Here is a 570,157-nt window from a genome sequence, read left to right on the forward strand (position 1 = left end):
TTTTTGTTTCTCCAACGTACCACAAATATTACAGTATAATATGAGATAAATGACGTTTTTGGTTAGACAATTAATTGATTGTCTTATCCGAAAAATGCGACCAGTTTGGTTACGCTTAAATTTTTCAGTAGAGTCAACCAATCAACAAGTTTTGCAGGATTTGCCGCAAAGGTGACTGCACAAATTTTGGCTGTCAAGAGAGCTACAGTAATTCAACGTGTGCTGGTAGCGGTGAGGTCGACCTCTCGCCCATGGAATGCAAATCAGATGACGTGTACGCAATTCCACCACCCGGCTTACTCAATCCACACAGTAAGAACAGCCAAAATATCAGTAAGAAATACAAAAATTTCAAAACCTTCACATACAACATAATGTATAAATCAAATGACTTTGATGAATCCATGTATTATTCATTTTATGTAAGTATTTCGATGTGGAGAGCCTCTCGACGGTTATTTTTATTTATAACTTTTAGGTTATCCGGCCTCATTGACTTACTTTTGTATTGTTTTTTTTTTTGTACTGTTCTGTATATTGGCGAAATAAATGATATGATATAAATGATATGATATGCATTAGCTTCCTCTAAAGTTTCTCCGCTTCCATATATGCAAAAATCATCCGCTATGACTTTACAACTGTTCAAGCGGCCCTTCGGTTATTCTATGCATACTTTGTTGGTTTACTTCAGGAGCTGATTTAACATGACATGGCACTCAAAGCCATTTGTAACGTCCAAATTCTGTTGTCATGGTCGTTAAGTCAGCGCTCTCTTTATCAAGTTTTATCTGCCAAAACGCTTCTTTCGCATCAAGTATGCTGAAAACTTTTGCGTTTTCATTAATGCAATTTCTGGATTTCAAGTTTCCCAAAATGCTAAAGTTTTATGATCTATGGTACAACTACCAAGTACAGGCTGGGTATGAGGTTTTTAATTGTGTAATGTTGTAAATTTGCCTAATTTTAAATAAAAGTTGCTATTTTGAACCTTATGAATAGTATCACTGAGATTTTCAAGGTAAGGGTGCAATTTCAACTTAGTCCCATGCCTGGACCTGCCTACGCCCTTGAACAATGCAATTATTAGTGTACAAATCAATAAGGACTGTGTAATAAAATAAGTATGATTTGTCATTTTAGTCTAGAGATTTATTTACATTACAATAAAAAGTGGGTAAATTAGAATGTGTAAGATGTTGTGGAGTATAAATACACAGATATTCAATCTAAAGAGACGTTAAATTCATAAAGTGATAGTATTGCTTTTTTACACCATTTCACCAAACTTATTGACTGTAGTCTAAACTAGTGATCTACTTATATTAATACAGTCTATACAAACATTATGTATATTTACAATGGTTATTGCCCAAACCCTTCTATACATTGATGTGATTTTAAAATAACAAAAACATTACAGGACCTTGGTTGCAGATTTCACATACAATACACAATTAATAAAATTATGCTTAACTACTTGGAAATTGTCATTAAAATCAACAAAAAGCTACATTAAAAGGTAACTATAGTATAAATTTAAAAATGACAATGTCTTTACATTTATTTCATTATAATGGAAACATTCTTTATACATGTCATCAAATATCCCACAATGCATAGTGAAAAGTCAACTTTAAAGCTCTGTCTACACTATCAAACTAGATTGACAAAGAAAGTGTGATGTGCCCAAATATGGTAGTGGTATGAAATCGTATCCATATTTGGGCACATCACATTTTCTTTGTCACATAAAGTTTGATAGTGTAGACAGAGCTTTACACTGAACAGAATGAGGGTACATGGATTGTCAAACAGGAAAATATATCCAAGGTATCATTACAATACAATCAATTTAATTATCAACTACTATATATGAATGCATATATAGGAGGAGGTACCATATCATGTTTCAAAAACAAATAAAGGTAACCTTTTATTCACCAATCTATACTTGTTAAATGACAAACTATTATATAATTATAAAGAATTCAGCCTGATTCATCCCTTGAATGACTGGAATTCACATGAACTGTAGAACTGCCTCGCTTGATAAATGTATTAATGAACGATACAATGCCATCTAGACATTCATTGCTAAGAAACTGTACATACTCATTCCGAGTATTACCCTTAATCTGGATAGGATGGAAATCTTCTATTGCCTGAGTCTGAAAACAATCAGATAAATTAATACAGAGTTTACGTCTATATTTTGCTGTTTTATTTGGTAGGCTAGCTAGTGTAGGTTTCATCCGGCATGTTTTGTTGAACTCCAGTAGTTAACACACGGAATACATCGGTACTTACCTTTGAATGCCGAGATCGATTTTGAGAGGGATGAGCTTTAATTCTACAACTTACTATCCAATACAAAACTATTTTTACTAACAATATAATATATAATAAGTCCTACCTCCTTTAAAAACTTGTATGAGAACCCAGATAGAGCCACATGCTGCTGGATAGAGAAGATAATATTGGTGGATGTTACATTAGACTTCTGAAGAAGATTCATGGGTATGTCAAACACAAGAGTTTTTGATTTACCCACAAATACCATGTTTCTCCAAAGTGCATTGGAGAAATCAATTATGTACTGATTCAGAGTCTTTATACCTTCTTTGAGCTTAGCCTGAAACGATAAACATATTTAATTGGTCAGATCCCTGATTGACAAAACATTTATTTCAGACACATAATTATAACACAAAATGATATAAAGGAAAAAAAGTACATTGCAGATGCAGGGATCTAGTCTAGAAGTGCACAAACACACACAATATGATCCTTCCAAAAAAAATAAGGTGATATACATGATATACAGGTATGAAGTAAGTAAACAGAATTTAAGGTTTAAGAAGGAAATGAAGACAATCACACTGGCTTAAAGTTTTTGCGGAAAACAGGAAGAGATATACTATTTTTTAAATAAATAATATTGTTTTACAAAAGGAATGTAGAGTAATGGAGGAATATCTATGTAGGTTATAATTATTGGTGTGATTTTAAAAAGACTGGACACACAATTTAAAATAAAGGAAGAGCTATTTTCCCATGGGGTCTTTTGGGGACCATTTTGGTGGCCATCTTGGATTTATCAAAATCCTAAATATTGACGGTACTTGAAAAAGAGTGATCATAGGTCTGATTTTAATCTTGAATTGTTCATTCAGAATATGCAAATTTCTATGTACTATAATGACAAGTTTTGACGGTCATATCTCAGTAACATAAAGAATTTATTTTTGTCTTAAATTGTTCAAAACATACATATTTCTTTCCACTCTAATGAATATTTATTTCACAAAATGGTCATAAATGTTACTAATTGTCACATTTAATCCTGGACCTCAATTTTCACAAAATTCTCATAATAACAGTAGTAATTTTCAAAGTAAAAATTAAATTAAAAAGATGTACATAAAATAACAGCATGCTGAAAAAGGGAAAATTACAGACTTTATTAAATCCCAAATTCTTTTAAATATACGTGTTGCTATCCACTCATAGTAACAATTTTTCTTTTTTCAAAATAAAACTATGTATATGAAGGTGTACATAAATTACTCATTTAAAACCCATTTATTAAGTTACTACAACAATAGTTGTTCAGTCATCGTCCAGCTCAAATTCAATTTCTTGTTCATCATCTTCATACTCTTCCAATTCCATGGTCGTTATTTTCTCAACTAGATCAAGAAGGAAGATTGAAGAATAAGACCGCATGACCACACTGTCCTGTCACCATGCCCATGTAGTTCATACCAGTGTAAAACAGACCTGGGGTGACCACATGCTTCTTGTAAACATCAGGAAATTTCCAAATAAGAGGAAGTGCCTTCAAATAAACTCAAATGTTATGGAGTCAGTAATAATGAACTAGATTGGTTTATATCATATTAAAGAAACAGATCACAAGTTGTAAATATTAACACTTCTCAATCAGATTTTATGAATATAAATATTGGTATACCACAGGGCTCAATTTTAGGTCCTCTTTTGTTTATTATTCATGTTAACTCCCAACCAGATATTATGCCATGCAAATGTGTTATGTATGCAGATGACACCACTATACTTTGTAATTCTTCTGCCCCAGTCACTCTTCAATACGAGCTAAATGCCTATTTAAATACAATTGCTAATTGGTTTAAAACTAATAAACTAACATTGAACATCAAAAAGACAAAACTTATGATTTTTGGGACAAACCACATTCTTCCTAAATTTAAAGATATTTCAATATCTTATAATGGAGATATTATTGAACGAGTTGACTCTTTTAAATATCTTGGGGTCACATTTGATCCGCAATTAAATTGGAATGATCACATAAGCAAGGTATCCTCAAATGTTTCAAAACGTATTCCTGCCAAATTTCAAAAATATGTTTCATTAAAGCTTATATAAATATGGATATTCTGCACAATTTATGACAAAAATAAAATCTTTATGACCAGGGGTTACCGAGATGACCCTCACGGCCATACTGCGTTGAAACACCGATTCTCGTCAGATCACCGAAGTTAAGCAATGTTGGGCCCGGTTGCGTTCTGGATGGGAGACCGTCTAGAAATTGCGGGGGGTGCTGTATATACTGGATGGGGGTGCAAGGTAATTCCTTCTTCCTACCCTACTTATAGTCACTCAACTAAGAAAAATTATAACTGGAGATTGCAATTGTTAGTTGGGGAGCCAGAAAGGGGTTACCTGCACCCTAAAAAAAAAATTGGGATGCTTGGTCAGTAAAGGGCCCAAAAGGTCAATATGGTCAAAGTTAAGAATTTGCGTAACTTGGTAACTATTGGGTGTATTGGAATATTTTTTTTGTGCCAAACTACTTAGAAGACCAATATTTCTATTCACTCTAATGGGAAACTTTTGCCAAAAGTGGACAGAATTAACCCCTTTTCTGACCACTGGTTAATAAATTGGCCATATAAATATCATCACTTGTCATCTGAACATCTGAACAACTGGTGATTCGGCTCGAAAGAAGACGAATTATTATTTATTCGGCCTACCTGATAATATTATTATTATTAATATAGGCTTATTGATGGAAATTCTTCTGTTATTATTTAAACGACCTAGGCTAGTGAATATTTTATTGTCAAGGAATCATTAATTAGTAATTATCTGTATATTTTTCTTCGAAAGGTAAGGTGTCTGGGCAGCTTGTTTAAATACAATACAAAAAGGAGGCCTACCTAGCCTAGCTACCCGACCCAGCAGATATTCTACTTGTTGTTGGCTATGTAATATAACAGATATCGCCTTTTATATCGGTAAATATATTTGTTATATATTTTAAAAGTCGGGATGTCTAATCTTATATTTAACCTCTAAGCAGTCAATATCTGTATAATATTGAATCTTTTTAATACAAATAAGCAAAAATATGTAAATTAGTTTCATAGTAATCTTTATTCACAAACCTATATTTAGGATACTAGTTTTAATTAAAATCACATGCGCACTGATGTAGTATGATGATTGACTATGCAATGTTCATTCATTTTATTTGCTTTTTAAATTATTAGTAAATCCAACAAAAAGAAGGATGAGTAAATATAATGTACTTTAGAATTATTTTAACATAGTTATATTTCAAACACAAGCAAGAAAGAAACTGGGTTATAGTTTTAAAGTGAAATATTGCAAGATCATAATGATTTGGGCAGTGTGTGGAGACGGCGTGACTTTCCCTATCCATAAACTAAAAATACTAGATGGTACGCTCGCTTACCATCTAGGTCGTGTCCACAGATGGTTCTCGAATACACAGTAAGGGTATGTTCAGACTCACGGAGATCTGGTGGAGTTATCTACGCATGGCGTACGGTAATCCGTGGCGTTAAAAGCCAAGGCGTTCAGACACAACGATCAACGTTCCAATGACTTGCGTTTTTAAACACTCTGATCAGGTCAAAGCAGATAGAACTATATGTATACAATCATGACAATGCATGAAAGTTTACATCGTTTACATTGTTTTTTTTAAATTTTTATTTATATAATGTTTACCTTCAAATATACTGATTTATTCTTACTATATGTAGAATTGCATTTTAATTCAAAATAATTTAAAACGGAAAATTATCTGATTAATTGATTTAATTTATGAATATCATATTACTGACGCCAACTTCACTTTTCTTACACCTGAAAATACATTTGACATAGCTATTTCGCTGTCGTATCATAGGGTACGGGTATGTAGTTGTTGTCTGCTAATTGTGGTCGTGTATTTTCATTGGTTAAGGTTAAAATCACTGATGCATCACTGGATTAGCGTTATGAAATCTACCCTCTCCCGCTAGAGTTATTAACGCCACTGGCGCGGAGTAACAGCTTCCTAACGCTAATCCGCGGCATGGTTCAGACACAAAAATATGTACGCCACTTACCGTAACTCCGCGAGTCTGAACATACCCTAATTTCAGCGTCAAAAATGTACATACCACGGGACTATAGTACATTGTCGTTTACAGAAACGAATAAATAGACACGATGATTTATGTAAAATTAGCACCCTGGGAATTAGGCAAATTTTTTTATTTGAACTCATTTAAACAAACCCAATTTGTGTTTTGTATATAACATTAGAGTTGAGGGATGGGGAAGAGGATGGGAAGAACAATTTTTAAATATATTCTCTATCTACTCAGTAACGAAATATTGTTTTAAATGTTTTATAGGCCTATCAATAATATACCACTAAACACAGTAAAACATTTACGATTTATAATACTTTTTTAAAACTGTCCCTGTTATAGTTGATTGAAATAGTAAAGTACATGTAACGAAACGCCACTATGACTTTTATATTTTTTTTATAATTTGTAATTAATATACGTTGAGAAGCAACTGTAATTTACCCACAGTCACAGTAATAAATGTTCTTTGTATATTTTGTTTATATATCTAACAGTAACCACATTCCCAGTAAGACAATTTCGATTCAAATGGCGATCAAAAATGGTTAATACGTACAGCATTTACAATATTGTCAAAGTCTTGCAATACTATATATAAGTTTTATTCTCCAATGGCCCATAAATTTACCTACTTGTGTTAAACCAAGGGCTCATAAATTTACCTACAAACTGGGAGTCTGAGAGATTGGAATGTTCCATTCATCAGAAATCAATACATTCTTATAAACGTATATTAAATCTATCAAAATAGTATTTTTTTGAAGAAAATCGGCCTTATGATACTATACTCGAGCTGTTCAACCGGTTTTCAGCTATTTAAAACAATTATCGTAGGAGGAGATAGGAAAATGCGAAGTATCCTCGTATTATTGTTTGCAGGTATTTTTCATGGGGACATCCATTAGACAGTGTATACCACGATCGGAAAACACCCCTATTTAGGGCAAATCGTTTAACCTAAATTCGTTTTAATTGTCAATAACTAATTATCTAACTAAATTTAATTAGTAAACAGGGATACATCAGGTGGTTAAAATCAGTACCGAGATTCTAACCAACTTTCTATACCATCGAGTAAACATTTTAGAAATAACGCGCCTTACGCAAATTTATATATAGATACAGTACAAACAACATTAGTGTTAAAGAATTGAGAAGTTTATACGATTGTACTAACTAAAAGGTCCATGTTTCCATTTTCTTACCTCAGCACAAACCATGATCGGACTGAGGTGGTGCAGAGGACCCCTTCACTTAACCGCCCCTACCATTGAATTGTGTTGTATATTTCAGATTCAAATATCTTTATAAGGTTTTATACAATTGACTCCAAGCTGGAACTTTGATATGATATTTAAATAAATTAATTTCTGGTCAACTATAGGTCCATATTTTCAAAATATCCTTACTAAATCCTAACACAATAAAGGTTGAGGTTGAGAACCAACTATGACCATATCCACCCAACAATTTCTGAGATATGAAAAGTGTACTCCAAGCTAAAAATATTTGTGCCGGCTATATGTCAAAGGTCAAAATTAGGGGTTTATTGACAGTTTATGATTTTTATTACATTAGAACAAATATAAACATATACTTTGCGAGTAATTTGAGACCACAATTATCACTTTCTGACCAGTGGTTGATGAGATATTCATATGGCCAATTTCTTGACCAGTGGTCAGAAAAGGGGTTCCTGTCCACTTTTGGCAAAAGTTTCCCATTAGAGTGAATAAAAATAGGGGTCTTCTGAGTAGTTTGGCACAAAAATTGGTCCCTGTACTGACCAAGCATCCCAATTTTTTTTTGGCCAACAGCACAAAATTGATTTGTATTGATATAAGGAAGAAAAAAACATTGTTAACATAGTTTGCTAGAGGGTGCTGGTGAACTCTTTCTGGCTCCCCAACTATGTTGTTAAAGGAGGTCGCATATTTCCTCTTCCACCGACAAAGATTAATTCACCATGCTTTTTTTTGTGATGCCAAAAAATGTTGGCCACATGATTGTGTGATTGTGTCAAGAATTTGAACATTTTCTACAGTAATTTGTGTGCATTCATAGCCAAACTTGTGAATAATAATTACTTGTGTAAGGTGGCATACAACAAACCTTTAAAGAACTATCTTCAACTCTCTTCATCTTATTATATTCTTCTTTGTAACTGAAACAAATAGTATTTAATTATTTTAAAATGAGTTTGCAAAATGCAGGAATAAACTAGGGACTAACATACATTGTTTTGTATGTGGAAATGAAATACTATACATAGTGTCATAATCAAGTGTCATAAATAATAATTGTAGAATACTAGTTAATAGTAATAATAGTTTTAATTTAAAATTTAAATGTATTTCATTGAATCTTTTTGCCTGTGTTTATTTTCACTGATTAATTATAATCTTAATACAATAACAAATTAAACTAGAATTTAATTCGTCACTTAGGTGATCATTTTTATAATTTTAATGAAATAAAATTGTTTTAAACATGCATGTACGTTAACGTACGACTGTTGAGTTGATGTATGAGGACCCCTTCTGAAACAAACTCTTGAGCTTAAAGGGATATCCTCTGCTATTCCATATATTGTAACTTATTTTTCTTGTATTATTGTTGTACAAATTGTTTGATCTGTCTACTTTTTTATATGGATGGCAATAAATATTACAATTACAATCCTATGACATGATGTATATATGCTTATAGTGCTGAGTTGTACCTATTATGCGTCATATATAATAGTACAGTATACCATATAGGTGTAGCATACTGTAGGTGAAATTACGGGACCCACATCATGTTCAAATTTGTTGGTATGATGACGTTATCAAAATAAACTTGACGATGACAATTTCGAAAGATAATGAATTGAGCAAAAAAATATAAGGTTTGGAAGAAAATTTGGCATGTAGATTCGCAATGCGCGCTGTTTAAAATTGTTATAAATGTGACAAAAGAGATGAAAAAACTACTTTTTAAATTTAGCTGGCCATATCATAACGTCACAAAATCTGATACTAGGCTTCATTTTTATGTGAATTCATATCTAAACTTCAACAGCTGTCACAATGAATTAATAGTCTAGACAAAAAATCTGAAAAAAAATGAGTTAGGGGGACTGGAATGTTAGAGGCTGTCAACATTCAGACATGGAATCCACTAGGCCTTGTTGACACTTCAGTTTTTGTCTAGTATTGAAATGGTGGCCATTTAAAAAAAAATGGATGGAAATGTATTTAAAGCCTGCGTTATTTTAATTTTCCTTTTATTTGTCTCATCATATAGACAAGAAAAACTATGCCAGACAGTACCGTGCATGTGTCAACCAGTATTAAGAGCAAATATTGGTTAAATGAGTGGAAGAGTTTGGGTTAAGTAACCATATCTCTATAGTGGTGGGAGGGCGTACAACTCCTCCGGGAGAGAATTTTCAAAAGCCGGCGAGCAGTTTTAAAGTTACAGTAAACTAAAACTGCCTTTTCTCGAGAACTACTTGTCCAAAAAACTTCATTTTTGTACAAGAGGCAAAAGTTAAAATTTGTGATTTGTAATTTTTCAAAATGGCCACCAATTTTATATAAAATGTGCTTAAAATCTAAATATGATAGATTCACTATCTTGGTGTCGAAACACATGTACTCGAGTTAAAAAATTGGGGGTCATCTTGCATTCTGAAGAGTAATTTTCATTTTAAAAAAGACCTTTTTTTTCGCCATTTTCAGAACTTTTGTGAAATTAATGTGCGCATTTTGTCATTTTTAACGTGCTCGTATAGCATTATTTTAAGTCGGAATGGACTCAAAATCAGTTAATGTACTAAGGATTGTGAGTAGAATGTGATTTATACATCAATTTTTATTTTTTACGCTTTCTAAGAATCGCATGCGCAAAAGTTTTGGCGCTGTAATTTTGTGAAACACGCAAATAGCCTAATTCATGCTCTAACTTGATCAAAACTTAATTTTGAGCCTTTTAAATTTTCATGGATGAGAGTGATCACGCTGAAAAGGATTGAGTTAAAGTATTTGAAAGATATTGTAAAATTTTGGTGTTCATAGACACTTTATTTTTTGAGATATTACACAAAATAGTGTACAGAAACAATAAAAACTAAAATGAAGATTTCATCAATAACAACAGGTGATCATTTTATTCTAAATGATCACCTAAAAAACCTTACTTGCAAATAATCTTGCATATTCTACACAATATTACTGCATTGTTTGACAACAAGGCTTTGTAGACAATGGCAAACGATGGTACACAAACAAAAGGCATGTAATAGTTGCGAAACATCACAGAAATCTACAACAAAAATAATAAAAACTGTGACATGAGAAAGTAAATGTCCAATCAATTTACCATTCATAATGTATATACTTTAAGGTGCAAAGTAACAGTAGAAATTCCAATCAATGGTTCTATTGCATGGCCATCTTTAAATATTAATTATAATTTTGTTAATAATGGTGAATAATGTGTGTGATCGAAGGTGAACAAAGCGTATGTGTTCATAGAAGCGGAAAATGTTATTCCTTCATTCCTAGCAATCAGCGAACAACCATCCCACTAAGCACTTTTTAAAATGGAGATGCTCTCAAAAAATTTCATCAAATTTTTGTTTTATTCAGTTCATAATAATTACTTTCATCTAAATTAAGGTATTTTTTTAATTTGTTGAATGCTGCATGGTTATTCTGAAAAACATCAAAAAAATGCCATTTGTAGGGATAGTTCAAATTACAAAATTTTTTCCCTATTCATTTGCTTCTAAATTGAAAAAAAAAAAAAAAAAAAGTTCCAGAAATATTATACGTATATGTTTTCAGATTCTTCGGAAGCCGAATTTTTCATTCCCGATGTGTTTTTAAGGGCTTGACCAATTCATTTTTGCGTAATTAATGTAATTAAAAAAACTATTTTTTACTTTCTAGGGAGTCAATCAATTTGCGCATGTGCAACCTTTCGGCTTTTTTTACTCTCTCGCGATTCTCGATCCTCCTCGCGCTCGACTCGATCGATCTCCTCGACTCGATAAACTAGGATATAAAATACATACGAATAATAAGTCTAAGATTAAGATTGTTTTGCGTGGTTATTTGAAAATATAGACGGATCAGACTGCAATGTTTAATCATGGAGGTATAAATTACCTCCACGCCTAGACCAGAAAGAAATGGTTATGCGTTTGAACCAGAACCTAGGCCTATACAATCATCACAAACTGCTGACGGCAAAGATGTAAATCAGACTAGGCCTAGGCCCCAGCAACAGAGCGACGAATGGAGATTAACCTCACTTGATTGATATCTCTATGTGTCTTGTTATGGCACTTATATACCATACAGTGCTTCATTTTGAAGCTAAGAGAAGACGCAAAAAGTAATAACAAAAGGCAAGACAATAATAAATTGTGTTCGTTCGATCAGATGTGGATGGACATCTATTATTATGAGCAGGGAGACGAAAATGATACGTGTGTAGTTAGCGCGTCTCGTCATCAGCTCGAGCGATCTGAGAGATGAGGAGATGTGATGTAACATAACACGGTAACGTGACCTTTACAACTAAGGTTATTACCTAACTGCTGAAAAAAATATACAGTAAGTTTTCGATATTTTTTTAAATTTTTTTATTTTTCTGATTTCTTAGAAACTGCTTATTTTGATATGATTTTTTATGTTTGTACCTACTAATATTAATATACTGAAGTAAATAACAGGAAAAGCACTGAGTACACCTCCACTTTAACCTCCCCAAATCAGTTTTTATGGTACGGTAGTGAAATGTTCCTTATTGTAAGCACAACCATGGAGTAAAGCACAACATTAAAACATTATATAATTTTCAATTCAAATTTAATTTGTCACTTTGACAAATTAGAGGTGATCTTTGATTTAAAAGATAATTTTATAGACATTCAATAAATGTTAATGTATGAAAATTTGATGTATGCCATCCTATGACCTGAAGCATAACAGTGCTTACGTACTTAGGTGTATATTATTTGTTAGAGTATATATATATATATACAGTGAGTGAATGACGGTTAAGACACTGGAACTGTAATCCAGCCATAACATCGGCAAGCGTTCGAGGCTCACTCACTCCATGGTTCTAGTGGTAGAACAAGTCTTCTCGGATAAGAACTATAAACCGTAGGTGCAGTGTACACGCATTGCTCATGTGCATTTTAAAGAACCTAGTACATCTTTCAAGACAAGTTCACACTTAGCCATTATTATTGTGGACAGAGGAGAGGGTGCCGTAAGTGGCCGCAGGACATGACGAGAAGAAGCATGTTAAAGTAATTCTAAGATATTATTTGCTCGCTTATTGGTATACTAATAATGAAATGTAAATTGTTTTAATTATTATGCTAGGCAATAATTAATAATTATTTAAATATATGTTTCATATTCTGATATGCTATGTACTGTAATGCGCTTATTGAAAAGGCGCTATATAAATGTATTATTATTATCTAGTCTACAGCGCCTTGAGCACTTTAGTTGATATGTGCGCTTTACAAATCTTATATATTATCATTATTATTATTATAGGACTCACAAATATTCAAATTTTTTGGTATGACATCAAAATAAAACATGACATTTCCAGAAGATAATTGTATCAGCAAAAACATGTGGAAAAGTGGACACGAAAGAGATAAAGAACCTACTTGTTTAATTATGCAGGCCATATTAGGTCAAAACAAGTATAATTTTTAAATAATTTCATGTCTACAATTTCATATATTATAAACATGAAGGCCACCTTTAATTCTGAAGAGCTGTAGGATATTTAAATATACGGTCTTACACATGCTGAAAGATAATTGTTTGGGCAATGACATATCAAAAGAAAAAATCTGTTGAATGTGATTGTCTATGACAATACTAATTTTAAAATTCAGGTGGACAAATGATGAATTCATATCTACAACTCTTGGCTTCCATAATAAGTTTTAAAAATGAAATTTAAAGAAATTAAATATATAAGAACAAAAACTTGCGTGATGTGTGAAAAAAAAAGAAAACAAATTTTTAAACGCTCAAAATGTCCTGAACAATGCTCTAATTTGATTAGAAAGTGCTTTTGACCATTTTAAAACTTGAATGAGTGATTGCAAAATCCTACATACACGTATGTTTATTTGATATTGTGAATGTTGAGTGAGTACGCTGAAAAGCTTACCATGGCTAAATTTAATATGATAAAGATATTTTAATAAAGCTTTTGTAAAATAGCAGATCTTTTAAGATCACCTAATTAGAATTTTAATGTGGTATGCGGTATAATGTGGTTTTCAAAAGTAATCTTGACATTTTGAGATGACGGCAATTATGTGAGGTTTGGGCATGCATAGAATAAAAGTAGTCTGGGCTTAGTGTGAATTGCAATAACTCAGCAACTCAAGAAATATTCTACGCATTTAAATCATGAAAATTGATTGTTTGTACATTACCAGTCAGTGGTACTTACCAGGTCATAAAATGATAGCACATGATAGAGTAGTAGTGAATTTTCATTTTCTTGTTGTAGGCCTACACAACAAATCTTATCTACAAATGAAACCAGTTGTTGTATAGTGTCAACTGCAAGTTCACGATCTAGCAACTCCTCAAACATCAAATCACTTTTAGAAAAAAATAAATAATGAAAATAAACTACAGTAGTAGCAGCAGCAGTATTAATTACCAGTTAAAACACAAAACCGTTATTACATATCAACTTAATGCCGACAAAAATTATTGTGTAAAACAAATTGAGTCACATGTTGACAGATGTTATATAGCTTATTGATCCCCATAAAAAGCAAATCAGTAAAAGCATGTTTTAAAGCATACCAATTTGTTTTATCCGCAGCATCTCCATCATCACCTGTTTTCTCTTTTCTATGAACTCTGTGCTTTGGTAATTCTACTTCCAAATAATGCCTCAGTAGCTCTGTCAAGCTGTAAATTAGCTGACATTTGAAATAAACAGATGAACAAAAGAATAGCTTGCGTAGGGGCTCAAGAACAAGGTCGTTCAACTCTACAAAAAGTCAAATTAATGAGAAAAAAATGATGTACAACTTTTTAAAAAAAGAATGCATCATGCAAAATGTTGATTTTTTTTATTTCATGTATGTTGCCTTATATAAAGAATTAGAATAAGACAATGTTACTTACTTTGAAAAGGATGTATTCTAAATCTAGTAATAAGTTGTAAAATATATGGTCGATAGTCCAAACCATTCCATACATACAGATACTTGACTAAAAAGCTCTCAGATACTGGAATATCCTCCTGTCAATCAAACAGTTAAAATAAAATTAGTTAAGCAATAAGTATTTGCTTTAAATACGAAAAACAAATCATTATATGCTGGACTGTAACTTCAAAACATGTACAAGTACACGGGTACATCCTGGGTTGACTTGACGCTGAATACATTCTGCATTAGCGACAGAGTAATTTATGTTGTTTACACCGGTTTGATTGCCGCTGCTCGCTTATTGACGTAACAGTTTTAAAGATATATTGTCCCCCTGAAAAATATTTTTAATTTCAAATTTGTTTTTGAATGTGTCATTTTATTGTCACATAATAGTTATTCACATTAAAGCTTGGTTCCCACTAGAACGTAACGCAAGGACGTTAACGCAACGCAAGCGTTTTAACCAATGACAAGCGAAGTTATAGACAGTTAGCAATCACAAGCGAATAAGCCATCGCTTGTGATTGGTCAATTCACTTGCGTTGCGTCGCTAGTGGGAACCACGCTTAACCAAACAATTATTTACCTGAAATAAATGTAATATAAAGCAAAAAATACTTAAATTGTCGGTCAGACAATGGTTTTTGGGTTATAATTAAACGTTTCTTTTCTGTTTTTATACATGAATTATTGAATAAATGTTAGTTTTTTGTTACAGAAGTGAATAATTTTTGTATTTGAAGTAAAATACAACAAGAATTCACACTTTGATATGTCATAATTGTGCAATTTAAATTGAAAAATAAAAAATACTGAATCTGTAAAAGATGTGCTTATTATTAATAATTTAAATAAAAATGATGTCTAAATAATATTATTTTATTATACTTATATAGTTTATTTTATTGCTAAGGTCAAGTCTGGGGGGTCACTTCATCAAGCCTAGATGCTTCAAGTGTCAAAAAATTGTATCCTATTACAACAAAAAACTTTACTATTACTGTATATGGACTGTTTTGATAATAATTCAATGATTATCTGACAGCGCATTACAGTATTATATATATCAGTCTAGATTGACAGTAAAATAAATACCAGAAATAATGTTTTGATTATTTAACAGTGAATTATTATAATACTGGCCTATGTTGACAGCAAGAACAAAGTCATTATTTATTGAACAAGATTTTACAGATTACTGTCTACATCTATAATACTGTATTATCAGCAATTTTTTTCATAGACTCTCTTCTACCAGACGTGCATTGGGTTTGTAGTTTTAGCATGACCCATCCTAGTTTACAAAGTACCAAAAATATCAGCCTCTAGAACTATAACTGCTGCTTGCTTTAGCTTTTGAATGAGTAGTCCTCTTGGGACGTATCTGGCTAAAGCAGCAGAGTGAAAACATGTAAACAATTAAAAATCAGTACAACAGACTCGAGTTAAAAGGATATCCCAAAAAGTAGAACACTTATTTCCATTGGGGTCCAGAAACACAGAGAAACAAATTGCAGATTCCTTATACTAAAAAGAGAATAGATTAAAATTTAAAATCCAAAATGTAAAATACGAATATTTAAAAGATTTAAAATTTGTATAAAATGATTTAAAAAAATCAAAAAATACAATAATTTTAGAGACTGTTTAAAATAAGTTATGTTCGACGACGATTTCGTGATATAAATAGGAAGATTGTTCCATGCTTTAATAGCGTTAAAATAAAACATTTTGCTAGCACATCCTTTCATTATTGGGATACGGAAGTTACACATAGTGATACTTCTGGTCACCCTCTCATGAAAATCCCTGATAAGTGTAAAATGCTCATTTAGGTACAATGGAGCAGTGTCATTAAAAATCTTAAAAACATAGCATAAACTTTAAAAATTAACCCTCTTTACCACATTTAAAAGTCTTAATTCATGAAGTTCTGAATGACCAACATGAGATCTAACATTAGATTGATTAATAAACCTAACTATTTTATTATGAGATGTTAGAAGGCTATTTTTAGAGGCTGTGATACATTGTAAAACCATGCTGGGGCAGCGTAGTCGAAGAGCGGTTGGAGTAAAGCGGAACATAGCGGTTTTCTACTAAACTTATCTAGATTTTTATTTTGCCTGTACTAAAATTTAAGGCGGCTATTTATTTTGTTAAATATAGAATTGCCTATTATTAAACACAATTTATTAAAACTCAAACTAACATTACAAAAAGTATTAAGATCACTTGTTGATTACAGATCTTATTTCACAAACTTGTTTTCAATTTCAATATATAGGTTGATGCGTAAAAGATTGTGCAATATTCTAAACTTCTTGCATCAAATTGAAAAGGACCACATAAGCCTGTTTCCCAGAAGGCAAATTTGTTGCCGGGAATTGAAAGCGCCAAACATATCTGTTTGTGGTTCTGCACCAACTTATCTATGTGATTTAATTGTATGTCCCAACAGGAAACGGTCTTTGCCTTTTGACCAAGCATCATTGGTTTGGAACCAGCTTTCACTTCACATCCGTCAGTGGTAATCTTAAGGCAATTCAAGTCACTAAAAAAAATCTTTTGGTGCTGTGACACATCATTGAACAGCACTTTATAATACTTATTATCATAACAATATAGTGTCTTCTATTTACAGTACATTTTTACCTGTAAAAATTCTGTGAAATTAATAAGTAATTGTAGAAGATGTTCCGCCCTTGGATTGTTTCCTGCATCATCACAGTCAAGAAGTTCTGAAAAATCAAAGTTAGAACACAAATAAGTTTCATTTTGGTCTATCACATGGAAAAAGATCAATCTAAAGTTGAAAAAAAAAAAAAAAAAATTAAGTAGAAAGAAAATGTCGCATTTCTATAAACTAAACAGATTTCTTTATCTGCATGATAAATGTGATCTTAATTGAATTGAAGTTACTGTATTACTATTAGTAGATAAAACAAAATAAAACACAACATCCATTGGTCAGTCCGATATTTATGAATTAGACAATCCGCGCGTTTTTTATGAAAAAACTAAAAAAATCGTCAAAAAAAAGAAGTCTTTTTTAAAACAGTCATAGTTTCTAAAGTAAACCGTGAAATTTATTTTTATTACAAATTCTAGAAGTTGATGAGTTATAGATATCGGATCATGCATCAATATGGCTAACCAGATATTGTGACGTAATCGTATAGCCACCCGAATATAAAATATAGGATTTTTGTATCTTTCGTCATAGCTTATCACATTTAATAGAGTGCATCTCCACTTATACGTTTTCCATTTTCACCCCGATATTGATATTACCAAATCAACTGACACCTTTCTAACTGATGTGGGCATCCCACATATATCTGACCACTCAGCCGTACATTGTAAGTTACAGTTAAATAAACCGCCGCCAACTAAAAAAATAGTTTCTAGTCGTAACTACAAGAATCTCTGTGCTGACTCTGTTGTCAGCGAGTTACTACCACTAAAACACTGACTGTATCTCTTCCATGTGACATTGATGATGCTATATGTATGTACAACTCTACATTGCGTTCAATCACTGATAAACTTGCTCCAACTAAGTCACGTCTGGTGACTATTCGACCGCAAACTCCATGGTATACTGATGAGATACGAAAACAGAAAAAAGTAAGAAGGCAGCTGGAGAGGAAATGGCGTAAGACAGGTCTCGAAACTGATTGGCATGCTTACACACATCAACTCCAATGTGTATCATCACATATTCATACTGCAAAGTTGGAATATCACTCAGCGCTAGTAAATAATGCTGTAGGCGACCAGAAGCAATTATTCAAAATTGTAAACATGTTACTGTATAGAGGAAATAAGACACCCTTACCTACCTGTAAATCAACCAGTATTCTTGCTGAACGTTTCTCAGAGTTTTTTAATGAAAAGATCACTAAAATTCGATCAGGATTTCCTCCATCTGTTCTCCAAGATGCGCATACATTTAGTACAAGGGCTCCTTTAAGCTGTCAACTGTCTATTCTTGAACCAACCACAGATGAGGAGATCGAGAAATTTATCAAGGCATCCCTGATAAAGTCTTGTGAGCTAGATCCCATTCCAACTTGGCTTTTAAGGGATTGCGCTCCTATAATAGTTCCAGTGCTAATGAAATTAGTTAATCTTTCACTTATCACATCCACAGTACCGCAGAATTTAAAGAAAGCACATGTACGGCCTTTGCAGAAGAAGACTGGCCTCAACCCAGAAGTTCTTAAAAATTATAGACCGGTTTCAAATTTATCCTTTGTTTCGAAGATTATTGAGCGTGTTGTTGCAGTTAGACTCTCTAAGCATGTCAAATCACAACCTCCATGAAACTTACCAATCAGCATACAAAGCTAACCACAGTGTGGAGACAGCGCTTCTACGTGTTCAGAATGACGATTTGACATCAATAGATAATCAAGAACTTGTTATTCTAGTTTTACTAGACTTATCGGCTGCGTTTGACACAGTAGATCACTCACTGCTTCTTCATAGATTGTCACATGATATAGGGGTAAGAGATCAAGCATTGTCTTGGTTTACATCATATCATATCTAATGAACAGAACCCAGGCCGTCTGCATTGGTGATGTTTCATCAGATGACCTTCCTCTATTATGTGGCGTCCCACAAGATTCGGTGCTTGGACCACAGCTGTTTTCCATCTATGTTGCACCAGTTGCTGAAATAATACGAAGACACGGATTATGTCATCATTTCTATGCAGATGATATACAAATCTACGTTTCTGTCAAGCCTTGCCAGACCAAGTTTCTGTCTGCCGTAAAACGGTTAGAAGCATGCACTGCTGAGATTAGAAAATGGATGGGCTCCAACTTCCTCAAGCTAAATGATAAAAAGACCGAGGTGATCCTATTTGGTTCTGTTCAGCAGAGAAAAAAGATCCGGTTTGATGGCCTACATATTGGTGGCGTGCTAGTCAATCCATCAACTGAAGTTCGTAACCTTGGTGTACAACTTGATTGTAAAATGACCATGGAATCACATATCAACAAAATCTGCCGATCTGCTATTTTCCATTTATGTAACATCGCCAAGATCAGACGTTACTTGAACCATTGTGCAACAGAGCAGATTGTACATGCTTTTGTTACCAGTCGGCTTGATATGGGAAATTCCCTGCTGTATGGTCTGCCAAAGAAGCAGTTGCGGACTCTCCAGAAGGTGCAAAATTGGGCAGCTCGCTTGGTGATGTGTGCCAAGAAGTATGATCACGTCACACCATTGTTCAAAGAGTTAAATTGGCTACCCATGGAGTCACGTGTTAAGATCCTGCTGCTGGTGTTCCGATGACTAAATAGTTGCGCTCCAAAATATCTCTCAGAATTGTTGACAGTCAAGAAGGGAAAGCGAGAACTAAGATCTAGTCATCAGGTGCTACTGGACATTCCAAGGAGCAAACATAGTTGGGGAGATCGGACTTTCAGTGTTGGTGGACCTAGGCTCTGGAACCACCTACCCTTGAACATTAAACACACATCATTATTGAGTCACTTTAAGTCACTACTCAAAACTCACCTTTTCTGATTTTTTCTACAGCGCCATGAGCAATGAATGTTGGAATGGCGCTATATAAATCGAACGATTGATTGATTGATATTCGTTTTGACGTCATCAAGGCCAGTTGAATAAAAAAACTCATATTTTCATCTTTTGCGTCATAGTTCATCATATTTAAAAGAGCGCGCATCTATATTTTACGTATTCAAATTTCTTCTACATGTTAATATGTTGTTGCTGAGATAATTTCCTTTCGAAATTGCTATCTTCGTCTTTCATTTTGATACCTTCACCATGTTAAAAATTGGAATAAATGGCGGGTCCCGTAATTTCACCTATTCTACACTGTATGTAATATGTATACAGATTATACTGTGTATACTGTATATACTGTAGTATATGACACAAAATAGACAGAATTCAGCATTAACAACATGTCATATTCTTCATTTCAGGTCATAATGCCATAATCTTTTTCTGTCTGCAATATTTCAACGCATGACGTACACATGGCGTTTGTCGTGCGGATAACCCGAACTCGTCAAAGTGACGAGTTCAAATGTAGTTGGTTATCCGCATATTTATTTTTATTGCAGCTATATCTCAAATGTTTGTAGAAATAACTTTGTATAACTTTGTCATAAGATTGACCTGTAGCTGTTACAGCTCCTGAGGATGGTCAGCGACCCTATTATTTATTTAATATATTATGGAAGCTGATAAGTTGTAGATATCAATTCATGTAAAATTTGTACCTACCGGTTGTTTTGAAGTCACCATATGGCCATTCGATTTTTTGTTAATAGAATTTTTTTCACTTTTGTACTAGTTAATACCATTTAATATAGCGCATCGCGCTAATGCATTCCCCATGTTCTTTATCAATCAATTCTCTTTCACATAAGTTACAAATTGTTTAGTTTTATTTTGTCATCATATAAAAATATTAGAATAATATGAGTTACTTAATTTCATCTTTACAGTATATTTTAATCTGTTATATCTGAATCGGATATGAAAAGTGACCCACGCAATTAAAAGTTATTGGAAGTTGTTGAATTGTAGATATGAATTCATATACAAATTTTGTCTATCTGATGGTCATGACGTCATCATATGGTCAGTTGAATTCAAAATGTTAGATTTTGATCTCTTTTGTAAAAGCTCATCTCGTTTAAAAGAAAGCCCGTCTCACTTTTACGTGCCCAAAATTCTTTAAATTTTCATTAATGTAATTACTGTATTTAGATAATTATCTTCTAAATATAGTTATCTTTATATGTCAATTTGATGACGTCATCGTGTTAATAATTGGATTTAAAAGGGTCTCGTAATTTCATTTATGCTACACTGTATATAACATATACAGAGTATTCAGTAAATACTGTTATGCTTTATGACACAAAATAGGTACAATTATTTCAACACTGTAAACATATTTAGTTCATATAATGCATGTGGTGCATGTTGTATTTGCGCAGATAACCCAAACTTGTCAAAGTGTTCCTGTATTATTAGTTATCCGCTACAAGCAGTCTTGTTTCTTTTTAAGCTATCACTCTCTGTAGAGCGATAGCCTATTGTTATTGTCAAAAATTTCATTTTTTTAGCTCAATTTTTGTGTCACACAGATCTCATAAACAGCAATAGCAGTTATGTTGTAACTTGGACAGCAGATACACGTATATATGTAGTTGTGCAACATACTTTGGTTTAATGAAAATATGATCGCGTAGCGTAACTACGCGCGATTCTCCGAAATTCTTAAATTAAATAATTATAAACTAAAAACTTACAGCCTTTTTCAAAACTGAAACTTGGACAAACGTATGCTTCATGTCAAGGGTCATCTTCCTGTACCATCAGCAAAATTTTGAACATTTGTATTTTCGCGCATACGCACTCTTTCAAAGTTAAAACTGCTCAAAATCAATTTCTAATCAACTTTCTACACGTTTCAGGACATTTCAAGAATTTCACATTTTCCACAAAATTTTGCGTCGCGTCGCGCACGCGCTTTTGCGTACTTAGCTTGTAAGGCACAAAATAGACAGAATTTAGCACCGACATATTAAAAGTGATGAGTTCAAATCTAGTTTAAATTGATATTCTATTTAATAATTCAAGAAATAATGATTTATTATCAATTTTATTTGTTTAATAATCAGTAAGGCCTAGTAAACATTTAGTGCAAGATATAGTACAGCTGCCAACGTGCTTTGGGGTTTGAGCATGCCCAGTCCGAGTTTCCAAATAGCCATAGTAAACAATAAGCGCTTGATTACTGTTTCCTATTGACTCCGTTCTCTAGAATAAAGGAGCGGCACAAACATTGCTTGTGTTTAAGAATACGAAAAGTTAAAGAAGGTTGTCTATACAGAAAAGGGTGTCAATTATGGAATACCTTCATGTAATGTTTGATAAAGCCAGAAACTAAGTCTCTGGATAATGTCCTCATCTTTTGTACAGGATAGGGCATGCTGTAACAATGGAGACTGCAACACTGCTCCAACTCGACTGGGTAACTGTGAAGAAAGTAATAGGAACATTTAAAATGTAAGCAACAACTCGTTATCATTTATTATAAGCTCCTTTTGCTCTCCATAGTAACTAGAACATTCTTCTGTGACATCATCTATATTAATGCTACTAAATCTTTTGCGTAATTTTACGTATCTCCTCCGAAACCACTGAACGGTACGTGATCACATTTTGCAAACTGATGTTTATTGAGGGGCCACACACGATAGGCTATGTCACTTTCCTGAATTTTAAGGATAACCACTAAAAAAAGGCAGTAATTTAACGTCTGCGCAACCATATTACGCCACTGTATAAACTACGCAACTTCCTCTGTTGTGTACCACCACGACCGGATCTACAAATACTATGCAGGGCCGCCAAATTAAACAGTGTTTAGTCTCGACAGCCGGTCAATGATCGCGTCATTAAAGTTTAATTAATTACACCTATCCTATTACAGAATGATTTTTGTAAATTATGGTTTGGCTCAGTGAGTAAAACGTGGTGACCATTGATATTATCAATGCTTAGTACGTTCAAGTTAAAATCCGCGATATATGTGTAAAAAATAGGTATCAGCGCTTAAAGCAAAAATTCAAAACTAGACCACAATGTAATTACGAAACTAGCAAAAAAGATACTAAACCTCACACAAAGAAATTGCAAAATATAAAAAACCATTGAAAAAAAACAAACATAAAACACACACACTAATAAAACAAATCCAAATGGGTGTCGTGTTCCAACAAAATATCAACGAAAAGTACACCCAAAACTTAGAGGTTTGTGTCCGAGCACATCATCTAGTTTCGACTACAAGCTTGTGTACTTTTTGTGTTTTGTTGCGATCCAGATTAATAACAATGCAAGACATAGGCAACAATTGTAATATCAATTTGTGAGATTTTATGCACGACTGCGAAAAGGGTCCAATGCGATTTGCAATTGAATTAGGTATTAGTTTATTTTAATCTTATCTTATTGTATTTTAAAATGCACAACCAATTACATGTGTGTTGATAAAAGATACATTTTTCAAAATCAAATTTACCTCAAGTCTGTCCAGATTGATAAGTAGTTGATGAAATGTTTTGATCTGGCTAACTGGCACTTTACTTGATTCAGAAATAATAAAGTTGTACAGACCGGATTCCTCAACAAAGTTGCTTGATGATGGACGTGGAATAAGCTCCTGTCTTCTGCGTTTAGATTTCTACAATTTTTTATAGAAAGAATTCAATCTCTATATTAATGCTACTAAATTTTTTGCATAATTTTACGTATCTCCTCCGAAACCACTGAACAGTACGTGCTCACATTTGGCACACTGATGTTTATTGAGGGATCGCATATGATAGGCTATGTTACTTTCCTGAATTTTAAGCATAAACAGTTAAAAAAGGCAAAAAATAACACAAATTCAGTGACCATGTTACGTCACTGTATAAACTACGCAACCTCCTGTATGTGTGTACCGCCATGGCCGGATCTACAAATACCATGCCAGGCCGCCAAAAAACTAGTCCAGTCAATCTATGACAAAAAAGGGCGTAACCCAAAACAAATTGCAATAGTTTCCAAACCTTTTTTATTTGATTCTATAAGCATCTGGGAAGATCATTTCCAAAATCTACCAAAATCGGTTCAGTGGAACATACTTTTTAAGGGGTTTTAAGGTCATAGGGGTCAAATTACACATTTTTCTATTTTGAAAACTACTAGGCGTAGCATGTTGATTTTGGTGTCAAACTATTCAGAAGACCCATATTTATATGTACTCTAATGAAACCTTTTTACCAAAAATTACAGGAAAGCATGTTTTTGACCTTTGATCTATTTTATTGTATATTTTCGTATATTCGTATCTTAGTAACCAGTGGGCGTAGATGAGCGTTATTTGCGTCAAACTACTCAGAAGGTCAATGTTTATATTAGTTCTAATAGAAAAGATCCGTGTAAAATGACCGGAAGTCATTATTTTGACCTTTGACACATATTCATTATTTTAGATTTCTCAGTAAATACATTTTTTATATCTTAGTAACCACTAAGCACAACTTCGTCAATTTTGTGTCAAAAGATTCAGAAGACTCATATTTATATTCACTATAATGAAAAAGTTTTTTTTTAAATGGATAGAAATTATGTTTTTGACCTTTGACCTATTATACCAGTATATTTGTTTATATTTACTCAGACTAATGAAAACAAATGCAAATGTACAATATAACCGAAAATCATTATTTTGACCGTTAACATTTTCTAGTCGTGTCATGAATAAACCTCGAGTCTCGAGTATAACATTTTAAATTTGACCAAATAATAAGTGCGGCGATCTGACAGACGTTGGGCTGGAATATCAACTGATCTTGCCATAGAACAGTGTCTTATGCGTAGCATAAAAACAAGAGGAGGTCTAACAAGAGGGCGAGGATTAACAGAAATTCAACGACTTGTCTGGGTGGGTCCTTTCAACTCCAGTCTGCGCCAAGATCAATCATTCAATGCAAGAGTTCACTAACGTTTCGTATACTACCAGTGAACAACATAAAGAAACAACATATGCCAGAAAGATGAAGGACCTCAGTGATGTACAAGACATATCAAGGTATCTGACACTGCGAAATCCATTCAATACAGACAGTACAAAATTACTGACAAACATTGCAACTGGAGTGACGGCACATATCAATGTAGACTGTCACAATGCCAAGCATGTAGGTCAACAAATTGTGCAATCAATGACAAACCAAAAGGTCGCCGACTACACATTTCGGAAAAAGAGCCAATCCATTACAATGAACTCTAAAAGCGCATTGAAGATAAAAGATGATGTGGTCAATGTAGATCCTTTACTTCTATTTGAACGACTTGTAACTGCCGGCACAAGATGCCATAATGTCAGGGGCGCAGCCAGTGCGGGGGTCACGGGGGTCCTGACCCCCCCCTTTTTTTTAGAAAAAATAAATAAAAACATGAGACAACAATACAGATCAAATCATCCTGGAGATACTGTGGAAGATTACTACCGAGCAGTATTACCAAATCAACTTCTTGATCATTTACAAACCGAGTTAAAAACCCGTTTTTCTACCGATAACAGGCCATGCTTTAAAATATTTGGCGTAGCACCCGAGTCTATCGTGAAGTGTAATGTTGAAGAAGTCTTCAAGGAACTTGAATTTGGTACGATGATCTGCCAAGACACGAACATCTTCATTCCGAGCTTCAGTGATGGAAGCGACTGTGTAAAATTAGCGGATCCAGATGTGTTCCCGAATGTGCGTGCGCTTCTTCTAATCGCGTAGGCCTATGCCCGTAACGTCTGCTGAAGCTGAGCGGAGTTTTTCGACTTTGTGGAGAACGAAAACCTGTTTGCGAAATCACATGTCTTATGAGCAGCTTTCGGGATTGTGCCTCATGAACATACACTTTAACATGAACATTAATACAGAGAATGTCATTCGCGAATTCTGTCTCCAAGCCAAGAAGAATGTTCCAAACTTATGATGCATCACGCGATGTCTAGAGCGCCGTTATAGTAACTAACGTAAAATGTATGATAATAATTTAGAAGTTAGTTATTACAATTATGTATAAGCTATCACCTATACTATACATTCGAACAAAAAAGTTATATTTTTAAACAAAATATTGTATGTACTGGGTATGATAAGCGTCTCACATACACACACGGAGCCAAGATAGCTTCTTGGACTTGCACAGTGTATGAACTCTAACCTTACGGTTCTCATTTAATAATATCACTCCATGTTCAAATAATTCCTCCTCTGAGTTTACAGCCTCTCTACACAAATCAACAAACAAGCAAGAAAAAAAGTGTTTGTCTGTGGCAGCCTGGAATATAAAAATGTTCTGTAATGAAAATGAGAGTTGTTTTTTGTTTTCTTTGTTTCAGTTTATTAGTGTTAACATTGTCATATTTGTGTGTGCGTAAACCGATTCAAATGATCTAGATTGCGCTAGACCGCCAAAGCTTCCAGGGGCCTTCGCCCCCTGGACCCCAACCGGGGGCCCTTGGCGGCCCCCTGGCCCCCAGCCCATGGTTGCTCGCTTCGCTACCAAAATACTCACATATTTGGTTGACCCTCCTTTAATTCTTTGCTGGCTGCGTCCCTGTAATGTATCAGATATATTTAGATTGTTTGAATCACCAGATATGATGAGGTCTGCAAATAAAGCTAAGTTTAGCTGATAGTTTGTGGTCAACAGCAATCGAGGTTGCTCCAGAACCTCCTGATCAAATTCAGTACGTCTTAGATGGAGGAGCACTACTTCATAAAATTCCATGGACAAGAGGGGCTTCATGGGGTGACATATGAGAGTATACACTAAATATGTTTCTCACAAATATGGAAAACCCATTGTTGTTTTTGATGGGTACGATAACTCACTAAGTACAAAAGACTGTACACATACAAGGAGAAGTGGTGGTGGTGGTGTAGCTGTACACTTTGACCAATCTATGACCTTACAAACCAAAAGAGAAGAATTTCTGTCAAACGTTCAAAACAAACAAAGATTCATTAAGATTTTGGAAAATAGTCTTGAAAAAGAAGGTTGTACTGTTCACCACGCAGAAGCTGACGCTGACTATCTTGTGTCGAAGATGGCTCTGTTCTGTGCAGAACAAATAGGCACGGTTGTCATCGCAGATGATACAGATATCCTGGTCCTCCTTATCCACCATGGTGGTCACACCAAACATAATGTATGGTTCAAGCCAAACCAAAGGAAAGAAACTAAAAAGGTGCAACGATGTTGGAACATTGCAGCAACAAGACTTGACCTTGGCAGCGATGTTTGTAAATATATCCTATTTTGTCACGCGTTCCTTGGATGTGACACGACATCGCGATTTTTTGGTATTGGGAAAATCAAAGCAGTAACTAAAGTAAGAAGTGACTGTTTCTTTTCTGAACAAGCGAAAGTGTTTATGACTTTTAAAGCAAACAGACAGGAGGTAATTGCAGCGGGTAATAACGCCATTTTGTCTTTGTATGGTAGCAGTGATAATGAAAACCTAGATGAATTGAGGTTTCGTAAATTTCATGAAAAGACTAGATGCAGTACTAAAGCAGTTCATCCACGTTCTTTACCCCCAACGGCATCAGCGGCAAAGTATCATAGTCTAAGGGTGTACCAACAAGTTCAAGTTTGGCTTGGAAATGAAGAAAATGTACCTCCAGATAAATATGGATGGAAGATCAGCCAAGGCAGGATGATACCATATTTGACGGACAACCCCCCAGCACCACAATCGGTCCTACAAATCATAAAATGCAAATGCAAAACAGGCTGCTATAATATGAAATGCAGCTGTAGGAACAATGGATTAGATTGCTCCATGGCATGTAGTGAGTGTCGAGGTGTATGCGCAAACATTTCACTAGATGATAATGAAGATACCGATTCTGAAGATTCAACAATGGGTTTGTAAAATCAGACGATTGGTAAATATTCTCAACCAGGCCTATTTGGATATTTTTCTGTTTTGTGTGTTTTTAGAGTAAATATAAACAGAATAATGAATAGTTAAATGCTATCTTGGGTGCTGATCTATGAAGAAATATAACACCAATATATTGCCCCAATTACTAAACGTTTTCTGGATAGATATCTAAGGTCAAAATAATTACTTTCGCATTGACTATATACACAGACATTTTTTATTAGAGTGGATATCCTTCTGAGTTGTTTGACACAAAAAATGCTCATCTAAACCAATAGTTCACAAAGATACAAATATATAAATATAATAGTTGAAAGCTTCCGGTCATTTTCTGTAAAAATAGTTTCATTAGAGTAAATAAATATGGTTCTTCTGAATTGTTTAACACAAAAGTTAATACAAAAAATATATTTAGTGAGATATGAAATAAAGAATATGTTAACGGTCAAAACGATGACTTCCGGTCATAACACACAACACTTTTTCATTAGAGTGAATATAAACATAGACCTTTTGAATATTTTGACACAAAAAATGCTCATCTACGCCCATTGGTTACAAAGATATGAATATACCAATATAATAGGTCAAAGGTCAAAAGAGTAGTTTCCGGTCATTTTTTTGTAAAAAGTTTTATTAGAGTGAATATAAATAAGGGTCTTCTGAATTGATTACCACAAAAATTACGAAGTTACGCCTATTGGTCACCGAGATACAAAAAATTTAATTAGTGAAATAATATAAAATAATGAATATATGTCAAAGGTCAAAATGATGTCGTCTGGTCATAATACACAAAACGTTTTCATTAGAGTGAATATAAACATAGACCTTCTGGGTATTTTGACACCAAAAACGCTTGTTTACGCCCAGTGGTTACCGAGATATGAATATGCCAAAATAATAGGTTAAAGGTCAAAAACATGGATTCCGGTCATTTTTTATAAAAACTTTCATTAGAGTGAATATAAATATGGGTCTTCTGAATTGTTTGACACCAAAATTACCAAGTTCGGCCAAGCGGTTACTGAGATATACAAATATAGAATTTGACCCTCATGACCTCTTGACCCCTTAAAAAAGTATGTTCCACTGAACCGATTTTGGTAGATTTTGGAAATGTTTCTTCCAGGAACATATAGAATCAAATAAAAAAGGTTCGGAAACTATTGCAATTTGTTTTGGGTCTATCGGTAGATTGACTGGACTAAACAGTGTTTAGTCTTGGCAGCCGGTCAACCGTATCGAATCGTGCCATTGAAGTTTTAATTAATTGCATCTATTTTTTTGAACAGAATGATTTTCATAAAACACAGTTTGGCTCAGTGAGTAAAACAATGTGGCCATTGATATCAATACTTAGTATGTTCGAGTTCAAATCCGCGATATGTGTACATAATAAGTATCATCGCTTAAAGCTAAAATTCAAAACTAGACCACAATGAAATTACAAAACTAGCAAAAAAGAAACCAAACTTCACACAAAAAAATTGCAGTATAACTAGATTTAATTCGTCATTATGACGAATAGGTAATATGCATTGATTTAAATAAAGATAATTTATTTTTTAAAAGATATATTGATTATTACTAACGAATTCAACAATTTTTTTGTTGAAATTGCCTCTAGAATTTCACAATCAATTAACCCATTTCTTAGTTTACAAGAAAGATGATCCACATGTGATTAACAACTACAGACCCATAAGTCCCATAGCACTTCTTCCCATCTTTTCAAATATTCTTAAAAAGTTAATTTATAGTCGTCTATCTTCCTTCTTTACAAAAAATAATATTTTGCATGATAACCAATATGGTTTTTGTTCAGCACATTCGACCGATCTTGCTGTTCTACACATGTATGATAAATTAACAACCTCTCTTGCACATGGCAATCATACTATTGGTATATTTCTTGATTTGTCGAAGGCCTTTGACACTATTGATCATGATGTATTATTATCAAAATTATACCACCATTGAACTGGCAAACACAAATTGCAATTACTAATAAAACAGTGTCTAAAAATGTTGGTGTTTTTAAGTAAATTAAAATATGTTCTTCAATACAATATTTTATTTTTGCTTTACAACACTCTCATTTTACCATACTTATCCTAGTGTAATATTGCTTGGGCCTCAATTTCTAACAACATTTTGCAGACTAATCCTTGGAATAGTCCATCAACATCCAAAATTCACTTTTTTTTTAAGCTTCAAAAGAAGGCTCTAAGGATTTGCACTGGAGCACCCCCAAGATTATTCAGCTAAACACTTTAAACATATTCTGCAAACTCTTTGTATTTATGTTTTGTGTTATTAATAACCAACTCTCTTCTCATTTTAACTCGTTGTTTACAATGTTCAGCCAGCCTCATTCTTATAAGACCAGGTCATCTACCCGGAAACATTTTATTTATGAAAAGTACACTACAGCCCTAAGGAAAAATTCTTTCATTTTAACAGACCATTTTTATGGAATAATTTAACTTTAAACATTAAATTATCACCGACCTTACTTTCGTTTAAAAAAAAATACAAACAATACTTAATCCATCAATATTCTTTAGATGGTTAATAAGTTTGCATATCTCACTAGATAGCAATTGTACGTTACCATGTACAATGTGATGTATTTCGGAATACTCAGCCTTAAAGCCCTTTTTGGCTTATTTGAGTTTCCACACATAAAACGTTATTTTTCTTTGTCTTGTCTTTGTCATATCTTTTACTTATTTTTGGTGGAACAATAAAATGAATGAATAAATGAATGAATTATTCCTTCTTAATTCTATAACTTACCAATTCATATTTTCACATTAAAATGTTTTAATCTGCCAACTGATTGACAGACTTCGACGTGCATGTCCCTATCATGCACGTTGTCACTTTCTGATGCGCACCTTAAATTAATATTCACACAGCACAAAGCACCATATCCAGTATTGTTTCATTTTGTAGCTTACAGTATTTCAAAGTAAAGGAATACTTCGTGTATAACAAAATCAATGGCCGTAAATAGTTCAAATTTTATTCTTGACAATTTGTTGTGCACTTTTATAATATACTTAATCATGCCATGAGAATTATAATTATGGCAGACAAGACGGGTTACTGCTAGACCACAATTACAAAAGTGCAAATAGGTAACAAATCTCCCACACAAAAAAAATTGCAAAATATCAAAACCATTGAAATAAAAAGAAAATGTAAATGAATAAAAATGAACACACACAAACAAAACGATTCCAAATGGTTTGATATATTGTTGAATATGAAAACAACTTAGCAATTCACGTTTCCGCAGCAATGTGTTTTCATTCGATTTATGTCCACTTCTTAAATTTTATCTATATGTATCAAATAATTAATACACCACAAAAAACACCCGTTTTATACTTTCGTTATATATTGGTGTTTGCGTGCATCATCTATAATTTTTCTTTAGCGACTTTTATTTTCAACAATTCTAACTTACCTGTGCTAAGTTTGTGCATGTTGCATTCACATCAAATGCTGGTGATGCACTCTGACATATACGATCTTTAGCATTCTTCATGTCCCCTTCCCAAACCCTAGCACCAGTTTTCTTGAAATAAATACGTTGACTGGATGGTATCATGACAGATAGCCAACTAGGACGATATAGCTTGTACACAGACAGTAACCCAGAGATGTGTGGATGAGCACCCTTTAAGAAAAAATAGTACAAAACCAAAATCAACACTAGCTTTTTTACAAAATTCATATACCCTCATTTGGTTAACATTTGCCAAGTACATGCAATGCAATCTAAATTCTCAATCAAGTAAATTTCTGCAGGTAAGTATCCTTAAATTATGTATTCCAACCGTTTCATTTGGCAAGGAAATGAGAGTCAACTATCATATGCAAAATTAAATTGCACACTAGGTACAGTACTGTAAAAAAGAAAGAAAGCGCGCTAGCAAACGGACGTGTACAAATATCCTCCACGAAAAATTTATTAAAAAAACAGGAAATCTAAAGAATTACAAGAGGAATTTTATATCAGAAGAAAGAAGAAAACACAAAGAAACCAAAACAAAAAGCGGAAATATAAAAAGGGGACATTTAGGCATCAAAATAGTAAGTTTAAAGGAGAATAATTTTGAAAAATTCTAAACTACGTAGTGAACTTTTTTTAAATTACATATTCTGGAAGTAGATGAGTTATTTCTATCGAATCATGCATTAATAAATATGGCTAACCAAACATTATGACGTCATCGTATGGCCACTCGAATATAAAATATAGGATTTTTTTCTCTTTCGTCATAGCTCGTCACATTTAATAAAGCGCATCTCCACTTATCCGTATTCCATTTCCCTCAATTTTTTTATATTGTCTAGGTCAATCAATTATCTTTCGCATGATTCACCATTTTTTGAAATTTTTATGACGTCATCATGTGCAAAAGCGTCAGTAACTTTGGTCACTTATTTTCACCTATTCTGCACTGTATGTAGTACCTATACAGTATATAGCGTATACCGTATATACTTTACGTGACGCAAAATAGAGAGCGCGCTAAATTTTTTTTCAATGGCGTAATCGTTTTTCTGCGCGCAATATTCTGACGTGTGGCGTGCGCGTGGCTTTTGCGATGCGGATAACCTAACTCGTCCGTAGTGACGAGTTCAAATCTAGTTTTAATAAATTTTTTATATATATATTTTTACTATGACATGTATTTTTACACGCAATTTGGCTCTTAGTCTTAGCCACGAGTTGTAATTTTGGTAGATTTTTGATGTTTGAAATAAAAGTGAATAATAATAATGTATACAGACTAAATAAGACTTGATTTAATAGATATTATACATGTCACATTAAATAGAATTATGATAATATATTTTGCAATTGTAAAACATTTTATACAACATCTTCGCCTATCCTTCGTGAAAATACTACCGGTGGTCCAGGCTTAGATTAGTGTAACTGTCACTTATGGCGGCGCCCTACCACATGGATAATATTACTGTTACGGTGAAAATCGCGGATTACTCATTCTTATTCTTTGATTACACCAACATCGACATTCACAATATATGTAAGACATGTGATTTATCTACATTAATCAAAACCCAGCAATGAAATTATGCTGTACATCTGATTAGATCCGATAATGATCGGATGACGAAAAAGCTATTCTTCCAAGATGACAAATGCTCGAAGCGTGCTTATTTTGAATCGGCACTTACTTATTAATGCCATCTAGAACACTCTGTCAGAGTATATATTATATGTAGGCCAAGGTTCATCCTATAATACAGCAGTGTTCTCCCCAGGATTCACATCAAGCGTCACGCTTCGGCGCCACCCCCTCCCCAGGGGGGGGGGGGGCATTCCGACATTAAGTACTTGAGTCACAGCCCCACCATGGTTGGGGCTGTGGCGAAGCGATTTTTGGTAATTTATACCCTAGATGGCCGGAAATGGTACTCTCGCACAACATTTATGTTGAATGACACCTCTGGTTTGGCCGAAAATAACACTTATAGCGCGCTAGCAAACAACAAAACGATCGTAGGCAACTTTTTCCGCCGGTAAACATACGCAAAGAAACATTTTTTGCGTTCATTACGAACGTCAGGGGGAAGCCCCAATGAAAAAAATAGGCCTAATCTAAGCCTACTCATCAGTAGGACAACTCTAGTTGGCCGGAAACGAAACTTTATAGCGCACTAGCAAACAGTAAAACCATCGTAGCATACTTTTTCCGCCAGTAAACATACGCGATAAAAAAATGTTTTTGCGTTCAATACGAACGTCAAGGGGAATTCCCCGATGAAATAAAACTAGGCCTACTCATGAGTAGGACAACTCTGTAGTTGGCCGGAAAGACACTTCATAGCGCGCTAGCAAACCGCACAATCGTAGCCTACTTTTTCCGCCGGTAAACATACGCGATAAGAAACATTTTTTGCGTTCATTACGAACGTCAAGGGGAATTCCCCGATGAAATAAAAAATGCCTACTCATCAGTAGGACAACTCTGTAGCTGGCCGGAAAGGACACTTCATAGCGCGCTAGCAAACAGCCCGATCGTAGCCTACTTTTCCGCGATGGTAAACATACGCGATAAATGAAAAAAAAAATATGCCTACTCATCAGTAGGCAACTGTATTAGCCGGAAACGACACCTCATAGCGTGTTAGCAAACATTTGTCGTATTCGATTGGGAACTTTTGTTGTCAACGTAAAGATTCGTTGAGTACTTTTTGTATTCGAATTGTAAATTTGTGCTAACAGAAAGTCATTCGAATAGAAAACGTTGACAACGAAAGCTTTTTCGTTAAGAACAATCTCAACGCTCAAAATACTCCGTTAAAGAAGTACTCAACGGAAAAACTGTACTCAACAGTGAAAGTCTAAATCGAATACGACAATTAAAACGATCGTAGCCTACTTTTTTTTCCGCCGGCGGGTAAACATATGCGATAAAAAAACATTTTTTTGCATTCAAATACAAACATCGGGGGCAAGTCCCGATGAAATAAAACTAGGCCTACTCATTAGTAAGACACCTCTAGTTGTCCGGAAATAAGACTTTAGCGCACTAGCAAATAGGAAAACGATCGTAGCCTTCTTGAATGTATTATACGATCAAAGCAGCTAGCATTGAATTGCGCCTAGAAATCATTTGATGACGTGCGTATGTTACCGACGAAAGAGTAAATCCCACCAATAGAGTCGATTAATTCAGTGTGATATTGAAAATAATAATATCATTGATATTTATTTTTAATACACATAACATTTTTACAAGAAAAACAATACAATCAATCATTTACTTTATTTACAATATACAAGATACCACATTTTAGACAACAGCCAATACTAGAGATCGAAAGAGAGACATGGCAGTAACAAAACACGTGTTTACATCTCTCGGCTGCGGCCGGTGAAAGCAAGTCTCAGTTGTTTAACACTTTGTTACGCAGTCTTTTGTTTTTCGTCTAGTGGTCATGTCACGTGTCTCGTATGCATTAGGCTCTTTATGCATGCCGTGCCTCAGCTCTAGAGGAAGTACCGTACCTGCCTGTTAATCTATTTTTAGATTGTTGTGGTTGATATTTTTAAGCGTCACGGATAAGGTTTTAAGCGTCACGGCCGACCGTAAAGCGTCACGGTAGAGAACCCAAGCGTCACGGTACCGTGACGCTTCAAAGGCCTGGGGAGAACACTGTACAGCCAATCTGAACCAAGACAAAATCCACTGGAATTAAGGTATATTTAATAGGCCTACAAAAATGCGCTGCGCTGGTTTTTATGTTGTGTTTTATGTTGTTGTTTGATCTGTGTGCAGTTTAATGCAACAACAAACTGTTTTTTTAAAGGTCAATAGAAACAAATTTTTATTTTACTTACGACACGTTTCTGCAAGTTAAGGAGCTTCTTCACCCTGAAGGACATAACATCTTCTTTGCATGTTAATAGGTAGAGCAAATGACATATATGGGGGCACTGTATATAAAAAAAACCACATCATTATCATTTTTGGACTTAGCATTAAAACAATTTTAACATATAAATGTAAATAGATTCAGTTGCAACATGGATTATTTAGTTTCTCTAAGAATTGTATTTTTCTAAAAAGAAACTAACTTTTATACAATGTCAATCCACTATAACTTAGAATTTCAAAATTTAAGAACTATTTGATTGACTGATTATTTTTTTGACAATATTATCATCATTTAGGTATATTTATTCATAAAAAAGACATCAAAATACAACGGCAGCCAAAAGGCTGAAAAGTAGTATTTTACAAAATTTGATAAAAATATATAAATACATTATGTATAAAAGGTAAAACTAGTTTAAAAAAAAAAAAAAAAAAATAATAATAATTTACCACATTAAAATTGGTCCACCTGTAAGTTAAAATAGTGCCAGCCTATTCAATATTCATCATTAATGAGTCGGACTAAAAAAGGGACTGGTGAAGATCTAAATCTTTCTGTACGACCAAACAAGATTTTGAGTAGAGGCTTACTCGCAGACCTCAGGGTTCTGCTAATGTCACGAACAGGGGGAAGAATGCTTCTAAATGTATCGGACTTTATTATTCCTTTACCAAATTTCAGTAAGAGTTGGACTCTTCTGTTAAATAGCGATGGAAGGTCTGACAATTTAAGAGCAGACTCGTAGGATACATAGTTCATGCCATAAATGATTCGTAGAGCTCTTTTTTTAACTCTTTCTATTGACTTAGTTTGGTCTTTCGTAATTGAACTGTGCCACACAGGGCATGCATATTCAACTAAAGGACGTATATAGCATATTATTTGTTTGGACCAACTTAACCAATTCACCACGATAAGCGCTTAAAGCGCTCAAAAGGTCTCGGGGCGGCTCCCGATAGGCCTAGGCCCCATATGGTCATCGTCGGATGAGTCAGTCTACTAATTTCTTCATAATTTCGAAACCGGTCATTCATAATGGTCAAGTTTGGTCTTATTTTGAAGAGAAGAAATAGGTTCTGATGAAGAGATGAGTTTTATTATGAAATATTTATTAATTTTTGTGCATTTGGTAGTCAAAGATAAATTACAAATTTTTTATAATTTTCCTAAAATATTTATAAAATTTGCATAATCCATACTCCGCCAAAATAAGTTGTAACACAAATTTGATAACATATTTGGAAATAAAATGTCCTTTGCATTATTTTTGCTTTTTAATTTTTTTAATGTCTGTGTTTAGAAAAAAAGTTAGGGTTAATCATATGACATATGCTTTTTGGGTCCCAGGGGAGCAAAATAAACTTAGGGGTCAATGGGTTAAGAAAGAGTACAAGCAAGCCAAAATAAATTTGATGATGAATAAACCAATAAATGCACTGATTAGTTTTAAATAACATAGTATAAAACTGACTACAAAGCCAAGCCATGATTAAACGTTGCTATCTTTATTTGATCATCACAATTTCAGCTCTTTTGATGCTCTCATCATTGAATTGTGGATTGACTGGATCAAAAGAGCTAACATTGTTTATCTGATTTTTACTTGTGTGTCTGCCGCCTTTTGTTTATCTCATTTGCATACTTATGAATAGACTGTAGTTATTGTCTACCTTTAGAATTATTGTTCATTCCTGGTGATGATCAAATAAAGATCGAAACGTTGAATCCTGGCTTGCCTCTTGTTATTTGTAGTCAGTTTTATACTATGATGAATAAAAATTAAATGCTTACCAGCAGATCACTTTCAATTAAATTAAAGATGACTCCATAGAGAGAATGTATCTTGTCTTTACCATCTACTACATCAAATACAAGAACCATCCATCGTGATAGTAACACCTGTTAAAATAATTTTTCACTACCATATTTAAATCAAGCTGTGTCAGAGAAAAGGTAAGTAAGTTCTTTGATCAAATTTCTGGAGCATAGTTACCAACCGCCTCAAAAAATCATGCATGATCACACTTTGTCTTGCATTTAGCACAAGTCCATGTGTGACCATTTGAAAATGCATTCAAATTAATTGGTTTATTAAAAGTATAAAACAGTTAAAGAGTGTTGTCCCCCAAAAACATGAAAAAATGAAAATTAATAAAATCATACTTTAAATAGGACATTTTGTAGTTTTAACAAAAGTTAATCACTTCTTTAGAAAAAAATCATGTTTTAACTTATAAAATGACAAAATACACCCAATGACTGGCAGCAAAGTTTGCTTTAAATTATAGTTTTTTCATGTAAATAATTTTTTTTCTGATCCAATTTTGGGTCAAAGTGAATAACTATTATGTGACATTAAAATGGCATATTCAACAACAAAAATTGTAAAAAATCATTATCTTGGTCCAGCTGGGTGGTTGAACCATCATAACTTGGTCCTGGGAACCTGATTTTAGGATACGAAATAAACAGTTGCACTGACCCTACAGGAGTACTAGATGACGCCAACCAAATAGTCATTTCAAATCTTGGTTGGTCGGTAATTATGCTGCTTAATATTTTTTAATTGTCATAAATAAAATAAACCTGAATTTAAGGGACCAACTTTTATAGGTTTACCTGGATCTCAGCAGATGGTCTGTTGGTGCATATCCATGATATACAGTTAAGTATAACTTGTTCAGATAACTTCTCATTTGGTAAAAGAGACTTTATAAGTTTAGAATTCACAGCATCAGCTGAAATGGTATAATAATAATATTATTTTCTGTACAGCACAATAACTGATTTTTCAGTTGTACTGTAAATGATAAACAAATTTAACTGACTCTAATAGGCATACTAATAATCCTAAACATTAAATAAGGAAAAACAGCTTGAAATCATTGGTTGTAAAGATATATTTTTTTTAAAAAGCATCACAGATTATTTTAACAGCATTTAGTAGCAAAGGACCTTGGGATTGATAAGCAGCAGCCACCAAGCCACTACTTTAAAACATAACAAATAAAGCAGCTCCCTAACTTGGTGGTTAAGATGTTTCAGCTACCAATCTCTGAGTCCTTCGTTCAAATTCTGTTTGATGTCAGGGATTTTTTCTTGTGACACAATGTTAATAACTCCACTCAAAGATTTGTTAAGGTGTTTTTCTACTACGAGCAAGGTCTATGTTTGTCTTGTGAATGGATTGTCACATGTATATCGGAACATTAATCATCTAAATCGTCTAAATAAACTGCTGCTATTTTGTATGTTTTGTAATTATCAGAAGACTCACAAAATCTGGCACTACAAGCAACATCCAGAATTGAGGTGATGTCATCATTTGACAATCCATCTGCCTTTGCGGTTTTTTGTATGTTTTCCAAAGCCATTTGTAATTTCTGGTTGCCATGTACCTTTGTCTCGGAGTACTCTGTAAACAAATAATTACCAAAACTTTCAATTATATTTTTTAATCCATCTGCGTAACACTAATGCACTTGTCAATTGTGCATCATTTGTCCGTTGTGCGTCATACCTATGTTTACCCTGGCGCACCCAGTCTGCATCAAAAAAGTGCACCTATTTTTAAATTAGTGACGGACACTGATGCAACATTGTTCATTGAGGTGATTATTTGCACCTCTCCCCCCTCCCCGGGGTCATGTAGTGCATCATACAATTAAAAAGTTCATACACATAATACACAATGTAGGCTCTCTGTCTGATGTGTTTAAAACTGAATCAAAATTATAATATAAAAACACTATTAACATGTAACAAAGGATGTTGCGAGGTGTTTTCTCAATACGCTACTGGGTATGATCCGACTAGCGTTCATGTTCCCAACTAATCATCCATTTATAGAAATACTGACAAAGAAGTCATTTTGTGGAGACTACAGAATCCTGAATGGACCCGAGACTATCTTTGAATTTTTAAATGATCGAAAGTTTGGTATTGTTTGTTAGGATAGGAATGTACAATGTATGATGCATGTACAGGTATATGTTTATTAACAATTGTTGACGTTTTTTAAACTTTGTATTTAAATTACGATGAGAAAACAGTTATTTGATCATTAGATACGTTCATAAAATTAAATTTGTTAGTATAAACTTTATGTATGTGTATATGCTTAATTGACATCATTCTACATAGGCCTATTTATATTATTACTAACTACAGTAGGCTCTGTTTTATTAACTACTACTTTTATTAACTATCTAGCCTCTTTAGGCTATAGTAGGCCTGGGCCTAATTAATAATAATTCAACATTGAATTACTGTATATTTCAATTTCTATTTTATCATGCCTATATACTGTAGTATATGGTGTTTGTAATAATAGGCCTATCTTGTTCTATGATCGGGTCCACGAAAATGAATGGATTTATAATTGTTCACCGTAAAATAAATTTAAGGTGTTCTTTCCACGACTTTGTGATACAAATCATAAATGTAATAAACTATGTAAAAGAATTATAAAATATTTGAATAGTTTTATTAACATTAAAATTATAAATTTTTTTGTATGCATGTTTTTTAACGTACATGCATATGGTGTTTGTTGTGCCGATAAAACTAACTACAAATGACATTAGCGTTGCCAGCGATAAAATTTAAATTATGCCGTAGCCTGTCTCAAATAATGCCAGATTGGGAAAAATAATGCCAAATCCCCAAAATGTGGCCCTGATTAGCGCCACCAACGGTCGCATGTCTAAAAAACGTCTGTAAAACCCCAACTGACACAAAATAGGGCCTAAAATTGTATCCCCTGTCGTTTTGTGTGTATGAATAACTAATATAATTTCCAATATCTGGGGTGCGAAAATGGTAACTGCAAATGTCATCAGCCCCTACCCTGCAACCACCCCCCCCCCCCCCGCCAAATTAAAAACCTGCTGCAGTCACGAACATTCTGATTTTTTGGCTGAAATATGTTCGGAAATAGCATAAAAATCCATTAATGTCTTCTAGACAGACAATTTTGAAAAATAGAGCTGCTCGATTTCAAATATGAAATAAAAATATATTTATTAGTGCCTCCAGGATATTAGCAAACCATGGTCCGACAATGGCACTCATAATTTAAGATAGGAAATAAAACTATAAATTAGTGTCTCCAGGACCTCAGCCCCAACCATAGCCCCACCATGGTTGGGGCTGAGGTAAAAAAAAAAATGGGGAAAATAGAGCTGCTCGATGGCCGGAAATGGCACTTAATTTCAAATAAAAATGTGTAAGAGTATCTAGGACCTCGGCCCATTCTGGTCACTGGGACTGAGGTAAGAACATAGAGCTACGATGCCCAGAATTGGAACATAATTTGAAATATGGAAAAAAGTTCTCTAGGAGAAAAAAGGTTTAAAATTAGAGCTGCTAAGTTACCGGAAACTGCCCTTTATCTTGCCTTATACTTATGAACTGACCAAACCAAACCCCTTTCATAATGTTTTAGTTCAATTGTCTCTACATCATTTGTGGGGATCCAATCAATACCTGCATGATCTCTGAAATAGAGCAACATAATTGGTCAATCGCGGCTAGTCTCGGTTTCGTTGTGCTGCCTATCGCACACACGGTAGATTCTGAGCAGAAGCCTGCCAGCCTATCAGAAGAGTCGATCGAGTCCGAAACGAAAGGATGGGGGAACTATTGTACGGAAAAAACTTGACAGACCTGTTTTGTACGATATGATATTGCGCAAGGTGATATGCACGCAATTGCAAGATTAAACAAAATATTATTCTTGTTCTGTGGTATATTATTTTTTTGGTTGTTCAAAAAACACAAAATTATGCCAGATTATGCTAAAAACGGCTAAATAATGCCGCGGCATTATGCCAGATGCCGTGGGCCTCCAAATAATGCCAAAAAAGCACAATAATGTCAGAAATGGCAACTATGAATGACAAGTTCAAATCTAGTTATTCTTGCTTGTTGTACTAAACCATATTATAAAAGGCCTGTTTCTGCTTGACGCCGACGGTATATTTTTGGTAGCAAAACGAATATAAGAATAAAAGCACATCAATCAAGCCCACCACTGCTGCTACACAGAGGATACACAGTCAGTGAGTCCCACGTACGATCAATAATTTGGTTACTGTAACAACACAATATTTCATTTCATCCACTTGGTATGCTGAGAACTCAATTTCAAACTATAAATGGAACGGATTTACAAATGATGCACATTGTTAAAGACTATCGGACTAAACATATAAGACGTTTTGGCCCGTCTGTGTGTTGTCCTGATCGTCTTAAAAACTTGTTGGGCCAGATCGTCTCACACTTTTTTTTGGGCTCGATAGTCTTACCGATCATCCATGTGGTCCCGATCGGATTCGTAGGCCTAGCTAGGCCTACATCACATATGAATGAAAAACAAAACATATATATAGGCCTAGCTAGGCCTATAGCCTATCCTCCTAGCTAGGCCTAGTCCTACTACAGTACTAAAGGCCAGGCTAGGCCTAGCCTAGCTAGGCTAGTTTAGTTAGGCTTACTATCGTTAAAAAAATGTATCGCCCGAGAAAGGTCCATCAAGGAGTCGGTTCCGGTTCCACTAAGCCTAGGCCTAGCTCTTTTATTACCAGCTCCACTGTTTAGTGCGGTTTCAGCCAGTACCACTGCATCGCTTCTCAAAGACGGATATTTTGATGACATGATAATACCCTGGCTGGCTGGCCCTTTCCTTTTTTGTTGGTGGCCAGAGCAGCTAGCCTAGGGCCTAGCTAGGCAAATTTATTCAAGTATTCAGTCAACAAGGTCTACGCTCTAGGATAGGGTAGGCTAGGCCTAACCAGTATTTTAAATTCCAATCAAGGAATATATATAAACCCACTGCTGACACTGAGACACGTACACCAGGTACGCCGCCAAAATTTCGAATTGGTTAGTTTTGATTGGTTTTGATGGCGGTCTAGTATATAGTTCTGTTGAATTGGTATACATCATTAAAATAAAAGAGAGGATAGAGAGGGCGCTATTCAAGATTTACGCCTTTTAATGTATTACAACAAGCTGTTACTATTCCAATGTAGAGTATAGTCAAAGATAGTGTAGTACACTACTACACTATCTTTGGTATAGTCCACCATGGAGTTGAGTCCTTTGTTTTTAAAATGTAGGCCTATAACGTTCAAAAGGCCCAGCAGCTTATTTTTTCACGCTGGTGCTCTAGCCCGCTACGTCCCCATTAGGACTACTGAATCAGAAGCTAAAGCAAGCAGCAGTTATAGTTCTAAGGACGACAGTTTTGCGAAAATGGAAATTCCACTATAATTTATTGATTCCAGCTGCTACAGTAGTCCAAAAAACTTCTGGGAAAAGAGTCTATTAGGTCATGCTAAAATTACAAATCCCAAAGCATTTCTGGTATATTCACTGTCAGATAATATTCATTGAATTATTATCAAAACAGTCTATTAAAGTTTGTGTTTGTAATAGGATACTTCACACTTGAAATATCTAGGGTGAAGTGACCCCCAGACTTGACCTTAGCAATAAAATTAACTAAAGTGACAGAAATTGAGTATTCACTTCTGTAACAAAAAATAATATATATTCACATATAAAAAGAGAAAAGAAACCCACAAACCATTGTTTGTCTGACAGACAATTTATTTGTTGCTTTAAATTACATTTTTTCAGGTAAAATAACTATTATGTGACAATAAAATGACACATTCAAAAACATTTGAAATAAAAAATATTTTTCAATAAGCGAGCAGCGTTTTTTGTAAGAAATATTTCTTGTTTAAATTCTCTTAGCTAAGCCCCAATCTTGGTGGGAGTATTCTTGGAATGTTTCTTGTCATATTTCAGAAGGCCTACCTGTAGGCCTAAGTGCAATTTCCGACGACCAAGCAGCTCTATTTAAAGGTGTGGCTGAGGTTCTGGGGCGGATTGCTATAAAACAGTTTAAACTGATGGTCTTAACTCCCCGATTAATATAAAGCCGGCTTTATCAGATGGACGGTCTTACTAAAATAAAAGCCACCCCTGTTATACCATGGAGGATCTGTATATTTCCTCCATGGTTAGACCATTGCTATAAACAGAATCTTAGCTAAGATTTGTTAAACGTAATCGAAACGTTTGAAATTACGTTTTGTTTTTCATGGTTTGGTGTTTCTAAAACGTTTTAAACATGTTTAAACGTTTGTAGAAATAAATGTTAATTGAACAATAATAATAATAATAATAATAATACCACATTTACCTAGCGCCCTTTTCATGAGTAATCATGCTCAAAGGCGCTTTACAACATTTGCATCCACACTTTTGCAAAACGGAGACGATAATGTCGCCATGAAGAGATGATTGGTGTCTTTCCCAGTATTTAACTTCTTCTAGGCCTATATGGTCAACATGTCCACTCATACCAGGGAGATTTTACATCTCCCTGCTCATACTGTCAAACACTACTCCCAGATAGGCTACTTATAACTGTTAACAATCTCTACTTCCTTTCCTTTAATGTATAACGAGTCTATACTGTCAGACCAATTACGTTTTCAAAAAATCAATCCAATCAATCAATTTCTTTCGTTATAGGCCTATTTATGTTTAGTTCAAATGTAAAAGTAGCAGGTGGGCTGATCAGTAAAAAACAACAACATATAATTATGTCAATGAATCTGTTACCATTTTGTTTCTATATCTTACAATATCGTTTTCGTTTATTATCAGATGATTAGTAAAACAAACAAACAATTTAATTATGTTAATTGTGCTCGCGTCTACCGATAGGTTCTTAGGCTCAAATCCATGTTGTTCAGATTTTATCCCTTACAAATAAAAAATATGATTTATCCACAGATGGAGATTTGGCCGATTAGAATTTCTTGTACAACCATGGACCTATAGGTCCATGGTACAACGTACAAAATACATCGGCCCCTGATGAGCCGTGAAATGTGCAAACAACCACATTGTGCAAACATGTTAATTGCCTTCAAATGCGCAAACAACCACATTTGTGCAAACATATGCGCCCTGAAAATGTGCAAATCTGTAAAAATGTATAGTCAACTAATGCAAACATCACGCCGTTAAATGTAAAAATGATCAGTTTTGACGTTAAATGTGCAAATGAAATTCTACAAATGTGCAAATCATGTTTTTCAACCTAATCGTTTATTCAAAATGATAACCTAATTCTAAACAGTCACGGGTTTTTCTAACAATGTTTTCAAGATATAGCCACTGTGACATACTTATTGTAGTACAGCCTGAAATAATCTGTTTTGAAAAAGAGATGCAGGACTGACACGTGGTCGCTGCTTGCTGGAGATGGAAACTTGTTTGTTTATCCATATGAGTGTATTTTGATATTAAGCAAAGACAACATTCGCTAGTTATTAAAAATGTAAATGTGCTCCAAGCAAAAATGTTTGTACCAGCTATAGGTTAAATGTCAAAATAAGGTGTTTTTTACATTTTGTATATCTCGGTTGTATTAGAGCAAATATAAACATTATACTTTGCTAGTAATTTGAGACCACAGTTATCACTTTCTGACCAGTGGTTGATGAGATATTCATATGACCAATTTCTTGACTAGTGGTCAGAAAACTTTTGGCAAAAGTTGCCCATTAGAGTGAACAGAAATATGGGTCTTCTGAGTAGTTTGGCACAAAAAATATTCCAATACACCCAGTAGTTATCAAGTTGTTTTCGGCTAACAGCAAAAAACTGATTTGTATACTATTGATATAAGGAATAAAAAAAACACTAAAACTCCCCAACTAACTGTATGGCCAAGGGTTGGTTTAAAATGTGTGTATTAAAATAATTGTTGTTACGTTCCGCCACTGTTGGCAGTTGCATTAGATTTTCTGTCAGACATGTTTAAGTCTGGTTATCTTATATATTTGATCAGTTAAAGATATTTAAGTGTTTTATGAAAGAATTTTTCTATCTAAGACCAACATTATCAAGATATGTATCAGCACATGGGATATTATTATCTTCATTCATCATTTATCCAAAAAGGGCCTTCGTTACATGTCTTATCTATTAAGGTTTTCATATGGGTTTGCCTTTGTGCCTGGCGAGTGGACAACGTTGTTAGTCTATAAGCCAGTTGTCTATCAATAATATGGTTAACTATGACAATAATGTTGATTTCATAATTACAAAGAAGTTACATCCTTTTAAGAAAGACTTTGGAAGAAGCCTTTGGAATTTCTGTTTTTTCTCCTTTAGTACAGCTGTTAGAGCTAGTCCCGTTGCAAAACAAAGTTAATTAAATAAATAATACATTTGTGTACTGTTCTTGCTTATACATTTGAATGAATATTTAAAATGTGTAGGCCTACCAGTGAATTTCGAAAAGAAAAGTCTCCCTGTACAAGTTTCTCATTGGGTAAGGTATTTTATGTCACTTGCGGGTCACATCTGCTCAATTCAAATTTCGTAGTACTACTGGAAGTGAATCTACTTCACATCTTATACAAAAAAACAAGTGTGATTTTAAAGAAATTATGACGGCTGTAGGTTTGTCTAGAGAAGAAACTTTTTAACGTTTTTATTTTCTATTTTTATCAAACTCAACAGTTTTGAAAATTCAATCCTTGAACTTGTTTTACTTGAATAATTGAGAAATTCATGCTTGAATCAATGTCATATAGGCCTACATGCAATAATACAATATATGTAATAAGTAATATGTAATAACAATGTAATAAGCAGCTATAATAATATATACTATTTACTAAAGGACCAATGAGAGACCGATGAGATCACCAATGTTAGAGAGTATGTTGGAAAATAGACGTTTCCTTGTTGAGGCAGACAGCAAGAATAACAGTGTCGAAGACTCAAGAATGGTTTACCACATGGAAGTGTACTTGCCCCTCCCCTCTTCAACATATACACCATGATCAGCAAAGCACTGAAGGAACACGGCGCTTTATATATTTTTAACTTTTTTTTTTATTTCATTCAATCGAAACCATCAGCGATAATTACCGCCACTAACAGGTTTAATAAATTCGGATGACCTTGTATAATTTCTGCCAAAGATAACGACTTTGGCTGCGTTGAGGAGAGACTCACCAAGGCTCTTAGTGAACTAACACCATACTATGCCATACTATGAGGAGAACCACCTTCGTGCTAAACCCATCGAAGACACAAATGTGTGCTTTTCACCTCCGCAACCATGAACCAGTCGCCAACTGAAAGTCGAAGGCTGTGAGTATGCATGTGCAGTTTGGGAAAGATCTACTCATGCCAGAAAGATAAACCCAGCTTTCAACGTCACATGTCGACTAATCTCTGGATGTCTTAGAACAACTACAACAGAAAGCCTTACATCCTATCTGGTATAGCACCTCCAGAGATTCGACGCAGTGCAGCAAGCAGCAGAGAACGGCAACGCCAAGCTCCAGATGAACGTCATCCCCTGTATGGCCACAAACCAGCTAAAAGCAGACTCAAGTCAGGGAAAACTAGCTTCCTCTCTACAGTAGATCCTGATGGAGGACTGAATATCAAGGAACCTCTCTAGCAAGAGAGAATTGCCCTTCTTTCAACAATGATATATATGGCTCAAGAGGAGCTCCCCCTGGTGCCGACTCCAACTATGCTGAATGGAAATGTCTAAATCGGCTGAGATCTAGTAAGGGCCGCTGTTAAGTGACTCTTCAGGAGGATACTCGAAAAATGCAGATGTAACCTTGAGCGGTGAAATGTGCAAAATATCACATTTGTGCAAACAACCACATCTGTACAAACATGTTGCCCTCAAATGTGCCAACAACCACATTTGTGCAAACATGGCACCCTCAAATATGCAAATCTGTAAAAATGTATAATCCACTCTATAATGTGCAAACATCACGCCGTTAAATGTAAAAACGATCAATTTTGACGTTAAATGTGCAAATGAAATTTTACAAATGAGCAAATCATTTTTTTCGACCAAATTATTTAAATAAAAATGATAACCTATTTTATAAATGTATACGGATTTATGATTTGGTTTTATCAAATACTGAAAATACCATGCGCTGTTCGAAATTTTCTGCGCATTTTGAATATTTAATTTGCGCAAGAAAATCCTCACAATTTCAAATTACATAAATTGTTCAAATCGCACATAACAGACATAAATTTTAAATAAAATAATATAAAATCCAATAAACTCGGTTCAGTATGTCTTGTGAATTTCCTTTTATAATAAGAGGAAAACTACAAGGGACTTCAATTTCAACGGATGGAAGTTACCGTCTCCAGCAAGCAGCGACCACGCGTCAGTCCTGCATCCCCATCCCCTCAAAACAGATTATTTCAGCCTGTACTGCAATTAAATATGTAAGTTGCTATATATTGAAAATATTGTTAGAAAAACCCGTGACTATTAATAATTAGGTTATCATTTTTAATAAATGATTTTGGTTGAAAAAAAATATTTGCACATTTGTAGAATTTCATTTGCACTTAACGTCAAAACTGATCGTTTTTACATTTCACGGCGTGGATTAGTGGATTGTACATTTTTTTCAGATTTGAACATTTGAAGGTGCCATGTTTGCACAAATGTGTTTGTTTGCACAAATATGACTTTTTGAACGGCTCAACAAATTAATGCCCATTTTTGAATCTGAGATGCACAGCACCTTGCTGAATTCAATGATGCTGCTCATGATTATATGCAGCTGTGACTGAAACACAATATCTTATTTGTGGATTCGATAAGAAGACTAAAAGACAAACTGCTTGTCTAAACTTATCGATTTATTGTGGGATTTGGTTATTTGGTTATAACTATTAGAGTTTAAAATACTAATAAATAGTTATGAAAGTATAAATACTCTATAGTTATTTTGAAATAATTACATAAAAAATGAATTATATTTAAGCCTATATTATACATTTATACTTATATAGAAGAAAAATTATAATTATGTTTGTGTAAGAAGAAAGTGAAATGCTACAAAGTTTAGAGTATAACATTTATTATTTTTTTTATTTTATTTTATTCATTTCGGCAATAAACATAAAATAATAATTACAAAAAAAACATAGAAATATATATATATATATATGAAATACAAGACACGAAGCCGAGGAGAGACAAAAGCATTAAACAAAATGCCGTCACCTGTAAGGTGTGTCTCTCCAACACAAAAATTACAATAACAAGAATATATACTAAAATAACATAGACATATCATTTCATTTAAAAAGTTAAAAAAGTTTCTCTCCGACATTTAAAATATAGCTTTAGAGATAATTTAAAATTAATAAATGAACCATTAACAAAAATATTGCGAATCTCATTGGGTATGGAATTCCAAGTTCTAGTGAATCTGGTCGGGATGCAACATTTTGACATATCATTACTGGAGCGAAGATGCTTGAAAGTGAGAGTATCATGACGATTATTAACTATGAGTAAATTATAAATAATAGATCTTTGATGATAAAGTAAAACATTGCAAACAAATAGAACAGTATAACAATCTCTAATAGCGATTGTGGATGGGATATCAAGAGTGTCTAGTCTCCCCTCATATGACTGTTCCTGACGACGTTGATGTAAGATCAACCGGGTGGCCCGTCTCTGGATTTGCTCAATCATTTGAATTTGACATATGCGATAAGGGTACACCACCTCGCAACATTACTGTATATGGCCCTGTTTCTGCTGCCAACTAAATACCGTATATTATACGGTATTTTTTGAATACCGTATATATACGGTATATTTTTGGCAGCAGAAACTGCGCTCATAAAAAATATACCGTATTTTGTATACCGTATTTTCCCCACAAAATTTGTGGATAAAATACGGTATTTACAAATTTATACCGTATTTTTTGTACCCGTTTCTGCTGCCAATAAAAAATACCGTATTTTTTTTTTACATGACAAAAGGTCAACATAACATTCGTATTTTTATTTTCTGTCACTGTCAGCTGTTTTACACACGTGTATATATATATTCGGCGAAAATGTGGAGCGAAGACGTCACAGTTTTACTAAATAAATGTGTGTGGGGAAGCTAAAATGTCTGGCCAACTAAAAGGTAATAAAAGGGACAACCACATTTATAAAGACATTTCTAAAAAAATAAAGCAGGAGTATGGAATAGACTTGTCTCCAAAGGAAGTAAACTCAAAGCTGAAGAGCCTGCGAAAGCAGTACAACGTTGCAAAATACAATAACTCGGGGAGGGAACGAATTAATTGTCCCCATTACGATGTTTTCTGTGCTCTCACAACATCTCTATCACTAGGGCTAGGCTGTTGAAAGTGAGACGTAAAACTTCCTTTATTGCGACTTTTAATTATCGATCAAATAAATGAATGGCAATTTGGGTAAAAAAGATGAAATTTAACACGACCACCCAAGAAGTATTGTTAGCAGAAACGGAGTACTAAAAAATACGGTATAAAAAATACCGTATTTTATATCGTATTTTTATACCGTATTTTGAGCAGTTGCAGCAGAAACAGGCCCTATGAGGGAGGACTAGACACTGTTATAATTTTAAAAGAACGGGTGTAGAACAACCACCAGCAATTGCTCTAACAAGACCCAGTGTTCTATTACACTTATTTTACAACCTCATGGACTTGTTTAGACCATGACAAATCATCGGATATGTACACACCAAGAATTTTCAGATGTTTAACATGTGCAATAACCTGATCGTTAAGTACATAGTCATTAGAAGATGGAGCTCTCCTTCTATCGATAGACAAGATGTTACATTTAGTAGGGTTTAAAATAAGTTTGTTTAAAATTGACAATTCAGAGATTTTGTTAATTTCTCTCTGTAAGGAAATAAAATCACAATAAGAATAAACTGCTTTACTTATAAATGTATCGTCAGCATAATGGTACGGTTTATTTTCCAAGTGAAGATTTAAGTCATTCACGTAAATGTTGAACAATAATGGCCCCAAGACTGACCCCTGGGGGACACCTGACTTGACTAAACACCAGTCAGATTGGACACCCTTAAAAATTACTCTTTGCTTACGACCAGATAAGAAAGAGTTAATCCATTTTAATAATACACCGCCAACACCATACGTTTTTGAAAGCTTATTTACCAGAATTTCATGCGAGATGGAATCAAATGCCCTACTGTAATCAAGAGCCACGACATCAATCCGTGGTGCCCCATTATCTAAAGCCTTAACCCCGGATGTTGTAGCCTCAGCCAAGACTGAGGAACAAGACTTTCCTGGAGTAAAACCATATTGGCCATCAAACATGAGTCCAAATTCGTTCAGATGAAGACGGAGTTCATCGGTGACAATACTCTCGAGCACCTTTGAGAACAAAGATGTCAGTGCAATTGGTCTATAGTTGCATAGGTTTGTCTTGCTGAGCTTCTTATACACTGGTGCGATGTTTGCACATTTCCATGCCGATGGAAGTTCACCACTTTCCAAACTGAAGTTAAAAACATCGGCAAGTAATGGCGATAAACCTTTGGCACAGAGTTTTAACATTTGAGATGTAATGCCATCGGGCCCGGCAGCTTTGCCCACAGAGAGTTTCATGATCTTTCTGAAAACAACAATGGGATGGACAATAATGTTTGCTAGAGTAGTAACCTCTAGTCTGGGTGATGTAGATTCATCTGTTAATGGGTCATTCTGGGTAAAGTAAGATACGAATAGTGAATTAAACGCGTTCAAAATTGTCCTCGGATCGGAGCACATTGTATCATTAATCACAAATGAAGAACAATCTGCAGACTTCCGTTTAGAATGGACATACTGCCAGAATTGCTTCATATTATCAGCTTTTCCCATTAATTCATCAATATATTTACTGTGGGAACGATTTGTGACATATCTTATTTTATTACGGAGTTTTTTATAAGCAGTCCAGTCATTAATGTTTCCACTTCGTCTAGCGCGGTTAAACAGTTTTCTCTTTTTGACTGCCATTTTTTTAATTTCGGGGAAAATCCAGGGCTTGGTCTTTCGGCGTTGATTTCTATGTGGGATATGTAAATTCACACATTCCATAAATTTGGTAATAAAATTAGACCCTACTCCATTAACCGATTCACATTCAATGGATTCCCAAGTGATGTTCCCAATACCTTCATTAATAGCCTCGACGTTAGTTTTAGCGTAAAAATATTTTGTCTTAGTAGGATTTCGTTTAACCCTCGGGAAACCGCGAATTTTGAAAGCTACCACACAGTGATCAGAAGTAGAGAATGGATCGAGAACATTAACGTCAAAGACACCTTCTGGACAGTTAGTAAACAGTAACTCAATGAGGGTGCTGGATGCCAATGTTATGCGTGTAGGATCCATGACAATCTGTTGGAAATCAAGTGATGATGTCCAATTGCTGACTCTGCTGTGCAAGTTGTTGGTAACGTGTATGTCGGCCAACCAATTGATGTTAAAATCTCTAAGCAACGTAACTCCTTTATATTTTTCAATATGAAGTTGCAGAACAATTTCCTGAAGTTCCAAAGCAGAGTTAGGTTTAGATGGTGGTCTATAAAATACACCGCAAAGCCATCTACCATCATTGACACTGAATTCTGCCCAGACACATTCAACATTTTCCATTGAAGGATGGGTAACTTGGATGGGATGTAATTCAGGTTTAATGGCCAGAAGCACACCACCACCGTCTTTATGAGCACCTCTGTCCTTGCGAAAAATGACATGTTGGTTTGATATAACACCATCAGGAACTGTATCGGTGAGCCAGGTTCCCGGGGGGGGGGGGGGGGGTTACTCTTAAATATTTCCAAACGGGGAGGTGCCGCATTTACGGGTATATTTTCGAGGGCCAGGTAGCACAAGTGTGGGAAATTATGGAGAGTTGGTAGCACAAGTGTGGGAAATGACAGGGTGAAATTAGTAGTTTAAGTCCCTGGCCCGCTCACCCGTGTCAAAATGTCACGATTTATCGCCAAATTTTGCAGGTATTTTAGCATAATGGATGCTATAAGCCCGGCTATATAAGCCCATCGCTAAATACCTTTGAATAGGCCTAGAGTTTTCGCATCAGCAGAAAGAACACGAAACATAGCCTAGGACAAAATCATTCAACTGTGACCACTCTTGACTCTTGATATCGTCGTCATGACTGTACCGCGCGGACGAGCGATAAACTTGTCAATTTGTCAAAACACGTTTTTCGTGATTTTGCCATGAACGGTCTCTTTGGCCATGCGCAGATCATGCCGGGAACCAGTACAAATATTTCCCCCTTAGTCTCTGTCGTGACCTTGTTTTTGCCGTCTTTTTAGAGAAAACTGGATTTTTATTTGGTAAATGGTAGTTCAAGTCCGTAGTATTTTTCAGTAAAACAGGTAGCGCAAGTGCCTCATGTCTTGAATGAAGTGGCTGCTGCACCCCCCCCCCCCCCCGTTTGGTTTATATACAAGTGACCCCCCCCCCCCCCGGGGCCAGGTTTCAGTTATACCGATGATTGATAGGTGAGTATTCTGACCCAGGTAAGTTTGTAGACATCTTAGTTTGTTTTTTAGGCTCCTGGCGTTAAATAGTACACCACAAATGCTTTCTGATGTTGCAGTTGTATTAAGGGAATCTTTAGAAATATCACTGGTACTTGTCTCAGATTCAATTAAAGACTCGTCGGTGGAGAAGTACGAGTCATTTAGTTTAGGGAGAGCACAATGGTAACAGATCCAGTTATGATTCCTATCCTTAAAAGATTTGCGAAAATGATTTGGGGAAATCTGAACACAGCTAGCGTGAAAAATTAAAGAGCATTCACAACATACGATTTTCTGACGGTTTCGAAAAATGTTATTGAAACATGATCCACATGTAACAATAGCATTTCCATTAGCAACTCGGGGACAGGTAGGCCTGGTACCCAAAACATCCGAACCAGCAGTGTTTGCAATACCAGGCCCTGGATTAGGATGAACATCACCGAAAATACACAGATCAACATTGAAGGAAGAGACTGAATTAGTATCATAGTTAACACTAGAATTTTCTCACATGTTTATATCTAAGCGACAAACTGACATTTTGGAATTCATAAAAACGAGACCTAACATACAAAAAACGTAAACCATCCTCTTTACTTTCAATATTAATATCCACAATAACAGATGACCACACAATTAAAAAACAAGCGATCGATTGAATGAGAAACATTCCTACACACGCTAAAGTCAAAACCTAATCAAAATTAGTTCAAGTCGATGAACATGAAAAGCAATGAGTGCAAATTGATTAAAACGGTAAATAAAAACTATACACCACACACCAACTGAAGTGAAAGGTAATAAATAAATAAAAAGCAGACTAGGACTAGTCTATTACATACCTAAGTGAATAGAGCTAGGCCCAAAACAGGCAGGGATGGATTAGGATGAAAGGCTCTGCAGTGCTGTACTAATCAACAAAGAAAGGAAAGGCAGAATGAGCGGGAAGGGCCTAAGAAAATTCAAACAAAAACACTAAGCTAAAAGAACCAAAACAAAATTAGCATTCAACCTGAATATATTTCCGGAAAAAGATACACATTTCTGACAATAAATAAGGTAATTTAAAGACCACTTCTGTTCCGAGTTTTGGACCTTTGAAACTAGAGGCCGTATTCACCAGAGGCCGTATTCACCAGAGGCCGTATTCACCAGAGGCCGTATTCACCAGAGGCCGTATTCACCAGAGGCCGTATTCACCAGAGGCCGTATTCACCAGAGGCCGTATTCACCAGAGGCCGTATTCACCAGAGGCCGTATTCACCAGAGGCCGTATTCACCAGAGGCCGTATTCACCAGAGGCCGTATTCACCAGAGGCCGTATTCACCAGAGGCCGTATTCACCAGAGGCCGTATTCACCAGAGGCCGTATTCACCAGAGGCCGTATTCACCAGAGGCCGTATTCACCAGAGGCCGTATTCACCAGAGGCCGTATTCACCAGAGGCCGTATTCACCAGAGGCCGTATTCACCAGAGGCCGTATTCACCAGAGGCCGTATTCACCAGAGGCCGTATTCACCAGAGGCCGTATTCACCAGAGGCCGTATTCACCAGAGGCCGTATTCACCAATACCATAGCAAAAGAGAAAAAAAAATCTTAATGTAAGAGCTCATAGAACAAAAACAAATATATTATATGTATCAATTTTAATGAATATAATATTATGTCTAAGTTATAGGTGATAAATTAATTTAACTACCTCTAATGATTTATGAATACTGTAGTTATTTTATAATTAACTTGTTGTTATTTTAAACAAATAAAATTGATGATATATCATTATTCCTTAAATTATTAAACAGAATATAAATTTTAAAAACATCACTTAATGACGTAAGAATATTGCCAGCCAATGGGTTTTTGGTTGAATTGTTTATTTTGTTATTTTATAGTCAATCAATTTTTATTTGGAAATTGCACCTTTACATCGGTGGCACACAAAGGAAGTGGTACATCCATATTGAACACAATTAACATAAAATGACGGATACGGATACTTAAGCTAATTTAAATTAAAATTAGTACTATATACTGTGGCAATATTTGTCTGACATGAGTTGATACATTTTATTTGAATATATTTATATATATATATACATAAAGAGGAAGTAGTTACAAAAATAATTGTTAATGAGGCTATTAAAATTATCATGATAGTTAATATTGAAATGGTTTCCTACACAGTATAGTAACAAGGCCAACAGCCATTAAGTCGCGTGCTACAATTCATAGTGATACCGGACCGACAGACAGACCGACAGACAGACAGACAGACCGACCGACCGGCATAGTGAACTATAGAGTCGCGTCCACGCGACTAAAAAGGCATAATTTTGACGAATTTTTGAACTTTTTCATCAAAAACGTGCGCAAATTATCCAATTCGACGTGCTCGTATGACGTAATTTTAAGTCGAAATTGTTTAAAAGTCGGTAAAATTATTAGAAAAGGCTGCAAAAACATAAATCACGCGAAAAAAGTATGTATTTAACGCTACGTGCGCACCGTGCGCGTAAAAATTTGCGCGCGTATGAGAATTTTTGACATGCTCAAAATGACAAGAAACGCGTAGAAAGTGGATTAAAAATTAATTTTGCGCATTTTAAAATTTTTAATGCGCGCGCGCGCGTAACTTTGTGCAAAACACACATTTTTTTTCAACAGAAAGTTAGCGCCTGATATAAATTAAACTTTTGCAAAGTTTCAATTTAAAATGTTATTTGGTTTTTGACCTATGTCAAATACGAGAAAATCGTTAAATCGCGCGTAAATCACGTTGCGATAGGATGTCCACAATTTCACGTAAATGCCCACATGTTGACAGTTCAAAAAGTACAGAAAAGCAATAAAACGCATAGTGATACCGGACCGACAGACAGACCGACCGACATAGTGAACTATAGAGTCGCGTCCACGCGACTAATAACAATAATACATAATGATACAAAATAATATATAAATAAAAATACATTTACATAATGTCATAAGTTAATACGAAAATAATCTTAACTATACTATACTTAACTAAAAAATTCTTTATTTCGTTATAAAGTAAATATATTTAATGTAAGGTATAGCATGTTAATCATTACTCTATTTACAGTTATACATTAGTATTAACATTTTGGTACGTGAAGACCATGCTTGTTTAGCTTTTGCAAAACATGTCAAATATTTCATTTACTGTATTAACAATTACTGGTTGCGTCCCAGTAGGAAGGCTAGTGTCGCTTCCTAGGGTTAGTTTTAGTTTTAATACTGGGTTACCTAGTAGAAAGTACAACTCAAGTTTACAATATTCCGTTAAGCGTAGATCATCAAAATATTTGCATTTGAACATAAAATGTATAATGTCTTCTTTATCATTTTTAGTCGCGTGGACGTGACTCTATAGTTCACTATGTCGGTCGGTCTGTCTGTCGGTCCGGTATCACTATGCGTTTTATCGCTTTCTGACCTTATCTTGATATCAGTTTAATCTAGCGAAGTCAATTTTTCACAGTATTCCTTATGGCCAGGAATCGATGTGGTTATGTTTTCACGGTGCGCAATAAAAAAGTACGCGGTCTACGCACGATTTAACGAAATCACGTTTGTAATCATATCTTCACAACCATGAATCACAATTAAATAAAATTTGGTACTCATACATTTCAGGGCATAAATCATCATATGGCAATACAATTACGTGCGTAGCGCATGTAACGCATGCGTACGCGCGCTTAAAATTTTCAACATTTATTTTCGATGAAATAAGAGTACGTTTCAGGCAATTTTAAGCGTTTTTTCAGATAATTCAGATAATATTTATTTCGATAATAATGAATGAATATATACAAAATAGAAAAAAGATATTAAAGTGAACATAGATAAAGCAGTAATTGGTAGTCATTATTATCATGGATCCCTTCTAGAAGTTAAAAACTTGTCTCGTAGGGACCTACAACAAAACACATTACTAAAAAAATAAAAATAAACCTAGAATATATAATTATATAATTTAGGATAAAAAATTACAGTATAATAAGATAACTAACATCTTCTTTATAAAAATTATTTAAATTATATTTCAATAGTTTCATGATAATTATAAATGAAATAAATACCGATATTGGTAAATGAAAAAAATATGTATAGGGTACATCTATATATAAATTTACGTAAGGGCAAAAATCGGTAAATCGCGCGTTATTTCTAGAATGTTTACTCGATGGTATGTATATAAAGTTGGTTAGAATCTCGGTACTGATTTTAACCACCTGATGTAACCCTGTTTACTAATTAAATTGAGTTAGATAATTAGTTATTGACAATTAAAACAAATTTAGGTTCAACGATTTGCCCCAAATAGGGATGTTTTTCGATCGTGGTATACACTGTCTAATGGATGTCCGTCTTGAAATATACCCGAAGACAATAATACGAGGATGCTTCGCATTTTCCTATCTCCTCCTACGATAATTGTTGTTAATGGCTGAAAACCGGTTGAACAGCATCAAAATGTTGAAGACAGGCCGATTTTCTTTAAAAAATACTATTTTGATAGATTTAATATACGTTTATATAAATGTATTGATTTCTGATGAATGGAACATTCCAATCTCTTTTACACAAGTGTCTATTCCCTCAGGCGTCGTAAAGGCAAGTACTGTATACTCATAACAGAAATTAGGCACGACCTAGATGGTACGCGAGCGAAGCGAGCGTACCGTTTAGTAAATTATAATTTATGTATATAATTATATAGTATATACTATATACTGGAATCCACCTAAAAATCGTTGTCCAGCTTTAGAAACATTTATTCAGGCTATTGAGGAGGATGTACAAAACTACATCCCGAGTCCAGATAAACGTGACAATCTCTCAAAACAAGAGAGGCAGGCCATTGCCAAATTGCGTCAGCGTAATGATATTATCATTAAACCAGCTGATAAAGGTTCTGCCACTGTTGCCATGTGTCACATATGTTCTGTTAATATGCTAATTATATTTGTTTGTTATTTGCAAATTATGCAAACTACGTTACGCTCGGTGAAGTAATAAAACAGTAGTTGAATTAAAAGAACCGTGTTGACGAGTCACACTTGTAATATGGTGTCAGAATAGTGGAAATTCACTCAAAATGGAATCGTTGAAATTTAAGCCGCCTCCACCCTTCGATTTTGATGGTCCTAGTGTGTCTGCTGCTTGGAAAAGGTGGAAACAGAGATTTACATTCTTTCTGAAAGCGACTGGCAGTGCACGTAAAAGTGGTGAAATAAAGGTAGCAATTTTAATTACTACGCTGGAAGGGCGTGGCTTAGATATTTACAACAACTTTACGTTCACTGATCTTGTGGGCGAACCGGGTCAGGAAGATTATGTCCCAGCAGAGGACAATAATGATTTTGATACAGTAATGTCAAAGTATGATGAATACTGTAATAAACGGGACCCGATAATGGCGTTACGAGCGCAATATTGGCAATATGAACGACCCGAAGGTCAGGGTTTGGATGAGTTTGTGAATGACTTAAGAACAATGGCGGTGAATTGTAAATTTGTGGATCAAGACGGTACGATTCGTGATAAGCTTTTCTTCAGTGTAACAAATCCAGTGATGAAAATGAAAGTTATGGGCGATGATGGCAACGCTACACTTGATACTGTGATACACCGAATGAGAACTTTTGAGAGTTCTAGACGCGAGCTTGAAATGGCCGGTGTTGCAAGTGATTATAAGCCGAAGGTTCATGCATTGAGAAGAACCAAATCACATAAACAGACGCCAAGGGTTAGTGGTCAACATAATCATCAGTTTACGGATGCAGCCAAAATTAAATGTAGCAGGTGCGGTTCTTCACATCTACCTCGTCAGTGTCCAGCTTATGGTAAAACATGCTACGGGTGTAAGGGTTTGAATCATTTTCAGTCTGTGTGCACCAAACGTTTTTCCCGAGGACGCGGTCGTGGACGTGGAAGAGCTGTACATACAAGGTGTAAGTGATCCTAATGACTTATACATTGACACTTTAGCTGTTAAAGATAAAAATGAGTACTTTTATATTGACACTCTAAGAGATAACGATGACAAGAACGCTTGGTTCTATGATGTGTTTGTGGGAGGTAATGTGTTAAAGATGAAGCTTGACACAGGAGCAGGTGTTAACTGCATACCACTGGAAACATTTAGAAAGTTACCAGGACATAAGAACATTAAAGTATATCATTCTAAAACTAACCTATATAGTTATAGTGATGAAATTGTAAAACATATTGGTAAAGTTACTCTAAATGTAAAAGTTGATAACATCCAAAATGATTATGACTTCTTTATTACTAATGTTGATGGTCCACCTATACTTGGATTGAAAGCCTGTAGGGAGCTTGGTCTGATCAAACGTGGTAACAATATGATATGTAGTGATAATGTGATAAATAATAAATATGTACATGCGCTAACTAAAGATTCCTTGATTCGAGAGAATCGTGATGTATTTACAGGTTTAGGTAAATATCAAGATCCTTATGACATCAAGTTGAAAAGTGGTGTTTCTCCAGTAGTCCATCCACCCCGCAGGGTGCCACTTAGTCTGCATACCAAGCTGAAAGAAAAACTTGACGATATGGAGAAGAGGGGCGTGATTAAACGGACCGACAAACCAACAGATTGGGTCAACAGCCTAGTGATAGTGGAGAAACGAGACGGATCCTTGAGGTTGTGTTTGGATCCACGTGATTTGAACAAAGCCATTAGACGTGAACATCATATGATACCGACCGGTAAGGACGTAGTGAGTCAGCTGTCAGGTAAAACACTTTTCACTGTCTTTGACCAGAAAGATGCGTACTGGCAAGTTCCTCTTACTGACGCTAGCGCAGATATATGTACATTCAATACTCCCTTTGGACGATCCAGTTTTCTAAGAATGCCATTTGGTATCTGCAGTGCTAGTGAGGTGCTACAGAAACGAAACCAGCAAATATTTGGTCATATACCTAACGTACACATAATATCTGATGATATGATTATAGCTACAGGTAGTGAAGCAGAGCATAATGCAACAGTACAGAGGGTGATGGATACGGCCAGAGCGAACAATGCCAAATTCAATGGAAGCAAGCTTAAGTATAAACAGTCTGAATTGGTGTTCATGGGAAACGTGGTGAGTGCCGATGGACAGAAACCAGACGAAGAAAAGGTTAGAGTTATCAAAGAAATGCCTGACCCACAATGTAAATCTGACTTGCAACGTATAATGGGGATGCTTAATGATCTTTCACAATTCATACCTAATATGTCCAATGTGAGTGCACCTCTCCGGGAATTGCTCAAGAAAGATGTTGCATGGTTTTGGGGTCCAGAACAAGCAGAATCCCTGAGGCAGTTAAAGGCGTTGATTAGTAGCAAACCAGTCTTAAGTTTCTTTGATCCACAGAAGCCAACCATTATCCAATGTGATGCATCATCCACAGGGCTCGGAAGCTGTTTGCTTCAAGAGGGTCATCCGGTTGCGTTTGCCTCTAGGTCGTTAACATCAGCTGAAGTTAATTACTCACAAATTGAGAAGGAGATGTTGGCGATCTGCTTTTCTATACACAAATACCACCAATATGTATATGGCCGAGCTGTTGAAGTTCACACTGACCATAAACCACTCGAAACAATCACACGTAAACCACTCCATAAAGCTAGTCCTAGAATACAACAAATGCTGCTCAAATTGATAAAGTATGAGCTTGATGTTAAGTATGTTCCTGGAAAGTACATGTACATAGCTGATGCTCTCAGCAGAGCATATCCTGATAAGGTTGATCGTGATGCCCAACCCCTTGAACAGTTGAAATATAGGGTGCATAGTCTAGACGAAATATTGCCCATGAGTAAAGCAAAAATTGAAGAAGCAATACGAGCTACACAGGCAGATGTGGTACTCCAAACTCTAATTCTAACATGCAAAAGCGGGTGGCCTAAACATAGATGGGGTGCACCGGAGCAAGTTAGGCAGTATTGGCATCTTCGTGATGAGATACATGAAATTGATGGTCTTGTGTTTTTAGGTGAGAAGTTGATTGTTCCTAGCCAAATGAGAGCAGATATGCTGAATAAAATTCATGAAAGTCACCTTGGGATGGAGAAGTGTAAGGCGAGGGCCAGGTCTATTTTGTATTGGCCAGGTATGACCAACGATATAGAATCAGTAGTGTCAAGGTGCCCTGTTTGTGTAAAGTTCATGCGTAGAAATCAACGGGAGCCGATGATTCCACATAAGGTTCCTATGAGACCATGGGCTAAGCTGGGCGCGGATATATTTACATTCGCTGGCAGAGATCATCTTATTGTAGTTGACTATTTTTCCAAATACCCGGAAGTAGTGACACTCACTAGCAAAACGGCTGGAGAAATCATCAAAAAATTGAAATCTATATTCTCAAGACATGGCATCCCTGAAATATTAATGACGGATAACATGCCGTTCGCCAGCTACGAGTTCAAACAGTTTGCTAACCAGTGGGGGTTCGATTTAGTGACGTCCAGTCCGACATATGCCAGAAGTAATGGGCAAGTTGAACGTTTCGTCCAAACCATTAAGCAACTCATGAGGAAGTCCGTTGATGAGGGAAGCGATTTTCATCTTGCTCTACTAGACTATCGTGATTCACCAATTGCAGGGTTGAATTGTTCTCCTGCTCAGTTGTTGATGAGCAGAAAGTTAAGGTCAACACTTCCAGTCACACATACATTGCTGCAACCACAAGTTATTGTCGGAGCTAGAGATTTCCTTCAGTCACGTCAACAGTCTATGACAAAATATTATGATCGTGGTACACGTGTATTGACGAAACTAAGAAAAGGGGACAACGTGAGAATATTGAAAGGACGGCAATGGGAACCTGCTGTTGTGGCTAAGGAACATGAGCTACCCCGTTCCTATGTAGTGATGACCGAAGATGGAACGTCGTACAGACGGAATAGACAACATTTATTAAACACTCAACAACCGGATACTTTGCAGAAGGGCGTACCAACTTTGCAGAAGGTACCGGAAGCACCACCCTTACGTAGAAGTGATCGTGTTAGTCGTCCACCGGATCGATTGGAATATAAATAAATGTATCAATAATTAACTTCATTTTATGTTTATTTTGCAGATATCATGTTTATTTTCAAACCATCCTATAATGTAAGAAACAATTTGAAACATATGAATGTGATCTAAGAAACAATTTGAAACATATGAATGTGATCTAAGAAACAATTTGAAACATATGAATGTGATCTAAGAAACAATTTATGTTTAAGGAAAAGTAATATTATTTATTTATGAGAATGTGATATATCGTGTCTAATTTACTTTTGATATTAATTTTTAAAAAAAATAAAAATTAAACTTTAGAAATTTATTTTGTTAGAAAAGGAAAGATGTCACATATGTTCTGTTAATATGCTAATTATATTTGTTTGTTATTTGCAAATTATGCAAACTACGTTACGCTCGGTGAAGTAATAAAACAGTAGTTGAATTAAAAGAACCGTGTTGACGAGTCACACTTGTAATACCATGGACATCAAATTTTATGAAGAGGAGTCCTTAAGACAGCTAAACAATCCTCTTCATTATCGTAAACTTACAACGGATCCCACCCCGGAAATTGCGGATAAGGTGGCCAAATCTGTTTCTGTGATTGTAAAAAAACACTCCATCGATCCTAAGATTGGACCTCATTTAGCACAGGTCAATCCAGTTCCAGGCAGATTTTATTTCCTACCTAAAATCCACAAAGCAGGCAATCCTGGTAGACCCATTATTTCGGGTAATGGCACTGCTACAGAGAAAATTTCTGAATATGTGGATGATTTACTAAGACCATATGTGACTGATCTCCCTTCATACATTCAGGACTCCACGGAATTTATCCGCAAAATTAACCAAATTCAAAATTTACCTAATAATTCTGTTCTGGCTACATTAGATGTTTCATCATTGTATACTAATATCCCTCACGAAGAAGGAGCCGACGCATGTATTTTAAATTACATACAAATTCCAGGCAAAACGCCTACTAAAGCTCATTTACGAGAACTGGTCATGTTGATTTTAACCAACAACAATTTTATTTTTGGAAATGACCATTACCTTCAAATTCATGGCACAGCGATGGGCACAAAAATGGCGCCATCTTTTGCAAATTTATTTATGGGAAAATTTGAGGCCAATTTTCTGTCCCTCCAACCAAATAAACCACTTGTTTGGTTTAGATACATTGACGACATCTTCATGATCTGGACCCATGGTGAAGATAATTTGGAATCTTTTCTTCTCAATATTAATTCAGCCCACCCAACTATCAAATTTACAGCTACCAAATCCACTAGTAGCGTTGATTTTTTGGACACTATAGTGACCATAGAAAATGGTACACTCAAAACTGACCTATTCCGTAAACCCACGGATAAAAATATGTACCTGCTCCCTAGCAGTTGTCACCCCCGACACTGTACTAAAAACATACCGTACAGTCAAGCATTACGTATCAGACGTATCTGTTCTTCAGATTTAGATTTTCAGAATCGTACCGAAGAACTAACCGGACATCTCTGGAATAGAAATTACAAGAAGGAATACATCGAAACTGCTATAAAGAAAGCAAAAGATATTCCTCGATGTCAAACACTGACGTACAAACCACGTCAGCCAAAAAAAATGACCAGAGTGCCATTGGTCACAACCTACCACCCTAGGTTGCCTCCATTACGGGCTATTATTGAGAAACATATGCCCATTCTACAGTCCACAGAACGTCTCAGGACTGTTTTTCCGGAACCACCCATTATTGCATTTCGTAGACCTCCCAACCTTCGTGATATATTAGTCAGATCCAAATTTAAGGGTGAAATTAACTCATGACAGCCAAAATTTGGGCAGTCACCTTTGCGGCAAATCTTGCAAAACTTGTTCATTGGTTGATTCTACTGAAAAATTTGAGAGTAACCAAACTGGCCGCATTTTTCGGATAAGACAATCAATTAATTGTCTAACCAAAAACGTCATTTATCTCATATACTGTACTATTTGTGGCAAACAGTACGTCGGAGAAACAAAAAACACTCTCCGTATGAGAATGACACAACATAGATCAGCTATCAAAACATTAAAGCTTGATCAACCTGTAGCCGAACATTTTAATTCAGCTGGTCACTCGATTGCAAATTTCAGAGTTATTGCAATAGACCACAATGTCAAATGGAGCGACAAAACTCGCAAAGACAAAGAAAACCACTGGGAATTACTACTTAAAACCAAAAAAACCTTTTGGACTTAACATTAGGAACATACTCCCAGATCGGTAAAATTATTCCATTGACTACCAAAATTTAAGTTTCAATATTAACCACCATTTAAGCTGTTTTTTAGTCTCATTCCAAAATTGTTTATATCTCTACCAAGCTACCTTCTTTGTTTTCCACTCTTATTCAGACTCCACCCTGGCTCCCTTTGTTATATTTCTTTTATTCATGTCCACCCAGGCAGCACTTGCCAGCTTTTTACTATGACGTTATCCAAATTCCTTCACTTGCACTGATGAAGGGCTAGTGTTGCCCGAAAGCTCTGCTAACTTTTCTGGCTGTTTACTTTATCGTTTTGATTTAGCTTTTCGCTTTTTATTTTTGTATCTCCATTGAGATCCAGCCACTGATACCCACAGCATTGTTATTTTTCTCAGTAATTTGCCTTTGGATTTATAGTATATACTATATATACATTATATAGTATAGATAAAGATTGCAATAATAAACAACAACTAATATTTTGTGTAAACATAAATAGTATATGATTATAAATAATGATAATAAGCATATTAACTAAGCATATAATATTTAGATATATAATGATTCTTTAACTTTTTTCGGAAAGTAAATAATGATATTGACGTTTTGATATTTGGCGGGATATGATTCCACAAATTAGGACCTGATATAGTTATAAAAAATTTAGTTTTAGTAAGTCTAGCAAAAGGAATGTTTAAATGAGAAGTTCTTAAAATTGTAATTGTAAAATTTGGTACGTTTACAGAGCATATCAAACATAGAAATAGGAAGTTGGTTTTTAAAATAATTAAACATAAAACTGGCAACTTGAACATTGTGGATATCCGTTAATTTTAATATACCAAGACGTTTAAAAAGGGGTTCAGATGAGGTTCTATATGGTGAAAAAGTAATAATTCTTGCTGCACGTTTTGTAATTTAGTTAATCTGCAGCCCAAATAATGTTACAATACTGGAAATAAGGAAGTACAAGTGTGTTATAAAGAGAAATTAAAATATTTAGAGGGAAGAAGTGCTTAAGTCTGTTAATAATACTAATAGATCTTGATATTTTTTTCGAAACGTAATTTTGATGACTGGTCCATTTGAGGTTTTCATGAATATATACACCTAAAAAAAGTGTTTCAGTTTTGCGTTCAATTTGAATTCCGTCAAGAAGTATATTTAGGTTATCAACTTTTAGTTTACGTTGAGAATTGTGAAAAATTTAATAATTTGTTTTAAGAGTATTAATAAGTAATTTGTTTGAAATAAACCAGTCACAAAATTTTGTTAATTCATCATTGAATGTAGTAAATAATAAATCAATATTGGAATTAGAGTAAAATAAGGTGGTGTCGTCGGCGAAACGTAATTTTGATGACTGGTCCATTTGAGGTTTTCATGAATATATACACCTAAAAAAAGTGTTTCAGTTTTGCGTTCAATTCGAACGCAAATGCATTTTGTTACTGACATTAGCCATCATTAACATACATAAGGAAGAGCAATGGCCCAAGCACAGATCCCTGTGGCACTCCGCAAGTAATATCCATCGTCGACGATGTACAAGATCCTCATGCAACATATTGTTTTCTATCTTTCAAATAACTATTAAACCAATTCAATGAAATACCTCTAATTCCATAGCACTCAAGTTTTTTAATTAAATTATCGTGATTAATAACATCGAAGGCCTTTGAAAGATCAATAAATAAACTTAATAAATTTTCTTTTGATTCAAATGAATTTGTAATATTATTAATAAGATCTAAAACGGCATGGGATGTAGAGTGATTTTTTCGAAAACCATATTGGCGTTTATTAAGTATATCAAATTTTGTGAGATAATCAGAAAGTTTAGAATACATGAGTTTTTCAATAATTTTGGAAAAGACTGAAAGTAGTGATATTGGCCGGTAATTAGATAATTGACTTCGTTCACCTTTCTTGAAAATGGGCACAACTTTAACTAGTTTTAAGTGTGTTGGAAAAGTGCCAGATAAAAAAGATGAATTTATACAATGGGTAAGTTGGTGGATGATTAAGGGAGATACAGATTTTAAGACACGAGCAGTAATACCGTCAGATCCAGACCCTTTATTAGAATTTAGATTGTATATAGTTAGGTTAACATCATCAATTGAAACTGGGCTAATATAAAATGAGTTGGCAAACGCAGAATGAAGATAAGATGGATCAGTTATATTAGTTGGCATACTATTAATAAGATTAGGACCAATTGTAGAAAAATAGTTGTTAAACGATTCACATATCTCTTTTTGAGTTTTGTAAATATTATCACCGTCTTTAATTAGATTCGGGTGCTTATTATTATTACCTTTATTTAAAACAGAATTTATTACAAGCCATGTGTTCTTCAGATTACCTTTATATCTATCAAACTGGGAAGTATAATAATTCTTTTTAGCAGTGCGACAAAGATTAGTGAAAATATTATTATATTTTGTATAGTTTAGTTTGTCATTATTACTACGTGTGTGCATATATTTGTTATAAAGTTTATGTTTCCGTGAACTACATTTTAAGAGAGCAGATGACATCCATGGTTGTTTAAACGTTTTATTTGATTTTATACTACTTTTAACCAAGTGTCTGGAGTGGATATTTGTAAATTTTTCAATAAATATATCAAAACTCAATCTTGGGTCACAATCAAATATCATAGACCAGTCTTCACCTTCTAAATCAATCGATAAGGCATTTAGGTCGTTTATACGAAATGAATAGTTGGCGCTATTATCATCAAGGTTTTGATCATTATTTTCTTGATCAATGAACTGAAATATAGGAAGGTGGTCGGAGATATCATTAAGTAAAACACCAGCAACTATTTTATAGTTAGATTGTTTGGAATAAAAATGATCAATCAAGGTGGCCGAAGTTGAGGTAATCCTAGTTGGTTTTGAAATAGTTGGAAAAAAAGAATGGGAAATTAAAGTATTTAGGTAGGTGTTTGTTAATTTATGGTTATGGAATTTTAATAAATCAATATTGAAGTCTCCCATGAGATGACAATTTTTGTTTTCATTGTTAATTTGGGTTAATACATTATCGACGGATTTAGTAAAAGAATCTAGCCCTCCACAGGGGGCTCTGTAAATAATGCCTATAATATAATTTGTTGTCTTTGAATTTTCAATCTCAACAAAAAGTGATTCGGAAAGGTCGTCTGGTAATTTTAAGTCATTTCGAATTGTAATGCTAATATCATTACGTATAAAAAATGCAACTCCTCCGCCAATTTGATTATTGCTTCTATTGCTTGCAAAGAAGGAGTAGTTATTAATGAAAGGAATAGGGGAGTTTTTATTAAGCCATGTTTCACTGATACCGATTATGGAAAATTTGTTATTAATTGAATTCAAAAGGCATTCGAGATCATTAACTTTATGCGTAATACTTCTAATATTAAGATGCAGGAGAGATAGTTTAGTATTAAAGGATGTATTAAACTTAGAATTAAATTGTGAATAATCATAAAAGCTGCATTCATCTAGGGTAACTGTCTGTGAATTGAGATTATTAATTAGTTGATCAAAAGATTCATCATATTTGTCATTTTCATTGTAATTAACTGGATTAAAGGTTATGTTAGAAATATCATTGTTGTTAGTAAGTTCATAGTTCACATTAAAGTCATAAAAAGGAAGTAAGTGAAGATAATTAACATTCATTAACAATAGCTGCGTATAACGTTATCTAAAAAAGAAATACAGCAATAAGCATGCATGAGACTGTATGTATACATTAATACATAATTAATGAGAAGCAAAATAAACAATTCTTGAAATAAAAATTTATTATAGGTAATATTTTGGTTGAAGGTAAGTAGAGTCAAAGTAAAGTTAATTATTGCGACGACTAGAATTACTCAGTAGCTACGGGGGCATGTGCTTCCTTGAGGTTCGGGTAGTATTTGGCAAGATGATCCATGTCAATGAATGTGCGAACATAACCATTTGCATCTATGTAACGCAACTTGTCAAGGTGGAGCCAAGCCTTTACTTTGTTGGAATGCAGGTATTTCATCGATGAGTATAAGGCCTTTCTTCTACTTATCACTCTGCTGGTAAAATCATCATTTACGTAGATGTTATTATCTTTAAATTTAGGTCTCACTTTTGGAGCTGCCTTGCGTACTCTTTCTTTAGTGGAATATCTGAGAAAGTATGCAACAAGTGGTCTCGGTTTATCCCTGGTGGTATTCCGTGGTCCAACTCGATGGGCTCGTTGTATATCATCATTAGCGATTTTGATGCCGGTGGTATTGGAAATAAATGAGGAAAGGAAATTAACAGTACCTTCGCTATCCTCCGCTTGTTCGGGTATGCCAGTAAACCTCAGATTGTTACGGCGTTGACGTCCTTCTAGGTTGTCGATTTTGTCGCGTATCTCTTCTATGCATTCCGTAGTGGATTGCTGCGTATCCTCGGCAATATCCTTCAGCTTAACATCCATGAAATCAGAATTTTCCTGCATATCGGCGTGCAAATTCCTCAGTTCTTTTTGTAAACCGGTGATTTCAAGATTGAGGATGGTAATGTCTTTTTCCAAGGAGACAATCTTGGTGACTGCGTCGCATAATGTTGATTTAATATCAGCAATGGTTTTGCAGCCCATGATTGACTTGATGAGAGTCGACAGCCAGGTGTTCGGTTCAACGGCGCTAATATTTAAATTAGAAATATTTGGCTCATTGTTTTCCACGTTGGCCATTGTAGATGTTTAGTTAGAATAAATAACAAAAGTGTGCTTATATTTAATGCAACCGATACGTTCACTATCCAGGTAGGTATACAGGTCTCATGCAGTTAGTAGCTTATCCTTGCGACATGCTATCACAGGTAAGCGAGTACTGTATCTAAAAACGAATACGTGTGAGAGCTCCGCTCAAACACGTCTGCACTCGACGAAGGACAATGTATTTCTGCGTTTACAAAATTGCCAGGAGTGCGCAGATTTTTGCGCGCGCACTGCGCGTTAAATGTTATTGCGCACTCTTTTTGCCCGATTTCTGTTTTCTTGACTTACTTTTCAACTCGAAATTACGTTATACGAGCACGTCAAAAGTGACAGGCTACGCACGTGTAAATTAAAAAAATATAAATGTTTTTAAACATTTCAACATTTTTAAACATGTTCAGTAATTTCGGTCAGTTGGTAGGTTGGTCGGTCGGTCGGTCGGTAAACACTAATGAGCACGCGACTGCAGCCATCTATATGGCCTTGTTACATATAGGACATGTACCATCATTATCTTCTTCCCATATAGATTAAGTGCAAGTGTATTTGATCTTGCCTTAAATTTAAGACTTGCCCCTAAGAAATCTAATTTATCTAAAAGATACGGTTCTATATATGGCGTGGATTTAAGTGTGACATAATTCATCAATGAAGTTTTCTTTCTGGCTTGGTCAAAAATTTGGATACCATCAATACTTTTAATTATATTTTTTGAAATGTTTACCCATTGATTGTTAGTATCTGTCGTTAATTTAAACCTGTGGCTCATTCCACACGAGTCTAGAGTATTTTGCATATGGTTGTACCATTTCCACTTAAATGTAGACGTATGACCAATGAATAGCATTGCACTAAAAACCAATTTGGGCCATCGACTCATATCCATCTTTACTAAACGATTTAAGAAATCAATTCGTTGCATGTCTTGAATAGTTGAAATAGACTTCCAATCTTGATCACCGTACAAAGCTTCCTTACAAGTTGTACGTGGTGCTTTGAGTATCGCCTTTGCCATTTGGGTTTTTTCAAGATTTTGAATATCACTTATACCACCACAGACATATTATATATATATACATATTATATATATTTATATAGATGCGTTGAGGAAGCAAAAGTGCTCAATTGTATATTAAAGCAGATCCCGGCAGGAGTTAATAAGCGTATAAGTCAATTATCAAGCGACGAAGAAACATTCGAAAACACCAAGCAACTATACAGCGAAGCACTTCGAACAAGCGGACACAAAGATAACTTACTCTACACCCACCACTCCGCATCCGGTATAAGAAGAAACAGAGGGAGAAACCCACCATTCAGTACGAACATTAAGACAAATGTCACACGAACCTTTTTACAATTAATTAAAAAACATTTTCCCAATGGACACGTATTACATAAAATATTTAATAAGAACAATGTTAAAGTAAGCTATAGTTGTATGCCATGTGTAAAAAATGTAATTAGCAAGCATAACCACAATGTACTGAACCCCCATACAGAACGAGAAAGTGCGTGCAATTGCCGCAACAAACCCGAATGCCCCCTAAATGGTTCATGCCTCGCATCTGAAATTGTCTACCAACGTCATAACAAATAACGAAACTAAGACATATATTCATTCATTCATTCATTCAGGCTTATCGCCTGACTTTATTTACTTTAGGCCTCTGGCCCCTAGTAATTAACAAAATAATAATTACATTGAAAAATAAAGCAATTTATGGTCACAAGATAAATGAATTAATTAATTTCGTTCTCTAAGCAAAACATATATCTTAACTTATAAGCATGATAAATATATTTAGATAGATTATCAATAATTATTGGATCCTGTGATGACATTAAACGACAGAATTTAAAAGTATTTGGATTTTCAAAAAATAAAGAAGGTATAAATTTTTTTTCTGATTTCCTTGTAACGAGAGCAAACTGTAACAAAATGATATTCATCTTCAACTTCATTTATATTACATATTGTACATAACCTATTGCTGCGCTCTATTCTTTTCCATCTTCCCCTTTCTACCTCTAGTTGAAGTGTGCCCAGTCTTAGTTGACTTAAAGCTCGCTTATATCTAGTATCATCAAGGGTCTGTAGTAAGTATCCATCTACTCCGAAATTGTTTTTGAACATTTTATAGTATCTTAATTTTGAAGAAATATTTATGCTTTCAAGAAAGGATTGGCGTTCCATATCGGTTAGCCTTTCTTTTATTTTATTAACTATATAAAATTTATCAAGGACATTATTTTGTGAAAACCATATTTTTCCATGACCAATAGAGCATAACATATGTTTTACATCGCTTACCCAACAATTACTATTATTTTGCGCTTTATGAAGTTGAGATTTATAACATTTCTTCGCATATTTGTCCTCGTTCATATTTACTAGTCTTACCCAATAACGGATAACATTGAGTACACTTTCGATTGATAAAGAGAATCGTCCACATTCTCCTCTAATTGAAACATTTGTGGCTGATTTCCCGACCCCTAAAACATATCTACAGAAATTATTTTGAATATCATCAATTTTGTTGTTGTTTAGTTTTCCCCATATTTCAGTATAATTGGGTTTATTTTAACATCAAATAAGTAGTTCCAAATATTCACTGGTAGACGTCCATATTTCTGATATATTATATTTTTGAGTGAGAAAAGTGCTTTATTAGCCTGTGTATTATTTTGTTCTCTGGCCTTTTCCCAATTTCCTGAACAATCGAAAGTGACTCAAAGATATTTAAGAGATTTTACTATTTCAATTTCTTTACCAAGATAATTCCACTTTTCGTAGTTCTTAAGTTTTCAATTTTTTTTAAATACTATTATTTTACTTTTTTCAATGTTAACTACCAATCCCCACCTATTACAATAATATGCTAGTTTATTTAAAAGACTAAAAACTAGATCATCTGCATACAGTAGGTGATTAATATTTATGTTATCAATTTTTATTTTGTTTCGATTTTCAGCAGTATGTAATAACTCAGTTATATCATTAATAAAAATATTAAATAATAATGAAGATAAAGGTGACCCTTGTTGTATTCCTACTTCACATTTAAAGGATTCTCCAATTTTGTTGCCAACCTTTACATGCCCTTTTAATTTACTATACATTGTTTTTATAACTTTGATTATTTTACCTTTTATACCAGATTTTCTTAGTTTACTTATAAGGAAATCGTGTCTAATAGAATCGAAAGCGCGTTTTAAATCTATAAACGCCATGTACACAGTTCCTCGTTTTTTTTGAGAGATATTTGTTAACAATTGTGTCTAAAATAAATATGTTATCAATAGTACGACAATCTTTTCTAAACCCTCCCTGTTCTTGATGTAATATTTCATTTTCTTCTGTCCATTTGCTTAATCTATTGCTTATAATGTATAAAAACACCTTGCCTAAAGTGGATATTAAGGATACGCCTCTATAATTTGCTGGTTGATCTCTTTTGCCCTTTTTAAATATAGGAATAATAATGCTTGTTGCCCATTGTTGGGGAAAATTTCCAGGGGTAAAAATACTATTAAAAATTTTCGTAATTGCGCTAATAGCAGCATTTGGGATACAAGTAAAAAATTCAATTGGGAATCCATCAATACCTGGAGCTTTACTCCTTTTCTGTGCTTTAATTGCATAACTTACCTATTCCCGGCTGATTTCTTCATTGTAACAATCGTTATGTTCGCAATTGTTATCGTTATCGTCTTCTATATTGATTTCTTGTATATTATTTGTTTGATTTTGGAACATAGTTTTGAAGTAATCATGCCATTTTTTAAGTGTAATGTTTGTCACGTTTTGTCGTCGTTTGGTTTTAAGGTTTTTCCAAAATTTTGTACTGTTATGTTCCTTTATTAACCTGATTAATTTTTGTTGGGATGAATTTTTATGTTTATTTTTTTTAAATTTTATTAATTTTTTATAACTCCTTTTCTTTAACAGATTTTCCTTTAATAGGGTGTTAGTTTTGTATTTTCTATATTTATTAAGAATGCTACGAATAATAATTTTCTTTTTTTTGCATTGACGATCAAACCATGTATTCTTGGGCAATTTTGTGCATTTTTTTTGTATTTGTGTTTGTTTTTTTGTATTTATGTAAACATATTCTAAAGTTCTATAAAGGTTAATTAGGGCTTCATCAATATCCCTTTTTTCAACATTTGCATTAATATCATCAAGAAATTTGAAAATTTGTTCATCATTCCATTTGTCCTTGGCTTTATTCACCTATTGGTATGACGGGTGGGCAGTTTAAAACTAGGTTTAACAATCACAAGAAATCTTTCAAAAAAGAAACGTACAGTAAAGAATCCGAGCTCTCAAAGTACGTATGGTCTTTGAAAACTAATGACGTAATGTTTACAATTAAATGGAAAGTAATTAAATATTCCTCCACTAAGAACGCCGCTTATGGGCGTTGTAGTCTTTGTTTAGATGAAAAGCTATGTATTCTAAATGCAAACAAAACAAATTTGTTAAACAAAAGGTCTGAACTGATTTCAAAATGTCGTCATAACAAGAAAATTTACATACCACCTGACTAAAGCCTTATAACACCTCGAGATACGGTATTGTTCAGTCTATCTGAAGATCGTTTAACGTGAAACACCGTGTAATAGACGCCCGTGTTCTATCTAATTCATAAATACATATTATATACATATATATATGTAGAGCACGCATAGTTAATTGAAGGAAGACCAAGAGTCTTCCACAACAAATCTCCATAAAACACTCTGTTATAATCATCTTGATCATTAATAATTGACTTTATACGCTATAATTCTATATCCCTTCTAACAACCTCTTCAATATGACAGTGATCGGAAAGAGATCTTGTAATATGGGATCCTAAATATTTGTAACTATTAACTTCTGAAATATAATGATCACTTAATGGCCATAATCTCTGTTTGTCTGTTCTTTTTCCAGTAATTAAAACATTGGATTTCTCATAGTTGAATTCTAATTTGTAGTCATTACTAAATTTTGTAGCTAGATCAAGCATTTCTTGTAACTCCCTTTCATCGTTAGCTAGCAGAACAACATCATCTGCCCAGAATAGACCACTTAATTGAACATTATATATTTCTATGCCCATTTTATTTTCCCTTAGAAGTTTGGCAAATTCATTTATATATATACATAATAAAATAGGTGATAATGCACAACCTTGTTTAACACCTTCTTCAATTTCGAAATATTCTGTTTCGATTTCTCCAAATTTTACTTTACAGTAAACATTAGTATATATATTAAATAACATTTCCATACATTTCCTTTAATACCAATATCCCATGCTGTGGTTAACAATTTGTCTCTCCATACAGTATCGAAGGCCTTTCGAAAATCAAGAAAAGCCATATGTGTATTTTTACCTTCTGCCTGTCTAATTGAGGTGAAAATATGATCATCACAGCGATGGTCTTTTCTGAATCCACCTTGGATTTCAGACAATATGTTGTTGCTTTCAAGAAACTTTGAGATATTATTAGATATAATACGCGTGAATACCTTGGACACACACACACATGAGTTGAGAGTTATACCTCTATAATTGTTTAAGTCATTTTTTGGACCTTTCTTGTGATCCGGGATTATTATACCTTTGTTCCATTCATCAGGGATAGTTTGAAGTTCTAACAGGCGATTAAATAGTTGAGAGAGAGAGATTGGATAAGTTTATCTCTTCCAAATTTGAGAAGTTCATTAGGAATGGTATCGGTGCCAGGTGCTTTGTGATTTTTACATTGGCCTAAAGCCCTTTTAATATCTAACATAGAGATATATAATATATATTGCAAAGCTGAGGGGAATTTTGATATTACATTCATCACTTTTATTTCTTAGATTGTTTATTTCTTCTTTTGTTTGTTTAATTGAATAATCATGAGTACCTAAGTTACTTTGTCCTAATGTCTTCCAATATTGACATATTGTTTCTTTTATTTTACATTTATCTTTTGTTGTCTCATCAGTTAGGCAGTTTAATTGAAGTGGTTTAAACTTTTTTGCGGTTATAACCTCGTAAGTTTGTCCAAAAATTCTTACTGCTTACTCCACCGTTTTCTGAAATTTGTGCGCTTTTATCAATGCGAACTTGCATTATTTTCTTGTTGAGTGCGTGTTTGACAGCTTTCCTTTATGTTGGTAATTTTGCCATAGCTCGTTGCCATGTACTGTGTTTTTATTACTCTTCACCCAATGCCGGTGTTCTTTACTGGCAGCTTTTCTATCTTTGATCAAATGATCAAAGTTTGAGTCCCACCATCGTTTGTGTTTACATTTCTTATTTTTGAATCCTATTGTTTTATTTGCTGCTTGTAATAATTTTGATCGTCATGAGGACCATAGCATATTTGGGCAGTCAAATTCATTGGCGTTCCATTCTTCGAAAGTATCTTTTAATTCTTTTTGGTAATTGGACCAGTCTTGATCTGGTAAAATATTCCAAATATTTGTGGAGATTTTATTCTTTTTCTTTTTTTTTAATTGACCAAAGCTTTGTTTAAAATTTGTTATTAATGTATTGTGATCACTGCCTAAATGAAAGCGGTGGTCTTCATCCACAATAAATGTTTCTACATATTCTATTAGGTCGTCTGAGGTTAACATATAACCAATAGTTGAGGATTGATTATTCCTCATCCATGTTGTCTTTCCGTGGCATAGTTTTGTACAGTTGAGAACTGTAAGTTCCGAATTTTCACAAAAATTAAGAAAACGTTTGCCATTGGTATTAAGGACAGGGTCTCCATATGGGATTGCATTACCAATTCTGGCATTAAAGTCTTCCATAATTAAAATGTGTGCAGCTTTTTCATTTTCAATTTGTAAAATTTCTGATAGGATTTGATTATATAATTCATCAGAGAGACAAGCATAAGTTCCTTCGACAGAAAAATAAGCTACTGCTATATATATATAATATTATTGTTTAACTTAGCTTTTATCCATAGTCTTTCATAATCATCGTGTGGGTCGAAATAGGCCTAATTATCATCCATGATTGTAATCGCCTCCGATATTAGAAAACCAATACCACCCCTATTTTTAGATTTTCTATTTTTGCCAATCCATTTATAGCTGTTAATGTCAATTGTTTGATCATTTTGTAAAATGTTTCAGCTAAACCTAATATTTGGATACTATTGTTATTTAAGATCTTAGATTTAACCCTGTTTACGTTATTAAATACCGACTTATGGCCTAACAAACCACATGAGTAACACTTAATATGTTGACCATGTCTACAGTTCTTTTTGACATGATTGTGTTCATCACAGAAGTGACATCCGGCACATTGACTTTGTCTGTTGTTAGATCCTTTCGCTTGGTTGTTTCTCCGGTTAGAATTCCTTCTTTTGGGTGACGGTTTGCCGCGTGTTGACTGTCCGTTATGTAGGGCCTAATCGATTCTGTTTGCGAATAATTGTGTGGTGCCTATTGATGTTGCGTAGAAGGCGTCTTGTGCCGCTCGTTGACAGGTGTAGTCCATCTATCAAGTGTTGATTTAAAAGTGCCATAAAAAATTTTCCCCAAAACCCTGGGATGGGGATTTTTTTTTCTGACATTCTATATGGTATACTCTATTAGAAAAACCAAAAAAAAAATTTCCTATACTTTTTTCCCGCAAATGTGTAGCCTATAATTAATTGTTCTGCACCCAGGCTAGTACCAGATAGAGAGTACTCTACTACTCTAGACTATTCATATCAGTTATCCGTGGGTCTCTTATTTTATAGCAAAAATATCGCAGTATAGCCTAAATACAGTATTATTATTATTATTATTATACAGTAATAGTAGGGTATGATGTTGCACCTTCTGTTTTTTTGGACATGATGAATAGTGTGTGTCACGACGGTGGAGGCAGCAGCAAGCAAATCAAACTTGTTACGTACGTACACGCCGCATATTAACCGATAGTTCGCACACGAGCGCGCGCTGTTGGATGTATCATATCTGTACATGACAACAGCACGTGTGCTTTGTTTTGTCTAGACAAATATTAAAAGTGTCTGTTGAGCTATCGTGTTTCGGCAATAAAACACAGACTGACAGAAGAAGTTACCCAGTTTCTAATCTAAAAACTTTTTTTTTACTCATTTTCATTTACAAAAAATAATTCATTTTTCATATTTTTGGGGACAATACATTTTTAAGATATTCAAAATAATATTTTATTTGTAGTATTTCTGTTTATGTGGTTACTTGATTGATCGCTTCTGACAATTGTTGTGTCTTCTTCTTCTTACCTAAAATCACGGGGGAGTATCAACATTTCGGGTAACCCCCGGAAGCTTGTGGATTTGGATAATTCCATTACAGAAAAGGGGACGTTCCTCTTTTACAAAAGCACGTTCATTGATGCGGAGCGCGGGGGAGAGAGAGAGAGAGGTACTCTCAGTCTCATCATATATCCATCACACGTCGCGTCGTACACAGAAGAACGGTAAGAAAATTAGTATTTCAAGCCTCTAGGCCTATACTGTTTAGTTCTTAGTTTGAATGGTTAGAATAGTATATAATGTAGAATACATTATTAAATAATGATACTTTGTATAAACGGTTGATGGTATGTAAACAACTCTCGATTTAACTAGCTAGGCTAGGCCGCCTAGGCTAGGCCTTCTATATGACGATGCGCCACCACCTACTAGGCTAGGCCTACTTACTCTACTACTACTAGGCCTAGTACTAGTTGTACTACCTAGGCCTATACTAGTCTACTACTACGGCGTGGTGGACAACATTTATGGCGACGACAGTCATGTTGTTATGATGAACGACGCACTACCTGGACGTAGGCCTAAAAATGGTATTTAACAAGGTAGTCTAGACTTGGGTCTAAATGGTGGTGGTTTATCTTTGTGTTAATTTAGTTTATTTAAATTTGTGCAAACTTTGTTAAAACAAACGAGTTTCATATTCCCTTTCCTCCCCACAATTTTTCTATGTAAAATAATTAAAGGTCTACTACATTAAAAATAAAATATATATTAGTTTATTACATAAAAAAAAACAAAACAAAGAGTAGCTGCATCTATGCCTACTGTAGTCGTAGATACAATCCCCAGCCTATATTTGTCCCCCTATGATGATGTGTTGTCTTGTTGTCACCATTGTCCCAGAGGGATGTTTTTAAATTGTTGTAGGTTACGAGGGCCGAAGGCCCAAACGCCTCAATAGGCATAGATATAGAATGAGGATTGCAGCTATACCTAAAAAAAAAAAAAAAATTTATCAGCCCACTATAAATACTTGCATGAGTGCCATGTGGATTGATATTTTTGTTTTGCTTCTGTGAAAAAAAAAAAAACCTTTTCATTGAGAATACCGGATCGTCACCAATTAATGGATTCTGTATTAAAATAAGAAATCGACAGTTTCTGCTACAAGACAACCACGAGGCTAGGCATATCTATAACTCAGGATTGATGTTCATGAATACATTACCGCTGTTGCCTACAAACAGGATAATTCGTTAATTATTTGATTTTGTTTTATTTTCTGAGAGACTGTGAGGTACAGGAGTTATTGGTACTTAGGAATAATGATGAAATAAAGCAAAATATATACAAATCTGACTGTTCTGACTAGCCTAAACATTGTCGAAAATGATCATTATGCCCTTTCGTGGGCGGTCTTTATATTAGCCCTAGCCTAGATAGGCTTAGTTTTGTAGATGTAGCTGGTAAACATCGGTAACGTACGAATATCGTACACTTTACTATAATACTACACTATGATAATTAATATAGGCCTAACCTGCATTAATTGTATTTTTGTCAGACTCCATTTATTTTGCCCTTATGATCGATCGAAAAGTGGTTGAATTACAGAAAAAAAACAGAAATATCAATCCGCGCAATGCATGTTGGGATTTATAGCGGGCCGCAAAAATGATTAGAATCAACTTATTTTTTACATTTTTAACCGTTTAAAGACGAGCAAAGTTATGTCAATAGGACCAAAAAAATTAGAGCTAAAATACTTAGGGAATGGGTTTACAAAGGTTCTACAGTAGACAGGAAACATTTCTTTGATATTCATGCTATATAAATGATATCTCTATTAGTACGAACTGTAAAACTATCTTATATGCCGATGATACCGCATTATTAGTTTCTGTCAAAAGCCCGGAAAAAATTGCAAATACCATCCTTGATTCATGTCACACTTGGTTAATCAATAATGAACTTTCACTACACGTTGATAAAACTGAGGATATTCTTTTTGGCCCAAAGAAAAAAGTTAAAAATGTTGAAAAATTTAAAGCATATTGTAATGGTAAAGAACTATCACGGAAGCATTCTGTTAAATACTTAGGATGTTATATGGATGAAGATCTTTGTGGTGAAACCATGGTATTCTGGACTAACCAGTTACTTTAAGGGAAAACTTCAAGTTGCCCAAAATAAAGTTGCCAGATTTATTTGTAACTGGGATAACAGGTCCCATATTGGTAAGGAAGAACTTAAATCTATTGGTCAACTTAATATTGAAAGTCGGGTTGAACAATTAAAACTAAACCATGTTCACAAAATATTCAACAACCAAGCCATTCATGTACACACACTCTCGAAGACATCCACCATCCAAAATATTACAAGAAGAAGCTCTCATACATTCTACCTGTCTAAATCAGACACATTATCAAAGACACATTCTTCTACACAGCAGCACAACAATGGAACCTATTATTATTTATAAATATAATTTCGAATGAGGGTACGTTTATTGTAAATACATAATATAAAAATAACGCTTAAAAAAGAACGACATTATCAAGTCCAATGAATAAAATATAAAACAACAACTAATTAAATAGCACAAGCCAAGGGTCAAAGTTTAAATAACAAAAGACCTATTGTCTAACATCCTGTAAAATGAAAAGCTTAGCTTTTACAGTCACTTTGTTTATTCAGACTAGGTTTTAATTGTCTGATATACAACATTTCATAGATAAGACAGTCAAATTTGTTTTTGCATTTCCTAAGTATACTAAAACATGAATTAATTTTACTTGGATTAACAATCACGTTATGATCCTTTAAATGCTGTCCTATTAAGCATCTACTATGTTCAACAATGCGTTGGTAGAGGTGTCGGCATGTATCCAACATAACTTGCATCGCACAAGTCACATTTAAATTTATACACAACTCATTGTTGACTTATAATAGTTGGTTTCTTTTCGACTTTCCTAATGTTATCTTTAACTTTTTTACTTATGAATACAGGGACAATGTTTTTGTTTATCTTGTGACTTAGTTGGCATAGTTGTCGCTTGACGGAGTTTGCAGATTTCTGGTCTTTGAATGGCAGGAGGATGATTCGCACTGGTATTTCGGATAAATCTGTTTCACCTTCTGCAGTGTTGTTATTGCTCTCTGCTGGTTTAAAGTTCTGTATGGTTGTTGTTATTAGTTCATCTGGATATTTCAGACGCTTAAAAATCTTCCTTAGAATTTCACATCATTAAAAAGCTGGTGGGTCGACGATAGTTTGTAAGCCCGATTTAACATAGTTATAATAAGTGACCTTTTATACTTGTTGTCAACGTGACTATTGTAGTGTAGCAATAAGCCTGTGTCTGTTGGCTTTCTATAAACCCGTGTGTGCAATTTTTCCAAATCTTTGGTTATCAGCATTCCTAGGAAAGGGATTGAATTGTTCACGGCAGTTTCCATTGTGAACGCTATCGCAGGATGGGCTGTGTTAAGTAAAGCTTAAAGCTTCTAGATTTGGCATGAATACTAGTGTGTCATCAACATACCGTTTGTAGTATTTGGGCATGTGGTTCGTAGATTCAAGGCGTTCCTCGGTGTGGCACATAAATACATTTGCCATAAGGGGCCCTAGAGGTGATCCCATTGCAACTCCATCAACCTGTTCATACAAGTTACCATTAAATTGGAATAGCTGATCTTTCGTTGCTATATTGAGGAGTACAATTAGGAGCCATTGTCTGTAAAAATCAAAGATTTGGTGGTAGATGTAAAAAAATGGATTTCTCTCAAATTTTTACCATGAATAGACATTTCAATAAAAAGCATATCTACAACATTCATTTTAATTTTTAGCCTCCGTTGTCATGACAACGGTCAATTATCCAAATTTTGATGTTTTTGCCATTTTTCACAGATTTTCTATAGTGAAAAAGTACAAACTTGTATACTTAATTTAACCAAAAATACTTACAGTATACAGTTTTTGTTTATAGCAGTGTAAACAACATGTATTGAGTTCCATTTAAAATGGACCTGAAATGGATTTTCGATTTTTTTCATTTTAGAATGATGTTTTGGGGGCTATTAGGTGTTGCTAGAATGTATATTGTTACAAAATATAAATTGGCCCTTTTGGGGAAAGCCCCATTTGAAAATCAAAAAAATTCGCGGGTGACGTCACTTTGCGAATATATTCCTATCCCTCCAATGGAAAATTTGCAGTTTTTTGGCTATAACTCTTGAAATCTATGGAGTATTTTCTAAAAAATGCTTGTGCATTTGCAGAAACGTATTTAGAATTTTTTTAGATAAAATTATTACCGTATAAACGGTTATTCATCGAGAAAATGACGATTTTAAATCTTAAAATCAACGGTTTTTTTCTGGCAATACCGAAGTTGGCCTGGCAACGTTGTCCGGGATACAGCTCCGTGCGCAATGATGCGTATCCATATTTTCCGTTCGTGTATTTTGTATATCGTTCGTAATTTATACTGCTAAAATGTGTTAGTTTCTTTAGTTTTTAGTTAATAGCAGAATTAAATTAGTAATATGAGATGATAATTTATTTGTCACGAATCAGGCAGTTCGAAAACGAATTTTATTCATATTTTACTTTGGCTTGACAATGAGCGCAGCAAGTTGTTGATATCGCTTTGGTCCTTGGATACACATGAAACGGAGCCTCGCCGCATGATGTGGGTGGTGGATCGACTCCGCGCTCTGGATTGGGGGCCTAGGCCTAGTAAAGGTTTGGGAGGTAGGCCTTCTAAATTCGGGTTTTAGAACAAACAAAGTATATTTTAGGGACCTATATTTCAACAACATTAGATATTGAATAAATAAGTATTAGTGTCAACGCTTCGCGTATCTTTCCAGGCCGTCGATCATTCACTGACTATCGGGCGGCATACACGCTCTCGATATCATCGTATGTATATGTGACGTCGTGAATATAGAGGCTTCCGACGGCCGTTGAAATAGAATATTGCAATGGCGTGAGTAATTTTCGCTAATTTACCATGGTATCTTAAAATTTCGTTTTTACTCAAAATACTATACATTTTGTTTTTATTTGTATGGGTTTGTGTTAATTTGATACATTTAAATAACATGTGTGAATTTCTTGAAAATCGAAATTCCATTTCAGGTCCATTTTAATGTTGAAAAAAAATAAATTACAAAATGGAGTTTGGTTGATACCATTATTTTAAAAAGGGGTGTTTTTAAAAAATATTTTTTAAATAAAAGTATACCTCATAAACGTACCTATAACTTCCAAAGTGGTGTTTTTAAATCAATGAGGTTTTTTAATTTGATAGTAAATAGGTTTGTCAACAATAATCACGAAAAAAACACTGGGGTAAATTTCGTACATAGGTTTTGTGTTGCCAGGAAAATACGAAAAATACAAAAAATATAACAAAATATCAACAAACAAAACACATGAAACACAATTTAAATATGGCTAATCCAATAATAAAATGTATATGTGGCTTGTCATAATGCTACTAGAGTCATACGAATAGTTTAGATAAAATAGGAGAATGTGTTGCCAGGTTTATTTCACTTAATTGCCAGAAAAACAGTATTTTGCATTGAAATATTTAGTTGATGGAAAATAATGTTAAACTTGGAAATAATTGCGTCAATGGTTTTTATAAATTTTTAAATCTATTTTGTGTAAAGAGATACAGAAAGACCTCCCAAAAAATCTGACCCTGTAAATAGGTCATTTGAGGTCAAAAGGGGTCAGAATGCAAAACAGGACAGGTCCCCACTTTACTACAACTATTAATGTTTGATCAAAATTTACAAGATAGTTCATAACAATTCTCAACAATGTTCATATTTTACCTATAGTGTTACCTTAGCAACCATTTCTATGTGTAACTAAGGAAAGTAATTTTTAAAAAAACGTAAACAATGGCGTTTTTTATAAATACATAGAATTTATTGCATTTGTAATTTTTCTCAATTTTACTTCTACTGCATTCCATTAATGACAAACTTGACCTTGTAAATTCATTCATTTTGAGGTCAACATTTTACCATAGTAACTGTTTCTATGCGAAAATTTCAAAAAAATAAGGGGTTTTTCATAAATACAAAACATTTTTTCTACATAGTTTTACATTTATACTTTTTGCCAAATTTAAACCTGTTTACATAACTAATGATATTAAAAAAAAAAATGAAATATGGAGTTTTCATGAAAAAAAAAAATATTTTACATATTGAGGTCAAATGACATCAACATTTTACCTATAGTGTATTGTAGCAACTGTTTCTATACGTAACTAAGTACAATATTTTTAATATGGGGTTTCATGACTACAAACAATTGATTACATAGCTTTACTACCTTTTCCCAAATTTACTTATCTACTGAATCCCAGAAAATGTCTGAACTTGTGAAAGGGTCATTTGTTGGGTCAAGTTATGTCAAAATGTATTATTTATGTTATCTTAGAACCTGTTTCTATTCATAACTAAGGATAATTGTTTTTTTAAATACAGTTGAACCTCCCGTAAGTGGCCACCCTCGGGACCTGGAAAAGTGGCCGCTTACGGGCGGTGACCCCTTACGGGAGGTAAGGGCCAAAATCACTTATTATGGCTATATACGATATTCTTAACGAAACGAGCCTCTCAATTTTCCAGCTAATTGTAGGCCTATTATTATTTATAATCAGGTGGTTTAGTATTTTTTATCATTTTCAGACAAATTTTAAAAACTTTTATCATATGAAAAATGGTCGGTCAAAATCTGTGTAGTTTTCTCATCTCTTCACAGTAATGCTTTTAAAACCTCTTCAAAATAAAGCTAATATATAAAGAAATACAATAAACATGCACCTCTAATTCATAGGTCTATGCAATAAGTATCACATTTTTCGATTGGCCGCTTACAAAAAATCTCATTTTTAGTATAAAAAGGTGCCCGCAGCTACTTACGGTAAGCACCAAATGCACTAATTAGATAGGAAGAACAAACAGGCTTTTCAAAGGGCGTCCGTTAAGGGAGGTGGCCGCTGTAAATAAAATATGGGGTTTTCATGAATAAAAATAATCACAGAAGAAAGTGCTTACGAATATGACCTTGTGAAACAGTAATTTGAAAATGCAAATAAGGCATGCCTGCTAATAATCTACAAATTTAAATTTGTATGAGATAAATATGCAAAATCTAAAGAATATCTCGTTTTTAGTTACCATAGTAACTGTTGCTATGCATAACTAAGGGAAATTAAATAATTATCAGATAATTATTAATTAATAATTATCAGATAATTATTAATTAATAATTAATACTGAATCCAACCATCACAGTAAAAAAATATAGAATTTAAAACCAATATTTAATAATAAAGTGTGATATTTTACATGCTGACCTTAAATGAAATGAAATTTCAAATCAGGGCTTCAATATTTGTTATGTAGCATTAACATACCTGAGTATATTATTGACTTTTGATTGGTTCTATTTTGGGGAGGGAAAAGTGGTGGATCCAGGACTTTTAAATAGTTAGGGGGTTGAAGGCGAGGGTCTAAAAACTTAACTTTATGTCCTATCTTTTGCATTGCAATTTTTAACTTGGGGTGGGTGGGGGCTTGGAGAAAGGGGGAGGGGGTGGGATGGAGGAGTTTGAATCCGTCTATTCATTGGGGCGATAGTAGCGGCAGTGTGGGTGGTGCTTGAATGCATGCATTTGACACTCTATAGTGGATGATCGACCAAAGTTTATCTTTTTGTGGTTATAGTCGGGGTGGGGTGAGGGGGGGGGGGGAAGGGGTGGTCGTCGAAAGTGGTGGTGGATGGGCATGTGGGATCTGCTTAGGTTAGCAAATAAAAGAAGTAAACAAATGAAAGAGGAGCTTCAAAATAAGAGAGGAGTAATCTGTTGCAAAGATTAAAATTCACAACGATCTGATAATTTATTCAAATTTCCAGAGGATATAACCAATAAAATTACATTAAAACTGGGAATTACAGAATCTATAATTAAAAATTAATTTTTTTTCTCACAACACAACTAGAACTATATAAAACATTAAGAATTTTTCTGACCAATGAGTTTAAAATCAAATAATCAAAGAAAATAAAATGTTTTTACTAAGGGCCTGTTTCTGCTGCAACTGCTCAAAATACGGTATAAAATACGGTATTTTTTATACCGTATTTTTTAGTACCCCGTTTCTGCTAACAATACTTCTTGGGTGGTCGTGTTAAATTTCATCTTTTTTACCCAAATTGCCATTCATTTATTTGATCGATAATTAAAAGTCGCAATAAAGGAAATTTTACGTCTCACTTTCAACAGCCTAGCCCTAGTGATAGAAAGAAATCAATATGAACATGAACCCCTTTTCATTGGTAATGCTACAATTGAAATCGTTAATGAAACTAAGTTACTAGGTTTATGGATTCAAGCTAACCTCAAATGGGACCGTAATGTTAAAGAAATTGTATCCAAAGCCAGCAGACGTCTGCATATATTATGTAGATTAAGAAAGTTCAATCTTCCGAAATTTGATCTTGTAGATGTATTTAAGAGTTACATAAGACCAAGTGTTGAATATGCTGTCCCAGTATGGCATTCTAGTCTCACTAAGAAACAAAGTGATATGATAGAATCTGTCCAAAAAAGGGCTTGCAGAATAATATTGTGTAATGACTACATATGTTATGACCAAGCACTCAATGATCTTTCTTTAGACACTTTATCTGATAGAAGGCGTAATCTATGCTATAAGTTTTCTCTGAATTGTTCAAAAAGTATTCATTTTGGAAAATGGTTTCCAGTGAAGAATGTAAGTAACATGAAACTAAGACGTGTAAAGTATCAACAACCCAAATGCAGAGTTGAAAGATATAGAAAAAGTGCAATACCATACCTTATCTCGCTTCTAAATGAATAATCTGTATATATCACCCAGTACAGCTTTGCGATTTTTATTGATGCTTTTAGGTGTTTTTTTTTTTATTTTAATATTTTAAGCTAAACTTTTTGAATGTTCCTGTATTGTATTTCTTGTGTAAATTACCTCCTTTTTTATATTTTTTTTATCATTGGTTTTATACTTTTTTACAAATTTTAATATTGAACAAATGTAAATATCTTTGTAATTCAGCTAAGGCTGCGATAATGATATTAAAATAAATGAAATGAAATGAAATGAAAAAAAAAAAATGTTGTGAGAGCACAGAAAACATTGTAATGGGGACAATTAATTCGTTCCCTCCCCGAGTTATTGTATTTTACAATGTTGTACTACTTTCGCAGGCTCTTCAGCTTTGAGTTTACTTGCTTTGAAGACAAGTCTATTCCATACTCCTGCTTTATTTTTTTAGAAATGTCTTTATAAATGTGGTTGTCCCTTTTATTACCTTTTAGTTGGCCAGACATTTTAGCTTCCCCACACACATTTATTTAGTAAAACTGTGACGTCTTCGCTCCACATTTCCGCCGAATATATCTATACACGTGTGTAAAGCAGCTGACAGCGACAGAAAATAAAAACACGAATGTTGACCTTTTGTCATGTAAAAAAAAAATACGGTATTTTTTATTGGCAGCAGAAACGGGTACAAAAAATACGGTATAAATTTGTAAATACCGTATTTTATCCACAAATTTTGTGGGGAAAATACGGTATACAAAATACGGTATATTTTTTATGAGCGCAGTTTCTGCTGCCAAAAATATACCGTATATATACGGTATTACGGGTATTCAAAAAATACCGTATAATATACGGTATTTAGTTGGCAGCAGAAACAGGGCCTAATATACCATGTTTTTTTTTTATAAAAATGCCTATGTTTCTCGCAACACTGCTTGTAGGTTTTAAATTTACCCCAGTATTTTATTTTAGAAATCAATTATTAAACATTAGAACTACCTATTTGTAATAAATCAGCTAAAAAAATACACCACTTTGGGCGTTATGGTGAAGTAAAGTTTAGTTGCATTGAACAATTTTAAAAATGTGAAAAACACCCTTTTTTAAATAAATGGTATCTCCCAAAGTATGAAATAAACAAAATAAAAAAATTTGAAACAGGTACACAATGCATTGTTATTATGCATACACTAATTATTTTTTATAATTAAATGAACAAAACAAAAATATCGTTCATCAAAGTAGTACCAATATCCATTTTAAAAAACCTTAAAAAAGGACAAAATTTGTCAAAAACACAAATTTGGCCGTTGCCATGGAAATGTACGTGTGAAATAAAAAATACTTCATATTTGATTTCTCTCAACACATATATAGCCATGTGCAAAATTGGAAAGAAATCCATTTTTTTGAGTCTGCCACTCTTTTTGATATTTCTTTGATTCTTACAGACAATGGCTCTTAAATCGTCCTTATCTAAGTTCAGTCCATAATTATCGTTGAACCAGTTGTTAGTAAATGCTTTATCAGCAATAATTTGAATTGTCTCGGTTAAAGGAACATTTGTGGGACGAGACATCATTTGATACCAAAATATCACTAGCATTTATAACGGTGGAGCGTATATCAGCTGCAAAGCTAAATACATCATCTATTGTATATGCGTTTGTGTGTTTTAGGCAATCCATACAAATGAGCTAACCTTGATCCGGTTTGACAAATTGATTTAGCAATTTCTTTTGGAAGAATTTTATGAACCGTTGAAATCATATCTTTCTCCTTTTTTAGGAGTGGATGGTAATGTGTCATTGGTCTTCCTCTTGAAATATAATTTCATAGCATAAATGATGGCAAGGATCCTGCATAGAGAAGTTTACACTTCTGTTTTCACAGGACCCTTTTACATAAAAAGCATAAAACAATAAACACAACATAAATTAATAGATAAAATAAAAAAAAAGCATTTCCTATTTACATTTTTAGAGTTGTTCATCATCATAAAACAATAGAATAATAATTATAAGTCAAACAAAGTATTGTAAAACACTATTCAATCAAATTGTATAACGCAAGCTCCCACTTAGTATGGCTGTAGCAAATTTACAAAATAAAATGTCAGTTATGATGATACACAGTCACCGATGCTGCTCGGCATGTATGAGCATGGTAATTATATCCCTCTTTTCTAGTTCCATTTTGGAACTAGAAAAGTCAGATATCTGACTTTTCTAGATCTAGAAAAATCAGATATCTGACTCTTGTTATATCTCTTGTTGTATTCTGAAATGATCTTCGTTTACGAAAATATAACAAAGGGAGATTATTATCATTTTTGAATCCTCCAAACTGTACTGTCTAGTATAGTGAGAATACAAAATATTTGTTGTTGTTTTAATAAAAATACTGTAATCGTTATTAATATTAAATTTATAGCATAACATTTTTCAACAGTAAACAGATCCTTGTCCTGATCGCTTGCTTCGATAAGTCTACTTGATTCTCTTTTTTATAAAATGCTAAAATTCCTTTACGCTCAGTACCAAATATTAAGCTGAAAAAGTGAGATAATCCCGAGCTAAAAATAATTAGAATATTGGACTTTATCCAATACTGGTCAATTAATTATTGTGTTATAAAAACAACTGATGTGCTAATGGGTTATGATTAATGTCACAATTGGCACTGTGTTATAATATTAATAGATTAAAGTTACATTGCTACTGAACTATAGGCCTAATAAATGGTTTACATTACAAATAAAATTGGGCAGTATTAATAGTAACACTAAGGTTATGTTCAGACATAATATCAATTATATGTGTAACCTACAGTAAATCACTCTTGGGACTTAATCGGACAAATGGCTTTTTAAATAAATTAAAAATTCACCCAACAGAGTCATACTGTATTTTAAGCTTGAGTGGCCCCAGTCAAAATGTAATGTGATGTTATTCCTGTTATACCAACAAAAGATCAACTTCACTCAGATTCTCACTCATTACCATGTAATTAATCTGCTTGTGGTTTAAAAAGTTTAATTTAAAAAAACCAGCAACATTGGTAGGTTTTCGAACAGTTGGTTTCAGAAATTTAATACCTATCGATGAGGCAAAAAATATATAAAAAAGTAGGTTAGGTATATTTTGTTTCTCCATATTTTGTGCGATTTTCCCAATGATTGTATGCTGCACAATGTTATACGCTCTACGCGCGGAAATAAAAGTTTTTTACATTTTTGTGAGGGTATTTTCATTACACATAGCATATAAATAATAATATAAATATATAAAAAATTAACAACGATTTTAATATTCAAAGTAAATGTTCTGTAATTTTAAAATAGACTGTAAGTGTAAGTCAAAATCAATTCACGTCATAAATTCAATTGTATTTGGGCTAGGCTTTATATTTGTATTATAGATGTAGGCCTACTGGGCCTAGCTTATTATTGTCAATAAATAGTTTTATTTATGCATTTAATATCCAATCGGCTCTTAATTATTTATTTAATTTATTGTCCATTCCTTTCATATTACATTTTTTTTTCAATCATTGGATTCACGCCCAAACATCAGGGTGTCTAGAAACCCAGATCTAGAAAACTCAGATCTCAGATATCTGAGTTTTCTAGATCTTGAAAACTCAGATATCTGACTTTTCTATATCTAGAAAACTCAGATATTGAAAATAGACAATCCCGGTAAATAATAGCCGACCGTCAGCTGTCGTCGTTTGTGCAGCCATGTGTCGTGTAGCGTCCGTCTCTCTGCAGTCTACCTCTGCTATCTCAATCATATTGAAGAAATAACAGGAGAAGCCTGGTACAACGAAACAAGTTGACGAAAATGGACCTTGAAGTAAACAACATAACAAACAAAATAAATGATTGGAGATCGACAAATGGACCTTTTTTTAGTTGGACTTTATGCTTTCGCCAAAATGATTTTGATTATCTATTTTATCATGTCATCACCAAAATGGCTAAAGCAGCCATTTTATTTTTCGCCAATCTGGAAACGTTTTCAAAACTAAGAACAACTAGATTTAATTCGTCACTATGACGAATTATAGGTTATATGCATTGATTTAAATAAAGATAATTGATTTTTAAAAGATATATTGATTGATTGATTTTCTCAGAATCTTTAATTATTTATAATATATGATAGGACCTTGCTAACGCGAACACCATAGCCGGTATCACAATCCGATCAAAGATCCATATGCGTATAATGTCAGATTGTAATGTAATAATTGTAATGTAGATAATGTAATCTAGATTTCATTATAAATCATGTGTATAATCTATACACTAAGAAATAAATTTGAACAAACAATACGGATAATAAAAAAAAAATCTTATTTCGTTTCCCAAGGTGAGACTCGATCTCGGTACCTTGAATGCCATAGACACGAGCACAGACCACCGAGCCGTACACAACTGACTAAAAGTTGTAGAAAAATTCCTCCGTGTATTTACTATGCAGTAACCACTTTGATGCAAATAGATTATTACATACCGAAATGAATTATAATTTTTTACTATGATGACATCTTTAAAATGTATACAAATGATGCACTGTCAAACTACATACTTTTAACTTTAATATATGAATTTTTGAAGGAAGAAAGTTAATGTTAAGTTTGTTATTTTGGCCTAAGAAAATGTCATAATTTGTTTGATTGTCGAAATTATTTTTTTTAAATTTAATATGCAATTAATGATGACTTAATCAACTTTTGTTCTCTTTATTTGATAATAAATCATACATATGATACATACACTTCAAGAAAATGAAATAAAAAATAGGTGTTCTCCTGCATTCTGACAATATATATTAATTTTAAAATTTAGCATATTTTCACCATTTTGTTAACTTATACGGGCGTAGCCAGTCACTTTTGACGTGCTCGTATAACGCAATTTCGAGTTGAAACCTGAATCAAATATGATGATATTATTAAAGAAAGATTGTAAAACAGAAATCGGGCAAAAAGAGTGCGCATTAACGTTTAACGCGCAGTGCGCGTGCAAAAATCTGCGCACTCATGGCAATTTTTTAAACGCTTAAAATTGCCTGAAACGTACTCTAATTTCATCGAAAATAAATTTTGACAATTTTGAACATTTTAAGCGCGCGTACCCAAGCGTTATATGCGCTACGCACGTAATTTTATTGCCATATGATGAAATATGACCTGAAATTTATGAGTACCAAATTTTGTTTAATTGTGATTCATGCTTGTGAAGATATGATTACAAACTTGATTTCCTAAAATCGCGCGTAGACCGCGTAATTTTTGATTACGCATCGTGAAAATATAACCACATCGATTCCTGGCCATGAGGAATATACTCTGAAAACTTGACTTAGCTAGATTAAACTGATGCCAAGATAATGCACGGACAAAATAGTGCTAAGGAAAGAATAAATAAATAAATAAATAAATAAAGATTTTGACAGAATCAAGAGGTTATATGCATATCATGCATATAACCTAATAAAGGACGCCCTCTCAATCATTATTTTGTCAGAGACTTTTTATTGGCCGAATATGCCCGACTCCTAAAATAATTTGTAAATCACGCTCTTTTAGAAACTTAGACATTGACTCATTTCAACTTTTGCTTAAAGACAAACTTGCTGTAATCTTCCAATGTACGATAACGCTGTTAGATCGATTCTTGACGATATCTGCCCAGTGAAAACATGTGTGCGCAAATTTGTTAGCAAGCCAAGCTGGTACACGGATAAGATTGACAGCGAGCGACGTATCAGACGAGGACTTGAACGTAGATGGAGAAAGACTAAGAGCGACATAGATAAGGCTATTTTTGATGCGCAACAAAAACTTGTATGCAATCTTGTAATTAAGGAAAAAACTACATATTTTAAATCTATTTTTGTAAACTCTAGACCCAAAGAAATGTATAATGCACTGTATAAACTGTTAGGCAAATCTAAGAGTAGTATTCCTACGTGCCATTCAAACAAGGTTTTATGTCAAGATTTTGCTCATTATTTTAGAGACAAAGTTGTAAATATTAAGGCTTTTATTGATGATCGTCTAGTTGAAACTAACAGTAGTGGTATAGTCACCTTGCCTGTACCAAGTCCAGTCCATTAGACCCTATGCCTACAATCATGGCTGCTTAAGAAATGTACTCAGGTGATCTCCCCTGTTTTTACGCACATTGCAAATAGTTCATACACATCGGGTGTTTTTCCACAAAGTCTAAGAATAGGTGCTGTTACACCTATCCCTATCATTAAAAAACCCTCACTTGACCAAAATGTTTTGGCAAATTTCCGACCTGTCTCAAATTGGCCAACTCTTGGGAAAACTTAATTGAAAGGCCAGTCTTGAGTGCTTTTAATAATTATTGTATTGAAAACGACCTCATGGAGCCGTTACAATCTGCTTACAAACCCAAATTTAGTACAGAGACAGCACTGTTAAAGCTTAAAACTGATATCCTGCAGGAATTCTCTAAGGGTCGTGTGGTGATACTGGTACTTCTAGATTTATCCGCAGCCTTCGACACGGTAGATCACCATATACTTGTAAGTTGTAAACAGATTTAAAGATAACTATGGGGTAATAGGAAATGCTAGTACCTGGATTAAAACATACGTTGATGACAGATATTGTAAAGTCACTTTAAATGGATCTGAATCAAGTAAATTTCATCTTAGCTCCGGTGTCCCACAAGGGTCCACAATTAGTCCCCCACTTTTTACCACTTACATTAAACCTATTGCTGACATTATTAAGTCTCATGGGATACTTTTTCATCTATACGCAGACGACACTCAATTGTATACCAGCTTTAACCCTAAAGTGCCAGGGGATCTCGAAGTTGCCATTTATAGAATTACTAAATGTATTAATGATCTTAGTATTTGGATGTACAAAAATCAAGTTAAACTTAATGAATCAAAAACAGAGTTTTTCTTTTCTTTCATTTATTTGGCATCTCAATAAATAACATTAAAAATACATCAATAATATATAAAATCACCTTAAATATTAATATACATGTACATCAAAAAAGCAAATAAAAATGGCGGGATTAATGAAGTCTGACGATGCACGGGAAAACACATAAAGTCGTTTAAAGTAAAACAACTTAATTCCAATGTGGTCCCTAAAAAGATAGTAATTATAATTTTAACAAAACAAACATTATAAGACGGGGTTCATAAATATATAAGCATATAAGCAAAACATCTGATATAATGGCACAATAATAATTTATCTATGTTTAATTTTGTAATATTGTTTCAATTCAGTTTTAAATTTAGATGTGTTGGAAATTTGTTTAATATAGTCAGGAAGGTTATTCCATTCTCTGATTGCATTAAAATAGAACGTATTACATTCTATGCCTTGGACTTTAGGTACAACAAAATTGAGTTTACTACCACGAGTGAAGTGACCATGTAAGTTATTAACTCTACGAAAGTTTTCGTTTAGGTATGAAGCACTTCTGCCCATAAATATTTTATGAACTTGGCTAATTTGCAAGAACTTTACTCGATATTTTACATTTAACAATCCATAATCGTCTAATTGATCAGCACCTATATGTCTTCTGGGTTCAACTCCTTTTATGAGTCTAACCATTTTGTTTTGAGCAATTTGTAGTTTTCTTTGGATAGCTTTACTGGTTCCACAGAACCAAGAAGATGCAGCATAATCAAAAACACATTGGATGAGAGCAGAGCATAATAGTTTACGATTCTTACAACTTAGTATCTTACGTTGGCGGTACATAAACTTAAGCCTATTATTAATTTTCTTAATGGTTTTACATGCATATTCAGAACACGTTAAATTTTGATCTATTTCAATACCCAGATACTTGACACAATTACTAGTGTTGATATTGTTACCATTTGTTGAGACATTAAAATTGTTAACATTTTTAGTTTTTCTCTTAGAACCAAATAGTATACACTCAGTTTTATCCAGGTTAATTGTTAACTTATTGTCTACAAGCCAATCACACAAGGAGTCTAGTGTTGACCCTAGCTTCTTAGAAATAATATCTGGATTTCTGTGTGAATAAACAATTGCACTGTCATCAGCGTATAGAAGGAGTTTACAATCAGGATCAATACAAGTTACCATGTCATTAACAAAACATAAGAACAAAAGGGGTCCAAGGATACTTCCTTGAGGAACCCCGCATGTAACAGTACAAGATTGAGAGCAATGATCATCAACAGTTACTATTTGCTTTCTTATTGATAAGTAAGATTTGAACCATTCAATAGATCCAATACCCATTAATTTAAGCTTATTACATAAAATGTCATGATCTACAGTGTCAAATGCCTTCTTTAAATCGACCAACACCATACCCGAGAAATTTCCCTTAGAAGTTTGGGTTTTAAGGGAATCAACTAAGTCTATCAAACATGTGTCAGTAGAGAAGGCAGCTCGAAATCCAGATTGATATTTATACAATACGTTGTTTTCAGTAAGGTATTTTTCGATTTGAATAAAAACAGCCTTCTCTAAAATTTTAGACATTGTACTGAGTATACTTATAGGGCGATAGTTTCCAATATCGGTTCTACTACCTTTTTTATAAAGAGGTATGACCTTGGCCTTTTTCATGTCTTCTGGGACTGTACTGGTACTAATTGATAAATTAATTATGTAGGTAGTGGGAACTTTTAGAATTTCAGCCCCATCTTTTATGAAGCGGGGAGGTATCTTATCGACACCCGTGCTTTTTGTCGCATTAAGTTTGTTTAATTCACTATATATAAAGTCTTCGTCCACTGAGTTGAGCATAAAGTTATTGCCACTAACGGTTCTATAGAAATCCTTAAGTTTGGACGACGTACAGTCATACACATTCTTAGGGGATGGAAGTTTACTGACCAAATTGGCTGCAATAGTAGTAAAATATTCGTTGAAGCAAGAAGCAATTTTGGCTGGGTCGAAACATTTAGTACCATTGGGCAGGTCAATAACCGTTTTAGCACTATCCTTAGATGTATTACTATAGCCTAGACCTTTAAACATTTTCCATAATTTTTTAGGGTTATTTTTATTTTCTTCAGCCTTGTTTAACAAATGATTTGATTTAGCTTTATTTATATCACGCTGTATTTTATTTCTTAGTTTGCGAAATTGTATTAATATGTCGGTATTATTCTTGTTTTTATTATACATATTTAATAATTTATCTCTGGTTTCAATGTCTTGTAATATTTCTCTAGTTAACCATGGTTCCGTTCTTTGTTTCATCCTAATGTTTTTAAGGGGGGCAATGGAATCAATAGCAGCCAAAAGTAATGCATTAAATTTATACAGAGCTTCATTTACATCTCCGATAGAGGTAACTACTGACCAATCGATATCTATTAGTATGTTTCTAAATTGATCAACGGTATAGTTTTTTAGTGATCTGATATATACATTTTTATGTCCATTGAACTTAAGTTTAATAGTTTTCCGTGTACAAAATGTCATTAAGTGATCGCTTAGACCTGTTGCGATTGTACCCGATTGGCTTATCTTATTCTCATTATTACATAATATATGATCGAGGCATGAAGCAACTGTAGGGCATATCCTAGTTGGTTCAGTTACTTTGTTACTTAAACTAAACATACTTAGAATTTGATTATAGCTATTCAATAAAGATGACTTTGTTAAAGTACATATATTAAAATCGCCAACAACAATTAATTCACTGTCCATTCCAATTTTAGATAACATATTTTCAAACAGAGTTAGAAAGTTCGTTTGCTTTGGTGGTCTGTAACATGTTCCAATTATAATGGGTTTGGTTTTAGGCAGGATCAGTTCAATCCAAAGTACTTCAGCTTCGTCGGATTCAATATCTGAACGCCGGTTAAACGCGATGTCATCCCTTATATACGTACATACGCCACCGCCTTTGCGGTCGCGATCTCTTCGTAGAACTGAGTAACCTTCAATTTTAATTTCGTTGTCAGATACCGAATCATCAATCCATGTTTCGCTAATGGAGATAATGCCAGCTTTACTTTTATATGCAATATCGCGCAGTTCCAGTAGTTTGGGGATCATTGATCTTGTATTTAAGTGTAGAATGTGTATTCCTTTCTGTTTAAACCGCATGAAGTCTTCAGGAGCGACGTTATAATTAAATAATGGGGGTGGTGTTCTTAATCCTATGTCATCGTTATGATTTCCACAGGAATCAAATGGGAGATGTTTCCAGCTGCATTCCACGCATACATAATCAAATTCAGTATTGTTGTTTACAATGTACTTGTATCTTTTGGGCGTCATGAAACCATCAGTACACTTTATATGAGTCCACTTATTACACTCATCACACGATATGGCTCTGCTTCTGGTAGTGACGCGCCGTTGACATTTACCACAACAATTGTTTGATACAGGTACATTCGCTGGTCCAGGATTGGATTCGATGTCACCACACCATAGTAAGCAGATAATTAAAGTTCTACATGCAAGCTGTCTGGGGTTCCGATGAAGATTATAATCATAATGCGAGAATTTTTTGGTTGATGTAAATAGGTACGTATAACACTCACCGACTACATTCTGGAAATCTTTCGATGTATGGTTATCCAGATAAATTGAAGAAGGGCATAACTTATGAATGACTTGTTCATGTTCAGGATGATGGTGTGATCTTTTTAACACCATAACATATAGTGACAGCGCCAGAAAAATACCATTCATACTTCCCGCCATATGATGTATCCTTATACACAAATAGAAAGGAAAAGTACACTCACCAATTGTGCTTGCCGAAAACAAAGGCCAGCACGTTTTTGCTCTGCAGCGGAATGTATCGAGTTATGCGGTAACAAAATGACAATGTGTCCAGGTGGTCATGGAATGCAAGTGAATTCGCTTCGTCATTTGGTTGTTAAAAGTCAATAGCTAGATTCTTAGTTAGTACCCTTATCCAATGTTCAGCAGGGTTACCAAAACGAAAATCAAATCAATCGAAATACAGTTACAGAGTCCAAACTTTCACTGTAAAACTACCGGTATAATACAAACAATCAAAACTAAAAAAATAGCAGGTTAAGATTCGGTAAAACAGCAGGTTAAAATTCATAAAAAACAGCAGGTTAAAATGCAATAAAAGTTGTTCAGGTATAGCATAAAATAGCGTTAAAATTGTGATAGCGAATTAATTCCAGTCATAACTCAGGCCGGTTGCAATAGGTCATCGGCATCTACTGTAGTCCCCTTTTACAATCAATGGTGTAGGCGAGAATATTTGAGTTGAAAGCAACTATCGGGGCCTAGCGGAGCTCGCTCTTAACACGACCGTTCTGGACGAAGTAGGAATTGATTTTTTTGAGTTATTAGTTTTAACTCCACCAAAAGTCGACATTAGTAATAGAAATATTCAACTGAATATTGGTGAAATTATTTTTAAACCCTCCTACACAGTTAGAAATCTTGGTGTGGTGTTTGATGTTTTTCTTCGTATGACACCCCGCATAGATAATGTCTGCCGTACTGTAAATTTTTTCTTAAGGGCATTGCGTAGAATAAGAAATTGTTTAGACAAAAAAACGTGTACCGAGGCTATGAGGTCACTAATTCTATCCAGGTTAGATTATTGTAACTCACTATTTGTTGGAATGTCCAAACATAACATTTCGAGATTACAAAAGCTTCAGAATCGGGCTGCCAGGTTAATTTAACAAGTACCTATGTTTGTTAGTTCTAGACCTCTGCTTTATGAATTGCATTGGCTACCTGTTGAAAGTAGAATCACTTTGTGTTACTTCATGTCTACAATTGTATAAATAATAATGCGCCCTGTTATCTGAGCAATCTCTTACGGGTGTATAGATGTGCTAAGAGAGGCCTGAGGTCCGAGATAGATCACACTAGATTGGATCACTGTTTCGAAAAGCGGACCTCTGGAAATAATACTTTCTCAAAATTTGGACCGGTGATGTGGAACGAACTCCCGTCTGTGATCCGGGAACAAACCAAGGTTTTAAAATTTAAAAAAGCCCTCAAAACACATCTATTTCCTAAGAAGTAACTCATTGTTGGGTCTGCTGATGTAAAGCGCTTTGATCATTTTACACTAATTTGGAAAAGCGCTATATAAATAAAATAATAATAATAATAATAATTGATAGAAAACAATTATATTTTACACAGCCTGTATATACTGTACTTTTATAGTTAGGCCTGCTAGCCTGGCCTAAATAGTCTAGGCAAGGCCTAGCTAGTGACCACCTGCATACTGTACAGTAAAGTAGGCAAACACGGCTAGCTACGATCTCTACGTATTTGGGGTCAATTTAAGGTCAACCTTGATTTTACGAATCCCTTGTTTTACGTACGCCTTTCGGTCCCGTACCGTATGTAAAATGAAGGTTCTACTGTATTTATCAAAATTTACCTGGCATTTTAGTAAATTACTTTAGTAAATTAATTTCGATAAATCTATAATTATATTACAATCATTGAATCAGTCCTGATTTAAATGCAAAATGTGCAAAATAGATCAAAAACTATACTCGTTTTGTATACGAATAAGCTTTACGAATATGAAATGGGGATCAGCTCAAAAGTTTCACAAATGTGTGACGTATTCGTTTTCGTTATCGTATTCGTAAGGTTGCGAAAACCCCCTAATATTAATTACCGGTTAGAGTAAGACATCATTTTTAGGAATTTGTCAATAGCAGATTAATAGCTGATGGTCTGTGCACTACAGTATATAAATAATGAATATTCAAGTCATATTATGTGTGCATTGGTACAACAAATTGTATACAGTGAAAATAAAACATTTCTTTCACTGAATTATTTAGTTCTATTGCACGAATGCAAAACATCCATTATTTGTTTTACATTGAACGAGAGGCTAGGCCTGAATCATTTGAAAAAGCAGAATTTCAATTTTGAATACATTGGAGTACTGTAAAACAATTATAGACAGTGCACACTACTAGTACTATGAATAAAAATGTTTTCCTTTTTATATTTAATTCAGCATTTATATACCACTATGTTTTAATCAGTATTTTTTAATAAATACAAATGAAAAATAATGAATATGAAAATAATAAATTTTTACTGTACAGTTCAATTAAACTTTGACCCACGAAAGTCAATACCGTATTTCCCTTTTTAAATTGATCTTCCCTATGAACATTCACATTCAATTACAATTGATGACAAGATAGTAGTCATAATGATAATACAGTAGTTCTATGATAAAAAAGTTTTGTAGGCACCCTCTGTTAACAATGTTTTTTTTTGCTATTGGCCGAAAAAATTGGGATTCTTGGTCACTACAGGGGCCAAAAGGTCAATATGGTCAAAGTTAATTAACTACTGGGTGTATTGGAATATTTTTTGTGACAAACTACTCAGAAGACGCATATTTCTATTAATTCAAATCGGCAACTTTTGCCAAAAGTAGACGGAAACCCATTTTCTGAATACTGGTCAAGAAATTGGCGATATGAATATCTCAGCAACTGGTCAGATAATGATAATTGTGGTCTCAAATTACTCGTTTATATTTGTTCTTCTATTACTAATGTAATAAAAATCATAAAACTGTCAATAAACCCCTAATTTTGACCTTTGATATATAGCCGGCACAAACATTTTTGGCTTAGTTTAGAGAGCACACTTTTCATATCACAGAAATTGTTGGACGGATTATGGTCATAGTTGGTCTTACTCAGAAGATACATATTTATTTTCACTATAATGGATATTACTTTGCCAAAAATGACAGTAAAATTGGTCAAGAAAATGGCCATATCAACATCTCAGCAACCACTAGTCAGAAAGTAATCATTTTAGTCTAAAAAATTAAGTATACAGATATTTATATTTGCTCTAATACAATAGAAATACACAAAATGTTAAAAAACACCTTATTTTGACATTTAATCTATAGCTGGTACAAACATTTCTGCGTGGAGCACATTTACATTTTTAATAACCAGCGAATATTTTCTTGCTTATATCAAAATACACTCGTATTGATGTCACCCTAATGAACCAGAAAAGTGATACAGTAATTTTGGTCTCAAATTAATAGGAATGAATATGTTTATAACTTTAAAGTAAAGACGAAATAACAAGTTATGAAAAAATGAAGCCTTTCAGGTATCACATGATATATATTGAAACGCGTTGCCCACGATACACCATACGGTAGGCTACTTCAGGCCTGTAAACTAGTTTTGATAGAGGGGTTCGAATTTGAAAGCCTTTGATGGTAATCCGGGAGCCCATGAAGATTTGTTTAGCATTGCGAGTAGAAAAGGTCTGAGGCATAGAATATGTCAAGTGGGGTCCAGGGACCATCAAAGTTCCCGCCCCTGTACCAACTCTAGGGAGGAGGTTCAAAATTCCCCAAAATTTCAATTAATTAGCATAATCGAGTACATAAATGAAACCACTGCTAAAATGTTTTTTTTTAGTCTAATTGAAGATCTGTCATTTGTAAATGTCAACTAATTAGCGCTAATTAGCATTTTAATTAGCATGGTCGAGTACATTGATGAAACCTTGGACAATACAATAAGTACGTTTACCCAACTGAGAAATTCTCAAATGGCCGGTAGTGGCAATTGGCCAGGTGGCAGGGCCTAGGTGGCAAAAGGCCTAAGGTGGCAATATGCCACATGTGGCCTTTGGCAAAAGACTGGGTGGCTAAAGCCCAAGTGGTAAAAGGCAGAGTGGCAAAGGACCGGGTGGCAAAAGGCCAGATGGCGAATTGGCTAGGCCGTGAGAACAAAATGTGAAACCAATGTGGCAATGTTTATATTTAGAGACAACTGAAGATCCATCACCTGTAGGCCTACCTATACCACTTATTAAGAAGACCACTAATAATAATAATAACTAGATTTAATTCGTCACTATGACGAATTATAGGTTATATGCATTGATCTAAATAAAGATAATTGATTTTTAAAAGATATATTGATTGATTGATTTTCTCAGAATCTTTAATTATTTATATAGTCCAGTCAATCTAGCAAATATAAGGGGGTGACCCACCACTAATTGCAAAAGAATTTATTTCACTGCAGTGCATTTCAGCATGGCTCCCTAATCAACATACTAAAAGTCCCCAAAAATCTAAGCATGGGAAATTTGCTAATTTGCATAATATGCAAATTAGCTTCCGCCATTAGAAAAAAATCAAAATATTGCCATAACTTTGGATTGGACTGTCCAATTGAAACAAATTAAGTGTTCAAAGGTATGTTGTCATGGTCAGTGAACAAGATAAACATACTTTTAAATTAATTATTTGATTCTAATTTGCATAATATGCAAATTAGTTATTGAAATTGTGTAAAACAGATCAGAATTATGCTAAAACTTTAGTTTGGATGGTCTGATTTAAACAATTAAATGTTCAGAAGTATTAATGACCAATTACCATGATAGCCATATTTTTATTTCAATTCAGTATAATGCATATAATTTACATAATATGCAAATTAGCTCATAAATAGAAGTACCTTTATTCTGGGTACAAACATTAGACTGGAAGCACCTAACTAAATAAGCAAGTACCGGTAAGGTTTTGGCAGAAAATATAAATGAACTAGAAGTCATATATCAGAAAGTCAGCAAAAGTATTCATAATATATAAACAAGACAGTCATACCCTTAATCAAATTACAGTTTATGAATATTTACAAAATATGCAAATTACCAATAGACTGGATACACAAATATACAACAAACAAGTGGGGTTTTCCTGAATACATGAACCATATAAAAAAGTCATCACATCTATGTGTGAATATTGTACATCATGAATTTCAGGTTTTACCATACACTGCATCCAGATTGTTAGGAATCAGTTATATAAATCATTTTGGAACATTTCATAGAATGGGACTCATTGCCACTTTTACACCAGAAAAATGTCTACATAAACCTGTACCTAGAATGTCAGTTACAACATCATCAAAGTAGGCAGGATTAACATCAAAACTTTCAAATCCCAGCACACAGGACTTCAATCAATGGAAGTGTATGATTCAACGTATCATGTTGATCTTCTGTGGGACGTTTGCTCTTCGCCCCAAAATGCCTGGGTGGTCAGGTCTAATGCAGGCCGTAAATCATGGTAATTATCCTGGAAAATCATCGATGCGATTCCTGCTCATGATAGATTTAAATCCATCTGACATGTCATGTATCTTCTCCACACTCTCGTATGTTTGTGAACAAGCTAAGTCATACAATGTCACACTGGTTATTACATTTGATCAACCACTTTGGTGGAAAGCCATGATGATCATCGAATCAGAGCCAGATTGCAGTTATCTGAAGTCCATTGTTCTGAGACTAGGGGGCTTACATATGGAAATGAGCTTCTTGGGCTACATTGGTTATATTATGGCAGGAAGTGGTCTACAAGTGATCCTTGAAGTAGCATATGCAGGAAATGCCGTCAAGCATGCTGAGTGGAAAAGCAATCTCCAGAGCAGTCCGAGGACATCTCTTGGTTGATGCTGCCTTACATACCATATTACTAGCTAATGCATATAATCTTCCTATATCCCCTTTTCAACCTGATCAACTACAACACAATCGAGACACGGAAACAACCTGTGAGAACGATCAAACAACAGAACATTCAGAAGAAGTGGAAATAGAAGTTGATGCTGACATTATTCCAAACACACGGCCAGATCAAGATTTGCTCGAAGCCAGTAAGATTTTGGATAATCTATTAAATGATCCCGACGCTCATATTGACCTTTCCTCTTCAGATGTCCTTACAAGAATTACTCATAGATTGAAAGACGAGCGGAACTTACTTAGTGATAAAAGGACTGCCCAACTCTGGTTGCAATATTTGGACATGGTTGCTGTTTTAAAAAAATTCATAAAAGCTGAACGTGGGAATTGGACTTTACATCTTTCAGCAGTAAAGGATATGTTACCTTTTTTTGCTGCGGCTGGGCATAACCTGTACACAAAATCTGCGTATCTGTACTTGCAAAAAATGTACCAACTCGAAAAGACTCACCCCAATGTCTGCACCAACTTCATAAATGGTTTTCATGTGATTAGAAGAAGTGATCGGTACTGGGCAGGACTATCTACCGATCTTATTATTGAGCAAGTCCTAATGAGAAGTGTCAAAACAAGTGGTGGGTTAACGAGAGGTAGAAGCATGACAGAAGTTCATCGGTTGACCTGGGTACTGGGAATGCCTTCTTGTGCCGAGGTAAACTTTGCAATGCAAGAGCTCACCAGTGTTAACTACAACACTAGGGAGCAACACAAAGACGCATCACAATCTCGTCAAAAAAAAGACACAGAAGATACTTATAAACTAATCGAAGCATTCAAGGAGTGGGATCCATTTGGTAGTGAGTCATCACTGCGTAGCATAGTAAGTGGTGTTGCTGCTACTGACAATGTAAATGTTGACCAGGCAAGGTCTGTGGGCCAGCGTATACTTGAATCGATGGTTGGAAAGAACATTGATGAGTTCTCTTTCCAAAGAAAAAAACAAGCAGTCACACTTGGATCCAAAACAGCTGTTGTCATTTGCGGAGATCCAGTCCCAGTTGATCCACAATTACTCTTTCAGCGATTAAGTGTTATCGCAACACGTGAAGAGGTGGGAGATCCCGCAAATTTATTTAAATATGAATTTTGCAGTCATCCAACTGCATTATTCGATAATGTTGGGCTTCCAAGGGAGGCAAATAAGGCGACACTAGCCGATGCCCTTTGGGAGATTGTAAAGCAGAATCAGACAGACCCCCCCCCCCCCCCTAATGATCCACATTATGTGCTTGATTGTGGTGCCCTCTTGCAACGTTTATCATGGTCAAGAGGTCAAACATTTGACACTATTTGTCATAAATATGTATCATATGTGACAAGTCGGTATGGAATTCCAACTATTGTATTTGATGGTTATGAAGATGGACCTGCAATCAAAGATGCTACACACTGCAGACATACAGGCAGTTCCAATGGACCAAATTTTTTGTTTACAGGAGAGACTTTGCTAATTAAGAAGAAAAATGAATTTCTGACCAACAAAGTAAACAAGCAACGATTTCTTCATTTGCTGAGTTTACATCTTGAAAAGGCAGGTTATACAACAATTCATGCCAAAGGAGATGCAGATATCCTAATTGTCAAGACAGCAGTTGAGTCAGCAAGGGAGTTCTTGTTGGTGACGATCTGATTTGCTAATCCTGCTTTGCTATTATGGAGATACAATTGAGAAGGACCTCTTTTTTATACCAGAAATAAAGACCAACACCAAAAAGCACAAGGTATGGAACATACAGAAAACAGTGATGATCTTGGGGAATAAATTATGTTCCAGACTTTTCTTTGTGCATGCTTTACTTGGATGCGACACAACGTCGAGAGTATTTGGTATAGATCGGAAATGTAGCACTGAAGCAAGTCCAGAACAGTGTTGATTTCCAGCAATTTTCTGACCTGGTTACTAAAGAGGGTGCGACAAAGAAAGATATAATTGCAGCAGGAGAGGACTCTCTGATTCATCTCTATAAGGGCAAGTATGGTGAAAGTATATACGTTCTACGGTACAAGCGATTCTGTGAGAAGGTGGCAAAGAGTAGCACATGTGTTGAACCACAGACATTGCCTCCAACATCTGCAGCTACACAATACCATAGTCTGCGAGTATATTTTCAGATACAAAGAAAGAAACTGCTGCACAAATGAAAGCAGAAGAATGGAGATGGAAGGTAACTAATGGACAACTGCTGCCACACACATCTCCCGGCTGCACCTGAAAAGTTGATCAAGATAAATCAGATGTAACTGCAAAACTGGTTGCAGTACTTGCAGATGCACTTGTAAACTATATTCAATTAGTTGTACATGGATATGTGGGGTGTGCAAAGGTTCCAGTTGCACAAACTCTTCTTCAGTAGATATAGATGATCTCAGTGATAATGATTGATATGCTTTACAACATTTGAAATTCCAGAATCATAAAGTTCTTTATTTATTCCCGATTATTTTTAAACAGGTAAAATCAAGAACAATATTACACTTTAGATGATCCGAGTTTGCCTAAATTATATGCAAATTTGATTTAAATTTTAAAATCAATGTGGTTCTTTAGACATTGTTTTATTGAATCCAAATTCAAGATCCTTGTTGCGTGATTACTGTATGAAGGAGCTAATTACAAATTATACATAATCCTATTAATGTTATTAATATGCATATTTTCATTTCGAAAATTCACTATTAAAACAAAAATACGACATTTGCAATGTTAATTTTGAATAATATGCAAATTTATTCTAATTTATTCCTAACGCGTGTTTAATCTTTCTATTGACCATGAAAATGTGAGTTTTACTGCTTAGTTTGATTGAATTGCAGCATTTTATGCACATTTATAAAGAAAATAGATTAATTCATCATGAAAAAATGCTAATTTGCATATTATGTAAATTAGACAAATTTCCCATGTTGGGATTTTGGGGGACTTTTAGTATAGTGTTTAGGGGACCATACTAAAATGTATTGTAGTAAAAAAAATTCTTTTGCAATTAGTGGTGGGTGAAGGTACTATTTTGACTGGACTAATAATATATGATAGGACCTTGCTAACGCGAACACAATAGCCGGTATAACAATCCCGATCAAAGATCCATATGCGTATAATGTCATAAACCACATTTGTTGTTACATAATAATAAAGACATAAGTTAATTTTTATCTAGATTTCATTATAAATCATGTGTATAATCTATACACTAAGAAATAAATTTGAACAAACAATACAGATAATAAAAAAAAAATCTTATTTTGTTTCACAAGGTGAGACTCGATCTCGGTACCTTGAATGCCACAGACACGAGCACAGACCATCGAGCCATACACAACTGACTAAAAGTTGTAGAAAAATTCCTCCGTTTATTTACTATGCAGTAACCACTTTGGTGCAAATAGATTATTACATACCGCAATGAATTATAATTTTTTACTATGATGATATCTTTAAAATGTAAACAAATGATGCACTGTCAAACTATATACTTTTAACTTTAATATATGAACTTTTGAAGGAAGAAAGTTAATGTTAAGTTTGTTATTTTGGCCTAAGAAAATGTCATAATTTGTTTGATTGTCGAAATTATTTAAAAAAAATTTAATATGCAATTAATGATGACTTAATCAACTTTTGTTCTCTTAATTTGATAATAAATCATACAGATGATACATACACTTCAAGAAAATGAAATAAAAAATAGGTGTTCCCCTGCATTCTGACGATATATATTAATTTTAAAATTTAGCATATTTTCACCATTTTGTTAACTTATACGTGCATAGCCAGTCACTTTTGACGTGCTCGTATAACGCAATTTCGAGTTGAAACGTGAATCAAATATGATGATATTATTAAAGAAAGATTGTAAAACAGAAATCGGGCAAAAAGAGTGCGCACGTACTGAAACGTACTCTAATTTCACCGAAAATAAATTTTGACAATTTTCAACATTTTAAGCGCGCGTACGCAAGCGTTATATGCGCTACGCACGTAATTGTATTGCCATATGATGAAATATGACCTGAAATTGATGAGTACCAAATTTTGTTTAATTGTGATTCATGCTTGTGAAGATATGATTACAAACGTGATTTCGTAAAAATTTTTGATTGCGCATCGTGAAAATATAACCACATCGATTCCTGGCCATAAGGAATATACTCTGAAAACTTGACTTAGCTAGATGAAACTGATGCCAAGATAATTCACGGACAAAATAGTGCTAAGGAAAGAATAAATAAATAAATAAATAAAGATTCTGACAGAATCAAGAGGTTATATGCATTAATGCATACCTAATAATGTAAAATATTAATGGACGAAGACGGAATCCCAAAAAGATGAAGATCTTGTGGCAGGATTGAATGGTGTTATTGGTAGCAAAATGGTTGCTAAGATGACACGTAACATATTCTATGGATCAGACCTTTTGTACTCGCAATGCTAAACAAATCTTCATGGGCTCCCGGACTATGGACCATGAAGTAAAGCTCTATGGATGGACCAACCAATTATGATAAATTGTATTAAATTTGAAATACAGTACATCGGCGCTGATGTATGATGGTTTGCAGTGGAAGAGGTGGCGAGTAGGAGGGTCTTCACCACCTCAGCCCCACCGTGTTGGGATTGAGTAAGGACATTTTGAAAATATGGGCCTCTAGTTGGCCAGAAATTAAGTACAACTTTTATCAAAGTTCCAGCTTGGAGTCAATAGTATAAAACCTTTAGGTATTTTAATCTGAAATATACACATAGGTCGAGTTCTCAATTCTTTAACACTAATGCTATTGATTTGTACTGTATACTTTTAATATGTCGAGAGGGAAAGTTACGTCATCTCCACACACTCTCCAAACTGCCCAAATCATCATCCTATAATACCAAATTTAAACTCTTGCAATATTTCACTTTAAAACTATACACAGTTTCTTTCTTGCTTGTGTTTAAAATTATGAAAATCCAAAGACAAATCAAAATAAACCGTTACTAGTATTCTATTTTATTTTTGTTGGAATTGCTAATAATTTAAGAAGCAAATACATGAATGAAAATTGCATAGTAAATCATCATACTACAGTGCGCATGTGATTTTAATTAAAACTAGTATCCTAAATATAGGTTTGTGAATAAAGATTACTATGCAATTAATTTACATTTTTGTTTATTTGTACTAAATAAAAAGATTCAATATAACTAAGTATGTTGCATCAAACAGCTTATTGTAATGGAGGAAACACTGAAACATCTGAACAAAACAAACCTATGTTCTTTCAATTATTAATATTAAGTTTTAGTTTTAATTTAAATCATATATACTGATGTACAGTAGTATGATATAGTATTTTCCTACATGTTTACAATTAAATACAATCAGTATAATTGTTTGAAATATAAGGTTAAGCTATTAAAGAAGAAATTACAGTCAGGCTTTACAGAATGATTAGCATTTGTATTAATTAACCCAGATAATAACATTAGTTTAATGCCCCATTTTATAAACATCAGAGCATTTTGTCAGTCCAAATTCAGCTTTCCTGGCAGCTTGTGATTTTTCAAATTGATCATGAACAAGATTATTATCAGGTCCTTCAGATCAAATCTACCACCAGACGTCAAATTCACATACTGTAGTAAATATAGATAAATTTAGAATTGGACCTTCTTTAGTAGGATACAGTAACCAATACAGTGAATATGCTGAGATAGCTTACACTTAAATGTGTTTAAAATACTGTACAGTACTATACATGATCATACAAAATACAGTATAAGTATGGTACTGCATTCATACACTGTCTGTTTTTACCAACAGCACAGTCTGTATGTCCCATCAGTAGGCAGACAGTAGTTTTCAGTATTGGATCAAACCTATGTGTTTTTTGTTTATATTGCCTTTGTTGATTTTTAGGCTAGGGTAAACACAATCCTGTATACTGTGTAGGTTCTCATCAGCATCAGAAAATATTCGGTGCTGTAAAGTTAATACATAATCATTTCCTCGCATTATTGCAAAATATAATTAGATGTAGACATGTTTAGGTAACTCATTACAGTTGACTAATATTCAGAATTTAGTAACTATAGCAACCAATTGAATACCATTATTCTAAATCTTATACTAAATAATGGGTTTACATTTTGAAATAGCATAGTACTAAAGCAATTGTAGGACAATAATGAGAGCTACAGTGGCACATCGTACCATCCATTGCAAATTGCAGAACTGGTTTGACATACTGTATCATATTGCTTATAATCTTTGCTTGAAAGCTAAATACAGCTTGGCAAATAACCTAATGAATATTTATCGTCTTATGTCTTTAAAATTAAACTAGATTTAATTCGTCACTATGACGAATTATAGGTTACAGTATATGCATTGATTTAAATAAAGATAATTGATTGATTGAAAATATATTGATTGATTCATTTTCAGAATCTTTAATTATTTATAATATATGATAGGATCTTGCTAACGCAAATACAATAGCCGGTATCATAATCCGATCAAAGATCCTTCTGCGTATATAATGTCATAAACCACATTTGTTACATAATAATAAAGACATAAGTTACTTATCACTAAATAAAATTGAACTAACAATATGGATAATAAAAAAAAATCTCATTTCATTTCGTTTCCCAAGGTGAGACTCGATCTCGGTACCTTGAACGCCATAGACACGAGCCCAAACCACCGGGCCATCCACAACTGACTAACAGTTGTAGAAAGATTCCTCCATGTATTTACTATGCAGTAACCACTTTGGTGCAGATAGATTAACATACCGCAATGAATTATAATTTTTTACAATGATGACATTTTAAAAAATTTAAAAAAATGATGCACTGTCACACTATATACTTTTAACTTTAATATATGAACTTTTGAAGAAAGAAAGTTAATGTTAAGTTTGTTATTGTGACCTACGAAAATGTCATAATTTTTTGATTGTCGAAATAAATTTTTTTAAATATTAAATGCAATTAATGATGACCTTATCAACTTTTGTTCTCTTAATTTCATAATAAATCATACACATGATACATACACTTCAAGAAAATGAAATAAAAAATAGAAGTTCCCGAGCATTCTGACGATCTATATTAATGTTAAAATTTAGCATATTTTCACCATTTTGTTAACTTACACGTGCGTAGCCTGTCACTTTTGACGTGCTCGTATAACGCAATTTCGCGTTAAAAAGTGAATAAAATATGATGATATTATTAAAGAAAGGTTATACAACGGTAATCGGACAAAAATAGTGCGCATTAACGTTTAATGTGCAGTGCGCATGCAAAAATCTGCGCAGTCATGGCAATTATTTAAACGCTTAAAATTGCCTGAAACGTACTCTAATTTCATCGAAAATAAATTTTGACAATTAAAAAAATTTAAAGCGCGCATACGCATGCATTATATGCGCTATGTACTTAATTATATTGCCATATGATGAAATATGACCTGAAATTTAAGAGTACCAAATTTTGTTTAAAAGTGATTCATGATTGTGAAGATATGATTACAAACGTGATTTCGTTAAATCGCGCACAGTGAAAACATAACCACATCGATTCCTGGCCATAAGGAATATACTCTGAAAAATTGACTTAGCTAGATGAAACTGATATCAAGATAATTCACGGACAAAATAGTGCTAAGGAAAGAATAAATAAATAAAGATCCTGACAGAATCAAGAGGTTATTAATAATAATTATTATATTACCTAATTATATTAACACTAGGGCACATTCTGAAAACATACGAAGCATTCGCTTTTACAAAAATCAAATCGACATTCATTTTTTTTATCAATGACAGTGAAATTTGCAGTGGCGGATCAGGATCTGACAAGTGGGGTGCGTAGCACCGAGTGGGGGTGGGTTTGGGAGCCTCAGAAAATTTTTGAGGAAAAAGATGCTTATACACACTGTTTAATAGGCTAGAGCAACTGTTTCCATCACATTTTTATAACAAATGTTTACAATGTAAATTTAAGTAAATCCTTCCTAAATACTGTACGGATCTTTTTTGACGAACTAATAATAAACTTTGATCGAAAAATATTTCAAACGAAATTAACATTTGGTAATGCGGTACTCCAAAAATGCCTTGATATAGTGCATGTGTTGTGTACTGCATGCACCACTGTGTTTTGGTGGTCTTAACCTCAGATATATACCCTACAGCCGGGTGAATAACTCAATGTAATTTAGTATACTATGATTGTAGTAATCGCCGTGTCTATAACACAAATCAATAAAACGGCAAATACACCACACACTTTTTTTCGGTCGTGTACATACACTGGTACTGGTACTGGTTCAAATAACCGTCTCACAGAGACATCTGGTAGCCATTGACTTGAAGTTGGCATTTGGATGTGTTACTTTTAAATGTAGGCCTACAGTATGAGAGTGACTACTACCAAATTACACAGTCACAAAACAACTTATAATACAAGACATTTTTTTCAAGTTTATTTTATGCCTATAAAATAATAAAAGAACACCATGTTTCTCGTTTATTTTTATCGTTTATACGGCATACCATTATTATATAAAAAACCTTCATACGCGAGAAAAAAGTTCACGATATTGTTACACTCCACGCTGTACAGGGGCGTAAATATACCACGCTAACTCTTGCACACACGGACCAGGGCGGTAATTAACTGAAATGGAAAATGGTGTATTTTTGGAGAGTGATGACGTCAGCATTTGCACGAGGAGCGAGCTAGATAATGTGATGAGGTACGTGCGTGTGTTTTGAAAATAACTCAGTTGTGGGTATTTTAAAGATTTTAAATCGCCTTTTCTTTTTAAACTCTTGAATTCATAAATACCGTATATTTCGATGTATAAGTCGCACCTGTGTATAAGACGCACCCCCTAACTGAGAGTAAAATATCGGTATTTTTAATATCGTCGATGTATAAGATGCACTTTATATTTCATCGAAACAATGTTTTTTTGAATTGCATTCAATATTAATATTGTAATAATATATTTTGTTATATCTACAATGGCGTCCTTTATTTCGGTTTTTTCTTACCTAGGCTCGGCCGCGCCCAACCTCAACAAGTTTTTCCAACTTGTTATTCATGAGTTTCGCATCCGCAACATCGAGTGCATGACCGTGTGTGTAACACGCACGTGTATGGGCTAGCCTCGCTCGATCATTTCGAGAGGGCGCACGTTTTCACGGACAATCGTATTCGATTAGTATCTATGTATTCAAGAAGTGTGTATGCTAGGTCCATGCTATAATCAACTGGAGAATATACTAGTCGAATACCGTACACCATGTGGCCGCCAAGAAGGGCTTGCGCTGGGGGTACGGCGATCGTGCGTATAACTATAAATAAATACTAATCCAATCGTAAACGTTGACAAATGAAATTTTATCGGAGCGCCTAAAACAGCTCCATAATAAAAAAATCTTTTCATCATATTTAGTATAACATCACGCTAAAATTCCTTAAAAACTAGGCAGAAGCAGGTTGCCGTTACGTTAGTACACTGTAGCTAGGCCTAGCCTACTCAGGCCGGTAATCCCTCAGGCCTAGCCAACGAGGTGACGATATGTACAATCTGTGTGGTGAGGCATTTATGTTCGGTGTATAAGAAGCATCCTTAATTTAGAGGTCAAATTTGCGTGTCAAAAGTGCGAAATATACGGTAGTAGTAATTAAACTCTTACTTTAGCTCTTTCACTATGTAGGCCTATTTACACAACTATAATGCTAGCTCTAGCCTACTCTTCTTAAAAAAAAATTGAGAATTAAGGGGGTGGCTAGCCACCCTATTCACCACCCTAGATTCGTCACTGCTCTCTTCTCCCAGACATGGTTGGGGTTTGTAATTTGAGCATAACCCGTCCTAGTTTACAAATTATCAAAAATGTTGGCTTCTAGAACTATAACTGCTGCTTGCTTATAGCTTCTGAATGAGTAGTCTTCATGTATGTGCTGGCTAAAGCAGCAGCGTGAAAACTACTCCGATTCAGAAAATATTATATAAAGTGAGTTCCAAGATGGCGCCCAAAAAATAAAAATGGTAGCCATTGAAATTGAAATACATATCATCGTATACAAAGCCACAAATAGTCAATTCCTAATGTATTTTAGTCTGCAAATTAGAAGGAAAGTGCAACTGCAAGCATTGCATTTTATGAATTTTTTAAACATACTATTTATAAAAACCCATGTTATCAAATTTCTAAAGTTTTTCTTTGACCTTTGACCTCAATTTGAATATTTTAATCCAATTGAAAACAAAATAACCATATCTCCGCAACGCTTACATTAAATAAAATAATTTTAGTGTCAAATTATTTGGAAGATGCATATTAACCCTTTCACTGCGGCGCATTATTCCCACCTCTGTGCGTAATATATATTTAAGAAAAACATATGATATTTTAATAAATTGCAAAAAAATACTAATTGAGATAATTGTGTGATTATTTTTGTGGTGTGTTATGGGCAAAGGGTTAGTTTACAATTAGGTATAAAAAAAAAAGTAATTTGCATATTGATGACATCATGTGACGTCATTACAGGTATTTTGGATTTCGAGTTTTTTATCTATTCAATGATAAAAACTATATTTTCTATAAGAAATTCTTATGGAATACGTTTTTCCAACTGGATATTGGTGAAGATACGTATAACAAATAAAAATATTTAAAAAAAATTTAATTATTTTTATTGTTTTATAAAAATTATGCACAAATCAAAGTTTTGGGGCAAAATCGAGAAAATAATGACAGTTTCCAATAATTCACTATAGTACAAAAACTAACTATTGTTTCAGAATTTTTTTTTGTGTGTGTTGTGATAAACACAATGTTGCCCTATTGGGGCTGGTAAATTTGTGTTACTTTCAAAATGGCCGCCATTACGCTACTCAAAACAACTTTCAAAGATAGAAATACTATTATACTATACTATTATAATTAACTATAGAGGGCGCATTATTTTCAAGACGATCATACAACTACAGAGGGCCGTTTTTTTTGCCGGGGAATTTTTTTAATGACTTGCAAAATTATTCAAGTTCATCGAAAGAATATAGAGGGTGCCATATATTATAGGCAAATACGATTAAATAATTGTTTTGCCCATACCTGGTATTACCGGGTATACGCATTTCAACGACATTTGTTTATACCCGGTAGTACCGGGTATACGCAGTGAAAGGGTTAATATTCGTCCTAATGGAAACATTTGTCAAAAATGGCCGGAAGTATGATTTTTGGTATTTTTGACATTTGACCTAAATCGCATATAACTTGGTAACTAACAGTTGGACAAACTTTAAATAGGTCTAAAATTAATCAGAAGATGGATGTTTCTATTCAGTCTAATACAAACTTTTCCAAGAAAATGACCCAGATTCTTGTTATTGACCTTTGACCTGTACTGATAGTACACATTTCTATATCTCGAAAACTAGTGGTCGTAAAAGTTTTTTTATGATAAATTATTAGATAAATATATATTTATATGTTTTAGAATAAAATAGTTTCTATGAAAATGTAAAAGAATCCTATTTATGATAACTAAATTTGTAATTTGTTAACATCCAATAGTATACAAATAATGAATGTTTATGAGTGCAATGGTACAAATAATGGCACGAGGTGAATGATGAAAGGTTATATCAACGAGGCAAAGCCGAGTTGATATAACCTTTCATCATTCACCAAGTGCCATTATTTGTACCATTACACGAATACAAAACATTCATTATTTGTTTTATATAACATCTAAATAAATTCTAGTTATTTGAATCAAATAAAAGGTAGCCCTAGCCAAAGCTTACTACATTTCATTCACACACATTTGATTAAAAACAGTAACATTTGGTTTTTAATAATGTTATATTAAATGTTATATTTATATGGATGGAAACACACCTACTTTTGTGTTAATTATGTCAACAAACGACCAAACAATCCTAGGCCTAGCAAGGCTAAAACGCCTAGGCTAGGCCTAGCCTAATACTAGCATGGCCTAGGCTAGACCTAGTAGCCTAGTACTAGCTTGGCTAAAAGGCAAAACTTCGACAGACAATTGGAACTTATCTAAGCTAATTATGGTTTTTCCAACAATTCCACGTCTTGTAGGGATGTCCCCATTAATTAATCAAAATCCTAAAAATGATCTAAAGCTAATTTAAATGCCTTTTTGAATGAAATTAGTACATAATGTCCAAATCGTACACAAATATCTGCTGCTGTTGCATATCTCGCGGTGGTGTCTTACAAATGAAACTGAGACCAGACGACAGGTGGCGCTGTTGTATTTCACAGTACATAGCCATATCATAGGATAATTTGTGTACTAGATTTTTTTTCATCCGCGAGACGTTTTTTTTTTCGTACACAAAAATGTTTCAAAAAGTACTATTTAACGATCGTTGAATAGTGCGTACTATTGCACGCCATGTGACCCACATTCGTCCAATCAAATGACAGGAATTTATATAGGTGTTATATAATATTTGTTATGTATTAAAATGTGTTATATTTGCTGATTTTAGGCACTTAACGTAAATTTATCTGAACTATGGATATTTAATGTAAAATTTGTTTTCTTTAATATAAAGAAAATGGTTATCCATCAAATAAGACCATTTAAAAAATTTTCTGACAAAAACTTAGTTACAAGTAAAAAAGTGTACTTTTACTTATGTGAACAGCACCCTCAATCTTTATTTCCCCTAAAATACCACATTTTATGTGGTTTCAAAAACTGAACTGGTTATAACTTTTTTTTATAGATTTTTTTTACAGTTGTAATTGTAATTTACATACCACCTCTACCATTTACTACAGCTACTTCATTTACATACTTCTGCCATCCACATATACTGTATGTGATTTCCTAGTTTACTGGCAGCCATTTTGGATTTTTCCCACCATCTTTGCAACGAGTGACCTGTATTATGTACCATGTCTAAAATATGTTTCAATGACCATGATTAGGCCCATTCCCTGTTTTCCTACTTCGTTTGATACCTACAGTATATGTGATTTCTGCAACCAGAATGAATTCCAGTTTAGGCTACTGGCAGCCATGTTGGCCACCATCTTAACAACGAATGACCATATATGTCATGCAACATGTCTAAAATATATTTCCATGAATGAATGAATAAATATATGACCATGAATATACTTATGTTTTAATAGTTCATTTGCCTATATGTGACTTCTGCAACAAATGAAATGTGATTTTTCAATTTATTGGCGGCCATTTTGGAATTTGGCCGCCATCTTGAAAAATAAATTACGACCAGAGTGGCTCCTAGGCAAAAATCAATTGGTAGATCCCAACGAAGCTCCATGCTTTTGTCCACCGTGTAACGATTATCTCAAAATTGGTTGTTAAGCCACCTGACTATAGTCAATTGACAACTTTATAAGTTTATATTGAGGTTATTCTATAACATAGTTATAAGTTTACCAATGAAGCCATCTGAAGTAACCTTTTTGTTGTTAACAATCAAAACATGAAAATGAAATGGTGTATAGAGAAAATCTACAATCCAAAATTATTTAATATACTATTTTTATTAAGTAGAAGTGCTTGGGACATGCCTTTGAATATCTTCTGAAACATTGGTCATTGATAGATCAATTCATGTGCTCCTGCATTCTATTGGTACTTTGCTAATTTATTACATTTATTAATTTAAATACAGTTCACTTGCTCGTGGAGGCCATACAGGTTATTGATTTTGATGAAATGAGTAGCTTTCTGTGAAATTAAGCATGTAAAGATAAAAGAAATAAGTCAAAATTCACTATAATAATAGTATAATTTGATTAAATATATACTGTACTTTAATGATTGAATATTGTATGTAGTTTATTTTCTATCATTTCTAATACTGAAAAAAAAAAACAAGTTTCATTTAACTTGGGTGATAATAATGCAGTATTACAACTAGGCCATTGCAAACAATTATAATATTAATTTTGTTTTCTTGTTTTTATACATTTTGTACAATACTCCATCTAGGGTAGTCATAGTAGTACTCAAGACTGGTAATGTTTAGTAATGTTGGCTGTGTTTATGCCTTGTGAATTTTTTTCTCTATAAAATATCAATATCTAAACTTCAGGGTACTGTAGGTTTTTTTATGATGATGCACTCCAGCAAAATAAAACTATACCCCATAAAAGGTGTCTCATTTATATTCCATACTACTGTAAATAAATGGAAAAAAGTTTTTATTTATTGGCGATAATAAATTAATAATTAATATTATTAATAATATATAAATAAAAACATACTATTTTAGCCTTAAAACATGTTTGTTCTGGTTATTATACAAACATGGAACAGGCCTACTACTACTACACTAAGCTGGCCGCTAGTGTCTTAGCTAGAGTTGTATCCAACACTGTGTATTATACTAGTTTAGGCCTACTACTACTAAGTTAGCTCAAATACATAAGTTAGCTCAAATACATTCTAAAATAGAGTAATTATATAATCCAATATTAATAATACTTAATATAGATGATATGGTAATTTACTGTTTATTCAAATATTATCATTTATTCAAATATTATTAATTAGGGGTCTAAGTATTTTGTCGTAGGCCAATGATGTAAATTTTACCTGGCAAAATTCTCTTTATTATAAAATACAAGTCATTTGTAGCACATAGCTTGCACGAAAGAAATTTTGCTTATAGGGCCTAGGCCTAGTGAATGTGATAAACTTACTAATGTTAACGTTGTTGCACCGCGCCAGGGGAAGTGTATTTATATTCACTGCAACAATCAATTCTAGTATGGGCGGCCATTAGGGCCAAAATAGACAAACGTTGAATTCAGCGCCTTGCAACTTCTCTCGAAAATAAGGAAATTAATCTAAATCAAGTGCAATATATTTTAGATGAGTTATGTAGAGATGCCATACAATTTGCCGTTACAATTCTCGCTTCCATGATATGTTACCCTCCCCACCCAGCCCCAGCAGAGAGCAGAGTGGTTTCAGTCACGTGGTTTTAAAATAATATGCTGCCCTCAACGTTTAAATTTAGTTTAAGTTTAGACTGTACCCCATTTTGTCCTTGCGCCAATTTTTGTCCTTGCGCCAATTTTTGTCCTTTCGGCAATTTAACCATACAGGAATTTGTTCATACGGCAATGTATGTGTGTGTCCGTACGGCAATATTTGTTTGTCACTCGAGGAATTATGTCAAATTAACGCCATTTGTTTGCCTTACGGGAGCGGATTATGTCTTTAACGCCATTTGTTTGGCTTACGGGAGTGGAATTTTTCGTACGGCAACGTTTGTCTATTTTGGCCCTAATGGCCGCCCATATTCTAGTGAGGTGAAATCTGAATATGAAATCTTGTAGTTTAGTCTTCATATTTTTGCAGATAACATCCACAATCTGGTCCAAGCAATAACCTTATTAAGTCTAACATCCGTTAATGTTTAATGTGGTTCCTAAACACTGCTTTCATGGTGGAAACTATTTTATTGAAACCCTCAGAAAAAACGTGTGTTCCGTAATTGACGCCATGTTGTTATTGTGTATAGGCGCTACAAAACAATTTATGTTCAATCAATCAAAGACTTTCTCAGTGCCATTGCCTAGAGCCTTGATTAGAATATAGATTCCGATGTGTTAGGTACATACTGTACATGCGAACTCACTTACACATAATGATAATTTCACTTTAATTATTAACTTTTAAATATCATCTTGATATTTTGAGATATAACGTGATTTAACGATGGAGGAATCGTTAAAGATTAAAGTTAAATTGTGGTACATTGCTGTTAGTGTGTAGTAGCATTCAGTATTATACAAATATTATGGAGATTTATGAGTGCAATTGTACAAATATTTTCATGAGGTGAAAGATGAAAGGTTGTATGTTCATGAGTATTACTAATACTGTACAAATATTTTTGGATAGTATTTTAAAAATATCTTATCATCTGTATAATTGTGGAATCCCACTGCACTGATGAGTTTGTTGTTGTAGATGGACTGGCTAGCCAACTGGTGAAAATCAAAATGTGGGAATTTTTTTTGTCAGTCTTCTCTCATTCATAAAACGAAAGTAGGTGTATGGTAAAACTAAAACAAGTGGAAAAGTCCAAGTGCAAATGACGTTAATATTTAACCAATGGAATGTTTACTGCGAAGTTGGAAAATTGCAAATGAGGCTTTAATTAAAGCATTGATGTTTTAGGCCCTGGGTCTTCCCCTAAAAATCCTGAATGCACTACAGTAGTTAAATAGCTGCATGCATCAGCAGGTTGAACTAAACTAAAATAATTTAAAAAAAACATGTCACAATTGCAAAATATTACTAACATTGTAATTACATACTTTATCAGAAAACAAGTTATTTAAGCTTAAATAGGTACATTTTGTTTTAAAAAAAGGATTACAAACAAGTATACTATTACACTTTTAATATGCCATGTTTCATAAAACCTGCTATTTTGTATTGGTTTTTGTTTGGATGTCAGATGGTTTCTTAAGTGTGCCTGCTGTTTCATTGTCAATTTTCATTTATATCATATTTTATTGTTAGAAATTAGAATATTTTTTATCATATGTTTGAATATCTTTCACCATAACGCATTTTAATTTAATAACATTTTTAAATTTGTTTGAAATTCTAATACTGAGAGAGATAGTGAATTATTGTTTGATATTTTAATACTGAGAGAGGTATTGATTCAATTGTTTTCTTTATTTGACAATAATTTCACTTATATAATATGAAAAGACAATGTGATGTGCAAATAAATGTCAATTAAAGATGTATTGTCCCACTGATTGTCCTGCTGGAAAAATAATTCTTAACACATTTTGTTGTTGAATATGCTATTTTAATTTCATAAAAGAAAAGAAATGTATTTGTGTAAAAAATTTAATTTAAAGCCAATGGATTTTTGGTTGAATTTAATTAACCATTTATTTTGTCATTTTATAAAGTGAAAACATACATTTTTTTGGCAGTTGTTTGTTCTACGGAAGTGAAATTTATTAAAACTACAAATAACCTATACAAAGTCTGATTTAGTTACTCTTCGTTTTTCATGTTTTTTGGGGACAATACCTCTTTAAGCAAATAAAGAATTCTACTGGTGACTGTCCGCATTTCGGTATACTCATCATAGCATTCTATTAATACTATAAAATTAAAAAAGAATCTGAATGAAGAATTAATATTGTAAACTTGATGTTGGTTTTTCTGATGTAGTTTATGGTTTTGTAATTGATATTCTATACAAAAAGGTCTAAGACTAAAATATTTAGCTAACATTTGATTTTTGTTTGTTTACAGAACACCGTAGATGTATTACTTCTACTGTCATACTTCTGAGACCAGCATTCCTTTGTTTATGCGATCAACAGTAAAAATATGTCCAGGAAAATATATTAATAAGAACATTGTGTATGTTTTTGTCTTATGTAATTTTTGTTGAAATATGGCACGTCGGTTGATGTATGTTAAGGTGGTCCTAGCGACATCAATGGTATGGTTTATGCTGGATATTATGTTGATCATGTACTATAGTGAATGCTCCCAGAATAATTGCAATCAGGAAAATGCTCATGGTCAGCCAGTCCTCCGGGAAGAAAGTAAGTACAATTCTTGTTCTGCATTGCTCGCTGAAGTGAATGCTATGCGCACCCAGATAGATGTCCATCCTTTGTATAATTACCATAATTACTATGTCACAATAGAGAGTTCATCCAAAGACAGTGTAGCAGGAAGATATGACACTTCCTATTTGATCAATGCAAATAAACGCGAGACACTATGCGCCATTTACTCAATTTCAAGAGCACCTCGCATGTCAAGTACTGTAGGGATACGTAAAGTTATTCTATAGGAAATAGGCTAACACTGTAACAGTAGAATCTATGAATGTACGAATTAACATATAAAATGTAATGTTATCTTCAGATTTAGATTGATTTATTAAGTCATTTAGTACAATGATAATTGTTTTCTTGGCAGAAAAACAAAGCAATACACACATAATATTTACATACATGATCAACATGGAACTTAACGACTGATCAAGCAATATAAATACAAAAGCCCTAATGACCTATCTTTGGAAATCATTGTTGTGTAGTCTAATGGGTAAGAATGACAATTTATGTTTTTTATGTTTTCTATTTGTTTTAAAACTGGAATTGTTGTTAATCTTCCAGATCTTGTAACTACTATTACTTTACTGTTGAGAATATAAGATTCATCAGCTAAAATACTATTTAATTTAGATAATTTCATCATTACACATTTGTTTTTTTTATTTATTTATTCAATTTTAGGCAAATTGCCAAGGATAACCACAAGTGAACTCAATCACTGTCCTTCTCTCAAAGGTGGCTCTCCTGTTCACACGACAAACATACACACAAGATGCTCTACATAAACAAAGACTTAATACAAGTCTTTGGGAGTGGAGATGCAAATTGTCATGATAAAAAAATCCTGACAGGACAGGACTTGAACCCAGGACCCTAAGATTGGTAGCCAAGCATCATAACCACCGAGCCACAACTCCAATCCATTTGTGTGATATCTTTAATCTTGACACCAGTAATTTTGCTTGCATTCCTAACTATTCTGTTTAACTTATTCAATTTTTTCTTTGTTAGACCATTTACCCAAGTAACACAACAAAAGCTTAATACAGATTGAATAACACTTTGATAAAAAAGAAATAAAGAATCACGGCCTATGTTATATTGTTTTAACTTCGTCCATTTCTTCCTCCTGTTCGTACTATGTCAATGGCCCTTCGCCATAATCGACACTCTTCTCATTTTCCTTTTAAAGGACATACTACTTTTTTTCTTTACTCTACTCTACCTCACTCTCTCTCGCTTAATCTTTTCATCTTAACTCTTCTGTACTTGACATTAAAACTGCCCTTAAGATGTGACCTATAATTTCTTACACAACATTAATTATAATAATAATAACAATAAAAATTATAACTAGAATTTAATTCGTCACTTTGACGAATTATAGGTGATCATTTTTATCATTTTATTGACATTAATATTTTTTTAAACATGCACGTACGTTAACATATAATCGAAAAATGTTGATGTACAGTATGCCATCCTATTATACGCTTATAGCGCTGAGTTGTGCCTATTATATGCCATATACATTATGTACAGTATATACTGTATATCTATATACAGTGTAGCATAGGTGAAATTACGGGACACACATCATGTTCCATTTTTTTGGTATGATGGAATTATCAAAATAAACTCAAAGATGACAATTTCGAAAGATAATAAATTGAGCAAATAAATATAAGAATTGGAAGAAAATTTGGCACGTAGAAGCGCTGTACGCGCTCTTTGTATAACTTTTACGAAAAAGATGAAAATACTACTTTTTACTTCAACTGGCCATATGTTAACGTCACAACATCCAATAGGCTTGATTTTTGTATGAATTCACATCTACATTTCATCAGCTTTCATAATAAATTATAATCATCAAGGTAACTTTTAATTCTGAAAAGCTGTAAGATATTCAAATTCACGGTGAAGGTGAAATTACACGACCTATGTTAATCAAGTTTTTACGCGTGATGAAGTCATCAAAATAAAAGTAGTGGCAAGTCATAAGAAAGTCAATTAATTGAGCAATCACATACTGAAAATTGAGCGAAAACCGGGCACAAAATAACAGAGATGCGTTCTATTGAATGTGAAAAAGAATGACAAAAGAGAAAAATAACTTAATTTTAAATTCAAGTGGCCATTTGATGACGTAAAAACATTTTGTACGTAAAATGTGTACATGAATTCATATCTACAACTCAACGGCTTCCAGAAAAAGTTAAAAAAATTGGGGGTCATCGTGCATTTTGAATTATTTTCATTTTTAAAATGCCTTATTTTTCACCATTTTCAACACTTTGATGCAATTAATTTGCGCATTTTGTCATTTTGAACCTCTTCGTATAGCGTTATTTTATATCGGAACTGACTCAAATTTGGTGAATGTACTAAAGATGGTGAGTAGAATGCGGTTTGTAAAAAAAATCGTATTTTTTACGCTTTTTAAGTATCACGCGCGCAAAAATTTTTTTTTTGCGCAGTAATTTTTTAAAAACACGCAAATGGCCTAATTCATGCTCTAAATTGATCAAAACTTAATTTTGAGGTTTTTAAATTTTTAAAGCGCGATTTCACGCGCATAACCCTACGTGTGCATGCGTTTTTATTTGATAATATTTTTACACTTGACCTGAAGTTTACGTTTAGTGAATTACATTAATATGTGATAATTAATTATGGAGATATGATTGATAATGTGATTTCACAAAATGGCGTATAAATTACGTCACGGTTGAGTGATCACGCTGAAAAGCTTATTAGAACTAAGTTAAAGTATATGAAAGACATTGTGAAATTTTGGTAATCATTGACATTAAACTTTTTGAGATATCTGTTAGATTACACAAAATCTGTACAGAAAGTAATAAATAATAACAAAGATTTCATACAATAACAATAGGTGATCATTTTATTCTAAATGATCACCTAATTATAACTATAACAATTATAATAAATAACAATTATTATAATAATGACAATATTAACTATAGTAATGATTACAACAATTTTAAATGTAAATATGTGTTTGTATGATGTAATGTTTAAGCAGATATTAGCCCTTGATGGCATTTGCAGCAATATAGAAATTGAATTGAATTGAACTTCCTTAAGGAATACAGTGTTGAAAACATTTAGCATACACTTTGCACGTATGTGTATCCCAAGAGAGAGAGAGACTCTGGATTTTCAACATAATTTCCCTCAATAACAAGTGGAATGTGATTAAAGTCAAATATAAGCTCTTTGGTTTTTTAGAATTGTTACACAAATAATTAGTATTAACCAATCTAAAACCCTTGATACTTCTTCTCTATACAAATTCATCTCTTCAGACCAGTCAAACACATATCATCCGCAAAGGTTACATGAATTAACATTACATCTTAAATCACTAACATATATTAAAAATAAAAGTGGTGATAACACACATGTTCCCGTATTTGAGTCAATACCAGTTCTACCAGTAACAAAATTGCTTATACATGAACATAAATAAGGATTTACATTCATTGTTATCAGCTGTATCACCCACTAATGTAACAATCAACCACTATTACGTAACAAACATCAACCACTAATGTAACATTAACCACCAACGTAACAAACATCAACCACTAACGTAACATTAACCACTAATGTAACAAAAATCACCCACTAATGTAACATTAACCACTAACATAACAAACATCAACCACTAATGTAACATTAACCACTAAGGCCCTGTTCAGACCCATGGCGTTAGACCGTTTTAGCGTACAACGTTACTATCAAGGTCACGTTACAAACCGCAGAGAAAAAAACGAGGTGTTCAGACCCATAGCGTACGATTATCGTTACAACGGAAGTACGTCATCCAGGTTGTTTCTAGTTGCATATTCATGTGCTCTTACCCACGTGTTTTCATCATTATTTCCACTGTATATAGGCCTAGATCTCAGCCCTACAATTATGACAAAATTTGCCGTAAATAAAACATACCTCAGCATTTATTTAAGAAAAATATAGTAAAGCCAAATTTCTGTTTCTATTGTTTTTATTTTGTAGTAAAAAACATTTTCCCCAGGCTCTTGTGTTACGAAAATAAAGCAGGCCTCGTAATGATGAAGAAAAATATGATTGTGATTAGTCTATCCAGTCCAGTCAAAGATATATATTCTTTGGTCCAGTCGGTTGAAAATAACCCTTAACTTGCTAATAAAAGGGACACAGCTCCCCTTGTTTGTTTACTGATTTTTTTAGGAGTTAGGGGGTTTTCAGCATTAAACTTGTCCAGTCTAGTCTGCCTTGTATGAATGAGTGACTTGATGTCCCACGCTAGTTTTTAGCTTGAATGAAATGCGTGAATGGCTCTAGGCCTTAGCTAGGCCTAAAAGCGGATGGGATCGTAGTCCCTATGTTTAAATACAAGGTGCATGTATTTATGTCATTTGTTAGAAAATATAATGGTAATCAGTTGATAATAGTTTGTAGCCTTTGTAACAGTTGTATTTGTAGTGTAGTTAGGCCTTATTTATTCTGGCCTTTTTGCTATTGAAATCCATCTCACACATTGACGATACAAGATGTCAGCCTAGGTCAAACCTTGTTTCGCGTCATAACAGGAAACGTTCTGATTGGATACAACGTTGACTTACAGTAGCGTCGTACGCTAAAACGGTACTATCAACCGTTTTCCACTACAACGCTACAACCGTTGTACGCTCCCCAACTGTTCAGACACACATTCTTTTAGCGTCGTACGCTAAAACGGTCTAACGCCATGGGTCTGAACAGGGCCTAACGTAACAAAAATCAACCACTAATGTAACATTAACCACTAACATAACAAACATCAACCACTAATTTAACATTAACCACTAACATAACAAACATCAACCACTAATGTAACATTAACCACTAACGTAACAAACATCAACCACTAACGTAACATTAACCACTAATGTAACAAAAATCACCCACTAATGTAACATTAACCACTAACATAACAAACATCAACCACTAATGTAACATTAACCACTAACGTAACAAAAATCAACCACTAACGTAACAATCCATTAACCACGATCGTAGCAACAGTTTAACCACTAACAACAACTAACTAACAATCTTCATTAACCATTAAAGTAACAGAATTTAACCACTAACATAACAACAGTAGAAAATGTTGAGAAATCTTAGACTTTAAAAACTCTTTTTCATATTTTTTTTTTTGAAAGTTGGAAATCTAGGAATTGAGTTCAGTCATTTCATGTTTGTCTGTTCGTCAGCTCTCTTTGACTAGATAAATAATGGTGTTACATTTAACTACTGTATATTAAATTTAAATTATTAAATTAAAATTAAGTTAAGGACGACCATACCTCTCGTTAAGGATCGCGTCTTATAATTGACTATTTCTCGTTAGTGACCTCTCCTAAGAAACAGCTTCTTTTAACGACCACTACCTCTCATAAATGACCACCTCTTTTAAAGGACCACCTTTTGTAAGTGACCATATCATCTCAAAAGTGTACGCTTATCATAATCGACCACCTTTCGTAAGTGACTACCTCTTCTAAAGGACCACCATGTCTAGTAAGGGACCTCTTACAAGAGGTGGTGGTTCTTTATAATAGGTGGTTCCTTACGAGAGGTAGTGGTTGTTAATATAGGTGGTCGATTATGAGAAGCGTTCCTTTACAAGAGGTGGTCACTTACGAGAGGTGGTCGATTTATAAGACACAGTCCCTTACAGAAGTGGTGGTCGTTTAAGAGAGGTGGTCACTTATGAGAGGTGTTTGATAATGAGAAGCAGTCCCTTAAGAGAGGTGGTGGTAATGAGTGTGGTTGCTTACGATGTATGGCCGTTTTATGAAGGTGACTGCTTTTGAGTAAAGAGATGCATTTGCACAAATTTAAACATAGGTTTGTAAAAAACACATGATTAAAACTGAAATTCAAAAAAGTCTAAAATTTCCAACTTACAAGACTTTAGTGGTTAGATGCTGTTACATTAGTGGTTAATGAAGTTTGTTACATTAGTGGTTGATTTTTGTTACGTTAGTGGTTAATGAAGTTTGTTACGTTAGTGGTTGATGTTTGTTACGTTTGTGGTTAATGTTACATTAGTGGTTGATTTTTGTTACGTTAGTGGTTAATGTTACATTAGTGGTTGATTTTTGTTACGTTAGTGGTTAATGTTACATTAGTGGTTGATGTTTGTTACGTTAGTGGTTAATGTTACATTAGTGGTTGATTTTTGTTACGTTAGTGGTTAATGTTACATTAGTGGTTGATTTTTGTTACGTTAGTGGTTAATGTTACATTAGTGGTTGATGTTTGTTACGTTGGTGGTTAATGTTACATTAGTGGTTGATGTTTGTTATGTTAGTGGTTAATGTTACATTAGTGGTTGATTTTTGTTACGTTAGTGGTTAATGTTACATTAGTGGTTGATGTTTGTTACGTTGGTGGGTAATGTTACATTAGTGGTTGATGTTTGTTATGTTAGTGGTTAATGTTAAATTAGTGGTTGATGTTTGTTACATTAGTGGTTAATGTTACATTAGTGGTTGATGTTTGTTACGTTGGTGGTTAATGTTACATTAGTGGTTGATTTTTGTAACGTTAGTGGTTAATGTTACATTAGTGGTTGATGTTTGTTACGTTGGTGGTTAATGTTACATTAGTGGTTGATGTTTGTTACGTTGGTGGTTAATGTTACATTAGGGGTTGATGTTTTTTACATTAGTGGTTAATGTTACATTAGTGGTTGATGTTTTTTATGGTAGTAGTGGTTAATATTACATTAGTGGTTGATGTTTGTTACGTTGGTGGTTAATGTTACATTAGTGGTTAATGTTTGTTACATTAGTGGTTAATGTTACATTAGTGGTTGATGTTTGTTACATTGGTGGTTAATGTTACATTAGTGGTTGATGTTTGTTACGTAAGTGATTAATGTTACATTAGTGGTTGATGTTTGTTATGGTAGTGGTTAATATTACATTAGTGGTTGATGTTTGTTATGTTGGTGGTTAATGTTACATTAGTGGTTAATGTTTGTTACATTAGTGGTTAATGTTACATTAGTGGTTTATGTTTGTTACATTGGTGGTTAATGTTACATTAGTGGTTGATGTTTGTTACATAAGTGGTTAATGTTACATTAGTGGTTGATGTTTGTTATGGTAGTGGTTAATATTACATTAGTGATTGATGTTTGTTACGTTGGTGATTAATGTTACATTAGTGGTTAATGTTTGTTACATTAGTGGTTAATGTTACATTAGTGGTTGATGTTTGTTACATTGGTGGTTAATGTTACATTAGTGGTTGATGTTTGTTACGTAAGTGGTTAATGTTACGTTAGTGGTTGATGTTTGTTACATTAGTGGTTAATGTTTGTTACATTAGTGGTTAATGTTACATTAGGGGTTGATGTTTGTTACATTAGTGGTTAATGTTACATTAGTGATTGATTGTTACATTAGTGGTTGATACATCAGCTTCCTCAATAGTACACTTGGCCGAATAGTATTGAAAGCAGAACTGTAGACAATAAACAATGATCTTGCATAACACTTTGCCTTATAATCTAAGTGCTCATAGATTGGTTGTAATGTAAGAGACACAAAGTAGCATCCTCTACACTTCTGTTTGAACAATAAGCAAATTGGGATGGGTCCGCTTGATACTTTGTTTCTTTAATTAAAATCTTTATAGAAAGTGCAAATTAGACATATTTTTATGCTTCAAAATAACAATTTGAGTTTAAATTTCCTGGAATTGTTTAGGTACTATCATATTTAATTTTTTTATTTTAATGTTTTTTTTAATGTTTTTATTTTATTACAAACCATCTTAAAAAAAAATATTATTTACACTTTAATTAGACCCAAAATACTTCAAATTTGGTTAGAAGCATAAAACTTGATATGGCAACTTGTATAAAAAATTCGCAACTTTTAAGCTTTAACACCATTTAAACTTTGACCTAAGACCCTGACCGATTCTTCAGAACTCGTAAACCATACATTCTAGAAACACGAAAATAATGGCATATGATGCTCTTAGGTCCAAAAATGCAGATCGTTAAAAACCATGTACTGTGTATCTATTGACTCTGATTCAATCACCTCACGATGTGTTGCAACATGTACGTACACGAGGTGTAAAGTGTTGGAAAATTAAACTTATATGCCTAGTTTGTGTCATTTATTATCGTAGAATATCTTATTTTAAACGTCAATTGAATTTATCAAGCAGAAAAGCAAGTATACAATATTTGTTAGATAAAAATGTACCAAAGGAATTTAATAAGCTTGTTTATGGCAGCCGATACAAAATAGTGGTTTTTCGTTTTGTGATTCGATTCATTTCTTTTTGTATCGTCAAATTGACAAGACAAGTTGCTCTATATTTATAAAGAAGTATTAGATATGTCGCAATATGTTGCCTTTGTTTACTTAATTGTAAACAAGGCAGAAATAGTTACACTAGGTTAGGCTGTCTACTAGACGGTGTCTGTATGTCCATTTAAACAGGTGTTTTGCCCGCCAATATGCCAAAACAAGAGTGCATTCAGTGCAGGGGCCCGCGTTCGACTGTGAACTGGGAACGCCACATGCGATGCATTAACTGCCGTACGTGTAACCAAGACGATCCTTGCGTCGTTTGTGTCTGCTGGCTTATTACCGACTGCACATAGACTCCCTACACAAAGTGGTCCCGTCAAATGCATTCATTCAGACGCATCTCGAATGGTTGCTGGTGAAAGGCAGGTTGAATAGGAATACCAATTCGAAAATCTTTGCCGGACGTCCGTATAGTGACAGACGCATCCGAGACTTCGTGCCTCCAGGCATTTGGACGGTTGAGGAGGCGCTCTCACATCAACTTCCTAGAACTCTGGGCAGTCGAAAGGACTCTAAAGGCCCTCCGACCTCACGTGGCTGGACGTCACGTCTTTATACACTCCGACAATTCATGGTGGTAGCATATTTAAATCGTCAGGGGGCACGAAGTCCCCGACGTTATGCTATCACCTATGGACACTGATGTTGATGTGCATAGACAACAACATCACACTCTCGGCTGCCCACATTTCGGGCAGCCTCAACGTTGTTGCGGACGCCCTGTCCCGACAAACACTATGTCCCACAGAATGGTACCTTCTACCCAGCATCGCTACACTTATATTCGACCACTCCGGGCGGCCTCATATAGATCTGTTTGCGACGTCAGACAACACACAGCTCCTGACCTTTTGCACACGGTTCCGGGATGCTCGTGCATGGGCGGTGGATGCCCTGTCCATACCTTGGGACGGACTAAGGGAATATGCATTTCTACTAATACCAACTGTTCTGACGAACATTCAGCGCCATCCTTGCCGGGTCCTTCTGATCGCCCCGGGCTGGACGCAACCTGTTTTACGATCATCCCCTGCATCGAGAGGATCTGCTGACGCAGGGCCGAGCTCTGTTCTCTCTACAGAACCTACAATCTCTGCGCTGTATGGCCATAGTCGGGGATCAGCTCCGAGACTCAGGCATTTCAGATGGCCCTGCTGCCCTCCCGGCGAAATCTAGTCTGGAATCTACTCTTACCGTCTACAATCCCATAGCAAAAAAAAATAATAGATTTAAGTAGTCGTAAGTAGAAATAGCTCTATTTTTAGTAGCCCTAATAGTTTTTAAGTAGACCTTTTTATCTCGCCTACTAAGGATTTTAACTCAATGAGTCAACGATGGAATGACTACTTCCCAGCTATTTAAAATAGATAGTTGATTAATAGTTACTGGCTATTAATTATTTGTTAACAGTCTATTGATAGGTCATTGGTAGCCCTAGTATAGCTATTATAAGTAGACAGTTGATAGATATGATACTCATAGATTTCTAATAGCTATCTGGTAGTCCATATCTATCTATTGTATAAAATAGATAGTTTATTAACATTTACTGGCTATTGTCAGTTTGTTTATGTCTATTAATAGGTTGCTGGTTGCCCTTGGTATAGCTATTGTAAGTAGATAGATGTATACAACTGTGTTACTCACAGATTAAAAATAGTGAAAAATCTATCTAAGGGTATGTTCAGACTCAAGGCGTACGGTAATCCGTGGCGTTAAAAGTCAAGGTGTTCAGACACAACGATTAGCATTCCAAACGTCTTGTGTTTAAAGCGGAAGTTCCGTCATACCGAAACGGCCAATGGGATACATACACACAATAAAACAACAACAGAGCTGAGAGTGACACGCGCGAAAGTTTACAACATAATACAATATATAATATAATGTTACCTTCAAATGTAATGGTTTTTTTGCCGATTTTTTTGCAAATCCTTACAGAAGATAGTAATTTCGAACATAATTATTACACGGACAATGACTTTGCCATTATTTGTATGATTTTAATTAATTTTGTGAAATCATGTCGCCGACGCCAACTTCGTCAGGAAGAATTTTGCAGTTTAGATGCAATTTCTTTAAAAACAGCCATCTTGTTGCCGGCGCTAGCTTTCCAATTCCTAATTTCTATCTTGTCTATAAATTCAGGACTGCCCCATAATGAAATCAAATCAGCCACTTCTGTACTTTTCCATGTAAAATGTTTCATTTTAATTCGAATGTTGCTGTTGATCTAGGCTAGCTCGAGGAATAGCTATATTGTTTTGCTATTAAAAAAAACCTCGCGAATAGACTGCTGCTAATTGCGGTCGTGTCTTTTCATTGGCTGACGTTGACCGGAGGTTGAAATCACTGATGCATCAATGGATTAGCCTTATGAAATCTACCCTCTCCCGCTGGAGTTATTAACGCCACTGGCGCGGAGTAACAGCTCCCTAACGCTAATCCGCGGCATGGTTCAGACACAAAAATATGTACGCCGCGTACATAACTCCACCGTAACTCCATGAGTCTGAACATACCCTGATACTATTAGTGAGGATTTTGAATTATGGTAATGAGGTAAAACCTATTAGGACCTATCTAAAATCTGCCTAAAATCTAATTATTAGTAGGTACCTTAATAGGTAATAGAGCTATATCTATTAAGGCGATAACTTATAAGGCTAATAGATATAGAGCTATATCTACTAAGACTTTTTGTTATGGGATAGTTGATTAAAGCATTTCTTTACATGTTGCAGGCGGCTATTTCAGGCTATAGGTCCGCCATTGAGGCCGGTGACACCAAATCTTGAAGACGGCTTCACTATATCGTCATCCTCCGTTATCACGGAATGTTCAGAGAACGACCTCCAGTCAAGGTCGTGATTCCTCGATGGGATGTTAACGTCGTCCTAGCCGCTCTTACACGCCCACCATTTGAGCCTATGAGAAAGGCTACTCTTTATAACCTCTTGCTGAAGACATAACCATTACACCAAATTCTACACATGCTTGTAGTGAAATTAGCTTAATCACACACAGCATTAAGACACAAAAATAAAATTTCTTGTCCAAAAAACTTCATTTTTGTATAAGAGGCAAAAGTTATAATTTGTGATATGGTATTTGATTTAAGTTACGGGCGCTTTTTCTTATACAAGTAATTTTTAAAAACCCATTAAAAAAAAACAAGATGCATAATGAAGACACCAAAAAAAAGATATGTTCAGGGGAAAATCTTATTACGAGAATTTCTATATAATATAAAGTATTTATATCAATTAGCACAAAAAAAAAAAGATGACTTGTAAAATTATTACTTAAAAAAATATCTTCTGCAGGAACTGAACTAGCGATCTCAACTTTGGATACAAAACCGTTACACCAAACTCACAGGGTTCTAGTGCAATTAGCCTAATCAAACTGAACACTAACACACAAACAAAAATATAGTCTGCAGATCGGATATTGCGCTCCTCTACTTTTTCTGCTATATACATATAGTATGTAGTTTTTAGAGTACTCCCCAGTTCGAAACGGTACATTTTTATTGTGACGTACTATTAGCATTTGATGGGATATTAATTATGTAGAATAGAAGAATGAATGTAGGCGGAGGTATGCACTCTTGGAGTTCTGTTTTCTAGTATGTAATGTCTTGATAATATTATTGATAAAATTTGAAGTTTGATGTTGTTTGTTCGTTATTTTTACAATTTAGTGCCCAAAACACCATCTTTGTTGAGCTTTGCCATTGCGATCCCCATGTTTAATTATCGTCTATCCCCACTCGTCATCCCTATCTCGATCGAGTTTTTAAGCGAAGTGTGGTATCTTCCTACTACACACTTAACTAAAGGATATAGACATAGTAAAGAAACACCTTGCTTTGTGTTGTGGTATGTTTGTAACTAAATAAGTATAGTCAAAGTTGAAAAGTTTGTTTTTATATTATCTGTATAACTTTGCTAATCTTTGATTATAACATTTTATCCTGTTGTTGCTATCAATGGATTAAAAAAAATATAACAGTCTCTAGATTTTGATCAACTTTCCTCTGTATCTGTTGAAATAATAATTTTGCTTGATTTACTTTACTATTTCATACTTTCATTCTTTTTTATTAAACAAGTTCACCATGTTGAGCCTGTAAAAACCAACATAAAGTCAGATGTGTATCCACAAGAACCATATCACAACCCAGATGGTGCTGGGGAAAATGGAAAAGCAGTTATCATCCCACCAGAAAAAGAGGAGCTTCAGAAAGAGATGTTTAAGATCAACCAGTTTAACCTGATGGCAAGTGACATGATCTCTTTAAACAGGTCACTTCCAGATGTTCGAATGGATGGGTAAGAAGACTTGACTGCTTTTAGATAGATATAAAATAGAACTACTGTATTTACGGCTATTGATTTGTTATAAACTATCCCTTCACTTTAAAATTATGTAGGCTAAAAAATTAAAGCAATAGTGGATATGGAACTTTAGACTTTACTTTTTACTGTTCAGACTTATTACTTACAATAAAATAAAGACGCTAAAGAAAAATTGTGCCGTGTGAATTAGATGATGCGCGCAAACACATAACGAAAGTATAAAATGCCAAACTATATTATATTGGGTGTTTTTCGTGATGTATTAATTATTTGATACATATAGAGATAAAATAAAAAAGTGGACAAAAATCGAATGAAAAACACATTGCTGCTGTTCATTCATTTACATTTTATTTTTATTTCACTGGTTTTGACATTTTGCAATTTTTGTTGTATTTTGTATGGGAGATTTGTTACCTACTATACTGGCTACTTTTGTAATTAATTTGTGGTGTACCAGTAACCCACACGGTTTTTCTGCCTTTAAATTAATTAACTTGGCATGATTAAGTATAATAAAAGCGCACTCTTCATGGCCCCTGACAAATTATTTAAAAAACACAAAACAGATTGTCAAGAATACAATTCGGAACTATTTACGGCCATTGAATTGTTATACGTGGAGTATTCCTTTACTTTGAAATATCTGTAAGCTACAAAATGAAAGCAATACTGGATTTCACCAGAAAGTGACAACATGCATGAGCGGTACAGACTTCTGAGAGTAAAACATTTTTTATGATAAAATATGAATTTGTAGGTTATCGAATTAAGATGTGAAGTATTGGAATAATAACAATGGTTATGGACTCAACACAAAAAGTAGTCGAAATTGATGAGTCGATGATGAGCTTGGACACAAACATTTTGGGTGTATTTTTCGGAAACACGACACTCGTCATTTGGTTTTATTTGTGGTTTTCTTTTTATTTACATTTTTGTTTATTTCATGGGTTTTTTATATTCCCCTTACCCAACAACAAACTCCCATAAAATGCCAAAACGTTATTAATTATTTATTTTGTGGAAACACCTATATTTGTGTGTATTTTGTTTGTTCATTTACATTTTTTTTCATGTGTGTTTTTTCATATCTTTTTTGCTAGTTTTGTAATTACATTGTGGTTTAATTTTGATTTTTAGCTTTAAACGGTGATACTTAATAATTACACATGTCGCGGATTGAACTCGAAGCTACTAAGCATTGATATCAATGGTCACAGCGATTTGCTCACTGAGCCAAACCGTGATCTACAAAATACATTTTGTTTCCAGGATAGGTGTAATTAATTAAAACTTCATCATTTGATACAGTTGACTAAAGACTGTTTATTTAGCGACCTGGCATGGTATTTGTAGATCCGGCCATGGCGGTACACAACAGAGGAGGTTGCGTAGTTTATACAGTGACATAACATGGTCGCTGAAACGTCAAATAACTGCCTTGTTTTAGTGTTTATCCTTAAAATTTAGGAAAGTGACAAACCCTATCGTGTGCGGCCCCTCAATAAACTTCAGTGTGCCAAATGTGAGCACGTACCTTTCAGTGGTTTTGGAGGAGATGCGTAAAATTACACGAAAAATTTAGTAGCAATAATATATTGATTATAATTATTATAAAATTCAAGTCTAGAGAGGGCAGCAAACTTCAAAACCAAGTTGTCAGTCAATTTTTTTTTTCTTTTTGTATGCCTGCTGCTACTACCCTTTGTTATTTAAATTAATCAGGATAATGTAATATAAAGAAAACTCAACACAATGTACAGGAATATGTTCCCTGAAAAAAATAATTGGAAACAAATGTTTTGTTGAATAGGTCACTTTATACTTTATAGTTGGAGGAAAATTATTTACTTGCTATGATGTTTACTTTTAGTGAAATCATTATTCTTTAGTTTAGTTATTAGATGATCATATAAAATAAAATGATCGCCATAGTTGCGCAACGTGACTTGCGCGTGTGATTTGATATGGTTGATCAAAGATAAAAAATCAAACGTAATTTTTGAATAATACTTTTTGAAAATTTTGTAGATATGAATTCATGTACATATTTGACGTCATCAAAATGGCCACTTGAATCTTTTTATCACATTCAATAGAGCGCATCTCCGTTATTTGAGCCAGATTTTCGCTCACATTTCAGTATGTGCTTGCTAAATTAATTATCTTTATCATGAGTTGCCACCATTTTCGTTTGATGATGGCTGACAGCTCATGAAATTTAGATATCGGATGTTGTGATGTTATGATATGGCCAGTTGAATTTAAAAAGTAGTTTTTTTACCTCTTTCATCACATTTATAACAATTTTAAACAGCGCGCACTGCGCATCTACATGCCAAATTTTCTTCCAAACCTTATATTTTTTTGCTCAATTCATTATCTTTCGAAATTGTGATCTTCAACTTTATTTTGACGTCATCATACCAAAAAAATAGAACATGGTGTGGTTCTCGTAATTTCACCTATGTTACACTGTATATAGATATACAGTACACTGTACCGTATAGAGTATATATTCTATGACACATAATACTTTAATAGGCACCAATCAACACCATAAAAGCATATATGCATGAGATATTAGGATTGCATAAATCAATATATTTAACGTACGTGCATGTTTTTAAAAAAAAATTTAATATCAGTAAAATTATAAAATGATCACCTATAATTCTTCAAAGTGACGAATTAAATTCTAGTTTAGATTTTATTAATCTTTATGTTTTGGAGGACAATACATCTTTGATGTTTATTTGTGAATGAAATTACTGATTTCAGATGTAAGAAAAAAGTGTATCCTCCTGTTGATAAACTTCCAGATACAAGTGTTGTCATTGTGTTTCATAACGAAGCTTGGAGCACCCTGTTAAGAACAGTACACAGCATCATAAATAGATCACCACGGCAACTTATCAAACAAATTGTACTTGTTGATGATGCAAGTGAAAGAGGTAGGATTTATTTGTTGTAATTGTCTTTTTGTCATTTTCTGTGTTTTTCTCATTTATTTTATCCAGTTTATTTTATTCAGTTTATTTTATCCGATTTATTTTAATTTATCCTGTTTGGTTGATTTTTATTTTATCTAGTTTATTTTTATATAAACAAAATGCATTGCATTTTGCTTATTTAACTGCGCTATCAAGGTATGTTCTATATAATGTCATAAAGAAGTGAAACCTTTACCATATAACATTACTTTGAATTACAGCTAACATTTAGGTTACAGGTCACTGTAAAATGGCATCCCAACACATATTTGACCAGTTTTTCATATAATACATTAAAAGAGTTTATGTTATTATTTACAGCCATCTTATACCTTCTATTCCATCAATTTGCTTTCATCAATCTCGCCCTCTAGTGTTGTTATCTCAATTCTAGATTAAAATTACAATGAACTTCATCCAGGAAAAAGGCTGAACATCTTAAAAGCAATTTGTACACTGTAAAATTTAGCTCTTTTTTATACTATAGTCTGTCAAAAAAGATACAGTACAAAATGATATTATTAAGAAAATAATATTGGTTTTTATGTGTACTAACAATCTGTACGCATAAAATTGTTCGCACGCACAGGGATTTTTGAAATGCGCAAAATGTCACAAATCGCGTAAAAAGTTGATTAGAAATTAATTTTGTGCATTTTGAAAATTTTAAATGCGCGTGCTCGCGTAACTTCTTGTAAAAGATGCCATTTTTAATCCACAGAAAGTTTGCCCTTGATATGACAATTAAATTTTCACAAATTGTCAAAACAAAATTACGATTGGTTTTTAATCTATGATCAATCATAAAAAATCATAAAAACCCGCCTAAGTCATTTTGCGCAACTCTGATGTGCACAACTTCATGTAAATGTCCATATGTTGGCAAAGTTATGAAATGTTTACCCATTTTTAAAGATATGTGATGCACAAAAAATGATGGAGAAAGACAGAAAAATTATATAAAGAAATAGATTATCCACATGACAAACGCCACGTGCACGTCATATGTTGGTATATTGCACACAGAAAAATATTATGGCATTATGACCTGAAATGAAGAATATGACATGTTAGTGCTGAATTCTGTCCATGTGTCATATAGTTATACAGAGTATAATCTGTATACATATTACATACAGTGTAGAATAGATGAAATTTCATGACCTGCCATTTAATCCAATTTTTAACATGGTATCAAAATGAAACATGAAGATACCAATTTTGAAAGGAAATTATCTCAGCAGCAACATATTAACATGTAGAAGAAATTTGAATCTGTAAAATATAGATCCGCGTTCTTTTAAATGTGATGAATTATGATGCAAAAGATAAAAATACGACTTTTTTTATTCAACTGGCCATAAGATGACGGCAAAACATCTGATTGGCAATATGTTCACATGAATTCGTATCTACAATCCAATAGCTTCCAGAAAACATTTTAATCATGATTATTACTTTTTATTCTGACGAGCTATAACAGATTGAAATTTACTGTAAAGATGAAAATAAGTGACCCACATTATTTAAATTTTTAGACGTCATAAAAATTATAATATTTTTTATTTATGCGAAAGACAGTTGCTTGACCTAGACAGTATTAAAATCTTGGGGCAAATGCAATACGAATCTATTGAATGTGATGAGCAATACCGAAAGAGACAAAAATCCTATATTTTACATTCTTGTGACCATACGATGATGTCATAACATTTAAGAGGTAAAATTCTCCATGAATTCATATCTACAACATAAATGCTTGCATATTAAGTAAAAAAAATTGGGGGTCACCGTTGATTCTGAGGAGCTATAATAGATTCAAAATAGGCATTCTTTTGACAATATTTTGTAGCTTTTTTAACTAAAATGCACGCAAATGTCTAAACCAACATGTTCGTATGACATCATTTTAATTTGAAATGATGTCAATCTTTTTTAAAATTAATTGGAAAAGCTGAAAAATCACAATTCAAGAGATGAAACATGATTTTCTTGCTCTTTGCATACCGTACAGGCAACAAATTTGCGGATAACCAAAAAAAAAGTTATGATCTCATACAATCAGAAGAAGTTATACGCCAAGGTGCGGATACAAATATTTACATTCATTCTAACAGAAAATTTGGTTTAAAGATGACCAGAAATACTATTAATTACTAATGTTTCAAACAAAAAACATATCTCTACACAACTTATCCCGATGCTTTAATGGTTTCATTATAGGAATTAAAACAAATCCTTTACTGTCTGATACTTTAAATTGTTTCAATTTTAAAGTACCAGTTATTGCTGTCTCCGAGGACGATCAAACATTTTAATAGAAATGTCGAGCTCAACAGTTCATTTCAGAATGCTAGAAGTAACTTACCATATTTATCCGCCCCGGGCATTTAATGTTCAGAAGGGTTTTTAGGAGGAGGGGAAGGCATCCTTTTTTTTAGGGTATAATATGGTATTGTATAATAAAATAAATACCAACTAGATATAAAAAAAATACAGCACAATTAATATCAAAAAGTGATAACATTTTGTCAAAATGCTTGGTAAATTGTAGATTATGGTAGTTAATGAAATGTGTTGTGATACAATTATTGTGTAAATGCATGTCATGCCACAATGACACATCAGTGGCGGATCTAGTGGGGGCTAGCCACCCCCCTTAATTTATGAATTCAAGAGTTTAAAAAGAAAACGCGATTTCCTCGTGTGAATACTGATGTCATCACTCTCCAAAAATACGACATTTTTCATTTCAGTTAATTACCGCCCTGGTCCATGTGTGCAAGCGTTAGCGTGGTAAATTTGTACCCCTGTACAAAGTGGAGTGTAATATTTTTTTTATATCATAATGGTATGCCGTATAAACGTTAAAAATAAACGAGAAACATGGTGTTCTTTTATTATTTCATAGGCATAAATTAAACATGAAAAAGTGTGTGGCGTATTTGATGTTTTATTGATTTGTGTTATAGACACAGCGATTACTGCAATCATTGTATACTAAATTACATTGAGTTATTCACCTGGCTGTAGGGTATATGTCTGAGGTTAACAGAACACAGTACACTAACACATGCACTATAAAGCCATTTTCGGAGTACCGCATTACAAAATGTTCATTTTGTTTGAAGTGTTTTTCAATCAAAGTTTATTATTAGTTCGTCAAAACAGATCCATACAGTATTTAGGATTTAAATTTACATTATTTAACATTTGTTATTAAATGTAATGGAAACAGTTGCTCTAGCCTAATAAACAGTGTGTAAGCATTTATTTTTTCACAATTTTTCCGCGGCTCAGGAGGGGGAAACGCCCTCCCAAACCCACCCCCACTCGGTGCTACTGCTACGCACCTTGTTTACCACTTTCATGCATCTTCCCCCCCCCCCCCCCTCGTTACAGATCCTAGATCCGCCACTGCACATCATTATCCTGAGACACAATTGCACTCATAATGGATCTTCTTTCTTTCATCTGTTTGTTTGTGACTCCAATTTGTCAACAGTCAACGCGGTCTTTTGCACATTGTTAAATGCCAATACATAGCTTCATTACTATTGTACAATAATGTCTAGCTTCTGATGCTTTTATTGGCAATGCATTCAGTACCTAAAACATGTCTAAGTTTCTAGTGGCATTGATAATAAATCTCCAGATATATATTGTTTTATTATCTTCACTGGGAACAGACGTGTGTATGTATAAAATTTTTCAGTTACTCAAAAATATTATGCAACAGTGTCATATGGAATGATGACAATGAATTGGTCTCTGAGTTGTCTCTGATACCTTTTATTACATGATTGTACTTGCACCCGGATAGAATGAGGTTTAATCCAGTTATTCTTATTATTATATTGTGTTGTATTTTTTAATATCCAGGGTATTATTATTTGATTATACATATTACCATTATTACACCAAAACAAAATAAACATCTTCCCCGAATAAATAAATGCCCGGGCCTTTTACTTCTAGCATTCTGAATTGTTGAGCTCGACATTTCTATCAAAATGTTTGGTCGTCCTTGGGGGTCAGCAATATTATAAGCAAAAGTACAATTACACACAGTAGAGGATTTGTTTTAATTCCGATAATGAAACCATTAAAGCATCAGTTATTGCATAACATTACTGTTGTGTAGAGATATGTTTTTTTTGTTTGAAACATTAGTAATAGTATTTCTGTTCATCTTTTAACCACATTTTCAATTACAATGAATGTAAATATGTATATTTCAAACAATTTGATACCAAATTTAAGTTTCTACGACCAGTACTTACAGAGATATGAAGATGTCCTGGTATGTGAGTCAAAGGTCAGAAATGGCATTTCTGATCATTTTTTACTAATATGCCCCATTAGACTGAATACAAATGCATGCCTTCTGAACATTTTCAGACCAAAATTGACTTGCTCATGCGACCAGTTGTTGTCGAGATACAAGTACCTTTTTTTTATTTGTTCATATAACCCTTGACCTTGACCCTTTGACCTTTTCTAATATTTTTCAAAATGTGTAACAAATAACAATATATATTTTGAACAATTTAAGACCAAATTCAATTGAAGTTACGGAGATGCATATATGCCCTGGGTTGTGGGTAAATGGTCAGAAATAGTATTTCTATGACTAAAATTTCCCATTAGACTGAATATAAATATAAACCTTCTGATCAATTTGAGACCAAAATTACCTTGCAGTGACTAGTGGTTGTCGAGATTTGGTGTTTTGTCTTATAACCTTTCACCCTGACCTTTTGACCTTTTGCCACATTTTCAAAATGTGTAACCAAGCCAAAAATGATTGTTTGGCCATCCTAAACCAATTTCAAGTCAAATTTTCTGGACCTCAAAGTGGATACGAAAGTTGATCTAGCTAACCCATAGAGTAATAAGCCATTCAAAAAGGGAGTCTTCCAATTTTAGATATGGAGTAAAACAGTTTGATTTTCAGTCTCCAACCTCGCGTGACAACAATTTTCAAAACATTAAATAAGCTTTACAAGATTCAAGATTCAAGACATTTTATTGGTCTACTTTAAAATGGAAATTTGGTTGCTTGCCATAATTAAGACAATAAAATAACAATAAAAAATACATCAAATTGGAATTTAAGGAAATGTTAAAATACTATTAATATGTTAAAATACTGTTAAAAAACTATTAAAATTTCAGATTCCAAAAATGCCATGCTCTGTAAAATTTAAAATAATAACAAATACATGTAGTTATCGACAAACATTAGAATTGTACATATTAATGCTATTTACAAACAAAGGACAGGATAGTTTTACATTATATTGGTTTTTGTGGGTCTGTCTAATGCCAGATCTATTAAAATTGTAACAGTAATGTAGTAGGATATTTTCAACTTTTCTTAAAATATACTTCTCGTAAATCAGTGAACATGGCGTTAAAATCTGTTTTAATGATACATTGTGCAATTTTACGTGGTATTTTACGTGGTATCTCTATTTTTTTCTTATCTTTTTCAGTATGATTACCATAAAAACATCTCATGCTAAAAGATAAAATACTTAAAATAATACTTTGATAAAGTAGGATTAAAATAGTGTTGTCAACTCTAATTTGCTTAAGCCTTCTGAGAAGGAAATCATAAAAGAGTTAGATTCCCACTTTACATTACAATGCATTACATCTCATTAATTATCACAATTAGATATGTGGTGCATATTTGTCCAATCCAATTGCAAGAATAATATATAAGGGGTGTTATAATAATTATAATGTATGTAAATTTCGAAACTGACATAACATTAGTCATTGATTAAAACAGTAAGGATTGTTTTTATTTTCAATTATTTTATTTCGAAAATACGTTGATTTAGCTTTTTTAACATTGCGCTTGACCTTGTTTCTTAATTTACAATACATATCATGATCTTCTTTGATTTTACTCTTTTTAAATTTATTAAAATATTGATCACGAGTTCGTATATCATTTAGAATATCTGTGTTAAACCATGGATCTGACCTTTGTTTCACCCTCATCTTTCTAAGGGGTGCCACACAATTTATGACGGAGCTAAGAGCTTCCTTAAATGACGACCATGCGTCGTTAACATTAACTTTAGATGTAACGTTTGTCCAATCTATTTCGGACAGTTTTGACAGGAATTCCTCTTTGTTGTACTGTTTAAATGATCTTGAGTAAATGGTCTTATGCGATGAGTATTTTGCTTTACAAGATTTGCGTGTGCAAAATATCAGCATATGATCACTTAGGCCTGTGTTTATAACACCGGAATTAGAAATTTTGTCTTGAGAATTACATAGGATATGGTCTAAACATGAGGATGAATTCCTGTCAAAACGAGTGTCTTCACTTATCAAGTTAGAGAATCCTAGTAATTCGAGAACGTTTTTATAATTCGTAGATTGAGTACAATCTCTGTTAGTATTTATGTTAAAATCACCATTTATGATGGTTTCAAGGTTGTTAATTTTATTTACAGTGTCTTCGAAAAAGTTTAGAAAATTGTTGACATTCTGTTCAGGAGGACGGTAATAGGTTCCAACAACGATTGGTTTTGTATCCGGGAGGTTGAGTTCAATCCATACTGATTCAACATTATTGTCCATTAAATCTTCTCTCTTGGTAAACGCTTTGTCCGTACGCACATACATACATACTCCACCTCCTCTACGAGAAGATCTATCATTGCGAACTAAGGTATATCTATCTATGTTTACTTCATTATCAGGAACAGTCTCATCTAGCCAAGATGGATATAACTGCTGCCTTTGATTTTAATGCGATTTCCCTTATTTCAGATATTTTGGGAATCAGCGATCGTACATTAAGTTGAAGAAAATGCATTCCTTGTTTGTTAATTGTTTTTGCGATGTCGTCCATGTCATCGTCTAGGGGATCAATCTGATTAGCGTCAGATACATCTTGGTTCTGATTTTCATGAAAGTCTGCATCATACCATGGGAGCGAGTTCCAGGAGCATATATCGCAAATATAAGAGGATGACTTACCGGCGCACTTTGTATGTATTGTTTTAATGTCGCATGCATTGCATCTGATGATTTTACTTCGCTTGTTAAATCCTCTACTGCATACGTCGCAATATGACTTTTGTTGAGGTCCAGGATTTAGGGAGACATCCCCAGCAATAATGATCAAGTAACTTAACGTTAAGTGGTGATGTTTTCTTAATATACGTTTTACAGGATATCTCGAAGAGCTTGCACCGTACATTTGCCAGAGTGGTGATCTCAAATCCAAGTTATCCTGCTTAATGTGGGTAGGTGCTGACCAGTTGCTTGCGATGTCAGGTCCGACTTCAGTGAAGTCTAAAGTCGGTTGACTTAGGGTGCATATTCTTACTATGATACATAGTAAATGGATGAATAATGTTCTAAATTGTACTTTATACTGCATGATGATGAGCAAAGTAGGAAATACGTTGTTTTATGTTAAAAATGTAAGCATTCAAAGGCAAGCGTTTCATCGGTTGTCACGATACAAAAAACAAAATTACAGTACGACCAACAGTAACTGTAAATATTATTGTTGTGATAATCCGCACTAGTTTGTTTTGTAAAAAAAATATCCAAACAGCCAATGATTTAGATGAGGAGAGTGAACCTAGGCCTAGTCAAAAGACTAAACGTAACGTACCGTATGGTGGTAAGCACAATGCTTGGCGTCCCTGGTTACCGGCGTTAGCAACAAACGTATAAAAAGGCGCGAAAGGCCTAGCTGATCAAAGTGAAGAAAATGATATAATCCTAACTCACAGCTTGTAAATTAAAACAGTTTTCTTCAATCAATATTTGTTGCTGTATCGATATGTCAGTTATTTAACTGTTGGTATATCCAAAAATCAAGAAAATGAATTTTAAAAGACAATCAGTGTAGAGGGAAAATTAACTACGTCTACACACACGTGTATGGATTTTATAAACGGTGGTAATTATGTCTACAAACGACCAAACAATCCTAGGCCTTGCAAGGCTAAAACGAATAGGCCTATTCTAATACAGTACTAACAGGCCTAGGCCTAACTAGGTTGCAGCAATACGAAACTTTGACAAGCAACTGGAACTAATATAATATGTAGGCTAATTATGTTTTTCCAACGATTCCACGTCTTGTAGGGATGTCCCCATTGATTAATCAAAATCATAAAAACGATCTACACAAAAGTATACTGCTGATGCATATCTCGGTGGTGTTTACAAACAAAACAGAGGCAAGACAACAGGTGGCTCTGTTGTATTTAACAGTAATAAACGATAGTTTAATAGTGCATACTATTGCATGCCATGTGACCCACAATCGTCTAATCAAATGACAGGAATTTATTTAGGTGTTAGATAATAGAAGATAGCATTCTATTGTATAATATAGTATTAATTATGTTTAATGTTAAATGAATAATAATAGATGGTAATTGATGGTAGCCACATTAACCTTACTCCATGCATTATATTAACTTTTCCTTTATATATGGGGTTTTGTTATAATTAATTAATAAACTATTTATAACTTAACATTTAATGTTTAGTTATATCAGCATAAATAACTCCACTGATTTCAGTGGACATGGAAGTTTTTGCTGTGTTCATAAAATCTAAGTCTGCATACATTAATCCTTGTGGGTCAACACACTTTGATCTTGAACCATGTGGTGAAACTTTTGACATGGCTAACTTTTTTGAATGTTTTTTTTAACATGAGGATGATCCTTATCTCGAGGCTTGTCAGAAATGTTCTCTTGCAGTTTCTTATTAGATTCATTTTCTGGTATGTTCTTTGAAATATCATCATTTCCATCAATTGCAGATTCTCTACTATGGTTAACATTTTTTTTCAGTTTTTTAGGTTTTGTGTCTGGTGCGTTTTTAGTTTTGATACTTGCAGGTAATGTAGAAGCCTTGTTCTTTTGTATACAAGCATATATATCTCCACTTGGGCTTTTCCAGTGATTAACTTGGTTTTCACTGGTTTCTGTTTTAATCGCTACTGTTGTGTTAACTCTCTTATCTGATGTCTGTTTGTGTATTTCTACAGGCGCATACATTGGAATCTCCTCATGTTCAGGTAATTTATTCTGATCAATATTTTGTTTTTCTGATAGGTTGTTAACTTTCTGAACTTTAGCGTACATAGGAAATACATCAAGAGTGTATTGCTGTTGATTATTAAGTGATCCTGATGTAGTTATATTTTTCATATTCAGTTTATCTTCAGTGATATTTGGTGTCTGTTTATATTTACAATATAAATGGAATCCAAAAAAGCCACAAATTGTAATGATTATGATTACTACTACAATTGCTATGGGTATATAAAAACTAGTTGTTTTCAAAGTTTTCTGAACTTTATCTTGGTGTTGATTAGTTGAATGAGTTGAATATGTTTGAGTAGCAACTGGTTGAGTCATAGGCATTGTTAATCCATCAACTACTTTAATTACTATTTTTCCTGAACCACTCTTTGAATCAAATGTTGCTCTACATTTTAACACCTTCCCATTATCTATCAAAGAAATGCTTGCAAAGCAACGTGTATTGCTTCTTTGTGAGTGTAAGAAAGATGATGATCCATTGTATTCCCAAGTAAATTCTATTAGACCAGCACATGTGTCACATGTTACTATGCATTGAAAACATCCCTCACTTCCAGAAATAATTGGCATTGTATTTTGCGTAAAAACAACTACCGGTAATGATGAAGTTTCTTCTTTAACAATATTCATTAGATTTGTTGAACATGATTCTGCTTGTCCACCTTCTAAGGATGATGCTATACATGTAAAATAATTATTTACATTTTTACTTGCCAGTATTGTTATATTAAGGTAACTTTTTTCTGTTGATTGAGGAAATGTTGCAGAGTTAAGGAATCCTTCAGAGTCAGATTTGTACCATGTAAGTCTTGTATCATGATTGCCTGCTCCTATCATACATGAAAGTGCAATTCTTTCAGTCAATGTAACTGTTTTCGGCAAATCCATGCATCTTGGCTCAGGAACTTTTTTGACAATAAGTTTTGCTGAACTTTGAATTCCTGTTTTCTGAAGAACAAGACAAAGAAAAATTCCTGCATCAATATGCTTCACATCAGTAATCCTCAAAGTTGTGGTAATATACTTACCATCACCAGGCTTAAATGTGAATGTTGTGTCAACTGTATACTTGTTATTGTTTATTTCCATTCTATTGCCATTAGAAATGTACTGTTCACTTGAATACCATCCAACAGTGTATGTAAGCTCTTCTTTTACATTTTTATTCATTTTGATTATACAGTTGAACGTTGCCTCCTCACCTGCAGAAGCTACTACATCTACAGGATCTTTAGTTATTACTGCACATTTTACAACTTGAAAATAATTCATCAGATAAAAAAACAAGAAAGTACAAATGAACTTTAGTTGAATCATCTTCCCACTGTTATTAAAAGTCTGGTTAGAGAGTTAGATCTCTTGTGTTATTATTCTTGTCAGAAAACATACATGAATGATTTTCAATACATATGAGCACTGTGCTATACAGTAATGTATTATACACAGAATGACTAGTAGCATTTAGACCATCCAGGAAACTTGTAAAGGAAATCAAGGTTTTAATATTTCCCAAGTGATTGTGTGTTATGTCTGGGTGATGAATTGTTATTGGTTACAGTATCAATGCATTGTCATTTGTTTATTGATATGAATAGTTTGTTTTTATACAATCAATAATTTTGTATTAGGCTACTGTAACACTACAGCCTCAAGTCTGGCACGACTCGCCGCGATTGAGATTTTAAGCCAGGTTTGAGTTTATTGAGCGGTCACACTATTCAAATTCTGTTGGGTTGTTCCCCGATCGAAAGCGGAAATCAGTTGGCTAGCTAAATTATGTGAGCCAAAAAGAACCAAACTCAAACAGAACTATATAAGAAGTACTGTAAATTAAGAAATGTAGTTCAAAGATCAGTCAAAAATGCAAAGTCTGAATTTTTCATTAACAAAATATCTCAATGTATTAATCTAATCCAAAAAAGTTATGGTCTACCTTAAGTAGCTTAGGTTACAAAAATAACTATAAACGTGATTCTAATCTAGTTCTCAAAAACGAAGGGGGTGAAATTTTACATGATCCCAAAGACATTGCAACTCGTTTTAACAATTATTTTGCGGATATTGCTAACAACCTTAAAAAAAACCTTCCTCCTAAGAAAAATTTATATAACCCACATTCAGCAAAATTTAAAAACTATTATGATAAAAACCTAAAAGATTTAAACTTGAGCCTGTTAGTGATGATTTTGTACACGCTAAATTAATTAGATTAAATGTTAGTAAAGGTGCTGGCCCTGATGAAATTCCTGCTCGTTTCTTACGAGATGGGGCAGGTTTTCTCAAGCTTCCACTGACACATGTAATTAATGCATCAATTGTTAGTGATAATGTACCTGATGACTTTAAACTGGCTAAATTTAAGCCTATTTTTAAAAAGGGGGATCGTACAGACCCCAATAACTATCGACCTGTTAGCGTTTTATGCACTGCTTCTAAAGTTCTTGAAAGGGCAACGTATATCCAACTAGCCAATCATCTTTTGAATGCTATTGAATTGAATTGAAATATATATTTATACTGGGTAACCTCTTCAGTCAAAGACTGGTCTCCCAGAGGGCCCAGTTGGTGATCAGTGGCTGTGATGTACTAATACACCGGGGTAACCCCCTACTCGTCTCGAAAGATGTACTAGGTTCTTTAAAGTGCACACGAGCTAGATGTGTACACTGGACCTACGGTTTATAGTCCTTATCCGAGAAGACTCGTTCTACCACCAGAACCATGGAGTGAGTGAGCCTCGAACCCCTGCCGATGTTATGGCTACGTGATTACGGTTCCACTGTCTTAACCGCTCGGCCACTCACTCACTAAAATCTTAAAAACAACAATCTGATATATAGCCTACAATCTGGCTTCAGAGAAGGTTTCTCAACTGAGACCTGTCTCATTCATCTCATCGACCATGTTAAATAAAAAATGGCTAATGGTCAACTTACCGGGATGATTTTGTTGGACATACGTAAAGCCTTTGATTCAGTTAATCATGGTATTATATGTAAAAAATTGTATGATATAGGCTGGTTCCGGTCTTATTTATCAGACAGAAAACAATATGTTGCTGTTAAGAATGCAACATCGGGTCATAATAGCATAGAACATGGGGTGCCACAGGGTAGTATTCTGGGCCCTCTACTTTTCTTAGTGTATATTAATGACATTGTTACATCAATTAATCCTGAATGTAAACTTTTTCTTTATGCCGACGACTGTGCTATTTTGTATAGCGATCCAAATCCTAATATTATTGAAGCTAAATTGAACGATTGTTTAAATAACTGCAATGACTGGTTAGTTGACAATGGTCTCACGATGCACGCTGGAAAAACTGAGAGTATTATATTTGGTACTAAACAACGTCTAAACAATGTTAATTTTAAATTAAATGCATTAGGTCAAGACATTGTAGCCAGCAAAGTTATAAATTATCTAGGTGTAAAAATAGACCAACAGGCTTCTGGTGACCTAATAGCCAATTCTATAATTCATAAAATAAATAGCCGCCTTAAATTTTTGTACAGGCAAAATAAAAATCTAGATAAAGTTAGTAGAAAACTACTATGTTCAGCTTTACTCCAACCGCTCTTCGACTACGCTGCCCCAGCATGGTGTTACGATGTATCACAGCCTCTAAAAAATAAACTTCAAACTTCTCAAAATAAAATAGTTAGGTTTATTAATCAATCTAATGTTAGATCTCATGTTGGTCAGTCGGAACTTCAAGAATTAAGACTTTTAAATGTGGTAAATAGGGTTAATTTTTTAAGTTTATGCTATGTTTTTAAGATTTTTAATGACACTGCTCCATTGTACCTAAATGAGCATTTTACACTTATCAGGGATTTTCATGAGAGGGTGACCAGAAGTAGCACTATGTGTAATTTCCGTATCCCAATAATTAAAGGATGTGCTAGCAAAACGGAACAATCTTCCTCTTTATATCAAGAAATCGTCGAACATAACCTCTTTTAAACAGACTCTAAAATCATTGTATTTTTTAATTTTTTTAAAAATGCATTTTATACAAATTTTAAATATTATACTTTTATACTTTTAAATATTTCGTATTTGACATTTTGGATTTTAACTGTTAATCTAATCTCTTTTTTGTATAAGGATTCTGTGCAATTTGTTTCTCTGTGTTTCTGGACCCCAGTGGAAATAAGTTTTTAACTTTTTGGGATATCCTTTTAACTCGAGTCTGTTGTACTGATTTTTAATTGTTTACATGTTTTATTGTTTGTATCTGTGTTGACTCGTTAATAAAGAAATCAATCAATCAATCAATCAATCTGTAGTACATACTTAGAATTCACTAGGCCTATGCATTTTGTTGTTTATTGTAGATGATTTAAAATATATATGTAATCGACTGATGGTAAGCATAGGCATCCCATTCGATCCATGTTCGGTCACATTACAAAAATCTCAATTGCGGTGAGTCGCGCCAGGCTTGAGGCTGTAGTGTGACCGTAGCCTTGGTTTTCATTTACATACATTGTATTGAGAGTTTTTAAGTGCCAAATGATCAATTAATCAATCAATTAATCATGCTTTTACAATTTATTTTTATAACAAAGGTTGATGAAGATTGTGATATAAATTTAAATTGAGCTAACCTAAGTAAGTAAGCCTGCCCAGGCCTAGGCGTAAAAGAATGAACATATAACGGAAAATAAATACTGATTAATGATTCCTTAGTACATTAACAGAAGAATTTCCATCAACAATTATATACTTTACAGTAATAAAATTACTAATAATTCTAATAATAATAATTTATCTTCTTTATCGAGCCAAATCGCCATATTTTCAGGGCGTCGCACGTACCAGGTTACTCCTGTGAGTGACCAATCACAAACGGTCTTTCAGCGCATCTATTAAGGGCTCATCATCAGCCCGGGAACGGGAGGGGTCAGGGATTAATTGTTATTGTATATTGCACGCTCGAGCGTCGATGACCTGCTGCCCGGGGCGCTCTTTAATTGTTACTGTGTTTTGCATGCTCGATCCATTTTGGGAACGGCCGAGAAAAACCGATCTCAGGGTTTGGCAATTTCAAGGAAATTTATCTAAAAAACACCTTTTTCGCATAAAGGGGAATTAAAAGGTGCCTCACCTTGCGGTTTAAGAGGAGATAGAGGAACAAATTTTGGCTTAGTGCTATTATTTTATAGGCTATATATGTTTAACGTCAAACTAGGCCTATAGCTAGCGTATGATGTTCGTACGCTACCGCTCTTTACCAGCTAGGCCTACAAAACTAAGCCCAACTAAGCTACAGTAGTCCTAGAAACGTCTACGAGAGAACTTTTGACGCAAGCTACTACGGTAGTGCATTGTTTAATGGTTTAATAAGTTGCATTAATTATTTTTACAAAACGTCAAAATTGCAGGTCAGTCTAGACATCGAGAGAAAAAGTACAGGAAGTAACTCCGATCTGCACACTGCGAACATGCATCAGAGAGTGTGTTTTACAAGTATGACGTCATGAGCTCAGATATGCATCATGAATATTCATGATATATGCACGCCTTTATATAATAATAATGCCTCCGGGCCAACTAGACTAGTGCAGTGAGAGGTGCCATTTTATCATGAAAATTATGTCGGAGAGTATACATTTCCAACGTTACTTTTTAAATATTTTTTTTAATAAAGCATATTTGATTTTACAATTACGGTACTAAAATAATGGATGCATGTATTTATATAATTCATAATATATGAATCAAAAGGCAAAGTTGGAATATTGCACACAGAAAAAGATTATGGCATAATATGACCTGAACTTTTTTAAAATTTAATTTAATTTTATTAAATCGAAACCAACAGCGATAATTACCGCTGCTAACATGTTTGATACAAACAAAGCCAGGACTGTTTAAAGCACCTTGATTGGTCCTAACATTGATCAAGGGCTTCTCTTGTCCAGTGCCCCTTGACCAAAGGAAAGGCATAATCCAATACGTTTGAGGCAGATAGTAAATGCAGGGCTGCCATAAGAGTCAGCAGTGCTGATTTCAAATGCCTAACGGGACCCCAGCTCCATATACAGCACCCAATATTACCAGATGGTCTCCCATCCAAGCTCTAATCAGGTCCAACGTTGCTTAATTTCGGTGATCTGACCAGCGGTGGCGCCAGGATTTTCCCAACGAGGGGGCTAAGCGAGCGAAGCCAGCATTACTAGGCTGGGAGCAATGCGTCCTGCGTCATTTGAGGCCCTTTAATCAGATTTAGGGTAGCCACTTTTTCCCTTTTTTATAATGCATAAATATAACACTGCATGCAAAAAAAAAATGATGCGCGATGAATGTTTTAATCCATATTTTTCAATTTAAAAAATAACTGTTCAAAATATGCCTATAGTTTCTGAGTAAATTGTAGCATAGAAAAAGTAATCTACGCGAACGTAAAACATACCCACAGACGAAGAGGTAGGCCTATATTGTTTATCGCAGAGGCGTAGGCTGGTTGCCGTCTGGGGTGCAAAAATTGTAAATGCGAGGCTTGGGCTGATCTGTAAGAAAATTTTGAAAAATAGAGCTGCTAGGTCCCCGGAAGTTGAAATTATACATATTAATGATACTCTGAAACGAAATTACAAGTCTACAGAACCAGACAATGTAGGTTGGGATGGAGCTAAACAAATTTAGAGAAATAGAGTTAGAGGTACCGGAAATTGAACTTCAAAACATGAAACAAAATATACAATTCCATATCATGGTTGTGACTGAGCTATAGACATTTTTGAAAAATAGAGCCGTTAGGTCCTGGAAAATGCACTTATTGTACTTCGGAATATGACCAGCTTTATGGTTGGGGCTGAGCTAAGAAAATGTTTAAAACTAGAGCTGCAGGTCTTAAAAAAATTGCATCTCCTGGTCAATGGAACGTCGCAGTTTTCTGGGCGCTGAAGCTAAGAAGTGAACGCGAACAATTTTTACTGTAATATATTCCCCGACAAAAAGTACCAGTGTTCCCCGACGTGGGCTAGGCCCCCCAACGAGGGGGCTAGATCCCCCAACGAGGGGGCTAGATCCCCCAACGAGGGGGCTAGATCCCCCGCAGTACTGCAATGATGAAAATAATTGAACCAAGTTGTTCATGCTTATGAACATGATGGTGTCATCAAAATATAAAAGATGGTAAATCATCCAAAAGATAATTGATTGACCTAGACAATATCCAAATATTGAAGAAATTTAAATACGCATAAACAGAGATGCGCTCTATTAAATGTGATGAGCTATGACGAAAGAGACAAAAATCCTATATTTTATATTTGGGTGGCCATACGATGACCTCACAATGTTAGCCATATTGATGCATGATCCGATATCTACAACTCATCAATTTCTAGAATATGTAATAAAAATTAATTTTCCTGTGTACTTTAGAAACTATGACTGTGTTAAAAACAGACATAATTTTGATGAATTTTGGAACTTTTTCATCAAAAACCGCAATAATTATCTAATTTGACGTGCTCGTAAGACATGATTTTAAGTCGAAATGGTTTCAAATTTTGTAACATTACTAGAAAAGGATAAAAATACATAAGTCATACAAAACATGTCTTTAAAGCTACGTGCGGACCGCGCACATTAAAATTTGCACGCACGCGGTTCTTTTTGAGATGCGCAAAATGTCATGATTTGTGTAGAAAGTTGATTATAAATTAATTTTGCGCATTTTAAAATTTTAAATGCGTGTGCACGCGTAACTTTGTGTAAAACATGCCATTTTTATTCAACAGAAAGTTGGCCCTTGATATCTATATATAAAATATGGTTAATTCTGACATAGGCTAGCACAATGCAAAAACTTTGGTACAAATCTCCGCCTTGGATACCTACATTATCTATCTCAGATGTACTGCGAAACGTAGATTTGATAACATTAGTTTCACATTGACGCTATTGTTCCATATTTCTATCTTAGGAAGATATTATAAAGAGTTTTTTAACCCAATTTATGATTTCAACAGTAGATTTTCAACTCAATTTCAATTCTTCGCGGGTCAAAGTAATTTCCGGGTTCACCTTGCAACAACCTGGTTTCAACTATTTTCTCTCTTTTATACACAAGGGAGCAGTTAAAATAATAGATTTGACCCTAAAGGTGACTGGAAACAGGCACTTTCCATCAATCAATACAGTGTCCCTTTGGAAGAAGGATGAAAAAAACCGATAGTAGGACTGGAGCTTAAGTTGCATAGCCATTTCAGTTTTTAGTTTATTTTAGGAACGGACCGCACGTGTGTGAAGGTACAGTAGTTAAAAAATTAAAATTATACTGCAAATTAATAAAGATAAAATTAAATATACGCCATAAAGAATTGGAATATATTGTGGGAAATAGTATTATAAAATTACATAGGGAGATTTGATGATAAGACATTTTGTTTAAAATCGAGTGAAATCCTGATAGTTGATTGAATAAGCTGGCAGGAATAACTGTAGGCTATCTGTGTCCCGTTAGGACCGAGATGTCTGCCCATGTTGCAAGCCGTAATGTCTTCTTTCTTGGGCCCACTCTGTCACGGCACGGCAGTTAGTTTCAAAAGATGTTTAAATTAAATAATGTATTAATAATTATTAGGATGGTATTTATTTGAATAAACGCCTCTCCAATAAAACTTTGAATAATAATCATTATACTCTTTGTAGTAGAATTCATCGCACTGTTATCTACAATTTACCAAGCATTTGTTATTCTTTTTTACCACTTTTCATCTATTAGAGGATTTCATTTGATTATAAATGTTACCATATTATTAAAACTAAAAAAATTAACATATATCCCTCGAAAAAAAGCACCTCCCTCAAATGAACTCCGCCTCCCCAAAGGGCCCTACCAAACAATAAACACTATACTTTAAAATGTTATTAAAGCCCCATTCCCTACGTTTTTTAGATCTAATTTAAGATCACAAACTATATTTAATGTAAAAATAATACTATATGGTCCTATTGCGATAACTTTTTTCGTCTTTAAACGGTTAAAAATGTGAAAAATACATCGATTCTAATAATTATAGCGGCCCGCTATAAATCCCAAAATGCATTGCGCGCGGATTGATATTTTTGTTTTTCACCTGTAATTCGCCCACTTTTCGATCGATCGTGAAGCCAAAACAAATGGAAGACTCCTAACTTTTCAGCAAAAATATAGGGGTTTTCCCCAATTTGTATCAACGGAGTCTGGCAAAAATAGAAAGACAATTAATGCAGCAACTATACAACGTCAGGCTAGGTATATAGCTAGCGTACGATGTTCGTACGTTATCGATGTTTACCAGCTAGGCCTACAAAACTAAGCCTAGCTAGGCTAGGCCTAAGACCGTCCACGAGAGGTCGATCGCCGCGAGCTACTTAGGTAGTGCATTGTTTCTCACTTTTTATCATAATTTACCATAAAACGTACATTTAAGACAAGGAATGACATGGTTTAATGTTTTTAAAGTGATATATATGTATTATTTTCCAAAAAACGTCCAAAATTGCAGGGAAGGGGTCTTTAATCATCTAAAACACTGTGAAACAGAGTAGTTTAGTTTTACGAATGTCAAGCATTTTCAATAATGGTAACCGACAGAAAACTTACAAGGAGAACATTTTTATCATTCCGAGAACCATCGTCTACACTTCCTAGAGGGGAGCGAGCGAAGCGAACTCACCCTTTAGTAACTAAAATTTTCACAAAGTGTCAATAAAAAATTATGTTTAGTTTTTAATGCTTGCGTAAGTCATGTTGCGCAACTCTGACGTCATTTAAAATAGGAGGTGCTCAACTTCACGTAAATGTCCATATGTTGACAAAAAATGTGACGTTTTTGAGATAAGCGAGACACAAAAATGACAGAAAGAAAGAAGAATAATACAGAAAAAAAAAGATGATGAAACAGGACAGTTACAAGGAGTTACGAAAATAAAAGACGCTAAAGAAAAATTGTGCTGTATGAATTAGATGATGTGCGCAAACACATAATAAAAGTATAAAATGACAAACTATATTATTTTGGGTGTTTTTCGTGGTGCATTAATTATTTTGTACGTATATAAAATAAAAAGTATACAAAAATCAAATGAAAAACACATTATGCGGAAACACGAATTGTTAAATTTATTCATTTACCGTACATTTTATGGTTTTTGATATTTTGCAATTTTTTTTGTATTGGAGATTTGTTACGTACTTGCTACTTTTGTAATTAAATTGTGGTCTGCCAGAAACCCGTGCTCCGCCCGGTTTGTCCACCTTAATAATAATTCGCATGGCATGATTAAGTATAATAAAAGCATACTTTTCCCGGCCACAATATTTCTCTTTCGTACATAAGTTGGGGCCCCCTTAATGAGACGTCACAAAATAAACATGAATATTCATTAATCATGTCCATAAGGTGTGACGTAAGAAATGAGCTAACTACAATTCGCTAAAAAAAAAAATCACTTCCCCGCCCCTGACAAATTATAAAAAAAAAAAAATTGTCAACAATACAATTCGAAACTATTTACAGCCATTGATTTTGTTATACACGGAGTATTCGTCAGACTTTGACATCTGTAAGCTACAAAATGAAAGCAATACTGGATTTGGGGTGCGCCTCAGAAAGTGACAACATGCATGAGCGGGACAGACTTCAGCATGCACGTTGAAGTCTGTCAATCAGTCGGCAATGATTAAAACATTTTAATGATAAAATATGAATTGGCAAGTTATCGAATAAGATGGATTGGAATAATAATAATGCTTACGGACTCGGAAATCAACACAAAAAGTAGTCGAAATTAGATGATGCGCTCGGACACAAACATTTTGGGTGTATTTTTCATTGATATTTAATATTTAGTGGAAACACAACACCAATTTGGATTCGTTTTATTTGCGCGTTTGTTTTGTTGTTGTTAATTTACATTTTTTTATTTCATGTTTTTTATATTTTGCAATATTTCTGTGTGAGGTTTCATATCTTTTTTGCTAGTTTTGTAATTAATTGTGGTCTAGTTTTGATTTTTAGCTTTAAGCGGTGATATTCATTAATTACACGGATTCCAACTCGAACGTACTAAACAGTGATATCTATGGCCACGGCATTTTACTCACTGGGGCAAACAGTGATTTACAAAAATCGTTCTGTTCAAAGAATAGGTGTAATTGATTAAAACTTCAACAACGCGATCATCCGATACGGTTGACTGGCTGCCAAGACTAAACAGTGTTTTAATTTGGTGGCCCTGCATGGTATTTTTAGATCCTTTGTAGCCTATCGTGTGCGGCCCATCAATAAACATCAGTGTGCCAAATGTGAGCACATACCGTTCAGTGTTTTTGGAGGAGATACGCAAAATATGCGAAAAATTTAGTAGCATGAATATATAGATATTTGTATTGGTCGAGAAGCAATAACACTGTTCTCTTACATGTACCATTATTGTGTATGACTGAATATAATCCCATGCTCAAGTATAATCCCACCACCTAATTTTGGTCACAAGGCATTAGTAATGCAATTCGACACCCAAATTTGAAAGGTTAAGCTACCTTGTATACAATCAAAACAAGTAATAAAGGTGTGATAACTTAAATTTTGATCTGAAAAAGAAAAATCTCTGCTGTTTTTTTTTATCTATATTATAATCCCATCATTGTCCACAAATTTTGTACCCATTATTACTTGATCATGGTACTCGCATTGAGTTCATATTAAAATCTCTAATTTCTAAGAGTTGTGTCAGTGAAGACTCAAGCCTCAGGTTTTGATTAACACACTGTTACTAGTGTTAGTGATAAAACTTTTAATTGGCACATGCTAACTATATTGTTTAGTTTAGTTGTTTAGTTTATACACGTCATAAGTTTATTGTACTATTATTTTAGAATACATCTGTTTATTTAGCATTAGTTCACAGTCTTCTAATCTCTGCATACTGTGTTATTTCTGTAGTTGGTTGTGTTATACTATTTCCACAATTCAGTAAATCCAAGTCAGCATACTGTAACCCCTCAATGTTTAATGTCCTTGCTTCTAATGGAGTAGACAGGGTAGCTGATTTAGTTTTCACTTCTGGTTCCATTGTAACAATAGGGCTTGGGGTTTCTGCTTTGTTTTTTATATCAACATTTATATATGTGGTTTCCTTTGCTTCTTTATTTTCTCTGGTATTGTGTGCTTCATTTAAAGCTCTCATTTCAACTAAGTTTTTCTTCATTCTTCTTTGATCCAAAGATAGTGCTTTAGACAATGGCTTCATTGTTAATCTAGGCTTGACTTTTTGAGTTTGAGATCGATTTATACCGCCATACATGATATTTTCCAGATCTGTCATTTGCAAAGATGTTTGCACTTCATGAACACTATTCTTGATAGTATCTTGTTCTAAAGTGGATGCCCGATGTTTAAAGTTTAGTGTATGAATTTTATCTGGACGTGTTGAAATGGAAATTTCAGCAGAAGTTTCTTCGATTGGAACATTGTCATAAAGACTAATTCGTTGATTTTGGTATTCTGATTGGTCATTGCAAGTGTTAATTTCATCATTAATTTCTACTAGGCCTACTGGTTTTAAATCAATTGTACAGTTATTGGTAATATTTTTTCCTTCAATGTCTGGTTTTATACAATTATCTTTTTCATTCTTATTTATATTTCTTTGTTTCTTTATACAATAGAGAAGAATTGTTACAAGACATACCATTAAAAGGAAAAGACTCATAACAATCACAATATAAAGGAAAGCAGAGTTAGTTCCAAATATGGGATTTGGTGTATCATCCGTAGGACTAGAAGTAGTAAATAATACATTTACTATTGTTTCTGTACTCATCCTAAGCTGTGAAGAATCCGTACCACTCCTACCTCCATGTTCGACTGTACAATTAACTGCCTCTCCAGCATTGAATGTTGATACATTGCCAAAGCACTGGATAAAGTCATGAAACCGTGGTAGTGGATTATCCAACAAAGAGGACCATGTATATTTCATTTCTACATCTTTTAGATTTTCTTTCACAAGACACTCAAAACATGCCACATCACCAGGACTTATTGGATTCTGTTGTTGAACACTAACATTCAAATATGAGGTCAATGTCTTTGTGACTCTAGACGTGCAAGACACAAAATCAGACTTATTCTTGTTAACATGAGTGGCCTTGCATTTGAATGTCCGTCCTTTATCACCTGCTTGAACTGTAAATGTGTAATTCAAAGTGAACTTTCTTCCAACCACTTTCTGATTACCTTCAACTAACCTCAATTGATTGTCTTCCACTATCCGTGACCACCAGTTTAGCTCAATAGAATGTGATAGTTGCTTTGCTGTACATGCAATTGTAACATTTTCTCCAATTATCACTTCTGTTGGTATCTTGCTACAACGAGGTCTGGGAATTGATTTTACAACTGTAATGTGTGCAGATGTTGCCACAGATAGATGGTCGTCAGAACGTAAATAACACATCAATATGCCTGCATCAGTTAGTTTAGCTTTTCTAATTTTCAGAATGCTAGTTTTATAATAATACAGTGTATCTTCTACAATGGTTACATTGATTGAATATCGTTTCTTTTCAAAGTATAAGTCATTTCCAAGAGCAATAAATATGCTGTCTCTCTCCCATGCTAGTTGGTATTGTTTTTCAGTTTCTTCCAGTTTGACAATGCAGATAAAGTTTGTAGTCTCGTCCTCTGTTATTTCAGTATCTTCTATACCATGAGTTATCTCTGCACATTTAACATTCTCAAATACATACAAAATTGAAATAGTTAACATCCAAACCTTACCAAACTTTTTCTGCAGCCACATATCTTTAAAAAAGAACAAATTACAACATAATATACTGTTGGTGAAAGACTTTATATTATTATACATTACTTACTTACTAACTCACTAAAGATATTATATTTGTTTCAACTGTTTCAAATTCAGTAGTTCTACTCAATATTAACTACAGTGAAGTAAGGTAGTAGTAACCATAACCTATTATGCAATTATTTTAAAGTTTCTTTCTGTCTCTGAATTTAATTATAATACCTACTTGTTATATTGTTGAAACTATTCCCCAACTTCAAACAGTGCTTTAAAGTTGTACAAATTGGTTAATGATTATTTCACAGTAATGTAAGTCTGTGCTAATTCCTGAAAGATGATGTAATTGTTTGGATAACTTTCACTAGCTTCCTGGCTTTGATTTTGATAACTGTTAATACAATGAGATTTACAGCACACTGAGGAAGTTAGGATGAACACCCATGGGTACCAACCATCAGACAATCAAATCATAGTTATTCTTCAAATATAAATAGAAATAATTGTCAGCTGAGAGGAGGCTTTAAAGTTGTAATTTTTTCACACAATTGTTTAACCATCAGGCCTGAAAACACAATTGTTTATATGTTGCCCAACCTGACTCACCTAGAATTTGTAAAAACTGTCCTGGGCTACCTACTTTTAGGCCCTATTGATGTTTAAATTATTATTGATAAAAAGTAAAACAGACACTTTACAACTCTACGGTTACACTGTGCTTATCGGGAAATCAAATACTTCAGTTTCTGTAAAAATCAGTGAACTAGTGCCATACATGTCTTTTTAAAAAAATGATTAAAGTGTATCAAACATTTTTTTAAATCCTGAATAATATTTTTTTATTCGATGTATAAAGTATTATGAACACAGCATCATAATTGTATATCATCTTGATAAAACACAGTCATACATCAGCATATATTTAGAATATATATTTATTGATAAATAACTTACAAACATCATCAAATTAATTGATCAAAGTAGTTTACTACAGCACACAGAATACCATAATGTAAATGTGCACTGGATATTTTGCTTTCAACTTTTAAAGTATGGCCCACTCTGATATGCTTGAGAATCAGGTGTGTTCTTGAAAATAAACTTCATAAAGAACATGTATGATTGATTTTTGTATTTCACCAAAAGAAAATCTGATCACGAGTTTCTTGGACAGACCACAGTTGATGGTCCCATGCATCGTCAGTATTTGACGACTACACTGAATCTTTTTGTATGGAATGGAAGACGTGTGTCATTTAAATCAATAGTTTCAAGCCCTAAGATTAAAAAGGTTTCACATTTATACATTGCCGATTACAATATAAAAGATCTATGGTTAGGCTTAAGCCTGGCTTTAATCTAAGACCTGGAGAAAGTCTCAGTTAAGCCTGCCGACTAGGCTATTTGATACATTATCCACATAGCCAGTCGGCAAATTGGGAGTCGGCAAACTGCAGTCGGCAAACTGGGAGTCGGCAAACTGGCCTAGATCCATCAATAGGCTGCAGAATCACCACACACACACATACTGACACAACCCATCGCTTGTCACACCACAGGGGAACGTTTTGAGTGTGATATGGTTGAGTGATTCCATCGCGTCATCACATACGTCATACTTCTAGCTACTTCGTGGGTCTCAATAGACAAGTCTCACAAAGCGCGAACATTTCTAGTAAACACACTTTTTAAATAAATTTAAAAAAAATATGAATGTCATTTTTTTTCAGTGGCTGGATCTCAATGGAGATACAAAAAAAGGCGAAAAGCTAAATCAAAACGATAAAGTAAAACAGCCAGAAAAGTTGGCAGAGCTTTCGGGCAACATTAGCCCTTCATCAGTGCAATTGGACAAAGATAGATATATAAAGTCAGGCAAGTGCTGCCTGAGTGGACAGGAATAAAAGAAATAAAACAAAAGAGGCACAGGCTGATGAATAGAGGGTGGAGTTAGTATTGGGTAGAAAACAAAGAAGATAGCTTGGTATATCGTAAACAATTTTGGAATAAAATTTTTTAAAACAGCTTAAATGGTGGTTAATATTGAAACTTAAATTTAGGTAGTAATTTTACCAATCTGGGAGTATGTTCCTAATGTTACGTCCAAAAGGTTTTGTCGTTTAAATTGATATGCCCTCATCTTTCAGTATTTTATTCATAAAGCAGGATTTCCGAAGAGATACTTTTATATATATATATAAACACATCAGGCACAGAAGGACATTAATTCTAAACCGCCCGGTGATATACTGAAATTTAAATAATTAATTTGAAACGATAAAGATAAGGAAATCCGTGAGAATGAGAAAATCTGTGAGAATAAAAAAAAGTCCCCCCAACGTAGACTCGAACCCGGAATATCTGCTTGATATGCAGATGTCCTAACTATTAGACCACTGGGGCTTTCATGGTATTGTTCAAACGCGATTAGATAGCGACTCTTCCACATTCTCGGCGTAGTACAGCGGAACAACACTAGTCCCTCAATTGTATGCACGCACACCAGATCAAATTGCTAAGCCTTCATCTTTCAGCATTTTATTTTTTGAAGCGGAATCTTCGAAGAGATATATATATAAATAATAATAATAATGTGTTTATATATATAAAAATGTGAAATTCAGCCATATCTTTTAGCATTTAAATGATCATCAAGATCGTTTGTAAGTAAATTATGAATTAGCGCCCACACACTTGAAATTGAAAAGGAAAGATATGCTTTCTCCGGATACCACCGGAATTACGTCTGCCAAATGTCAGCATGTACTACCATTCAGCGGTTTCAGAGGAATACGTACAATTACACAACCAATTTAATAGCATTAATATATATAGATAACATCTGTTTATTATTCATTCCATGCCAGTAGTTGTATATAATTGAAAGAAATCCTTTTGATATTCTTATAAATATTTAAATGTTTTATTCATTGTAGTGACATTGTAGATTAATTTACTCCTGGATCCCATCAATTCTAACTTGATTTAAACAAATATACACTTCTCTTGCTTATATAGTGGTATTTCTATATATTTGTGTATGTAATGAAATTATTGTTATCCAGTTCCTAGTCAATTATCAAACCATAGTTTGAAACAACTATTATACATTTATTTTTGACAAAAAGTTTTTGATGATATTCCAACTTCCCCACTATACCCAAACTGCCAAATAAACTAAACATTAGAGGACGAATACAATATGAATGCAAATCAGCTTTGATGGATAACAATACCTATCAATAAACTGTAAAAGCACTATCCTTTATTCACATTTCCAAAATTACAAATAATTTTCTGATGAGTGCTTGTCTCACGAATCTGAAATCTGTAATACTGTAAATGCATTTCACTGGTTTTTTTGTTGTCTTTTTTACATTTATTGTCTCTATATAATTGTTTGTTAGCTTACAGTATACAGTATATTTCAACTACAATGTGGTGGTCTGAGCTGAAGGTGGAGGTTCCCATCCGTCATCTTTATAATATATATCATTTTCAGTTTGAAGTACAGAGATATCAAAATTGTTTGGTAAAAAATTAATATCAAGATGATTAACAACCATGTCACCTTTTACTTCATTCTCTACACTAACGTTCTTGTAATATTCCATGCGTGCACTTAGATTTTGTTCAGATGGCTGTTTTTGATGGCCTGTTCGTAAGCAAATTATTAAAATACAGATGCTAAGCAGTAGAAAGATTGAACCACAAACTGCAGCAATTATGATAACCATTGTATCTACTGATGTAGATTCTTGTTTTTCTGATTTGGCAGTAGACATAGCTGGATTTGATGTGATTTCATTCCATGCTACACTGGTGATTTTAGGCATTATTGCAGTTGTTCTAATAGCTTGTGTTGCTACCTTCGATATTTGCTTCCGAGCTTTCGTTGTGGGTAAGCTTGTAGGTGTAGTCTGTGCTAAAGTTGTAATTGGAGTTGATAATGTTAGTTTAATTGATTTTCTTTCTTCTTGAGTACTTGTGGCCACTGTACAAATTAAGTTTAAACCATCGTAGCTAGCCTGAACATTGTGAATCGTCAAAGCACTACCATCAATATTATAACTGATTCCTGCATCTTGAAATGTCCATGCATACGATGTAACAGTGCCACTTGACACAAGGCAAATAAACGTTACATCTTGGCCTATAACTGCTATTTCAGGTGTTTGCATTATCAAAAGATTTAAAGGACTTTCAACCAATAAGTTTATCATACAAGCCTGAACATTATCTAATGTATTTGAAGTCTGACATATATAAGAAATAACACCTTCTGTATTAGGAACTGTCAGTACATAGTTCAGGCTTAAAGGATTGTTTGTATTTTGACTGTTAGTTGAAATGATATTTCCATCTATTGACCACATCATTTCTATTAGCGGATCTGCAGGGTCTGAATCACATCGCAATGTTATTATGTCATCAGGCTGCACAATCGTTTTCTCTGGTGTATAACACATTGGTGTGGGAACATAATTCGTAATGTACAGTCTTGTAGAGGCTTTGACATTAGTCTCTTGACCATTTAAAATAAAAGTACATTGATACGTTCCTAGATCATTTTCACCAACCTCTAGTATTAGCAATGTTTGTGTTATTGAAACATTTTGAGTAACAGATAATCCACTTAGTGCATACTTTATTGTATCACCGTTTGTCACAGAATCACTTGAAGCAATTTCAATATTGTCATTTTTAGTCCAATGTATGCCATGTGGAGTAATAGATTCATCAGAAGTTAATGTTAACGAACATTCAAGGAATCCACTCGAAGACATATTTACAGTCACATGATCTGGAAATGTTATTTCAGCAGAAAACACATTGTTTCCTATACCAAAAAGAACAAATAAGAATAGCCATGATGAACTCATCCTGTTTGTATTTTTCACAAAAATATTCACTTTATACATTTTCTGCTGAAAAACAAAAGTAATACTGGAGTTAGAGTTTGTATCAGATTAAACTTTAGCAAAATTTGGTTTATGATACAGAATTTAAGTACAACTTTAATGCAAGAAAAAACTAACTCGGAGAGTGCACTTATGTTGAAATTAAACAGAAGGAATAATTTTCTAGGATGGTATGTACAGTAAGGTAGTTACAAGGAAACTGTACTGTGACATGATACAAAAATATATGTTATATGGTTCAATTTTCTACAATTCAAAACAGCTTACCTTATATTTCTGGAAATATTTTGTGTTATTTTTTATACAATTCGAGAAAATTCTTGTGTCATGTTGGAATTGTCTGTATCACCTACACACTAGTACCAAGTTTGTTATACCTGAGTGGGCTTCAATAGAGGTAGTATTTAATCATGAATAGTCTATTATTCTGCTGATTGTGTTTACCTAGGCTATAGACTCCCCTATTCATAGTCGTAATCAGATGACTGTTGCTTTTACGCTTAGTACTTTTCTTTTTGTTGTACAGTTGAAAAGTTTTTTTAATACTTTGCAGGAACTATAAAACAATATGTACTTGAAATTGCTTTTTGAAGATCTAAAACTATAGTATTATCAAACCAAACAAAATCACTGACAATACATATAGCATGGCATAGATTATTTTTTTTAACAAATTAATGAAAAATTAGTACCCTTGTTGAGCCGTGAAATGTGCAAAAAGTCAAAGTGCAAACAACCGCAAACTAAAACACAATGATGTCCCGCCGGATGCAATTAGACATACTGTATTTTAGGTTCAAGGTAAGTAATTGAGTATTATGACCTGAACTGAAGAATATGATATGTTGTTAGGGCTGAATTCTGTCTATTTTGTGTCATATACTATATACAGTATGCACATTATAATCTTTATACATACTAGAGGGTGAGCTCACTTCTCTCGCTCCCCCTTTAGGAAGTGTAGACGATGGTTCTCGGAATGATAATGACTCGGGTAAAAAAGGTTTTAGGAGGACGTTCTCCTTGTATGATTTCTGTCGGTTACCATTATTGGAGATGCTTGACATTCGTAAAACTAAACCTACTCTGTTTCACAGTGTCTTAGATGATTAATAACATTTTAAAGTATAGTGTTTATTGTTTGGTAGGGCCCTTATAGAGCAGAGGTGGGGAGGCGGAGTTCATTTGAGGGTGGTGCTTATTCGAGGGATGTTGAATTTTTTAGTTTTAATAATATGGTAAATAGTATAATTGTGTTATTATAAATATAATACAATAGTATGTGTAATGTGGATGGGCGTTTATTAGATAGTTGGGTTTTATTGATGTTTTATTGGGGAGGCGTTTATTCAAATAAATACCATCCTAATAACGAATACATCATTTAATCTAAACATCTTTTGAAACTAACTTCCTTGACAGAGTGGGCCGTTTCAGCCCAAAAAAGAAGATGTTTTAGACGGCTTGCAACATTGGCAGACATCCCGGTCCTAATGGGACACAGATATCCTATACTAACAGTTATTCCTACCAGCTTACTCAATAAATCTTGGCTATCGGGATTTCCCTTGATTTTAAACAAAATGTCCTATCATCAGATCTCCCTATGTAATTTTATAATACTATTCCCCACAATAATATTCCGATGCTTTATGGCATATATTTAATTTGATCTTTATTAATTTTTACTTTTTAACTACTGTACCTTCACACGTGCGGTCCGTTCCGAAAATAAACAAAAAACTAAAATGGGTATAGCCACTAACGTAACGGCCAACTTAGTTGAAACCAGGTAGTTGTAAGTTGAACTCATCGTGAACCCGGAAATTACTTTGACCGGTACAATTGAAATTGAGTTGAAAATGTACCGATGAAATCAGGAATTTTGTTTAAAAACTCTTTATAATATCTTCCTAAGGTAGAAATATGAAACAATATCGTAATAGTGAAAACTAATGTTATCAAATTTACATTTCGCGGTACATCTGAGATAGATCAGGTAGGTATCCTAGGCAGAGATTTGTACCTATATGTCAGAATTACCCATAATTTATATACTGTAGATTACAAGCAGTGTAAAATAGGTGAAATTACGGGACCCGCCATTTATTCCAATTTTAAACATGGTGACAGTATGAAATTGAAACACTAAAGATAGAAAGTTCGGAAGGAAATTATCTTAGCAACAACATATTAACGTGTAGAATAAATTTGAATACGTATGTGATATAATATGAAAAAACAACATTTTTTATTCAACTGGCCATATGATGACATCACAACATGTGATTGGCAAATTGTTAACATGAATTCGTATCTACAATCCAATAGCTTCCAGAAAACGTTTTAATTATGATTATCACTTTTTATTCTAACGAGCTACAACAGATTGAAATTTACTATAAAGATAAAAATAAGTGACCCTATTTATTTACATTTTTAGACATGATGATGCATAAAAATTTAAATATTTTTAACTCATGCGAAAGATAGTTGATTACCCTAGACAATAGTAAAATCTCGGGGAAAAAGGGAATACGGATAAGCGTGATACGCTCTATTGAATGTGATGAGCAATCACGAAAGTGTGGCCATACGAACGTCCGAGAGGTAAATATTCTGCATGAATTCATATCTGCAACATATCTGCTTACATAAAGGTAAAGGAGGTATTTATATTTGTCCTCAAGCTTAACTGGAAATTGAGGAAATTCGGATTAGGCCCTCCACGAACCCACGGCAGCCACCAGTGCAGCGCCTACCAGATCAGCACATCGGGAGACGATCCCCCAGAGGTCCCAACTTGGGAAAGTCCATTCGCAGGAGATTTTGTCGTGAACCACATTCAATTCGTCGAAAGTCAACGCGCGGGGAATCGAAAATCAACACGCGTGTCGTTTACGTCTCTTATAATTAACTGAATATGTTACATATACAGTATACAGTATACAATATTTACAAATAAGTTGGCTTTGGTATTTTTAATTTTACATTCTTATTTTTTTTTATGGACACATCCTCAGTACAAAGAATTTTAAAAATATATACTGTATTTTAACTAAAATTCAGTATATAAAATAATTTAACTTAATTACATAATGTACAATAAACACATAATAGTATTGCCCTATAGAATTTACTCATTTTTTTTAGGCACAGGCCTAGGCCTAGGGCTTCTACTAGGCCCTAGCTAGCTACCATTTTAAAACCCCCCAAAAAAATAATAATAATAAAAAATAACTATTCCGAATCCGTCTTATGCTACATTACGCGAGTTAACATATTATTTCAGATGAAAAACATTGAGTTTTATATTGTTTTATCCATACGTAATTACACTGGCATTAAAGATATTTAACATTAAAATGTAGGCCGTTTATGAGCTATTTCGCCGATTTCTTATCGCTGGGAAATTCCCCACCATCGACATCGATCGATCGAAGAGTAGGCCTAGGCTAGAATAGAGGCCTAGCGTGCATGCCGGAACGGGTGGATTATTGCTATATAAATAACAAGTTTGAACAAAAGAGCTTACGACAATCTTAGGTAAATTTGTAACGTAGGCCTACTTGCTTGGCGAATCCATGCCTTTTAAATCATTTTAACATGTTCGTATTATCGGATCGTACAGTAAAACCAAATAAAACACCGCCTCAACAACCTCGTGCGATGTGCGATCTGTTGTTCTTTTTTGCAGCGGATCAACATTGGTAGAGTCCATTAATTATGAGGGTGTTTAAAAATGTAATAACTATTAAAAACGTGTCTCAACCACTGTGTAATCAAAGCGTTTATTTAGTTAAAACTTGGATCCTCCCAAAATTGATAATCGCGTATTCCGGTGACCACGTGATTGATTCACGGTTGGTTGCACGCTTCTTTTTTTTTCTACGTCCGGCGTGTAGTACCGTGTGTATATTATTGTTACGGTCAAAGGCAGTGCATACAAATAAAAATACAATAATAGACCACGGAGACTGCATGAATAGACATTGTTTCAACATCCTGCCTCACTTTTGTCTGGTTATTTATTGACTATTGTTGACCTGGGCTGAGCCTGGGTGTAACCGTAAATCAATTTGGCCAAAAATATGGGGAAATTTGAAAATGCGGTAAAAAAATCAAAATGCGGTAGAAAACGTCGAGATAGCGGTAGCGCGGTAGATGGGTACTAAAAGCGGTAGACTACCGCGAGTAGCGGTAGACTTGGGACCCCTGATCCCCTACTCTTCGAATAGTGTACCAAGTTCTTTAACATGCACTGTTAAGTACGCAGGACCAACGGCTTTACATCCCATCCGAAGGATGAGGAAATGAGAGTAAAGCATCTTGCCTAAGGATGCAATTAGTATGGTACAGATAACCTCAAACCCATGCCTATCACATGCTAGTCCCATATTACCATTTACACCATCACTCTTCAGTATATACAGCACCCGCTGCGATTTCTAGATGGTCTCCCATCCAGAACACAACCGGGCCCAACGTTGCTTAACTTCAGTGATTTGACAAGAACTAGTGTTTCAACACAGTATGGCCGTATACCGCCGTAGTGTCCACCATAGTGTGCGAAAGCAAACGGCAGTGATTGTGCTGCAAGAAAAGTGGTAGCATATTAAATTGAACAAAATTGGGGGTCACCGTTGATCCTGAAGAGATATAATAGATTCGTGCGTAACATTGTTCACACACGCTGAGATTTTTGACATGCGCAAAATGTCATGAATCGCGTAAAAAGTTGATTAGAAATTAATTTTGCGCATTTTAAAATTTTAAGTGTGCGTGCATGCGTAACTTCTTGTAAAACATGCCATTTTTAGTGCACAACAAGTTGACCCTTGATAAGAATTAACCTTTCCCTAAGTGTCAATTAAAAATCACTTTTAGTTTTTATCCTATGTTCAATCATTGAAATTCATAATTTATTAAATCGTGCGTAAGTCATTAAAAAATAGGAGGTATACAACTTCACTTAAATGTTCATATGATGACAAAGATGAAATGTTATATGTTTACTAGTTTTTGAGATACGCGAGACACAAAAATGGAGGAGAAAGAAAGAATAATATAAAGAAAAAAAAAGGAAACAGGACGATTACAAGGAGTTATCCGCTGAATGCTGATAACTAATAAGATAGAAAGAAAAAAGATCCTGAAAATAACAAGGGGTTATCCACCAAGTGCGGATAACCAATTAAACTGCTACGTCAAATAGTTGAGCGCCGTTTTTTTTAAAAATATTTCTTATTTATTTTTAATTTTAAAAATTGATCAATCTATATGTATATGTTTTCCAGTCAATTTGTTATTATTGCATTATAAAATATTCCATCAATTTAAATAGTATATGAGATCTTTTAAAAAGTATTGATTTGGCTTTAAAAAAATTAGGCATATAGCACTAAGTACATTTGAAATTATTATGAGATTTATATTGTTATTTTAATTATAGTATCAGAAATCTTTAAAAATAAAATGTAATGAGTTTTTTAATTTAAAAGAAAATGCAAATCTCTAGTAGTTTTTTTTTTTTTTGTACCTCAGATTTCCTTGGCATGGAGTTAGAAGCATATGTAGCACGGCTTCCAGTAGAAGTGAGAGTTGAGAGAATGGGAACAAGAAGTGGTTTGATTAGAGCACGTCTTAGAGGGGCATCTGTAGCTACTGGCAAAGTCATTACATTTCTTGATGCACATTGTGAATGCACTAAAGGTTGGCTTGAACCGCTTCTTACGAGAATTTATTTAGACAGGTTGGTTTATTTTTGCGTAATTACTTATTCTTGTTGTTTTTTAATGTTATTTATTTTTATTTAAGTACTGTATAAATTTTGCCCATCATCCTGACAATAGAAAGTTTCGGAGGTTCAGTACAATCTGTGAACAGTTTTTAAGTGTTCCCCTCTTAGGGGATATGTGCATTTAGCATATCTTATTTTGAATGTTAATATTTATTATTTTTCTTTCTTCTTATATATTTGTACTTGTTGTATTTGTACTGGCACACTAAAAAAAGGGGAAAATGAAATTGAATGGGTCTGCACTGGTGAATAAATATGCACATACAACACAGGGCTTGATTTATAATATTCAAATCTTTTCTTGTTATACTTTAATATTTGTCACAAATTGGGTACATTTGATAATGGTGGTCACAGTCCTCATTTAACCAAACAAATTACCACACACAATAAACCGGGTGCTGGTCAACTTTAGATTTTATTGTTAAGTTTGTCAGTCTAGTCTCGAGACTCCCTCGAAAACCCCCAAAAACGGTTTATTTCAGCCCATCTCACCAATGATCTAAATTTTGTCAAAACATAGTGGAAAAAAATGAAAACTGACAAAATATCGGTCCGAAAGGTCATGTCAGATCCCCTTAAAGTCACCCCTTCACGTTAATTTCAACCCACGTCAAATCAGTAAAAACATAGTAGTATATATTGACAGGCAGCCCAGAGAAATTTGGTTAGATGAACTAGGTACCAATATCTGACTATTTAAGTGGGTTGGGGGTCACTTGAAGTCAATGAAAATGGGAGTCTGCCAGGTACCACCTGCTGCGTCTAGACCGGGGGACCCCGAAAGGTGCTAAAAAATCGGCATCAAATAGATAGAGATTCCCGCTAATTTTACCACTATGGGATGCATATTGTATCCTTATACTAATATTACCACCGACAGACATTTTGTCTGCTGCAATAGGCCCGCCAGACCCCCCGAGGGAAGGCCTAAGAATGGGGATAGGCTAGTGAGGAACCACTCAAAATTAGGGTGTCACCAAACCTAAGATCACGAAACCTAAGACCCAATTAGACCTAAGATTACAAATTCTAAGATATACTACAGCTTAAAAACAATTGTTTATCTAAACACAATTTTAAACATAGTAGGTTTCATTTAGCTTTTTACCATAAATTTAATTAAATACTTAGCACAAACAGAAATAAACTCATAATATTTTCGCCCGTTGAGTAAATATATACCTTTGTTTCACTACAAACTGGACAGTTTGTTTGTTGATATATATTTACTCCATTGTGCTGGTTTCAGGGGTCGGCACCTGCATTGTATTTTGACTCCAAATTAATTTAACTAACTTTATTCTGAATACCAACACCTTAGAATTATGCCTCAAAAGTACTTTTATGAAAGAGATTCACATAAAAAGTAACAAATAAATACTTGGTATTATTTATAAATAAAAGTTGGTGATTTTACAGACGTGTTCCTTGCACACTTTAGCATACTCAACTTTCAATATTTTCGTTTCTATGGAGCGCCAAAAGAGCAACAATAATACACATAGAACATAAATTTCAATATGTTATAGCTCCTCAGAATGAAAAGAGATACTCATGATTAAAACTTTTTCTGGTAGCTGTTGAATTGTAGATACAAATTCATGTACAAATTTTGCACATCAGATGTTGTGACGTCATATGGCCAGTTGAATTGTAAAAGTTGTATTTTCATATTTTGCGTCATAGGTCATGACATTTAAAAGAGCGCGCATCCATATTCTACGTATTCAAATTTCTTCAACACCTTAATATGTTGTTGCTCAGATAATTCCCTTCCGAAATTGCTATCTACGTACTTCATTTTGATGACATTATCATGTTAAAAATTGGATTAAAAGATGGGTCTCGTAATTTCATCTATTCTGCACTGTATATAGTATGTATACTGTGTGTATACTTAGACACAAAACAGAGAGCACACTAACACCATCATCTTTTCTTCAGGTCACAATGGCATAATCGTTTTTCTGTGCGCAATATTCTAACGTATGACATACACGTGGCATTTATCGTGGGGATAACCTAACTCATCCATAGTTTTAATAATGATATAATTTGTTTCTCAACTGACAATTTGAAGGATTTTCCTCAAATAAGCACCTTTAACATGACTCTTTTCAGATACAATTTCTTATCTTTTTTTTCTTTTAGAAAAACGGTTGTGTGTCCAATCATAGATGTTATAAGTGATGAAAATTTTGGTTACCATGCCGGTTCAGACCAGACATATGGTGGATTTAACTGGAAACTAAATTTTAGATGGTATGGTATTCCACAACGAGAGAATGAAAGAAGGAATGGGGATCGCACATTACCTCTTAGGTATAGGAAGACTTTCATTACTATTTTGTTAAATTCTCTGCTGGTCATTAAACCAATTTGAACACTATCGAAATTGCACCATGGGAACATGTAGTGAAGCTTCTCAATAAATACCAACTGAGTGTTTTCAATGAGCCTCTCCAGTTATTGTTGTATAGTGTCATAGTAACACAATCTAGCAATTACAAAATTTACTACTGTGTTTAACTGTGGAATAATAAGGTCTGATTTCCCTTCTATACTCACTTCAGAATGTTCTTTTTAAAAGAAAAACATAAAAACAAAAACAAAAAAAATTTTTGTGTAGACTGAAGTGCATTTTTGGGAAATTTGTCAAAAAGTTCTTGTTTCTCCTTTTTTATGTTGTCGTTGATATATATCTTCAATTTAATATTTGTTTGTTTGTCTTTAATGAGTGTTGAATGCGACGGTAATATTATGTTATTAACACATTATCCTTATTAGGTCCCCGACCATGGCTGGAGGTTTGTTTGCAATTGACAAAAACTACTTTGAAGAGTTAGGAACTTACGATTCTGGAATGGATGTGTGGGGAGGAGAAAATTTAGAAATTTCTTTTAGGGTAAGTATTGTTGATTGAAATTAGAATTCTAAGATTCAGAGGCAAGAGGTAGTTACTGAATACTTGCCTTAAAACCGATTTGAATTACATAAACTTGATAATATATTGGAGTATAGGTTGTAAACTTTCATTTTAGAGGGAGCAAGGCACAATTCAATTCCAAACCAACATTCCTTCTTTAGAATCACATAACACAACATAATAGATAAATAAATATAAAATTTGCAATATTTCAAAATAAGTTGGCAATTCATGAAAGCATATCTCTATATCAAGCCTACAAGAAAAAACGAATAGGACATGGTAGGACAACAAGCTTTTGTCTTGTTTTCAGTTGTAACTGTAGAGGGAGGCAACATTAAATTCTATTTTTTTTTTCTTAGATATGGATGTGTGGTGGTGTACTTGAGATTGTAACATGCTCCCATGTTGGCCATGTATTTAGAAAGTCTACCCCTTATTCTTTTCCTGGAGGAACTGGTAAAATTATTAATCGTAATAATCAAAGACTAGCTGAGGTGTGGATGGACCAATATAAACATTTTTATTATAAAATCAATCCAGGTACTTTGTCATTATTTTGTCAATTTTCAGCAGATTGTTGTTGTTTTTTAATGATTCAGTAACATTTAGTATTTTTAATATTTTAGGACACAACCGGCCTAGTTTAAATTGAGATCAGTTTTTTGCAAGCACAGCCATTAGAGGGTGAATGATAGTAACACTAGTGAACCCCTATCAATATGTCTTTGTTTATATATTATCATTTGAAAGAGTATTTAGAGGGTTAGGTGTAATGTTTTAATTATTTAGTATAAGGGTATGTAAGCTTGAGATTCTTAAAAAAAAAAAAATTAATTGCTCCTTTTGTTTTATTTATTTTATGGATTCTTTTATTTTTATGTGAAGCTCATAGAAGCTTTATGCATTATGTGCTTAAATGTCAAAATTTATTATTATTATTGTTGACCTATTTTTTTCCTCAACACAGTTAACGTTTGTATATAAACAAATAGTTGAAAATATAAAATCATCAATTTTACATTTTCGTATTTTCTCAGGTGTTCGTAAAACAGCATATGGTGATGTTAAATTTCGACAGCAATTAAGAGATAAACTGCAATGCAAACCATTTGATTGGTACTTGGATAATGTGTACCCAGAATCACAGTTTAGATTAGATGTTGTAATGATTGGTGAGGTAAGTTTACACTAGGTATGTTCACATTCACTGATCATGATCAAACCATTATGTGAACCTAAATACCAGCATGCTCCGTGCACAGATTGATATTTTCATATTGTGATGTGATGAACCCCACTTTCGACCGAAAGTATTAACTGATTCAGCCAAAAAAGGACAGACAATTAATTCAGCAACGAGACAGGACCAGGCCTGCGTACAATGTTCCTACATTACCGCTCTTTACCAGCTAGGCATACACAACTAAGCCTAGCTAAGCTAGGCCTAAGACATTCGACGCGAGCTACTTAGGTAGTGCATTGTTTCTCTCATCATAATTAACCATAAAACGTACATTTAAGACAAGGAATGACCTGGTTTAATGTTTTTAAATAATATATATGCATTATTTTTACAAAACATTGAAAATTGTAGGTATAGTGTCTTTATTATTTGTATACTAATGCATGTTCAGTTTTTTGTATGCATTTTGAGAATTTTTGTTGATTGATCCATGTTTTGAAAATCCATCGTTTATAACTGCGTCCAAAGTTTGAACACTTACATGAAATTAATTCTAAATCTTTTCACTGGCAAGTCATGCGTTTACTGTTACAATTTTTTGTTGTAATTTCAGATTAGGAATGGTGAAACAAATCAATGTTTAGACAGTATGGGCCGAAAAGAGCATGATAAGATAGGGATCTTTAAATGTCACGGCCAAGGTGGCAACCAGGTATAGTGTAGTTGTTGCACTGTGATTGTTGACTTTTTTGGTTTAAACCTGATTTTGAATTGGAGGAAACTGATTAGTCTATGGCTCTGTACCAGTTTCTTCTTTATTTTGATGGGAATTATGTTGCAGTTATGCAGCCTAAATGCCGGTTCAGGCCGCTGCGTTTGGTAATCACCAGCCCGTGAAAATCACATACAGCCGCATGGCCCAATTCAAGTATAGATGGCCCTAGCAACCTATATCTGAATTTCAATCCAAAGCCACATAAGAGGACGCAGGGAATTTAGAGGAGGCATAGACGATTAAATCGTCTACCCCTACCAACAGTTATTTTTATAAAGATTATAGGTCAGTGGCATTGACAGCCGTCCCCATGAAATGTTTTGAGCAAATTATAAAAAATATATTAAATAATGAGACGAATGGTATGATTGATAGCAATCAATTTGCTAATAGAGCAAAAAGGGGAGTAATTGACTCAGTTATGGCACTCACGCAGAAGGTGTATGGTCACCTTGAATATCCAAATAATTATGCTAGAATATTATTTTTAGATTTTTCTTCAGCATTCAATAAAATCCAGCCTCATTTACTTACTGATAAATTATTAAAATCAGGATTAAATCCACAATTAAACACTTGCCTAATTGGTTTAATTTCAAATAATAAAATATCCTTGTTTAATGAATAAGTTGAATCATAAACTAAATGCCAAGAAAACTAAAGAGGTTATTGTTGACTTCAGGAGGAAAAATAAAACTAATCATGTAAACATTGTAATTGATAATGAGAATGTGGAAATAGTAGATAGACACAAGTACTTGGGATTTGTGATTAATAATTGATAATGAACTAAACTGGGAAAGTAACATTAAACAACTCCGTACTAAGGTGAATAAGAGAATGTGTACTTTGTGAAATGAAAAAGTTTAATGTTACTGTAGCTCCCATCTTATTCATATGTTTTATTCCTCTGTTGTTCAATCAATCCATTTGTATTGTAGTATTATTTGTTTTTTTCATATCAATGTTAACAGCAAAAGTCAAATTCTAAGAATTTTAAATAAAGCCAGCAAAGTAATCGGTGTCGAAGTGAAATCTCTAAATGATATTTAAAATGTTTATACTTAAGAAAATTAACTCAATATACAAGACTCAACCACCCATTACACTCCGATATTATTATTAGCAGATCAGGAAGAACTAGACTGACACAGAAAACAATTTTGACAAACCGTTTCAGATTTGTAACACTGTAAACTTTAAAGATAGTAACATGTATTCATTTATTTATATATATATCACTTTGTATTATTGAATGATCTACTATGGTACAAAACACATCTCAAAATTGTAAAATTTTGACAATAAAGTAGACTTTATCTTGTAATAAATCCTTTTCGTCAATTGTCTAAATTTTCTTTATTGATTTTTAATTATCTCTAGACCGGCTTTACCTTTGCAATTCGTAAGTAATCGATTGTAATCTACATTTACTCGCAATCATTATGGATACAATCCGATTACATCAGAGACCGGTAGTTTAGAAAGATATAACTTCCCTAGGGAATTATGTTTTTTTTGGAGAGCTAGTCACATGATGCCATTTCGACCAATCATGTTCTCGCATTTACATGTAATATAGTAACCTACATCATAAAGAGTAAATAATCCTTTTGTCATTTTTACAGTCTTGTTTGTTATTGTTTAAATATTTATTTCTTGTAGATATTTGCACTTAGCAAGACAAATGAAATAAAACATGATGACCTGTGTTTGGATTCATCAAAGGACACTAATTATAAAGAAATCACTTTGTTTAAATGTCACGGTAAACGTGGAAATCAAGAATGGATATACAAAGAGGATGTAAGTAAAAAGTAATGTTAAAGTGACATTTTCCTTTTGGCACTATACCTATATCTTAATAAAGGGTGAAGCATGGAGCCCTTGTCATATATGGTTACATTTTAAATAATTAATAATTCTCAATTGCAATTCCTCAAGCAGACTTGTCCGATCATCATCTGATTGGTAGGTCATAAATGATTTGGTGTCTTCTTCCCTAGACGGACATTGCAGTCTCAAGAAGAGTACGTCTGATTTCTATAATAAATTTTTTTTTTATTATTATTATTATTATTTATATTTTGCAGACTAAAGAGATAGTTCATCGACCTACTACACTTTGTCTTGATAAAGCACCATCTCTTAAAGACTATCCTACATTAAGCAATTGTGATGGTTCATTACACCAAACATGGAACCTTGTACAGATAGACCTTACAGCTCCTATACGATAATAAATGTGATGGTTCATTAAACCAAACATGGAACCTTGTATGAATATACCTTACAGCTCCTATACGATAATAAATGTGATGGTTCATTAAACCAAACATGGAACCTTGTACAGATAGACCTTTATACAGCTCCTAAACAATAATAAATCTGATGGTTCATTACACCAAACATGGAACCTTGTATGAATATACCTTACAGCTCCTATACGATAATAAATGTGATGGTTCATTACACCAAACATGGAACCTTGTATGAATATACCTTACAGCTCCTATACAATAATAAATGTGATGGTTCATTACACCAAACATGGAACCTTGTATGAATATACCTTACAGCTCCTATTACACTAACAATTCATTTTAATAATTTTTAAAATTATAAATAATTGTACACAAACTATGTGATTTCTAACCATATGTGTTTTTTAATAAAAGGGATAGGTTTCAGTTTTATATTTACATGTTTTTAATGATTATATTACTTACATAGTAACATTAATTGTATTTTTTGTGACAAATTTGTTTATTTCTGTAATGTTTATATGAATTAATATTTAACAATGTGTAATGTGATATATATATATATATTTTTTTTGTAAAATGACACAATATGTTATGAATAGACTAATTAAAGTATTACTTATGCCATTTCGGATACTCAAACATTCCCCCGTTTCAATGTGTATGAGATAAAGAATAGGCAAATTGAGCATCTCTATGTATTTATAATTTTATTCGTAATTTTCATTACATTTTTATTCAATATCATGTTGTTAAAATTTTCAATTTTACACCACAATATTAGAAAATATTGAAATCATGTAGAGAACTAATAACATTCTAAATTCATTCTATATTTCTCAATTAAGGTAATTTAAAAAATAATGAATTCCAAAAAAAAAATTGACAAAAAGGACACACTATTATTAAAAACAATTCTGCTCAAATGATCATGTTTGTTATTTACAAAACTTGAAAATATGATTTCTACTATCTGTATGATTTTTGCTCACAATCTTGAGTTTATTAGATTAGATGAATCTAAAAGCATAACATCTATACATATTCATAAGTAAATCCAATAACAAATAGCTTCTGTGATTACCCCAATTTCTAGAGCTGATTTTGTCTGTAAAATTTAATGTCTTTTTTATACTGTTCTGTTTTAAGTGTATCATAGTGCAATTGAAAAATCCACAAATAAAAAAACATAAGATTCTATCCAGTTTATTTGAACATATTTACCATTTGTTTATTATATATTTCAGCATTGTTTAAAGTTTTATTTCTGTTAGGTTTTGTTTAATAATTACAGGTGATGGTATTTGAATGTTTAGTATTGGTGTATTAATATCCATGTCAGTATATAGTTTTATATTATTACTACTTCTTCTCACTTTGAAAATAATTAACTAATTAAAATGATATTATCTAATGGTGTTACTATGCCTTATTATTAATTTGGATTATATTTAGTATCACTATCATGAATTATCGAATAATCACTGCACAATCATATATTTTTTTGTATAAGACAAAGTATATACAGTAGAACCCCTCCTTTAGGGGAGGGGGAGGGGGAACACCTCCTATTAAGGGGATAATTTTCTGCGAAATGAGGGACAATATATGTTTTCACACTACAGCAAACCCTACTCAAGGGACACCCATATTAAGCAGACAATGACACTTTTGAGTGTGCCAAATGGTTGATTCAACCTCTATTAAAGATGTATTGTCCCCCAAAATCATGAAAAATAAAGATTTTTAAAATCGGACTTTGAATAGGCCATTTTGCAGTTTTAATAAAGTTGTTCACATCCATAAGAAAAAAAACGGGGGGAAAAATTATTTCACTTATAAAAGGACAAAATAAACAGTTAAATTACCCAAAAACTCATTGTCTTCCAGACAATTTTACCATTTTTTGCTTTAAATTACATTTTTCTCAGTTAAATACCCTGTAAATTGTTTTCAGACCCAATTTTTTGTGAGAGTGAATAACTATTATGTGACATTAAAATAACATATTCAACAAAAAAAGCTAAAAAAATATTTTTTTAGGAGGACAATATATCTTTAAAGGGAACATAATCATGATTCTTTCTCTGACTTGGCAGTTCATTGCTAAAGTTACAATTCTTGAGTCCAGATTAATTAGTGTTCATTTTGGTATATTTGTTTTTCCTCCTATTATTAAGGGGACAATTTTCAGTTTTTTTGTACTGAATTCGGATACTCAGAGGACATCCTAGCTATTAAATTGACAATTGTTTGGGTCCTGAATAGAGGTTTGGGACCTTAATAGAGGTTTTACTGTATGTTAATTAATACATGGTTATTTTAACACAATTATTTTAGTTTGAACAGAAATTTCAAAATTACTCCAATTGTAACTGCCAGCAATGTTTTGACTCAAATAGGTACAGTTGAATGAGCAGCACTGTGAAATCAGGACGATTGCTTGATTATTTAAGATAACAATTACAATGTTTTCTTATTTTTAATATAATATATTATTTATAAAATACTTTCTGCAAGTGCCTTTCATAAATAGATACACACATTGATAATGTTTTATACGATGTAGTTAATTTTATGGATTTCTTTTCACTTATAAAATAGAAGTTTAGATGTGTTTGCTTTTATGTGTATTACAAAAAGACACCTTGATTTAATTAATTATTGCAAGACTGCCCTCAATGTTTTCGTATTGTTAAGAATAGTTTGTCGGTGTAAAAATGTATTTTTCAAAGAATGTGTAACTTTACATTAATACAGTAATGATTAAACTATGATTATTGAATAATAATCTACAGCATTGAATGGTTTCATCCTACAGTCATCTTATATATCATGCTGTATTGTAGAAGTTGACCAAAATTTTCAATTTGTTTTGTCTCTTGACATTTTAGAATATTGTAAGCATGAGGAATATTACAGCTAGAATGCCTTGATGTAGAAAGTCAAGTTTGAATTTGACACAAACTTGACTTGGATTATACTTGATCATAATTGATAACTGTTCTGGTGATCATTTTACCATCTTATAAAAAAATCATGAATTAATTTATCATAGAATTACAACCATTTAATTAAATAATTATTTTCACAGTATGCCCACTTGACAATATGATTACATAGTAGGCCTATGGTCCCATGACTGGTTCCATAGTATAGCCCATTATGTATTGTTTTTGTATTTTTTACTATTTTCATAGTATTCTCAATTGGTATATAGTTTGAACCAGCATTGACTCCATAGTTTGACTCGCAATTTGTTCCATACTGTGATCTGAAATTGATTTCGGATAGCCCTCAATTGGTTCCATAGAATTACCCACAATTGGTTCTATAGTATGAGCCATCCCATAATTGGTTCCCTGATAATGAACCATAACTGGTTTCATAGGATGGTCCACAATCGGTTCCATAGTATGAACCACAATTGGTTACTGGTCTAAAGTTGGTTCCATAGTATAACCCACAACTGGTATCTTCTATCCACTTTGCTACACAATTCTCCATTATTCAACAAACTAAATCATTTTTATTATACATAACACATTTACTATATTAATATTATAGTTTAAATTCTTAAATGTGTAAAAAGGTATAGTATAGGCGTGTATAACACAGAGAGTATTTATCCGTTGCCACTAAATCAGAGCCAGTTACTGTAACTCCATCACTTATACATTCCATTCTGTACAACAATACCTAATAAATAGGATGACAAATGAGCTGTACACAGTCTGTTTAGAATTGTTCATATCCCAATCATCCCTTTCATAACTGAAAGATTCTTTCATGTAACACACTTTAGGCTACGTGACATGCAATTCATTGAATTCCATAATTCCCGATTTCAATCTCATTCATGACATTTGGCCTGATTCTTACTTTTAAAGAAATCACTGGTTTTATGGTAGGCCTAATCGTTTAAAGTAAACAGCTACTTGTATAGAGTGACATGGTCGCTTACAGTTGTATAATTTTATCTGAAATATATTATTATTGTTTAATGAATATTGATATAGGGCGGCCTACATAACTTTGTATAGTTAATTGCAATAAAGATTGTTATATTATATGCACGTTTTTATTAAATACCGTACTTTAATATCTACATTATAAATGATTTTATTAATTGCTTTAATATAAAATTAGTAAGGCTACTTTTACTTTTTATATAATTGTTGATTGTAATTATTTTTTTTTAAATATCATTAAGCAAAGCGTATTTTGATAAGGTGATAAACTATAATAAATGTCGGATTTGCACCGTTTTAGAATAAATGACACATCGATGGTGTTTTTAATGATATTATTGTCTTGTTTTTTCTTTACAGTATTTGCCAGATTTAAAGAGATTTTAATATGTAATAATATAGAGCTTAGCCTAATTAACTTTGCCCGGTGATCACAATTATGATTGACTGTTTACAAAGCCGACATCCATTCACATTCAACAACAGAAAGAAAGACATCGTTCGTTTTTTTGTAACCGAACCCAAAATATTGAATAATCTGCCCAATGATAAGGAGAGAATTAGTTGATAATGATCATAATATCTAATATGTATCTTTACTTTTGATATTAAACAATCTGTTTTATTCAATCCATAATTGTTTATTTACAGTGTTTACATTTTTAAATGATTGAAGTAGGACACTTCAATCTCCAAATGCGGATTAAGAAAAGTTAAGTCTTTACAGATTGTGTATGAATGGAAATGCAATGTCGACCAACAGTTTCATATTCCTAATAATACACTGTTGAAATGTTTACATAAAGTTGGGCATGAAGTGAATATCATTTACTTTATTGAAACCGAGACTGAAAGGACTGCTTTCCTGCGACTTTAAAAACGGTTTATTATTAACATTTTGCTTTTTTGTTGTTGTGTGGTTTCTCGTCTGGTTTGGCTAGTTTCTCAATCAGATGTTTTACGATTCGTCAGCGATTCCCACATTCTTTCGTCTACTCCACTATCCGTAAAAATCCAACGTTGACTCTCTTTATTCTCGACACAGTCCTTAATTTTAACAAAACGTGTGGTACTTTCTTGCGACAGCTCGATAGCGTCTAAACATCCCCGTGTAGCTGAGTTCCTTATTGTTTTTGTCTGGAAAAAACATTATTATTATATAAAAATATATATACTGTATATATACATCAAACAGATTCGTGAAATACTGCGTCGAAACAAATTAAGGCCACCTGCATTGTAATGAGATTTTAAAAAAAATAATAACAATTGCATACTTTTGGATCATATTGCCACGATGTTGTTGTAATGTCCATATTTCGCGGACAGCTACCGTACTTGACATCATCGTTGTCAAAATTTGCTTTTAAACACATCTCGTCGTGTTGAATTTGATTGAAAGCGTTGTACACAAATATCTAGATAAAAAAACTAAAGCTCTGTCTACACTATCAAATTAGTTTGACTAGTGTGCTGTGCCCAAATATGGTAGTGGTATGCCCAAATAATGGTAGTGATATGACATCATATTCATATATGGGCACATTTTTTTGTCACATAAAGTTTGATAGTGTAGATCATAGAGGTATAAGATAGAGCTTAAGATAAATAAGGTTGAATTCAGGGAACTCAGTGACAATAATATATGATTGAAGCGATGTAGAATCAAGTGGTCACCTAAACGAATGTTACCGTTACAGTCATATAATTTACATATCAATATTGAAGTAACTGTAATTACTTGACATCTTACATTTCCAAAATTTATTTCGTATCTGAATTTTGTTTAATAATATTATGATTTAAAATGTTTGACCAAAATATCACTTAAAGATGTATTGTCCCTTTGACTAATTCCAAAAAAAAAATGTGGGTCATTTTAAAGTATCATAATAGTTACTAACTATCACCAACAATTTTTCGGAAAAAAAATCATTTAACTGAAATACAGACGTTTTTTGGTTAAAAAAATAACTTTGACTTCCAGTCAAAATTTTCGATCAAAACATGTCCCATAATGAAACACGCTTGTTTGGCTAGTCTGTATGCAAAATTATAAAACTTCCTCACGATCTGTGTGAAAGTACCTTCTCAATCGTAACGAGTTGTAAACAATCCTAATTAGCATCATGCATAATACGTACTCGTGGTGTTAAATCTTTGTTTACTTTCGCTCGCGACGATTTTCCAGACGAAGTGTAATAAAACTAATTTACCTGTTAATTACGTAAACTTGCTTTTGGCTCGAATTTTCGACTTGTGAATAACTTTAATATTACTTTGATATGGCCAAATTAAATTTAGAATATTTTGACCTTCATTTTGTTTGTGTTTCAAGGGACAATACATCTTTAATTGCAAAAATGATGTTACCTCAAATCAAATCAAAATCAAATCTTTATTCGTTCCATATATACTAAATTGTACATGGAAAATTGTTTTCCTCGACAGAAAAATATGGTAAAACATTCATAATTACATCATACATAGAACAAATTTACAATTAAAAACATTAATTAAAACATCCATCAACAGTAAACCTTTTAAATATATATTGCATGTGCGCTATTATGATCTAACAATCGTTGAGTTAAAAATATGAGTTGAATTTGTTACAAAAGACAGTCGGTTTCTTGACGTATCAGCTCTAGGAGCCCGTAACCGGCCTGACTTGTTCTTAACAAATCTCATATGTAATGGATGTTTCTTATCTTCTAAAATTTTACTTAATTCACTTAGGACCTGTTTTTCATAAAGATATTTTAAATCATTAACCGTACAACCAATTATATTTGATGCTATCTTAGTAATTCTAATGAGACCTTTCTTGTGTGTTTCATTTAAATTACCGAACCAAGCAATAAAAGAGATAACTAGTACTGATTGAATAACTGTTTCATAGAATAATTTTAAAGTACCACAGCTAACATTACATTTATTTAGCTTTCTTAGGAAATATAACCTTTGGTGACCTTTCTTAATTATCTCGGCCGTATTTTTTTCAAAACTAAGTTGATCATCAAAAATGTGTACCAAGATATTTGGTTTCATGAACACGTTCAATTGTCTGATCATACCTACCTGAGATAGAGTAATTCCATGACATGTGTATAACGATGCTCTCGCATTGTTCCTTGCTTTCTCACCATCTCCATAAATATCCACACACATGTCAGATATTTCATTACGTACCTATAAAACAAATAAAGTAGGCCTACAATTAAAGTTGACGAAATTATAACATTTTAAAGTACACATCTGTTTTTAGTTGTAACCTATGAAGAAATTTTCAGTATTGTCCTATAACATACTATATGTCATTGTACCCACCCTATAATAACACTCAAACTATAATTATATATAGTCTTACTGTGCCGAGTATTTTGAATTCTATTGGGAGTGTGTGTTCTGGATAGATCGTCTCCAAATACCAGCCAAAACTTTTGCATCCTAGCGTTTCTCGAAGTTTAATTCGGTTTGAGATATCTCCGTAACCAATTATTTTCAATTGTGGATTAATTGAATAAAACAAATTCTGTAAAAATAAAATGTAAAGATAAATATATTATAATGAACATTATCCATCTGAAACTAACATTACGTGGAAAGGAAATACAATGCAATGAATATAATTATCAACCATGCGTCTAGTAATTTTAGTCACTTTTTCAATTAAATTCGAATTATTTCATTCTTTTTTTTTCTTATACTAATATGCGAAGTATAAATTAAGCGTAAATCGACTCAGCTTCGCCATCATAATCAAATCACATTATCATAATCTAAGGGTTCTGGTCTAACACTATTTTCCTAAACAACCAGTGACATTATATTAAAATCGGACACTATGGTGGTGCATATACGGCGACCAATACCAAATTTCCCCTTAACAAGAGTTTCTTCACTTTCATACTTGAGAAATAGTAATTCTTTAGACTGTTATAAAACAATTTGTTGTTAGTGACCAATAATACTTTAGAATGCACATGGCATACTTATGTTTTGTTTGGGGTTTGTACCCAGAGTCAGTCATTATTACATTTACCTTATAGGTGTCTGTCCAAACCTCCAAAGCACGGCGAGTATTTCGTACTAACGTTACGCCTGGGTCTTCATCGTATGAATAGGGGCTCTTTGAGCGAAAAACATGACCAACATGTGAGCATGGTACAATTTCAATCGATCCGCCACACTGCCAAACCTAATGTAATAGAGAATATATTGACTAATATCAAGGTAGGCCTACAACCGGTATTTGAACCCATTGTCCCATTGCAGCAGTACTGTATTTATAGCTTTCAAAAGTAGGCCTACAATGATAATTGTGTTTAACTAATGTGAAGTAGCTTTGCGCTGCAGGGAGTTGAGTAATTGGTCAAATGTTGCCCTGACGTAATTGTTACTTAGTATAAAGTAAACAAGAAATATTTCTTACAAAAAACACCACTTGACATTTAAAAATTGATCATTGTTCTTTCTTCAGATATATTAAATGATTAATTATTAAAAAGATGTCCTTTAATTGCAAAAATACATACAAATCAAAGATATTCTGTAATTATGAATCTCATTGTGCCCATTTTTCACTCGTTATTTGTATACTATAAATACACAATTTTATAATAAAATATGTTTTTGTTACCATGGAAACGTGTAACAAAATAAAAATATGTTGGTTAATCGCAAAAATACACAAAATCTAACATAGCTATTTAATTATAAATCACATTATGCCCATTTTTTCACCAGTTAATTGTATGATATAAATACAAAATGTTCAATCAAAATGTTTATTAAAAATATGTTTTTGTTACCATAGAAATATGTATTAAATAAAAATATGTTGAATCGTAAACATTATTTGCACGATCAATTTTCATTTTTAAACTGTCGAAATTACATCATGTGTTCATTGAAGAATTTGATTCTGAGAATTTTCTTTCATATTTTCTTCCATGATTGTAGAGATTAAATACCTGTTTAATTTAATTAATTAAAATAAATTCACTTTAAAAAATAATCTGTATTAATTTTTAAAAATAAATATTAACTGAAGAAAATGCAAACATAGATTTTTATAGCAGTATAACAGTGTTTAAATCAATCAAATGAAACTAAAAATCTACACAAATATGATTCCTTTCATACTTTATTAAAAAACATAATCCTCAATTAATAACCCTAGAAAATAAGTGGACCTGTTCAATGTATTTAACTTTCATGGTACGGACAATTCCATTTACCATAATAGGGATGTTGAGCATTTCAAAATAATATGTTTTAAAACACTTAAAAATAATAAGTACCTATTAATATTATTAATTCTTCGTAACGTTATGAATAGCAAATATATTAATCATAATTATAATCAATGTTGGTTAGAATTGAATATATAAGATTTAACCTCCGTTAAGCCAAAATTCTACTGACAGTCCTCTGCAGGCAGTCCCAGGTTAGCCTCAGCCTGAGACAATGGAACTAAATGGACTGTGGCTTGATTGAGAATCGAAAAACATGTGCCTACTCTTTTCTTTTTTCGTTCATCAATTCTCAACCAATCTTTTTATTATTTTAGGTACTTTAAACATTTTCATATTATATGTGTCTTTGATTGAAAATATTGCATCAACCTCCCGAAAAAAAAAAGAAAAGACAATTTTTGAAAGTTAACCAATTCTGTTCTAGACATCGTATAATGGGACATGCTTGTTGTTGCTTGTCTTTTACTTGGGCAACCAATCTTTTTGTCAATCAAACTCCAATCAAACTTTTAGATCTCCAAAAATGGGCGGTCGAACGTTATAACACTTGACCTACTTAATATTTTCAAAATATTTTGGTATAGATCGATGACCCTTGACCTACTCTACCATTTTTCACTCTAGTTTCGCGGAACTTTGACCGGAAGAAGTAGAGGAGGTCAAGGCTGACATGTTAATGCAATAACAACTTAAAATCTGTTTTTAAAAATATTTGTGACTGTCCCTTTAATTGAATTTGAATAAGGAACTAGGAACTAGTAACCAACTTCACATACATTCTAGAGACAACGTGACTTTACGGTTCACGTGAGAAATTCTTCCGCAGCAGTCTGTTGATTCGCGTCAACCAATCAAAGGGCGAGAATCCAAAATCGTTGAACCATGAGCCCTAATAGACTCTATTTTCCCATACATTTTTTGGGTCCAGCAGCTGGGACCTATAAATTAGTCGAGGTAACAAATTATTAAAAATGTCAGCCTTAGACATAATACTTTCGCGATGATAATATAATATATATATATATAATGATAATTAAAAAAATAAGTCCGAGTCTTAATTCTGACCAATTAGGCCTACAATAGTATGATTTAAAATAATTATATGAAAGGGAAGAGGCCTTTAAAAAAAATGTTTTTTTAATTGCTCTTATCTTTTTTACTCATTATTTCTATGTAAACAATTATTAATTCATTTACGAGCTTCTCTATGCTGTAAATTATTTATGTTTCTAAACACACAGTTTGACACTTTTTCTCTCGTTTAAGAGATAGTTAATATTATAAATAAATAACTATATATATTGGCCTCATTAAAAAGGCATCCTAAATAATAAAAAAAAAACCAATAATTGATGCATGGTTGAAACAAATATTTAAACAATACGTGTCCGTCGGCCGGGAATCGAACACGGGATTGCTTGGAAGGCAACTATGTTAACCACTACACCATCGACGCCCGATACGATAGTCTGTAGTGAATACAGAATTTATTTTGCACTCGACCTCGATGTATCCCTCGAGAACTTCAGATCAGACTGACCTGGTTTGATGTTCTAATTCATATTAGCCAAAATGTTGCTTTTATTAAAAATGAGTAACAACTATATGAATCACTGAATGTTGTTATGGTATAGATAGACCTAAATATTTTACAGTTTAAAAAAGCCTAAGTAGATATATGCCTCTTTAAATACATCATTTAAACTCAGGCCTTATATAAAGTAATACTTTTTAACGGTGAGGTATAACACGATTAGGTCGAAATAAATATTAGGATAACAAATATTTTAAAAAAACTTTTTATGGGGCAGAGAATTCGTCGTAGTTAGAACACGTATAGTTTATATCTAATTATTTATACGATTGCTAAAGTACGATAATTATTAAATTTGATGAAAAAGAAGACAAACTTAAAAATACGTTTTACAAAATAAATGCCTAAAAATAGGCTATGCTAATTCGTTTAAAAAACAATTATCAATATCTGAAATGACATCACATTATATCCCATTACATTATATCACGTATCACATAATATTATCGAATGCAGTATTCACATTATGCCTAATACAAAACAATGTCATCAGGGAGTTTAATTAGTTAATTAGTTAACACCTCCATGATGTCACTAATTACTAAATAGCTAAAATAAGTCACAAGTCACACACACAAGTCACAAATCAGTTTATTTGATCCATAAAGGGAAAAAAATACAAAGCAAAAGATATATAAAAGAACCAGGGAGACTTCCATTAAGGCCAAAAATAAGATTATAAAAACTGTTATATCACGTTTGAAACGTTTTGTGTAGGTCCCTAGGCCTACTATTGAACTTGTGCAGCAGTATCTCCGAGTATATTTAAACGCTTTACAAAATCAATCGTTCTTCCTGTGTATAATCCTATTTTCCTGCGTTGTATTAAAATGTAAAAATAATAGCGAAATACCTGACGATCCAACAAAAAAAAAATATCGAAAGAAGAACAGTAATAATTCCATATAGGCCTAATTATAATTTCGGGAAGTCAAAAGTGCAAAACCGTTAAACTGTATCAACAAAGGGCTAACATTTCAATTGATACATCTAAATTGAATTATGATTCATGTTGGTGTATTTGTATTAACTAGATGGTACGCTCGCTTCACTCGCGTACCATCTAGGTCGTGCCCACAGATGGTTCTCGAATACATAGTAATTTCAGCGTAAAAAAACTGGCGATTTCAAAATGTACGTACCGCATGACTAAAAAACATTGTCGTTTACAGAAACAAATAAATATACACAATGATTTATGTAGTGTACCAAAATTAGCACCCTGCGAATTACTTCCAACAGAGAAACTGGTCACAAAATGAGTCAAAATTTGTTTTGGACTTATTTATACAAACCCAATTTGTGTTTTGTATCTAACATTAGGGTTGAGGGTTGGGGATGAGGATAGATACTAAGAGGAATATTTTTTTAATATATTCTTTATATTAAATTATTCTTTATATTTCTTTATTATCCACTAAGTAACGAAATATTTTTGTTATAGGCCTATAAATAATATACCACTAAATAGAGTAAAACATTTCCGATTTAATAACTGTTACAATTGTCACTGTCATAGTCGATTGAAATAGTAAAGTACATGTAACGATACACCACTACGACGTTTATATTTTTTGTAATTATTAATTAATACAAACGTTGAGAAGCAACTGTAAGTAATATAATATTATTATGTGTTTATAATCTAAAATTAGGGGCTACCCACACTCACAGTAATACGTTTATTTGTATTTTTGTTTATATTATATCTAACAGTCCCAACACACACAATAAGAAATTTGCGATTCAAATGGCGATCTAAAGTGGTTAATACCTATTTACAGTATTGTATAGCATTACAATACTATTTATGTTTATTCTCCAAGGGCCCATAAATTTACCTATTTGTGTTAAACCATGGAGGTATGCAAGCATGGTTAAACCAAATAATTTGGAATGTTCCATTCATCGCAAATCAATACATTTGTATAAACGTATATTAAATCTATCAAAATATTATTTTTTAAAGAAAATCGGCCTGTCTTCAACATTATGATGCTGTACTCGAGCTGTTCAACCGGTTTTCAGCTATTAAAAATAATTATCGTAGGAGGAGATAGGAAAATGCAAAGCATCCTCATATTATTGTGTGCGGGTATTTTTCCATGGACATTCATTAGACAGTGTATACCACGATTGGAAAACACCCCTATTTGGGGCAAATCGTTGAACCTAAATTCGTTTTAATCGTCAATAACTACCGTAATTACCTAACTAAATTTAATTAGTAAACAGGGTTACATCAGATGGTTAAAATTAGTACCGAAAGGATGAACCAACTTTATATACCATCGAGTAAAAATTCTAGAAATAAACCGAGATTTATCGAATTTTGCCCTTACGTAAATTTATATATAGAAGCTTATTATATTAATAATTCATTGCAATGAACGATCATTTACCTCCGCCAATGTGGTATATGTAGTCGATCGCGTTTGTCTTGTTTGTTTGCAGGATTACTCAACAAGTAATTACCAGATCTTTACCAAAATGAAAATACAGATATATATGTGGTCAAGGACCATTCCATTACATTTTGGGACCACGGTTTAATATAATGTTCAGACCTGCTACTGTTAAAAGATAGGAAAGTCGGCGAGCAGTCTTAAAGTAACAAGTAAACTGAAATTGCATTTTCTCGAGAACTACTTGTCCAAAAAAGTAATTTCTGTACAAGAGGCAAGAGTTATAATTTGTGATTTGTAATTTTGAAACATTTGATTTAATGTACAGATTTGTTAATAGGAGTAGTTTAAAAAAAACCTATTTCTTTTCAAATTCACCCCTCTGTTTTTGGCGTTGCTGTTCAGTTGTTAGTCAACTGATGCTATTATTAGTTGAAAGGCTGGTTGCATAACCATTATACCAAATTCGCATACACATGCTTGAAGTGAAATTAGCCTAAATCACACACACACAAATATATATATATTCCCGCCCCAGAGAAATCTTATGTAGGAGAATTTTACAGTAGGCGAAGGTATGCACTCTTGGAGTGGCTTTCTTGTATAATAAATAGTTTCAACATGTGTATTGATGAAAATAATTATGGTACATACGGCACGAGAGAAACTTTAAATTAGGCTTCTAGCTTCCAATTAAAACTTAATGGATAAAAGTAGTATACTGATTCTTATAAAATTCTGAAAACTTGATAATAGGCAGGACATAATGATTAAATAAAGTATTATGCCACTCCATGACAAATTCGGAACACAATCATTTCTTACCCATGTTACAAGTTCATCAAGAGAACGGCGGAAGCTTGTTACCACAAATATGAATCTCAACCGTATTCGAACATTGGCGTCGGTGGTGTTAGTGGGAACGTCTAATTTACATACTTATGAATAGACTGTAGTTACTGTCTGATTTTGGAATTATTGTTCATTCCTGGTGATGATCAAATAAAGATCGAAACGTTGAATCATGGCTTGCCTATCGTTATTTGGATATACTACCGTTATGTTATTTAAATTTAAAATATAATCAGTGCATCGATTTTAAAAGATTTTTCGTTTCTATTTTGATAAATTGTTTATTCGAGGGAGGTGTTTATTCGGAGGATGCGTTTATTTTTCGGGTGTAATAGGGTAAACATCTACAATCAAATAATTACCCCCTGGATATGAAAAAACATAACACGATTAATATCGAGAAATGATAAAATACACTAGAAATTATATAAACATTCTTGGGAAAGTGTAGATCATGTCAATCAGTAAATTCTACTATACAAATAGACACATGTGTTGTAATACAATATTGTATATATATCAAAAACAGAAGATTTTAAAATAAAAAGGAAAAAAAGGAAATGAAGACTGGTGAAACTGCAAATTCCTTGGAAGTAAATTGGGAACCAGAGAGGATGTTAACAACAGAAAACGTCTCGCATTAGCAGCTTTCAGCAAGATAAATCACATACTCCAAAATAGAAAAATAACAATAAACCTGAAAATGAGAGTCTTCAACGTATATATTACAACCATCTTTCTGTATAATTGTGAACTGTGGACAATGACAGCATCACTAAAAAGCGAAATCGATGTCTTTCAAAGAGAATAATAGGTAGGCCTATAAGGTGACCGGAGAAAATAAAAAATGAAGATTTGTACAAAGAACAGGAGAAATTGAGTGGAGTAAGAACGTAAAGAAAAGAAGGCTGACATGGTATGGTCACCTGCTCCGTTTAAATGAAAATACACCAGCTAAGATCGCACTCGGAGAGGCTCGGAGAAAGACCAAAAGACCAAAAGGAAGACCAAAAACAACATGGATGGCAAACATAAAAGAGAAAACAGAACTTTTCACACGCGGACCTATACACATGCTTGCTCAAAAACGTACTGAGTGGCAAACACAAGTGAGACGCGCAATGTCTAACGACGATTAGCGTTTTAAGAGAGGATATATAATCTCTACCAAGCGAAAACATTTTTTCCTCGTTTTTTTTCTGCGAAAGTGATTAAATTTATTAAAACTACAAAATTCCCTATTCAAAATCTGATTTTATTAATCTTTATTTTTCATGTTTTTGGATGAAAATATATCTTTAAGATTATTTTTGGTATTGTATATATTGTATATATATATATAGTGAATTAAAAGTAAAATTGTCAGTATCAAAAACGTGTTCAAACATGTTTAAATCTTGGCATTTATCTAAGGTTTCCTTGGGATTAATTATTGATAATAAACTAAATTGGGAGAGCAACACTAAAGAACTCCGTACCAAGGCTAATAAGAGAATGTACTTTATATACAAAATGAAACGGTTTAATGTTAGTTCTCATCTCATTCATATGTTGTATTCCTCTGTTGTTCAATCAATCATATCTTATTGTATTATTGTTTGGTTTTCTCATATCAATGTAAACAGCAAAAGTCAAATTCAGAGATTAGTAAATAAGGCCAGCAGAGTTATCGGTGTAGAAGTGAAACCTTTAGATGAAATGTTTAATACATTCATACTTCAGAAATTTGACACAAGTATGCAAGACCCATCACACCCATTACATTCAGACATCATTATAAGTAGATCAGGAAGGGTTAGACTGACACAGAAAAAAATATCCACAAACCGTTTCAAATTTTCACCAATGTACATAGCATGCAATTTATTTAACAAAATCTTTTCAAGATAGTCACTGGTATCATTTGTATTTATTTATATAGTTATCACATCGTATTATTTATTCTACTCAGATACAAAACATATCTCGAAATTTTTAACAATTTTCACAATAAAGTTATCTTGTATCTTGTATCCTTACATAAAGCTGAAAAGCTGTATTTACATTATTATTATTTTTCCCGCTTTTTTTCTGCAAAAGTTATTAAATTTATTAAAACTACAAAATTCCCTATTCAAAATATGATTTATTAATCTTCATTTTTTATGTGTTTGGAGGAAAATATATCTTTAAGATTATTTTTGGTATTGTATATATATATATATATAGTGAATTAAAAGTAAAATTGTAAGTATCAAAAATGTGTTCAAATATGTTTAAATCTTGGCATTTATCTAAGGTTTCCTTACATAAAGCTGAAAAGCTGTATTAAAAAAAATAAAAATCACTGTTAAGTTGAAACATGCAATGGAGTGATTATATATATTATATATATTAGGCCATCTATTTACATTCATATTTATAACACGTTTGAGGTATTTGATTTTAGTAAATTCATGTGTTTTTTGATAATGGACTCCATCCTAAATCATCATACAGTGCTTGTTACGGTGTGCATCTTGGAGCTTTAAGTAGGAATCTGGCCATTTGTAGCTGTAATTTTTCTAAATCGTAATTATCTCTTTTTGAATTACAGTGCCATATACCACATGCATAATTATTCGAGGGAAGTGATATTAGTCTTCTATAAGATATTTCCGAAAGAGACCCTATTAAAATCATCAAGGTTTCCTATTATACCTTTAATATACGAGATTAAACGATTTCCTTTTTGAATAACATGTTGGTAGTGACCATGACAACACCCCTGAGGTTGTGGGCAATTTCTAACAATTAACATACAAACTTGGTTAGAAATGTCATTTTTCACCATGCAATTAAAAATGGCGAAAGTTCATTAAACGATTTTTTTTTAAAGATAGTGAACATATTTGAGGTCAAGAGAATTTAGGAAAACGTGTAATAAATATATTTAAATTACTGTAGGCCCTATATGGTTAAAATCAAATAATTAGATTGTGCAGTTCATTTATCGGAACGGCTATAATCGCAGCCTTGGAAGTTAAAGTTTATATACGTCCACAACCATACTACCACGTGTTATAAATATTATAGGTGCATTTTAAATTACTCGTTGCTTCAATGGTGTAGTGGTTAACATAGTTGCCTTCCAATCAATTGTCCCAGGTTCGATTCTCGGCCAACGCACATGCTTTTTCTTAGTGATAATAATCGCATAAATGCACTCTTTAAAAAATAAATAGAGTGGTTTCTGACTAACTATAAATAATAGGCCTACTTGGTTTTTATTGATAACGATAATATATAACAGTTAAAACCTGTGTGTTTGAGAAGGTTTATATAAGACAATAGATTTTTTCTTTTCTCTTCATTATTTAAAATACTGTCGGCCAAATATGTATCAACACTGTTGTGAAGACTTACGACGGATTGAAAGACACTTTTCCTAGATCCAATTCTATTTAATGTTGCCGAAAATTACGTGTTTATTCTGTAAGCTACCATGTTAACTTTACATGAATAATTCGTATGTAGGGTCTACGTATTATTTCTCTAAATCAAATTATCAAATATTATGTCGTGATGCGTTTTCAGGTTCATACACACGAATAATATTAACTTAAACCGGTGCAGCTGACATCTTTTTAATTCATTGCAGTAAAGACTGTCGTAAATACACACACAGATCAGGGAGTTAATTAGTTAATTACAACTAATTACAACTCCCTGTACAGACGTACCGTATATTTTTTAATTAATGTGTTTGATCAATGGTATATGCTTACCCTAAAAGACAACTCAAGATTCTCGGCGCCCCACGTCTTGAACCCCGAATCATAGGAACCAATCTCAAAAAAATATTTTCTTTCTATAGAAAATAAACCCCCTGCCATGGTAGGTGACCTGCAAAATAATATTAAACACAGTTTAGGCCAAGCTACAATTGGAATTTTATGTTATTAGTCTGGTTGTGACGGGGGTTGTGATGGAAACAGACTTAATATGAACAGTATCACTGATAAATGTGCATTATATCTAATGATTATTTTGACTGCCGAATATTCGTACCTTAAGACCGCTGTCGGGTTATTATCGACACGATTAATTTCCCGCTGTGGGATATCTATCCACGTGAAATCAGGGTACCAAGAGAATCCGCCGATTGGAACGTTTCGACGCACTGGAATGTATTCGAAAGTCGTATCGCTAATTGTGTCAATAACAGGACATACTACATTGGTTCTGTTGAAATAAAATTGAAAATTATTAGTAACTTTTTGTGAAGTTACATTAAACATCATTAATTCAATACCACATTCAACATCATTAATTAAATACCACATTAAAAATCATTAATTTAATATAATGTACCGTTACTTCACATTCAATTTTAGTAACGTTTTCCTGGGTTGATTTTATTTAAATCTACATATTTATAGACTTAAAAAACATAGAAAAAAGGAGAATACAATACAACATATATATGAGAATGACACAACACAGATCAGCTATCAAAACATTAAAGCTTGATCAACCTGTAGCCGAAAATTTTAATTCAGCTGGTCACTATATATATATAATATATATATACGTTGAGTCTGGAAAAGAAGTAAAAACTACAATTTGGTCTCTACAGTTTTAGCTCTACTTTACCGTATTGAGCACTTTCTAGACGGTTACATTGAACCGAACATTTATATAATAGGCCTATATATATATATTCAATGGAGATACCAAAAAAAAGCGAAAAGCTAAATCAAAACGATAAAGTAAACAGCCAGAAAAGTTAGCAGAGCTTTCGGGCAACACTAGCCCTTCATCAGTGCAATATATATATCATTGTCATTTTTTCAGTAATTTGCCTTTGGATTTATAAATTAATATATATTAATTTCAAATTAATTAACTAAATTTCATTTCGAGTCTCGGTTGGGGCGACTTTTTCTCATTCTCACAGATTTCCTCATCTTTATCGTTTCATAATAATTAATTAAATTTCAGTATATCACCGGGCGGTTTAGAATTAATGTTCTTTGCCTGATGTGTATATGTATAAAAGTATCTCTTCGGAGATCCCGCTTCGTGAATAAGAATACTGAATATATATATATTATTCTTATCTTATACATCTTACGACCTTTTAAATGTTAATTAATGTTTAAAAGTTGATTCATGTAAAAAATATTATTTTAAAAAACTAGTGCGTCGGCCGGGAATCGAACCCGGGACAATTGCTTGGAAGGCAACTATGTTAACCACTACACCACCGACGCCACATATAGTGAAAGTAAAAGAGCTAATATTCATACTTGTTTGAACACGTTGCAGTTTTGTTGTGACGTATTATTCAAGACTTCCCTGGAAAGTTTGTCACCAAAGGGCCGTTGTAAGGCTAAGCTTTGTTCGTTTATCAAATAAACTTCCTGTTAATTAGTTTACCTATTTTGTTGTAGTATTTTATAGGATATAATCATCAATTACAAAAATATGTTTGATTAGTAAATTGATAAAATATTGAGAATGAAATTCGAGCTTTTAAAAGCAATTATAAAATTTTAACTTCGTTCGAACACGTTACCCTTGTGTTGTACCGAGTACTAGAAGGTCTGAAGATGAAAATGTATCTTAATTAGCCCTACACTTTGCTATGCAGTAACTCATCAAGAGGAAAATCTTTCTGATCTGTATTATACCGACTGAGTAATTTAATGTTTAAATTTTCATGAAGTGCCACCGATTTAAAGTTGAATGTTCAAATACGTATCCCTACTTACTTGTTATGACTACGTTTTATAAATATAAAGAAATGTTCTTATAACGTCTCCCTACAACATATACTGGATTGCCAAGAATGAACGAGTAGGCCTAGTCTATTACTATAGGTTTATGCCTATTTTGTTTCACCATAACATATACACTTGTATAGTGTAGTGTAGCTAATAGTAGGCATAACTATACCTTTGTTCGCTAATTCTGTCTAGAAGAGGCTCTAGCCAACCTTTGGTAACTTCACAGTGAGAGTCTAGAAAAGTAAGTACATCACCCGTTGCTGCCGCTGCCCCTTGCATTCTCGCACGAATCAGCCCCTTGCGAGATTGAGTTCGTTCTACTAGAACACGTACGTGCAGAGTTTGAACATACTCGTTCAATTGTTCACTTAACCAATCTGTTTAGAAAAAAAATTTAAAGTCAGTTCACTAATCATAGGGTGTCCGATCTTCGTTGGATCTTCTTTATAAAATCGTATTTACACAAGATATTTATGTCGATAAACAACATATTCAGTAGGCCTATAACAAAATTTAATCTTGAAAGAATAAATTAAATTGGAAGTGCGAGTCAGTGATAATTATTAATAAGTAGTCCTAATCATTTAAAATTAAATTTAAAAAATACATCCATCTTTCATATGATTCTATTTGGGGACTAAATAAATAGGCATACAATATTGAATTCGGGAAAGCATGTGTTCGGGCGTAAACGTGGTGATTATTACTATTACAATTTCAATTTCATATTCAACAAAACATAACAACACATATTTTCCATGCTTTTAAGTTGGAATAATCATTGAATTAGTTAGTGTATAAAATGTTATATATAAAATGTTATTTTCATCTTCGGCATTGGTAGATGAAATTCCTTTTCTTAATTATTTAGAAGAATTGGAAAAACAACACTCACTAAATGCATGATGTATTTAAATCAAAATATTAACAATACTAACATTTTGATGATTCACTTGCATCGTCCACAAGAATAATTTCTTCAAGAAGTCTAGGTGGAGATTGACTAATAACACTGTGTACTGTTCTTAATAGAGTGCTCCAAGCTTCGTTATGAAACACAATGATGACACTTGCCTTGGGAAGATCATCTCTTTCATAATATGTATATTTGCTGCATCTAATAGCGTGGTAGAATTAATAACAACTTTAGCCATTAGAGGAAAAATCCTCTTTTGTTTTAGATATTATACGATTGACATCACTAGAAATCATTGTCGCAAAGTATTTTGGAATTTAAGAAATTCAACGTTTGTTGAGTCGCATTGTCCCAGGTTTTCACATCAACCTTTCAATAATGGAATATTTTCTACATTATTAACGGCGGTTATAGCCATTGAGGCTAACATCACCTTCATTGTTGTCTATCTTTCTGACATTTTAAATTACATCAACGTGAATAGGGGTAAAATGTAAATTCCATTATACTGCTTCAAGTATTTTGTAAAATATTAATTTTGCATAGTGCATATAATATTTTTATAGTGTTGAATTGAATTTAAGATCATTTGGAGTTTTGATTCAGACTCATTAAAAAGTTCATTCAAAGACAAACTTGGTTCTAAATCAATTATTGCTGGCTGCCAAAAAACTATAATTTGTATAAGAATTGCGTTTGTATGAAAGTAGGCCTAATTTAATCCCGTAAGGCCTAGGCCTATAGGCTACTTACCCCTCTGGTCGCACGTCAGGTAAACTTCTGTTTAAAGCAATTTTATTGCTTTGAAATACATTAAATTGATTTTCTTCAAACGTAGCTTCCATTAGATGTGTCTCGTTATCAAGAGTCGTAGCAGGGTTTCCGTTTTCGCCCACACCATCTTCATTCCAGTTCATTAAAGAGTTCCTAGCAAGTTCACTAAGGTGCGGTGGCACTGTATGATTTGATTGTCTGTTATATCGTTTTCTCACGCTTTGGTAGTCACTGTGAAGTTTGTCAGAATTCATTAAAGGCAATCCAATGTTCTTTGTCGTGTGTTTAGCACGAATGATTTCTCGGCTGTCGTTCATTGATTGTCTATAAGTCGGATGCTTTGATTGTTTCTGTTGAGTCGGCACTTCAGGAGTCTCATTGCCATCAACAAACGACTCAAATTTACCGTGAAATGTGTCCGTTTGTCTCATCTTTACACCAACGCTATGATCCACTACATTATTCCAATTTGTTTTATGATGTAATGAGTTCAAGTCTCGATTTTTCAGATTATACACCGTTCCTTGATTTGTTGGATTTCCTATATCATTTGTTATGAAAATCAAAATCGTAATATCAATAACACACCAAATAAATGACGTCAGAATCACTGCTTTACAATACCTTTGGAATGTTGAACGCTTCATGTTGCCTGAAAATAGAAGAATACCTAAAAATAAATTCAGATACTATAAAATACAAATACAATGCTAATTTCCTCAAAGTAAATGTTTCACATTCTATTGATTTTATATTGTGTGTAAACACAAAGTAACTCTCTTCAGAGAGGAAGTCCATAATGTGAACATGATGTTTACCCTTAATGAACAAGACCACTGTGCTGTCAATGAACGGCCCTGGTGATCTAATCATGCGCAGTCGAGTCACTGATGTGCCTACATATTCAGGAAGGCCTTCATAAACTTTATATTGACGGCGACAAGTTAATTAAAGTAATGCAGTTGATTTAAAACAATGGCGGCAATATCATTTACATAATATATACAACCTTCTTAATGAATACAATACATCTATCCAAATATTAGTAATTTCTAAGTATTGTTAGAGAGACGCGATATTCATTCCATTATTTTTATTTTTACATCATTTTACTGTAATCTTTGACCCAATAAAAGATATTTTGAAAATGCTATACGTCTGGCATTATTTTAATAAATAAACAAACAAACAACAGAACGATCAAAGCAACACTCATCAGTAATAAAATAATTAAATATTTAAGATGGAATTAGAATTTAGAATCTTTCAATATTTTCGGATTTCAGAAAGGAATAGGCAAAACCAACGTCGTTTGTAGTATTTGTATTTGAAAATGTGAATGTGATTAAGCAAGCTGAATCGAAACAAGATAGTCTCGTCTGGATGAAATAATTCATTCAATCACTTTTGATTGGGTCACAATATATTCATGTTTAACAACATTTCCTGCCTTTTCTGTGGCATATTTTGTATGAAGACTTTATGGAAATATTTACGACGTAATAATGTTTGTGACACCATCAAAAAGCAGTTAAAATTCCTTTGGAGGAAGTTTAACATATTGTTTGACATTGATTCATAAGAAAATGTAATTAATTGTATTTAAAACTATTTAATTTATACGTAAAACAATTAAGCCTTTTCAATTTGTATTGTTGTTATTCTTATATTCCGTATCTTGTTCATAATTGTACATTTACGTTGCAATTTTGCAATAAAGATTGTTTATTTTGGCCATTTGTCGGTAAGTTAATTTGTACGGTACTATAATAGACCTAAAGGCAATTCCTATTTATTTTTGTATTTGAGGAAACTAAATATCGATTTGATATACAGTATAACAAAGGCCGAACAAAGTAGACCTAAAAGAATGAATGAATTGCTATTTGTATCAAAATCGACTAAAATGTTTGATGAATCCAATTATAGATTTGCAGGAAATTGTCGTTCAGTAATCTACTTTGTCTGATCCCAAGATGTCTTTTAAAAGACCGAATCACAAGTTTCGTAAAATAATTAAGCTTTTTCAATGTTTATTGTTGTTATTCTTATATTCCGTATCTTGTTCATAATTGTACATTTACTTTGCAATTTTGGGAATAAAGATTGTTTATTTTGGCCATTTGCTGGTAAGTTAATTTGTACGGTACTATAATAGACCTAAAGACAATTCCTACTTACTTTTGTATTTGAGCAAACTAAATATCGATTTGATATACAGTATAACAAAGGCCGAACAAAGGAGGCCTAAAAAAATGAATGAATTGCTATTTGTATCAAAATCGACTAAAATGTTTGATGAATTCAATTATAGATTTGCAGGAAATTGTCGTTCAGTGAGCTACTTTGTCTGATCCCAAGATGTCTTTTAGAATACTGAATCACAAGTTTCACAGGAGTAGGCAATATTTTATTTGATTGATTTCAGGAACATTTAAAAGACATGACTTTGATTGTGCCGAGATATTTACCAAATTAAACTATTGTAGTAGTTCTATTTATTTTGATTATTGATAATTTTTTTTGTTAAACAGGAAATGTTTTAAGTGAATGTGAATTTCCTGTGCGTTATGAAAATAATAGGTTATGCCTACTTATAGGCTAAACAATTTTTGGATGTTTAATTTTGAAGAAAAAAAAAAGCAAATAAAAGATGTCATACAATAAATAATTGCACCAATGGGCTAGGCATACTACATACTACGAATCTAGGATTAATGTGTCAATTTAGCTTAATTATACTTTTTAGATTAATTACTCATTTTTCTTTAACATTCTTTCAAACTGACGATAGACCGTTTTAATAAATAAATAATAATATAAAACTATAAATACAGTGATTTCAATTCACAATCATTTGAAATTGTCTTCATCATGGAGCTAAACTTGACTAAAAATACGCTAAATCTTACCTTTGCAACTTGCATGATTGATAAAGCTATTTGAATAACTGAACTACATAATCTTGTTTTTTAAAACATTAATTTGTCATTGTCCGATAAGTTGTGAATCATCTTGACGTGCGTTGATTCCGCCGTAGAGATTAAAATAAACCTGATGAAAAAACCTTATGTTACTGCGCCCTCTTAAAATTGATGCGAAGAAAGGCCCTTTCAGATATTTCGCCTGTACTTTAGAGGCCTCCAAGAACAGGCGTTCATTCATCAGACCAAAAAATAAATAAATAAAAAAATATGGTGACATTGGCGAATACAAAATACAGTTTCACGTCCTTTCACCCAAAAACTTAAATAGACAATACTACTGGTATTATATTCGTTTATATTCTGTAAGAAAATAAGGTAAATAAAACCATTCAATTTAGCATAAAAGTTGCAAGATCGTAATAGTTAGTTAAATGTTAGTTTTAGATATTTTACTATTACCACTTTCTTTGTTCAGGAAAGTACTCTTTCCTGGTCTGTTGAAATAACATGACAGGCCTGATAATAACTAACAATTTTTTTAATTGGCCTAATTCTATTCACTTTGACCAAAATATGGATGTAAACAAAATTAACTGAGTTTAGTTGAGTTAAGTTTCAGATTTCAGTCCTCCATTTTTATATAGGATCTAGTTATAACATAATCAAATAACAGTAGTAAAATAGAAAGAGAAAAAACACCAATGTTCGTATAATTGGCCACCCAATGATAACAGTAAAATAAAATAAGTTATAAAACAAAAAAACATCGTCATTATAATAGTGTTCACACTTTATAATTTTATTTAAAAAGTGAATTCGTTCAAATGGGTACAATTTTGAAGGTCAAAAAGTCCCAAAGTCTGCCTGCTTTATTTCGCCGGATGAAATATTATAGCCTCTCTACTCGAACACAAATAAGATCACAAATAAGATAGTTTAACGAGAAAATTTTAATCATGTATTTTACCGCCATTTCTCTTTTTTACATTTTAATTAACATTGTATCTAAACTTTTAAATGAAAACAAATATGGTTAATACTGAATTCAAGCATCTTATTATGTAAATATACCAGTATTTTAACTACTTTAAAAACTTACTTTTAATGGTCACAATTGTACTTATATGTATTATAATATATTCACCAATGAGAATTTAATAAACGTGCGATGAACTCACACAAGACTACAACAAAAAAGGCTTATACATTGTGCTCTACATAGGCGAAACAAAAACATGTTAGCAGGATACGGGATAAAATATAGCACTGATATAACAAGTAGATGAATGGTTTGATAACATCAAAAGTTACTGATCTCACTTATTGCAATATGTAAGAATTCTTGACGAAAATTAGTATATTTGTCATCAAATTGGTATATTTGTTATGTTTAAAGTTATATATTATATAATTATATATTTATATAATTATATATGTATAGGCCTGTATATGACGTTATTCAGCCTTTTAGATGAATATAATGTATCCAAAATTAAAATTCCTAATTTGCATATTCAAATTCACAAATGATGTAATTTTCTTCTAAATTCGATTAAAAATGTTTGGAACACATGAATTAAGTGTGATACCCTGATAGTTGTTGAGATCACGTCGATCTCCTTTTTTTTATATATTGGGATAATTATCCCTTCATTCCGGAATAGTTTCAGTTTGTATAATTCTGGTAAACAATTTTTGAAGTGATAATGTGATTAGATTGCCTCCGGTTTTTTACATCATCTAAAATATGATCACAATGAATAATTATTATTACTGTTACAATTATTATCATCGGAAGAGTGGAGAATATCGTTACTATTACTTATTAGTTGTATTCAATTTTGCAATATTGCCGAAGTGTAATTATATTACAAATTGTTCATATCGTTATGGTCTGAACTATATCTCGAGGTTCCTGGTATTACGATAGAATCAACATTTTGTGCCTGCCTTTAAATTTATTCCAAAATTCCTTAGATTGAGGCCCCTCCTTTATCCATAATTTTTTAGCAATTTGATATTTTCTTTTGCATAATTTTACGTTTAAAAAGGGATTAACAGAATTTCTGCTTCTCTTGGTATGTTTCCCATAGAGAATTACAATAAATGGTTTTTCAAAATCAATATTATGTTTATTTTAGAATACAATCTATGTGCTCGACACGATTGTCTTTGTTGATTTATCGCATATTTTGTTTCTTTATCAAACCATATTTTCTTGTTTGATCTCGTTTCATATAGCTTATTGTATTCTATGCAACTAGCGTAACTTTGTTTTCCCCTCTATCCAAGCATCTTCCCAATCTTCAAATTTATAGTTATTTGAACTACTAAAATCACTCCAATCTGTAGGAATATTCCAATGTTTTGTGTTAGTTTTTGTCAACTTACTTGTTTTACAAATATTATTCTCTATTAGTGTGATTACAAGAATGTTATATTTAATTTTTTTTTACTTCATAGGTTTCTTCTGAAACCATGGCGTATTACTATTTATTTATTCATAGGAACCACCTTTATATCGGTGACACAAATTTATCAGTTAATGGTGCATCCAATTTAGAGACAAATTACAAATAACATAAGCCACAAAGTTCTAAATACTAATATATAACATCAAACCAAAATGTAAACTAATTAATTAAATATGTATGGATGGATGTAACCATGGCGACCGCACAATCGGTTGGTAATTATACCGTTAAACAAATCTTCGTTAAAGATGACGATATCAGAAGTAAAGAAGAGGCCTATCTAAAAGAAGAAGATATATACTTCTCATTAAATGATGTTATAGATTGTGAGCACCTAATTAGGCACAGAAAGTCAAGCACTTAAATGGCGTATTTATATAGACGACCATGCGGAAAGAGTAAAAGCAATTACATCGGGTCTAAACATAAAAGGAAAGCATATTGATGTTTTTGATCCCGTTTTTGATACAAACCCATATATTTCAGCCCCTGTTTGCCCCCCCTGACAAGACCCCCTTGTTAAAGACCATATTTTTAAATAATAATAATAATATACGGAACCGGTTTTTTTGGCGCCTAAAGCCTGTTTTCCCGTCGCGAATTTTTACACATTTTTTACGCGATCGTGGTTTCTTAGTTCTTTCGACGTTGCTGGGACACATGGACGTGAAGTTTTGCAAAGTCAAGGCCGGTCACGCGCAGCAGCCGGGCCCGTGTGAAAATTGAAAAAGTTACGGGTTTTGATGCTTCAACCCAGCCGGCCTAGGACATGTTTTCGCTGATATCTTAATCTAGGCTTTACACTAAAGACAAACATTAAATTTAATTGTTTTTATATTAAAATTTTGTTTTACTTACACACTTGTTATTTTGAAATATCAGACTTTAAAAGAGTACAAAAAACATAATGGTCGCGTTGTAAAAAATCAAGAATTGTCAGCGCGTACGTATTTTTTCACAAACAATGATGACGTAATTTATGAACTATTTGATTGGGCAGTCAGTTTTACCGATCATAACGTTGAAGTTGAACTCGGTTCAACTTTAACAAAAAATTGAAGATTAAATAACGATTTTTAATGTAGACTTGTACCCCCTTTTCTTGTAAAATCATATGTAAATGGGTGCATAATATTACAAAAGGTGGGGCCGGAGCCGCCACCCCTAAATCCGCCCCTGGGATCTCAAATATATATCCAATCTCCAGACAGTACTGTTTCGATCTTATTAGATCTCGTCAGTGCAGCTCAGGTTTCGAAATAAAATGTACCGACCGCAGAATAAGACAGGATGTGACGTCACATACACATCAATAACCTCGCTACCAAATAGTTTATACGGCAATTATGGTACCATCTTCGAGACGTCATATGACTACATCCGGGTTGAAATTAAAAAATCCGGCTCTATAGCTTTGAGGACATGTCCCCGTAGTATATTCATGCCAAATCCCAGCTCAATACTACAACAAATAAGGGAAGAGTAGTACTTTATAAATCGCACTTTTTACTCAATAGTGTCGGATGGAGGAGAGGAGAAGGTGAGAGAGTACATCGAGTTAAAAACAAGCACGAATGTGCAATACTCGGGGTACAGCGAAAGAAGCTGTATACAGACACAGTATACAGTTATTTCACCATAAAGTTAAAGAAAAATAGGTTTCGCCAGGGCTCGAACCGGTTCCTTCTGCGTGTTAAGCAGACTTGACAACCACTACACTACGAAACCTACTTACACTAAAAATGTGGGTTACAGAAAGTTTTTTAATCCATTTAAATTACAAATAAATATGGTAATAAGCACAAAGCAAAATAAACATGTGTAAAAGTGATAATTACCGATTACGCAAAATAAGTATTTTAAAAAATAATAAAAATAAGATATACTGTGTATAATTATCATATTGCGTATACAGTACTTTTCACCATAAAGTTTTAAAAAAAGGTTTCGCCCGGGCTCGAACCAGGTACCTTCTGCGTGTTAAGCAAACGTGATAACCACAACGCCAAGAAGCCGCATATAACTACATAACGCTGTGGTGTGTGTCACACATTGTGGCTTTTTAATTAAACAAATTAATTAACAAATAAGCACGAATGTGCGATACTCGGTGTACAGCAAATGAAGCTGTAATGACGTCATAAGACGGGATGTGACGTCACATACACATCAATAACCTACCAAATACGGCTATATGGTACCATCTTCGAGACGTCTTATGGCTGCATCTGGTTTGAAAATGAAAAATCCGGCTCTATAGCTTTGAGGACATGTGCCTTTAGTATATTCATGCGAAATCCCAGCTCAATACTACAACGAATAAGGGAGGAGTAGTACTTTGAAAATCGCACTTTTTACTCAATAGTGTCCAGATCACCGAGCTATATTTCCTATACCATCCTGGCTAGTTGAGAATTCTCAACTATTTTAAGTTTTTTCTACCTTTCTGGAAAATGATATAATCCAAATTGTATTCATACTACCAGTAATAAATATTTAGAAACACTTGCATACCTTCACTAATTTTAGTTGTTTGTAGTTTAAGACAATCTTAGTGATATTTAAATGAAAACAATACGATAAAAACTATTGTGTCTGTATTTTACAAGACTATGACTTCCGTATAACGTGCATTCTGGGTACTTCAATTTTTATAGAAAAGCTAGGGAATCCTAATTTAGTAGGCAGCATATGGGGGCGGGGCAACCAAACTTGCTTATCAAATCAAAGCACAGTAAAGCAAAGGATAAAATTAATGTACGATCCAGTTTACCACTGTTCTCAACTATAGTCATTTTAGTATACTTGAGCACAGTGATAAAGAATAGGATAAACTTAACAATATACAACAAAAAACATTAATGTACGATCCAGTTTAACAGTGTTCTCAACTATAGTCATTTTGGTATACTTGAGAACAGTGATAAAGAATAGGATAAACTTAACAATATACAACAAATAACATTAATGTATGATCCCGTTTAACACTGTTCTCAACTATAGTAATTTTGGTATACTTGAGCACAGTGATAAAGAATAGGATAAACTTAACAATATACAACAAATAACATTAATGTACGATGTAGTTTAACACTGTTCTCAACTATAGTCATTTTGGTATACTTGAGCACAGTGATAAAGAATAGGATAAACTTAATAATATACAACAAATAGCATTAATGTACGATCCAGTTTAACACTGTTCTCAACTATAGTCATTTTGGTATACTTGAGCACAGTGATAAAGAATAGGATAAACTTAATAATATACAACAAATAACATTAATGTACGATCCAGTTTAACACTGTTCTCAACTATAGTCATTTTGGTATACTTAAGCACAGAGATAAAGAATAGGATAAACTTAATAATATACAACAAATAGCATTAAGGTATGATCCCGTTTAACACTGTTCTCGACTATAGTCATTTTGGTATACTTGAGCACAGTGATAAAGAATAGGATAAACTTAATAATATACAACAAATAACATTAATGTACGATCCCGTTTAACACTGTTCTTGACTATAGTCATTTTGGTATACTTGAGCACAGTGATAAAGAATAGGATAAACTTAATAATATACAACAAATAGCATTAATGTACGATCCCGTTTAACACTGTTCTCGACTATAGTCATTTTGGTATACTTGAGCACAGTGATAAAGAATAGGATAAACTTAATAATATACAACAAATAACATTAATGTACGATCCAGTTTAACACTGTTCTCAACTATAGTCATTTTGGTATAGTTAAGCACAGTGATAAAGAATAGGATAAACTTAATAATATACAACAAATAACATTAATGTATGATCCCGTTTAACACTGTTCTCGACTATAGTCATTTTGGTATACTTGAGCACAGTGATAAAGAATAGGATAAACTTAACAATATACAACAAATAACATTAATGTATGATCTCGTTTAACACTGTTCTCAACTATAGTTATTTTGGTATATTTGAGCACAGTGATAAAGAATAGGATAAACTTAACAATATACAACAAATAGCATTAATGTACGATCCCGTTTAACACTTTTCTCAACTATAGTCATTTTGGTATACTACTTGAGCACAGTGATAAAAAATAGGATAAACTTAATAATATACAACAAATAACCTTAATGTACGATCCAGTTTAACACTTTTCTCGACTATAGTCATTTTGGTATACTTGAGCACAGTGATAAAGAATAGGATAAACTTAACAATAAACAACAAATAACATTAATGTACGATCCAGTTTAACACTGTTCTCAACTATAGTCATTTTGGTATACTTGAGCACAGTGATAAAGAATAGGATAAACTTAAAAATATAAGTTAAGTTTATCCTATTCTTTATCACTGTGCTCAAGTATACCAAAATGACTATAGTTGAGAACAGTGTTAAACGGGATCGTACATTGTTGTTGTATATTGTTAAGTTTATCCTATTCTTTATCACTGTGCTCAAGTATACCAAAATGACTATAGTTGAGAACAGTGTTAAACGGGATCGTACATTGTTGTTGTATATTGTTAAGTTTATCCTATTCTTTATCACTGTGTTCAAGTATACCAAAATGACTATAGTTGAGAACAGTGTTAAACGGGATCGTACATTAATGTTATTTGTCGTATATTGTTAAGTTTATCCTATTCTTTATCAATGTGCTCAAGTATACCAAAATGACTATAGTTGAGAACAGTGTTAAACTACATCGTACATTAATGTTATTTGTTGTATATTGTTAAGTGTATTCTTTATTCTTATTAATTGTATTAAATTATTAAAAGAAACAGTAGTAAGCATAACATTTGCCCACTCCTACATTAGCATGGTAGGACATTGTAATGGTCGCAGGTGGCTCAACTTTATTACTGCAATGGGATGGACATGGTCCTACTACCACCTTACCATCCAATAGGATTCCAGTAAATTTCCTTTACTACCAATCATAATTCAGAAATGAAATGATCCCTTAAGTTAACAAGGAAATCAGCCTATCCCATTATACTGGTAGGCTTCGTCGTTACAGGCGTACTGCGGTAATAGTTGAGAATTCTCAACTAGCCAATTTGGTATATTTTATATACCTGGATCACCATAAAAGATTGACTGAATGAATGAATAGTACTACTATGACGTCTGGTGGTAAAAGTCCATCGAATGACGTCATCTGCCCACATCCGGCCTTGTTGCGCAATCCACCACCGCGCCAACAAAAAAGCAGAGCTGATAGTGACAGAATTCTTTTACCTTCCTTCTTTGCGAAAGGTGCACATGTTTCGTTTTAGGTCTTACACTACAACAAAACCGGAAAATAATAAGTAAGTAATATATATACACATTTTATAAATAATATTGTCAGTTGATTTAACTGTATTATTTAGGTAACATTGGATCTAATGACAGTTTATATTAATTAAGAGTTTCAGGTTAGGCCTGTAAATTTGTCTCAATCCGTCAAGCAGAGAGAGTAGGCCTACCTAGGGCCTAGCCTAACTAGCTAGGAGGCCTACCACCGCCGATATGTTCATGTCGACACAGCAGGGAATTGATGAATGAGGTGGTATTTCTCGCTTCTCAACTAGGCAACGGCTTGTGGATTGTTACACTAGGCTTAATTTTTAAATAAGAATATATTAATAATTATTTAAAAATGTCCGAAATACAATATCCCAACAAAAAATGTTATGTTTTATTATAATTTTTAGGGCTAGGCCTGGCCAAACAAATCTCTAGGCCTAGCCAACCAAATCTAGGCCTAGGCCTATTTATTTTCTAATTTAATAAACTATTGAGATAAAATCAACATCCATATTTTGTGTGGAGCGCCGCTAGATAAGCTTTTTATCATTTAGTAACGTTGGATATCGGTCGCGTTTTTGGTCGCACTAATTTTTATGGGGAGCACAATACATTATCGCCGTTTCTAGGGAAAATGCTTATTATGTTTTAGTTAAAATATAGGAATTCTAATAATACTCCTATTGATAGGGATACCGAGAGCTGACTCAATTTTCATTACCACGATTAAACAGCGCGCACGTTACTATGCGCGCAATGTCATTGACGTGGTGTTTTTTACTTTGGTAAACACCTTTTATTAGGTAATTATTCTAAAAAAATTTATTATGAAAATATCCTTTTGAGTAAATATTTATTTACCTATTATTCAGATCAAGTATTTTTTATTTCCATTTCATTCAACCAAAAATGTGAATATAGTGGTTAAAAGATCGTTATCGCCTAGCGCGTATAGCTTTTGTTTACTACAAAACCCTCGGAAGCCTCAATGACCTACCATTTTCAACCTTATTTTTGTAGTTGAGCCTCTTATGACCTAAAAATGTTTTTTATTTCTACACCAAGATAATATAGTTCCACATACCATGTGCTTGTTACTAAGAAAAATATTAATTTTAAGTGCTAAAAAAAAACCAGTTTTATTCCGATATGAGGCCTTTATGATTCGAATATTTCATTTCACCGATATACCATGAAAAATATCCGTTTTGTCCATTTTTAAAAAAAATTTTGGAAAATTCCGAGGAGCTCAACTACAAAAATGTTATTTTGTGGTATGATGTCATTGCAAGTCAATCAAACCTCTGCATTCGACTGCTCCGCAGGTCTCACGGTTGAACGATTTTGGATTCTCGCCCTTTGATTGGTTGACGCGAATCAACACACAGCGGAATAATTTTCTCGCGAGTGCCGTGAAGTCACATGGTCTAAGACCTGTCCAATTACACATGAAAATAATGCATTGAAATTCTTCGAATGAGGTTAAATTAACACTTTTTTTATATAATAAATAAAAATATCATATTTTATTGAATTTTACAATGTTGATATACAAAATATATTACTTAAAACCGTACGAAAAATGACTAGTTCATACAATTGTCATAATTCAAGAGAATATTTAACATTGAGGTGGTTTCCCGTTGCCTTCCTCGCTGTATACTAGCAGCTGTCATTTAGTTTATATCTCTAGATCGGTAACAAAATGGCCATTCTACACCTTTTCTGTCATGGATTGGACCCTTAGCCTTCCATTCTACTCTAATTTATTTTATTCTTCATCGTCATTGTTATGATCATATTATATTTATTTTGTGATGTTGTGCAAAACTAAGCTAGGGCCTAGGACTTCTTTCTTGTGGAATAAGCTCAGTTGAAAACATCCAGAGGTCGACTATACTTTACTGTAGCTGAAAGTAAAAACATGAAAAAATGCAGACATATATGCTGATAATATGATAATCGTATGTTATTAAACAAGCTCCAATGTAAAATTTAGATTTTGCCGCTAGGTACTAAAACTATAAATGTACGCAATTGCTAAAATTGGCATTTTGACTAACTTTTAGGATTTTAATAGAAGCTTCAAATATAACTAATAATAATTCAGTGTTGCCAAAACAACATACCTAGAAGGCGCCTGGATCACCTACAGTAGGCTAAGCCTTCAAGGATTGATACTCGATTGATACAGGTTTTTCGGACGACCCTCAATATTATTTTTTATATTTCACACTTTTTCAATTAAAAAAATATTCTAATATAGGCCCTAATCACTTTATTCTTTATCCACAAAAATTATATAATATTTGATTTATATAGAGATTGAATTAATGAAAAAATGCGATCCACTAATTAATGTTTTTATATATAGAGCCACCTACTGTCCGACTTCTAAAACAGGGTACCATTTCGGTTCTTTGGTATTTGAAGCCGTCTATCAGCCATATCGACGTACAGCAGCCATTTTGTTGTTTAACAACGAAGTAAATGTAGAAAAAAAAAAAATCCTGTGTGACCTTAACCATGACCTTGCATAAATTACTGGTTTTAGAAGAATAATGAATAATTCATGAGGAAAAATGATATGATTGGTAAATTTATAAGTAAACAGTGTCAGATGATTACTGGAACTTACGGAGTACCAAGCCCCGTCCCCTAGTTCCGTTTCGTACCTTTATTTTATTTCGACTACCTTTCGACTAACTAAAAGAAACGGAACTAGCGCCTTGATTTTTTTCTATCAGAAAACGAGTTATTTAAAGATTTAAATACAGTGGTGTTAATGTAGACTATTGGCGCTAACTGTACTTGCGAACCTTACTTATAAACCCAAATTAATTTCAGCTTAAGAAACTGCAAACATAAAACTAAAGGAAGTCTTGTCAGTGTCATCAAGTTTAGCTTCATCATCTTGTAATTATGCCTTCCGAACAAGCTAAACGTCGTCAAGCTAAGAAAAAGTCAGCAGCTAAGCAAAAAGGAGGAGCCCGCAAAGAGAGTATTATATCATTAAATGGTAAGAAAACAAATTTGGAGTCATTTGGCTAACTGTTGGAGAAATAAATATTGAAAATTACCAGCCTCCTGTTTTCTGGTGGAGAGTGTAGAGTTAACTAAATTAAATTGTTAGAAAGTTTTCCTAACTTTTGTCACATGTTACATTTTCAAGAAAGCTTGTAACTCTTCTTCTGTAGGGGAAAGTGAAGTAAATGGTGTTACTAAAAATATAGCAGAATTGGATATAGACACTGGCAGATCCTGTACTGGAGTATTAGCATCCCATGAAAGTGGCCGGGATCTGAAAATTATCAACTTCTCATTGACATTTCATGGGGTAGAACTGTTTGGAGATACTACAGTAGAGTTGAATTGTGGAAGACGGTATGGCCTGATGGGGCCTAATGGGTGTGGTTAGTTACATTTGTTATATTACAACAATATGAATTATGTAGTGTTTTTCAGGATGAATACTTGTAAAGAGTGGGATTGCAATGTCATTTGTTTAGATACTTTTTCCAGAATTAAGCTTGATAGATAGCAATAAAAGAAGTTTTTTTCTGCATAACAATTAACATTATGTACTTGATTGGTAGTCTCATTGCTGCAATTCTATCTCAGCAATGTGAATAAATGAATGCCCATTGTTCAATATTTCTAAGTTAAAATTCCTGATTATAATCAGTTTATTAATTTAGCTTTTTCAATACAGTTTCTCATAAAAAAGGATTTTATATAATAATTTAAAAATAAATAAAGGGTAAAAATGTTTATATTATGTCTCTTTGTTGCATAGTTCTTTATTGCCCAAGACATGTAACGTACCCCTATTTATTGATTGATTATAACATTTTGTGCTTTGTTTTTCTTAGGTAAATCTACATTCTTGAATGTGATTGGTAATCGTGAAGTTCCTATTCCAGATCATATGGATATATTCCATCTGACTTCAGAGATGAGAGCAAGTGATAAGACAGCTTTGGATTGTGTCAAGGAAGTTGACGAGGAGAGAATTAGACTAGAGAAGGAAGCAGAAGAACTTGCTCATGATGATGGAGATGGTAATAATAACATCTTGTTATACAAGAAAGACGCAAAATAATCAATTTTGTTTAACCTTCCACATATTTTTCTTTGTTGCTAGAAACTTAAATAAATCCCACAAAAGACAAAAAAATATTTGTAGTTCATGGGAAGCATTTCAGTTAACTCCTAATGCATTTCAATCAGTGGGCCACAAGAAACTAAGTGTGTGATACAATACTGTACATGGTCAAGTGCTAGATAATTTATGAATGCAATTTATTGTATGCAAGAACAATGTCAGGTATTCAGAGTTTTCAGAACCAGTAAGTTGTTTAATATGTTTTTAATTTTTTTTTGATATTAAAATATTTAATTAATTTCCATTTATTTGTTTCAATCATATAGAGGCCCAAGAACGCCTGCTAGATATATATGATCGACTTGAGGAGCTTGATGCGAGCAAAGCAGAAGTGCAGGGTGCTCGTATATTAGACGGGTTAGGATTCACTGCTGACATGATGAATACCAAGACTAAAGACTTCTCTGGAGGTTGGAGAATGAGAATAGCGTTAGCGAGGGCACTTTTTATACGACCGCATATATTACTGCTTGATGAGCCTACAAACCATCTAGATTTAGAAGCATGTGTATGGTTAGAAGAGGAGCTTAAATTGTAAGTTGGATGTTTTAAATTATTTGTTCATGAGCATTAAAAAAATATATATTAAATTATATATTCTTGATCACGACTTTTGGTTGTTTTATTTCTGGCATCTAACCTAAGCACTGTCAGTTGAATATTACTATACTTTTTTATTATTTTTCATTTAGATATAAACGTATACTGATTCTAGTGTCTCATTCACAAGATTTCCTGAATGGTGTGTGTACAAATGTAATCCACATGCATCGAGGCAAGTTTCAGTACTATGGCGTAAGTTTTGTACAATAATAATATTTGATAATGGGGGATTATTTCCCAAAACTATCAGCTTAATAACCTATTGTGTTAATAGTGAATACCCTCATACTGCATGACTGTAAAGCTTTGTTTACCAAAGTGAGGAAACAACTCTTTAAATATACTCTATATTTAATATTTTGTTCAATCTGGTGATTACATACTGCTGTCACTGCATTGTTCACATTTAAAGTTTACCTGTTGGCTGAAAAGTTTCCACATCCAGGCAAAAAGTTAAATATTAGAACATGGCAACTAGCATGGTCGCCTTACATTTATACTAATTCATTTATAATAATCCCACCCGTCATAGAATCTTTCAAATGTTTCATATTTAAAAATAACATGTTTTTGTGTTTTTAGGGAAACTATGACCAGTATATTAAAACTAGGAATGAACTGGAACAGAACCAAATGAAACGATACCAACGAGAACAAGAGGAGATTGCTCATATGAAGGTATGTTTGTGTAACAAGAACTAGAAAGCCACTCCGAGAGTGCATACCTCCGCCTACTGTAAAACTCTTGAGTTTGGTGGAAAAGTTATGTAACCAGCCTTCCAACTAGTAATAGTTTCAGTTGACTAACAATAGAACAGAAATGCCAAAAACAAACGAGTGAATTTGAAAAGAAATAGGTTTTTTAAAACTACTCGTTTCATAAAACCTGTACAGTAAATCAAATTATGTTTTGAAATTACAAATCACAAACTAGATTTGAACTTGTCACTTTGGATGAGTTAGGTCATCTGCAGCGGAAACGCCACATGCAAGTCATACGTTAGAATATTGCGCACAGAAAAACGATTATGCCATTGACAAAATGTTAGTGTGCTCTGTATTTTGAGTCACGTGTAAGTATATACAGTATACATTATATAAAAAAAGGCATAATTTTGACGAATTTTGAAAGTTGGTAAAATTACTAGAAAAGATTCGAAAAACATAAATCACGTGAAAAAAGATGTTTTTAGCGCTACATGCGCACTGTGTGCGTAAAAATGTCAGGCCTCGAATTTTACCGCGGCCAGTGCCGTCGGTGCCCTCCCAGTTGGCCTCAATGCCCTCGAAAATGAATAGCACCCACGGCCACTACTGGCCTGCCCTTTTTTTTGCGTTGGCCGCGAGTGCCCTTCCCGAGTTTTACCAAAATAAAAACCACTGAATTAGATAGAAAATAATGTCAAGAAGATTTGTTTACACGACTCGGTCGAGACGCAAAACTATCGCCTGTCTTCGTTGCAAGGGGATTTCCCTAAACGCATTTATTAATACACAAACAGTAAACAAAACATCGAACATTGCAATAGGGTAACCAAAACAATATCATCCCGGCCGCCGTGCGTGGTAAATCATGGTATAGATAGTACATTAAAATACAGGGGTGTAAACTTTTAATAATCAAGCTAAAAACGTTCCTCGATCGGAGGTTACTGAAAGTATTAAAGTCGCACAAATCGAGCTAGCCGCCTTCGATGAAAAAAATATTACACGCACTCGACTCCTAGCTAGCCTATCCTCCCGCCGCCGATCCGGTCGAGCACACGCAATTCAACCCAATTCAATGCATTGGGAAAACAATTCTATTTGACGCACACGCACCCTCTGATAAGAAATTTCACACACAACGTCGTGTGAGAGTACGCGCGGAGGATCGGCGGATCGTTGGAAAAACAATTCCTTTTGACGTACACGCACCCTCTGAGAAGAAAATACCATCTGCATTCCTGCATGGTGTAGTCCATTATACGTGTAAAATTAGGGGTGTTTACCTTTAGCACCAAAGTTAAACCTGCACCTCAACCCGAAGATCGTTGGAAGTATATCATATTTATATTTGATCACACCCACCTCAATAATTCAGCAGACAGATCATCGAAAAATCTTGTTTAACAACGTCGTACACTAAATTACCAAACGAGTTTTTACCGAATTCAAGGAAATGGTATAGTCCAGAATACACGTGCCGAAGGCTAAACAGAGAGAGAAAGGGGTCGGTGTCCGTCCGTGTTTTGAATTCTTATAAATATGGGTTATACTAACAAAAAAGCTTCAGAAATCGAAACTCGGAAAATAACTATAATTTATATTCTACTACATAATGTAATTGGCTTGATTTTTACCGTGGTTAACACTCTGTGTATGAATAGTTGTAGGTAAGGCCTACAAACAAATTGTTTTTGTATCATGTTTTCTCCGTCGGCTGCTAGCTAAGTAAGGCTGAGTAGCTTGCTGTTCTAAGGGTTTTTATACCTGTTCCGGGCCTTACTTGGTTGGCTTCACATGCCTTTTTATCGCATTATTTGAAACTAAACGAAACATTCAACACAGGACGGTAAACTATAAACGCTGAACATCGTACCTATTTATTATTTATATGGATCGTAAATACACGTAATATTTATATGAAATACAAAAACATGTATTGTAGACAGTCCTACTACTACTCCGCGATCTGATGAATAGGGGGAAATCCCAAAACATTTTGCGGGTAGAATTTTTTTTTTTTGAAAAAAATTCCACCCTCAACCGGAAACAAGCTATTTTTTAATTTTGGCCTAGTTATTAAAATATTTTTTAATTTTGGCCTTGGTGCCCCTTTGATTTAAAACAAATGGCCTTGGTGCCCTCCCATTTGGCCTTGGTTCCCCTAAAATCAATGAAAACCGGGGGCCAAATGGCCTTGCCCCTAAAATCCCCAAATTCGAGGCCTGAAATGTGCGTGCACGTGTGAATTTTTGACATGCTTAAAATGACATGAAACGCATAGAAAGTTGATTAGAAATTTATTTTTCGCAATTTTTAAACGCGCGTTTAACTTTATGTGGAACATGCCATTTTTAGTCCATAGAAAGTTTGCCCTTGATATAACTTAAATTTTCACAAAGTGTCAATATAAAATAACTTATGGTTTTTTAACTATGATCAATCTATATATAAATTTACGTAAGGGCAAAAATCGGTAAATCGTGCGTTATTTCTAGAATGTTTACTCGATGGTATATAAAGTTGGTTCGTACTTTCGGTACTAATTTTAACCACCTGATGTAACCCTGTCTACTAATTAAATTGAGTTCGATAATTAGTTATTGACGATTGGAACGAATTTAGGTTCAACGATTTGCCCCAAATAGGGGTGTTTTCCGATCGTGGTATACACTGTCTAATGGATGTCAATTTGAAAAATACCCACACACAATAATACGAGGACACTTCGCATTTTCCTATCTCCTCCTACGATAATTGTTTTTAATAGCTGAAAACCGGTTGAACAGTTCGAGTACAGCATCATAATGTTGAAGACAGGCTGATTTTCTTTAAAAAATGCTATTTTGATACATGTAATATACGTTTTTACACATGTATTGATTTGTGATGAATGGAACATTCCAAATTATTTGGTTTAACCATAGAGGTATAGATTTAGATTTATGGGCCCCCTTGGAGAATAAACATAAATAGTATTGCAATGCACTTTTGATCGCAATTTGAATCGCAAATATCTTACTGTGAGTGTTGGTACTGTTAGATATAATATAAACAAATATACAAATAAACTTTATTACTGTGAGTGTGGGTAGGCCCTACTGTTAGATTATAAACATATAATATACAAATAAATAAACGTTATTACTGACAGTTGCTTCTCAACGTTTGTATTAATTAATAATTTAAAAATATATAAACGTTCGTACGTAGTGGTGTATCGTTACATGTACTTTACTATTTCAATCGACTATGACAGTGAGAGTTTTAACAAAGTATTAAATCGTAAATGTTTTACTGTATTTAGTGGTATATTATTTATAGGCCTATAAAACATTAAAAACAATATTTCGTTACTGAGTGGATAAGAATATATTTTAAAATGTTTCCTCTTTGTACCTATCTTCTTCCCCCATCCCTCAACCCTTAATGTTACATACAAAACACAAATTGGGTTTGTTTAAATGAGTCCAAATAAAAAAATTTGACTCATTTTGTTTCTCTCTCGGAAGTAATTCCCAGGGTGCTAATTTTAGCTGACTACATAAATCATCGTGTATATTTATTCGTTTCTGTAAACGACAATGTATTATAGTCCTGCAGTACGTACATTTGAAATCTCCATTTTTTTCTCGCTGGAAAATACTGTGTATTCGAGAAACATCTGTGGGCAAGACCTAGATGGTACGCGAGCGTGCCATCTAGTCATTGAAATTCATAAAATTGCGCATAACTTACGCTGCGCGACTCTAAAAACATAAAACGTAGTTTCCTGCACTTCTATCTTCTGACAAAGTTATACGATGTAATGTTGATGAGAATTAGAGATACACGTGACACAAAATTCTGGGAAAGAAAGAAGAATATAGAAAAAAGAAAAAATTGTGACAATAACAAGGGGTTATCCGCCAAGTACTGTAAAGCGCTGTGTTATGACTTATCCAAGGTATAGTCTTCTTCAGCTCACCGTACAATTAACAGCAAGATCAAGCAAGTACAACAGTTTCTGAAAGAGTTGAAGTTGAGCTAGTTGTGAAAAATCAGGTTTTTTTCTGGCTGGAAAACATCTGAAATCGAAGACATACATGTCTAAACCAGCAGAAATTGCTACCCCTACTGAAATGGCTAATGAATACCATAACAATGGGACTAACAAAGCCAAAAATATACACAACCAAGCTAGGAAAAATACACAAGGTGACATAATCGAAATCGATACCTACACTGAAAGCGATAACAAAGAAAACTAGATTTGAAATCTTCACGGTGACGAGTTAGGCTATCGCGCAACGAATCGTAACATACAGATGCTATTTATTAGGCTTAGCCTACAGTAAGCTGCACCACAACTATTGTACAAACAGCGTTGCATCGATCAAAATCGTTTAACAAGCGTCAACAGTTGACTGTATTGGCAAAGTAAACGGTTTAGTTTTTATTTTACACCACTCGCGTTTATTTAATTGTTTGAATGTGATGACATTTTCAAATTAAAAATAAAGTTCATGTGTGACGTCTGAAGAAGAATGTTTTAAGTAATAACATTATTAAAAATTTGAAGAAAATTGATAACGTTTACGCAATATGCGCTTTATTGAAAGTGACGAACTGTGTCAAAAAAGATAAAAATCCAATATTAAAATTTAGATGGCCATATGGTGACATTATCAGGGAATAATTTCGCCAGTGTAGCATAGCAAAAAGCTATACAAAACAACCTTATTGCTACACATTTCTAAAATTGTGTAGCAAAAAAGACAATACAAAACTATGTTTCTCGACTAAAAAATCAGTTTGATTAGCAATAATTGCTAAACAAAATTTTAAAATGAAATTTTTCCCTGATTATAACATATTTATGATCTAAATTTCACATGAATTCATATCTGCAACTCATTGTGCTTTATAATAACTTAAACATATAGGGGTCACCAGTCATCCTGAAGAGCTGTAATCGATTTAAAATAGGCTTACTTTTACACAAATTTGCATAAAATTAACCATTTTCAGGCGCACGATTTTTTAAGTATGACGTGCACGTGTGTCATTATTTGACATTCATAATTCATCAAATATAAAAGAAATGTATCACAAAAATATATAGAACAAAAATCAAGCGCAAAAACGGGCTAAGTGCGCAAAAGCAAATTTTTTTTAAAAGATGTGAAATGCTTAAAATGTTCTGAACTGTGTAGAAAGTTGATTATAAATTGATTTTGAGCATTTTTAACTTTCAAAGCGCACGTACGCGCAATTTGACCAAGGTTAAAAATTTCGCTGATGATACAGGAATATGACCCTTGACATGAAGCATACGTTTGTCAAGTGGTATATTTATAGTCAATCTAAGGTTTTTTAGAAAATTGCGCGTAGTGACGCTACGCAACCATATTTTCATTAAACCAAAGTTTGTTGCACAACTACATATATACGTGCATCTACTGGCCAAGTTACAACATAACTGCTACCGCCGTTTTTGAGATCTGCGTGACACAAAAATTGAGCAGAAAAAATGAAATTTTTGACAATAACAATAGGCTATCGATCTACAGCGAGCGGATGGAGCTATTGTTGGGTTCTGCCTTTTCGCGTTTCCAATAACTTTCTTTAATCCATTCCATGCTTGCTTGGGGTTACCGCTATCAAAATCATTCTTTATTTTCTCTCAAAATTTGCGTTTGGCATCATTAATTCGCTTTTTCATTAACTTCTGAATACGCTTGGCAGTTGATGGATGGCTGTTAATTTGTGAAACAAAGCCCTAATAAATGCTTTTGTTTAAATACTGGGCGTCATTAGAAATAGGGCCAGGAGTGTTAATTGTGAAATAACATGTTTGTTTTGGGAAAATGTTGTTTAATTTCAGTTATTTTAGATAAAAAATCTCTAGGCCTAGCTAGCCTACGGGGGAAATAAACCAATTTTCGGGTAGGGCGGGATCTGAATAAAAAAAATCGGAACTTGGGACCTCTGTCATCTCAACATTCGTTCATTAACTATTTTTTTTTAATGGACTATAAATTATTACAAAGAAACTAAAATAGAATTGTGGAAAATGATGACATAAAAGGCCACAGCCATATACAGTAGAACCTTTTACGTTCCCTTGATTTTACGTACGCTTAAAATGACCGATGACGTCATCATTTTCTTACATTGAGGGCGCAATTTAACAACAACAAAGCATAAAGCCATGGCTGTGTGAGGAACTTATGTGCATTCCCCTACAGCAGCGACTGTTTTTAATGATAGAAAATACAAGAACATTTATATTTTTATTTATAACACTTTTTTTAAACTAAATCGCACAGCCTGCATATACTGTACTTTTCTAGGCCTCACATCTTGCTAGGCCTACTAGCCTGGCCTAGATTAGTCTAGGAAGGGCCTAGGCCTAGCTAAGCTAGTGACCACCTGCATGCTGTAGTCAAACACGGCAGTCTCTTTTAACTACGATCTACGTATTTGGGGGTTAATTTAAGGTCAACCTTGATTTTACGAATCCCTTGTTTTACGTACGCCTTTTGGTCCCGTACCGTACGTAAAATGGAGGTTCTACTGTATATAAAGAGTTACGACATTGGATTAAAGTCACGTGATATGAAGATCAAATTGTGTCAAACTTGTCTCCGTTAATGCATGTAAAGTATAGGAGCAACAAAATATTTTCAATTTTTTTCTTATATTTAAAAAAATGTAATTGCACATTTTACGGTGAAATATCGATGTGCACAGCGTACAGAAGTACTTGCGGAAAAGAATATTGCGTGCGTGTGCGCTAGTACATTATAAAGTTCGATTGATTCATTTTGGAACAAAACATCCCATAACTACGTCCTATTAATACCAATAATAATATTTTCAATTCATAATGCATGCTTTGATGACTAAATAAAATAATAAAGTGTCGTGGATATATTTGTTCATATGCTGAAAAGGTTATGAACAATATTAAAATAATAAAGGCAAATTATTACAAATGTCTCTGAAATTTAATAACGTTGGCGGTGCAGTTTGTGTCAAAAACACACAGAAAGCCATATACTGAATTTGTGTGTTTTTTGTATTGGTTCATGCTTTGATGTATCCTAACTTGCATGTAGGCCCTAGCATTTATTTTTTTGTTATAAAAAAAATATTTGTTACCAAATCAATACTATTAAGAAAATTAATTACTAAAATAAAAACGAAATCTAAGCATTATTTCATAGACAACAAAATCTAAAAAATAATGCATGAACTACAGGAAAATGCTATACAAAATAGACGCGCGCGCCCTCAGCGTGCGAATTCTTTGACACAAAAATGGCTTCTAATCTTCAAAGTCGTAACTCTTTATATGGCTCTGTAAAAGGCTGAATTACAGCACCCTCTATTACCGAGGGATCTGCGACAAACTCCTGAAGCGAAACTATTCTCTCTGTTCATAATTAACATACTTTCAAAGCTTATTGTACATTTTATGTCATTTAATTTTGAACTATTTCAACTTCTTTTTATAGGATTATATAGCAAGGTTTGGCCATGGAAGTGCAAAGCTGGCCAGACAAGCACAATCCAAAGAAAAAACACTGAACAAAATGGTTGCATCTGGTCTTACAGAAAGAGTGTATAATGACAAGGTATAACACATAGACATTTTTACCTTTAAATTTATATTTACAGTCAACTGCCAAAGAGACACCCTACGGTGAGCGATTTTAATGTTAAAATTAATTTTGGACTTACTAGGTAAAATTAGTCTAGTTACAAGTTGTTTTGGAGAGTTTTCAGATCATCCAAAATTGGAGAGTTGACTGTACATTTTGTAATCTCAACATTCATTAAGCTGTTGACATTTGATGATCCACAATGCAATTAATATTTTTGGCAAGTGTGTAGGTAGATTTTGTATCTACAAATTATTGGAAAAACAAAATTTGATTGACTTGTGAGAAATGATGACATAAAAGGCCGAATTACAGCGCCCTCTATTACAGAGGGAGCGGTGACAAAAACTCCTGAAGCGAATATTGCTCTGATTTCACAGTCTTTTGAAATAATTGATAGATCAACTTCTTCCATTTATTCCTTTCTAGCATTAATATTGATTATCTTAATTCATTTTATACTTTCAGTCGGTGAGTTTCTTCTTCCCAGCATGTGGTAAAATCCCTCCTCCTGTTATCATGGTGGAGAATGTTAGCTTCAGATATGCAGATGATAAGGTAAATTTTTTTGCACTTTTTAAACTACATTCAGTTGCCTACTTTGTTATGTTCTTTTAAATGGCCAGTTTAATCACACTTTGTTGTTTTTCTGTATGCTCAGGGCTGCAAATTAACTTTTTCGCTTGGTAGTGCTATCAAATTTTTATGATGGCTCGTAATAATTTTTGGTAGCACCACCAATTTTTTCAGTAGCACCTGTTCGACAACTAAGCCCTTCCCTCAAAACCCCATCCGCGCAGATCCGTTTTTAGTTAAGGTGGGGAGGGGGGTTGAGGTGTATAAAAATGGAATACAACCTTAGGCTGGGGGTCAGGGGGACGCCAAGGGCCCCGCCGAAGGTGGGGGGTGGGGGGGAGGTGGTTTGAGTAATTATAGGTTGTTTCAATCGATTTCTGAGCACATAAAAATTCCACCCAGAAGAATTCAATTAATTTGGGTTATGCACATTTTAGGCACTGGTCCTGATGCGCCACTTATATTCACGCAAGATCTATTCTTTTTACAGTACAGAAAGAAATTACTGCTTTGTATATACCCGTAACCTTTCGTAGCCTACGCGTAAATAGATTGTAGGTCATTGTTCTCTGAACGTATCCTGCAATTTACAAAGTATTGTTCGTTGCCTACGATGTATTGTTTATGATAATTATCTACGCGTCGATCGTAGGATGGTTCGTAGGGTTAGTAATTTGTAAACACCAATGTCATCACCTTTAGGAGCATGAACAATGAAAACAAACATATTGTTGGCTAATTAAAATCCTAGAAGACGTTAATTTTGTAGCCACCCTACACATCAGTTGTCCTAATTTGGCAGGAAATCCGCCGCCGAGACGACATTGGGCCCCGAGAGTTTCGGCGGCCTACATGATTCAATCCTACCTTGGGTTAGCGAATTATAAAAACGACACCTTGGCTAGGACACCAACAAAATATATGCAAAATAAACATATATTCTATGGATTTAACATAGGCCTTTGTAAATTATTATTACGACAAAAGGCCTGACCAGAATTTGGAGGGGAAAAACAGTTTAGAGCTGTATTACGTTTGTCTGTTTGTAGCCACTCCTCATCCTTCAGGGTAGTTAGTTCTGTTAACAGCTGTTCTCTCTCCGAATATTTTTCAGCACATCCCGATCTGCAAAATTACATTGAATTTCTGGTAATTTAAAAGCAGGTTAATGAAAACTTTATACATATACATATTATTTATTTAGCACAGTGGGTGGAAAAGTATTACAGTATTACCTTTTTTTATTCAGATGTCCTTATTTTGAAGACATTAGAAAAGCTTACATACCTCATTTTTACTTTATGTTTCCAAATAGTTATGTTAACTATGAAGAATTCATAAATACACTTACTTTTCAACCCTCTCTTTAACTGATCTCATGTTTACCTGCAAGGTGGATGAACGAAACACCTTGAGGGCAACATTGAAATTTGAAGCCCCATCGTTCCATTTTTCTCCATTTTCATAAGGGTTTAGTGACAGGACCTGCTTCAGCAGCATTATGTCCGTTGCTGCGCAATACCTTATGGTTTTTTTGCTATAAAGAAATAAAAGTTATGATATGATTTCAACTATTTTCATTTTCATAATACTAATAGACCATTCAGTGTTTTTAACACTCATTATTAATACTAGATGGTACGCTCGCTTCGCTCGCGTACCATCTAGGTCGTGCCCACAGATGGTTCTCGAATACATACTAATTTCAGCGTTTAAAAAACTGGCGACTTCAAATGCACATGCAGGACAATAATACATGTTGTTTACAGGAACGAATAAATAGACACGGTGATTTATGTACTCAACTAAAATTAGCACCCCGGGAATTACTTCCGAAAAAGAAACTTGTCACAAAATAAGAAACAAACTGAATTTGTGTTTTGTATGTAACATTTGGGTTGAGGGATGGGGAAGAGGATGGATGCAAAGACGAACAATTTTTAAATATATTCTTTATCGATTTAGTAACGAAATATGAATTGTTTTCATGTTTTACAAATAATATACCAGTAAACACAGTAAAACATTGCGATTTAATACTTTGTTGAAACTGTCACCGTCATAGTCGATTGAAATAGTACAGTACATGTAACGATACATCACTAATACGACGTTTATATTTTTTGAAGTTACATGATTACAAACGTTCAGAAGGAACTGTCAGTAATATATTAAACACCTCTATTCGGGGCAAATCGTAAATTCGCTTTAATCGTCAATAAATAATTATCTAACTCAACTTAATTAGTAGGCCTAATGGTTAATTGTTTCATAGAGCCAATTATGCTACCCACTACCCAACTTGTATTGAAAAGTTGTTCTGCGTTTAGGGCATGTACTGATCATTCGTACTGTAGGCCTGCCCTCTACTGGCTTTACAACGCTACTCATGCCAGTGAGGGGAGGGTGGTGGTGTTGGTGGTGGTTTAGCTGCAATAATAAATTTGATTGTACATAATAGACGGCGACTGGAAAGGCTAGCTCATTATGCGTTAAAAAAAAGATTCCACAGATTGGAAAAAAGTGTATCGAATTTCTGTTATGGCTGTACAGTACTTGTCTTTATGACGCCTGAGGGAATAGACACTTGTGGAACAGAGATTGGAATGTTCCATTTATCGCAGATCAAAACATTTGTATAAACGTATATTAAATCTATAAAAATAGTATTTTTTAAAGAAAATCGGCCTGTCTTCAACATTATGATGCTGTACTCGAGCTGTTCAACCGGTTTTCAGCTATTAAAAACAATTATCGTAGGAGGAGATAGGAAAATGCGAAGCATCCTCGCATTATTGTCTGCGGGTATTTTTCAAGTTGGACATCCATTAGACAGTGTATACCACGACCACGAAACACCCCTATTTAGGGCAAATCGTTGAACCTAAATTCGTTTTAATTGTCAATAACTAATTATCTAACTCAATTTAATTAGTAAACATGGTTACATCAAATGGTTAAAATCAGTACCGAAAGTACGAACCAACTTTATATACCATCGAGTAAAAATTCTAGAAATAAACTGCGATTTACCGAATTTTGCCCTTACGTAAATTTATATATAGATTAGGCCTATACAGAAAAGCTCCATAACGAAAAATAATCGATAATCGATCGAATAATTGATCATTTTAAATGACGACTTACCTATTTTCTTTCTGACCCAGTCCAAGCACTTTATTTAACAGCTCCTGGTAAATAAAATTGTAAATATTTTGGTGGACAATATAATATTTTTACAGCTAAGTAGGCCTAGTTATAAGTTAGGCCCTGGCTGTTTTATAAATTATACAAGCCATTAGTGACTAGCCTAGGCCTAGTAGTATATTAGTAAGTAGGATCGGAGGACCTGCCTGGCACCTAGGCCGCCTCCTCCTCTAGGCGTAGGCTAGGCCTAAACTAAATGTTTTCTGACTAGGCCTAGGCCTACAGAAAGTTCACAAATATATAATTTAGATTAGTAGTCTAATTCTTATTTTAATAACTTATATCAGGAAAAGTACATGAAACGTTTTTTTGCTATTGGTCAAAAGTTTAACTCACCATGTCGCGACGTCGTGTATTTCTCGATTTTGCAGACGAGAACCAGCTCCTGTATCTCGGGCTACGAGCATTAGTTAATTAAAATTTCACATAAACTAATGACGTCATACACAAAAAACCCTTACTTTCTCGGCGGCTCGTTCCCGATCGAGATAGCGAAAGCTCTCTAATATTCATGAGTTCCGCGAGAAAATCAAGCTTGAATGATTTTGCCTCATTACCGCAAGAGACGTTCACTTTCATGGTTGAGTAAGTAATAGGGTATGTTATCGCGGAACTCGCGGAAAATTAGTTTTTGGACGGCCCTAATAGTCGCAAACAGAAAAATTAGGTCGCAAATGCGACCAAATACCCCTTAATTTGCAGCCCTGATGCTTTTGAGATAGTTTGGAAAAAAGTCTTTGGATAGAATGTTGACAAAAAACTGAGTAACAAAATGATTGTTCTACCACAAATTAGAAATTTTTTTAATTCACAGATTTGTAGGTCTATTTTCATATTGTAATTTTTATTGTCTATCTTTTCATTTTTTTATCTAGCCATTTATATACAACAATTTAGAGTTTGGAATTGATCTAGATAGTCGAATAGCGTTAGTAGGTCCCAACGGAGCTGGCAAGTCTACACTTCTTAAATTGATAGTGGGAGATCTATCGCCAACCAGTGGAGGTATACGAAAGAACTCGCATATACGATTCGGCAGGTATCACCAAGTAAGCATGTATTATTTATTTGTAGTGAATATTTTTAATTTTATTTTATTGACAAAATGACATTAGTATATTATATATAGCAAGTTGCATTGAATTGGTTAAAATTCCGTCCTCTTGAATATAACTGTTTGAATAATTAGGTAGTTTACTCTACCTTGTTTAAAACAAAATTTGCTCACAATTATTAGCATGCCACCTTTTACAACTGCTTTTAGGATTTTCTTGGATATTATAGGATTTTTAATTTAATTCATTAAACCTTTTTTTACCAGCATTTACAAGAAACTTTAGATATGGAAATGAGTGCTTTAGATCATATGTTAAAGGAATTCCCAGATGAGAAAGACCGGGAACAGATGAGGAAAAGTATAGGAAGATATGGGTTAACAGGCAAGCAGCAGGTAAGAACATTTCAATGAGATTACTTTCCATTAAAACTAAGAATATTCAGTTGAATGCCAATCCTGTGTTGATGTGCATTTTAAACAACCCTCAGCACTTTTTTAAAATGGTATTCTTTATTTTTGTGTAGAAATAAGCGATCCCTCTTATTGGCAGCGGGTTTCGTAGTGATGCTGTATTTATGTAATATGTACATAAGTAAAGTAAAGTGTCCACCACCCGAGTGGCTGAGGCGGGAAGGTTGTCCAGAAATTGCGCTCTTTTAGAGTAGAACCGTCCGTTAGTATGTACTCATTTAGTTTAGTACGTATTTAGGTTGTTTTGTGTGGCAGATTGAATAAAATTCAAGTCTGAAACATTTTTATTGTAACTATTGCCGTTTTTAGGTGTGCCCAATGAAGAATCTTTCGGATGGTCAAAGGTGTCGTGTCATCTTTGCATGGCTAGCCTTTCAAGCTCCTCATCTACTGTTACTTGACGAACCTACGAACCATCTGGATATGGAGACCATCGATGCTTTGGCCGAGGCAATTAATGATTTTGAGGGTGGTCTTATACTTGTTAGCCACGACTTCAGGCTTATTAATCAGGTTTGGACAAGACAGTTATTTCTGTACTTTTGTGTGTGATGTAGAGGGGCACACTTGAAGAATGATGAAATTAAAGGCCGAATTACAGCGCCCTCTAATATTTGAGGGAGCAGTGACAAAAACTCCTGAAGCGAATTATTAAATCTGACTTCAAGGCTGACCTAAAAGTTTTAAAACATTTTTGTATAGGCAATGCAAGGCTTGTTGAAGAAACAATTGTTGGGTTTGTGTTCGAACAATGTAATGCCACAATAATTTAATAATCCGATATCTTTTTAATTTGATTGACACATCTTTTAGGTTGCCAAAGAAATTTGGGTTTGTGAAAAACAGGCTGTAACAACGTGGAATGGTGACATCATCAAGTTCAAAAGAGAGTTGAAGGCAAGGGTTATGAAAACCAATGCAAAGGTCCGAGTGATGAAGAAATGAGCAGCTCAATGTTTAAACAACTTAGTGGATAAAGGATCCAAAGGTCAACATTACATTGAAGCTCTTTATCATGTTACCTTTGTGAGTTACACAATTCCAGTATCTATTGTTTGTAGCTTAATGCTGTGAAACAAAAAGAAGTCCAGGTTTCATTATTTAATATTGCAAAGTTTTAAGCAGGAGTCATTGTGTGCATGCTGGGAATTGACCGCTTGTAAGTTTCTCAGGTTGTAACTTTAGTTTTTGTATTAAGATATATGATCACACAATTATTTATGATTGTCTATATTATCTGTGGTTAATTTTAGCTTTCCTTGGATGCTGTTTTTTGGATATGAATTCTGAATAACTTAGTATGCTTGATTAATTTAATCTACAATACTATAATATAGACAATACATTATTTGAATGCAAGCCAAGCACAAGGAAATGCATTTCTAATACAGTCGACTCCGCCTAAGTCGAATCTAATGGGACCGGTATAAAAATTCGAGTTACGCGAACTTCGACTTACAGATTTGCAAAAAAAAATGCTAGGCCTAGGCCTAGGTTCACTCACTAGCCGCACTATGGCTAGGCCTAGTGGACACTGCCCTGTCGCGGCCCACGCGATGAGCCTTCTTGAATTGAGTTTGCTTAGCTAGCTAGCTAGGCCTAATAAATGCTAAGCGGCAATAATAAACTGTATTTTCTTTTATGGTTTAAGCCCGAAACAATACAAAAACGTATAATAAATACATTTCGGTTCTTATTCGAAATCGGTATCCATTGTTTATTGCCATCTGTCTAGCACAAAATAGGTACCCACAAAACGCCGCTCAAGTTCTCAACTCTGAAAAACAACTCATACGCTATACACTAGCGCGAGTTGTAGGACGCCGCCTATACTATACAACCTGCTTGAGAGAACCGATATGGTCCCACATTATCCCCTCTGTCGTTTGTTTATCGAATTACGTACGTTTCATCAGCTTTTTTAGCGCGTTGTTGCCGCGTAATTTGTGACTTCGACTTATACGATATAAATCACTAAAGAATGTGTGTATTCGGACCGCAAAAAGACGTCGACTTAGAAAAATTTGACTTACAAATAAAAATTACACAGTAATATATAGGAAAGAATTGGGACTTTCCTAAAAATTCGACTTCCGCGATTTTTCGACTTGCGCGAATTCGACTTAGGCGGAGTCGACTGTATAATATAAAAAGATTTAATGCAAATAATATGTAAAACCTAGTGTAGATTTCATTAGGGTGTAAGGTTAAAGGTATACTTTTTTTAATCATAAGCATAAGAATAAGAATATATCTATCAAAAGTATTTGTAATATACATTTTTCTGAAAAGTCTAGAAAACTTGACAATTATCTTTAGTTTGCCACTATTTGGAGGAGTGTGTTACTTCTCATTTTGTTCATCTGCAGGATCAAATTACTATTGATTCATAACTTGTTCAAACTAGTTTTCTGCAGTTTGTCACTTGCATTTGCTAATGTAGACTAGGCTTAGACTGATTAATATATATACGATTAAGGAATATCCACTTATTTATTATTAGTTATATTTAATACTTTTCATTGAAAATAAAAAACACATTTAAAAATGTTTAGTTTATAGTAACTTTGTGCTGCAAGTCTATACTTATGAAAGTAAAAGTATAATAAATATTCTTTATGGTTGAAAATATTTTTTTACAAATTTTTAGTGATTTTGAATTTATTTGAATATTTTGAATGGCAGTTTGTGTTCAATAGGGTGTTGCAACAATGGGTGGGGTTCTTGCATTGCATTCTAACAGCAAATTGATTGGATTTAATCGTTATTTTTAGGCTGGTTACTGAAAATTTGTCCAGTCTCTGCTGCCAAAAATTAGGATTAATTTATTCACATGGTTAATAACACGTAGCAGAAACATTAGCATTTCTATCCTTCAAGGCTGTATGTGGTTATTTGAGCTTTTGTATTTTTTTAATGGTTTAACAAAAAAATAAGGTAAAATTTAAACCAAACTAGATTTGAACTCGTCACTACGGACGAGTTGGGTTATCCGCACGACAAACTCCACGTGCACGTCAACGCACAGAAAAACGATTATGCCATTGAAAAAATGTTAGTGCGCTCTCTATTTTGTGTCACGTCTAAGTATACAGTATATACGGCATACGTACTGCATACAGTGCAGTACAGTTATTGACGCTTTAAAACGTGTCATCACAATTTTTAAAATGGTGAAATCATATGACGTCACAATGTCCGGTTAGCCATATTCATGCATGATTCGGTATCTACAACTCATCTACTTCCAGAATCTGTAATTTTAAAAAAGGCATAATTTTAACGAATTTTTTAACTTTTTCATCAAAAACGTGCGGAAATTGTTCAATTCTACGTGCTCGTATGACGTGATTTTAAGTCGAAACTGTTTGAAAGTTGGTAAAATTACTAGAAAAGGCTAAAAAAACGATGTTTTTGCGCTACGTGCGTGGGAATTTTTGAAATGCTCAAAATGACATGAAACGCGTAGAAAGTTGATTAGAAATTGATTTTTCGCATTTTGAAATTTTAAACGCGTGTTCGCGTGTAACTTTCTGTGAAACATGCCATTTTTAATCATAGAAAGTTTGCGCATGATATAACTTAGATTTTCACCAAGTTTCAATACAAAATGACTTTTAGTTTTTAATCTATGATCAATCATTGAAATTCATAAAATCGCACGTAACTTACACTGTCGAAAAGCTTGGCTGCACATCTCCAGCTACAGGTCAATCTTATGACAAAGTTATACAATCTTATGTTGGCCAGAATTAGAGATACGCTGCAAACAAAATAGAAAAAAAAAAAAAAAAAAAGATTGTGACAATGCCGAGTGCGGATAACCAATTATGCAAACCTGACATCACTTTCTTTAGGGGTAAAAGTATTGGACTGTATGTATGTATTTGAATCAATATTCCTAAGGCTAATGAACAAAAATTGTCTAAAATGGATAGAGATATCCAAGAAAAGGGATATTTATATTTTAAATTAATTAGTTTCATTTGGGAAAATGAAATCGGGCTTATAAATCCATGCTTAAATTTAATAGTAAATACATCCCAATTTAAAGAAAACCATAGCCCTGGCATGTTTTGTAGTTATGCCAGAGTTAATAGATCATGGGATGAATGTAAATACTTGGGAACACTTGAGTAATAACTGAGATAACAATCAAAGAGATTGGAAACGCTAGCGATTTCCCTTTGTGTGGCACTTGCCGCCAGGTTCAGTGTAGTGTACCTCTTCGTTATGCAAATTAGCTAAGTCACCGGCCAATCAGCGAATTCGCGCAAGCGCAGATTAACTGTTTATCAAAATCAGTGATCCATGAAAAAAGTTTTTAGAGGGGTTTTTAAATCTCGCGAGCAGGAGATTTTTTCTGTAAAAATGTTTATTAACACCAGAGTACAACACTACAAGACTTAATTGAAAAAAAAAGATTTCTTTGGGATAATTATCAAATATTAGCCTACATATAATAGGCCTACAGTAGTAGGCCTATTCATTTAGCCAGGCCAGCATATTTATTATTAATTATTTTATTAGGCCCCTATATAGGCCTAGGCTAATTATTAATAAATACTAGACCAAGGCCCTAGCCTATAGGTGTAGTAGTATAGTAGGCCTAGAGGTTCGGTTCAATAAGGCATTCATTTATGCCTATAATTATTAGGCTATGTCACATAATGTTAATAATTTTAAATCAGGGAAAATTAAATAGCAATAGCAATTAGGTTTTTTTCAGTTATGTAACCGATGACATTCACCATGCATCATGGTCCAAGTGTGGTTCAGGTGTGATCTCAATTGCAAAATCAATATTAGAGAATCAATCTGAAATAAATATGTTTTTATCGGAAGAGATTATGGATAGTCTGCTACAGCTGCAGATATCCTAAAAGCTGTTTTCCAGCTGAGGATAAACAGAAAGTTTATTCATGATTTTTTGAATAAGATAATCACTAATATTAATAATACAGAAACTGAAAAGGAGGCTTATATTCAAAGATTTTTGACCTGCATAACTACATCATTTTTTAAACAACAAAATGAAAAAATTGAAGTAAGATATAATATGGAAATAGAGTTAGTAACTACAGCAGACAAGCAAATCATCCATCATATAACAGGTTCTATTATAAGAAAATTGAAAAAAAGGTACATGAACAAGCCAGTTGAAAGAGAGATGCTTAGCAATCTGACCACTGATAATGGTGTAGACAGTAGATGTTCATGGACACAAAGTTTGGACAGAGGCGGTTTGATTTACCCCTTAACAAAATTTCTCAATTTAATTATTTTAATTGAGCGTTGGATTAGGGAGTTAATAAACAGTGATAGTTTACAACATGATTCTTTAATTAACATAAAGTCTACAATACTAAAGTATAAACTGGTAACACATATATGGAGTAACCTTATAACCTCACCAAATACACAGAAATGGATAGTGTTGGACAATGTTGTTGAGTTATTTTTAAAAATTAGAGGGTTTGCTTTAACTGAACAACTTAAAAGCAAAATGCAAAAGAAACGAAAGCAACAAAAACTTGCTGCCGGAACTAAAAAAGCATTAAGAAAAGAACTACAGTAAAAGAATTAAACAAGTAAAATAAAAAATAAGCTATATGCTGTAATTTATTAACTGGAGTACTGTAAATGTTTTGTGCAAAATAAAAAAAAAGTCAAATTTACTATTATAAAATGCTATTAAGACTTTTTTACTCTGCGTTTAAGTGGAATGTTTAAATTTTCTTTGTCCAATTCAGACATAATTCGCTTAGTGTTGCCTCTTATTGGTGCAACTGCTGCTGACCCAACAACCCTAAGTGTATTTAATGTATGTCGAACATTATCAATTGTTGTATTGTCACCTGCTCCCTGTTTGTGTCTATAATGTCCAAAGTGCTGTTCGAGTACATCTTGATTAAACACACACGTATTTACAAATTTGGCTCCTTTTCCCAACAAATAACGAACACATGCTACAATAGAATTAATGGTGATATGAAAGCCATGTATGGTTTGCTGACTTAGTAACATACGCTTTCTTTCTGCATCAGCAAATTTTCCTACTCGTTCTTTTACATCATTTTCCCATTGCTCAAGGTATCCTAAAAACTCTGTCTCTAAATATGAAAGTCTTGGATCATGGATGTCTGTGTTTCTGGATAACTTACCGGCGTTATTGTTTCTTGTATTTAAGCAATCAAAAAAGCGATTCATGTGAGTTATGAAGGTGATTGTTTCTCTTGCACTGTCACCATATACTTCTTTCATGTGCTGTGCAACTCTGTTACTGAAAACTTGAGCAGCTAAATTGACTTTCATCACACTGAAAGGGGTGAGGTCAATATGTGCTCTTGTTAGTTTTGTTTTTTTATACAATTTTCCTTCTGTGTGTTCTTCAAACAGTTGAACTAAACTCATCCATGAAATGTTCTGTCCACCTTTCCACAGATTTCTTGATTTTTTGTGACTACCAGAATTTGAAAAACAATTTCTAGCTGTTTTTAGCAGATGAGGGACATCTGAAATAAAATATAGATTCCGATTTGGACAACTAAACTTGTTTTTAAGCCCATGAGAATCAAAAAATGATCTATTCTGGCTAGCACCATCACATGTAAGATACAAAACTTTGAGTCCAACATCTATTTCAAGTAGTTCAATTAATGGCTCTCCATAAAATTGTGTGGAGATCTTCAGAACGTAGTCCATTTGTTGCAAAAACTGCCAATGGAAATTTTAAGTTACTTGTTGCCCCTCGTACCATAATAACTAATGCACTTTTTGCCATCTCATTGGTGATTTCATTTTTCTTATTTTCAATCTTATGTTATCTAAATTTGTAAATCCAATCAATTCATTAGTGGAGGCAGAATATACCAAGTCTTCTTTTATTTTAATTTCATCCTGTAAAATTCCAACATATGATCGCTATTCTTCAGTAAAGAGTCCTTTTCTTTTAGCCTCCTCATGTAGCATTTCTAAAACTTCTTTCTGGTAACCTAATTTACTATCAATGACGTGGCTATAATCATATGATGTTCTTTCACTTGGTAAACTTATAAAACCAGTTTCTCTCAGTGCTTGATATACAGTTGAAGTTCAAATGACTGATTGTGTTTCATAGATTTTCGCAATGATTGTCTGTATGTTGCACAATGGGGGGCACCTGTTTGTTAAAGTAGTTAAAAGGAAGCAGTGATCAGTTCGGATTGTTTGTGTGTATTCTGCTTCACATTCATGTTTTCCTGCAATGCAGTTAAAGTCAGGATTTCCTATGCACACAGTATATTTATCAAACAAGAATTTTAAAAACATGAATAAATCATTAAACACGTGCACCTTCCGTATACTTTCAAATATTGCATTATTATCAGATAAGCGCTTGTTATGAACGATTACGGTTATATTAAAGTTTTTGTCAATATTAACTGCCATCTTAACAGAAAAAAAAACGTTTCTCATAGAACTGAATGAGTGTCAGATCACTAGTTGCCTTAATTACTTCAAAACCAATGTTATTCAGCTTTTCTTGTTTCCTTGTGCAATCAAATTGCAACTGCTGGTATGTCACATAATTGATGTTATCTTCTGTCTCAAGTTTTGTCAATGAAGATCCAAGTACTAAATAACTCTCAATTGGTTCCTTATGTTCCTGCAATACAAACAGAAACACTCATTTATAACCACACTATAATGATTAAATACTTTATACAATCTTTTTACACAACCTATGTACTTCAAGCAGTGGTTCATTGTGTACACTATGAACAACACAATCACAATTTGCAAAATTTCCAGTGAAGTCACAATGCTTAACTTGCTGACGAGTGAGTGGTTTTCGTTGAGATGGAAGACCATTAACACAATATTTGTATCGTCTACCAATTAATGCTTTTCTTTTTTTTCTTGTCATGATCTGTTATAAATAAAAGAAAACATTGATCATTGGTTTGCACGGATTTCTGTACATGCATTTCAGGCACTTACTTCTAGGCAAGAAACACTAAAAGCCCCACTAAGCAATATAATCCCCTCACCCTTCCCTCCCCTTGACAAGGATTTTCCAGATGAAATGTAATCAAACTAATTTACCTTTTAATTACGTAAACTTGTTGTTTTTGGCTCAAATTTTCGACTTAAAGTGGATAACTTTAATATTACTTTGATATGGCCACTTTAAATTTAGAATATTTTGACCTTCATTTTTTTTGTGTTTAAAGGGACAATACATCTTTAAACTGGAATTAGGCCTTTTAGATGACAATAAAACTTCAAATGACTGATTGTGTTTCATAGATTTTCGCAATGATTGTCTGTATGTTGCACAATGGGGGGCACCTGTTTGTTAAAGTAGTTAAAAGGAAGCAGTGATCAGTTCGGATTGTTTGTGTGTATTCTGCTTCACAGTCATGTTTTCCTGCAATGCAGTTAAAGTCAGGATTTCCTATGCACACAGTATATTTATCAAACAAGAATTTTAAAAACATGAATAAATCATTAAACACGTGCACCTTCCGTATACTTTCAAATATTGCATTATTATCAGATAAGCGCTTGTTATGAACGATTACGGTTATATTAAAGTTTTTGTCAATATTAACTGCCATCTTAACAGAAAAAAAAACGTTTCTCATAGAACTGAATGAGTGTCAGATCACTAGTTGCCTTAATTACTTCAAAACCAATGTTATTCAGCTTTTCTTGTTTCCTTGTGCAATCAAATTGCAACTGCTGGTATGTCACATAATTGATGTTATCTTCTGTCTCAAGTTTTGTCAATGAAGATCCAAGTACTAAATAACTCTCAATTGGTTCCTTATGTTCCTGCAATACAAACAGAAACACTCATTTATAACCACACTATAATGATTAAATACTTTATACAATCTTTTTACACAACCTATGTACTTCAAGCAGTGGTTCATTGTGTACACTATGAACAACACAATCACAATTTGCAAAATTTCCAGTGAAGTCACAATGCTTAACTTGCTGACGAGTGAGTGGTTTTCGTTGAGATGGAAGACCATTAACACAATATTTGTATCGTCTACCAATTAATGCTTTTCTTTTTTTTCTTGTCATGATCTGTTATAAATAAAAGAAAACATTGATCATTGGTTTGCACGGATTTCTGTACATGCATTTCAGGCACTTACTTCTAGGCAAGAAACACTAAAAGCCCCACTAAGCAATATAATCCCCTCACCCTTCCCTCCCCTTGACAAGGTAAAAGCTAGCCTAGACTTAATTTAGGCGAAATTACGCTAATGAATGCATATGAATCCCTGTGACTAGCCCTGGCTAAATAAGGCCATGCGATGACATTGGGCCTACTCTAAGGAAAATATATATAAATACATAGTGTATTTCTTTTTCAAATGATTAAAAAATACACGCATATACCAACATTTATATATTTAACTATCATTAAAAGGTAAGTAAGTGATACAATATCATAAATAAGATAAAGATTTTTTTGTTCCAAATGTGACACAATTACGATTGTGTATTTAGCGTATTTAGCGAAAACTTTAAAAAACCAGTAAAATCATCATACTTAATTACATATTAAACATTACTTTTTCCTAATAAATTGTACATCATACCACAGAAAAATAGTTATTCTATCATAATAAAACTCATTAATTACACAAGAGTGTCTTTTAGTAAAATTGCAATGCTCTCAAAAACTGGTGTTTTTAGTAGCCGTTCCGACAACGACACACTAACCCAGTCTAGAAGATGAGGTAGTCCATCTACGGTTGTCTACGAGTCTAGAACTACCCTACTTTGCAGACCAAGTTCTACTAAAACAAGATTAATTTTTCTTTTAAAAAACAGTTAAATACCAAACATTATTTAAAACTCTTACCTTTTAATATCCTAAAAATATAATTTGAAGTTCAAATTAAGTGTAATTTGCTGCAGGAAATCTGGTAAACTGTTACTGTCTCGTATATTGCGAAGCGATCTCCGTCGAGCGCACACTTAATTTACATAACAATGAAAATACTAAGACGAAATAAGTAGAGACAAGCGTTTCCAATCTCTTTGATTGTTGTCTCAGGTAGTTTTTAACTGCGATGTTTACAGAAGAACATTAAAAAAAATTTGAAATCAATTAGAAAAAAAAAATCATTTTATTTACTGTTACCAATATATCAAATATACACAAAATTCATACAATATCATTGAGTTTCTTGTATTGACACTAAAACATCAGGAACTTTTTAGTTTCTTCTGTTTAGAGTCTGTCATACCATGTGCAGCCTGAACTACACTTCCATAAATGTCCACATTCTGAGATGCTTTGCGTTTATGACTTTTATTCTCATTTAAATAAACACACTTTGTATCATCATTTGCACTTTCTTGTTGAGAATTTGCCTCATCTTCCATTTCAGTGATACATTTCAGTGTGTCATCATCTGGATCTTCCTCGATGAAGACCTGTTCAAAATATGATAAAATATCCCTTTGTCTTGGATCCTGAAAAAACACAAAGCAAGAAAAGCCATTTGTCTCTAGTTAGTTATCCGCAACGAAGTTGCAGGATAACTCCTTGTGATTGTACGAAATCAACATCATCATCATCATTTTTTTCTTATTTCTTTCTGTAATTTTTGTGTCACACGTATCTGTAAAACTTACAAACATAACATTTCGTAACTTTCTCAACATATCGTCATTCATATGAAGTTGTGCAGCGAACCTTTTCAGCATGTGTACAATTGCGCAACGTGACAACATACCACCAAATAACATTTTAAATTGAAACTTTACAAAAGTTTCATTTATATTATGCGCTAACTTTCCGTGTTTTACACAAAGTTATGCGAAAAAACAATTTCTAATCAACTTTCTACACGTTTCATGTCATTTTAAGCATGTTAAAAACATTATTTTTTCGAGTGATTTCGGTTTTTCCAGCCTTTTCCAGTAATTTTACCAACTTTTAAACAATTTCGACTTAAAATGGCGTTTTTGAAGAAAAAATTTAAAAAATTGTCAAACAGTCGTAGTTTCTAAACTAAACAATGAAAGTTATTTTTATTACATAATATTCTGGAAGTTGATGAGTTGTAGATATCGGATCATGCATTAATATGGCTAACCGTACATTGTGACGTCATCATATGGCCACGTGAATATAAAATATAGGATGTTTGTATCTTTCGTCATAGCTCATCACAGTTAATAGAGCGCATCTCCACTTATCCTTTTTCCATTTTCATCCCGATTTTGATATTGTCTAGGTCAATCAACTGTCTTTCGCATGAGTTAAAAATATTTTAATTTTTATGACGTCATCATGTCTAAAAATGTAAATAACGTGGGTCAATTATTTTCATCTTTACAGTAAATTACAGTAAATTTCAATCGGTTATAGCTCATCAGAATAAAAAGTGATAATCATTAAACGTTTTCTAGAAGCTATTGGATTGTAGATACGAATCATGTGAACATTTTGCCAATCCTTTTTCCATTTTCATCCCAATTTTGATATTGTCTAGGTCAATCAACTGTCTTTCGCATGAGTTAAAAATATTTTAATTTTTATGACGTCATCATGTCTAAAAATGTAAATAACCTGGGTCACATATTTTCATCTTTACAGTAAATTTTAATCTGTTATAGCTCGTCAGAATAAAAAGTGATAATCATGATTACAACGTTTTCTGGAAGCTATTGGATTGTAGATACGAATTCATGTGAACATTTTGCCAATCGGATGTTGTGACGTCATCATATGGCCAGCTGAATAAAAAAAGTCGTAATTTCATATTTTGCGTAATAGTTCATCACATTTAAAAGAGCGCGCATCTATATTTTACGTATTTAAATTTTATATGTGGTTGCTTTTATAATTTCCTTCCGAAATTGCTATCTTAGTGTGTCATTTTGATACCGTCGCCATGTTAAAAATATGAATAAACGGCGTGTCCCGTAATTTCACCTATTCTACACTGTATGTGATATGTATACAGATTATACTGTTTATACTGTATATACTATACGACACAAAATTGACAGAATTCAGCACTAACAACATATCATATTCTTCAGTTCAGGTCATAATGCCATAATCTTTTTCTGTGTGCAAAATTCCAACGTATGATGTGCACACGGCGTTTGTTGTGCGGATAACTAACTCGTCAAAGTGACTAGTTCAAATCTAGTTAAATTATTATTATTATCTTATTCAACAACCTGACAGCTCCACATTATCAATATACTTCCAACTGACTAAAGACTAAGTAGATTTCTGTCATTTGATTGGAGGATTGTGGGTCACATGATAGCCAGTAAATATTATATTATTATAAGTTTTTAATTACGTCAACAAGAGTACAATGCATTATGTGAGTTTTGCGCATTCATTTTTGTTACACGCACAACACAAGGCTAGGCTGATCATGATTGTTCTATTCCACGTCCAAAATTGGAGATCTTAGTCTAGATTCTCGTTAAAGATAGGTACGTTATAAAAACAAGTATTGAAAACCACTTGCTAATAAATAATAATTGCATCATAAAATAAACAGCAATACACTGTCTGCATTTTATAAATATAAGTGGGCCGAAACGTCCAGGGCCGTCGTTCTTCAACCCTGTCGTATACATCTATGCTTTTGATTTATAGCCATGTGATTAGACATACGATTGGAAGACTATATTTAGGATTTTTTCAAATCAATAACTGCTATAAAATGGTATCACATCGTCGCCACAGCGAACCAAAAACCAAATGTCGGAAAATGTTAATACTTTGACCACATACATACACAAAAACACACACTAAAATGATTAGAAGAGTTCCTATGCATGCAATTAAAAATTAATAATAGGGTGGTCTTGTCTACCAAAAAAAAAAAGTCTTAGAAATTATTGTTAGGTGTATAATATGCATTGGTTAAATATGATTTTTTTTTAAAGTGAAATATTTATAGTACCTTGAAATTTGTTGTTTCAGCATTTGTAAAGTTGTCCTTTGCAAGTCCTGCTTTTCCAAGAATATTTAGCTTCTCCTGTATTAGAGGCCTATGTGAAATGAAAACCAATATGGTTAAAATGTATTTGTATTCCCAAGATTTAATAAATTCTATATTCAAGAGCAACTAAATAAGTAAATGCAGTATTAAATCTAATGGCAATTTTCTGTTTATTAATTAAAACAAAAATGTACAGTGATTCTCATTACCAAATATAGTCATCTGCTGTGTCCTTTGCGACAAGATAGCGTATTGTGACAGACTCTTTCTGACCAATGCGATGTACTCTATCCTCTGCTTGCATCAAGATCTACAAGAAAATAGTGTTAACAATGACAATGGTTTGTATATCAAAACAACACACTAGTAAAGTAAGGTTTGCCATATACAGTACGATGTAAATTTCCTTAGCAGTACAACATATACATTGGCATGGTGTAGTGACACACAACATTTAAAACAAAAAGCACCTGTATGAATTAATGAAATGTGGGCTTGTGTTGGCACTGAAAGCAACTTCATTCACCCATTCATAATAACATTTATTTCTTATCTTTCAAAGTAAACAAAATAACAATTTAAATATAAATAATTAAGAGGCAAACCCCCCAGAAAGTAATAACATTTGGAGGTTTTCCTCCAAAAAAACTTGTGACGGGTAGCCAGTTAAGAAGTTGTAATCATTTTGAAGTTTGAACAAACAGAAAACAAAACAAGACAAACAAACAGGTAATGCAAGACAATGACAAGTTAATAAAAATAAAATACTATGGAAGCACAGAAAAACCAGAATAAATTTGTTCACTTATTTATTATTATAAGTTATTTATGGAGTAGAATATTATGTTGCATTAATGTTAATTTGGTAAAGGGCGGGTGGAGGTTACAGGAGGATCTAGTTTTATGGGTATGAAAACTATTATTTTTTATAAAGCTGCAAGAAAGTTTAGTTGGAAGTAGACAGTTGACATGTTCATAGACGAAGGTGCATTGTTGGAGGGTATTGATGTTTTGGATCGGACAGTTAATAATTTACGGTCAGAGAAAAGCTCACTAGTGTGATCTAGGCGTGATGCACCAGAGAGGTGCCGAATAGCTTTTTTTTGGAGAATAAAAATGTTGTTGAGGTTTGAGACATAGTTGTTTGCCCAGACAATATTACAGTAAGAAATAAAAGGTAAAACAAGTGAACAATATATCATGCGAAGGACTTCTTTGGGTAAGTAAAATGAAAGACGATATAAAATTCCAATATTTTTCGAAATTTTTGTTTCGATTTCTTTAATGTGGTGTTTGAAGTTTAGTTCTTTGTCTATTTCTACTCCAAGAAATTTGGTACGCTTAACAATAGGAATTTTGTGGGCAGCAAGGTAAACATTATGAGTGTCGTTAATCAAATCTTGGTGTCGAAAACCAAAAAGCATAAAATGGCATTTGTTAATATTTATTGAAAGTTTGTTTGCCTTGAAATAATCGTTCACGTTCTTCAATTCCCTATCTACTTAATTTTGGGTGATATATATTATGCATATATACACTTACTTGTCTTCAGTTACATTTTCATGTCAACATTAAGCGCTCACACACTGGATCTTTTCAGTTTAGTTTAGTTCTGTTCAGTTGCAAGAAAGAAATTAGGTACTTTAAAAACATTATGTAAACTTACACCAGGGTTCCAGAAAAGTTCAGCAAAAATGACGAGTGATGCAGCAGTGAGTGTAAGACCAGCATTAGCTGCAGTAATTGATAATACTGCCGCCACACATTCTTTGTTACTCTGGAACGTGTGGCAATTCTCTTGTCGTTTTTCAACATTTGTTGATCCATCAATGCGTATATGTTTTATTTTCTGAATTGATAATACAGTATAATAATTTTGTTAATAATAGAAAGTAAGATTACAATAATAAAAGAGTGTACAATATAAAATTATTAAATAATTCATTAAAAAATCACTAGCTGATCATTTTTTTTATACTACTGGCAAAGATACTCACCTCAGGGCAGGTTTCAAATGTTTTAAAATCTTGTCAGTATATTTTAATAATCCATTGAGGAAAAGTAGGTTATTTTGGCCTCTATATTGGATCCAAGATGGCAGATACTGTTGAAATGTAGTTTAAAACCTTCCCAGGAAAAATTTATAACAAAAAAACCCCACAGACTCTCTCTTAAAAAAAGTAATTTAAACTAGATTTGAACTCGTAATTATGGATGAGTTAGGTTATCCGCTGAGTGAACATCATACGCTAGAATATTGCGCACAGAAACGATTATGCCATTGTGACCGGAAGAAAATTAAATGTTAGTGTGCCCTCTATTTTGTGTCTGAGTATATAGAGTATCACGGTGTGACGTCACAAGGATAGAGGGCGCTGCATGGTTGCTAGCCAACCAAAAAATGCGTTCAATGCTACTATGTAAAGATCTGTATTTCTATCAAATTATGTATCTTAATAGCTTGATTTTTTTTAACTTAAACTGTAGTTGAAGAATAAATAGATTATTAAAAACAAATATTTAGTTAGTTATCTTTTGAAATTTTAGTTTGTTTTTATTGAAAATTACTAAGTTTTAAAATGGCTACTTCAATAAGCCTATTCCAAACCTTGGAGTCACTCAGGCAGGTTGAACGCATTTTTGGTTGCGCTAGCAACCACGCAGCGCCACCTACCGTCGTGACGTCAGCACTGTAATACTCTATACAGTATACACTATAATTTTTAAACTTGGAACTCTCCAACCCAATTAATTGGAATTAATTTATCATTTAGGAATTGAGAACTATCTTGTCTATCTGATTGACATGAGTTATTATAATGCGATACCTTTTGTTTGTAAATGCTATTGTCAATTTGTTATTTGCTTGTTCATTGTTATATGGTTTTCGATCTATATGTTAAATACGTGAAATTTATAAAATCGAGTATAACTTGTGACATTTCTTGCACATCTACAGATATAGTTCAATCTTCTGATAAAGTTATACAATCTTAGAATTAGAGATAACCTGCGGACAAAATTCGTGAAAAGAAGATAGGGGAAAAAAAAGATCCTGACAATAGCAAGGCGTTATCCGCCAAGTGCAGATAACCAATTATATTACTTTTTTTATTTGTAAATTTTTAAATTTTAGCATACCTTATCTGTAAGTACATCGCATAACATATCAAGCACTGTCTGATGATGAGCAAATACCAAGAACTTGCAGCCACATTCTAACAAATCTACAACATAATCCCTTAAAAAAAGCCCAAAACAAGTGTGTACAATATTATTAAGTAGGGTACTTTTGTCAAACGTGCAATTGTATTTATACTAACTTGATAGCCTTTATCTTGGCCAGTCCCGTTCCATTGAAGTATTGTAAGAGAGCTGACCTATCATTTGCATTCTAAAAGTGAAGAAAACAATACCATCACTTAGAATTATTCATTAAAAAAATTTGAACTGCTAACCGTTTACTCATTTCATAGAGTTTCTTCAAAAGACATTTTATAATATTAATAATAATTTATTCATCCTAAATCAGAAACAGCATTAAGACATACGCAAATATATATAAATATTTATTTTTTCACGGAGAAATTTTATGTAGGAGAATTTTACAGTAGGCGGAGGTATGCACTCTCGGAGTGGCTTTCTAGTTGTTATTATTACCAGGTGTAGATTAGTATGACCCCAATTACAAGATTAACATTATTATTACAGACTGTTTCATGAAGGTTATAAAAATCACTCTACATCAGGTGCTACTAGACTCTGAGCAAAGAATAATATAAAGTGCAATTCACCGGAACCGGCATTAAGGGGGTTTAACCTTTTCACACATAGGCCAGCATTCTTAAATTGCCGCAATATTACCGTCTTACAGCTCTGTGTGAAAGGGGCTTTGTAGACCATGGAGTAAAGAATATTAATAATTCTTTACTGTAGACATAGATTGCATTGTTTATTTACTAATATTACAGGGCTTTGTCAATATAATTCATAATTCAGCCAGAGGTTCCTACTATTATATTCCTTGTGTATTTTGAAAATACTCCCTTTTTTTCCCAATAAAATACAATTATGTATTTTTAAAATTTTCAACTTAATGCACCTTAGATATTTCCTTTGATGAAATCTGCAAACTCCTTCTATGAGTGTTAACTAATGCTGGATCCAGTATAACAACTTGTCTTGACTTAGATGGTAGCTGTGACAGAACCTGCTTCTTAGTCCTTCTAATCATTATACCTTCCTCTAGAAGCAGTTGAAGTTCTGTCATGTTGGAAGAGCCAGTATAATCCCAGCCCCATTTGTTCTACATTGAAGTAAAAATATGTTGTTGGTGTTAAAAGGCAATGCAATCAAAGACAGTGATGAAAATAGTCACTGCCAAATTTTTGACTAAAGGAACTTTGAAATTGCCGTGGTAGCATACTACTCGCTAGCAACAACTCCTTTTCCACTGTAAAGAACCAATGGCATTTGTTCCCAAGATGAATCACTGGCCTGATAAACTTAAATGAAACTGTCAGTTAAAGATGAATATTCACCTTTTTATTTGTATTAGTAGTTTAATTGCATTTTGTCCCATTGGAACATATGGTTTCTACAACAAAATGGATGGATGGACTGGTAGGGTCGTTAACCCAATGTAGTGATAAGTGACAGAGGCTGAGATGGATAGAACACAAGGGTAAACCTGTACTCTTACGAAAGATGCACTGTTAGTGGGGTTCCTTAGCTCTAAAAAAGGGTTGATACTTCAAATTTGATTAGAAGCATGACATTTGGTATGGAAACCTGTATCGAAAATTCGCAAATTTTAAGATTTGAGGCCATTTAAAATTTGACTTTTGACCCTGACCGATTTCTCAGAACGGTACATCATAGAAACACGAAAATAATGGCAAATGATGCAGAAGCACTACTTTCTATTCATGTTTAATAGAAACTTATGCATTTAACTCAATAGTACTACAGGAGTAATTTTAAAATAATATATTTGGACCTATTGGGCGAACCTTCAAAATAGAAAAAGATGCACTAATATGTGTCTACTGTGTTGATTGTGTGATTTAACATCATTACTACAGCAATTATGTAAAAAAAGAAATCATTCCTTTTCATTATTATGCTGTTTGTATCTTAAATTAAAAAATAACTGTACCGTAATCCAACCCTCTCACAAAGATTTACTTTAACGGCAGATGCAGTCACAGAAAGCTGTTGTCTAAAAAATCTAAAGGCTGTGCTCGGTTTAGTGAGTACAAAAGTGAAACAATTTTACCAACTCAAGAAAGATGTTACAATCAAAGAAAATGACAAAAAAATGCCATAGGCCTATATCATTTCCAAACGTGCCACCCTCTTATGTTTTTCGCCAACTATAAGTGGTGAGACTCATGAATACTGTTTAGTTTCAGGTCTTATCCAAGAAGTCTTGTAAGTAAAAAAAATCCTTTTCATGTTATACATTACCCTAATTCAACCACATCTTTTGTAATTGTAATTTAATTTGGGCAGCAATTAATAACAAAAATTATTACTTTTTCTCATTATTGCGCACCTTTAAGGTTAGTGTGCGTCCTATAGAACGTGATCATAGTTTGCGTCACATTTTTTAGTGAGCCAAGTGTTACTCGTACCAGTTGGCTCAGCCGATAGCTCTAGTGTTTGCCGGGCTTTAACTCAATATTCTTATTACATACGATTTATTTAAATTTCAAACTATATATGGGTCATTCTTCGGTAAGTGCCTAAAATCGTGTCCCGATACTTTGGTGGGATAGAGACTGAAAATTCTTACTTGACTTATATCATAATCATCATTATTGTAAATATAATTAATTACATAAACCAAAGATAATAACATTTTTATAAAAATGTTTCAGGCAACCCCCTAAAACCTCATGTCCCGATCGTACATCTTCAATTTTATGATCGCTGTATATATTTCATAACAGGACTTTTGTTATTAAAAATATTGTAAAAAGTTAGTTAATCATGATATCATGCAATTTTATTCTTCAAAATACATCTCTACATACATTATATCTCAAACTTTTAAGTTTTCGTTTGGAAAAAGCTTGTCCCGCACTTTTGTGTCATATCCGTCACATAATTTAAATGTGCCGTCTACAGTTTAATAAACGGCGGGGAAAAAAATTGATTGTGCGTTGTAAACATACGAAGATATTGAAATAAAACTAGCTGCACATCATTTTCAATAAAAGAGGAAAAAAGCTAATAAAACTAGGCTTTAGAAAAATTACAGTTGCGTACCTTTATTCAATGTCATATCCGAACGGTATAGAACTCATTAAATAATCATAATTTCTGATTTTTTTTCAACTGGAAGTACAATTTATTAACGGTATCTAGAAGTATGTACTCCGTCTCCGCTGTCAAACATGCCTACGGGGTGATCCTGGGCTGTTCTAAGCTAAATACATAATCTTCGTCACGGTCAGCTCCGTCACATTTCCCAATGTTTTGTTGTGACGGAGATGACAGCCAGTGACGGATATGACTTTTTGTTATTGCCAGGGCCTTTTTTTGTTGTACATTTTGTTTTGTTTATCTCTATTATGTTATTACATTGTATATCTATGTGACTCTGGTCAATAAACATATTCAAATCATATTAGTAGGCATGTTAAGGTGCATATTTTAGGCAAATCCTTCAAATTGTGATAATATTTTGAAACTTTGAAATCCAACATGGCCGCCATGCAATCAAAATGTTAGTTATAACAATATGTTTGGTGACCCCACTACCATATAATTTGCACCTAAAATCAGAACTCTAGGTGCCTTTTTAGCAGAGATATACCTGAAAAGTGAAAATTTGGGGTCCGCCATTTTGAAATCAAACATGGTCGCCATGCAATCAAAATGTTAGTTATACCAATATGTTTGGTGACCCCACTACCATATAATTTGCACCTAAAATCAGAACTCTAGGTGCCTTTTTAGCAGAGATATACCTGAAAAGTGAACATTTGGGGTCCGCCATTTTGAAATCAAACATGGTCGCCATGCAATCAAAATGTTAGTTATACCAATATGTTTGGTGACCCCACTACCTTATAATTTGCACCTAAAATCAGAACTCTAGGTGCCTTTTTAGCAGAGATATACCTGAAAAGTGAACATTTGGGGTCCACCATTTTGAAATCCAAAATGGCGGCTTTCCCCTGACCAAATTTTGTGCAACCCTTCCATTTCATATGTTTGACACCCTTATCACAATTTGAAGGATTGGTTCACTTAACAGGCCTACTATATCTTGAAGTAATTTCCGTCACATGATTTTTGAGGTTCGTCATATCCGTCACATGATTTTTGAGGTTCGTCATATCCGTCACGGTTTCATCTCCGTCACATGGATATTTTATCCTTTTAAATCCTAAAATATTTCAGTAATAATAATAATAATAATAATAATAATACCACATTTATATAGCGTCCTTTTCATGAGTAATCATGCTCAAAGGCGCTTTACAAGCATTATTACCCCAGTATTTTTTGGGATCAAACACGTATGGAAACATACTCCCATAATGCAGCCGGTAACCAGCGCAAAGTTGTGTCTAGATCTAACTGGGTACCCATTTATACACCTGGGTGGAGAGAGGCAACGTAAGTAAAGTATCTTGCCTACGGATACAAGCAATGCGGCGAGAGTTGGATTCGAACCTAGGTCTGACGATCGGTAGTCCAACGTCCAACACACTGCGCCACACGCCCTTCAGTAATGAACGCAATTATGTGGTATAATTGAAATATAAACCATATTCTTCTACTATGTCAATGGTTAGAAATATTAGTTCAACAGAATTTCGTAAAACATCACTGACAGTCATACTATTTTCTGAAATTTATTATTTTTTGGAATAGTAAATGGTTTTGAACGTATAACATCATACTAATAAATGTTAAAACAATCATTTTTTGATTAATCGAGAAAAAAATACTGTATATACTGTAGTATCAAAGAATTAATAATGGAAATAATTTTATAATTCCTAACCCGTTATTTTTTCTATTTTTGTATATTCCATAAATGTGATGGATATGACAGCAGCATGGAACCATGTATTTATAAATGCGAATAAAAAACGATTTTTTATAAACCTGAAATTAGACACTTACTGAAGAATCACCCATATTTTATTTTCAAATTCCACATTTTAAGGTTGTGATTGCATATGAGATTTCAAAAGAGTGAATGCATTAAGTACAAATTTGCACTTACATAACATAAAAAATAGAGTAATATTGAATATCATGTGAACACAATCCTCCAATCAAATTATAAAGGACCTACTTATGATTTTTTTTATTTCATGTGGTAGCAACTGTGATCAATTTATGAAACTTACCTGACAAGCATTACAGTAGCGAAGTCCAAATTCATGGAACACAGGAAACAGAGTGGGGTCAATTGCATTGATCTGAACATACAGCTCACAAGGCCTCGACAAAGCAGGTGTACCAGACAATAAAATCACACGATTTGCATTCTGTAAAAAATAGACATGTATGTGTATCTGTGAGCAACTACAGTAATTGAATTAAATTGGAAAAGTTGAATTATACTGAGAACACAATTGAATTGCAACAGCAATATATTGGCATAATTGTTATTTTGATATCATAGTGTGTGACTAGATGTATTCAACAATTTGCAAAAAAGTGTCTCATGCATGCTACGAAAACATCTAATTGCACTGCTCGTATAGAAACTGTGAGTCAGAGGAGTCAGATCTCCTAAAACAAAGACCAGTCAATTAAGCCTAGAGATATACACAGTAAAACAGTTTTAATTACAGTTAGGAACTACTGTTTGACACTCAGGATTTTCATACAGTATACTACTGTTGGTGTATGTGTCTTCCTCACCTACGTAAAATGCAAGTATCACTACCATAGGCAAACTGATATTTAGACTATGTTAATGAAAACATTTTAAAGTTATTTTCTGCAATACTAAATAGCATGTATTGTTTAAGCTCATTCAATATCATTCAATAAGTAACATATTTTGACAAGAAAATGAATTATGTAAAAGTTCCTTAATAATTGTCATTAAACTATCCTTGGGGATAAGGGGGTAACATGCAACAAACCTTCAGTATCGGAATTGCAGCTTTCGTTCTTGCAGTTTTGAAGTTTTTTAGGAAATGAGATTCATCCTACCAAGAAAGGAAATCGAAATAGAAGAACTAATTAAAAAACTATGGAAGGGCATGAAAATGTTGTCATTTAAGATATGTTATCACTAGAATGCAGTGCAAGGACTCTGCGTAACTAATTTGACCAGTCACTTAAGCAAAAATGTTATGATTGTATACGTCTTGTGGAAAAATGTGTACAGTGCAATGGTCTGTCATATCTTACATTAGGACAAGTTAAGGCAACGTGATTAAAAACGTCCGATTTCCAGTTGTTTTCATTACATTTTTGTACATTTCTACTAGTCCGAATTCCGCCGAAATTCAATAATAGTTTTATCATATTTTTTTTTCATTTTTATAGCAGCAGGTTTTATTTTTTTCGGTTTTAGTATAGAAATAAGCTGAATTGGCTAAAGTTTTCCTGTTACAGGTCCGCTGTTATTATGGGGGCGATTTTGGGGAATTGTGACAATTTGTAGCTTTTTTTTATTGTAAAAATCAATGTGGTTAATAAATGGCGTCGGACATTTTGTTTGGTAAGAATCGACCAAGTAGAAGCCAATGCATTACAATAGCACGGGATAATTTGATCGTATATTCGTGCTGAAGAAGCTCAAATTTGTAAGTGAAATATTGAATATTTGTATACTGAAATATAATGTTGATTTTAAGTTTGTGTATGTGTAGATAAATGTATAGATATAAATTATAATGATATATATATATATATCCCGAAAGCTCTGCTAACTTTTCTGGCTGTTTTACTTTATCGTTTTGATTTAGGTTTTCGCATTTTTTGTATCTCCATTGAGATCCAGCCACTGATAGTGGATACCCACAGCATTGTTATTTCTTCAGTAATTTGCCTTTGGATTTATAAATTATAATGTATTTACATAATACATATGGCAGTTATGATTGTTACAGTCAATGACTATATTCTGCTAGCTCCTTGCATTCCATTTTCTATAGGTGATGCAGCAAGCTAATCTAATTTCCCTGTGGCAGGGAAGCATCTGTAATATAGAAATGTATAAACCATTGACCTAGGCCCTACCGGTACTGATATATTAATAAATTGACTATTTAAATAATTTACTCTTCATTCACACAAACACACTAAATACCCCTATTTTACAATGGACCGGTCCACACGCTTCATTGACAAGCCACTGTATTTCGATTAAAAAGGTTAGAGGATTATGTTATACTCCATGCAGTGAATTTTGACTAATCTAACTTAAACTAATTATTTAATTTGATTTTAAATTTATTTTAAAAGGTAACCCTTCCTTCCAGCTGAACAAAATAATGCAAGGGGCTCCTCTTAAATTCCAATAAAATACACGATACAAATACATGTGCTCTAGAAAAAATGACTATAAAATTGAAATACAATTTCCCCTGATTCATTAACCTAATGAATGAGTCAATCAAGTAACAATCAATTTAGTATTCAAATTGTTCAAAAGTTCAAACAATTTATTATTGTTACTATTCAGGACCTTCGAATAGTAATAGAGAGTGATATATCAATTCATTAGTCAACCTTTTTGTTCTGGTCTTTATCAACTTTAATGTTTTGTAATTTTAATTTGTTTGAAAAGCAATGAATACATAATGACAAGCGAAAAAAAAGTAATCAAATTATCAGGTTTACACCTCGAATATAAGTTTGAGCATGGTTTATAAATTTGGTTCCTACTAGGACACAACATGAGCCATAATGCTAGCAAATTGACCACTCACATGTGTTTGTATAAAGCATAACATTATTATTACAATCTATAATTCATGGAACCAAGTATAAATGCAGTTTAAATGTCAATATAGGCAAAAAGTCATACAAAATACACATGTAATATAATATAAAAAGTAAAAATAATATAATAAAATAATAATAAACAAATTATTGATTGTCCTCAGAAACTGAGTAACCTTGTGTTAGGTTCTCTACAGACCCACCCCAACAGTCTATACAGACCCACTCCAGCAGCCTCTCAGACCCACCTCACCAGCCTCTACAGACTCACCTCTGTCGCCTCTACAGACCCACCCTAGTATCCTCTGCAGACTCACCCCAGCAGCCTCTACAGACCCACTCCACCAGCCTCTACAGACTCACTCAAGCAGTCTCACCCTAGCAGCCACTACAGACTCACCCAAGCAGCCTCTACAGACTCACCCAAGCAGCCTCTACAGACTCACCCCAGCAGCCTCTACAGACTCACCCCAGCAGCCTCTATAGACTCATCCCAGCAGCCACTACAGACTCACCCAAGCAGCCTCACCCTAGCAGCCACTACAGACTCACCCAAGCAGCCTCTACAGACTCACCAAAGCAGCCTCTACAGACTCACCCCAGCAGCCTCTATAGACTCACCCCAGCAGCCTCTATAGACTCATCCCAGCGGCCTCTAGAGACCCATCACAGCAGCCTCTACAGACCCATCACAGCAGCCTCTACAGACTAACCACCAGCAGCCTCTACAGACTCATCCCAGCGGCCTCTACAGACCCACCCCAACAGCCTATACAGACCCACTCCAGCAGCCTCTCAGACCCACCTCACCAGCCTCTACAGACCCACCTCTGCAGACCCACCCCAGTAGCCTCTGCAGACTCACCCCAGCAGCCTCTACAGACCCACTCCACCAGCCCCTACAGACTCCCCTCAGCAGCCTCACCTCAGCAGCCTCTACAGACTCACCCCTGCGGCCTCTACAGACCCACCCCAGCGGCCTCTACAGACTCACCCCAGCAACCTCTACAGACTCACCCCAGCAGCCTCTACAGACTCACCCCAGCAGCCTCTACAGACTCACCCCAGCAGCCTCTATAGACTCATCCCAGCGGCCTCTAGAGACCCATCACAGCAGGCTCTACAGACTAACCGCCAGCAGCTTCTACAGACTAACCCCCAGCAGCCTCTATAGACTAACCGCCAGCAGCCTCTACTGACACACCCTAGCAACCTCTACAGACTCATCCCAGCGGCCTCTACAGACTCATCCCAGCGGCCTCTACAGACCCATCCAAGCAGCCTCTACAGACTAACCCAGCAGCCTCTACAGACTAACCCCCAGCAGCCTCTACAAACTTGCCCCAGAAGCCTCTACAGACCCACCTTAGCAGCCACAGTATGCCGTAAGTAGTAAATCGTATTGTGCAGCAGTGTGTACAGAATCAACACACGTATCCTTTGCGAGGCTGAGTTAAACGGACATTTTCAGCGAAAAAAGATGCTTGTATGAAAATTGTTTCCTGCTCAACATGATGTCCTAGCCTGGCACTAGCTAGCTAGTGTAGTTGGCTACTGACTTTAAATATACTTCCTAGCTGGTTAGGGCTGGTTAGGACTGAGAGGGGTAGCAGCATACTACTCTAGGCTAATAATGCGGGTCCTACTAAACACCACTCGCAACCACGTCCTACCACTTGCTACAATGCGCAACCACTCGCAACCGAAATTCATATTAATTAAAGTACATTTGGCTTATTTATTGTCTTATTATCAATAAAAACCTATTTTTATACACAAAATGGTGCTTTTATACACAAAAAACCTTGTTAAACCGTCGTACTATATAACATCGATAGAAACTGCGTCGCTTGAATTGTTGAATGCGTTAACAATGGGACTATTTTGCCACTATTTCCACTTTGAATGTTTATATTCAAATTAATATTGGAATGTTAAATACCTATTTTAATACTTGCTTGGCCTATCATAATAATATACTTACTTAATTAATAATAATAATTAATTAAATCTTGCCTTTTTTTTTGTCTTTTGTGAGATTCACTCACATTTATTTCATTCTTTACAATTGTTACAATAATCTATATCAATTTTGTTTCAGTAGAAAACTATCTCTGCAGCTTAAAGTTTTTTTTTGTTTTTCTTATTTTTAGTATTTTACATATATAAAAAGTTAAAGCATTTAAAAAATAGACAAAAGTTATATAAAAATATACATCACATAATATAGGTTCACAATTGCCATTACAACGTCACAAAATAAAATATACTGTAACTCATATAGCACCAGTAAATAAAACTAGAAAGGTAGAAACCATACTAGAATACTAAGTATTGTGTCGTAATAATATTTTCTCGTGTTTTTAACCTGTTATTGTTTAACAATTATACATTTTTACATTGCTAAAATAATATTTTTTACTTTTTCCCATTATTTTATGCTTTCCTCTCTTTTATACACTATATCACATTCCATTCTGAATAGAATTCCTTGTTTAAAAGATTTCCATAAATTAAAATAACTTTTATTTGTAACATCAGCCAGCATCTTTTGTTTATAAACCGTGAAAGCAGCAAATGTATATATAAAATCAGTAAGAATATTTCTTGTTCCAATTACCAGATTTTGAAAAGACATGTTTATATGATTGGTACCTTTTAAAACAATCTCTATTTTTGTCCAAAAACCTTGAATAAATTTACAAGTAAAAAACATATGCTCCTCATCTTGTACAGTACCTCTCCACATCTACCACATATATTAGTATCTTTTAGTTTTACAGATAAACAACCTTTTGTTTGTTGCTAAAATTCTATTTAACAGTTTGAAATTAAAGTGTATTAATTTTTTATCTTTCATTTTACAAACTTTAGATAACCAACATGACTTCCAATCAATATTCAAATTATGAAAATATTTTTCCCATTTTCCTTGACAAACCGGAGGGTCAAAAATTTCCTCCACAAAACAGAGATAAATACTCTTTGTTGTGATGTCCTTATATCTATTCTTAATGACATTTTCTGTTATATTATAATAACAATTTTCCTCGTATTTGATTATAGTTTTCCATTGTATTGGTATCGCTTTTTAATAAGCACATGTATTCATTTAACCAGTTTGCTTTGTACTTTAATTTTACCAACAATTCTTTTGAAGTTATGAATCTATTTTCTTTAATAATATCCTTCACTAAAATAATGCCACATTCAATCCAACGTTTATAACATAGTGATTGGTTTTTAAGTTGTATTAACTTATTACCCCACAACTGTCCATTCATTATATAATCATATGTGTCTACACTTCTTTTACAGCAATTACAGTATTATACTTTTCTCATAAAACATAGGCATTTTATGTATAAAGTGGTTTTCATCTGTCATGTTAAAAATAATATTTTCTGAACATAAATTATTAATATAAAATTTTGGAATAAATTTCCATTTTGCTTCATCTTCATGTAACAACCTTTTTAGCCATGTGACATTAAGTGCTTTTGTATGTAATTTAAAATCTGGCATTTTAATTCCACCTTCGTTTAGGTTTCCAATTAAGGTTTTCCTTTTTATTTTTTCAGATTTTTTACTCCATAAAAATGTATAACTTTGTTTGTTAACTATGTCATAAACATACTTTGGTACAGTAATAATATTTGCATTGTATGTAAGTTTTGCTAGTGCAAGTGACTTCAATATAATTACTTTCCCATAAAGTGTTAAATTTCTAGAACTCCATAATTTCAAAATCTTTTCAAAATCAACCAATTTATCACTCCAATTTTTAGTTTCACAAGTCTTGTAATCATATCCCACATATATTCCTAATATCTTTATCGGCTTTTTTTCCCAACATAAATCAAGTGGTTTATCACTTCTATTTTTCCATTTACCCATCCACATAGCTTTTGATTTATGTTTGTTTAATTTCAAGCCTGACATTTCACAAAATTCTTCCACAGTTTCAACCGCTGTATGAAGACTCTTTTCATTACCAACATAAAGTATTGTGTCATCAGCTAAAACTGACTTATTCTAGCTTCGACATTTACATTTGGTAATTTAATTCCCTTGTAAATATTACTATTTCTTATATTAGAAGCCATTATTTCGACCAAAAGAATAAATAAAAGTGCCGATAGCGGACACCCTTGCCGAATGCCTCTTTCCATTCTGATGTTTTCTGATACCCATCCATTATTAATTGTGACACTCTCTACTCTGTTATACAGAATTTTTACCCATTCACAAAACACATTACCAAATTTTAATTTTGCTAATACAGCAAACATAAACTCTCTACTAACCGAGTCAAAAGCCTTTTTAAAGTCAAGAACCATTATAGCCCCTTCAATATAATTTTCTTCCGTATAATAAAGTAGATCTTTAGCTAAACGTATATTTTCCCCCACAAACCTATCTTTAATATAACCCTTTTGGTCTGAATCAATTAGTGACTTAATGACCCTGCGTAGTCTATAACTTAACACATGGGCAAGAATTTTATAATCAGTATTTAGGAGTGTAATTGGACGCCAGTTATTTAAATTTTGTTTTTCACCACTTTTAAATAAAAGGGTAATAACACCTCTTCTTTGTGAGTTAGAAAGTTCCTTTGAATCAAAGGATTCATTTAACGCATCACATAACAGTTGTCCAACACCGTCCCAAAAAGAAAATGTAAAATTCTACACCTAGTCCATCTGAGCCAGGCGATTTATTTTTCTTCATACTTAAAAGAGCCCCTTTACATTCCTCAATAGTGCTTTTACCTTCACATAACTCTTTCTCTTTATCAGTGAGTGTATTCACTTTTGTCTTTTTCAGGTATTCGAAAATTTTTTGGAGCATATCTTAACACTTTCATACAAACTTTTAAAATGTTTTACTTGAACATCAAGTATATCTTCTGGTTTTGTTACAATCTTTCCATTATTGTTTAACAGACTCTTAATTTGTTTATTTTTACAGTTTGATTTTTCAAGACCAAGAAAAAAAGATGTACTACGTTCACCTTCTTCAATCCATTTAGCCCTCGATCTTATCTGAGCACCTCTGGACTCAACATCATAAATATTTTCTAATTCATTTTTTTTGTTTTCCATAATAGTTTCAACATCTACATTATAATTAGAATCATTAATAATGTTTTGATCTAGAATTTTTATTTCTTTTTGTAATTTTTCTTTTTTTATATTTTGTTTTTTACTTTTTGCTTTACCATATTGAATTGAAAATTCTTGAACTTTCGTTTTTATAATTTCCAATTTCATGACTGAACTCCAGTTATTTGCCTTGTTCGCTAATGTTTTTTCAATTATGTTATTTATTGAATTTGTGTATGTCTTATCTTGCAGATAACTATTATTACATTTCCAGAGCCCTGGACCATGTCTTGGTTCATGCATATCTAACTTAATAGAGACCGCTTGGTGGTCAGAAAAGAACGTCGGGCGTATATCACAAAACATAATATCCCCATTTATTACTAAATCTTCTGATATAAACCAGTAATCTAACCTACGATAAATATTTTTTAGTTTTTGTCGCCATGTGAACTGCATTTTGTTTGGATTTATTGTTCTCCAACCATCTATCAACTTAAAATTTTTAATTAGATTTTTAAGCGTAATTACAGATTTATCTATTTTTTTACACTTCCTTTTTGGTCTACATCTATATCTAAAATACAGTTCATGTCTCCTCCCATGATAACCTTTTTACAACTCTCATCATTAAAATCTTTATAAATTTTATGAATATTTCTGAAGAATGTACTTCTATTTTTACATTCATTTGGCGCATATACGTTAATAATAATAAGTGGCTTTCCATGTACAAGCAATTTTATAAAAATATATCTTCCGTCTTTATCAATTAAAGATTTAATAACGCTACATTCTAAATCTTTTCTAATTAGAACAGAAACACCTCTACTATGTGAACTACCAACACTTTTTTGTAATTGTATTATTATGGACATGTATCCGGAAAAAAGTTGTTTGATTTGAATATAATTCATGAGACCTAATACTACCGGTATTTGAATATATAAATAATCTATTCAGATCCGAGAGAGAAAAAAAAATCCATGTATTTTCGTTCTGTCAGTAACTGTATAACATCTAAAGAAATGGTTAAATGAGATAAACGTTATGAAAAACATTGGAATAATTAATGGCTGGCACCTTGATACAAGCCCTCTATATTCTGAGTTGTTATTTCTTGCGTGAGTACTGTGTCTGTGTACACATGTACATTGTCATGGACAATGTTGACTCGTTGATTGACAATTGTTTTCCCGTCGTTTTTTTTACTAATTTGACGTTTATTTGTATAAAAATAGGTTTTTATTGATAAGACAATAATAAGCCAAATGTACTTTTTAATATGAATTTAGGTTGCGAGTGGTTGCGCGTTGTAGCGAGTGGTTGCGAGTGGTAGGACGTGGTTGCAAGTGGTGTTTAGTAGGACTCAATAATGCTGCCGGGTGTCTAATAATGGTACAAGAAAACCATACAAAACAGGTGAGAATAGCAATAGGCTAGGCCTATATAACTCTTCGTTAGTAGTAGTGCTTAGGCCCCTGTTGAGAAAAAAAGAGTTATTTCTAGGCCTAGGCTAGTAGTAGTATTATTACTATTTAGTGGACAATGCACCTAGTAGGCTAAACAAAACCAGGCTACATTTGGTTGGCATCCTTAGGATGTGGGCCTACATATGTGTACCACACTATTTTTCAATTCAATTTCAATGAGCTATTATTACACAACAAAAGCTTAACTTTTAGTATTTAGTTTTAAAAAGTAAATGAACATAACATACGAAATATAACACTTCAGCCTTTTTCTTCTTAGAAATTAATACTTAAATTATGTAATTAAAGGATAATTTATTACAGTTGTTTTCCCATTATATTACGATTTTACTGATTGGTACTTTATTGTCATTATTTTTACTTCTTTGTACTGTGTATAGCTGTGTAAGTTGAGGAGACACAGATGCAAAATAAATCTACCACTACTCCTACAGAAAAAACTGACTTAAAGACAAAAAATATAAATATTCTTGAAACTAATAGACACGAGGTAAGTCTTGAATGGATGCTTTTGACTATTATATGGAGAATATCTGATCTACAGTATGTATCCATGGTTTGACCAAAATCACTGGCACAGTAAAAGCATCTCATATTGTATATGTTAATGTTTCTTATCTAATTAATGATTCAAAACCTAAAATTTTAAAAATGTTTTATATAAACCAAACATTCATTCAACTTAGATAATAATGGAACATTATTTGTTACAGAAATGGTACCAGGCCTGGCTACAAAATGATTATCCAGCTTATTAGTACAGTAAAATTATACTATAGTGTTGTTTCTTTGATGGTGAATAAAAGGTTTCTACATTTAAATACTGCATAAATCCAATACAAAAATTACTGAAAAACTGATCGGACAGATCTAAACTGATCGACTGCTTTTCTCTCTCTCTCTTTGGAGATGATATAATATAATAAGCAAAACTCTAAATAAAAACCAAAAATAATCAGTCATAATAAGTTCCAAACTTTTGGAAAAACTAACCTTTCACATCAGGTATTAGGGCTATATTGAATATATATAAAAGGCAAATTACTGAAAAAATGACAATGCTCAATGGAGACAAAAAAAAAAAAGCGAAAAGCTAAATCAAAACGGTAAAGTAAAACAGCCAAAAAAGTTAGCAGAGCTTTCGGGCCACACTAGCCCTTTATATTTAAAGCATTTTGTAATAATTAAAATACTTTGTATATTTGATAACAGTCTTTTTTTTTGAAAATAATAATTTGAGGGGCAATTGCTTGAAATTGACTGGATATTTTGTGGAGAACTTTGATAATAGTGTGGGAAATATGTTCATTTCAAAATATCAACTCTCAAAATCTAGACCCCGAACTTTGGAACGAAATCCATTTCTAGGCCTTTTTTGAGTTACTGCTTATGGCCTACAGTGCAAAATCTCCACAATCAGCAAAATTGTGTACATAATAATAGTTATTCTTATATAGTGCATAAAGCAAGCTCTCAATGCGCTGCACATTATTACCCTGGATCAAACACGTATGGAAACATACTCCCATAATAATGCAGCTAGTAATCAGGGCAAAGTTGTGGCTCGTCTTGCTTAAAATGGACCTGAAATGGATTTTCGATTTTTTTCATTTTAGAATGATGTTTTGGGGGCTATTAGGTGTTGCTAGAATGTATATTGTTACAAAATATAAATTGGCCCTTTTGGGGAAAGCCCCATTTGAAAATCAAAAAAATTCGCGGGTGACGTCACTTTGCGAATATATTCCTATCCCTCCAATGGAAAATTTGCAGTTTTTTGGCTATAACTCTTGAAATCTATAGAGAGCTTGTGCATTTGCAGAAACGTATTTAGAATTTTTTTAGATAAAATTATTACCGTATAAACGGTTACTCATCGAGTAAATGACGATTTAAAATCTTAAAATCAACGGTTTTTTTCTGGCAATACCGAAGTTGGCCTGGCAACGTTGTCCGGGATACAGCTCCGTGCGCAATGATGCGTATCCATATTTTCCGTTCGTGTATTTTGTATATCGTTCGTAATTTATACTGCTAAAATTGGTTAGTTTCTTTAGTTTTTAGTTTAGCAGAATTAAATTAGTAATATGAGATGATAATTTATTTGTCACGAATCAGGTAGTTCGAAAACGAATTTTATTCATATTTTACTTTGGCTTGACAATGAGCGCAGCAAGTTGTTGATATCGCTTTGGTCCTTGGATACACATGAAACGGAGCCTCGCCGCATGATGTGGGTGGTGGATCGACTCCGCGCTCTGGATTGGGGGCCTAGGCCTAGTAAAGGTTTGGGAGGTAGGCCTTCTAAATTCGGGTTTTAGAACAAACGAAGTACATTTTAGGGACCTATATTTCAACAACATTAGATATTGAATAAATTAGTATTAGTGTCAACGCTTCGCGTATCTTTCCAGGCCGTCGATCATTCACTGACTATCGGGCGGCATACACGCTCTCGATATCACCGTATGTATATGTGACGTCGTAAATATAGAGGCTTCCGACGGCCGTTGAAATAGAATATTGCAATGGCGTGAGTAATTTTTGCTAATTTACCATGGTATCTTAAAATTTCGTTTTTACTCAAAATACTTTACATTTTGTTTTTATTTGTGTGGGTTTGTGTTAATTTGATACATTTAAATAACATGTGTGAATTTCTTGAAAATCGAAATTCCCTTTCAGGTCCATTTTAAGGATACAAATAATGCGGCGAGAGTTGGATTCGAACCACGATCTGTAATCCAACATCCAACACACTGTGCCCTCATCATGTGCAATGTATTTACATGGGTCATATAAAATTAAACCAAGTGTAAAAAATGCAAAACTATTAATGTTAATTCTATAAGCAAATTGTACATTACACCAACCATGATCACAACCTGAAATGTCTTGGACTTGATCTCCGCTGCCTTTCGGGCCAATAATTCGTAGCTTAAAATATTGACCAATCCACTTGTACCACATTCTTTAACTTTTTGTACAACGTTCACTTTTTCAGGGTCTATAGAGGGCAGCCACTTTTGCAGCATCTAAAATAAGAAAATAATCACACCACTTTATTATGGCAATTATTTTATTTTTAAAGCCATTAATTGGCTATACCCCAAAAACATATGTGCTTTACAGTAATGACAACAAATTCATCTTTTTTTTGTGCAGGACAATGTCCTTATCAATGCTTGGCATCCTGGTCTAAAGTGGCTGACCCTGCTAATGTGTACGAAATAGCTTTTTGGATAGATTGGTGTCACTGTTAATATACAAACCTCTTTCCATACAAATCTGAGTGACGATGGAGAAACGATGAGTAATGGCCACTCAGCTCGATAGTAACATGCAATGCAGATCGCCTGAAATGTCTTACCAAGACCCATGTCATCAGCTATCAGTATACGACCCTGCCTCTCTATTGCATAACTGCAAAACAAAATAGTTTTTAAAATATGGATATTGTGTAAATATCAAATTAAAATTACAATCAAGAGCCATATGTTTTAGGGATGTGACCAACACTGTATGACCTACAGTAATATTTCAAAAGTAATTAGATTTATTAACAAGTATTACATGATAAAACCAAATTCAGCATTATCTTAAAGACACCTTCCCTACGTTTTTTAGATCTAATTTAAGATCACAAACTACATTTAATGTAAAAATTATACTATATGGTCCTATTGCGATAACTTTTTTCATCTTTAAATGGTTAAAAATATGTGAAAAATAAGTCGATTCTAATAATTATAGTGGCCCGCTATAAATCCCAAAATGCATTGCGCGCGGATTGATATTTTTGTTTTTCTTCTGTAATTCACCCACTTTTCGATCGATCGTGAGGCCAAAACAAATGGAAGACTCCTAACTTTTCAGCGAAAATACCAGGTTTTCCCCAATTTGTATCAACGGAGTCTGGCAAAAATAGAAAGACAATTAATGCAGCAACTATACTACGTCAGGCTAGGTATATAGCTAGCGTACGATGTTCGTACGTTACCGATGTTTACCTGCTAGGCCTACAAAACTAAGCCTAGCTAGGCTAGGCCTAAAGACCTTCGACGACAGGTCAGTCGCCGCGAGCTACTTAGGTAGTACATTGTTTCTCACTTTTTATCATAATTTACCATAAAACGTACATTCAAGACCAGGAATGACCTGGTTTAATGTTTTTAAAGTAATATATATCTATTATTTTTACAAAACGTCACAAATTGTAGGGAAAGTGACTATTCTCTGAAATAATTAAAATGTTTGGGTGTCGTATGGATTAACTTGTCACAATTTTGCAAAAGCCAGAGATTTTTCAGATATAGGTCGTTTTCTTTTCATTGAAAGACCTAAAGAATTGAATTTTTGAGTATTTAGGCTAAACTTCCTTAATTCATTGTTAATGAAATATGATTATATCCCACCACTTAAATTTCACTATATTTCATAATAGTAGGGTTATACTGGTCAAATACATATAGTACCAGACATCAAATTCTGCTACATAGGATTTTCAATTTAATTTTTGTTCCGATTAGACAAACATGTTTTTGTCATGAGAGAGACTATCAGATTTGAACCCCCTACTCACCCAACACCGTCTCTTTGGAATGGAATTAGTGCTTCTACAAGCTCTGAATCAACAGAGTTCAGGTTGACTTCTGGCACAGTCTTTGGTTTGTTTATTCCATGCCTTTGCTGTCTAAATGTACTTAATACAGCTTTTGGAAGTGGTTCAATATCATTTTGCATTCCTGCCGAATTTACCGCCTTACCTGATCACAAAACAAATTAAAATTACATAACATATAACACAATTGACATTCGATTGCAATGTAAAATGTATCGATTTAAATAGTTACTAAATATCTAGCCAGTGAAAACACATCCACAAAACTTATTTTGTAATAGGTAAAATCATTTAAAGGGGAATATTATTTGTTTTTGGGTAAGAATTGTAAGAACATACACAAATTAACTATTGATTATTTTCATACTTACAAAATTGTCCATAGTCACTTAGGTGGAAAGTCCAAACTTTAGTGACTGCATCTGTAAAAAATATAATTAAGTATTAAGAGAAGGAAAGAGCTGATTGATGAGTCCTGAAAATAATGTAAGTCAATTAATAACCTAAGAAAAAATATGAAGTAAAAATGCATTTTTTTTCTGTGAGTGAGACCAACTTACTATAATTCTTTGTTGGCATCTGCTTAAATATATCAATTAACTTTTGATTAAATGAAACATCCACTGAAAAACTGGTCCTTGAAAATAGTACACATTGCACAGTCTTCGCTGAAGAATTCTTTGAAGTCGTCCCATAATTACTTTTACTAGAAAATTGTGCTGTTGGTATAAATGTTCTAGTTGAATCATTAACAGTTTTTTCAGAATTGGGGAAAGTTTGTGCTTGGTGACGAGTTGTGCTAGAGTTTGATTGGTTACAAGTATCTGGGATGCCTTTACCAATTTGGAAATTAGAATTTACATTCACTCCTTTACTTGATGTCTGATAGAATCTGCTAGAAGAATTAGCAATACTTTTAGTTTTCTGCCTTATACCAGAACTAGATTGTTTATTCCTACTGATGTTTACTGTACCAGCCTGCTTTATTGCATTGCTGGTTGACTGATTCTGTCTTATCTCAGTTTGATTTAATCGGTAAGCTTTTTTTTCAAGTGCTCTTTGACGATTTTCTTCAATTCTTTTTAACTGTTCAGTAGTAAGTTGATTACCTGTTGACATTTTTAATGTTTTTCTGGTGAAAATAAAAATAAAATTACACTCAACTGTCTCAATTACAGACTCCCTTGGGCTGGCTGTCTGATATTCTGGGAGGTCTAGTATTTGGAGAGTTGACTTCATTTGTTTGTAAAAACAAAGTCAATAAAGTAGCTTCTCTAGGGCACAGTTTGTACTACTGCCTAAGGTTATCAATCAAAGCTTAGCATAGACAATCAAATCAGAAGGACATGCAATGCTACCCTATGCTAGCACTACTGTGTTATCAAACAATCTGTATGAAACTATGTTGCTTCTGCAGTCCTCGATTTGTTGCGAATTATTCTGCCAATATTGAAATAAATATGAACACTAACTATTAAGAAGACACTTTCCCTACATTTTTTTCGGTCTATTTTAAAAGGGTATTTTGTAAAAGTAAATCCTATGGGCCTTTAATTGCGCTAATGTTTTATCTTTTTACTGTTAAAATGTGAAAAATATTGTGCCACACTATGAATACTGGATGGTGTGCATTGCACGGGTTGATATGTTGATTTTGCTTCTCTATTGACACGGGGTGTGTCGAAAGCGAAGACCTCGAAAGCGAAGATCGAAGACCGAAGACCTCGAAAGCGAAGACCCTACGAAATGGTAGTGTGCACAAAATCCGACCAAAATCATATAAAATCGTGATAACACCTTGAATTTACAGATTCTAAAAAAAGATTTCGATTTTAATCGTTATGTTATCAAAAAACATGACTTTATCTATGAACAATGGAGTTAATATGTGATATGGTTTTACGAACAAACACATCGCGCTATTTGCAAGGCGACGGACGCACAAGGACACGCACACTGTAGCATTGAATTGAATGCAATATTAATTAATTATTACTACGGTTCCGATAACTTTATGTCACACGTCGCCTACAATTTAAAACCATAGCCAATTGTATAGAAAAGTATAGAAATAAACTACAGTAAGTAAATTGTAAGAAGTAAAGGATTGCGATAGGCCTATTTAGGCTAATTTTAGAGCCTATATAAAAAGTGTCCGTACCATAGATTTTACACTTGTTTTTAAAAATGTTATATGCGTGAGTACAACTTAGAGATCCTTTTTTTTTCATTCAAATATGTTGATATATATTTATTATCTATAATATTTGCCTGTTGTCTAAATGTATGATTAAATACAAAGATATTTATTTTCCTTTAGTCATTCTGTACAGTATTTTAAACTTTTACATTTTCTCCATTGTAGGCCTATATACAGTATTGCTGATTTAATTATTCACCAGTTTAAAAATGTTTTTCTAATGTATTCATAATGGACAAATGATATTATCAGTATCGGTTAGTGTGGTTGGTGAAGCGACAGTACTATGTAAAGAAGAAAAATATAAAAAGTAAAATAAATATTTCATTAACCAACGAACCACTAAACAAAAACTGTACTGTATCGTATTGACGCGAGCAACATAAGAAAATACTCTTCTATCTATTTTGCATCCCCTCTTACGATAGAGATTATGACGAACGTAAAGCAGAAGTGTTGAACACGTCTACGGACGGTGCTTCCGTCGTCGGTTCCCACTTGTAATGACACGCAAGTTTGTTCTTAAGGCGCACTTTGCGTCGATCTGGAAACTAATTCCAGCTCTTAAAATATTTTCCCGGGCCAAATTTGACAGAATATATTCAAATTATGATTTGACAAAAAGCTAAAAAGAACGAACGATAATAGGCATCAGCGTTCTATAAATTTTGGTTATAAATCGATTGTTTGCGACACATCATCTGTTTCACGGCTTCCATAATTCCGAATAACATTTAATTATGCCATATATGTCAAAGTTCACAAAAGCCATTCAAAACAAAGATTGAAATAAAAAAATATTCGCTTCAAAAGTTGCCGATTTTGTTACGGTTGCAATGTGAGTAGTGACGATAGTGTGTTCACTATTAATTATTTTTAAAACGGGTGTTTATTCATATCGGTATTACGTTTACCGACACTGTCAAAATACATGTTTAATGAAGTTCCAGTAAAACGGAAAAAAAAAAGAAACTGACTTTTGTTTTCAAGCATTGCCCGTGGTAAATACAAAAAGAGATACTCTCTATAAAGTGATGGTGAATTCGGGCTTAACCACTCTAACCCCCAACCTTCTATCTCACAGGCTTGTGGATGAGACGACTATTGAACAGTCTCCCGATTAATTATAGATTTAAATAAACATATATCAAAACATATTTAAATGCAAAAAAAAAAAGGATCTCTAAGTTGTATTCACGCGTATAACATTTTTAAAAACAAGCGTAAAATCTATGATAAGGACACTTTTTATATAGGCTCTAAAATTAGCCTAAATAGGCCTATCGCAATCCTTTACTTCTTACAATTTACTTACTGTAGTTTATTTCTATACTTTTCAATACAATTGGCTATGGTTTTAAATTGTAGGCAACGTGTGACATAAAGTTATCGGAACCGTAGTAATAATTAATTAATATTGCATTCAATTCAATGCTACAGTGTACGTGTCCTTCTTGTGCGTCCGTCGCCTTGCAAATAGCGCGATGTGTTTGTTCGTAAAACCATATCACATATTAACTCCATTGGCGAAAACGCGTAAGCTTGTTCATAGATAAAGTCATGTTTTTTGATAACATATAACGATTAAAATTGAAATCTTTTTTTAGCATCTGTAAATTCAAGGTGTTATCACGATTTTGTATGATTTTGTGCACACTACTATTTCGTAGGGTCTTCACTTTCGAGGTCTTTGGTCTTCGATCTTTGCTTTCGAGGTCTTCGCTTTCGACACACCCATTGACACGTGTTGTATTTAGCCGCTCTCGATTGAGAACACCAGGTCATCATTGACTGAAGTTGACATGTCCTTTTTACTAGTCTACTAACATTAATTAACAACTGTACATTGAATGATTCCACTAAATACACAGACTAGGCCTAGGCCTACTTCTATTTGGGAACAGACGATCTAACTAAGAAGCTAGGCCAACTACCACACCACCAGGGATTACGGTCGAAGCGGCCGCCAACCAAAGCGGCCGCTAGTTCAATAACGGTAATTTGTATGGAACGCCGTGTGCGCTTTGATTGTCGTTGTTTTGTAATCTTTGATTGTCATTGTTTCGACAGGTTTTCTTTACCTCGGACGTAAATAACAATCTAAATTATTATGTAATTTATTCTATTTTTTTACAGATTGAATGTGATACGTTCTTTTAAAAGAAATGGCGAATCGATGATTACTTACTTTAACAGTTCTAAATGATATGTTTAATAAAGTCAATAAAATACATTGTGGTGTTTGTATTGTATATTAATATAATATATAATAAGCCAATTATTAAGAATAATATATATATATTTTCAATAAAGTATATCAAAATATATATATTTGTTATTGTATTTAATTATTAATTAATAAAGTAACTACTGTAGTAGTGTTCGCAATCATAATAACATGATGACATCAATTTATTTATTTAATATCCTAAATTATTTTATACCTTCAGATATATAAATATTGATCAATTTAAAATGAGTTTTAAATACTAAAATAAGATGCAAGTGTCTGTACGGTACGGTAATTAATTACGCGAATTTCTGCTAATAACTACAGGGCCGGCTGTAGAAGGTCGCGTTTTCGTCCCCATGTTGCTTTATTGAAAACACAAACAATGTATTACAATGGAATAACACTTAATGTATAACACACCCTATTACTAATCAATAAAAAACAAGATTCGATAGTACACAGTGTAAATGAGATATAAAGATTCGGCAATACCGTACGTAAATTATTATTGCAATACTGTATGAAGATTCGATAGTATGTAAATGAGATATAAAGATTCGGCAATACCGCACGTAAATAGTATTGTAATACTGTATAAAGATTCGACAGTAAAGTAAACGAGATATAAAGATTCGGCAATACCGTACGTAAAATTATTATTGCAATACTGTATGAAGATTCGATAGTATGTAAAGGAGATACAAAGATTCGGCAATACCGTACGTAAATTAGTATTGCAATACTGTATAAAGATTCGATAGTAAAGTAAACGAGATATAAAGATTCGGCAATACCGTACGTAAATCATTATTGCAATACTGTATGAAGATTCGATAGTAAAGTAAACGATATATTAAGTTTCGGCAATACCGTACGTAAATTATTGCAATACTGTACAGTATAAAGATTCGATAGTATGTAAATGAGATATAAAGATTCGGCAATACCGTACGTAAATTATTATTGCAATACTGTATGAAGATTCGATAGTAAAGTAAACGAGATATTAAGTTTCGGCAATACCGTACGTAAATTATTAATGCAATACGTATGTATAAAGATTCGATAGGAGAGTGCTCGAGAAACGTCGGGTTAGTTTAACGTTATTTTTTCCCTTCACTGCCAATATTTAAAAAAAAAGAGATATAAATAAATAAATAGTAAATGAGATATAAAGGTTCAATAGTACGTAGATTATGATACAAACGTATATTAATTATTATTAATGATTCGATAGTATATGTAAATATATTTAGTTAGTTAATATTAAAATACAAATAAAATATACATTAATTTATCGGCAAACTTAATTTTTATAGAAATATAAAGATTCGATAGTTCATGATTTGGCTTATATTTATTGGTTTGACCATACATACAGCTGTAACTCAACTGGCCATAGGCCATGGTGTTGACAACGACAATCAAAGATTAAAAAGCGCACATGGCGTTCCATACAAATGACGATATTAAACTGGCGGCCGCTTTGCTTGGCGGCCGCTTCGACCATACTACTCCACCACCAGCAGGCATAGCTAGAGAGAAGAACTTAGAAGGGGACTAGGGCTAGCCTAGGCCTAGGTCCTAGCCTTACTAGCTAGGCCTCTAGGGCCTAGCGTAGTATTGTAGTATAGGCCTAGCTAGGCTAGCTAACCTAATAATAATATATATGCCTTAATATGCCTCCCTCCTGCACTCAGCAGAGCATGAACATGGCAGACTCTGTTGATCAATAATTATAATAACACAACAGTCGTCGTGTCGTCGTCGGCGGATATGGTTTCCCGGCCCCCCGTGCTGGTGGGGAGTGGTGGTCATGTCAAAACAAAGATTGTATAGCGCGCCGCGCGTAGCAAAATAAAACTGGCCAAAGAGATTGTAGAATTCCCACCTTTGACCTTTTTAATAAACATGTGGTTAGTTGGTTAGTTGTAGCATGTTGTAGTGTGTTGTGTGTAGCAGCAGCAAATTAGATCCTATACAATCTGGCTGCTGTAACTAAAACGCTGCTGTAACTAAAATGCTGCGTAAATAAAAAGACTCGGCAGCATTAATTTCTTGATTTTGTTTCATATAGCCGGCCTGGAATGAGTAAAGAAAAAGATACAGAAGGTATTTACGTACGTTCACGTGTACCTACTAGGCTAGCCTACTAAGGCTAGGCCTAGCCTAGTACTACCTAGGCCTAGGCCCTAGCCTACTAGCTAGCTACTAGTACTAGTAGGGACCAGGCCAGGCCTATAGGCTAGCCTAACTTAACTAGGGCCTAGGCCTAGGCCACTGGTAAGTAGGGCCTAGCTAGGCTCTAGTCTAGCCTTCTAGAATTGTAGGGCCTACAGACATTCCAACCCCTGAACTTTCAAAAGCGGGACATACATAGGCCAGTTAGTTGAATAAACAAATTTGTATTTTCATTTTTTTCGTCATAGTTCATCACATTTAAAAGAGCGCGCATCTATATTTACGTATTCTAATTTCTTCTAGGGTAGATGTACCGATTAGCGGTTTGTCCCTATTATTAATTAATGTAATTTATTATTTATTCACAACTATTTATTATTTTTTATGTTAGTAGTACCTTTAATATATTCTTTCAAAGTTACAATCGTTTGTTTTATAATTCCCTATTAGCCTAAGGTAAGCTATTGCATCATCAGAACCCAAATGGTGCATCGCCTCAATGTTCAATGGTGCGTCAATGTCCGTCACTTTACCACCGACCCGCGCCACCCAAAAAGCCTGAAAACAAGGCCTTGACGATCGCGGAGGGGCGGCCAGGTTGTAAATTGTCACGCGCCCTCTATCGGCCAAACTGGAAAATGACGTAATATTTGTATTAAATAGCCGTTCCAATCTTAGTGTGATTGTGTGATCGCGAGAACGTTCCTAGACGGCCTGATTATCATCGATCGACGACCCTGGCGCCCCTCCATAGCACCAGACGCGCATATTAGTTTGAGATTTTTGATAACACACTGCATGCACTGCAGTAGTTGGGGTCAACAATCGTCAGTGAAGGTACGTCAAAAAGACAGTCATGGTGCGTCATAATTCACTAAAAGGTCCGTCGCTAATTTGAAAATAGGTGCGTCATTGTCTAGTAAAGGTAAGTCACTTTTTTGACGCAGGTGTGCGTCATGGTATACAAAGGTATGACTCACATCGAACAAATGACGCACCTCTCCCGGGGGTCGTATAGTGCGTCATACAATTGACAAAGTGCATTATACCCATTCTCATCGGAGTATCGTGCCGGAAATATAACCGGTATATAGCGACTTTCTGTGAGAAAGGAGTCAGGCATATTCGGCCAATAAAAAGTCTCTGACAAAATAATTATTGAGGGCCGTCTTGGCATCATGTCGATGCCGGCATGATGCCAAGACGACCCGTTCTCACAGAAACCCATACCGGCATGGTAATGGTATATTCCCGCAATATTCCTGGCACACAGCTCTGTGAGAAAGGGGCGATGGTGACGTGATTTACCTACAAACTGTATTTCACAATCCTTAATAAATAAAATACCTCATGGACTAGTCCATTGTACGATTTTCTTACTATTAGTATTATGGGATGTAGAAGAAAAACCCGCTAATTGGACCAGCCATGTTACAGTGGCCTGATCCAATTAGCGGTAGGTTGGTTTTTAATGAAATTTTTTCATTATTGTCACATTAAATATGTAAATGTAAACATATTTTCAATTAATTTTAAACATAATAAACAAGAATTAATATTAAATATGAATTGTTTGTGTTTTATTTATGCTTTTAAACACCACGATCTTGTTTTAAAGTTTAAAAGTTGAACATTCTCAGTCACGTGACCAGACTCGAGCGGCGTATCAATTAAAAGCATTACCGCAAATTGGGAACCGCAAACTGGTGCACAGTTACCGCTGTTTGGTACATCAGCCATCCTTAGTATTTAACGAATTATTATTAATTAAGTGGCCATTGTTTATTTTTGTATGACGTGCACATGACGTTTGTGGTGTGGATAACTAACTCGTCAAAGTGACGAGTTTTAATCTAGTTCTTTTTTCTGTCATTTTTGTGTCTCGCATATCTAAAAAATGTGTAAACATCACATAAATTTGTCAACATATGGACATTTACGTGAAGTTGTGCACCTCCTATTTTGAATGACATCAGAGTTGCGCAACATGACTTGCGCACGATTTTATTTTAGGGTCCTCCTAAATACCAAGACCTACCAAGAACTACTAAGACCTACCGAGACCTGTCAATTTAAAGTGTTAATTTATCAAAATATGATACAGTAGAACCTGTATTTTACGTACCCTGATTTTACGTTCCCTTGATTTTACGTACGCTTAAAATAACTGATGACGTCATCATTTTCTTACATTGAGGGCGCAATTTAACAACAAACCAAGCCATGGCTGCTGTGTGAGGAATTCTGCTGTGTGAGACAAGCTACACACGTGCATTCCCCCTACAGCAGCGACTGTTTTTATTGATAGAAAATACAAGAACATTGATACAGTCGACTCCGCCTAAGTCGAATTTGCGTAAGTCGAAAAATCGCGAAAGTCAAATTTTTAGGAAAGTCCCAATTCTTTACTATACATTACTGTGTAATTTTTATTTGTAAGTCGAATTTTTCTAAGTCGACGTCTTTTTGCGGTCCGAATACACACATTCTTTAGTGATTTATATCGTATAAGTCGAAGTCACAAATTAAGCGGCGACAACGCGCTAAAAAAAGCCGATGAAACGTACGTAATTCGATAAACAAACAACAGAGGGGATAATTCATTCAATTCATACAATCTTTTATTTCGGAAACTCTGGTCCATAGAAAGTAAATTACATATACCGTAAATGAAATAAATAAGATAAACAAAATTACTACTACTCATCTCAGGATGGCATTCCATCTGGAGAGCATCTTCGACTTAACTAAGACATTGCTTATAATCGTTGAGATTAATATATTTGTGCTTGCATTAAGTCTACCCATATCGATTCTCTCAAGCAGGTTGTATAGTATAGGCGGCAAGCTACAACTCGCGCTAGTGTATAGTGTATGAGTTGTTTCAGAGTTGAGAACTTGAGCGGCGTTTTGTGGGTACCTATTTTGTGCTAGACAGATGGCAATAAACAATGGATACCGATTTCGAATAAAAACCGAAATGTATTTATTATACGTTTTTGTATTGTTTCGGGCTTAAACCATAAAAGAAAATACAGTTTATCATTGCCGATAAAGATGCTTAGCATTTATTAGGCCTAGCTAGCTAGCTAAACAAACTCAATTCAAGAAGGCTCATCGCGTGGGCCGTGATCGGGCAGGGTCCACTAGGCCTAGCCATAGCGCGGCTAGTGAGTGAACCTAGGCCTAGCATTTTTTTGGCAAATCTGTAAGTCGAAGTTCACGTAACTCGAATTTTTATACCGGTCCCATTAGATTCGACTTAGGCGGAGTCGACTGTATTTTATTTATAACATTTAAACGCACAGGCTGTATATACTGTACTTTTCTAGTTAGGACTCATATTTTGCTAGGCCTGCTAGCCTGGCCTGAATGGTCTAGTAGGCAAGGCCTAGGTAGTGACCACCTGCAAGCTGTACAGTAAAGTAGGCAAACACGGTAGCCTTTATAGCTAAGATCTCTACGTATTTGGGGTCAATTTAAGGTCAACCTCGATTTTGGAAGTAGCTTTCGACAAGTTATAACTGTTTTAACTGGCTGTAGAATTGGTGAGCGCAGTCAGTATATTCAGCCACCGAAAGATTTAAATGACTACACAACTTCCCCAACGTTCATCCCGCATCGCTCGTTGCGCGGTTAACCAAGATGCGCATTCCACCGCTCTTCCGAAAAGCCAGCTAGAGATGCAAAAACATCATCATTATCTCAACCTTTAATGTTCATACTTTGAACACCGTCAATCAGATACCTGAACTTATCGCAAACTCGATAAATTGAAAAATTTCCGTTGTGTGTATTCAAGAATTCACATATTTCATGAAGCCAACGAATTAGAATACAAAGATGCTGGCAAAGGTTGGACCCCCATCACAAGCTCTGCTACGAAAAATGACATGAATGCTATCATAGGAAGCGTCGGCATACTCCTAAGCCCCAGAGCAATCAAATCCCTTAACAAAATCGATAAATTCTGCTTCAGAATTATTATTACAAACATCAAGACAACCCAGAAACCACAATTATCTCTTGCTACAGTCCTACAAACGTAGCAGAAAATTTGGTCACTCAATTCTACATTGAACTATCCTTGTTAATTAGAGATGTTCCAAAACATATCTTTTATTGATTGGAGGAGATTTCAACGCTCAAATCAGTAAGGAAAATAACAAAACTTTTTTCTTTCATGATCAGATAAACCGAAACGGTGAACTTTTTCTGGAGTTTGCTGTTGAAAACCGGCTGCTGGTTCTGAATACCAAGTTTCACTTTGGACCTTCCAATATTCAAATGGTAGAAAAACTCAACTTGACTTCCTTCTTATAAACCGCTTTTAAAACAGTTTTGCCAGTGGGATATCAGATCATTGCATCGTTTCCAGCCGTATAAGACTGAGTCTTCGAGCAAACAATAAAAAACTTGATACTTCTTCGCCATATTTTTGGAAATCCCTAATAGTAATACACGATGGCAATACCCTCGAGCGGTTCACCATTGAACTTAGAAATCGATTTGATGCTCTCCAACATGAAAGTGTGATCGACAATCCAAATACCACAAAACTTCCAACTGTATTCCCTTGAAACCTAAAAAACGCAAAAGAGTACCCTGGGAACTGAGGCTATTCAAGACCAACGAGAGAGGATCAAACGATCAGCAACTCGTAAAAATGGTAACCCTACACCCCAAAACATCTCAAAAGAAGTTACAAATGACGAGGCTCTACCAAACCAAACTGGAAACCTATCTGCAAACTAAGATTGACTCGATCAAGCAATATTCGGTGAATAAGCAATCATCGATGGCCTGAGATACGATTTAACGAAATCTCAGCAAAGCTGAGAGCCACCAGTCAAAATGATAGTCTAAATCAAAGGAAAAACCACTTCGAGAACCTTCTTGGCAACATTCCTAAATAAACCCAATGGAAACCATTGAGCTACTTCCAGCACAGACTGAATCTAACATCAAAATCGGTCCTTTTAACGATGAAGAGTTAAACAACGCGCTCTCAAAAATGAAAAATGGAAAATCCCCAGGACTTGATGGGATTCCTCCTGAAGTGTGGAAAACAAAACACTTTAACAATGTACTCTTGAAGTGTTGCAATGATGTCTATGAACAAAGACCTATTCAAAAAAAGGAGATCTTGGAAAGGCCGAAAACTACAGAGGAATAACTCTCACCTCCATTGCTGCTAAGATCTACAATCTCATGCCCTTGAACAGAATACAACCATGGATCGAGACAATACTTCGTAAAAACCAAAATGGTTTTAGGCGGGGACGTTCAGCAAGCAGCCAGATTCTCACACTTAGTAGAATACTTGAGGGAGTGCGTGAAAAAACCTTCCTGCAGTCCTGATCCTCTTTGTAGATTTTGCTAAAGCCTTCATTTCTATCCATCGTGAAAAGATGCGTGAAATTCTTCTCGTCCACAAAATTCCACTTGAGATTATCAATGCCATAGTGAGGCTGTACAAAAACTTGAGTGCCCTGGTTCGTTCTCCAGATGGTGATACTGATACCGATCCGTTTCAGGTAAAAGCAGGCGTCCTAGGTAAGAAAAAACCTAAATAAAGGACGCCGTTGTAGATATAACAAAATATATTATTACAATAATATTGATTACAATTTTAAACTAGATTTGAACTCGTCACTACGGACGAGTTAAGTTTTCCGCAGCACAAACGCCACGTGCATGTCATACGTTAGAATATAGCGCACAGTATAACGATTATGCAATTGAAAAAATGTTAGTGCGCTCTCTATTTTACGTCACACTCTTAGGATATACAGTATACACTATATACTGTATACGTACTACATACAGTGCAGAATAGGTGAAAATAAATGACCAAAGTTATTGACGCTTTTGGACATGATGACGTCATCACAATTTTAAAAACGGTACAGTTTATCATGCGATAGATAATTGATTGGCATAGACAATATAAAAAAGTAGGGGGAAGTGGAATACGGATAAGTGGAGATGCGCTCTATTAAATGTGATGAGCTATGACTAAAGAGACAAAAATCCGCTATTTTTTTTCAAGTGGCCATACGATGACGTCAATATGTCCAGTTAGCCATATCGATGCATGATTCTATTACAACTCATCAACTTCCATAATATGTACCGTAATAAAAAATAAACTTCACCATGTAGTTTAAAATTTATGATTGTTTAAAAAAAGGCATAATTTTGACGAATTTTTGAACTTTTTCATCAAAAACGCACGCAAATTATCCAATTCCACGTGCTCATATGACGTAATTTTAAGTCGAAATTGTTTAAAAGTTGGTAAAATTACTAGATAGAAAAGGCTGGAAAAACATAAATCACACGAAAAAATTATATTTTTGCGCTACATGCGCACGCGCGCGTAAGATAATTGCGCGTGCGTTGGAATTTTTGAAATGCTTAAAATGACATGAAACGCGTAGAAAGTTGATTAGAAGTTGTTTTTTAGCATTTTGAAATTTTAAACGCGCGTGCGCGCGTAACTTTCTTTGAAGCATGTTATTTTTAATCCATAGAAAGTTTGCCCTTGATATGACTTAAATGTTCAACAAGTGTCATTACAAAATGACTTTTGGTTTTTAGTCTATGTTAAATACGCGAAATTCATAAAATCGCGCGTAGCTTACGCTGCGCGACTCTAAAGTAAAAATACGAACTGTCCTGCACTTCTACAGATAGAGGTCAATCTTCTGACAAAGTTATACGATGTAATGTTGATAAGAATTTTAGATACACGTGACACAAAATTCTGGGAAAGAAAGAAGAACTAGACATGAAACTCGTCACTTTGACGAGTTAGTTATCCGCCCAACAAACGCCACATGCACGTCATACGTTGAAATATTGCACACAGAAAAAGATTATGTCATTATGACCTGAACTGAAGAATATGATGTGTTGTTAATACTGAATGCTGTATATTTTGTGTCATATACTATTTACAGTATACATAGTATATATATAATCTGTATACATAATACAGTGTAGAATAGGTGAAATTACGGGTCCCGCCATTTATTCCAATTTTTAACATGGTGACAGTATCAAAATGAAATACTAATATATCAATTTCGGAAGGAAATTATCTCAGCAACAACATATTAACGTGTAGAAGAAATTTGAATACCTAAAATATAGAAGCTCGTTCTTTTATAAGTGATGAACTATGACGCAAAATATGAAAATTTGACTTTTTTTATTCAACTGGCCATATGATGACGTCACAACACCTGATTGGCAAAATATTCACATGAATTCGTATCTACAATCCAATAGCTTCCAGAAAACGTTTTAATCATGATTATCAATTTTTATTCTGACAAGCTATTATAACAGATTGAAATTTACTGTAAAGATGAAAATAAGTAACCCACGTTATTCACATTTTTAGAAATGATGACGTCATAAGAATTAAAATATTTTTACCTCATGCGAAAGATAGTTGATTGACCTAGATAATATAAAAATCGGGGTGAAAATGGAAAACGGATTAGTGGAGATGCGCTCTATTAAATGTGATGAGCTATGACGAAAGATACAAAAATCCTATATTTTATATTTGCGTGGCCATACGATGACGTCACAATGTCCGGTTAGCCATATTAATGTATGATCCGATATCTACAACTCATCAACTTCCAGAATATGTAATTAAAAAAAAGTTCTCCATATAGTTTAGAATCTATGACTGTTTAAAAATAGGCATAATTTTGACGAATTTTTGAACTTTTTCGCGTGCAAATTATCTAATTCGACGTGCTCGTATGACGTAATTTTAAGTCGAAATTGTTTAAAATTTGGTAACATTACTAGAAAAGGCTGAAAAAACATAAATCACGCGAAAAAAATATGTTTTTAACGCTACGTGTGCACCGCGTGCGTAAAAATGTTCGCGCACGTGGGAATTTTTGACATGCTCAAAATGACATGAAACGCATAGAAAGTTGATTAGAAGTTGATTTTTCGCATTCTAAAATTGTAGACGCGCGTGCGCGCGTAACTTTCTGTGAATCATGCTATTTTTAATCCATAGAAAGTTTGCGCTTGATATGACTTAAATTTTCACAAAGTGTCAAAACAAAATTATGTTTGGTTTTTAGTCTATGATCAATCACTGAAATTCATAAAATCGCGCGTAAGTCACGTTGCGCAACTCTGACGTCATTAAAAAATAGGAGGTGCACAAGTTCACGTAAATGTTGATATGTTGACAAAGTTACGATATGTTCTGTTGACACGTTTTAGAGAAACGCGACGCACAAAAATGACAGAAGGAAAGAAGTATAATACAGACTAGATTTGAACTCGTCCGCAAACGCAACATGCACATACGTTTAAAATATATGAACGCCGACAATTATTATGCCATCCTATGACATGAATTAAATATGTTTACAGTGCTGAATTGTACCTATTTTGTAGCATACAGCATATTACAGTATTTACAGAATACACTGTATTATGTTATATACAGTGTAGCATAGACGAAATTACGAGACCCATCTTTTAAATCCAATTATTAACACGATGACGTCATCAAATTGACATATAAAGATAACTATTTTAGAAGATAATTATCTAAATATTTACATTATTACAAATTTGAAGAATTTTGGGAACGTAAAAGTGAGATGCGCTCTCGTTTAAACGCAATGAACTTTGACGCAAGAGATGAAAATATGACTTTTTGAATTCAACTGGCCATATGATGACGTCACAACATCTGATTGGCAAAATACTCACATAAATTCGTATCTACAATCCAATAGCTTTCAGAAAACGTTGTAATCATGATTATTACTTTTTATTCCAATGAGCTATAACAGATTGAAATTTACTGTAAAGATGAAAATAGGGGACCCACGTTAATTACATTTTTATACATGATGACGTCATAAAAATTAAAATATTTTTAACTCATGCGAAAGATAGTTGATTGACCTAGAGAGTATTAAAATATCTGTGGAAATAGAATACGTATAAGCGAGATGCGCTCTCTTTAATGTGATGAGCAATAACGAAAGAGTAAAAAATCCTATATTTTACATTTGTGTGGCCATACGATGATGTCATAACATCCGAGGGGTAAAGATTCTGCATGAATTCATATCTACAACATATCTGCTTACATATTAAATTAAAAAAATTGGGGGTCATGGATGATCCCGAGAAGCTATAATAGATTAAAAATAGGCATAATTTTGACAATATGTTGTCACTTTTGCAACTAAAACGCGCGCAAATGGTCTAAATCAACGTGTTTGTATGACGTCATTTTAATTTGAAATGATGTCAATCTTTTTTGAAATACCTAGGAAAGACTGTAAAATCATAATTCAAGAGAGAAACACATGATTTTCATGCTCCGTGCGCACCTTACGCGTAATTTTTTTCGCGCGCGTGGGAATTTTTGACATGCTCAAAATGTCATGATCAGCGTAGAAAGTTGATTAGAAATTAATTTTGCGCATTTTTAAATTTTAAATGCGCATGCGCGCGTAACTTCTTGTGAAACATGTCATTTTTAATCCATAGAAAGTTTGCCCTCACAAGTTTGCCCTCACAACATTCGATTGGCACAATTTACACATGATTTTGTATCTAAAATACAATAGCTTCCTGAAAGGGTTTTAATCGTGATTATCACATTTTATTGTTACGAGGTATAATAGATTAAAATTTACCCTAAAGATGAAATTAATGACCAACGTAATTTAAATTTTTAGGCATGATGACGTTAAAAAAATTAAAAAATATTTAATTCATGCAAAAGATAGTTGATTGACCTAGAATATATTAAAATCGGGGTGAAAATGGACAACAAATAAGTGGAGATGCGCTCTATTAAATGTGATGAGCTATGACGAAAGAGACAAAAATCCTATATTTTATATTCGCGTGGCCATACGATGACGTCACCATGTCCGGTTAGCCATATTAATGCATGATCTGATATCTACAACTCATCAACTTCCAGAATATGTAATTAAAAAAAAGTTCTCCACGTAGTTTAGAATCTATGACTGTTTAAAAATAGGCATAATTTTGACGAATTTTTGAACTTTTTCACCAAAAACGCGCGCAAATTATCTAATTCGACGTGCTCGTATGACGTAATTTTAAGTCGAAATTGTTTAAAAGTTGGTAACGTTACTAGAAAAGGCTGAAAAAACATAAATCACGCGAAAAAAATATGTTTTTAACGCTACGTGTGCACCGCGTGCGTAAAACTTTTCGCACGCGTGGGAATTTTTGACATGCTCAAAATGACATGAAACGCATAGAAAGTTGATTAGAAGTTGATTTTTTGCACTCTAAAATTTTAAACGCGCGTGCGCGCGTAACTTTTTGTGATACATGCTATTTTTAATCCATAGAAAGTTTGTGCTTGATATGACTTAAATTTTTACAAAGTGTCAAAACAAAATTATGTTTGGTTTTTAGTCTATGATCAATCATTGAAATTCATAAAATTGCGCGTAAGTCACGTTGCGCAACTCTGACGTCATTCAAAAATAGGAGGTGCACAAGTTCACGTAAATGTCGATATGTTGACAAAGTTACGATATGTTCTGTTTACATACGTTTTAGAGAAACGCGACGCACAAAAATGACAGAAAGAAAGAAGTATAATACAGGAAAACTAGATTTGAACTCGTCACTTTGACGAGTTCGGGTTATCCGCGCATACGCAACATGCACATACTTTAAACTATATGAACCTCGACAATTATTATGCCATCCTTTGACATGAAATAAATATGTTTACAGTGCTGAATTGTACCTATTATGTAGCATACACCATATTACAGTATTTTACAGAATAAACTGTATATATGTTATATACAGTGTAGCATAGACGAAATTACGAGACCCATCTTTTAAATCCAATTATTAACACGATGACATCAACAAATTGACATATAAAGATAACCATTTTAGAAGATAATTATCTAAATAATTACATTAAAACAAATTTGAAGAATTTTGGGAACGTAAAAGTGAGATGCGCTCTCGTTTAAACGCAATGAACTTTGACGCAAGAGATGAAAATATGACTTTTTGAATTCAACTGGCCATATGATGACGTCACAACATCTGATTGGCAAAATATTCACATCAATTCGTATCTACAATCCAATAGCTTCCAGAAAACGTTTTAATCATGATTATCACTTTTTAATCTGACGAGCTATAACAGATTGAAATTTACTGTAAAGATGAAAATAAGTGACCCAAGTTATTTACGTTTTTAGACATGATGACGTCATAAAAATTAAAATATTTTTAATTCATGTGAAAGATAGTTGATTGACGTAGACAATATTACAATTTCGGGGGAAATGGAATACGTATAAGCGCGATGCGCTTTGTTGAATGTGATGAGCAATAGCGAAACAGTAAAAAATCCAATATTTTACATTCGTGTGGCCATACGATGACGTCATAACATCCGAGTGGTAAAGATTCTGCATGAATTCATATCTACAACATATCTGCTTTCATATTAAATTAAAAAAATTGGGGGTAACGGTTGATCCTGAGGAGCTATAATAGATTAAAAATAGGCTTAATTTTGACATTATGTTGTCACTTTTGCAACTAAAACGCGCGCAAATGGTGTAAATCAACGTGTTCGTATGACGTCATTTTAATTTGAAATGATGTCAATCTTTTTTAAAATAACTAGGAAAGACTGTCAAATCATAATTCAAGAGAAAAACACATGTTTTTCGTGCTCCGTGCGCACCTTACGCGTAATTTTTTTCGCGCGCGTGGGAATTTTTGACATGCTCAAAATGTCATGATCAGCGTAGAAAGTTGATTAGAAATTAATTTTGCGCATTTTTAAATTTTAAATGCGCATGCGCGCGTAACTTCTTGTGAAACATGTCATTTTTAATCCATAGAAAGTTTGCCCTCACAAGTTTGCCCTCACAACATTCGATTGGCACAATTTACACATGATTTTGTATCTAAAATACAATAGCTTCCTGAAAGGGTTTTAATCGTGATTATCACATTTTATTGTTACGAGGTATAATAGATTAAAATTTACCCTAAAGATGAAATTAATGACCAACGTAATTTAAATTTTTAGGCATGATGACGTTAAAAAAATTAAAAAATATTTAATTCATGCAAAAGATAGTTGATTGACCTAGAATATATTAAAATCGGGGTGAAAATGGACAACGAATAAGTGGAGATGCGCTCTATTAAATGTGATGAGCTATGACGAAAGAGACAAAAATCCTATATTTTATATTCGCGTGGCCATACGATGACGTCACAATGTCCGGTTAGCCATATTAATGCATGATTCGATATCTACAACTCATCAACTTCCAGAATATGTAATTAAAAAAAAGTTATCCATGTAGTTTAGAATCTATGACTGTTTAAAAATAGGCATAATTTTGACGAATTTTTGAACTTTTTCACCAGAAACGCGTGCAAATTATTTAATTCGACGTGCTCGTATGACGTAATTTTAAGTCGAAATTGTTTAAAAGTTGGTAACATTACTATAAAAGGCTGAAAAAACATAAATCACGCGAAAAAAATATGTTTTTAACGCTACGTGTGCACCGCGTGCGTAAAAAGTTTCGCGCGCGTGGGAATTTTTGACATGCTCAAAATGACATGAAACGCATAGAAAGTTGATTAGAAGTTGATTTTTTGCACTCTAAAATTTTAAACGCGCGTGCGCGCGTAACTTTTTGTGAAACATGCTATTTTTAATCCATAGAAAGTTTGCGCTTGATGTTACTTAAATTTTCACAAAGTGTCAAAACAAAATTATGTTTCGTTTTTAGTCTATGATCAATCATTGAAATTCATAAAATCGCGCGTAAGTCACATTGCGCAACTCTGATGTCATTCAAAAATAGGAGGTGCACAAGTTCACGTAAATGTCGATATGTTGACAAAGTTACGATATGTTCTGTTTACATACGTTTTAGAGAAACGCGACGCACAAAAATGACAGAAGGAAAGAAGTATAATACAGGAAAAAAAAAAAAAAAATATGATGAAACAGGACGATTACAAGGAGTTATCCGCTACTAAGCGGATAACTAATAACAAAGAAGATGAAAAAGATATTTACAATCACAAGGGTTATCTGCAACTTTACAAGTTGCGGATAACCAATTATCTGCAACTTTAAAGTTGCGGATAACCAAAAAACTAGATTTGAACTCGTCACTTTGACGAGTTCGGGTTATCCGCGCATACGCAACATGCACATACTTTAAACTATATGAACCTCGACAATTATTATGCCATCCTTTGACATGAAATAAATATGTTTACAGTGCTGAATTGTACCTATTTTGTAGCATACATCATATTACAGTGTTTACAGAATACACTGTATATGTTATATACAGTGTAGCATAGACGGAATTACGATCTTTTAAATCCAATTATTAACACGAGACATCATCAAATTGACATATAAAAATAACAATTTTAGAAGATAATTATCTAATTAATTACATTAATACAAATTTGAAGAATTTTGGGCACGTAAAAGTGAGATGCGCCCTCGTTTAAATGCAATGAACTTTTACGCAAGAGGTGAAAATACGACTTTTTTTATTCAATTGGCCATATGATGACGTCACAACATCTGATTGGCAAAATGTTCACATGATTTCGTATCTACAATCCAATAGCTTCCAGAAAACGTTTTAATCATGATTATCACTTTTTATTTAGACGAGCTATAACAGATTAAAATTTACTGTAAAGATGAAAATAAGTGACCCACGTTATTTACATTTTCAGACATGATGACGTGATAACAATTAAAATGTTTTTAACTCATGCGAAAGATAGTTGATTGACGTAGACAATAATAAAATCTTGGAGGAAATGGAATACGTATAAGCGAGATGCGCTCAGTTGAATATGATGAGCAATAATCTGTTTTAAAATGACTAGGAAAGGCTGTAAAATCATAATTCAAGAGAAAAACACATGATTTTCATGCTCCGTGCGCACCTTACGTGTAAAATTTGAAACATGCCATTTTTAATCCATAGAAAGATTGCCCTTGTCATGACTTAAATTTTCTCCACATGTCAATACAAAATGACTTTTGGTTTATAATCTATGATCAATCATTGAAATTCATAAAATTGCGCGTAACTTACGCTGCGCGACTCTAATGTCATATCACGAAGTTTCTTGCACATCTACAGCTACAGGTCAATCTTTTGACAAAGTTATACAAAGTTATGTTCACAAGCAATAGAGATATGCTGGTCACAAAAATCCGGGAAAGAAAGAAGAATAACAAAGAAGATGATGAAGAAAAAGATATTTACAATCACAAGGGTTATCCGCAACTTCTAAGTAAAAAAAAAAAAAGTGGATGAAACAGGACAGTTACAAGGAGTTATCCGCTCAATGTGGATAACTAATAATACATTAAAAAAAGTGGATGAAACAGGACAGTTACAAGGAGTTATCCGCTGAATGCGGATAACTGAAAAAAAGAGGAGGATGATGATGATTTCGTACAATCACAAGAAGTTATCCTGCAACTTCGTTGCGGATAACTAAAAAAATTATTAAAAATAATTTAAAAATTAGAAACGTTAATGGGCCCGGTCGACTTTGCATTGGGACGATTTGAGATAGGGCTACTTGACTGGATCCGGCTAGGTCTACGCCTATCGTATTATTAGCCTTATCGTAATGGAACTAGGCCACATGCAGCCATTTTGAATTTATGGAAATAGATAATTACTAATAAACAACCCAGTTAATCCTGACAAAAATGATTTCAGGAGTGTTAACACTTTGACTGCCAAACACAAAGATCTTCGTTTTTGAAAACACAACGCTTGACTGCCAAACACGAAGATCTTCATGTTTCGTGTTTTTTTACGAAATCCGGTAGATATGTTAATTATTGGTATATTAGTATACATATGGACACTATATTCGGTCTGGACCGTCAATATTTTACTATTTGAAAATAACTAATCCGGTTAAAATGGTACCTGTCGAAATAACATACACCGCGCATCACAGTAGCGCGTAGAGCGATGGCTTGGCACATTGTGTATCGGTCGCACGCTAGCTATGCTGCCGCCGAAGCATTACAAAGGTTTTTGTGGATTGGCATGTTTGTTAATTATCTGAATAAAAAATAATGGAGTCATTTAGTCCATGGGCCAGGTCCAGTTTTTTGCGAAAGCAGTATCAAATTGGTGGCAAATGCTACCATACATTTTTGGAAAGCTTAATATGTCTACTTTTCAGAAATCCATGATAGCAATGCCAATTGTACAGCTTAATAGTAATTTTTTAGGATTATATAACACCGCCTACGGAAAATATGCACCACAAAATTTTGGGGTAGGGGGTAACACTTTTGCTAATAACTCGGGATTTAATGAACAGATTTGCATTTTCTTGGTATCAATATGTAGTGTATAGACTGCTTAAGTGTAATATATTTTTCTAAGTAAATCCAACAATTATTGACGCTATTAGAGATCAGAAGGTCATTGAACTTTAGTAAAAAATTATTTTTTGTCTAATATTAACTTATAACTTTCAGTTTTTTACACAAAAAAATACAATAGATGTTATGCAAACTGATGTTTTCATGAACATATAGACCCAATAAAGAAGAAAATTGAAGTTAAAGATTAACAAAATATGAATATGCTGTGTATTATGAAGAAATTTGTTGTTTTTAGTAATTTGTAATCGTTTACAATTATGGGGTAGGGGGTAACATTTTTGCGAATAACTTACAATTTAGTTAACAGATTTGCATTTTCTTGCTATCAGTATGTAGTGTATAGATTGCCTAATTGTAATATACTTTTTAAAAATGAATCCCGCATTTATTGACATCTTTAGAGGTCAAAAGGTCACTGACCTTTAATAAAAAATGCAATTTCTTCTAAATTAGCTTATAAATTTCAATTTTAAACACAAAAATACAGGAAATCTTATGCAAACTAATGTTTTCTTAAACCTATAGACACAATAAATAAGAAAATTGAATTTAACATTTTTTCTAAATTGAATATGCTGTGCATTATAACGAATGTTTTTCGTCATTAGTTATCTTTGACAATAATGGGGTAGGGGGTAACGTTTTTGCAAATAACTTAAGATTTAGTGAACAGATTTACATTTTCTTGTTATCAGTATGTAGTGTATGGATTTCTTTATTGTAATATGCTTTTAAAAAATGAATCGAACATCTATTGATGTCTTTTAGAGGTCAAAAGTCAATAACCTTTAATCAAAAATGCAATTTCTTCTAAATTAGCTTATAAATTTCAATTTTAAACACAAAAATACAAGATATCTTATGCAAACTAATGTTTTCTTAAGCCTATAGACACAATAAATAAGAAAATTGAATTTAACAAACAAATATTCTGTGAATTTATGAGGACATTCTGTCTGTTAATAGTATTATTATTAACAATTATAGGGTAAGGGGTTACATTTTTCCTAATAACTTTGTATTTAGTGATCACATTTGCATATTTTTGGTATTAATATGTACTGCGTAGGTTGCCTAATTGTTATATTCATTGTGAAAAAATAAAACGTAACATATATTGACATCATTGTAGGTCAAATGGTCATTGAACATTTAAAGAAATGCAATTTCGTCCAAATTTAACATTAATAAAGTTTCAATATTTAACGCAAAAATACACCAAATCTAAATTTTTTTTTAAAGCTATAAAAACAATGGACAAGAAATTGAAGTTAAAGATTAAAAACAAATAAACATGTGTAATAATATTAGGAATTGTGACCGTAATAGTAATTTGTAATTATTAAAAATTATGGGGTAAGGGGTAACATTTTTGGTAATAACTTTGAATTTAGTCTACATATTTTGCATTTCTAGGAACCAATAAGTAGTATATAAACTGTTTAATTGCTATATATTAAAAAATTATCAAAATGTTATTACCAATAGATTTATGTGGTTTTTAACTTATTAAACCTATAGGAAAAAATTCACCGTTTAGTATTGTTATGGGGTACGAAATAACAAAATGCATGACTTTTTGGAAGCTATACATTATTTGATTTATTATTTATTAAAATAAATGAAATTTAAATATGAGGATATTAAATAAACATATCCAGGTTCTGTGTTGTAAATTGTTTTTTATAATTTACATTCTAAACATTCAATTGTCTATAGTAATCATAGAAATTGTTTAGATTACCAATTATATCTTTTATTTGTAACTGATAAGATATTCTAAGGTTATAATTGTTCATCTGGTTTGCAAATGCAAATGAGATAGTTTTTTCTAAACAAAACTGTTATGGTATTGTAATATTACAGGACAATTACATTTTACTTCATCTTGATTTAAAGAAAACAGTTAGTTTATTCAAACTCATTAATATGTCAATTTTTTAGATTTTCATATTAGCTGCAGTTCCACATCTTCCACATACGTTTGAAAGAACTGAGTATCTCTATGTTTTCATATCGCAGTTTAAAGTATGTTCCATGTATCTTGGCATGGTCGAAGGTGGTTGTAAGTTTTCCCCATTTTGATCAAGGTTACCATTAATATCTATTAACCAATGTTTTAACCAAGAACACTGGTGCAGCATGTTACGGTCTTCAGTCTCTTTGTATTTTCTGGACTCCTGGAAAGGACCCAAAATATTGTGTCGAGAGAGACATTGACATGGAAATTAACAATTATATTGGAGGATAACTCTGACACAACCACCTAAAGTTAGGTGAGAAGGTCCAGTCAATACAATTTAGACAGGAAGGAAAAATCTTATCTGGTACATCTTCAGAAGAGAGTCATGCATACTTTACATTTTCCTCATTGCTCACAGACGCCACTGAGCCAAATAGTGTTTCTATCCATTGTTGGATGCCCTTCACATCTTTAGAGAATACAGACTGAAGACTATAACGTGCTGTACCAGTGTACTTGGTTCTAGTATTTTCGTCAGCTTTTTCATAACATTTTAAAAGATATTAACGGTAACGTTGATCAAAATCGGAAAACTTGCAAAGTATCACATTCCAAAATGTCAATGAACATTGCACAAGATCATACTTCAGTTTGCGATAACAAAATCATGTCTTTTAAAGATTTCTATATATACCCAGTTGTTTTAAATGATGTAGGCTTTACTGGAATTTGACGATGTAATATAATAGAATTAATTTTTCAAGAAAGTGTGAATTGCTAAACTGCAGCTGATATGCAGATCAGAAACATTTACATATTGTTACGGAGTTCGTTTTTGTAAACCAAGATACAGGAAAATGTCAGATGAACATTTATAGAAAAAGAATATCTTTTAAATACTGTACAAATTTAATTGGTAGGCCCTAGTGTCATTTTTAAAATTACTATATAAGTCGATTAATTGATTTAAAGTACAATCTGTAAAATAATAACAATTTACATATACAGTATAGCCTAAAAACAGTAGCGAGCCGTAGGATGTATTTAAAAAATAACCAAATACCCTATCTAAAGTAGTGGAGCTGTAGCTTGGTGGTTAACATGCTTGCCTTCCAATCCAAAGTTCCGTGGTTCAATCCTGACCTAGTGCCAGGCTTGTAACTCACGACTCTTTCAACTCCACTCCTTAAGCCTTAAGTGAGACTTAGTTTATAATCACGATAAATTATAAAATAGTTTATCCACCCTGTAATTTCACGATGAAATATATGTTTTTATAAAACTCCTATCCTCATATTAAAACAAAATCATTAATTTTTTTTTCAATAATTTATACCCTCCAACAAGTCATGCATAATGTGTGCATTGTGTACCCCACAACAACACTAAATACTAACATTTTATCTACAGGCTTTAAATAAAACTACACAACCACTATTATTTGAGATCAAAATGTTGCATAATTTTTGAATATAACAATTTTTGATTAAACAGTTTATACAGTACCCTACTTATTGTTACCAAGAAATGCAAAATATGTTCAATAAATTCAAAGTTATTAGCGAAAATGTTACCCCTTATCCCATAATTTTTAAGGATTACAAATTACTAATACGGTCAAAATTCTTCATATTGTTAGGGCCTATACATGTTTATTTGTGTTTAATCTTTAACTTTAATTTGTATTTGTACATTGTCTTTATAGGTTTAAAAAAAAACACCAGTTTGTAATAGATTTGTTGTATTTTTGTGTTTAAAATTGAAACTTTATTAATGTTAAATTTGGACGAAATTGTATTTTTTGTTAATGTTCAATGATCCTTTGACCTACAATGATGTCAATATGTTACGTTTTATTTTTTCAACATGAATATAACAATTAGGCAACCTACACAGTACATTATTAATACAAAAAAATGCAAATTTGATCACTAAATACAAAGTTATTAGAAAAAATGTTGCCCCTTACCCTATAATTGTTAATAACAAATTATTAGTAACGGACAAAATTTCTTCATAAATTCATAGAATATTTGTTTGTTTAATTTCAATTTTCTTATTCATTGTGTCTATATGTTTAGGAAAACATCAACATAAGATCTTTTGTAAGTTTGTGTTTAAAATTGAAATGTATAAGTTAATTTAGAAGAAATTGCATTTTTGATTGAAGGTCATTGACCTTTTGACCTCTAAAGACGTCAATAGATGCTGGATTCATTTAAAAAAAATATATTACAATAATGAAATCCATACACTACATAATGATAACATGAAAATGTAAATCTGTTCACTAAATCTTAAGTTATTTGCAAAAACGTTACCCCCTACCCCATAATTGTCACAAATTACTAATGACGAACAAGTTTCTTTATAATGCACAGCATATTCAATTTAGAAAAAATGTTAAATTCAATTTTCTTATTTATTGTGTCTATAGGTTTAAGAAAACATTAGTTTGCATAAGATTTCCTGTTTTTTGTGTTTAAAATTGAAATTTATAAGCTAATTTAGAAGAAATTGCATTTTTTATTAAAGGTCAGTGACCTTTTGACCTCTAAAGATGTCAACAAATGCGGGATTCATTTTTAAAAAGTATATTACAATTAGGCAATCTATACACTACATATTGATAGCAAGAAAATGCAAATCTGTTAACTAAATTGTAAGTTATTCGCAAAAATGTTACCCCCTACCCCATAATTGTAAACGATTACAAATTACTAAAAACAACAAATTTCTTCATAATACACAGCATATTCATATTTTGTTAATCTTTAACTTCAATTTTCTTGTTTATTGGGTCTATATGTTCATGAAAACATCAGTTTGCATAACATCTATTGTATTTTTTTTGTTAAAAACTGAAAGTTATACGTTAATATTAGACAAAAAATCATTTTTTATTAAAGTTCAATGACCTTCTGACCTCTAATGGCGTCAATAATTGTTGGATTTACTTAGAAAAATATATTACACTTAAGCTGTCTATACAATACATATTGATACCAAGAAAATGCAAATCTGTTCATTAAATCCTGAGTTATTAGCAAAAGTGTTACCCCCTACCCCAAAATTTTGTGGTGCATATTTTCCGTAGGCGGTGTTATATAATCCTCAAAAATGACTATTAAGCTGTACAATTGGCATTGCTATCATGGATTTCTGAAAAGTAGACATATTAAGCTTTCCAAAAATGTATGGTAGCATTTGCCACCAATTTGATACCGAAAAAATGTCTGGCCCATGGACTAATTTTCAATATGAAGTATTTAATTTTATCATTGTATGTATACCCTAATTGTGTTGGTGTTTCATTGTAAGTGACCGAGTTTCACACAACAAACTTGTTTAGAAATGGTATGGATATTATCATCAGTTTACTAGGCTAGTAGTACCAACTTTAGGCCTGGTTAACTAGGCCTGATGTCTTTACTATGTGGATTGTGGCGAAAAATCGATGTAAGATTTATGATTTATAAAATGTAATACATTTGATACTGAATGTGTCGACACGAACAAACGAACAGATATGAAACGCCAAGAGTGCATCATTAAAACTGCATTCGACTCGATTAGCACACGAAATATCATAAACATGGAAAACCAGGTCCAAACGGCCCCTTTTTCAGCGGCTGGTAAGGTTTGCTCAGTGGATTGGTCATCGTTAACCAAAATAATCAAATCAAATCAAATCAAGGCTATCTGTATGTTTGCCAAAAGATGGCGGCCAACAACATGACTATATTTTATGTTGCCAGATCTACAGGTATGTAACTAGCTAGAGAGAATTTGTTCAGAATACATCATTACTCTAATGGATTTTTTCTCGAAAAATGACTGGAAGTATCACTTTTGATCTTTGACCTGATTATAATATAATTACCATATTTAAATTAACCTAAAACGATTGTTTTTCCTTTTTAAATGTTCGCACTTGGTGAGTGGACCAATTTACAGAAGATAAAAATGAGGGCCGCCATACCCCCAAAAATACAAATTAGGTTTTAAGATAGTGTTCTCCTATCTATGCAACTATTCGTCGTAGAGAATTGTAATTTGAATAGAATTGTTCAGCATGTGCATTATATTTACTGTAATCGAAAATATGAGGAAGTGTTACTTTTGATCTTTGACACGAAATTAATTAAATTATAATTATTAATATGTTAATTAGCGTGATGCAACGATTTAAAGGCAACTACGAAGAAAAAAGTATTGTTATTCCAGAATTGCGTAGAGTAGGAGTTAATTTCAAATAATATTCTTTGTTATTTCCATTTTTGTTTAGTTTTTATTTTATTAGTTATTATCATTCTTTATTCTGTTCTTTATTCTATCCGTAATTGATCAGGATTTTGCAGTATATAGGAAAATATATGTTGTATGATAAATGGTCAGATTATGGACGTATAATTAGACGTCCATGGGTCAGATGAATATTGGTTATTATCTTTTCTGTTCTTTATTCTGCCCGCAATTGATCAGGATTTTGCAGTATGTAGGAAAATATATGTTGTATAAATAGGCCTGTGTATAAAAGATGAATGGTCAGATGGATATAGATAAGAGAAGTATGTCTGTTGTTAATGATGTTATTAATAAGTTATTGTGCTATATTTGTTTTCATAAAATGTCAGCAATTATGTTTTTGTGAATTAATGAGTATTCGTTATTTTAGGCCTAAAACAAATTGTCATGTTGCTCAAGCAGAATATTTGTTTTTTAAATTTGGATCGGTTGATCGGGATTTTTTTTAAGTCACTAAAGACTACAAGGACACTATTTATACAATAGTGTCTGAACAATCTACACACGGTTTGCTTTATACGTCAACAGTTGGCGAATCTAGTGCAGCGGATCCGGAGACTTGGTAAAATAGTGTCCGCGTGTGACTAGGGAGAATGCATTAGACCTAAAATTCATTGACTTATAATGTTAAATAGAGGGCACAATTTTTAAAATGTGTTTGTCTATAGCCAAAATTGATAAAATAAAATTACAGTTTAGAAGGCTCTTTTTAAAACAAAAAAGGCTCTTTTTAAAACAAAAAAGGCTCATCAAACAAAGAATGTAATACAGTACAATTATAAAGTAAAAAAGTCCCTCAAAAGCAAAAAGAAAGAAAACCGCCGATTTTGGGTAACATAAATCTCTGAACATTAAAAAAAACAACCTGTAGAAACTATGCAGAATCAACAAAAGTATGTTATGGTGATTCAAATAATAAACGCTAGTTGCAGCAAAGTTTCCCGTAGATTGAGTTATTAAAATGTCAGTCACTAATGTTAGCCTATATTACGAAAAATGTATCCGTCCGTTTTATAAATCTATTGAGCATTGTTCATAATACGTTATGTTTATCATGTTCTATAACCAATCACACAATCAATTTATTTTTTCCAAATAAATGCAGTTTACAAATGGAGATAAACAAGATTAATTAAATTGAAGAAGGCATGATCCAAAAGCAGATGCTTGTGGCAGACATGCCTGTAAACAAAGATGGTATTTCGACAAACATATTAAAAATAAATTAAAAAGAAATAAATTGGTTAAACCATGGACGTATAATTATATCTCGTCTTCTTATAACGAACACTATAGGCCTACCAAGCAGCGTGTTGCGAACATGTGCATGGGGAGGGCCATAAGAAAACTTTACATTTCACACATGCATTGTATACGGTCAAACCAATTAACCCGCCGCTGAAAAAGGGGCCGTTTTGACCTGGTTTGCCATGTTTATGATATTTCGTGTGCTAATCGAGTCAAATGCAGTTTTAATGATGCACTCTTGGCGTTCCATATCTGTTCATTTGTTCGTGTCGACACATTCAGTATCACATGGCGATATTTCTGTATTTTTTCAATCAATTGCTTGCTTGCGAGTATTATATAAGGTATGGTTTAAAGATCTTTGGTTATGTTCGGCTTCGGGATGTTATACCACACTTAGGCCCCGGCTACGCTATATGGGTCGTCGGTTTCGTGTTATGGGTCGTCCAATTCTAGGTCGTCCAATTCGAAGTCACCCGGGTCGTTGGGTTCGTCCAATTCGAGGTCGTCGCTTTCTACACATCCTATTTTAATATTGTGATGTCTTGCACAAAATCGCGAATATCTCGACTTTCTTGCGCGAAACTACGAAAAACTTAAAAAGTAGGTTACATTTATTTTTCTTTTATGATTTACATATTGTGATTTGAAAATCGTACTTGGTACCATTGTAAAGCTAAAATCCTTATGATTATTTTAGTCTAAATTACATATCAATCAGATTACATACATAGTTTCAGTCGACTTTAATAAAAACGCTGGCATTGGCAGTTTCTAACTGGAAAAACCTCTGGAAAATGGTCTTTAAGTTATAATTAATAGTCACATAATTTTTCAGTACCATGGGCGGTCCGAGTGCTTCAGCCGTTCTCCGGGTTTATAGTAGGACTGTTTTTTGTAGTCAAGTTTAATAACATTTTATAGTAATAAATTACTAAAAAAATGAACTTTATGCAATTATTATTTAAAAAACTTTTTATTTCATGCATTTGCCAATTAGCCAACAGATGATGCAATTCATTTACATCGTTTGCGTGGTTAAAAAATGATCATAGTTGTTATGTCATTACTATAAATGATGCAAAGTATATTTAGCATCATGTAAACCCAAGACCTTTCGCAGTGTTAACAGTCCTTTGTAGGTTTTCCCGGATTGCTGCAATCTTCACTATATCTAATTTACATACAATGACCAAAAAAAAAAAATGTTTTTTTCTTTTGTTTTTTCATTAAATAAAAGTATGGTTATTATTTTTTTGATTTCAAGAAATATTATTTAAGTACATACACAGTATTTTTTATTGTCAGGTATAATGATGTGAGCAGACAGTTGCTAGTGTGTCTCTTCATGTGTGAGAGGGTGATATTTTGATTACGTTTAGATTAAAGGCCAGGTGCGGGCAAAAAATTTCTATTGATCATACATTCCAATAAGTATCGACCTATAGTTCCCCTATGTTTCATAATTTTTGGGATTTTATTTGTGTTACACAAGCTTGTTAAAAATAAGCACTTTCTTATAGAGGCAATTTAAAAAACTATGAAAAATAAACGGTGGGTCAAAAAATGTTATCAGATGACTAAATATAGGTAATATAACTTGAATTTGACATTTCTGGTATTTTGATTCAACTTCAGATTTTTATTTTCATGCTAAAGCAAAAATTATCCACCGTATATCCACCATCTTTTTTCACCTTCTAGGGAGTCACCAGACATGTTATTACATTAGGTTCAACTACCTAACTACTTCCTGGTTTTTATGGCAGAATTTTGCCAAAATTTGTATTTGACTATATTAAGGGAAATTCATGTTCTTTTGTCTTGATTTCAGTTAAAAATATTTGATTTATGTAGAAATAACCAGATATTATATTTAAAATTCATGCATGTACCTGAGCTTTAACACAGGGGTTGCCATTTGGCACTGTAATACAAGCAACCTGTGTCATTCTTGGGTAGTCAAGTGCTAATAGAACATTTTCTGGACACGACAGATTGTTTTTAGCTCGGTTATGGCAAAGGGGTATAGGTCAGACTAGGGTTGGTTCAGTTTATGGTATTAAATCTGTTATTGTTTGCTGCACCTGAAAACCTAACCCTAATAAAGATAGTCTGATCTATGTTAAAAAGTGTACTACGGTTACCCGTGTACTACTAGTGCAATTATTTTAATTGTTTTTTCTTTAGTTAAATTTGGTATTGTTTCTTTTCTTTTTTAGCTGCCAATGCAATTTTAGAATATTTAAATAAACAAAACAGACCATACAGTGGAACTGATATATTTAGCAATTTACACCAGAAGTATGGGAAAACTGTAAGTATTTTAGAGTTTAAACGTAAAATTTTTAGTGGAAACAAACTTTGAATAAAAAAACAATACTAAAATACTGTTACTATTTTCCTAAAGATAAACAAAAATCACACTAGATAGATACTACAAAATCAACACTATCAATATAATTTGACCACAGAAACCTATTAACATGTCAAGTACTACCAAATTCTTTTCAATTGCCAATTACTGTTATTTCCTTTCGAACAAATATTTATATTATGCTTTATTAAGTGCATAATGTGTTTTGCATTCAAATGGAACTCAGCAAAATACTAATATGCTATTTTTTTTTATAATGATTTACATCAGTGTTTTTGTAAACGTGTTATTTTGTTACTTCCCAGAAATTTTATATAAAACTATTGTAGTAGTATTTTATTATTTAAGAAAATCATTCCACTCTGCCAATTAATTTGCAGTTCAATTTTCATACATTTTCCAACTTAAACAAATACATTATTTCATGTCTGTTCACCATGGAATAATTCTTAACAAGATGCATCACATTAATTATTCATTTATAAAAAACAAAATTTAGCTATTGTAATTCATGTTGTCCTATAACAAAAAAATAGATTTTAATTTAGCATAGGACATTGAACTCTGAAACTGGAATCTAAGCTGTTTTTTTATTGTGACAAATTGATTTTCACATTGGTAGAATTGTGCACATTTAACATCAAAACCTTTTTACATTTAACGGCGTGATGTTTGCACATCATTACTGGATTATAAATTTTTACAGACTTGCCCATTTGAAGGTAAAATGTTTGCACAAATATTATTTTGCTATTCTTGGGTGTGCCTCACTTGTTTCAACGGTCAATTTGATTGTAGTTGAACCAGTTCAATTTTGATGCTTGATGATTAAATCTAACTGTTCCTGTCTCTGTTTCATAAAAAAAGGCGTAATGTTGCCAGTCTGCTTTACATAGTTAATTAGCGTGTACGTTCAAAGCACAAGTAAGTTATTGAACTTGACTTATTATTCGCTTTTAATTTAATTGGTTTTGAAAAAACTTTCAAATAAAGCAAATATACTTAGTACAAAATGGATGTTGCTTAGAATTCTAGGTGGTGCTTTGAATGGCTGGAACCAGCATAATTACACCCATGACTTTGGCTTTAAATTTGGTTTATTCAAATATCAATTCAAAGTCTACTTCTTTCCATAATTAGGTTATATGCATTATCATGCATCTTATTGATTTTGTCAGAATCTAGATTTTGTTTATTCTTTCCATAGCAATATTTTGTCCCTTAATTATCTTGAGATCAATTTCATCTAGTTAAGTCAATTTTCGTATATTCCTTATGGCCAGGAATCGATTTGGTTATGTTTTCACGATGCGCAATCAAAAATTATGCGGCTACGCATGATTTAACGAAATCACGTTTTTAATCATATCTTCATAAGCATGTATCGTAGTTAAACCAAATTTGGTACGCATGCTTACAATTTTCAAAATTGATTTTCGATGTAGTTAGAGTACGTTTCAGGCAAATTTATGCGTTAAACATTAATGCGCACTCTTTTTGCCCGATTTCTGTTTTACAACCTCTCTTTAGTAATTTCATCATATTTTATTCACTTTTCAACTCGAAATTGCGTTATACGAGCATGTCAAAAGTGACATGCTACACACATGTAAGTTAACAAAACAAAATACGATTTTTTTATGTCCGTATTGCAAGTGTATAAACTATACGCCTGATTTATAATGAAATCGAGAGAAACTTTGTCTTTATTATTATGTAACAAGAGTGGTATGACATATACGTGTTGGGTTGTTGTTTTATTCAAGTGGCTCGATGTGCAGTGATCATATCTTTCATATATTATAAATAATTAAAGATTATGACAAAATCAATATATCTTTATTTAAATCAATGCATCTGTAACCTTTAATTCGTCATAGTGACAAATTAAATCTAGTTGATAATTAGTTTGATTATTATGTATCTTTAAAAATCATATTGCCTACAGTATATCAGTATTAAGGTAATTTCATGTTCTACTTTAATAAATTTCATCTATTCAATATTAAAAAAAGTCAATTAGAGTCAATTATATATTAAAACTAGGGCGTCTCAACATTTTTGAATTTCAGAATGATTTAGGACTAAATATAATCTGGTTTTAGGAGAGAATAATACTACTCTTTCTTGAATTCCTGATCTATCGTTTATATATAAAATTTTTAGAGAGAAATATACCGTATATTTTGGTGTATAAGTCGCACCTGTGTATAAGACGCACCCCCTAACTGAGAGTAAAATATCGGTATTTTTTATATCGTCGGTGTATAAGACGCACCTTATATTTCATCAAAACAATGTTTTTTTAAATTGTAATCAATATTATTGTAATAATATATTTTGTTATATCTGCAACGGCGTCCTTTATTTAGGTTTTTTTCTTACCTAGGCTCGGCCGCGCCAAGCCTCAACAGCCTCAACATCGAGTGCATGACCGTGTGTGTAACATGTACGTGTGGGCTAGCCTCGCTCGATCATTTCGAGAGGGCGCACGTTTTCACGGACAATCGTATTCGATTAGTATCTATGTATGTATCCGAGAATTGAAGTGTGTACGCTAGGTCCATGCTATAATCACCTGGAGAATATACTAGTCGAATACCGTACACCATGTGGCGCGCCGCCAAGAGGGCTTGCGCTGGGGGTACGGCGATCGTGCGTATAACTACTGTATAAATAAATACAAAGAACAAGTTCTTTGATAAATACTAGGCCTAGGCCTATTCCAATCGTACGTAAACGTTTACAAATGAAATTTTATCGCCATAATGAACAAATCTTTTCATCATATTTAGTATAACATCATGCTAAAATGCCTTGAAAACTAGGCAGAAGCAGGTTGCCGTTACGTTAGTTAGTTACTGTAGCTAGGCCTAGGCCTAGCCTACTCAGCTCAGGCCTAGCAAACGAGGTGACGATAGCCTAGTAGGCCTAGCTAGGCTAGGCCTATATGTACAATCTGTGTGGTGAGGCATTTATGTTCGGTGTATAAGACGCACCCTTAATTTAGAGGTCAAATTTGCGTGTCAAAAGTGCGACTTATACACCGAAATATACGGTATGTTTATTTGATTGATTGACACCTAACCTAAACCTTTAAATGTGCTATTTTAGTAGAACAGTCATGCAATACAGTAGTTCTTACTTTTACGCTTAATGTTGATTTGATTGCTCACTGTAAAAAAGGTTCACACAGACAATTAAATGCTACCTATTTTGAAAGAAAAATGGCTGAGAGAGTAGGCCTACAGTTAGTGAAAACCATCAACAGGAAATTAATTGATTCTAATGACAGCTGTTTCAGGTTTTTAAATTTTATTGAAATGCAATTAACCATTTCAATTGACAAGACAATATTTCTTGTTTATATGAAAATGACATTGATTAACATTCAACAAAAGTACTTCTTCATTATATATATTTGTTGATGTTTCTTTATAAACTTTTTATTTTTAAAATCTAAAATTGACATGTTTTATTACTGTTGTCTTGAACATTTTAGATATGATATACACTTTATTGTCAAACTGTAACTGTGTTGCCTATTTGGTAAAACCAAGTGTATAAATTAAAAAAAAAAGGGACCAAAAAAAAAAAAAAGTAGTGAAGATTTAATTTGTTTTTGCCTACTGGAATTTTATACTTTAATTAATGTTTATGCTCAATACAGGGGTTAATATTATGGGATATTATTACAGTTTTTTACACACTCTTTAGGTGGTGGGGGATCTGGTATTGTATTTATTCAATAATATTAATAGTAATAATCATTGCTTCCATCTTGAATCAATGTCGAAGGCAATGTGGGAAGCTAGGCTATTCGAAAAAGGTGAAGGTGACAGAACACAAAAACAAGTGGACATGGTTTTTAAATTTTTTAATTTATTATTTCTTTTTTTCACACCATTGTACTAAATTATTATTCAGTATAATCACCACAAACCTGCTGCTTCCATCCACTCAGCAAGCAGCTCCATGTTGATCGCAATAGAAATAGTGGGAAAATAAAAAATACAGTAGATGGTGCAGAAATGTGTATTAATGAATGACAAGAATGTGCCTACATACAGTACAAATATCTCATATTTTCAATTGAAAACACAGGATGTTTATTGAATTGAGCTAATTTTCCAAAAAAATTATACTTTATAATCATTTGTTTTGATTTTATCTGAATTAATAACATTAGATGGGTCATGGACTCCCACATCATCATCTGGGTCTGTACATCTTCAGTTCTATTCTATCAAAAATAATGTTCATTGTGACAACCTTATAAATATTCCTATTGTTTGTAGCTTGTAGTATTCGTCTGTCACTGAATAGATGAATTGTACACAGATTGATTGTCCTTGTAACTTTTAATGAATTAAAAAAACATAGTTTTTGTTATCTTGTTTTGACATCATAGTAAATTTTAAACATCAAATTGTGTCCAGTATACACACATATTTCTGTGTGCATTCCCGCCCCCACAGGATGAACCAATCAGCTGATGTACCATGACTAAGACACAGTCTTGCCATCAACTCTAAGAGTTTCCTTCCGATACACTATGCTATAACTAAAGTGATTCTTAGTAACTGACAAGTAGAGCGTTGTTGCATGTGTATCTCATAAAAGTGTGCGTTATTGCAACATTTTATCATTTCGTTTCTCTGCTCATTGAAGATTATCCAATCCAGTGTCTTACTACCAACTGTGAAATTATATCATGTAATTTGGACCATTTGCTGTTTTGGAACTCCATTACACTTTACAGTATTTGAATTTATCCAGGATTTAATATGTTTGATTAGCCAACTCTTAATTGGATTCTTAGAAGTATTGAAAATATGTATGTACTAATACAACTTTTGATAGTAACGTTTGTATATGAAAGTCACGGTGCTGTTACATGGCGTGTAGAACCAAACGACATTATTGCTTTCACTGGTGAAACAGTTACCATGTCCTGCATTGCATCTGGAACAAACTCATCCAGATCAGAGCGTCAGTTCCAATGGTATAAATTGTATGATCCACGTCGTTTGAGTAAGAACCATATTCTGTTGTCTAGTACACCAACAGACAGAATATCTGTAGAAATTGATAAGCCAAGAAAGCGATATTCTTTAATGATTAGAAATGTAACTGAGGAAGATACTGGACAGTTTCAGTGCATTTTGAAAGATGGTAATGTACCTGAAATTCATTCAGACGTTATAGTGTTAAACGTCATTGAACCTCCTATTGAAGGATATACCCCTTGCAAACATTACAATGGTTCTAAAATGCTGTTGACGCCCTCTGGACAAGCAACTATTCGCTGCGAAAGTATGCTCGATGATTTTAAGCCAAATCCATCGGCTACTCGTTCTGCTCACAGTAGCTGGCCAGATGTTGACCGTACTCTAAGTGTACTTAATCTACAGAATGGTACCGTTCTGCTTAAAGAAACTGAACAATCTAATAAAAATTCTGTTCAATTCTGTTCAACAAATATTGCTGCTTTGTCTGCTCCAGAGTCGTGTACCCTTTTACCAGATCTGCCTAAATTACCAGTTCTAATATCACCATCAAATAAAGCTATCGACTATGGTGATGACCTAACTTTTCAATGTATTATGGTTCAATCTTGGGAAATTATTGAGTACCGTTGGTATATTGAGGGAGCTCTGCAACCGTCTAGTATGTTCCTTGCTAATAACAGTCAAAGCCTGAGCATGAAAAATATCAAAGGAGTTATAGGAGAATATAAAGTAATATGCCAAGTAACCGATAGATGGCACTTAAGTATAAATGCTACAGCTATCGTAACGATGAAAAATGCACCCACTGTCACGACAATTGAACCCATAAGGGTAGCAAAACCGTCAACATCTGTAGCTTCAACTACTACATTTGTTTCACCATCGCTAATTGCTTCAAAATCACCCCCAAACAATGTAGATGAATCTGCAACAACTATGGATATGCAACATATTAGTATTTTGGTTGGTCCAATGATGGCTTGTATTATCCTTTTTGTTTTTTCCATAGTTGTTTTATGGTATCATTCAAAATTAAAGAAAGAACGACAAAATCTTAAAAACCAATTAAAAGACCAGAAATCAGAGGATATAACTAACCAGGCCATTAAGCTGCGAGGTCGCCGCTATTCAGACTCTGTGATTAATCGACAAAGTGTGCTATACGAAACAGACTATGAAAATGTGGAATCGGTTTCCAGACACCGAAGCCTTTACATTGATCAACCCTCTAAAAATTTCATGCGTGGTAGTCATACCATGATGCCTCCAGTTCACGCAAACTTAAAGGTAAAAATTGAAGTGCCAAATCTGACTGCTGCTTTAAGCCAAAGTGATCCAAATTTACATGCCTTTGAAGTAATCCAAAATCAAGATACTGTTTCTTCAACTATTACAGATACAACATTTGTTAAAACTGAAACAATTATTGAAACAGAAAATGAAGCGATAATTGATATTAGTGAACTCGCTGAGGAAGATATTCCACCACCGCTTCCCGCACCTAGACGACCAAATTCTGAAATTGCTAATAGAATTTGTGACAATCAAAATAAGGATCATTATTATGTTAATTTAGGTCGACAGGCACGACTACAGCGTATTCCTCCAATACCGCCTCCACGCTCTTGTAATGGTAATATACCTTGTGGACTCCCATTTAGGAGATCAAACTCAGAAATTTTACATCCTGGAAAGATTACTTTACCTACTTAGTGTTCTATAAACAATAAGTAGTTACATTAATTTTGTTAGTTCTTCGCCATTTACTACAGATACAGTCCCATCGAAAGCGATTGATTTCGCTGTAGGAGTCCCTTGGGTCTAGCATGTGTGATGTATGTGTTATTGTTTGTTTTGTAAAATCCGTAATAAATTGAATTGAAGCATGTAAATGTTATTTTTAGTATGAAATTTGTATTTAATAAGGCAAAAAAGAAAAAATGAAAGTAAACCAAAAAATTGCACAATGCACATGAGATTTTACCATTTTGCTTTATGTATTGTTTGAAGGTTTGCATGGTGAAATCAAATGTTTATATAAAGTTTGCAGTACACTACGTATATTAGTTTTGAAAAGACCTGTTGTGTTTCTCTCAACGTTTCGATCAATATGCTTTGATCGTTATCAGGAGTGAGAATGCAGAAAGTCCAGGAAACTTATTGGAAAAGGGTGGGACTGGTGTGAAAGCCAGAAACAATGGGAAGTTCACACAGTGTGAAACTATAGCTATAGCAGAGCATTCTTTCTCATGAACAATAGTGAATGGAAACTGGCTATAGAAGAGCATTGTTTCTGATAGGTGTGAAAAGCAAACTAAAACCAATAGCATTGTCTCCTGGACTTTGTGCATTCTCACTCCTGAGGATGATAAAAGCATATTGATCGAAACGTTGAGAAATTCAACAGTTCTACCACTCCAAGGGTCCTGGGTTCAAGTCCCGTCACATGTCAGGATTTTTTCCAATTCCACTCCCAAAGACTTGTAAGAAGACTTTGTTTATGTAGAGCATCTTGTGTATATGTTTGTTTTGTGAACCTCTGAGGGTCCCTAATGATCAGCATTAGCTGGATGGATCACCCTCATTAAATATGGTTTTAAAAAAAAACCAAAAAGAAAAAAACCATTTTGCTTTAATTTGAAAAATGTCACTATGCAATACATATAATTAATATATATTGTACAGTATGTATTTTAGTAATTACTTTACCAAATCCTTAATTAGTCTTTTATAAGAATCCTAAAGCAATTACTTTTAATTTATTTAATTACGGCCATTTCTTTGATTGCAATTTGAAATGCCGCATAGTTATAGAATATTATAAAATACAAATTACTATGCAAACATGATAAAATATGCAATGCTGATCATTCTTGTTGATTGTTAGTTTTGGGATTTTTCACTGAACAAAATAGACCATGATCAATTAAACAACATTTTGGACATGGGAATTATCAAATTTATAATTAAAACAGAGGTGTAAGAGAGTTAATCAAACATACGGCTTTACCACGTCGAATCACCGAAGTTACGCGACGTTGGGCCTGGTTAGAGCTTGGATGGAAGACCATCTGGGATTAACGGGTGCTGTATACGGAGCTGGGGTCCCGTTAGGCATTTGAAATCAGCACTGCTGACTCTATGGCAGCCCCTGCATCTAGTATCTGCCTCAGACCGCTGGTCAAGGTGGGCACTGGACGAGAGAAGCCCTTGATCAATGTTAGGACCAATCAAGGTGCTTTAAGCAGTCCTGGCTTTTTTTGTATCAAACCTGTTAGTGGCGGTAATTATCGCTGTTGGTTTCGATTAAATAAAATAAAAATAAAAATAAAATGAAATAGATGTCTGATCGGCTTAAATCTGTGCGTGTGAATGCTAATGTCAATACTGTGAACAATGCAATGTTTTTCCACTATTATTTACAAATAATACAATTATTTATATGAGATATTTGTATGAGATTAAATAGTATGTATACAGTATCCCAATTAGTTTTTGAATTTTTCAGATCCTTTTTGAATTATAGATACAATTTGTTTCGAGTATATTTGGATTTACTTTACGTTTAATATTTCAATTGTAGGTAATTTAAGGCAGATGTTTAAAGATTATGACTCAAGCAGTGATGTCATTGTTGTCTCTTATTATTATATGGCTTTTAATACTGTGAATAAATTACTGTACTTTTATTTTAAAAAAACAATGAAGGCTAGCCAAAAATGGATGGTCATTTGAGATATGGATTTATTGCTTAACTCTTTCCTGTCCTATAGTGTATGATGATACATTTTTTAAATGTAAAAACAAACCGGTAAAGAATACAGTAAGAGAGAGTGTAATACTCAAAAATTAAATCAGTTGTTGTTTATTTTATTTAAATAAAATAAATGTATTGTTCAAGTTTCTCAATTTAATGCATGTAAAAATAAATGCTATGTGGACCTATATTGTGTTTATATTTTCATCTTCAAACAGTTTCAAATAGCCGATTCTAATATTAGGTATGCGGCCCCCTATAAATACCAGAATGCATTGCTCATGGATTGATATTTGTAGGAAGTTTTTTTATTATTTCTATGTTTTCTTTATTATACAGTATCTTTAAATATTAATAGATAAAATTATACTATATTTGTTTACTTGTATACTTTTTTTTAATACTGTATCGAGAAAGATATATTAACAACCATTAAAACAATAGATAAATTATGTTGATATAAAGTTTGCGGTACACTACGTATATTAGTTTTGAAAAGAACTGGTGAGTTTCTCTACGTTTCGATCAATATAACTTTGATCGTTCTGTCTTGATTGCAAACTTTATACCAACATATTGAGTCTATTTCATACCTAGCTTACTTGGATAAAACAACAATAGCCTTTCTCCTCGAAAAGTAGAAGTTTTCATTGAATCCCCCTCTCCACAAATGGTATAGTCCATGAACTATGCCCTCAAGAGGGAGCCTGCCCACAAACCACCATCATCATTTCATTTCGAGACATGAAAGAATTAACATGTTTTCGGAGTGTCGCAAAACCTAAGATCACGAAAGCCAAGATCCCCAAAGACCTAAAGATCACGAAACCGAAAAGATTACAAATTCTAAGATATACGACAGCTTAAAAACAATAATTGTTTATCTATACACAATTTTAAACATAGTAGGTTTCATTTATTAATGCTTTTTGCCATAAATTTAATTACAAGTACTTATCACAAACAGAAATAAACTCACAATATTTTCGCCCGTTGAGTAAATATATACCTTTGTTTCACAACAAACAAACTTGACAATTTGTTTGTTGATATATATTTACTCCATTGCGTTGGTTTCAGGGCGTGTTTTCCTTTCGCACCTGCATTTGTATTTTGACTCCAAATTAATTCAACTAACTTTATCCTGAATACCACACCTTAGAATTAGGCCTCATAAGTACTTTTATGAAAGAGATCCACATAAAAAGTAACAAATAAATATAAATAAAAATTGGTGATTTTACAGACGTGTTTCTCGCACACTTTCGCATACTCAACTTTCAATATTTTCGTTTCTAAGGAGCGCCAAAAGAGCAACAATAATAGAGGGCTAAAAACTTGATGGAATGCGTCTACATTTAATGCATTTATTGGTGAAATGCACGTTTGATTTCAATATATTTTGTCAATTTGTCACTAAAAATTCTGTAATACTGTATGTTACTGCTGATACTTTACTATTTTCTAAGAATATTAATTGAACTTAAAATCAGCATCACTACTCTCACCCTGGCCTTGTCATAAGGGCGACCTAAAGGGGATATGATGAATTTTTCAATTTTATTCCTAAAGCTAACAAAACCGTGTAAAGTATCAACAGTAACATTTTATTTGTATTGAAAGTGACAAAATATATTGAATTGAATATGATTTTCCCCAAAAAATAAGTTAAATAGAGGGATTACACATAGTTTTTAGTCCTCTATTAATGTTGCTCTTTTGATGTTCCATAGAAACAAAATATTAAACATAGAGTATGCAAAATTTGCATGAGAAAAACGTCTGTAAATGTAGGCTAAAAATTAAAACAATAGTACAGTGGATATGGAACTTTGACTTTACTTTTGACCAGAAAATAAAAGACGCTAAAGAAAAATTGTGCTGTGTAAATTAGATGATGCGCGCAAACGCATAGGCCTAACGAAAGTATAAAAATGCCAGACTATATTATTTTGGGTGTTTTTTGTGGTGTATTAATTATTTGATACGTAGAGATAAAAAAAAAAGTGGACAAAAATCGAATGAAAAATACACTGCTGCGGAACCACGAATTAAGTTTATTCATTTACAATTTATTTTAATTTCACTGGTTTTGATATTTTGCAATTTTTTTGCTACTTTTGTAATTAAAGTGTGGTCCACTCGGTTTGTCTGCCTTACCGGTAATAATAATTCGCATGGCATGATTTTTATGTATAATAACGTAGCGTACTTTTCCCGGCCAATATATTTTTGTTTGTACATAATTTTGGGACCCCTCATGAGATGTCACAAAATAAACCTGAATATTCATTAATCATGTCTAAAGCTAATGTTAGAAATGAGCTAACAATTCGCTATACAAAGATTTTTCTGTTGAGGCGTCTGTGTAGTCGAGTGGATTAGGCTATGGACTTTACATGTTGATGTATGGGGTTCGAATCCGATGAGCAAGAGAGATTATTTAGATGGTTAGGTTTAGTTATATTTAGGAACTTAAGTAGTTCGGCTATCTTTTACATACGAAACGAATGTACGAAATAAGAAATCGCTTCCCGGCCCCTGACAAATTGTTTTTTTGTTGTAAAATTGTCAACAATACAATTCGGGACTACTTACAGCCATTGATTTTGTTATACACAGACTTTTCCTTTACTTTGAAATATCTGTAAGCTACAAAATGAAAGCAATACTGGATTTGGGGTGCGCTTTAGAAAGTGACAACGTGCATTGTAGTGAATATATTTTAGTTGGTTCCGAGCTTTCTCAGGCGTATATATTTCCACGCGACGTACACAGCTGTCACTGAATGATAACTCATACAAAAAGTATATTTAACTCAACTAGAACTTTTATTCCTTGTAATTCGATTAATACATCTTTCTACCACTACCAGTCAAGCCTTAATATTTTCTTTATCATCTTTCCGTTTATCTACTCTGATCTTATTCTCTCTTCTTCTTTAATATCTATTACATTCCACTTTTATACTGGACATGCAAATTTTAGGCTTCAGAGGAGGATAACATTTTCCCTCCAAAAATTATACGATTTTGATTGGCTAATAATATAAGGCGGACCTGGTCTAAAGCATCCTTATCTAAACACAGAGAATCACAACATAAATAATATGACATTCCCCTTTTTGGGAAAAAGATTGTGTCAATCTTTCCAAAAATTTAACATTTAAAACCATTTTACTTTAAACTATCTACTAATAACACCTCTATAATATATTTATGCACGGCTTAATCCATCTGCATTTCCATTTAATGATCCTTTCTTGTAAATAACTTTAAATTTATATCCTTGTAAAAACAGAGCCCATCTCATAAGTCTAACATTTGCCCCCTTCATTGAGTCCATCCATCTCAATGCCTGGTGGTCAGTATGAACTTGAAATTCACAACCATACAGATAATACTTAAGTTTATTGATAGCCCAAACAATAGAGAGGCACTCTTTTTCTGGCACAGAATATCTCTGCTCATGTACAGATAACTTTCTACTTAAATACACAATGGGATAATCATTACCCTCACCATCTATTTGGCTCAGCACTGCACCTATGCCATAATTTGAGGCATCGGTTTGCAATAAAAACATCTTATCAAAATTTGGGGCTTTTAATACATTATCATCAGTAAGTCGTTTCTTTAAAGTTACAAAGGCATTTTCACATTGTTCATTCCACTTAACGGTATTACTTTTACTCTTTAAAGTTAAATCGATCAATGGCTTAGCAATATCGGCATAGTTCTGTACAAATTTTCTGTAATAGCCAGTTAATCCGAGAAATGATCGGACTTGTTTCTTAGACAAAGGTCTGGGGAACTTTTCCACAGCCTCAACCTTATCAATCATGGGTCTAATTTCTCCATTACCAATCTTATGCCCCAGAAATTCTACCTATGCATAGGCAATTTTACATTTCAAAGGCTTTGCTGTCAATCCAGCACTACTTAATCTTTCTAATACATCATTCAAATGAAAAATATGATCTTTCCAAGTTTGACTATAAATACATATGTCATCTATATATGCCTTAGCATATCCCTCAGTACCTTGTAATACCTTATCCATTAATCTTTGGAAAGTACTAGAGCTATTTTGCATACCAAATGGAAGTACATTGTAACAATACTGTCCAAATTGTGTAATAAATGCTGATTTGTCTTTGGTCTTAGGATCCAGAGGCACCTGGTAAAATCCTTTAGTTAGATCTAACGTAGTTATGTATATTGCGGATGATACCTCATCCAACATTTCGTCTATGCGAGGCATAACATAAGGGTCAAATTGTGTAGTCTTATTTAGTGATCTAAAATCTGTCACCATTCTAATTTGATTCTGGCCAGGGCAATAATAGGTGCAGCATAGGCACTAACTGTAGGTTCTATTATACCCATAGCCAACATACTATCTAATTCTTCTTTCAATTTACCCTTTAATGCTTGGGGCGTTCTATATGCCCTATGCCTTATAGGCATTTCACCATTAGTCTTAATTTCATGTGTCACCAAGTGAATTCTACCTGGTACATCCGAGAATACATTCTGTTGGTACTTTAACAATTCTGTTAATTGTTTAGTTTGTGTATCATTTAAATTACTACTAACGTTAACATCTCTCCATGTTTGTGATTGATGATAAGACAATCCTATGTCTATTTCACTATCTAACTCATTGTCATGGACTGTTTCATTTAAGTCTACTTCTTCTATCGACTGAACATTTGTTACTACATAATAACCATCTTTACTTATTTCTACTTTATCATACCATCTCTTTAACATATTAACATGTAGAATTTGTTTTTCTTTTCTTCTACCTCCTATGTATATTTCATAATTTACATCATTGACCTTTTTTGTAACAGTGAAGGGGCCTTGCCATTTACTGTCTAACTTACTATTTCCTACTGGAAGGAATATCAACACTTTGTCCCCTTCTACAAATTTTCTATCAATAGCATTCTTGTTATAATTGTGGGACATAATTTCTTATTGTTCAAGTTTGTTTACATTAGCATCTTTCATTAATTCCTCCATTTTTTCTCTTATGTCTAACATGTATTTGATAACATCAGTAGATGTTTCTTCATCTTCTACCCAATTACTTTTGAGTATACTCAAGGGTCCCCTCACCTCTCTACCATAAAGCAATTTAAAAGGTGAATGGCCCGTCGCTTTACTAGGAACTTCTCTGTATGCAAACAGAAAGGGGGGTATGTAGTTATCCCAATTTTTTCTTTGCTTAACTGTAAGTGTTCTTATCATATTTTTCAATGTACCGTGAAATCTTTCAACAAGCCCATTGCTTTGGGGTGGTACACTGTAGTCTTTAATTGATTAATCCCCAACATACTACATATAGATTGCATAATTGAAGACATGAAATTAGTTCCTTGATCATGTACAATCTCTTCGGGTAATCCTACTCTAGTAAAGACTTCTATTAGAGCCCTGGCTACTGTTTCAGCTCTAACATTGGGTAACGGGATAGCATCCGGATATCTTGTAGCATAGTCAATTATAGTAAGCATATATTTGTTATTACGGCTTGTTCTAGATAAGGGTCCAACAATGTCTATCGCTATACGTTTAAATGGTGTACTTATAAGGCCAAATAAAAAAAAATACTTGTTAAGCGTCACACCCTCATAAATTTTCAGGGGCGGGGGGGCGGTTTTTTTTTTTTTTTTTTTTTACTTTTTATGGAGGTATAATTTTGTGCGATGGACGTTTTGGCCCACTTTTTTTTTAGGACGAAACGTCAATCTTTTAAAATGCGAAACAGAACAAAATTGACACTGTATGAAATATTATTTCCGATGACAAAATTGAGTTTTGTATTGTTTATATCCAGACGTAATTAAAACATTAAATTTAATTGCCACCGAGCGAAATTGTAGGCCCTAGGCTAATCCGTCCAAGCTGCCACCCCCGCCTCACTCATCGGCCATGGTCCGCCGCCGTCTCTTGCTCGACTCATCTATCCAGGAAATTCCCTATCGCGAGGAGAAGCATGATGTTGGTCTCAATAATACTAAATAGTGGGCTGATTTTGAAAACAGCTTACGGCATTTCTTAAGTGAATTTTTATTCAACGTATTCATTCTTATGAATCCTTTGCCAATTGCTGTGTAAATCAGTATTTAAAGTTGTGATGCGAAAAGTGTGTGTAATTATTCCACAGGTAAACCAGGCATAAGAAAACGCATCGCCGGGCCCATCGCCCAACAGGACCTCGTGGTGTGCCGATCTCGAGCGCGAGATCATCGTAAACAAAATTGGTAGAGCCCATTATGTATGGGGTGTTTCCTATTTACGAACCTATAAAAAACGCGCTTCGACCACTGTGTAGGCAAAATATTTATTTCGTTAAATCCCTAAATTGATAATCGTGTATTCTGTAATCACGTGACTGAAGATGTAATCCTCAGCGACGTACTAAATGCACATGATTTAATGTGTTGGGGAAAAAGCCTGCTGTTTACCACATTACATGATTCGCGGTGCTATTCGCGTTTCCTTGACGTAAATCGGCGGCGTGTAAATGAAACAATTGTTTTCACCAAATTGCCGTTGTCGACATAGAGCGATCGGTGGCTAGCTAGCGTGGCTAAGCTAAGAAGTACGTATTTTTCAAAAATTACACCAGCCTAGCAAACATTTGCTAGTTTTGAAATTTTCAACTAGCAATTATGAAGAATCTACTAGCAAAATGCTAGTTTGCTAGCGTGAATTTTGAGCCCTGCTCTGGAGCTGGGCCGGGCCGGGCCGCTGAACTTTCCGTTGTATATGGGTAAAAAAAAATAAAAATAAAAAGAGAGGCGGCTGGATAATCAGGAGCGGGCGGTGACGCTTAACAAGTATGTTTTTTTATTTGGCCTAATCGGTAATGGTATCAAAGTATGTTTCCTTTTACTTTTACCCTTATCTACCTTTTGGCATTCCTTACAGACTTTACAATAGACTACCACATCTTTAAATATACCTGGCCAATAGAATTGGTTCAGGACCCTACTTTTAGTTTTCTCAACACCCATGTGACCTGCAAATGGCACATTATGACCTAAGTGTAATACACCCTGGACAATTCCCTATTTTATGTCCCTTCTCCTTACAATTGAAGCATAGGCCATTAATCCATTCATTTCAAGGTTCTCTCTGTTGGAAATTTCTTCCATAGTTATGGAATTTGCCTCCCCTTCCGCGATACCTATTGTATCCTTGCTGCCTAGCTCCAGGGTTATTCTGAGTCGTACTATTCTTAGGTTTACTATTTTCTTGGCCCTTATAATACGTAGGCTTATTTTCAGAATTTACGGCATTCCAATAGCCATGGCCACCTCTATTAGCTATATAATCATCGGCTATCATAGCCATATCATTGCTCTTATTTACTTGTTTATCTCTAAGATAAAGCCTCAGATCTTCAGGCATTTTATCAAGTGCCTGTTCCATTATAATCATTTCAATAATGCCTGCAGCATCATCTTCTTTTACCTTTGCACATTTCATCCAACATTTTAAATAATGGGAGAGCTCATTCAGCCATTCCCTGATGGACATATCTTTAACTCTGTCTGAATTTCTAAATTTAAATCTGTAGGTCTCTGCGGACACATCATACTTTTCTAAGATTGCCTTCTTTAAGGTATCATAATCTACACATTCTTTTACGGTTAAGGATGCATATGCTGTCCTAGCTTTACCAGACAGTTCAGGTGCTAACCTAGCGGACCACGTATTCTTATCCCAACCTGTGGCTTCTGCCAAGTGTTCAAATGTTCTAAAATATATATCAATATCATCTGATTCCTTCAAAGTAGGAACCTTTACCTTCATTTCATCTACTATAGCATTACTGTAGCTAGACCTATTTTCTAATTCCATCATTTTCACTCTTTCTTGTGATTCAATTTTTCTTTGCTCTATATCTGCTTCTAATCTTAATTGGTATTCTAACTTTTTGTTTTCGGCCTCGAACTTCATTCGAAAATATTCGAGCATCATATCTTTAGGCATACCGCCGGGTATTTCGGGCAAATCAATATCCCTAGCCATTGTATCATATATTTCATTGACTTGGTCAACCTCTTCTTGGTCAACAATATCTTCCCTAGTATCTTTGTCTGACATAGTCTTATCTATATTTTTACCCGATCTTAAAGTTGTCATGCTAATAACAATTTTTACTAATGAAATATGTAAACTTATGTATACAAAATATGTTATAAAAGTATTTGTATTACCTTGATTCCATTCAGATATGTAAAAATATGAAATCCACATAAATTTTTAAATGCAATACAATATAAGACATTAATTTACTTCAAAGTCACAAACAACGTTCCATGTTCGCTCCGTACAAAAATTTACTTTCGAAATAAAAAATAGTTTACAAAGTCAGCTTTGCAAATCTTCTCAAAATTTACTGGGCTTCCTTCTGTTACTTCAGACTTCAGTTTTCTTCTTTCAGATCTCGGTGAATATATATCTCTCCGATGAATATCCAGCAGTCTTGAGCTCAACAGTACTTCTTCTTCGTTGTAATATCCAAACAACGCACGGTATAAAAACTGTTAGGAATCCAGATCTTTGTAACCATTTAACTTTTTGGTTACTGATTTAACAGGCCCGTAGAGTAGGCACTGTCACTTCTTCTTCTTCTTCTTCTTGATACTAAATCATGTATCTTAAACAAAAATTTTCACCGCTGCCACCATGTAGTGAATATATTTTAGTTGGTTCCGAGCTTTCTCAGGCGTATATATTTCCACGCGACGTACACAGCTGTCACTGAATGATAACTCATACAAAAAGTATATTTAACTCAACTAGAACTTTTATTCCTTGTAATTCGATTAATACATCTTTCTACCACTACCAGTCAAGCCTTAATATTTTCTTTATCATCTTTCCGTTTATCTACTCTGATCTTATTCTCTCTTCTTCTTTAATATCTATTACATTCCACTTTTATACTGGACATGCAAATTTTAGACTTCAGAGGAGGATAACATTTTCCCTCCAAAAATTATACGATTTTGATTGGCTAATATTATAAGGCGGACCTGGTCTAAAGCATCCTTATCTAAACACAGAGAATCACAACATAAATAATATGACAGCATGAACAGGGCAGAGATTAAAACATTTTAATGATAAAATATGAATTGGTAAAGTTATCAAATTAAGATGTGAAGTATTGGAATAATAACAATGATTACGGACTCAACACAAAAAGTCAAAATTAGATGATGCTCTCGGACACAAACATTTTGGGTGTATTTTTCCTTGATATTTGATATTTAGCTGAAACACGACACTTATTTGGATTAGGTTTTTTTTTGGATTGTGTGTTTTTTTTTTTTAATTTACATTTTTGTTTATTTCATGGTTTTTTATATTCCCCTCACCCAACAACCTCCCATAAAATTCCAAAACGTTATTGATTATTTATTTTGTATCTTTTTTGATAGTTTTGTAATTACATTTTGGTTTTGTTTTGATTTTTTAGCTTATCTGATACTTAATTATTACACATGTCGCGGATTGAACTCGAACCTACTATTAAGCATTGATATCAATGGTCACAGCGATTTGCTCACTGAGCCAAACTGTGATTTACAAAATACATTCTGTTCCAAGGATAGGTGTAATTAATTAAAACGGCGCAATCATTCAATACGGTTAACTAAAGACTGTTTATTTAGCGACCCGGCATGGTATTTGTAGATCCAGCCATGGCGGTACACAACAGAGGAAGTTGTGTAGTTTATATAGTGACGTAACATGGTCGCTGAGATGTCAAATTACTGCTATTTTTTGGCTTTTTGTAGTGTTTATCTTAAAAATTTAGGAAAGTAACATAGCCTATCACATCAGTGTGCCAAATGTGAGCACGTACCTTTTAGTGGTTTTGGAGGAGATACGTAAAATTGCGCGAAAAATTTAGTAGCATTAATAGATTTTATTGATTCTTCTTAATCTAATTCTCAAGTGTGGTATTCAGGATAAAGTTGGTTAACACATTTAGAGTTAAAATACAAAACAGTTGCGAAAGAGAACTATTGGTAATTATCTTAGGTTTTGGATCTTAGGTTTTGTGGTCTTAGGGGGTCTTAGCTTTCGTGATCTTAGGTTTCGTGACACCCATTGATTTCGCCATGCAAACAATAAAACAATAAAAGAAAAACATACATATACAGTATATGCTTATATATTGCATTCATATGTCTAATTGCATTTTAAATTTAACCAATCAAACTTCATTTTTATCTTATTGTTTAAATGACAATAAATACTATCGTATATTGTATTAGTGTGAGTAGAAATTATTTCAACTAACTACTGTATACAATACTGTATGCCTACTTGGAAAATGTAGTAGTTTGGTGTGAAGATTCATTCATGCCAAACTTGTTCTATTGTGGTTTCACAGATTATAGCAGTAGTACTCATCTGTAGTGTTGAAGATCTTGGGCTCAATGACTGTCTTGTTTCTAGAATAGACTGCTGCTATAAACCATTGCACTTCCTATGGCTCATAAAAGGATGCTTCAATTTATTTTATAAAGGCAGCACATTTTTAAATGATCAAACAGGTGTATGTTTGAAAAAGAAGATATATAATTAATACTTATTGGATTGGAGTAATTAAAAAATTATTTAAAATTAATTTTTTATGAATATGCAAAAATATTTTGTTACTAGGAAGTTGAAGATTTATGGCAACAAGATTAAAAGCTCCCGGAAACTGTCTGTAAATTGACCAAATATACTATTGGGCAGACCGCCTGTTTTAGTCACAAAATCACTTGAATTCCATGATTCATAGGTTATGTAGGTAAACTTCGTAATTATTTTCAGATCTTTAAAAACTGTTGTGTAAGAATTATTTTTTGCTGTATGCCCCAGGTTTGTAGCAAGGATTTTTACTAGGATTTTTACATTTTACCACAATACATATTTATAGTCTCATTCTTCATATAGTGTACACTCGTACAAGTTTCCATTTTTAATAGCAATCTTTTGCCAAAAATTTAACCTTTTTACCAGAGATCCATAAGATTTTATTGATAAATATTTGTGGAGTAAATTATTTTTAAAAAATGTACATGAAATTACTGTAAGTGTAAGTGGAAAAAAACCATTAAAAAATAAATCCGAATAATTTCAATAATTATGAATTGATAAATTGTTGTAATATGAATTTTAATATTTTTTATATTATATGGGATCATTTTCTAGAGGAAAACGAAAAAAAAAATGGACAAACACTCATAGATTTCTGTGAAAAACACAATTTATTCATAACTAACAGCGCGTTTCAGCATTCAGCACGTCATATAACTACATGGTCCCAACAGAGAAGAAATTCCAAAGGAGAACTGATCAAACTGTACACTCAAATAGACTATATTATATGTAAAAGTAGATACAAGACTCTCCTAAAGAACGCTAGGTCATACAACGGAACACTTTTAGATAGTGATCACAGAATAGTAATCACAACATTCAACTTAAAATGGCATCGCGTCAACAAACAAAACACTAACAAAAACACTAACTTATTTGCATGTGAAAAGCTAGTGACAAGCGAAGAAACTAGGAATTTATACGTAGAAAAACTGAAAGAATGCATAGATGTTGTTGTGAAACCGGATCAGCCAACCGTTACATGGCAGGAATTGAAAAGCGTCGTGAAGGCAGCTGCAAAACATACAATAGGACCAAAACAAAAGGTCGGCTACAACAAAAGGACATACGATGACACAACCCAACGCCTATCAACGCAGCAAAAAGAACTTGGACTACAAATAGCTAACTGCAAGTCGGAAATCGAACGTACATCATTAAAGCAAAAAAGAAACAAAATCATGCATGACATTCAAAAAAGAGTAATTGAAACACGCAACAAAGAACTTGATCAGAAAAGTTTGGATATCGACAAAGCGATAGGGGGCGCCCAAATGTTTAAAGCAGTGAAAGATCTTAATAGAAAACCATTTGAAAATCCAAAAGGGTTTGATGCTAACAAAAAGTTTATTGCCTCACCAAATGGAATAGCAAAAGTAATTGGCAATCACTTCGAAAATAAATTTTACAACGGAAGCAAACGAAATATAGATTCATTTGAGGGAAATCCTAGGCCATTAAATAAAGAAATCAGTGAAGAGGAAGTAACCAAGAGTCTTAAACGCCTAAACAACAGTCGAGCAACATGTGAGGATGGTATCCCAGGAGAACTACTAAAATACGGTTCCCCTGTTCTAGCTCCAATGATTTCAGACATTTTAAATCAAATATTTACAAAACATGAATTCGTGGATATTAATAAAGGAACACTCATAGCACTACCAAAACCGGGTAAGGAAAAGGGTCCAACTAAGAATTTACGACCTGTTATTCTACTTAACACCATACGCAAGTGCCTATCGCTTATAACACTGGATAGAATTACATCGAAAGTAGACGCATTCTTACCACAAAGCCAAAGTGGGTTTCGCAAAGGCAGAAGCACAAGTGATATTGTTTTTACACATAGATGGCTTATAGCTAAAGCACAAAAAGAAAAAATAAATATTTACATAACCGGTATAGATATGTCCAGCGCGTTTGACACCGTGGATAGAAACAAACTCCTCGACATACTCAAACATATTATAGACGAAGATGAACTTAGGATCGTTAGATTTCTGCTGAGTGAAACCGGACTAAATCTAAAAATAAAAGGTTCAAAAGAACAGCCAATATTCCTAACCAACATCGGCACCCCTCAAGGAGATAGCTTAAGCTCGGTCTTATTCACTGTTTACCTTGAGTCTGCGCTACGAGGAATCAGAACAATTATCCAAACAGAAATACCTCAAGAGATATCATATGCTGATGATGTAGATTTTTTGAGTCTAAATAGCAAGCATAATGTAAACGAATTAGAACGCCATTTATCAACTTTCAACTTAAATGTAAATAAAGAAAAAACAGAACACACTATCGTAAGACGAGAAAAAGAGGACATACAAGAACAATGGAGAAACACGAAAAAAGTAGGATCGCTCCTTGGGGACAGACAAGACATAATTAGAAGAAAACAACTAGCGCGTGTAGCAATGACCAAACTAAACTCGATGTGGCTTCGAAAAGATAAAATCAAATTAAAAATACGTATCAAGCTGTACAACTCACTAGTTAAAAGTATATTACTCTACAACTCTGAAACATGGGGACTCACAAAAGAAGCTTGAAGCACATAAACTCGACACATTTCACAGACAGCAACTTCGCAAAATCATAGGTATCAGGTTCCCAGACAGGATATCGAACATAAATTTGTACAGAAGGACAGGAACAAAACCGATTTCATTAGAAATAGTCGACGCAAGATGGAGACTATTGGGTCACATACTTAGACAAGACCCATGTACACCAGCCAACACAGCAATAAGCTATTATTTCAGCAACACTACCAATATAAAATTTCGAGGAAGACCGAGAACCACCCTACCAATAACTCTCAGCAACGACCTACTCACCCTTTATAAGCATAATACAGACATTAAGTATCCCGGACAATTGAAAACCAAGAAAGACATGAAAAAACTTAAAGAACTAGCCAATGAAAGATCAGACTGGAAGAAACTAGTAAAAGAGATTTACGGAGCAGCCCAAGCGGAAATGTCGGCAGACTTTTCAGCGGAAAGGCAGTAATAATAATATATTATAAAAGAAATTGTGATCTTATAAATTAGTGTATAATATTTAAAGATGATATGAAAGGGTTCCAAAAAGTTTTATTTTATTCTTTAACATGTAGTATATACTGTAATATAATGATATACTTTTATAATTAAGAAATCAACCTTTGTATTAGAATTCAAATAAGTTCACGAACTTGGCCCAGAAAGTCCAGAGGAGAGTTTGTCCAGATGTTTTTAATGTCCATTTAGTTTATAATAGAATCCCTAAAGAAAACACTTTTTTGTGACCTTTCCCATTGTTAAACCAGGAGAAATTGACACTATTTAAGTACAGATTTGACAGTGTCATCCATCATAGAAATACCTTATTATACCGTTAATCACTTCTACTTAAACACCCCTGGATCAACTTAGGACCAATCAGTAACCTCTGAGATGACATAGTGACATATGCAAATGAACCGAAGCCAATATACCCCCAAGTTTCAGAAGAGCCCAGACACACCTTACAGCCACCTCACGGAGCACACACCTCACAGCCACTTCTACAGAAGCAGACCTACACACTTCACATCTCACCGACAGCATCACCTAATCATCTGTTCCTTATACTTATAGTTATAGTTGTATATTGTACTGAATCATTGTTGTATCATCAACTATTATTGAATAAACAATATATGTGTTACGACAGTCAAGCGAGTAAGAGTCTTCATTACAAGTCAGTACCTCAACACGCACTATATTACAATACTGTTACATACTGCTGGCTGTAATAGTACATTTTGGAGATGACAAAAGGCATAGAAAACAGCTCTTGTGATGTCACAAGCGGAAACTTTTGTACAGAGGTGATAGGAATTTTGTGGTTAATCGTCCTCTGAGCCAAAACTATTTCGATATTTACTTATCCGCTTTGCAGTTTCATTCGTAAATGATTAATACATAATGCTACTTTTTTTTAAGTCGTTTTTTAAATTCGTTTTTCCAGCTCATTTTTATCGAAATATTTAGCCACAAGCCTATATAAGCTATGTACATGAACCGATAATGCACATGCGCTAGATACGATTTTGCTTTTTTTGTAGAAGCCATTTAATTTTCCAATTGCACAATAGCTTCAACGGGCATAAATATAGAACAAGGGGCTGAACCTACTTTTCTTTACAACTGTATAATAATGGATAGTGATAATAAGAATGAGATTGTGTTCTGTGAATTGGACACAGTCGCCTGCTGGGTGGCTAGCCTAGGCAAGTAGAGGAAGGAGCGAGGGTAGGAACAAGTAGGCCTAGCCTAGCCAGAATCCATAACAGAGAGGCAGCAATGCTACTGCAGACTGCCAGAATGAGGCCCAGCGATGGATCTACCACAAACCCTATATATTTTAGGTGAAGACGTGAATAGTGCATGTATATTTTTAGTTAAAAGTTTATCAACATTCAAAATTGTGTTTATGGCACCCACAAATATTATGTATTAATTTAGGCCTAGGCTAGTTAATATTATATTATTTATTTCAATACAGCAGTAGGCCTGTAGAATCAGTGGTGGATCTAGGGGTGAATATGGTGACTAGCCACCCACTTAATAATAAAAAAATGATGCAACCAACCCACAACCGTCGCTTGACGTGGATTCGACGCACCTGACTCTTTTAATTAAGAAGAGTAGGCCTAGAGCTAGGGTTAGCATTATGGTTGTGTAAATAAGACTATATTGAAAGAGCTAAGAGTTTAATTACTATTTATGAATTCAAGAGAAAAAAGAAAACACGATTTAAAATCTTTCGAAAATACCCACAACTGAGTTATTTTTAAAACACACGCACTCCTACTATACCAGCATCACATTGTCTAGCTCGTTCCCTGTGTGAATGCTGACGTCATCACTCTCCAAAAACACACCATTTTCCATTTCAGTTAATTACCGCCCTCGTCCACGTGTGCACGTGTTAGCAAGGCCGTATTTATTTACACCCCTGTACAGAGTGGAGTGTATATAATATCGTGAACGTTTTTTATATAATAAATGGTATGCAGTATAAACGATAAAAATAAACGAGAAACACGGCCTAAAGCGTATGGCATTTTATTGATTTTGCTTTATAGACATGGCGATTAGTGCAACCATTGTATACTTACTAAATTACATTGAGTTATTCACCTGGCTGTAGGATATATCTCTGAGGTTACCACCACAACACAGTACACACATATGCACCATATCGGAGTACCGCATGATCAAAGTTTATTATTAATTTGTCGAAAAAGATCCGTACAGTATTTAGGAAGGATTTATTTAAATTTACATTATGTAATTGTAATGTTTGTTGTTAAATGTGATGGAAAATATTGCAGTCTAGCGTATTAAACAGTGTGTAAGCATCTATTTTTTCAAAAAATTTCTGAGATTTCATACATTTATAAAATCATTATGCATAGAATAGATAGGATGTAATCAAAGTACAATATTGCCACTATTTTTTGCCCTCTACAAAACTATTGTATAGTTAATGTCACTATAATTTATAAACTATGGTATTACCAGACAAGTATATACAGATGCTGTAACAAATTGAATGATCTGGGATCTGGTCTAGTGCATCATTTGTCTATTGCAGTATGTTTTACAGGTTATTATTATTTATCACCTGGATGTGATAAAACTGGCTACATTTTTGCCATATTTATCTCTTCCCCGCTACAATGGAATTGAACTTTCTCATATCACTTTAAGAAATCGACAGGGCTAAAAAACATTATTAGTGCCTCCTTTCCATACTCATTTATATACACATTAGTAGGCACATTTTGCACATCATTTTTAGAATGCAATTCTATGATGTTACAAAGTGTTTTGCAATTACATTTTTCAAAAAATGTTCATGTACTGGTGATTCTATAAATCTGCAAAGATAAGACAAATGCAAATTGATAATAAATAGATGGAAATATACTGTTTATTAAAATATTATTTAGTCCTACCGATCTCCTCACTGTTACCTCTATAGGCAGAGTTTTAAGCTCAAGTTATTCGAAATAACAACTCCCTGGTATCACTATATAGTGCCACTTCAGCAGTAGGCCTGGCCTGGGTTGTGTTTTTACATTTATTTTGCATCTAGTAGGCCTAACTTTCACTTACTTTTTAACTATTTAGAGATCGTTATTTATATAAATTCAATAACAAATGTAAGAGTTAAAAACTAGATTAACACAAGCTTACATGGTGCTACACACATGGTTGTGTGATGTATATGTTTTCTTCCATTCATGTCAGTAGTCACAAAAGCAGGGAGAAGACGATTTGATTGAAATTGAAATTTATTTACCAATTGTATTGGTGCTGCCGTTGTTGTGTACAGAACAATATTTGATTTATTTGTAACATTTCAACCATACAACCAAACCAAACATTACCAAAATGATTATCTTCACCCTGTTTCTTCTGGTAAAGGACTACAGTATACTTTAAATGTTTATACTATTTTTAACAACCAAACTGAACATATCTCTGTTTCTTGGCAGGGGACCATATTAATTTAAAATAATGTGCTATTTCCAACAGAAAAACTAAAATTAAGTATATTTTGTACTATGTGCCAGTTTTTTAGGTGATCATTTAGAATAAAATGATCACCTATTGTTATTGTATAAAATCTTTATTCTTATGATTCTTCTTTATTTCTCTCTGTACAGATTTTGTGTAACAAATATCTCAAAAAGTTTAATGTTAATGATTACCAAAATTTCACAATGTCTTTCAAATACTTTAACTTAGTCCGAATAAGCTTTTCATTTTCAAATGTGAACGTATACAACAATGTTTTCTCCTTTATTAGTTCGATGACAAACTTTTGCTTTTCGTCGAAGATAACTTTATCCGCTAGCTGCTTCGATTTCCGCCACTTATTCTGGGTTTTGTGAAACTTTTTTTATGATAGTCCTTTCTGGACAATACTTGTCTAATACACAGTGAATTCCTTTATTATAAAGTTTGACTTGTGTGCTAGGGTCATTAGTTGTGAGTATAGGGTAAAGTTCTGCTTTGAGATCCTTTTTAAGCGACTCTATGATTACGCATTTAAAGCAACGCGATATTATAGTTAATTTTGATTGTTCTAGGTTACCTGCTTGTAGACGAAACGATATCATATTGTGATTTGATCCATAAGTGTTAGGTGATATTACACAATTTAAAACAGCTCCGTCATCCTTTCGTACGATAACATGATCTAGAGTGTGACCAGATTGCTGTGTTGGACCATCTACTAGTTGGATAAAGTTGTGGTCATGGATCAGGTTAAGATATCTAGAAGTATCCCATTTATCTGGAGTGTCCACATGAACATTTATATCTCCAATAATGACGGGATTTCCGGACAGGCACGAAACTTCATGCAGAAAATCATCAAATTCTTCGATAAATGTGCAGGTTTTTAGTCCATTCCTTTGCGATGGAGGGGGCCTGTAGACTACGACTAACTGATAGGTCTTCAATGGGTCGGTTAAGCATGCTTGTTCAAATGTAGTAAAATCGGATTTAAGTGGTGAACTTAGGTACGACTTATAGATAATTAATAATCCACCTCCATCTTGATTTGATTTGCGCGGGACATTCAAGAATGTATATCCATCAGGTGTACATTCAATTGGTGGTTACCATATAGTCTTCTGATATTTGTATTGTTCCAGATAATTTGGTTACCGAAGTTATCCTGTGGTTCCCTTTCCTTACTCCAAGCAATGCAGATATCTTTAATAAACTTGTTATCAACATTTGTGACATCTTTGATATGTAAATTACACCGAAAGATGAGTTCTTTTCCAAATGGAGAAAGAACTTGATCAAAGAACATTTTCCAATATTCACATTTTTGTATCGTTTCCAGGTCGTTTTTAGAGCATTATGCAAATATGCATATAGTACAGGAAAGATAAGCTCAGAATCAGTAAAAGGTTGAAAAAATTGTAACAGAATTTTTTTCAACACATAATGCATTTCTATTTAAGGTCCCTATATGAGCATACTAAAAGTCTAGAAAAATCCAGGTAGGGGAAATAGGTTTTTTAAAACAAAATGACCGCCAATGGCGAAAAATGTCTTAAAATGAACAAAAAACATTGTATATCTAATTACCGTACTTGATAGCAGTTTTTATTATGCTTTTTATATTTCTTTAGTGTCAAACATTTCAACTGTAATATATACATATTAATTTAAGTGCTATTTGGCAGCAAAACACACATTAAGTATCAAGATATCACCACGGTTATAATAATCGTAGTCATGCATTATAATGCAGGACTACGGTGTCTAATAAAACAGTTCATTTACATTTGTACTATCACAACAATAGAATTATACAATCTTACAATCTATTAACCAATTCATTTTTTTAATGTCCGGTTATCATCGTATGTCTATAGGTAGGAATTGAGCATGTGCTGATGCCGTGGTATTCTTCACAAACAGTGGTACTGGGGGTAAATTTGTCATCAATGGACACACCACGCCATTTGTAACTTTCCATCCTCCAGTCTGTGGGTTGAAGAGTATTTTCTATCCACTGCTGTACCATGGTAATAGACATGCAGGGAATGACATTTTGCAGCACTTGTTGTTGGGGGAATAGATTTTATTTGTGCTGTTTTGCTACTTTCTCCTACTTTCTCCCAGAACGTATTCCTACAGAATAGCTACCAATGCCAATTCCCCTGATGCGATGACTTCTTTTTTTTGGGGACGTTTGGTTTTACAGAATTTGTAAGCATACTACTGCAGGAGTGATGACTTTTTAAGACTAACACCTTATCCTCTATCAAATAGATGGGATGTAGTATCACATCCCTGGATTCCATGTATAAAGAGCAAATTAATTTGTACAGAGCTTCATACCAAGGAAAGACTTTACATGCATTCACAAGGCCCCATAGAGAACATACAGTATTAAACCAATGAATGAAGCAGCAACCGTGACAGAATATTAATTTAAGAGGAAAGAACATATTATTACACTATGGGTCAAAATCAACCATATTCATCAATAGAGAAGCAGTCCACATTTATTTATTTATTTATTTATTTAATCTTTCTTTATTCTGAAATACACTTTCAATACAATGTACTGATTTCCAAAGTGGTTCAGTTCTTAACTACATAAATGTAAACAAAATACAGTATATAAATGGACAAAAGAAAATATAAAATTAAACCTAAAATTATCAAAATCAAATTAACACAATTAAAGTAAGCACATTTAAAGGTTAAAACATAAATAATTGAGATTTTGAAACAAGATAAAAGAAGTTTTAATCATTGAGCATTAATTAGATTTAGTTTTGAATTAAAATTAAAGTTTTGAAATTTGTGATTTGAAAGTTGATACTGTCATATCATAAAGATCATTTTTTATTTTGTTAGGTAGAAAGTTCCATAATTTTGTAGATCTGTAATTAAAAGTTCTTTTACCTTGAGTATTATTCCATTTAGGTATTATCAAAGTGTTGTTACTTTGACTTCGTGTACCTTTATTGTGACTATCTTCAGTAAATATAAATTGAGTTGATAAATAGGGTGGTGCATGTCCATTTAGGCACTTGAAAAGTAATATTAGAATATGTTCATTCCATTTGTCCTTTAGTGTACTCCAACCAAGTGAGTTTAGGATATCACTAACATGAGTTTTGATATCTACAGATAATAATATTCTACCTAATCTATTTAATATAATTTGAAGAGAATCTGAAAAGTTTACTTTACAATTTGATCAGACACAACTACAATAATGAAATAAAGGAATAACTAGTGCATTGGCTAACATTTTCAGAGTGTTTGATGGAATAAAATATTTTATACGACGTATAACACCAATGCGTTTGGCAACTTTTGATGAAAGGCTATCAATATGATCAGCCCATGTTAGTTGAGTGTCAAAAGTTACACCTAAATATTTAGAAGAATTTACTCTCTCAATAATATGGTTATTAAAAGAAACAGAGATATTTTTAAACTTACTATACATGTGAGTAGTACTAAAAACCATAAGCTTTGTCTTTTTAATATTTAATGTTAGTTGGTTCATTAAGCCATTGAGTAACTTGATTAAAATTTACATCTATTTCATTTTGAAGCCTAAGTGGGTCAGATGAACTACATAAAAGTGTGGTATCATCAGCATACATGACACATTTACATGATAAAGAATTAGGAAGTGAGTTAACATATAAAATAAAAAGCAATGGTCCTAATATTGAACCTTGAGGAACTCCGATATTTACATTCAGTGATTCAGATTTACATGAATTAATACTAACAATTTGAGATCTTTGACTAAGATATGATTTAAACCATTTAAGCTCGGTACTATTTATTCCAAAACCCCTTAATTTATTAAGCATTATTTGATGATTTACCGTATCAAAGGCCTTTTTTAGGTTCAGGAATATAGCAGCTGTTGAAATACCTTTATCAAAATTATTTAAAATATAGTCTGTAACATCTAAGAGAGTGGTTTGGGTAGAGTGATTTTTCCTGAAACCTGATTGACATATACTATTTCATCATTGATGGCTATGAGAGACAGTCATACACATGCATAATTTGTTGAAAAAGAACCTTGTACTTTTCCTGCAGCCCTCTTTTACTCCATTAACTCCATACATACTGCTAGACTACTCAGAAACCTTCATCTCACTGCCCTCTGTATGTTATCAATGGGTGAGCACTGCTACATCAAACCTCTTGGCCCGAAACAGCAACATTTCAAGACATTTATTGTGTACCATGTATGTTTGTTACGTTATGTGAAGGTAAAGTAAACTTTTGTGTTTTTATGGCTATAATTATGGGCTGTAACAGTGTAAGTATATTTGGTTTAAGAAAAGGTGTTGGTCTTAAAAATCATCACATCACAGTTGGAGTAGTATGACAAATTCTGTAAACCAAACAGTTTCCAAAAAAAAAGAAGAAGAAAACATTGTATCAGAGAAATTTGGCAGTGGTAGAGCTATATGGAGGGAAGTCTATGGAGACTTTAGACAGCCTACTTTTCTTACCCTTCCCATATGATCTTCCATCCCCCATCCCTATATTCCTCCCTGCTGGCACCACCAAAGTTGATATATTGTGAAATGAACTGATTTATTAGACACCGTAGTCCATATATTATAATATAAATAGATATATGTAGATACTTAAACATTTGTGTTGCGGCCATTTTCTAATTAACAGCACTTAAAATAATGTGTATATTGTACTTCAGATCATCGAAACTGTAAAGAAATATATAAAGCATTGTAAAAACTGTTATAAAGTGGTAATTAGATCTATCATTAATGTTTTTTGTCCTTTTTTGGGCATTTTCGCCATTGGCGGCCATTTTGTTTAAAAAAACCTATTTCCGCTACCTGGATTTTTCTAGACTTTTAATATGTTTATATAGGGACCTTATAGAAATGCATTGAGGTGAAATAAATTCTGTTGCAATTTTTTCAACCATATTTCATAGTTTTCCTGTACTAATATAATAACCTTTAGTCCCCCTTGTTAATGTTGGCGTACATTGTATTCCTTCTGACTTTATCCGGTTTTCCATTCCAAATGAAATCAAAGATTCTGGACTTTTTGAATAAATGTTTTCGGAGGATTGGGGAGAACTTGAAATAAGAAAACAAGCTGGCTAATAGCAAATGTTTTAAAAATAATGTGAGATCTCTCCCACTCAAAACCTTAAGCTGATTCTTTAGTCTAGATAGATTCTGCAGATAATTAAGGCGGAAAGGTCATTACCATCGTGTGTAAAATTTATACCTAAATATTTAACTGGACCGTCAGTAACCGCGATACCTGTATCATTTATGTAAGGTGGATGCTCTGCCACAATGGAAAGAACTGCGATTTACTGTTGTTCATTTTAAGGCCGGATGATAAGTTAAAATCATTCAGTAGAGTAATTAATCTGGTCGTCGAATTGCGACTTCCATCTAAAAAGAATGTGGTAGATCGTCCGCATATTGTAAGATTTTAATTTCTCGCCACATTAAGACCCCTTGCACTGTTATCATTATTAATTCTTCTGGCCAAAAGTTCTGCTGCGATGGAGGAAAATCCTGTTGAGTGACCATTATTTAACACGCAGGCCGTGCTACTGTCATATAGCGTTTTAATCCATGAACTGAAACAGTTTCTAAAGTTAAAATAATTTGTCTGTCAGAAAATGGTTTTTGGTTAAAATTAACCGTTTCTTTTGTATTTATAAGTGAAATCTTTTTTTTTAGAGAAGTGAGTAACTTTTTAAAGTCTGATTTTATTAATCTTCATTTTCATGTTTTTGTTACAAACATCGTACGCAGCTATAGGCCCAGCCTGACGTTGTCTAATTGCTGCATTAATTGTCTTTCTGTTTTTGCCAGAATCCGTAATACAAATTGTGGGAAAACCCGGTAATTTCGTTGAAAGTTTCCGATTCTTCTATTTATTTTGGCCTTCACAATTGAAAGTGAATCACAGAAGAAAATCTAAAATATCAATCCGTGTGCAATGCATGTTGGGATATATAGCAGGCCGCTAAAATTATTTGATTTTTCACATTTTTAACCGTTCAAAGACAAAAAAAGTTATCGCAATGAGACCATAGTCTTTATTTTTACATTAAATGTAGGAAATAGAACTGTTGTACGTTTTACCTCTTGTACTCCTCAGTAATCCTCACAATATATTCATTGTTTTTCCTCCTTACAGTCTGTTGTACGCTCTTGTGAGGAATTGGCTAAAGAAGGAAATATTATTGAAAAAATATATGGAAAGCAGAAGGTTTACTGTTGCGACCAGGTAGGTCAATCAACAAAAATGTAGGGAGGTAGGTATGTCATTCTGCAAGGCAATTACAACAATGCCACGTTGAAGAGAACCCACAAACTGTGAATTGGAATGAAGAATAATATGCAAACTGGCCTATTATGACTATATGTACCCAATATTTTTTTAATCTCAGAAGCTGAGACATACTGGATACACCGTATCATACAGATATTAATTACTGTAGTTGTTTATTACTTTTAGAAAAAATTACCCAATGTAGATGAAAATGAGTTAAAAGAGATGGATGAAAAGATTAAACAACTGGATGAAAAATTGAAAACATCAAGGGATCATTGTAGAGAGAAAGAAAGAGGTACTGTATGTCGAAATAATTCAGTTTGTTCGCCAGTTGTATCAAATTGTCCAGTGTTCTTCTGTAATCTCAGTTTAGCATTGTGGGCAGTAGAAGCATTGCTATCCAACCCGATTATATGTGGCACCAATCTTGACCATAGTGTCATGTTGGTGTCTTTAAAGTGTTTTCATCACAATATTGCATATTAATATATATATACCGAGCACAAAACCAGTTTGATAATGAAATAGGCACACCTACTAACCCACTACTGTAGTTAATATATAGTACTTTTAATACAATTATATATAGATAGATAGATGAGGGCGTATCAATTTGATCTCTGATGCGCATGCGTACAATTGAGGGACTAGTGCTGTTCCGCAGTACCACGCCGAGAATGTTGGTCCAGCTTCAAATCTCGGTTTGGGTGACTTTTTCTCATTCTCACAGATTTCCTCATCTTATTTCAATTTTTCAGTATTTTGCCTTTGAATTTATATATATATTTACAGTCAGGTATCGTCACCATTTACTTTATCCAAATTCCCTCACTTGCACTGATGAAGGGCTAGTGTTGCCCGAAAGCTCTGCTAACTTTTCTGGCTGTTTACTTTATCGTTTTGATTTAGCTTTTTGCTTTTTTTTTTGTATCTCCATTGAGATCCAGCCACTGATACCCATAGCATTGTAATTTTTTTCAGTAATTTGCCTTTGGATTTATATATGTTTTCTACTGTTTGTATCAATTTTGATCTGATTTTGCTGTAATTATGGAGGGTACTTTGGATAACTTTACCAAATTACGTCGCCTGTCCGAGAAACGTGTCAGGTATCGTCACCATTTACTTTATCCAAATTCCCTCACTTGCACTGATGAAGGGCTAGTGTTGCCCGAAAGCTCTGCTAACTTTTCTGGCTGTTTACTTTATCGTTGATTTAGCTTTTCGCTTTTTTTTTTGTATCTCCATTGAGATCCAGCCACTGATACCCACAGCATTGTCATTTTTTTCAGTAATTTGCCTTTGGATTTATATATATTTACAGTAATATATGTATATGTAAAACACATGTATATGTAGAGATGTTGATATAAAGTTTGCGGTACACCACGTGTATTAGTTCTGAAAAGAACTGTTGAGTTTCTCGACGTTTCGATCAATATGCTTTGATCGTCCTCAGGAGTGACCTGAAATGAACTGTTGAGTTTCTCGACATTTCGAACAATATGCTTTGATCCTCCTCAAAGCATATTGATCGAAACGTCGAGAAACTCAACAGTTCTTTTCAGATCTAATACATGTGGTGTACCGCAAACTTTATATCAACATTTGATTTTGCCTTGCAAACCTTCAAACAATATATATGCCCTTAAGGCCGCCCATACATATGACATATGTAGTTGGATGACGAAGAGACAACCAACGTGCAACGTGCGTAGACCGCCTTATTGTTTGTTTGACTTGAGTTATTGTTATTAAAGTTAGTTATAGCACATCTTTGTGTATTGTTTTATTATTGTGGTATTAACGAAGCAACCTACCCAAACAAAATCCAAAGGCAAAATACTGAAAAAAATAACAATGCTGTGGGTATCAATGGCTGGATCTCAATAAAGATACAAAAAAAAAGCAAAAAGCTAAATCAAAACAATAAAGTAAAACAGCCAGAAAAGTTAGCAGAGCTTTCAGGTTCATCAGTGCAAGTGAAGGTACTTGGACAAAGATATATAAATATATCAGGCAAGCGCTGCCTGGACAGGAATAAAACTTCCTACAGGGACATCTGGTGGTTGCTAAGAGACTCAAGCCTGAGAGTGGCAAGTGCATTGCCATAGTTCAAGCACACAGATCATCAACATACTTTCAGACCTGAAAATCAGAATAAAAAATAAATTCATTATTCAATGCACCATTAATAATACAAAGAAAAATTATAGGGGCAAGAATAGTTCTTCTCCTGAAAGATTTTCCCAATCTAAAAAAATATTCATGTATTTAGTTCTTTGTTTTTTATTGGAAAGGTAATCGACGACCCGTTGCATGATAGAAGGCGAGACACTCGTATTAAGACAAAAATAGTTTCTCGAGACTCTCCTAATAATACAAACCTATTATGTTAAAACCATGGCGTTTACTCATAAATTTTCAGACTGGCCATTATAATAATTAACCATTGACGCCAACCATTGGTTGAATCAGATTGCTCTTGTTCTAAATAAACAATAGCCTGTCGTTGGCTCTGAATACGTTGTTACTTGTGGACTATAAACAATTAAGGGCCTAGTAGAAAAATATTTGCTTGTCATTGTGGTAGCCCGCTACGCAATGCATTACAGTATGCACACATACGTAAAGCCCGTAACGCAGAACTCAATGTTCCTAAGACATACAATTCGGATAGATTTTCCTGAAATACACTGCAGTGATTACGGTATTATCTGGCTTGTTAAGGAAACTGTGACCTCTTCCTGGTATAAACGCAATCCGTTAAAACTTGCAAAATCACATGCACTACAAAATGTCTTTAAAGAACCTGAATGTCGGCGAAATAGCAGATTGCCGAAACGGATTGGACGGCCACTCAATAGAATAGGCAGACAAACCCATCATTTTCACAAACCCAATCATTTTCTCAAACCCGCATCCCGGTTTCAAAATTGTGGATTAAATCTTGCGAGGCCTGTCAAATACGCATGGGACCGAATCGTTTGCTGATTTAAAAACCTAAAATGTGTGACAATGATTCACTCGCGAGATAAATTTGAGCAGGGCCAATCAGGCTTGTTACTTTTAAGCTTCATACACAAATAATATAAGCCATGGCAATGCAGAAACAACATACTGAAATTATACAACAAGCCTTTTGGCTATCGGTATTTTGTCCCTAATGAACGTCCAATACCCTTAATTGGAGACTAGACCTACAGTAGACTGGCTTAACAAAGAGAATTATTAATGATCTAACTGAGACTGGCACAAGATCAATCAATTTCAGATGAATTAGTTCCATTGTTTAAAAAGATAAAACCTTTTTTTGTGAGGAGTTGGGTACCTCGCCCTATTCATAGTGGTGGAGATGATACATCATGACCATCTAACTAGATTTCTGGTTTACTTTAACTTTGAATTAGTTATCCGCATTTATTTATTATTTATTTATTACCATCTTTACTGAGGGTAGCCTATCCAGTTCCAAATAGAACTGGGTCATTCAGGGCCCTCGATAAAACATACATACAGTACAACACATAAAATATTAAATATTCAAATGACATAAAATATATTAAAGGCTTATACATTTACAATGATTATATAAAATTCACATAAAAGTTAAAGTCGTTGACAGATAAAAAAAATATATATACATAGTACGAACAATCTTAACTGTAAATAAATTGTTTAAGTTCACGTTTAAAGGAAATAACATTTTCAGATTGTCGAATGATTTTAGGAATCATATTAAAATACATAGGCGCTTTATAAATAAAACATTGTTTAAAAATCTCTAAAGAAGGTCGAGGAATAATATAATTACAATTAGAGATGGATCTGGTAGTAGGTTGACCTCCGGGCTGAGTCCTGGTTAACATGCGACTGATGTAATCCGGAACGGTATTGATGGAAGCCCGATAGGCGAGACAACCAACTGATAACGTTGAGAAACGGATGAGATAGAAATGGTATTTATCAATAAGGTGGGATGGGGTATGAGGGTGAACTTTCAAAATAACTCTTTTAGCTCTATTTTGAAGTTTTTGGACTTTAGCAACGAGTGGTGCTCGTGAGCCCCAGAGAGAACAACAATAGTCAATATGAGGTAAGACAAGAGCATTCAGCGGATAACTCCTTGTAATCGTCCTGTTTCTTTTTTTTTTTTAGTTATCCGCTTAGTAGCGGATAACTCCTTGTAACTGTCCTGTTTTATCATATTTTTTTATTTATTTTTTTTTCTGTATTATGCTTCTTTCCTTCTGTCATTTGTGTGCGTCGCTTTTCTCTAAAACGTGTAAACAGAACATATCGTAACTTTTTCAACATATCGACATTTACGTGAACTTGTGCACCTCCTATTTTTTAATGAAGTCAGATTTGCGCAACGTGACTTATGCACGATTTTATGAATTTCAATGATTGATCATAGATTATAAACCAAAAGTCATTTTGTATTGACACTTAGTGAAGGGCAAACTTTCTATGGATTAACAATGGCATGTTTCACAAGAAGTTACGCGCGCACGCGCATTTAAGATTTTAAAATGCGCAAAATTAATTTCTAATCAACTTTCTACACTGATCATGACATTTTAAGCATATCAAAAATTCCCATGCGTGCGAAAAAATTTACGCTTAAGGTGTTTTTCTCTTGAATTATGATTTTACAGCCTTTCCTAGTCATTTGAAAAAAGATTGACATCATTTCAAATTAAAATGACGTCATACGAACACTTTGAATTAGACCATTTGAGCGCATTTTAGCTTAAAAAGTTATAAAATATTGTCAAAATAAATTTTTTAATCTATTATAGCTCTTCAGGATCAAAAGTAATCCCCAATTTTTAAAACTTATTATGTAAGAAGATAAATTTTAGATATGAATCAGAATTGAATTGAAAAGCTACAAAATATTGTCAAAATCATGCCTCTTTTGAATTTTTATTATAGCTGTGACCCCCAATTTTTTTAACTTAATATGTAAGCAGATATGTTGTAGGTATGAATTCATGCAGAATTTTTACCTCTCGGATGTTATGACGTCATCGTATGGCCACACGAATGTAAAATATAGGATTTTTTATCTCTTTCGTTATTGCTCATCACATTCAACAGAGCGCATCTCGCTTATACGTATTCCATTTCCCCCGAGATTTTAATATTGTCTACGTCAATCAACTATCTTTCGCTCGAGTTTAAAATATTTTAATTTTATCACGTCATCGTGAATTACTTGGGTCACTTATTTTCATCATTACAGTCAATTTCAACATGTTATAGCTCCTTAGAATGTAAAGTAATACTCATGATTAAAACGTTTTCTGGAAGCTGTTGAATTGTAGATACAAATTCATGTACAAATTTTGCGCATTGTATATTGTGACGTCGTCATATGGCCAGTTGAACTATAAAAGTATTTTCATATTTTGCGTCATAGTTCATCACATTTAAAAGAGGGCACATCTATATTCTAGTATCGACATATCTTATACACGTTAATATGTTGTTGCTCAGACAAAAATTAATTAAAGGCGGGTCCCACATTTTCACCTAAGCTAAACTGTATGTAATACACTGACAATTAAATGTTCTTGATATCCAAATCATATCATACCAACTTTGTGAATAAAATAATTTTGACACTTGAAGTTTGGCCAAAAGTTAATGGTTACAATTTTTATAAAATTGAAAAAATTCATCTCCTTCCCAAAATATTTTTGAAATCAAATTTTCGTTTTTCATGAAGGTGAAAATAAACGTTGAAACTTACCAACGTTTCGTGCGTTAGCATGATGTTGTTGTGACATGCGCCCTCTCTGATTTATTTCTTGAGAGACCAAGGAGGAAAGTGGCTGCCACACATATACTGTATGATGACCTAAGTGACGGCCGGCTGGGGCAGACCCCTCTGGGATTCACCCAGAGGTATTCAAGAAATAACTCAGAGAGGGCGCATGTCACAACAACATCACGTGACTATGCCATGATCAGTGTCGGCAAACCAAGCTGACACCACTACCTTGAAAAAGTGCGATGCTAACACACGAAACGTTGGTAAGTTTCAACGTTTATTTTCACCTTCATGAAAAACGAAAATTTGATTTAAAAAATACAATTTTTATTTTATTAATTTCATCATTAACACTTTCCATTGTTTGACATTGCGCCTTTCACCAGTCATGTTTGATATTGACCTAGGTGTTTGCTCAACTTCCAACAAAACTCTAAGTGGCTTCTGTATAACTAGGGCACTCTGAGAGTGAGTGAGATAGTGCATGCGTCTGGCTGTGGTATACTTTTCCTGCAAAGTCCAGTATGTGATAGTGGAGATATTGAAGATATCTTCCATTTTGTTTTAATATGCCGTTTATACACCAATGAAAGAGATTGATAAATATATTTGAATGTGTTATATCAATCAATGTCATACAATAATATTAAATGTCAATATTAATATTACATTATACTTGATTATATTTTGTCAATGTGCAAATTGATGATATTTACTCTTCTGAAATCTTCTGCCAAATAAACTTATTTTAAATGGTTTCATCTGGTTTTGGATCAATTGAAATTTGATTATTTGTTCATTGTAGGTAGAGGAATGGGAATATTTGACTGCGTATGTCACTGTCCTTGTCTAGGTTCAGTCCTTCTACTTTTGGGCTATAATTGAATGGGTACAGAGTTTCCATTTGTTCAAAAAAAGAATTTTGTTAAATCTTCATTATTGACTGGTTAGTTTTTACATACATGATTTGTTGAAATCAGACATAAGTGATTTATTTAATTAATTGGTTTAGTTAGTTCATGGAAAACACTGTATTGATAATAGACAAGAAATATTTCTTACAAAAAAACGCTGCTCGACATTTTAAAATTAATCATTGTTCTTTCTTCAGATATATGTATGATAAATTTTTAAAAAGATGTTCTTTAATCCTAAAAATACATACAAATCAAAAATAGTTCTTTAATTATTAATCACATGCCCATTCAAAAATGGTCAATTTTGAACTTTAATGTGCTGTGTGTTTGTGACCTCAAGGCATATGCAACTGAATACCCTCTTGGCTTCAAGCAAAGAATGATATATATTCTCTGCTTTAAGTGAGAAAATTCTTTCCAGTCTGTCAACCAATTAAATAGCGAGAATCCAAAATCGTTCAACCGTGAGCCCTCATAGACTCTCTTTTCCCATAGATTTTTGGGTCCAGCAGCTGGGATCTATAAATTATAGTTGAGTTTACAAATTAGCAAAAACATCAGCCTCTAGTACTATAACTGCTGCTTGCTTTCAGCTTATAAATGAATCATCTCTTGTGAAGTAGCGGGCTAGACCAGCAGCGTGAAAAAAGTAGATAAGATGGTGAAATCCTGTATAAATATGGTGTTATAAAGAATAAATGCGTTATTGCCATGTAATTGAATGTCTGTCCCTTCAGGGCCATGGTCACCAGTATGGTTGGTAAGTTTTCAACCTGTCAACTTTTGGCAGAAGCTTGAAGTACAGCTCATTCAAAAGCTTCATAGGCAGCATTAACTCCCACTTCTCATCTTCTACAATCTCAACCGATTTCATGACTACCATTATACACTACTAACTCTGCTTTCTCTCTACAACTTCTGACACTTTTCTAGAAAAAATTCAGACAGAGAAAAAAATTCTAAGTGACGTATCATTTTGTTTGAAAAACGCTGATCATAAAGATATTACCTTAAATACAGAGAGTCGTCAAAATCTAAATGATGTGGTTAAACTATCCCTATATATGTCAGAAACACAAGACAACGATATCTGCACACATGGATTAAGTACACGTACTTTTATCAAATATTTCTTTGCTCATGACCACCTGAACTATGGCCGGTCTAGTTGATGAGTTTGAAAGCCAACATTTAAAGAGAGATGATATCTTGATGAATGAAGAATGCTGCAATTCTCACAGAGGTGTTTGTTGGCCATGGCATGATGACATCGGACAGAAAATGTTTGAGGCATTAGTAAAAGTTTTGTAGAAGGCAAACTAGAAAAGGACAAATATTGGCAAAAATATATATGACTGTGAATACAGGTGACAAACTTATCAAAGTATTACATAGTCAGCTGGTACAGTACTGTATATAAGAAAGTATGAGCATTTTTGGGGGTGAAATGAGGTATTGCAGTACTTCTGCTGATATCACAGATCAGTCTGTTGAAGTTTGATGGATACAATAGTAGAGAACGATGGAAGGTCAACTTACTATATCGCATTCAAAACAGCTCACTGATTAGAAATATTTCATTTGGCAGAGTTAGTTGTCATTTAACTGAAGAAATTTATGAGATGTTTTAATATGAAGAAGTGTACTATACTGTGGACCTCCTGAAGGTCAACATTTTGTGTTAATCACCATGTTGTCATAGGCATATCATTTTGTGTCATTTCAATCTAACTTAACTTACACACGTTTTAATAAGAAATTTAACCCATTTAAAAAAAATCCATTTGGCCACCATTTGGTGTTAATAACCATGTTGTAGTCATAGGCCTATCATTTTATGTGATTTCAATCAACGTCATAACTTGCACATGTTTTAATAAGAAATTTAATCCATTTAAAAAAAATGGCGGCCATTTTGAAATTCAAAATGTCAAAATGCTGATGAATATAGGTTTATAATAATTTTTATATAGCAGAGAACCCATGGCATTAATTTTAACTTAAAATATTATTCATAATGGGTGTTGCTTTGTCCAATATGGTAAATTTATTGGATATTTTACGTATTGGTGGCCATCTTGGATTTGACACCTTTAAGCTTTTTTGAAAAAATGGCAACATATTTTTTTTATTTCTTTACATCCTAAAGACACTAAATCAGCTGGAATTTTGCTTTTAACAAAAAAATGACACAAAATATAGTGGCGTACACTAATTGTTAGAAGTGCTATACAATGTGTTGTTCTGTTGATTCAAGTTTAGCTGTGGCATTTGTTGATACATTTCTCAAAAACGATTGAGTTGAGTGTCTGTAAATTTTGCATACGTTTTATAAAGTTTTTGTGCGATTTTTGAAACTTTGTAAAAAAAAGCCTTTACATTTATCTAAATAAAATTTAGTTATTAAGTAGCGTTTTTTCAAAGTTTTGATTTTGCTTTTTACCTTAATGTGTTTTTTACATTTTGCTGCAAATGTAATGTCTTAAAATGCAATTTTAATAAAGACATTTTAGAAACGCTTACATTTTATCTAAAAATTTGTAACAATTTAGTTTTTAAATAATGTTTTTTCAAGGTTTTGATTTCGCTTTATTAATACACTTGTGTTTGGTTTTTCTACATACGTTTCTATAACTTTTTTTCTATGTCTTTGTGTAACGTAATTTCCCATAAACTGCAAGTCTAAAGCCTGGTTTCCAGTCGACGTTGTTTTTACATTGGAAATTGAAAATCGACAGGAAACGCTAAATGTCAAAATGACGTAATGCAAGTAGAAATCGTTGTAGTACAAGTGTTTGACAGGAAATCGGTGACTGAAGCTTCCGTCTGTTACGTCGATATTCGACGGTTCGACAGGAAACCGGTGAATTTCTGGATGAACATGCCTTACGATGCGATTTTATACCCTTCCGCTTACACTTTCGTAAGCGTAAGCGCAAGGATCGTAAGAACCAGCCAATCAGTGACGAGGATTATGTGACGTTGGCAAGAAGGTCAAAGCTTGGAAAGGTGAAAGAAAGTAGAAAGTACCGTATATAAGAATTGTTGACAATAAATGATACGTAAATAACCCTGAACCACGATGTTCAATTCATGATAGAGTGTAATAATTTAGGTGGATGAATACGAAATAGATGTGAGGACTATACAAAATTGTCTTGCTTGTTACTTATTATAATTATATAAACATAGTAAAAATACGATAATGAGTAAAAATAATACACACAGACGCACTAAATTAAAAACGTTATGGCAATAAAATTTCATAAAATGTTAGAGAACAGTAGTGTCATCATCAGGATCATCAGGATAAAAATGCGTTCACCTGGCATATAGTTTGCATTCAAAAGCAGGTGGGGAAAAATTACGCAATGATTTTGTTTTAATTGTATGATGAAGGTAGGCTGGGTAATAAATTAATAATACTGTATATATTAATTAAATTCACCGTAGTGTTTGCTTGAATCTAAAAACAATTTATAGGCATATGATAATTTGATGAAGAAAATAAATAATTACTAGATTTAATTCGTCACTATGACGAATTATAGGTTATATGCATTGATTTAAATAAAGATAATTGATTGATTGAAGATATATTAATCTTTTGATTTTCTCAGAATTATTTATATATGATAGGATCTTGCTAATGCAAATACAATAGCCGGTATCATAATTCGATCAAAGATCCTTCTGCGTATAATAATGTCATAAACCACATTTGTTACATAATAATAAAGACATAAGTTAATACTTTTTATCTAGATTTCATTATAAATCATGTGTATAATCTATACACTAAGAAATACAATTGAACAAACAATACGGATAATAAAAAAAAATCTTATTTCGTTTCGTTTCCCAAGGTGAGACTCGAACTCGGTACCTTGAATGCTATAGACACGAGCAAAGACCACCGAGCCATACACAACTGACTAAAAGTTATGGAAAGATTCCTCCGTGTATTTACTATGCAGTAACCACTTTGGTGCAGATAGATTATTACATACCGCAATGAATTATAATGTTTTACTATGATGACATCTTTCAAAATTAAAAAAAACGATGCACTGTGTTACGACCACTTTTGGCCTAGGCCGAAATACCTAAATAAATAGCAACAACGAGGCTTGGAACAAACAATAGTCGACACTCAAGAGTATTATGCAAAGAGCATGAGCTCCATTTATTTCCTTTCACGAAGCACAAAATACATAACAACACAATTATAGATACGTATGATACCGAGTGGTTGGTTTGCCTGGCCATCTGTACACATCACAACCTCCCCATTCTTATCGTCCTGCCTCGCTTCCAGTCTCAAGCACAGTTCTAACCGCAAGCGTCCTTAGCTGGCCCTGTCTCCTGAGTGACTCCCTTCTTTGTATCACACACCCAGCACAGCTTTCCAAAATACCGCGCACCACCATGCTCCATTCTGATTCGTCCACTTGACCACCGGCGACTTGATTCATTTGCATGCGACATGTGACACCTGACTCTCGTCACACGTAACAACTGTCAAACTATATACTTTTAACTTTAATATATAAACTTCTTAAGGAAGAAAGTTAATGTTAAGTTTGTTATTTCGGCCTAAGAAAATGTTATAATTTGTTTGATTGTCGAAATTAATTTTTTAAAATTTAATATGCCATTAATGATGACTTAATCAACTTTTGTTCTCTTAATTTCATAATAAATCATACATATATACATACACTTCAAGAAAATGAAATAAAAAATAGGTGTTCCTGAGCATTCTAATGATATACATTAATTTTAAAATTTAGCATATTTTTACCATTTTGTTAACTTACACGTGTGTAGCCTGTCACTTTTGACGTGCTCGTATAACACTGTTTCGCGTTGAAAGGTTATACAACAGTAATCGGACAAAACAGTGTGCATTAACGTTTGACGCGCAGTGCGCGTGCAAAAATCTGCGCACTCATGGCAATTTTTTAAACGCCTAAAATTGCCTGAAACGTACTCTAAATTCATCGAAAATTAATTTTGAACATTTTAAGCGCGCGTACGCATGCGTTATATGCGCTACACACGTAATTGTATTGCCATATGATGAAATATGACCTGAAATTTATGAGTAGTACTAAATTTTGTTTAAAAGTGATTCATGCTTGTGAAAATATGATTACAAACGTGATTTCGTTAAATCGCGCGTAGACCGCGTAATGATTGATTGCGCACCGTGAAAACATAACCACATCGATTCCTGGCCATAAGGAATATACTCTGAAAAATTGACTTATCTAGATGAAACTGATGCCAAGATAATTCATGGACAAAATAGTGCTAAGGAAAGAATAAATAACGTAGCGTTGAAAACAATTTTTTTTCCGTGATTTCTGTTTTTCCAGCCAGTAGATATGGGATCATGCATTAATATGGCTAACCGGACATTGTGACGTCATCGTATGGCCACGCGAATATAAAATATAGGATTTTTGTATCTTTCGTCATAGCTCATCACATTTAATAGAGCGCATCTACACTTATCCGTTTTTCATTTTTACTCCGATTTTTATATTGTCTAGGTCAATCAATTATCTTTCGCATGAGTTAAAAATATTTTAATTTTTATGACGTCATCATGTCTAAAAATGTAAATAACCTGGGTCACATATTTTCATCTTTACAGTAAATTTTAATCTGTTATAGCTCGTCAGAATAAAAAGTGATAATCATGATTACAACGTTTTCTGGAAGCTATTGGATTGTAGATATGAATTCATGTGAACATTTTGCCAATCGGATGTTGTGAAGTCATCATATGGCCAGCTGAATAAAAAAAGTCGTAATTTCATATTTTGCGTAATAGTTCATCACATTTAAAAGAGCGCGCATCTATATTTTACGTATTTAAATTTCTTCTACACGTTTATATGTGGTTGCTGATATAATTTCCTTCCGAATTTGCTATCTTAGTGTTTCATTTTGATACCGTCGCCATGTTAAAAATTGGAATAAATAGCGGGTCCCGTAATTTCACCTATTCTATACTGTATGTGACATACAGGTATACAGATTATACTTTGTATACTATATGACACAAAATAACAGCATTCAAGAATAAAAACAACATATCATATTCTTCAGTTCAGGTCATAATGTCATAATCTTTTTTCTGTGTGCGAAATGCCAACGTATGACGTGCACGTGGTGTTTTTCGTGCGGATAATTAACTCGTCAAAGTGACGAGTTTCATGTCTAGTTTCATCTTCTTTCTTTCTGTATGATTTTTGTGTAACGCTTTTCTCTAAAACTTGCAAACATAAGATTTCGGTAACTATCTTAACAAATTGACATTTACGTAACGTCGTCAAGCGAAGCTTTTCATGACGTTTACAATTGCGCAACGTGACTTACGCGCGATTTAACGATTTTCTCGTATTCAACATCGGTCGAAAACCAAATGACATTTCAAATTGAAACTTTTCAAAAGTTTAATTTATATCATGCGCTAACTTTCCGTTGAAAAAAAATTGCGTGTTTTACACAAAGTTACGCGTGCACGCGCATTTAAAATTTCAAAATACGCAAAACTAATTTTTAATCAACTTCTTACGCGTTTCATGTCGTTTTAAGTATTTCAAAAATTCCCACGTGTGCGCAAATTTTTACGTGTGCGGTGCGCACGTAGCATTACAAACATATTTTTTTCGCGTGATTTATGGTTTTCCAGCCTTTTCTAGTAATTTTGCCAACTTTTAAACAATTTCGACTTAAAGTTACGTCATACGAGCACGTCGAATTGGACGATGTGCGCTCGTTTTTGATGAAAAAGTTCAAAAATTCGTCAAAATTATGCCTTTTTTTAAACAGTCGTAGTTTCTAAACTAAACGGAGAAAGTTATTTTTATTACATATTCTGGAAGATGATAAGTTGTAGATATGGAATCATGCATTAATATGGCGAATCAATCATTGTGACGTCATCGTATGGCCACGCGAATATAAAATATGGAATTTTTTGTATCTTTCATCATAGCTTATCACATTTAATAGAGCGCGCGCGCATCTCCAATTATCTGTTTTCCATTTTCACCCCGATTTTTATATTATCTAGGTCAATCAACTATCTTTTGCATGAGTTAAAAATATTTTAATTTTTATGACTTCATCATGTCTAAAAATGAAAATAACTTGGGTCACTTATTTTCATCTTTACAGTAAATTTCAATCTGTTATAGCTCGTCAGAATAAAATGTGATAATCATGATTAAAACATTTTCTGGAAGCTATTGGATTCTAGATACGAATTCATGTAAACATTTTGCCAATCGGATGTTGTGACGTCATCATATGGCCAGTTGAATAAAAAAAGTCGTATTTTCGTATTTTCATATTTTGCGTAATAGTTCATCACGTTTAAAAGGGCACGCATCTATATTTCACGTATTCAAATTTCTTCTACACGTTAATATGTTGTTTGCTGAGATAATTCCCTTCCGAAATTGCTACCTTCGCGTTTCATTTTAAAACCGTCAGCATGTTAAAAATTGCAATAAATAGCGGGTCCCCTAATTTCACCTATTCTACACTGTGTGTGATATGGATACAGATTATACTGTGTATATTATATATGAATCAAAATAATAGAATTCAGCAATAACATATCATATTCTTCAGTTCAGAGGTGATAATGCCTATTATCCCCTAACCTATCCCCTTAATGTTAAAAGGTACATCGTTACATGTTCATGTTGCACCACTTGCGCGGCGGATAACCAAACTCGTCAAAGTGACGAGTTACATGTCTAGTTATAAAGTGAAATCATTATTTTTTCTATGGACTCAAATAACTTCATTACAACTGTAAAATGGCCTAGTAAAAGTCTGATTTTTTCATGATTTTGGGGGCAATACATCTTTAACAAATTGTGATAATAAAAATATTATTATTTAATGAATTGTATGTTGTCTTGTAAAACTTTTACTTTGTTTTTAAATATTTTCCTATTGATGGTAGAAAATAATTTCAGAAATAATAGTAGGAATTTTCCAGTTCCAAATCTGTGATTCAAACTTAATGCATGTGTGACTTATTTGTACAGTACTAAAAAATATAAATATATTTCTACCAAAGAGTTGACATATTCGAGGCCCAACTATTGTTCCATTAATAGGACGTTTGCTGAATAGGAGCTGAATAAAATTCCCCAAGCAGTAATAGCTGGGTGCTTATTCAGAAATGTTCTTCTGTCTCAGTACTGTGTTTATGATTTGTCCAGTGATACAGTATCACATGTGTATCCCACATTTTGCCTATATCTTACGCCTAACCTTTGTAATACAGGCACCACAAGTGTGTCACTGTAGTACAGAATTTGCCTATGATATTGGACATATAATACTTTGTGAGATACAGTATAAAGTCGGGTGCTTTGCTAAACATGTTTTTAATTTGATATGCCCTAACTGTAAACTAGTTTACTGTCAATTATGTACAATATCTTTGTACATATCTAGTGATCCATAAGGGACTCAAGGTTCAATATTATTTTTAGATTCTACTTGATTGATTGTCATTTGAGATGTATTATTTTTGACATTATACTTTATGTCTTGCTTTATCTCTTTTTTTTTCTTTTCTGTAATTTATGACAACTATGTTTATGTTTAGTATATCTATAAAAATATATTGATTGAATTTTTTAAAATTACTAATTCTTTATGGTATGGTGCTATAAACATAAATTATATCTATCCAGAAATCTGAACTTGTCTATTTCTTGTCAGATTTTCAGGGACATCTTTGCTTAATCATTTGTTATTTCCTTTTTCCTTTTCCTGACGTCGTCGGGAAGAGCAGTACTGTGGCGCTAATGACCCCTCTTCTACCCTGTGGGATATCTCCAAGCACCCTAAACCTTGGAATTATAGCCCTGTTCTTATAAGGTCTAATTATCACACTGCTGCATACATGAGGACTACTCATTCAGAAGCTATCAAGCAGCTATAGTTCTAGAGACTGACGTTTTTCATAATTTGTAAACTAGGATGGGTCATGCTCAAATTACGAACACCAAAGCATGGCTGGGATAAGAGAGTCTATGAAAACATTTGCTGATAATACAGTATTTATATAGATGCATGTAGATGTAATCTGTAAAATCTTGTTCAATAAATAATGACTGTAAGCTCTCGCTGATAAAATAATATTAGCCGGACGACGTTATAACTGATTATATGATTGTATTTTATTAGTTACTCGTGTGTACAATGAATCCGCATGCAGGGAGAGAGAGCATTGTCATTTATTTATTTGCTCATATTGATTAAACTATAGAGGGCTCACTACTATAATTAGGTACGATCAGATATGAGATGCTATATAGTTCTACAATGACTTTGTTCTTGCTGTCAACCTAGGCCAGTATTATAATAATTCACTGTCAAATATTAATAATCAAAACATTATTTTGGCTGTCTATGCTGGTATTTACAGTCCCATTTGACTGTCAATTTAGAAAGATATTATAATACTATAATTTGCTTTCAGATAATCATTGAATTATTATCAAAACAGTCCATATAATAGTGAAGTTTTTGTTTGTAATAGGATACAATTTGTTCACACTTGAAGCTTCTAGGCTTGATGAAGTGACCCCCAGACTTGACCTTAGCAATAAAATAAACTAAAGTGACAGAAATTGAGTCTGTATAATAAAGTAATATTATTTAGACATCATTTTTTATTAAATTATTTAATAAGCACATCATCTTTTACAGATTCAGTACTTTTTTTTTTCAATTTTAATTGCACAATCTGAATTTTACTTCAATACAAAAGTTATTAATTTCTGCAAAAAAATAATATTCACATATAAAAAGAGAAAAGAAACATTTAATTATAACCCAAAAACCATTGTCTGACAGACAATTTAAGTATTTTTTGCTATAAATTACATTTTTTCAGGTAAATTATTATTTGGTTAACATGGTTCTGGTTTTCTTAAATTATCCGGCTGTATTAAGAATTGTAGAAGAAGACAGGAGTTCGAGACTAGTGCAGTAGATCTGTCTGTATAAGGCTGTAATTTAACTTTAAAAACATAACTCTGTGTCGCTATATGATATATTAATTTATCCAACAATGTACTGATATTGTATGTATGCCTGTTATAGTAGAGAGGCCAAATACACAAAAGTCCTCTATAAAAAGTTTGGGGGCATTTTTTGTTAATAGGAGGCAACCATGTTGAATGTATCCTTTGTGGGGTGACAAAACCGATAGGGGTGGATGCCATCTTCAATTTTGGGTTTTAAGGTCAGTTTATGTGGTCAAGAGGTCAACAAGGTCAAAATATAGGATTTTTATTTTATTCACGGAAAATCATCTACATCATCAGATCTATCCAAAAAAAAGTATTTTTCAAGATCAACTGATGTTTCATATTATAGTAATTATGAGATAAACATTTTATTTTACACATAAAAACATAGGAAATTAAATATAAAAGTGTCATTTTCTCAAAATGTTGTTTTCACATACTTCTGTAAAGTACAGTTTTATAATAGGCTTTCGATCCCCAGTCTGTTGTTAATTTGTCTTTTTTATGTTGTCCACCAGTCATCGTTTTGATTTTTGTCGGAAAAATAGATCAAGTATAATATGTATGAAACGCTATATGTGCCAAAAGATTGCTCTTTTACTATAATATTATTAATATTACCTATAATAATATAATAATATTTGAAAGTTCGTTTTTAGAAAAATCTAGAAAACTCTCCCTATATGACCTAATGTCGAGATAATATCCTGGATATAGCACCTCTAAGCGCTGAACATTATTACCTCAGTCATTGTTATGTTATATATATCGATAATAAATGAAGAAACTCTCAAGTATAATAAGAATAGTCTTTATTGTAAGAAGTCTGTAACTGAACTGTACAAAGTGATATCAGTAAGGTGGCTCGTGATTGGTTAATCTATATGGTATGACTATGGTGTCTTATTACTTTATACAGTATATAGGTCGCTATACTAAAGCAGTATTATTATAACATCTCCCTCCTAGGATTATTTAAAGTTTGTTTGGATGAGGGGTTTATCTATCGTTGCGTTACGATGTTTACAATGCTATAGATATTTATTTTATTAACTTTAAGCATGCTATTAATTCTCTTCTATATTCTAATTTCTATATTTTTTTTAAATGTCCTCTATATATCATTGTTCATAATGTTCAATCTCTTAGTTTTGGTGGTTGCTTGCAAATCCGTTTTGGTCTGTCGTGTATCGCTAATGGTGGTAATTTTCTTGTTTCCGTTTGGGGTTCTTGATCCTTGTTGATACTAGTAGTTAGTTCTTGTCTTGGTGTCTCTACGTTTTGTGGCGGTGGTGGATTTTCAGATAATTGTGGTTTGTTGTTTTCTTGTGTGGCTGGTGGTACTGGTTTCGGTTTATCTGGTTTGATATTTATTCTGTCTCTTGTATATTGTGATCCGGATGCTGTTTGAACGGTATATTTTCTTGGTGAGTGTTGGGTGATTACGGTAGCTGGTGTCCATGTCGAATTTGGTTTCGTTTGGAATCTACATGGTTGTCCGATGTAGATTGATGTACTTGTGTCCGTAGGTTGTCATTCGTATGCGGCTGTTCTTTTTTGAAGGTTTTCTCCGTATTGTTTTGCTACGGAATTTGGTGTGTTATTTATGGCAGGTAGGTTGGTTTTGATATTCCGGTGTCCGAACATTAGTGTGAATGGGGACGGGATGTCTGTTGAAATCGGTGTGTCTCTAAGAACGCATAGTATCTCGTTCATGTCTGTAAGTGTGCTCTTTTTTAGAAGTTGTTTTACAGTGGCAATGTTTCTTTCTGCTCTGCCATTTCCGGATTGGTGGTATGGTGCGCTTGTGGTATGAATTATTTCATGTTGTCTGCAATATTCTTCAAACTCACTGCTCACTAGCTGTGGCCCATTGTCAGACATCATCGTCTCTGGATATCCGAACATTGAAAATGTTTGGTCTAGTTTTGTGTATACTGCCTTGCTATTTGTGCTGCTCAGCTTATCAACCCAGACGTATGCCGTGTAATAGTCGACACATATGAGAAAGTTTTGATTCTGGATTTCGAACAAGTCGATTCCGATACGCTGCATTGGCGTGTTGGCGTGTATTGGGATTATTGGTGGCTTCTTTTGATTTCTCTGGTATGTCTGACAGAGGTCACAATCCGTTATCATTTGCTCTATATCAGCGTTCAATCCAGGCCAATATAAGCTCTGTCTCGCACGGAGGCGGGTCTTCTCTATTCCTTGGTGCTGCTTATGCAGTATTCCAAGGAGTTTCTTTCTCATGGATGTTGGGATAACGATTCTTTGTCCTTTGATGACAATTCCATCATATATGGCCAGTTCTGATCGATGCTGCCAGTAGGCGTGCGTGAATTCGTTGCATTGGTTCTTTTGCGTTGGCCATCCCTCTACTATATATGGAATGAGTGCTTGTAGGACAGTGTCTGTTTTAGTTTTCTCTCTGATATTGTCGATGACAAAAGGTGCCATGTTTGTGACTTCATGGACTTGTACATTCATGTCAGGATAAGTGAAGGGTTCACCTTTGGTCTCGATGCATCTGGATAGACAGTCTGCTATAGGTACTTGTTTTCCTGGTACGTATTTTATCTTGCCATTATATCCTTGTAGTTGTAGCATTAGTCTTTGTAGACGCGTTGGCATTTTAGAGAGGTCTTTCTTTTGGATGCTTTCCAGTGGTTGGTGGTCTGTATGTATTGTGAAGTGTTTCCCAAACACATATGTTCTAAAATACTTCACAGACCATACCACTGCGAGTAGTTCCCTCTCGATGTTGCTATAATTTGATTCAGCATTTGTTAGTGACTTTGATGCATAGTGTACTGGTCGGTCATTTTGCATCAGTACGGCTCCAAGTCCCTTTTGAGATGCGTCACATTGGATCATTATCTCCTCTTTGCTATCGAAATACGCAAGTGTTGGGGCGTCTTGGATTCTCTTTTTTATTTTTGTTAGTGCATCGTCGTGTGTGTTTGTCCACTTGAAGACTGTGTCTTTCTGGAGAAGCCTTCTGATTGGATCGGTAAGTGGAGCTAGCTTTAAGAATTTTGACAAGTAATTTATGAGTCCTAGTAATGACATCAGTTCTTGTCTGTCGGTTGGGGCTTTCAATTTGCTTATTGCCTTAACCTTTGATGGGTCAGGCCGCATGCCCTCTTTGGATAACATATGTCCAAAGAATTTTACACTATCTTGTAGGTAACGACACTTTTCAGAATTTAGCTTGATGCCGCTTGTTCGACAGGTTCTGAATATGTCTGTGACTGCTTTGTCATGTTCTTGTCTTGTTTCGGCTGCTACCAATAAATCGTCTGCGATGCAATACACATTTGGAATATTTTGGAAGAGTGCATCCATTTCTCTTTGGAAGAGATCTTGTGAACTTGAAAGTCCAAATGCTAGTCGCTTAAAGCAGAATCTTCCATATATAGTGTTAAATGTCGTCAGTGCTTGACTGTCTTCATGTAGCGGGATATTCCAATAGCCACTACGTACATCAAATGTACTGAAATGTTGACATCCACTTAATCTAGGAAGTACCTCGTCGAGGGTTTGTGTGTAGTGATGAGGTCGCTGGATGTATTTATTTAGGTTTCTTGGGTCAAGACAGATTCTTAGTTTTTTATCTGGTTTTGTAACTAAGACTATGGAATTTACCCATTCTGTTGGCTCGTCCATCTGTCTGATAATGTCCAAGTCTAACAGTCTGTCCAGCTCTTTTCTCAGAGGTATTTTGAGTACATCCGGCATTTTGCGGACGGGATTCACCACAGGTGTAGCTTCATTTGATAGTTTAATTTTATAGGGTGTTTTCATACATCCTATGCCTGTGAAGATGTCCTTGTGTTGTTGGATTACTCGGATGGTGACTTCTTCGAACCCGTAATTTGTTGGGTCATCCGAGTCTTCTATTGTATTCTCCTGCGTGCGACGATACTGTTTCCCTTTGTTTGGGCGCTTTTGATTGTATTGTCGGTCCTGGGTCGTTTTGTTGAATTGTTTTGCTCTACACTTCCTCGCCCAGTGATTGCTCTTGCCGCAATTTTTACATTCTTTTCCAAATGTGGGACATTGTCTGGACGGATGATCTGTACCGCAGTTGGAGCAGTTTTTGATCAGTTTTAATTGACTGTGGCGTTTACCATAGTTGGTGTTTTGTTTTATTTCCTCAACAGTGGTGCCAGTTTTTGAAACTCTTTGCAATTCGTTAAATTGTTTGTCGGCCGCTTCTTTGGACTGAATGTACTTGATAGCGTCGCTATGTGTGTAAGTCTTCGCTTGACGGAAGAGCTTTTTCTGTACATCTTCAGAGTTTGTGCCGAATTTGATTGCTTCAAGAATGTGCTGGTCGTGTTGCTCATCGGGGTATTCACACTCCTTTAATAGGATTTCCACGCGAGCAACATACGCATCTATGCTTTCCTTTTGTTTTTGTTTAAGGCTTTGAAAGTTCCAGCGGGCTAGATTAAAATTTGTTTTTGGTTGAATAAACGCTTCAAATTTTTCCCAGTGTTTCGGGAGGTTGTTTTTCTCTTGCTCAGTAAGAGACCATCCACGTCGGATTTTCATTGCCTTTTCTCCCATCCACAACATGACATAGCTAACATAACAACATGACATAGCTAACATAACAACATGACATATCACGTCGGGGTCACCATGTTATGTTATATATATCGATAATAAATGAAGAAACTCTCAAGTATAATAAGAATAGTCTTTATTGTAAGAAGTCTGTAACTGAACTGTACAAAGTGATATCAGTAAGGTGGCTCGTGATTGGTTAATCTATATGGTATGACTATGGTGTCTTATTACTTTATACAGTATATAGGTCGCTATACTAAAGCAGTATTATTATAACAGTCATTGTTTTAGATCAAACACGTATGGAAACAAAGCTGTGTCTCGATCTATCCGGGTACCCATTTATACACCTGGGTGGCGAGAGGCAAAAATAAGTAAAGTATCTTGTCTAAGGATACAAGCATCAGAGATGTTTTTGTTTGGGTCAGAGACCCCCGGGCCCTATAATGTAATTATTTAAACATTTTTGTTCATTCTTTCAATGATACAAGTTTTTGTTGAAGTTTGTGTTTAAAGAAATCTTGAAAGAAAAAACTGTGTATCGAGTCTTTGTTTTCAAAAACCCTATATTGGACTTACAATACAATACAATACAATACAATACAAATCTTTCTTTATTCTGGAATAGCTCTTTCAATACACAAGTACTGGTCTCCCAAGAGGTCCAGATTTGGAAAAAAATACAAGAAAAAAGTAAAGCTATATTAAAACTATGTACAATAGAAGTTATACAAGATTTTTAAATTCAACTTGACTAAGTGTCTCATAATTTTTACGGATATGTACAGGAAGATTATTCCATAAGGTTGATGCTCTATAATTAAACATTCTCTTTCCATAAATATTGTTCCATGCTGGAACATTTAGAGTTTTAGTTGATTGACTTCTTGTATTTTTTGTGTGAAAAGTGTCCATAAATTTGAATAGATTTGCTAAATAAGATGGTGCTAAACCCTGTAGGCATTTAAATAACATAATTAATAAATAAATCATTTTCCCATCTGTCATGGACACTCTTCCATTTTAGTGAGGACATCAATTCTGTTATAGGGGTGTACATATCAGCATAAAGAATGATTCTAGCTACTCTATTTTGAAGTACTTGAAGACGATTAACAAGTTCTAAGTTACAATTTGACCAAACATTACTACAGTAATCAAAACAGGGTAATACTATTGCATTAGCAAGTAGTCTTAAAGCAAAATTTGGAATATAATATCTTAATCTACGAATAATACCGATACGTTGTGATACTCTAGAAGCTACTTGTTCAACATGCTGTTTCCATGACATAAATGAATCAAATGTAAGTCCAAGATATTTAAAATTGTCAACTCTTTCGACATCATTGCCATTAATAGAAACAGAAATATTATTGAATTTACTAAGTGATATTCTAGTTCCAAATAACATAAATTTTGTTTTCTTTATATTGAGGGTTAGTAAATTGTTATCAAACCAGGTAGTGAACTTACTAACATTTTGATTAATCATGTTCTGTAGAAGAACTGGATCAGATGAGGAACATAATATTGTTGTATCATCTGCATACATGATACATTTATTATTTATCACATCTGGTAAAGAATTAACATAAATTATAAAAAGCAATGGCCCAAGAATTGACCCTTGTGGTATACCAACAGTAATAGGTTTAGAAAATGACAAAGATGATTTGATATTTACAACTTGTGATCTTCCTGATAAGTATGATATAAACCAATTTAAGGCATTACCATGCACACCGTATTGTTTTAATTTACTAAAAAGCAGATTATGATTTATGGTTTCAAAAGCCTTTTGCAAATCTAAAAAAATAGCAGCTGTAACATTACCTTCATTTATATTTTTTAGAATGTAGTCAGAAAAATCAATGAGTGTTGTATTAGTTGAATGGTTACGTCTAAAACCAGATTGACAAGGGTTTAAAATATTATTTTCCGACAAGTAGTAATAAAGTTTATTGTGTACTATTCTTTCAATTATCTTTGAAACTATAGGCAATACTGAAATTGGTCTGTAATTTCCAACATCAGATGTATCTCCTCCTTTGAACACTGGGGTAACTTTAGCAGTTTTCCATTTACAAGGAAATGTTGCTGTAATAAACGACAAGTTTATTATGTAATTAAGTGAGTGACATACAATGGGACCAGCTAATTTTAAGAGCTTAACATCAAAACCATCCAAGCCTGAAGCTTTGTTATTTGAAAAGCTATTGATTATATCATGGAGGTATTTTTTATACCTCCATGATTATATCAAATACACAATCAGGAGTTAAAATGTGAAAATCAAAATTGTTTAAAATAATGTTAGTAGGGTTAGTGTTAGTATTACAAGGTAGATTATGTTTCTTAGCAAGATTATTACCAATAGAAGAAAAATAATCATTAAATTTATTAGCTATTTCTTTATCATTATTTGAGAGTCCACTACCAACCCGAACAGAGGAGATAGCTTGTTTTTTATCAGGAATAATTTTTTTAATGGTTTCCCACAATTTTTTAGAATTTGTGGTATTTGCTGTTATAGCATCTGTACAAATTTTCTTTTTAAGTGATCTATTTAGTTTATTTGCTTGATTCCTCAAACTTTTTGCCTTATTCCAGTCTGCCTCATCATTTGTTTTATGAGCTTTCTTAAAATAATAGTCTCTATCTTTTGTTAATTTTAGATATTGTTTAGTAATCCATTCAGGCATTGAAGTTTTTACTCTCTTAATTCTACGAGGTGCATGTTTATTGCAAGCATAATTAAATAAATTTGACCAAATATCCCAAGCTTTATCTACATCAGAACATTCCATGACTAAACTCCAATCTTGTTTTTTAACAGAGTCAATGAAATCGTTCTCATTAAACTTTTTAAAAGACCTAGAATTTGTTGTTTTTGGTTGACCTTTTATTTTCTTATACTTGCGAATTAAGTAAATTAATGAATGGTCACTTATTCCAAGACTATAAACTCCTGATTCAGAATACTTCTTGAGATTTGAAACAAAAATAAGATCTAATATTGTTTTACTTGAATCGGTGATTCGTGTACTCTCATTAATTAATTGTTTTAAGTTACTATGATTTTCTAAATTCTTAATTTTAGTTTGATTTACCTTTTTGGAAATATCAAGGTTGAAATCTCCTAGTACAATTACTTCATCATATTCAGATGTATAATGTTGGAATAAACTATCAATGTCTGTTATGTAATCTATATTGGCACTCGGGGGTCTGTAAACTGTTCCAACAAGAAAAGGCTTAGTATGTGGTAAATTAATTTCTATCCATAGACTTTCAACATTGTCAGCAATGTTATTTGTTATTATTTTATGTACAATACACTCTTTATATAACACAAAATTCCACCTCCTATTTTGTTTTTCCTATCAAATCTACAAATATTATACCCATTTATAGTGAGCTCTGTGTTATCAATATTCTTATCAAGCCAACTTTCAGTTAAACATAGTATGTCAATGTTATTTTTATCTAAAAGTACATTAATTTGATCAACTTTGTTTCGCAGGCTTTGAACATTTAGATGCGTAATTTTAAGCCCTTTACCAAGATACAGATCATTGTTTATAGGATCATTAAGAAATGGTAATTCAGATACAGTATTTTTAATAAAGCAGGCGGAACACCACCAATTGTCAAAGTTATGTTTAACCATTACGCAGTTTACATGAAAATCTAATGTGCAACATTTACATGAAATATGTGATTCACATGATTTTATGTACTTTAAACAGTCGGCACATGTACCAACTGTTACACCTTTATTTGTTTGTTGAGATTGCTTTATGTTTGCAGGATGTTGTATGCAAGATCTCTTAAAAAAGCAATATAGTTCATTGCGATAAGTTTAATACCAGACCCATTCAAGTGAAGTCCATCCTTGGCAAGATGTTGTAGACTGATGTTTGAGTTGTCAATGAATGCCCAGTTGAGTGTACTGCACTTGTCATGTAGCCTAGCATTGAATTCCTTGACCCAAGCATATCTACCTGCGTTTTGATGCATAATTAACGAAGAGATTGCAATATGGATAGATGTGTCGGCGTCCCTGATACAGTTACATAACAAAGTAATGAGTTTGATGCATTTCATCGGCATACAGTCATTTGTGTTGTTTGTTCCACAATGTATAATAACGCTTGATGGGTTTTGCTCTTGTATTAACACAGGTGCTAATTTGATCCACATTTCCAGTTTGCTTCCTGGGATACAGCAGTTGATCACTCTCATACGACTAGACATTCTTCTCCCAACTAAATGTTTTGGAATAGAGTCACCGATTATGAGCACAGTTTGTTTTCTACCACCATGTGATGTTTTAATTACTGGTTGAGGATGAGACGGGGGTGCTTCATTGTGACGGCTAGTCACTGCATCTGTTGATGGATCTTCACAATTCTGCATACACTGCTGAACATCAGATTGATCATTTGATGACGGTCTCAAAGGCATAGATTTTGAAGGCTTTGTTTCAGGTATATTCATCACTGTAGAAGTTTGTTTGATTGGATAAGATTCTTCCATCTCAAGTGCACTGAATTGGTTACTAATTGGAATTGTAATAATGTCAGATTGCAATGGCACAGTTACTGTTTTACATTCAGATGACCCAATACTACTGGTGGTTTGGGTTAATGATTGGCAGCATATAGTGTCTGTCTGGCAGCATTTGTTTGAGACTTCCACTTTGTTAGATATGTTTGTAGAATGCAATTTTGAGACTTCCACTTTGTTAGATATGTTTGTAGAATGCAATTTCTCCATCAGGAACATATTGTGCTTACACATCTCTTGAAACACAACAGATAATTGGGTAAAATTTGATCTCATATCTCTGAATTCTTCCAGCTGACTTTTCAAGTCATCTATTTTTGCTTCCAAAATATCAGTTGAAACACGTTGTTCAGTTGTTTGGGTTTGACTTTCCATCGATAGTACAGGAAAAACATGATTATTTGGTGAATCTTTCTTAAGAGTTAAATCATTATCATCATCTTGAAATGAAAGTGTATTAGTTGTCAACTTGTGGTTCTCAATAGCTGCTAAAATGGATTCATCGCTAAATCCATAGAAACTAGTTGATGGGTCTAGGTAACTATCAAATAGATGATCAATTAGGCTCAAATTGGCCATGATTTCAGGACTTACCCACCTTAGTATATCCTGGTTAATCAAGGTTGGAAAGAGTGGTAAATGGGTTCTCGTTCTTAAAGCCTTCGCATCTATGCTATCTTGGCTGACGGTGATAACAGATATGAAACTCCTTAAGTAATTAAGAGGTCCTTTATACACATGGATAAAGACGGTTTCAACGTTATTTACAAACATTACGTACTGTGTCCAGGTATGGAATCCATATCTCCAAGTTGTTTGGGTTTGACTTTCCATCGATAGTACAGGAAAAACATGATTATTTGGTGAATCTTTCTTAAGAGTTAAATCATTATCATCATCTTGAAATGAAAGTGTATTAGTTGTCAACTTGTGGTTCTCAATAGCTGCTAAAATGGATTCATCGCTAAATCCATAGAAACTAGTTGATGGGTCTAGGTAACTATCAAATAGATGATCAATTAGGCTCAAATTGGCCATGATTTCAGGACTTACCCACCTTAGTATATCCTGGTTAATCAAGGTTGGAAAGAGTGGTAAATGGGTTCTCGTTCTTAAAGCCTTCGCATCTATGCTATCTTGGCTGACGGTGATAACAGATATGAAACTCCTTAAGTAATTAAGAGGTCCTTTATACACATGGATAAAGACGGTTTCAACGTTATTTACAAACATTACGTACTGTGTCCAGGTATGGAATCCATATCTCCAAAAAGACATAAGCGCACTTGAAAGAGGAAACGTCATGCGACAAAACTAATTCCAGCTATCTTATTCATATGAAGATTGTTTAAAGTTTCTTGGCCTAACAACCCTGTATAACAAACGAATTCGTGGTGACTTGATTGAAAAATTCAACATTTTCAAAAGGTTTCGAGGGTGTAGGCAGGGAAGACTTCCTTCAAATGAGATGCAATCTAAGCAGAAATACACGAGGACATCAGCTTAGACTTTTCAAACCTAAATTTCACAAAGGACTGATAGGAGATCCACTTTTTCACAATGAGTAATTATATATTTGAATAGTTTGCCAACCGAAGTCGTCATTTCTGAAACCACCAACACATTTAAAAACTGATTGAATTCGTTTTAGAAATGAGGTTAAAAGGGTAAACAAGTGTACGTATCTAAACTAATCAGAACCAAATATTCTAAACATAAACACTGAGTGGATGATTGATCGATTAAAAATAGAATCATTGGTATATCAAGAAACGCTGCAATTCATTGATAGGTTCTGCATGACATGGTCAGACTGATCACGAATCACACATAATACACAATATTCTTTCGACCTGACATATGATAAGGAAGATCTTACATTTAAAGTAACAACTTATTAAAAGAAAAAAAACTGAACTTTAAGAACTTCATGACAAAGCATCGCTCTAAACCTTTGTGGATTTCTATAAAGGCAACTGTTTTGATGAAGTATATCAAAACAAAAAAACTGACAGAAAATCTGCTGACCAACCATTAGAATATGATCATAGCTCAATCGTAATATCTTCAGATATCTTGATGGATGGCATTGAAATACCCACAGATGTTCCAGAAGAAAACTTAAAAACACGATGGTCATGCACTATATGATTCAGTAAACATAGCTGTCAAGCATTTGGTGACTATGCAAGTATTTATGCAAGTTACCTAGATATTTCGTCATTTTATTGTATTTGATCATAACATTGGAAAAAGCAGTGAAACGATTGAAACGTATAGTCCCAATGTACTAATCTGTACTATGTGTTCGGAGCCACATTCATCGGTTTGGAGGGGAACAAATATGAAAAACATTCTTCTATGTCAATCACAAAGAAGCTTATGCAATTATACATGAAAGTTGATGTATGATATGCACTTTGTAACTCCAATAGCAACCGTACTAAAGTATGGACGATGTCTGGTATAGTGAACAATAAAGTGATTGAAAACTTATTAAGAATAATCTAATCAGCTTCCATGCCATTACAGGTTGCGCAGCACGTCATTATTTGCTGGTTATGGGAAGAAATCCTACTGGAAATCATTCGTAACGCATCCACTCCTTGTAAATGGAATTGATTAAGATTAAGAATTTGCCTGTACAGTGTACAGTAAAGTTTAATTGCAAAATATATGGTACTCTTGAGCAACTGTATAATAACAGACTACTCTTTGGAGGGTCTTGAAATGCTACCTCCATCTAGACTCAGTGACCATATACCATTAACACTAGTGATATATTTCCCTTAAATATTAAGTATTTCACTTTACACAATAAATATTTAAGGACTGTATTTCCCTGAAATTGTTTCACTTAACATTTAAAAAGCTCACCTATGGTGAATACAGACATCTTAGAACCTAACATGCGGGCCAACTATCAAGCAGAGATCAGTATGTGGCCTAAATGAATCGGGTCGTTTGGAAGCCCCTAACCCAGTTGTTAGTTTGGAACTTGTTATATGTGTATGTAAGAGCCAGATGAAGTTGTTAATGTTACCGAAAGCATGCATGTGTGGTTGTGATTCAATCGTTTGCTGTACCCAGATGGTCAGTAGGCATTATATCAGTGCTGGAAAAAATACTGTACCCACCTCAGAACGTTTACCTCTTTCCATCCCAGAAAACTCCGATATTGACATGGGCCCATTATTCCCAACCCACAAGTCCTCTGTGACCGTTTTTAAATGAAATTTAAGACATTCCAGTATGCCTCCAATTTCGGTTATTTTGATCCTCTTCATCCCTTGAACACCTTCCAGGAGTGATTCAAAAAGTTTAAAATCTTCTATACAATTCTGGTCTTTTTGACACCACACTATAACCATCAGCCCCAGCCTATCATGAAAATTATATTTATTTCAATTTTTAATACCGATAATTAACAGGTCTGTGCTTTATTTGACCTTATGACCTTGAAAATGACCTTTAAACTTGTAAGTTGAAAAATTGATGAACTTGGCCATCTACCGCAATATGTCAGTAATGATCTAATAATGGTTACATTTCTTTTAATTGGCTTATATGTTGTTGAAAACAGCTTAAACCTCTATTTTACCATATTTGACCTTATAACCTTGAAAATGACCTTTGACCTGAAATTTGAGAGCAGCATCCACCCCTATCTTTTTTGTCATCCCATAAGGGATATATTCCACATGGTTGCCTGCTATTAACAGAAAATACCCCCATGATGAAAAAGCTCACATTGGCCGCCCTACTATTAGGGGTATATCAGTGATGATTGTATTGATACTTATCTTTTTTCGCTACTTTTTTCGTTGCTTAAAAAAAAAATTTAGGCTATTATTATATTTGAGGAGAATTTACGTTTCAGGGGTATGGAAGGGGAAGGATATACAGGGTCTTTTTATCCTTTGTTGGGTGGGTTTTCTTTGTTTCTCTTTTTTTATTTTATTTTATTTTTACTCTATAACAAAAAAAACCTGAACACATATGCTAATTTTAACACGAGATATGATCGAACAATTGGTAATCTGAATACAAAAGTAATACGCATTGTCACAGCACATGGCTATTTTGGACTGCGATTACATACAGATTTTACTTTACCTAATGATCTTGGAAAATGTAGTTGCCCACTGATAATTAGTAATAAAAATTACTGGATACTTGAGGTTAATACTAATTACGACTCTTTCATTTCGGCCGGAACATGGTGTATAGACATTGTTGGGCCCCTTAAAAACTTCAGAAAAAATATTTTTAAAATAAAAGAAAATATAGGAGAGCAATCAAGTAAACTTATAATCGTCTGTAATAAAAATTTAATTAACATAAATGCAAATTTTACGAACGTGGTAAAATACAATGCAATAGAATCGGTCCGTTACTCACCGAAGCTAAAACAATTTTTGGACTGCTATGGTTTATGGTTGTTGCACAAAACAACCATTATGACACCATATATACCCTTGCTTTATTATTTTATCTACTGTTATATATAAACAAAATAACTAAAAAAATAACAATCAAAAATTTCTAATAATAATAATACGCTATCAATAGTTTCAATGAACTGTCGAGGTCTAGCAGAAAAATCAAAACGCAGAGATGTGTTACACTACACTATCTAAAGTCAAAAAAATACAATATTATCTGCCTCCAAGATGTACACTTCTCGGCAGAAACTGAGTCACTTGTTAGATTGGAGTGGGGCCTTGATTGTTTTTTTAGTTCATATCGTAGTAATGCAAGGGGAGTCGCAATCTTTTTCAATAATAACTTTCCCTACACTGTTACAAAGCATAAAAAAGATAATGATGGAAGTATGTTAGCTTTGGAGGTAAAGGTTGATGATCTAAAACCCACATAATATCGTTTGTGGCGACTGGAACTGTATTCTGGACAAAAAATTAGACTGTAAAAATTATCTAAAACTTAATAATCCAAAGGCAAGAGATAATAAATATTTTTAGTGAATTTAATCTTACAGATGTTTGGCGTGTTTACAACCAAGATAAACAAAAGTTTACCTGGAGACAGAATAAATTCAATAAACAAGCCAGGCTTGATTATTTCCTAATCTCATCTGAACAAAATGCTGGATTGTAATATAAAACCAGGTTACCGAACCGATCACTCACTCGTAGATATTAAAATGACGATGAACCAGATAAAACACGGGCCAGGATACTGGAAATTTGACAATACCTTATTAAAAAATATTCAATACGTGCAACAAGTTAAAGAAACCATAAATAGAGTCCTAAAACAATATATAGTGCAAAACGAAAAAGATAATAAAGATGCTAATAAAGCGCTGTTTAGCATCAGTGATCAACTTCTTTTAGAAATGATATTAATGGAAATTAGAGCAAAAACAATTTCTTACGGGGCTTATAAGAAAAAGATTGAAAATAAAAAAGAAAAAGAATTAGAAAGGGAAATAGAAAAAATAACACTTGATATCAATAAGGGCGACGCCACGTTAAATGATAGACTAGAACTTAAGTCCGGCGAACTTATGAGTATCAGAAAAGTGAAGATGGAAAGAAGTAATGATGAAAACTAAACTTAAATGGATCGAAGAAGGTGAAAGGCCCACCAAATTTTTTCTTAACATGGAAAAGAAAAATTTTGTTGATAAAACTATTACTAAAATAGTAAAGGAAAGCAACAATAGTATTCTGCAAAACACAAATGAAATTCTTGTTGAGTCTAGACACTTTTATAAAAACCTTTATTCCTCAAACCACAATACAGATGATGAAAAAATATTGTAAAACTTCTTAAAACTATGAATACATAATACCAACATTAACAAAAGAACAACAAAATAAAATTGAAGGGCCAATTACTTATAATGAACTTTTAGTGGCTCTTAAAGTCTTAAGAGGTCACAAAATGGAAAGTCACCTGGTATTGACGGCTTTAGCTATGAGTTTTTTAAGTTCTTTTTTGCGGATTTAGTTTGCTATCTTTTGAGAGCTATTAACGAGTCGTATAACTCAGGTCAACTGTCAACTTCCCAAAAGTCAGGAATAATTACTTTACTCCCTAAGGGGGATAAACCCCGAGAGTATCTAAAAAACTGGAGACCTATTACCCTGTTAAGTGTCACTTATAAACTTGTTTCGTCATGCATTGCAGAACGAATAAAATCGGTCCTTGATATATTAATTAGTGAACAACAGAAAGGATTTATTAATGGGAGATATATAGGCGAAAATACAAGACTTATGTATGATATTATTCAAATTTGTGAAAAGAAGAAAATTCCTGGTCTGCTTTTACTGATAGACTTTGAAAAAACGTTCGACTGCATTTCTCACACATTTGTTAACTGCGTTCTTAAACATTTTAACTTCGGACAATCCATTCAAAAATGGGTGAAAGTACTATATAAAGATGCAAGATTCTCAGTTCTTGTCAATGGCTTTCTCTCCGAATCATTCTTAATCGAAGGAGGATGTAGACAAGGGGATGGGTTGAGTCCATACCTGATTTCTTCTTTGCGCAGAAATTTTATCCTCAATGATATCTGAAAATAAACAAATTAAAGGAATATCAATTGCAAATCATTATCATTATCTCAGTATGCGGACGACACTGTATTGTTTCTTGACGGTAAAGAGAAGTCAATGCACGAAGCATTTAAGACTCTCGACGTATTTTTCAAAATTTTCGGGCTAAAAGTGAATGTGAACAAAACAAATGCTGTCTGGGTTGGCTCATTTAAAGACCGAGGTGACTCAATATGCGAAAACTATAATATAAAATGGATCAAACATGGAGAACCCTTTGAATCATTGGGTATTCGGTTCAGTACAAATTTAAATAATAAGTAATAACTATTTATTTGAATAAGAAAGTTTTATGTTTAATTAAATTATTTTTTAGTGGAAATATGCTAAAAAAGAAAAAATTGACAACAAATTATTTATAGACTTTGTTTTTAAGAGAAAAGAAAAAGTAGATTTATATTTATTATATTATGAAATTATTTATATTTTGTTCTTAAGAGAAATGTATATTGTGTATTACTATTAATAAGAAAGTGTTATTATTTTAAGCTATTTTTTAAATTGAAATATGAAAGTGTTCAATAAAACAAAAAAAAAAAAAAAAAAAAAACATGGTTCTGGTGGTAGAACGAGTCTTCTCGGATAAGGACTATAAACCGTAGGTCCAGTGTACACATCTAGCTTGTGTGCACTTTAAAGAACCTAATACATCTTTCGAGACGAGTAGGGGGTTACCCCGGTGTATTAGTACATCACAGCCACTGATCACCAACTGGGCCCTTTGATTGAAATATATATTTATACTGGGTAACCTCTTCAGTCAATCAATCAATCAATCATGACTATTATGTGACAATAAAAGACACATTCAAAAACAAATTTGAAATGAAAAATATTTTTCAGAGGGACATTATCCTTAAAACTATTACATCAACAAGCGAGGGGCGTTTTTTGTAAGAAATATTTCTTGTTTCATTTTAAATTACTCCAAATCACTACCTTTTAATAGCTATCATCACTAAAGTAATTGAGATATTTATATTTTGGCATGCCAGCAACATAAATTATATTTTGCATTTTAATCAAGACCTTATTCTTTCACAAGTTCCAGCATCCAGTCCAAAGCTTAATATTTATATAATATATTTTATTTTGATTTTGATTTCTGTTGTAATTGCTAATCAAATGTTATGTGTTTCCACAGTTCTTTCTGGTCTAAATTCATCAATCAGTACAAAGAATGCTAAAGATAAAATTGCTGAAATAACTCAAAAGGTGTGTATTCCAAACTGTTATACTTCTACTACTACTGTACTGGTAGTGTTGTTTTATATTACACTTTGTATTGTTTGAGAAATGCTCGCAAAGTACTCAATTACTGGTTGACCCCACCTTATACTACAATAATTATAATAATTGGTTATCCACACGGTTTGTATTTGTGTATGCTAGATTTGATGATGCAATATAACAGGCCTTAAAAATTGTAATCTATATATAAAATTACGCAAGGGCAAAATTTGGTAAATCACATATGTTACTTCTAGAATGTTTACTCGATGTTATATAAAGTTGGTTCGTACTTTCGGTACTGATTTTAACCACTTGATGTAACCCTGTTTACTAATTAAATTGAGTTAGATAATTAGTTATTGACAATTAAAATGAATTTAGGTTCTACGATTTGCCACAAATATGGGTGTTTTCCGATCGTGGTATACACTGTCTAATGGATGTCCATCTTGAAAAATACCCGCACACAATAATACAAAGATGAATCGCATTTACCTTTACCCCGATTTTCTTTCTTTCTTTAATGTACGTTTATACAAATGTTTTACTTTATTATTGCAGTGAAACCACTCACACACCCTCCCCCTCACTGGCATGAGTAGCATTGTCAATCCAGTAGAGGATAGGCTTACAGTACGAAGGATCACATGCCTTAATCATAAATGATTATTTATGATGATTAAACTGAATTACGATTTGCCCCGAATAGAGGTGTTTTTCACAAATTGTTTTACATTATATAAACACATATACAAATAAACTTTATTACTGACAGTTGCTTCTTAACGTTTGTATTAATTAATACTGTAATTCCAAAAAAATATAAACGTTGTAGTGATGTATCGTTACATGTACTGTACTATTTCAATCAACTATGACGGTGACAGTTTCAAGTATTAAATCGCACCTTATTTTAGTGGTATATTATTTGTAAAACATGAAAACAATTAATATTTCGTTACTAAATGGATAAAGAATATATTTAAAAATTGTTCCTTTTTGTATCCATCCTCTTCCCCATCCTTCAACCCTAATGTTACATACAAAACACAAATTAATTTTGAAAACAACAAACAATTCGTCGCATTTCGTGACAAGTTTCTCTTTCGGAAGTAATTCCCAAGGTGCTAATTTTAGTTGAGTAAATAAATCACTGTGTCTATTTATTCGTTCCTAAAACGACATGTATTATTGTCTTTTGGTACATACATTTGAAATCGCCAGTTTTTTAATGCTGAAATTACTATGTATTCGAGAACCATCTGTGGGCGTACCATCTAGTTATTTATAATTTAGAATACAGAAACTTTGAAATGAGCTCCAAACATTTGTTTTTTTTTGTGACAGATAAAAAGTGGGTCAGAGAAATTAGAAAAATTAAAATCAGCAGGAAATCATGTGACAGAGAAGGAGAAAGAAGTGATTTATAAAACACATTCAGAGAATATGAAGCACTGGAGAAAAAGAAAGAGAATGGTAAATAACAAAAATCGCTAAGTATAGGGATCTGTTGAAACTTATAAGTGTATACAAAAAACCAAAACCAACCTTAAATTTAGCACATACAAGTGACTTACCAGCACAACTTGATAATTAGACAGCGTTTCATATGCATCAAACAGCGAGTAAAGCCTGTTTTCCAGTCGATGTTATTCAACGCTATCATTAACAATAATCAGCGATCTTCTGCATAAACAATTTTAATGATTTACAGGAAAAGGTACTTTTTTAACTAATACGACACAAAATGTCGGCAATTTACAGGAAAAGGTGTGATAATCGACATTATAGACGATACAAGTCACGACCATTGACAATAGCAAGAGTTGAATCTAGTTCAACTCTAGCGATATCGCAATGTTAAAACACAAGAACTGACCAATTTTCTTATCATATAATTAATGAAAAAAATCTTGCTGACTACAACTATTTTTGTTGCTTCGTGGTGTGGCTATAGCCTAGGCCTACATAAGTGCAAATATGTTTATTTACGATGTTTGCCTAGAATTGGTAGGAGACTTCTGTCAAATTGTTTTGTTTTTAATTTCAATTCAATATTTTGAGATTCGATAAAAGAAGTTATTTTTTTTTGTTTCATTTTTTCATGTTACGACAACATCAAGGAAGGAGACAGAAGTTGACTAGTTGACGCAATACAGATATTATCAACTCTGTTCGTTTCTCGAACACGAGGCTTGTCGATAATTGAACATTTTTGGTGTTTATATTGCACTAAAATTGAGGTTTTATTGTTGGAAATGCTATTAGAAGTCTATATATCATTTCGTTAACACTTTAAATTGGCAGGTCTTGGTATTTAGGAGGACCCCAATTAGACAGGCTAGACTAACTAGCTAGGCCTGCATTGCAGAGTACTCAGTATTACACTATTATAGGCTAGGTAGGCCTCCTAGCTAGTTGATGAGGCTACTGTACACTGTTAACTAGCTTCGTTTGACTTTTACGCTTACAGGGCGAGTATCATGCCACTAGACCACAGAACCATATATGGTATTATCACAGATTTTCACCCACCAGATACATTCTCTCATACAACAGACACCCTCACAATCAGTGAAGGCGTAACTAGTCAGAATAAATTTAAACATTAATACGCAATGGTTTTAAAAAATAATATTGTGCATAGCACTGTGTAAATTAAAAATACGTAACTTTCGCCAATGAGCTATGCTCGACGCGACTATGAGATCATGTTCCGAATATGAGCACTGTTTCAATAATTTGACAGTATGATTTATATATAATTTACACATATATATATGTATAACATGATTTCATGTTGAAAAGTGAATGAAATGAAATTGCTATTAAGAAAGGTTGTAAAACAGAAATCGGCAAAAAGAGTGCGCACTAACGTTGAACTCGTAGTGCACAGTAAAAATCTGCACACTCATGGCAATTTTTTAAACTCTTAAAATATTGACCAAAAAAAATATTGACTTTGGTTTTCAGCGCTCCTGCCTTAATCTATTGGCCACTTGTCTCAACTCAACTCATATGCACAGCAATGAAGTATGTAGAAGGTATAATCCAAATTCCCTCCCTGTTAATAATGATGATTATAATTACATTTACATTTATAACGTACTGTTTACATTTTCATTTTCTCTTTTTTATTCTAGACAACAGATATAATTGATGCTATTCTGGAGGGCTATCCAAAGAATAAGAAGACTTTACATGTAAGGATACTTTTATTTGTTAATTCCTTTCAACTCAAGCTTACAATTAAAACATGATAATTTTGTATGTAGGTGTTTAAGAAGTTTACTTGACTTCCAGCTATTTAAGTGGTATTTAATAGACTATTGATCCAGGTGTTTGATTGGAGTGTGTTATACTAGTAATTGTAATCCTGTGGCTGTACCAATCACTCTTAATTGTGATAAACATTTTTTTGAAGTATTTCACTTTAAATCAATACATATTTAAGGATTTAAATAAGTTGTATTCAGTAAAGTAATGAATTTAAATGTTAGCTCCACTTTTACTATTATGAAATTGAAACTCCATTTCCAACAGTGTTAAGACAAGTGTCGTGAAATAAACTAGCTAACAAAGGTACTGGAATTTGTTCATACAGTAATATTGTAACATACCAAAAAGTCTTGTTGAAAAGTAAATAGGGTTTGAATAATTGTGGCAACAACAGCTAGTATTTACCCTGACGTTCATCAAATTACTAATAGCATTACCTGCTTTTAGTATAGTATTCCAATTATGTCATGTCTTTTTAAAATTTATTGTGATGAACATAATTAATCATCTTTAAAAAAAACCATTATCTATCAATTTATAAATGCAAATCACGAGTAATTAATGCAAACGTATTATTCTTTACACTTGTAATTAATAATAATAATCGTCCTTTTTTTCCTATTTCTTTGTAACCAATCATTTTCGTTTTTTTTATCTATGTTATGTACTGTAATAAGTGTATTTTAGATGCCCATACCTGCTTTGCAATATGTCACAACACTGCTCTCACTATACTGTTTATCTCCTAATCCTTACAACCCCTACTACTGTTATAAATGCTTAAGCAATGTACTTCCTTTCAACCACATCGATGACGACGAAGAATTCCAACATGAAATAAGCCAACTTAATCACGATCAATTAATTAATTTCTCCAAATTAAAACACCTACATATTAACCCATTCAAACTAAATAGAACAATTAACAACACTGACGATTATAATGACTATTTAATCAACAACGATACCTGTGAATACTATACTTTAATGATACATTTAATACCAGATTTACCAATATAATACACATAAATTCCCGTAGCCTATAACCAAAAATATTGATTCTATAATTGACTATCTTTACACTCTTAACCAGTGAAACCTGGTTCAATATTTTAACAATGCTAACCCGCCACTTACTAACATCCAAGGATATACAATGGCCCAATCTGACCGCACAGGAAAGAAAGGCGGATGAGTTGCCTTGTACATTTCAAATGATCTAAAATTTAAGATCAGACATCTAACCAATCATGCGAATCACTTTTTATAGAACTCGATACATCTCCAAAAAACACTATTGTAGGAATCGTTTATAGATCACCCAACAGCTAAATTCATACATTTAACAACAACCTATCTACCTCAATTGTTTGTGGAGATTTTAATCTTGATCCACCAATGACTTTCTGAATACAATATACATTGCCTCTCTCTATATCCTCTTATTGACAAACCTACAAGAATCACGACCAAATCATCCACCCTCATCGACAACATTTTCACTACCATAATAAAACACAACTTCACACCAGGAGTTCTTTTCACCAACATAACTGACCAATTTCCTGTATTTCTTTTCACATCAAACGAAACCACAACCAATGCTAAAGAAAACTTCTACTCAAGAAAAATTAATCTCAAATCAATTGCGTCACTAGGAATTGATCTAATGACCACTGAATGGAATGAAATATACCAGCATAACTCAGCAAATGTGTCTTTTAATTTATTACGTTGTAGCACGTCAAATCATGTCAGTTCAATTTAAATCGCGTCATATAAAATTAAATTGCGTCAACCTACTGTTCTTTTTAATAAACAAATAAAACGATTTTTAAACAGACTAAAGCTACTTAGTAGTTACATCAGATATTTAATTATAAATATATTGGCAGTATTTTATGATAAAATGAATAATATTTATATTAATAAATAATAAATGAAATGTTTGAATAAAAATACACAGTACAGTATACATAATATATTATATGAGTTGTTTTTGTTTGATATATTTACTTACATTGAATGTGGATTACAGTTTTAAAGAAGTACTTTAGTTCTTGATAATAGATGTTAAATAAAAGAAAACACTATGAAACAATCTTGAATTTTTTAAACATTTTTCTTGTTTCTTGTATTGGCTGACTTGACACAGAGATGCATAGATTGGTTTACGCTTATTGACATCTTTATATTTTATATTGAGGTTATTCTATATCATAGTTATAAGTTTACCAATGAAGCCATCTGAAATAACCTTTTTGTTGTTAACAATCAAAACATTATGAAAATGAAATGGTGTCTGAAGAAGGTCTACAATGTCCAAAATTACTTAATATACTATCTTTATTAAGTAGATGTGCTTGGGACATGCCTTTGAATATCTTCTGAAACATTGGTCATTGATAGATCAATTCATGTGCTCCTGCATTGTATTGGTACTTTGCTATTAAAGGTATTACATTTATTAATTTAAATACAGTTCAATTGCTTGTGGAGGCCATACAGGTTTTTGGTTCTGATGAAATGAATAGCTGTCTTTGAAATTAAGCCTATAAAGATAACAAAAAATGTCAAAATTCACTATAATATTAATAGTATAATTTAATTCAATATACTTTAATGATTGAATATTGTATGTTTTGTAGTTTATTTTCTTACATATGTAATTGAAACAATTAATTTACAATGCATTTCCAGTAGTCGATACTTCAGCAAAATAAAAGCTAGCCGCTAGCGTCTTAGCTAGAGTTGTATCCAACACTATATTACTGTATACTACAGTATTACTAAGTTAGCCAAAATACATGTTCTAAAATAGAGTAATTATATAATCCAATATTAAAAATACTTAATATAGATGATATGGTAATATATTGTTTATTCAAATATTATTATTTATTCAAATATTATTAATTAAGTATTTTGTCGTGGCCAATGTAAATTTTTCCTGACAAAATTCTCTTTAATATAAAATACAAGTCATTTAATTATATCAATATTTAACCAATTTCAGTGTAGCTTGTACAAAACGAATTTTTCTTAGGGCCTAGTGAATGTGTTAAACTTACCAATGTTAACGTTGTTGTGCTGTGCCAGGGGGGGAAGTGTATTTCTATTCACCGCAACAATCAATTCAAGTGAGACGAAATCCGAATATGAAATCTTGTAGTTTAGTCTTTATATTTTTGCAGATACCATCCACAATTTGGTACAAGCAACAACCTTATTAAATCTAACATTCGTAATGTTTAATGTGGTTCCTAAACACTGCTTTCATGGTGGAAACAATATTTTATTGGAACCCTCAGAAAAAAATGTGTGTTCCATAATGGACGCCATGTTGTCTATAGGCGCTACATCAAATCGTACATATTTGTCGCACTAAAATTAGGATAAAACTATTTTAATCTATTTTTTGCTTATTATTAATTCATTTATATATTATTTTGATTATTCGAAGATATATATAATATCAGTAACTATTTTATTCAACTGAATAATACATTTTGAAAAGGTCATGGGTCAAAACCAGTAGAAAAAATTTAAATTATGAACGTTTGAATGTAATTTTCTTTTTATACCACACATTTGTGTGGTCAAACTTTGTGTTATCACTTTAAAAATATCAGTAAAATAATTATCATGAGGACTTTTCTTATTCTTAAAGCTCGGGTACAGGCATGAATTTTAAATATAATATCTGGTTAATTGTACATAAATCAAATATTTGTAATAGAAATCAAGACGAAAAAACATGAATTTCCCTTAATATGGTCAAATACAAAATTTGGCAAAATTCTGCCATAAAAACCAGGAAGACTTTTTTTCAGTAGTTAGGTAGTTTAACCTAATGTAATAACATGTCTGGTGACTCCCTAGAAGGTGAAAAAAGATGGTGGATATACGGTGGATAATTTTTGCTATAGCATGAAAATAAAAATCTGAAGTTGAATAAAAATACCCGAAATGTAAAATTTAAGTTATATTGCCTATATTTAGTCATCTAATGACATTTTTTTACCACAGCATTTATTTTTCATAGCTTTTTAAAATGCCTCTCTATTTACAAAATTTGTGTACAAAAGAATACAGATTTTACTGTGAAATTTGAACTCCCCCCCCCCCCCCCCCTGAAAAGAAAAATGCTTATTTTCAACAAGCTCGTGTAACACAAATAAAATCCCAAAAATTTATGAAACATAAGGGAAACTATAGATTGATAATTATTGGAATGTATGATCAAATAGAAATTTTTTGCCTGCACCTGGCCTTTAAGAGATCAAAACGGGATTGAACGATAGGATTTTCACCCGGTGGCCTAATATATCTTCAATCTCTGCTTGTCTACCAGAAAATTCCCTTCAGCCTTAAAAACTTCTAAAATTATCCCAATTTATAAAAAAGGAAACCCTCATTCTTTTTCAAACTATCGTCAAAATCTATCTATCATGTTTTTCAAAAATAATCGAACGTCTTATATATATTATTTTTTCTTATCACAATATTCTTCAAGACAACCAATATGGTTTCAGACCAAACTACTTCACTGATCTTGCTGTTCTTGATATCTTTAACAAAATCTCCTCTGCTCTCTCTGACCATCATCACACAATCGGCTTATTCCTTGACCTTTCTAAAGCCTTTGACACAATTGATTATTCCATCTTACTAAGTAAACTTTATCACTATGGTATTCGTGGGACTCCCTTATACTCTCTACTCTCTGACTACCTCCAAAACCGAACCCAAATCACATCTTTTAATTCTCACTCCTCGTGTTGCCTTCCTTATGACTTGTGGCTTCCTCCAAGAATCTATACTTGGACCTCTCCTTTTCCTAATCTACATCAATGATATCCAACAAGCCTCAAATTCATTTTCTTATGTTCTTTTTGCCGACAATTCCAATATTTTCCTCTCTCATCCCGACCTTAATAAATTAATTTCAACTTTTAATTCCAAAATTCACCACGTCTCAAACTGGTTCAAAACTAACAAACTCTCATTAAATATTGATGAAACTAACTTTATTCACTTCTCAAATTGTAACAAATCTAAATAAAACCACATGGAAATCTTCATAGATGTTTTAATTAAACAAGTTGATCATACTCAATTCCTTGGAGTGACAATTGACGACAAACTGAACTGGAAGCGTCGCATTACTACAATCTCCAACATAATCTCTCGATCTATAGGTATAATAAACAAACTCAAATTCACTTTCCCACAAAACATCTTACTTTCCCTTTATAATACCCTTATCCTGCCACATCTTAATTATTGCAACATTCCTTGGGCTGTCACACATTCCAAACACCAAACTGTTTGTCGATGGACTATACCAGAAACAACAAGACATGACAAACTTTTTAAATTACAAAAAAAGGCGATCCGCATCTGTACCCATTCCCAACACCTCACTCATTCCAAACCCCTTTTCTACAAAGTAAAAACTCTTAACATCTTCGACATACGGCTTTTTTCATGCACAAATTTAGTAATCAGAAACTTCCTATCACATTTAGTTTATTTTATTTTTATTTTATTCAATTTTCAGGCACAAAAATACATGACAACAAGACAGCGGTGCAGCACCCTGAGGATTGCCATGAGTGCAAAGCACTATCGAGATGGCTCTCCATATACTGCACTTCATTTAACCGATTCTTTACAAAAAACAACGAAGTTCACAATTATAACACCCGCAACTCTAACAAATATATCCCTATCAATAACCATTCCACAGCAAGAAACTCAATTAAATCCACTGGCCCCATTTGATGGAACTCTTTTCAGACCTCTCTAACTAACTGCTCTTTCGAATCCTTCAAGTTTAGCTACAAATCATCGTTGGTATCAAAGTATTCAATCGATCTCCTCTAAGAATTCAGTCGTTCTCCTCTAACCCAGTTTTTTTATCTCTTGTCCAGCATCTTTGTCCCTTCTGTCCTCGTTTTGTCACGTGTTTTTGTCCTGTGTCTTGTTGTACTTGTGTATGTATAGCTTAATTTTTTTAATTTTTCTTTATTCTTGTTATTATATTTATTAATTTATTCTTATTTTATTTTTAATTTATTTATTGACTACTTTTGAAACATTTATTATATATACTTTTTGAATTATTTTTTTCTGGTGGAAATAGCCTTAAAGCCCTTTGGGCTTATTTATGTTTCTCCAGCAGTGAGTAAGTGCATTCTACTTTACTTAGAAATAAGAAAAAAAACTGTCATGTTATTTCACAATGATGTATCTTATCAAAATAAAATTGAATTGAAAAAAAAATGTGTGATTGGTGAATACGACTAGTTCTAATATTAATATTAGGTATATGTAATATACATTATGTATGTTAGTGGAATTTTCAACCGCATTTTTGGCACGCAATTTAGGTTTTTCATAGCACCCTCTGGTTTCATAAAACAAGTTGGGATGTCGGAGTTTGTCATTGTAATAGTTTGTTTATATTGTGATTTATCATGTTTAATATCTTGTTGTTTTGACGCACCTTTCATACATTGAGTGCCACTGATGTAAATTGTGACTGTATGTTATTATATTAATATTGGTTATCCGCACGTGGCGGATAACTCCTTGTTATTGTCAGGATCTTTTTTTTTTGGTTATCTGCACTTGCTCAGTGGCGGATCTAGGGGGGGGGTGGGGCACCCCACTTAATTCTCAAAAAAAAAAAAAAGATGCAGCCAACCACCGCGACCGTCGCTAGGCGTGTATTCGACGCACCTAACTCTTTTAATTAAGAAGAGAAGAGTAGGCTAGCCTAGAGCTAGGGTTAACATATTATACTGTAGTTGTGTAATAGGCCTACATAGTGAAAGAGTTAAGAGTTTAATTACTATTTATGAATTTAAGAGTTTAAAAAGAAAACGCGATTTAAAATCTTATGAAAATACCCACAACTGAGTTTATTTACAAAACACACGCAATCCTAACTACCAGCGTCACGTTTGTCTAGCTCGCTCCTCGTGTGAATGCGAACGTCATCACTCTCCAAAAATTCCCCATTTTCAGTTAACGTTAATTACCGCCCTGGTCCGTGTGTGTGCAAGCGTTAGCGTGGTATATTTACACCCCTGTACAGAGTGGAGTGTAATATTGTAATATAATGTTGCGTTGTTGAGGTACTAATGAAGACTCTTACTCGCTTGACTGTCGTAACACATATATTGTTTATTCAGTATAATACTTCAGTACAATATACAACTATAAGTATAGATAAGGAACGGAGGATCAATGATGCTGTCGGTGAGGTGTGAAGTGTGTAGGTCTGCTTCTGAAGAAGTGGCTGCGAGGTGTGTGCTCCGTGAAGTGGCTGTAAGGTGTGTGCTCCGTGAAGTGGCTGTAAGGTGTGTCTGGGCTCTTCTGAAACTTGGGAGTATATTGGCCCTCGGTTCATTTACATATGTCACTATGTAATCTTAGAGGTTACTGATTGGTCCTAAGTTGGTCCAGGGGTGTTTAAGTGGGAATGATTGATCTTATCTGGGGAGGTTACAATGATGAATTGGCCCTGTCGAATCTCTGCTAAAAACTGTCAATATCTAATTGTTTTACGATGGGAACAGTCCCAAAGTTATTCTTTAGGGATTCTATTATAAACTAAATGGTCATTAAAACATCTGGACAAACTCTCCTCTGGACTTTCTGGGTCAAGTTTGTGAACCTATTTGAATTCTGATACAAAGGTCAATTTCTTAAATATAACAGTATATCGTTATATTACAATATCGTGAACTTTTTTCTCGCATATGAAGGTTTTTTATATAATAATGGTATGCAGTATAAACGATAAAAATAAACTAGAAATATGGTATTCTTTTATTATTTCATAGGCATAGAATAAACATGAAATGTCTTGTATGTACACGGCCGAAAAAAAGTGTATGGCGTATTTGGCGTTTTATTGATTTGTGTTATAGACACGGCGATTACTACAATCATTGTATACTAAATTACATTGAGTTATTCACCCGGCTGTAGGGTATATATCTGAGGTTAATAGATCATTAAAACACAGTACACTAACACATGCACTATCGAGGCATTTTCGGAGTACCACATTTACCAAATGTTCATTTTGTTTTAAGTGTTTTTCGATCAAAGTTTATTATTAGTTCGTCGAAAAAGATACGTACAGTATTTAGGAAGGATTTAATTAAATTTACATTATGTAACATTTGTTATTAAATGTGATGGAAACAGTTGCTCTAGCCTATTAAAGAGTGTGCAAGCATCTATTTTTTCAAAAATTTCCTGAGACTCCTTTCGTGGCAGATTGTTTAACTCATAAAATTGACCTGTAGCTGTAGATGTGCAAGAAACTTTGTTATATGATATTAGAGTCACGCAGCGCAAGTTACGCACGATTTTATGAAATTTATGGTTGCTCATAAATTCTTTTAAAACAAATATTTTTCAGTGAAACTTTACGAAAGTGTATTTCATAATATGGAGCAACTTTTGACATGATAAAAATGGCGTGCTACGCAAAAAATTATGCGAGTTATTTCTAATCAATTTTGCGTACATTTCAGGTCATTTTTAGCATTTACAAATTTTCTATTTGTTTGCGTTTTGCGCACGCACTTGTGTGCACAGTTCGTACAAAGCGTAGAAAAATGTTTTTTTGCAATTGATTTTTGTTTTTCATACGTTCTGTAGTATATTTAATTCTTTTATGAACTTTTATTGCAAATTAATGATGCATGTGCACGTTAATCTTTAGAAATCGTGTGAAAGAATAGGTAATATAATGCCAATTTGTATTTGGAAATATCTATTTTTATTCAGTTATTATAGCTCCCCATAATTTATTATGGAAGCTGATGAGTTGTAGATATCAATTCTTGTAAAATTAATTGTACCTACCGGTTGTTTTGACGTCACCATATGAGGCATGGCATCACAAAATCGGCGTAGTGTCGGAAATAATAATTTTTAACATTTTTATATATTCGTAATCTATATTTAATAAGCTTTGAAATGAGCCGTTGTTTATTAAAATTGGTTTATTATATGAAGAGTGATCGGGTTAGTGGTTTGTTTACAAAAGCGCCGTAAAGAAAGTTGATTTTTTAGTGAACAAAAATACAATTTCCTAATGATTTTCAATGGAAACGACTTAAATAATTGCAAAATACACATAATTTTTTTATGAACAAGAGTTTGATATGTTAAAGATATGTAACCCTGCCATGGTTTACCATGTTTTCCTTATTAGATTTTTAATCTTTTAATCCTTTCTTTGTTGTTGAGCCCAAGTTTTAATTAGGGCCTGTTCGTAGGGGTTGAAAATACCAGCTTATTCCCGATTTCCGTTCGCGTGATCCAATTAACTTTTGCCTCAGGCTACAAAAAATTCGAGGCAAAATGTTCACCAAATTTGCAGGTTATTTCAGCGATAATCCAATTATACTCGGCCTTCGAGGATAATAAATCTCCGATAGAGGCAATGTGTCAAATTTTGACAAACGTTCGCTGCCTAGGCCCGTCATTTCTCCTACGAAGCTCTTCCATACACGCTTCGAGAGCGATCGTCAGCTGGTGCTGTCCTTGTTGGTGTAGACCGCTTAGGAATACACCCCGCTTAGTAGGCCTAGCTGGTCGGTGGTGTTTCCGTCGTGTAACATTGGGCTCAAATTCTTTGTCAATGAGTAAAATAATGGTCATCAGGAGAAGGCATATTTCGGCAGGATTATCGGCGTTAAGAGGCATAAGGTTTGTCGCAAGGATGATAAGCAGTGTAAAAGGTAGCAAGTAATTGTTATTGTAAAGAAAGATCGCGAGTAAAAAATATACAACACAAAACTAGCGTGCGAAAATGGGGTCGTTTGTTGTAAAGACAACTGACCTTAAAACGTAATTTCCGGTTTGTGATTCGTCGATTAAGCATTTAAGCGGTTAAATATTTCAAGTACAAACAACGCTCAATTTATAACCCGAGGCATGGGTGAAATTAAGCGCTTATTTTAACCACCGTACGAACACGACCTTAGTTGTTTATCTTTTGGTTAGAACTTCCTTTGCTGTTTATGTCATTATGTCATAAACTATGTGGTAATGCATGAGAGCTTTCTGTTTTTTCTATAGACACTGACCAATAAGGGCCAGTTAACCCTTTGCTTTTTTCCCCAGCAACATGGATTGACCAATGGGATTAGCCTTGGTCAGGTGACTGGGCCAATATTAGGGTATGTTCCCATGTTTCATTCTCTTTTCCTGATTATGCCATCTGAAGTGCTGGTCATTTCCAAGTGTTACAAATTAAAATATATGACTTATTTAAAGCTAACTTACGTTTTACTGTACTACAGTATAGTTTACATTACCGAACTAAGTTTTAAGTTCGCGTTGGTTGGAAGTTTGTGCTAGTTTGGCATATTGCACTAAAAAAACTATATTTGATCGACTGTATTGTACATATTGGAGACTGTTCGTTTTATTTTGAATATTGGCTCTTTGTATAGGTGAGTGTTTGAACACCAATTTACTTTGTTCTATATTTAAAATTCATTATTGTATAAGTATATTACTGTTGTTATTATTTACAGTTAATGCTGTTTTAATGGAAGTCATTACAGTATAGTATATAACTTAACGTGACATTATTATTAATTATGTTTAAACCTATTTTTATAAATGGAATGTTTCCATGATTGATCTGTTACTGTTAGGGTAAGCAGGCTCAAGATAGACCTATTATATGATATAGGCATTGTATAGATCAGCAAATTGTTATTTTCCTCTTTTACTTATTTATTGTTCTTTAAGACAATGTTTTCATTTTCCTTTTCATTATGTTATTTTTGAAACAACGATTGCTATTATCAAGTCGTTTATGACTATTGTAAGGTACATTCAATGTTAAACTATTTTAGACAGTATACTGTATTATTATACTGTATTTTGGCTCTTTGTATAGGCTACCGAAGAACCACTGGTTCTCGGACACGGAAATTATCTGTTTAGACTGCTATATAAATCAACTGTATTCATCTACCGTAAGGCGAAAAATGCAAGACGGAGGTCAAGGTCGCCGTTGGAAGCGGTAGCTACCTTATCTTGAATAACCTTATCGGCGCCTTAGATAAAGTCATACTTTCCGTTCTCTTTTGTTTTATTTTTATTTTATTCTAGTTTGGTCGAATAAACTGTGTTTTGTTCCATTTAAATTTATGTTCTGATGTTTTTGTATTTGAGTTACGTTTGCGCTATATTTATTCGTTAAGATTAATTATAAAAGTTGCGGAAACAAACCTGGGTTACAGATAAGTGTTTGTAGTATCGTTTTTTATTGAAATTTTAAAATGTTTAGGTTAGGCCGTTTTTCACATTCTGAACTTCAAGGCAAAATATCTCAAAGTTCGGGTTGCGACTCTGCGCCGCTTTAGTGATGCCAGGCCTCATATTGCCACTCAAATTTTTTAAATAGATTTTTTTTCTCTTTTGTACTAATTAATCCCATTTCATTTAATAGAGCGCATCGCACCAATGCTGCGTTCCCCATTTTCTCCTAGATTTTAATATGTTCTTGCTAAATCAATTTTCTTTCAATGTCTTTTCTTTTAATGTAATTATTTAGATAAATTATCTTCTAAAACAGTTATCTTTATACTGTATGTCAATTAGATGATGTCATCATGTTAATAAATGGATTTAAAAGATGAGTCTCGTAATTTCATCTAACTGTATATAACATAAACAGTGTGTACTGTAAATACTGTAATATGCTGTATGACACAAAATAGGTACAATTCAGCACTGTAAACATATTTAATTCATGTCATAGGATGGCATAATAATTTTCGACGTTCATATAGTTTAACGTATGTGCATGTTGCGTTGGCGCGGATAACCCAAACTCATCAAAGTGACGAGTTCAAATCTAGTTCTATCTTATTCTTCTTTCTTTCCACAAATTTTGAAATCTGGAAGTTGATGAGTATAAAATATAGGATTTCTTATATAGTCCAGGAGTATTAGACAAAAAAAGGGCCAAAGGTAGAAATAAATATGCTAAAGCTGAATTTTTCAGGATAGGTCCCCAATGTTGTCTGGAACAACATACTAAAAGTCCCCGGGTTTCCCTGTTGTGCTTCAACCTGATTGGGCCATTTTTCAAAATGGCGGCCATCTTAACATTATTTACCATATTTTGACAACCAGTAGGTGTAAGTAAACAATTTTGGTGTCAAAATACTCAGAAGACCAATATTTATATTCACTGTAATGGAGAAGTTTTTAAAAAAACGACTGGAAATGCCTGTTTTGACCTTTGACCATAAATTTGGATTATCTCAATATCTCATCAACGACTGGCCGTAGAGAGTTCAAAATTGTCCCAAATTATTCAGATTGCCCAACTTTCTATTCACTCTAATGAAAGAAAAATACTAAATTCTTTTAGAAACCTTCTATTCTGACCTTTGAACTATTGACCTAGAAGCATATTTTAATTTTATAGACATCTTGGTGATCGATAGGAATACATAAGCGAAATTGGTGTCCAAATACTCAGAAGACCCATATTTATATTCATTATAATGGAAAAGTTGTTTAAAAAATGACAGGAAATGCATGTTTTGAACTTTGACCCTAAATTTGGATTATCTCAATATCTCATCAACGACTGGCCGTAGAGACTTCAAAGTTTTCCCAAATTATTCGGAATTCCCAACTTTCTATTTACTTTAATGAAAGAAAAATACCAAAAACCTTTAGAAACCTTCTATTTTGACCTTTGAACTATTGACGTAGGCATATTTATTTTTATAGACATCTTGGTGATCGATAGGATACGAAATTGGTTTCAAAATTTATAACTTTGATCCTAAATTTGGGTTATATCAATACCGCATCAACTGCTGGCCGTAGAGACTTCAAAATTGTCCTAAATTAAGCAGTGTGCCCAACTCTCTATTCACTGTAGTTAAAGAAAAATACTAAAAGCCTTTAGAAACCACCTATTTTGCCATTTGAACTATTGATCTGGCCAATACAATATTTTATATCATAATTATATAGAAATCTTGGTGATCGATAGGAATACATAAGCGAATTTGTTGTCAAAATATTCCAAAACCTTTGACTTTAATCACTACATTATAATTTAATAATTTAAGTCCCAAATAGCATGATGGACATATCATACCATTCATCATGCCATGAGATGTCAAATTTATCTGAAACAGCCTAGAAAAAATGTCCGATGGACGAATAATAATATTCATCAATATAGATATGAGGCCATAATTTCAGGTATCAAAGGGTCACAATGTGTCATTTGACAAATCACCTAAATAATAAAATACAATATGAAACTCTTACAAATCTATCAAGATGGATTATAAAGAAATTGTCATTGTAAAGTTGTTATGGTCTTCAACAGATTTTCATGCCCTTATTTTATTAACCATCATAATTATAGTCCTGAAGTATTTTCGATTGTTTGAGAATTTTGATTAGAAAAAATACAGAGAAAAATGTTCACATCTTAAAGATAAATGCAATAATTCTTTTAAAATTAAATTGCATCATATCAGATAAGAATCGGAGGTATGACTAGAGCCTAAAATGAGACTTGGACTGAGACCTTGATAAATGGTTGGGTGGGTGACTATGTACAGTGTGCAGTTTTAGACAATTTAAAAAATGTTATAAGATGAATTATGTACTCCAGACCTATATACACAAAGAAATGTAATAGTGCAGCTCAATTGAAAAAAAAAAACAAATTTTACCAATAAGTGTGTAACAAATTTTACCAATAAGTGTGTGTCAAATCAACCAGTAGTGGTCTCTGCTATATATTAAATGGCACTGCCGAAGAGGAAACATTTCAGAATTGGTATAGCTCCAATGTTTAAACATGGACATTAGCCATATAGAAAAGGGCGTGGCATTTTTTGGAGGACTAATTTCTAACCTTAATATTTCAAGAATAAATAAATAATAAAATTTGTTTGGTTACTAATGAATAAAAGAAGTGAAAACAGGCTAAAGCCCAAACAGATAGTAAAATGTATCATATATATATATAGTTTAAAATTGGGGCTTGGTTTGTCTGTTTAGCATCGGAGCAATTTGGAATGAATTTTACCTCTCATGGCAACGGCCATATTGTTAGATTCTGTCTGTCTTTATGTCAACTTAAATTTAACTTTTTGCATCTAAGCCCTCCCTCTGGAGAGCACGGGCTATTGTCGGTTTATACAGGTAAGCTAGGCACGAAATAAGACTAATTCTCATTAAAATGTAATGATTAAGGTCAAAGGTCAAAACACTTTCAATCGCATTTAGTAAATTATTTCTATAAGAGTAAACAGAAACATGGGTGTTTTGGAGTATTTTGACACCAAATTCCCTTATGTATTCCTATCGATCACCAAGATTTCTATACAATTTTGGTATAAAATATGACCAGATCAAGGGTTCAAAGGTCAAAATAGAAGGTTTCTAAAGGAATTTGGTTTTTTTCTTTCATTAAAGTGAATAGAAAGTTGGGCATTCCGAATAATTTGGGACAACTTTGAAGTCTCTATACGGCCAGTTGTTGAGATATTGAGATAATCCAAATTTAGGGTCAAAGTTCAAAACATGCATTTCCGGTCATTTTTTTAAAAACTTTTCCATTATAATGAATATAAATATGGGTCTTCTGAGTATTTTGACAGCAATTTCGCTTGTGTACTCCTATCGATCACCAAGATGTCTATAAAATTAAAATATGTCTAGGTCAATAGTTCAAAGGTCAAAATAGAAGGTTTCTAAAGGAATTTGGTATTTTTCTTTCATTAAAGTGAATAGAAAGTTGGGCATTCTGAATAATTTGGGACAACTTTGAAGTCTCTACGGCCAGTCATTGATGAGATATTGAGATAATCCAAATTTAGGGTCAAAGTTCAAAACATGCATTTCCGGTCATTTTTTTAAAAACTTTTCCATTATAATGAATATAAATATGGGTCTTCTGAGTATTTTGACACCAAGATTGTTTACTTACACCTACTGGTTGTCAGCATATGGTAAATAATTTTAAGATGGCCGCCATTTTGAAAAATGGCCCAATCGGGTTGAAGCACAACGGGGAAACCCGGGGACTTTTAGTATGTTGTTTCAGACAACATTAGGGACCTATCCTGAAAAATTAAGCTTTAGCATATTTATTTCTACCTCAAAGTCTAATACTCCTGGACTAATATCATACCAAACTAGGCCAATGTTAATGAAGTCAGGCAATATGCCTGAATGAATGAATGAATGATTGTGTTTGATTATTCCGAAGTTGGTGATTGCTTTTTTTCAAAATTTGCTTTCCTTTTTTTGAATTATCATTTGATGGGCAATAAGAAGGATAGAAAGTATTTTTTGACGATAAACTAATCTTTAAAATGTATAGGCACTATTCAATATGTCAGTTAATGCAATAAATTGTTTTAATTTGTAATAAATTGTTAATTTCTTTAATTATTCAGGAGGAGATTGGTATAGAAACAGATGAAGAATGCAATGTTCAGTTACCTCCACGATAATACAATATTCTGTAAGATACTCTGCCTACTGTACTACTACAGATTCAGTTTGTGGCACTACTGTACATGTGATGTTGGTAAAGTAAATGTCATCTCTTTTAAAGATTTGGATTGGATTTTTGACATGGAATGTATAATGATTATAAAATGGCTATGATTGAGCTCTGGACCATGTTACCTGATTGTCAAAGTAAATAAATCACAACTGCAACCATGACTCAGGATCAAGAGTAACATCATCATGACATCACAGCCCCAAGTGATCTAAGAGATTTCGCTATTGGAGTAGTTTAATTATTGATTTAAAAGAGTAATGTTCTGAAATCTATACTGTAGTCTACTTGGAAAAACTACATGAAATTGATTTTTTTCAAATTTAAAACAGTACAGTAGGAACGAATTTTGACTAGTAACTCTGGTGAAAAAAGGTGTTGAAAATAAACAAATTAAAATATGTACAGAATATCAAAGGAAATGTATATTTAGGGCCTGTACAGACCTACGGAGTTATGCTTTTATATTGTACATGGCGTACAACTCCATTAGTGTTAATTCAATGCAAGTTGCGAGTCAGAAAATGCGAGTTACGAGTCGAAAAATGCGAGTTGGCTGTTACACATAATACTGTGTATATCTTCTCTTTTGTATTTATATGTCTATGGACAATTTGTCTGAAATAAAAGTTAAAAAAAAATGATTATAAACATAAATAATTGACTATTATTGTAACAAAATTATATAGCTTTGAAAATTTGACCATTATCTGTAGGTATGGTATGTGTTTCCTTGCCCTATTTATGGGATCTGCTTTTTAAATCATGCCTGTTTATAATCATCATTAACCATCTTGCCTTCTTGACTAAATACTGTAAACAATACTAACTGTACAATTAATGTGAGTTTTTCTTACCAATCTATTATTATTTTCTCATTTAACAAGGCAAAAAGTTTAAATAATAACTTTAATCTACTATATTTACAATTATATTATTTCAAAATATAAACATTATTTTTTTGTGTTGAAATACAAAATAAGTTCATTTCAACAATTCTTAAACATCCATGTTATTGTTAAATAAAACAATCACTAGTCAGTAATTGTTAAACACGTGCTTAAACTGGTCATATATGAAAAAAACACTCTAATAATACCCTTAATAAATCATTAAAAACTAAATTTAAATTGTAATTTAATTACTAATTGTTTGGTTCCTGTATCTATTTTTTGGGTGTACCTGTATAGTATATAATGGTTTTTTAATGATACGACCTCCTTGAAAAATGATTTTTAGTGAACAAGTTTTTGCATTTTCCGACCCGCAACTCGCATTTTCCGACTCGCAACTCGCATTTTCCCACTCGCATTTTCTGACTCGCAACTTGCACTTTCCGACTCGCAACTCGCACTTTCCGACTCGCAACTCGCACTTTCCGACCCGCAACTCGCACTTTCAGACTCGCAACTCGCATTTTCCGACTCGCAACTCGCATTTTTCTACTCGCAACTCACACAAAAGAAACCCTCCAACTCCATAGGTCTGAACCAGGAAAAATGAGTTGAAGCCACCTCTTACGTCACTAATCTTTCGTTTGTTGCGATAGTTCAAGGTGATTAGATGAGTATTTTGACACCAATTTTGCTTATGTATTCCTAGTGATCACTAAGATGTCTATAAAATTAAAATATGCTTAGGTCAATAGTTCAAAGGTCAAAATAAAAGGTTTCTAAGGGAATTTAGCATTTTTCTTATGAATAGAAAGTTGGGCATTCTGAATAATTTGGGACAATTTTGAAGTCTCTACGGCCAGTCGTTGATGAGATATTTAGATAATCCAAATTTATGGTCAAAGGTCAAAACAGGCATTTCCGGTCATTTTTTTAAAAACTTCTCCATTACAGTGAATATAAATATTGGTCTTCTGAGTATTTTGACACCAAAATTGTTTACTTGCACCTACTGGTTGTCAAAATATGGTAAATAATGTTAAAAGGTGGCCGCCATTTTGAAAAATGGCCTAATCTGGTTGAAGCACAACGGGGAAACCCGGGGACTTTTAGTATGTTGTTCCAGACAACATTAGGGACCTATCGTGAAAAATTCAGCTTTAGCATATTTATTTCTACCTTGGCCCTTTTTTTGTCTAATAACTCCTAGACTACTGTATATAGAGAATACTAATAATGAAATTGTTATATACCCCCAGTACAGTAGTAATGCATTGGCTGACTCAAAGAAACATGTACTGATAACAAATGTATCATCTTGCCTACTGGCACCATAGCTAGACAACATCTCTCCCCTCCTAATTTTAAATTAGGGAGTGTAATCAATTAACCAAGGGTAGTAACAAAATGCAAGGCAAGCGCGGCAAGTCACAAATTTATGCGAGGCATCATTTCTCAAAATTGCCAGGCAGGAAATCACCGAAATTGAAGTAGCCTAGGCTAGTTCCCTTTTGCACCTGCCTTGTATTTTAACTCGAAATTTGTTAACCATGCTTTATCCTGAATACCACACCTTAGAATTAGTAGGCCTACTTTAATGAAGAATAAATCCGTTAAATTGGTGATTTTACGGACGTTTTTTACTGTTCGCGAATTTCGCACACTCAGTGTTCAATATTTTGGTTTCTATGAAACGCCAAAAGAGCAAAATTAATTAGAGGGCTAAAAACTCTGGAATCTTTATATTTAACGCATTATTTGGTGAAGATTATGTCAGTAAGGAAAAATGTTACTGTTGATACTGTACACGGTTTCGTTAACCTTTTAAAGAATAAAATAGAAAAATTCATCATAATATCCTTAGTAGGATGTCCTAGGTCTAGGCTAGGTAGTGATGTTGATTTTCTTTGAAAACAGAACAGTATCAGCAGTAACATTATTACAGTATTTTTATTGACAGATTAACAAATATATTGAAATAAAACGTGTTTTTCACAAATAAATGCATGAAAAATTAACAGATTCCACTAAGTTTTAGTCCTCTATTATCGTAGAAACAAAAATATTGAACATGCGTGAAATTCGCGAACAGTGTGCGAGAAACACGCCTGTAATTTAAGGATTTATTTGTTACTTTTTATGTGATTCTTTCATTAGAGTACTCATGAGTGTGGTATTCACACGATAAAGCTAGTAATCAAATTTGGAGTAAAAATACAAGCGAAGGAAACTAGCGCCAGGTTTATTAGTATGTACATGGACAACAATAAATAAAAATCGTAATATACCTATAGCCTACAGCCTACTAAAACAGGAATAGTGTATCATTATTAAAAATATTACACCAATTATTATAATATAAAAATTATTAAAGATTATTTATTTTCTGCATAGGCCTCTAGGTTAGGGCTAAGCATATTAGCTAAAGTTTAATTTTAGGCCTAGTATTACGATTGTCGGACGTAAGTCTTTTTCACACGCGCTTCAGAACTAAGGGGACTTTTTCATAGACTACCTTATACATTTAATAATCTAAATAGCAATCATATCGATATTTTTAATGATAGACTTGGTTATTTTAAGAGGACAATTATGTGTTCACTTCTTTATAACCTGTTTGATTAATTGAAATTGTTTATGGCATGCCGATCTATGTTATATATATATATATATATATATATTTTATCTGTATTTTATTGTTAACCGTTTTTGATGTTGTATTGTTTTATGTTTCAAACCTGTTAGTGGCGGTATTTATCGCTGTTGGTTTTGACTGAATAAAATAAAATTAAAATAAAAATTCTCTCGCAATTTTTTTTCTTTGCGGCATGTTATTTGATCGGCATATCAGTTACCTTTTATTCACCGCCAGTTATTGAACTTGTCCTGGCCATCGCTGTTCAAGAGAGGTACACATGTTGGTTTCCTAGAGAATGGAATGTCAAAAATGTCTTTGGCACGCCGCTCAGAGAGAAGTCTGTTGCTGCTGAAACCACGTGCTATATAGGAGGGGAATCGCCACAAGGCCCCTCTCATTTAAATAAACGTTTTGACACAATGTGCAATATGTCTCATTATTTTTACTGTAATTGGCAAACCTGCTCTTCAACTAGCAAAACTACTCCTAGCAACCACTAACAAAGTCATTGCTGGATGAGTATTTGTTAATAACAAATCGAAACGCTGCACACATATATATTAATCACTGGTTTAAAGTAAAGAAGTACAGGTATTTATAAAACATGAGGAAAACATTTTAGAACATCAGTTCTAAAATCTAATACTGTCATATTTCAGTTATTGACAAAATGAGTCCTAACAATAACATTTTCTCAGAGTATCCCAAATCCCAATTTAGAAATGGAAATAATTATGAGTTCAATTATAATTCATAAGGTCTCCAAACAAAACAATGCAAAAATGGAAAATATTCCAAAAATAGTGCTTTTGTCATAAAATGAGTTCCAGACACGTACAAGTCTATGGCAGTGTCTCAAGAGTTTCAAGTTCATCTGTAAGTGTGTATTCTCTGCCAATTTTTTTCTGCTGATCTTCTGACAATTCCTTAATCTCACCAGACACTAACTTTTGCTTTAACTCTTCAATTTGCCTTAACTTTTTCTTCACATTCTTTACTCTTTTTTCTGAATTTAATGATCCATCTTTTGGCTTATCTTCTATACTTGTTCTATCTAGACAAGTTGTTACATCTTTTACACAAGTTTCTCTTTCTTTCTTCTCTTTTCGTTTTTGTTTTCTTTTTTCATTTTTTTTTGCAGATTTTGATAAAGATTCATTTTTCTCTATTTCAGGTTCCTTATAGACACCAGGTGGGAAACTTGGTTTGCTTTTTAACCACTGTGTTCCAACACTTTCATATCTATAACAAAAATAAATATTGAAATAAATATTTAATGTCCAGCAATTCCCCGAAACAACAGTTACAAATAAACACCAGCAATGTACCATAAATGATAACTAAATTGCAATTTTTGTTGTAAATCACAACACAATATTTGTACCAATGGTTCTTATTCAACCAAGCATCAATTAATTATTTTTACTGATAGCAGTATTTTTTTGGATTCAGAGAAAAACCACATTTGCAATCATAATTTAATTAAATAAGAGGCTGAATATAAAATAATTTTTTTCATATATAGATTTAGTGGAATATAGTTAGTAGTATTATAATTATTATTCATTCATTTATTCATGGTCAAACACAGCAAAGTACATGGTTTGAAGCCTCTGTTTGCACCTATTGGAAACATATGTTGAATGTTCTTTCCAGTTAAGTTTATGATCAATTATTGTACCTATATATATTTATGATGTTTTACAATCTTAACCTTATCATTCATAATTATCAGCTCACTGTGTTTTTTATCAAGTTTCCTATAATCAATAAATAATCTTTTGTTTTCTTGATATTCAACTTCAATTAATTATCAGCACACTAAGAGTATAACTGAGTAGAATCATCTTTTACAAGACCAACAAGACAGGTATCATCTGCAGATTTTACAGTAAAACACTTTGTTAAACTTGGTCACCTATATTACAGTTAAAATCATCATTAGTATATAATATAAAGAGAAAGAAAGAAATTGGTGAAAGGACACAGCCGTGGGGTGTTCCGGTATTGCATGTGCAGATTTCAGATTTACACTCATTAAAACAGACAAATTGTTCCCTATCCTTTAAAAAATTATTGATCCATGAAATGATAGACTGGTTTACACCTAAAATATTCATTTTCTTCATTACAATATGTGGTTGTATAGTATTAAAAGCGGACAAAAAATCTAGAAATAAAACCCTAGCATAAGTATTAGCACAATCGAGATGTCGAGCAAGCAAGTTATTTATTGAAGTACTTAGTAGTAGCGGCATCATCTACACACCTATGTGAACGATATGCAAATTGATAAGAATCTAATTTATCACCAACATCATTAAGGATTTTACTTTTAACAATTTATTCAAGAAATTTCATAGGCTAGGTCTAGTCATTTAGCGTTTAGGGTTACTACTTTTTTCCAGTGAACGTATCATATCGATATTTTTAATGATAGACTTGGTTATTTTAAGAGGACGATTATGTGTTCACTTCTTGAACAGCCTGCATAACCTGTTTTAATTGAAATTGTTTATGGCATGCCAATCTATGTTTTATATATATATATATATATTTTATCTGTATTTTATTGTTAACCGTTTTTGATGTTGTATTGTTTTATGTTTCAAACCTGTTAGTGGCGGTATTTATCGCTGTTGGTTTTGATTGAATAAAATAAAATAAAATAAAATAAATAAAATAAAATCAGTGAGCGTTTCCAAATAGTAGGTACCTCATGTAATCTAAGCATGGAGTCTCCATGATCTAAGTGACCAGTTATATAAAATAGCAAAAACATGGGATAATTGCACATTACATTCCTTAATTACTTTACCACTGACGCCACCTGGGCCTTTTGCTTTTCTTAGATTTACTTTTACCCGATATACTTTCTTTAATATTACAGTAGAACCTGAATTTTACGTACCCTGATTTTACGTTCCTGTGATTTTACGTACGCTTACAGTGTGGCCAGCGAGCGAAATGAAAAAAGCTCTTCGGGTTTTCAGCCAAATTATGCTAGATTGTGTACAAATTATGCCAGATTTTTTCGCAATTATGCCAGATAATATGCTAAATCGTGGTGAATATGTTGTATGTTTGCGTTTTTCAAATTATGCCAGATTATGCCAGATTTCCTAAAATTATGCCTAGCATAAATGCCAGATGGGTCAAAATTATGCCAGACGGCATAATTATGCCAGATTTGGCCACTATGTACGCTTAAAATAACCGATGACGTCATCATTTTCTTACATTGAGGGCGCAATTTAACAACAACAAACAAAGCCATGGCTGTGTGAAAAATTCTGCTGTGTGTGAGACAAGCTACACACGTGCATTCCCCCTACAGCAGCGACTGTTTTTATTGATAGAAAATACAAGAACATTGATATTTTATTTATAACACTTTATTTAAACGCACAGGCTGTATATACTGTACTTTTCTAGTTAGGCCTCACATCTTGCTAGGCCTGCTAGCCTGGCCTGAATAGTCTAGTAGGAAAGGCCTAGCTAGTGACCACCTGGAAGCTGTACAGTAAAGTAGGCAAACACGGTAGCCTTTATAGCTACGATCTCTACGTATTTGGGGTCCCGCACCGTACGTAAAATGAAGGTTCTACTGTATTTTCAATTTGACACACCTATCGTTATTAAAATCTTGACCATCAAAACGTAAATAAAATGAATTAAGATCACAGGCCATTTCTTTGTCATCATCTGCAGTTTTCGTAACTGCATGTGGCACACTTTTTACCATAACCTGTCATTTTCTTCATACTGTCCCATACTTCTTTGCTATTACCAGATCGGAACTTGTCTTCAATCTTTCTTCCAAACTTTCTCTTGCATTGCAACAATTCCATCTTTAACTCTTTCTGTATTTGCTTCCTATCCATATTCTCGATGCTTTCTTTTAATTAATTTCTTTAACCTTTCATTAAGCCATGGGTTTGTTGTTAGGGTACACTTTGACGTGCCTCTCCTTGACACAGAAATCAATATAGCTTGAAATTGCCTCTGTTGCTTCATCTAATGTACATGTAATACATGTGAATCTGTCAATATGGCTAAAACTTTCAGTGTCAACATCAGTTGTCATTACACATGCATCTCTAAAATATTGCAATGAAGAAGTATTTACCTTCAGTTCATCAAGTTTTCCTCTTGACAGAACGAGCGTTAAACATTATTACAGATGGAAGTGGTGGTTTGTAGGCTATTCGTTTAAGTCGTAGCCTAACGCCACCACGCTTCATTTGTTTCATATCATGCGGGAAATCATTATTATACGCCATATGTGCCAAATGATTTATCTTTTGCTAATATTAATTCGAAACAGGGTCTAGACTCTAGAACCTAGACTAGTTTCAGGCACAAAAGTGATTTTTATCAGGGAAATGTAGAAGTATTAGGTACATTGAAACTTTAAGAACAATGCAATCAATGAAATAGTACAATATGTTATATATTCCTACACATTATTTTAATCAATTGCCTATTAGTACATACTAGGCACACACTTTCGACCCTTGTTTACTAAAAACAATAATAATTTCGACAGAACGTTAACATAGCTGTTCCACATGTTCTAGTAACCATCATCATTAATGTTAAAGACATGTTAAAGAAACCCGTTTGTAGAAATACAATTAAAGAGCTTGAGGATGAGTGCAGAAAATTATGCCAATCTATACAATTACATATAATTGAACGTGTATATGACAACGACTTTGACGACTACATAGACAACGTGGACCACATTCCATCAGATTGAGACAAAATGATAATTCGGTTTGTCTCCCTCTTACCACCATCGCCGAGCCTGGACCACCCACCTCCTAGCACTGCATTTCAAGAGACCACTCGCCAGTCAACTCTGCAATTTGTGGCAGGAAACATAAAGTCAGCCATAAAGCCCCAGTATCGCCAGTTACGAAGACGAAATTCAATGCAAATTGAAGATATTTGGTAAAGGCAAAAAAAAGGTTAAACAGATATCAAGAAAAGATCAACGAGGCTGCATTCGCGTTAGCAAAAGGTTTTCTTTTAGAACAGGCAAGGAAAGTGGAAAGGGCAAGTCCAAAAAGAACACCTACTCGAAGGATCGTACCAGCAAAGAACAATTAGAAGTCTTACAGGAACAGATTAACGGCATTACAATGCAAGCTGATTATATGGAAAAAGGGAAAATCAAAGCGGTCGGTTTGAGCAAATTTGGTCAAGCTCTCAATTTTGAGCAGCAAGCAGCAGCCTTATTTGAAATTAAAATTAAGAAGACTTGTCTGCGAGAAGGCTGGCATTGAACGGTGTGCAGCAAAGTTAAAGAAGAGACTAAACAAAAAGTCCTATGGGAATATCAACAGCCAAACAAACCAAATAGACGTTTACTCCGACCAACATAAGTGATGTTCAACCAACCGTCAGCGAAATAAGCTTCAGAAGATGACATAGATCTAACAGTAATACCACCACCACTAGTAGAAGAAGATAATAAAACAGGCTTACCCGTGCACCATTAGATGAAAGAAAACAGTACAAGCATCAATTAAGCAACAGCAACAAATACGAGAAGACTTGTGGGAGCTTGCATCAATGCAGTCCTCAGCAGAACAAAGTAGTACACCAAGAACATAAAACTGAAGGAACTTGTTTCACAGAAAGTAAATCGGAGAGTGACAAGATAAGATAAGATAAGATAACTTTTATTGATCCTCAAAAAGGAAATTCATTGCTCGTCATAATAACAAAGAAAACACTATAAAAACAAATAAAGCATAAAACCATTCATTTAAAACATCTAAAAAATTACAATATAAAATTATCTTCTTGACTTCCTGTTGTACTGGATGATACCGGAGGGAATAAAGGATTTAGCAAATCGATTTGTTTTCACACTGAGGAGCCTCAATCTACCACTTGGATTAAGTTGGTCTATGATCACTTTGTGGAGAGGATGAGAGGCATCCGACTCAATGCGTTCGAAATCTTTCTGGAGGTGTTCTAGGTGCACATCGGTAAAGGAAGGCAGTTCCAGACCAATCATTTTACCAGCCCAACGGATGAAAGTTTCAAGGCGTCCTTTATTCCCTCCGGTAACAATACCAGCCCAACAGGAGAGGCAATACGTCCAAACACTACATATAACGGATCTATAGAACGAAAGTAACATCAAATCACAGGAGTTAAATTTATATAAAGTTCTCATACAATACATTCTGGGACTTAATTTTTTACTGATGAAGTCTATATGGTCTCCCCAACTCAGTTTATCATTGAAAACAATTCCTAGATACTTGTACTGGTCAACAATTTCAATTTCTTTACCTTTGATAGTGATTGGTTGAAAATTAAATTTATGTTTAGTCCTAAAATCAATGATCATCTCCTTTGTTTTTGATGCATTTATTTGGAGATAATTATCGTCACAAAATTTAACAAATCTTTGTATTTCGCTACGATAATTTTCATCATTGTTTGAAACTATGAGACCAATAGTACTAGTGTCATCAGTGAATTTAACAACGGGGCAAAGCTCATCATTTAAAGATCTGTAATCCGCCGTATACAAGGAATATAATTTAGGTGCGTTGACAGTACCCTGAGGAACACCGGTGTCAGAGGTTACGATTTCTGACTTAACACCATTAATATTAACAAATTGTTTTCTATCACAAATGAAATTTAAAACTAAACGAACAATCGGACGGGGAAACTCCATATTCAAAATTTTGTCTGCTAAGATATGGGGTTGTATGGTATTAAACGCAGATTGAAAATCAAAATACATAATACGTGCCGAGTGGCCTTTCTTTACATTATCTAGATGTGAATACAATTTATGTAATTTAAAATAAATCGCATCACTGGTACTACGGAGTGATCAGTAAGCAAATTGCAACGGGTCTAACACTTTTTCAGCATAAGGTTGCATAATTTTTTAAATAATACGTTCCAATATTTTCATCGCGACAGACGTGAGTCTCAAATCATTCATGCTGTTAATCTTAGGTTTCTTAGGTACCGGTATTATGCATGAAAGTTTCCAAATATCCGGGAACGCATGATAAGAAAGACACATATTGAAAATAAATGTAAATATACAAGGTGAGGAGAGCAGACCTTAAGTACTCGTGGTGGGATTCTATCCGGCCCAGCAGCCTTCGATGAATTGAGTTTCATGAATTCGTTATGTACATCAGAAATGCTTATACTAAATTTGGGATCATCTTCAGTCACCCGACAAGCTAAATAGAGCCTCTCTTTCTTTTTTAAAATCATGAACATTAAAACGGTTATAAAATTCATTTAACTCATTAACATATTGCACAGTAACATTCGGAATCGAGGTGGGTGTATTACCACCGTTTGTGTAACCACTCATAAGTTTCATACCCTGCCAAACTTGTTTCATATTATTAGACCTGAAGTTATGTTCAACTTTTTTCCTATAAATGTTCTTCTGTTTCATTATTTCAGATTTAATCTCTCTAGTCAATATTTTCGACCTAGAAGACTATGTCATCTTACAAAAAAAAACAGAAAAGGCAACACAAAAGGTGAAGGAACTATCTCTTCTCGTATACTGAGCGCAATTTAGCTAAAAAAGTTGCCAAAGAGTCATTGTTGAAAAGAAAATTGCCCGTGGCTGTCAGTCGGACAATGATTAAGTATTCGGATATTGGAAAAGTCATGGAAGAATTTGTTCATGATAATTTGGTTGGCACCGATGCCTGGCGACGAACTTGTGTGTTCACGCTCGATGGAAATTTAAAGCTAGGAAAGAAAGGTACTTATAAACGGTTAATGGAATTTCTAAAAGAAAAGTACCAAGATATGGCACTGTAGTACAATTGTGTGCCTGTCATAACCGACGTAGGCTATCTGCCAAACTGTACAAAGGTGCTGCACAGATTACCTCCAGAAGAGCCAGGAAAGGGTGGAATGTTTGCCTAAACCATAGCCATTGGAGTAATTTTGGATGGCAGCAATAAATTTATATTAAACCGAGATGATGTCCCCGGTTACCGTCTGGACACAACATATACTCACAAACAATACAAATCAATTTCATTAAAGAATAAACCAGAACTAACTACACACACACAGACTATGTGAACAAATCAGTGATCTGTAAGCCGAAGGCTTCGGCTATTACAAATCACTGGAACAAATACAAATAAGTTCTACAAACGTCAATGCACCTTGTAATGGAAACGGGAAATACAAACCAAAGTTCTTGGAGTTGTCAAAGCTCATCACTTGTACCCAAAAAATGCGACACAGCTCATGGCTAACCTCTACATGATGAGTGAAATGAATGAGTTTAAGGATGATACGCACAAGCCCATCGACTGTATTCGTGTCGACGGAACATCGGATGAAGGCCTATCGTATGCAGGAGTACAACTCTTATGGAGCGAATGGCATTTAAAAATGAAGTAATTTTGTACACTGGTAACAGTTCGGTATGCTGGTGGAAGCTACCTTAACAGAGTTGAACAAATAAATGGATGTCTTTCAAGAACACAAGCTAATATGTTTATACCATCAACGATTCATGGGTCAAATTTTAGCAATGACGGTATAGACGAGGAAGTTTTGGAAAAGAACTTTGAAACTGCATCTGATGTTTATATATCGCTGTAATGGAGCACCAGCAGGACGTTCGCAAATACAACTCGTTAAAGGAAGTAAGAGTGAACAAACGTACTTAAAAGGATCACAAACAGCCAAACAGAAACTTAAAGAAGATAAGCCTGAATTAGTCACACATTTCTCAAAAATATGGGACTTGGGTAACAGACACATGTAAAGAGGACTACTATCTTATGTTTTAATATAAAATAGTTCATTTGTACCCAGATCCCAAATGACTATGCAGCGGTGATTGTGGTACTTTCAGTGGTAACTGCAATGGTCATTTTTTAATTTTCCTGATAATATGAAGGGATCGTATGTGGCACATGCAAGGGAAACCAGACAAATTTGAGATTTCCACAAATACTGAAACTACATAATCCAAGATTTAAAATGCTGAAAAAAATATCTTGATACCATGTCTACTTCTAAAGTTTTGGCTGTTACAATTAGTGTTTTGAGAAAAGTGCTTTTCAAGTTAAGTAACAGGAAATGACAAATACAAAAAAATAAACAGGGCCTTTACGCCTTAGCAAAAGGGTATTCTAATTGTTTTATTTCAATGAAACTTCGCACCTTCGTTAAATAACTATTGTTCTATTATTATGCAAAATTTTCATTAAAATCAACCCAAAGGAACACTTTTAATTTAAGCATAATACATGATGGGTTTTATGAAAATCATACATAATTACACCATCTTTTTAACCAACATACCTCACAAAATGTTAAAATAGAAAAACTGAAAAACACCAATGTAATTGTAATGGTTATACAGATATTGCCTGCTTAGAGGTGAAATATAAGATTTGACATCCCCAAGGGAATGATATTATGTTCGAGGGAATATATAATTCCCCGAGAACATAATATCATCCCGAGGGGATGTTAAATCTTATATTTTAGCGATATAAAAGGCGATATCTGTTATATTACATCAACAACAAGTAGAATATCTGCTGGGTCGTCGGGTAGCTAGGCTAGGCCTCCTTTTTGTATTTTGTATGTAAACAAGCTGCCTAGACACCTTACCTTGCGAAGAATAATATACAGATTACTAATTAATGATTCCTTGGCAATCAAATATACTAGCCTAGGTCGTTTAAATAATAACAGAAGAATTTCCATCAATAAGCCTACATTAATAATAATAATATTATCAGGTAGGCTGAATAAATAATAATTCGTCCTCTTCGAGCCGCGCCGAATCACCGGATGTTCAGTGCGTCGCGCGCGTACCGGTTACTACTGTGAGTATTAACCAATCACAAACGGTCTTTCATCACATCTAGGGAGGACTAATAACAAATGAGGGTGCTATGTATGCATAGTTTAAATAGTTTAGTTGATTAATTTCTTCCCGCTCCGTTCCGTGGCGCAGCGCATGAAGCGTTGTCTTGTGATGGAGAGACAATTTCATCGCGAGTTCAAGACTCAGTAGATGACTTTTGTTTATTTATCGGCACAAATATTGCCACACGAAAATTACACAGTCAATATCATCGTACTCGAGAATTTGCTGGATTTTATATGTTTAATGACGGACACGATAATTACGCGAAAATTACTCAGTCAACATCATCGTACTTGAGGATGTATACGATTTACGATCCTCGCAGCGGTAGTCATGTGATGCAGTTTCAACCAATCACGTACACATAGGCTATGTAATATAAATAAATATTGTTTCAGCTATCATTTTCTTTAAAAATAACAAAATTGTAAAAAAAAAATGTTTCAGCCTTTTTGTTTTTGCTCTTTCTACAAATCTACATACACATGCAACTTATGTCCGATTTCACTTGCATAGGCTATGTAATATAAATAAATACTGTTTCAGCTATCATTTTCTTTAAAAATAAAAAAATTGAAAAAAAAAAATTTTTCAGCCTTTTAGTCCGGTGGCAGGAGGGGGAATCACAAGCCGAAAGGGGACAAATTGCCATCCAACTTTTCTAGACTAGAATTTTCCGTAGATTACGAATATGGAAGGTAATCGATCAGGATAGGAAGCGTTTTAGAGATATAAGGGGTCAAAGTTCAAAATTGACCAATTACAACAATGTATTATGTATATGTATTATAACAAATTTATTGAAGCACAATTTGGTCTTTTATTACATTTTTATGATTATAGGCGTCTATTCAATCACTTTATGAAAAAAAATCCTTTGTGATTAAGGGTCAAATGTCAATATTGACCAATCATAGAACGTACCTATAAAACCAAATAAAAACTAATATTTAATAAAAAATTGGATGTTTTCTCATCCTGTTAATCAATCATACGCAATGTAAAAAAGCGAATACATCATTTCATCAGTTGACATAAGGTCAAAGGTCAACATTTTAATACGTGTATTAGTTAACAAATAAATGCAAAGTTGTCCAAACTATGATATTGATGGTTTTACAAGTAATCAAATTATTTGATTAGTAAAGTTATGTTATTTCATTATAATTTTGATTAATATAATTATAATACTGTATTTAATCAAATCAGACTTCGATCAGGATAGGAAGCGAATAAGAAAAGATAAGGGGTCAAAGTTTAAAATTGACCAATTATAACAATGTATTATATACATATGTATTAAAACCAGTTTATTAAAGTTCAATTTGGTCTTTTAATATATTTGTATGGTTATAGGTATTGTATGGTGTTATTCAGTCGCCTTATAAAACAAATACTTTGCAATTAAAGGTCAATTTCAATATTGACCAATCACACAATTTGCATTTAAAACCAAATAAAAACTAAAATTTAAGACAAAATGTTATGTTTTATCATTCTGTTAAGACATCTATCAATCATACACAATCCAAAGAGCACATTTATCATTACACAAGTTGACATGGGTCAAAGGTCAACATTTGAACAAATGATATACTAAATAATGCAAAGTTATTCAAACTATGAGATCGATGTTCATAAATGTAATCACGTTATTTGATCAGTGAAGTTATGGTATTTTTATATTTTTTCTAGTGCGCATTATTTTAAACTAGATGGCACGCTCGCTTCGCTCGCGTACCATCTAGGGGTGCTCACAGATGGTTCTCGAATAAAGTAGAATCCACGGACGGGGACTTTTTTGGGACACTAAACAAAAACGGAAGTGTCCCCCTAATTGGGGTATTCAGAAATAGAGACAACAAAACCAATACTGGATTCCATAAAGGACAATTAATTTATGTGGATTAAAGAAATTAGGGAGAAATGGAAATGTATGTACGGGAATTGGGCGGCGGCACGTGGTGGTGGTGATGGAACCGCAGTAATAAAGTTGATTGTATTTATATATTATAAGAACCAAACTAAATAAATAGACCTAGACATTCTGCGAAATGGAAATCGGAAATTCAAGCTCCTATTCAGTGAAAAATTAAACTGTAGTCTACCTAAATATTTAGGGCAAATCATTGGTTGTGGTGTTGAACTTCCTGTAAACATTTGTGTGAACCAAACTGGGTCGAATTTCTGTCATGAGTACTGATTTGTTGGCCTGTGATTTATGACGCCTAAGGGATCTATCTAGACTTATTTTTTAGAATAATGTACGTACCTGTCAGATACAATTGTCTTGTGTCGTATAATAAATAAGTACTGTAATAGTTACTGAAGTTACTATTACAATCTCGTCAATGAAAACACGAAAATGTATATGCACTTACTTATGAAAACGTATACAGTATTATACTCAGTTATTGAAACAGTAGGTTTAAAAAAGTTTTGTTTGTCTGTAAAATGATGTAATCAAGCTGTTTACATGAGTCTTAATTTATAAGCACATCAATAATAAAATAGTTTATCTATCCTGTAATTGGCGAGATTATGGTCGCTGTTGAATGAAATAAAGCCAATCGGTATCATATTTGTACAGAAACGTTTTCGCGGCCGAAGGGTGTAACCTAAATTCGTTGTATTATCGTCAAGAACTAACTGTAACTAAACTTACATAGAAAGTAGGGTATCATAAATTTGGCCTTAGCACTCGGGGGAGTGGCTAAGATGAAGTCCGTGGGACTACTAAATATAAATTGTAATGAACCTCGAGGGACATAAATAGGAATATTTCATGTTTCATTATCAATGTATAATAAATGGAAACTGTTTACCGATTCAAATAATAGAAATTGGTTTTTAACATTTTCCGAACCTATTGCAAGTTTATTCTCAAAGGGCCCATATATTTACCTACCGTATGTGTTAAACCAAGGGCTCATAAATTTACCTACAGTACTTGTGTTAAACCAAACTGGATGTTCCATTCATCGCAAATCAATACATTTGTATAATCGTATATTAAATCTATCAAAATAGTATTTTTTAAAGAAAATCGGCCTGTCTTCAACATTATGATGGTGTACTCTAGCAATCTATCAAAATAGTATTTTTAAAAGAAAATCGGCCTGTCTTCAACATTATGATGGTGTACTCTAGCTGTTCAACCGGTTTTCAGCTATTAAAAACAATTATCGTAGGAGGAGATAGGAAAATGTGAAGCCTCCTCGCTATGTAACATTAGGGTTGAGGGATGGGAAAGCGGATAGGTACAAAGAGGAACAATTTTTAAATATATTCTTTATCCACTGAGTAACGAAATATTTTGTTCATGTTTTATAGGCCTATAAATAATATACCTCTAAATACAGTAGGCCTAAAACATTTGCGATTTAATACTTTGTTAAAACTGTCACTGTCATAATCGATTGAAATATTAAAGTACATGTCACGATACACCACTACGACGTTTATATTTTTGGTAATTATTAATTAATACAAACGTTGAGAAGGAACTGTCAGTATAAAGTTTATTTGTATATCTAACAGTAGAGCCTATCCACAGTCTCAGTAATAAAGTTTATTTGTATATATTTTTATATTACATCTAACAGTACGAACATTCACAGTAAGAAATGTTCGATTCAAATGAAAAATAGTTTTGCAAGTTTATTCTCAAAGGGCCCATATATTTACCTACCGTATGTGTTAAACCAAGGGCTCATAAATTTACCTACAGTACTTGTGTTAAACCAAACTCTGGCAGACTGAGAGATTGGGATGTTCCATTCATCGCAAATCAATACATTTGTATAATCGTATATTAAATCTATCAAAATAGTATTTTTTAAAGAAAATCGGCCTGTCTTCAACATTATGATGGTGTACTCTAGCTGTTCAACCGGTTTTCAGCTATTAAAAACAATTATCGTAGGAGGAGATAGAAAAATGCGAAGCCTCCTCGCATTTTTTTGGCGGGTATTTTTCAAGATGGACATCCATTAGACAGTGTATACCACGATCGGAAAACACCCCTATTTGGGGCAAATCTTTTTTGAACCTAAATTCGTTTTAATCGTCAATAACTAATTATCTAACTCAATTTAATTAGTAAACAGGGTTACATCAGGCGGTTAAAATCAGTACCGAAAGTACGAACCAACTTTACATACCATCGAGTGAAAATTCTAGAAGTAAGGCGCGATTTACCGAATTTTGCCCTTACGTAAATTTATATATAGATGTATTAATATAATACTGTAAAATAAATAATAAAATTAATATTATGACGATTAAAATGTTATGATGTTAAAATGTTGCACTGACCTTCAATGATTTGCCACTATACAGTTGTATTTATTAGGGCTTTAATATTCGTCTTTGGAAAATAAACTACTATTCATCAGAACCAGAGAATACAAATTCGTACAGGATAGGGCATAGGCAGATCCAGGTGGCCAAACTCAATCCACAACTCACTACACAGACAGACCACAATTTTTATATAGTTTGGCCCATACAGGAAAGAGTTTCCTGTATACAAAGGATTCTAAAATAACCCATGTGGATTTGCCCGAATGAACCCTCTAAGGACCCTTTTGGGATCTCTATGTGGTGTGCTACATAAGGCCCTGTATTATAAATTAGTATGGGGTAAATAGTTCATAGATGAACTATGGAATAAAACTAAATGTGCACCCTCAATCTTTAAATAACATTTATGGATTTCGATCCTTAAGAAAAATTTATGGATTTGCCCAAATTAACCCAAGGGCCGGTCCTCCATGGACATTAAGCCCCATAATGGAAATATAATGGATGACACTGTGGCTTTATATAGACAGGCACAACCATGGAATAAAGCTGCCTGTGCACTCTCGATCCTTAAGGAACACTTATGGATTTGCCCAAATTAACCCAAGGGCGGTCCTCCATGGATGGACATTAAGCCCCATAATGGAAATATAATGGGTGACACTGTGGGTTTATATAGACAGGCACATGGAATAAAGCTGCCTGTGCACTCTCGATCCTTAAGGAACACTTATGGATTTGCCCAAATTAACCCCCAAAGGCCGGTCCTCCATGGATGGACATTAAGCCCCATAATGGACATATAAGGGGTGACAATGTGGGTTTATATAGACGTCAGGCACATGGAATAAAGCTGCCTGTGCACTTTCGATCGGGCCTTAAGGAACCGATTTGGATTTTGCCTAAAATGAAACAACAGCAGGTCATCTATTTAGACCCTTCTGTGGTTCTTTACTGTATGTTCAGTTCTACATTTGGCTCCTGTATCGGATCAATGCATTTGGCTACATAAGTTACTGTGTTAGAAATATATCGAGTAACTAAAACTGTAGGTTACAATATTAAGCCATGGGAAAAGCCTGTCTGTGCACTCTCAATCCTTTTAAAAGGAACCCATATGGATTTGCCAAAATAAACCAAGTGTAACTTCTGAATTCTCTATAGCCCCTTTCTCACAGAGCTGAGTGCCAGGAATATTGCGGGAATATACCATTACCATGCCGGTATGGTTTTCTGTGAGAACGGGTCGTCTTGGCATCATGCCGGCACCATGCCGGCATCGACATGACCTGCTTTAGACCTAGTAATATTCTAAGGATGTTCCCCGCAATGCCAGACGGGCATTCTGTGAGAACGTAACGCCGTTATATTCCGGGGTTCCCTGTCGAGGCTTCAGACACCTTGCGCGGTCAAGTGTATCACTTTGGCGCCGATTCAATTCAATTAATAACAATAATAATGTCGAACTGGAGGGATAATGAGATAAGAGAGCTGCTTAAAATAAGGGGACAAGAAGAAATTTGTAGCATAATCTATAGCAGGCCTAGGCCATACAGCTCTTTGTTGGTGCCCAACTAGCCTGACCCTTCGTCGCCTTGTAAATTGTACAGCCTTCTAAGGTGTTTTACAGATTGCCGATGACGGCTAATTAATTGCTGTACCTGTATAATATATGCACAATAAACTGTACATAGCATGTATTGCATAAATATGCTATAAAGGAAGATAATAATCTGTAACCTAACATTCGCCGCCATATATCCCTAGACAAAAATAATAACAATAAAGGACGCCCTCAATAATTATTTTGTCAGAGACTTTTTATTGGCCGAATATGCCCGACTCCTTTCTTACAGAAAGCCGGTATATACCGGTTATATTTCCGGCACGATAGATGAGAATGGGTATATGCCGGTAACGATACCAGCACGACGCCAGCACTGTACCGGTATATTGCAGACACATCTGTGAGAAAGGGGCTCAAGAGCCGTACATTCCGTTTATTGGAGATTCATGGATACCTGATTGAAATTGCACAAATATTTCTGAAAGACATTGTACTGTATAGTATAGTAATAGTATTATTCCCCTTCCACACCTCTTTGAATTAAATCCGCCCTGATAGGCTCTTATGTACAGGATTTAAAGGCAATAATCACACTTGTATTTTTCAAACAGTATAATCTATTAGATTGAATAAAAATATCTATTATAAACAATTTGCCGTTAGAAATCTCTATGCCATGTCGTTATTTCGATGAGAAAAACAGGTCAAAGGTTAAAATTACAGAAAAACAGGTGTTTCAGTCACTTTTTGAAAAAAAGTTGCATTATGGCAAGTATAAACATATATATTGTGAACAATTTGACACCACAATTGGCTTCTTACGACAAATATTTATTAATTTATGTTTTTATAACCTTATTCAATTATGTCAAAGGTTAATAACCACACTTCCGGTCATTTTCAAGCAATATCATCTGTTATACTGAATATAAATGTATATCTTGGGAACAATTTGCTCCTATTTTTAATTCTCTCCGACCTGCCGTTACTTAGATATAGCAAAAAGAGGTCAAAGGTCAAAATTGCTAACAATGGGGTTTCCGGTCAATTTTTCAAAGAAATTTCTGTTAGAGCTAATATAAACATATACATTGTGAACAATTTGACACCAAAATTATCTCACTACGTTCAGAATTTCCAGAGATATAGCATGTTTTTATATTGGCCAATTTTGAACTTTGACCCCTTATATCTCGAAAACGCTTCCTATCCTGATTGATTACCTTCCATATTCGTAATCTACGGAAAATTCTGGTCTAGAAAAGTAGGATGGCAATTTGTCCCCTTTCAGGTGGTGATATCCCCCTCCTGCCACCGGACTATTTTATTGTTTTTGCTCTTTCTACAAATCTACATACACATGCAACTATGTCCGATTTCACTCGCATGTCCCACATATTGTAAGCCTCCTCGTGATGTTATTGGTGGTTTAAACAATTACCTAGACCCAATGGAGAAATTTTGCCATAACCGACTTGTCAAAGCAATGTTAGTTGCCTATTCAAGAAGTCAAGATGTAGAACATCTGGAAAGCGTTAAGCAGAGAAGGTTAAGTGGAGTAGAGAAAGCCAGGAACACCAGATTAAATTCTAAGGAGAAGGAAGATATTAAAGAGAATGCGGACGAAGAAGATTTCTGTTTGTGCCATTGGTAAAACATTCTTTTAATTCATTTTACTCTTATGTGTTCGGATTAGACCAATAATAATATTACAAAAAATAGGCCTAAATACTAATAAAATGAACGCTATTGCATCTGGGTGCAAATACATTGATGTTAAAATGATTAAACTACCAAATTACCTTTAGTTGACAGTTTACCATTAGATAAACACCACTTGATAAAACAAAAATTGCTATGTCGATATTTAGACCGATGAATGACTATACATAATACATCTCACTTATTGCACCGGTAATGAAAACTGTAATCCAATTATTTTTTTATTTTATTTCAACAATATTTTACGAGGGTGGTCCATCCAGCCGAAGCTGATCATTAGGGACCCTCACAGAAATACATCATGACAAGATATAAACATGTAACAATAAAAATTAAATTAAAATAAATATAATTTATAAAGATAAAATAAAGCACAAACAATTTAGAATCAAAAATTAAATACATTAAATTAAATTGGCCCTCTCATTGCCTAATATGGTAGGTGCTGCACTGCTGGCTGCCGTGGGTCCGTGGAGGGCCTAATCCGAATTTCCTCACTGAGGACAAATATTAATACAAAATACAAAAAAGGAAGTAACTAAACAAGAAGATGGTTCTTGAGCAGAAATTTGAAGGAACAGTAAGATGAAGCAAGTGGGATATAAGGAAGAGAATTAAAAAAGTAGGAGCATTGACCTAAAAGACTGTTTGAAAAGGTCTGGGTATAAGGAGATCACTGTTAGTGATCGGCCGTGTGGCCATGCGCCAATGACACATTGTATGAATATCCCGCCATAAAATCATTTGTTATTAATTCATTATTTTACAGTCGAAAATTTGGGAAAATGGTCATGTTACATGCATTCAACGTTGGTTCCACTACGAGTGTGTAGGAGTTAAACGGAAACCAAGGGAAACCTGGTACTACAGTTGCAGTTTCTTACGTCTAGTCTATTATTTTTTTACCAATCAATGCCCATTATTATGTTTATATCAGTAATAATGGATAATAAATTTAAATATTGTAATGTGTGTTTAATTACGAGGTAGGTGTACAGAGCTTGAAATTATCAATCTGTGTCCATCAGGTCCTTTCAACGTAAATCTGACGAAATTTGTTTTAATGCCACATTTAGGCTAATACCTAAACAACGAGTGTTATAAAAACGTTGACGTTACTGTATATATAATTGAAGTTAACGATGTGGTATATTTGGATTTTCATGTTATGTTATAAGCTTTGTTGAAGATTAAGCTGAATTATCGTAATGGCTCCTTGAAATAGAAAATTTATAATTATTAATTGTAAACCGAAAAAAGGTACAGGTAGGTTAAGGCCATAACTAGTGTAGGCCTATTTTGTTAAAAAATGTTAATTGCTTTTTTTTTTTATCTTTTATGGGTCTCTCCCATCTTTATTCATTCAATAATGTATACAAAAATTCATTATTATATAATATAATAAAATAATATTATAGAACAAGTTGTTAATATAAGACAGCACACAAACCATCTTTTTATAGTACTGTATACAAATATTGCACATACATTAAAATAAACTTTATAATATTATACCTTACTGGGGTACAACCGCAGATTCCTGTACTAAACTTCAAAGAACACAAAATAAAGTAATTAGATTCATCTTAGGGAAACATAATAGATACCATATCACCAAAGACGATTATACTTTTCTTGGTTTATTAGATGTTAAAACCAGGGCCGAACAAACGACACTACAACACGTACAGACAATATATACAAAAAGTTGTCCAGACTTCAGCCCGCGAAATTCACCTCAGCATTCGGCAATGCCGAGGTAAATGCCGAGGTCCTGCTAGCTTACCACGGCATTGATTTGCCGAGGCTTTTTAAATTTATTTAGGCCTTGGATTGGAGTACAACCAAGGCTACCACATACACAGCAAATAAATAGTTTTACAGTTTTTCAAATTTACCTTCGTTACAAGTGAATTAAATATATCTTAAAATATTTGTACGTCGGAGTTATTATTAGGCCTACACTGGTTTTATTTTACACACAAGATAGGGCCGGAGAGAGAAGAGGCGAGGCCAGCGACCGCTTCGCCGTTTACAACAACAACGAACGTAACCACGCTCAGCTAGCTCTCTCTATCGTCGCGTGTGATGTGAGTTTAGTGAGGCATGACAAATCACCTGACCAACTGTTACTTGGTAGATTCCGGTTTTTCTGCTGCGATCATTTTATTTCTTAAGAAGTCATACTACAATTGTTGATTACTTTTATCAATTTTTATAGGAACATGTAGCGTTTGAAGTTGTAATATGAATTAACAGTCAATAAATATTTAAAAACATTATAGTTGTATTGTCAGTTTATTTCTTATTTCATCTCGTAATACGTGGTTACGAGATTATTGTGAGATACGAGCCTAGCGCATGCGTAGAGCAGTAAGCAAGTACATGCAGTTTTCTTGAACGTTTCTTGCACTCCAAAGAGGAAGAAACTTACAAAATATACATAATTAGCGTAGGAAATCAACGAAGTTGCGGACCAATCACAAATTTAAACTTTTGGGGTTGTTTGCTGAAGTCTGTTTAAAAATTTTACGCTCAATTAGCTGACATAAATCCAAAACAATTTGTCGATACCCAGGTTGGTTTTTACACAGTGTGGCAGGCAATTCGCGCCATTCGACATCATCCGTGTGTGGCCTGTCATCGTCTGGGGAAGGAATTGTGTTCCGCGGAGCACCCCAACCAAGGCCGTTGTTGGCGTACACGTAAGTACAGTCAGTATCAAAAATGTCGGCAGACGATAGACAAGAGTCTGTATTGACAGATGCATTAGACCTTGGCTTAGACCTAGGTGCACCTATAGAGGTGGAACAATATAATCATGCTTGCATGAAAGAGTTTTTGTCTGAAGAAAAGTCAAATACAAAACGCAATGCCAGCAGTAGTGGCAGTGTGTCTAAAATGAAAAAAAGTGAAACGGTCGAATAATGAGGTGGCCGGGTTGGAAAGCAGAATGACTGCTATTGAAAAATCGTTGGAAAAACAAGAATATTCAAATGCGAATCTATGTCACATGTTACAGGAAATAGCCTATAACACTGGCAGTACACAGTACTATGATTATGATGATGATGAGAGTCCTCCCACAGGGAGTGAATTCAATTCTGACCCTAAAGATAAAGATGGTGACCAGCACCTGTCTCCCACAGGGAGTGAAAGCAACAAGGCCACTGGCCCAATATTTGCAAGCCGATTTAAGGCGACCAGACCCACAGGGTCAAATATTAATGAAGGATTGGCTCAAAGTGTTAGTTTACTGATTTCTGAAAAATTGGAAGATGATAAAATTAATGATACAATCTATAAATACCCACGACCAGCCAACCTAGAAAACCTGGTAGTACCAAAGGTTAACCCTATTATATGGGATAATATTTCAGCTGCATCAAAGTCATCGGACTTGAAAATACAACGGGTGCAGAGAAGCATGGTTGGGGCTATTTCAGCCATGGTGAATCAACAAGAAAGCGAACCTTCCTCAACAAAGGAAGATATAATAGCATTGATGGCACATGCCAACTTTGAACTAAGTCTAATCAGACGTGAGAATTTAAAACCTGAATTGGATGAAAAATACAAGCAGGCGCTGTGTAAGGCGTCCATTCCGGTCTCCACATTGTTATTTGGAGATGATTTGGCAAAAAGAGTCAAAGACATGAAAGACAAAATCCAAACTGTAACTAAAAGACAACCCTATAATGTGTACCGGGGTTCCCAATTCAGAGGAAGAGTCATGAACAGGGGTAGAGGAACTTGGCGGTTTAACCCTTATGAAGGAACTAGAGGCCGTGGATACTCTAGGGGTCCTTTTTTAGGACAACCTCTCAGGAGAGGACAGTGGTCAAGCCACAAGAAACCATTCACAAAATCCAAAGCCCCGTTGAAAACACAAGAAAAGAAATAACTAATGAGGTAAGTATATACTTAAATCCCAATCAGTTTATTGGGGGACAGATAAGAAAATATGAATCAGAGTGGAATAAATACACTTCTGATCAGATTGTGCTTAATATTATCAAGGGATACCAGTTGGAATTTTGTAACTCTCCACCAATTCAGGAGAGGATTCCATATCCCTATAAGTTAAACTACCATGAGGTTAGTGCTGTGGATAATGAGATATTATCCCTAATCAAAAAACAGGTGATTGAAAGGGCCACTCCTGAGGACCACGAATTCATTTCTAACATAAGAAATATGGGGGAATCCAAATGATCCTAGATCTATCAAAACTAAATGAGTACATTGTTTACCATCATTTTAAGATGGATTCCTTGGAACAAGCTATTAACCTTGTTACAAAAAATTGCTTTTTTGCCTCCTTGGATTTAAAAGATGCTTATTATTCAATACCAATTCACCAATCATTTAGGAAATACCTTCGCTTTCTCTGGAAGGGAGAGAAATGGCAATTTAAAGCATTGCCAAATGGCTTAACATCAGGTCCAAGGATCTTTACTAAAATTCTTAAAGTGCCAATGTCCATCATCAGGAGTATCGGTCACGAGATAGTAGCATATATTGATGATACACTCGTCATTGCAGAAACGCAATCTACTGCTAAACAAGCAGTATCAGATACTGTTCGGATGCTACAACAATTGGGTTTTGTAATTCATCCTACCAAGTCTGTTCTAATTCCTACTCATAAAATTGAATTTCTTGGGTTTGTCATTGACTCCAGTCTCATGACAATTACATTAACTCAACGCAAAATTGAACAAATTACTGAATTTTCCAAACAAATAATGACGTCAAAGAGAATAACAATTCGACAATTGGCATGTTATATTGGGAAAGTAGTAGCATCATTTCCTGGGGCAGAGTATGGGAAGTTACATTATAGAGAATTAGAAAGAGAGAAAATTAAATATCTTGCCATAAATAGAGGTAATTTTGAAGCAAAAATAAAGATCAGTATATGTGCCAGAGAAGAAGCTAGATGGTGGTATATGAATGTCGGCCAGGTAGTTAGAAATATTCATAGACAAAATCCAGGTTTAACACTAGAGTCCGATGCTAGTGGATTAGGATGGGGTGGTTCTAATGGAATTACTCATATTGGAGGTCGTTGGGGACCAGTTGACATTGACCAGGACTCTATATTTAATATAAATCAATTGGAACTAAAAGCAGCGTTCTTAATGCTACAATCATTTTGTAATTCAAAAAGAGATATTCATGTAAGACTAAAACTAGATAACACTACAGCAATTGCATATATTAATAATATGGGAGGCACTAAATCGAAAAAATGTAATGATTTAGCAAAAAATCTATGGGAATGGTGTATTCAACGTAACATATGGGTAACTGCTGTGCACTTACCTGGCCTGCAGAATATTGTGGCAGATAAAATGTCCCGACAGTTTGAAGATGAATTGGAGTGGAAACTTGATCCAAAAATATTCCTGAAACTGAATGAATTACAGGGACAGGCTGATATTGACCTGTTTGCCTCTCGCTTGAATACACAATTACCAAAATATGTGTCTTGGTACCCTGACCCAGGGGCAATAGATGTGGATGCATTCTCATTGAATTGGAATAGACTTAACTTTTATGCCTTTCCTCCATTTTGTGTCGTAGGAAGGTGTATTCAAAAAATTATCAAAGATAAAGCAGAGGGAATTTTAATTGTCCCTAACTGGCCAACCCAGGCATGGTTTGCTAAACTACTAAAGATTTTAATTGATAATCCTATTGTGGTACCAAAAGCAAAAAACCTCCTTACATTTAATAGTTGGTGTGAACAAAACCCATCCTTTATCACACAAATTACAACTATTATCTTGTAGATTATCAGGGGATCATTCAAAAGCAGAGGTGTACCGGATGCAGCAGTCAACATCTTACTGGCATCTTGGCTGACAGCAACCAAATCACAATATGGATCCTACATTAATAGATGGTGTGACTTTTGTAGTGAACAACAGAGTAATCCGTTGCAACCAGATTTAAATAATGTATTACTATTTCTCACAAATCTTTTTGAAAGTGGGATAGGTTAGTGCACTCAATACAGCAAGGAGTGCATTATCATCTTTTGTTACTCTTGAGGGGAATATCCCAATTAGTAATCATCCATTAGTGTCTCGATTCATGAAAGGCGTATTTAATCTTAAACCACCTCAACCAAGATATAATGATATATGGAATGCAGGTGATTTGCTGAAATATCTTCGAACATTACAGCCTACTTGTGAGCTCAGGTTACGGGACTTAACTTATAAACTTGTAGCATTAATAACACTGATTACAGCTAGCCGAATCCAGACAGTTCATTTACTACGTATAGATAATATGATTATTGAGAATGATTATGTTGAATTTAGAATAAATGAGTTAATCAAACAAAGTAGACCAGGCTACCATGGCCAAAGGATTCGTTTAGATGCCTATCAGGCTGAGGATAATTTGTGCATAGTAAATGTGTTAAAGTGTTATTTAGCAAAGACCGCATTGTTACGCAAAGATGAACAGCAGTTACTTATTAGTTATAGAAAACCTCATGATAAGGTTTCAAAAGATACCATAGCAAGGTGGATAAAAACAATTTTATTAAACTCTGGAATTGATAGTAAATACAAACCACATTCAGTGAGGGCAGCGGCGGCGTCCGCTGCTAATACTAAGAGTGTGCCAGTTACCCAAATTATGCTAAATGCGGGCTGGACGAGTGAACACACGTTTCGAAAATTTTATAATAAACCAGTTTTGGTAGAAAATTCAGAGTTTCAGGAGGCTATTCTTAAGATGTAGTTTAGATACTTGGTTTTGCATACAGATTTCTGTTGAAGCATGTTTTAGTGTTGTTTTGAATTGGTTGATCTTTGATGAATAAATTGAAATGGACATTCATTAAAAAATGAAAAGTTGTATATAGTGCTTTTCTATTACGGTTTATTGTTGGTGAGATGACCACAGAGTAGCTTTCAATATCTCACAATAATCTCGTAACCACGTATTACGAGATGAAATGGAAAGATTAAACGAGTACTTACCTAAGTATGAAGTTTGGTCTTCATTTCATGAAGTAATGGTAGTGGGTAGAGATTATGTGCCCGTCCTCGCCCACCCTTTACTTTCGCATAAAATATTTTATTAAATTTCATCGTTTAATTGGTGTTTATTACTCTGTGGTAATCTCAAGTTCAAGTCTGCTCTACGCATGCCCTAGGCTCGTATCTCACATAATCTTATATTCTTATATTTATTTGCTCAATTCATTATCTTTCGAAATTGTCATCTTTGAGTTTATTTTGATAATTCCATCATACCAAAAAATTAGAACATGATGTATGTCCCGTAATTCCACCTATGCTACACTGTATATATATACAGTATATACTGTACATATTGTATATGGCATTATAATAGGCACAACTCAGCACTATAAGCGTATGCATCATGTCATAGGATGGCGTACATCAACTTTTTACGATCGTATGTTAACGTACATGCATGTTTAAAAAGTGTTAATTTCATTAAAATGATAAAAATGATCACCTATAATTCGTCAAAGTGACGAATTAAATTCTAGTTTTCTTGTTTAGTCTTGTATTTTTATATTTAATGTTTCTCTTTTTATTTCATTTACATTATACTGTTTTATAAATTTGTACTGTATTTGGAAAGCAATAAATATTACTTACTTACTTACTTACTTATGGATAGTGTTTCAAAAAACATACATTTTTTTTTATTTATACAGTTTTTCAGGTAAGTAATACGTTTCATTATTTTTATACATAATTATTGTTTATAGCATTGATAATGTATTTTCTTATATTTTTTTCATTTATAAAGAGATGATGAAGAGAGGCATATTCCATTTATTTAGTTGTTTTAATACATTAGCTTTGTATATGCTAACTGTAGCAAACCAATTGAAAACACATGATCTACATATGGATTTCCAGTGCCAAGTATTATATTTTTTAAATTTGCCTCGATATCGAATTTAGTTAGTGTATGCTCATTTATGTAAAGCCACAAATTATTTGCTTCCGCGCATTAAAAAAATAAATGTGCATCATCTTCAACACAGTTGCATTGTGGACATTTGTTTATGTTTACAATTTTCCATATACATAACCTCTTTCTAGTTGGAATAATCCTATGTAGTAACTTAGGTCGTGTTTATACAACACCCTAAATTTGAACACGGCTTTAATTTTTAGCGTGTTGTTCGCACCGAGGTCAACCCACCTTAACGTTTGCTGTTATACTAGAAATCACGATACCATGTTGTACCGGAAGTTTCATCAACACGCAGTGCATGCTAGGATAAAAGGTCAAATTGTTGATCGCTTGAATTGGCTGGGTTGTCAACAATCATCGTCGCCTCCTCGCTGTCCGGTGTATTCGCGCGGTTCTTACCATTTTCATTATTGTATTCGTTCACGTTTGCATTGTTGTTTATTTTGTTCTCGGTTCATTTAAATTAATAAAAGTTATTTTAAGGGTTTCATTGTTTCATCTATACACTATGGAAGAAGATGCCATTTTTGCGATGTTATTTTTTATTCTGTTTGGAGTGGGAAACGATAGAGGCCTACTACCACTACGAGTTGGCCCCACTAGGCTAGGCGTAAAGCTTGGTTCCCACTAGAACGTAATGCAAGGACGTAAACGCAACGCAAGCGTTTTAACCAATGACAAGCGAAGTTATAGACAGTTAGCAATCACAAGCGAATAAGCCATCGATTGTGATTGGTCAATTCACTTGCGTTGCGTTACGTCCTTGTGTTGCGTCGCTAGTGGGAACCACGCTTAAGACGTGGTAGGAGGATGATTGCTGGCAGTGAAGCAGCAATAAATGGGCCCAATCTTGTTAGCAACGTCGCATGACATGATTGATATTACGACCTGTTTTAACGAGAGGTCAAAATATACCCTGAGGACACTTCCAACACGGTAATGGCGACCAGGAATCCACCAAATTTTAGGATTCAGCCAAGTAGCCTTTTTTGCAATTAAAATCTCATTACACGGAATCTCTTTGTTGTTATACAACACACTTTTAAAGTTAATTTGTTTAAGCTTGTTTTCCTTTATTAATTTTATTTTACGCTCCCAGGTTAATTTCCAATCAATTGTAGTATTAAAGTACAACTGCCATTTTATTTGACATTTTGGTTCTATACCTTTTTTTCTAATAAAACAGTTATATATTTGCTTACTTGTTATTTTACATAATTTAGTAGTAGGCTGAACCTTGTCCTGTATTGTATTTTCATTTTTTGACTTAATAACGTCTTTCCATTCCATGGCTTGTAGTAAGTAATAAAATTCTGCTATCCAATTTGATTTTGAAATTAGAATTTCAAGTAACATATTCGAATTAATGAATCTATTACCTAAAACAATATCTTTTATTTTTCTAATACCGGATCTTATCCAGTTTCTATACAGTAGTGATAGGCTGTAACTTATAAATTTATTTCCCCAAATGTTTTGTTCTAATATTTCATCATAGCCTGATGGCCATTTTAATACAATTTCATTATATTTAGTTAATGCATTTAATACATCTAGATAAAAACTAGGTATACCTTTATAACATTTTATATCATAGTGAGACATATTTTCAAGGACATCTAGAGGTCCGATATTATTTAAATACATAGTCGGTAAGTATTTCCACTTTGAAGTGCTTGCATCTGCAATTTTAGATCCGGTGCCTTTATTCCACCATGACAATATTCATTTATAAGTGTTGACCTTTTTATTTTTTCTCCTTTTTTATCCCATAGAAAATCATATACTATGTTATCAACTTGTTTTATGACATATTCAAATACTTGCCATGTGAATCAGTTTTTCTAAAGCTAGTTGTTTCAAGATTACAACTTTTTCGCCAAGAATTGAGTATATGTTTCAGTGATTCCATTTTTTCGGTCCAGTTTTTTGTATAACACAAAGCTTTATCATGGCCTACGAATACAAAAAGTATTTTAAAACCACAAGATGTCCGGTTGATATTGAAAAGATTAAATTTCCTCATTTTCCATCTTCCTAGCCACATGGCAATTGTTTTTCCTTTATTTAGTTGTATACCTGAGATTTTGCCAAAATCTATTATTGTATCTAAGCTTCTTTTAATACTATATTCATCTTTAATAATAATCGGCTAGCTGAGATATTTTCAATTCATTTATATGATTCTCTTTATTTGGTATCACAGTACCTTTTATAAAAATTATCATTCCTTATTTCTAAGGCCATGATTTCCGTTACCATGACAAAAAGTAGAGCTGATAGTGGGCAGCCCTGTCTAATGCCTCTATCGGCCGTATCCTTAAACCAGACTTTAGTCGTAGTTCGAGCTAAAACTTAAAAAATGACGTCATTTTAATTCATAAACCTAACTTCAACTAAATCGCCGACTAATTCAGGCCAACCCTGACTAAATCGAGACGGATTTTGATCGATTTTTTTAGTCCTGGAGGGGGCAGGCTAAATGGTCGACTAAATGGTTTTTAAACGATGTTTATGGAAAACGTAACAGTCATTGAGTTGTTATATTGGTCAGATATTGAAGAATGAAATATCTATTTTTATATTAGTTTAATTAAATATACATTGGTATAAGTTATAATAATGAAAATCATCTTTATTTACAACCGTATACAAATTACATTATTTTCTTCGCGCAAGTCCGACTTGAACTACGTCACGCCATAGCGACAATGGCAGATGCGGGAATTCACCACGCGATGGAATGTTTAGGGGGCCTAGCGCTTTCTTGTCACGCTATGAAGTGTGTGGTTCGTCGCGATCATACTTTGTTGGAGCCCTAGAAAATATGAAAGTTACGGTACCGCCATGGTTCCTAATTATATTTCGAAGATTTTGTTTGTTGTTAATCAAAAGTACTTCACTGTTAAATTAATACTGATCTTGTTCTAATAATTAACGATTCAAATTATTTTTCATGTATATAGTCCTGATGCGTAAAAAGTGTTGTAAGAAAATGGAAAGTGATATCAATGCGCAAAATTTCGTCTGCTCCTCAAATACTCTGTTGTCATTGGCCAATGTATAGCCTTTGTTACCCAGACGTGTGCAACTCGACTAAAAGCTCGACTTCATTAAGTCGAACTGCAAACTTCGACTACTTCGTTTTTTAATCGAATTTAAAGTAATAGCTCGAACTACGACTTTTTCAAGTCGAACTTCGAACTACAACTAAAGTCCGGTTTAAGAATATGGGCGTATGTGTAATGAAGCTGTTTGAAACCCATCCATTGTTTACTACAATACATTCTGAGTGGTAATATAGGACATTTACCCATTTTTTAAATGATGGACCAAAGTTGAAGTGACGTAATGTACTAAATAACAAATCTCTACTTACAGTATCGAAAGCTTTGCTAAAATCTAGGCTTTTAAATGGCTCCTGATAAATTTTCAGAATCAGAATATTCAAGTAAATCTTCTATTAGCCTGATATTTTCGCCGCCAAAGATTAGATTATCATGCTCTCCTTTTTTATAGATAAGGTTAATCACACCTCTTCTCTGGGTATATGATAGATTGCCTATCTCGAAGCATTGGTTTGTTACATACGAGAAAACCAATTTTTGGCAAAAAAAATTTATAAAATTCTACAGTTAGGCCATCTGTACCGGGTGCTTTATTAATTTTCATTTTACGTAGTGCTTTTTCACATTCTTGAATGGATATTGCACATTCGCAGGACAGTTGTTCAGGGATTGAAAGTTTGGGTGATTTGTTTGATTTTAAATAATTATCAATTTTAAGTTGTTCAACGTTTTGATTGGAATACAACTTTTCAAAGTGGCTAACTTCTTCAGCTAGTATATCTTTAGTAGTTAAAGCATATGTATCATTTGCTCCTTTAATTTTTTTAATTTGTCTTTTTCTACTCCTTCTTCTATCCATTTTGTTCTTGACCGGATTTGAGCACCTTTGGCTTCATAAGTATATATTTTTTCTAATTTTTGTGTTTTTGTTTTTAATTCTAATTCGATTTTTTCGTCATTTTGACCGGTTACCAGATCAATATTTAGTTGATTGATTTCTTTTTGTAATTTTTCTTTTTCACTCTTTTTACTCGGGGTACCCGAGTCTAGGACTTACTCATTTTCTCCTCCTCTTCCTCCATCTGAACACTATTGAGTAAAAAGTGCGTTTTTTAAAGTACTACTCCTCCCTTATTAGTTGTAGTATTGAGCTGGGATTTGGCATGAATATACTACAGGGACATGTCCTCAAATCTATAGAGCCGGATTTTTTAATTTCAAACCGGATGCAGCCATATGACGTCTCGAAGATGGTACCATATAGCCGTATTTGGTAGGTTATTGATGTGTATGTGACGTCACATCCCGTCTTAAGACGTCATTACAGCTTAATTTGCTGTACCCCGAGTATCGCACATTCGTGCTTTTTTGTTAATTAATTTGTTTAATTAAGAAGCCACAATGTGTGACACACCACACAGCGTAATGTAGTTATATGCGGCTTCTTGGCGTAGTGGTTATCACGTTTGCTTAACACGTAGAAGGTACCTGGTTCGAGCCCGGGTGAAACCTTTTTTTTTAACTTTATGGTGAAAAGTACTGTATACGCAATATGATAATTATACACAGTATATCTTATTTTTATTATTTTTTTAAATAACTATTTTGTGTAATCGGTAATTATCACTTTTACACATGTTTATTTTGCTTTGTGCTTATTACCATATTTATTCTGTAATGTAAATGGATTAAAAAACTTTGTGTAACCCACATTTTTAGTGCAAGAGGTTTCGTAGTGTAGTGGTTGTCAAGTCTGCTTAACAACACGCAGAAGGTCCCGGTTCGAGCCCTGGCGAAACCTATTTTTCTTTAACTTTATGGTGAAATATACTGTACGTAATATGATAGAGTATATCTCGTTTTATTACTTGGGGTACCTGAGTCTATAGGACTCTCTCATCTTTTCCTCTTCTTCTACCATCCAGACACTATTGAGCAAAAAGTGCGATTTATAAAGTACCACTCCTCCCTTATTCGTTGTAGTATTGAGCTCGGATTTAGCATGAATATACTACAGGGACATGTCCTCAAAGCTATAGAGCCGGATTTTTTAATTTCAAACCGGATGCAGCCATATCACGTCTCGAAGATGGTACCGTATAGCCGTATTTGGTAGCGCGGTTATTGATGTGTATGTGACGTTACATCCGGTCTTATGATGTCATTACAGCTTCTTTCGCTGTACCCCGAGTATTGCACATTCGTGCTTTTTTGTTAATTAATTTGTTTAATTAAGAAGCCACAATGTGTGACACACCACACAGCGTAATGTAGTTATATGCTGCTTCTTGGCGTAGTGGTTATCACGTTTGCTTAACACGCAGAAGGTACCTGGTTCGAGCCCGGGCGAAACCTTTTTTTTTTAACTTTATGGTGAAAAGTACTGTATACGCAATATGATAATTATACACAGTATATCTTATTTTTATTATTTTTTTAAATAACTATTTTGTGTAATCGGTAATTATCACTTTTACACATGTTTATTTTGCTTTGTGCTTATTACCATATTTATTCTGTAATGTAAATGGATTAAAAAACTTTGTGTAACCCACATTTTTAGTGCAAGAGGTTTCGTAGTGTAGTGGTTGTCAAGTCTGCTTAACAACACGCAGAAGGTCCCGGTTCGAGCCCTGGCGAAATCTATTTTTCTTTAACTTTATGGTGAAATATACTGTACGTAATATGATATAGAGTATCTCGTTTTATTACTCGGGGTACCTGAGTCTATGACTCTCTCATCTTTTCCTCTTCTTCTACCATCCAGACACTATTGAGCAAAAAGTGCTATTTATAAAGTACTACTCCTCCCTTATTCGTTGTAGTATTGAGCTCGGATTTAGCATGAATATACTACAGGGACATGTCCTCAAAGCTATAGAGCCGGATTTTTTAATTTCAAACCGGATGCAGCCATATCACGTCTCGAAGATGGTACCGTATAGCCGTATTTGGTAGCGCGGTTATTGATGTGTATGTGACGTTACATCCGGTCTTATGACGTCATTACAGCTTCATTTGCTGTACCCCGAGTATCGCACATTCGTGCTTTTTACTCGGGGTACCCGAGTCTAGGACTTACTCATTTTCTCCTCCTCTTCCTCCATCTGGACACTATTGAGTAAAAAGTGCGATTTTTAAAGTACTACTCCTCCCTTATTAGTTGTAGTATTGAGCTGGGATTTGGCATGAATATACTACAGGGACATGTCCTCAAATCTATAGAGCCGGATTTTTAAATTTCAAATCGGATGCAGCCATATGACGTCTAGAAGATGGTACCATATAGCCGTATTTGGTAGGTTATTGATGTGTATGTGACGTCACATCCCGTCTTAAGACGTCATTACAGCTTCATTTGCTGTACCCCGAGTATCGCACATTCATGCTTTTTTGTTAATTAATTTGTTTAATTAGGAAGCCACAATGTGTGACACACCACACAGCGTAATGTAGTTATATGCGGCTTCTTGGCGTAGTGGTTATCACGTTTGCTTAACACGTAGAAGGTACCTGGTTCGAGCCCAGGCGAAACTTTTTTTTTTAACTTTATGGTGAAAAGTACTGTATACGCAATATGATAATTATACACAGTATATCTTATTTTTATTATTTTTTTAAATAACTATTTTGTGTAATCGGTAATTATTATTATTACTTTTACACATGTTTATTTTGCTTTGTGCTTATTACCATATTTATTCTGTAATGTAAATGGATTAAAAAACTTTGTGTAACCCACATTTTTAGTGCAAGAGGTTTCGTAGTGTAGTGGTTGTCAAGTCTGCTTAACACGAAGAAGGTCCACGGTTCGAGCCCTGGCGAAACCTATTTTTCTTTAACTTTATGGTGAAATATACTGTACGTAATATGATATAGAGTATATCTCGTTTTATTACTCGGGGTACCTGAGTCTAGGACTCTCTCATCTTTTCCTCTTCTTCTACCATCCAGACACTATTGAGCAAAAAGTGCGATTTATAAAGTTTTCCTCTTCGGCATTGCCGAATTATTGTTACTCCATCTCCATTGCTACAACACACGTCGCGGAATAATATCGCTTAACTTAACGATGTAATTTGACCACCCAAAGCTCGCACGTGGCGTGACGAATTGAGAACGACGAACCCGATGATATGCATGATTGGCCACCAGGGAGCCGAGTCGACCACGAGTTGGAACTGTAGGCAACCGAGCGACGCTCGGTCGTCGTCGGCGGCTGCACTTACTGAACTCTGTCATATTTTATAAAGGAAAACTGTAAACAACATCGTCGATTTGTGAAAATGGCCCCTTGTTTTTTCTAGGCCTACCTAGTAGTAGTATACCTGTTTAGCGTACTTTATTTACTTGCGAAAAACGTTGTTTGAATTTTATCGGTAGCCTAGGCTATCTAATAAATATAGAAATAAATATGATCTTATGTTCTAGCTCCTACTACTTATTAATAATTATTACTACTAGACTAGGCCTATCTAATGGCTGGTGCTAGCTAGAGGCCTAGCCCTAGGCCAGAGCCTACGTACGTATTTGTTGTAATGACAATTTAAATGTTTTATTTAGCTCTATTCTACTCATTACTGCTATTATAATTTATAAAATGGCCTAGTTTGTTCGTATATGATTCGTATACGATATTCTTATCATGAATAAACAACGTATACGTTACGTATGCTAAACGTATACGACGCCAACTCTTTGTGGAGCAACAGAGTGGAAATAATGTAAACAGTGAAATCGTATACGATCCGTATACGTCGTATACGTTTTCAGCGTATACGGATCGTATACGGCTTTTTTGCAAAGGGTTATGCCGCTTTCTTTTACAAGGACCATGTCGCCAACTTCAATTTTTTTCTTTCGAGGTTTCTTTCGTCTCTCTGCGTAGTCCTTCATTTTTTATTTTTGTGCGTTATCTTTGTCCCTGACTGCATTCTGATTGATACTTGATTGTTTGATTGTTTCTGGGAGTCTTACTTTGAAGGTATGTCTAAAAATCAGAGATGCTGGAGGTTTGCCTGAGGTATTGGTTGAGTGATTGTTTATAGTTAACACCTTCGGCCACTGCGGTTTTGTAGACCTTTTTCAGATTACGCATTACTCTTTACACCTCTCCGTTTGCTTGCGGCCATAGTGGAGTTATTTTGCGGTGATGAGTGCCAAGGTACTTTGTGAATTGAGAAAACTTGTGACTGTTGAATGGTGGTCCATTGTCGGTGCGAATTATACTGGGTATTCCAAAATTAGCGAATACTGTGTCTATCTTGGGAATAACTGTCTTCGCTGATGTTGATTTAACAACTTCCACTGTGATGAATCTGCTATAGTCATCGAGAATCACTAGAAGATGCTCGCCGGTAGGGAGGTCTTTAAAGTCAATACTAATTTCCTCCCATGGTCCGTTAGGAAGTTTCGACATCTGAAGCGGTTCATTGTGGTTCTTTTCAGTCACCGTCGCTTGACATGGTATGCAGTGTTTTACTTTTGATTCGACCAAGCGGTCTATTCCGGGAAACCATATTTTTTTCTCGGAGGAGTTGCTTTGTCTTTACTATGCCCTGATGTCCTTCGTGGGCGATGTCTATTACTGTGTTTCTAAGTGCCTTGGGTATGACTATGCGGTGATCGCGTAGGAGTATGTTGTTTTTTTTTGGTCGAATGTTAGCTGATTGCGAACTTTGTGCATGCACTGGAGATCGGAATGGAGGTCATCTTGAACTTTTAGAGCCTCGTGCCATTTGTTGCGACTGATGGCCTTAATGCATGTTTGTATGAGACCATCGTTTGCCGTTTCACGTCGAACTTGTTCCAGAGTAAGTGATTTAGGGATTGCGTTGTTTGTTACAAGATTGACGTGTTCTTCTGCTATGATGTCCAGTTTTGTCTTGTCGCTCATTGTAAGGCTGTGTCTTGACATAGTCAGCTGGATTTGTATTGCCTGGTTGGTACTTCAGGGTGTAGTCGTAGGCTTGGATTTTTAATATCCATCTTTCGATACGTGGTGTGGGTTTCGATGCGGGATTATTGAATAGCGTAAGAAGCGGTTTGTGATCTGTCACTACATCGAACTCGCTGCCACATAAGTACAAGTGAAAGTGTTGGATTCCCCATATGACTCCTAGTGCTTCACGCTCTATTTGAGAGTACCTAGTTTCGCCATTTTTAAGCGCGCGACTCGCGTATGCTAGCGGTTGACCGTTTTGGCTCAGTATGGCCCCGAGTCCACTTGGACTCGCATCGGTTATGATCGTTGATTTCTTTTCTGGATCAAAGTAGGCCATGACGTGCGAGCTGGTTAGCGTTTTCTTTAGTTTGTCGAATGCCTGCTGTTCTTCTTCACCCCAGAACCATGGTGTGTTTTTGTGAGTGAGTTTTCTGAGCGGTGTTATGGTAGCATAGTTTGGAATGAATCTAGCAACGTATTGTGTCATGCCTAGGAGCGATCGCGTTTGTTCTTTAGAAGTCGGTGCTGCAGCCTTTTGGAGTGAGACAATCTTTTTAGGATCTGGTGATACTCCGGTATCGCTAAATATGTGTCCGTAGAATTCAACGCTGCGTTTGAAGAATTCGCACTTAGCTTTATTTAAGGTAAGGTTTTTATCTCTTAGTCTTTCCATACAGGCTTTGAGATTGCTTGCATGTTCGGCTTCAGTGTTACCAAACACTAGTATGTCATCACTTATATTTATGACTCCTTTTAGTCCACCTAGTGCAGACTGAATGACGTTTTGAAATTTTTCTGCTGCTGAACAAACTCCAAAGCTTAGTCGTTTATACCTGAAAAGGCCAACGTGTGTTGAGAAGACAGTAATGTATCGCGACTTTGGCGCTAGCATTACCTGATGATAGCCTGCGTTCTTATCGATCTTTGAAAACATCATGGCTCCATTTAGTTTGCCGATTTTATGTCGTCGATTGTCGGTGTCACGTGTCTCTCTCTGCTTATAGCTTTGTTCGCAGCCCTCATATCAACGCAAATGCGAATTTCGTTAGGTTTCTTAGGCTTTGCTACAACAGTTATTGGTGAAATCCATGGAGTAGGTTCGTTGTCAACTGGTTCAATGATATCTATACTCCTGTATATCGTTTCAGTTCGCTTTCAACCTTCTTCCTTAAATGAAACGGTATCCTGCGATGCGATTGAGCCACAGGTTGTATTTCAGTATTTATGTGTAGATTGCACATAGTGTCGTTAAGCTTCACACTCACATCATATTGCGAATTTTGGACAAAAAGTGTTTTGAGAGCGCTTTTGATTTAAACATTAGCGCGAGCCTATCTAGCCGCTGAGAATAGTATTGAGAAACCCGAAGATTTCACGCGAGCGAGACGAACTGACTAAGAACATTATTACTAAAGATTTTCACTTCATACACGCTTATTATTGAACAATATTTGGTATAAATACTGCTAATTAATTTGAGACATTCGATGTTACTAAGAATACTGAAGAAAATACTTATAATAAAAATTTAAAAGATTTATAACGATTCTAGTTTAGGTAACATTCGCCCATTAACAATGAAAACAAACAAATCCTGCGTAGGAAATCGCGGAACTCTAAAACGTTTGTTTTAACATCAAGCTAAAATTGTTTCCGAATTTTTAAATACATATTTGTAAATATTATGTTAAATTTCAATATCTTTACTTTTAATCCTCAAAAAATCAAAATGTTGATATTTTTAAAAAGAATTTTATGATCATTTGAAGTCGGGTATATTTACTATCGATCGCGCTCCGCCGGTGCCCGAGTAGGTGTGTACGCGTTGCTTTTGCAGGCTCTATTCCCAGTAGTGAGTTTCGGTCGTGCTAAAATAAGCAATTGTTTCTACTTTTATATGCATTAGGGGTAAATTATGTTTTAATTGTATTTACCGCATAACAAAATTCCCAAATTTATTTCTTTTCTTGCCTAACCGTTTCTGTCACCCTAAAATCAAATACCTTAACTGCATAATTTTAAGTGACAATAACATACAAATACTATATATAATTTGATCACTTCTTCCAAATACTTTAACGTTTTTGTATACAATTATTTTAAGAATATAAATAAAAACACACAGAAACTAATAAAATGGCAACTAATTGAAGAGGCAAACCCATTTATTTCATCAATTAAACATTTGAAAAAAAATAAATAAAATATGGTACTGCTGTGTAGGCCTTAAACTATGATTACTGTATTTTTTTCAGTTTTAATTTGTACAATAGGCTAGGCCTATTAACAACATGCTTATTTCTAAAGTCAAGAATAATAAACAGCTTTTATTTATTTAAATTCAATATTAAATCTATGAGAAACCTCAATTATGAGAATCATTTAAATTTCTGTCACCGTACATTTCTTTAAATGAAAACCTTTAATTTAAAAGACATTTATTATTAAGAGCTGTTCACATTTTTTGAATGTCATCATGCTGTCGATAAATAGCCCACTTTCAATCAAGGGATGCAAATGTTTTCTGGAGTCAGATCCTATAACAAATATAGAAATATAAAAAGTATGTTAATTTTAATATGTATTTGAAAGATGGGCTAGAGGTATAATGCATGATAAATTAGGGTGAATAACCTGGCCTGTGGTCATAGACCTACTAGTACTACTAGGCCTAGCTAAAGGTTTTAAATCCCATAAAACGTTTGAATTTAAAATACGTATTACAAGTACTAAATCTAATTTATATAGAGTTGTAAAGTGTGGTACATTCAGTACATTATTTAAAATAAATTAGAATGTGGCCTAATATTAATAAATAAACACTTAAAAAATTGGCCTAAACGACTCTGAGTATATCTATACGCATTGATTAACAGGCAGTACGCGTTGGACCATCAAAGCTAGGCCCAGCTTCGCACAAACCACCCGTCATACATGTGATTTGTTTACCTATTTCAATCGCCATTTAAAAAAAACCTGAAAATATCAACATGCCCATTTTTTGTCAAACGAATATTTACATTACATAGTAACTTTTTATTTAGTCACTCGTTTCCTAAAAAATTGGGGAATTTTTTTATGGTCTCGCAAAAAACCGTATAAAATCTAACAAAAAGAAGAGCAAATTCAATGATTACCTGACCGATCATAAACTGCTATCATGTTTCAAAAACCAAGTCACGTGCTTCTTCAATCCTTGTTTTAATTATTCTCATGAATTATTCATAATAATCTATAAATTAAGGCTTTCAATTGGTTAAAAGAGTTTAACCCTATTAAAATTTTAAATTCACATCGTTTCCGGGTGATGTTGTCGCGCTTCGATGAATCTCAGAAATCACAAATTACCGCAAGAGGGCTCACTACTTGTTGTCCAGTCTAAATGAATGTGGCTTACCAATACCAGTAAACCTGTCTTTGTATGTCTCAGTTATTGTGCTTTTGTTTAATACCGTTGCATCTGCGTGTTTCAGGTTATACGTTACTTGAATTAGGTTGAGTGCTTTCGCTGTGTTAAAACTGAGTAGCGTTTCGACTCCTTTTTCGGCTACGCTGAATGATGCTGATATTGTGTTCGTTTTATAGGTTATGTTTGCCGTGAAAGTTCCAGCCAGGCACAGTGCTTGTCGGCTTCCATAACCGAACACCTTTGGTAGCTTTTCGGTATATAGCTGTGGTTTGTGTTGCAGGCGTTTGTATGTCGACATACTCATTATATTAATAGTCGCACCGGTATCGATAATTGCGTTGACAGTACTACCTTGAATGTTCAGATTAACTTTGGGTTGTTTTTCGGACTCGGTACCTGTAATATGGAATGAGTATTCGTCTTCGCTTGTTGTGCTATCATTGTCATCGTTAGACATGGTGTCAATAGCATGTGCGTTGTGTTTTTGTCTACATTGTTTAGCATAATGATTCATTTTACCACAATTGTTGCATTTTTTGCCGTATGCTGGACACATATTTTTGCTTTTGTGAGGGTACTCACCTCCGCAGTATACGCAGATTGTTGAACTTGTGCGTGATTTTCTTGGATTGCTTTCCTGTGGTGTGTTTTGGTATTTCTGTTTACCTTTTTTGTGTGAACGCACTGTTCTCGCGTGTTGAGTTGCTTCGGAAACATCACTCGCTTTGCTTTGTTTCATTTGTTCCATCTGTTCGGATGCTGCCGTTTCTGCTCGTATTTTGGATGTTGCTGTGTCTAATGTTAGATTTTCTGTACGCAGTAGGCGTTGTTTAAGGCTTGGCTTATTGATTCCTATTACAATCCTATCAAGAATGAGGCTATCTTTTAAGGTACCAAACTCACATGTCTCTGCTAGGCTTTTCAGCGAGGTAACAAAGGAATCAAATTTCTCACCTTCTTTTTGAATCCTGCAGTTAAAAATGTATCGTTCATACGTGATATTGCGCTTCCCATCACAGAATTTCTTGAACTGTGCTAAGACTGGGCCGATCTTTGTTTTGTCAGTTTCGGCGTCCCACGTAAACGTGTTGTATGTTTCCAGGGCTCGTTGTCCGATTACCGACAGGAGTGTGGCGACTCGTGTTGCCTCGGGCTTCGCGTTGACGCCTGTCGCTGTTTCGAAATTATCAAATCTTTGCGCAAATCGACGCCAGCTTTCAGCCATGTTGCCTGAATCCATATCTAGAGGCATTGGTGCGGGTATCGTGAACGTCGCCATCGTCGTCGCCAATGTAATGTTGAGTAATATGAATGAAATATAAGACACGATTCGATGATGGTTACTACTTCTTTTGCTTTATTACTAACAACTAACTATGGTGTCAAACACGACACTACAGTATTGAGCTCGGATTTAGCATGAATACACTACAGGGACATGTCCTCAAAGGTATAGAGCCGGATTTTTTAATTTCAAACCGGATGCAGCCATATCACGTCTCGAAGATGGTACCGTATAGCCGTATTTGGTAGCGCGGTTATTGATGTGTATGTGACGTTACATCCGGTCTTATGATGTCATTACAGCTTCTTTCGCTGTACCCCGAGTATGGCACATTCGTGCTTGTTATTTTTGTTTTTTAATTTTCCAAAATTTATTGCAAATTCTTTAACTTTAATTTTGATTAATTCCAATTTATCCACTGAGGAAATAAGTTCTATGTGATTACATTAGTCAATAATTTCGTTTACTTTTTTTATGAACACCATGTCGTTTAAAAAATTTGAATTAAATTTCCATAACCCCGGACCTCGTTTTTCGTCTACTTGGTTAATTTTGATTGATACCCCTTGATGGTCAGTAAAAACCGCCGGTCTAATGTCACAAGAATTCACATATCCTAGATCATATAAATTTGTTGAGATAAACCAATAATCTAGGTTAGCCGCTTTTCTACGCCAGGTGAACTGCAGTTTGCTTTTGTTTAAAACTCTCCATATGTCTATTAAATTCATTTTTTTCATGAAGTTTTTGATCGTAAAAACAGATCTATCTTTTTTCATTTTGGTTCCTTTTTGATCGTATAACTCATTTTGTATGCAGTTCATGTCACTGCCAATGATTATATTTTGTGCCTCACAGAAATCATCTATATATTTCTGGAGGTGTCTAAAGAAAGAACTTCTACATTTACTAATATTCGGTGCATATATACATTTACAATGACATAATGCAAACCACCAAATTCGATATTTAGGAGGATAAATCTACCTTCCTTGTCAATTTGTATTTTTTTTAATCTATAATCAAGATTTTGTTTTATTAAAATAGATACTCCTCTACTAAAAGGTGTACCAAAACTGTGGTACGTATCTCCTTCCCAAAGGAAGTTGAACTCATTTATATATTCCTTTGTGAGGTGGGATTTTTGGACCAGAAAAATGTCTACTTTGTTATCTTTTACCCAATTAAAAATTTTTCTTTGCTTCTGTTTTTCCCTTAAACCTCTAACGTTTAAAGATAAGCAGTGTAGGCCTACATTATTGTTGTTTTTACCCATATTGTATAAACTATAATGCTAAAACTACCTAAATATGATAGTGTACAAACAAGATTGTAAGTAGGCAACAGTACAGTACTTATCATTTCACGTTGATTTGCTTCTCATTCGTCTTCTCTTTTTATTTCTTGTTTTTGAAGGGCTCCTTGAGACCGCATCATCTTTATTCGACTTATGCATGTTGTAGTCTTTTCTTGATTCTGTTTCAATTTCATTCTTGGGTTCTATGGAATTAGCTGCTCGGGAATCCGCAGGCCTAATGAAAGTGTTAATGCTTGACTGTATTTTATCTTTTGTCGGGTCACTGCATTTGTTGGATATACTACCTTTTTCGACTACAGCCTCTTCTCTACGCACCCCATCTCTAATATCTTCTTTGTCACTAGCATTGGTTTCGTTATCACTTTCATCGCTATCGCCAAGGCTCCATCCTAGATCTTTATTCTTGTCTTGGTCAACGAGGTCCTTCCACATTTTTTGTATGAACTTTTCACCAGTTATTGGTCGAAAGATCGCTGTTGTTTCATCTTCACTTTCGTTGTTGCTCAAAAATTAAGATTTCTTGTCTGAAATTTCTGTCTCTTGACAATATTTAGCAATGTGGCCTTCCTTCCCGCATCTGTGACAAGTGTATGGCATGGTATTAGGGCAGGAGCTTACTTTATGCCCAATTTCCTTACATTTGAAGCATCTGTTTACACCAACGCCAAACTGGTCTTTGTGAAAGAGCCTTGCAGCAAAGCCATTGATTTTAGTGAAGCATGGCAGGCTTCCTTTAAAGCTTTCAACTATCACGGATCTGTCTCCATTTATGAATCTAGATAGTTTTCCATTTATACGGAATTTCACATACTGAATTTTTCCAATTATTTTGCATCCTAATTTTTGAAGGCAGATTCTGATTTCGTCGTTGTGCACAGAAATTGGTACGTCTTTCACAAGAACACGCACGCCGTTGTACACTGGTAGATACGGATTTACGTCGTAAACCAGCACATTTCTGCCATTCATGTTAAGTCCAGTTGAGAGGATCTTTACTCTGTCGGAACGATTGTTGATATAAATTCTCCATAAGTTCTTAATTTTCTGTATTCCTACTAGATTATCTCCATGTATTACTTCACATAAAGCAAAATATATTTTTTCTTCACTCAAATAGTCATCATTTCTTTCACATGCATCGCTATCTTTAAAGAATATTGGTTTCACGCTTGAGAAGATTTGGTCTTTTTGTTTAGTTGCTAATACGTCATTTTCTGTGTGGATATCGATTTCGATTACGTCACCATGTGTGTTTTTCCTAGCTTGGTTGTGTATATTTTTGGCTTTGTTAGTCCCGTTGTTATGGTCTTCATTCGCCATGTCAGTAGGGGTAACAATTTCAGCTGGCTTAGACATGTAGGTCTTCGATTTCAGATGTTTTCCAGCAGAAAAACCTCGATATTTCACAAGTAGCTTAATTTTAACTCTTTCAGAAACTGTTGTACTTACTTGATCTTGTTGTTTATTTTCAGAATTCAGATTTATAAATCAATTTAATAGAGCTGAAGAAGATTATACCTTGGTTAAGTCATACCACAGCGCCAAATGTTAATTGCTAATGATTTGGCCACGTGAATGAAAAAAAAATGGATTTTTGTCTGTTTCGTCATAGCTTATCACATTTAATAGAACACATCTCGCTTATCCGTAAATTCCTTTCCCTCAAAGTTTAATATTGTCTAGGTCAATCAATTATCTTTCGAATGAGTTACAAAAATTATGACGTCATCATGTCAACAAATTTGAATAACATGGGCCACTTACTTTCATCTTTACAGTAAATTTTAATATGTTACAGCTCGTCAGAATAAAAAGTGATAGGTTTTCTGGAAGCTGTTCAATTTTAGATACGAATTCATGTAAACATTGGATAATGTCATCATATGGCAAGTTGAATTTTTTTAAAAGTCATAATGGTGTAATATGCATTTTCTAACGTACTGTATGTGCAGGTGGCGTTGTGGTTGTGGAAAACTATACTTGTCAAAGTGACAAGTTCAAATCTAGTTAGATTAAAGGATTGTAATGTCTGTAGGCCTAGCCCCTAGTAGAAACTTTCATTACACCAGCTGACATTTTTCAAAATGTTCTCAGCTCAGTCCCAACCATGGTAGGGCTGGTCCTGGAGACTTATACTGTATATGTTGTTCGTATTTCGAAGTATAATGTCTTTTTTCCGGGGACATAGCAGCTGTATTTTACAAAATGTTCTTAGCTCCACCCGAACCATGATGGACTGGTCCTGTAGACTTCCATATTTCAATATCATATAAGTGCAATTTTTGGGAACCAAGCACCTCTATTTTTAAAAATTTTCCGAGTTCAGTCCTCATGGTGGAGTTGAGGTCCTGGTGAGACTTACATATTATATACAGTATTACAATTATTAAATTGAAGGCATGGTGAAGGGATTTCAATGTACTGTTTTGATGTTGCACATACTTTTGTGTCATGTTCCTGTGCTTGGAGGATGACTGAGAGGATGCATTACCCATATGGAGAATGCATCCTAACCTACTGATGTTGATGTTGGAAGTGAATGTTGGGATAGTGTCTGTACTCGCATTGGTCATGTATGTGGCATCGTTGTTTTGTTGTTGCTTTTCTATCCATCATCTTCATAATCATTTTGAACTAATTGTTGGTGACATTTCAGAGCATCCCAATGCTTCCGAAGACGTTGCTTCCGAAGACATGCCGAAGATACCTGTAATGTTCTTTCCGACATCACAGGTTTTTTTAAATAAAATCATAACATTTACTTTTTGGCTCAGACATATACTGTTTCGTATGTTTTTCAGCGTTTCCACCCTCTTAAAACCATTCTAAGGCGTTCCATGCGATACAATGTCAAAATGTTGGCTACAACATACATTTCTGGGGCATTTTAGGTCATTATCTGTTTTTTCACTACAAAAGTAATTGAAAGTGTCCCTTGAAAGCCCTAGTTGTACACTGTACCTACCAGAGTTCCAGGAACATTGCATCGAGACAAAATATTTCCATAAAAATTAATGGTATAAAAAGCTACACAGATTGAAAAATATTACTTTCTTCTTTAAATATTTATGGTTTATATGAAAAGAATATTTTAACATTTATGTTTGATTATCACAAAGGTAATTTAATACCAGACTCTTTTGATGATTTGTTTCCATACGTTAGAATAACAACATACTATAATTCACCAAATCTCTGTCTGTCCAGGTTTATTCAGACACTAGGGGTCGCACGGTCTTCAAACTTGCTGGATGGAGCTCAGTAAGGGGAAGTTTGCATTCATTAGGTTGTCGGGGTCAATGGTCATTCCATCGATAAAGCTGAAACTTGGGGAAAACAATCCTGTGGATATGGTGAGTATGAATTTGATATTGAGGAGGGCACCACCCAAGGTCATGTGATGTCAAAGGTCAAGGTAAATTTTCAAAATTACTCCGATCTCTGTTTGCAATTTGTTTCACTCAAAATGCTAGATTGCCTAGCCTAATATGATTATTTAAAAAAAATAAAATGCCTCTGCATTGAAATGAATAAATAAATGAAATTAATCAATTTGATTGACTATTTGACTGAGAATTTAATGTGTATGTCTATGAATTTATCTTTGAAAAGATGAAAAAATTTTTTTTCCATTTATTGTGTTAATAATTTCAATTTCTGAATACAAACTTACGTAGGTACTTCTTCTTGTGGTACATAGCCTGGCTTTACTTTACGAGGTTTACGCCACGATCCATCAGGTCTCTGACTTGCTGCAATGTATGTACCTAAAAGAATCCCATATCTTGGTGTCAAAGAAAATGTTCTACCCTATATAGTCTAATAAACGCCCTGGTGGTATTGCATTTTTTTCACAAAAGAAGGGGGAAGGGGTTGAGAAGATTTAAATATGTGGAGTATTTATAGACCGGGCACCCAGATCGTTTATTCATGTGAAAGCCACAAAAGTTTTGATGGGCTGATTATGTAGATAATGGCTAAGATTCAATAATCAATATTGCTGTCGGGTCTTATCCTGTAAATTTACCATGGGGACACCAAATGGTAGGGGTAAAAAATGGATTTAATCATGTGAAAAGCGACACAAATAAAAGTTGTTGGACATGTTAAATGTCCCCATATGTGTATACAATGTTAAAGAAAGCAACGACAGCAACTTTATTTTGTAAGTTGCTCGAGACAGTAGCCCTAAGTTACCACTCAAAAATGATGTTAATCATGTCAAACAGTCAAACAGGTAATTCTTGTAATTTTTGGTTACGACCACTACAGGATTTATTAACACAAACAGCCTCACGGCACAAGACCTATTGTTATAACTTCCCATTGGGATATATTGAAATACCAACTTATTCTGAAAGTTTTTAGGTAAATGGCACCCTTAGATGGCCGGAAATGGTACTCTTTTACATAAATTCATGATAAAATGGCATCTCTCATTTAATAGAGAATAAGCAGGACTAGGCCTAGTGAGGTTGTTGGTGTACTGCGCTACCGTGCACTCGAATTGCTCCTCCAAAAACGTTTTAAAGATGTTTTAACTGTGTTTTATTATATGTATGCTGATTATTGACTTGTTTTTGATGTAATTTTTTACGATGTGTGCAGGTGCATCGCGACCACCAATGGTTCTCTACAACGACCGCGATTTTCGCGCGAAATGTACCTTGACGATTCCTACAGTAGGCCTGAGAGCCTAGGCCAATACGATTCTCCTTGAAATTGATTTAGTATTACCGAACATGAGCTTTTAAGGCTGGTTTCCTGTCGACGTAAGAGGCAGTTTTTCTAACGTCAGTTACGATTGTTACATCGTTTTTACGTAAGAAACCAACATTTGACAGGAAACCGCTTACGACAATATTTTGGTGAAAAATAGACGCAACGCAATGAACGACAGGAAACCGGCGTATCAAATCTCTGTCTGATACGTTGATTTATCGCGAATTTACAGGAACCGAACACCTTAATAAAACCAATTTCCATTGGCTAGATTTAAAAAAATCCCTTAGGTTGTTAAAAATTATGGTAGCTGATATAATTTCTAACAGATAGATACCAAACATGACGTGAATCGGGTTAGCGGTTTGTTTACAAAAGCGCCGTAAAGAAAGTTGATTTTTGAGTGAACAAAAATACAATTTCCTAATGATTTTCAATGGAAACGACTTATATAATTGCAAAATACACATACTTGTGATATTTTTTTATGAACAAGAGTTTGATATGTTAAAGATAAGTGTTTATAGTATCGTTTTTTATTGAAATTTTAAAATGAATAGGTTAGGCCGTTTTTCACATTCTGAACTTCAAGGCTAAATATCTCAAAAGTTCGGGTTGCGACTCTGCGCCGCTTTTGTGATGCCAGGGCTCATTTGGTGAAGTTATGCACCTCCTATTTTTGAATGACATCAGAGTTGCGCAACATGACGCGGTTTTATGAATTTTTATGATTGATCATAGATTAAAAACCAAGCGTAATTTAAGTAATATCAAGGGCAAAACTTTTTTTTTAATGTATTATGGAAGCTGATGAGTTGTAGATATCAATTCATGTAAAATTTTGGAACTTTTCCAGAAATTAAACATTTATCTGAAGATGTCGTAATAAGGTTTTCATTAGCGCCAGACTTGCGCAGCGAAACATTTTTTTTTTAAACTTCATAAAGTCATAATTTATATAAGGGGTCAACTTTGTATGGAATAAAAATGGTTTATTGCGCAACAAATTACGCGAACATTCGCAATAAAAATGTTGTATTGCGAAAAAATGTTTTTCTGTTGCATGCGCATATTTGCGCAAGCAGATCGTAAGCACCATAGAAAGGCTGTTTTGCAATTGATTTTTGCTTTTCATATCTTTTGTAGTAGACTGCATTCATTTTGATGAACTTTAACTGCAAAATAACACGCATGTGCACGTTAAACTTCAATAATTGTGTGCTAAAAAATGGGTAATTGAATGAAAATTTGTGAAGAAATGTACCTATTTTTATCCAGTTGTAGTTCCTCAGGATGGCTGGTTACCGTAAATCTTCTAATAGTAACCCACACTCTAATAGTAACCCCCTTCTAATAGTAACCCACCTTACTGTATAAGTCAATCTATAATAATAACCCACTACTCTAATAGTAGTTACTATTAGAGTCACAAAAACTATTGACAAAATGACTAGTCGTTTATGATGCAGCCGTATTTTTAAAATAAAGAGATAATGCATGTTGATCTCAGGAGTGGGGAAGGATTGAGTGTTTTTGAGTTTGTAAGTTAAGGTTACAGTTCAACCAAATGTGTTTATTCGTACTATTTTCATGTGCCTAATTTAAGATTAGTAATAGTAACTCACTACTTTAATAGTAACCCCCCTTCTAATAGTAACCCAACCTTAAAAAACAATCAAAGAATAATAACCCAGGGTTACAAATAGAAGATTTACGGTACCCTTATTTTTTTTTTTATATATTATGGAAGCTGATGAGTAGATATCAATTCATGTAAAATTTGTTCAAATCTAGTTCATCTTTATTAGTTATCCACACTCGGCGAATAACTCCTTGTAATCATCCTGTTTCTTTTTTTTCTTTCTCCTTCATTTTTGTTTTTCAAATATCTCAAAAACTTTTTGTGTATGATGTGCACATGGATTGTCGTGTGGCTAACTATACTTGTCAAAGTAACGATGTCGGATCTTCCATCCTTCTCCTCCAATTTTTGTGTCTCGTGTATATCTCTAAAATATATCTCTAAGTATATCTCATAACATTTCATAACTCTGCCAACATATGGAAATTTACATGAAGTTGTGCAACATTTATTTTTTTAAGACGTCAGAGTTGCACAATGTGACTTATGCACGAATTTATGAATTTCAATTTCATAGATAAAAAACCAAACATTATTTTTTATTGACACTTTGCGAAAATTTAAGTCATATCAAGGGAAAATTTTTTGTGGATTAAAAATGAAAAATTAAATGTTTCACAAAAAGTTAGGGCGCCCGCGCATTTAAAATTTAAAAATGCTAAAAATTAATTTCTAATCATTACATTTTGCAACATGCAAACTATTTTACGCGTGCGGTGCGCATGGAGTATGAAAAACATGTTTTTTCCCTTTAATTATATTGAGTATTTTTACAAAAAATCAGATCTTTTCCACTTTAAATAGTTGGATTAGTCAATTTGCATGCGTTTTAGTTGAAAAAGTTACAAAATAATGTAAAAAAAAATCATGCCTATTTTGAATCTATTATAGCTCCTCGGGATCAACCGTGACCCCCATTTTTTTTTTTTCATAATATGAAAGTGGATAAATTGTTGATTTGAATTTAGATAAAAACTAAATTTTGCATTAATAGTTCATCACATTTAACCCATTGACTGCCAACTTCGCATTTATGCGAACAGGCTAGTTGTACTGGCTGTGCCAACTTCGCATTAATGCGAAACAATTAACGTCTCAATAAAATAGCCTACATAACGTCTTCATTGACTCTAATTTTATTGGCATGCATTATTAATGAAAGCCAATGAACCATTCTATATTGTGACGCAAAAATTTGTAGGGCTTACTATAATAAAAATTTGAGTATTTTGCGGTTTAAAATGTCGGTTTGAAATGAAAATGAAGCGCTATTCTACCGCGAGAAGTTGTCGCTACTGGGCTTGATCATGATGGCTCGGATATTGACGTCAATTACGATGAAGGCCTAGCTAGCTAGGCCTAGAAATATATTGATAAAGGCCAAGGCAGGCAATGTGGTATGGACGTGGACTGCAAATTATCTAGTAGGCCTAGGCCTAGTAGGTCAGCGCTAGGCTACTACTATATTATTAACTAGCTTGGTCTAGATCTAGCTAGCTGTACAAATATTGCTAAAAACCTTATAATAAAAATACATTTGCATGTAGAAATGTCTGTTGAATATTTGTTTTATTATTTATTTTTTCAAATTATCAATAGTTAATTAACAGTTATTTGCAAATTAATACTACCCTGTCAAAAAGTTTGTTTAATCTCGCGTTGGTAAAAAAATGAGCTGGAAAGCAGGAAATACCTCACTGAAATGTACTGGCAGTACAGCTATGGGCTAATAAACATCCGGTAGTCAATGGGTTAAAAGAGCGCGCATCTCGATTCTACATTTCAGAATTTCTTCAATATTTTAATGTGTTGTTGCTAAAACAATTATCTTCAGAAACTGTTATCTTCATGTTTCATATTGATGACGTCATCATGTTAAAAATTTAAATAAAATGTGGGTCCCGTAATTTCACCTATGCTACACTGTATGTAGTATGTATACAGTATTAAATACTGTGTATACTGTATATATTCTGGGCACAAAATTTAGCACTAACAACCAGCCCTCGAAATTGGGACGAAATGACCTCGGCAAAAAAATGCCGACATAAACGAAGCCCACCTCGGCAACACGTCGGCATTTTTTTTGTTCAGCCCCCAAAGCTATTTTTAGTAATAAGTATTCAATCACACACACATTAACTGTACTGTACCTAAAAATAGCTGTGTTGATATTGTACAGCGCATTTGCGGCGCGGCTTGCTCTCTAAATAATATTAATAACCACGCAAACAAACCACACGGTTTTCAATCCCCAATACAAGTTGGACTCTTCTCTCAGCCAAGTAACAATAAGTCATGTGATTTGTCATGCCTCACTAAACTCACATCACACGACGATAGAGCTGAGCGTGGTTCGTTGTTGTTGTAAACGCCGGAGCGGTCGCTGGCCTCGCCTCTCTCTGTCCGGCCCTATCTTGTGTGTAGGTGTAGGTCTAATAATAACTCCAACGTACAAATATTTTAAGATATATTTAATTCACTTGTAACGAAGGTAAATTTGAAAAAAACTGTAATAGGCATAAAATTAATTATTTGCTGTGTATGTGGTAGCCTTGATTTTAATCCAAGGCCTAAATCAATAAAAAGAGCCTCGGCAAATCAATGCCGTGGTAAGCTAGCAGGACCTCGGCATTTACCTCGGCGTTGACGAATGCCGAGGTAAATTTCGCGGGCTGAACAACATATTATTTTCTTCAGGTTATAATGGCATAATCTTTTTCTGTTTCGCATTTTCTAGCGTACGTTTGTCGTGCAGATAATAAACTCGTCAAAGTGACGGTACGCAATCAATATCTTCACAAGCATGTATCATAATTAAACCAAATTTGGTACTCACAAATTTCAGGTCATATTTCATCATAATGGCAATACAATTACGTGCGTAGAGCATATTACATATGCGTCCGCTGGCTTAAAATTTTCAAAATTTATTTTCAATGAAATTAGAGTACGTTTCAGGTAATTTTAAGCGTTTAAGAAATTGCCATGAGTACACAGATTTTTGCACATGCACAACGTGTTAAACGTTAATATGCACTCTTTTTGGCCGATTTCTGTTTTACAACCTTTCTTTAGCAATTTCATCATATTTTATTCACTTTCAATTCAACTCTAAATTGTGTTATACGAGCACGTCAAAAGTGCAATTTGAAATTGAATTAAATGTAATAAAGGAAAGTGGGTGAAATCATTCTTATTTTTTGTGAAAAATTAGATTTTGGCCAAGTTGACGTGAGGCTGAGTTGACTTGGGGCCGAGACAGTTTAGGATCGAAATAAACCAATAAGAGACCAACAAAGCAATTTGACCTTCTGTCCCGATAGATCACAAAATGAAACAGTATCAGTCCATGCTCTGCCCCATAGTCTAAATGGTGTGTAATTATTACTGTTGGATATATACTGTATTATATTTATAGTTAGTATATTACATACCTGTCTCATCTGAAACCACATTCATTCCCATATCAGGCACTGCCATTTTGGATTAAAATTCCTAGAAAAAAAAATGATACAAAACAAATCATTTATTATTGTTATTATTTATTCTTTATACTGGGTAGCCTCTTCTCCCAGAGGGCCCAGTTATGAAGAGTGCTGCGTGTGTACTACTAGTACACCGGGGTAACCCCCTACTTGTCACGAAAGATGTAGTAGTAGGTTCTTTAAAGTGAACATAAGTTAATTGTGTACACAGGACCTACGGTTTATAGTCCTTATCCGAGAAGATTCGTTCTACTTTACCACCATAACCATGGGGCAGTGAGCTTTGAACCCTTGCCGGTGTTATGGCTAAACCACTCAGCCACTCACTTGCTACTATCCACTACTACTTAGCACTGTTACTGACTTTTTTGTTTATAGTCCGGTGGCAGGAGGGGGACAAATTGCCATCCAACTTTTCTAGACCAGAATTTTCCATAGATTACGAATATGGAAGGTAATCGATCAGGTAGGAAGCATTTTCGATTTATATATGGAGTCAAAGTTCAAAATTGACCAATTACAACAATGTATGTATTATAACAAATTTATTGAAGCACAATTTGGTCTTTTATTACATTTTTATGATTATAGGCGTCTATTCAATCACCTTATGAAAACAAATCCTTTGTGATTAAGGGTCAAATGTCAATATTGTCCAATCATACAGTAGAATTAACCGACCTATAAATTCTCATCCTAAGCATACAATGTAAAAGAGTGAATACATCATTTCATCGGTTGACATAAGGTAAATTTCATCAGTTAACATAAGGTCAAAGGTCAACATTTTAATGCGTATTAGTTAGTTACCAAATAAATGCAAAGTTGTCAAAACTATGATATCGATGATTTTACAAGTAATCAAATTATTTGATCAGTAAAGTTATGTTATCTCATATAATTATAATACTGTATTAACTATTAATCAAATCAGAATTCGATCCTTTGCCTGTTGTGTTTATATACAGGTATATATATATATGTATTATAACGGGTGTCTAGAAAACTCAGATCTCAGATATATCTAAGTTTTCTAGATCTAGAAAACTCAGATCTGACTTTTCTAGATCTTGAAAAACTCGGATATCTATATCTGAGTTTTCTAGTTCAGGAATGGAACTAGAAAACTCAGATCATCAAGTGATTGGTTGGTAGGTCATTTGGATTAAGTATTATAAAAACTGATTACTGTGTACGTTTTCTTACTAATGTAAGTCAAAAATTTAATTATGACAATGTAGACTTAAAAATTAGGTATGTACGAGTTGGTACGAGTTTGTACGATTTATTTTGGCGATACATCAGGATAGCGCCCACACGTTGAGCCTTGAATTGAGTTTGCTTAGCTAGGCCTAAATGATAAGCCTACATTTTAAAAGGTGTATACTGTATTTCTTTATGATTTAATTTGTAGGCCGCTACTACAAGATACAATAATTATTATTATTAGTAAGAAAATGTATAATACTGTAGTATTTCAAACAAGCTACAGTACCCTCTGATTAATAATGGAACGATCCATTTGATATCTTAGTTTTCTAGTTCCATTCTGGAACTAGAAGGGTAGATCTTGATATGGTTTTCTAGATCTAGAAAAGTCAGTCTAGATCTAGAAAACTCAGATATATCTGAGATCTGAGTTTTCTAGGATCTGAGTTTTCTAGACACCCATATTATAACCAATTTATTGAAGTTCAATTTAGTCTTTTAATACATTTGTACGGTTATAGGTATCCATTCAGTCACCTTATAATACAAATACTTTGAAATTAAAGGTCAAATGTCCATATTGACCAATCACAAAATTTGCCTATAAAAACTAACATTTTAGACAAAATGTTATGTTTTATAAATTATACACAATCAAAAGAGCACATTCATCATTACACCAGTTGACATAGGTCAAAGGTCAACATTTTTACAAGTTTACTAAATAATGCAAAGATATTCAAACTATGAGATCGATGTCATGTAATCACGTTGTTTGAAGTTATGGTATTTGGATATTTTTTCTAGTGCGCATTATTTTAAATGTATTATAATACTGTAAATTAAATAATAACATTAATATTATGACTGTTAAAATGTTATGATGTTAAAATGTTACGCTGACCTTCAATGATTTGCCACTACACAGTTGCATTTATTAGGGCTACAATATTCATAAACTACTATTCATCAGAATCAATTCAACCACAGGATAGGGAATAGGCAGATCCATGTGGCCCAGCCCACCCCCATCCTCTCACCTTTAATTTCAATTCACAATTTCTAGGACTCTTTCTTGACTGATCCTCATCTTTTTCTATTTAATGATTTTGTATTCGTCACAAATTTTCATTGTCAAGTTATGCAAATACTGTATGTTTCAAATATTTCAATGATTACCTTTCATAAGAGACCATCAGGATTTCTTTCCCTTTTGAAAATATTAAGAGAATATTGCCTGTTTCCATAGTTGACGACACATTTACTCAGATCTATAATCTTGGTCAATAATGCTTTAGATTTTAGCATAACTTTCTGTTAGCCCAAGATTTAAATTACACTTTTGCTAAGTTTCAATTTAAATTGTTATATTGTTTTCGATCTATGTTAAATACGCAAAATTCATAAAATCGCGAATAAGTCATGTTGCACAACTCTGACGTCATTCAAAAATAGGAGGTGCACATACTTCACGTAAATGCCCATATGTTGACAAAGTTATAAAATGTTATGTTTACACGTTTTAGAAATACAAGACACAAAATTGACAGAAAGAATAATACAGAACTAGATTTGAACTCGTTATCAAGAAAAAGATTATACCATTATGAACTGAACTGAAGAATATGATATGTTGTTAGTGCTGAATTCTGTCTATTTTGTGTCATATACTATATACACAGGGTTTCGATCCAAGTCGGCCCTAAACCGTCTCGGCCAAAGTCAAGTCGGCCTCAAGTCAACTCGGCCTCAAGTCAACTCGGCCTCAAGTCAACTCGGCCTCAAGTCAACTCGGCCTCACGTCAACTCGGCTAAAAAATAATCGGTAAACTCGGCCCCGTTAAAGTATGGAACGCAAAAAGTGCAAATGAAGGGGATTGATAAAATAATATTTCATCACAATTTTTTAACTATAAATAATTCTGACTTTTAATGAATATTAATATTTAGACAATAATATATTTAGCAAAAAAATAGGAATGATTTCACCAACTTTCCTTTATTAATACGTTTAATAAAATTTCAAATTGCACAATTGAAAACAATTCGTAGCTGCGCCTCCCTGCGCCTTTGGCAGCTTTTTCGATATCTACAACTGCTACGTGTTTTCACTGACCGGGGTATTCCCCTTTTTTTTAAACGCAAATCATGGACAAAAACGATGTACAATCATTTTTTCTATGGCCAAATGGTGGAACGTAGGCCTCCGTCTTCGATTTACTAAAATGCGGTACCTGCACGTGGGTACTTATATTCATATTGGCAATGAGTTCATTTTTTTATATGATATTATTTAATTATATTTTTTTTTTTATTCATTTTTTTTAAAGCGTGGATAGTAAGAATCATAATAATATTAAGCACTTTTTGCATTCCATACTTTATTGTGGCCAAGTTGACCGATTAGTTTTTGGCCGAGTTGACGTGAGGCCGAGTTGACTTGAGGCCGAGTTGACTTGGGGCCGAGTTGACTTGGGGCCGACTTGACGTGGGGCCGACTTGACTTTGGCCGAGACGGTTTAGGGCCGACTTGACCTGCTCCCTATACACAGTATAATCTGTAGACATATTACATACAGTGTAGAATAGGTGAAATTACGGGACCTGCCATTTATTCCTAATTTTAACATGGCGACGGTATCAAAATGAAACACGAAGATATCTCAGCAACAACATACTAACGTGTAGAAGAAATTTGAATACGTAAAATATAGATGCACGCTTTTTTAAATGTGATGGACTATGACGCAAAATATGAAAATACTGATCTTTTGCCATCTGATTGGCAAAATGTTCACATGAATTCGCTAAATTCCAATAGCTTCCATAAAACGTTTTAATCATGATTATCACTTTTTATTCTGACGAGCTATAACAGATTGAAATTTACTGTAAAGATGAAAATAAGTGACCCACGTTATTAAATTTTTAGACATTATGACGAAAAATAGCTGATTGACCTAGACAACATTAAAATCTCGGGGGAAATGGAATAAGGATAAGCAAGATGCGCTCTATTGAATGTGATGAGCAATAACGAAAGAGACAAAAATCCTATATTTTACATTCGTGTGGCCATACAATGATGTCACAACCTCCGAGAGGTAAAGATTCTGAATGAATTCATATCTACAACATACTGTATCTGCTTACATATTAAGTTAAAAAAAATTGGGGGTCACCGTTGAGCTATAATATAATAGATTCAAAAGAGGCATAATTTTGACGATATTTTGTAACTTTCGCAACCAAAACATATGCAAGTGGTTTAAATCAACGTGTTCGTATGACATCATTTTAATTTGAAATGATGTCAATCTTGTTAAAAATGACTAGGAAAGGCTGGAAAATAACAATTCATGAAAAAAAACATGATTGTCATGCTCCGTGCGCACCGTACGCGTAAAATTGTTTTCGCGCGCGGGAATTTTTGACATGTGCAAAATGTCATGAATCGCGTAGATTAGAAATTAATTTTGCGCATTTATAAATTTTAAATGTGGATGCGCGCGTAACTTCTTGTAAAACTTCTTTTAATCCACTGAAAGTTTGCCCTTGATATAAATTTCAATAATGTTGACAAAGTTATGAAATGTTATGTTAACACGAGATAGGGGAGCCAAAAAAAAGTGAAAGAAAGAAGTAAGAAAAAGATAGAACTATATTTGAACTCGTTACTTTGACGAGTTCGGGTTATCCGCGGAAATGCAACATGCACATACGTTAAAATGAACATCAACAATTATTATGCCATCCTATGACATGAATTAAATATGTTTACAGTGCTGAATTGTACCTATTTTGTGTCATAAAGCATAACAGTATTTACGGCATATACTGTATATTATTATATACAGTGTAGCATAGAAGAAATAACGAGACCCATCTTTTATTCCAATTTTTAACATGATGACATCATCAAAATTAAACAAAATGGGGGTCACCAGCCATCCTGAGGAGCTCTATACTAATAACTAAAAATAGGTATATTTTTGCACAAATTTGCATGAAATTACCCATTTTTTAGCACACGATTATTAAAGTTCAATGTGCACGTGCGTCGTTATTTTGCAATAAAAGTTAATCAAAATGAATGAAATCTACTACAGAAAATATGAAAAACAAAAAAAAATTGCAAAAACCATTTTTTTACCCTTTGTACGAGCTGTGCGCACAAGCGTGTGCGCAAAACGCAAAAAATTCAGAACATTTTGAAATGCTCAAAATGGCCTGAAATGTACACGAATTTGCAAAAAAGCCATATACGATCCGTATACGCTGAAAACGTATACGGATCGTATACGATTTCACTGTTTACATTATTTCCACTCTGTTGCTCCACAAAGAGTTGGCGTCGTATACGTTTAGCATACGTAACGTATACGTTGTTTATTCATGATAAGAATATCGTATACTGGACGTATACGAATCATATACGAACAAACTAGATTATAAATTATAATAGTAGTATTAATGAGTAGTATTAATGAGTAGAATAGAGCTAAATAAAACATTTAATTTGTCATTACAACAAACACGTACGTAGGCTGGCTCTCTGGCCTAGCTAGCACCAGCCACTCTAGTCTGTACTATTATTAGTATAGTAGTAGTAGGAGCTAGGACATAAGACCATATTTATTTCTATTTATTAGATCGCCTAGACTGCCGATAAAATTCAAACAACGTTTTTTGCAAGTCAATAAAATATGCTAAACAGGTATACTACTAGGTAGGCCTAGAAAGGACAAGACAAGGGGCCATTTTCACGATGTTGTTTCCAGTTTTCCTTTATAAAATATGACAGAGGTCAGTAAGTTCAGCGTCGCTCGGTTGCCTACAGTTGCAACTCGTGGTCGACTCGGCTCTCTGGTGGCCAATCATGCATATCATCGGGTACGTCGTTCGATCTTCTCAATTCGTCACACCACGTGCGAGCTTTGGGTGGTCAAATTACATCGTTTATGTTAAGCGATATTATTCCGCGACATGTGTTGTAGTAGGTAATCTCTTCTTCCTCATTTGCCTCATTTTAATATAATGTCACGCTAGGCTGAACAACACTCTCATGAATAATAAACAGTTGAATACGTCATACTATACAACTGGGATTTAAAATGCAGTTTTAAAACGCAGCCTGTGTTAAAAATTTGGGATTTTTCAGATTCCATTTTGGCCCCCATTGGTTCAAAGAAGGCGAATAATTTTTCAATTCCCACTTCTAGTGAAAATTTTAGTATGGTTTTGTCTATGTGTATGTATGTGTGAAACAATTATCTTAAAAGATACTGTACAGATTTGTATTGTATTAGTTTGACCGGTGAACTGTAGGAACATTGTAGTATATAGTCTGTTTATGATCAGATCATACATAAGAAAGTAGGTATTGTATAAAGTTGTGATAAAAAGTATCCATGTCTATGTTAAAGAAACTTAATAATAATATAAATGATTAGGAATGTGACTCAAGTTTCTGTCATCTACAACAATTTTAAAGGGGCCATGATGTCATTTAAATTCCATAAACTAACTCATCCCAAATGTATGTGATGAGGTCATAATTAAGGCACCTTAAGGGTACCATTTCTCTTTATTTAGTTATAGTTATAGCCTACCTATAAAACATGACATGTGTTTGATTTCAGTAATTGTTTATTTTTTTTAAAATGTGTTTTTTATCTGACACATCTTTTAGACTTGTAATAAAATTGTATTGAAGAAATACACAAGAAATACAGGTGTATTAGGTATAGGCCTAATCTGACTGAAAGTTCAATTTGATTTAGTGAATAAATATCTCACACTCATACCCTATTTAATAATAGTGCTACCGTTGTCAGCAGTCCAAAATCAAATTGATGAATATGTGTTCATGTCACTTAATTTGGTAATTGTTCTCAAGAAAGCACTTAAATTGAAAAATGAAAAATCCAGTTTATTCATAATAATCATTACATAATGTTTGATACAATAAATAATATCTTGTTTTATCTTTTCCATCCAAGTCAAACAATTATGGCCCAATACTGTAGTGCAAGTGAAACTTATGAATATTCAAGAGGTAAAATCCCCGTATAGTATGACGTAATCAACTGTTTATTATTCATGAGAGTGTTGTTCAGCCTAGCGTGACATTATATTAAAATGAGGCAAATGTGACCGAGGAAGAAGAGATTACCGTTGTAGTATAGCATGGAGATGGAGTAACAATAATTTGGCAAATAATGCCGAAGAGGAAAACTAATGATCCAAAACAGAAGTGAGATGTGTTGATATGTACATTAACATTATAATAATCTATATATAAATTATGGTTAATTCTGACATAGGCGAGCACAATGCAAAAACTTCGGTACAAATCTCCGCCTTGGATACCTACCTTATCTATCCGAGATGTACCGCGAAACGTAGATTTGATAACATTAGTGTGCACGCCGACGCTATTGTTCCATATTTATATCTTAGGAAGATATTATAAAGAGTTTTTTAACAACATTTATGATTTCAACATTGGATTTTCCTCTCAATTTCAATTCTTCCCGGTCAAAGTAATTTCCGGGTTTAAGATAAGTTCACCTTGGTTTCAAATATTTTCTCTCTTTTATACACAAGGGAGCAGTTAAAATAATAGATTTGACCCTAAAGGTGACTGGAAACAGGCACTTTCCATCAATCAATACAGTGTCCCTTTGGAAGACGAAAAAAAAATTGGCCATTAATCATAGCCATTTCAGTTTTTTGTTTATTTTAAAACATACCACACGTGTGTGAAGGTACAGTAGTTAAATAATAGGAATTATACTGCAAATTAATAAAGATCAAATTAAATATACGCCATAAAGAATCAGAATATATTGTGGGGAATAGTATTATAAAATTACATAGGGAGATTTGATAAGACATTTTTCGAGTGAAATCCCGATAGCTGAGTTTTATTGAGTAAGCTTGCAGGAATAACTGTAGGCTATCTTCCTGTGTCCCGTTAGGACCGAGATGTCTGCCCATGTTGCAAGCCGTAATGTCTTCTTTCTTGGGCCCACTCTGTCACGGCAGTTAGTTTCAAAAGATGATTGAATTAAATAATGTATTAATAATTATTAGGATGGTATTCATTTGAATAAACGCCTCTCCAATAAAACATCACTTTGAATAATAAACCCCCCCCCCCCCCCACAACCCAACTATCTAATAAACGTCCATCCACATATTTATAATAACACAATTATACTATTTGTAGTAGAATTCACCGCACTGTTATCTGCAATTTACCAAGCATTTGTTATTCTTTTTTACCACTTTTCATATCTATGAGAGGATTTCATTTGATTATAAATGTTACTATATTATTAGAACTAAAAAATGTAACATATATCCCTCGAATAAGCACCTCCCTCAAATGACCTCCGCCTCCCCAAAGGGCCCTACCAAACAATAAAAACTATACTTTAAAATGTTATTAATCATCTAAAACACTGTGAAACAAAGTAGTTCAGTTTTACGAATGTCAAGCATTTTCAATAATGGTAACCGACAGAAAATGTATAAGGAGAACATTATCATTCCGAGAACCATCGTCTACACTTCCTAGAGGGGGAGCGAGCGAAGCGAGCTCACCCTCTAGTAATAATAATTATTTAACGATGAATACAATCGGATTTTGAATATGAAGTTGATCACTTCCGTAGAAAAAAATTAAAAAACAAAATTAGTGGTTATAGTAATACAATTATATCGAATTTCAATTTTTTCCCGGTTAAGCGAACAGATTGAATTGCTTTCATTTATCTCAGCGGTATTTCTGCTTGGTGATTAAGAAAATAAATCATAAAACACGTCTTTCTTTATTTTCATGGTATTCCAATATGTTTAAAAAATAACCACCCTCAACTGTAAATAACAAATTAAATAAGTCTACTAAACATTGTTGATTTCCCATGGACCCAACAATACCCCAACTATTTCATTCATAATTGTTTATTTGTAACAGTTTATTTGAAATCCTTGTCCTTTGTTAATTCAATTGTGTGACAATTAAATTAGATTGTACATGCTGATGCTGTATATTATGTAAAAAGATGAGTCATGTTAATCAGATTCTTGAAAAAGATCAAAACTTTGAATTCTCAAAATGTGTTCTATATCTTTATTTGGAGTTAGACTCGTACTACATTCATTAAAATGATAAACAAATATCCAGCAGCCGTTGTGTACCCCGGCATAAAAAACTATTAGCTACTAATATTGTACACAATTGATTACATCCTTTTTTAAGTAACACATATTCAATATTATAGTAAAACGTCTATACGTCAATACGTAGTTACGAGGCGGTATCCTCGCAACTAGGCTCATAGTTGTTTACCACTCCAACACATATGATATGAATAAAGCCTATCTTATTAAATAGTATCTCGCGCCCGCGCATATACAACAAAAAGTTACAAAGGTTCACATTTATATTAACGATTTTAAATTTTTTAAATTTACGAATTAAATAAATAAAAAATATAATTAAATACCGCTTGGCCCGTCAATGATGGAGGGATAAAAATGGGGGCATGTTAAAACATTTACCTGGTTTTACTACTACGTTCGCGTACAATTTATCATTTGGATTTTTTAAGTTACATGTAGGTTATGTTAAATTGTATTCATCAGTGACAACTCTAGGAAATTTACAGCAATTAGTTCTGATGCCTAAAATAGTAAAATGCTTTAAAACGTCGGAGCTTATTTTTTTGTATTTTTGGCTGTTGATTGTTTTGTTGGCACCCCCTAACTCTGCAACGATGATATCCATAATGCATCGTATTTCCATTTCACTGTTGTTGATTTACTACTAGCTAGAGTAGGTTATTAAAATAATACAATATAACCAAACCTAATATATGGGGGAAAGCTAGCTAGCTTATTTTCACAATGAGTGTACCACAGACTCTTTTCCTTGGCATATTTTTTCCAGGCCTAGTTAGTTTACTAGAGCTGCTGCAGTAGCTAGTTACTGCATGTTCGAACTATACAATTACAATATGCCTATAGCCTAGCTAGCTAGAAGTCATCGAATTTACTACCTACTTTGGCCTACTGTAACTAGGCCTACATCCCATTTTTTATTTTTTTATGGCGAGTTAAAACCCGTAGCAAAAAAAATCCTGTTGGACAACAACAATGATGATTGAAAATGAATTAAATCTGATCCATCCATGTGATGCATGCACGCAGCACACACAACACAGGCACGTTTTGGGCGAATTTATTTGGATCATTCCATATATATGAATAGGGAGCCACATCTATTCTACATTTTTATTACATCGTAATTTATGGATTTTACTTACTCGTTTTAAATTTAATATACTGCGGGCCCAATTTAATATTTATTTATTTATTTCCAAGTACATTAATATTAGTTAAAGCACTTTCAAATTAATAGCACATTTTGTATGATTCACTTATTAATGGAACGTACCCAAGGTAAAGAAATAGCAGAGGGGATAAACAAGGCGGAACACAGCCTGGGTGGGTTTTTATGCTTGATAATAGAAAAATAACGTCTCGTAAAATACAGCACCAATTTTTTTCATTAGCGAAAACTTAATTTGGTTATCAATCGTAGTTGTCCAAAGCTGTAGTGGTCCTATGGGCCAATTGTAATTTTCTTTAGGTAGTTGTCCTAGAGGGTAGTTGTCCTAGGGGGTAGTTGTCCTAGGGGGTAGTTGTCCTAGGGGGTAGTTGTCCTAGGGGGTAGTTGTCCTAGGGGGTAGTTGTCCTAAGAGGGTAGTTGTCCTAAGAGGGTAGTTGTCCTAAAAGGGTAGTTGTCCTAGGAGGGTGATTGTCCGGGTGGTAGTTGTCCAGGGGGTAGTTGTCCTAGACCCGTCAACAATCACAAGGGTTATCCTACAACTTTGTTGGGGATAACCAAAAAGAAAAGAAAAAGAGATCTTGTACAATCACAAGGGTTATCTGGCAACTTTATTGCAGATAACCAAAAAGATGATGATCTTTGACAATCACAAGGGTTATCCTGCAACTTCGTTGCGGATAACCAAAAAAAGGAAAAAAAAAAAGATTGTGACAATAACAAGGAGGGGTTATCCGCAAAGTGTGGATAACCAAAAAGATTGTGACAATAACAAGGGGTTATCCGCCAAGTGCAGATACCAATTCTGGGGTAGCACTAACATTTCATTTTGTTTAGCCATTTGGCGAAAGTCAAAATGTTTTTTTTAGTCAAATCAGTTTATCTATAGCCAAAATGGCTAACGTCCAATTTGTTTATTTAGCCAAATGAATCGGTCATTAGCCAAAATCAAAAAATGTTGAAATATAATGGTAAAAACATTTTAGTTAATTTATCTATGTCAATAGGTCTATACACTGTTCCCTGAACGTTTTTGTAAGGCATTTGTTGGGAATTAGAGAGAGCCATGCCTAAATCACTGTATATATGATTAAAAACATAATTGTTGTTGTATTTTATATGATCAAAACAATTGTTCAAATTGTTTTTAATCATACAGCATTCATACAGTTATCAATTTAATAAAAAACATTTTACAGTTTTCTGAAATCCCCTGAACGCTATGTTATTTTTGTTTTTTACGCTTGGCTGGTGGCTTCCGTACCACGCAAAAATCGTGTCCTAAGACTTTCACGGTCACCGCCGCGCAGCGGGTGAATGTGTTTAAATTGGGTATGCTCAAGAGATGCAAAAGTGCAGTTAGCGCAGGCCTAGGCCTACAAAATTATGTACAACGGTGCATGGACGGTGCGTTGTATTATGCTAAAAATATATCTAGCAAACGAACACTTGTTTGTATCGTTGTTGAACGTGCAGATTATATAGGCCAAAGCACAGGGAAAAAGCGTTTCTGTCGGGGGAGAAATTTATACCATCCCGGCCCAATTAATACCCAACAACACAGAAGCTGGCGGCCGGCCTTGCTGTTTATATAGTCCGCAATAAATGCACGTGTGTGTGTGTTTAGCTAAATCTCCGTTAGACTCTACCATTTTCCGAATGTTGTTTTGTACTGACGCACTGCACGCATGAGGAAACTTTGTTAAGGGTAAAATATGAAACTACATTATTGGAGCCTAAAATTTATAACGCATAAATATTGATTTCGATAAGATCATTCATTGAAGATACTATGTTTCTTTTAAATCTGAAAAGTACACCCCTATCGAAAAATAGACAATCCTGGTAAATAGCGACCGTCGGCTGTCGTCGATCGTTTGTGCAGCGCAACATGTGATAGTTTGGGTAGACTCCATCATGCATGTGTCGTGTAATGTCTGTCTCTCTGTGCAGTATACCTCCATCATATTGAAATAACAAAGAGACGCCTGGTACAACGAAACAAGTTGACGAAAATGGAGCTAGATAGAAGTAAACAACATTATAACGAACAAAATAAATGCTTGAAGAAGATCGACAAATGGACCTTAGTTGGACTTTATGCTTTCGCCAAAATGATTATTTGATTATCTATTTTATCATGTCTTCGCCAAAATGGCTAAAGTAGCCATTTTATTTTTCGCCAATCTGGAAACGTTTTCGCCCATGGCGACTTGGCGATCGGCCAGTGCGAGCCCAGCAATTAGATTAGTATAATTATAAACAATCATATTTTTACGGTAATTTTGAAAAGCACATCCTCACCTGTAATAAAGTAATGAAATATATAATTAGCATAATACTCATCGTCTAAAAATATCCAAACGGTAAAATAAATAATTTACAATAGGCGTACCTAGGCCTTATATAAAAACGATCACGAAATAAGATCATGAAAATGTATTTAGTGCGCCCATAGAGATATTATAGTGATATCTCTATGGTGCGCCAAATACAGAATAGCCTAGCACGATACAATAAAAACCCCAATCAATTTAAAAAACACAACCGAGGCCGATATGATAAATAAAAATACATAGCATGAGTGGCGCACGCCATAAAAAATTCCAAAAGTTGGTTTAATTGCTACCAAAATAAAACCTGCCCGATCGTTTTATTTGTTGGGCCTGATCGTCTTAAAACCTTGTTGGGCCCGATCGTCTTAAAACCTTGTTGGGCCCGATCGTCTTACAATGGGCCTGATTGACCGTGGCCCCGATCGTCTGTTTCCCCTACTTGGCCAAGCCTAGGTATATTAAGTAGCATATTATAAGTATAAATCTGTCACTCCAAAGTTTGTATTTGGTGTTGTGCGGTCCTACTAACTAAACACCACCAGATACCTACAAGAGCAACAAATCCAACCACCAGAGAGAAGCCACCTGCTTGGAATATTACAAATCTCAGGAACTGATGATAAAATTGAAGTTAAAAAAGTGTATTTCTCGCCGTCGCAATTCCAGAATCGAATGCGTTTAATCACCATAATAGTAACGAAACGAACGCGTTCATCCGTGTGTATTGTGTTCAGTTGTCAACTGTGAGGCGCTACCGATGCATTTATTTGGTCAAATAAATCACTATAACATTTTTAAAAAAATAACGCTTTCGTTTATCAGTCAACTGCTCTCACAGCATTTATATGGTCAAATAAATAAATTCTTTATCATTTAATAATAAATAATACTTTAAAACTATGTTCACACAATTTGTCTTTTTTTTAATGAAACCAGAATTGTCTAGTACGGTCATTTCAGTAATCCGACATGCCCTTCTGTCAGTGATATTATTTTGTTTAATAATGATTTCGTCGTTTTGATCATCTAAAATTGTACCCAAAGTATTTATTCAGACACAATCCAAATATGTTAACATTTTCGATTTTCAGGTAATTATTCTTCCGAAAGTCGATTACCATTATAAAATTCGTTAGGGTTCCGTATGTAAAAAAAGAGTAGGATTATATTTTTAATCTGATATTACTGTGTATTTTATATATAGCAAGCCATCAGCAATAATATAATTATTACATCATAACATGCAATAACTAAATGAATAAAATAATTGTGTTAAATTGTGATTTTTAGTCAAGCGTTTTCAGCTTACATTCCCGTCACCATCTCAAATTCTCTGTATATACTGGTTCAAATAACCGTCTCACGGAGACATCTGGTAGTCATTGACTTGAAGTTGGCATTTGGATGTGTTACTTTTTAATGTACAGTATGAGAGTGACTATTACGAAATTGCACAGTCACAAAACAACTATAAAACAGTTCAAAAATAAAACAGACAAATTTCTTGTTTCTGCCTCAAAATAAAATACTTATTGTACGAGTACTTTCGACCATAGGTCATCATCAGGTACTGATAGAATATTGGTAAAAGACAAATACATATAGAACAAGGCCAACAGCCATTAAGTCGCGTGCTACAATGCATAGTGATACCGGACCGACAGACAGACCGACAGACAGACAGACCGACAGACAGACAGAGAGACCGACCGACCGACATAGTGAACTATACTGACCGAAATTACTGAACATGTTTAAAAATGTTGAAATGTTTAAAAACATTTATTTTTTTTTAATTTACACGTGCGTAGCCTGTCACTTTCGACGTGCTCGTATAACGTAATTTCGAGTTGAAAAGTAAGTCAAGAAAACAGAAATCGGGCAAAAAGAGTGCGCAAGAACATTTAACGCGCAGTGCGCGCGCAAAAATATGCGCACTCATGGCAATTTTGTAAACGCTTAAAATTGCCTGAAATGTACTCTTATTTCATCGAAAATAAATTTTGAAAATGTTAAGCGCGCGTACGCATGCGTTACATGCGCTACGCACGTAATTGTATTGCCATATGATGATTTATGCCCTGAAATTTATGAGTACCAAATTTTATTTAATTGTGATTCATGGTTGTGAAGATATGATTACAAACGTGATTTCGTTAAATCGTGCGTAGACCGCGTAATTTTTTATTGCGCACCGTGAAAACATAACCACATTGATTCCTGGCCATAAGGAATATACTGTGAAAAATTGACCTAGCTAGATTAAACTGATATCAAGATAAGGTCAGAAAGCGATAAAACGCATAGTGATACCGGACCGACAGACAGACAGACCGACAGACAGACCGACAGACAGACAGACCGACCGACCGACATAGTGAACTATAGAGTCGCTTCCACGCGACTAAAAAGGGTACACTAGAAAACAAAGGAGTCTATAATTTCCAGCAATGTTTTAACTGTATATATAAAACAGTTCATAAAATTATATACAGTTTAAACATTGCTGGAAATTATAAATTTCTGTTGAAGCAGGCTCAAATGAAGTTGCATCTAGTAAGTTGACTTTGTTGTACAACTCTATCAAGTACTGATGGTATCTTCCGACCTCTTCGTTTACTTTGTGTTCTGTGAAAAGTAAGAATTTTTGTAGGATCTTCATTTTCTTTTCTAATTACATGTCCGATCCAGTTGAATTGTTGCTTGTAGACATATTCACCTAGCTGGAGAAAAATGTACAAAGACATCTTCAAAAAATTGGCACAAAAGAAAATGGCGCAAAACATCATCAATGAAGGCTACTTTTGCAAAACAAGGTTTAATTGAATTAAACCTTGAAAACGAACATGACATGAAAAATGTCGATATTACTAAAGAAAAAAATCCTGATTTTGTTAAAATACGCTATTTTGCTGCTGAAATCAAACACATGGTTGCCGTTTGATTTGAAGAAATGAATAAAAATATGCATATATAAAAATTAATATTAGGCTTAATTCACTTCTTTTAAACAGAACATAAATTTAGGTAACTACATTAGCTCCCCTCTAATGAGATTCGGCAGAAGGGAACGAAAATAAAGTTTTATAAATAAGTTAAACGTCTTGGGTAGTGAACCTGTTTCCTTGAACGTGTACGGCGTTCCGTTGGCAGGTCTGGTAACAAAAATACAGAATCCTCCATATATAGTAGAGGCTATATGGTTTGACCATGCTACCAAATATTCATTTTTTTGTATAAAAGTAATCAAATTATGCACATTTTCCTCCGGACATTTTTGTGGTAAAAGTTGTGTTAGACCGAATATAAATATGTATATTCTGAACAATTTGACACCAAAAGCAAATCTGTATGACAAGTGGTTGTCGAGATATAAGAACCACACATTTCTAACCTTTGACCCCGATTTTGGGCATGTTCGTCCCAGATAATAAATTTGGCACATATCCCATGTTGTTCCTTGGGTCAAATTATCCTATAACAGTTATATATAGTTATAACAGAGATATTCTCTCCTAAATAAAATGCATACAAATCTTACCCAGGTCATAGACTATCAGTAGTTATTAATGAATAAAGGTCAATGACCCGACTATCTCACTTTATTTTGTTGTTTGACCACTAAAACATAGATGTAGACACCACATTTGTCTTTTTAAACCCAGGAGTTGAGGAGTTATGAGCCATCAAATGCCCCAAAAAGGTCACTGAACTTTGACCCTCAATATCTCACTAGAAGCAACTAGAAGGCTGCACAAATTTATGGTAATTATTCACACCTAAAACAAAATACCAAAAGACCTTTTATTAGAATTTTTTCAAGGTTACATAGGATACATGTCACATATAGCCGGTACTAATACGCAACTTTCAGACGATCAACAGAAATGACGTCTTCTCGGCTATTCTTGGTAAGTCTGTAAATTAATAAATCGACCCCATCCTAAATTTGGAGTTGGATCACAGTTTCCTATCCAAAGTACATACATATAGCAAATGTATTTGGCGCCGTCAAAATACTTCCACCATATACATTATGTAGGCACAACAAGTCTACTTCACTTTAGAAATGAAGGAGAATGTTAAAAAATAGTTTTCCTGCAGTTCCTAAATTGTTCGCATAGTATAATATCATTTGCAGTTATAACATAATATACTGTATGACGTCACAACTACCGTTTGACGTCATATGTATGTAGCGATACTCTAAAAGCAGTATTAATATTTTATTGTATTTAAGTTCATATTTACTTAGTAGCTTGTATATCCTCAATGATCATGCCTTAGTTTGATTTTACACATTCCAATCTCTGAATTAATTAAGACTGTACCTCCTTTATCTAGGTTTCCATAACAACTGGTCCATTTTGTGGGTTTTGTGGTGGGGAATAAGAAAGTTTTATAGCCTGTCTTTTCTAGAAATACTGTGAAATTGGATAGATCAGTCAGATCTGTGTAGTTAGTATTGAGTTTTAAAAGTAAGCAGTTGTGTTATAATTAATAAAAGCATTTTGTATTGGAATTCTGTGTTTTATCGATTTTGTAGCTGAAATTGAGAACCTGGGTTTAAGTTATTATTGTCATTATTTTGTGAAGGGCTACAATTGGTGCCGTGACCAGGATTTGTTTTGTTAAACACATTTTAATCTACAATAGAATATACTGTATTGGATATGACAGGATATGAAGATACCCGATGTGAAACTGTTCAACCAGAAAATTCGCCATTATGGGAGAGAAATAGTTACTATACTACCCCGATGAGACCGGATGTGTCTCAAAGCCTAGAAACTCCAGGCCAACCTCGATTACCAAGACCAGTTCAGGGGTATAATACAGCGGTAAAACCATTATTACCAGTGCCAAAATCAGTACAAATTTACACCCCGGCACACCAACTAAAAGGAGTACCAATATTTACGGGACAATCACCCAACCTACTGATTGAGGATTGGACCAGAGATGATCAACATATCTTAAGCTGTAGCAACATGCCTAGTCACCTACAGTTTTCAACAATAGTTAGAAATCTGGGAGGAACTGCACGGAAGCTGGTGTTGAACTTACCGTCGAGAGAATGCCAGACACCAGAAAGAGCATTCAAAGAACTAAAAGAACAATTCGGAAATGTGTCCTCTGGTGACCCCTTCTACCAGAGAACACAAAGACAGGGTGAGTCTGCTAGTTTTTATGCCATTGAACTAGAAGCAGTATTACGAGATGTGGAGGAGAAACTTGGGCGAGGTCCCATGTATGAAAGGGATCGAATGTTGACACAACAATTAATGCGGGGAATGTACGACCAAGAAGTAGTTGGACGAATAGCGCCCATGAGACCGAGGTCTATGAAATTTCGTTCTGTTCTATCAGAGATAAGACTACTAGAACGAGAACGAAAGCAGCAACCGTGCGCACTACACCTAGCCCCTCCCATAACGCCGACAAATGCCAAAGGATCCAGTGAGGACGCGTCGATGCACAGATTAGTTACGGAGATGGAGAGGAAAATAAGCTTAGCAAAGGAAGCGGCGCAACAACGGCCCAACACGACACAACCTAGGGCACTGGAATGCTACGGCTGCGGCCAAATTGGACACATTCGACGATTTTGCCCAAATGCGCCGACGGGAAACGGCAGGTCACCACAACAGTATGGTGGGTTGGTGGTGAAAAGCACACACCCAAAGGACAGACATATCTTGTCGGGCCAACTAATCAAGCAGAAATATCAATTCATGGAGTAAAATGTAACGCCCTTATTGATTCTTTCCCAGAGTCTCTAAAAGTCACCCATGTTCGACCCACAGGTCTAGATCCCGAGATTCTGAAAAACTACAGACCTATCTCGAATCTTAGTTTTTTTAGGAAAAATAATTGAGAAGGTTGTTTCTAAACGGATTTTGTCGCATGTACAAAAACATGGCCTACTTGATCCGTATCAATCTGCCTACAAAGCGCATCACAGTACTGAAACGGCATTACTTCGTGTAAATAATGACATCCTACGTGGGATGGATGATGGAAAGCTAACTGCTCTAGTATTATTAGATTTAAGTGCAGCATTTGATACGGTTGATCATTCTGTGTTGCTAAATAGACTCAGTACTTATATTGGTATTGAAGGAAATGCACTTGATTGGTGTCGGTCATATTTGGAAAAACGACCTCAACACGTATGTATTGGTGATGCTATTTCAAAAGCTTCTTTTCTAAACTTTTCGGTACCACAAGGATCTGTTCTTGGGCCGCAATGGTTTACTATTTATTTACACCCAATACGGTATATCATAAGTAAATATGATCTGTGCTATCATGTTTATGCTGATGATACTCAGATTTATATTTCTTTTAAACCTACTATGAAACACAGTGACATTTCTTTGGAATTGCTCCAACATTGTATCTATGAATTGCGTGTCTGGATGAAAAACACCTTTCTTAAATTAAATGATGAAAAAACAAAATTTGTTCTCTTTGGATCAAAACAGCAGTTGGAAAAACTGCCACCAAGCTTTATTCACATTGGTGAAACCCAAATTGACCCGGCTAGGCAGGTTAGAAATCTTGGGGTTGAAATGGATGTGGGTATGACTATGATTTCTCATATCTCAAAAACTATTTCTGCGTCGTCTTTTCACTTGCGAAACATTCGAAGGATTCGCAAGTTTATAAATGAGACAGCAGCTAAACAACTTGTTCATGCTTTTGTCAGTTCACTACTAGATATGGGAAACTCTTTGCTATACGGGCTACCACAAAAACAACTCCACAGGCTCCAACTGATTCAAAATACAGCGGCACGAGTTGTTAAAAAATCACCAACATATGGACACATATCAAATACATTGGAAATATTGCATTGGCTCCCTGTTAGGTACCGCATTGTTTTTAAAATATTACTCTTTGTTTTTAAGTCTATAAATGGCATGGCTCCTGAATATATTTCTGACATGCTTAGGCTGTATGTTCCCGGACGTAATCTGCGTTCTAGTGACTCGCTGCTTCTACATCAGCCTAAGTCTCACCACTCATGGGGTGACAGAGCATTCTCCGTTACTGCTCCTCGTCTGTGGAATGCTCTACCGAGCTCCATAAGATTTTGCAAAACTGTTGATACTTTTAAAAAATTATTAAAAACACATTTATTCATTAAGGCATATGGAAATCATGAGGTTTCTTAAAGTTTTTTAGACTTAGAATTGTTTTGTATACCTTTTCCTGGCCAGCATTATCTTTGGGGTGCCTCTGTCTTGGTTGTTGTCTCTGAGCACCCGGTCGTCTGTGGCAAGGCAAATGTGTATCCTGCTCCTTTGTTTGGTCACCTAGGTAGGGGTCCGGGACCGCGACAGAACGACAACGGATGGGGACCCTCCAAGGAAATTGCATTTTATTTGTCAGGAATGTATATGATTTATTTCTTTTTTATTTTTAAATGCGCCTTGAGCACTCTGGAGTGGTTATGTTTTTCTACCATGTAAATGAGGAGGAAGTGTTAAAAGTGATTCAATCACTTGATGCAAACAAAACACCTGGTTTTGATGATATTTCACCAAAGGTAGTCAAGGCAGTTGGTGATGCTATTGTAAAGCCCTTGACTTATATATTCAACGTATCTCTTCACTCCGGCTCAATACCGGAACAGATAAAAATTGCAAAAGTAATTCCCATATACAAAAAAGGGGACCGTCATTTAGCCTCGAATTATCGCCCGATATCACTACTACCAATTTTCTCTAAAATCTTTGAAAAGATAGTCCATTCCAGATTGTATAATTACTTTAAAACTTACAATATACTAAATGATTGGCAATACGGCTTCCGAAACAATCATTCAACCTCCCACGCTATAATTGATCTGATCCACAAAATACTAAAGGCATTTGAAAACAAAAAGTTCGTAATTGCCACATTTATGGATTTGTCAAAGGCATTTGATATTATTGACCACAGTATCTTACTGAACAAGCTATTCCACTATGGTATAAGAGGTGTTACACTAAAATGGTTCAGTAACTACTTAAAATCACGAAAGCAATATGTTTTTATAAATGGTACTTCGTCTAATATTAAGGAGACTAGTATTGGTGTTCCACAAGGGTCCGTTTTGGGACCTTTGTTGTTTCTTGTATATGTAAACGATATATGTAACTCAAGTACACAAATTGAATTAATTAGCTTTGCCGATGATACAACAGGATTCAAGTGTGGAAATAACCTGAACGCATTGGCAAACACTATGAATGTGGAACTAGATAGAATTAATATGTGGTTCAAAGCTAATAAACTTTTATTAAACACCAGCAAAACAAATTACGTAATCTTTAAAACTGCCCAAAGGCGTATTATTACAACCAACATTGAATTGAAAATGAATAACATTACTTTAGAACAACAAAAAAATGTAACATTTCTTGGGGTTGTAATAAATGAGAACCTTTGCTGGAAAAATCATATAAGGCTTATTAGCAAAAAAACCGCTAGGTCTATTGGAATATTGATAAAAACTAGACATTTTTTTCCTAATTATATTTTAACAAATTTGTATAATACATTAATTCTACCGCACCTTCAGTATGGAAACATTATTTGGGGCAGTACATATGATAGTACACTAGAATCCCTTCTTAAACTCCAGAAAAAGGCTGCTAGAATAATTTTATTTAAAAAGCCATGGCAACATTCTGAGCCACTGTTTAAGCAATTAAATATACTTAACATACAAGATATCAACAGAGTTACCGTCCTAGGTTTCATGGCCCAGATTAAAAGCAATGTTTTACCCAGACGAATCCAAATGATATTCAAAAGAAACGAAAATACTACCCATAATCTTCGAAATATTTGTAGCGTAAAACAACCATACTCTAGGTTAACGTCTGGTCAACATTTTATCAGTATTCACGGACCGAAACTATGGAACGAGCTCTGTAGAAATCACTTAGATATTGTTAACAAAAATTATAAAATACTAAAAAAATATGTAAAAAGAGACATTTTATCGAATTACAGAACTTAAAATGCTTCAGTCATAAAATATAGATGCATATATTATGCATTTGTGTTGGTGTGTGCGAGTATACACACATAGTACAAATAATCATGTTAAAAAAACAGTATCGCTTTTTGATGATGAACAACTCTAAAATGTATATAGGAATGTTTTTTTTTTATTTTGTATCTATTATGTTGTGTTTATTGTTTTATGTCTTTTATGTAAAAGGGTCCTGCGAAAACAGAAGTGTAAACTTCTCTATGCAGGATCCTTGCCATCATTTATGCTATGAAACTGTATTTATAAATGAGTAAATAAATGTGAATTGAATTTGAATGTGCGCTATAAAAATCTTATTATTATTATTATTATTATTATTATTATTGTTATTATTATTATTATTCAGGCTCACAGATATCAACTATAACTATTGAATTGTATAACAAAATTCCGGAATTAAAATCACAAGTTATGGAACGCTGCTCAACCATAGAAGTTATAGCGGCAAATGGCCAGAGTGTCCCGTACTATGGAATTATTAATAGCGACATCAATATACTCAATAAAACATACTCCGCTGTTCCCGTGTTTGTAGTCCCGAACAGTAAATACCGCAAAACTATCCCCGTACTGATTGGGACCAATTTTCTACGTGCACAGAGCAACGACAAACGCAACATAAAATGCAAAGATGCAGCCTTTGAAGCAGCATTTGCGCAAATGGAGAAAAATATACAACCAGAAAATGTTGGCAGAGCTGTATACTTTAAATAACACCCTGCTCGCATAAACCCAAATCAACAAATTGATATACAATGTACTGCAGTGTGGTCTAAAGATAAAATATCAACTGTGCTTGTTGAGCCATTTGGAAGTACTACAAACTTTCTCGTTGGTCGTTCAGTATCCCACATCCGGCGAAACAATATAGTTACAGTGCGAATCTGCAATGTATCTGACAAACCAATCTTTTTGCACCACAACACCACGGTAGCGACTCTATCTCAAATTGCAAGTTTGGACACTTACGATGTTACAGGTGGTATTAGCCAACCTAATATCACATCACAAACTGTTCTGCCAGATCTTTCAGAATCAGACATTAAAACTGACTCTGAACACATAGCACTAAAATCACTGTTAGACAAATACTCGGATGTTTTCTCAAAGGACGCAAACGATTTTGGCCATACTAAGGCCGGAATAGCAAAGTCGCGTACTACACCCTACCACCCAATGGGTAACGGAACTACGGAGAGATTTAATAGAACACTAATCGACATGCTGGGTACACTCTCACTAGATCGTAAACAGGACTGGAAGGAATATGTTAGCGATATGGCACATGCATATAATTGTACTAAACACGATTCCACGGGTTATGCACCATTTTACTTAATGTTCGGCCGACATGCCAATCTGCCAATTGATGTAATGTTTGGACTTGATAGCGATAATCATAATAGTGATGACGATGATTATGATGAGTTGGTCTTACAATTTCGCGAGCGATTAAAGCTGGTCTATGACCTAGCAGCCAAATCTTCCATGAAAGCCAAAGACAAACAGAAACGCGAGTATGACAAAAAGACAACCCAAGCTCCTTTGGAATTGGGCGACCGCGTCCTTGTGCAAAAGAAACATATTATCGGGAAGCAAAAACTCGTAGACAGATGGGAGGAAACCCCATATGTCGTGTTGTTCAAACATCCAAATATTCCAGTGTACAAAGTTGAAAACGCGGATGGTCGTCAGCGGACATTACATTCAATTCAATTCAATTCACATTTATTTACTCATCGTTTATAAATACAGTTTCATAGCATAAATGATGGCAAGGATCCTGCATAGAGAAGTTTACACTTCTGTTTTCGCAGGACCCTTTTACATAAAAACATAAAACTAAAGACAACATAATAGATACAAAATAAAAAAAAAACATTTCCTATATACATTTTAGAGTTGTTCATCATCAAAAAGCGATACTGTTTTTCTAACATGATTATTTATACATTTTGTCATAAAAAAGAAGATATTCAGTTTATTACTTCCAGTACATGTGGATTCTTTCTATATATATTATAGCAAAAGTATGACTACATATAATATAAAACAGGCTATGTGTGTATACTCGCACACACCAACACAAATGCATAATATATGCATCTATATTTTATGAGTGAAGCATTTTAAGTTCTGTAATTCGATAAAATGTCTCTTTTTACATATTTTTTTAGTATTTTATAATTTTTGTTAACAATATCTAAGTGGTTTCTACAGAGCTCGTTCCATAGTTTCGGTCCGTGAATACTGATAAAATGTTGACCAGACGTTAACCTAGAGTATGGTTGTTTTACGCTACAAATATTTCGAAGATTATGGGTAGTATTTTCGTTTCTTTTGAATATCATTTGGATTCGTCTGGGTAAAACATTGCTTTTAATCTGGGCCATGAAACCTAGGACGGTAACTCTGTTGATATCTTGTATGTTAAGTATATTTAATTGCTTAAACAGTGGCTCAGAATGTTGCCATGGCTTTTTAAATAAAATTATTCTAGCAGCCTTTTTCTGGAGTTTAAGAAGGGATTCTAGTGTACTATCATATGTACTGCCCCAAATAATGTTTCCATACTGAAGGTGCGGTAGAATTAATGTATTATACAAATTTGTTAAAATATAATTAGGAAAAAAATGTCTAGTTTTTATCAATATTCCAATAGACCTAGCGGTTTTTTTGCTAATAAGCCTTATATGATTTTTCCAGCAAAGGTTCTCATTTATTACAACCCCAAGAAATGTTACATTTTTTTGTTGTTCTAAAGTAATGTTATTCATTTTCAATTCAATTTTGGTTGTAATAATACGCCTTTGGGCAGTTTTAAAGATTACGTAATTTGTTTTGCTGGTGTTTAATAAAAGTTTATTAGCTTTGAACCACATATTAATTCTATCTAGTTCCACATTCATAGTGTTTGCCAATGCGTTCAGGTTATTTCCACACTTGAATCCTGTTGTATCATCGGCAAAGCTAATTAATTCAATTTGTGCACTTGAGTTACATATATCGTTTACATATACAAGAAACAACAAAGGTCCCAAAACGGACCCTTGTGGAACACCAATACTAGTCTCCTTAATATTAGACGAAGTACCATTTATAAAAACATATTGCTTTCGTGATTTTAAGTAGTTACTGAACCATTTTAGTGTAACACCTCTTATACCATAGTGGAATAGCTTGTTCAGTAATATACTGTGGTCAATAATATCAAATGCCTTTGACAAATCCATAAATGTGGCAATTACGAACTCTTTGTTTTCAAATGCCTTTAGTATTTTGTGGATCAGATCAATTATAGCGTGGGAGGTTGAATGATTGTTTCGGAAGCCGTATTGCCAATCATTTAGTATATTGTAAGTTTTAAAGTAATTATACAATCTGGAATGGACTATCTTTTCAAAGATTTTAGAGAAAATTGGTAGTAGTTATATCGGGCGATAATTCGAGGCTAAATGACGGTCCCCTTTTTTGTATATGGGAATTACTTTTGCAATTTTTATTTGTTCCGGTATTGAGCCGGAGTGAAGAGATACGTTAAATATATAAGTCAAGGGCTTTACAATAGCATCACCAACTGCCTTGACTACCTTTGGTGAAATATCATCAAAACCAGGTGTTTTGTTTGCATCAAGTGATTGAATCACTTTTAACACTTCCTCCTCATTTACATGGTAGAAAAACATAGAGTTACTTTGCCTGTTTAGCAGGTAATCAGAGTATTGTGCCGTTGATGGCTCAATACTGTCTCGTACCTTGAGATCAACATTAATAAAATAATCGTTAATGTGGTTTGCAATAGGCTCACAACCCTCTATGAGTTTGTCACCAGATGTAAAAGTGGATGGAACATTATTTTTGCCTCCACCTGGATTTATAATATCATTTATAATATTCCATGTTTTTTTTTTATTTCCTTTAGTATTGTTAAAAACATTTTCATAATATGATTTCTTTGCCTTTTTGCATGTACGCATAAATGACTTATTAAACTCTTTATAAATATCCTTATTTTTAGACGAGGGATGTTTTGTAAATTTGTTGTACAACACATGTTTTCTTTTGCTAGACTTTAAGAGTCTTGAGCTCATCCATGGTTGTTTGAACTTTTTATACTTTTTGTGATTTTCTTGAACTTTTTCTTTTTTTTAAAGTTTTTATTATATAATTTTTTGAAAGTGTTGATAAAAGCATTGTAAGCATCATCAGGGTTTGTCCTTACATATACATCAGCCCAATCAACAGGTAATAAGTCATTATATAGTTTATTTATATTTCTTTCGTTTATTGCATATTTATGAGGTTCTATATTACCGGTTTTTACTTTAATATGTTTGTCGGGCACGGAGTGGATAATTTGGTATACCGGTAAATGATCAGATATGTCTGAGATTAGTATACCAGATAACATTTGTTCAGAGAGTGTATTGGAGAAAATGTTATCAATTAATGAAGATGTGTTGTTTTGTATTCTAGTGGGTCTTGAAATCGATGGGTAGAAGGAATGCGACATCATTACTTCTAGAAAATTATTTACAAAATCAGTCGATGCATGCTTAAGTAAATTAATGTTAAAATCACCCATAATGTGGCATGATTTTCCCTCGATATCAATAGTGTTAAGAATATCGTCTAGTGATCTATTGAAAAGTTCTATATTCGAATCGGGAGGTCTATATATTATACCAACAATCGTATTGTTACATTTTTTTTCAATTATTTCAATAAAAATACATTCACAAGATTCAATAAATAGATCTTTTCTTTCTTTTATGTCAATTGTAGCAGAAACAAACATACCAACTCCCCCTCCTTTACGGTTCTTCCTATCTAATGCGAGGAAGTCATAGCTCGGTAAATATGGTTTGCACGATGTATTGTTTAACCATGTTTCCGATATACCAATAACTGTAAAGGGGTGGTTGATTAAGTTTAGGTATGTAGTTAGTTCATCAATGTGTTTATTGATACTTCGAATATTATAGTGAAGAAATGAGTAGCCAATATTTTTTAATTTCTTCACAGATTCATTCAAGTCATATGGACTCATATAAGAACATGTCTCAATAGCATTTAACTTGTTTCTGAGACTATATTCAATGAATTCGTCATGGTCATTATTACCATTATCAATAGATATTGGATTAAATAGTATATCCATTGGATTTGATATTTCGTTTTCATCACCGTTAGTTTTATTGTTATCCATGCTTTGATTTTGTATGTTTATTGATTGTATTTGTCTATAAAAAACTATTTTAATTAATATAATTTATAATACTATGCTTATGTCTACTGCTTAATTTCAGTTACAATAACTTTCTGAATTTGTGTTACCTTACAATTGTTGAAATTTGTGGTAACGTGGTCTACCTCTTCCTGTGTTAGCTTTTCTGCGAGATAAACCTAGAACGTTTTCAACTTTGTATCTGACATTACTGGTCAATAGGCTGGTGCCTCCATCTGATAGATGGTATCCATCAGGTGCTAGAAGTGTGTCGACCAGCTCGCCGTTTCGTAAGAAGTTGCTATTGTCGCAAAATGTTAGGTTTGGTATTTTGTCTGTGCGTATCTTGTGCTTTATACATGAGTTTGCTATTTCAACTCTGAAATTTAGTGGGCCTGCTCGTGGTAAGCCAAGTGATATCAAGCATTTAGTGTCTGGATGTTTTGTGGCATACTCACTGACTGTGTTGTATAGCGTTTCTGCGCACTTTTCTGGAGCTGATTCCTTTACAGAGTTAGTTATTTCGTGGATTACTATACAGTCAAGTGTTTCGTGGATTTCATCGAGTGCATTTCCAATTTGGTCATTAGTGTATGCGTGTGTAATGCTTACATCTGCTTTTGGTAAAATATGACTTGCTTCGACTTTTTTAAAGTGCGAATTTCCTAATAGTAATACAGATGGTTTCTTGCTTTCGTAGGCTCGATGTGCGTCATTATTTTTCATTAGACTTTCTGCATACGACAATTTCTGACTGTCTTTTTTTGAGTTAACAGTTTGGAAGTCTGATGCGTCGATGGCTACCTGGGTTCGTTTTGCTTCGTACGCGTACTCCCTTGCTTGTTCTGTTTCGTGTATTGCTGTCTGTAGTTTGTCCTGGAGATTTGTTATTTGTTTATCTTTCTGCAAGATCATATCGTTGTTTCGCTTGACATCTATGAAAGCATTAGCTGTTAGTTTGTTTTCTCTTTCTGTTTTATTGATTTTTTCTTTCATTTTTTCCATTTCTACCCTTATTTCTTGTAGGCCGGTAGTGTTGGGTTGTCTGTTGTTTTCTGTGTACTTTAGCTCCTGTCTTAGGAGTTTTATTTCAGCCTTTAGTTTGGTGTTTTCAATGAGGATGTTGTTACTTTCTTTTAGCTCATGTCGCAGACATTCTATTTCTTTTTTCATTGACTCACTGTTTATGAGAAGTTGTTTTTTTTCCTGGGTCTTTGTCACTTCATTGGTTGAATCAGGTTTCTTTTTGGTCAGCCTTTCATCAATATATCTTAAACGTTGGTCAAATACTAAGATAGTCTCTGTTAGAGTTGATAGTATGCTAGGAATACGTTTGCACACTAAGCATATCCATGGGCCTTTTTTTCCTTTTGCGTCTGCACATGTCCTGTGGTACTGCTTTGAACAAAGAGTACATGCTATTGTGTTTTCGTTTTTTCCTGTTGAATCACACCCTGCTATACATTCTATTGTGCCTCTTTCTTCTACAAGATATTGTTCAAGTTTATTTTTAACTGGATTTTGTGTGGTAGAGACCGGTGACAGTATCGGAGGCGATTTCGTTGAGTTATTGTAAACAGGATCTGGAGAAACCGGTGATAATACCGGGGGAGATTTCATTGATTGAAATAATTCAATCAAGTCAGCGCTATCATTTGGTGACAATGCCATTGTTTGTGCTTGCTTAGGTGTGACGACCGCGTTTGGATTTGAACCTTGACGATCAAGATTATGTTGTTCAAATTAAGTAAAGCTTTAGAAAAAAACTCAGTTACAGCACTTTTTTATATATAAAATAGTATTTTAGACGGTCGTATAACAATCAGCACTAGTTGAGTTGTAGTTTGCTTTGTAGACGATATAATAAATCGCGAAGTTTAAGCCTATGCAATACGTAGTCCACCGTACAATAGGCCTACTTGGCTCGTCTTGGTTGGCGTCCGTAGTTACCGGTGGGTGGCAACCAATGTACTTGTGGCGCGAAGGCCTAGCTGATCAAGATTTTGAGAAGAATGGTTTTGACTTACAAATTATAGATTTTTGTCGTTTTCTTCAATCAATAACGATTTTTTGTTAGTTTATGAGCTGTTTCACGTCAAATATATCCAAAAAAGCCGGAAATTAGTCCCTTTTAGAGTCGGTTTGGTGTAGAGAAAAAAAATCGGATCTTTGCTGTGTGACATGACGCCACCAACTAATTGGAGATGGAAATCTACTGACTCCATGTATGTTTTTGCCATTGGATTTATCAACTCCGACCCCAGACCAAAGCGCTCCACCTTCACGACCAAATGCCGATGCCAGCACCAACAACATAGTACCATCTCATTGCCTTTCGCTAAACCCATACGCATCTCCGTTTTTATTGTTGTCGCCGCCAAATAAACGATTTGTAAATAATATAGATACATTGGATAATAGACTCATACCTCAATCCTCTCAAACACTGACTATTATGTTTGAATATGACTTGGATTAAAGTGAACACTGGAACACTTTTTACAATTTTTTTCACTGAATTTTTTGACACATTCATATGACTATTTGATGACATGTAATTGTTTGAACTTATATTATATATTATGTATTTTCATGAACTACTTGATAACGTCGGGGGCGACGTTTAAGATGGGAGGGGTGAGTGAGATGTCATCCCTTCCAGTCGCCTATTGAACTTAATTGATATACTTTACGTATTTAATTAAATTAACTTAAAAAATGTATAAACAAAGCATAATGAAGGTAGTATTACCGTATACTGTTGTTAAGTGGTTACCCATAGTGATGGTATTGTAGTAGTAATTTAAATCATTCCTTATGTTTATTCATCGTTTCATACCGAGTAAGTATTTACTAGGTCAACTTGAGTCTGAACAGCAAGTACTGCGCTGTACAATTTCATTTTAGAATGGAATGTATCTTATATTTTATAGTATTCATGATGCAATGATACAGTTAATAATAGACAGTTTGCCATGGTTGGTAATATGTGACTGTTTCAGGTGGTAATGAACCGCACTACTAATAAGTTTGTTTTATATTATCATAGATAAGTTTTGTTGATTTTGATGTTTCCTCATTTTATGCCTTTTTAATAGTTTGTTGAGTTTGTAGTTTTAGTATAATTCCTAAGTAAGACTAGATTATTCGGCAAGTCTCCCTCGGTTTTGAAGCAGGCGAACGTCGTGGACGACGTTCAAGAAAGGAGGGGTGGATGTAGCGATACTCTAAAAGCAGTATTATTATTTTATTGTATTTAAGTTCATATTTACTTAGTAGCTTGTATATCCTCAATGATCATGCCTTAGTTTGATTTTACACATTCCAATCTCTGAATTAATTAAGACTGTACCTCCTTTATCTAGGTTTCCATAACAACTGGTCCATTTTGTGGGTTTTGTGGTGGGGAATAAGAAAGTTTTATAGCCTGTCTTTTCTAGAAATACTGTGAAATTGGATAGATGAGTCAGATCTGTGTAGTTAGTATTGAGTTTTAAAAGTAAGCAGTTGTGTTATAATTAATAAAAGCATTTTGTATTGGAATTCTGTGTTTTATCGATTTTGTAGCTGAAATTGAGAACCTGGGTTTAAGTTATTATTGTCATTATTATTTTGTCATATGGGAATTTAAATATGCTAATTAGAATGTTTAATATCACATTTATATCTACTCGTAATGCACTTAGCTAAGTCTAAATCCGACCGTTAAGGAGATATGGGGCTTCAAAATAGCAAATGTCAGCCATTTTGAATTTATGCTAATTAATAATATGAATATGATATGATGTTCATTTGAACCATATTTACCAGACAAAACAAAAACAAATATGTTGCAATTTGTTCTAGGTTCACGCTATTTTTGACTTATCTTTTACTGGACTAAATGGTAAAATGCTTATCCCTGCTAGTTGGGGAGCCAGAAAGGGTTTACCTGCACCCTCTAGAAAACTATTTTAACAATGTTTTTTTGCTTCCTTATATCAATACAAATCAATGTTTTGCTGTTGGCCGAAAAAAAAAATTGGGAAGCTTGGTCACTACATGGGCAAAAAGGTCAATATGGTCAAAGTTAAGATTTGGCGTAACTTGGTAACTACTCGGTGTGTTGGAATATTGTTTGTATCAAACTACTCAGAAGACCCATATTTCTATTCATTCTAATGAGCAACTTTTGCCAAAAGTGGACGGAAACCCCTTTTCTGATCACTGGTCAAGAAATTGGCCATATGAATATCTCAGCAACCACTGGTCAGAAAATGATAATTGATTACATTACTCGCAAAGTATATGTATATTGTTCTAATGTAATAAAAATCATAAAACTGTCAATAAACAGTGTTTCATTTCATTTCATTTCATTTCATTTTATTGCATATCAAAATCGCAGCCAATGGCTGAATTACATGATACTTACAAATATAAAAACATTTAAAACAGGCATAAAACAGTATATAAAGTTCACATAGAAATCAAAGAACAAATAAAAGTGGAATCAAACATATTGCACAAGAAAAATACATAAAAATACAAATTTAGCTAAGATTTATCTACAAATTAAAAAATTTAATTAAATAAGGGAAATATGGAAATTGATTATTTATTTAGAAGATTATGAAATTTGATAAAATTTGAAAATGTGAAAATTATGTAGTTATTAAGTTATATACAGTAGTATTATATTTATTTGTACATATTCACATATTATGTTTAATTTATTTATACGTCTTCAAAAATGTCTTTAGTTTTACTGAGTTAAAATCTATCTCTCATTAAGGAGGCGTGTAAGATAAAGCTTAGGGCTATTATAAACAGGTTGAACAACTCTTACAAAAATTCAACAAATGTCTCAACATAACGAATAAAACACAACTCTGTGCACAAAAGCTGAGTTGAAACAAACATACAGATCCAAAAACTTTGACTCAGAAAAAGTTATAAAAAAAGGTAGCTTATAACTTAGTAGAGAGACCAAAGTAAACAAACAGCTGCCACACAGGCGCCCTCAAAATATGAGGGCGCAAATGAGGGTGTAAAGTTAGTTACCTCTGTAAGTTCTCTCTTAGTCGTCATAACAATGTAGTAATAACACGAGACGGGTTAATAGACAAGTTCTATTTCCTCTGAAATATGGTGCAAGAAGCATTTTTGGGTAGAAGCTGGGATCCACTTGATTTAGGATATTTCGACCTCGCTGATTACGAATATTGCGGATCCCAAGCGAAATTCGGCCATCTAAGCCCTTAATTTGCATAATTAAAAATGGCGGCCATTTTTTATAATTACCTTATATCTCGAGAACCACTAGTCACAGATAATTTATTTTGGTGTCAAAATGTTTTAAATATATGTTTTTATATTCACTTTAATGACACATTTTCTCAAAAAATGGATGCAAATCTTATTTATGACATTTTGACCTTTGACCTTGATTTATCGTATCTCAGTAACCAATAATCGGAGAGACACGAAATAGGGCTCAAATTGTTCAGAAACTATACATTCATATTTATTATAATGAAATGTTTTTACAAAAAAATGGCCGATTCTACAACTATTGACCTTTGAACTATTAGTCAAATATAATAATATAACTCTGAAAATGTTGGTCTTATGACATATGGTTATTGACCTTTGAACTACAGCATAGACCTACTGTATAATAAATATAATATAATTGCATAACTATGAAATTATTTATACACAATAATAATTTAGTAAAATTATAAAATTCACTGCCATCAAATATGATGTATTATGATTTATGTAGATTTAAAAAAAAATGAACATGCAAGTTACATTTGGAAATTACCTGCTATCAATATGATGGAGTATGATTATAGATTTTTAAAGATGTGAACATGTCAGCAACATTTGGAAATTACCTGCCATCAATATGATGGATTATGATTATAGATTTAAAAAAGAATTTGAACACGTCAGCTACATTTGGAAATTTGGAAATTACCTGCTATCAATATGATGGATTATGATTGTATAGGTTTGAAAGAAAATGTGAACACGTAAGCTACATTTGAAAATTACCTGCCATCAATATGATGGATTATGATTATAGATTTTTAAAGATGTGAACACGTAAGCTACATTTGAAAATTACCTGCCATCAATATGATGGATTATGATTATAGATTTAAAAAACAATTTGAACACGTCAGCTACATTTGGAAATTTGGAAATTACCTGCCATCAATATGATGGATTATGATTGTATAGGTTTGAAAGAAAATGTGAACACGTAAGCTACATTTGGAATGAACATGTTAAGGGCATCAGTTTTGATCATTCATGCAAAGGTTTCCGTCATCTTTAGCCTTTGCTACAGCAGCATAAAGCTGTATATGGTAGTTTTGACTTCTTGCACCTACATCTATATGGTTATGCATCGTGTCTTGCATCCACAATAAATCATCTCTAACGAAGTAGGAATAGCTTCATTTTTCAGAAGCACTGGTTGAAGTTTACCATTAGATAGCTCCCAACCAAAATATGTTGGTAATGGCAAATGCTGGATTGACGATACAGCTTTTTTCCATACGAGTGATTGGAAGTGTGCTCTTTTTATATGCTGGTGCACTGCATAGCTTGTTGGAGGTATGCCTCTGGTTTTGTTTTTTTTTAAAACATGGCATGCCTAACTTAAAACTGTCGATAAAGGACACCACCAGACAAAGATGAACCAAAACACAGCCAGCCAAATTGCTGGTCGAACTTTTTGGCATTACAAGAAAATAAAGCAGATCTGGCACGATTTCTATCAGAGGAGTTGATTTGCCAAGCTCCTATAGACAAAAAAATTGTCACAGCTGGTGGATTTATGGAAGAATCAGTTGTTAAATCATCAAAAGTCTACACGAATACGTTGTCTCTGGTAGCAGATCATGAAGAAGCGGACACGCGACTTGTCATGCTGCCAATGTCCGATACGACACAGTTGTAGTTGCTTCTAGGGATACAGACGTACTAGTGATTCTAGTGTCTCACTACCAAAGCATGGTATCCAAATGGATGATGACAGGGACATCCAAAAAAAGAAAGTATCTATAAAAGACATTTTTCAAGCCTTGCCGGATGGTTCTGCAAAAGCACTGATTCCATTCCACACTATTAGTGGATGCGATACTACCTCATATCCAGGGAAGAGTTAAATTACATTAATACATACATACAGTAATTTAACTCTTCCCTGCTCATATCTAAGTGGTCACTCAAAGGCATCGGCATGGGAAGTATTAAACAAAAATTATGAACTAATTAAAGACCTGGGAGAAACCTATCAGTGACCAAGTTATTATGAAATCGGAAAGATTCATTTGTTACGTTTACGGTGTTGGTCAAGTTAAAAGTACCAATGAAGTTTGGCATGCCATGTTTAAAAAAAAACAAACCAGGGGCATTACCTCCAACAAGCTATGCAGTGCACCAACATATAAAAAGAGCACACTTCCAAGCACTCGTATGGAAAAAAGCTGTATCGCCAATATCCAGCATTTGCCATCACCAACAGATTTTGGTTGGGAGCTATCTAATGGTAAACTTCAACCAGTGCTTCTGAAAAATGAAGCTATTCCTACTCTTTCGTTAGAGATGATTTATTGTGGACGCAAAACACGATGCATAACCAATAGATGTAGGTGCAAGAAGTCAAAACTACCATGTACAGCTTTATGCCGCTGTAACAACGCTAAAGATGACGGAAACTTTTGCATGAATGATCAAAACTGATGCCCTTAACATGTTCATTCCAAATGTAGCTTACGTGTTCACATTTTCTTTCAAACCTATACAATCATAATCCATCATATTGATGGCAGGTAATTTCCAAATGTAGCTGACGTGTTCAAATTCTTTTTTAAATCTATAATCATAATCCATCATATTGATGGCAGGTAATTTTCAAATTTAGCTTACGTGTCCACATTTTCTTTTAAATCTATACAATCATAATCCATCATATTGATAGCAGGTAATTTCCAAATTTCCAAATGTAGCTGACGTGCTACAATTCTTTTTTTAAATCTATAATCATAATCTATCATATTGATGGTGCAGGTAATTTTCAAATGTAGCTTACGTGTTCAAATTCTTTTTTAAATCTATAATCATAATCCATCATATTGATGGCAGGTAATTTCCAAATGTAGCTGACATGTTCACATTAAAAAAAATCTATAATCATACTCCATCATATTGATGGCAGGTAATTTCAAATTTCAACAAATGTAACTTGCGTGTTCAAATTTTTTTAAATCTATATAAATCATAATACATCATATTTGATGGCAGTGAATTTTATAATTTTACTAATTATTATTGTGTATAAATAATTTCATAGATATGCAATTATATTTAGTATACAGTAGGCCTATGCTGTAGTTTAAAGGTCAATAACCATACTATCGGCTATTCTTGTACAAAATGTGCCATTAGACTGGATAGAAACACACATGTTTTAAACAATTTAAAACAAAAACAAAATTCATAAGACCACAATTTTCAAAGTTATATTATTATTATATTTTTATATTTGACTAATAGTTCAAAGGTCAATAGTTGTAGAATCGGCCATTTTTTGTAAAAACATTTCATTATAATAAATATGAATGTATAGTTTCTGAACAATTTGAGCCCTATTTCGTGTCTCTCCGATTATTGGTTACTGAGATACGATAAATCAAGGTCAAAGGTCAAAATGTCAGAAATAAGACTTGCATCCATTTTTTGAGAAAATGTGTCATTAAAGTGAATATAAAAACATATATTTAAAACATTTTGAAACCAAAATTAATTATCTGTGACTAGTGGTTCTCGAGATATAGGGTAATTATAAAAAATGGCCGCCATTTTTAATTATGCAAATTAAGGGCTTAGATGGCCGAATTTCGCTTGGGATCCGCCATATTCGTAATCAGTGAGGTCGAAATATCCTAAATCAAGTGGATCCCAGCTTCTACCCAAAAATGCTTCTTGATTCGTTTTCTAGGCCGTTTTTTGAGAAATGGAACCTGTCTATAACTCTATTTAACACAAACAACGGTGCATTTATTATAGATACTTCGTGCTCGCAGCACAACAAAACCGCACACACTCTTTATGTGCTCAACAACCTTTGACCTCTCGGTCGCCGTGTCTATAGACACTACATCCCTTCTTTTCTCATTTAAGATAACAACTAAAATTAACTAACATTAAAACTATAACATTAAAACTATAAACTTCTACTCTGTAACATCAGATTCATTTACTTTCTCATTACCCTTTTCAAACTCAATCTTTTTAAGGTCTTTTACATTTCTTCGTTTCTGTACACCTTCATCGTTTTCGATCTGAACACTGTTTCCCTTCTTTTATATTACACTATATGGCATCTCTCCATAAGTCGTACTCAACTTATTTTTCTTATCCTGTTTCACAAACACTTTATCTCCTTTCTTAATTTCTGATTCTTTCGATTTCTTTCTTTTATCCCAATATTCCTTCTGTTTTACTTTACTTTCATAATCCTTAACCCTAATATCATCATCGTTTAGGTCTCTCCCTTCATTACCCATCTCAGGCAATTTGGTCATGAGTTGTACTCTAGTAGCTAGATCAACTTTCGTATGCACTTTGAGGTCCAGAGAATTTGACTTCAGAAATTGGTTTAAGGTGGTCAAACAATCATTTTTGGCTTGGTTACACATTTTGAAAATGTGGCGAAAGGTCAAAAGGTCAGGTGAAAGGTCATAAGACCAAACACCAATATGTCCTTAAATCTCAACAACCACTGGTCACAGCGAAGTAATTTTGGTCTCAAATTGATCAGAAGGTATACATTTATATTCATTCTAATTGGACATTTTAGTTAAAAATGACCGGAAATGCCATTTCTGACCTTTGACCCACAACCCAGGGCATGTATTTATCTCCGTAACTACTGGTCGTAGACACTTGAATTTGGTTTTAAATTGTTTGAAATATATATTTTGTTATTTGTTACACATTTCGAAAAATTTTACAAAAGGTCAAAGGGTCAGGGTCAAGGTTTACATGAACAAATAAATAAAGGTACTTGTATCTCGGCAACCACTGGTCGCAGCAAGTCAATTTTGGTCTCAAAATGTTCAGAAGGCATACATTTATATTCTGTCTAATGGGGCATTTTAATAAAAAATGAACCTTTGATTTTAGTAAAAATGAACCTTTGACCCACATACCAGGGCATCTTCATATCTCTGTAAGTAGAAACTTAAATTTGGTATCAAATTGTTTGAAATATACATATTTACATTCATTCTAATAGAAAATGTTGTTAAAAGATGAACAGAATATACTATTAATAATGTTTCAAACAAAAAACATATCTCTACATAACTTATCTTTAGACAGTAATGTTATGCAATAACTGATACTTTAAATTGTTTCAATTTCAAGTACTAGTTATTGCTGTCCTCAAGAACATTTTGATAGAAACGTCAAGCTCAACAGTTCTTTTCAGAATGCTAGAAGTAACTTGCCATGTGTATCCGATTAAACGCCCCGGGCATTTATTGTTCAAAAGGGTTTTTAGGGGGAGGGGAGGCATCTTTATTTGGGGTATAATATGGTAATATGTATAATCAAATAAATACCACGTAGATGTAAAAAAAAATACAGCACAATTAATATCAAAAAGTGAAAAAAATGCTTGGTAAATTGTAGATTACTAGATGGTACGCTCGCTTCGCTCGCGTACCATCTAGGTCGTGCCCACAGATGGTTCTCGAATACATACTAATTTCAGCGTTTAAAAAACTGGCGACTTCAAATGCACATGCAGGACAATAATACATGTTGTTTACAGGAACGAATAAATAGACACAGTGATTTATGTACTCAACTAAAATTAGCACCCCGGGAATTACTTCCGAAAAAGAAACTTGTCACAAAATAAGAAACAAACTGAATTTGTGTTTTGTATGTAACATTTGGGTTGAGGGATGGGGAAGAGGATGGATGCAAAGACGAACAATTTTTAAATATATTCTTTATCGATTTAGTAACGAAATATGAATTGTTTTCATGTTTTACAAATAATATACCAGTAAACACAGTAAAACATTGCGATTTAATACTTTGTTGAAACTGTCACCGTCATAGTCGATTGAAATAGTACAGTACATGTAACGATACATCACTAATACGACGTTTATATTTTTTTGAAGTTACATGATTACAAACGTTCAGAAGGAACTGTCAGTAATATATTAAACACCTCTATTCGGGGCAAATCGTAAATTCGCTTTAATCGTCAATAAATAATTATCTAACTCAACTTAATTAGTAGGCCTAATGGTTAATTGTTTCATAGAGCCAATTATGCTACCCACTACCCAACTTGTATTGAAAAGTTGTTCTGCGTTTAGGGCATGTACTGATCATTCGTACTGTAGGCCTGCCCTCTACTGGCTTTACAACGCTACTCATGCCAGTGAGGGGAGGGTGGTGGTGTTGGTGGTGGTTTAGCTGCAATAATAAATTTGATTGTACATAATAGACGGCGACTGGAAAGGCTAGCTCATTATGCGTTAAAAAAAAGATTCCACAGATTGGAAAAAAGTGTATCGAATTTCTGTTATGGCTGTACAGTACTTGTCTTTATGACGCCTGAGGGAATAGACACTTGTGGAACAGAGATTGGAATGTTCCATTTATCGCAGATCAAAAGATTTGTATAAACGTATATTAAATCTATAAAAATAGTATTTTTTAAAGAAAATCGGCCTGTCTTCAACATTATGATGCTGTACTCGAGCTGTTCAACCGGTTTTCAGCTATTAAAAACAATTATCGTAGGAGGAGATAGGAAAATGCGAAGCATCCTCGCATTATTGTCTGCGGGTATTTTTCAAGTTGGACATCCATTAGACAGTGTATACCACGACCACGAAACACCCCTATTTAGGGCAAATCGTTGAACCTAAATTCGTTTTAATTGTCAATAACTAATTATCTAACTCAATTTAATTAGTAAACATGGTTACATCAAATGGTTAAAATCAGTACCGAAAGTACGAACCAACTTTATATACCATCGAGTAAAAATTCTAGAAATAAACTGCGATTTACCGAATTTTGCCCTTACGTAAATTTATATATAGATGGTAGTTAATGTAATGTGTTGTGATACAATTATTGTGTAAATGCATGTGGCGGGTGTATTCCACATGATGTTCTATTGGAGGGAATGGTGGCGTTTATTTGAGGGAGGATTTTATTCAAAGCGGGTGTTAATTCGAATAAATAGTCTAATTTTAATAATAATAATTCGTTTCTCTACTGATAAAAGGTACTTTACATGATTCGTTTTCTTCTTTATGCTTTTTAACGAAATGTTTCTGTCTTTTAGAATAAAAGTGACACTGTCATAGATAACATTAAATGGATCTTCTCCTCCAGGTGCCATTATAATGATATAAAACAATGACATATCATTATCCTGACACGATTGCACTCATAATGGATCTTCATTCTATCATCTGTTTGTTTGTGACTACAATTTGACAACAATCTTTTGCATATTTTTAAATGCCAATACATAGTTTCATTACTATTGTACAATATGTCCTGAAAACACCCCTTTGTACTATAGTATGATTTTATCATGAAACTTCTGATGCTTTTATTGTCAATGCATTCAGTACCTAAAACATGTCAAAGTTTCTAGTGGTATTGATAATAAATCTCCAGAAACATATATTGTTTTATCTATACTGACTGGGAACAGACGTGTATAATATACACTGACAAAACTTATACATATTATGTATAAGTTTTGTCGGTAACATTCAAAAATATTATGCAACAGTGTTTTTGGAATAATGACAATGAATTGGCCTATTATAGTTGTCTCTGATACCTTTTATTACATGATTGTACTTGCACCAGGATAGAATGAGGTTTAATCCAGTTATTATTCTTATTATATTAATTTTTTTTTTATCTGGGGTGTATTTATTTGATTATACATGTTACCATTATTACACCCAAACAAAATAAACGCCTTCCCTGAATAAATAAATGCCCGGGCCTTTTATTCGGGTAACTATGGTAAGTTACTTCTAGCATTCTTAACTGTTGAGCTCGAGTATTTATTCGAATTAACACCCGCTTTGAATAAAAGCCTCCCTCAAATAAACGCCACCATTCCCTCCAATAGAACATCATGTGGAATAAACGCTCCACCACATGCATTTACAAACTAATTGTATCACAACACATTTCATTAACAACCATAATCCAATTTACCAAGCAAATTCACATAATTTTATCATTTTTTTATATTAATTGTGCTGTATTTTTTTACATCTAGGTGGTATTTATTTGATTATACATGTTACCATATTATACCCCCAAAAAGATGCCTCCCCTCCCCCTAAAACCCTTTTGAACAATAAATGCCAGGGGCGTTTAATCGGATAAACATGGCAAGTTACTTCTAGCATTCTGAAAAGAACTGTTGAGTTTGACGTTTATATCAAAATGTTCTCGTGGACAGCAATAACTAGTACTTGAAATTGAAACAATTTAAAGTATCAGTTATTGCATAACATTACTGTCTAAGGATAAGTTGTGTAGAGATATGTTTTTTGTTTGAAACATTAGTAATAGTATTTTCTGTTCATCTTTTAACAACATTTTCTATTACAATGAATGTGAATATGTATATTTCGAACAATTTGATACCAAATTTAAGTTTCTACGACCAGTACTTACAGAGATATGAAGATGCCCTGGTATGTGGGTCAAAGGTCAGAAATGGCATTTCTGATCATTTTTGACTAAAATGCCCCATTAGACAGAATATAAATGTGTGCCTTCTGAACACTTTGAGACCAAAATTGACTTGCTGCGACTAGTGGTTGCCGAGATACAAGTACCTTTATTTATTTGTTCATATAACCCTTGACCCTGACCCTTTGTAAAATTTTTAAAAATGTGTAACAAATAACAAAATATATAGTTCGAACAATTTAAAACCAAATTCAAGTGTCTACGACCAGTAGTTACGGAGATAAGTACATGCCCTGGGTTGTGGGTCAAAGGTCAGAAATGGCATTTCCGGTCATTTTTAACTAAAATGTCCCATTAGAATGAATATAAATGTATACCTTCTGATCAATTTGAGACCAAAATTACTTCGCTGTGACCAGTGGTTGTTGAGATTTAAGGACATATTGGTGTTTGGTCTTATGACCTTTCACCCTGACCTTTTGACCTTTCGCCACATTTTTAAAATGTGTAACCAAGCCAAAAATGATTGTTTGACCACCCTAAACCAATTTCTGAAGTCAAATTCTCCGGACCTCAAAGTGCATACGAAAGTTGATCTAGCTACTAGAGTATTGTCTACCATACATCAATTGTGCGGGACTGTCACCAGTAACACAGTGTGGTGTTGTTCTGTACGCCAACAGAAACTTATTAATCTCTCTCTTCCACACTTTTCCTTCGGCAGACATTGCTCTAATAGCTTTTAGGAGTGTTTTATTCTGCCTTTCAACTTCTCCGTTTGCTTGAGGAGAATAAGGTGTAGTTTTTCTGTGAGAAATTCCGTTCTCATTTACGAACCTCTTAAACTCATCACCTCTAAACTGAGGACCATTATCACTCACGATCATCTCTGGTAATCCGTGAGTTGTGAACCAATTATCTAAGGTCTCGATCACTTTCCCTGCTGTGGTTGAGTGTAGTACACCTACCTCAAACCATCTAGAATAATAGTCCACTGCTACTAATAAGCTTTCCCCTCCTGGAAACGGACCACACAAATCAATACCAATATGCTGCCATGGCTTTCGTGGCAGATCGGTTGGTTTCATTGGTTCAGGTCTACTTTGTCTATCGACTACCTGACAAACTTTTACATAATTCTCAATTTCTCTATCGATTCCAGGCCACCAAACCTTTATCCTATCTAGATTTACATTTTACTATGCCTTGGTGTCCCTCATGTGCCAAATTCAACACTTGTTTCCTTAACTCTTCTGGCACTACAATTCTATGTTGCCTTAAAATCAACTTCCCTATTACTGCTAGCTCCGTTCTTACATGTTTGAAGCTTTCTACTTTTGGATTTGACCAATTATTATTAGTGATTGCTTCCCTTAAGCATATATTTGTTTCGTCTTTCATTGAAACTTGTTCTATTTCTTTAGTGGTTAAGGCCATTGGTGTTGCACTCTTTGCAACAAAATATATATACTCTTCAGCTACATTTCTCTTAGACTCTACTACAAGTGGCAATCTTGAGAGGGCATCAGCAGCATTTAACCTCCCTGGTCTATTGATAACACTAAAAGTGTACCGTTGTAATCTTAAAACCCATCGTTCTATTCTCGCTGATGGTTTCGATCGTGCTGAGTAAATAACCTCTAACGGTTTATGATCTGTAATTAAATCAAACTTAATTCCGTACAGATACAAATGGAACCTCTCACATGCCTAAACTATCCCCAGGGCCTCTTTTTCTGTTTGGGAATACCTCCGTTCGATATCAGTCAGCGATCTACTGGCATACAACACAGGCTTAAACATGCCATCATCCTGTTTTTGTACTAGAATTGCCCCTACCCCAACTGGGCTAGCATCAGTTATAACTTGTGTTTTAGCCTTGTTATTGTAATATGCCATTGCTTCTGCACTCGTAAGTGCATTTTTCAGGTCATTTAAAGAATCATTTTGTTCTTTACCCCAGACCCAGGGTTGTTTTGCCCATGTTAATCTTCGTAATGGTTCTTCCCTTGTTGAAAGATTATTGATATATCTTCCACAATACCCGACCAAACCTAAGAAACTTCTAACTTCCACAACATTCGTCCGAACCTTTGCTTCTTTCACAGCAACTACTTTTTGTTTAGACACCTCTAATCCATCTTTGGACAATACATTTCCCATATAATCCAACTTATCTAGACCAAACTTGCATTTGTCTAAGTTCGCCGTTAACCCTCTTTCTCTTAATGTATTTAATACATTCTTTAAATTTACGTCATGCTCTTTTTGATTACAACCATACACCACTATGTCATCGGCAATTACCTTTACCCCTTTACATTTTGCCAGTACTTCTCAATGATATGCTGGAACATTTCAGGCGCACTTGTAATACCGAACATGAGACGTTTAAACCTAAATAACCCACAATGTGTTATGAATGTAGTTATGTCACGTGACTTATCATCCAGTTCAATTTGGTGGAACCCCCATTTAAGATCTATTTTCGAGAATAGTGTGGCTCCATTCATGTCATGTAAAACTTCTTCAATCGTCGGTATGGGATATCTAACCCTCATTATGGCCTCATTTGCCCTACGCATATCGATACACATTCTCAAATCATCACTATTTTTCTTAGGTACAAAAACTGGTGGTGATATCCACGATGTTGGACCCTGTACCGGCTCTATAATGTCATGATCTAACAACTCATTTAACTTTCTTTCTACTGCATTTCTTAAGTTAAAAGGAATTCTTCTTTGTGGTAACTATGGGCTGTACCTTATCATCAATATGTATCTTTAATTCATAATTCTTTAATTTACCAACTCCAATAAAGACATCCTTGTATTCGTTAAACAACTGATCATTTTTGTCATTGACTTGGACATTACACAACATATCTATCTTTAATATGTTAAGATCACTTGCACCTCTATACCCAAAGGATTGTACAACATTCCTTATTATCAATTACCACAAATGTTGTATTTATACCTTTTTTCCCATAATGCACATAGGCATCAAACTCTCCTTTTACTCTTAATGGTTCTTTTGATCCATAAGTATACACTTTCATCTTGCTAGGCCTAATCTTTATGTTTAATTCTCTAGCAATATCATAATTAATAATATTTACACAGGCTCCTGAATCAATCAAACACCTTATATCTTTACCGTTAACATTTACAGTACACAATGGTTTAGTATCTTTTGTTTTTATAACAAATGCAGTCTCACGCCCGTATTCTTAAACCGGACTTTAGTTGTAGTTTGAAGTTCGACTTGAAAAAGTCGTAGTTCGAGCTATTACTTCAAATTCGATTAAAAAACAAAGTAGTCGAAGTTTGCAGTTCGACTTAATGAAGTCGAGCTTTTAGTCGAGTTGCACACGTCTGGGTAACAAAGGCTATACATTGGCCAATGACAAGAGAGACGAAATTTTGCGCATTCATATCACTTTCCATTCTCTAACAACACTTTTTACGCATCAAGACTATATACATGAAAAGTAATTTTAATCGTTAATTATTAGAACAAGATCAGTATCAATTTAACAGTGAAGTATTATCGCGACGAACCACGCACTTCATAGCCTGTCAAGAAGGCGCTAGGCCCCTTAAATATTCCATCGCGTGGTGAATTTCCGCATCTGCCATTGTCGCTATGGCGTGACGTAGTTCAAGTCGGACTTGCGCGAAGAAAATAATGTAATTTGTATACGGTTGTAAATAAAGATTATTTTCATTATTATAACTTATACCAATGTATACTTAATTAAGCTAATATAATAATAGATATTTCATTTTCAATATCTGGCCAATATAACAACTCAATGACTGTTACGTTTTTCATAAACATCGTTTATAAACCATTTAGTCGACCATTTAGCCTGCCCCCTCCAGGACTAAAAAAATCGATCAAAATTCGTCTCGATCTAGTCGAGGTTGGCCTGAATTAGTCGGCGAGTTAGTTGAAGTTCGGTTTATGAATTAAAATGACGTCATTCATAGCTCGAACTACGACTAAAGTCCGGTTTAAGAATACGGGCGTCAGAGTTATCAGTATCAGAACTACTGTTCGTCGTGGTTTGAAACACTTTTCTTGGTCTAGACTTTCCTGAGTGATTACTTCGTTTTTCTGACTGGCAAACTACCGCAAAATGTCCAGATTTTCCGCAATTATGACATTTCTTGTTATTCACAACACTGCAAGTTTTAGCCATGTGACCTGGTTTGCCACAACGATAACACGTCTTATCTCCTCCACTCGAGCTCGAAGCACTACTGTAACTTAGACTCCGCCCACTTTTTTCGGTTACCATCGCGACTTGCTTCGCGGCGGTTGTTTTGACTCATCGCGTACGCGCCTTCGACGCTACCTTGTTGTTGTTGCGTCAAAGAACATATACCCCTTTCACACCAAAACTCCGGAGTGTCTCCGGAGACACCCCGGGGTTTATGACCATTCAAAACGTCGAGAAACTCCGGAGATACCCCTTTCACACCAACCTAGCAACACCGGGGTTAATAAAATAAAATTGTATATGTCGCCCTCTATTTTTTGCATAGCGACGATCATTAGAATAATTTTAATTAACAATATTTTTAATTTAATAATTACTTTCAAAAGTCTCAGAAGTAATATAATGTTTTATTTGATACTACTTATTATTTTTTAAACCCGCTATATATTTTGTATAAATATTTAAAGTGTTTTGAAATAAAACTAAAGCAATGAGTGATCGTGTGAGGATGACCTTTTGACCCGAAACACTCCGGAGTTTGATGTTGGTACCGAGACAATAGACCAAAACACCGGGGTGTCCCCGCAGTTCGCTCTCCGGAGAATGTTCAGCTGTTCAACCCCGCAGTTTTAAACTCCGGAGTTGCTTGATTTTACCTTTCACACCAAACAGCGGGGCGTCAACTCCGGGGTGTCTCCGGAGTTTTGCTTTTGGTGTGAAAGGGGTATTATAAAGGCCGGTGCACACCGAACGCGAAGCAGCGAAGCGTCATGCGTCACGCGTCATTTGACGGATCGCTTTGGAAGTTGAATTGTCATGCGTCTATTAGTTTTTCTTGTCGGTTCCCACACGATTGCTAGGGTGTTCCAGGTTGGATCTGCATACAATGAATAGTGTAAGTGAAACCAGGGAAGAGTTAAATTAAAATGTAATTTAACTCTTCCCTGGTTAAACCAATCACAGTGTTTGGTTTTGGTGGGAAAATGTTATCCTTTTCCAAAGCCTGAAATGTGCATGATTGTGTGTATATTATTAACAAGCAGTCAAACATCGTATCACAAGGACAGAAGAAGATGTATCCAATATCAATACAGTTACAAGAATTAAAGCGTTTATTGTTGATTACACGTACATGTGATCTGCTGAGTATATTTATTAGTGGTGTTACAAATATCTTTTGCAGCGTCAGCCTACCAATCAACAGAGGTGCAATTATAATTACAGTCACATTGCAACAACATTTTATAACCATATAAAACATTTCATATAAACACGAACTGGGATCTCCATGGTCTTTCCGTGCCTCCTTTTATAATTGTTTTGTCTTCTTATGTTTATGGCAGAAATTGTATAAATAAATAAATAAAATAAACTATAGGCCTATATATTAATGTAAAGTTTTCACATTCATTTTCTAATTATTATTAAATATTATATTATTCATGACAAGACATACAGTTTTTTTCTCATTTGATTAAATGTAATAAATATCCCAAACTCATATTTACACTTTATATTATCTTATGACTTTTTTTTCACATAAATACACTTATTTAAATAGTGAATCATTGTTTTTAAAGGTATCATTAAATAATTAATCATTACACTGTATATTATCTTATGACTTTTTCACATAAATACACTTATTGAAATAGTGAATCATTGTTTTTAAAGGTATCATTAAATATCAACCAGATTTTCTTTTTTACTACTCCTGAATACTTTCGCAAAATAATATCAAAATAATAAATTTAAAAGGTATCATCCCAAAAAAAAAAATGAAAATTGAAGAAATATTATTATTGTTAAAAGTGAATAACTAACCCTAAAGTGTTACTGTATACTGTATTACACACACAACGAAAATGTTTTAAATTATATTTTCAGGAAGACAATATATCTTGTCCAAAAAATGACACTAAACTTAAAGATGTATTGTCCCATAGAATCATGAAAAATGAAGATGATTAAAATCAAATTTGAATAGGCCATTTTGTAGTTTTAACAAAGTTAATCACTTACATAGAAAAAAACCCAACAAAACTTATGTTTTCACTTATAAAATGAAAAAAATTCCATTAGCTGGCAGCCAATTTGACTATTTTTTTAGTAATGGAGTATAACAAAACATATACATATATTTCCATGTGTTCTCTATTGCTAAAAAAAGACATTCAGTTCAGCTTTCCTTCTATAACCACTTAATAAATACTAGTTACAGTCCAACTCCTCCTTAATCTTCCATTTTTTATTTAAAAAAAATGAAACAAGTATTAAAAAATTGCTATAGTAAGGCATATTGCTCAAATCATTTTTTTCTGGCCAATGTATGTCACCAACTTACATACCCATTTGAAAAAAGTCTATACAAACCTGTATCAGTCTCATAATTGCCAGTCCACGTTTTTGAGGAGCAATTGCTCTTAATTCCATGGCAATAATATACTGGCCGCTTAAACTACTAGCTTGGTCATTGGTGGAGTTTGTAACGCTGGTAATAGCCTGAAGGATCCCATTTATCAATGTTCATCTAATTGACCTAAAAAAAAAAAACAACAGTATTTATGTATTAATATTACTACTACTAGGCCTATCCTAGCCTTACAACACTAAATCAACTAAATATTAGGCCTATAAATATTAATTAATAATAATAAGTAGGCTAGGCCTAGAGTAGTACTGTACTCATATTTAGTAGTAGGCTTAACCTAGGCTAGGCCTGGCCTAGCACATAGTAGACTAATAGGGATTAGTAAGTATTATGTAGGCCTATAAGTACTACTTGGCATGGCCTAGCCTACTAGGGTATATGTAGCCTAGGCTAGGTAGGCCTAGCTAGGCCCTAGTATTGCCTAAACCTAGGTAGGCCTAGGCCTAGGCTAGAAATAGGCTTGTCAACTCACTTTACAAATTGATCTCTGACGCGTTTTAGGCCTAGTTTTTCTGGCATTCTTCTACACAGATGTTTGTCTGAAATTATTGTCTTCATGCATTAATCCTTATGTTTCTGTCTGTCTATGACTTACTTCCCTTATCGTAAAGACAAGAAGGGTAAGTATTTCCATAAAGACCTCGCTCGTCAGCCACCATTTTTTTGCCGTCGGTGTCGTCGATGAGAGATATTCCTGACTTCTGATTGGTTGACGAACGCAAACTGCGCTCGCGACGCCTCAAAAAGTTGACCAAGGTTCAACTTTTGAAAATTCGCGTGCGAAGCCTTCGCTGCTGTCGTTTTCAACGCGTTGAAGTTGAAATTCGACTATCGTACACTGTTCGCTTGTATGTTCACACTGGAAGCGTCCGTCGCCTGCCGCGTGCGTCACTTTTTAACGCGAAATTCGCGGCTTCGCGTTTGGCGTGCACCGGCCTTAACACAAGAATCTCCTGTTCGTCCGAAGCGCGTAACAATTTCGAAAGGCATTGTGGGATAGAATAGAGCTATGGGTGGCGCCATTGTGAGCCATGGAGTAGGGCGCCCGCATCAAATTAGAAAGTCAAAATCATAGAGGGGATCTGCTAATACTCAAAGGGGGGGGGGGGGGGTGGGGGTGGGGGTAGAGTAATTGACTTCCTAGTTTGGAGGGGCGCTGCTCCATGTTGTGAAATGGCGTCGCCCAGTTTGACCTTTTAACCTTGTACTTCCGATACTGTGTTTTGAATGCAAATTGAAGAACAGGAGATTCTTGTGTTATAAGTTCTTTGGTTGCGTGGTCTGTAATCTCGAAGCTTCCATATAATGGGCCTCCTGCGTGTCCGCTAGCTCATGTGCCCGTGCTATTTCTAACGCTTTGTCTAATGTTAATTTTTCCTCTCTAAGCAATCTAATTCTCAACTTCTTTGATCTACACTTTTCAATATATTTTCAAATATTTGATCTCTTATCATATCTTTTTCTAGTTCAGTTTCGTACTCACATGTTTTTATCAATTTCTTCAGGCGTGTAGCAAAACTGTCCATCGTTTCCCCGTTCTCCTGCACAGCTTGTCGATAAACATGCCTTTCAAATGCAACATTTTTCTTCGGCAAAAAATAAGCATTTAGCGCTTCGATTGCTTTTTCATAAGTGTCATCTTCCTTTGTTAACGTTTCAAATAAGAGCTATATTGTGTAGTCGTTTTTTGATAACTGAGAACTATCAGTGTGTATCATCCTCGTACATAACTGTTTCTTAGTTGTAATAAAGATCACATTATTATAACATCTAGCATGTTATTATAATATATAAATTTATAGGTACCATTACTAATATTTTTATTTTCAACAAAAATCGATAAGTATTTTAATAACACTAAAACAACATTCTTAATATAACAAATGATATGTAGTACTACTAAATCAATGTCTAATTGCATAAAGGACTATGTGTACAGTATTATGATCAGTGCAGTTACAATTTGATAACTGAGCAGGCATCTTTTAATATCTACCTCATCAATAATTAGCATTGATATCATATATCAGATTGTTGGATATGATCAGTGTAGTCATAATTTGATAACTGAGCACGCATCTTTTAATATCTACCTCATCAATAATTATTTTTAATAATCTATATCACATTGTTCGATATAATCAGTGTAGTCAAAATTTGATAACTGAGCACGCATCTTTTAATATCTACCTCATCAATAATTATTACTAATAATCTATATCACATTGTTGGATATGATCAGTGTAGTCAGAATTTGAAAACTGAGGACGCATCTTTTAATATCTACCTCACCAATAATTATTATTAATATCATATATCATACTGTTAGATGTGATCAGTGTAGTCATAATTTGATAACTGAGGACGCATCTTTAAATATCTAAATCATCAATAATTATTATTAATAATCTATATCACATTGTTGGATATGATCAGTGTAGTCAGAATTTGATAACTGAGCACGTGCCTTTTAATATCTAAATCATCAATAATTATTATTAATATCTTATATCACATTGTTGGATATAATCAGTGTAGTCATAATTTGATAACTGAGCACGCATCTTTAAATATCTACATCATCAATAATTATTATTAATAATCTATATCACAGTGTTGGATATGATCAGTGGAGTCAGAATTTGATAACTGAGCACGCTTCTTTTAATATCTACCTCATCAATAATTATTATTAATATCTTATATCACATTGTTGGATATAATCAGTGTAGTCAGAATTTGATAACTGAGCACGCATCTTTTAATATCTACCTCATCAATAATTATTATTAATATCTTATATCACATTGTTGGATATGATCAGTGTAGTCATAATTTGATAACTGAGCACGCCTCTTTAAATATCTACATCATCAATAATTATTAATAATAATCTATATCACATTTTTGGATATGATCAGTGTAGTAATAATTTGATAACTGAGCACGCATCTATTAATATCTACCTCATCAATAATTAATGTTAATAATCTATATCACATTGTTGGATATGATCAGTGTAGTCAGAATTTGATAACTGAGCACGCATCTTTAAATATCTACCTCATCAATAATTATTATTAATAATCTATATCACATTGTTGGATATAATCAGTGTAGTCATAATTTGATAACTGAGCACGCATCTTTTAATATCTACCTCATCAATAATTATTATTAATAATCTATAGCACATTGTTTGATATGATCAGTGTAGTCATAATTTGATAACTGAGCACGCATCTTTTAATATCTACCTCATCAGTAATTATTATTAATAATCTATAGCACATTGTTTGATATGATCAGTGTAGTCATAATTTGATAACTGAGCACGCATCTTTAAATATCTACATCATCAATAATTATTAATAATAATCTATATCACATTTTTGGATATGATCAGTGTAGTCAGAATTTGATAACTGAGCACGCATCTTTAAATATCCACCTCATCAATAATTATTATTAATATCATATATCACATTGTTCGATATGATCAGTGTAGTCAGAATTTGATAACTGAGCACGCATCTTTTAATATCTACCTCATCAATAATTATTATTAATATCTTATATCACATTGTTGGATATGATCAGTGTAGTCATAATTTGATAACTGAGCACGCATCTTTAAATATCTACATCATCAATAATTATTAATGATAATCTATATCACATTTTGGGATATGATCAGTGTAGTCATAATTTGATAACTGAGCACGCATCTTTTAATATCTACCTCATCAATAATTGTTATTAATATCTTATATCACATTGTTGGATATGATCAGTGTAGTCAGAATTTGATAACTGAGCACGCATCTTTCAATATCTACATCATCAATAATTATTATTAATAATCTATATCACATTGTTCGATATGATCAGTGTAGTCATAATTTGATAACTGAGCACGAATCTTTCAATATCTACATCAACAATAATTATTATTAATAATCTATATCACATTGTTGGATATGATCAGTGTAGTCATAATTTGATAACTGAGCACTCATCTTTTAATATCTACCTCATCAATAATTATTATTAATATCTTATATCACATTGTTGGATATGATCAATGTAGTCAGAATTTGATAACTGAGCACGCATCTTTCAATATCTACATCATCAATAATTATTATTAATAATCTATATCACATTGTTGGATATGATCAGTGTAGTCATAATTTGATAACTGATGACGCATCTGTCAATATCTACATCAACAATAATTATTATTAATAATCTATATCACATTGTTGAATATGATCAGTGTAGTCATAATTTGATAACTGAGCACGCATCTTTTAATATCTATTTCATCAATAATTATTATTAATATCTTACATCACATTGTTGGATATGATCAGTGTAGTCATAATTTGATAACTGAGCACGTATCTTTCAATATCTACATCATCAATAGTTATTATTAATAATCTATGTCACATTGTTGGATATGATCAGTGTAGTCATAATTTGATAACTGAGCACGCATCTTTTAATATCTACCTCATCAATAATTATTATTAATATCTTATATCACATTGTTGGATATGATCAGTGTAGTCAGAATTTAATAACTGAGCACGCATCTTTCAATATCTACATCATCAATACTTATTATTAATAATCTATATCACATTGTTGGATATGATCAGTGTAGTCATAATTTGATAACTATGAGCACGCATCTTTTAATATCTACCATATCATTAATTAATATTAAAAATCTATATCACGTTGTTGGATATGATCAGTGTAGTCATAATTTGATAACTGAGCACGCATCTTTTAATATCTACCTCATCAATAATTATTATTAATAATCTATATCACATTGTTCAATATGATCAGTGTAGTCATAATTTGATAACTGAGCACGCATCTTTCAATATCTACCTCATCAATAATTATTAATAATAATCTATATGACATTGTTCGATATGATCAGTGTAGCCATAATTTGATAACTGAGAACGCATCTTTTAATATCTACCTCATCAATAATTATTATTAATATCTTATATCACATTGTTGGATATGATCAGTGTAGTCAGAATTTGATAACTGAGCACGCATCTTTTAATATCTACCTCATCAATAATTATTATTAATATCTTATATCACATTGTTGGATATGATCAGTGTAGTCATAATTTGATAACTGAGCACGCATCTTTTAATATCTACCTCATCAATAATTATTATTAATATCTTATATCACATTGTTGGATATGATCAGTGTAGTCAGAATTTGATAACTGAGCACGCATCTGTCAATATCTACATCAACAATAATTATTATTAATAATCTATATCACATTGTTGGATATGATCAGTGTAGTCATAATTTGATAACTGAGCACTCATCTTTTAATATCTACCTCATCAATAATTATTATTAATATCTTATATCACATTGTTGGATATGATCAGTGTAGTCATAATTTGATAACTGAGCACGCATCTTTAAATATCTACCTCATCAATAATTATTATTAATATCTTATATCACATTGTTGGATATGATCAGTGTAGTCAGAATTTGATAACTGAGCACGCATCTGTCAATATCTACATCAACAATAATTATTATTAATAATCTATATCACATTGTTGGATATGATCAGTGTAGTTACAATTTGATAACTGAGCATGCACGCATCTTTTAATATCTACCTCATCAATAATTAGCATTGATATCATATATCAGATTGTTGGATATGATCAGTGTAGTCATAATTTGATAACTGAGCACGCATCTTTTAATATCTACCTCATCAATAATTATTTTTAATAATCTATATCACATTTTTCGATATAATCAGTGTAGTCAAAATTTGATAACTGAGCACGCATCTTTTAATATCTACCTCATCAATAATTATTACTAATAATCTATATCACATTGTTGGATATGATCAGTGTAGTCAGAATTTGAAAACTGAGCACGCATCTTTTAATATCTACCTCACCAATAATTATTATTAATATCATATATCATACTGTTAGATGTGATCAGTGTAGTCATAATTTGATAACTGAGCACGCATCTTTAAATATCTAAATCATCAATAATTATTATTAATAATCTATATCACATTGTTGGATATGATCAGTGTAGTCAGAATTTGATAACTGAGCACGTGCCTTTTAATATCTAAATCATCAATAATTATTATTAATATCTTATATCACATTGTTGGATATAATCAGTGTAGTCATAATTTGATAACTGAGCACGCATCTTTAAATATCTACATCATCAATAATTATTATTAATAATCTATATCACAGTGTTGGATATGATCAGTGGAGTCAGAATTTGATAACTGAGCACGCTTCTTTTAATATCTACCTCATCAATAATTATTATTAATATCTTATATCACATTGTTGGATATAATCAGTGTAGTCAGAATTTGATAACTGAGCACGCATCTTTTAATATCTACCTCATCAATAATTATTATTAATATCTTATATCACATTGTTGGATATGATCAGTGTAGTCATAATTTGATAACTGAGCACGCCTCTTTAAATATCTACATCATCAATAATTATTAATAATAATCTATATCACATTTTTGGATATGATCAGTGTAGTAATAATTTGATAACTGAGCACGCATCTATTAATATCTACCTCATCAATAATTAATGTTAATAATCTATATCACATTGTTGGATATGATCAGTGTAGTCAGAATTTGATAACTGAGCACGCATCTTTAAATATCTACCTCATCAATAATTATTATTAATAATCTATATCACATTGTTGGATATAATCAGTGTAGTCATAATTTGATAACTGAGCACGCATCTTTTAATATCTACCTCATCAATAATTATTATTAATAATCTATAGCACATTGTTTGATATGATCAGTGTAGTCATAATTTGATAACTGAGCACGCATCTTTTAATATCTACCTCATCAGTAATTATTATTAATAATCTATAGCACATTGTTTGATATGATCAGTGTAGTCATAATTTGATAACTGAGCACGCATCTTTAAATATCTACATCATCAATAATTATTAATAATAATCTATATCACATTTTTGGATATGATCAGTGTAGTCAGAATTTGATAACTGAGCACGCATCTTTAAATATCCACCTCATCAATAATTATTATTAATATCATATATCACATTGTTCGATATGATCAGTGTAGTCAGAATTTGATAACTGAGCACGCATCTTTTAATATCTACCTCATCAATAATTATTATTAATATCTTATATCACATTGTTGGATATGATCAGTGTAGTCATAATTTGATAACTGAGCACGCATCTTTAAATATCTACATCATCAATAATTATTAATGATAATCTATATCACATTTTGGGATATGATCAGTGTAGTCATAATTTGATAACTGAGCACGCATCTTTTAATATCTACCTCATCAATAATTGTTATTAATATCTTATATCACATTGTTGGATATGATCAGTGTAGTCAGAATTTGATAACTGAGCACGCATCTTTCAATATCTACATCATCAATAATTATTATTAATAATCTATATCACATTGTTCGATATGATCAGTGTAGTCATAATTTGATAACTGAGCACGAATCTTTCAATATCTACATCAACAATAATTATTATTAATAATCTATATCACATTGTTGGATATGATCAGTGTAGTCATAATTTGATAACTGAGCACTCATCTTTTAATATCTACCTCATCAATAATTATTATTAATATCTTATATCACATTGTTGGATATGATCAATGTAGTCAGAATTTGATAACTGAGCACGCATCTTTCAATATCTACATCATCAATAATTATTATTAATAATCTATATCACATTGTTGGATATGATCAGTGTAGTCATAATTTGATAACTGATGACGCATCTGTCAATATCTACATCAACAATAATTATTATTAATAATCTATATCACATTGTTGAATATGATCAGTGTAGTCATAATTTGATAACTGAGCACGCATCTTTTAATATCTATTTCATCAATAATTATTATTAATATCTTACATCACATTGTTGGATATGATCAGTGTAGTCATAATTTGATAACTGAGCACGTATCTTTCAATATCTACATCATCAATAGTTATTATTAATAATCTATGTCACATTGTTGGATATGATCAGTGTAGTCATAATTTGATAACTGAGCACGCATCTTTTAATATCTACCTCATCAATAATTATTATTAATATCTTATATCACATTGTTGGATATGATCAGTGTAGTCAGAATTTAATAACTGAGCACGCATCTTTCAATATCTACATCATCAATACTTATTATTAATAATCTATATCACATTGTTGGATATGATCAGTGTAGTCATAATTTGATAACTATGAGCACGCATCTTTTAATATCTACCATATCATTAATTAATATTAAAAATCTATATCACGTTGTTGGATATGATCAGTGTAGTCATAATTTGATAACTGAGCACGCATCTTTTAATATCTACCTCATCAATAATTATTATTAATAATCTATATCACATTGTTCAATATGATCAGTGTAGTCATAATTTGATAACTGAGCACGCATCTTTCAATATCTACCTCATCAATAATTATTAATAATAATCTATATGACATTGTTCGATATGATCAGTGTAGCCATAATTTGATAACTGAGAACGCATCTTTTAATATCTACCTCATCAATAATTATTATTAATATCTTATATCACATTGTTGGATATGATCAGTGTAGTCAGAATTTGATAACTGAGCACGCATCTTTTAATATCTACCTCATCAATAATTATTATTAATATCTTATATCACATTGTTGGATATGATCAGTGTAGTCATAATTTGATAACTGAGCACGCATCTTTTAATATCTACCTCATCAATAATTATTATTAATATCTTATATCACATTGTTGGATATGATCAGTGTAGTCAGAATTTGATAACTGAGCACGCATCTGTCAATATCTACATCAACAATAATTATTATTAATAATCTATATCACATTGTTGGATATGATCAGTGTAGTCATAATTTGATAACTGAGCACTCATCTTTTAATATCTACCTCATCAATAATTATTATTAATATCTTATATCACATTGTTGGATATGATCAGTGTAGTCATAATTTGATAACTGAGCACGCATCTTTAAATATCTACCTCATCAATAATTATTATTAATATCTTATATCACATTGTTGGATATGATCAGTGTAGTCAGAATTTGATAACTGAGCACGCATCTGTCAATATCTACATCAACAATAATTATTATTAATAATCTATATCACATTGTTGGATATGATCAGTGTAGTTACAATTTGATAACTGAGCATGCACGCATCTTTTAATATCTACCTCATCAATAATTAGCATTGATATCATATATCAGATTGTTGGATATGATCAGTGTAGTCATAATTTGATAACTGAGCACGCATCTTTTAATATCTACCTCATCAATAATTATTTTTAATAATCTATATCACATTTTTCGATATAATCAGTGTAGTCAAAATTTGATAACTGAGCACGCATCTTTTAATATCTACCTCATCAATAATTATTACTAATAATCTATATCACATTGTTGGATATGATCAGTGTAGTCAGAATTTGAAAACTGAGCACGCATCTTTTATTATCTACCTCACCAATAATTATTATTAATATCATATATCATACTGTTAGATGTGATCAGTGTAGTCATAATTTGATAACTGAGCACGCATCTTTAAATATCTAAATCATCAATAATTATTATTAATAATCTATATCACATTGTTGGATATGATCAGTGTAGTCAGAATTTGATAACTGAGCACGCTTCTTTTAATATCTACCTCATCAATAATTATTATTAATATCTTATATCACATTGTTGGATATAATCAGTGTAGTCAGAATTTGATAACTGAGCACGCATCTTTTAATATCTACCTCATCAATAATTATTATTAATATCTTATATCACATTGTTGGATATGATCAGTGTAGTCATAATTTGATAACTGAGCACGCCTCTTTAAATATCTACATCATCAATAATTATTAATAATAATCTATATCACATTTTTGGATATGATCAGTGTAGTAATAATTTGATAACTGAGCACGCATCTTTTAATATCTACCTCATCAATAATTAATGTTAATAATCTATATCACATTGTTGGATATGATCAGTGTAGTCAGAATTTGATAACTGAGCACGCATCTTTTAATATCTACCTCATCAATAATTATTATTAATAATCTATAGCACATTGTTTGATATGATCAGTGTAGTCATAATTTGATAACTGAGCACGCATCTTTTAATATCTACCTCATCAGTAATTATTATTAATAATCTATAGCACATTGTTTGATATGATCAGTGTAGTCATAATTTGATAACTGAGCACGCATCTTTAAATATCTACATCATCAATAATTATTAATAATAATCTATATCACATTTTTGGATATGATCAGTGTAGTCAGAATTTGATAACTGAGCACGCATCTTTAAATATCCACCTCATCAATAATTATTATTAATATCATATATCACATTGTTCGATATGATCAGTGTAGTCAGAATTTGATAACTGAGCACGCATCTTTTAATATCTACCTCATCAATAATTATTATTAATATCTTATATCACATTGTTGGATATGATCAGTGTAGTCATAATTTGATAACTGAGCACGCATCTTTAAATATCTACCTCATCAATAATTATTATTAATAATCTATATCACATTGTTGGATATAATCAGTGTAGTCAAAATTTGATAACTGAGCACGCATCTTTTAATATCTACCTCATCAATAATTATTACTAATAATCTATATCACATTGTTGGATATGATCAGTGTAGTCAGAATTTGAAAACTGAGCACGCATCTTTTAATATCTACCTCACCAATAATTATTATTAATATCATATATCATACTGTTAGATGTGATCAGTGTAGTCATAATTTGATAACTGAGCACGCATCTTTAAATATCTAAATCATCAATAATTATTATTAATAATCTATATCACATTGTTGGATATGATCAGTGTAGTCAGAATTTGATAACTGAGCACGCTTCTTTTAATATCTACCTCATCAATAATTATTATTAATATCTTATATCACATTGTTGGATATAATCAGTGTAGTCAGAATTTGATAACTGAGCACGCATCTTTTAATATCTACCTCATCAATAATTATTATTAATATCTTATATCACATTGTTGGATATGATCAGTGTAGTCATAATTTGATAACTGAGCACGCCTCTTTAAATATCTACATCATCAATAATTATTAATAATAATCTATATCACATTTTTGGATATGATCAGTGTAGTAATAATTTGATAACTGAGCACGCAACTTTTAATATCTACCTCATCAATAATTAATGTTAATAATCTATATCACATTGTTGGATATGATCAGTGTAGTCAGAATTTGATAACTGAGCACGCATCTTTAAATATCTACCTCATCAATAATTATTATTAATAATCTATATCACATTGTTGGATATAATCAGTGTAGTCATAATATGATAACTGAGCACGCATCTTTTAATATCTACCTCATCAATAATTATTATTAATAATCTATAGCACATTGTTTGATATGATCAGTGTAGTCATAATTTGATAACTGAGCACGCATCTTTTAATATCTACCTCATCAGTAATTATTATTAATAATCTATAGCACATTGTTTGATATGATCAGTGTAGTCATAATTTGATAACTGAGCACGCATCTTTAAATATCTACATCATCAATAATTATTAATAATAATCTATATCACATTTTTGGATATGATCAGTGTAGTCAGAATTTGATAACTGAGCACGCATCTTTAAATATCCACCTCATCAATAATTATTATTAATATCATATATCACATTGTTCGATATGATCAGTGTAGTCAGAATTTGATAACTGAGCACGCATCTTTTAATATCTACCTCATCAATAATTTTTTATTAATATCTTATATCACATTGTTGGATATGATCAGTGTAGTCATAATTTGATAACTGAGCACGCATCTTTTAATATCTACCTCATCAATAATTATTATTAATATCTTATATCACATTGTTGGATATGATCAGTGTAGTCATAATTTGATAACTGAGCACGCCTCTTTAAATATCTACATCATCAATAATTATTAATAATAATCTATATCACATTTTTGGATATGATCAGTGTAGTAATAATTTGATAACTGAGCACGCATCTGTCAATATCTACATCAACAATAATTATTATTAATAATCTATATCACATTGTTGGATATGATCAGTGTAGTTACAATTTGATAACTGAGCATGCACGCATCTTTTAATATCTACCTCATCAATAATTAGCATTGATATCATATATCAGATTGTTGGATATGATCAGTGTAGTCATAATTTGATAACTGAGCACGCATCTTTTAATATCTACCTCATCAATAATTATTTTTAATAATCTATATCACATTTTTCGATATAATCAGTGTAGTCAAAATTTGATAACTGAGCACGCATCTTTTAATATCTACCTCATCAATAATTATTACTAATAATCTATATCACATTGTTGGATATGATCAGTGTAGTCAGAATTTGAAAACTGAGCGCGCATCTTTTAATATCTACCTCACCAATAATTATTATTAATATCATATATCATACTGTTAGATGTGATCAGTGTAGTCATAATTTGATAACTGAGCACGCATCTTTAAATATCTAAATCATCAATAATTATTATTAATAATCTATATCACATTGTTGGATATGATCAGTGTAGTCAGAATTTGATAACTGAGCACGCTTCTTTTAATATCTACCTCATCAATAATTATTATTAATATCTTATATCACATTGTTGGATATAATCAGTGTAGTCAGAATTTGATAACTGAGCACGCATCTTTTAATATCTACCTCATCAATAATTATTATTAATATCTTATATCACATTGTTGGATATGATCAGTGTAGTCATAATTTGATAACTGAGCACGTCTCTTTAAATATCTACATCATCAATAATTATTAATAATAATCTATATCACATTTTTGGATATGATCAGTGTAGTAATAATTTGATAACTGAGCACGCATCTTTTAATATCTACCTCATCAATAATTAATGTTAATAATCTATATCACATTGTTGGATATGATCAGTGTAGTCAGAATTTGATAACTGAGCACGCATCTTTTAATATCTACCTCATCAATAATTATTATTAATAATCTATAGCACATTGTTTGATATGATCAGTGTAGTCATAATTTGATAACTGAGCACGCATCTTTTAATATCTACCTCATCAGTAATTATTATTAATAATCTATAGCACATTGTTTGATATGATCAGTGTAGTCATAATTTGATAACTGAGCACGCATCTTTAAATATCTACATCATCAATAATTATTAATAATAATCTATATCACATTTTTGGATATGATCAGTGTAGTCAGAATTTGATAACTGAGCACGCATCTTTAAATATCCACCTCATCAATAATTATTATTAATATCATATATCACATTGTTCGATATGATCAGTGTAGTCAGAATTTGATAACTGAGCAAGCATCTTTTAATATCTACCTCATCAATAATTATTATTAATATCTTATATCACATTGTTGGATATGATCAGTGTAGTCATAATTTGATAACTGAGCACGCATCTTTAAATATCTACCTCATCAATAATTATTATTAATAATTTATATCACATTGTTGGATATAATCAGTGTAGTCAAAATTTGATAACTGAGCACGCATCTTTTAATATCTACCTCATCAATAATTATTACTAATAATCTATATCACATTGTTGGATATGATCAGTGTAGTCAGAATTTGAAAACTGAGCACGCATCTTTTAATATCTACCTCACCAATAATTATTATTAATATCATATATCATACTGTTAGATGTGATCAGTGTAGTCATAATTTGATAACTGAGCACGCATCTTTAAATATCTAAATCATCAATAATTATTATTAATAATCTATATCACATTTTTGGATATGATCAGTGTAGTCAGAATTTGATAACTGAGCACGCTTCTTTTAATATCTACCTCATCAATAATTATTATTAATATCTTATATCACATTGTTGAATATAATCAGTGTAGTCAGAATTTGATAACTGAGCACGCATCTTTTAATATCTACCTCATCAATAATTATTATTATTATCTTATATCACATTGTTGGATATGATCAGTGTAGTCATAATTTGATAACTGAGCACGCCTCTTTAAATATCTACATCATCAATAATTATTAATAATAATCTATATCACATTTTTGGATATGATCAGTGTAGTAATAATTTGATAACTGAGCACGCATCTATTAATATCTACCTCATCAATAATTAATGTTAATAATCTATATCACATTGTTGGATATGATCAGTGTAGTCAGAATTTGATAACTGAGCACGCATCTTTAAATATCTACCTCATCAATAATTATTATTAATAATCTATATCACATTGTTGGATATAATCAGTGTAGTCATAATTTGATAACTGAGCACGCATCTTTTAATATCTACCTCATCAATAATTATTATTAATAATCTATAGCACATTGTTTGATATGATCAGTGTAGTCATAATTTGATAACTGAGCACGCATCTTTTAATATCTACCTCATCAGTAATTATTATTAATAATCTATAGCACATTGTTTGATATGATCAGTGTAGTCATAATTTGATAACTGAGCACGCATCTTTAAATATCTACATCATCAATAATTATTAATAATAATCTATATCACATTTTTGGATATGATCAGTGTAGTCAGAATTTGATAACTGAGCACGCATCTTTAAATATCCACCTCATCAATAATTATTATTAATATCATATATCACATTGTTCGATATGATCAGTGTAGTCAGAATTTGATAACTGAGCACGCATCTTTTAATATCTACCTCATCAATAATTATTATTAATATCTTATATCACATTGTTGGATATGATCAGTGTAGTCATAATTTGATAACTGAGCACGCATCTTTAAATATCTACATCATCAATAATTATTAATGATAATCTATATCACATTTTGGGATATGATCAGTGTAGTCATAATTTGATAACTGAGCACGCATCTTTTAATATCTACCTCATCAATAATTGTTATTAATATCTTATATCACATTGTTGGATATGATCAGTGTAGTCAGAATTTGATAACTGAGCACGCATCTTTCAATATCTACATCATCAATAATTATTATTAATAATCTATATCACATTGTTCGATATGATCAGTGTAGTCATAATTTGATAACTGAGCACGAATCTTTCAATATCTACATCAACAATAATTATTATTAATAATCTATATCACATTGTTGGATATGATCAGTGTAGTCATAATTTGATAACTGAGCACTCATCTTTTAATATCTACCTCATCAATAATTATTATTAATATCTTATATCACATTGTTGGATATGATCAATGTAGTCAGAATTTGATAACTGAGCACGCATCTTTCAATATCTACATCATCAATAATTATTATTAATAATCTATATCACATTGTTGGATATGATCAGTGTAGTCATAATTTGATAACTGATGACGCATCTGTCAATATCTACATCAACAATAATTATTATTAATAATCTATATCACATTGTTGAATATGATCAGTGTAGTCATAATTTGATAACTGAGCACGCATCTTTTAATATCTATTTCATCAATAATTATTATTAATATCTTACATCACATTGTTGGATATGATCAGTGTAGTCATAATTTGATAACTGAGCACGTATCTTTCAATATCTACATCATCAATAGTTATTATTAATAATCTATGTCACATTGTTGGATATGATCAGTGTAGTCATAATTTGATAACTGAGCACGCATCTTTTAATATCTACCTCATCAATAATTATTATTAATATCTTATATCACATTGTTGGATATGATCAGTGTAGTCAGAATTTAATAACTGAGCACGCATCTTTCAATATCTACATCATCAATACTTATTATTAATAATCTATATCACATTGTTGGATATGATCAGTGTAGTCATAATTTGATAACTATGAGCACGCATCTTTTAATATCTACCATATCATTAATTAATATTAAAAATCTATATCACGTTGTTGGATATGATCAGTGTAGTCATAATTTGATAACTGAGCACGCATCTTTTAATATCTACCTCATCAATAATTATTATTAATAATCTATATCACATTGTTCAATATGATCAGTGTAGTCATAATTTGATAACTGAGCACGCATCTTTCAATATCTACCTCATCAATAATTATTAATAATAATCTATATGACATTGTTCGATATGATCAGTGTAGCCATAATTTGATAACTGAGAACGCATCTTTTAATATCTACCTCATCAATAATTATTATTAATATCTTATATCACATTGTTGGATATGATCAGTGTAGTCAGAATTTGATAACTGAGCACGCATCTTTTAATATCTACCTCATCAATAATTATTATTAATATCTTATATCACATTGTTGGAAATGATCAGTGTAGTCATAATTTGATAACTGAGCACGCATCTTTTAATATCTACCTCATCAATAATTATTATTAATATCTTATATCACATTGTTGGATATGATCAGTGTAGTCAGAATTTGATAACTGAGCACGCATCTGTCAATATCTACATCAACAATAATTATTATTAATAATCTATATCACATTGTTGGATATGATCAGTGTAGTCATAATTTGATAACTGAGCACTCATCTTTTAATATCTACCTCATCAATAATTATTATTAATATCTTATATCACATTGTTGGATATGATCAGTGTAGTCATAATTTGATAACTGAGCACGCATCTTTAAATATCTACCTCATCAATAATTATTATTAATATCTTATATCACATTGTTGGATATGATCAGTGTAGTCAGAATTTGATAACTGAGCACGCATCTGTCAATATCTACATCAACAATAATTATTATTAATAATCTATATCACATTGTTGGATATGATCAGTGTAGTTACAATTTGATAACTGAGCATGCACGCATCTTTTAATATCTACCTCATCAATAATTAGCATTGATATCATATATCAGATTGTTGGATATGATCAGTGTAGTCATAATTTGATAACTGAGCACGCATCTTTTAATATCTACCTCATCAATAATTATTTTTAATAATCTATATCACATTTTTCGATATAATCAGTGTAGTCAAAATTTGATAACTGAGCACGCATCTTTTAATATCTACCTCATCAATAATTATTACTAATAATCTATATCACATTGTTGGATATGATCAGTGTAGTCAGAATTTGAAAACTGAGCACGCATCTTTTAATATCTACCTCACCAATAATTATTATTAATATCATATATCATACTGTTAGATGTGATCAGTGTAGTCATAATTTGATAACTGAGCACGCATCTTTAAATATCTAAATCATCAATAATTATTATTAATAATCTATATCACATTGTTGGATATGATCAGTGTAGTCAGAATTTGATAACTGAGCACGCTTCTTTTAATATCTACCTCATCAATAATTATTATTAATATCTTATATCACATTGTTGGATATAATCAGTGTAGTCAGAATTTGATAACTGAGCACGCATCTTTTAATATCTACCTCATCAATAATTATTATTAATATCTTATATCACATTGTTGGATATGATCAGTGTAGTCATAATTTGATAACTGAGCACGCCTCTTTAAATATCTACATCATCAATAATTATTAATAATAATCTATATCACATTTTTGGATATGATCAGTGTAGTAATAATTTGATAACTGAGCACGCATCTTTTAATATCTACCTCATCAATAATTAATGTTAATAATCTATATCACATTGTTGGATATGATCAGTGTAGTCAGAATTTGATAACTGAGCACGCATCTTTTAATATCTACCTCATCAATAATTATTATTAATAATCTATAGCACATTGTTTGATATGATCAGTGTAGTCATAATTTGATAACTGAGCACGCATCTTTTAATATCTACCTCATCAGTAATTATTATTAATAATCTATAGCACATTGTTTGATATGATCAGTGTAGTCATAATTTGATAACTGAGCACGCATCTTTAAATATCTACATCATCAATAATTATTAATAATAATCTATATCACATTTTTGGATATGATCAGTGTAGTCAGAATTTGATAACTGAGCACGCATCTTTAAATATCCACCTCATCAATAATTATTATTAATATCATATATCACATTGTTCGATATGATCAGTGTAGTCAGAATTTGATAACTGAGCACGCATCTTTTAATATCTACCTCATCAATAATTATTATTAATATCTTATATCACATTGTTGGATATGATCAGTGTAGTCATAATTTGATAACTGAGCACGCATCTTTAAATATCTACCTCATCAATAATTATTATTAATAATCTATATCACATTGTTGGATATAATCAGTGTAGTCAAAATTTGATAACTGAGCACGCATCTTTTAATATCTACCTCATCAATAATTATTACTAATAATCTATATCACATTGTTGGATATGATCAGTGTAGTCAGAATTTGAAAACTGAGCACGCATCTTTTAATATCTACCTCACCAATAATTATTATTAATATCATATATCATACTGTTAGATGTGATCAGTGTAGTCATAATTTGATAACTGAGCACGCATCTTTAAATATCTAAATCATCAATAATTATTATTAATAATCTATATCACATTGTTGGATATGATCAGTGTAGTCAGAATTTGATAACTGAGCACGCTTCTTTTAATATCTACCTCATCAATAATTATTATTAATATCTTATATCACATTGTTGGATATAATCAGTGTAGTCAGAATTTGATAACTGAGCACGCATCTTTTAATATCTACCTCATCAATAATTATTATTAATATCTTATATCACATTGTTGGATATGATCAGTGTAGTCATAATTTGATAACTGAGCACGCCTCTTTAAATATCTACATCATCAATAATTATTAATAATAATCTATATCACATTTTTGGATATGATCAGTGTAGTAATAATTTGATAACTGAGCACGCAACTTTTAATATCTACCTCATCAATAATTAATGTTAATAATCTATATCACATTGTTGGATATGATCAGTGTAGTCAGAATTTGATAACTGAGCACGCATCTTTAAATATCTACCTCATCAATAATTATTATTAATAATCTATATCACATTGTTGGATATAATCAGTGTAGTCATAATATGATAACTGAGCACGCATCTTTTAATATCTACCTCATCAATAATTATTATTAATAATCTATAGCACATTGTTTGATATGATCAGTGTAGTCATAATTTGATAACTGAGCACGCATCTTTTAATATCTACCTCATCAGTAATTATTATTAATAATCTATAGCACATTGTTTGATATGATCAGTGTAGTCATAATTTGATAACTGAGCACGCATCTTTAAATATCTACATCATCAATAATTATTAATAATAATCTATATCACATTTTTGGATATGATCAGTGTAGTCAGAATTTGATAACTGAGCACGCATCTTTAAATATCCACCTCATCAATAATTATTATTAATATCATATATCACATTGTTCGATATGATCAGTGTAGTCAGAATTTGATAACTGAGCACGCATCTTTTAATATCTACCTCATCAATAATTTTTTATTAATATCTTATATCACATTGTTGGATATGATCAGTGTAGTCATAATTTGATAACTGAGCACGCATCTTTTAATATCTACCTCATCAATAATTATTATTAATATCTTATATCACATTGTTGGATATGATCAGTGTAGTCATAATTTGATAACTGAGCACGCCTCTTTAAATATCTACATCATCAATAATTATTAATAATAATCTATATCACATTTTTGGATATGATCAGTGTAGTAATAATTTGATAACTGAGCACGCATCTGTCAATATCTACATCAACAATAATTATTATTAATAATCTATATCACATTGTTGGATATGATCAGTGTAGTTACAATTTGATAACTGAGCATGCACGCATCTTTTAATATCTACCTCATCAATAATTAGCATTGATATCATATATCAGATTGTTGGATATGATCAGTGTAGTCATAATTTGATAACTGAGCACGCATCTTTTAATATCTACCTCATCAATAATTATTTTTAATAATCTATATCACATTTTTCGATATAATCAGTGTAGTCAAAATTTGATAACTGAGCACGCATCTTTTAATATCTACCTCATCAATAATTATTACTAATAATCTATATCACATTGTTGGATATGATCAGTGTAGTCAGAATTTGAAAACTGAGCGCGCATCTTTTAATATCTACCTCACCAATAATTATTATTAATATCATATATCATACTGTTAGATGTGATCAGTGTAGTCATAATTTGATAACTGAGCACGCATCTTTAAATATCTAAATCATCAATAATTATTATTAATAATCTATATCACATTGTTGGATATGATCAGTGTAGTCAGAATTTGATAACTGAGCACGCTTCTTTAAATATCTACATCATCAATAATTATTAATAATAATCTATATCACATTTTTGGATATGATCAGTGTAGTCAGAATTTGATAACTGAGCACGCATCTTTAAATATCCACCTCATCAATAATTATTATTAATATCATATATCACATTGTTCGATATGATCAGTGTAGTCAGAATTTGATAACTGAGCACGCATCTTTTAATATCTACCTCATCAATAATTATTATTAATATCTTATATCACATTGTTGGATATGATCAGTGTAGTCATAATTTGATAACTGAGCACGCATCTTTAAATATCTACATCATCAATAATTATTAATGATAATCTATATCACATTTTGGGATATGATCAGTGTAGTCATAATTTGATAACTGAGCACGCATCTTTTAATATCTACCTCATCAATAATTGTTATTAATATCTTATATCACATTGTTGGATATGATCAGTGTAGTCAGAATTTGATAACTGAGCACGCATCTTTCAATATCTACATCATCAATAATTATTATTAATAATCTATATCACATTGTTCGATATGATCAGTGTAGTCATAATTTGATAACTGAGCACGAATCTTTCAATATCTACATCAAAAATAATTATTATTAATAATCTATATCACATTGTTGGATATGATCAGTGTAGTCATAATTTGATAACTGAGCACTCATCTTTTAATATCTACCTCATCAATAATTATTATTAATATCTTATATCACATTGTTGGATATGATCAATGTAGTCAGAATTTGATAACTGAGCACGCATCTTTCAATATCTACATCATCAATAATTATTATTAATAATCTATATCACATTGTTGGATATGATCAGTGTAGTCATAATTTGATAACTGATGACGCATCTGTCAATATCTACATCAACAATAATTATTATTAATAATCTATATCACATTGTTGAATATGATCAGTGTAGTCATAATTTGATAACTGAGCACGCATCTTTTAATATCTATTTCATCAATAATTATTATTAATATCTTACATCACATTGTTGGATATGATCAGTGTAGTCATAATTTGATAACTGAGCACGTATCTTTCAATATCTACATCATCAATAGTTATTATTAATAATCTATGTCACATTGTTGGATATGATCAGTGTAGTCATAATTTGATAACTGAGCACGCATCTTTTAATATCTACCTCATCAATAATTATTATTAATATCTTATATCACATTGTTGGATATGATCAGTGTAGTCAGAATTTAATAACTGAGCACGCATCTTTCAATATCTACATCATCAATACTTATTATTAATAATCTATATCACATTGTTGGATATGATCAGTGTAGTCATAATTTGATAACTATGAGCACGCATCTTTTAATATCTACCATATCATTAATTAATATTAAAAATCTATATCACGTTGTTGGATATGATCAGTGTAGTCATAATTTGATAACTGAGCACGCATCTTTTAATATCTACCTCATCAATAATTATTATTAATAATCTATATCACATTGTTCAATATGATCAGTGTAGTCATAATTTGATAACTGAGCACGCATCTTTCAATATCTACCTCATCAATAATTATTAATAATAATCTATATGACATTGTTCGATATGATCAGTGTAGCCATAATTTGATAACTGAGAACGCATCTTTTAATATCTACCTCATCAATAATTATTATTAATATCTTATATCACATTGTTGGATATGATCAGTGTAGTCAGAATTTGATAACTGAGCACGCATCTTTTAATATCTACCTCATCAATAATTATTATTAATATCTTATATCACATTGTTGGATATGATCAGTGTAGTCATAATTTGATAACTGAGCACGCATCTTTTAATATCTACCTCATCAATAATTATTATTAATATCTTATATCACATTGTTGGATATGATCAGTGTAGTCAGAATTTGATAACTGAGCACGCATCTGTCAATATCTACATCAACAATAATTATTATTAATAATCTATATCACATTGTTGGATATGATCAGTGTAGTCATAATTTGATAACTGAGCACTCATCTTTTAATATCTACCTCATCAATAATTATTATTAATATCTTATATCACATTGTTGGATATGATCAGTGTAGTCATAATTTGATAACTGAGCACGCATCTTTAAATATCTACCTCATCAATAATTATTATTAATATCTTATATCACATTGTTGGATATGATCAGTGTAGTCAGAATTTGATAACTGAGCACGCATCTGTCAATATCTACATCAACAATAATTATTATTAATAATCTATATCACATTGTTGGATATGATCAGTGTAGTTACAATTTGATAACTGAGCATGCACGCATCTTTTAATATCTACCTCATCAATAATTAGCATTGATATCATATATCAGATTGTTGGATATGATCAGTGTAGTCATAATTTGATAACTGAGCACGCATCTTTTAATATCTACCTCATCAATAATTATTTTTAATAATCTATATCACATTTTTCGATATAATCAGTGTAGTCAAAATTTGATAACTGAGCACGCATCTTTTAATATCTACCTCATCAATAATTATTACTAATAATCTATATCACATTGTTGGATATGATCAGTGTAGTCAGAATTTGAAAACTGAGCACGCATCTTTTAATATCTACCTCACCAATAATTATTATTAATATCATATATCATACTGTTAGATGTGATCAGTGTAGTCATAATTTGATAACTGAGCACGCATCTTTAAATATCTAAATCATCAATAATTATTATTAATAATCTATATCACATTGTTGGATATGATCAGTGTAGTCAGAATTTGATAACTGAGCACGCTTCTTTTAATATCTACCTCATCAATAATTATTATTAATATCTTATATCACATTGTTGGATATAATCAGTGTAGTCAGAATTTGATAACTGAGCACGCATCTTTTAATATCTACCTCATCAATAATTATTATTAATATCTTATATCACATTGTTGGATATGATCAGTGTAGTCATAATTTGATAACTGAGCACGCCTCTTTAAATATCTACATCATCAATAATTATTAATAATAATCTATATCACATTTTTGGATATGATCAGTGTAGTAATAATTTGATAACTGAGCACGCATCTTTTAATATCTACCTCATCAATAATTAATGTTAATAATCTATATCACATTGTTGGATATGATCAGTGTAGTCAGAATTTGATAACTGAGCACGCATCTTTTAATATCTACCTCATCAATAATTATTATTAATAATCTATAGCACATTGTTTGATATGATCAGTGTAGTCATAATTTGATAACTGAGCACGCATCTTTTAATATCTACCTCATCAGTAATTATTATTAATAATCTATAGCACATTGTTTGATATGATCAGTGTAGTCATAATTTGATAACTGAGCACGCATCTTTAAATATCTACATCATCAATAATTATTAATAATAATCTATATCACATTTTTGGATATGATCAGTGTAGTCAGAATTTGATAACTGAGCACGCATCTTTAAATATCCACCTCATCAATAATTATTATTAATATCATATATCACATTGTTCGATATGATCAGTGTAGTCAGAATTTGATAACTGAGCACGCATCTTTTAATATCTACCTCATCAATAATTATTATTAATATCTTATATCACATTGTTGGATATGATCAGTGTAGTCATAATTTGATAACTGAGCACGCATCTTTAAATATCTACCTCATCAATAATTATTATTAATAATCTATATCACATTGTTGGATATAATCAGTGTAGTCAAAATTTGATAACTGAGCACGCATCTTTTAATATCTACCTCATCAATAATTATTACTAATAATCTATATCACATTGTTGGATATGATCAGTGTAGTCAGAATTTGAAAACTGAGCACGCATCTTTTAATATCTACCTCACCAATAATTATTATTAATATCATATATCATACTGTTAGATGTGATCAGTGTAGTCATAATTTGATAACTGAGCACGCATCTTTAAATATCTAAATCATCAATAATTATTATTAATAATCTATATCACATTGTTGGATATGATCAGTGTAGTCAGAATTTGATAACTGAGCACGCTTCTTTTAATATCTACCTCATCAATAATTATTATTAATATCTTATATCACATTGTTGGATATAATCAGTGTAGTCAGAATTTGATAACTGAGCACGCATCTTTTAATATCTACCTCATCAATAATTATTATTAATATCTTATATCACATTGTTGGATATGATCAGTGTAGTCATAATTTGATAACTGAGCACGCCTCTTTAAATATCTACATCATCAATAATTATTAATAATAATCTATATCACATTTTTGGATATGATCAGTGTAGTAATAATTTGATAACTGAGCACGCAACTTTTAATATCTACCTCATCAATAATTAATGTTAATAATCTATATCACATTGTTGGATATGATCAGTGTAGTCAGAATTTGATAACTGAGCACGCATCTTTAAATATCTACCTCATCAATAATTATTATTAATAATCTATATCACATTGTTGGATATAATCAGTGTAGTCATAATATGATAACTGAGCACGCATCTTTTAATATCTACCTCATCAATAATTATTATTAATAATCTATAGCACATTGTTTGATATGATCAGTGTAGTCATAATTTGATAACTGAGCACGCATCTTTTAATATCTACCTCATCAGTAATTATTATTAATAATCTATAGCACATTGTTTGATATGATCAGTGTAGTCATAATTTGATAACTGAGCACGCATCTTTAAATATCTACATCATCAATAATTATTAATAATAATCTATATCACATTTTTGGATATGATCAGTGTAGTCAGAATTTGATAACTGAGCACGCATCTTTAAATATCCACCTCATCAATAATTATTATTAATATCATATATCACATTGTTCGATATGATCAGTGTAGTCAGAATTTGATAACTGAGCACGCATCTTTTAATATCTACCTCATCAATAATTTTTTATTAATATCTTATATCACATTGTTGGATATGATCAGTGTAGTCATAATTTGATAACTGAGCACGCATCTTTTAATATCTACCTCATCAATAATTATTATTAATATCTTATATCACATTGTTGGATATGATCAGTGTAGTCATAATTTGATAACTGAGCACGCCTCTTTAAATATCTACATCATCAATAATTATTAATAATAATCTATATCACATTTTTGGATATGATCAGTGTAGTAATAATTTGATAACTGAGCACGCATCTGTCAATATCTACATCAACAATAATTATTATTAATAATCTATATCACATTGTTGGATATGATCAGTGTAGTTACAATTTGATAACTGAGCATGCACGCATCTTTTAATATCTACCTCATCAATAATTAGCATTGATATCATATATCAGATTGTTGGATATGATCAGTGTAGTCATAATTTGATAACTGAGCACGCATCTTTTAATATCTACCTCATCAATAATTATTTTTAATAATCTATATCACATTTTTCGATATAATCAGTGTAGTCAAAATTTGATAACTGAGCACGCATCTTTTAATATCTACCTCATCAATAATTATTACTAATAATCTATATCACATTGTTGGATATGATCAGTGTAGTCAGAATTTGAAAACTGAGCGCGCATCTTTTAATATCTACCTCACCAATAATTATTATTAATATCATATATCATACTGTTAGATGTGATCAGTGTAGTCATAATTTGATAACTGAGCACGCATCTTTAAATATCTAAATCATCAATAATTATTATTAATAATCTATATCACATTGTTGGATATGATCAGTGTAGTCAGAATTTGATAACTGAGCACGCTTCTTTTAATATCTACCTCATCAATAATTATTATTAATATCTTATATCACATTGTTGGATATAATCAGTGTAGTCAGAATTTGATAACTGAGCACGCATCTTTTAATATCTACCTCATCAATAATTATTATTAATATCTTATATCACATTGTTGGATATGATCAGTGTAGTCATAATTTGATAACTGAGCACGTCTCTTTAAATATCTACATCATCAATAATTATTAATAATAATCTATATCACATTTTTGGATATGATCAGTGTAGTAATAATTTGATAACTGAGCACGCATCTTTTAATATCTACCTCATCAATAATTAATGTTAATAATCTATGTCACATTGTTGGATATGATCAGTGTAGTCAGAATTTGATAACTGAGCACGCATCTTTTAATATCTACCTCATCAATAATTATTATTAATAATCTATAGCACATTGTTTGATATGATCAGTGTAGTCATAATTTGATAACTGAGCACGCATCTTTTAATATCTACCTCATCAGTAATTATTATTAATAATCTATAGCACATTGTTTGATATGATCAGTGTAGTCATAATTTGATAACTGAGCACGCATCTTTAAATATCTACATCATCAATAATTATTAATAATAATCTATATCACATTTTTGGATATGATCAGTGTAGTCAGAATTTGATAACTGAGCACGCATCTTTAAATATCCACCTCATCAATAATTATTATTAATATCATATATCACATTGTTCGATATGATCAGTGTAGTCAGAATTTGATAACTGAGCACGCATCTTTTAATATCTACCTCATCAATAATTATTATTAATATCTTATATCACATTGTTGGATATGATCAGTGTAGTCATAATTTGATAACTGAGCACGCATCTTTAAATATCTACCTCATCAATAATTATTATTAATAATTTATATCACATTGTTGGATATAATCAGTGTAGTCAAAATTTGATAACTGAGCACGCATCTTTTAATATCTACCTCATCAATAATTATTACTAATAATCTATATCACATTGTTGGATATGATCAGTGTAGTCAGAATTTGAAAACTGAGCACGCATCTTTTAATATCTACCTCACCAATAATTATTATTAATATCATATATCATACTGTTAGATGTGATCAGTGTAGTCATAATTTGATAACTGAGCACGCATCTTTAAATATCTAAATCATCAATAATTATTATTAATAATCTATATCACATTTTTGGATATGATCAGTGTAGTCAGAATTTGATAACTGAGCACGCTTCTTTTAATATCTACCTCATCAATAATTATTATTAATATCTTATATCACATTGTTGAATATAATCAGTGTAGTCAGAATTTGATAACTGAGCACGCATCTTTTAATATCTACCTCATCAATAATTATTATTATTATCTTATATCACATTGTTGGATATGATCAGTGTAGTCATAATTTGATAACTGAGCACGCCTCTTTAAATATCTACATCATCAATAATTATTAATAATAATCTATATCACATTTTTGGATATGATCAGTGTAGTAATAATTTGATAACTGAGCACGCAACTTTTAATATCTACCTCATCAATAATTAATGTTAATAATCTATATCACATTGTTGGATATGATCAGTGTAGTCAGAATTTGATAACTGAGCACGCATCTTTAAATATCTACCTCATCAATAATTATTATTAATAATCTATATCACATTGTTGGATATAATCAGTGTAGTCATAATATGATAACTGAGCACGCATCTTTTAATATCTACCTCATCAATAATTATTATTAATAATCTATAGCACATTGTTTGATATGATCAGTGTAGTCATAATTTGATAACTGAGCACGCATCTTTTAATATCTACCTCATCAGTAATTATTATTAATAATCTATAGCACATTGTTTGATATGATCAGTGTAGTCATAATTTGATAACTGAGCACGCATCTTTAAATATCTACATCATCAATAATTATTAATAATAATCTATATCACATTTTTGGATATGATCAGTGTAGTCAGAATTTGATAACTGAGCACGCATCTTTAAATATCCACCTCATCAATAATTATTATTAATATCATATATCACATTGTTTGATATGATCAGTGTAGTCAGAATTTGATAACTGAGCACGCATCTTTTAATATCTACCTCATCAATAATTTTTTATTAATATCTTATATCACATTGTTGGATATGATCAGTGTAGTCATAATTTGATAACTGAGCACGCATCTTTTAATATCTACCTCATCAATAATTATTATTAATATCTTATATCACATTGTTGGATATGATCAGTGTAGTCATAATTTGATAACTGAGCACGCCTCTTTAAATATCTACATCATCAATAATTATTAATAATAATCTATATCACATTTTTGGATATGATCAGTGTAGTAATAATTTGATAACTGAGCACGCATCTTTTAATATCTACCTCATCAATAATTAATGTTAATAATCTATATCACATTGTGGGATATGATCAGTGTAGTCAGAATTTGATAACTGAGCACGCATCTTTAAATATCTACCTCATCAATAATTATTATTAATAATCTATATCACATTGTTGGATATAATCAGTGTAGTCATAATTAGATATCTGATCACGCATCTTTTAATATCTACCTCATCAATAATTATTATTAATAATCTATAGCACATTGTTTGATATGATCAGTGTAGTAATAATTTGATAACTGAGCACGCATCTTTTAATATCTACCTCATCAGTAATTATTATTAATAATCTATAGCACATTGTTTGATATGATCAGTGTAGTCATAATTTGATAACTGAGCACGCATCTTTAAATATCTACATCATCAATAAATATTAATAATAATCTATATCACATTGTTGGATATGATCAGTGTAGTCATAATTTGATAACTGATCACGCATCTGTCAATATCTACATCAACAATAATAATTATTAATAATCTATATCACATTGTTGAATATGATCAGTGTAGTCATAATTTGATAACTGAGCACGCATCTTTTAATATCTATTTCATCAATAATTATTATTAATATCTTATATCACATTGTTGGATATGATCAGTGTAGTCATAATTTGATAACTGAGGACGCATCTTTCAATATCTACATCATCAATAATTATTATTAATAATCTATGTCACATTGTTGGATATAATCAGTGTAGTCATAATTTGATAACTGATCACGCATCTTTTAATATCTACCTCATCAATAATTATTATTAATAATCTATAGCACATTGTTTGATATGATCAGTGTAGTAATAATTTGATAACTGAGCACGCATCTTTTAATATCTACCTCATCAGTAATTATTATTAATAATCTATAGCACATTGTTGGATATAATCAGTGTAGTCATAATTTGATAACTGAGCACGCCTCTTTAAATATCTACATCATCAATAATTATTATTAATAATCTATATCACATTTTTGGATATGATCAGTGTAGTAATAATTTGATAACTGAGCACGCATCTTTTAATATCTACCTCATCAATAATTATTATTAATAATCTATATCACATTGTTTGATATGATCAGTGTAGTCATAATTTGATAACTGAGCACGCATCTTTAAATATCTACATCATCAATAATTATTAATAATAATCTATATCACATTTTTGGATATGATCAGTGTAGTCAGAATTTGATAACTGAGCACGCATCTTTAAATATCCACCTCATCAATAATTATTATTAATATCATATATCACATTGTTCGATATGATCAGTGTAGTCAGAATTTGATAACTGAGCACGCATCTTTTAATATCTACCTCATCAATAATTATTATTAATATCTTATATCACATTGTTGGATATGATCAGTGTAGTCATAATTTGATAACTGAGCACGCATCTTTAAATATCTACCTCATCAATAATTATTATTAATAATCTATATCACATTGTTGGATATAATCAGTGTAGTCAAAATTTGATAACTGAGCACGCATCTTTTAATATCTACCTCATCAATAATTATTACTAATAATCTATATCACATTGTTGGATATGATCAGTGTAGTCATAATTTGATAACTGAGCACGCATCTTTAAATATCTACATCATCAATAATTATTAATAATAATCTATATCACATTGTTGGATATGATCAGTGTAGTCATAATTTGATAACTGATCACGCATCTGTCAATATCTACATCAACAATAATAATTATTAATAATCTATATCACATTGTTGAATATGATCAGTGTAGTCATAATTTGATAACTGAGCACGCATCTTTTAATATCTATTTCATCAATAATTATTATTAATATCTTATATCACATTGTTGGATATGATCAGTGTAGTCATAATTTGATAACTGAGCACGCATCTTTCAATATCTACATCATCAATAATTATTATTAATAATCTATGTCACATTGTTGGATATAATCAGTGTAGTCATAATTTAATAACTGATCACGCATCTTTTAATATCTACCTCATCAATAATTATTATTAATAATCTATAGCACATTGTTTGATATGATCAGTGTAGTAATAATTTGATAACTGAGCACGCATCTTTTAATATCTACCTCATCAGTAATTATTATTAATAATCTATAGCACATTGTTTGATATGATCAGTGTAGTCATAATTTGATAACTGAGCACGCATCTTTAAATATCTACATCATCAATAATTATTAATAATAATCTATATCACATTGTTGGATATGATCAGTGTAGTCATAATTTGATAACTGATCACGCATCTGTCAATATCTACATCAACAATAATAATTATTAATAATCTATATCACATTGTTGAATATGATCAGTGTAGTCATAATTTGATAACTGAGCACGCATCTTTTAATATCTATTTCATCAATAATTATTATTAATATCTTATATCACATTGTTGGATATGATCAGTGTAGTCATAATTTGATAACTGAGCACGCATCTTTCAATATCTACATCATCAATAATTATTATTAATAATCTATGTCACATTGTTGGATATGATCAGTGTAGTCATAATTTGATAACTGAGCACGCATCTTTTAATATCTACCTCATCAATAATTATTATTAATAATCTATAGCACATTGTTTGATATGATCAGTGTAGTCATAATTTGATAACTGAGCACGCATCTTTTAATATCTACCTCATCAGTAATTATTATTAATAATCTATAGCACATTGTTCGATATGATCAGTGTAGTCATAATTTGATAACTGAGCACGCATCTTTAAATATCTACATCATCAATAATTATTAATAATAATCTATATCACATTTTTGGATATGATCAGTGTAGTCAGAATTTGATAACTGAGCACGCATCTTTAAATATCCACCTCATCAATAATTAGGTTATATGCATTATCATGCATATAACCTCTTGATTCTGTCAAAATCTTTATTTATTTATTAGGTTATATGCATGATATGCATATAACCTCTTGATTCTGTCAAAATCTTTATTTATTTATTTATTTATTTATTTATTCTTTCCTTAGCACTATTTTGTCCGTGCATTATCTTGGCATCAGTTTAATCTAGCTAAGTCAAGTTTTCAGAGTATATTCCTTATGGCCAGGAATCGATGTGGTTATATTTTCACGATGCGTAATCAAAAATTACGCGGTCTACGCGCGATTTTACGAAATCACGTTTGTAATCATATCTTCACAAGCATGAATCACAATTAAACAAAATTTGGTACTCATAAATTTCAGGTCATATTTCATCATATGGCAATACAATTACGTGCGTAGCGCATATAACGCTTGCGTACGCGCGCTTAAAATGTTCAAAATTGTCAAAATTTATTTTCGATGAAATTAGAGTACGTTTCAGGCAATTTTAAGCGTTTAAAAAATTGCCATGAGTGCGCAAATTTTTGCACGCGCACTGCGCGTTAAACGTTAATGCGCACTCTTTTTGCCCGATTTCTGTTTTACAATCTTTCTTTAATAATATCATCATATTTGATTCAGGTTTCAACTCGGAATTGCGTTATACGAGCACGTCAAAAGTGATTGGCTACGCACGTATAAGTTAACAAAATGGTGAAAATATGCTAAATTTTTAAATTAATATATATCGTCAGAATGCAGGGGAACACCTATTTTTTATTTCATTTTCTTGAAGTGTATGTATCATATGTATGATTTATTATCAAATTAAGAGAACCAAAGTTGATTAAGTCATCATTAATTGCATATTAAATTTAAAAAAAATAATTTCGACAATCAAACAAATTATGACATTTTCTTAGGCCAAAATAACAAACTTAACATTAACTTTCTTCCTTCAAAAGTTCATATATTAAAGTTAAAAGTATGTAGTTTGACAGTGCATCATTTGTTTACATTTTAAAGATGTCATCATAGTAAAAAATTATAATTCATTTCGGTATGTAATAATCTATTTGCATCAAAGTGGTTACTGCATAGTAAATACACGGAGGAATCTTTCTACAAATTTTAGTCAGTTGTGTATGGCTCGGTGGTCTGTGCTCGTGTCTATGGCATTCAAGGTACCGAGATCGAGTCTCACCTTGGGAAACGAAATAAAATTTTTTTTTTATTATCCGTATTGTTTGTTCAAATTTATTTCTTAGTGTATAGATTATACACATGATTTATAATGAAATCTAGATAAAAATTAACTTATGTCTTTATTATTATGTAACAACAAATGTGGTTTATGACATTATACGCATATGGATCTTTGATCGGATTGTGATACCGGCTATGGTGTTCGCGTTAGCAAGGTACTAGGTCCTATCATATATTATAAATAATTAAAGATTCTGAGAAAATCAATCAATCAATATATCTTTAAAAAATCAATTATCTTTATTTAAATCAATGCATATAACCTATAATTCGTCATAGTGACGAATTAAATCTAGTTTATTTATTCTTTCCTTAGCACTATTTTGTCCGTGAATTATCTTGATATCAGTTTCATCTATTTAAGTCAATTTTTCAGAGTATATTCCTTATGGCCAGGAATCGATGTGGTTATATTTTCACGATGCGTAATCAAAAATTACGCGGTCTACGCGCGATTTTACGAAATCACGTTTGTAATCATATCTTCACAAGCATGAATCACAATTAAACAAAATTTGGTACTCATAAATTTCAGGTCATATTTCATCATATGGCAATACAATTACGTGCGTAGCGCAAATAACGCTTGCGTACGCGCGCTTAAAATGTTCAAAATTGTCAAAATTTATTTTCGATGAAATTAGAGTACGTTTCAGGCAATTTTAAGCGTTTAAAAAATTGCCATGAGTGCGCAGATTTTTGCACGCGCACTGCGCGTTATACGTTAATGCGCACTCTTTTTGTCCGATTTCGGTTGTACAACCTTTCTTTAATAATATCATCATATTTTATTCACTTTTCAACGCGTAATTGCCTTATACGAGCACGTCAAAAGTGACAGGCTACGCACGTGTAAGTTAACAAAATGGTGAAAATATGCTAAATTTTAAAATTAATATAGATCGTCAGAATGCTCGGGAACACATATTTTTTATTTCATTTTCTTGAAGTGTATGTATCTTATGTATGATTTATTATTAAACTAAGAGAACAAAAGTTGATTAAGCCATAATTAATTGCATATTAAATTAAAAAAAATTCATTTCGACAATCAAACAAATTATGACATTTTCTTAGGCCAAAATAACAAACTTAACATTAACTTTCTTCCTCCAAAAGTTCATATATTAAAGTTAAAAGTATATAGTTTGACAGTGCATCATTTTTGTACATTTTTAGAGATGTCATCATAGTAAAAAATTATAATTCATTGCGGTATGTAATAATCTATCTGCACCAAAGTGGTTACTGCATAGTAAATACACGGAGGAATTTTTCTACAATTTTTAGACAGTTGTGTATGGCTCGGTGGTGTGTGCTCGTGTCTATGGCACTCAAGGTACCGAGATCGAGTCTCACCTTTGGAAACGAAATAAGATTTTTTTTTTATTATTCGTATTGTTTGTTCAAATTTATTTCTTAGTGTATATATTATACACATGATTTATAATGAAATCTAGATAAAAAATAACTTATGTCTTTATTATTATGTAACAGCAAATGTGGTTTATGACATTATACGCAGAGGGATCTTTGATCGGATTGTGATACCGGCTATTGTATTCGCGTTAGCAAGGTCCTATCATATATTATAAATAATTAAAGAATCTGAGAAAATCAATGAATCAAAATATCTTTTAAAAATCAATTATCTTTATTAAAATCAATGCATATAACCTATAATTCGTCATAGTGACGAATTAAATCTAGTTATTATTAATATCATATATCACATTGTTCGATATGATCAGTGTAGTCAGAATTTGATAACTGAGCACGCATATTTTAATATCTACCTCATCAATAATTATTATTAATATCTTATATCACATTGTTGGATATGATCAGTGTAGTCATAATTTGATAACTGAGCACGCATCTTTAAATATCTACCTCATCAATAATTATTATTAATAATCTATATCACATTGTTGGATATAATCAGTGTAGTCATAATTTGATTACTGAGCACGCATCTTTTAATATCTACCTCATCAATAATTATTATTAATATCTTATATCACATTGTTGGATATGATCAGTGTAGTCATAATTTGATAACTGAGCACGCATCTTTAAATATCTACATCATCAATAATTATTAATAATAATCTATATCACATTTTGGGATATGATCAGTGTAGTCATAATTTGATAACTGAGCACGCATCTTTTAATAGCTACCTCATCAATAATTATTATTAATATCTTATATCACATTGTTGGATATGATCAGTGTAGTCAGAATTTGATAACTGAGCACGCATCTGTCAATATCTACATCAACAATAATTATTATTAATAATCTATATCACATTGTTGGATATGATCAGTGTAGTCTTAATTTGATAACTGAGCACTCATCTTTTAATATCTACCTCATCAATAATTATTATTAATATCTTATATCACATTGTTGGATATGATCAGTGTAGTCATAATTTGATAACTGAGCACGCATCTTTTAATATCTACCTCATCAATAATTATAATTAATATCTTATATCACATTGTTGGATATGATCAGTGTAGTCAGAATTTGATAACTGAGCACGCATCTGTCAATATCTACATCAACAATAATTATTATTAATAATCTATATCACATTGTTGGATATGATCAGTGTAGTTACAATTTGATAACTGAGCATGCACGCATCTTTTAATATCTACCTCATCAATAATTAGCATTGATATCATATATCAGATTGTTGGATATGATCAGTGTAGTCATAATTTGATAACTGAGCACGCATCTTTTAATATCTACCTCATCAATAATTATTTTTAATAATCTATATCACATTTTTCGATATAATCAGTGTAGTCAAAATTTGATAACTGAGCACGCATCTTTTAATATCTACCTCATCAATAATTATTACTAATAATCTATATCACATTGTTGGATATGATCAGTGTAGTCAGAATTTGAAAACTGAGCACGCATCTTTTATTATCTACCTGACCAATAATTATTATTAATATCATATATCATACTGTTAGATGTGATCAGTGTAGTCATAATTTGATAACTGAGCACGCATCTTTAAATATCTAAATCATCAATAATTATTATTAATAATCTATATCACATTGTTGGATATGATCAGTGTAGTCAGAATTTGATAACTGAGCACGCTTCTTTTAATATCTACCTCATCAATAATTATTATTAATATCTTATATCACATTGTTGGATATAATCAGTGTAGTCAGAATTTGATAACTGAGCACGCATCTTTTAATATCTACCTCATCAATAATTATTATTAATATCTTATATCACATTGTTGGATATGATCAGTGTAGTCATAATTTGATAACTGAGGACGCCTCTTTAAATATCTACATCATCAATAATTATTAATAATAATCTATATCACATTTTTGGATATGATCAGTGTAGTAATAATTTGATAACTGAGCACGCATCTTTTAATATCTACCTCATCAATAATTAATGTTAATAATCTATATCACATTGTTGGATATGATCAGTGTAGTCAGAATTTGATAACTGAGCACGCATCTTTAAATATCTACCTCATCAATAATTATTATTAATAATCTATATCACATTGTTGGATATAATCAGTGTAGTCATAATTTGATAACTGAGCACGCATCTTTTAATATCTACCTCATCAATAATTATTATTAATAATCTATAGCACATTGTTTTATATGATCAGTGTAGTCATAATTTGATAACTGAGCACGCATCTTTTAATATCTACCTCATCAGTAATTATTATTAATAATCTATAGCACATTGTTTGATATGATCAGTGTAGTCATAATTTGATAACTGAGCACGCATCTTTAAATATCTACATCATCAATAATTATTAATAATAATCTATATCACATTTTTGGATATAATCAGTGTAGTCATAATTTGATAACTGAGCACGCATCTTTTAATATCTACCTCATCAATAATTATTATTAATAATCTATATCACATTGTTGGATATAATCAGTGTAGTCATAATTTGATTACTGAGCACGCATCTTTTAATATCTACCTCATCAATAATTATTATTAATATCTTATATCACATTGTTGGATATGATCAGTGTAGTCATAATTTGATAACTGAGCACGCATCTTTAAATATCTACATCATCAATAATTATTAATAATAATCTATATCACATTTTGGGATATGATCAGTGTAGTCATAATTTGATAACTGAGCACGCATCTTTTAATAGCTACCTCATCAATAATTATTATTAATATCTTATATCACATTGTTGGATATGATCAGTGTAGTCATAATTTGATAACTGAGCACGCATCTTTAAATATCTACATCATCAATAATTATTAATAATAATCTATATCACATTTTGGGATATGATCAGTGTAGTCATAATTTGATAACTGAGCACGCATCTTTTAATAGCTACCTCATCAATAATTATTATTAATATCTTATATCACATTGTTGGATATGATCAGTGTAGTCAGAATTTGATAACTGAGCACGCATCAGTCAATATCTACATCAACAATAATTATTATTAATAATCTATATCACATTGTTGGATATGATCAGTGTAGTCTTAATTTGATAACTGAGCACTCATCTTTTAATATCTACCTCATCAATAATTATTATTAATATCTTATATCACATTGTTGGATATGATCAGTGTAGTCATAATTTGATAACTGAGCACGCATCTTTTAATATCTACCTCATCAATAATTATAATTAATATCTTATATCACATTGTTGGATATGATCAGTGTAGTCAGAATTTGATAACTGAGCACGCATCTGTCAATATCTACATCAACAATAATTATTATTAATAATCTATATCACATTGTTGGATATGATCAGTGTAGTTACAATTTGATAACTGAGCATGCACGCATCTTTTAATATCTACCTCATCAATAATTAGCATTGATATCATATATCAGATTGTTGGATATGATCAGTGTAGTCATAATTTGATAACTGAGCACGCATCTTTTAATATCTACCTCATCAATAATTATTTTTAATAATCTATATCACATTTTTCGATATAATCAGTGTAGTCAAAATTTGATAACTGAGCACGCATCTTTTAATATCTACCTCATCAATAATGATATAATCAGTGTAGTCAAAATTAGATAACTGAGCACGCATCTTTTAATATCTACCTCATCAATAATTATTACTAATAATCTATATCACATTGTTGGATATGATCAGTGTAGTCAGAATTTGAAAACTGAGCACGCATCTTTTAATATCTACCTCACCAATAATTATTATTAATATCATATATCATACTGTTAGATGTGATCAGTGTAGTCATAATTTGATAACTGAGCACGCATCTTTAAATATCTAAATCATCAATATTTATTATTAATAATCTATATCACATTGTTGGATATGATCAGTGTAGTCAGAATTTGATAACTGAGCACGTGCCTTTTAATATCTAAATCATCAATAATTATTATTAATATCTTATATCACATTGTTGGATATAATCAGTGTAGTCATAATTTGATAACTGAGCACGCATCTTTAAATATCTACATCATCAATAATTATTATTAATAATCTATATCACAGTGTTGGATATGATCAGTGGAGTCAGAATTTGATAACTGAGCATGCTTTTTTTAATATCTACCTCATCAATAATTATTATTAATATCATATATCATACTGTTAGATGTGATCAGTGTAGTCATAATTTGATAACTGAGCACGCATCTTTAAATATCTAAATCATCAATAATTATTATTAATAATCTATATCACATTGTTGGATATGATCAGTGTAGTCAGAATTTTATAACTGAGCACGTGCCTTTTAATATCTAAATCATCAATAATTATTATTAATATCTTATATCACATTGTTGGATATAATCAGTGTAGTCATAATTTGATAACTGAGCACGCATCTTTAAATATGTACATCATCAATAATTATTATTAATAATCTATATCACAGTGTTGGATATGATCAGTGGAGTCAGAATTTGATAACTGAGCACGCTTCTTTTAATATCTACCTCATCAATAATTATTATTAATATCTTATATCACATTGTTGGATATAATCAGTGTAGTCAGAATTTGATAACTGAGCACGCATCTTTTAATATCTACCTCATCAATAATTATTATTAATATCTTATATCACATTGTTGGATATGATCAGTGTAGTCATAATTTGATAACTGAGCACGCCTCTTTAAATATCTACATCATCAATAATTATTAATAATAATCTATATCACATTTTTGGATATGATCAGTGTAGTAATAATTAGATAACTGAGCACGCATCTTTTAATATCTACCTCATCAATAATTAATGTTAATAATCTATATCACATTGTTGGATATGATCAGTGTAGTCAGAATTTGATAACTGAGCACGCATCTTTAAATATCTACCTCATCAATAATTATTATTAATAATCTATATCACATTGTTGGATATAATCAGTGTAGTCATAATTTGATAACTGAGCACGCATCTTTTAATATCTACCTCATCAATAATTATTATTAACAATCTATAGCACATTGTTTGATATGATCAGTGTAGTCATAATTTGATAACTGAGCACGCATCTTTTAATATCTACCTCATCGGTAATTATTATTAAAAATCTATAGCACATTGTTTGATATGATCAGTGTAGTCATAATTTGATAACTGAGCACGCATCTTTAAATATCTACATCATCAATAATTATTAATAATAATCTATATCACATTTTTGGATATGATCAGTGTAGTCAGAATTTGATAACTGAGCACGCATCTTTAAATATCCACCTCATCAATAATTATTATTAATATCATATATCACATTGTTCGATATGATCAGTGTAGTCAGAATTTGATAACTGAGCACGCATCTTTTAATATCTACCTCATCAATAATTATTATTAATATCTTATATCACATTGTTGGATATGATCAATGTAGTCATAATTTGATAACTGAGCACGCATCTTTAAATATCTACCTCATCAATAATTATTATTAATAATCTATATCACATTGTTGGATATAATCAGTGTAGTCATAATTTGATTACTGAGCACGGATCTTTTAATATCTACCTCATCAATAATTATTATTAATATCTTATATCACATTGTTGGATATGATCAGTGTAGTCATAATTTGATAACTGAGCACGCATCTTTCAATATCTACATCATCAATAATTATTATTAATAATCTATGTCAAATTATTGTTGGATATGATCAGTGTAGTCATAATTTGATAACTGAGCACGCATCCTTTAATATCTACCTCATCAATAATTATTATTAATAATCTATATCACATTGTTGGATATAATCAGTGTAGTCATAATTTGATAACTGAGCACGCATCTTTCAATATCTACATCAACAATAATTATTATTAATAATCTATATCACATTGTTGGATATAATCAGTGTAGTCATAATTTGATAACTGAGCACTCATCTTTTAATATCTACCTCATCAATAATTATTATTAATATCTTATATCCCATTGTTGGATATGATCAGTGTAGTCAGAATTTGATAACTGAGCACGCATCTTTCAATATCTACATCATCAATAATTATTATTAATAATCTATATCACGTTTTTGGATATGATCAGTGTAGTCATAATTTGATAACTGATCACGCATCTGTCAATATCTACATCAACAATAATTTTTATTAATAATCTATATCACATTGTTGAATATGATCAGTGTAGTCATAATTTGATAACTGAGCACGCATCTTTTAATTTCTATTTCATCAATAATTATTATTAATATCTTATATCACATTGTTGGATATGATCAGTGTAGTCATAATTTGATAACTGAGCACGCATCTTTCAATATCTACATCAACAATAATTATTATTAATAATCTATATCACATTGTTGGATATGATCAGTGTAGTCATAATTTGATAACTGAGCACTCATCTTTTAATATCTACCTCATCAATAATTATTATTAATATCTTATATCACATTGTTGGATATGATCAGTGTAGTCATAATTTGATAACTGAGCACGCATCTTTCAATATCTACATCATTAATAATTATTATTAATAATCTATGTCACATTGTTGGATATGATCAATGTAGTCAGAATAACTGAGCACGCATCTGTCAATATCTACATCAACAATAATTATTATTAATAATCTATATCACATTGTTGGATATGATCTGTGAAGTCATAATTTGATAACTGAGCACTCATCTTTTAATATCTACCTCATCAATAATTATTATTAATATCTTATATCACATTGTTGGATATGATCAGTGTAGTCAGAATTTGATAACTGAGCACGCATCTTTCAATATCTACATCATCAATAATTATTATTAATAATCTATATCACATTGTTGGATATGATCAGTGTAGTCATAATTCGATAACTGAGCACGCATCTTTTAATATCTACAGTACCTCATCAATAATTATTTTTAATAATCTATATCACATTGTTCGATATAATCAGTGTAGTCAAAATTAGATAACTGAGCACGCATCTTTTAATATCTACCTCATCAATAATTATTACTAATAATCTATATCACATTGTTGGATATGATCAGTGTAGTCAGAATTTGAAAACTGAGCACGCATCTTTTAATATCTACCTCACCAATAATTATTATTAATATCATATATCATACTGTTAGATGTGATCAGTGTAGTCATAATTTGATAACTGAGCACGCATCTTTAAATATCTAAATCATCAATAATTATTATTAATAATCTATATCACATTGTTGGATATGATCAGTGTAGTCAGAATTTGATAACTGAGCACGTGCCTTTTAATATCTAAATCATCAATAATTATTATTAATATCTTATATCACATTGTTGGATATAATCAGTGTAGTCATAATTTGATAACTGAGCACGCATCTTTAAATATCTACATCATCAATAATTAATATTAATAATCTATATCACAGTGTTGGATATGATCAGTGGAGTCAGAATTTGATAACTGAGCATGCTTTTTTTAATATCTACCTCATCAATAATTATTATTAATATCATATATCATACTGTTAGATGTGATCAGTGTAGTCATAATTTGATAACTGAGCACGCATCTTTAAATATCTAAATCATCAATAATTATTATTAATAATCTATATCACATTGTTGGATATGATCAGTGTAGTCAGAATTTTATAACTGAGCACGTGCCTTTTAATATCTAAATCATCAATAATTATTATTAATATCTTATATCACATTGTTGGATATAATCAGTGTAGTCATAATTTGATAACTGAGCACGCATCTTTAAATATGTACATCATCAATAATTATTATTAATAATCTATATCACAGTGTTGGATATGATCAGTGGAGTCAGAATTTGATAACTGAGCACGCTTCTTTTAATATCTACCTCATCAATAATTATTATTAATATCTTATATCACATTGTTGGATATAATCAGTGTAGTCAGAATTTGATAACTGAGCACGCATCTTTTAATATCTACCTCATCAATAATTATTATTAATATCTTATATCACATTGTTGGATATGATCAGTGTAGTCATAATTTGATAACTGAGCACGCCTCTTTAAATATCTACATCATCAATAATTATTAATAATAATCTATATCACATTTTTGGATATGATCAGTGTAGTAATAATTAGATAACTGAGCACGCATCTTTTAATATCTACCTCATCAATAATTAATGTTAATAATCTATATCACATTGTTGGATATGATCAGTGTAGTCAGAATTTGATAACTGAGCACGCATCTTTAAATATCTACCTCATCAATAATTATTATTAATAATCTATATCACATTGTTGGATATAATCAGTGTAGTCATAATTTGATAACTGAGCACGCATCTTTTAATATCTACCTCATCAATAATTATTATTAATAATCTATAGCACATTGTTTGATATGATCAGTGTAGTCATAATTTGATAACTGAGCACGCATCTTTTAATATCTACCTCATCGGTAATTATTATTAAAAATCTATAGCACATTGTTTGATATGATCAGTGTAGTCATAATTTGATAACTGAGCACGCATCTTTAAATATCTACATCATCAATAATTATAAATAATAATCTATATCACATTTTTGGATATGATCAGTGTAGTCAGAATTTGATAACTGAGCACGCATCTTTAAATATCCACCTCATCAATAATTATTATTAATATCATATATCACATTGTTCGATATGATCAGTGTAGTCAGAATTTGATAACTGAGCACGCATCTTTTAATATCTACCTCATCAATAATTATTATTAATATCTTATATCACATTGTTGGATATGATCAATGTAGTCATAATTTGATAACTGAGCACGCATCTTTAAATATCTACCTCATCAATAATTATTATTAATAATCTATATCACATTGTTGGATATAATCAGTGTAGTCATAATTTGATTACTGAGCACGCATCTTTTAATATCTACCTCATCAATAATTATTATTAATATCTTATATCACATTGTTGGATATGATCAGTGTAGTCATAATTTGATAACTGAGCACGCATCTTTCAATATCTACATCATCAATAATTATTATTAATAATCTATGTCAAATTATTGTTGGATATGATCAGTGTAGTCATAATTTGATAACTGAGCACGCATCTTTTAATATCTACCTCATCAATAATTATTATTAATAATCTATATCACATTGTTGGATATAATCAGTGTAGTCATAATTTGATAACTGAGCACGCATCTTTCAATATCTACATCAACAATAATTATTATTAATAATCTATATCACATTGTTGGATATAATCAGTGTAGTCATAATTTGATAACTGAGCACTCATCTTTTAATATCTACCTCATCAATAATTATTATTAATATCTTATATCCCATTGTTGGATATGATCAGTGTAGTCAGAATTTGATAACTGAGCACGCATCTTTCAATATCTACATCATCAATAATTATTATTAATAATCTATATCACGTTTTTGGATATGATCAGTGTAGTCATAATTTGATAACTGATCACGCATCTGTCAATATCTACATCAACAATAATTTTTATTAATAATCTATATCACATTGTTGAATATGATCAGTGTAGTCATAATTTGATAACTGAGCACGCATCTTTTAATATCTATTTCATCAATAATTATTATTAATATCTTATATCACATTGTTGGATATGATCAGTGTAGTCATAATTTGATAACTGAGCACGCATCTTTCAATATCTACATCAACAATAATTATTATTAATAATCTATATCACATTGTTGGATATGATCAGTGTAGTCATAATTTGATAACTGAGCACTCATCTTTTAATATCTACCTCATCAATAATTATTATTAATATCTTATATCACATTGTTGGATATGATCAGTGTAGTCATAATTTGATAACTGAGCACGCATCTTTCAATATCTACATCATTAATAATTATTATTAATAATCTATGTCACATTGTTGGATATGATCAGTGTAGTCATAATTTGATAACTGAGCACGCATCTTTTAATATCTACCTCATCAATAATTATTATTAATATCTTATATCACATTGTTGGATATGATCAATGTAGTCAGAATTTGATAACTGAGCACGCATCTGTCAATATCTACATCAACAATAATTATTATTAATAATCTATATCACATTGTTGGATATGATCTGTGTAGTCATAATTTGATAACTGAGCACTCATCTTTTAATATCTACCTCATCAATAATTATTATTAATATCTTATATCACATTGTTGGATATGATCAGTGTAGTCAGAATTTGATAACTGAGCACGCATCTTTCAATATCTACATCATCAATAATTATTAATAATAATCTATATCACATTGTTGGATATGATCAGTGTAGTCATAATTCGATAACTGAGCACGCATCTTTTAATATCTACAGTACCTCATCAATAATTATTTTTAATAATCTATATCACATTGTTCGATATAATCAGTGTAGTCAAAATTAGATAACTGAGCACGCATCTTTTAATATCTACCTCATCAATAATTATTACTAATAATCTATATCACATTGTTGGATATGATCAGTGTAGTCAGAATTTGAAAACTGAGCACGCATCTTTTAATATCTACCTCACCAATAATTATTATTAATATCATATATCATACTGTTAGATGTGATCAGTGTAGTCATAATTTGATAACTGAGCACGCATCTTTAAATATCTAAATCATCAATAATTATTATTAATAATCTATATCACATTGTTGGATATGATCAGTGTAGTCAGAATTTGATAACTGAGCACGTGCCTTTTAATATCTAAATCATCAATAATTATTATTAATATCTTATATCACATTGTTGGATATAATCAGTGTAGTCATAATTTGATAACTGAGCACGCATCTTTAAATATCTACATCATCAATAATTATTATTAATAATCTATATCACAGTGTTGGATATGATCAGTGGAGTCAGAATTTGATAACTGAGCATGCTTTTTTTAATATCTACCTCATCAATAATTATTATTAATATCTTATATCACATTGTTGGATATAATCAGTGTAGTCAGAATTTGATAACTGAGCACGCATCTTTTAATATCTACCTCATCAATAATTATTATTAATATCTTATATCACATTGTTGGATATGATCAGTGTAGTCATAATTTGATAACTGAGCACGCCTCTTTAAATATCTACATCATCAATAATTATTAATAATAATCTATATCACATTTTTGGATATGATCAGTGTAGTATTAATTTGATAACTGAGCACGCATCTTTTAATATCTACCTCATCAATAATTAATGTTAATAATCTATATCACATTGTTGGATATGATCAGTGTAGTCAGAATTTGATAACTGAGCACGCATCTTTAAATATCTACCTCATCAATAATTATTATTAATAATCTATATCACATTGTTGGATATAATCAGTGTAGTCATAATTTGATAACTGAGCACGCATCTTTTAATATCTACCTCATCAATAATTATTATTAATAATCTATAGCACATTGTTTGATATGATCAGTGTAGTCATAATTTGATAACTGAGCACGCATCATTTAATATCTACCTCATCGGTAATTATTATTAAAAATCTATAGCACATTGTTTGATATGATCAGTGTAGTCATAATTTGATAACTGAGCACGCATCTTTAAATATCTACATCATCAATAATTATTAATAATAATCTATATCACATTTTTGGATATGATCAGTGTAGTCAGAATTTGATAACTGAGCACGCATCTTTAAATATCCACCTCATCAATAATTATTATTAATATCATATATCACATTGTTCGATATGATCAGTGTAGTCAGAATTTGATAACTGAGCACACATCTTTTAATATCTACCTCATCAATAATTATTATTAATATCTTTTATCACATTGTTGGATATGATCAGTGTAGTCAGAATTTGATAACTGAGCACGCATCTGTCAATATCTACATCAACAATAATTATTATTAATAATCTATATCACATTGTTGGATATGATCAGTGTTGTCATAATTTGATAACTGAGCACTCATCTTTTAATATCTACCTCATCAATAATTATTATTAATATCTTATATCACATTGTTGGATATGATCAGTGTAGTCAGAATTTGATAACTGAGCACGCATCTTTCAATATCTACATCATCAATAATTATTATTAATAATCTATATCACATTGTTGGATATGATCAGTGTAGTGATAATTCGATAACTGAGCACGCATCTTTTAATATCTACCTCATCAATAATTATTTTTAATAATCTATATCACATTGTTCGATATAATCAGTGTAGTCAAAATTAGATAACTGAGCACGCATCTTTTAAAATCTACCTCATCAATAATTATTACTAATAATCTATATCACATTGTTGGATATGATCAGTGTAGTCAGAATTTGAAAACTGAGCACGCATCTTTTAATATCTACCTCACCAATAATTATTATTAATATCATATATCATACTGTTAGATGTGATCAGTGTAGTCATAATTTGATAACTGAGCACGCATCTTTAAATATCTAAATCATCAATAATTATTATTAATAATCTATATCACATTGTTGGATATGATCAGTGTAGTCAGAATTTGATAACTGAGCACGTGCCTTTTAATATCTAAATCATCAATAATTATTATTAATATCTTATATCACATTGTTGGATATAATCAGTGTAGTCATAATTTGATAACTGAGCACGCATCTTTAAATATCTACATCATCAATAATTATTATTTATAATCTATATCACAGTGTTGGATATGATCAGTGGAGTCAGAATTTGATAACTGAGCACGCTTCTTTTAATATCTACCTCATCAATAATTATTATTAATATCTTATATCACATTGTTGGATATAATCAGTGTAGTCAGAATTTGATAACTGAGCACGCATCTTTTAATATCTACCTCATCAATAATTATTATTAATATCTTATATCACATTGTTGGATATGATCAGTGTAGTCATAATTTGATAACTGAGCACGCCTCTTTAAATATCTACATCATCAATAATTATTAATAATAATCTATATCACATTTTGGATATGATCAGTGTAGTAATAATTTGATAACTGAGCACGCATCTTTTAATATCTACCTCATCAATAATTAATGTTAATAATCTATATCACATTGTTGGATATGATCAGTGTAGTCAGAATTTGATAACTGAGCACGCATCTTTAAATATCTACCTCATCAATAATTATTATTAATAATCTATATCACATTGTTGGATATAATCAGTGTAGTCATAATTTGATAACTGAGCACGCATCTTTTAATATCTACCTCATCAATAATTATTATTAATAATCTATAGCACATTGTTTGATATGATCAGTGTAGTCATAATTTGATAACTGAGCACGCATCTTTTAATATCTACCTCATCGGTAATTATTATTAACAATCTATAGCACATTGTTTGATATGATCAGTGTAGTCATAATTTGATAACTGAGCACGCATCTTTAAATATCTACATCATCAATAATTATTAATAATAATCTATATCACATTTTTGGATATGATCAGTGTAGTCAGAATTTGATAACTGAGCACGTATCTTTAAATATCCACCTCATCAATAATTATTATTAATATCATATATCACATTGTTCGATATGATCAGTGTAGTCAGAATTTGATAACTGAGCACGCATCTTTTAATATCTACCTCATCAATAATTATTATTAATATCATAAATCATACTGTTAGATGTGATCAGTGTAGTCATAATTTGATAACTGAGCACGCATCTTTAAATATCTAAATCATCAATAATTATTATTAATAATCTATATCACATTGTTGGATATGATCAGTGTAGTCAGAATTTTATAACTGAGCACGTGCCTTTTAATATCTAAATCATCAATAATTATTATTAATATCTTATATCACATTGTTGGATATAATCAGTGTAGTCATAATTTGATAACTGAGCACGCATCTTTAAATATGTACATCATCAATAATTATTATTAATAATCTATATCACAGTGTTGGATATGATCAGTGGAGTCAGAATTTGATAACTGAGCACGCTTCTTTTAATATCTACCTCATCAATAATTATTATTAATATCTTATATCACATTGTTGGATATAATCAGTGTAGTCAGAATTTGATAACTGAGCACGCATCTTTTAATATCTACCTCATCAATAATTATTATTAATATCTTATATCACATTGTTGGATATGATCAGTGTAGTCATAATTTGATAACTGAGCACGCCTCTTTAAATATCTACATCATCAATAATTATTAATAATAATCTATATCACATTTTTGGATATGATCAGTGTAGTAATAATTTGATAACTGAGCACGCATCTTTTAATATCTACCTCATCAATAATTAATGTTAATAATCTATATCACATTGTTGGATATGATCAGTGTAGTCAGAATTTGATAACTGAGCACGCATCTTTAAATATCTACCTCATCAATAATTATTATTAATAATCTATATCACATTGTTGGATATAATCAGTGTAGTCAGAATTTGATAACTGAGCACGCATCTTTTAATATCTACCTCATCAATAATTATTATTAATAATCTATAGCACATTGTTTGATATGATCAGTGTAGTCATAATTTGATAACTGAGCACGCATCTTTTAATATCTACCTCATCGGTAATTATTATTAAAAATCTATAGCACATTGTTTGATATGATCAGTGTAGTCATAATTTGATAACTGAGCACGCATCTTTAAATATCTACATCATCAATAATTATTAATAATAATCTATATCACATTTTTGGATATGATCAGTGTAGTCAGAATTTGATAACTGAGTACGCATCTTTAAATATCCACCTCATCAATAATTATTATTAATATCATATATCACATTGTTCGATATGATCAGTGTAGTCAGAATTTGATAACTGAGCACGCATCTTTTAATATCTACCTCATCAATAATTATTATTAATATCTTATATCACATTGTTGGATATTATCAATGTAGTCATAATTTGATAACTGAGCACGCATCTTTAAATATCTACCTCATCAATAATTATTATTAATAATCTATATCACATTGTTGGATATAATCAGTGTAGTCATAATTTGATTACTGAGCACGCATCTTTTAATATCTACCTCATCAATAATTATTATTAATATCTTATATCACATTGTTGGATATGATCAGTGTAGTCATAATTTGATAACTGAGCACGCATCTTTCAATATCTACATCATCAATAATTATTATTAATAATCTATGTCATATTATTGTTGGATATGATCAGTGTAGTCATAATTTGATAACTGAGCACGCATCTTTTAATATCTACCTCATCAATAATTATTATTAATAATCTATATCACATTGTTGGATATAATCAGTGTAGTCATAATTTGATAACTGAGCACGTATCTTTCAATATCTACATCAACAATAATTATTATTAATATCATATATCACATTGTTCGATATGATCAGTGTAGTCAGAATTTGATAACTGAGCACGCATCTTTTAATATCTACCTCATCAATAATTATTATTAATATCATATATCATACTGTTAGATGTGATCAGTGTAGTCATAATTTGATAACTGAGCACGCATCTTTAAATATCTAAATCATCAATAATTATTATTAATAATCTATATCACATTGTTGGATATGATCAGTGTAGTCAGAATTTTATAACTGAGCACGTGCCTTTTAATATCTAAATCATCAATAATTATTATTAATATCTTATATCACATTGTTGGATATAATCAGTGTAGTCATAATTTGATAACTGAGCACGCATCTTTAAATATGTACATCATCAATAATTATTATTAATAATCTATATCACAGTGTTGGATATGATCAGTGGAGTCAGAATTTGATAACTGAGCACGCTTCTTTTAATATCTACCTCATCAATAATTATTATTAATATCTTATATCACATTGTTGGATATAATCAGTGTAGTCAGAATTTGATAACTGAGCACGCATCTTTTAATATCTACCTCATCAATAATTATTATTAATATCTTATATCACATTGTTGGATATGATCAGTGTAGTCATAATTTGATAACTGAGCACGCCTCTTTAAATATCTACATCATCAATAATTATTAATAATAATCTATATCACATTTTTGGATATGATCAGTGTAGTAATAATTTGATAACTGAGCACGCATCTTTTAATATCTACCTCATCAATAATTAATGTTAATAATCTATATCACATTGTTGGATATGATCAGTGTAGTCAGAATTTGATAACTGAGCACGCATCTTTAAATATCTACCTCATCAATAATTATTATTAATAATCTATATCACATTGTTGGATATAATCAGTGTAGTCAGAATTTGATAACTGAGCACGCATCTTTTAATATCTACCTCATCAATAATTATTATTAATAATCTATATCACATTGTTTGATATGATCAGTGTAGTCATAATTTGATAACTGAGCACGCATCTTTTAATATCTACCTCATCGGTAATTATTATTAAAAATCTATAGCACATTGTTTGATATGATCAGTGTAGTCATAATTTGATAACTGAGCACGCATCTTTAAATATCTACATCATCAATAATTATTAATAATAATCTATATCACATTTTTGGATATGATCAGTGTAGTCAGAATTTGATAACTGAGTACGCCTCTTTAAATATCCACCTCATCAATAATTATTATTAATATCATATATCACATTGTTCGATATGATCAGTGTAGTCAGAATTTGATAACTGAGCACGCATCTTTTAATATCTACCTCATCAATAATTATTATTAATATCTTATATCACATTGTTGGATATTATCAATGTAGTCATAATTTGATAACTGAGCACGCATCTTTAAATATCTACCTCATCAATAATTATTATTAATAATCTATATCACATTGTTGGATATAATCAGTGTAGTCATAATTTGATTACTGAGCACGCATCTTTTAATATCTACCTCATCAATAATTATTATTAATATCTTATATCACATTGTTGGATATGATCAGTGTAGTCATAATTTGATAACTGAGCACGCATCTTTCAATATCTACATCATCAATAATTATTATTAATAATCTATGTCATATTATTGTTGGATATGATCAGTGTAGTCATAATTTGATAACTGAGCACGCATCTTTTAATATCTACCTCATCAATAATTATTATTAATAATCTATATCACATTGTTGGATATAATCAGTGTAGTCATAATTTGATAACTGAGCACGTATCTTTCAATATCTACATCAACAATAATTATTATTAATAATCTATATCACATTGTTGGATATAATCAGTGTAGTCATAATTTGATAACTGAGCACTCATCTTTTAATATCTACCTCATCAATAATTATTATTAATATCTTATATCCCATTGTTGGATATGATCAGTGTAGTCAGAATTTGATAACTGAGCACGCATCTTTCAATATCTACATCATCAATAATTATTATTAATAATCTATATCACGTTGTTGGATATGATCAGTGTAGTAATAATTTGATAACTGATCACGCATCTGTCAATATCTACATCAACAATAATTTTTATTAATAATCTATATCACATTGTTGAATATGATCAGTGTAGTCATAATTTGATAACTGAGCACGCATCTTTTAATATCTATTTCATCAATAATTATTATTAATATCTTATATCACATTGTTGGATATGATCAGTGTAGTCATAATTTGATAACTGAGCACGCATCTTTCAATATCTACATCAACAATAATTATTATTAATAATCTATATCACATTGTTGGATATGATCAGTGTAGTCATAATTTGATAACTGAGCACTCATCTTTTAATATCTACCTCATCAATAATTATTATTAATATCTTATATCACATTGTTGGATATGATCAGTGTAGTCATAATTTGATAACTGAGCACGCATCTTTCAATATCTACATCATTAATAATTATTATTAATAATCTATGTCACATTGTTGGATATGATCAGTGTAGTCATAATTTGATAACTGAGCACGCATCTTTTAATATCTACCTCATCAATAATTATTATTAATATCTTATATCACATTGTTGGATATGATCAATGTAGTCAAAATTTGATAACTGAGCACGCATCTGTCAATATCTACATCAACAATAATTATTATTAATAATCTATATCACATTGTTGGATATGATCTGTGTAGTCATAATTTGATAACTGAGCACTCATCTTTTAATATCTACCTCATCAATAATTATTATTAATATCTTATATCACATTGTTGGATATGATCAATGTAGTCAGAATTTGATAACTGAGCACGCATCTGTCAATATCTACATCAACAATAATTATTATTAATAATCTATATCACATTGTTGGATATGATCTGTGTAGTCATAATTTGATAACTGAGCACTCATCTTTTAATATCTACCTCATCAATAATTATTATTAATATCTTATATCACATTGTTGGATATGATCAGTGTAGTCATAATTCGATAACTGAGCACGCATCTTTTAATATCTACAGTACCTCATCAATAATTATTTTTAATAATCTATATCACATTGTTCGATATAATCAGTGTAGTCAAAATTAGATAACTGAGCACGCATCTTTTAATATCTACCTCATCAATAATTATTACTAATAATCTATATCACATTGTTGGATATGATCAGTGTAGTCAGAATTTGAAAACTGAGCACGCATCTTTTAATATCTACCTCACCAATAATTATTATTAATATCATATATCATACTGTTAGATGTGATCAGTGTAGTCATAATTTGATAACTGAGCACGCATCTTTAAATATCTAAATCATCAATAATTATTATTAATAATCTATATCACATTGTTGGATATGATCAGTTTAGTCAGAATTTGATAACTGAGCACGTGCCTTTTAATATCTAAATCATCAATAATTATTATTAATATCTTATATCACATTGTTGGATATAATCAGTGTAGTCATAATTTGATAACTGAGCACGCATCTTTAAATATCTACATCATCAATAATTATTATTAATAATCTCTATCACAGTGTTGGATATGATCAGTGGAGTCAGAATTTGATAACTGAGCACGCTTCTTTTAATATCTACCTCATCAATAATTATTATTAATATCTTATATCACATTGTTGGATATAATCAGTGTAGTCAGAATTTGATAACTGAGCACGCATCTTTTAATATCTACCTCATCAATAATTATTATTAATATCTTATATCACATTGTTGGATATGATCAGTGTAGTCATAATTTGATAACTGAGCACGCCTCTTTAAATATCTACATCATCAATAATTATTAATAATAATCTATATCACATTTTTGGATATGATCAGTGTAGTATTAATTTGATAACTGAGCACGCATCTTTTAATATCTACCTCATCAATAATTAATGTTAATAATCTATATCACATTGTTGGATATGATCAGTGTAGTCAGAATTTGATAACTGAGCACGCATCTTTAAATATCTACCTCATCAATAATTATTATTAATAATCTATATCACATTGTTGGATATAATCAGTGTAGTCATAATTTGATAACTGAGCACGCATCTTTTAATATCTACCTCATCAATAATTATTATTAATAATCTATAGCACATTGTTTGATATGATCAGTGTAGTCATAATTTGATAACTGAGCACGCATCTTTTAATATCTACCTCATCGGTAATTATTATTAAAAATCTATAGCACATTGTTTGATATGATCAGTGTAGTCATAATTTGATAACTGAGCACGCATCTTTAAATATCTACATCATCAATAATTATTAATAATAATCTATATCACATTTTTGGATATGATCAGTGTAGTCAGAATTTGATAACTGAGCACGCATCTTTAAATATCCACCTCATCAATAATTATTATTAATATCATATATCACATTGTTCGATATGATCAGTGTAGTCAGAATTTGATAACTGAGCACGCATCTTTTAATATCTACCTCATCAATAATTATTATTAATATCTTATATCACATTGTTGGATATGATCAATGTAGTCATAATTGGATAACTGAGCACGCATCTTTAAATATCTACCTCATCAATAATTATTATTAATAATCTATATCACATTGTTGGATATAATCAGTGTAGTCATAATTTGATTACTGAGCACGCATCTTTTAATATCTACCTCATCAATAATTATTATTAATATCTTATATCACATTGTTGGATATGATCAGTGTAGTCATAATTTGATAACTGAGCACGCATCTTTCAATATCTACATCATCAATAATTATTATTAATAATCTATGTCATATTATTGTTGGATATGATCAGTGTAGTCATAATTTGATAACTGAGCACGCATCTTTTAATATCTACCTCATCAATAATTATTATTAATATCTTATATCACATTGTTGGATATGATCAGTGTAGTCAGAATTTGATAACTGAGCACGCATCTTTCAATATCTACATCATCAATACTTATTATTAATAATCTATATCACATTGTTGGATATGATCAGTGTAGTCATAATTTGATAACTATGAGCACGCATCTTTTAATATCTACCATCTATATATAAATTATGGTTAATTCTGACATAGGCGAGCACAATGCAAAAACTTCGGTACAAATCTCCGCCTTGGATACCTACCTTATCTATCCGAGATGTACCGCGAAACGTAGATTTGATAACATTAGTGTGCACGCCGACGCTATTGTTTCATATTTATATCTTAGGAAGATATTATAAAGAGTTTTGTAACAACATTTATGATTTCAACATTGGATTTTCCTCTCAATTTCAATTCTTCCCGGTCAAAGTAATTTCCGGGTTTAAGATAAGTTCACCTTAGTTTCAAATATTTTCTCTATTTTATACACAAGGGAGCAGTTAAAATAATAGATTTGACCCTAAAGGTGACTGGAAACAGGCACTTTCCATCAATCAATACAGTGTCCCTTTGGAAGACGAAAAAAAAATTGGCCATTAATCATAGCCATTTCAGTTTTTTGTTTATTTTAAAACATACCACACGTGTGTGAAGGTACAGTAGTTAAATAATAGGAATTATACTGCAAATTAATAAAGATCAAATTAAATATACGCCATAAAGAATCAGAATATATTGTGGGGAATAGTATTATAAAATTACATAGGGAGATTTGATAAGACATTTTTCGAGTGAAATCCCGATAGCTGAGTTTTATTGAGTAAGCTTGCAGGAATAACTGTAGGCTATCTTCCTGTGTCCCGTTAGGACCGAGATGTCTGCCCATGTTGCAAGCCGTAATGTCTTCTTTCTTGGGCCCACTCTGTCACGGCAGTTAGTTTCAAAAGATGATTAAATTAAATAATGTATTAATAATTATTAGGATGGTATTCATTTGAATAAACGCCTCTCCAATAAAACATCACTTTGAATAATAACACCCCCCCCCCCCACAACCCAACTATCTAATAAACGTCCATCCACATATTTATAATAACACAATTATACTATTTGTAGTAGAATTCACCGCACTGTTATCTGCAATTTACCAAGCATTTGTTATTCTTTTTTACCACTTTTTTATATCTATGAGAGGATTTCATTTGATTATAAATGTTACCATATTTTTTTTTTTTTTATCTTATGTGGGTTCATCCCACTTTTATTTCCATACCACTGTTCTCTTTACATATATTTTTCACTATACACTATACATATCATTATATTTACAATGTTTGTTTAATCATCTGTATACATATACTTATTTAAAGAGTTTTATTCATTTGTTTACATATTATCACATTGATTACATAGCTTCCTCTTTTTAAACATATTATCTGTAACACATTTTCATTAACAAGCTTATTTTTTTTCTTACATAGTTGTTTTTGATTTTTTCATCTACCACATTTTCATTTAACAATGCATATTCTCTGTTATACTCATTACTTACTACATGTTTACTGTTAACATAATATTGTTCTCATCCTTTAACATTAATATTAATATTTTTGTTCTTTAATGTTTACAAAACCAGCAGATCCTTTTTTGCATCTATAACTTCTTAAATTTTCATTTAACTTTTTTACTTTCTTCTCTTATGTGGATTCCTTCCACTTTTTTTTTTTTACTTTTTTTCTTTAAAAAAAAAAAAAAAAAAAAAAAAAAAAAAACTATTTCCATATATTATTTTGTTTATACATACATTTAGTAGAGGCTATATATGGTTTGACCTTGAAAAAATTCTAATAAAAGGTCTTTTGGTATTTTCTTGTAGCTTTAGGTGTCAATAATTACCAAAAAATTTTTGCAGCCTTCTAGTTGCTGCGTTAGTGAGATATTGAGGGTCAAAGGTCAGTGACCTTTTTGTGGCATTTGATAACCACATTGATTACATAGTTTCCTCTTTTTATACATATTATCTATAACACTTTTTCATTAACAAAGCTTATTTTTTCTTACATAGTTGTTTTTGTTTTTTTTTTCATCTACATGCATATTTATTTCATACAATTATAATACGTTTATGTTTAATAAATCCATCCCATGGGTTTGTCCCATTTTATTTTTCTTTGGATTTATCTATGCAAACATATTTTCATTTAAACAATGCATATTCTCTGTTATACTAATTACTTACTAACTTTTTACTGTTAACATTATATTTTCCTCATCCTTTAACATTGATTTTTTTGATCTTTAAATGTTTACAAAATTTATTTCCAACAGATTATCCTTTTTTGCATCTACAGTATAACCCATCAAAGTTTCATTTAACTTTTTTTTTCCTATGTGGGTTCATTCAATTATTTTTTTTTTACTTATTATTTATTCTATTATTTTTTTATACATACATTATCATTTAACAACATTTGTGTTTAATGATCCATTAAAAAAATTAGACATTTTTTTTTTTCTTTTTAACCATTTTATCATTTCAAAATTCCACATGCAGTAAGAATGTGCAAATTACATATATACGGTATATACCTATAATATGAAAGCTTTGATGAAAACACTTCCCCACTTAAACCTAAACCTTCTTATCCTTCATCATTTTTTTTTATCATCAATCTATAAAAAGCTTTTCACATTTTGTCTTTTTGTTTTCAAATCATCAAGGTATACATATTTACAAAACATACAGTATAGTAGCAAGAAAAAAAAAAAAAAAAAAAAAAAAAAAAAAAAACATAATAGATTCATCATTCATGGTATCTCATTTACATATTTTCTTCCTTAATCTGGTTGAGCACATACAGTATACCTGCAGATTTACATATTTCTTATCTTTTTTTCAGATTTAAACATTTGTAGGAGATTGATTTTTTTTTCTTTTTCCAATAAACTTAATATCTTTACTTTATAAATACAAAATGCTCCTAAAGTGTATAATTTATTTACGTAATTATTGTCAGTTTCAAATAAAAGTCTTTTGAAAGAAAAAACAGGAATATGTATGCTTACTGCTCTAATTATTTCGTTTATCTCTCTCCATAAAGATTTTACTGTTATGCACTCTACTAACATATGTTTATCATTCTCAATAACATTGCATGTGTCACAACATGGGGAATTTACAAGTCTCCACCTATGTAATCTTTCATTTGTTGGCAATATTCTGTGCAACAATTTAAAATTAAAATGTGCCAGTTTTTTTTCTTTAAGACCAGAAACTTTCTTAACCCATATTTTTGTCCATGGCATATTACCAAATATGGATTCCCACTTAACCTGTGCCGTAGGTGTAATATAGTGAGCATCTATTATGAATCTATATAATTGTCTAGACGTCATATTTAAGACCTTATTGTTTGTAATAGGTATATCATTTACATTAATGTCATGTGTTGATTTTAAAATACATTTCCATTCTTTTGGAATGGCTTTCAATATACATGAATATTCACTGATCCAATTTTGTGTACATCTTAACCTTCTTTTTATCTCTATCGCAGGCTTAAACACATTATTATTTATTACATCATATATTTTTAAAAACCCTGAACTAATCCAGTTACAGTTATATAACGGCTTCTTTTTAATACATATAAACTCATTACCCCATAATGATTGATTAATAATGTCATCATAGCTTATTGGTTTCTTATTTAATCTATTATTACAAGCATTAGCTACTGCTATAGACTTAATAACTGAGAGGTAAAATGGTGGTACGGATATATTACACGGAACTTTTGATAAATTTGAGGTTAATGATTTTGGGCCTATCTTTTCTATATAAAATGTAGGTAAATATTTCCATTTGGCATCATCGTTTTCATACAGTCTCCTGTACCATTTAACTTGGAAAGATATTACATGAGATCTGAATTCTACCATTTTTAGACCACCTTGACTGTAATTGGCACACATGGTTTTTCTTTTTATTTTCTCTTTCTTAGTTTCCCAAATGAATTTAAAAATTAATTTATCCACCTCTTTTATTACTTTTTCTGGTACTAGCAAAATGCAGGAATTGTATATAATTTTTGAGAGCGCTAATGTTTTTACAATAGTAATTCTTCCAAAAAAAGTGAGGTGTCTTTTCTCCCATGTTTTTAGGGTATTTTCTAATGCGTCTATTTTTTCTTTCCAGTTCTTTTGATAACAATATTCCTTATCATGTCCAACATAGATACCTAATATCCGAATTGGTGTGGATGTCCAAGAAATGTTACCATGTGTGTCCTTGCAGTCTCTTAAACTGCCAAGCCAAAAAGCATTTGTTTTATTCTTATTTAATTTTAATCCAGAAACCTCTCCAAACTTTTCAATAATACTTATGCTGTTATCTATACTATTTATATCCTTTAGAAAAAGCACAGTGTCATCTGCTAGCTGTGCAATCTTAATATCTTTAAATATACCATTGCCTGCAGGAACAATCAGGCCTTTGACCATATCACATGCTCTTATTTTTGTAGCTAGGACTTCAGCTACTAAAATAAACAATAGAGCAGACAAGGGACATCCTTGGTGCATTGCAAAACTTTCTGATTGCCAACCATTATTTGTGAATATACAATTTGTATTGTTATACAGTGCTTTTACCCAGTTCACAAATGAAATACCAAAATTGAATTTATTTAAGGCTTCTATTAAAAATGATCTATTGACACTGTCAAATGCTTTTTGGAAATCTAAACTTATAAGTATACCTTCAAGCTGTTCATTTTCCATGTAAGTAATTATGTCCTCTATTAGTCTTATATTGTCACCACCAAAGCGACCATTTACATACCCTTTTTGGTCATTGTTTATTATATACTTTGCAACTCGATGTAATCTTGTTGTAAGAACAAAAGAAGCTATTTTGTAGTCAATATTGAGTAAAGTGATAGGGCGCCAGTTATTTAAATCTTTGTGATCACCTTTTTTGTAAATAAGGTTGATTATTCCCCTTCTTTGTGACACAGACATTTCTTGTGTGGCAAAACCATAATTTAGTGCATCACAAACAAGGTCACAGATAAGGTACCAGAAGAGTTGATAAAACTCAACTGTTAAACCGTCACTGCCTGGAGCTTTATTTTTTTTCATTTTCTTTATTGCTTGCTCACATTCGAAGAGAGAGAGATGACCCTCACACATCTCTTGTTCTGCCTCTGTGAGTTTAGTTAAATTAACATGAGATAGGTACTTATCAATTGATTTGTAAGGAACATCTTGTTTTGCATATATTTTTTTGAAGAAATTAACCTCTTCCTTCAATATCTCTGTGGAATTTGATATAATGGATCCGTCCTGTTTTTTTAATTTTTTAATATGTTTTTTATTACTATTATTTTTCTCTAAACCAAGAAAGTATTTAGTGTTTCGTTCGCCATCTTCTATCCACTTTACTCTTGACCTAATTTGAGCGCCTTTAGCTTCCAATAGGTAAATTTGCTCAAGTTCATTCTTTTTTTTGATCTAATTCTGTTTCATACTGGATATTATTATCAGTATTATCCTTTTTCATAATTAAATCATTAATGTTACCATATTATTAGAACTAAAAAATTTAACATATATCCCTCGAATAAGCACCTCCTTCAAATGACCTCCGCCTCCCCAAAGGGCCCTACTAAACAATAAAAACTATACTTTAAAATGTTATTAATCATCTAAAACACTGTGAAACAAAGTAGTTCAGTTTTACGAATGTCAAGCATTTTCAATAATGGTAACCGACAGAAAATGTATAAGGAGAACATTATCATTCCGAGAACCATCGTCTACACTTCCTAGAGGGGGAGCGAGCGAAGCGAGCTCACCCTCTAGTATCATTAATTAATATTAATAATCTATATCACGTTGTTGGATATGATCAGTGTAGTCATAATTTGATAACTGAGCACGCATCTTTTAATATCTACCTCATCAATAATTATTATTAATAATCTATATCACATTGTTCGATATGATCAGTGTAGTCATAATTTGATAACTGAGCACGCATCTTTCAATATCTACCTCATCAATAATTATTAATAATAATCTATATCACATTGTTGGATATGATCTGTGTATTCATAATTTGATATAACGCATCTTTTAATATCTACCTAATCAATAATAATTATTAATACTTAATGTTGGATATGATCAGTGTGATTTTGTTAGATTTACTGTATACAAGAGATCGAGTCGATGGGTTTTGAAAATGTGTTATTCTTTTGTTCCTAATTACCCTATTGTTTTGTATCCGTTTGCTGTTTAAATTTATACTTTTAAGAACGCATCGTTTATGATGAACGTGTGCCGTTGTAAAAATAAAAATATTTCATATCTTTTAATGTTTGATATGTATTGTACATGCTTTGGCTTCTATTGAGGGTCCCAGTTCTTCTTAACAGAATAAATGTGCAGTGAATGAATAATTTGATAAATGAGGACGTGTGTGTTTTAACATCGATCTATACAGACCGTAATACTCTTCCAGAAATGATATGTTGCTATAATAGGCCTATGACCAATTTCCATTACATTAATAATTCAATTAAGATTGGAAATGTGTCAGAAATACTAAAGAAATCCAGTAATCTTATTGATTAATAATTATTTATACCATTTCAGAAAACTAAACTTGCAGCCAATCAAAAAGCTGCTGTACTGTATAAGTAGAGAATTTTAAGTAGGAGTTGTTTTAAATGTCATTGGTCTCGGCTAATCAGTTATTGCCATTTGACTATGATAGGCATCTTTATTACCAAACAATATTAAAATATAATGACTTCCTTCACTTTTTACAACCTAGTTTGTGTTTTAAAATGTCAATTTTGGATAAATTTACAGATTTTACCATTTAAACTGCGTAAACGTAATGCAAACTTTAAAAAAACACCCACAAACATCATCCAAACAACTTAATATTGATTATACCACTACAAGAACTATAAAAGAGGACAATTTATGAAATCATTTCATTGAAATAGCTCTAGGTTTGATTTTTTAGGGTGAAAAATGTAAACTTTGGATAAATTGACAGATTTTACCATGTAAACTGTGCAAACTTTAAAAAAACACCCAACAAACATCATCCAAACCACTTAATATTGATTTATACCACTACTAGAACTATAAAAGAGGACAATTTATGAAATAATTTTATTGAAACAGCTCTAGGTTTGAATTTTTAGGGTAAAAATTGTCAATTTTGGATAAATTTACAGATTTTACCATGTAAACTGCGTAAACTTAATGCAAACTTAAAAAAAAACACCCCACAAACATCATCCAAACAACTTAATATTGCTTATACCACTACAAGAACTATAAAAGAGGACAATTTATGAAATCATTTCATTGAAATAGCTCTAGGTTTGAATTTTTAGGGTGAAAAATGTCAATTTTGGATAAATTTACAGATTTTACCATGTAAACTTAATGCAAACTTTAAAAAAACACCCACAAACATCATCCAAACAACTTAATATTGATTATACCACTACAAGAACTATAAAAGAGGACAATTTATGAAATCATTTCATTGAAATAGCTCTAGGTTTGAATTTTTAGGGTGAAAAATGTCAATTTTGGATAAATTTACAGATTTTACCATGTAAACTTAATGCAAACTTTAAAAAAACACCCAACAAACATCACCCAAACCACTTAATATTGATTATACCACTACTAGAACTATAAAAGAGGACAATTTATGAAATAATTTTATTGAAATAGCTCTAGGTTTGAATTTTTAGGGTTAAAAATGTCAATTTTGGATAAATTTACAGATTTTGCCATGTAAACTTCGTAAACTTAATGCTAACTTAAAAAAAACACCCCACAAACATCATCCAAACAACTTAGTATTGATTATACCACTACTAGAACTATAAAAGAGGACAATTTATGAAATCATTTTATTAAAATAGTTCTAGGTATAAATTGACACATTTTACCATGTAAACTGTGCAAACTTTAAAAAAACACCCCACAAACATCATCCAAACCACTTAATATTGATTATATCATTATTAGAACTATAAAAGAGGACAATTTATGAAATAATTTTATTGAAATGGCTCTAAGATTTTTTTAGGAGTGAAAAATGTCAATTTTGGATAATTGACAGATTTTACCATTTAAACTGCGCAAACGTAATGCAAACTTTAAAAAATACCCTGCAAACATCATTCAAACAATTGAATACTGATTATACCACTACTAGAAATACAAAAGAAGACAATTTATGAAATCATTTTATTAAAATAGCTCTAGGTTTGACATTTTTGGGGTAAAAAACCACTTAATATTGATTATCACTAAAACTATAAAAGAAGACAACTTATGAAATGATTTTATTGAAATAGGTCAAAGTTTGACCTTTTTGGAAAAATTGACAGATTTTAAAGTGTAAACTTTACAATGCAAAAAAGGCCATCTGCAAACATCCTTCAAACCACTTATTATATTAAGACAATATTAATATTTGAAGCAGATATAAAATGATGCAAATGCATAGGCCTACACTGATCATATTTGATATTGGTATCTATATATAAATTTACGTAAGGGCAAAATTCGGTAAATCGCGCCTTACTTCTAGAATTTTCACTCGATGGTATGTAAAGTTGGTTCGTACTTTCGGTACTGATTTTAACCGCCTGATGTAACCCTGTTTACTAATTAAATTGAGTTAAATAATTAGTTATTGACGATTAAAACGAATTTAGGTTAAACGATTTGCCCCAAATAGGGGTGTTTTCCGATCGTGGTATACACTGTCTAATGGATGTCCGTCTTGAAAAATACCCGCCAAAAAAATGCGAGGAGGCTTCGCATTTTTCTATCTCCTCCTACGATAATTGTTTTTAATAGCTGAAAACCGGTTGAACAGCTAGAGTACACCATCATAATGTTGAAGACAGGCCGATTTTCTTTAAAAAATACTATTTTGATAGATTTAATATACGATTATACAAATGTATTGATTTGCGATGAATGGAACATCCAGTTTGGTTTAACACAAGTACTGTAGGTAAATTTATGAGCCCTTGGTTTAACACATACGGTAGGTAAATATATGGGCCCTTTGAGAATAAACTTGCAATAGGTTCGGAAAATGTTAAAAACCAATTTCTATTATTTGAATCGGTAAACAGTTTCCATTTATTATACATTGATAATGAAACATGAAATATTCCTATTTATGTCCCTCGAGGTTCATTACAATTTATATTTAGTAGTCCCACGGACTTCATCTTAGCCACTCCCCCGAGTGCTAAGGCCAAATTTATGATACCCTACTTTCTATGTAAGTTTAGTTACAGTTAGTTCTTGACGATAATACAACGAATTTAGGTTACACCCTTCGGCCGCGAAAACGTTTCTGTACAAATATGATACCGATTGGCTTTATTTCATTCAACAGCGACCATAATCTCGCCAATTACAGGATAGATAAACTATTTTATTATTGATGTGCTTATAAATTAAGACTCATGTAAACAGCTTGATTACATCATTTTACAGACAAACGAAACTTTTAAACCTACTGTTTCAATAACTGAGTATAATACTGTATACGTTTTCATAAGTAAGTGCATATACATTTTCGTGTTTTCATTGACGAGATTGTAATAGTAACTTCAGTAACTATTACAGTACTTATTTATTATACGACACAAGACAATTGTATCTGACAGGTACGTACATTATTCTAAAAAATAAGTCTAGATAGATCCCTTAGGCGTCATAAATCACAGGCCAACAAATCAGTACTCATGACAGAAATTCGACCCAGTTTGGTTCACACAAATGTTTACAGGAATTTCAACACCACAACCGATGATTTGCCCTAAATATTTAGGTAGACTACAGTTTAATTTTTCACTGAATAGGAGCTTGTATAGACAATTAATATTAATTATTGTTGAGGTAGTTCAAACTATGATTACACTGATCATATCCAAAATTGTGATATAGAATATTATTAATAGTTATGGAAAAGGTAGATATTAAAAAACTAAACAGATCATATCCAACAGTTTGATATAGATTATTAATATTAATTAATGATGATGCAGATATTAAAAGATTTTTGCTCAGTTATCAATTTATAACTACACTGATAATATCCAACTATGTGATATAGATTATTAATAATAATTATTGATGAAATAGATATTGAAAGATGCGTGCTCAGTAATCAAATTATGACTACACTAATCATATCCAACATTGTGATATAGATTATTAATAATAATTATTGATGAGGTAGATATTAAAATATGTATGCTCAGTTATCAAACTATGACTACACTGATCATATCCAACATTGTGATATAGGATATTATTAATAGTTATTGATAAGGTAGATATTAAAAAACTAAACAGATCATATCCAACAGTGTGATATAGATTATTAATATTAATTATTGAAAGGTAGATATTAAAAGATGCGTGCTCAGTCATCAAATTATGACTACACTGATCATATCCAACAATGTGATATAATATATTATTAATAGTTATTGATAAGGTATATATTAAAAAACTAAACAGATCATATCGAACAATGTGATATAGATTATTAATATTAATTATTGATGAGGTAGATATTAAAAGATGCGTGCTCAGTTATCAAATTCTGACTACACTGATCATTATCGAACAATGTGATATAAGATATTAATAATAATTATTGATGAGGTAGATATTAAAAGATGCGTGCTCAGTTATCAAATTCTGACTACACTGATCATATCCAACAATGTGATATAATATATTATTAATAGTTATTGATAAGGTATATATTAAAAAACTAAACAGATCATATCCAACAATGTGATATAGATTATTAATATTAATTAATGATGTAGATATTAAAAGATTATTGCTCAGTTATCAAATTATGACTACACTGATCATAACCAACAATGTTATTAATAATAATTATTGATGAAATAGATATATTGAAAGATGGGTGCTCAGTTATAAAATTATGACTACACTGATCATATCCAACATTGTGATATAGGATATTATTAATAATTATTGATAAGGTATATTAAAAGATGCGTGCTGTTATTAAATTATGACTACACTGATCATATCGAACAATGTGTTATAGATTATTAATATTAATTATTGATGAGGTAGATATTAAAAGATGCATGCTCAGTTATCAAATTATGATTACACTGATCATATCGAACAATGTGATATAGATTATTAATATTAATTATTGATGAGGTAGATAATTAAAGATGAGTGCTCAGTTATCAAATTATGACTACACTGATCACATCTAACAATGTGATATAGATTATTAATATTAATTATTGATGAGGTAGATATTAAAAGATGCGCGTTAAGTTATCAAATTCTGACTACACTGATCATATCGAACAATGTGATATAGATTATTAATAATAATTATTGAAAGGTAGATATTAAAAGATGCGTGCTCAGTTATCAAATTATGACTATACTGATCATATCGAACAATGTGATATAGATTATTAATATTAATTATTGATGAGGTAGATATTAAAAGATGCGTGCTCAGTTATCAAATTCTGACTACACTTATCATATCGAACAATGTGATATAGATTATTAATATCAATTATTGATGAGGTAGATATTAAAAGATGCGTGCTCAGTTATCAAATTCTGAATACACTGATCATATCCAACAATGTGATATAGATTATTAATAATAATTATTGAAAGGTAGATATTAAAAGATGCGTGCTCAGTCATCAAATTATGACTACACTGATCATATCCAACAATGTGATATAATATATTATTAATAGTTATTGATAAGGTATATATTAAAAAACTAAACAGATCATATCGAACAATGTGATATAGATTATTAATATTAATTATTGATGAGGTAGATATTAAAAGATGCGTGCTCAGTTATCAAATTCTGACTACACTGATCATTATCGAACAATGTGATATAAGATATTAATAATAATTATTGATGAGGTAGATATTAAAAGATGCGTGCTCAGTTATCAAATTCTGACTACACTGATCATATCCAACAATGTGATATAATATATTATTAATAGTTATTGATAAGGTATATATTAAAAAACTAAACAGATCATATCCAACAATGTGATATAGATTATTAATATTAATTAATGATGTAGATATTAAAAGATTATTGCTCAGTTATCAAATTATGACTACACTGATCATAACCAACAATGTGATATAGATTATTAATAATAATTATTGATGAAATAGATTGAAAGATGGGTGCTCAGTTATAAAATTATGACTACACTGATCATATCCAACATTGTGATATAGGATATTATTAATAATTATTGATAAGGTATATTAAAAGATGCGTGCTGTTATTAAATTATGACTACACTGATCATATCGAACAATGTGTTATAGATTATTAATATTAATTATTGATGAGGTAGATATTAAAAGATGTATGCTCAGTTATCAAATTATGACTACACTGATCATATCGAACAATGTGATATAGATTATTAATATTAATTAATGATGATGTAGATATTAAAAGATGCGTGCTCAGTTATCAAATTATGATTACAGTACACTGATCATATCGAACAATGTGATATAGATTATTAATATTAATTAATGATGATGTAGATATTAAAAGATTTTTGCGCAGTTATCAAATTATGACTACAATGATCATATCCAACAATGTGATATAAATTATTAATAATAATTATTGATGAAGGAAATAGATATTGAAAGATGGGTGCTCAGTTATCAAATTATGACTACACTAATCATATCCAACATTGTGATATAGGATATTATTAATAGTCATTGATAAGGTATATATTAAAAGATGTGTGCTCAGTTATCAAATTCTGACTACACTGATCATATTGAACAATGTGATATATCATGATATTAATATTAATTATTGATGAGGTCGATATTAAAAGATGCGTGCTCAGTTATCAAATTATGACTAACACTGATCATATCCTACATTGTGATATAGGACATTATTAATAGTTATTGATAAGGTAGTTATTAAAAGATGCGTGCTCAGTTATCAAATTTTGACTACAAAGATCATATCCAACATTGTGATGTAGATTTATATTAATATTAATTATTGATGATGTAGATATTAAAAGATGCATGCTAAGTTATCAAATTTTGACTACACGGATCATATTTGATATTGTGATTGATGATATATTCATATAAAGAGTGTACAATACTCACAGTATTTTTTAATCCATCCACATGAAGAAGAGACACAAGAAGAGTTGTTTGAAATTGTGAAGCCTCACAACCTTACTAATTGTGATGACATTTAATATAATATTACAGCCATACACAAAATGTAAGGTAGTTAGGGTCACTACAATCTATTAAAATAATTAACATTAATTAACTGGAAACATTGTTAATTATCAGTTTGAGTTTGACTTTTGTCTCTTTTGTTGTAGAATTGAATCTCTGTTTATCCATTGCTTTCAACCTGAAAATAAACAGGCCTAATACCTTGGCATTAGCAATGAAATCAACTTACACACTGATGAATCTTAATACTCCTACCTACCTATCTAATATTTATTATGTTTTGTTTGTTGTCGCTACACTGAACTCAAACAGACGTACATAGGACTACCGTTAAACACAATCCAAATAACATTTATTCAACATATCAACTATCGTGACTCGCGTCCATGTTAAACCCTCTCCTCGATCCCCGCTAGGTGGCGCTAGATCGATATTGCATACTACCACATCTCCCTTTTTTGACACCATATTATGTTTTGTTTGTTTTCGCTACACTGTACTCAAACAGACGTACATAGGACTACCGTTAAACACAATCCAAATAACATTTATTCAACATATCAACTATCGTGACTCGCGTCCATGTTAAACCCTCTCTCGATCCCCGCTAGGTGGCGCTAGATCGATATTGCATACTACCACATCTCCCTTTTTCTTAGAGATTGATTAATCAGCTTTATAATTTTAAGTCGCGCAGCAACTAAACTTTAACTTTAAACACAAATTAACATTTAGAGTAAGATCATGTCAATCATTGAATTTCCATCTGTGTTTCAATAAAGGTCCGATATTGTTCATTATCAAATCAGTGTTCAGTGTTTTTATTTTTGGTGAGTGATTATAGATCAGTGTTCATTATATGAAATTAGGATGTTACATATTCATCCAAATAACGTGGTCTTCGCCGGTTCCGTTGTGGTCTGGTATTTGATGGTGTTGATGCTTCCGGTGGCTTCGAGTTGTTGCGGATGTCCGCTTCAGTTGGCGTTCCCGCATCGCTGGAGTGATCGTGATTGGTTGGAGTTTGGTTTTCCTTCACCTCACCATCTCTCTCCTTTGGTTGTTCTTGCATCATCACATCGTTGTTAGTGAGCTTCCGTGTCATTGCACGATTTCTTCTCACTGTTTTTCCATCCGTATCGATGTACACGGACCTGGGTGCCTTGTGGTATCCCGTGATTGTTCCGTGACGTTTCAAGTCCGGTATATATACTTTGTCACCCGGACTTAGTTGTTCCGCATCTGCAGCTCTGTGACGGTTGTCAAAGTTTCTCTTCATTTCACGTCTATATCTCTCCTCTTTCTGTCTAAGGTCAGTCTGGTCTGGTAGTTTTGGTCGGAGCTCTTCTGGGTGGCATGGCACTCTTGTCTTTAGTCTCCGACTCATATTCAACTGTGTTGGTGAATACCCATTTTGAAGTGGTGTGTTACGGTACTGTAGCATTGCCAAATACTCATCGTCACACTTGTTCATGAAGGATTTGATGGTTTGTACTGCTCGTTCCGCCTCGCCGTTTGACTGTGGGAAATGAGGGAATGATGTTACATGTTCAAATCTCCAGCTCTGTGCAAATGCTTTGAATTCGTCAGAGCTGTATTGTGGTCCATTGTCTGAGAACAGGACGTCTGGTATGCATTGACGACTGAATATTTTCTTCAATTTGGCAACAGTTTCTTTCGTATCTACATTCTTTGTGACAATGCAGACCTCAATGTCTCTTGAGTAATAATCTACAGCAAGTAGATAGTTACGTCCCTTGTAATGGAAAAAGTCGGTACCAACTCTAGACCATGGTCGGTTTGGGAACTCTGTTCCTCGCATTGGTTCTGCTTGACTTCTCCTGTATCTTGCGCACATCTCGCAGTTCCTCACAACTTTCTCTATGTCTCTCGATATCCCTGGCCACCATACTGAAGACATTGCATTTGCTCTCATCTTTGTAATTCCTTGGTGACTGTCATGTAGACAACGTAGAATATCTGTTCTGAGTTTTGGAGGGATTACTAGACGTTTGCTCTTTAGGAGGAGGCCTTCATGTACAGAAAGGCTACCTCTTTCTTTCCAGTAGCTGTGCAGATAGCCGGATGCCTCTGATTTCTCGTTCCATCCTTCTTGAACATGGTACATCACCATTTTTAGAGTGTCATCTTTTCGCAGTTCTGACCTTATCTCCTCCAGTCTCTTGTCTGATGCTGGTAGAGTCACCATCACGCTGTTTACGAAACATTCTACCTCATTCCTTAACTTTTCTTCACGGTCGATCTCTTCGTTTGCACGTCTTTCTTTGTGCCTCGGCGATCTTGACAGTGCATCGGCTGTGTATAATAGCTTCTCGGGCACATGGTTTATATCAAAGTTAAACCTCATCAGACGCATTCGGAATCTCTGAACTCGTATAGGGAGTTCGTCAATGTTCTTGGTAGAGAAAAGTGGAACCAATGGTTTGTGGTCGGTTTGAACTCTAAACTTGAGTCCCACTAACAGATCGGCCCAATGTTCAAGTGACCATGTGGTGGCAAGTGCTTCTTTTTCGATCTGTGCATATCTGCGTTCCGTTGCCGTCATGGATCTACTTGCATAGGCTACTGGTCTCAGCTCGCCATTTTCTTGTTTCTGTAGAAGCACAGCACCTAGTCCAAAACTGCTCGCATCGGCTGATATAACGGTTTCTTTTGTGGTGCTGTAGAGTTTCAGTACTCTGTCTGAGCTTAGTTCATTCTGTATCTTGACGAATGTTTCTTGTTGAGTTTGCTCCCAAACCCATTCATTTTCCTTCTTCATGAGATCCCGTAATGGTTTGGTGGTCTCTGCCAGGTTAGGAACGAATTTCATCTGTTGGTTTACCATTCCTAGGAACTGTCTGAGTTCCGTGACATTGGTGGGTGGTTGCATTTTCATAATTGCTTCGATTTTCTTTGGGTCTTTTCTCAATCCTTCACCATCGATTATCTGGCCCAAGTAATCCAGTTTCGTCTGAGAGAATTTGCATTTCGCACTATTTAGAGTTAGACCACTTTTGTCTAATCTCTTCAGTACTGCATTGAGCCTATTGTCGTGCTCTGTCTGATTGCTGCCAGTGATCAGAATGTCGTCCATATGACATACAACACCTTCTAGACCTCTCAGCTCTCGGTCCATCTGCTTTTGGAAGTACTCCGGTGCTGACGATATCCCATAAGGAAGACGTTTAAACACATACCTCCCAAAAGGTGTAATGAAGGTAGTTAGTTTTGTGCTTTCTAGGCTCAGCTTCACCTGGTGAAACCCTGAGTTTGCATCGAGTTTTGAGAACACTTTTCCATTCGCCACCTTACCAAGTGTCTCTTCTACCTTTGGCATATGATATAGTTCTCTTCGTACTGACTGATTCAGCTTCGTTAAGTCAACACAAATTCGTACATCTCCATTTTGCTTCGGCACCACAACTATAGGTGCGCACCAGTCGGTTGGTCCATCGATTGGTTCGATAACTTCAAGTTGCACCATCCTCTCTAACTCTGCCTTTGTCTTTTCAAGCAGTGGTAGGGCAATTCTTCTTGGTGTTGTAAGGCAAAATGGTTTGGTATCTTCTTTCAGTTTGATGGTGTATTCACCGTCTAATTTACCAAGGCCTCTGAATAGTCCTGGGTATTCTTCCTTTATTTTCTCCTTTGTAATTGGAGAATTGACGTCAACTGCTTTCACACTATAGGTTCCTGGTATGTCATGGATCAGTCCAAGGTTGCGAATTGCTGGAACTCCTAGCAGTAGTGTTGTTGCGTTCTCGACTATATATACTCTTTCTTCTATCTCCGAGTTGTTTCCATGTTGTTGTTTCAGCTTTATGTCCACAAATCCTCGTGTTTTCAGTGGTGTATCGCCTGTACCCACTAGCGTCTTGTCGGTTGGGAACATTTCTCCGAATCGGTTTTGATACACTATATTTGGCATCACTGAAACTTGTGCACCGGTATCAATACACCATGACAGTTCTTGATCGGCTGCTCTGAGTTTGATGTGCCATCCAGGTTGTTTGTGTGCATCTTTCAACTGTGACCTGTTAACTTGTTGGACACTAACACCACTTATCAGGAAAGGGTGTTCGTCATCGACTTGGTTGACTCTGCTTGATCGGCTTGCAGTTGATCTACACACTACCTTATAGTGACCAGTTTTCCCGCATGCATTACAAGTTGCTGATTTTGCTGGACAGTTCTGTTTTCCATATGGGTGAGATTTTCCACAATATCCACATTTTTGAAATTTCCCCTCATTCGTTTGTGGGCGGGCTGATTTGTTGTGTGAGTATTGTTTCTTGGTTTGCCCCTGCGTTGCTGGTCTCGGCTTTGGTTTAGGTCGGAATTGGTCAATGGTTGCGGTTTTAGACTTCTGGAGTTCTTGACTAGTTGCCTCTTTCAGTGCAAGGATTCTAGTAGTTTTAGTCAAGGATAACTTTGCACCCTCGTCGTATAATTTCAGCTTGTAGCTGTCGTTAGTACACGAAAATGTTAATTTGTCTCTAACTCTTCTTGAAATTCCTTTGGGAATTTACACTCTGGCGCCCTTTCTTTCACCGTCGTGACCCATGAATCAAATGACTGACCTGGTTCTCGCTGTAAGTGATGCCAGAACCGTTGGCATTAGTTGTGGGTCGCGCCGAGAAAAGTGTTCGTCAAATTTGTTCATTTTGTATGTGTAGTCGTTCGGATCCTCAGCTGGGATTTCTTCTTCATTTTCTGGATTTTGCATTGCAGGCTTGAATTTAAAATTTGTGTAGATGTCAATGCTGTTATCGCCTATACAGTTTAGCAACAGACCTACTTTGATTTCGGTTTCTTTCTTTGAGTTCCCTGTTGCTTTGAGGTAAATCTCAAATTTCCTCTTCCACTTGTTCCATGCGTGTGATGGATTACTGCCATCTACAATTAATGTTTCAGGTGGCTTTATGAACGTTGCCATAATTATTCTTATAATTACTGAATAACTTACGGAGTTCAAATCTCTTCAATTCCTAGGCTAGGCTGTGCGGTTTACTGCGTTGTGGTTGCTATGCAACTTGTTTACAATCGTCCGCTGTCGTGCGTCGTTGTGTGAGCGTTCAACCGATCTCGCTATTCTCGCTAGGCTAGGCTACCGCTGGGGTAGGTATCTCGGAAATCGATCGTTACTGACCTTTCTGAGCGTTGGATGAGTCGATTCAGACACACTTCTGACACCATATTATGTTTTGTTTGTTGTCGCTACACTGTACTCAAACAGACGTACATAGGACTACCGTTAAACACAATCCAAATAACATTTATTCAACATATCAACTATCGTGACTCGCGTCCATGTTAAACCCTCTCCTCGATCCCCGCTAGGTGGCGCTAGATCGATATTGCATACTACCACAATATTTTATATAGATAGGCTGTCTATGACCCCCCAGCATATCCCTAGCTAGGCCTATGCCTCTCTAGACCATTCTGCTGGCTAGCTAGCAAGGCCCTAGGCCTAGTCCTATAATTAATAGCACAGGTCTCATATAGATAGGCCTAGAGTGTTTAGACTGAGCCTGGTTATATGCCTATTTATTTAACTAGGACTAGGCAGGCCTAATCAGCCTAAACTAAGGCCTAATAAACTAGTCTAGGCCCTAACTAGAATACATAGAGCTAGCTAGTTAGGCAGCCTAAGCCTAGCTACTTATTAGCTAGTAAGTAGGCCTAGCTAGCTAGCCTACCAGTTCCCTAGTAGGGCCTAACCAGGTGGGCCTAGCCTAGCCTAGCTACAGTAGTAGTAGTAGCCTACTACTTCTTTCTATTTCTAGGCCTAGCTAGACTAGGCTAGCCCTAGTAGTAGGCCTAGCTAGGCTATAGGCCTAGTAGTACTAGTAGTAGTAGTATATGCCTAGTAGTACTAGGCCTACCTAGGCCTAAACTACTAGCTAGAGTAGAGAGATGCTAGCCTAGCTAGGCCTAGGCCTAGACTAGGCTAGGCCTAATCTGCCCTTTTTGGAGGCTAAAATATTGTCTGAAATAAGCTATGACCTACACATATAGCTTAACTATCTGTTAAGGGTGACACTGTTGATGGGTGATCAATAAAATATGCTTCTAAATCTACCTTTTTGGCTTGCAATCATAATATCCAGTCTAGCCTAGGCCTACACGGATCAGGTAGCGAAACGAACGAAGTGAGAGCAGAGAGGAGGAGGAGGCCTAGGGCCTAGGTTTCAGGCAGAAAAGAACATCTTGAGTTTGTGTAATTATATATCTATTTATAGTTATTTTAAAATATATCCCTAACATTTAAAAAATTATATATATTACTGATAATTAATTATAAGAATGATACTCTACCTAATGATATAATCAATTAAATGTATTTTCCGTACGAAATTAATTATATACGAGGATGGCATAAGTGATAGTTCTCTGTTATCAAAAAACAACTACATACTATACCTGCAAATAACTCCTGTACTCCTTCCCCTGCTGTATGTAATAATATAGCCTTCTTTTGCTGTTTGTTTTTGACGTTGCTCGCAACTATGTACAACTCAAAAGATTTCCGCCATTTTTCCCAACGTTGTCCGAGGGCTTGGCTGTCCGTCGTATCAAAACCGGCAATTGGGCTTACCTGAAAAGCCATTCTATAAATTTATACTCGTCGCCACTGTAAAGGTAGTTACCTCTGTAAGTTCCTATACACTTACTCTCTTAGTCGTCATAACAATGTAGTAATAACACGAGACGGGTTAACTCTATTTAACACAAACAAAGGTGCATTTATTATTAGATACAAAACCGCACACACTCTTTATGTGCTCAACAACCTTTGACCTCTCGGTCGCCGTGTCTATAGACACTACAAACAGTTTGACCAATCGTAATAGTGTATACGTTTTCTAAAGGAAATACTTATTGCCTTTGTTTTTTTTTATTTTAATGAAGGTCATGGGGTGGTATAAAAATAGTGTTATTTGATTTATTGCTTTATTCGTTTACTGATTTTTTCAAGTTTTGTTACTGATTTTCCAAGGTTTGCAATGTCTCAATTCGCTTCAACCTCATCCGATTCTAATGATTTTATTTTATGAGTTTATTTATCGAATGTCAAAGAGCTGTTGACGCTAGTCAATCTATCGCGGACTAATGGAACCAACAATGTATCCGTTAGTAACATCCCTGATGTTGGGTTGCTCGAAGATATTGTGTTTGGTGACCAGGACTTTGACTTAGCCTACCGCTCAGTCAAAGTCTGTCTGAGACCGGTAGCCCTTCTCTTATTGGTATTTGTGACAACGCCATAGATATTGTGCGGGATCTATCGGAAAGTTTAAAAATTGATCACGTAGAAGTAAGTGTTTTTTTATTTATTTATTTTTTTTTTAAAACGTAATACATTTTTTTATTGTAATTACCGCAAAGGTCATAAAGATGTTATCGACGGTGCGTTTACAGCGTTTTTCTGCGTTTACAGTTTCTATGCGTTTCCTTTCTATTTTTCTATTTTGTTTTCTTTAGTTCTTTGTTTAAAAATGGGGGAAACTGCTGAGGATAATGATTCTCTGGAGGCTTCGGATATTGAGGTAACTATCGTTTTATTTTCTTTACTGTTGTTGTTTTATTGCGTCTTTTATTTCTAGTTCTTTACCGTTTTACACTTTTTTCCCAGGTCGTACCGGTACAATTTGGAAAAGGAGCTAGTAGGAAAAGATTAAGAATCGATCAGGAAAAACAAAAAGAAGAAGAAGTTGACGTTAATGAAATAGAAAAAGATCCTATTAATCTGGACGAGGTAGATTTGTCTTACTTCTTTTATTTTATTTTTTTATTAAACCTTATTTAGTGAGGGTGACCCTAAACAGCATATGCTGACAATCAAGGGGCCCTCATATAAACATTATAAAAAAACCTATCTGGAAAAAGAAAAACGGATGAACTATGTTTTTAAAAATATATATACATAAATACAAAAATATAGCCTACAATACTATACAAAACGTTGAGGTTTTTCTTTTGGAATTAAATATTTGTTTAGAGCAGACTTAAAATTGTTTATTGTTACCGCATTTCTTAGTTTAGAGGGTAGCATATTCAGGTATGTTGGTGCTCTATAGATAAAGCTGTTCTTATAGGTTTCGGTTTTAGGGAAAGGGATGACACATTTCCTCTCACTGACACTGACTTCGATGATTTTGAATTCTGGCAAGACGCAGGATAAGAGCAAGACCATTTGCAGACCTGTAGGCAAGGCAGCCCAGTTGTAGATGTATGCGATCTCGGACTGTATGAAGATTTAATGTGTTGTAAATGTTAGTTCGTGGTGTGAGAGGATGAGCTTTAAGAATAATGCGAAATGCTCTCTGTGGGAGGATTATAGTGTTATAGAGGAGTAATGGATGTGTGCTTATTAATGAAATGACGGGCACGCGATAAGATGGACAAGCCCAGTTTGGAACGTAGTGAATTCTGACATGAGTATGGGTTTCAATTTTAACACACTGGGAACGATTTGAAAAGTAAGATTTTATTAATTGAATAGATGGGCGAGATAAGCCAAAGTTTGGAAGTTTTTGAATGAGAACATGATGGTCAATAAGGTCAAAGGCTTTGCGAAGATCGATGAATACAGCTCGATCCTGTATAGAGACCTCTGTCAATATTCGAATACCAGTTATTTAGAGTATTGGTTATTGCTGTAAGTGTTGAAAAGCCTGATCTGGAACCAGACTGACTCGAGAATAGCATATTATGTGTGGTGAAATGTTGCTAAAACTGCGAGTGGGGGATTTTTTTCAGTGATTTTAGAGATATTAGATAAAATTGATATGGGTCTTTTGTTGAGGTCATGTGTATCCCCAGATTTGTAAACTGGTGTAACAAAAGAGTGTTTCCAGGAAATAATATTTGTTGTGATAATGTTATTGATGATGTAGGCAACTGGTTTTGATATGATAGGGGTTGCTGGATCTTACCTCCAATCCCATCCGGTCCGGTGGGCTTTTTACGGTCAATTTTTAACAGCTCACTTTAAACAATTTCCCAGTCTTAAAAGTAAATTGGGGTTATCACGTTGGTTAGTTTTATTTGAATCTTTTTCATTAGTGGGCATGTAATTTGTTTCATTTTGAAATGAGAGATGGGCCAATATTAGTGAAATAGTCATTAAAAGAATTAGCAATTTCTTGTGGATCATTTATTTCATAGTTATTAACAATATAGACTTTGGGAAAAATTTGTTTGTTTTAGGAAGGAGAAGCCCAAGGCCTTCCCACATCCTGCCAGAATCTCCAGCAGAGTTAGCAATTAAAATGGATATGAAATGATGTTTAAAAAAATGAGTTAGTTTCATTATCGGAAAGTACGCATAGAAACATGTCAGTCACCTTTATGCTAAATGTTATGGACGTCTGGGACCCCCTCTAATCGGTGACAAAAAAATCTTTTTGTGACGTCACTAAAAGAAAAATTTGCATTAGGAGAATTGGGTAATTCACAGTCTTTTGCAGATTGGCTCTATACTATTACAGAGTTGGCTTATCTGCTTTGCATTTTTGTTTATGAATATGGTTTTAATATTTTCGGATACAAATATTTTTTTTTTGTCAACCGATTAATTTTTAAAATGAGTTTTAAAATCTGTTCTTACGGCAATCTTCTGTAAATTTACTAGCGTTTTGCATCGGGAAGCTGGAGAAACGTAGATACAGTGCGCATGTGTGAAAATATCAATTACACGCGGCGGGCGAATTTTTTTTTCGTAGGTAAGTGAGGAAAAAATTATGAATTATTCATAAGACGTCTCAACTACATCCATTGCGCATGTGCGACTTCCGCGAAGGATAATTCTTTTCTCTATATCATATATATGGATAAACCATGGAGTGTTTTGCTTCATGGATAAAACAAACTACTTTTTGACGACACAGCCATTCGCTTTAGCAATAAATATAAGTATACATTAATTTACTGTATCTCGAAAATATGCCGCGTTAGTAGCTATTAGTATTATATTAGTAAGGCCTAGTAGGCCTAGAAGTAGCTGGGACAACAGCCTAGCTAACTGCGCTAGCCTACTAGAGTACTCCATGGTGATACCAAGGCATTGTGTAGTTAAGTGGAGAATTGACTTTGAAAATTCTTATCGAATTCCTGAACAATTATAGTAATCAGAACAGTACTGTGGTTGGTCAACTAGCGTTCCAGTTTTAAGACAATACATCCATTCATAACAAGTTCGCATGAAAAGCGTCTATCTAATGGTTTTGATTTGATTTGATTTATTTCGGCATCCGTACATAAAAAGTCACAGACATACAATTAAAAAATAGCATATATAAAAAATCATGAGACATAAGACCGAATAAAACAAGAAGAATGCCAAGGATAACTCATAAAGTCCTCTACGGACTTGTTTCCAATGAGGTCCTTTGAAAGAACAGCAAAAAAGACATACAATGAACCATATAATTATTCATAAAAATACTAACAATAAGACTATCAAAATATAGAAATAGCGCTTATTAAATAGTTTCTAATGCAAGTGTCCGTTCCTGTAGATATTTTTTAACTTTAATTTTAAACAACAAACAGTTTGTGATTTGGTGACAAAAATAGATGTAATTAAAAAATAAGTGTAATTTCTTCCCATTTAAAATGTTTTTACATCATTCTGAATGTTCTCCTGTTTTTATGGCCTTATGATACTTGATCATTCATTTCTACTTTGTGGAATGTGTCTGTCCAAGAGATGCGTTATTTGTTACACATTGAGATAGCGAGTGAGGTGCGGATACTCTTCTTCTGGGGATAACTCCTCTCTTTGTGGTGCTACCCCTTTTCTTGGCATAACCATGATCTGATTGGTTCACTTGTTTTGGAGGTCGTCCAGTTATTAAGGCTCGCCATCCTCCCAATGGAACCCTGCGCCTCGCTATGGCAGTCGGCTGCACCCCAATTTTGGTAGTCGTTTGGAGGCATTTCTTCGCTCTGATTTTAATTTGCCTTGCAGCAGAGTGCCCATTATATTTACCGAAAGTAGCCAATGCAGAGACTAAAGCAGCATCCGTAGTGATATTGTCAAACGCGGACATGAATTTCCTTATAGGGGCTTTGTAAACATCACTATGTTCATTCACCGCCTTGCTGAGCTTTTCAAACATTAATTTCAATCTTTCTTGATCGTCAGTCTGGTCATCGTCGGTTGCTTCTGTACATCTTCCCCGATTCTGAAATGCATTTTCTGCAGAACGCTGTAGATTGAGGGAGTCCAACCTTACAATCTGAGGATCCTGCAGGACAGACTGACCACTCCCAGTGGTAGCTGCAGTGTTCTCATCTCATGTACAGTACTCTTTTCTCAAGGTCGACATACATAAGTTCTCCTGAGGATGCTCCGTATACCTTTTGAAAGGTCTTGTAGTATGATCTGTTCATAAAAAGAAAATAAATTTCAGTCAATATCTACGAGAACTAGTGTGCATAATTATACTCGTAACAGGCAGTGTAGTACCCACCTGTAGCAAAACTGAAGATCAGGACACATGAAACGGTCTGCACAAACATAAACATATTGTTCTCCGTGTTCTTCTGCAAGATCATGTTTTATTGTCTCAAGAGCAGATGATGGCGAGTGTCCATGCTCAAAAAGGTCTCTGAGTTTGGCTATAGAATCCTCAGAGACATCTCTTCTCCTTAGCGCATCAGCACATGTTATTCGGTGATTATGTTCATTTTTAAGCCTTACGTTGAAGAGGAGGCCATGTTTTACATGCTGATCTTGGGTCCTGAATAACAAAAAGCATTGCATAAATTTGAGAAAGATAATTGAATAGTTAACTAGTTTTTGGAAATTGCAATGAAACATTGAGTAACTTCAAACTATGTATATCAAATTTGATGTTTCTATAGCCTAATTCGAATCGATTGCTAAAATTATATCCTTGTTGTTCTAAGATATACTGTCACCAAAAATCATTAATTATACTCTTCGAAAATGCGAAACTGTTACTTACTTTGAATTTGTGATGGATCTCTTTAATACCAAGTTCATGGTAGCAGGGCAGCCTGTGTTTTTTGTCCCTTTCCCTGGTTTTGGTTTGGATGACCTGGTATTGTGTTGGCATCTCATATCAACCTAAAGACAAGAGACAAACAGTAAGCAATAGGGAAATGGCACAACTAAATTATGTTAAAATTTACTTGCCCTCAGTTTGTCACTTTTTTTTAAGCGAACCAGTACTTGACATTAACATTATCATCATAATTATCATTATTATTAAAATTATAATTCCAGCCACAATTTGTTCTCATTAGTTTGTTCTACAGATTTGTCTTGTTTGTTCTAATATTGTGGTGATAAAATTAGATTTTTCAAGAGTGAAAAGGGAAGCTTAATCTCAACCTGGAGCGATTCGAACACATGACCTCTTCCTTAAAAGACATAGCATCCAATTATGTACTCTCTTATTTTATTTATTTTTTGATAATCTTTTTGAATTTTATTAGGGGGAAAAAAGTAAGTAATGTAAATATATTTACCCTGTATGTATTGTAACGCCCAGAATTGGGATATGTCTTGGATTTTCTCCAAGTTAAAGAAGAGGACCTCTGAAATGCTTCAAGCCACTTTTGTACATCTTCCTCTGTTGTTAGCTTCAACCGCAAAAAGCATGTGTAATTTACTTCATCAATATGCTCATGTTTACAAACTTCATGATGGTATTCTGCAGGTAGAATGGCCTGAGGAAGTATATTACATATTACAATTTACATATCTCTCTGACAGTGATGATGTAACTCAACTGATTGTAATTGAATTATTTAATATTTTTAATAAATTATTCATATTATTAATTTATTCATAATTATTACTATTCATAATATTATTAGTATCATTAATTATTATCATCATCATTATCATTATATTTAATTATTATTAAATGAATTATTGATCATTATTATTATTAATACATCAGTACATTGCGACTGCGCTCATCGCTGTTGCTAGTGTGTAGTTAGTAGTACTGTAGCAACCAATGGCATAGCCTACACAACCCTCTATTTGTTTTCCAATCTGATGAAATCATTTAATATGCCATTTCTTCTTCTTCTTATCCTATAAAAATAATATTTTTAAAAGGCCTAGCCTAGCTAGGCCTGACCTATATTATTGTGGGCATGGTAACAAACTCGCCCGAGAGCGTTTGCAAAGGAGGCGCGACAGCACTGACATCATTCATACTGAGTCATCATCGTCGTCCTTTCATCCTCTCTAAACTAGCCTCCTCAGGCTTAGGCGCCAAAGGCTACACGATATAATGAAATTATAATAAAGCATAACTGACCTCTAATTTTTCATAGATTACATCGCGTTCTACATCTTCCTCCTCATCATCACAAATTTCGCATTTGGATACCGTCATTTTTATCTTTTTTATATTTCGAAAAAGTTTTCTTCTTAATTCTCTGAGCTGCTGTGTGTAACTTTATTTTTTCATAACGTCGCGCGAGAAAGGTGACGTAATCGCGATCAATGTAATGCGCATGCGCAAATGACTCTGACTGGGATATCATGAATAATTCATATTTTTTGTCCTCACTTACCTACGAAAAAAAAATTCGCACACGGCGGACGATCATCGCTCTCTACACAGAGAAACCCCGACGCCATTTTTTTTCCATGATCGACGGAGGAGTGCTTATTTTTATAATCATTTTGGAAAGGATAGTGAAGAGGAATATTTTGTAGCGGATATAGACCTAGAAGAGGAGTTACTACCAGTAAATCCTAAGATTTTAAGACCGTTCGATAATGGCCCACGTCTACCACCATTGCAAAGGCCGCACGCAGCAGACGATCGGTTAGGCTAGGCCTACTCTGTACTGTACTACTAGAGACGCTCGTCGGGCCAGGGAATTCGAACGGTTTGGCCTTCCACCTAACATGCATGTTAGGCATACATAGGCATAACTATATATATGTATTGGCAAAGGGTCATATCAGTGTGTCACACGCTGACGCTGGACAGACAAATTTCAGGAATTTTTTTGTAATGATAGATTTTTCACGAAACGGAAGACATCTTCGTTCGATCGATATGACAAACAATGCCGTGCAACGAAGCGTAACCAACAACAGAAATAACAGCGTTTTCAGCCTATTTTCGGATGACAAGTTACTTAAAAATTCGCAACTCCTCAACGGACAGTTGTATGGACAAAATTTTTACTGTAAAATGTTCTTAAAAGATTAGCCTACATAACTGCGTAATTTAAAAAAATAAAAAAAAATGTTTGTCACTGTTTAAAATCAATCGAAAAAAAACCCACAGTGTATAACTATAATAAGCAAAAAAAAAATGCCGGTGACAAACGCCTATGCTTATACACTGTGGTGTTTTTTTCGATGGATTTTAAGCAGTGAAAACAAATTTCAAAATTAATAATAAATAAATAAAGGGTGAACAAAAATAGGCCAATGCTGCATTACCCGTTATGTTTTAAAATGGTTGACTATGTGTGTAATATAAAAAATAGCATTGATACAAGTGTACATTTAATTCATTTATTTTCATTCAGCAAGAAATTAAATAAATATAAAATTACAGTATATAGATATATAATTGTTAGTGTTTTATTTGATAAAGCTGTAAAATCAGTTAATTCCTTGCGTTTCTTGCCACAACAAGTCAATATTCCATCTGGAAAGATAAGAAAAGATAGTAAGTATAATATACAGTATATATATAAAGGTAATTGCTATAGCCCCTAAAAAACTCGACTGGTACCATACATAGGTAGCTGCTACTGCCAAGTATGGTCGTCTGTCGAGTAAACAAAGTTTGAGGAATCTGTATGTAGGTATAGACTTGAATTAACAGCAGTCCAGTACTGTATTTTTAGTAAACAAAAGGTTAAATAAATAATATAATTCCTATATTCAATAATACTACTGTACTACAGTTTATATGATGGCCATTATTTAGAGTCACGAATAAAAAAGTAGCGCTTACCCAGGTTTTTTCCATCAGGTACAAATTGTCCAGCTTTTTAGTTTAGTTTACTGGAATGCACGATGCGTGATATTCGAGGCAATCCATCATTCAAAAGGTGGTCTCCTCTTTTGCCGTCTACTACTACCATTGTCCTTCGTTGGGCTTATTTATCATATTAGCTTTTATGCAAAAAACTTCACTAGGTAAAACTGTAATGAGGCTTCAAAACCAACGATTCATCTTGTAGAATGTACCGAAGTTTTCGGAGAAAATGTAAACACTCGCGACCGGTGTAAGATTTAAATCTGTCCGGTGTTTGAAAGTGTCCACTGGACAATTTTCAGCATTGAATATTGTAATACTACCTGTTGAAAATGGCCGCAACCACCCGGGCAGCTTTCATCGATAAAAAAGTAGGACCATCGACATCGACATCATATTAACCCCGTAAAAACTAGGGCACTGGACGTTCACCAACTCCCGTTAGGGTAATTATAATTCCTTAGAATACCAACTTGAATCGCAAAATATCAAGTCGATTGAAATAAATATTACTATTATTATATCTGGAGACATATAGTCTAATCAAATTAAATTGTTTGTTTTTGATTGAGTAGCCTATATACAACCTGTTGTCAATTTGAAGTAAATCGACAACTTGAAAAATATATAGCCTACTGTATTATTATTTCGAGGGAATGAATATCACTAAATCATATAGGCCTAGGGCCTACCTATTTCGTTATCTCGAAATATTATTTCATTCGAATTCGAATTACTACTTCGCGAGAGAACGAAATAATTTCCCTCGAAATTATTTCGTTCTCTCGATCATCATCATCATCATCATCATCATCATCATCATCATCATCATCATCATCATCATCATCATTCCTTGTCTCGAAGTAGTAATTCGTTTTTTATATTATTCAGTTCTTGAAATCTTATTTTGTTCTCCCTAAATATATTCGTTCCCTCAAAATATTTTTCAGTTCTCAAATATTATTTTGTAATATTCATAATACTGCTACTAATTTAATAATATCAACTGATAACAAAGGTTCTTTAAACAAGTAAGTTCGTCATTGTTAAAGTCAGTTCTTTTTCATTATATTTTTTTTCACAGATGCCTGATTTTTGTTTTTATTTAATAAAACATTGAATTGGTTAGTCACAATATTTGCTTTGTTTCTAGAGACTTTACATTATTTATTTATTTATCTAAAATACATTTGAAAAATATTGTTGATGCATATTACCAAAAAATATTTGTTTTTTATATTTTATATGGCAAAATAAACACCTTAATTGCGCATAATAATTATTCGTTCACTCAAGGGTATTTCGGTTTTTTTGTTTTTTTCGAATATTAGGGTATTTCGTTCCCAATACAAACAGTCCAATACCGTTATACATCAAATTCATAGAATAATGGCTTATATTGAAATGAAGCGTTTAAAACGTCTTTGCCACAATAAAATGTCTGTACATGCAGCTGAGTTTAAAAAATCGCGGTTGTATTTTTGTTTTATATGGACATATAAACATAGAAACCTCCAGCTAATACCAGAAATACCAACAGCTTATGTATCAATTTTTAAAATCAACACCAGCTAATTTAGAACGGTCAGCAGATAATGTAGTAACGAAAATTGCCTCACAGCTAATGTTGAAAATATTGTATAATTTAAAAACCTGTCTACATCATGTGAAAATGCATTTCTTTACTTACCGGTAGCTATCCATCTATCCACGTCTCGTAAGTGACCAACCAACAACTTCTAGTAAGTAACCACCTCTATTGAACGACCACCGTCTCTGATAATCGCCCACCATCTCTTAACGACCCCACCACTCGTCAAGGACGAGCTATTTTAAAGGACCACCACCTCGGCTTCTCATAATCAACCTCATGACGGACTACCTCTCTTAACGACCACGCCTAAAGTGTCGACCTCTCTAAAAAAAAAACGTCCACCTCTCCACTGCGACCACTTCTCATAATCGACTACCATCCGTAACGACCACCTTTCGCAAATTACCACCTCTATTGAGGTGGTCAGTTACGGGAGGTGTAGTCGGTAAAAGAAGTGGTCGTCTACGAGCGGTGGTAGTTTATGAAAAGCAGTCCCTTATGAGAGGAGGTTACCCCTTCAGGAAGTTGTCCATTGTGAGAAGCGGTCCTTTAACAGAGGTAGTCCCTTTTAAATATTAAAGGTAACCTTTGTTAACAAGGGTAGTTGCTTACGATCAGAGTGCTACGTTTTGAAAGCCGATCACTTACGAGAGGTGGATAGACTGACAGCTAAACTAAGTAGAGAAATACATTTGCACATGATTTAGACATTTAGGTTTGTAAAATATATAATTATTATTTTATTAGCTGGCGATATTAACTACATCAGCTGTGAGGCAATTTTCGTTACTTCATTACCTGTTGAGTTGTACATTAGCTAATGTTGATTTTTATTTAATAAATAACTGTTGGTGTTTCTACATTAGCTAGTTCTAGGTTTTACTACATGGGTGGATTTGACAGTTTCGACGACATTTGCTGCCGTTTTCTACACTAGCGGTTTTGAACAGGGACTAGTGTAAAGGAAATGCCACAAGTTGTGTTTTTTTATTTTTTTTTATTTATTGTTTTGTGTACTAAAGTGGCAGCATAATCAGTATTTATTTTTACCAGATGTCCAGCAAGGGTAATGTCCCATAACTCAGGCCACAATTGTCAGGTCAACCTCAAAACAGCGGCTCTCGGGAGATATTAATTACCGGTAGTCGTGTTAACTGTCATCTGTTATTTGTCAGGAGAAGGGGTGCGAACTTGCCATATCTCAAATTAAGATTACGCTTACCATGAATATGATTTCATTACAAGAATTATATACCACAGTATGTTACGTAATTTAATTCTCTTATTTTAAAAAATAACTAAATAAATTAGTACATGATTCTAGTATAAGTATTATAAAAAATGTTTCTATTTAATATACAGGGAGCGGGGGTTGCCTCATAGCCTGAACGGTTTTAATACGAACTTATGTACTATAATATTATTTTACGTAGATTACTATTTAATATTATTTTATTTATTTAACAACATATTTATACAGGATTATACACAATCAAGTAGAAATATACTTGTTTTGCATTGTGGTCCTGTCGACAAAAACGGATACAAATTTAAATACAATTTCAATTAATATTATAATATAATTTGAGATGAACGTATAATATGTAATAAAGAATAACTATATGATTATATTTTATACTCCTATCTGAATGTGCTATTTATTGTGTAATAGAACGACCGAAGCGTTTACCAATAAGAGTATCTTCGAAATTTAATTTAATAAATGGCATTTCCCTCCAATAGTTTTTTTCTCTCATTTTTTGTGTACTCGCCACTGTAATAAATTACCATTCCCTAACCATGAACATTCTAGAATAAGATGTTTACATTTAAGACATCATGTATAATTAATATAATAACAATCAGGAACATTCCAGTATGCTATTAATAGAAACTGTAATCAAATAGAATAAGAAGTATAAAGAATGATATAGAAGGATAGGAACATCTTGTATATAAAGGGATGTAAAACTATTGTCATGTTGTTGGATATTAGAGGTTGGATATTAGATTGTAAAAGTTATTGTGAAGCTGTTGTTTAAAGTGCTTACTGGGTTGTTGAAAGTTGAAGTTGATTGAAATTAAAGATTTGTTTTTGAGTTATTTTACAACTTTGTGGATTTGGTGTGTATACTTTTATGTCACAAGGGAGTTCCTAAAGTATTTTCAACCGCTCGGAAACATACGTAAAAGGAGTTCGTGACATCCACTTAAGGCACAAAGTTTAAATTATAGGCCTACACCTGACAAAACTGTTTGCTCTTTCTTCTAATCGGCAATTGGTTAAAACAAATGTAGCAAGAAGCTGATTGGCTCAATGTTTGTTCAAAACCTCCTACATTTAAAAAATCATTCACTTTGCTTGCAAAGTTCCAATCACGCTGTTGTTCGTTACAACCTGCCTTCTTTCTATTTTTACTTATTGTCATTATGACCGATCATGAGTTTGATGCCTTGAGAAACTATCTACAAAACAACGTTTATCCTGTAAATTATTCTGAAATATTAAAACGAAGTTTGCGACGGAAAGCCAAGAACTTTACAATTCTTCGTGATATCTTGTATTACAAACAACATTCTGGTAGATTGTTGCGTGTATTGTTACCGAAAGAAAAAAACGAAGTGTTAAATAGTATCCATAAGCAGGCACATGGTGGTCACTTGGGTGTCAACAAAACGTAAGTTTAAAGTTTGTCAATTAAATAATATTTAAGCTTCGATAAGTTTCTGGGTGACTTTAAAACTGTTTATATGTTTGGCCAGGTGGAATGCCATCCTGAGATGAGTATTAGTAATTAGTACAGCATTGTTTTTAAATGATTTTATACGTAATTTTACTTTCTGTGGACCACAGAATTCGAAACAAATAATTAAATGAATGAATTAAATGAATAATAACTAATACTTATCAATTGAAAAATGTATAATGACCGTGTACATTATGAAGTTAGTATTTTATATATAGATTCAAACATATTTTTATACCTCCATGAATGAAAAATATGTTAAGTCGATAATAATTTCTACTCAATATATTATCGCAATTAATTGTATAAATATATTGAAGTTGAACATAAAATATCACATGTAAAAAATACAAAACATATATTGGCATTCAATAATTAATCAAAAATGTTCCGAATATGAGCACTGTTTCAATAATTTGACAGATTATTATTATATAATTTACACAGTGCTACACAACGCATATATCTTTAGTTCAAAATTAAGATATCTCTTTTAATAGAGATAGATTATTTCAATTGAAAACTAAGATGTCTTACTTTTTAAAAGAAATATCTATGTTAATAGATATTTTTTTGTAGGCTTATTACACCTCGAAAAACCAAGAAGAATACAGTACAACTAGCTCTATCTATAATATTTAAAAAAAGTAATGTTTTAGTTTTATAACAGTTCATATACGGTACTCTACACGTGCCCACTGCATAACTAACACAGAAAAAAATCCACTTGTGATATTCCGAATGGGACAAGAATCTTCCATTCTAAATATCTTGGTTACTAAATCTTAGATAGCTCAAGTAATATAGAGATATCCCTCATGAGAGATATCTTAGTTTTAAATAGTGATACAAATACTTCCCGAATGAAAACTTATTCAGGTCTTGGTATAATAAATATGTTCAATATTAGTTGCTCATTCATAATGCAAAAAGCCATATCAGTAAATAATGTATTAACTTTCGT

At 33.1% G+C, this 570,157-nt stretch overlaps 16 protein-coding genes and 2 non-coding genes across 26 annotated transcripts; 7 read left to right on the plus strand and 11 right to left on the minus strand.

Moving 5' to 3' along the window:
• Nucleotides 1-387: 387 nt before the first annotated feature.
• On the minus strand, nt 388-42,522 carry LOC140063603 (centromere protein I-like). The gene is made up of 16 exons (XM_072110017.1): nt 42,097-42,522; nt 38,877-39,014; nt 38,219-38,337; nt 37,391-37,498; nt 35,562-35,657; nt 31,647-31,859; nt 23,747-23,908; nt 22,577-22,697; nt 17,308-17,393; nt 14,624-14,741; nt 14,297-14,486; nt 13,932-14,085; nt 10,627-10,751; nt 8,556-8,607; nt 2,417-2,635; nt 388-2,171 (listed from the first exon to the last, which is right to left on the minus strand). Exons 1-16 carry the CDS (start codon nt 42,254-42,256, stop codon nt 1,992-1,994), a joined length of 2,241 nt encoding a protein of 746 aa, XP_071966118.1. The 5' UTR covers nt 42,257-42,522; the 3' UTR covers nt 388-1,991.
• Nucleotides 42,523-73,912: 31,390 nt separating this feature from the next.
• LOC140043568 (uncharacterized) lies at nt 73,913-74,236 on the minus strand. Its single transcript, XM_072088092.1, has one exon. It carries the CDS (start codon nt 74,234-74,236, stop codon nt 73,913-73,915), a length of 324 nt encoding a protein of 107 aa, XP_071944193.1.
• Nucleotides 74,237-77,434: 3,198 nt separating this feature from the next.
• On the plus strand, nt 77,435-181,393 carry LOC140063606 (polypeptide N-acetylgalactosaminyltransferase 13-like). Its single transcript, XM_072110019.1, has 12 exons — nt 77,435-77,590; nt 120,211-120,509; nt 133,044-133,263; nt 136,075-136,247; nt 169,678-169,885; nt 172,088-172,258; nt 172,724-172,841; nt 173,225-173,405; nt 173,903-174,042; nt 174,662-174,760; nt 176,489-176,629; nt 176,917-181,393. The coding sequence occupies exons 2-12, from the start codon at nt 120,356-120,358 to the stop codon at nt 177,061-177,063; spliced, it is 1,752 nt and encodes a 583-aa protein (XP_071966120.1). The 5' UTR covers nt 77,435-77,590; nt 120,211-120,355; the 3' UTR covers nt 177,064-181,393.
• Nucleotides 92,772-97,010, minus strand: LOC140043578 (uncharacterized). The gene is made up of 3 exons (XM_072088103.1): nt 95,718-97,010; nt 93,662-95,360; nt 92,772-92,872 (listed from the first exon to the last, which is right to left on the minus strand). Exons 1-3 carry the CDS (start codon nt 97,008-97,010, stop codon nt 92,772-92,774), a joined length of 3,093 nt encoding a protein of 1,030 aa, XP_071944204.1.
• Nucleotides 144,220-146,442, minus strand: LOC140063607 (uncharacterized). The gene is made up of 2 exons (XM_072110020.1): nt 146,422-146,442; nt 144,220-146,341 (listed from the first exon to the last, which is right to left on the minus strand). The coding sequence occupies exons 1-2, from the start codon at nt 146,422-146,424 to the stop codon at nt 144,971-144,973; spliced, it is 1,374 nt and encodes a 457-aa protein (XP_071966121.1). The 5' UTR covers nt 146,425-146,442; the 3' UTR covers nt 144,220-144,970.
• Nucleotides 161,807-164,472, minus strand: LOC140063608 (uncharacterized). Its single transcript, XM_072110021.1, has 2 exons — nt 164,401-164,472; nt 161,807-164,139 (listed from the first exon to the last, which is right to left on the minus strand). Exon 2 carries the CDS (start codon nt 164,131-164,133, stop codon nt 162,643-162,645), a length of 1,491 nt encoding a protein of 496 aa, XP_071966122.1. The 5' UTR covers nt 164,134-164,139; nt 164,401-164,472; the 3' UTR covers nt 161,807-162,642.
• On the minus strand, nt 181,317-199,257 carry LOC140043587 (polypeptide N-acetylgalactosaminyltransferase 1-like). The gene is made up of 10 exons (XM_072088113.1): nt 198,590-199,257; nt 197,859-198,037; nt 197,090-197,297; nt 195,200-195,373; nt 194,917-195,034; nt 185,104-185,259; nt 184,429-184,593; nt 184,140-184,250; nt 182,336-182,476; nt 181,317-182,195 (listed from the first exon to the last, which is right to left on the minus strand). Exons 1-10 carry the CDS (start codon nt 199,255-199,257, stop codon nt 182,004-182,006), a joined length of 2,112 nt encoding a protein of 703 aa, XP_071944214.1. The 3' UTR covers nt 181,317-182,003.
• Trnag-ucc (transfer RNA glycine (anticodon UCC)) lies at nt 196,333-196,404 on the minus strand. Its single transcript has one exon. It is a non-coding gene; the product is annotated as a tRNA-Gly (tRNA).
• Nucleotides 199,258-209,249: 9,992 nt separating the features above from the next.
• On the plus strand, nt 209,250-230,345 carry LOC140063604 (ATP-binding cassette sub-family F member 2-like). Its single transcript, XM_072110018.1, has 13 exons — nt 209,250-209,336; nt 212,164-212,335; nt 212,514-212,729; nt 213,189-213,377; nt 213,748-214,015; nt 214,174-214,276; nt 214,667-214,762; nt 222,292-222,411; nt 222,907-222,996; nt 227,097-227,270; nt 227,543-227,671; nt 228,059-228,262; nt 228,563-230,345. Exons 2-13 carry the CDS (start codon nt 212,239-212,241, stop codon nt 228,692-228,694), a joined length of 1,818 nt encoding a protein of 605 aa, XP_071966119.1. The 5' UTR covers nt 209,250-209,336; nt 212,164-212,238; the 3' UTR covers nt 228,695-230,345.
• Nucleotides 222,719-222,817, plus strand: LOC140063709 (small nucleolar RNA SNORD89). Its single transcript, XR_011847659.1, has one exon. It is a non-coding gene; the product is annotated as a small nucleolar RNA SNORD89 (small nucleolar RNA).
• Nucleotides 230,346-230,453: 108 nt separating the features above from the next.
• Nucleotides 230,454-270,901, minus strand: LOC140063609 (SWI/SNF-related matrix-associated actin-dependent regulator of chromatin subfamily A-like protein 1). Of its 7 annotated transcripts, XM_072110027.1 has the most exons (17): nt 268,999-269,138; nt 263,453-264,024; nt 263,264-263,314; nt 262,854-263,037; nt 261,544-261,694; nt 261,145-261,306; nt 249,864-249,929; nt 249,117-249,257; nt 244,844-245,047; nt 244,065-244,135; nt 243,883-243,982; nt 242,408-242,590; nt 240,951-241,051; nt 240,703-240,790; nt 238,009-238,237; nt 231,422-231,512; nt 230,454-231,003 (listed from the first exon to the last, which is right to left on the minus strand). In XM_072110027.1, exons 2-16 carry the CDS (start codon nt 264,009-264,011, stop codon nt 231,502-231,504), a joined length of 2,301 nt encoding a protein of 766 aa, XP_071966128.1. In that variant the 5' UTR covers nt 264,012-264,024; nt 268,999-269,138; the 3' UTR covers nt 230,454-231,003; nt 231,422-231,501. The 7 variants fall into 7 exon arrangements, with proteins under 7 accessions (XP_071966128.1, XP_071966126.1, XP_071966127.1 ...); XM_072110025.1 differs by lacking the exons at nt 230,454-231,003; nt 231,422-231,512; nt 268,999-269,138 and adding an exon at nt 270,887-270,901 and having other exon boundaries at nt 237,897-238,237; XM_072110026.1 differs by lacking the exons at nt 230,454-231,003; nt 231,422-231,512 and having other exon boundaries at nt 237,897-238,237; nt 261,157-261,306.
• Nucleotides 268,846-380,831, plus strand: LOC140063611 (homologous-pairing protein 2 homolog). Of its 2 annotated transcripts, none has more exons than XM_072110032.1 (8): nt 268,846-269,437; nt 294,756-294,850; nt 327,114-327,203; nt 327,435-327,546; nt 360,914-360,984; nt 362,350-362,478; nt 364,146-364,205; nt 379,779-380,831. In XM_072110032.1, the coding sequence occupies exons 1-8, from the start codon at nt 269,413-269,415 to the stop codon at nt 379,833-379,835; spliced, it is 639 nt and encodes a 212-aa protein (XP_071966133.1). In that variant the 5' UTR covers nt 268,846-269,412; the 3' UTR covers nt 379,836-380,831. The 2 variants fall into 2 exon arrangements, with proteins under 2 accessions (XP_071966133.1, XP_071966132.1); XM_072110031.1 differs by lacking the exon at nt 268,846-269,437 and adding an exon at nt 273,830-275,062.
• Nucleotides 299,605-301,635, plus strand: LOC140050538 (uncharacterized). The gene has a single exon (XM_072095788.1). It carries the CDS (start codon nt 299,746-299,748, stop codon nt 301,633-301,635), a length of 1,890 nt encoding a protein of 629 aa, XP_071951889.1. The 5' UTR covers nt 299,605-299,745.
• LOC140063610 (uncharacterized) lies at nt 352,001-353,897 on the minus strand. Its single transcript, XM_072110030.1, has one exon. It carries the CDS (start codon nt 353,756-353,758, stop codon nt 352,409-352,411), a length of 1,350 nt encoding a protein of 449 aa, XP_071966131.1. The 5' UTR covers nt 353,759-353,897; the 3' UTR covers nt 352,001-352,408.
• Nucleotides 380,832-383,745: 2,914 nt separating the features above from the next.
• On the minus strand, nt 383,746-447,360 carry LOC140063613 (partner of Y14 and mago-like). Of its 2 annotated transcripts, none has more exons than XM_072110034.1 (4): nt 436,041-436,087; nt 433,741-433,801; nt 427,613-427,706; nt 383,746-384,661 (listed from the first exon to the last, which is right to left on the minus strand). In XM_072110034.1, the coding sequence occupies exons 2-4, from the start codon at nt 433,784-433,786 to the stop codon at nt 384,262-384,264; spliced, it is 540 nt and encodes a 179-aa protein (XP_071966135.1). In that variant the 5' UTR covers nt 433,787-433,801; nt 436,041-436,087; the 3' UTR covers nt 383,746-384,261. The 2 variants fall into 2 exon arrangements, with proteins under 2 accessions (XP_071966135.1, XP_071966134.1); XM_072110033.1 differs by lacking the exon at nt 436,041-436,087 and adding an exon at nt 447,245-447,360 and having other exon boundaries at nt 383,778-384,661.
• Nucleotides 389,890-392,280, plus strand: LOC140050546 (uncharacterized). The gene is given in 8 exon segments (XM_072095798.1): nt 389,890-389,901; nt 390,995-391,235; nt 391,238-391,379; nt 391,381-391,516; nt 391,570-391,631; nt 391,633-392,043; nt 392,045-392,240; nt 392,242-392,280. Coding segments are annotated over 8 exon segments (1,239 nt in total).
• Nucleotides 405,198-407,694, plus strand: LOC140050560 (uncharacterized). Its single transcript, XM_072095799.1, has 3 exons — nt 405,198-406,640; nt 406,731-406,869; nt 406,958-407,694. The coding sequence occupies exons 1-3, from the start codon at nt 405,198-405,200 to the stop codon at nt 407,692-407,694; spliced, it is 2,319 nt and encodes a 772-aa protein (XP_071951900.1).
• Nucleotides 447,361-561,146: 113,786 nt separating the features above from the next.
• LOC140043619 (uncharacterized) lies at nt 561,147-563,238 on the minus strand. The gene is made up of 5 exons (XM_072088142.1): nt 563,161-563,238; nt 562,355-562,582; nt 561,829-561,950; nt 561,331-561,600; nt 561,147-561,242 (listed from the first exon to the last, which is right to left on the minus strand). Exons 1-5 carry the CDS (start codon nt 563,236-563,238, stop codon nt 561,149-561,151), a joined length of 792 nt encoding a protein of 263 aa, XP_071944243.1. The 3' UTR covers nt 561,147-561,148.
• Between the last annotated feature and the right edge of the window lie 6,919 nt (nt 563,239-570,157).

The sequence above is a fragment of the Antedon mediterranea genome, chromosome 1, assembly GCF_964355755.1.
Source record: "Antedon mediterranea chromosome 1, ecAntMedi1.1, whole genome shotgun sequence".
In the NCBI taxonomy this organism is placed as follows: Eukaryota; Metazoa; Echinodermata; class Crinoidea; order Comatulida; family Antedonidae; genus Antedon; species Antedon mediterranea.

Excerpts from the sequence above, each read along its gene's own strand:
- LOC140063603 (XM_072110017.1), bottom strand. The coding sequence starts at position 42,256 with ATGTCATCAAAATATCCGTCTTTGAGAAGCGATGCAGTGGTACTGGCT. Across the intron at positions 38,338-38,876 it reads TGCTTGTAGTGCCAGATTTT|CTGATGCTGTGAATTCTAAA; the intron begins GTGAGTCTTCTG and ends ATACCATTTCAG. Across the intron at positions 31,860-35,561 it reads TTAACTTGCAGAAACGTGTC|GGTGCTCATCCACACATCTC; the intron begins GTAAGTAAAATA and ends TTTTTCTTAAAG.
- LOC140043568 (XM_072088092.1), bottom strand. The coding sequence starts at position 74,236 with ATGGGCATAGAAATATATAATGTTCAATTAAGTGGTCTATTCTGGGCA.
- LOC140043578 (XM_072088103.1), bottom strand. The coding sequence starts at position 97,010 with ATGGCGGGAAGTATGAATGGTATTTTTCTGGCGCTGTCACTATATGTT. Across the intron at positions 95,361-95,717 it reads AGTTCAATGGACATAAAAAT|GCTGAAGAAAATAAAAATAA; the intron begins GTATATATCAGA and ends TTGTTAAACAAG. Across the intron at positions 92,873-93,661 it reads TAAAGTCCAAGGCATAGAAT|TTATCTTTAAATCTGTTTAC; the intron begins GTAATACGTTCT and ends ATTACCCCATAG.
- LOC140063606 (XM_072110019.1), top strand. The coding sequence starts at position 120,356 with ATGGCACGTCGGTTGATGTATGTTAAGGTGGTCCTAGCGACATCAATG. Across the intron at positions 174,761-176,488 it reads ACGGCCAAGGTGGCAACCAG|ATATTTGCACTTAGCAAGAC; the intron begins GTATAGTGTAGT and ends TATTTCTTGTAG. Across the intron at positions 176,630-176,916 it reads AATGGATATACAAAGAGGAT|ACTAAAGAGATAGTTCATCG; the intron begins GTAAGTAAAAAG and ends TATATTTTGCAG.
- LOC140063608 (XM_072110021.1), bottom strand. The coding sequence starts at position 164,133 with ATGTATAAAGTGAATATTTTTGTGAAAAATACAAACAGGATGAGTTCA.
- LOC140043587 (XM_072088113.1), bottom strand. The coding sequence starts at position 199,257 with ATGAAGCGTTCAACATTCCAAAGGTATTGTAAAGCAGTGATTCTGACG. Across the intron at positions 198,038-198,589 it reads CCTGACGTGCGACCAGAGGG|ATGCAGCAAATATACATATT; the intron begins GTAAGTAGCCTA and ends CCACGCTATTAG. Across the intron at positions 185,260-194,916 it reads ATCTTGAGTTGTCTTTTAGG|GTTTGGCAGTGTGGCGGATC; the intron begins GTAAGCATATAC and ends CTATTACATTAG.
- LOC140063604 (XM_072110018.1), top strand. The coding sequence starts at position 212,239 with ATGCCTTCCGAACAAGCTAAACGTCGTCAAGCTAAGAAAAAGTCAGCA. Across the intron at positions 212,336-212,513 it reads GAGTATTATATCATTAAATG|GGGAAAGTGAAGTAAATGGT; the intron begins GTAAGAAAACAA and ends CTTCTTCTGTAG. Across the intron at positions 214,277-214,666 it reads GCAAGTTTCAGTACTATGGC|GGAAACTATGACCAGTATAT; the intron begins GTAAGTTTTGTA and ends TTGTGTTTTTAG.
- LOC140063609 (XM_072110025.1), bottom strand. The coding sequence starts at position 264,011 with ATGTCAACAGGTAATCAACTTACTACTGAACAGTTAAAAAGAATTGAA. Across the intron at positions 263,315-263,452 it reads GATGCCAACAAAGAATTATA|ATGCAGTCACTAAAGTTTGG; the intron begins GTAAGTTGGTCT and ends TATTTTTTACAG. Across the intron at positions 249,258-249,863 it reads CTGCAATTCCGATACTGAAG|AATGCAAATCGTGTGATTTT; the intron begins GTTTGTTGCATG and ends TATTTTTTACAG.
- LOC140063611 (XM_072110031.1), top strand. The coding sequence starts at position 274,918 with ATGCGTGAAATTCTTCTCGTCCACAAAATTCCACTTGAGATTATCAAT. Across the intron at positions 294,851-327,113 it reads ACCAGAAGTATGGGAAAACT|TCTGTTGTACGCTCTTGTGA; the intron begins GTAAGTATTTTA and ends TCCTCCTTACAG. Across the intron at positions 327,547-360,913 it reads TTGTAGAGAGAAAGAAAGAG|TTCTTTCTGGTCTAAATTCA; the intron begins GTACTGTATGTC and ends GTGTTTCCACAG.
- LOC140050538 (XM_072095788.1), top strand. The coding sequence starts at position 299,746 with ATGTATGTACTAATACAACTTTTGATAGTAACGTTTGTATATGAAAGT.
- LOC140063610 (XM_072110030.1), bottom strand. The coding sequence starts at position 353,758 with ATGGCCAATTTGAGCCTAATTGATCATCTATTTGATAGTTACCTAGAC.
- LOC140050560 (XM_072095799.1), top strand. The coding sequence starts at position 405,198 with ATGGATTCCTTGGAACAAGCTATTAACCTTGTTACAAAAAATTGCTTT. Across the intron at positions 406,641-406,730 it reads TAATTGATAATCCTATTGTG|ATTATCAGGGGATCATTCAA; the intron begins GTACCAAAAGCA and ends ATTATCTTGTAG. Across the intron at positions 406,870-406,957 it reads CTTTTGTAGTGAACAACAGA|CAAGGAGTGCATTATCATCT; the intron begins GTAATCCGTTGC and ends CACTCAATACAG.
- LOC140063613 (XM_072110034.1), bottom strand. The coding sequence starts at position 433,786 with ATGGCAGTGCCTGATATGGGAATGAATGTGGTTTCAGATGAGACAG. Across the intron at positions 427,707-433,740 it reads TGTGGTTTCAGATGAGACAG|GTACATACATTGCAGCAAGT; the intron begins GTATGTAATATA and ends GGATTCTTTTAG. Across the intron at positions 384,662-427,612 it reads CCACAAGAAGAAGTACCTAC|ATATGAAAGTGTTGGAACAC; the intron begins GTAAGTTTGTAT and ends TTTTTGTTATAG.
- LOC140043619 (XM_072088142.1), bottom strand. The coding sequence starts at position 563,238 with ATGACGGTATCCAAATGCGAAATTTGTGATGATGAGGAGGAAGATGTA. Across the intron at positions 561,951-562,354 it reads GGCGTTACAATACATACAGG|GTTGATATGAGATGCCAACA; the intron begins GTAAATATATTT and ends TCTTGTCTTTAG. Across the intron at positions 561,243-561,330 it reads GATCTTCAGTTTTGCTACAG|ATCATACTACAAGACCTTTC; the intron begins GTGGGTACTACA and ends TTTTATGAACAG.